Here is a 576,716-nt window from a genome sequence, read left to right on the forward strand (position 1 = left end):
CTTAATTCCAGTGGAATTCTGTGCTTTATTATTGCCTGGAGAACATGAAATCCTGAGCAGCAGAAGTTCTCTAGCGGGTTACCACGGCAATGGCGCTAGCTGCTCAGAGCTGGGAGCAGAGGCACTGGTGATGGGCAACCCTCTGAAGTGATGGGTAGTGACCCCACTGTATCTTGACATAAAATCGGCAACCTTTTGGGAAAGGGACTGTTTTAATGACTAAATGTCTGTACATCACCTAACACATCAGGGTTCTGATCGGAGACTGTAGGTGCTACAGTAACCCAAACTAACAATAAGAAAAGTTTCTGAGGCATTAGCTTTTGAGTCCTTCTATTTGGTTAGCTACTTCTCATCTACCTCTAGTCCCAGGTTCAGCTGAATTCAGTGGGAACAATGGGAAAGCAAAGCACGTGAGTACATTTTTTTCAGGATCTGTGAGCATAGTAATACAAGAAACAAGAAGAGGAGGGAGGATGTGGGAAACAGTGATGAGATCATGAGGTTGAGTCGTTACACATGGCAATTTGCAGCACTGAAGGGTATTTTGTTTTGTTTTTTAAGATATAAATAAACCAGAGGTTTTAACGATATCAGCAATCCCACCTGGCCAGCTGCAGAACTATTATCAGCGAGCAATTGATCATAGGCATCACGGTGGAAGTGGATTCTTCCTTCTGTTTCTGAATATCAGGATCACTTTTTGTCCTCTTTGCTACCTAGTTTGAAGCCTTCCTGACAAGTTCTGCCAGTTTCAGAAGGCTGATCACCTGCAGGTTTACTGCAGAGCTTGTCCTCTAGCCAGTCTGTCACTGCAGAAGTTATTCCAATGCTCTGTGAATCTGTTACCCCTTCTCCTCCTCACCACCACTGCATATGTGGACTGGACCTCTGCAGTATCAGTCTTTTTCCTCCACTTGCGCTCAGCACCTCGTTCCCCATTTCTTGCCTCCTTGAGTTCTCCCAAGGAGTGTAGCTACTGTTCAGGTCCCTTTGATCTTTTATGCCAGAAAGAAAATCAACTGGCATTTGCTCTGAACGGGTGCTGGTCTTCAGCCAGTTCACAGATGTAATGACTTTGCAGTTGTAACAGGAATGTAAATTTATTTTTGTCAGTGAAGTGAGCGGCTCTGACTCAAAGACTCAAGCAGGCTGCACAGCTATTGATGAGGATGGTGCCGTTTTTAAGGTCACTTTTCTGACCCTACCTGCACTTTCAAAAAGAAATGAACCAGCCACAGAACAAACCAAAAACGGAGTTAACAAGAGTAAGGCTAATGGTATGTCTACACCGCAGCAAGACACCCACAGCTGGCCTGTGCCAGCCGACTCAGGCTTGCAGGGTTCAGGGGAGGAGGCTGTTTAATTGTGGTATAGAAGCTCAGACTGCAGCCCAAGTTCTGAGGCCCTCCCTTCTTGCAGGGTCCTAGAGTCCAAGGCCCAGCCTGAGACCAAATTTCTACATTGCAATTAAATACCCCAGAGCCTGAGCCCGAGTGAGCTGGCACACGCCAGTCGTGGGTTTCCGACTGCAGTGTAGAGAGAGCCGAAGTGACTTGCTCAAAGTCACACTGCAAATATAAATAGCAGAGCTGGGGCTAAAACTCAAATCCTGACTCCATGTCTTCTGCTCATCACACAAAAAAGCTTTCCTCCATCATAATTGATTGCCTCCAGGTCTTGTCTATGAAAGTTTTCCATCCTCTAGTGCCCAGCACTGAACAGAAGTGTATGAGATATGCATACTGATGTCTTTTGGTGGAAAGAAAATTAAAAAATAAAAGCGCTAACAAGATGGATTTGCACCTCAAACAGTGATGCCTTTATTAAAAATGATCTAATTCATTAATAATTTGTATTATTTATTATTGCTACTGGATGCAAGGCTTCACATTGCAATAATGCAAATTCATAGTATTATAATGTATCTGACAATTACAGAAATGTACAGTATTAGTTAAAGCATAGGAACTAGTGCTAAATTATTAATTGGATGCAGTTTTGCAATGTGCCAGGAAGTTAATTTTCTAGATGCTTTCCTGCAGTTTCAGAACAAGTGGTCACATTCCTTCAGACCGTGTTGGCCTGTGCTGTGAGTTCTGACAGATGGGTGTTGGGAAAGATTTGAAAGAGGGGGGGCGGAATTGTGATTGTTAAAGTCCAGAGCTGAATTCCCAAGTCCAAAAAGCTTGTAGAGTTCCCCAAGTGCGTGTGTGGGGGACCTTGGCTTGGCATACAGTATGTTACTGATCTCCCAAAAGGTGTCCAGAAATGACTGGGTATTCACACTATGTGTCTATACTGTAGTGTCTAGCACAACGGGACCCTGACTTGGTTGAGGGATTTAGACCCTGTTGTAGAATAAATGTTAACAATTATAATCAAATAGACAAGCAATCAGCAATCTCCTACCGTGGTTAGACTTGGTGTGCATCCCCCAGGGATGCAGTGAGCTAAAATCCATCGCTGCTTTGGGGCGGCATAGGCAGACTCTTCCTCCAAGCTCTACACTTCAGGCAAAGTCTTGTATTTCTGCTGCTGCTGCTGCTTCTTCCAGCAGCCCAAGTCTGCACGAATCAGTAGCAATTAGTTATGGGCAGCAGCCGTGCTGCTTGCTCTGTCTCACTGACGCACACAGTAAGCCAAAAGGGACCTGTGCCCCAACGGAGCATGCAGAGCTTGTCTCAGCTGAGAGCTGCTCCATGCACACCATGTAGGCGACATGGCAGAGGCTGCGAGTTTTATACAGAGTTTGATAATTAGAGCCAAACACCAAGCTCAACTGTGCAGACCCTCGTGGGTTATTTAGAAGTGCCAGTTCATTGCTAGCATAGAGCAGACATGGTCCTGATCCACACATATAACACCCCCCGACCGCTATGCCAGGTCATTACAAGCATAAGGCACATAGTCCCAAAACACCACTAGTCTACTCCTGCATGGCACCAGATGCATCGTGGCCATGACATTCACACGACTGTTGGTCTGTGTTGGACTTCTGGAGTTTAGCAAGAGGAAACAGCAGACCAACCTTTTTTCTCCTGGATAGAACTTGAGGGCCAGATCCTCAGCTGTTGTGAATCTGCCAACCTCCCCTGAAGTCAGTCTAGTGGAGGTATTTCTAAAGGCCATGAGAGGAGCGTGGGGAGATATTCTAAATTGTGAAACATTTTATAAATAATCGAGGGGGAGGGATAGCTCTGTGGTTTGAGTATTGCCCCTCCCCCCAAATCCAGGGTTGTGAGTTCAATCCTTGAGGGGGCCATTTAGGGATCTGGGGCAAAAATCTACCAGGGACAATACTTGGTCGTGCTGTGAAGGCAGGGGACTGGACTCAATAACTTTCAAAGTGCTTTGTAGTTCTACGAGATTGGTATATCTCCATATATAATACAATTTATTTTGGACATCTTAGCATTTGGGTCTCTGCAGATCTGCACTGGATACAGAGTAGGACAAGTTGTCAGTAACCCCTCTCTCTCTCCTGGAACAGGAATTGTTTTTCTAAATTTGCAATAAAGTCTTGGATTTTACCTGTGCCCTCTTGAATTTGAATAATCTCCCACGGCGAGCCCTGAACCCCCCCTGCTTTATTAAGTGTTGAAAGTTGTACCATACTGTTTGTCAGTGTAAACATATTGTTTCCTTGGAATTGCACGAAGATCTTGGCTTTGACCCAGTGGCATAACAATTAGATATTTTGAATGCACCTGTTACTCAGACCGGGGTTGGGAGGCTCTGGTGGTACAAAACTGACCATGAATGGTGTCAGAGAGAAATTGCTAGTTTGTCATTGTATAAAGATAGGATCTTAGATGAGAAGAAGAACTGGAAATAAATATCCCAAGCACAGAAAACAGATTTCCTCTGCCTTGGTACCTGTATGGCCTCCATCACAGTAGCACAGCTACACTTTCTCCAACCCAGTAACTCTCTCTCTCTTCCTTTCCAACTAGTAGAAGTAGCTTGATTAACTGATGAGGTTTTGGGTTGTTGCTTGTTTATGAGTTGTTTGGTTTGAATAAGCAGCTGCTTTGTATGTGTGAAGAAATACTGTGAAAACCTGAGGGCATCCTTCAGCCAAGCCCTTAGCCCCCAAACACTTAGGAATTTAGGGTAGTTCACCCTCATATTAATTCTTTGGCTTGCTGGTTATCCCAGAGCACTCTGCTGTTGTTTCACCCTTTTGTAGAGCCCTCTCCCAGCATTCTTTGCCCTGATTGCTGGCCCTTCAAATCTGGGAGAGACAGCCAGCTGCAGTTGCAAAGTAGCCCTTTTTTAATTTGATTGCTGCAGTTTGTATCTCCCAGCTGCTTTCCAGCTAGTAAGTTTTTCAGCATCTTTCTTTCCCTCACTGACGTAGAGGTGAAATGTAATTACAGCTATCTCCCCTGGGATGATGTAGCATACAAAACTATCTGTCTGCATCAAACCAGGAAGTCCTTTAATTCAATAACATGTAATAGATCCCCCTCTTCCCCGCCTCCCCACTCATCCCAGTTCAACCATGGCCGACACTAAAATCCGGAACCAAAACTCTGGATCCAAACTCCTCTGAACTTCAGTAAAACTTTGAATCTGCATTTTGTGGTGTGGCCCCATCTCTGTTTAAATATCGACATTCACTTTTGATCCTGGTTCAGATCCTCTCAAGGACCAGGCAACAGCAAACTTTCAAGGCACACAAGCCCAGGAAAAATATGGCAGAACGATCTACTTTAAAGGTTGGTAGGTGCCATTAAATACCCTTTGCTATAGCACATGAAAACATGCAGGTGTCCGGCTCTCTCTTGACGCAGCCATATTGCCTTGTGCTGGGATCCTATTTAATCTCAAAGGCTAGGGAAGGCCCCACGGAAAGCTGTGTCTTGCAGGAAGCGGTGTTAGCAGCTCAGTAGCTGGTACTCTTCTCGCTGTCAGTGCTGATCCAGTGACCTATCGTGGTCTTCAGGATCCTTGTGCGCTTGTTTTGGATGAAATATAGCAAAGAGGTCCTGGCAAGTTGTGGCCACTAATGAGCCCACTTGGCACTTTTCGTAACAGTTCACTCTGTGTTAACTCTGGTCTCTTAGTTGGGGCCTCACTGGTAATTACTTAGAGCATAGTTACCAGTTTGGTCTTATCAATTTGGCTCTAATGGTTATCTCTGTAATTAGCAGTTTGGGGGTAATTATATTCTGCACTTCACTTCCTGTCTCAAACTGTTGTGTAGGGTTGCTGGCTGCCCTATTCCATCTCAGGGATCCATTCTTAAAGCGCGGTACACACACTGATTAATCCTCTTTCCTTTTGAGATGGGCAAGTGTTGTTATTCCTAGTCCATACATAGGTAAACTGAGGCACGGGGCAGCTGAAGTGACTTGCCCAATGTCACAGAGCAAGTCAGTGTCAGAGCCGGGAGTAGAACTCAAGAGTTCATGCCTCCTGCTACTGTGCTTAGTCCATCCATGATAGTGGAGTGATCCTGGTATGTACAGTGTAGCTTGTCAATGTCTGTGACGTGCTTTGAGATTCTTTAGAATGAAAGACTTTAGGGGCCCCGTCCAGCAACTCTTACTCAAATGAGACATCTCCATGCTGCACCACCCAACTTGGGCCTTCTATAAATAGATAATTCTTTTCTGATGCAGCCTGTGTATTTGTAATTTCATAATTGATTTATTTTCTATTTTTGCCTAGTTTATGTATTTCAAGTGCACCTCCCACCATGATACCTAAATGCAAGAAAGCCACACTGCAGGAATCACTGGGTGAAATTCTAAGGTCTGTCTTATGCAGGTCAGACCAGATGATCCCTTCTGGCCTTAACACCTATGAATTTATCTGCAGAAGAACCTTTTCTCCATTACTCTGCCAGAGGTCTCAACCTGATACTTACTTACTTATCAGTATTATGGTAGTGCCTCCCACCCCCAGTCATGAACCAGGACCCTGCTGTGCTAGGCTGTGTAAACATAGAGCAGACACTGTCTCTGCCCCCATAGAGCTTACAGTCCAAGTACACTAGATAAGGGCATATGGGCTAGAGGGGGGCATAGTGAGAGAATTAGAAAACTAACTCCATTGGAACCTCTCTACACATCAGTTCTGCCAAAGCACAGCGAGCTAGTTTTCTTCTCTGCATTACCAGCTTCTACCAGGCATTCACCCATGTCCATTTCGCCTGGTCTTACAGGTCCATGAGTTAAAACGCCTATCCACTCCCTAGCTGCCCACAGCTGTGTGGAGACAAAGCACCTGCAGTTGCAATAGGAGAGTGAATCAATGTATGAGCTTCTTCAAACAGAAACCCTTTGAGAACCTTCCCTCCCCCCAGACAGACCATATTACGGGAAAGGTCAATATCCAGCAGTTTGCAAATGGCAGGTGCTTTGTCTGACCTCCTGTATAACACAGGCCATGATAACAAATCTTAACACGAGACATGTTAATCTCTGAGCTGAACAACTGCATCTTCCTGCCATGGTAAGCATTGCCCTATTTTCCCCTGATGACTTTTATGGCTGTTTCACAGCCGTATGATTTGAACAACAGGGCTGGACCTTAAGAGGGAAGCCCGGAGGGAAAGAATGGTTTATTTTCAGTCTGTGATACTGTGAGCAAGGCACTGTGTATATCTGTGCAGTGTATAGTACAATTAATACTGTGCAGAAAGGACCATCTTTAACCATAGCCTGGGCATGACATGATGCTTGGGCAGCATATTGGAGTTCCGGCCCAGCCATACTCAATGCACTAGAGACCCACTGCATGACCAGGATCCCTGTGATTCTAGCTGTAGGGCTTGGTGTTGTGATGAGTTTGTAGAGTTACATAGCAGGTTCAATCCCTGCCTGAGGCAAACATCTTCGGTAGTTTGGGAGAGAGGCCTATTTTTATTTAAATAAATGATACCGCTGAAAGTGAATAAAAATCAAAAGCAGGAAACCCGCCCAAACGTGGAAAGGAAAAGAGTTTGTTCACATCAGATATTGGACTTGCCCCCAGGCCTGAGCAGTAGTGGCAGACCAAATGTGGAGGGAGGTAGGAATTGCATAATGATATCAGCACGGCTGTCACAATCAGTGTGCGTGTACATCAGCCATCTGGCCAGTCTGACAGCAGTACCAGTACACTTGTCTGTGCACACGTGGCCACAGCAATACCATGGTATTGTCTTAAATCCGTGGTCACTTGACCTTCCGTGGATTTCACTGTGCTGCATGTCATGGACAATTGGACATGTCACTGTGACCATAGGGACAGTACTCAAATCCAAAGTACAGATAGCTCCCAGATGCTCCAGGAGAATCTCCATTAGTATCTAGCACTACAGGGCCTGTGTCACATGGATTCTGATTCCATCCAGTGGAGTGCAAGCAATGCATATACATGATAAATAATACATTATGACACATTGCCTATTACCTCTATTGCAGTAAAGCCTAGGAGCCACAAGTCATGGGCCAGGACCCCAGTGTGCTAGGAGCAGTACAAATACAAGAGAATGATGGCCCCTGCCCCAAAGAGCTTACAATTCAAGTGTAATGGAATGAGTGCTGGTATCATGGTGACTACAAGGTACAGCCTTTCTTTTACTTGCTTCTGCATTTTGTAGCACATGCTGGCTTGTCAATTTCCTGTATTTATACTGTAGTAGCACCCAAAGATCTGAGTCAAGATCAGGGATCTATTGTGCTAGGCGCTGTGCCAATGTGCAGGAAGACACGGTCCCTGCAAGGAGCTTCCCATCTAACCTGAAACAAACGATGGGGGCAATGAACAAAAGGAGAACAGGCATGGAAGAGGTCTGGTAAGAATGGTAACAATAAGACAGTCACAGGTCTAATGGGTTCTCAGCCTTGTCCAGGCCAGGATACTCCTGGGACACTCTTCCCATCTATCAGGGACTACCCTCCCGATTAGCAATATGGGAAGCGCAGGCTGGCTGAGAACCCATGGATTAGTTAGTGCATTGGTTAATGGTTCCTGAGGGATCCACATCCACCTAGATCAGTGGTTCCCAAACTTTAACAACCTGTGAACCCCTTTCACTAAAATGTCGTCTAGCGAACCCCCTTCTAAAAATGAATATTTCCAGGGATTTTCTCCTTTACCTGAGTATAAATCATAAAAGCAGTGATCTTGGAAATATAAAATGTGTTTTTATGACATGCTTATTACACACTATTTTTATTATTATTATTTATCATTACAGCATTTTTATTACATTATGAAAATGGCAACACTCTTCCAAGATCTCACTTTCATACCTTGTATCACTTTGAATTAGCCAGTTATAAGACAAGGCTCCTGTGTTTCATCAAGGAGTATCAGATGTGAAACAGCAGGAAGGTATTTTAGAAGCCAACTCAGAGAGTTCCTCCTACACAAGCATTCAGATCTTGAGCAGTCCAGGCAAACAATGAACGTTACATAATAATTTTAAAAACAACACTAGTTGCCTATTTAATTTTAAAAATAGTGAAAAATATTCACCTCCCTGTCCAAGTCTTATAAGGACTCTTGAAGTTTAAATCTCCTCAGTGTGACAGATATGCTTGCTTTGATCTGCTTAGCTCTTGGAAGTCCAGGGGCTCCAGGCTGCTGGCTGTGCTGCCCAGAGTTCTAGGGACAGCTCTGTCTGCCATTAGAGAATATTTTCCTGAGAACCCCCTGAAACATTTTGCGAACCCCAGTTTGGGAACCACTGACCTATATCAATAACCTAAAATCAGCTCTTGCCAAATCTACCCAACCCAACCATCATCAAGTGTGTGTATTATTGTGCATGTCTGCATGCGTGTGGAGGCCAGATCCTCAGCTGGTAAAAACTGGTATAGCGCTGACTTCAGTGAAATTATGCTGGTTTACCCCAGCTGAGGATCTGGCCACAATCTTTAACCATTCAGGTACATGCTTTTGTGTCCCATGCAATGGTGTTGGGGGGTTTGGGATGGGCAAATGGGGAGGAAATTTGTTTTCATGCTTTTTATTGGTTGATTGTAAAGTCTGATCTTGATTTTAAAAATGTCTCTAAAAAGAAACCAGTTTAAAATCAATTATGTATTGTATCAGCCTGCGAGAGACAGGATCCCCTTAACTAGGAAAGTGTTGCTATGGATACAAATGTCACTAATGGACCAAGGAAGGGACAAATGCCATTAGAATACAGGACTTTTAAGAGGTCATATTTTTGATGGCGGGTCATAGAATCACACATGCTGATGGGACTATAAAGGGCCTGCTGGGTCATCTGCTGTATCCCCACTCTTCTAGTTCAGGATTGTTCTCTATATTAATCTCCTTAGGCCCCTGTTTTCCAAAGCAGATAAGCAGCTTTTCCCTGAACAAATGGAACGTAAATGGTTCTTACACTCCTCTCAGACCTAGCTCCGAATTTTCCAACAGCCTTTAAGCAACATGCTTAAAACCTTAAGAACCTGTCTTCCCCAAATGGGAGGACAAGCGGTTTTAGGGGGTGTGGTCTTTTTCACATACTGGGGGAGAGGGAGGAGGAGGTGGTCTTCATATGTATTTCCCAAGAGCACACACAATGGTTTTAGAATATTTTTAGGCTTCCTTGAAGTAAGTGCACAATGCAGAACAGCATTAAAGGGACTATGTCGCATTCAGAACACGATATTTATTTTTAAATACACTTTATTGACTAATAGCACTTTAGACTATTAAGTGTTTTGTTTTTAATAGATCTGTTTTTCCACAATCTATGCCATGTGAGAGGTGGCTGGGATACTAGCTTGGGACTTGAGATCCTGCTCTGCTGCAGACTTACTGTGGGACCTTGGGGAAGTCATTTAACCTCTCTATATTACAGATGGGGAACTGAGACACAGAGATACTAGCACCTTCCTTCTTGAGAGAAAGGATGTGGTGGTAAATCAAAGATTGTGAGCTGCTTGGTTATGATGGACATGGGGCCTCTATACATCCCTAATATGGACAGCGTGGTTGCTTGATTTCAAGTAATTGTGCACAATGAATGTGAACTAGTTAGTTTCACTGGAGTTTAAGCAGTTTCACTTTCTGGTTCTTATGCGTAAGGATAGAACTCATAGATTTTAAGGGCAGAAGGGCCAATTGTGATCATTTAGTCTGAGCTCCTGCACATCACAGGTTACAGAACCTCACCCATCCACTCCTATAGCAGAGCCCTAACCTCTGGCTAAGTTACGGAAGTCCTCAAATCCTGGTTTAAAGACTTCAAGTTGCAGAGAATCCACCATTTCCATTAGTTTAAACCTGCAAGTTACCCGTGCCCCATGCTGCAGAGGAAGCTGAACCCCCCCTCAGGATCGCTGCCAGTCTGACCCAGGGGAAAATTCCTTCCCAAACTCAAATATGGCGATCAGTTAGACCCTGAACACAGGGGCAAGACCAGCACCAGACACCAGCAAAAAAAAATTCTCTGTATTAACTCAGAGCCTTCCCCATCTAGTGCCCCATCACCATCCTGTGAGAACATTTGCTGCTAGCAGTTGTAGATCAGCTACATGCCATTGTAGGCAGTCGCATCACATCATCCCTTCTAGACAATTATCAAGCTTGGTCTTGAATCCAGTTAGATTTTTTGCCCCCACTGCTCCCCTTGGGAGGCTGTTCCAGAACTTACACTCCTCTGATGGTTAGAAACCTTCGTCTAATTATAAGCCTAAATTTGTTAGTGGCCAATTTATATCTATTTGTTCTTGTGTCCACATTGGGACTTAATTTAAATAACTCCTCTCTCTCCCTGGTATGATTTCTCTACAAATACATCAGGGAAATAAATATCTCCCCTCAGCCATCGTTTGGTTAGGCTAAACAAGCCAAGCTCTTTGAGTCTCTTCTTATAAGGTAGGATTTCCATTCCTCGGATCATCCTAGTAGCCCTTCTCTGTACTTGTTCCAGTTTGAATTCATCCTTCTTAAACATGGGAGACCAGAACTGCACACAGTATTCCAAATGAGGTCTCACCAGTGCCTTTTATAATGGCACTAACACTTCCCTGTCTCCACTGGAAATACCTCGCCTGATGCGTCCTAGGACTGTATTCACCTTTTTCACAGCCGCATCACATTGGTGGCTCATAGTCATTTTGTGATCAACCAATACACTCAGGTCTTTCTTCTCCTCTGTCACTTCCAACTGATACTTATAGCAAAAATTCTTGTTGTTAGTCCCTAAGTGCAGGACTTTGCACTAATTACATTTTATCCCATTTCTATTGCTCCAGTTTTCAAGGTCATCCAGATCTTCTTGTATGATATTCCGATCTTCCTCCGTATTGGCAACACCTCCCAACTGTGTCATCTACAAATTTTATTAGCACACTCCCACTTTTTGTGCCAAAGTCACTAATGAAAATGTTAAATAAGATTGGTCCCAAGACCGATTCCTGAGGTACTCCACTAGTAACCTCCTTCCAGCCTGACAGTTCACTTTTCAGTATGACCCATTGTAGTCTCCCATTTAATGAGTTCCTTATTGTGATGGAGCGCGACTCACCACTGTGGCACCTCCTACTGGTTGTCCAGGGAATTAGCACTGCACCTTTTTCTGGTGGAGCCTTGTCATCTCTGTTCCTGGACCCACATCTCCCAGGACCATGAGGTCCTCTTCAGTATCACTGCCCTCTGGCGATGCCACACTCTATGATCCCCGCTTTCCGGGGAGACCTGCAATCTACTGTCCAGCCACTCCCTTCAGTGGCAAACTCCAGTCCATGGTCCAGCCACTTCCCCTGTGGCTCCAACACCCTCTTTGCCTTTGTATCAGGGCCTCAGTCTGCAGATCCCTGCGGCCTGCCAGAAGCTGCCTTTAGCTCTCTGGGTCTCTGCCTGCAGCACGGCTCTGCTCAGGGTGCTTGCTGCCCTCTGCCTGCAAGGTAGCCAGTCTTCCTCCCTTCTCAAGCTCCAGGGAGTGACTGACTCTGCTCTGTTCCGCAGCCCTTCTTATATGAGCCAGCCCCACCCTATTGGCTGCTTCTATAAGCCCTTCTGTGATTGGCTGCCTCCTGCACACACTCCCCAGGGCTGCTTAGAACTCCTTTCCTGCCAGTGTGGGGCAGACACCCCATCACATTTATCAACCTTTCAATTCTCATATTAATCCCCACCTTCTCCAATTTAATTACTATTTCCCATGTGCAATTGTATCAGATGCCTTACTGACATCCAGGTAAATTAGATTTACTGCATTTCCTTTATCTAATAAATCCGTTATCTGCTCAAAGGAGGAGAGCAGGTTGGTCTGGCATGATCTACCATTTGTAAAACCATGTTGTATTTTATCCCATTTACCTCTATGTCCTTGACTATTTTCTCTTTCAAAATTTGTTCCAAGACCTTGCATACAATTGAGGTCAAACTAACAGGCCTGTAGTTTCCTGGATAACCTTTTTTTCTCTTTCTTGAGAATAGGAACTATATTAGCAATTCTCCAGGCAAAGGGTACGACTCCCAAATTTACATATTCATTAAAAATCCTTGCTATTGGTCTTGCAATTTCATGTGCCAGTTCCTCTAATATTCTTGGATGGAGATTATCCAGGCCCTCCGATTTAACCTCATTAAACTGTTTGAATTTAGTTTCCAGCTCAGATGTGGTAATTTCAATTTCCATATCTTCATTCCCATTAGCCACCCTGCCTCTAATCTCTTCATTAGCCTCATTAAAAATATAGGCAAAGTATTTGTTCAGGTGTTGGGCCATGCCTAGATTATCTTTAATCTCTATTCCCATCCTCCGTGCTTAGTGGCCCCACTTCTTCTTTCTTTGTTTTCTTTTTATTGATATGGCTATAGAACCTTTTATTATGGGTTTTAATTCCTTTTGCAAGATCCAACTCTGCATGGCTTGGCAGTTCTCACTTCATCCCGACATTTTCTGACCTCCAAGAGGTAGCTTTCCTTTCTGATTCATCCCATCTTCCATTCCTTCTAGACTTTCAGCTTTCTCTTAATCGCCTGGTTGAGAAACTTGCTCATCCAGCTTGGTCTTCAACCTTTCCCGACGAATTTCCCACCCTGGGTTGGGATGAAGGCTTCTGAATGTTTCTGCAATTTTGACAAAGTAATTCCAAGCCTCTTCCACATTCAGATCCTTGAGTTCTTCAGCCCTGTCCACTCTCCTAGCTAATTCCTTTTTCTTTTTTAAGTTTGTCCTTTGGACAAAGTTGCAGGTCTATTTTTGTTTATCTTCCATTTAGTTTAAACTGAATTAGCTCATGCTATTGCTCGAGCATGCAGCGGTGTAATCAGGAAGGCCAAGGCACAATTGGAGTTGCAGCTAGCAAGGGATGTGAAGGGTAACAAGAAGGCTTTCTACAGATAAGTTAGCAACAAGAAGGTGGTCAGGGAAAGTGTGGGACCCTTAATGAATGAGGGAGGCAATCTAGTGACAGAGGATGTGGAAAAACCTGAAGTACTCAATGCTTTTTTTTTGCCTCAGTCTTAACGGACAAGGTCAGCTCCCAGACTGCTGCACTGGGCAGCACAGTATGTGGAGGAGATGAGCAGCTTTCAATGGTGAAGGAACAGGTTAAGGACTATTTAGAGAAGCTGGACATGCACAAGTCCATGGGGTCAGATCTAATGCATCTGATGGTGCTGAGGGAGCTGGCTGATATGATTTCAGAGCCATTGGCCATTATCTTTGAAAACTGGTGGCAATCGGGGGAGGTCTCAGACGATTGGAAAAAGGCAAATATAGTGCCCATGTTAAAAAAGGGGAAAAAGGAGAATCTGGGGAATTACAGACCGGTCGGTCAGCCTCACCTCAGTCCCTGGAAAAATCATGGAGCTGGTTCTCAAGGAATCCATTTTGAAGCATTGGAGGAGAGGAAGGTGAACAGTCAACATGGATTCACCAAGGGCAAGTCATGCCTAACCAATCTGATTGTCTTCCATGATGAGATAACTGTCTCTGTGGATATGGGGAAAGCGGTGGACATGATGTACCTTGACTTTAGCAAAGCTTTTGATATGGTCTCCAACAGTATTCTTGCCGGCAAGTTAAAGAATTATGGGCTGGATGAATGGACTATAAGGTGGATAGAAAGCTGGCTAGATCATCTGGCTCAACAGGTGGTGATCAACAGCTCAGTGTCTAGATGGCAGCCGGTATCAAGTGGAGTGCCGATTTTGTTCAACATTTTCATTAATGATCTGGAAGATGGGATGGATTGTACCCTCAGCAAGTTTGCGGATGACACTATGCTGGGGGGAGGTAGATATGTTGGAGGGTAGAGATAGGGTCCAGAGTGACCTAGACAAATTGGAGGATTGGGCCAAAAGAAATCTGATGAGATTCAACAAGGACAAGTGCAGAGTCCTGCACTTAGGACGGAAGAATCCCATGCACTGCTACAGGCTGAGGACCGACTGGCTAAGCGGCAGTTCTGCAGAAAAGGACCTGGGGATTACAGTGGATGAGAAGCTGGATACGAGTTAGCAGTGTGCCCTTGTTGCAAAAAAGGCTAACGGCATATTGGGCTGCATTAGTAGGAGCATTGCCAGCATATCAAGGGAAGTGATTATTCCCCTCTATTTGGCACTGGTGAAGCTGCATCTGGAGTATTGCATCCAGTTTTTCGGCCCCCACTACAGAAAGGATGTGGACAAATTAGAGAGAGTCCAGCAGAGGGCAACGAAAATGACTAGAGGGCTGGGATTCATGAGTTATGAGGAGAGGCTGAGGGAACTGGGCTTATTTAGTCTGCAAAAGAGAAGAATGAGGGGGGATTTAGATAGCTGCTTTCAACTACCTGAAAGGGGGTTCCAAAGAGGATGGATCTAGACTGTTCTCAGTGGTAGCAGATGACAGAACAAGGAGCAATGGTCTCAAGTTGCAGTGGGGGAGGTTTAGGTTGGATATTAGGAAAAACTAGTTCACTTGGAGGGTGGTGAAGCACTGAAATGGATTACTAAGGAGGTGGTGGAATCTCCATCCTTACTGGTTTTTAAGGCCCAGCTTGACAAAGTCCTGGTGGGATGATTTAGTTGGGGATTGGTCCTGCTTTGAGCAGGGGGTTGGACTAGATCACCTCTTGAGGTCTTTTCCAACTCTAATCTTTTATGATTCTATGATCATTTGAACCAAGATTGTCCCCACAAACAGTTCTATGAGATCCTCACTGCTCACCAATACCAAATCTAAAATGGCATCGCCTTTTGTTGGTTCAGTGACTGTTTGGTGAATAAATCTGCCAGCTATCACATCCAGGAAAATCTGGGCTCTACTATTATTAGTAGCAGTTGTGTGATATTGGAAAACTTTAACTTCCCAGAAATAGATTGGAGGACAATTCTCAGAAGTATTTATTTCATTACAAATATTAAAGAGGTCTCTATCCATATCCAGATCAGATCCTGGGGGTCTGTAGCACACCCCAAACACTATCTCAGGAGAATCTCTACTAGCTTTCTTCCCCAAAGTGATTTTGGCCCAAACAGACCATCTTATCCATTCCATTACTTCTAATTTCTTTACAGTCTACCACATCATTAATATACAATGCTACTCCACCGCACTTATGTTTATTTCTGTCTTTCCTGAACAGCACATACCCTTCAATCTCTGTAATCCAGTCATGACTACTATGCCACCATGTTTCTGTTATCCCTATAATATCTGGTTTTACTTGCTGCACCAGTAGTTCTAGTTCCTCCATTTTGTTAGCCATGCTCCTTGCATTGGTGTACAGACATCTTAGTTGTTTCTGCTTGGCTTTTCCCAGATTCCTCGCCTAATTAGGTACAGTCATTCTGTTGCCAGTACCGCCTACCTGACTGTTAGCTTCATTGGTATTGGCACTATCTTTCTTCCTAATGTCCATTCTCCTGAGCACTGCTGTTCCTTTCTCCATTGTTGTATCCTTTCTTACTTGATTTTCTTCCCTCTCAATGTTAAAATCAGGTGTTGAGATTACGTGAGCATTTCCCAACAGTCTCCCCCGAGTTCCTAGTTTTAATCCATTGTGCAAATCTCCATCCCCGAAGTCTATTTCCCTCCCTACTCAGATGGAGTCCATGCCATGAGAATGGTCCTGTGTCCGTGAATGCCTCCCAGTGGTCAAACATCCCAAAGCCCTCCTTATAGCACCATTGCCTGAGCCATCTGTTAATTATCAAAATCTTGTCTTGCCTTCGCTCTCCTCCTCTAGGGACAGGCAGAATCCCATTGAAGATCACCTGAACCTCCATTTCTTCAAGCATCTTCCCTAGTCTGGCATAGTATCCCTGAATGCATTCCAGCAAAAATCTACCTGTATCACTTATTCTCATGTGAAAGACAATCAATGGATTCTTTCCTGCTCCTATTAGGATTCTCTTCAAACCTCATGTCAACATCCCATATCTTAGCTGCAACGTTGGGTTACAAAGGCTGCAAGGGAAAAGATTTAGGCTAGGAATAAACAGAATAAACAAAAATCCCATAGAAACATGTCCACGGCTCTGAGATTTTGAGTTTAATTTGATTTGATCGTGTCCCTTAAGCTTATTTAAACTTTAAGTTTTGGTTATTTCAAAGTACATACAGAATTTTTAGAGATTTAAGTTTGACAGGATGGAAGAAACTCCCTCCTAATTGGAACGGGCTTTATGCACAAGCAATGATGTTATGTTTCCACACACAGAATAAAACATGTCCTTTCAGTCTAAAAAATATTTATTTTGAGATTAAGGGAAACAGATGCAAGAGGGAAGAATAGTCATTACTCCTTGGGAGAGGACTGTTTGTGTGTGCATGTACGCACCCATCTCTCTTTAGCAGCCCTGAGAACAAAACAGCTGCTGAGCTCTACACACAAGGAGCGTTTGAAGGCATTTGAAGGTGCAGTGCATTATAGGCATTATAGTTTTCTGCACACTATGCTTTTCAGGGATGGGGGCTAAAAGAACTCAATTGGCTAGGGTACTTAAAGAATCAGCTGAAACAATCTCAGAAGCATTAGCAATGATCCTTGAGAACTCCTGGAGGACTGGTGACATTCCATAGGGCTGGAGAAGGGCAAACAGTACCTGTCTTTAAAAAGGAGAACAAAGAGGACCCAGAGAATTCTAGTCTAGTCAACCTAACTTTGATACCTGGAAAGATACTGGAACAAATTATTAAACAATTTGCAAGTACCTAAGGAATAATAGGGTGATAAATAATCACCAGCATGGATTTCTCAAGAAGAAATCATGCTAAACCAACACAATTTCCTGCTTTGACAGTATTACTCATGTAGGGAAGGGGGAAGCAGTGTTCATGATTTATCTTGATTTTAACAAGAGCTTTTTTAAAGCTTTTGACACTATCCTCATGATAGTCTCAGAAACAAAACTAGGAAAATGTGGTCTAGATGAAATTTGTATAAGGTGCGTGCACAACTGGTTTAAAAAGCAGTTATCAAAGGTTTGCTGTCAAACTGGAATGAGGTATCTAGTGGGGTTCCACAGGGGTTTGTCCTGGGTCTGGTACTAGTCAATATTTTCATTAACGTGATAATGGGAGGGGGGAAAGTATACTTATAAAATCTGTGGATGACACCAAGCTGGGAGGGGTTGAAAGCACTTTGGAGAACAAGATTAGAATTAAAAAATGACCATAAAGAAATTGGTAAATTGGTATGAAATCAGTGAGATTAAATTCAGTAAAGTCATATGAAAAGTATTATATTCAGGAAGGAAAAAAAATAAAATGCACAACTACAAAATGGGAAGTAATTGGCTAGGTGGTAGTACTGCTGAAAAAGGATCTGGGGATGATACTGGATCACAGATTGAGTATGAGCCAACAATGATGCAGTTGCAAAACAAAGCTGATATAATCTGGGAGTGTTATATGTCAGACGTGGGAGGTAACTGTCCCACTCCACTCGGCACTGGTGAATACTGTGTCCAGTTCTGCGTGCCATGCTTTAAGAAAGCTGTGAGCAAACCAGAGAGAGAGCCCAGAGGAGAGCAATTAAACGATAAAAGGGTTAGAAAACTTGACCTGTGAGGAAAGGTTAAAAAAACGGGGCATGTTTAGTCTTGAGCAGGGGCTGTGCCAGCCTCTTCCCAGTGCTGGGGCCTGAGGTGAGCCTCAGACCCCCTTTGCATAAGGCCTCACCCCTCTCTGTGGCCCCGCTCCTGCTCCTCTTCTCCCCCGCACCCTGAGACCCCACCCCCTAGCCAAGCTGGAGTGCAGTGCTGGTTTCTTGCAGGCGGTAAATGCTGCTTGGGCAGGGGGACTGTGGGAGGTGAGGCCCAGGAGCCTGGGCTGGTGTGGGTCCGGGATGATCTGGGGAGCCCTGGACCCTCCACCTGCCCTGGGTGGAGTGCCCTGGTGGGCAGGGATGTTGGCCAGGGGCTGGTCTTGAGCACCCTTGCCCCCCACCTGGGCTTACTTCTCCACTGCTGCTGGAGCTGGGTGCCTAGCCGGCAGCTGCCACTCTTTCCACTCTGCCTTCACAGCTGGGCAGCCACAGAGCGGTAGCTGCTACAGGGTGTCTATGGGAGTGATAAGGTAAATTTTGGGGTGGCTTTAGTCCCTGCAAGCCCACCGCCCCTGGTCTCGAGGCAAGAAGACATGGGGTAACCTAGTAAGTCTTCAAATATGTTCATGACTGTTTTAAAGAAGATGGTGATCAATTGTTCTACTTGTCCACTGAAGGTAGAAAAAGAAGTAATGGGCTTAATCTGCAGCAAGGGAGGTTTAGATTACGTATGAGGGAAAAGGTTCTGACTCTAAGGGTTGTTAAACTCTTGAACAGGCTTCCAAGGGCAGTTGTGGAATCCCAGGCACTGGAGGTTTTGAAGACAAACATCTGTCCGGGATAGTTTAGGGTTAGTTGGTGCTGCCTCAGTGCAGGGGGCCGGACATGACGTCCTCTTGTGGTCGCTGAGAGACCCGCATTTCTCTGATTCTGCAGTTCTTACAATTAATCATGTTTAGGCAGGGGCGCTCACCTGGAATTTGGCAGATCTGGGTTCAATTCCCTTTTCCACCACAGCCTGGCTGTGTGACCTCGGGGAAGTCACCTCGCCTCTCTGTGTGCCTGTTCCCCACCTGTAAAAATGGGGAGAACAGTACTTGGCTACCTCGCAGGGTGGTTGTGAGAGTCAATACATTTAAGATTATGAGGTGCTCAGATATTATGGTAACTATGGCTACATACGCAGGTAGATAGAAAGGGGCACAACTCAGACCAGCCCAGCTGCCAGCTCCATAAGCAGAACTGAATGAGGGACCCCACTGGAGTGGTTTGGATTCTTTCCACCCTTGTAAGGCCAGCTCGGTGTCATATTCAGCACCGTAGCAAACCTATAGTTGGTTCCAAAAAGAGTTCCCTCTGGATTGAAACCCACTGGGAATCTACCAGTTGCTAGGGTCTTCTTCAAATAGCAAATTGCCATCAAGAATGCACCAGCAAGTCATTACATTTAGCAGTGGAGCTCTGGCTGGAGGAGAAAGCTTGCACTTTGCTTCACGACAATGCACAACATCAGGGAATATACTGAATGTTGGTACTAACCAAAGGGCTTAAAGCCCAGGCTTGTTCCAAGCAATTTCAGTGATTTATAGTAGGAGACTATGTTAGATTGTCTGCCGAGCACTCCAGTATTAACATAAACAGCCCCATCCCAGTGTACGCTATAATTATCTCTGAGAAAACCCACAGATGATGTGAGGCTATGCTAGGGTGAGTGATTTATTTACTTTTATAAGCATCATTTTTCCATCCTTATTCAGGGATAGTCCTATCAATTCTGCATCAGCTTTTCAAGGCAAGTCTGATCATTGTCACAGGATCAACCTCGGACTGAGTGTGTGTGAACCAAGCCAGGATCAAATGCCTGTGACAGTTGGTGACAGGCAAGTTGCCTGGGTTTGGGGTTGGTTCTGGCAAACATCAAAGGACCTGATCTTGTGAGGTGCTGAACACGTCTTCCCGCTAATTTTTCCCACACACGTGCAGAATGAATTTTATGTGCCCCAATATGGAGGTGCTTCGGCGGTCCCTCACTGGCCACCCAGAGGAGCAGCAGTAGCAGCTGTGGGCTCTTCTCTGCCCCCCTTCCCCATCACAGGCAGGCAGGCAGTCGGGGCTGCTGCCTGCTGATGATGGGGGTGATATGGGGGGGGCAAGCAGAGTCCTGGGCCGATGGGCCTAAAGGAGCCCGGGGGAGGGGCTGAAGAGGAGCCAGTGCTGCAGCCTCTGGACCACAGTGCAAGTGAAGTGGAGCGCGGGGCTGGGCTGGAGGGGGTCACTGCTAAGCGTGCGCCCAGCGCCGTTATAAATCCAGTACTATCTGGGCTGAGTTGGAGGAGGAGTGCCGTGCCAGGTCTGGGGCTGGGGGAGAGGCAGCCTGTGTGGTGCTTAATAGGCTGCTGTGCAGCCATGCTGCTTAAAGGGAACTTAAGTGAGCACCCACAACCTCCACTAATTTCCATGGGAGTTATAGACGTTTGGGCCTGGCCTATACCTAAAACTTAGGTTGACATCACTCAGAGGCAGGGCCACTGGGGGGGGGGAGGAGGGAAGTGGGGCAATGACCCTGGGCCCCACAGGGGCCCCCACAAGAATATAGTATTCTATAGTATTGCAACTTTTTTTAATGGAAGGAGCCCCCAAAATTGCTTTGCCCTAGGCCCACTGAATCCTCTGGGCAGCCCTGCTCAGGGGTGTGAAAAACTGACACATCTGAGACTCATAGGGAAATCAGTCTAAGCCCTGGTATAGACAGTACTAGGTCGACAGAAGAATTCTTCTGTTGACTTAGCTATTGCATCCTGAGGAGCTGGATTAATGGTGGCAATGAAAAACCCCTTCTGCTCCCATAGCAAGTATCTACACTATGGTGCTTGCTGGAATGTCCCATCTATCCCTGGGGTTTCTAATCTACTGGGAAGAGGCTCAGAAGCCAACACTTTTACTGAAAAAGCCTTCATTATTTCAAAGGCTAGTCAGCCCAGTAGCACAAACATAACAATTTTCTATCCCCACTTAATCACTGCAGCCAAAGTAAAACCCATAAACCTTCTGAGCAAAAAAACCAACCCACAAACAAAAAATACCTTATTATTGTTAGCCTTGTGCAGAGCACCCAGAGCTGGTTTTAACCAGATCTTGATTACTACTAGTGGCCCTTACTTCCTGGTTAGGACAATCAAAGGCCAAACAAACTCTGCCAGCAACTGCATTACATAGGCATCATTTATATTTCATCAGTTACAGCTGTAGCATCAGCAATGCAGACATACCCTTGGTCCCTCCTAGGATCAGGGCTTTGAAAAGTGACCTGAACTGCTTGAGTCTGCAAACATGGGCTGGAAACTTCACTCAGAATAAGCTTTCAGAAAAGATTTACTGCTCTTCTAGGGCATGATCCTCAGCTGGTGTCAATCAGCACTGCTTGATTGACTTCAGTGGAACACTGACTTCAGTGAATCTATGCCAATTGACACCAGCTGAGGATCATACCCCTAGTGCTGGATAGGTTGGATTATCAAGAGGTCTGAATCAAGGAACAAGTGGTGCCCTCTGGCTGGATTCAAGATCCAGGAGAAGAGGTTCTGATTTTTATCAATCTGATGGTCACTGGGAATTTCAACATGTGGCCAAAGGCCTGGAATGAGGGATGTACAAGCAGGATGCATTTCTTTGTCATCTACAAAGTTTTCTTTAAGTTTAGTTGCATGAGTCAGGATTTCTGAGGTCAGGAATGCACAGGAGGGATAAGGAGATACCTCCAAATCTCAGAGGGAGGGCAGTGAAATGAGCAGTTCATACCCTGTAATCTGAACATTGTGTTTCCCCACACAAAACAGCAACAATGACAGCACAATCTGTCCTCTGAACTGGTGGGACCCCCTCTAAATGGTGGGAGGGGAGTTTGTTGTCTGGGCCTGTTCAGCCCTCCACCTGTCTGTTGAATTCACCACTGATTAACTCTGTTTGCAGTGTTCTTGTAGCAGAGTCAGTCCTGGGATATTAGAGAGAGGGGATGGGTAAGGTAATGTCTTTCACTGGATCAACTTCTGTGGGTCAGAGAGACAAGTTTTTGAGATAGGTGCTGGAACTAGGGGTGCTCCTGCACCCCCTGGCTTGAAGTGGTTTCCATCAGATATTGGGTTTATAGTTTGGTTCGATGGCCCTCAGCACCCCCACTATAAAAACTGTTCCAGCACCCCTGCTCTTCTTCAGGTCTGGGGAAGGTACTAAATACAAGATGGAACAGATTGTTTAGTATAAGTAGTTAAAACTTTAACTTAAAACATTCCTGGGGATCATTAAAGGTGAAGTGGCCCTTAACAACTCTCCAGTCATAGGACAAAAGAAGGGGAGTGGGTTACAGATTGTTATAACAAACCATAAGTCTAGTTTATTTATTAAGTCCATGATTTTTAGCATCTAGAAAAAGGCTGAATTTAAACTCTCAGGCTCACCTTTGGAAAGTGGTATGCAAGTTTCCTTTGAGGATGAGGACTGAGTAGTCCGCTCTGGAATGATTGTTTTGAGATAAGTGTTTGCCCACAGGTGACATGAAATTCTTGTCTTTTATCATTTTTCTGAATGAGTTCATTCAGAGCATAGAAGCAACCTGACACATTAGTTGATGTTTCAAAACTGCTGTATGGTTTTCAGAGGCCAGCTTGAGACACCTGAAAGGGGACTAATTTTCTGAGAATCTGATCCTTTCAGGTATCTTCAAGTTGGCACCCAAAAATTGAGGCTAAAACCACAAATTTACATGTGAAAAGCTTAACCATTGATCACTGCACTCATTAACTAATACGGAATAAATGAAACCACTCTTAACATCTACAGATTATGGGATTTCATATGGTACATGGCACATCCAGGCCAGTAAGAGGTTTGTGTTTTTTTTTAAATGGATAAGCAGCCAGAAGGATTCCTTACGTATGATCTTTCAGAATCCTGAAGTGCTTGTCCCCAAAATTTCACAGAGTAGCAGCTACTTTGCCCACCACTGAAATGCAGCCTTCTCTGGGTGGAAACACACTCATCTTTTAACAGCTCACAGCAATACACCAGTCTAGGACAGGCCACGAAGAATATTCTATTAGAGTGGGGAATTAAAGGAGGCAAAATGTAATTAGCTAGTTAGGATTTGGCCAGGCAATGAGAGATACCAAGCCTGTTCTACCAGAAGCGCCCTGAGATCTGCAATGACCATATGTGATCAGGACCTTCTTGTTTTCTCTTTCAAAATTTGGTTTGGAAGCTGTTAGGGTGACAGCAGAATGAGTAAGATAACCATATTTCCCAAAGGGAAAATGGGATACCCTGTGGGACATGTCTGAGCCAACCTCCTCCTTCTCCCACATCAGGTTCACCCAAACCACCTGGTGTTGTTGCTCACCTGAACCCCTCCCATCCTACATAGTACTGGCCCTCTCCCTCCCCTGATACAGGGCTGGACGGAGCTGCCTGGCAGCACTGCTTGCCCAAGCCCCACCAACTAGGGGCTGACTGCCCGAGCCCCAACATCTGGCACTACCACTTGCCCCCCCCAAACTTTCCCTTATGCCCCCCCTACGAGGGCAAGCCCCACCTTTTTTTGGCAAAACTAGGCATTTGTCTCATTTGCTCTCGCCAACTGATGATCAATTAGCAAGAACAAACGGGACAACTGCCCAGTGCCCTGATTTGCCAAACGCGTCAGGACACCCGGGACAGGGCTTGAAAAGGGGCCTGTCCTGCCCCCAAACGGGTGTAGGGTCACCCTAAGGAGGGGACAGCAGGTGCCAGCCTAAATCAGAAACGTTTCAATCCAAGCCCACAAAAACCCGCCCCGCGCCCCACTCCGCCTTCCCCAGGACACCTCCTCCATTGCCCGCGCCCCCGGGCTGGGAGCAGAAAGCCCCCTTCTGCCGTGGGAGTTTCCGGGCTGCCCGGGCCCCACCGGCGGGGCCGGCATCGCGCCGAGCCTGGGGAGGGCGGGGGGCTGCAAGCCGGGTGCGCCGCCCCCCTGGATCCGGGTGAAGGAAGCCTCTGGCCGGGCTCCCCGGGAGCGCGGCGCCCGCGTGAATCAGCGCCGGGCTGGGGTGGGGACGGGGGTAGGCGGGTGGATCTGACTCACGCTGCAGCTCGGCCGTTTGCAGCAGGCAGGGCCGGGGCGCCCCCGCTACACCGAGCCGCTCATTGCGCCCGGCCATTAATCCCCGCGCCCGTGGACCCGCCAGTGACGCACTCCTGGGCCGCTCGGGGAAAATGAGTGTGAAGCCCCGGGCGGGGCCGACGTGCCCTCTCCCCCCCACACGCAGCTCTGCACGCGCAAAGGCCGCCCCACGCGAGACGATGCCCACGGCCCCCGAGGGGTGGCGGCGGGGAAGGGCTGCAGCTGGGGGCGCCCCCTCTCCCAAGCGGGCTCTGGGCCAGCTCTGACGGCCGGTGGAGTCCGTGGGCGTTTTACTGGGGGCTTCCGTGGCCTGGGATTTAACCCTTGCCCGCCCCCGCTGCGGTTGGAAAAGTGCCCCCCCCCGCGAGAGCCAGGTGCGCAGAGCAAGGCGGGATTAGGCCGAGCTCCCCCCGGGCAGGAAATGAGACGTGAATGCACCGGGCCTGCTGCGCTCAAGCATCTGAGGCTGCCTCCAGCATTGCGCCCAACTCGGAGAGTTATTTAAAAAAAAAATCCCGTCTGGATCATTCCTTCCCTCCTGGCCAATGGCCTCATTCTGGCATCTCCCCACAATTGCTTTTTGCACTTCCTGGCTCCTTGTGTAAAGGCAGGGGGCCCTGGGGAGAGAGGCTGGCCGCATGGGGTTCCTGTCTCCACCAGAAGCATCTGATATCCCATTAAAGACAATCCTTTTCTCCCCAGGCCAGCTGTGGATATCCCAGGGGCTGGGGGAGTCTGGGTGTTGAGTCAGACCTTTGACACTTTTGGCATTCACCCATCATCTTATTCTAACTTTGGACCATTGTCATGGGGTCATGTAACATCCCACCCCCTAGAGCTTTGCTCATTGTAATCTGCTAGGGAGGCAGAAAGCAATAGGTGTAGGTGGTGTATGAGGTGTGATAGGGAGGCAGTGTTGTTGAGAGGTTAAAATGGGACTATGAGGCAGAACTGCTGGATTTTCTCCCTGACTCTACAATTCAGTCACCTTGTGGCTTTGGAAAAATATCCTGTCTCAGTTTCCTCATCTGTAAAACGGGGATAATCCTACTTAACTAGAGCATGGGTTCATTGCATAGATAATGCCATTAATGATTTATACAGTGCTTTGGGATCCTTGGTGAAGGGCACTGAGTAGGTGCAAAGTCTGGGTATTTAGAATAACTCCTGTCATCCACGGAAGGGAGAAGGATTTCATCTGCTGCATTTTGAGTAGGCTGGAAAGGAACACGACAGCATCAGAAGAGGCCGGAACTGTTCAGTCAGGTTCATGGCATTGTTAACACTGATGGTTTTTTGAATGGCCGCTTGGCCATGGAATTGCCGTGGGGGAAGGGAGCTAAAAACCAGGCAAAGCTGGTAAAAATGGTGAATGTTGGTTTAAAAGAAAGGCAAACCAAAAATCTTCAACAGCTGGATGAAGGGTTTGAAAACCAGCTAGCCACGTCAAAAACTGGGCAGGTGGCCATTCCGACTGAGGTACTGTACACCCTTGGGTGATAAGCCACAAGTACCTGGCTTATAGGTAATTGGAAATTGTTGAGCAAAATCTTTAGCCAGACATTATGCAAGGCATTATAAGTGCAAACGCTGTGATACCTGTTGCTGGAGGCAAGATAGAATTGATCAGTTATAAGCTGCAATGCTGTGCAGTAATCCTCTTTCAAAATGTCACTGGGACCTACACCAGCAATTTGCCTTCCTCCTGTCCCTCATTATCAATCTAGTGCATCAGTGGAGTTAACACATTAGCTGAGTCCCCAGCCCTGCATGGCAGCTGGAATCTGTGCACACAAGTTCTGAAGTCTGAACTAGGACCTTCATAGGCCTTATACCTTCACAGTTTGTACTTGGCATGCTCACCCATACCTCTGCTGCCACTACCTGTGCTAATGTGGCTACACAGCTATTTACCGGGAGCAGTGCAAGAGTACCCCTTGCTCCCAGGGTAGATGTGGCCATAATGAATAGGCAGTGGCTCTACCAGGTGAACCAGAAGGGGGAGCCTCCATAAAGCTCGTCTCTCCTGGAAATTACTCCATGCATATTTCACACACATACAAATTGAGATGTGGGACCAAAAGTCTCTTTTGATAAACAGCAAGAGTGGGACTGCAGAGTGATTGAATCCCAAACAAATGCTGGATCACCCACTTTGTAAGAAATGTAGGAATTGCCAGACTGCATCAGACTTGAGGTCCGTCTACTCCAGTATCCTGTCTCCAGCAATGGTCAGTACCAGGCATCTCACAGGGAGGTGCAAGCAACCTCATGTCAGACAGATGTGGGATAATGGGCCCTCCGCATTATGTTTCTTCCTAATCTTCTAGTAGTTGGAGACTTGCTTAAGCTCTGAAGCAGGAAGTTTAATTGCTCTTCCATAATTTGTTTGCCTTCGTTATCATCACTTTGGATATGCTTCTTATCCAACCACTTTTTGAATCATGCTAAGTTTTTGACTTCCACGACATCACTGGCAATGACTTTGACAGGTGATCACACAGCGTGAAAAAGTATTTCCTTTTATCTGTTTTGCGTTTGTCTCCTTTCAGTTCTATGGAAAGTCCCCTTCTTTTTGTGTGGAGAGACGGGGAGAACAGAAGCCCACAGTTCCTGGAGAATAGGCTCCCCTACACCTCTTGGTAGCAGGACACAGAGTAAAGCTGTGCAAAAACCAGGCACCACTCACTTGGCGTGAGGTTTCCACAGAGCCCTGCTGATAAGTTTTTCAGTAGCTCTTTTGCACAGAGTCAGCTCTGCTGTTTGTTATAATGTTTAGGCAGCTGTTGCACTCTCTGCCCATTGGCTGCCAGCTGATCAGTGCAGTCACACTTACTTTGTAGCCATCTCTTTGTTGTATCTAGGGTTGTCTCGCATATTTAAAATGTAAGCTCTTGGCGGCAAGGACTGTCTTTGCACACTGCATACATAGCACAATGGGGCCCTCTAGGCAGTACTGCAATACCAATAAATAGTATTTTATTTTATTTTATTTTATTACCTAAAATGCCAGGTAAGTGTAGTATTTTGGTTCGATGTTGTGGTTATATTCCACCCGCACGCCCAGCACAGAGAGACCCTGTAAATATGTATAGCAGACAATATCCTTTCCACTGAAATGCAGTATGGCCTAGGAAGCATGTTGGAAATGGGATTCCCAGGGGGTAGATCAGAATCTAGGGAGCCGCTGCTGTAAGCCCCATGCTTCTGCTCCTGCACAGAGTAACATCTGCATCAAAATCCCAGATGAGCGGCACTGACTAGCCCAGCACACTCTGTGACTCCCACCAGAAGAGGATGTGGGAGCCCTAAAAATTGGAGATGGAAAAGCCCTGATAGGTCGCTGCTCCACTCCTCTTTCATGGCGGATGTTGTTCCGTAAAGTATACTCTCTGGCATTGTCGCCAGTCTAGTGTCTTGATAAGGCTTCACCACTTCCCTTGGGAGATTATTCCACAGCCTGCAGGAGGATTCTCCTGATTGTCATCTCACATTTTCCTTTGCTCATTTTGCCCCATTATCCTTAGGTACCAGACTGTATTGGGGAACCCGACTGTGACACCAGACACAGTTAAATACCTGGCCTTGAAGCACAGACTGGCCCAAATTGTGCTTTAACAGTCTTCACTGCATTGTGCTGTGAATTCACTGCTGATTTAATTCCTTTGATTTCAGTGGAGTTGCACCTGCTTACACCTGACCAAAATGTGATCCTTATGACCTATGGGTAGTGTAATACCAAAGTGTTTTTGACTGTGTGGTAACTACTCACCTCTTCCCTTCAAAAACAATAGTAACACAGGAAAATGGGAACTGCCAAATGTCATCAGACCAGTGGTCAGTCTAGTCCAGTATCTTGCCTTTGAGAGTGGCCAGTATCAAATGCTTCAGTGTTAGGTAGTTAAGCGATTACCTGCAGACTGGGCAAGTTTCTTCCTAAGCCCATATAGTTACAGGTTTGGCTTATTCCCTGAAGCATCAGGGGTTAAAAATCTTCCAAAACATTTCATGTAAAAAACCCCATATTCATGATATTTTTGGTATCCATTTAAATATCTATTCTTTATTTTAATCCTGCTAAACTTCGGACCTCAATGATTTCTTGTGGCAGGGAGTTCCACAGAACAATTGTGGGTTGTATGAAAACATATTTCCTTGTATTAGTTTTAAATATTCAGTCTCTGTTAAATGGCGTCTTGTTCTTGCCTCATGACGCAGGATGAAGAGGTGCGACCCATCTGCTATACATAGATTGCAAACTCTCTGGGGCAGGACTTTCTTTGTGTTGTGTTTGTACAGAGCCTGGCACAGTGGAGTTCTGGTCCATGACTGGAGCTATCAGGGCTACCCCAGTACAAATTATAAACATTATCTCCATACCACTCATTATTTCAAATGCCTTTGTCCTGTGGTAGCTACTTTGCAGAAAAAGTTCTTGTGACCGGTTCCCCCTGGGGTGTCACCTGGAACTGGGGTACCTCTGATCCCTCTGACCCACCACCCTAGACTCCTTCTCACCCTGTGCTGCCATGACAAGCTGCAAAGCCCTCCAGCCTGCTCTTTCACCAGCATTCACACAGGTAGGGACACACCCAGTTGCAGTTACATGCAGGCTCTCTAACTGCCAGTTTGCCAGCTTAGGACCCCAGAGCAGTACCATCCTGCCCACGTCAAATCTGGCCAATATATGGGTTTAATACCTGGTCTGCCTCTCCCTCAATGTGTAGAGAACAATGCACACTTCTGGTAACCAAGCAGAGATTTTTCCCAAGCACTCCATTCAAAGCTCACTGGTTTGGATTAAAACATAAAATAAGTTTATTAACTACAAAAGATAGATTTTAAGTGATAGCAAACAGATCAAAGCGGATTACATAAGAACATAAGAATGGCCATACTGGCTCAGACCAAAGGTCTATCAAGCCCAGTATCCTGTCCTCTGACAGTGGCCAATGGTAGGTGCCTCAGAGGGAATGAACAGAATGGGTTATCAAGTGATCCATCCTCTGTTGCCCACTCCCATCTTCTAGCATACAGAGGCTAGGTACACCAATCCTGCCCATCCTCTCTAATAGCCATTGATGGACCTATCCTCCATGAATCCATCTAGTTCCCTTTTGTAACCCTGTTATAGTATTTACCTAGTAAATAAACAAAACACAAACTAAGTTTGAGATACTAGAAAGATAGGATATGAACTAGCAAATTCTCACCCTGGCTGATGTTAGAAGTAGGCTGCAGATTCTTATGGGACAAGCTGCACTTACTTTATGGCTTGGAATCCCCAGGTCTTTCATACACAGGCTAGAAATCCTGTTAGCCTGGGTCCAGCACTTCCCCCAGTTCAGTCTTTGTTCCTCAGGTGTCTTCTTGTGTGGGGAGTGAAGAACCACAGATGATGTCACTCCCTGCCTTATACAGCTTTAGCATATGACAGGAGCTCTTTGTTTCAAAGCTTGGTTCACAGACCAGTTTGTGGAAAAATCCTGACATCCCAAGATGGAGTCCAGAGACATGTGGTCTGATCACATGTCCTTGTAGAGTCCTAGCAGCCATTCTCACAGGCTGTCTGGAGTGTTCTCAGGAAGGCTCACCAGGTGGGAGATAAACTTCCCCTAAGGCCTGTTGTTTTCCCTAACAGCTCATTGCCCTGAATAGGTCCTTCCCAACCAGCTATCTAGATTGAAAGTATCTTGTGGGCATTACCCAAGTGTAACTATATTTGAAGTACAGATACAGAGTCAGTATTTATAACTTCAGATACAAAAATGATACATGCATACAAATAGGATAATCATATTCAGCAAATCATAACTTTTCCAATGACACCTCACATGACTTACCTTGTACAAAATGCATCATAATTATGCCATAATCATATCATAATAATATTACTATCACGAATATGGGGTGCAATGTCACAGTTCTAATTACACCTTCTCTCTCCTTAGCAAGCAATTCAAGGCTACCATGAAGCACATGGAATATCTAGCCTCCTTTGTCATCTCTTGCCACTTTAGGTAACTGCGCACTAACCCTGGGCTCTGACTCAGGTTTGAGCCCAAGACCTGCTTCTGTCCACATACATATCAGCCTGACTCAGGTCAGCAAGCACTCAGGACCTATGTCCTAGGATCCTGCTAGGAGGGTGGGTCAGAGTCTGAGCCCTGCTGTGATTTGGGTCCAGGTCCTGTCATTTTGCAGTGTGGATGCATCTCAGACGCAAGTCAGAAGGTCTGAGCAGTGCCGTGTGGACATGTTAGCATGGCTGCAAGGCCCCGGTCCAGCAGCTTTAAATCCTGGTTTACAATGGGGCTTGGAAACACCAAGTCCACAAGCACGTGTCCCACAGACATGGGTTTACAATGCAGTGTAGTCAGACCCTTTGTGCCCATTAGGCCATTTGGTCTGTGGGATCTCTCCCTCGGAAGCAGCATCAGGGGCCAGCTCCTTTTCCAAAGGACATTCCATTCCCCACAAAGCACTCTGTTTTGCTGATGCGCATCTTCTAATTGAGAAGAAAAATCTTTAGGGGAGAGGCTATGGAAGCAGGGGCAGGAGAGAAGAAAATTAAAAAAAATAGTTTGAAAGAGGACGTGCAATTCACATTCTGGGCAGGCCCAGTGCTAATCCAGCACAGCCACCTGACAGCTAAACACACACCTTTCTACCTACAGCTGCCCTCTTGCAGCTCCAGCCCCTGCTAACACTGCGGGTGTCACAGATGACTTTGGACCACAGCACTGTCTCTCTGATAGTGAGAAAGGGGGCTTGGTAGCATTTTTCACGTTGGTGTTTGGTGCTCACTTCCCTCCATTTCCTCTATGCAAGCCATGACATGTAATTAGCAACCTCACTGGGGACAGCAGGGGGGAGAGAGAGGGAATGGGGGTGAAACAAGGGGAGAAAGAAAGTCAATGGGGGGAGGATGTTGAGACCAGAGGGAAGGAAAAGGGAGAGTAAAGGGGTGGGGGACAGATGAGACCAGAGAGTAAAATAAAAGGAGGTGGGGAGAAAAGGTATCTAAGGGGCATGTTGAGGAGGTGGGAGGGAGGGAGTGGGGAAAGCTAGAACTGGCCTGGCAGGCCCTGCCAATGACAGCCAGCACCCACTGGGGACTGCCTCTGGTGGGCTGTCCCTGTAGGGAGGGCCCTGCTTACTTGCAGGAGGAAGATGCCCTTGTCCAGCCCAGTAGCTCAGGCCCAGGGGAAGTGCCTCATGTTGTGAGAAGGCAGGTGAAGCAGGTCCCTGCCCCAGAGCAAGGATCGGCAGCAGCCTGGCCAGAGGCCCTTTGCTTTGGTTCCCGTTCAGACTGCCTGCAGAAAGCGGGGTGGGATCCCTTTCCTCCCCCTGTTCTGAGCTCTGTAGCCTAAGGGGGGGCAGCATGTCCTAGGAGCCTTGCAGGATGCTCATAGGGCTGGAGTCCCCCACCTTTTTACCCTCCTCCTTGGTCATTATCGTTCCCTCCTCCTTCCCCTCCCCTCTCTCTGCTTCCCTCCCTTCTCTCCCTTTCTTCCTTCTCTTTCCCCTGCTTCTCTGTCTTCCCCTCTCCTCCCTTCATCCACAGGCAGCCCCGTGCCCGGAGGACTCAAGCTTTTCCAGCTTCCTTGCTGGTTAAACTCAAACCATCCCCCGCCCCTCTTTCATGAGGCTGCATCCAAGCCAGCGAGCGCTTGCTTCATCCAAAACAGGATGGGGACAGAGCTCGGCCCTTTATCCAAACCGCCTTCTCCCATAACCTGGTCTCCTTCGCTCCCTGTCTCCAACACACACTGCGCCGGTCTGCGCGCAGATTGCCTGATGGCAACCCAGCCGCGCACGCAAGGAGGGTTAATCTTTGCTCCTTTCTCCTGCTAGGGAAAACCTCTGCCTGGGGCAAATAAATCACGGAGCCTGAATCCGAGGGAATCGCCCCCAAGGGAAACTTCCAGCCTCTCTCTGCCGGAGAGAGGTCCACGGCAAGGCGTGACGGGCTCGCACGGGCGATCACAAGCCCGTGCCCCTGGAACGAGGCAGGGCGCATCTTCTCCCTGGCGAGCGGGGCTGGCTCTCCGGCGACCTGCCCGGGTTGCATTTCCCAGGCACTTCTCTTGTCTCTGGGGATGGAGCGAGGGAGGAGGGAAGGAGACACAGTGGTGGGGGGAAGGAGGGAGAGGACGCAGGGGACGCGGGGTCGGAAGGGGAGAGGTGGAGCGCCCAAGGCTGACCCTCCAGGGTGCGCCTCTCTGTCCCCCCTTCCCTACCCTGGCGCTCTGCTTCTCTCCATTCCGGCCGCGCTTCTGCCTCCCCCCTTAGCCCCCTCCTGCCTGGATCTCCCCAGCGTGCGGGAAAGAGCCTCTCCAGAGCAAGCGAGCGAGCCGCTGAGGTCCCTGCGCCTCGCCGCGGGCTTCCCCTCTCTCCGCCAGAGCGCTGAGCTCCATCCGATCCCGCTTCGCGTCCAGCCTGGCCTCTCTGCTGCTGTGGCTGCAATCTTCCCGGGAGGGTGTGTGTGTGTTACCTGCCGGGCCTCCTCACGATGAGGACACTTGAATTTGGGGATTTATATGTAATTTAACAGCACAAGCACTAACCACCACTGCCCCCACCCCTTCACCTCCCGGCTCCCCGGCGGAGCAAAGTTCCTCGGAGAGGCTGCGCTGCCTGGTTCTCAGCGCTCCCTTGGCTCCTGCAGCTCTCGCCAGGCCAGGGGAGAATGCCCTGTGCCAGAATGTGCCCCAGGAGGGGCTCGGTCTATAGCCGCCTGTTCCAGAGCTCTCTCTCTGTGTGTGTGTGTGTGTATGTGTGTGTGTATTATCCCTCCCCCTCTCCTAGCGCTCCCTCCCTCCAGCCCTCCCTCCCTCTCTCACTCTAATGTGTGATCTGGGAAGCTTATAAAAGCCTGATGTAATCCTTAATGCAGCCCCTGGCTACACAGACTGGATCTAGTTTCACAGAGAGGGAGAACGAGCGAGCGGTTCAGAAGTGGGAATTGAAAAGAGGGAAAACAAGAAAAAAAAAAAAAAGCAGACAGACCCCAGTGGATCTTAACCAACGTCTCTTTCCCGGGAGGACCGTTCTCTCTCTGCACTGGTGGGAAAGCTGCCCTGAACCTCTCTTTAACATTTTTCAAAGAAGACTTGCTTGTCTCGGTGGATCTAATAATCGGTTGGTTTTTAATTGTATTTTCCCCGCTCTGCTAAGGATTCCTTTATTTATTGCTTTTCGCTCCCAGCCGCCTTCCTGCAGAGACGCCAAAGGTATTTTTCTTTTAGGTTTTTTTTTTCAATCAAAGTTAAATATTTTGAATAAAGGAGCGAGTGGGGCGGGAGGGGGAGGGGGTGGGAAGAGGGCGAGCGAGCCAGAGCGCTGCCTCATTCTCCAGGACTTCACACGCTGCCAAATGTTTGTTTGGTTACCCCTGGATTTGTTGGTGGTTTCCATTGGGAATTGGACAGAAAAGGAGAGCGGGATATAATCTAGAAAGTCCATCAGGTAAGATGCTTCTTTCTTATTGATGGGGGGCCGGGTGAGGAGAAAGCGAGGGGCACTCTCTCAGCTTGCTGTCCTGCTTTGGATGCAGGGTGGGGGGCTTCTGGTCACTGGACGGCAATGCAAAAAGCAGGACCCGAGAATGAGAATCTGAGGTTTCCTTTTAAACCAGGCTCGGAGATCATGTTAACCCATCCTCTCTCTCGGGCACATACTTTCTCCTCCCTTTCAGTTCCAAGCCAAAGCTTCCTACCTTCGATTTGAAGTTTTGTCGCTTTTGTAGGCGCGGGTCCGGTGGGTAACACAAGCCGGCGCCGTGGAAAATACTGGTGCGCCTGGAAAAAGCGCAGGCATGCACGCGCAGCCCGGGGAAATGAACCACCCCATCCGTACGGGTGCTCTGGGGGACGAGAGGGGGGAGGATATAAAACAAACCGACGGGGGGAAGAAAGAAGAGGAAACTAGCACCCTCCAAAGATTGCCCCCGTGCTGCAAAGCCAACGTGCTCTAAAGTGCACGGTGGCGTGGGGCTACCTGTGGTTGAGAGGCAGATTTCAGGCTGACATGCCCTAGACTGTGGAAAACAAAGTGTGTTATGGCATCGCAGTTGTGTTTACTTACAGCGGGAGTGACTTGCCTTTCCTCCCCAGCCTCCATCTCGTCCTCTCTCCCTAGGGGAGTTTTGGTAGCCATCCGGCCCTTCCGTTTTGGTTTTGTTTATCACCAGCGCACCGCTGCAGGCAATCATTTGAAAAGGCGCAAACCTTTACTGTCCCTCTCTCTCTATCTCTTCCCCCCCTCCCACTCCTCCCCTTATCAACACTTTATCTCACATCTTAGAAAACGATCCTTTAACACAGCTACAGATCAAACCTCCACCCCCAGTTCCCAGCGCTGCTGAAGATATTACGCGTTCAGTATTTTTAAAACCCAGGCATGAATTAGCCAGCACTGTGGAAAAAAGAAGACTCCCTCAGGGATGCTTAATTACAGGGCACCTTGTTCTAAATCACCCAGTGTGGCAATGGACAGCAGAATGTGTCGGACTTTCCCTCTCCCCATCCACCTCTTCCTTTAAAAAATATATTTCACTGCCTGACATTGTGTGCAGATGATATGATGGGGAGATCAAGGTACACTCCAGCCTTCGCATATAGATATTTCAGCCGGGGCTCTTAGAAGGCTGGTAGGAAACGGAAGGCTGAGGATTAATGTGCATTTTCCCACTAATGTCCAACCGGATTCTGTCCACGCACTGGATACAAAGAGGCAGGAGCCTCTGTCACGGGTTTTCAATAAACTCAGCAAGGGAGCTGGTACTTTTTATTGACTGGAGCGCGGAGAAGCAAAGGTATGACTCATGCAGGGGACCACTGCCCGGTTCATGCGAATCATCCACAGGAATAAATTGCGCCCAGGAATGTGAATATCAAAGCAAAGGGCAGAATAAACAAATAACACAACAGATCCCAACTCTGGCGAGGATCTTGCTACGTTCAGGTTCAAAATCTCTAGAAATATAGACAGGTCCAGCGCAGTTGACATGAGTGGTGAGAGCAAAACCCACCTTGCCCAGATGCTAACACCTGCCTGTGCCACTAAGCGATTTCCAGCGCCTGAAATGCACATGATCTCTGGACGCAGCACCTCGGGAAGGATGCTGTCATTGGCAAACAGGCGGACATTGGGAAACACTTCGTGCCTGGTAAATGGGTCTTCCCCTTCCTTCCCCTCTCCCTTTACCTGTTGATTATTTGTTTATTTGATCTCACACGGCAGTTGCAACCTTATTAAATTACCCCGGGCAGGCGGTGGAGTTGATTCTAGCGACTTTAATAAGGACGGAGTAACGAGGGTATATTGGTAATAATGAGCGTAGACTTTGGCGATCGCCAACGGAAAACAGATCAGCTGAGAGATGAGCTTGGAAGCTGCATAAAGATGGGATTGGTGGGGTGGGAGGCAGCCTGGGGCTGTAATGGAAACAACCCCCTTCCCATTACATCGATTCCAAATTCACCTAGGTCCTGCGGTTCTTACGCCGGCTTCGATCTCCGTTCTCGGGACCCACTCCCCATCGACGCCCCAGGGAGTTTGTCTGAGCCAATGCCTATTACTGCTTTGCTTCGGATGCTGCTGAAAATCGCAGCGGCTGTAGATGCGGGCAGCTGGGAAGGGGTGTGTGGATCCGAAGGGGGCACGTTTTTCATAATCTTTTGGTGGGGGGAGGGGGAGGAGAATGGGTGAAATTCTTTAAAAATCCAGCCCGCTCCCCCTGAGGGGTAGGTTCCCAAATGGAAAGAGAGAGGCTGTGCTGAGTGTCCTTTGCTCCGGGAGCTGGAGGCGCTGGCAGAGATCTCATTTCACTTTCCAGTCAAGGCGCAGGGATTATCCCCCCCCGCCGCTCCGTGGAGCTCTTCCATTCGGAGTTATCCCGGGGTCAGTGCGCATTATGCCTCCCGAATTTACTTCACTGCGGAGGACGCAATAGAAAGAGCTGAAGTCAAGCGGAGCGGGAGGGGGGGGACGGACTCCTGGCGCCTGGCCCTTGGCAAATCACCCGCAGTTGAGCTCTATCTGGGAAATTGAAATCTATGAGCCTTTGCAGAATTACAGATCTGCGAGCCGTCCCTTCCCCAGCCAGCCCCCTGGCAGGTTTTGAACAAGGTGATTTGAATCCTCGGGGCGTGTGAGCACCGTTCGGGTTGAAATGGTCTGCACTCTTCAGATGGCTGTTCAGGGCTAGAGGAAAACGGATGGCTGGATGCGTAGCAGGTACCAGAGAAGGCTGAAGTGCCGTGGTCATGTATCTCTGTTTATGGCTGTACGTGATTAAGGGCGGTAGCAAATCTTCATAGCGCCGCTGTGAGGTAGATAAACATTACACCCCCCCTTGATTTATAAACACGGGGAAACTGAGGCAGAGAGGGTAAATGAGTCATCAGGGATTTGCGCTCCCCAGGCGCGTCTGCCGCTCTGTTTGGAGCGGGAGAGTGGGGGTCCCAGTTCGCTCTCAGAGCTAAAGGCGCTTGCCAGGAGCTACCTCTGAGAAAGGCAGAAGCCACCTGCTTTGGAACTCGTTTCCTCTAGTCTCAGGAGGGACTCGCAGCTGAGTTTGAGATGAACTGCAAGGCGCCGCTTTGTCTGCCTTCCCCTCTCCTTCCTACGGTTACTTGTCCCACCATCCAGGCCAACCTCCGCAAGCCCCTGCGGGAGAGGGGGGTTGGGGTTTTTTAAATTAAAATAATGCTAATAACCTAGTCAAATCTCCCATTTCTAACCCACTTTAGCAAACCCCAGCCCACCAGAGATTTACCACGGTCAGGGTTTAGCTTGAGAAGGATTATTACAGTCTCCTGCATTTAATACTGCACAGCTACAGATAACTCTGTGTGTGTGTGTGGGTGTGTGGGTGGCTGGGTGGGGGGAAGCGGCTGTGTAGATCCATTTTCTGTTCTTTCTTGTTGCAAAGGACCGTGAGCCACAATTGTCCTTGATGTAACTCAGCTGACTTCAGTGGATTTACACTTTGGATGGATTTGGCCCTGGATGATCTTGGTGCCTTTTTGGCTGGATTTAGCTATTTTTGATGACGCAGAGTGACAGAGAGATGGCGCTAGCTGCTCAGTTATACTCCACCTGGGGGCCAAGTCTCATTTTTTAAGTTAAATACCACTAAAGAATTGGCTTCTTTTCCTGCACTTTAAAAACGCAGAGAAAGATGATGGTGATAGCTGGAAATGCAATAAGCAAGTCTTCAAAACCGCCAGCGAGACAGACAATATCAAAGGCGATTTAATTTTTTTTCTTCTGTCTATAAAACATTTCCTTCCCAATCCAGAGATTTTCCTGATGCTGTTTAATCAACCGCTTCTCCCCCCTCCGGCGTTGCCTGGGTTTGAACACCAGCCTGTAAAACAGAGAATCTGTTCTGATTCTTCTCCACCGTGAAGCGAGGCTGTCTGAATGAAATCGCTCTGTGTGTGTGTATCAGGCTGGCCATAGATTTCAGATCCAAGCCAATCAAGTGGCCACGTGTCTGCTCTGTGCCATGGTTTGAGTTTACCGTCGCCTTACACGCTCTGATGTCTGATATGAAGATGCTACCTGTGAAGTGGGTAGCCTGCAGTCAGATGGTGGGCGGTAAGGAGGAAGCATGTTTTAAGTCCACTCTTGCAGTGGCTTACTCACTTGAGTAACTTTACTCACCTAAGCACTCCAGGTACTCAGGGCACGAGTGCTTTGCAGGAATTGGGCACTTATTTTCTTCATGGGGGATGGATACCGATGGTGGTAAGAAGCTTAACTGACTCTTCCTGAGCAAAGCTAAAATCAGATGTATTTTTTCCCCTAAGAAATGCAGGTGTTTTCAGGGTTATTCTATGTCCTTAGTGTGCAAATGAATTCACCTTCTAATGAGCCCAGCCTATGAAGGCTGAAGTGGGTCTGTTGTGAAATACCTGTCTGCCTCTCAGCTTTCGCCAGCAAGGCTGTGCCCACCTGTTACTAGGTATATGAATGGCTAATTAATTACCTGCAGAAATTCTGCAATGGTAAACAAATGAATCAAAGCCCGTGTTTCTTGGGCACTCCGACCTCTCCTGTGTGATCTCCAGGGGTGTGAAAGAAGTGCAGGGTTTTTGCACACTGGCGGGTGGGTGGTGTCTGACTAGTCCCTTTTTAAATATACCTTCTCTCAGGAAAACTAAAGTAAATACACTCCAGTGTGGGTCTTAAAAACAATCAAAAAGAAAAAGCTTTGGCATCTGGCTGGGTGATTTGTAGAAAACAGTCTCTATTGATTGCACTGCATTATATGGAACTAGCAGAACATGTCTGCAGACAAAGTGCTGTGTGATATCTGACAACAGGATACATCAGCTACCAAGCCGGCCAAATATATATCTATATAAAGCTTTGCTTGTGTCTGTCGGTGAGACCATTTTATAACCGTTCTGCTCCCTGTGGAAATGTTGCCTTCCAGGCTTGTCTGGAGATCCATCTTGGCAGGGGGTGTTTGGCATGTGGGTGCATGTTTCATTGGGTAGAACAGGCGGCGCTGGAGACTGGGATTGCAGGTTAGTGGGTTAACTGCCAATCCCTACTGTGTGTGTGGTTAATGTGGGGATAAGCTGATGCACACTGAAATGTGGAGTCTAGCTGAAGACAAGCACAGCATGACAGGGAAGGTATCGTTCAAGTTGCCCCTGGACATTGCACCACCAGTATGATCAGCAGTAGCCCTTGCAGTTCTTGGGTCAGTCCGACATGACTGCAGTCAAGCCCTTAACTTCAATGGGAGCAGGATCCTGAGCCACCACCACCCTGGTCTGCAGCACCCCTTGCTCTCCCGGTCCTGGGGCACCACACAGCTCTGGCAAAGCCGTTACAATTCTGATTGGTAGCACCTTCTATTCTTCCAGTAGTGGATGTCCCAGACACAGCTCTTCCAGTGCACTGCTTAACTGTCGTGCATTAGTCCCTGCTATTCCAGTATGAAGCTCCTCCTGCACACCTGCACAGGGTACGCTAACAGTACCAGCATATTTAAGATTGCATGGTGGTCCGGTGGTGCAGAGACACATTCATGTAGGGCTAGGCTGAGACCACCAAATGCTCTTCATGTGTCCTTTGAACAAAAATCTTTACTGTTCTGAGCTGAGTGAAACCTTGTTATGGGTTGAGTTAAAACTTTGGTCAAACTGATGTGAGAAGATGCCCTTTGTAGAAGACAGGTAAAAGGGTGGCTAGGGCACTGCACCTAAAACTAGCTCTAACAGAGTCTGCCCAGTAACTAGCATCCTGTGGGTGCAACCCAGGCGTATGTGGGTATGTGTGAGAGAGAACACACAAGAAGTGGGATCAGAGCAAGGCAAGAAAGCCAAAGATTAGCCTGTGAGCATGGTGTGACCTGGGAAAAGCTAGAGAGAGAGCTTTTGGGGCTGTTGGCTAAAGATGCTTGGGGCTGTAAGCTGGGAAACTGCTCCTTTTGCAGTTGGTTTCTTCTGCATTCGGAGAAGCAGGACTCTGTGCAGTCCTTGTAAATAAACAAGGTGGCATCGAAGAGAATACCTGACTCCATCAGTTCCTACTTCCAACCTGAACATCCCCAAGCACCTGAAATGTGATTAGGCACTCAGATCAAAAAAAAGGGGCAACATGGTGATGGAAGGCTCTGTCAAACTCAGTTCTTCCTCCTCTCTTGCATGTATGCTGTATTGTAGATGGCTGCTTAAAACCACAGTGTGGAGTATGCTTGGAATTTTATAAAACACGTATAAAAGAGAATTAGAAACAAATTACGTCCCTTCGGACAGTCTGTTCATCACTGTGTCTTGCAAATTACTTACAGATAGTCTAAGGGCAAAGGGTTTTGTATTAGTTTGATTACGCTGAGATAATCTTTTGTGTTGCTCCAGGAAGCCCTCAGAAAATAATAATAAAAAAAGATAATATTTTAAATCAGAGGACTGCTTGATTGGTGACTCCATTTCCCAAAGACACACCTCACTGCCTCCTTTATGGAAATTTAAATTGGTTACCTCTGTCAGAGAACATGAGAGATCATTTGTTGATTTATTTATTTTTTATTTTTTGGTTGGAGTGAATTCCCTCCACCCCTTTGGTTTTTCGAAATTAAACCAGAGGGAGGATTTTTTCTTTTTCACTGTCTACCTTCTGTAAAATGCCTTCAGAAACTTTGATCAGGAAGTGGCCAGCTGACCTGAAATTAGCCAGAGAGATCGTGAGCTATGTTATGTATGAAGTCATGCTGCTGGATTTATGGGGAAGCATGGCATGAAAGATGAAAACAGTATTTGGAGGAGGATTAAATACTGAGCTCTTGAGAGGAAATTGTTCTGTTCCCTCCAGCCGACCAATATGAAAATTTGGTGTGACTAGTCTCCATCATTTCCAATAGGACCATACTCGGGGGGCCGACCCCCTCGCATGGTGAGATGTAACATTCCATTCTAGGTGGTAGGGTTGTGCTTACTATATGGGCACTGCGCTAACAGCATAAGGAAAATGCTGAACCTGTTAGAGCGGAAAGTCTATTCTAGACAGAGGTCCAGAACCAGGGTGCTGACTTCACTAGTTACGCCATGGATGAATTTGGCCCAAGAAGTTGACAGTAGCTCTAGGAACGTAAAATCATAGGGTGTAAGGCCAGAAGGGACCACTGGATCATCTAGTCTGGCCACCTGTATCTCACAAGCCACCAACCCACCCAGCACCCACACCCTAAACCAGACAACGGAAGAAAGACCAAAGTATTACAGGATACTAGATTATGTGCCACAGACTCCTGCAATGACAGGCAAATGATTAAATGAGATATATCTAAGTAATCCTGGCAAGCAATCCACTCTGACAATCTGACCTGGGGGGAAATTCCTTCCTGACCCCACATATGGCGATCAGTTAGACCCCGAGCAAGTGAGCATCAGGAATTACGAAGCAACAGCTCTGCACTCTGTATGCATGCAATTGTAGATATTGTGGCCAAGCTATTTTTCTGAAATGTTTCCATATTAAGCTAGAGTTGGAAGGCATCTCTCATGTCATCTAATTCATACTCCAGTGATAAGCGTTACACAATTCCTGTCCATGCACTTCTCCCTTCTGTGCACTCATCTGGTCTTGCTCCTGCTGTCAGATTGTCCTTTGCTGATTTGAAAGTCATCCTAATTTTCAAGATAAACTCGGCTGTGTGACATTGTCCATGGCTGATGCCCCTGGTCCCTTATTTTGCTTTTGTTGTTGTAGATAGAGTCCTTTCCATCCCAACAGTATGGCCCCTTAAATATTTTAGAGATCGTTATCATGCTTCCTCCTTGAAATGTCATCTCTATTGGAGGCAGCATGGTCTCCTTGTTTAGAGCACACGATGAGGAGTTGAGAGAGCTGGGTTCTAGTTCCAGGAATGCTACTGACTTCTGTGCAGTTAGGTTCGTCACTTAAGCCTACCATTTCAAAAGCAGTCACTAGCTTTGGGTACCAATCTTGAGAGTCTCTTGATGGTCAGAGATGCTGAGCTCCCATTGCAGTCCAGTGGCGCTGTAGGTATGCAGAACCTCTGAAAACGAGGTGGCACAGATTGGAAGTCCAAAAATTGAGGTGGCCAAAATCAGTGGATACTTAATTTAGGCTCTGGCCAATTTGTGGATCAGTTTCTCCACCTGTAAAATGGGGCTGGTGGGCTAAATACTTCCTTGATATAACTCCATTTACCTTGCTAGAGTCGCACCAGGGATGAATTTGTCCAAATGATACCTTTTCTCCTTTGAGATTCGCAGATGAAAGGCACCACACGAACACAAAGCATGAATTGACTTTATTACATTAACGTGCATCCCTTCGCCTTTCCTCATGAGTCCTGTTCTGTCACCTGCTCTCAACCTGTATCATCTTGATACTTTTTAATAAAAGCTAAGGCACTAGGACTGGACACGTTAATGCATGTGCTAGCTGCTCCTCCTCTGCCTTCGAGACTGGCCCTGTAGAACCCTTTTCAGATGAAAGCAGTCACACTGGGTAATCATTTGACTCAACTCTATTCACTGGCTGATAGCCCCTACCCTTTGTCTCTGCAGATGACTCAGGCAGGGATAGGAATCCGTTTCAAGCTCCCTTAATTAGCAACAGTGTCCTTTCTTTGAAACATACATCCATTGGTTCCTGGCATGTGCATTTCCCTCACCAGATCAGTATATCTTCCTAAGGAAATTTGTTCTGATGGGCTCGCTTGTGTTGAAAGCCCTGTTGATGGATTGATTTACTGCACAGGTTTGTTCGCTATACAAGTCAGTTATTCATTAGATGTTGCCTTCGGGTGTTTGGGATTTATGGTTGTGTTGCTTTAATCGGATATTTTGTCATAGCGGACTTAGCCACCATGCAAAGTTTGAATAAATCGCCATGCACCTAAGCTGACCCTTTGAGTCTATTTCTGCAAAAAGTGCAAGTCTTTTAAGAATATCTGCCTATTCCTGAAATGCCCTGCTAATTCCATTGCACCATTCCACGCTGATTAGCAATACCGAACCATTGCATTAGCGCACACAGAGTGCTACCCATATGCACTTTGTTGTCCCAAAGATACCTGAGATGCACGCTCTTGTCATTTCAGCAATCTTTTTTTTCCTCTCCATCACCCCACTTAAGCATCTGGAAATGGGAGAGAGAAGCCTTAAAAACCTTTAATCAAGCACCAAGGAGGAAGAGAAATCTGATTTTAAGTAGCTGCACTGATGCCTAGAGCATTAAAGAGCTTGCCCTGCTAATCTTTACTTTTCGTATATTGTTCTACAATCAAATCAGTCCTATTGAGCTGAACCGGGAGTTAATTGCTGATGGAAAACTCTTTGTGTCTGTGCTCAGGCAGAAGGGAATGGAGAGAGTGTGTAGCCTTGTGGAGTTCACTGCAAGATAACCACACGTGGGAGAATGTAGGAGGGCCCTGATTCACACACATGCCTTAGCCAATGTGGTAAGACAGGAAGGGGCATGCACAGGATCCAGAGATTCACAGGGGGGAAGAATAATCACATTGGACAAATACTTAGACACCAGGTATGTTTTACGGCCTATATGGGATGACGTGTAATTTCAGTGATTCTTGCTCCTGTGGAAAGGGTGGAATTGAACTCTGTATTAAGGTTTGGGAGGGAATTTTGGCTGAGTGCTCATGAGTTGTTCCTCTGATGCAACCAGTGGGGACAGCGTGTCCATTAGGACACTGTGGTGTAGTCAGCAGGCCATTCCAGGACTGTGAAGTCCAGGTCAGATTGAGGGAGACCGTGTTGGGTCACCTGGGGCTTTATTGGCTATGCTGGTCAGTGGGGGCGCTAGATAGCTAGGGAAAACCACCGGGCCAAAAACCTCAAGAGGGGAACCCTGTCTTGGGGTGCTCACCACCTGCAGTGAGTAATCTCCTCCTGGCTGCTCCAGGGATCAGCTCCATCCAGGTCTGACCTCCCTTCCATTGCTCATTTACTCTCACCGCAGCCCCTCTGGGACTCAGCATGCTCCCTCTTTGCAGCTGGGCCCTCCATCTATGACGGTCACTCTTTGGGTATCAGAATCCCACAAGATGAATGATTCCAGGCAGTGTTCAGATCCACTGCCCTGAATGTGCCACTTCCCAGGTAGCTGGTAGGGGAACCTGGGCCTGCCCTCTGCTCTGGGTTCTGGCTCAGGGACCCTCACATCAGCAGCCAAGATCTGCAATGTCCCACCTTGCTGCTGTTTCTCTGAGCCTTTTCCTACTCTGCTTCCCTCATGCTTCTGCACCTTCCTTCAGAGCCTGGACCCCCAGGGTTTCTACTCTCCCCCCAAGGATTCCTCCTTTCCCTCTCTAATGCCCAGAGAGTGGCTATAGTCTCCTTCATGGCAGCCCTTTCTTACAGCCAACTTCCTGGCTTTATAGCAGCTGCACCTATTCCTTCCAGTTGAGCTCCCTCCTCAATCACAGATTACTTAGGCCACACCTGAGGAGAGTTAGGTAGCCTATTAATCGGCCCCTTCTCAGCCTCATTAACCCTTTCTAGCCAGGAGTGGGGTGAGCACCCCATCCCATACCCCTATTTGTTGCAGCCAACTCCAGTCTGTTCCTTGATGTGAGGAACACTGCAGGCATATCCCATACCATCAGTATCTTTCTGTGGAGGGTGGAATTGGTGGACCTTGGCCCTTCCAAGTTTCTTACGTTTCAGTTATGTATTTATGTATAGCCTCATTTAATAAACCCTATGGAACAGACACAGTGCTAATCTGTATGCAGGGGACATGCAATTACCTCCTTAAAGGGACATCTCTTTGTTTTTATGCTTTGGAAGTAGGTATGATGCAACAAGGAATTTAGGCAGTCTTCTTGGAAGAGTGAGTGCAGCCCTATGAGTCTCCAGATTACTAGTGTATTGTGAATTGAAGTGCTGGGCCAACTGGTACTTACATAGATGGAGCCAGCACCTTGACATAGTGTGGACTTGTGCTGATATACAGCTGTGACAAATGGGGTTATTGCCTGTGCCCGTGTCTCCTCCGTGTGGCTGATCTCTGCCAGGATAAGAACCTGTTCTTTACTGTTGGAATTACTCCTTTAGCTACAGTTGGAGTGGCTTGTGCTGATGGTTCCAGGCCTCATCCCCACTAATGATCGTGGGGATCATATATATATGCAGCTAGGGAGCGTCACCCTCCCACCTTCCCAGGTGTCATTGCTATAGGCAGCATAAAGATCTCCCCCGTGGCTCCCTGAGAAGTGCTGCTGCAGGAGGTTGCAAGCTAGCATCTCAGCAGAGAAGATGAGTGCAGAAGCACTTCTGTGAAACTAGGCAAACCTTCCAATTCATTTATCAAAGTGCTTGAAGTTCCAATTTCAAGGCAGGTGAATGGTAATAAATACTGAGCACAGACAGTTAATCTGTGTCCAGAACATTTTAATAGCTAAAGACAATTTAAAAAAAAATCCTGTGTACCTGGTACTGACCCAATGGCTCCTGACAGCTTTTGTGCATTTTTTAAAATGGTATTGTTTAGCAAGATAGTCCAGAATTTCCGATTCTTAAAATCAAGGCACTTCTGCTGTTGGCAGAACAGATGTTTGTCATCTGAAACGTGGCGGGAGGGTGTAGCAGGAGACAGGCCCTGCAAAGGGTTATGGGAAATCCCAGTGCAATGTCCATTAGCCTTGGGAGTCAAATAAGCAAATGAAAAGTAAGGCTAAAATATCAGGAAGGGTTTCATAGCAGCAAGGTGATGATTGTTGTTGTGTATGTTTCTTGGTGCAGTAGCTAGACAAGTGCATGGAATGGCTCCCACCTGGAGTGGGTTGGAAACTTTGAACATGGAAAAATCAGGAGAAGAATGTTAAGGAATATTTGTGGTGAAATCTGTTCCCATGTTTCCAAATAGCTCTGTTCTGCATGCTCGGATGGGTCGCGTTGAGTGACCCAGCTCATCCCGCTGAGGAATACCTGGGTGAAGAGGTAGCTTTTGTATCTAGCCTGGAGGTGGCTCAGAGTCCTGGCATGAGTTGCACCATGGCCTCAGGCCCTCCACTGAGAGTTCTCTAGTCCTGACAAGGAGTAATGTGGACTCTGCTGGCTAAGTGTCCTATTTGGATGCAGCTGCCATGCTGAGCTTCCCAGCTGGGTCCAAGCACATTAGGGCTGTATGAATGATGACCAGGAGGTCTGTTATCCGTTTAAGCTGACTTGAAGACAACCCTAGGGCAGTGGTTTTCAAGCTGTGGTCCGCGGAACTCCTGGGAGTCTACAGAGTGTCTAAGATTTCCAAAGGGGTCTGCACTTCCATTCAAAGTTTTTAAGGGGTCTGCAAATGAAAAAAGTTTGAAAGTTGCTTTGCTAGGGAACACAGTGTAAGGAAGAATCCTGCATGGACCCTTAAGGGACTGACTAGCCACCAGGTCCGTTCTGTCTGTAACCATTATAGTTCTGTGAGCATCTTTCACCGGCTGCAGGCTGGTGGTCTGCGAGGCTTATTGACCAGGGTTCTACTAGAAAGAAGTAAGTCTGGTGGGTTATCACTTAGATGCCCATCTTCAGTCTCTCCCAGTAAAGCTGCAGAACAACGAAGCTGGCAGGAATGGATCCTAAGAGCACTGCAGGGTTCTGGGTGGAGAGAGCTGCACTGCATGACCTTACAAGACAGCCCAGCCCTGTCCCCTGTAACACAGATTCTGCTCACTCTGCATTGGGGCTAAACTTCACCGACTGCATGTGTCATCACCTTCTCCTTGAGACTATCCGTATCTCTCCCTCCATCTAGGTCTTAGACCGGGGTGGCCAACCTCTGTCTCCGGAGCCACGTGCGGCTCTGCAGAAGTTAAAATGCAGCTCCTTGTATAGGCACCACCTCTGGGGCTGGAGCTACAGGCGCCAACTTTCCAATGTGCCGGGGGGGCTCACTGCTCAACCCCTGGCTCTGCCCCAGGCCCTGCTCCCACTGCACCCATTCCTCCAAGGCCACTGAGCTTGCTGTGCCCTCGCTCCTTCTCCCTCCCGCCATAGTCTCCTGTGCGCGTGAAACAGCTGATTGCAGTGGGTGGTGGGAAAGGGCAGTAGGCGCTGATTGGTGGGGGCTGCCAGCAGGTGGGAGGTGCTGGGAGCGGGATTGGGGAATTTATGGGGGGCTGCTGACATAACTGGGGCTCTTTGGCAATGTCCATTGGTAAATTCTGGCTCCTTCTCAGGCTCAGGTTGGCCACCCCTGTCTTAGACTAGCCCTGCCCTCTACAGGGGTCATTAACACAAGCTTCAGAGTCCTTGCTGTACAATATTGATGCCCCTGGCCTGACTGCATAATGTTTCACCTGTGACGGGGGAGTCCGTTCCCTACTATGGCTGGCAATCACCGTACACCCTTTATCTCTCTCATGAATTCCTTCGCTGAGCTCTCCTTGCCTATACCAAGCCTAAATAGCTATGCTTGGCTCAGGGGGCATTCCCAGGGGCTGTGAGAGGGGAGGGTCCACCTCCATCAGCTGTGCCCTAACTAGTGCAGACTTGGGGCAGACCCTTCTTCCCCAGCTCTGGGGGGTTAATGGCTAGTGGATCCACCAGCATCAGCTCTGATCCTGCAGCTTGTGTGTTTGGCGGAGCTGCTGCAAGCTGGGGTTCCAGGGCCGCTCGTGGGGGGCGGAGGGGGGCAATTTGCCCCGGGCCCATCATGGACCCCATGAGAATATAGTATTCTATACTATTGCAACTTTTTTTTTTATGGAAGGGGCCCCCGAAATTGCTTTGCCCCAGGCCCCCTGAATTCTCTGGGTGGCCCTGTGGGGTTCTGCATGTGCAGGGTGTTCAGACACTCAGCACTGGACCCAGAAGCCTGCTTGCCCCTCACCCTGTGCAACAACTCTACTCTGGTTACTGATTGCACTGGGATACTGTACCACCTCTGTTGAAGAGTAGCTGGGATGCCAGCTGTTAGCCGGGAGAAGGCTGCAGAATCTCTAGGTCCTTCCCAATAGAAGGACTTGGCTGTACATTGGAGACATGACTGGGCACTTGCCAGTTTCTCGTTATGGCCCCAGTCTAACCAGCGGCTGTAACAATCTCTGTGCATTGTGCCAGAGCAGCAGTCAGGAAGATCAGGGAGAGGGAAGGACAGGGAGGCAAAGGACAGGCAAGTGATTTCCTGTCAATCTGCTGCAGAACAATAAGGGGAATGATAATTTCAACAAGTGTCGGCGGGAAATGAGACAGCGTTCACTATTGTTGGTGATTTGCTAGGCTCGGGCTGATTAGAAGCACAAACACTTGCAAACAGGTCCTATCTTCTCCCCGAGCACTGGAGCTCTGCTTGACTTCCGGTAGTGCTGTCCTGGTAGATGCCACGCCTTGGAGCTGAGGTCTTAGTGGAGATCACAGCAGATAGGAGAGACACCTGCATCCAGCTCAGGGGACTTGACAACATACAAGCCTCCGCTGTGGTTCTTCCTACAAGCAGGGCCGGCCTTAGGATTTATGGTGCCCTAGGCGAGATTATGAAACTGGTGCCCCTGTGCCTGATCTGCTCTTAGCAACACAAACATAAGCTTACAGTATTGGAAAACTTGCCACATTCACGTTATTAAAACCAGTTTAACTTAAATAAGCACACTGTAATGCTGATGGACTAGCACTAAAGAAGCAGCACTATAGAAAAAATTCTGATGACAGAATGATGCAAATTTTTTTTTAATTTATCAAAATTTTATTGGAAATTTATATGAAGAGGTATTGAAACAAAGATTTGTTTTTAATTAAAAGCAATCTTTCTGGCTTTTTTGGCTGCAAAATCAGTAATAATGTCATCGTATGACAAAGACAAAGTCGTGTCTTGTTCGATTGCAAGAATAGCAAGACCAGTTAAGTGTTCCTGACTCATTGTAGAGAGGAGATAGTTTTTAATGAGCTTTAGTTTTGAGAAACTCCGTTCTCCTGACGCTACTGTTAAAGGAATTGTCAGTAGAACACGAGTGGCAATGTACACATTAGGATATATGTCAACAAGTTTGCGGGTATGAATAAACTGTACAATGTCCATCACCGATTTTGCATGTGGCAACATTGATGACAGTGTACTCAATTCTTCGTACAGTTCAAGTCCATTTAAATCAAAACTATCACCGTGCTTCAGGAGGCTCTCTAGGTTCTTGCACTTTGTCATTAGTTGCTCTTGTTTTCCTATTTCGTTGAATTTAGTTATGTCATACAAAAATCCAAACTGTTCATGGTGTACTTGCAAGGTATTAAACCTTTCATCAACAGCAGATACTGCTTTATCCATCACAACATTAAAAAATTCAACCTCAAATTTCTTTTCTGGATCGTCTATAGGCATGATCTGCTGTACAGATTCTTCACAAAGAAGTGTCCCTGGCCTTTTTAACTCATATTAACTATGTATTTACTTTATGAAAGTTGGAGAAAACATTGTGAAAATGTAAAACATTGGCTGCCCAACTTCTGGGCTGGCAAAAGTTATACTGACTCACAGGGAAAAAAAAAAGCAGGAGAATATTAGTACAACATATGGTCACTCTATACCAGGGGTCGGGTCGGCAACCTTTCAGAAGTGGTGTGCCAAGTTCACTGTAATTTAAGGTTTCTTGTGCCAGTGATACATTTTAATGTTTGTAGAAGGTTTCTCTCTATGTCTATATTATATAAATAAACTATTGTTATTATCTGAGGTCTTGGCCACCGGTCCTACTCAGGCCACTGCCAGCTGAGTAAATGAAACCCCAAATCGGCAGCGGGCTGGTGGCTGGAACCCTAGACAAGGATCCCAGGCCCTTCTCAGCCCGCTGCTGGTCTGGGGTTCTGACCACCAACTCCTGCCAGCCAGGATCCCGGCCGCCAACCCCCCCTCAGCCCGCTACCAGCCTGGGATTCTGCTCACCCAGGCTGGCAGGAGGCAGAGTGGGGCTGGCGGCTGAGCTCCTGACTGGCAAGGGGCCGGCAGCCGGAACCCCGGAGTAGCAGTAGGCTGAGTGCTGCTGGCACCCCAGACTGGCAGCAGACTGAGCCACTCAACCCCCCATCGGCCCTGCTCAGCCCGCCACCGGCCCTGCTCAGCCCGCCACCAGCCCACTCAGCCCGCTGCCGGCTGAGTGAATGGAACCCCAGGCTGACAGCAGGTTGAGTGGTTCAGCTGGCCTGCTCAGCCCACTGCCAGCCTGGGGTTCCTTGGGGGTCCCCAGGCCAGCAGCAGGTGCTGAGTGGGGCCGATGGCTGGTATCCCAGCTGGCAATAGGGCAGCAGCTGGAACCCCAGAGCAGTGATGGGCTGAGCCGCTCAGCCTGCTGCTGCATACCATCAAAAATCAGCTCACCTGCCACCTTTGACACATGTGCCGTAGGTTGCTGACCCCTGCTTTATACACTAGTAAGGAGATGAGCATATTACAGTTGTTGGAGGGCTCTTATCAGGAGTAACAGGCTATAGGAAAGTCAGTCAACATTTTTTGTTTCTCTGATGAAAACTGGCCCGCTCCCTGCCTCAAACCAAACCTGTCACTAATAATTGTCAACAACTTAATTTTCTGTTTTTGGCTAAGATATTGATTTTTTTTTAAATAATATTGAAATTGGATTCAGGATTGTTAGCAAGAATTTTTGGCAAACAAAGTTGTTAAATGACAATCTAAATGGCAACACAGTACTGCTTTCATGCTTGGCTCACCCCCCAGCCCGCTGGTCCAACAGCTGCAGTAGAGGAGGAGATAGGTGGAAAACTGCAGGACCCCAAAATTCACCTCTTGGGGTGCAGAGTGGCAACAGCAGCAGCAAACCCTCAGGTCCAATCACACGCCAATGGGCACCACCACCAGCCTTATGGACCATGGTGAAGTTAGCACAGCATCTGATCTCAGGGACAGGGCACCCATGGAGCCACAGCAGCTCATCCTGCCTTATGCAGCTCCCCCCGGATGAGATGGATAGCTGGCAGCTGCCAGCCCGGGGGAGAGGCGCTCCCCAGCTAGGGTGGCCAGATCCAGATGTCCTGATTTTATAGGGCCAGTCCCGATATTTGGGGCTTTGTCTTATATAGGCACCAATTACCCCCACCTAGAGTGACCAGACAGGAAGTGTGTAAAATCAGGACAGGGATGGGGGGGGGAGTGGGGGGGGGGGTAAAAGGAGCCTATATAAGAAAAAGACCCCAAAATTGGGACTGTCCCTATAAAATAGGGATATCTGCTCACCCTACCCCAATTTGTCACACATCTGGCTAACCCCAGCCAAGCCCTGTGTGACATTCCAATTCTGGCTGCCTGCCGAGGAAGTGAGTTACTTTCACTTTCATTCCTCAGCAAGCAGCCAGCCTCACCTGCCCCCCAGCACCTCCCAACCCAGCCCTGACGGAGGGGAGGGAGGAGAGAGAGAGGGGTGCTCCTGGGGAGGAGGGAGAAAGGAGGGGGTGCTCCGTGGGGCGGGGGGAGAAGAATGGATGTTATGGGAGACAACAAAGGTTACTGGTTCCAGAGCCACAGAGCCTGCCTCACCTGACCTCAGCCGGGGGGAAAGAGTCACACTCACAGGTGAGCTCCTTTCCCAATCCCCACCCCCTCCCCTTCCCAGAGACCCCAGCAGCCAATCCCATCCCTCAGACTGTGCTGCATTTGGCTCTCTCTAGGACCCAGCAGCCCTGCTTCTACACTGCCTGGGCTGCCTGCAGAGTGGTGCCCCCAGGCAGTGTGAGGCCCTACGCCCTTGCCTATTCTGCCTATGCCTAAGGACGGCTCTGCCTACAAGACCAACTTGGGGGTGGCAGGTCCAGCTGGCCTGTGACTAATACTGGCCTACGGCCCAGTCATGGACTGTACTCATTGGGCCAGGACTGTACTTGTCAAGCTTTTGCAGCCGTTCCACCTTGAATTTTGAGCTTGATGGGGCGTGCAAGCTAAGAGGGGCTGTGCTTGGTTAGATCTGGGATGAGGCTTCCAGCGAAAATTCTAGGGTACCCCAGGAAATTGTGTGGGTGATACAGTAGCTGGAGCTGCTCTATCTCAGAGCCAGCACTGACCAATGCCCCAGTGTGGGCCAGGCATATTGCACTGCTAGAGAGGTGGTGTATTTTGGACTGCTCCCCTTGTCAAAGGTCCCAAGATACTTTGGGAGAGAGCAGCTGTACTGGCCATGGCATGAGGCCATATTCCAGTTCAGGTCATTGCATTCTTGTGACCTAAAACTCCCCAAGCAGTTTCAGTTGGATACAGTATTTTTTTTTCATATCCTGTCCTATAACTGTTGTTCAGAAGGAAATATTGCCTAGTGGTCAAGCACAGAATCAAAAATAGGGACATTGGTGTGATCTTCCCAGCTCTGGCACAGGCTTCCTTCTGTGACCTTGGGAAAGTCACTTAACCTCTCTGTGTCTCATTGGTGAAATAGAGGCTACAACAGTTAGCTCATGGGGGTAAGACTTCAGTGTCTATAAAGCACATTCAGACCCTCAGCTAGAAGATTATGTCTACTGCGGTGATCCATAGAGGTGCTACCCCATTGTGCTAAGCACTATACACACATAGTAAGAGACGGCCCCTGCTCCAAAGATCTCGCAGTCTAGACTGACAAGACAGGCATAGAATGAGAGGGGAACCAGAGAGGGAAGACACTTGCCCAAGTAATAATAAATAATAGGTAGCTGAAGTCTACCAAGGAAAAACACTATATACAAGTTTCACAATTTCAAAGGCAGCCAGTATCATTATCTCTTTTTCACAGAAGGGGAAACTAAGGCAAAGTGAGTTGCCCCAGGTCACCCAGCAGTAGAGCTGGGAATAAAGCCCAAGTGTCCTGAATCCCAACCCAGCGTCCTGTTCATTGGACTCTACTAATTCTCAAGCAGCTATGGTAGGAAGGTTCTACAGGAGCACAAATTAGAATTATTTAGAATTACTTCTGGTTAGTGTTTAACAGCTGCTACATTCCACTCCAGAAGTGGCTAAATTTCCACATGTAACGAAGAGCTCTCGCTCTACATAAGATTTACAAAACGCAAGCAGCATGACGTGCATGCTCCACTCTAGCATGATTGAGTTGTTAAAACCCAAATCTCCCACCTTCAGTCACAACCCAAACACCCTCTTTGTTCACCATGTAATGCTGGTGATTGTTAAGGCTCCCTATGGCTTTATTTTAGCGCTAAGCCCTTTTGAAGTTGTTGTTGATTAGACAGTATAATCTGCCTTGGAAGTTACTTGTAGATGGGGGGAAAAAAATCAGCCTTTCTGCTGCAAATGGCAGAGTGAGAGGTTGTGAATTAATGATGCTGTTCAGCAAGGTTTTCCAAACGGCGCCTTGCATCCTTCTTGACACATAGGCCATTCTGCCACCCAGGCACCCTTTCTAGAAGAGTGTATCTCTGTGTTAAAACTCCTTGGCAATAAAGATTTGGAGGGCACCGCACGAAGGGTTTATACGGCTTAAATTGGTGTAAAACTGGCAAGAGATGGCTCAGGTCACTTGTGTAGTTCCGTCAGTCTGCCCTAAACTGGAGATCTGAGAGGAGGAATATAGCTGGGCAAGCCCCTGCTCTCAGACCTGGGAGATCTGGGTTCAGTTGTCCTGCCCTTTACAGGAGGTCAGGCTTGATGATCACAGTGATCCCTTCTGTCCTTGGAATCTCTGAATTTATCTCTGAATTCTTGGCTTTGCTACAGGCATTTAAAAACAAACACCAGGAAGTATTTTTTCACACAACACACAGTCAACCTGTGGAACTCGTTGCCAGAGGATTCAGGAGGCCTGGGGTCTTCGGCGGCGGGTGGGCCTCCACCTCCGAATTGGTGCCAAAGACCCGGCAGTTTGGCAGCAGGTCCCAGGGTGGAAGGACCCCCCGCCGCAAGTCTTCAGGGCACTTTGGCGGCGAGTCCTGGAGTGGAAGGACCCCGTGCCGCCAAAGACCCATAGCGGAAGAAGCTCCGGGGGCCCAAGCCCCACAAGAGTTTTCCGGGGCCCCCAGAATGAGTGAAGGACTCTGCTCCAGGGGCCCCGAAAAACTCTCGGGGGGGCCTCTGTGGGGCCCGGAACCTGGGGCAAATTGCTCCACTTGCCTCCCCGTCTGGGCTGCCCTGGGCCAAGACTATAAAGAGGTTCAAAAAAGAACTAGATAAATTCATGGAGGATAGGTCCATCAATGGCTATTAGCCAGGATGGGCAAGGATGGTGTCCCTAGCCTCTGTTTGCCAGAAGCTGGGAATGGGCAACAGGGGACAGATCTCTTGATGATTACCTGTTCTGTTCATTCCCTCTGGGGTACTTGGCTTTGGGTACTGTTGGAAGACAGGATACTGAGCTAGATGGACCTTTGGTCTGACCCATTATGGCTGTTCTTACGTTCATTCTTTGTTACCTTGGGCAGTTACTTAATCTCACTGTGCCTGATTTCCTCCTCTGAAAACAATGTTAATGATGCTTGTTTTTTCCCACCTTTTGTCTTGTCTGGTGGCAGGAGCTCTCTCTTACAATATGTGTGTACAGCACCCAGCTCTCTGAGACCTGGCTCTCAGTTGGGGCTTCTCCACATTATTGTCATACAAATAATAAGGAGGGCAGAACGAAAACCTACCTCTGAGCACTCTGGCTGATGATCAGTGTCTGGGCAGTCCAGTGCCCAAGTGTGGAAATCCAGTGTGGTTTCAGTGCTTGGTGAGGGGGATCAGGAAACTGGTTTTGCTTAGATCTGAATTTTTTTCTTTGCCTTTCAGTGGTTATTTATGTGTTTCTCCACAAGCGCAGTATAGCAGTGGTATTTGAGTGTTATGAAGCATCTCATGTAAAGAAACAGAAATTTGTAAAAGCCCCTAAACTGCTATTCTTGTCTGGACATGCCAGGTCAGAGGAGCTGAGTAGGGGAGAAAATCTGCATTGCGTGAGAGTAACCAAAGTCCCTTATGCCAGCTGCTCTTTGAGAACAGTGTTCAGACATAGTCCACCCCCTTTCTTATTTTAAGACGTCCCTATCTGAGGCTGTGAAAATGGTGAAACTGCCACTGAAAATACTTGTCTTCTGGCCAAAAAATAAAGATCTAATCTGTTAAAATCTGGATGACTCCAAATAAGTTTGGGCAAATTCCATATGATTCTATGGGCTGCTGTGGTGCATAGAGGCCCCGATCCAGGGAACTGTACAATCACTTATTTTTGTAATTTTTTAAATCTTCACTTTTTTCCCCAGGTGTGACTCTATTGCTGGTGAAAGGTTCCAGAGTCTCTGGAGACTCCACTTAACCCCTGCCATTGACTTGCTGGACCAGCTCTTTGGCTGGTATACACCCGTATTGCTCTGTTGAAGTCAGCGGACGTGGACTGATGTACACCAGCTGGAGACCTGGCCTGTGTCCGCTGGCGTGAGTCACATAGCCTAAGCTGCACAGCACGCACCGCTGCCCCATACAAGTCTCACTCACCGCTGCTGGTGGGAGTGTAGTGTAGCCTCCAGGAGCCATTGAGTCCTTTGTCTCTCTGCTGAGACTGCTACCACTGGGGACAAGTAGAACCAGTGATGGTGGTGCTGTTAGTGAGGGGGAAGCTGCTCTGAGAGCTATGGCCCATTACACATAAGGGGCACTGATGACCAGGCCTGAGCTGAATCTGTGCTCTAGGAGTGCACAGCATGATGTCCAACCTGAGCCATTAACTTACCATCTTAACTACTCTACTTATTTCCCATCTCACAAAAAACCTACCAGAGGTAGGGAAGGGGCAATCCAGAGGGTCTTTCTTCCACACAATATGGTTTTTGCATCTGTCTCCTTTCTTCTGCTTGGGATGCACCCAATATGGTGCATCGGAGTTGAGGGCTGAGCAGGTGTTGCTAGAAAGAGGCAGTGCAGTCTGGCCTAGTGGGTAGAGCCCACCAAGAGTCAGGAGACCCAGGTTCTCTTTTCTGTCTGGAATAGGCATATTTGGTGAGTGGCCTTGGGCAAGTCATGCCCACTTTCTGTGCCTCAGTTTCCCCTCCCACTCCTCCTGTCTATTTTGACTTTAAACTCAGGGACAGGTGATGTCTCTCACTAGGTGATTTTATATTGCCTACTACAGGGCAGGCCTGATATCAGCAGTGCTACTGTTAGACAAAGAATAAAAAACATGAGTGTGGCTGAAAAGGGCCAAACCAGAACAGAGTTTGTAAGATCCTATCATCGGGGTATCAAGAGCTAGAGGTAATATTCCCAGAACACCTCATGGGGTGCTGCCTGGCAGATCAGATGGAATCTGCCAAATAGTGAGCTAACTAGTGGAAGAGATGTGCATTTGGCAACTTACCCCAGAGCTGGTTTAGTACAGGATGCAGCTATTGCGTGTGAAATCTCTAATGCATCTCTGATGCAAGTCTTGGCCAAGAGAGCCCGTATGCCTGGATTGATTCTCACCAGTGGATGGGGCGCATGGCTAGCAGGGTGAAGTCCACTGAAGTGTGTGGGTACTAGCTTTGGAGAAAACGCAGTGCATGACAGTACTCCCATTGTGCAAGCTTGCAATGATTTGCTTTGGCTGGAAAGGGTCTTCTTGCTGCTGCCTTTTAACCACTTCTAAGCAGCAAAGAGGGAAACTGAATTACCTAGGCCCTGCACTTTAGGTTAAACAGACGCATGATTTTATTATTCCCCATTGTACTGACTGGAGCACATAAAGGCTGGATTTGACCCTGGGTTTATGATGTTCCACTGTGTTACTTGGAGCCTTGCGTTTCATTCTCCTTTAGGGATGTGGTCTTGTATCCATCAGGCCAGGGGCGGCTCCAGGCACCAGCACTCCAAGCGCGTGCCTGGGGCGGCAAGCCACGAGGGGGGTGCTCTGCCGGTTGCCGTGAGGCCAGCAGGCAGGTTGCCTTCGGTGGCTAGCCTGCGGAGGGTCCGCTGGTCCCGCAGCTTCGGCAGACATCCCACAGGCAAGCCACCGAATCTGCGGGACCAGGGACCTCCCGCAGGCAAGCCGCCAGAAGACAGCCTGCCTGCTTTGCTTGGGGCAGCAAAATGCCTAGAACCGCCCCTGCATCAGGCCAAGACTACAGTACATCTGAGCAGAGTGGAGTCCTCTGCTTGATTTTGGGGTCCTGATGGATTCTGATGCTGGTAATTGTATTCTGCTGACCCGAGTAACTGAGACCGTTATTCTTCATGTACCCTCCTTACAACTCTGGCATTGTGTTGCTGGCCCAGAATGCCACCCCAGAGGTGACCTTCTCAGCAGTTGGTGAGTAACTCTGATCAGAAAGAGTCTGATTGTTCTGGATGAAAGTTGGTCAGTAAAAATAAGAGGCTAGATCCTTGGGTCCTTGATGACTCCTCTGAGCTGCTCTAGTAGTGCAAAGGGACCTTAAAATGGGTTTATCCAGCTACCTGTGTCTCCCCTTCCCTAGACCTTGAGTAGGGTTTTCTCCTCAGGGAAAAGGGTAAGCTGAGCTCTTCTGGCTGCCAGAATGGCCCCAGGGAACAATGGGCAGCCTATATAAAAGCTTTGCACCTTGCTGCTTCTGGCTCTGTGCAGAGTGCAGCTCAGCTGGACTAGAGGATCCTGGCCCAAAGCATTATCAATAATAATACCTAGCTCTTATATAGGACTGGAAATCTACTGATGAAAAATGGCTTTACAAAGGAGCTCAGTATCATTATTCCCATTTTACAGATGGGGAAACTGAGGCATAGAGAAGTAATGACTTGCCCAAGTCCAGTGGCAGAGCTGTGAATGGAACCCAAGTCTCCTGAGTTTAAACCCAGTGCACTATCCATTAGGCCCACTGCCTAGAATAGTAAGTTAATATTGATGATGATCTTTGAGTGATCTCATTGATGATGATCTTTGATGATCTCATTGTAAAAACATGCTACAATTAATGTTCTAAGGGTGGGCGTGGTGGGGTCATCTGACTCATACTGCCTACTGTTCAGTCCTCCCCATCACATGACATGACCTTTAAGAGTTTTGAGTGATCAGATAACAGGGCCTGAGGAGATATGGGGAGAGAGGAAAAGGGTCCAGGGAAGAAGTAGCAGTTAAAAGGAATTCTGTTACTGTATCTTTAAGGGTGTGGAGCCTTGCAGAGGGTGGGGCAGGGCTCCCCTCTCTCCCAGCCAATAAGAAAAGAGCTGGGAGAAGAGGCCAGCATAAATGCTGCCTCCTCCTGCCCAGGGGGGTATATGCCTATAGATGCTGCAGGGAGGAAGCTGGTTCCTAAGAGCCTTGCTTTAATAGGGAGAAGGCGGCAGCAGCAGGGGAAGTTCTGCCTGCTGGTCCCTCCCAGCCTGAGGGTAGGGGACAGCTGAAGGAGAAGCTGGCTAAAGCCCTGAAGCTATCCTAAATCACTGCCCAGCTCCATGGAGGAGAACTGTGGGAAACCCCTGCCTTAAGAAGGGACAATTGGAAGATAGCCCTGTACGTGCCAGAGAAGGTGAGGAGGAGGCTTGTTTGTGTGACATTCAGCCTTTGGGGTTGAATAAACTAGATCCCTGAAAGGGGTGCTGTTTAATATCCAAGCCTCATTGGACTTATTAAAACCCTCACTCAGGGAAAATGAGGCAGAGATGTACTGGTGGTGCTGTACCAGGCTGCCAGGGGGTTCTCTAGAGAGGAGGGCCCCCCACTACAACAAGTCAGACTCTTTATGCCCCCCTGAAAAATTGAGGACATGGAGTTAATTGTAAAGGAAGCACCAGTGCGTGGCCTGGGCTGTGATCTTGTTTCACGGAAATACTTATCGGGAGGTTGTCTTTGCTGTAAACCATGGAAGTGTAACAATCAGCCACTTTTATGGCGCTGTAGATCACAAGATGAAAAACACATTTAATTCCACAGTAAGGTCACTTTTTAGTTAAAAGGGACAGAATGGGCTTAATTTATAAGCCTCTCTAACTTTATAGTCTATGTTTAGAGTTCTGCCTAGTATTTAGTGCCCGGCACAGGTTGTAAAGATTTTTTTTTTTCAGATTTGTTGCGTCATGGGGATTCTGATTTTTTCCCCTCGTACCGCCTTCCTTCACCTCCTCCCCTGCCCAGCCAAACAACGCATAGATAGATTTGAGGTGTTTTTAAATGCTGGGGAGGACGTGACTGGCTGACTGGGTTACATCTATGCTGGTGGAATGACGACGTACTTGATGCTGGATGGTTAGAGATGGAACACTACCCCCTAACCTGCCTAGTTCAGGGGCAGGAGGAAAGAATTGGGGTTAGAAGCAGACACATGAGGCCGTGTGGTATTCACTGTAGTGTTTTTTGTGTGGACTCTATCTTTGTAACAGAAGGGACTGGACTTTTGATAAAAAACAGGCAAAGTGGGTTCTCATTTCAGTGGTGCACAGAGATGCCTCTAGCTGCCTGGGGAGGCTGCCCTTGAAATGTTGCTTCCTGGCCAGTTTCAGCCCTAGGCACCGGGGAGCTAATAGTCTGGTCTGAATGTAGGGTGAAATGCAGTTTGCCTTGGATAGCAGTGAATGAAGATGCACTGCATGGCCTCTGTTTTAACCTACATGGTTATGTAGCATTTCTAAGGCCACGTGCTTACAAAGCAAGAGACAGGCCCCCAGACATCACAGCGTCATTAAAAAAAACAACTTTGGGTTCTTTTTATTTGCGTTCTGCCTTTAGACACTTTAGGTTACATTTGGGCATTTCCAGGCTTTCCTCGTAGCCTTGAAGCCCAGAAATGTTTTGTTTTTTTTTTTAAATGAAAGCTGAGATTCTTACATAATCACATGATTCCAGAAGCTGGGGCATTAAAGAAACACCAGATATTGCAAGACTTCAAATTATGAGAGTTGGTGATGCCACTTACTGTAGAAAAGGCAGAACCAAATGAAGTTAGGCCACCAGCATTACACTCCCATACACAAAATGATCAGGAAAACAAGAGGAGGCCACAATCCCATTTCCATGGGAGAGCAGAATGTATTTGTGCATCTCTCCTCTATCACAGTCTGCAGGGAACTCTGCCTCTTCTAATGGCTGTTGACAGCAGGCTCCTTAAATGTAAAGGGTCAATTCATAGAAAAGAAAAACCTTCACGGTACTGTAGCTACATATATCCGTGTCTTTGCTGGAAGGGCACTTCATCCCCATCAATAAGAACTATGAGCGCTCAGCGCTTATGAAGATCAGTCTTTCTAGGGGTCTAAATGTGGATTTAGGTGTCTAATTTTAGCAATTTAGAAAAGGTTGGTGCAGGTTTTTAACGTGAGGTTTATATGGGGAAGTGGCCACAAAGAATTCCACCTAGATGGGGGAAGTGCAACGGATAGATTGACAGGCCCTGCCTCTGTCTGCAAATACTGGGAAGAGGTAAAACCCCAGGAGAGACCATTATTTAGGGGACTACAAGAGGGTATGACTGGGAGTCATGGGATGAAATTAAGACAAGGGAATATTGAGGATGAGTGTTCCTTTAGAGACAGATCTGCTCAGATGTGGAAGACCCAGTAACAAGCAAAGCGCTGGAAAGCATGCTGAAAGGGGAAGCCTGTGGTGTCAAGGAGGAAGGGAAAGGTAGTCTAACACCTGCTCGGATAGCTCCAATTCCATTGATCAAACACTGAGAGGAGGGTAACGTTGGAGTAGTGGGGTGACTGGAGACGGAGGAGTTGGTGAATAGAGATGAGCATTGGCTTCTTGATATTGTGTCTATGATACTATGTCCAAACCTCAGAGCTTCACCAGAGATCTGTGGACAAGGAGGTGGAGATGCCATCAGAGAGGGAAGGTGGAGACTGAGTTGATAGAGTGAGCAGAGACGTGAGAGCAAGTGGGAAACTGAAGGAGCAGCATGTATAGAGAAGGTGGTGTAGGCAGGTATGAGATCAGAGAGATAATGCAAGGAGGCAGCTATAGTGATCAGACCAGAGATTTGTCACAGGCTGGCTGGCCCTTTAAGAGGAGTTGGGTCCTGTTTCATTTGTGACTGACCAGGTACCTTCCAGCTGAGACTGTGAGTGATTATAAAAATCAGCAAGTGGCTCAACTGAGAGGAGAGCTACAGGAGGGAGGCCGGCTCTGGTGGCAGGACTTGGTCCAATCAAAGATGTCACCTCACTTAGCCTGGTTTATGTTACTTTGTGAGCCTTACGTTTGAAGGATAAAACTGTGCCCTGATGCAAGATCCCAAATCTGTTCAGGCCCATCCATTAGCCCTTCCTGGACTGGAGAGACAGGCCAGCAGGCTGCAGGGTCCATCTAGCCCAGAACTCTGTCTCTGACAGTGGGCAGCACCAGAAGCCTCAGAGAAAGGAGCAAGAACCCTGCAGGTGAGTAGTTATGGGATAACCTGCCCTCCAGAAAAAGTTTCTTCCTGGCCTTCCGAAGTTAGTTTGCCTTGTCTCCTGAAGCATGAGGGTTTATAATTTTGCCAAAAGTTCATTCTGTCATTCGTTCTTTTAATCCTCAGTATTCTAACTCTGGTATTCTTGTTAGGATCCTACTAATCTCTGGGCCTTAATGCCATCTTGTGGCAGGGAGTTCCACAGGCCAGTTGTGTGCTGGGCACCGAACTATTTCTTTTGTTGGTTTTAAATGTGTGGCCTTTCAATTTCAGTGAATGTCCCCTGGTCCTGGTGTTACACGACAGGGGTGAAAAAAAATTCCCCACTTATCTTCACTATACCATTCATTCTTTGTATGTCTTTGTCATGCCTCTTTTTATACATCTCTAAAGCCAACCGATCTGATCTTTTCAATAACCAGCTATGGGGAGTAGATGGACATGAGTCAGAGAGGTCAGGGCAGTGATTCCAGGAGGAGTTCGGAGGCAGAAACGTGGTTAACACACAAGCCTGAGAACACTTGAGTTATATTCCTGGCTCTGACACTAAGGATAATGCATACCTGCCTAAGAGGGCTGTTGTGAGGTTTAAATAGTTGATGTTTGAAAGAGCTATTTAAGTATCATTAGTAGTTCTGGAAACCAGGACGGCAATTTCATACAAAGTGCAGCCCTTTTGTAGCCAGCAAACCATTAGACATACGATTCCCACAAAGCTGGGGGCTCATGGTCGCTGGGATTGCAACTTGCACAGAGCAACAATTTGAGCCTGTCCTCTCAATTCTGTATCCCTGGGCTTCCACCTTGTGTTCACTCTCAAGTGGCTTCTGGAGCTGGGGCCCTGGCTTCTGTCATTCCAGTCCCGCTGCTACCCGTTCACCTGTTGCCCCAATTAAATTCCAATGACGGTTCTGCTGCATTTCACATGAGTTGTGTGGAGGAGCGAGAAGTGCCACAGAAAGGGGCAGCAGCAAGGTTGCCAACTGGGGAGAAGCAGGCTGCTGGGTCTTTCAGCAGAAGTTGACGCATTACGGAGCCTCCTGTTGCCTCTGTCTCTCTCTCTCTGATGTGACAGACCTAGATGGTAAAATACTCGTCTCCTTGCCAACAGACCCTCTATTCTTAAAGCAATATGCAACTATCTTCATCTGAAGATGGAACCTGCTGGTTCTTATAGCTCCTTAGCCAAACTGAAGGGGGAAGGGGACACAGCAGAGCTAAGGAGTGAGCGTTGGGCCCGGGAACCCTGCAAAAAATGCACCAGATCCTGAGAGCTGTACTCATCTGTCATGTAAAACCAATGGTGCCAGGGAAGTTTTGCCTGAGTAAGAACCTCAGGATTTTGCCAATAGGAGGAGGAAATACCTGGATGCTGCACACCTCAATCAAACAGCTAATCTTGTGTCACCCTGTTGTGGTGCCCATCAGAGCACTCCAACATTACAACTCTTTGGAGCATCTTTTATAACATTCTGCTCGTCCTTACCCCCGGCCTCACTCTCTGGAGTTCTGCCCCTTAGGACATGATCATGTCCCACTTATTTTTTTTTTCCGCTTCAGTAGCACTTTGCTGTCATGAAGTAATGGAGCCTCCTGTGTCTTGGTGGCTCTCCTTATTGGAGAGATGAAGAAACTGAGGCACAGGGGTTAAGTGACTTGCCTGAGGTGATAAGTCAGTGTTAAAGTTGGGATTCAATAAGTGCCAGGCTGCCAATATGGAGTTTTGATAAACCTCATCCCCAAAGCTCCATCCCCTACCTCCTTTATACTTAGGCTTAGCAGAACTCAATTTGATATTATCCATCAAAATTCTAAAAATAAAAAAAGTTTATTTTTAAGCATTTTTTTCTATTTTTATCAATTTAAATTTTCGCAGGTGTGGAAAATCGGGGATGTTTGTGTCAGAGAAGAGTGGAGTTCAGAAATAATTATTTCATGTCAATAAAGGTTGAAATTTAAAAAGTTTGTGAGTTAAAACAAAGATGATAATGTCACCTACAAAATATACAAAGGAAATATCCTTAAATCAAAAGCTCCAGTTCTCAAGCAGCACTTTTCTTTCTTTGTCCAGGTGTACATTCTGATTGTTATCAATAGAAATATTTTTCCCATTGGTTTGTGTGTTGACGGTGAAATGGATGTTTTTACAGCAAAAATGAAGTACTTCCAAGCCTATACACATTGTGAACACCTTGTGTTGCAAATCTTGGTATAGTACTGCATAATGCAAGGTCCTTCATGCCCCGTATTGCATAGGCTGAGTACAGGTATAACATGGGGGATAAAGCATTTGGGCACTGGTCACAGTTTGGGATGGGAAACTTCACTATATGGACCGCTCATGTCTCTGTGTAGCATTTCTTGCCCCCTACCCAATGCCTCTGACTCCTCATATCCCTAGCTAGTAAGCTTCTACTCCTGCCCCTCTGAGTAAGTAACAGGCATTTGGAGTCGGGGCAGAGAACAGTGATCGGCTTCCGCCTTAGAATGGAGGCAGCCTGGCAGGTTCTGAGGAGAGGTCCCCTAGCGAAGAGCTGGAGATGGCCTACAGTACCAGGCCATGTTGTGCCTTCCTGGTGGCCAGGGCAGGGCTGCCTTCTGCGATGTATTTCCTAGTGCTTTATCCAGTCTAGATTTAAACGTCTCCAGTGACAGAGCTCCCACCCCACCCCTTGGGAGACTAGTCTGGCAGGCGTTATTGTGAGGAAACTGGTATTTTTCTTGCTTGCCAGCCTATATTTTCCCCCCACCCCCACGCGCTTTTGCCGGGCCGGGGATGAATGGGAAGAGAGAGGCTGTGAGTGGACTCTGTTTTCCAGCACCAGTCGCTGCTGAATTTCAAATAACTCCCAAACAAAATCCGAACAAGCAGGCCCTTGTGTCCCTCGGCCTCCTCTCTCTTTGGCCTCAGTCACCGTGGTTGGCAGCACTGCTGCTCCTCTGTGGTTTGTCACATGCCAGCCGGAGAGTGGGGGGCTCTTTGTAATAGTGTTGTCTTCAGTGGTCTCTGCCCTCAGGGTCTGAAACAACAGGGCCCTTTGCCTTGTTTGCATTAGGGGGTAGGTGGGGAAGACAATTGTCCTGACCTGCTTTTCTGTCAGAGAAAACAGAGCCTAGTGTGAAGGTGATGGGCAATAGGAATACTTGTGTATCTTCAGCAGAAGTCCTCTGTCCTCACTGCCACCCCCACTCCTGATTTTCCCCCCTCCCTGCACTTCCTTGGTGCTCCTCGCCTACAGCCGAAAGAGGTGGAAAACAGCATTTATCCAGGGCACAGGAGAGGAAGGTGCCGCTTGATTCCTATGGGACTGGCAACTCCCTCACATGCCAGAAGGGGATGTGATCTGCTGGATGGCACCAGCTAACTCTGGCTGTCCCTGGCTGCACAATGGAAAGAATCTAATTGGCATGGCCTTTGTCCAAAACACAACCGGTGTGTCACTGCAGTGAAAGGGGCAAGTAGTGACAAATCCAGTCGGGAAATGCGGGCTGGCTGGGTCTCTTCTCTGAGGCCTCAAGGCTGGCATTGGTTTCCTGGCACTGGGGAGGGGAAGCAGGCCAGATGGGACTCCACAGCGAGTCGGACAGGACAGGAGAGAACAATGGGAGACCACACAGCTCTGCCAGTGCACCTTAATCCTCTCATCCAAAACTTTCTGCACATCAAGTCCTGGGCCTCTCTAAACTGGAGAGTGCCAGTCATCTGAAATTGTCCCAGGCTACTGCACATGCATGCGGTGGCAGATTAACTCACAGGCCCCAGCCAAGTTGGGGGCCCCATCAGGAGTGCCGGAACCTGTGTAGAAGTGTGTGTGGGCTGCTGGTGCCAGAACTGTGATCCCACCCCTGCTCCTCCTTTTGCTTTTGAGGCTTGGCTCCCTGGCCAGAGAAGCAGGAGCTGGACCATGGTAAGAGCTGCCCAGGGAGCCTGGGCTGCTCTGGGGAGCCCTGGACCCTCCACCTGCCCTAGGTGGAGGGCTAGGGGATCTGAGGGCAGTCCATGTCTCCGCCGCCTGGAGTGCATTGCCCAGGGCAGGTGAAGGGTCCAGGAGGCCACAAGAGGAAGAGGAGGAGCAAGGGGCAAAGCCCCATGTGAGGGGGAATGTATGTTGGGGGCAAAGAGTCCCAATGAATCTTAATCCGCCTCTGTGTGTATGTGAGCGAGTCAGATGTCAGCTAGGGACTGTGCTGAAACTTTCCAAACTCATTCTAATTGTGACCCAAGTCAGGATTTGATCTCAAAACTGCTGCAGGGAAAGAAGTGCTATCCCTAAAGGAAAGCTGAGCTCATGTGAACTGGTACAGCTTCCTACAGCTTGCTGATTTGAGGAAGCCACAACATACCAAGTCTATTTAGCCTGGTGACAATGTTATCTTTTACCCACATAGAATGAACATGATTTATCTAACTGGAGTCCTGTATTGGAAAATCTCACTGTGTGGCATTGTCTCTAATTACAGTGTCACAGTGAAACCCACACAAGACACAATGTGAATATTTTTCCATATGTTTTCTTGGTGGCACGGTTTCTTGTGGACTCCCTTGTACTCAGACTGCTGCTTTGCCTGATGACTTAGGACAAAATTCAGCCTTGGCGTAAGTAGATGGGAACGGCCCTCTTAGCCTCTGGTGAATTTGGCTCATACAGATCTGAATTGTAGGACTTAGGACTTACCTTCTGTTTGACAGTTATTTAATCTCTGATCTAAAACAGGCCAGAAGGTACCAGAAGTTTATGAAAATTTTTAGTCCCAACTGAGTCCATTTAGATGCTGCTCATCATCCAATTACAGCTGGAACTGATTTCTAACACCTTTTTTCTTCTGGTCTCAGCAGAGAGGCCAAGTACTTGACAGGACCACAAATAACTCACTTAGTCTCATCCTGATAGATGGTACCTTCAGGCCAGACTTGAGGTACATGGGGGTGGGGAGGGAGAGATACCCATGGGAGACATGCAGTAGCCATGCTGTACCTTTCTGGGGGATCAATGCAAGACTTCCTTCTCCAGTGCTGCCACCAGCTCCTTTCACTGGTGCTTTTGAAGGGGGAGGGAATGGGAAATAGCACACAGGTTATTGTAGCTGCTGATAGACTCAACAGCCCTGAATTGTCCCTGGTGCTATTCATAGAATCATAGAATACTAGGGTTGGAAAGGACCTCAGGAGGTCATCTAGTCCAACTCCCTGCTCAAAACAGGACCAATCCCCACACAGATTTTTGCCCTAGATCCCTAAATGACCCCCTCAAGGATTGAACTCACAACAGTGGGTTTAGCAGGCCAATGCTCAAACCATTGAGCTATCCCTACCCCTAAAAGAGGTCATTGAGTCCAGCCTCCACCTATACCTCTCCCTGTTGGAGAGATTGAAGTTATGCAGTCAATAACTCTTGGTACTGACGGTAGCATAGCATAGTGCATGGGGAACTGGAGCAGGAGTGAGGAAATCTAGGTGCTAATTCTGCCATCGAGCTGTTGGGTGATCATGGGTCACTACAGGTGGGAAACGAAGAGATGAAACGTGGGGATAATAGAACTTTCACAACTTGTTGGGCTTGATGCAGGAATCGGTGAGATTCTATGGCTTGTGCTTTGCAGGAGGGGAGGCTAGGTGGGGATGCCTAACAAAGAATGACTTTTTTTGCTTAGTACCATGCTGGTGGCTTGCTGCCTAGAGCTGAAGAAGTCAGCCTGAAAACCTCCTTCAGAACTGTTCTTTGCCTTTTGTTGATTTATGCATCAGTTACCTGACATGCAACATTGATTTATGGGGCCTGACTGATGCATCTGATTGTTTAAATGGGATCTGCTGCTTTTAAAAAGGATCAGATCTTCTCTTGTAAAAAATATTCTGATATTGGTGGGGCACTTGCATGAGATCAGAGCCGTGTGAAACCCTTCACGCTTCTGTCAATCACTGCATGGCAACAGGACTGGCGGGGACAGGGAGTGGCTAGAGCAAGCTTTTACCTCAAGGTGACTGCTTCAAATCCAGGACTACAAATTGTTACCATCCTATGACTGTTCTTCTGGCCTCTGAGCTGCTTCTGCTGGAGAGCGGAGCGAAAAGCAACTTTTAAAAACTGTTCCACATTGTGAGTTTTCATGCAGAATTTAGAGTCTGTGCCATGCTTGTCTTATATTTTATCTAATCAATTTATATTTGAGCAGCTTAAATTGTAAAACAATCTGCATTGGGAATTTACCATCCTTTTTTCCCCCCCTTTTGCAAATCACTTGTGAACTGATCCTGAATTTCTGTGAACTCATCTGACTATTCATAAGTATTCCCTTGAGAGTCCTGATTAACAGTTCTCAGCCTATGGGTTGTTGCCAGACTCTCCTTTTTGACTATTAGGATTGATTGGTCCCCTACATCCTGTTTTATATTGCTTCTACTCCCTGACTGGGCAACTGAAACTTTTCAGACTGGAGGATTGTCATACACAGATAGCTAAGGGTTAATGTCTCTTACACCTAGAAAGAAGTTCCTGAAACACCTGACCAGAGGACCAATCAGGAAACCAGACTTTTTCAGATCTGGGTGGAGGGAAGTTTGTGTGTGAGTCCTTTGTTCTTGGGTCTTCTGCCTGTACTCTCTCGGCTATGAGGAGTGATTTTTTTTTTCTGTCTCCTGCCTTTCTAATCTTCTGTTCCCCAGTTGTAAGTACAAAGGATCAGATAGTGATTTATGTTTTTTTTTGTATTTACATGTCTATAGTTGCTGGAGTGCTTTGAATTGTATTCTTTTTGAATAAGGCTGTTTATTCATATTTCTTTTAAGCAATTGACCCTGTATTTGTCACCTTAATACAGAGAGACCATTTTTATGTATTTTTCTTTCTTTTTATATAAAGCTTTCTTTTTAAGACCTGTTGGAGTTTTTCTTTGGTGGGGAACTCCAGGGAATTGAATCTGTGCTCACCAGGGAATTGGTGGGAGGAAGAAGTCAGGGGGAAATCTATGTGTGTTAGATTTACTAGCCTGACTTTGCATTCCCTCTGGGTGAGGGGGAAAGAGAGATTAGCTCTCGGTACTTCTGTTTTCCAAGGCTGGGAACGGGGAGGGTGGAATCCCTCTGTTTAGATTCACGGAGCTTGCTTCTGTGTCTCTCTCCAGGAACACCTGGAGGGGGGAAGGGAAAAGGTTTATTTCCCTTTGTTGTGAGACTCAAGGGATTTGGGTCTTGGGGTCCCCCAGGGAAGGTTTTTGGGGGGACCAGAGTGCCCCAAAACACTCTAATTTTTTGGGTGGTGGCAGCTTTAGCAGGTCCAAGCTGGTAACTAAGCTTGGAGGTTTTCATGCTAACCCCCATATTTTGGACGTTAAGGTCCAAATCTGGGACTAGGTTATGATGAGGATAATAAATGATTAATAGCGAATACTGAATAGGAAACTTTCCTGTATGTCATAGTGACAGTGTCCTTAGAGAGGCTGACTGTGGATCTGAACCTGTGGGCACTGGATCTAAAATCATGACCCTCTATTGTCTGAGCGGAAATGTTAGGTCTATTAGCAAAGGGGCAGTAGCAGATTCATAAACCTCTATATGTGGTCTAGTCACTAGAGAGGGACAAAGACCCACTTTGCCTAGGTTCTGTAATAGTTTGTGCTAAATTTGTTGGGATGGAACTGAAAATGTTTCCATGAATATTCCAAGGGTCAGCTGAATATTCATGAGCAATGAATAATATAACCCACTAATAGCAGTAGAGGAAAGTAAGCCCACTATACCATCAATATATCTGCAAATCTTTTTTTTCCCACCATAATTCAATAACCTTTATGAAAAATCTCCATATTTCATATACTGCTGAAAATAATTTGCTACAGAGAAACACCTCACCATGGCCAAATGCAAACAACTAGGATGAAAAGGGTTTGGAGGGAATGCGAAATATGCAAATTAGTGATATGATTGAGTCAAAGAACGAGCTTCAGCAGAAGATGGGGTTAAAAATCACTAGGAATTTCCAAGTCATGGCTTTACAAGCACCAGTTGGAGGTTATATAGAGGAATAATAGTGTTTTCCATGCACAAACTGATCAATAGTACCTCTAGTCTGGGATCCTGGTACTGACTGTGGCTAATGCTGAATGCCTCTGTGTAAAATTCCTGTAATGCACCTTCCACTTCCATGCTGGAACAGGGCAAGGAAATAATTCCTGATCTGTACAGTGATCATCTTATGCCCTAAATCATGAGACTTACAACTCAGGGTCATTTTATCCCAGAGAGTGCAATGGCTGATGCTGTTCTTACACAGATGAAAAATGCTAAATAAGCACCAGGTATTTATAATTATTAATAATAATAAATCATTTTTGAGTCACATTCTGCCATTTGCCTTAGCAATATCCTGCAACTGCCAAATCCAATAGTTGGTGTTTCCTTCTACCACTCTTCAACGTGTTGCCTTCTGATTTTATCGAGTAGCAGATGAACTTGTTGAAGTTCAATGGTTCCCTTCCCAGCTGTAATAACTGTGTGAGTCTAATGCATCCTGTGGTCTGCCTGTGCTGGGTGAAGAAAAGCCAGAGAGATAGAATAAAAACTTGTTAGATTTGTTTCTGATGGCTTTGTTGATAACCTATCTGTCCTTCTCACCCCTGAACTGATCATCTAGGATAGGAATGTCAACAGCTGGCACAAACAAGGATCACATTGGCTACTTATAAGGAGCCTGAGGCCAGCAGTTAATTTAAATAGAGCAAATTACAGCTACCCTCATCTTCAATCGAATAATAACATTGTGCTTTTCATCGAAGGATCTCAAAGATGTTTTTTAAATGCTAATTAAGCCAACATTTTATACAACGTTCTAGGTTACTAATTTCCATATCACATATTTGGCCAGGTGTGGAGCTGGGCATACAATCTAGGAGTCCAATTTTCGGGCTTTGATCACTAGATCATAGTCCCTGACACCTGGCCCAAATGGAGGACCTCATGGTGGGACCTTTTGTCTCCACAGGCGCTCTGCGAAGGCATCTCCAGGTGGCACTGTGGGTTGCTCTTGTTCTAAAACAATATTGGAAAGTGTTGACTTCTGATTAAGATGCTGATAGGACTAGGTGAATGGGACATTTATAATAGCTTCTTATCCGTCACTCAGAAGGGTAATTTCATACAGAGGGGAGTGTAAATATCGATTGGCTCATATACCGGGCTCTGCTTAAAGGCAGGCCACTGGGGAGTAGTTGAAAGTCAAGTGCGAGGAGCATTTAAATTCTAACATTGCAGGAAGGACACAGGGGAAATATTGGCTTGCGGGGAGAGACCCCGTTTATACAGCCCTCGGAGTTGCTGCTTTCACCAGATTATTCTTTCCCCACAGTTGACAGGGCAGTTTCAGGCCCAGGCTAAAGCCTGAATGTTCCCAATTGTCCAGTAATTTTGGGTGCCTCCAGTTGTGAGGGCCCAAATGTGGCCACATACAGCCTAACTCTCAAAAGTGCTGGGCACCCACAGCTCCCACCGACTTCAAGTGGAGTCATAGGTCTTCTGTGCCTCTGAAAAATCAGGCCCCAAGTTGGGCACCCAAAATTATGTGGATAATTTTTGAATATGTAGACCTGAGTACACAGCCATCTATGCCTTCCCTGGAATAGAGAGAGGAGAGAATGCTGCAGTGCGGTCACCCATCAATAGCCCAGTCCCAGTTTGCTCCACACTACCAGGGGATATTCTGATCACCTCATTCCCTCTCTAGAAGGGAATCTGTCCCTTGTGTTCATGTGTAGATAGCGTTACTGCTTCTGGTCCAAATACCAGGACATCCAGGATGATCCTGAGCCCATAAAACTGGACAGCTGTCAGCGTGCACCCTTACAGATGTCCCAGGACAGCTACCTCTGAAAAAAGGGACAATCCGGAAAAAACTAGGTGGCTACCCTATGTCTGGTTAAGTCTCGGACACATCCACGAATCCTGCTGCTTCAGCAGTGACATTGACAGACTGCTGCAAAGGATTCTGGGAAACTTTTGGGCTCTAAAGACAGTTGCCTCAAGCAGCAACCAAACCGAATGAAGGAGAGGAGACGGCCCAGCCAGAGGCTAGAGTGAGATGCTGACCTGTGTGGAGAGCAAGGGGCAACGAAGGGAAGAGGAGGGAGGCATCCAATCCCCTCTAGGCCCGGAGTCCTCTTGCTCCCCAAATTCCCCCATGTAAATGCTGAAGAGTGAACAAGACACAGACCAATGTGATGTACTTGCCGTGGCAGCAGGGTTTTGGTCCCAGCCGTGACAAGGGGAACGGACGCTCTTGAAGGTCACTGGAACACTGACACTTGATAAGCAGCAATAATGGAAAATTACAGATCCCAACCTCCTCTGGCATAGCAGGGACTGTGCAGGCTGAGGGGGCTGAGAGGCAGGCACGTAGTTGTCTCTGGGGACAGGTTCTGCTGCTGCACCTGCTGCCAAAGGGCAGGGAGAGGATACACATTGTTTGGGGGCAATATTCCTATTGATACCAGGCTGTAGTTGGGGAGAGGTGACCCTGCCTGCATCAGCAGGGCTTCTTGGACTGCAGACTGAAATGAGAGCATCTACACCCCCCACTCCTTGCTTCAGGATAGGGGTCCTCCAAAGTCAGTAAGATCCCTAGATAGAATTATACCCTATAATGGCTGGAGCTTAGCCCCTCTCCCCACATGTTAAATGCTGAATCCTCTTTATCTCCTTGCTGCTTTGTGCTCCACTACTGCTTGCCCACCCCAGTCCTAAGTCTGTGGAGACTACAGGAACTGATTTTGTGAGCCACTTGCCCCAGCCACTCATAGCTATTGTGGTTCATGGCACCTTAATGCTTGCAGCTGAGCAGGAAAAAGGGGCATCCTTAGTGGATGGGGAGGGGGAAGATGGTGTGGTCTGTTCTCTCACAAGATGAGATTAGTGCACCTACCTCTCATCAGGGCTGACCAGTATCACTGGCATAAATACCCTTCCTTTAACACCACTCCGGACCCCCTTAGGAAGGCTTGGCACTCTTCTGGGGATATGGTGAGACTTATGCACCATATGATATATAAAGTAGCCCAGAATCATGGTCATTATCTAAAAGGCCCTACTGCGTCTTCTACCCCTTCAGGTAATGCAGGGTTCTTTCTTAAATCACGCAAGTGCTAGGGAGTTTCAGCACCTGGGAAACTATCCCAGTCCTGAACAGATCTCAGCATTAGGAGACATCTCCTGCTACTCTCCACTTTCCCTGGCTCATTTTCCTCCCTGTAGGGTTCGCTCTAGCTCCTGTGACCCGCACTGTACCTGCCCATTGGACCTTCTCTGGGGAATGGATTTTAAATCAATGATTTTGGTGTATTGCTCTCAGATAAAATGAACCTCTCTGGCCCTCTCACTGAAGACTCCATGGTCTGCTCCTCACTGAGGACTCGTCCTGATTACAGCCACAGGTGTCCAGTCACCAGTGCGGCTGCAGTGCAGACGAAAGACCTGTGACCCTGACCAACGGGAGCAGCAAGAAGCATGCTGCCCTGTACCTGCTGAACTGTGTGTTTCCTATTGAGCAGCAGATTGCCTTAAAACACAAAGTGGCTGAAGAAGAACATCAGGGGGATGATAGGGGTTTAAGGGTATTTGGATGATTAGTGGTGCTAATTTCCTTTATTGTATATTTATGTCTGAGCAAAGCCCATGAGAGATGTGGTTCAATGCGGGGAGAGAGCCTCTCTTCAGGAAAAAGAGCCAACAGGCCAGTGATCAGGAGGGATAAGGAGGCACTGGGGAGTGTGGGGAGAGTCCAGATGGATCCCATTACAGCAACAATTGTAGCATTAGTTTTAACTGAGGAAAAGCCCATGGAATTGTGATAGGGCTCAGATGCTGATCTCCAGCAAGCAGAGATAGGCACAAGGCAAGAGTGCCATGATGAGCAAGTCAGTGGAGTGATGACCTCGTTGGGCATGTGGTGGTGGTGGTGGGGATATAGGAGGTTCTAGGGAAGCGGCTCGGTCGGGTGGGAGTTAGGAGAAGCGATGGCTTTGGGAATGGAGAACTCCACCCCCTGTGGTCATAGGCTGAACTGTGCTCTGGGCTAGTTTTTATTTTATGATGATGGTGATGATGATGATAACTGATGAAGAATGAAATAACCGGTGAGGAGAGTTTGTTGACTACATGACTCTTTTGATTGTTGCTGGGCAGCTGACTCGAGTCGCCAGCTCACAGGGATGACCATGGAATGGCAAAGTCCTGTCTGAGGAGAACTGGTGGGCAGCAACTCCCATCTGAGTCGAGCTCAGCTCTGATGGCTCAGCCAGATGCGAAGGATGCAGCATGGCATAGGACATCTGTTAGTGGCCTGTACCCATTTGTCTTTTGGTGACAATAGCATAGGCATGACCCTGAGCCAGGGAACGTGAGTAACCTGTTGCCTGCTGACTGCTTGGCAGGCCTAGCACCAGGCCAGTTGCACTGGGGAAGCAGGAATGGGAACCTGTGGGTGAGAAGGGCACAAGGGCAAGGAGTGGTTAAAGGGGTGGGAATATCCTGTCCTAGAATTGAATGCAATGAGTTACCCCAGCACAAAAGCAGTAGACGGAAGGAGATAGATTCCTGATCTAGGGGATTGGTAAATAGTCTTCCAAGGGAATTCCCATCATCTGACTTCTTTAGGCAGGGCAAATCTCAAACTGTAGGAAGTTATTAGCCTGGGATAATGGGCTAGATGGAATCTACCAGGCCTTTCCAACTACAGTATATCCCTGATTGTCTCCTGTTACCTTGCTGTACTTTGATGTGCTACTTTTTCCACCTAGGAGCTCTGGTCACTGACGCTAATGCATCTCTGCAGGGAAAGGGAGGGACCTACACAAATTCTCTCTGTCAGTGATTTTCTCTGGACACACATCTCAGAGTGTGGTGGTGGGGTTAGATATCCATATTAATGTTAACTGCTCAGGCTAGGGTGAACATGCCTGTATTTAATCCATACACACATTTCAGCACAGCATGGGGAATTAGCATCTTCCATCATGATGAAACACTGACTTGACTGCTTTAGGAATGGAGCAGATGATGGCTCCTGCCCTATCTATAGATTCGGGAGGTCTCCCTTCAAATCAAGGATGCTCCTTTTCTCTCCCGAAAGCCCCCAAGGTGCCCTTGTTGAGAGTGCTGCTTAACAAGGTGACCAAGTGCAATTAAAATGGAGCACAGAGATTATTGAGTCTCCAAGGAGCTAGATATTATTCCCTGGCTTTGTATCTTTCAAGGCTGTCTATGTATACCTCACCCATCTGTACTAAACCTTCTTCTGTAGGTTGTCAACATTAGTTTGAATTTAGGCTGGGAGCAGTATATCTCCACCATATTCCATCTCCTCTCTGACTGCCTCCACAATGCTCCTTGCTGGCAAGAAAGCAAAGGATCAGTGTGGTGCCCAACAATCCTGTTGATCTGGCTAGTTGATGAGCTCGCTCAATTCCTGTTGGAAGCTGAGGTCTCACCATTTCTCCCATGGCTTTCAGCATCTGCTAGGAGCTGGACAGATCCATCTCTGGGCAGCAGAACCTGCGCCAACCCTGCAGGTCACTGAGTGAAAGGTTCGTTAGAAGTCTAGGTGGTGTATATGGGTTGCTGATTGGAGGATTTTACACACACAGCCCCTGATTTGTCCCACATCAGCCTTAGTTAAATGGAAACTGTAGCCACAGTTCAGCTTGTGAAAGTGGTCAGGAGAAGAACTGGGCATTCTTCTCGACTGTGAAGTGGCTGTGAAACAAGTCTGTGGTCCGAACTAGCACTGTGGAGGCTGGGGAGGAGGTTGGCCAACTTGCTAGGAGGAGGCATCCTTTATTTATGACACTTGGTTTGAACTGAGTTTCTTTGACTGCCAAACTGATGAATAGAATTAAAGATGGATCTGTACCACAGCCCTGGATCCACACAGCTTGTAGACAGAGAGGAGCCCAGATCTGTGTCCAGACCCAAACTTCTCAACTCAGCCCAACTTCTTCAGCTGGATCCAGCCTGGGACACTGGATCCAAACTCCCTTGACCTTTTGGGTTTGTTTAGCTCCATCTCTATTAAATTAATTGTCAACTGGTTTGCAGTCCTTCCCATTGGGGTCCCATGCAGCCAACGTCAGAATAGAAATGACTTGTCAGGAGGGCTGGCTTTCTCACTAGACTCAGAAATCTCCATTGTGATTAAACAGGTGGTCGTTAAAGTGAAAAATCCATGGCTACTCAGGAACGCTGTAGTTGTTGCGATGCTGCAGGCCCCTAGGCTGGTTGGAACTTCACACCCTCAGTGAGGACAGAACTCAGAGTCCCTTCTCTATGTAACCCTTCTGCCTCTCTGAGTTGACAGCAACAAGGGCCGGGTTCAGTATCCAGGGGTTCCGTTTCAGTAACACAATGAATAACCGGCTCGAGCCCCCACCCAGTGACCTGGGACACTCACATAGCACACCCCCCTGGGCGCCTCTAGGAGGCAATACTTCCCCTCTCGCAAGCACGGAGTCTGAGTGTAGCAAAATCTTTTTAATAAAGGAAGGAATCAATGCAGCATCCCATTGGAGAAACACCACAAACAGGGTTATAACACAAACCATAACCAAAAACCCACCTCCAAGTATGTTTGGCACTGTCCTTTTTCCCCTTAGGGTTTTAAGTCCAATCACCCCAAAGTCCAACAACCCAAAAGTCTCTGGTCAATGCCACCCCAGAGTTCGGGAGTTTATCTGTAGAGGTCCCTCCCCCCAGCCTGGGTAGAAAGGGGCACCTTACGTGGTCCGAGGCCAACTGCCCTGCCTCTCCGTGGGTTCTGCTTCTGCCTTCTCCACGAACTGCTCTGCTTTACCAGCTGCTCCACTCTGCTCCTCCTGCCGTCCTCAAAAACTGCTCTGCTCCATGAGCTGCTCTGCAAACTGCTCGGCTCTGCTCGCTCTGTGGGCCGCTCCACCCGTCCCACAGCTACTCCGCTCTGCCAGCCACTCCGCTGCCACCAGCTGTCCTGTGATCCGCTCCAGCCGTCCCCGCAACTGCTCCACTCCACCAGCTGCTCTGTTCCACAGTATAACTTCAGGTTCCCCCACTAGTTAGCTCAGTACTCAGTGCTCTCAGCTCAATAATTTCAGCTCTTTAGTGATTTTAGCTCATAGTAGGGGAGCCCCAGTGCTAGTGCACCATTAGCCCAAAGTGAGTTCAGCTCAGTAACCTGTATCTAGATTCTTAAGGGAATAAAAAATCAACTCTGACATTCCACAGTGGAGAGAGGAGGGGGTGGAACTGGTGCTTCTGGCTCCACAAGGAGACTGCACCACCAGGCACAGATACCTGTCCCCAGCCTCTCTCAATTCACTGGGTTTTGGAACCCATGTCCCTTGTCTAGCAAGTACCACCCAACTGAGGGTGAGTCATTTGTCACCAAGCAGTCCCACAGCTCGGCAGTCTGGGATAGGGTAGGCGTGCCTATGCAAATACACTCTCTGACATTCTTTCCACCAGATGTCAGGGTAGAGCTTATCCTGACTCTGCTTACATCTATAAACCTGGGCCCTGTTGCTTGAACGAATGGAGAACCTCCATTACATGCTAGCAGGGTAAGGATCCATGCTGCAGTTCTAGTGCTGATGCTCTGCAATAGAGGAGGCAGGCGCATGCAAGCGTGCACAAAACCAGCAAACCAGCTGGTTTACCATGCTCTTCACAGTTTATTCATTGGTGACCGTGCTCCATTTGCTGTGAACTCTCATATGGTTGGACTGACAGAATGAGTGTGGTTTTCTGTTTAGCATTAAGCGGGACTTATTATCTTCCCTGGGAACGCCTGCCCATTAACTCTCCCTTCTCCTCACACCAAGGGGCGAATAGGTAGCTGGTTAAATCCTAGCCAAGGAAGGGGGGACTGCCTGTGTGAGCAAAGCTGTGAACTCTGAGTTGTAACTTGCAAGATGTTCCCCGTTCCAGCGTCACAAGCGAGAAGTGACAGCATATGATTAACTTATGAGGCGCTCGCTGAGCTGGCATGCTTGTAGCGAACAGGCCATTGCGCAAACGGGAGCTACTGGTGGATGAATTTGTAAAGTCTGGGCTGCATTCCGATCGTAATGCGCTGGAGATGGAAGTTACAGCCTGAACTCTCAGACGTGTGCCCCAGATGGGGGCAGACACCAGTCACACTCCCTTCTCCTTGCTACCTCCACCCCCCGACTTTAATCCCGACAGCCTGTGCGCATCCACCACTACACAGAAATCTTCCCTGCCCTTCCATCTCCTCCTCACACACCCTTGCATCCCTTGATGATGATCACCTACCCCGTGCTGATTTCCCTCCCTCCCCTGCCCATCCCTTTCTGTACCCCACACCATTCACCCCGAGGCTCCCTTTGACACCCTATCTGCTTAGCCTCTTTCCTCTACATCTGCTGGCCACTTCCACACATCCATTCCCTGCTATAATCTCCTTCCCCCATCCTCTTTCTCCCCACGACTGTCCCCCCCCCACTCTTCTCTAGCCAATACCCCTTCCCTTGCATGCTCCATCCCTCCATGGGCACCTTTCTCTTCCCCTCACTCCTTTCCTCTCATTCACACTCATTCCCATCCCTCCACAGCCTGCTTTCCTTCCCCTCCACCGCCCTCTCCCACAGCCTGGCGCTGACCCCACTCTTCTGTCACCTCGAACCTGCCCTCCCCACACTTCCCACCCCCATGAAATCTCCTCTGCCAGTAAAGGCATGAGCTGGCAGTGCCTTTCGCAGGAAGGCAGCGCACTAACCAGTGTGAAGAGGTTGCCATGGTGACAGCTGGGTTTCCCCATGGAGAAAGTCCTAGCAAGACAAAGAAGGACTCCCCACTACAGTCGTCTTCCCCCCACCCCAGGCACTCGTATGCTGTTAGTGTCTCCTTGCTTTTATATGATGATCAAGAAGGGTTTGTTTTGTTTTCTCTTGGGGGAAGGACAGGGGTTTTCTCTGAAACAAAGTGCACTCAAGGGCCCCCTACTCTATAGACTTTTTAAACAGAATTGGAGGGTTTTATTTTATTTTATTTTATTTTATTTTTTTGCAGAATGGGTTTCTGACGTGATTTCGTGTGTCAGTGCGGGTGGGGCCTCTTGGGCTTGTTCCCTATGAAAAGGGCTGGCTTTTGTTTTAGGTTAAGGGACAGTCCAAGAAAGACCAAAAGGGAAGTCTCCAGGAGAGAGAGCACAGTGTGTGTTTCTCCATGGAAGCGGACTGTAGCCGGGTCTGATTCTCTATTGCCTGCCCTGTGCAGACCTTGTGTGCTCATATACAGTTGTGCAATGTGACAGCTCCATCGGCAGGGGGATATTCTACAAATGCTGTGTGCTGGTGTCAAACACAGAGTGTAGGGCAACGAGGGATCAGGCCCAGAATGTCTTCTGAGGTCTGCACGCAGGCAATGCAATTTAAAAATTGAAAGATGCAACGTGTGGACAATTAAGGATGTTGTAATTACACAGCTCCATTCACCACAAGGTCAAGTCTTGTTAGAGATGTGGATTAGCCTCGCTCCTAGGACATAATTTAAGCAAGGTTCTAACTCAAGATCAAATAAAAACCTCAGGGCCAAATAATGAGGACTTTGGTGAAGTTTGGATCCAGATTTGAACTTTGTGGCTGGTCTGTCATTATCTTTATTATGAACAAGTTAAGGCAAACCCCAGGCTCCCAGCACTCAGCATGTGGGAGATAGCTCCAGTCCAGACTGGGAACCGAAATTTGCCTTTGATAGTTCTCACCCAGTTTGACCCTGTCCAGACTAAACAGCATAGCAAACTGATGCAGCTGAAACAACCACTCCTTGGGTTTGAAACCCAAATGCAGTTGGACCTCAGAAGCAGAGTGGCGAGAAATTAGGGGCGGGAGGAACCAGTTCAGGTAGAATGAGGTACAAAAATGAAAAAGGATAGGCTATAACAAGAGGAAGGAAAGTCCTTCTGAATGAAACATAATGATTCCCTAACCGAAATCTGTTTTAAAAGAGAATGGTTGTATTCAATTTCCATGGGTATGGCTCTTGTTCATAGCTCTAGGAGCTGGGCATAGTTCACCCTAACCCCAAGCAAAATCCAAACTCTAGTACAACAGAAATGACCTCCTCTCCCAGGACTGTACAACTTAGAATGATTGCCCCATTAATACCTATGACCCCCATCAGCCACCATTCACTCCCAACCAGCCCCTGATGAGCAGCCTGAGAGAAGTTGGGCTTTGCAGTGTGCTTGGGGAGATAACCGATCTAGGCTTGGCAAGATCCCCCTTGGCCAGGGAGTGAATTCCAGAGTCAGAGACCCTTATTGGAGAATACTCTGCCTCCTGCTCTCTTCTGATTAAACTGAGGGCATTGCCCGCTCAAAATCTGCTGCTACTGGCAGTTGTGCTAATGCTGTACTGCACGGAGGGAGCAGGGTGCCTCTATGGCTCAGTATGTCCCTTGCCTTTGTGATGGCCTCTAACACCTGAAGCAGAGGAGGGAACTGCACTCTGCACATTGGGCCTGATTTTGACTCTTGTGCTAATCAGAAGAAACTCCACTGAAGTTAAAGGCCTTCACTGTTGTAAAACTGATGTGTGGCTTCAGTCTGGCCAAGACACATGGATAGCACTGCTGAATGAATGGGTCTACTCGCATACTTAACATGGAGCTCGTGCATGAGTCTGCAGGGCCAGAGACTGTGTGAGAGGAGACTTGACCCCCTAAAGACCTACCCAGGTGTTTTGTCAAGTTCTTATGGACTTCCAGGGGAGCAGGGGCAGGCCCATCAATAGATGTGTAGCTTACTATTTGAGGAGACCCCAGAGTTTCCTGAAACAGTCTATCAAAAAGAATCACCCCCAGTTAAACAGGAATTAGGTTCCTCTCGCCTTGACAAGTGGAGTGTTATTTAATGTTTCGGAGAGAAAGAATGGTTGCCTGGGGATGTTTGTGTGCTCATGCAAAGGGCAATCTATCAGGTTCTGTGTAGTAATATACCATTCCTTTCATTCAGAGTGTCCCATATATTTATAAGGACTGCCCCTGGCGTGGCTCGATTATTTCTATATATAGTTATATAGTGCTATTATGGGCTGTTTGGGCTGATACCAAATATCATGAACCACAGATGGGAGGATCCTTGGAACTTTCCAGACCAGGAGCAGAAGTCATTTACAAAGAGGTGGAGATGGGAGAACCTCTAGTTATTGTACCAAATCTGCAGTCACCTAAGATTTTGCAGTTGTCACTGTGCTGCAAATCATGGCCAGAATGGTATGGCGACAGCGAGGGATAGAACTCAGATCCCCTGGCTCCCAAAACACAGGAATGTAAGACTTACAGTGATCGACTCAAAGAGCTCAAGCTAGTTAGTTTAACAAAGAGAAGGTTAAGGAGTGACTTGAGTACAGTCTATAAGTATATGAGTAATAAATATTTAATAATTGGCTTGTCAGTCTAGCGGGGATAGGTATAACAAGATCCAATGGCTGGAAGTTGAAGCTAGAAAAATTCAGACTGGAAATAAGGTGTACATTTTTTAACAGTGAGAGTAATTGTTCCAATGGTTAATTTATCAAGGGTCATGGTTGATCCTCATTACTGCTAATTTTTAAATCAAGATTGGATGTTTCTAAAAGGAATTATTTGGGGTGAGTTCTCTGGTCTGTGTTACAGAGGAGGTCAGACTATATGATCACAGTGGTCCCATGAATCCTGGCTGGAAGCAGAAGCCCTGAAATCTCATGGCGGAGCTGGTTCTTCTGAGATTTCCAGCCTAATCTCTGATCCAGGTTGGCCCAGAGAAGGATCTAAAGGGAGATCATCAGTTGACGTACATCAGCGTAGCTCAAACAAAATCAGTGGAGCTATGCCTGATGTACACCAGCTGGAGATCTGGTCCCTACATGATCAGAGGTTTCGCTGAATCAATAGTCTCTTTTTAGCACTGAGGCATCCCTTCCTTCCTTGCCCCAGGTTGTCCAAAAGTTCAGGTGAATGCTGTCAGCTTGCATAGATAACGTTTCCTTCCTGCTGTTCCTACTTCTGGCAGGGTTATCCCCTCTCTCTGGGGTGGTTTGGCAGCTGGCATGCAACATCAATAACCAAAGCGAAGAAAGATGACAACTAATGTATACGTAGGTGCACAGAGAATGCAGCTAATATGAGGGAAAATGAATTCCTACTATGTCATTACAAGCGCAGGGTGCTTTTGACTCTGGTAGCCTTTCTTCATCTCCTGCTGTTTGTTTATCTTTCCCCCCATCCTCCTCTACAATTAACATTGCAATTAGACTTAATTATATTCAGTAGCAACTGAATGTGTCCTCTGCGCTGATTGCACATGTTGGAGATACACTGCAGCGAGGTTGAAGAGTGCACAGGCAGCCGAGCAGACAATGCAGTTGTGATTCACAGCTCGCACGGAAGGTTAGTAGGGAGCTGTACTAAATATTTATTCTCGTGAATTTCCATTTGGCAGAAAATTTTGGAATTTCAACTTTTCGTCCTGTTTTGGAAGGAAAACAAATGTTGCAAAGGTCAGAATTTTCTGTGGGGGACAAATTCCAAATTTGGCTCAGCTCTGGTGATGCTCCTCCCTCAGCCAGTGTGGTCATCAATTCACAGTATCACATAGGGGGCGCCATGCTGCTGGAGAGTTGAACTTTTAAGTGAGATATAAAAGCAACGTTGTGAATCTAACACCTGCGTTAGTGTAATGTGGTGCACTCTCTCCTGCTAGTGACTGGGCCACATAGAGGTTTGAATAAGGAAAAACATTTGACCTAAGGGAGCTGGGTCTTTTAGCTCAGGGACTAGAGGTGCACGGCTTTAGATACAGGGGTCTTTGGCCCTATCCCCATTAATGACCCACCGATGGGCATTGCAATACATGAGTATTTAGCATCTGGTTATTAAATATCCCATATCACTTTTTGCATGCATCAAGGACTCCGCTTCAAGATCCTCTCCATATCCTGGTTACAATGTTACTCACAAAAATAAGTGCATTTTCACACAGTCTATTAGTGAAGCTTTTTAAAGCCATTTGGATACAAGGTCATGATCATAGACATGTCAGGTATAGTGTGTGGTTCCTCTTCCAGGACAACGGGAAGAAGTGAATTTCATACCTAGCATGCAAGCAGAGAATTACTCATGGTCTTGGAAAAGAAATATTTTGTCTTAGTACAACCTCTGTGATTAATCCCCTATTGAGAAAATGTGAGTTGTGTATAGTGGAATCTATGTATAGAAAACCTCTGAAACCAAGTGTCTTTGCCCTAGGTTGGTGGTTTGACTCTAACTTTGGTCAGTAGTGGAGGATAGTTTTTATCTCTGGATGGTTGGTCTTGGCCCCAGTCCTGCAAACACTTGTGTACCTGCTTCACTTCACTACTGCAACTAATTCTATTGATTTTTTTTCTTTTTAGTGGGACTGCTCATGGTACCTTGTGTTTGCAGGTTAGGGGCTTAGTTTCTAGTGAACACACATCCATATCTCAAAGCCCACCTCCACATAGGCAGTAAATGGTGTCTTTTTTTTTTTTGCAGTTCTTGCAGGAAGGCAGAGACTGAACCCATCTCCGTAGGCATGATCTCCTCAGGACAGGGATTTGAGACATCTGCAGGAGGCAGGATAACAATGTGTAGAGGCAGCTGACACTACCACTTTTTCTGTGAATAAACAGAGGACTTCATTTTCCAGGGCTGTCGACCCAGATTAATTTTTAATGCATAAAAAGTAAACTGTCTTTGCTAGATGGAGTTTAACTAAACAGTACACCACTGTCTAGATAAACAGGCATAAATCCCAATGATTGGATGAATATACAGGGAGCAGAGATAATGGTAAGGCACAGAATCTTTCCCAGGTACTTTCTTAGCCATTTCAGCTCAGGGAAGCCTTCAGGGAAAGAGTGACACCCTCCATCTCAATGGTAAGAAAACATGTTTAGAAAGCTGAGGACCCTGCATCTTGTCCTAGGAGAGATCTCCCCTCGTTCTTAATTAAGCTGTGCACATACTTCCATCCAGTCAGTGGGATGTATGATTGATAGAGTATGTAGAAGGTTGTCCATCCCATGAACCAGAAACTCAATGCTTACTGAAATCTCCTGCCTCCAAGTTCGCTACTTTTGTGTGTGTGTGCTCAGGAGTTAAAACAGTATCTGGCCAAAAAAACATTGGGGGGGGGGGGTGGAAAGGCTAGAGAATGCCAGAAATAACACTGTAGCTCATGAATAATTCAACACATAATATACTTGTTGTTGTAAGGATTTATCAACGCTAATTATAGTCTACTGCTGTCATTCCTTCTGAAACGTTGGCATTGATCTCTACAGGACACGCCAAATGTTTCACTAAAGCAAAATATTGCGCTTGATTTTTTTTCCCTCTTGATAAGCAGGTCTTCTCTTAGAGGGATACCTGTTGTTTCATGCCTTGGTGTCAGGGGAGGCTCTAGACATTTCACCACACCGCAGGCAGGACCTCCCGGAGCCGCGGGACCAGCAGACCCCCCCCCAGGCACGCCTGCGGGAGGTCCACCGGAGCTGCCTGCCACCTCCCGGCGACCAGCAGAGCGCCCCCAGTGGCATGCCGCCTCTGCTTGGTGTTTCCTCTTTACCCTTTTGATGGTAGTTGATCAGAGATTAGATCCTACTCCTCCCCTCTGGCCAGATTGTACCCTACAAAAAGTTCTCCACTGCTTTGTTCCGCCTGGTTTTAAATGTCTTGGCATTATGATTTATTGGGCTCTAGTCATGGATTAGAATCTAATAACTTGTAGAAGAATAAAATCCTAGAAATGTAAGGCCAGAGTGGACATCAAGAGGTCATCTAATCCATCTCTTCTGTTTAGAGCCAGGATTAAGTATACTTAGAAAAATAGGAATTGGAGGGGTGGAGGGGAAGTAAAAAAACAAAGGTACAGTAACAATGAGGAGTCTGGTGGCACCTTAAAGACTAATAGATTTATTTGGGCATAAGCTTTCATGGGTAAAAATCTCACTTCTACAGATACAGGTACAGTAGATATTTTCTGTGTTAAAAGAACAGGAGTCCTTGTGGCACCTTAGAGACTAACAAATTTATTGGAGCATAAGCTTTCGTGCGCTACAGCCCACTTCTTCAGATGCATCCTGATTTCCTGTGTTGTTAGAAAGAGCTACTCAAGTTATATTGACCAAGAAGGTGGAATTTGTGACCTCACAGATAGTTTTGCTTTTAGACCTCCCTGTGATATAGAGTCACACAAGAGACCACTGCCATGGTGCCCAGGAAGTTCACAAGACTTTAAGAGGTATTATGTTATAGATAAGGGGAAGAGGCAAATAAATTCATGATCTGATCCAAAGCCCATTGGAGTCAGCAGAAAGACTCCCATTGACTTCAGTGTGTGTTGGATCAATTCCTAATTGCACTGTTAATGTGTGTTCCTTCTTTGTGATGGTGAGAGAGCAGGGAGAAGACACTTGATGGCTATTGACCCTCTCTTAATAGAGGTGTATGTGTGATACATGCAATACACTAGACGGAATTCCTCCCAGGTATAGCTCCAGGCACTTATACAACAGCTGTATGTCCGGGTTTAAAGGCTGGTTTAGAGTCCAGTCTAAAAGCAGTGGGGCTGGGAAGTATGCCCTCACAGAGGAGTGGCAGGCTCCGAGACCAATAATAGAGGAGATGATTCGCTCTAGTCAGTAGCTTGTCAGATGGGTGGAAATCATTATATCCTAAGAAGAGGAAGCACATCAAGAAAACTGTGAATCTAGTACATTATTTTGGTATAAAGAGAGGCAGTCTGTGAAGACGTTGTTTGAGAATAAGGCAGATCTAGCCAGAAAATGATCATCTTGTTTGTGGCCGCACAGAGTGGAGATCTGAGAATCCTGAGTTAGCAGAACCATTGCTTTGATGAGTGAGTCTTGCCCTTTCGAGAGGAAATGATCACACTGGAAAAGAATGACTGTCTGAAGCATCAGTAACTCACTCACTGATTAAAGCCAGGATTGTCTAAAGTACATATGGCATCCAACTCAGTCCCCTTAGAAAATTTCAGCCTAACCAAAGACACTTCTTATGGGGTTCCTGCTATTTGAATATGAACTGCCTAAACTCTCCATGGCCCTGCATCTTGAGTGTAAAATGCTACCAAACAGGGTACAGTGGAAGTGACTGACCTAGATGCATGGCAGTGGAGAATGAAATCCCGAGGGTCCAATCCTGCAAGGTGTTGAGCACCATTCTTATCAAGGGTCCTCGGCGTCTTGCAAGATCAAGCAATAAGGGAGCATCTGTGACTGGAGCATGATGCCTCCCTTGAGGACTGAACTCATGAGGCAGCGTTAGATAGTGGTTAGAGCAGGGAACTAAGGATGCCTGGGTTCTACTCCTGATAATGCTATACATTCATTGCTCAGCCTTTGGCAAGTGACAGGTTATTTTTTCTCCTTTTGTTTCCCAACATTAAAATGCTAGTTTAATTATATTTCCCCCATCTCACAAGCATGCAATGAGGCTTCTGTAATGTTCATAAGGTGTTGACTGTGTGCTGTGTGAAGAAGAACTTCCTTTTATTTGTTTTAAACCTGCTGCCCATTAATTTCATTTGGTGGCCCCTAGTTCTTGTATTATGGGACTAAGTAAATAACTTTTCCTTATCTACTTTCTCCACATCACTCATGATTTTATAGACCTCTATCAGATCCCCCCTTAGTCTCCTCTTTTCCATGCTGAAAAGTCCTAGCCTTTTTATTCTCTCCTCATAGGGGACCCGTTCCAAACCCCTAATCATTTATTTGCCCTTCTCTGAACCTTTTCTAGTGCCAGTATATCTTTTTTTGAGATGAGAAGACCACATCTATATGCAGTATTCAAGATGTGGGCGTACCATCCATTTATATAAGGAGTGCCCGGTTTTGTTAAATGCCCCGATGAAATCTGCTTTCCCATCTAGACAAATCCAAGCAGGCACTAAGGCAAACACATTCTGAGAGTGATGAGCCATTGGAGCAGCTTCCTGAGAGAGGTGGTGGGTTGTCCATCACCAGGAGTCTTTAAATCAAGGCTGAATGTCTTTCTAAAAGCTGTGCTCTAGTGTGACCACCAGTCATTCAGCTAGCTGCAGGAGTCACCAAGTGAAATTCTCTGGCATATGTTATGTCGGAGGTCAGACTAGATGATCACAGTGGTCCTATGAGGCCCTGACAACTGTTCTCAGCTGCTGCCTATTAAAACATTAGGGTGTGGGGCTGTTGCGTTCTCAGGTTGTAGTTAATCTCCACTGCCTGTTTTATAGTAGACTTATGGTAGATGGGGGGGCCTCCTTTGGATGCAAATGTTCTGCCTTATGACAGACAATCCAGCCTGATGTGTCGAAATTTAGCTACATCAACATTCTGAAATAATAATAATCATTAATATTTGGCACCTCCTATCTGAGGATCTCCAAGCATTTCGCAAACGTGGATCCATTAAGCCTGTAAAGAGATAGAAATATGATCGTTATTTGACAGGTGGATAAATGGAGGCCCAGCGAGGCGAAGTGACTGGCCCAAGTTCAGGTAGTCAGTGGTGGAGGTAGAAGCAGATTCCACATATTTTAAGTCCCAGGCTTGCCCCTTACCCAGCAGGCCTGACTTCTCCCCTCCTTCCTACGGTTATAATAAGAACCCTTCACTCAACAAAGTTCTTTTTTCCCATCTCAAAGTAGAGCCAAGAAACTGGGTGGAAGACCAGTCACTGGCACGGTGTGGACTCTCGTTTCCCTAGCTGCACATTCACTCATGCGCTTTGCAAATTAAAGGGACATCGTCAAGGTCAAGAGGCCCAAAACATGATCATTTGAGTTCCCGTTTTCCCCCTTTCAGTCTATGTGGGAAGTCTCTGTAAATCCTTATCAATGATATCTACCTCAAAAGAAAATTGGTCCTCTACTCTTTATTTTTTTGAACACCCAGGCATGCTGGCAGCTCAGCACACTGGCAGCAAACAGGAAGATAACAAATTGACCTGCACAATGCTCTGTTCAGTACCGAAAAGTGACCCTACAGCAATAAACCAGTGTTGTATGAACCTCTTAGAAGAGGGAGGAGGTGGCATTGTAAACAACAGTAAGTTTAAAGGGAAAAATATTTTAAAAATACCTTGGCAGTGACATTTGCACTAAGGTGGGTGGGAAAATGGAAACCTCTTCATCTAAAAAACTGAGTTTAAAACTGCATTTGATGGTGATGATTCTCTGGCTGCTCCTGTAAATATAGCTGTCTCCACTTTTAAATTGCCCCTTGGCTTTTAGACACCCAATTCAGTGCCACTCTAACAGACAGCTTTGGAATTTAAAAATGGACCATGTCGAGACAAGGATTTAATACCCGTAGGCAAATGTACCATTAAGGGAAGAGCTGGACAGGTGAGTATTACTGTTACCAAGGCCTCCGTGACTGGAAGGAGGGGTGTAGTAAGGACAATCATGCTTCTTGCAAACAAAGCTAGTGGGAGTTGGAAAACTATCTCCCTTGTTATTTAAAATACATGGGCCAAACTTTCCTTAGCTGAATACCTAAAGCTAGGCTCCTAAATCCATGCTTCTGCACCTGAATTGAAGGCCTGTTGCTCAAAGGTGCAGAGGCTTCAATGGAATTTGTGGGTGCTGAGCATTTAGGTCTTTCCATGATTTTAGGAGCCTGATTTTTAGACACCAAGTTTTGAAAATTGTTGCATATCTTTTCCCACCGAAGGGGGTATCAAATTTTCTGAAACACATTTTCTGACTAAAGGGAGGTTCCTGCTACTAGTTTGTGCTAAGGATAGAAGAACTTTCCACCACCACCGGAAGATAGACTGACATTAGATTAATAGCTTTTAAGGCCAGAAGGAACCAATGTGATAATCTTGTTTGACCTCCCGCATAACCTCACACAACAATTCCTGTGTCATGTCCATAACTTTTGTTTGAACGATAGCATCTCTTTTAGACAGATATCTGGTCCTGATTTAAAGATGTCCAGCGATGGGGAATTCACCATGTCCCTAGGTAAATTGTTCCAATGACTAATAACCCTCACTGTTTAAAAAAAAAAAAAATCATCTCACCTAGGCCATGCGTACACTACAGGGAAAATTCGATCTAAGCTATGCAACTTGAGTTTTGTGAATCGACGTTGCTGAGATCTACTTATCGCAGGGTCCACACTATATGATGTCGATGGTAGATGCCCTCCTGTCGACTCCCCTTACTTTTCTTGATCTGGTGGAGGACGGGAAAGTGGTCTGCGGTCGATTTAGCAGGTCTTCACTAGACCCGCTAAATCTACTGCCGATGCATTGAACGCCGCTCATGGATCCCCTGACAAGTGTAGACTAGCCCCTAGAGAAGGGACCCCATGCAGGTCACAGAACCAATGGTAATACATTGGCTGAGTGTCTGTGATGGTGCTTCCCAGAGATGCCTAGCCCCAGTGAGTGTGGCAGCCTGTTATTTTCTCTGTGGGAGTTATCCTCCAGCTGTAGTGGTCACGGCATGTTCTGGATTCAAGCCTCAATGACAACCAGGGTACCTATGTAGCATATGTCCCTGGTTTGTTACACAGTGCTACTTGGGCTCATTGGGGGGGGGGAAGCAAATAGGAGTCAACTGTGAGCTAAACCTCTAGGGCAGCACTGGCCATGTAACCATAGACATGATCCAGAGCTGGAGAACAAGCTGTACGTGGTGAGGCTCAAGGAGCTCAGCTTATTCAGGTATCAGAGGCGTAGCCGTGTTAGTCTGGATCTGTAAAAGCAGCAAAGAATCCTGTGGCACCTTATAGACTAACAGACATTTTGGAGCATGAGCTTTCGTGGGTGAATACCCACTTCATCAGATACATGTTTTACAGCTTATTCAGCTCATTAAAGAGGAGGGTCAGAGGTGATGGGCGTATAGGAACTTACCCATGGAAAAGAGATCTGATAACAAGGGCATTGACAACCTTGCTATCAAAGGCATAGACAGATCCAAGGGCTGGAAGATGAAGTTAGACCTTTTAATCTAGCTTCAGAGGGAAACTCTGTGGCCTGGGTATGTGAGGTCAGGTAGGGCAGGGGTCATGGTGTTCTCTTCTGGCTTTGGAGTCTGGGAATCCAAGGGTCCTCCCTGTTCATTTCCTTCCATCGTGGGGAGAACAGGATCACCTGCATCCCCCAGTACATGCTCACAACACTTACTTGCAGCGGTACATGAAGATAATGGCTACAATCAAATCTCATGCTTCAGGGCTCCAGGCAGTGCCGAAGGAATTTTTTCCATGATGCACAATTGGCTGGAAGTATTCTGGCAGTGGGGGTTATTGCTTTTTCCCGCCTTCCCTTGAAGCATCAGTGATTGGCCACAGCTGGAGAGGGGACACTGGATAGGGTAGCGTGATCTAGAGAATCCTTTTCAGATGTCTGGGTGCTGTGTCTTGCTTACATGCTCGGAGTTCTAATGATCACCAGATTTGGGGTCAGGAAGGAATTCCTCCCCCCCCCCCGGGTAAGATGGGCAGAGATGTTGGGTTTCTTTTTGCCTTCCTCTGCAGCATAAGGTCTGGTTTGCTTGATGGGGTCATCTGGGCATATCTCACCTAATCAATCCCCTGCCACTGCAAGGACCTCAGGCATTGGTGGCACCTTGGTCACTCCTGTTCTCTGCCTGTAGCACACAGCTTAGTCTCCTAAGGACTGAAATGCTTTGGCCTAACTAAAGTCTTTGCGCTTAGTACAGAGATACAGTACAGAAATGTAATGTCCTGTGTTATACAGAAAGTCAAACTGGATAATCTGTTGGTCCCTTCTGGCCTTAAACTCTATGAAAACCACGGAATATAATTCAATATCCACCCCTTTGCAAAGAGGCAGTGCAAGTCCTTTGCACTGCTTAAAAGGGACTTGTGCCTCTCTTCCTCCCAGGATGACTCCCACCTTCTGTACAGTGTTCTTCCCTTACCCCCCAGCCTTCCTTTCCCGTCTCTCAAAAGCTACACATCTCCCCAGTTACTCCTATGTTTGTACATCACAGGCCTCACCCATAGGTTGCAGTGACCTTTCTTTGTTGACAGCATGGATGGGCTGGCAGCAGACGGTTTCCTTTCATCTGGTTTTCCCTTGGCATCTATGAAGGGAGGTTTATCAGCTGCAGGAAGCAACTCTCCTGCTTGCTTTGCTCTGAGGCCAGCCCGAATGTGGTATACAGGGGCACTTCTCTACATCGCCCGGTGGTCGTGCAGGGCAAAGGACAGCTGTCACTCATGCTTTAGAGCAAGGAGGGAGTATGTGTGGCAGCCAGATCTGGCGCTGGGAGAAGTGAACCTTGTTAATTAAAATGTCAGCGACTTGAATCCCCTAAAGGTGAGAGAGCTGCATTTTTTATTACCAATGGCTGTTAATGATACAGCTACTTGTACCTTTCTCAGGCATAATTCACTTCATTCAGACTGACAAGGCCTCTCATCTCAGCAGGTTCCCTTTATGACTCACATTTGACTTGTTGAGGGAGTAATGAAATACTGTTAGGGGGAAAAAGGGTGAACCATTCTTTTTTTCATATCGCTGGGCCAAGTGTTCTGATACTTAAAGTGAAAAACCAGGGCTTGCACGCAAGAGATGTGGTGCCTGGTAAATCCTGAGCTGATAGATTCCCAGTGCTGAGGTGGTGAATTTAAAAGGCCTGTCTGTGTATGCACTTTGGGTGATCTACTGGAAGGTGACCTCCTAACGATAGTGTTCACCTGTACCAGCCTCCGTGCACCTCAGGCCAAGCTCCTGTTCCGTTCATCATGAGGAGTGTCGTGAGCTTGTCATTCCTCTCTCTATGGGAAACGAGGAGGTAATTTACAATATTATAACTTATTCTCTTTTGTATTATGGGTCCCTGCTGAGACTGGGTTCCATTGTGCAGAGGCATAGCAAGAGACGGTCCCTGAAGAGCTGCTGCTCTAGCTTGGCAAGGCAGACAAAGAAAGTATTGTCTCTGTGTTACAGGTGAGGAAGAGAGTGTGATTTGCCCATTGTCACACAGGGAGTCTGTGGCAGAGTTGGGAATTAAGCCCAGGTTTGCTGATTCCTAGACCAGTGGCATAACCGTGTGGCCATATAGGAACCTCCACGGATACTGGGTAACAGTGGGTACAAACTCAGATCCTACTGCTTTAATGGAACAGGTTTCCCTACCACCTAAACAAAGGAGAATCTCTAGCAATATAGGGTCTATGGCCTACATTTGAGCCATTCTGATTCAGTCTAGCAGAAGCCCGTGATTCCCATACGCACCAGTCAATTCATTAACAAAATGCTATTTGGTTGCCTGCCATAAAATATACAGAGAGTATCTTCCATCTGAAATGAGCTCATCCGAGCCCCTACTAGTGCTTCCTCAGCCTAGCGGGAGACTAAGCTCTGCGCCACAAGGGTTGTGGTTTGAGATTGAGCCGCTGCATTGCATAGGCTGCATATGCACTGGAAGTGTGGCTGCTGAGCGGGGGACCCTGCTAACTTGTTATGTTTGTTCTAGTGTCTGTGATCAGGCCTTTGTTTATTCTGCACCTCATAAATCAAGGATAATGGAATAATTATCCTGCCTCAACACAGTGGGGGGGAAGGGGGATGGATTCTTGATGTCCTTTCAAGCCCTATAGTCTATGGTTCTATAATGTCCAACAGTAGCAACACAACGTGATGGGAGCCCAAGGACTGAAATCTGCAAAGACAACCCACTCTACCACCCTCCAACACACACGCCGACACCCTGTTCAATTAGCAAAACACTTTCTCACTGTTACTAGGTGCATTGGGCAGTTGATGCCCAGCCCATGATACTAAGTTGGGCAGTGGTAGAAGAGCTGTCCAGGCGAGCAACGGCTTTGACACATCTACTTGAGCCCATGGAGATAAGCTCTGAAAAGTTTAACATCATGCAGGGAGAGGGATTATTTAGGATGGTAGTATCAGGGGCTCCCTCGAGGTCCGGAGTCGTCTGCTTCTGGCCCCGGCTATAGCAAGGACCAAAAGGATGAAAAAAGCCAAAGGCACATAATTTGGCTGATATCAACTTACTTCTCACACTGCAGTTCGGGTGCGGGAGAGAAACACTTGGATTCATCACACCCGAGTCAAGCTAGCCCCGGGTGCAGTTTTCAAAAGTGGTGTAGGAAACTCATCCTATTGAAACTCTCACATAACACATGGAGTTTCTGTTGATTTGTGCTCCTAAATCAGTTACGTTCTTTTGAAAATCTCTTCCACTATGAAGAAATATTTCCTGAAAGAAGTCTGTTGAACATGGATCAGTCTCTCAAAGGCATAGAAATCAGTAAATATTCCATAACGTAAAATAAAAATCTTTTGCCAATATTCACTCAGATTTGTAAATGAAATTGATTTGGTTGTTCAGGTGTGTCTCTGTTAGGTCATAGTGGCAGGTTCCTCCTTTGTGATTTGTGTGTGTACAGTACTTAGCACAAAGGGCCCCTGATTCCTCAATAGGACCTCTGAGGCCTCCTGCAATACAAATAATAATAATGATTGTGCGCAAACCCTTTCTGCATTTGTTTTCCACAAGGCTGAGTTTCACTGGCATAAATTGCAAGCTTGCTTGTGTGAGGATTAGCATGAACTGAATTTTACATGTGTGCTCATAAGTATTTGTGCCAGAAGGGCTTTCGTGCTTATCCAATCAAGGAGCAGTAGCAACCACATGTGACTTATTTGACCCGTACCAACTTATGAGCGTGCCATAAATAACTAATCACAGAGAACTATTTATGATTAATTCAACATTAAAAAAATCAGCTGAATCAATGAAAATAATGAATAAATTTCATGAAATTTTAATCAGTGAGTGGAAAAAATGCTAAATTTGTTGGCTCATTTAGTTGTAGCTAACTGTTTATTCATCTCTGCCTCAGAACTGTTGCTTTCTCCACTTTAAATTTAGACTGGCCACACACTGGAATATATACTGTGGGGAACAATCCTGCATAGAGTTGAGCTGGCTGGATAAGATAACCAACTGTTATAGATATTTTAAATCTCTAATTCTGTCCCATACATAGGGCATCATTGTGGTAGATCATTGCCGGACAGCTCACATCAACAACTCCAACCCATGCTCTGCAGAGTTCTTACTGATACAAGTGAAAGTCTTGCCTTAATGGAACTGGCCAATGTCCAGCATTATTCAGTAAAATAGCTTATCCCAATTTCTTATCCCTGCAGCACAGATTGACCCAGGAGAGAGGAGCTTGGTGCCTGCAGCCCTGACAGTACAGAGGGAGAGCACATGGGAGCAGCTTGCCCTAAACAGAGCTATCATGTGTAAAAATGTTTTCTTCCAACTCACTGGAGAGTTACAGTCCTGGTCTTTTAAATTCTTCTTCTTCTGCTAACTAGTTCCTGCCCTGCAGGGTGAATTCTATTGAATAACACTGAGAACCTGTATAGAAGGGCCCTCCTTACAGAATAGATGTAGTTTTTAAGGGTCAGGATTGTGTCTAGAATCCTGCCTGTCCTCTTGTTTACATGATCCGTTGCTCAGAGGACTGCCAAATTAGGATTAACTAGCAGGTAAATTAAAACAACTAGTAAGGGGCCTGATCCCCAAGGAATTTCTTGGGTACCTTATAAGAGCCAGTTCTCCAATCCTTACTCCGTAAAGGACTCCACAAGGTGCAAAGCAATGGAGAATCAGGCCCCATGTCTGTACTCTGTGAGTATCTACCCAGCACACACTAAGGTGGCACAACACGAATGGGGGTGGGTTCTTGGGGACTGGTCTCTTCCTGGATTTTTCTGAAGTCCTGGTTCGGGATCTGGAGGGAGCATCAGGAAGTCACAGGGTCCACACCCCTCTCATCCTTATAGAGGACCTTAACAGCAAAATAGCTTTGAACAATGCACGTTGCAATTAGCTGGTTTAAACTCGGCATTTCTCTTTTCCACCTGGCAGTCACTTTAGAGGGAGAAATGTCTAATTTGTCTGTTGCAGAGTTTCGTTTAAGAAGAAACTCTCCTTCATTCCCTTCCCTTCCCGCCTCCCTCCCCTCCAACTTCCCAGAAGGACTCAAAAATTACTTTAACTGAATCAACGCCCTGCCCCCACTCCCTCCTCCCTGCCGCCATTCAACCTGAACACAAGACCACACTGTTTCACGGCTTCCACTGTGCCCGAACCTATTCAGGCCCCTTGTTCCTCCATGAATGAACCCGACAGAGCCCCTTTTGTACAGAGGCAATTGGGCTTTAATTGGAGGCTCACTGGGGGGTGGGGGATGGGGAAAGGGAATGGTGTCACTAGGTCAGTGTTTTGGAAAGGTTGACTGGAAGGAGCTGTCATGGAGAAAACCAGCGGAGCAGAGAGCTGTGGAGGAGACAGAATGCAGTGCCAGTGACCCACAGGTATAGGAACAGGCAGGGTACCTATCCCTACAATAGCCTGCTGATGCTGGAACCGGATCAGCAAACAAACCGAGCCAGGCTCTGGGTCTATAGCTTTTAATAATCGTTTCCTGCATTGGATTTATAATGATAGATTCCCGGGTCCTGTCTGCAGGCAGCACAGAGTAACTCAAGCTGTGGCGAGGACGGTCTTGCATCTGAAAGGTCACTTGCTGCAGCCTGTCCCCTCAGGTAACTAATTCATCATGCACATTAAAGGAGCTGTTGTTAGATTGCCCTCTACAAGCCTCACTGGAAAAACGTTTAGCTTAGGCCCTGCCTATGGGGGGGGGGGAAGGGCCTGCGCTGATGTAGTGTAAACCCCCAGAGTGCCTGCACTGCACTAATATAAAACTTATCCTGGACTATCACACTGGGGAAAGTCCCATTTTGCACTAGTGCAGTGGTTAACTACAGATTTGAATTGATGTAATCAATGCACAAAATCTACAACGTACTACTGTAAAAGAAATAACACCTTCTTCCACAGCCTCTGTGTCTTTGGGGCATATGTGCTCTGTTAACTGACTAAAACAACTGTTCTTTCCTGCTGACTCACTGGGAAAACCCGTATACTTCTGGGAGAGCCAGCTGAATTCTCTGAGGATAGGATCCTTGTGATCAACTAAGAAGCAGGGGAAGGAAAAAACAAAAACAAAAAACACTTGGTTTTCAGATCCCCGATGGAGTTTGCTGCATTAGCACAAAGGGATACCACATTTTGACTTGAAAACTGAGTATGTATGACCATTGAGACAGACGAATGATGGGAGGTGGTTTGAAAAGTAAATAACTGTGTCATTATTCTGACAATACACTGTAATGTAGCATCTCCTCTCTCCAAAATCCATGGCAATCTTTGAAGAGGATGACCGAGATACTGCCCAGGTGGGCTGGAAAATGGGCAGGGTTTAAAACACAGAAGGGATGCAGCTCATTTGGGTGCACTTGAAGTAACTGAAGTGGGATTAAAAGCTGCTTAATTGAGCTTTTTAAATTCCTGAGAATGACATTCACAGGCAGAATCAAGTTCTCATTCTCTGTCTCTCAATAAACCCTCCAGTCTGCATCTCCCTCCTAGACAACTCATATGCCATTTTGTAAGTCTTTGCAGTTATAGAGGCCCCAGAGCCTGCTGGTTGTAGTCAATGCTGTGCTTCCAGTGGGAAGACGTGTTCAAGGCCAGTGATATTGGGCACATGCTAAATTGCACTGTCGGTGTCAGGTCTGGTAGAAATGAAATCAACGTAAAAGGCCTGGCAGCCCTTGTCCTTGTTTTTTCTACCTGTTTGAAAGCAGACAAGCCTGACATTTATACTGCATTAGCGAGACCTGAGCTTAGTATTAGGCATGCTGTCAGATCCATGCAGCTGACCAGGGACTGCTCAAAGTTCAGAGCTCAAACTGCTTGCATCTGGAATGGCGGCAGGCACACACGGATCTGTGACCTTCCCTCAGAAAGAGAATGGCAGGTGGGGAGCAGACGGAGAGCTCCCCCGTAGCACGTTGCTAGTTCTCAGGGACAATGGGTCTGCAAGGTTCTCCACACCACATTTCCATTCCTATGGCGTTTTCTACCTTGCAGGTTTTTCAAGGTGCCAAGAGTACAACTGTCTTTTAGTAAATAGCACAACACCCTCAACTAACCCAGCCACAACAAAACAAAGTGGAGTTGTGCCCACGCAGCTGCTTTTCTCTCAGTGCAACCAAGTCTCGGTGCATTGTTGGACGGACTGGGCAGCTATCCCATAGTGCCTCAGCAGGGAGATAGAATGCCTGAAGGACTGGCATAAAGAGCGACATCAGCAGCACATGGGGCAATGCACTCTGGGATGCCCTAGCACACACAACTGGGAGGAAGGAGGACTGGCTAAACCGAATACCAAACTCAGTTAGGAGTTTGTCTAAATATACCATCTGTAAAAACTGAAAATGAAGGATTTTATGGACATAGGACAGACTAGTGAAATCCATTTATACCGAGATGGGTGGAGACTGTCTTAGTATTTATGTACTAATCAGATAAATGTCCACTATCTCCTTATAAATGTCAGTGTGTCGCTCAAGATCCCACACAGTTTTAGTCTGATCCCACATTAACTGGGGATCATTAACTGGTTGATTAACTCATCCCACATTAACTGGCCTTTCTGTATGGTCTGGGAGGACACACAAAGTTGGCTCTGTGGTTGCCTTTCTCAGCTTTCATCATTGCTATGTTTCCCTCTTCAAATGGATAAGGGCTCTACCAGGTATCTGGAGAGGAATTTAGGGAAACAGAATCAAGCGAAATCTCTTGTTAGGTACTGAAACATTACCATTTCAACAGGTTAAAGAGACAACATTCTGCCTTTTCTAAATCTCATAATGAGTGGATTTGCCAAACTAGCATACGTCATTAGTCTGTATATCACTACCAAGACTCTGGACTGCTACAGAAAATATAGTTAATGTCTGCCTAGTGCTTTGAAGTTGTAAAGTGCTGTCTATCTATGTGCTAAGTATTATTCCTTGTATAATGAAGGGTTGACCCCAGTGTCCCGGCCTATAGTCTGTCACTTAGACACCAACATCTAATGTCCAGGCATGAGAGTGAGCAATTTGCAGAGCTGGCGATTGCTGCTCCCTAGGACTGCGCCATCAATATCTTACCCACTGCTTGATCAAACGCTGTGGGAGAGCCCCAGAATGAAAGCTGCCTTCTATGAATTCTGTTCTATAAAGTTACTGTAATGGAGCTATCTGCTAGCCCAGGCCCCATGCATTAAGTGGAGCAACAGTTAAGCTGAAGGGATAATGATCCTTTACTACCCCAGGCAGGTGAAATCCCTCTTTGATGGCTAGAATAGCTCTTGTAAAAGTTGGCCGTAGGGGCTTGAAGTCAGTTTTAATAGGAAATGTTTTTCCATTGGACCCCACAGCTGTTTTTCTTTTAACCTGAGATAGTTTGTTTAATTTTTTTAAGTAATTGATTTTGTATCCTGCGGATGAAAGCTGTGTGTGTTTTCAGTTCAAACGCAACCAGCGACCGGGTGATCTTACAGTGGCTGGAGTTTTTGTTAGGGAGTTCCCAACCATTTACATTCAGTGCTTCTCAGGAAACGTCACTCCTTGAACTTGCAGAGACAGACTGTCTTTGGGGAAGGTTGGTCCTGAGGGTAAGAGATTGGCTGGGAATTCAAAAGAGTTGGTTTCAGTTCCCTGTTCTGTCATAGACTCTCTCAGCCTCAGATCCCCGTCCGTGACCTGATGATAACGGTACTTCTCCACCCCGTCACAGTTTCAGGGCAACTATACCTGTATTTCCCCCTCTGCAGTCAACCAAGGGTATTCCCAGCCCTCACCTCTCTTGGGTGGAGATTTGTGTCTCACTCTCTTCTGAGTAAAGATTTTAAGATTGCACAGCTCCCTTCCTTACACTGTGATATCCTCAGCAAGCCAGACTCCCTATCAGCCAGCACCTGCACTGTCCTTTCTGTCCAAGGGCTATGATCAGTGTATTGCTAGCAGTTACCAGTTGCTATACAATTCTTTCTAAGCAAGCACATTGATTCTTAAGGAAAAAGCATTACGGAGAAAGCACATTAAAACAATAAAAGAACCTGCAAGCATGCTATAAAACTTACCAGAGGTCACCCCCAATGTCAACCTAGGATGCTGGTAGGTCTCAGTCCTTCAAAACCCATAACTGGGTTTTCCACATGGTTACAAGCCCATCCATCTTAGACTCTGAACCAGAACACTGACTGGGCAGATCAGCCATTTCTTTATCTTCTTTGATCTTGGTTTTCTATGACAGGTAATCAGCAGACAATGACCCATACCCAGGGCACAGCTTCTAAAGGCTGGGTGTTTGCATAACTGGAGTTGGGGAATTTGCATCTCCCTAAGGATTCCCCAGGAAATCCACTGCACGCTTATTACCCCCAAGGTCCACACTTGTCTGGCACATTTTCAATATAGTCTCTTGAACTCTCAGGTCTCACATCTGTCACATCTCCCCCCTAGAGAGGTGACCTACAATTCCAGCCTACAATAATATATAGACTTAATGCATTGAGGTCTTCAAAGAATCCTGTGGGACATTGCCATATTCCTCACACATGGCATAAGGAGGTTGTGAGCAATGATGTAGATTGGTACATGTAAGTACCTCACTAGATAGACAGGAGCTAATCAGCTCCCTAGTGGTGCTCCAGTGCCATGAGATCTTAGGGTCAGAGATGGGAAAGACCTGTTTGATCGCCTCTTCCATTTCACAGGTGCCTGTTACAGGACTTGTCCCGACTGAATGTGCTCTGGGCAATCCGGCTTAGACGTGGTTCATGGCAGCCAGGCTGGGAGTATGGAAAATAATAATTCTTCTTTGCATTTCAATGGTACATCTCATGCGAGTGTCTTCTGGCATTGCCAGACATTTATTAACCAGTGCTGAGAAGTCTGTATACTGATCCCTGTTTTCCAGAGGGGGAAAATACCAATGCACAGAGATCAGTGCCTTCACTAAGGGTTCTGATAGTACCCGTTCTGGAATCTCAGCAGCCATCTAACGCCAAGGACCTGATTTTCAGCTACTCCTTTCCTGTGCTTAGAGCAAGGATGGAGGGAGTGGGATACAGTAGCTTTAACCACCCTTCCTGTATTCTGGGTCCATGGAGGCTGTATCTGGACCCTGATGTAAGTTAGAGAAACCTGAGGGCCGCTCTAACGTATGCTCTGCCCCCAGGGCAGCACAGACTTCCCACAATGCAGTCTGCGCTAGCCCCACTTCCTCTGCTGGAAACAGAGCAGTGATGGCGAAGAACTCTTCTGCCATCTCCACCCTTGCTGGAGAGGCTCTGAGCACAGAAAGTGATCCATCCTCTTTGAGGCCTGTTTATGCTGCCAGAGTATGAATTATGACAAGCCCATCAGTCCACCCAAATGACTGCGAGAATGAGAACCAGGAGGAGAACATGGGCTTTCATATCTCTCATACCCATGTCCCTGCCCCTATGCTGCACTACTACATATCAATGCTGGAGAAAAGCTAAGTAGGATGGTTATAAAGGAGGCTACAATGTTAACCAGTGGGCCACTGGTGCAAAGGAGAACACCCTTCTCCCCCAACTCCCCACCCTCTGAACTGTCCGATCTCATTGCTTCCCAGCGAGGCACTTTTGTGTGATTGTTTCTGGCAACAACAGCCACAGGCGAAAAATATTTCCCCATTTGACTCACTGCTCCGCTGCAGTTCAGATTGTATCTCACTTGGGAAGTTATATTTGACACTGTATAATAGACGCTTTACACAGTATATGCTGTCCTGAACTTTTATGGAAGAGGGAAAAGACAGCAATAAATTACCGGAAGTTGAAGTAATAAAACCTTTAACAGGACTTATCTGTTCTATAGCTGTGGGGTTTTTTAGACTGGAAATGTCTGATCCTCTCCTCCCCCCTTCCCAACACCCTTCACTTTCTCTCACATGGTAGTTAATGTGCTGTGATCTCTCAGAGCCCACTGTACGGTTTGCTGCTTACGTATTTAGAGAACAAATTGTGTCTCATGTTTTGGGGGTGTTTTGGTCTCATATTGTGGCATTGCCTGATAATATCCTCTCCCCACTGCCTGCTTTCATAAACTATCACACTTTAATCACTCTTCAGACTTCAGATCAGATACTGTAGAACTGCTGGCTGGCACCCAAAGCTGCAGGATTTTCATAAAAACCATTGTGGTGCAGATGATATTTTTCTACTTCTGTTCCTTTGTGATATTTGCCAGTGTCTTAGAGCAACACAAAGGAGTCATGTTCAATTCTCCCAGGGAGTGATCTGTAGGAATTAGAGGTGGAAAGGACCCCAACAGGACATATTGTCCAATACCACCCATCCCCAGGTTCCCTATCGTGTGGCTAAAGTGATGGAGTTTCCTTCCCTTCAGTGAGGAGAATGATCAGGCTTTACCCTTCTCTTGAGGGACTATTCCACAGTCTAGCGGACTTTATGATTAGAACATATGTCCTGATATTCACCACAAACTTCACAGGAGCCCCTGGTGACATCATCTTCCTCCATGGACCATCTCAAAGGCTCCCTCTGGCTACTTGGCATCCATACCCTTGTAGACAGTTGTCATACCCACCCTTGGCTGTCATTTGGCCAAGCTTTATATAATTTTTCCTCATAAATCATCCCTTCCCTTCTGCTTCTTAATCATTTTTTGTTAATCAGCTCAGAATTCTCTTCGACTGTGAAACAAACACTGATTAATGAAGTTCCAGCTGAAGCTGTACATTTTTCATCCATCTTGCTCTCTGCTTCGGCAGAAGCTCACCTGCTAGTTGCATTTCCATTCTGTCTAACATGCCCAGATAAGACAGTCATGCATGCCACACTGTTCAAATGCCCTGTGTGTATGAAACCCCAAGGAGCAGTACCAGAGAAGCTCTGCAGTTCTGTCAAATGTGCATGACTTGATGCTGTGGTTAGCCTTCCAAAACGTTAGGGGGTCTGTGTGTGCAACATCCGCCCATCCCAACAGTGGATGCTCGCACTGCCTCACTAGTGATGGCATCGCATCATGCTTCCACGTGAATGTTGTGGTGGACCGTGCGTCACATATCTCATGCTATAATAGTTAGTCCTGCCATGAGTGCAGGGGACTGGACTAGATGATCTCTCAAGGTCCCTTCCAGTTCTATGATTCTATGCTGGGTAATAACATAACTAATTAATATAGACAGACCTTTTATGGGACAATTTACGGAATCACTGCAGCTCCAGCTTACCACTCCTAGCCATGTGCTTTGCAGATTGACTTCCTGATGCCTTCTCCAAATTCTTCCCTCCTGCAACCTGTGCTCCTCCCTCCAAATTCCATGCACCAGACTATAATTTGGACAAAATCTTGATGGTGGTAACTTTGGCCCATAAAATGTGGCAGAATAACTGAACTTCAAGTGCTTCACTGTTCTGAAATTCCATTGATTGTATTTTTGTCCCTGTTTCTGCTATTATCATACATCTCCACTGTCCTTTATTTAAGGGAATGACTTTAATTTATAAGATGGTCTTGAACCAAAATCTGGATACAAATACTCCCTCAAATTATCAGAATATGAGCTTTGATCTGGATCCAAATTTTTCAGTGGATCCCTTTCTCTATTATGTGCGGAACTCACCCCAAGTACAAACACTGCTGATTTTGGTCATTCGGACTCTGGATGGAGTTCAGAATATTGCACCGTTGTTCTATTTCTGCTTAGTTTTAGATCCAGTTTTAGCTTCACCCCATGCATATCTTCTATTATCTCATTGTGCTCTAGTGGAATGAGCACTAAGACTGGGACTCCACAGACCTGGATTCTCTCCTTGTTTGACGTTCTGTACCTCGAGGGCACCCCCGCACCACCATGTTCAGCCTTATAATATGATTGTGTGGTATCTAATGCAAAGTTTGTCATGTCGGGTGTCGTCGGAAGGCTCATGATGCTCTGAGCATTGTTGTTACAGTAACACTATAGGTTGTAATTTCATGTACAGAGTTATGAGGCTGAAAATGTGTCCTCATGGCATAAAACAAGCCCAGGCAAAAGCCCTCCAAGAGCAGAGGGGCAGTTCAGACCTCATCAGGGCATAGATAGGACAAACCCAGCCCAGCCTCACAGGAACAATAGGACACTGGCCTAGGCAGCAACAAAGGATCTGTTGGACTCTTGAGTGAGTGACCCACCTTCCTTTGGTCAGTTTGGGATTACGATGAGGTAATGCCCACTGGACTCTGAAGGGGGAGGGATAGAAGCCAAGAGGGAAGAAAGAATATGATAGAAGGGAGAGACATTTGCCATGCTCTTCCTCCCTCTTCCACCTCTATCTACAGACATTGCCACCAAGCAACTGAAGCACTGATCAAAGGGGAGAGCCTGGTTGAAGGGCAACCATCCAGCCTGTGGTGAGAAGCATCCAAGTTTGTAAGGGCACTGAAAGTGTTAAGATCAGCTTAGAATGTGTTTTGTTTTTATTTCATTTGACCAAATCTGACTTGTTATGTTTTGACTTATAATCACTTAAAATCTATCTTTGTAGTTAATAAATTTGTTGGTTTATTCTACCTGAAGCAGTGTGCTTGGTTTGAAGGGTGTCGGAGACTCCCCTTGGGATAACAAGCCTAGTAGATATCAGTTTCTTTGTTAAATTGATGAACTCATATAAGCTTGCAGTGTTCAGTGGGCATAACTGGACACTGCAAGACGGAGGTTCCTAGGGTTGTTTCTGGGACTGGAGATATTGGCTAGTGTCATTCGGTTGCACAATCCAAGCAGTTTACGTGTCAGAAGCTGTGCGTGAACGGCCCAGGAGTGGAGGCTCTCACAGAAGAGCAGGGTAAGGCTGACTCCCAGAGTTGAGGATTGGAGTGGACGAGCAGATCACTGGTCTGGATAACACCAGGGGAACATCACACCCTGGCTCTTCCATTGACCTGCTATGTAACCTTAGGCAAGTTACTTGGGCTCAGATTCTCAAAGGTATTTAGGTGCCTAACTCCCATTGAAATAATGGGAGTTAGGCACCTAAATGCCCTTGAGGATGTGGGCCATAGGCCCTCATTTTCAGAGTTCTTCAGCACCTGAAGCTCCAATTCAAATTGGTTGAAGGGTTCCCTAGCACCTTTGGAAATCAGACATTTAACCTATCTGTGCCTCAGTTTTCCATCTTCAAAATGGGTGCAGTAATGTATAATGCTTTGAGATCTACAGATAGTGTTGCCATATGTGACCAGCATTGTCTTCTAAAGTCAGCTGATTCATTTGGAAATGGTGAGCCATGAAACTGAAGCAGAAGGAATATTGCACATTCCAAGTTCCTTGGACAATTAATTTTTATGTTTCCATTTCTGGAGATCACTTTTTGTCTGTGTATGTCACAGTGTGGGACCTACCAATGATAGGTCCGATGCTTCCACGGGATGTCTGTGTAGGGTAAAGCATCAGCCAATCAAATGCTTCCTTTTTAATAACATACCCGTCATTAGCTAACTGTATTTCTTAAATTGGTTTCCATTTCTGTAACAGTGTAAGTACATTACAATAAAGGGAGGCAGGTGGAGCATATAGTCTTTTGGTTAAAGCATGAGAGGGAGAAACTGGATGTCTGGGTTCCATTTGTGGCTTTCCCCCTGACCTTGTCCAACTCTGGGTGCCACACTCTAGGGAAGATGTGAACAAAATGGAGAGAGTCCAGAGAAGAGCAACACAAATGATCAAAGGTTTAGACAACCTGACCTAGGAGGAAAGATTAAAAAACCTGGGAGTGTTTAGTTTGAGAAGAAAAGACTGGGGAGGGGAGACCTGATAACAGTCTTCAAATATGTTAAACGCTGTTATAAAAAGGATGGTGATGAATTGTTCTCCATGTCCACTGAAGAATTGATGGGCTCAATCTTCAGCAAGGGAAATTTACATTAGATTAAGCTCTGGACTAGGCTTCCAAGGGAGGTTGTGGAATCCCCATCATTGGAGGTTGGACAGACACCAGTCAGGGATGGTCTAGGTTTACTTGGTCCTGCCTCAGTGCAGGGGAGCTAGACTAGATGACCTCTCAGGTCCCTTCCAGCCTGACATTTCTATGATTCTATGATAAATCACTTGATCTCTCAGTGCTTCATTGCCATATCTGTAAAATGGGGTAATGTTGGGGTGTAATGAGACTACACTCATTAATCCAGACAAACGTGTGTCAGTATCCAACAGCTGGAAGTTGAAGCTAGACAAATGCAGACTGGAAATAAGGTGCACATTTTTAACAATGATGGAAATTGTCCATTGGAACAACTCACCCAGGGGTGTGGTGGATTCTCCATTGTTTGGAAGATTTTCAGTCAAGGTCTTTTTAAACAACACTTTCCAGCCCAAAAGTTATCGGGCTCAGTGGGTGAAACCAAAGTAAAATTCCATGCATGAGGTCAGACTAGATAATCAGATCAGTCCCTTCTGGCCTTAGAATCAAGGGTTCAATGAATGATGGATGTTAGTGAGGGGCTCATATACTTGGGATACTCTAGGAATATCTGGATAGATCAAAATACAGCAGTGACCCCATAACACCTTATGGATGATAAAGTAATCTAACTGATGGTTCGTTATTAAGGGAACCTGCATGGAAATCATCTAAAAGTTAACAGCAGAATAAAAGAACAAAAGAATCAGCCATTATCCGAAGCCTACGAAAGCTCATGCTGAAATAAATGTGTTAGTCTCTAAGGTGCCGCAAGTACTCCTGTTCTTTTTGCGGATACAGACTGACACGGCTACTCTGAAACCTGCCATTATCCAGAGAGGTCATGCAGGGCCCAATCTATTGATATGATTAAATAGTTTGTTAAGTGAATAAGTAATATTCTAATCAAGTAATGGGCCAGGAGAAGTCTGTATTAAACTACTATAGTAGGTAAGTTCTTCATGTGCGACCAAATGACCTCATATTTTTTCCATCTGCATTTATTAGGAAGAGTCATTTCATTCGTCGGTGCAGTGGTGAAAAATTCATTCAGCCACTCCATAGAGTAGGGAGAGAAAGAGGATCTTTCTACAGAGGAAAAAATGTTTATCCTCCTCTCTGTGAAAGTTAATGGGAGCTATGCTGGTATCCTCAAAGGCAGTAGGCCTGGCAGAATGGATATGATCTTGGAGCCACTGGGAACTTTGCTGTAGAGCCCACTGAGACACAGTCAGAGCCTCACTGACATGAAATGCACTGTCCAGGAACTCAATGGACCTGAACCGTGGCCTGCAGGGAGACTCATGTCCATTTTCTCAGGTGGCCTAATCCTGAAGTGAACTCACTTATCCATTATTGAATATCTGTCAACAATGCGATGCAATTGCCAAAAAGGCTAATTTCATTCTGGGGTTATTAACAGGAGGGTTGTATGTAAGACATGAGAGATAACCGTCCCCTTCTACTCAGTGCAGGTGAGGCCTCAGCTGGAGTACTGGGTCCATTTCTGGGCACCACACTCTAGGGAAGATGTGGAGAAACTGGAGAGAGTTCAGAGGAGAGCAACTAAAATGATCAAAGGTTTAGAAACCTGGAGGAAAAGTTAAAACACCTGGGCATTATGATACAGGAGGGCCAGGGAGCACTGGTAGAGAGGTAGAGGGGAAATAGATAAACCCTAAGCTAATTATGGCCCAAGAGCAGTGGCAAGGGGTGGCATCTTAGCCCCCCTGCCAAGAAAAGCGCAGGACCCACCAAACTAACATCGGCCATCTTGTCACAGCATGTTTAGTCTTGAGAAGAGAAGACTGGTGGGGAGGAGAGCTGATAAAAGTCTTCAAATATGTTAAAGGCTCTTATAAACAGGCTGGTGATTAATTGTTCTCCATGGTCCACCGAGGGCATGAGAAGAAGCAATGGGATCTGCAGCTGAGGAGATTTAGGTTAGATATTAGGAAGAACTTTCTTATTATAAGGGTAGTTAAACTCTGGAATAGGTTACCAAGGGAGGTTGTGGAATCTCTACCATTGGAGGTTTTTAAGAACAGGTTGGACAAACCCCTGTCAGGGATGGTCTAGGTTTACTTGGTCCTGCCTTAGTGTAGGGGGCTGGACTTGATGATCTCTCAAGATCCTTTCTAGCCCTGCATGTCTATGATCCTCTCTGTGTCTCAGTCATCTCATCTGTAAAATGGGTTGTAATAATCCCTGACTCCTGGGGAGGAGTCGGAGTGGTGTGAACCTAAATTAATTAGGGTTTGGGATCCTTGAGTAAGCTGGTTGGAGGATGCAGTAGATGGAGAAAGCAGCATTGTTATTATGAGGGAATATAAAGAAAAAAGTGAAAGGTAGGGGTAATAGGCCAGATTCAGTGCTCACGCCTGTGTGATGCTGGAGTGACTTTACTAATGATGATAACACCCAGCTCTTATGTAGCACTTTTCATACATTGATTTCAAAGCATATTGTTTAGGAGAGTAAGTATCCCTAAGCCTATTTTACAGATGGGAAACTGAGTCACAAAGAGCTTAATTGACTTTCTTAAGGGCCCACAGTAGGTCAGGAGCCGAGCCAAGAATGGATCCCTGGTCTGCAGATTCCTCGTTCATGGGACTATTCTGGGTTTACACTGCTAGAGCTGAGACTGACTTTGTCCGTTCGTGTTCAAATGGACCCAAAGTTGAAAGCCAGATCCAATCCCATCTTGAAAACTGGGGAAATTTGCATCCAGCTCTGAGGGTCACAGCTCATGTTTATCTCTATAACAGGCCTAATTCAAACATTGAATTGTGGGGTTTTGGGACATGTACGTGGGCAGTTTCACTGGGAACGTGACTTGACCTAAGTATAGAGGACTAAATTTACCCCTGCTGTAATTCCACTGGCATCAATGCAGTTACATCAGGGCTGCACTAGACCTAATAAGTTTGAAAGTTTCTCCCACTATGAAAGTCCTTCATTTAAAAGTATCCCTGAAAAAGATTGTGCATTGTCGTCTAGTGATTTTGGTGCCACGCTACTTGGCAAGAGGAAAGCATAGCAAAGAGCAGAAGTGACTCAGCCATTCACTTATTTACAGAATAATTAAAGGTTATTAAGCAGTTAATTACTAAAGATTAGGTGGGGGGACTGAAAAGCTTGGCAAAGATTGTAAACGTGCTGTATCAAAAAGGATTTGTGAATCAACAAAAGAGCAAGAAAATGGAGTTAGCAGGGAACAAAGGACGGGGACAAACAGGGACACTCTTAGCAAGATGGCTCTGTCCTCTCAGAGAGAAAGCAAACAAACAAAATCTTCAGCTTGCTTTTATCAGCTGGTAAATGGGATTTATGCTTCACCTTGTAAGTTGCACATGGAATGTGAATAGGGCTTTCCATTCCCATGACTTGCTTTGGACAAAAAACCATTCCACTAGGAAAGAGACGAAAAGTCTGTGTGAACAGATCAATAATATCTGTGGTGAGGAAAGTTAAAAATACTAGTCATAACTTGACTTTGAGCTCCCATAATCCCTTCCACCCTAGGATCTCAAAGCGTTTTACAAATGTTAATGAACCTTTATGAAGTGGGTAAATGTTACCAGCCCCGTTCTACTGATGGACAAAACCCAAAAGGCTGAATCCTCTTCTCTCAATTCCCCTTGCCTGCTGGAAGCATCTCACCATCTGAAGTGAAAATTGCCCAGAATGCAGTGCACCTGGAGCAATGCAAGGGATTCTGGAATATCTACCAATTCAGCGGTGTGGCCAGATTGACGGAGCACAGTACCAATAGGGTTGCAGGGCAGAAATGTATGACAGTTTACACCAGTGCACTTATAACAGTGCAAACAATCAGATATAATGGATTAACTCCACCAATGCATATTGCGCTGGTGGGATAGACAAATGTAGACAAAGCTGAAAGGCCAGATTCCAATGAGAGTTAGATGCCTACATACCTTTAAAATCTGGCCCTAAGTGATTTGTCCGACTATGGCAGGTCAGTGACAGAACCAGGAATGGAGTACAACCCATTAATTCTGACCTACTGTCCTGTCCTCTCAACCCCTAGACTCCCATCTCTTTTTACTCCACCCTCTCCAGAAAGGCCTTTCAGATGTGCTCTCCTGAGTAAGGGGTGAACCTCAGTGATTTGGAGGCTTGATCTGAAGGAGCACCCCACAATTCAGGTGCTTCTCTGAACTATCAGAGAAATTTGCCAAGATTCTTACACCTGCCACTGCAGTTGGGAATCTCAGGGTATTAGGTTCTCTCATGAGATTATTGGTACTTCCTGTGGTGCCCAGAAACAGGATGAGACTGATATCCTGCTTCCCGCCATGTTATTTTGAGCACTTCTAAGCGTGCTTCTGGCCAAAACCACAACATGTGAAGCCCAGTGGACAATGAAATATAATGGAGAATAAAAGTTATCTGAGGGAGATCTTGTGGGGGAGCTAAGAGCCCTCAAATCCTATTCATGTCACTGTGAGTGACATGTGCTCAAGTTCCTCTTAGATTTTGACCTTTGAAATGTTTCATACTTCGAAGGGCCATCACTGGTACTCAGCAGTTCATGAGGCCCTATTGCTTGAACTCAAGGACTAAGCCCATTACCATCAGAAGCAATCACAGACTCATTAAACCTCTTATATTACCCAGCTACTGAAGAGGGACAAAGGGACAAAGACTTTCCTAGCATGGGTTACAAATCGACTATGGCACAACGAAGGTGTATCCATCTACTGGTACAGCTGGATCTGTGCATTTTCATAGGACATGTGAGAATTGCCTGTAGTGTTCCCTCATGGGTACAGCCTGCTCTGTCCTATTCAATCTCAGCCTCTCATCATATACCTCATCCTCCATCCAGCACCTGTTCATACCTACCTCCCTTACCAGTCAGGCTCCCATCATGCTACACTGACTATCACCTTCTTCCACTGTGCATGGGATTCTGAGGGAAGGGGCTGACATCCCCTGCAATGGTGTTCTTCTCTCAAAAGGAAGGGTGTTGAGAAAGAGTCATTAAGCAGATGGCACATAACCAACCAGGTCTGTAAGGAGGAATGAAGGGATGTTCTTCCTCCTGACACTTGGACTTCCCTGAGATGCTTTAAGCCCCCTAATATTTGTTGGTGAGTTCAATGATGACATCATACTGGACATCACATGATTGGTCAGGGGAGGGGGCTATCAATTCTGATCTCATGGGCTGCACTTCTGTACGATGGACTCTGTTGTGTCATGTATACTTCCTTCAGACTGTCCATTTCATTCTCCCTCTCTCTCTCTGTCTCTCTCTCTCTCTCGCATACACACACTCCTCTTTTCCTTCCTTCCTGGCTGGGTCCATGTGCTGTTTGCTCTTGAAAGTTGCCTTTAAACTGACGTCTGTGAAAATGGGCTGCTGCTCAAATGTGTATTTCCCAGCTCTGCAGTTTCTTCAGAGTGTTTTTTTTAATTAATTAATCCCTTCAAACACGGTGTTAAACAGCTGAGCCCATGGCAGGTCCCATTATCTCTCCTGCTCATTTGTTTTCTAGGGTAAAATGTTTCTTAGTGGGCTTCATTTTTGCTATCTGCATTTATCAGAGTGAATGCCAGGCGTTGATTGGTTATTGACTGCCAGGTAATGACTGATTTCCTTGAAATAGTCTTTTGCCTGCCCTGAAGCCTAGAGAGGAAGGAAAGGGTCAGTAAAAATAACTATTTGTGGGACTGTTGATTACGGTTTATAATTGGTCTTTGTCACAGGTGTATTGACCGGTTTGTTAGATTATTAATCACCTTCGGCTTTGCTCTGGGTCATTAACTAACAAACTTGTCATTAGATGTTGGCAAATGACCAGTCTTTTCCTGGGATTATTGCATTAAATAACCAGATTCCTTTAAAGAGAAGCAAGAGCTCCCAGTGGTATTACTCTCTGTTTCCTATTGCTGTTGAGTCTTTGGCAGTGCATGGTCTGTTGTTCTTGCAGGGGTCAGCAGCATCCCAGGAAGTATTTTCTACCTTCCAAAGTAGCAAAGTACATGCTTGCTTTCAAAAAGGAAATGGCTTCCATCTGTCTAATCTTTGGCTCTTTGCTAAAAATGGACCAGATTCTCAGCTGGTATAAAATGATGTTGCTTGTTTGACTTCAGTAGAGCTGTGCTGATTTATGCCAGCACATGAGGGGGTTTGAGTGCTGGAGAAAGGTGCAGGATGGAGAGCCCTTTGTCTATCCACAGCATGGGCAGAAGAAAGTTCGACCTTTCTTCATTCTGCCATGCTACATATATCCTAACCTTGAGCTTAAGGATCACCTGTAGAGATCAGAGAGAATGATTAAAGGTCTTGAGAACATGAGCTATGAAGGAAGGCTGAAAGAATTGGGTTTGTTTAGTTTGGAAAAGAGAAGACTGAGAGGGGGCATGATAGCAGTTTTCAGGTATCTAAAAGGATGTCATCAGGAGGAGGGAGAAAACTTGTTCACCTTAGCCTGTAAGGATAGAACAAGAAGCAATGGGCTTAAACTGCAGCAAGAGAGGTTTAGGTTGGACATTAGGAAAAAGTTTCTAATTGTCAGGGTGGTTAAACACTGGAATAAATTTCCTAGGGAGGTTGTGGAATCTCCATCTCTGGAGATATTTAAGAGTAGGTTAGATAAATGTCTATCAGGGATGGTCTAGGCAGTATTTGGTCCTGCCGTGAGGGCAGGGAACTGGACTCGATGACCTTTCGAGGTCCCTTCCAGTCCCAGAGTCTATGAATCTATGAATCCATGCCAAGTCATTCCTTGCTGGCTTTGATCAGCCTGTTAGCAGTGGGGACAATCAGAACTTGTCAATCAGTGGTAGTTTTTGTGCCATGAACACCAGTCCAGTAGAAAATAAACTGGGACCCACAAAATCCACCAGGGTACCCTCAAATGGTAACCTACTTTTTTCCACATTGACCTGAGCAGGATTCAAGCCAGATCTCTAGAGGTGAAAGCCTTCATATTTCATTCCTAACTCCCTGAAACCACCTAATTCCTCACCAAAGTATATCTCCGGAGCCTGGGGTATTGTGAACGGTTCCCATTTCAGCTCTCCTGAGAGAGGCAGCACTTGCAGAAAGCTGAGACACCTAGAGGAATGACCGGGCTTTTAGCACTGCATGACCAGCTCTCATCATCTTTGGTTGTGCTAGATGCAGGGAAGGAAACCAAGAGGCAGACAAAGAAATAAATATATGAAAGCATCAAGTACTAAATAAAAGTGCCTGCAGTGTTTCCTTGTACAAACGCTATTGATAGCAGATCTGTTACTGCTCAGGTTGTATGGAATTTAATTCCATGGTCATGTTAGGTTAAGGCTGGCTCCTTCCCCTCCATTTCTCGTTCCTTCCTTTCTCCCTTAGAATTCAATTATGTCAAAGTTCTGCTGCTGCTGAGGGAGACACAGAAAAGAAGAAGGGATTTTTTTTAGAGTCTGTGTCTTGCAGACAAATTGCAAACTCCTAGTCATATTATTATGGAAACAATAATAATAATAATCACTAGCGAGAAAAGGAAATTTGATGTCTGCATCCAGCAACACGATTCCCTTCTGCAAAGTGTCGTATTCCAGAGAGGTTTCACATCTGATTGTGATCTGTGCAGACGAGTAAACTCTTCCCAGGCTGTTGGCTGGGCTGCATTCTTGTCAGAGTCCATAAACTATGCAGAAAGGAGGGCCTGGCTAGTAGCTCAGTGAGAGTCTTCCAAAGCAGTGGTTCTCAACCTTCCCAGACTATGGTACCCCTTTCAGGAGTCTGATTCGTCTTGTGTAACCCCAAGTTTCACCTCACTTAAAAACCGACTTGCTTACATAATCAGACATAATAATACAAAAGTATCACAGCACATTGTTACTGAGAAATTGCAGACTTTCTCCTTTTTACTACATAGTTATAAAATAAATCAGTTGGAATCTAAATATTGTACTTGCATTTCAGTGTGTAGTATATCGAGCAGTATAAACAAGTCCTTGTCTGTACGACATTTTAGTTTGTACTGACTTGGCTAGTGCTTTTTATGTAGCCTGTTGTAAAACCAAGCAAATATCTAGATGAGTTGATGGATCCTCTATGCACTCCCTGGGGTACATGTACCCAGGGGTGAAAGCAACTTAAGGGACTTACTAGTATGCAGGGCGGCCGGGGTCCTGAGCAAGGTGCGGGGGCTGCTCTGGGGCCCCGGAAGGGGCGGGGCTGGGGCCAGACTCCCTCAGCCAGCCCTTCAGCGCTGCCTGGCCTGCGCTGCCTGGGACTCTGGCAGCAATTTAAAGGGCCTGGGGCTCCCAGCTGCCACTGCTAGCGCTACCCTGGGGCTCCGGCTCTTATTTAAAGGGTCTGGGGCTCCTGGCCACCACTACCGCTACCCTGGGGCTCCGGCAGCAATTTAAAGGGCTCGGGGCTCCAGCTGCTGGCATGGTAGCAGAGGCTGGTAGCCCCGCGCCCTTTTAAATTGCCAGGCCCTGGGGAAGTTGCCCATTTTGGCCCCTGTCATAAACAGATAGCTAATAAATCTTTCACCTGGAAAGAAGTAATCTGAACCACCTGACCAGAGGACCAATCAGGAAACAAGACTTTTTCAAATCTGGGTGGAGGGAGCTTTGTGTGGGAGTCCTTTGTTCTTGGTCTTCTGTCTGCCTCTCTCTCAGCTCTGAGAAGTGATTTCTGTTTCCTGCTTTCAAATCTTCTGTTTCCCAGTTGTAAGTACAAAAAGATCAGATAGTGAGTTATATGGTTTTTTCTTTTGTATTTACATGTCTATAGTTGCTGGAGTGCTTTAAATTGTATTCTTTTTGAATAAGGCTGTTTATTCAATATTCTTTTAAGCAATTGACCCTGTATTTGTCACCTTAATACAGAGAGACCATTTTTATGTATTTTTCTTTCTTTTTATATAAAGCTTTCTTTTTAAGACCTGTTGGAGTTTTTCTTTAGTGGGGAACTCCAGGGAAATTGAGTCTGTACTCACCAGGGAATTGGTGGGAGGAAGAAGTCAGGGGGAAATCTGTGTGTGTTAGATTCACTAGCCTGACTTTGCATACCCTCTGGGTGAGGGGGGAAAGAGAGATTAAGTCTCGGTACTTCTGTTTTCCAAGGCTGGGAACGGGGAGGGTGGAATCCCTCTGTTTAGATTCACGGAGCTTGTGTCTGTGTATCTCTCCAGGAACACCTGGAGGGGGGAAGGGAAAAGGTTTATTTCCCTTTGTTGTGAGACTCAAGGGATTTGGGTCTTGTGGTCCCCAGGGAAGGTTTTTGGGGGGACCAGAGTGCCCCAAAACACTCTAATTTTTTGGGTGGTGGCAGCTTTACCAGGTCCAAGCTGGTAACTAAGCTTGGAGGTTTTCATGCTAACCCCCATATTTTGGATGCTAAGGTCCAAATCTGGGACTAGGTTTTGACAGCCCCCCTCTTCAGTGGCCCTGCTGGTATGGTCGTCTGTGTACCAACTCTGACTGGCAAGCTATACTGGATTGTCAGGCTCAATGAGTAGTGATCAACGGCTCCATGTCTAGTTGGCAGCCCGTTTCAAGTGGAGTGCCACAGGGATTGGTCCAGGGGCCAGTTTTGTTCAATATCTTCATTAATGATCAGGAGGATGGCATGGACTGCACTCTCAGCAAGTTTGCAGATGACACTAAACTGGGAGGAGCGGTAGATACGCTGGAGGGTAGTGGATAGGATACAGAGGGACCTAGACAAATTAGAGGACGGGGCCGAAAGAAACCTGATGAGGTTCAACAAGGACAAGGGCAGAGTCCTGCACTTAGGACAGAAGAATCCCATTCACTGTTACAGACTAGGGACCAAATGGCTAGGAAGCAGTTCTGCAGAAAAGAACTTGTGAGTTACAGTGTATGAGAAGCTGGATATGAGTCTACAGTGTGCCCTTCTTGCCAAGAAGGCTAGTGGCATTTTGGGCTGTATAAGTAGGGGCATTGCCAGCAGATCAAGGGATGTGATCATTCCCCTCTATTCGACATTGGTGAGGCCTCATCTGGAGTACTGTGTCCAGTTTTGGGCCCCACACTACAAGAAGAATGTGGAAAAATTGGAAAGAGTCCAGCGAAGGGCAACAAAAATGATTAGGGGACTGGAGCACATGACTTATGAGGAGAGGCTGAGGGAACTGAGATTTAGTCTGCAGAAGAGAAGAGTGAGGGGGGGATTTGATAGCTGCTTTCAACTACCTGAAAGGGGATTAGAAGAGGATGGATCTAGACTCTTCTCAGTGGTGGCAGATGACAGAACAAGGAGTAATGGTCTCAAGTTGCAGTGGGGGAGGTTTAGGTTGAATATTAGGAAAAACTTTTTCACCAGGAGAGTGATGAAGCACTGGAATGGGTTACCTAGGGAGGTGGTGGAATCTCCTTCCTTAGAAATTTTTAAGGTCAGGCTTGACAAAGCCCTGGCTGGGACAATTTAGTTGGTGTTGGTCCTGCTTTGAGCAGGGGGTTGGACTAGGTGACCTCCTGAGGTCCCTTCCAACCCTGATATTCTATGATTGATACCAGCTTCCTTTCACCCCTGCATGTACCCCTGGTTGAGAACTACTGCTCCAAAGGAATGACGAGGTGGGGCTGGTGTTTCAAGAGGTGCTGTTGTTTTCCTCCTGGTTAGTACTGAGCCAGTGCCTGAGCTGGCTGTTGCAGGGCACTGTGGGTGAGAGGTAGAACCCAAGATCCTGGCTGCTTTGATCCTCAAGTCAAGGTAGCTGTAAGTACCTGTAAGTAAGTAAGTGCGTCCTGGTCAAATTCCAGCCTGGGTAAGTACATTATGTCCACTTATGTTTCCTAGGCAGTCTCAGGAGCAGAAGCGATTGAGTGCTGATGATCTTGGCTTATGGATCCCTGACAATCCTCAGCTTTTGGGGGTCAACTTTAGATGCCTTATAGAGGCCTGGTTTTGGGGAAGTGCTGAGCACTCTTCCTGTGCAGTTCAGTCCCCTTATGGCCTCTCAAGCTGTGCACCCACAATCAGCAGTCACTTTAGAAGGTCTCCACCTGTAAGGACCTTATCCAAAGCCCATTTCACTCAGGGGTGATTTTTCTTGACTTCAGTAGGCTTTGGATCAGGTCCTAAATGACTTTAGAGTCATTAAAGTTAAGCACGTGCTTAAGTGCTTTGGGAAAGAGGTCAGGATTCACTAATGCTTCTTAGTGTTTCCCAGCGCCTGCCACCAATCCTTCAAGCCCTTCCCGGAAGGGACTCATCCTATCTTCCCCCCTTCTTCCCACCTCACTGTGTGTGAAAGATTCACTGATGATTCATCCTCCACCGTGGACTGCATTCCAGCCCAGTCTGTCGTCATCTTCCCGCTGCCAGCTGGATTGTCCTGGGATCTACCCCTCTCCTGATCCCCACGGACACTCTCGTCATGTGCCATGACGTCAGTGCATGATGTGATCTCAGGGGCTCTGGTGGGTGTCTCCTCAGCCTGAGTCTGATGCTGTTCACTTCTACATCTAGATTCCCTCCAGCTGCAAAATCCCAGATCCCAAGAACTTGCTCTCTCTCTCTCTCTCTCTCTCTCTCTCTCTCTCTCTCTCTCTCTCTCTGAGTGTTCTGTCCCTAGAATGTGACTTTCTTCTGCTTTGGAGTTATGCCACTGCACATTCATTCCACTCCATCATTTAAAATGTGCCATTCTTTATTAGCTAGAATGTCCTTGGAGAATAACAAGGAGCCAGGGAGCAGTATATCTGTTTAGCTGCACTTATCTATATACACACAAGTGTGCCTTCCCCCACCCCACAACAAATCCCTGAAGAATTAAGTGATCCTGACTATTTTAGCCAACAATTTCTTGGAGCAGCATCTTAGCATAACACCCTGCATTGACCTTCACTGGCTCTGGCGGGCCACTCTCTTGCGATAACTTTTCGTTGAACAACAGTGGAGTTTAGTGTGGGGTGACAGTAGGTGTTAGAGAACACAGTCTCTTACTTGGAGTCTCCAACACACTTCATAAAGTAATGAGCTGGACGCTGGTAGCGTCATGGCCAAAGAAACAAACAGGACAGCCAGCTAGGCGTGGCTCATACAAAGCTCATAGGCTGGGGAAGGGAATGTGGGTCAGGATCTGTCCTTGTCCTTGTCCTTTTGTGGAGAGATGCTCTGGGATCTTAGCCTTTTCCTACCTGGATACACACCACAGGCAGACAGAGGGAACTGTCTGCTGTTTCATTCACAGGATGCCTCCTCCTCCCTTCCCCTCCCCTTCCCCTAGTGCTACATTGCAGTCTAACAAAGGATTTGAATCTACTGCAGTCTTCTGGCTCTTGTGAGATATATGTCAAATTTAGCCCTTTCGGTTGCCAAGTGGGCATGGTAAATGCTGCAGGCCTTCTGGTGTAAAAGCGTATGCTATGGGGCTAACTTCTGCATTTGTCAGCAGGAGGGAAAGCAGCACTTTTCCTTAAATAGCTGGGTGTTTTGCAACTCTGTTATGGGCCAGGTGAGCCCAGGAGTCTTGTTCAGAGAAGTCCAGCTAGCTATAAGAATTATGCATTTGGTTCAGTGCAGTGGGAGTCTATTGGTGACAATCCAGTTACTCTGTAGAGATACATGAAACTCTGTGCTTTCAGGGGGCACATGGTGGTGGTTTTGCTTCCTGTAAGTCTGCTTTTGCACCCTTAGTGTTTTTGCTGCAAATTTCAGGATAAAACAAAGTCAGATACTTTAAAGTGAAATTCAGGCAAAGCCTCCAGCTTTCTCTGCATTTTAGGTGGAAACCACTTCAGGTACAGGGCATCACCCCGTAACTTGTTGCCCTTTCTCTGACACTCATCACAGGTTTGCCAAACATTTTGCAAAACTTCATGAACTTTTCCTTGAATCCTAGACAAGTTTCAGGTTAGCAACAAAACTTGAAACCAGGAGATTTTCATGCTTGATTGACACAATTTTGCACCACTTCATTCCTCACACCTCATTTTGGCCTGAATCCATACTGTATTTATTAGACCTGGGGACAGACCAAAACCCTGGATCCAACACCACTGATATTAAGTTCAGTGCTTGGAATCCAAAACCAAATCAAGGCACAAATTTCGTGGCTTACCTCTCTGTTTATATTGGGTCAGAACCTAGGTTGGAACACTCCTGAACTTTGTCTGACTGGATGTTTAAAACTTGAAACCAGCTCTGATTCTGTATCTTGGGCATATCTCCTGTGTTTTGCTCTTCATGCTGTTGGGACAGTTCTTCCGTACTTAGAGCATTATTATTAGGCATCTATGGCTCAAATCCTGCAGACGCTGAAGTCAATGGGAGCTTTGCCACCAATTTCCATGGGTGCAGGATCATACCCTTAAGCTCAAATAAATGATGTGAGAGAGCAGTTCACGAGCTGCTTCACTCTAGGCTCATGCCTGGTTCATCACTGACCTCAGTATCGGGAAATGCTGAATCATAGGCTGTGTTGAGGGTGGGGATGTCATTGTTTCATGAAAACATGAAGATATGAAGAGAGAAATAAAAGATAAAAGCTTTTATGGGTTGAGGAGTTAAGCTAAACTGCAGGTTGTCATGGATACGATATTGTCCTAGCATTCGCAATAGGAAAGGAGAACTTCATTCTCCTCCCAAGATTAGTCATTTTCTTCACTGGTAGCAAAGGGGAATTGGGGAGGAGACGATAGAAGAGGTTCATCTTTTCCTCCTGGTTCCTCTCTGTGCCTTAGTCACCAAGGTGCTTTGTGCTCTCAAGAGGTTGGGTGCTTGGCTCTCAGCTGTGAGACCTCACGTACTCACCCACGCCATTCTTGCCTCTGAGGGCAGGTCTACACTTAAAATGCTTCACTGAAGATGCTACTGCACCGATGGGAGAGTTTCTCCTATTGGCCTAGGACATTCACCTCAGCAAGAGGAGGAATCTGTTGATGGGAGAAGCCCTCCTGTTGACATAGCAGTGTCCACACCGGGGGTTAGGTTGGTGTAACTGCGTTGCTCAGGGGGGTGGATTTTTCACATACCTGGAGTGACGTAATTATACTGATGTAAGTTTATAGCGTAGACCTGGCCTGAAATACACAACTGCAGTGCACTCTATTTGGAGCCCAGGGAGAGCCTCTGTGAGCTCCATCTTGCTCTCTGAGGGCCCTCAGGAGGACTTGGGAGTGCTCCGTGCCTCATGTGATTGCATCCTGAGTGAGGTGGGTCAGCATGAGCACCAGACGTGTGTGTTCTGCGTGCTAGGATGGGTTCCATTCTCAATGCAAGCCAAGGTGGAGTGAAACTCTACCCAATAATAGCAAGTCTCCTTCCTTGTATCTCTCTGTGACTTTGAAGGCCACAGCGAGCATCTCAGCTGCCAGAATTCATCTTTCCCAGGTTGGCAGAAGGACGTTTTCAATAGAGTGTCCTTGCTTTGGGATTTCATTCGCCTTGATTCTTCCTCAGCCCCTGTTTGGTGAGCTCCACGTCATCCTGCTAGATGTATCTGTTCAGAGAAGCTTTTGGTTGAATGCCATTTTGAGTCTGGTCCTTGGCCTCCATTGACTTCAATCAGCCTGTCACAGGACCCACCCGTTTGTGTTTATTTCTGTCCTTTTGTCGTCGACATTTGGGGTGGGTAGTTGTCTTGTGCCAAGTTAATTTTTTGGGAGGGTATTGTGGAATGACCATTGGACAACATCATGTTCATCTTCTTTATGTGCCATGTTCACAGCCCTCACAAATAAAGACGGAGGGGAGGGTCTAGTGGAGGAGACCAGGGTAAACAAGATAGGGGAAGGGTCTTTCTCCTAAAAAAGCACAATTTGTAATTAATTAGTTTTGTGCCTGGAGGTTTTTGCTCAGAGAATAGGTGAATGATCATTTCCTGATTGTCGAGGTGTTGCTAATAGTGCATGCTAACTCAGGAATGGTTTGTGATAACATGCAGTGAAAAGTCCCTGGTGTCACTTGGACTCTGCATCTTTGATGTGCTGTGGAATCATTAACATCAGAGATGGAAAGGACTCAAGGTCATGTTCTAGGAGGTACTGCAGGATTTTCCCTGCTGTATATTTGCCAACACTGTGTCCAATGAATCAATCAGTAGTGTTTCTGTCTAGTCTCTTGGGAGGTTCTGCAGTCTAACAGACCAATATAATCTTTTAAAGCCATGAGTGGTTTGTCTGTGTCTATAATCTGGTTAGTATCAGCCACACTTAATAATGCTGGGTGTGTAATTAGAGTGTAATTGCAGTGCAGTTACACTGTGGTTTTGTTTCTCAATAAGTAATTACATAGGAACATAAGACTGAAAGTGACCTTCTGGGTCACTGAGTCCAGTTGCCTGCTCTCGCAGGCAACTTCTTCATATAATCCTGTTCAGATATCAAGCTCTGTCTTAAAAGCAGTGAAGATTTTTGCGCCCTACCCTCTGCCCCCTATCCCCATTCCATCTGTTGGGAGGCCATCCCAGAACCTCATTCCTCTGAAGGTTAGAAACCTACGTCTAATTTCCAACCTAAATTTATTCATGGACATAATTACTACTAACTGGTATAACAAGGATGTTAACTGCCTGAGTGAATTTTTATTAACCCTTTGGGATTCTTCAAGCAGATGCTATTGGAATCCAGGTATATTAACAAGAATGAATTTACAGTGTGTTTATTCTCAGCCACACAGTAAATATTTCAGTTACCTTTTATACCCACAAATTAATATATCCGATAACACACCTATGGTATAATTGCACTGTACCTGTTATTTAATTACATTGTAATTGCACTGTAATTGCTATTTACTTACAGTGTAATTACAGTCACCATATTATAGTCTGACCTCATTATTATCATGTAGTGTTTGTACTGCAGTCATGTTCAGATGTCTCTGTCAGGATCTCCTAGTGCTAGGTGCTGCACAAATGTAACCTATACTAGGAGAATGTGGGTATCTGCCACCCTATAGTGGCTGGCTGCATAAGAGGATAGTCTGCTATTGCTACCAACGAGTAGACATAACTTGTTAGCTCAAACAATAGAGGCTGAGCTGAAGCTCCTAGTTTTAAATCCTGTTGGTGACCCAAATGGGATTAGTTATACCAACATAAAAGAAACCACAATTCCTGCTAAATAGAGCTGATAATTTAAGATCTACGGTTAATATAAAGTACTGTACAACTAAAAATCTGCACTCCAAAGAAATTGCATGGAGATCAAAACAGCCTTTCCTAACAAAACTAGCCGCCAGTTTTTCTGCATGGGCTTTGCTTACATCAGACTACAGAGGTTTTCCAAATGAGCCGATGTTGTTGTTATCTGCTTTGTGATCTGAACTAAAATACCCACTTTCTTGAGGAATATTTTTTGAAGGTTTGATCTGCCAAAGGCAGAAATAAAAATCTTGAACCAACATTGACTTCCTGAATGATTTATGATTCACCAAAACAATTGCTCTTGGCAGCTTTGCAAAGCAGGAACTTTTTTAAAATAAAAAAAAATTAATTGGACAAATGTACTATGATGTAGATTTGGACAAGAATACTGTCTGAGTGTGTGGGATCCTTACAGCATAGGGAAGGAGTTCCAAGCGGAGGAGGATGAGTCAGTGTGAATGGGAGAGAGAAAATCAGGAGAGCACATAGAGAACACCCTTAGATCCACCTCAGAACAATATATAGTCACTGAGTGTCATGCTATGTGCAAGGAAATCCTGGTCCCATGAAGTCAATATGAGTTTTGACATTGATTTCATTGAGGCCAGAATTTCACCTATGGAATCACAATCCATCTTAGAGAAGAGGTGTTTATTAAAGAAAACAGCTACAAACTACAGTAGGTTTCTACACAGCTTGAGTTGCAGCTCTTGTTTTCCTTGTTTACCAGGCACTACACTGTCTGGGATTCTGTATAGCACATGGAGATATCTACTGGCTGACTCCTATACTGCAGATAAACATGTAGACTTCACTCAAAAAGTTGCTGAATATCTTCAAATCCCATTGTTTTCAGTGGGAGCTGAGGGTACTCAGAACTATGTAATGTCAGGCCATTAATAATTTGTAATTGGCAAACCTCAAAAAAAGTTCATAGGTCACTTTTGGACAAGCATCCTAAAGTTTTAGTAGACTGTCGAGCAGTCTTTTCAAGGAAACAGTGGAAGCATCATTGCTTGAGTCTTATGAAACCCAACTGGAACAGAGTGTTGGAGAACTTAGTGTATGGAACTATTCTGCACTGGCCAGGGGAAATGGAGATGATGATCTAAGAGGGCTTTTCCCACCGACAGGCTTGTGCTGCCAAGATGCCATCCAGATTGGTCTGAGATGTTCAGGTAGGTGTTTCTCATGCAGTCCTTTGTATGGCTGGGCCCGAGCTGTGATGTTTGGATGGATATTTGTGTGTTCCCTTGGTTTGAGGGAAGGTTCCGGGTCAGCCCACATCTCTGATCTCTGCCATGTACAATTTCTATGATTCAGTCATTCCTTTCTGGTGCCACTCCCTCTCTCATTTTAGTTTGCTCCCATCCTTAGCCCAGTGGCCTTGTCGTTTTCCCAGTTGCCCACTTCTCTATCATGCTACCCTTATTCCTTGTCTTAGCCAACTTCCTCTTTAGTTGCTAAAGTGAGGCTGTGTCATCCAGTGGATCGAGCACTGGACGTGCACTCAGGATACCTGGGTTCTATTTCCAGGTCTGCTATGTAGCTTTGGACAAGTCTGGATCTCAGGTTTCCCCCCCTCTGTAACATGGGGATGATAATATGCACATAATTTGCAGAGGGGTTGTGAGACTTAATTAATTCGTGCATGTAACACACCTTGAGATCCCCAGATTGGAAGGGACTATGGAAGTGCAACATAGGATTATTTGTCTGTTATGAGCTGGATCCAGGATTTCTGTGATTTCCCTGCAGTGGGTGAAATGGCAAAACTGGAGGAATCAATGCCACCCACCGCCATGAAGAGCGAGTTGGCGGGGGAAGTCATTTTAACTAGCGTCCCTATGGCTAGCATGGACCCAAAACAACACCGTTTCTGCTCAAAATAGCATACCTCCGGCAGAGACATTTTGTTTTTGCTAAAAGCAAACAGAGTTGCTAAGAAACGAATATTGCAGAGACGGAAATCCACAAAAGGTTTGATAGTTGCCGAATAGTGCATGCTGGTTTGAGTGGCTTAGTGAACATGACTGTACAGATAGATGAGAGGGGCAGGCTGTTTCCCTGGTAAGCATGGTCATTCTGCAGAGGAGCCTGTCGCTGGGTCTTTGCATCCTACTCTCCATAACCCGTATTGCTGTTGGAGAGTGATAACCCAGGGGTGTAGGGGAGGAGCGCATACAAAGAACACAGAGGAACTGCGAAGCTGTGACGACTGAGTGGATGTAAAGCTTAAAGGACATTAATTCCTGGGTTCCAGTTTCCCAGAGCTGGGAGCAGCCAGAGAAGGTTAGTAAGTGTGGTTCCTTATGATACCTGCAGCTGTTACACCTTGGGCTGTGGGCTTAGTGGCACAGTATGCATCGGGGAGACCTCCAAGGAAAGCCCATGAAGTTGGGGTGGTGTTTCAGTAAGTGATAGTCTTTCCTTCAGAGTCTGAGTTAAACCAGTGCCCCACTGTGGTGTGGATAGGAGGCACTGGTCGTACCAGCTTTTGCAGGGTGTGTTAAACAGACACTGTTATCTGTTCAGGTCCTTATACTGCACCATCTGGTGATGTCGGCCACTCATGGCTGTTAAATATCCCATGGTGGTTTTTGCATGGTGTTAACCCCAGTAACTTCCTCAGGCAAGTACATTCCATCCACCTAAATTCCTCATGTAGGGGAAACGAAGTATTGATTCTGAAGTGTTTTGCTATAAGCTGTTAAATGGCAGCTGCATTCCACCCAAGAGGTGGCTGCATTTCAGAAACTGATTCTTGTGTATTGCTTGAAGCATGTTGTGGATGAAAAATGCTGTATGAATGTAAGATAATAGGTAGGTTGCTATCCACTTTTGGGTCATGGTGACTCTTTTAAAGCTTCAGCAATGTGACTATCGCTGCCTGGAATGCTATGGAATCGTGTCTGTTTCCAGGTGCGCTATTGATCAGTTTTTAATTGCTAGGTGTAATCTTATAAAAAAATGGGCTGGGAAAATAGAACATAAAAGCAAAGCAAACCTGCACTGAGCCAATCAAATAAATGAATAATGCCGGGAGTTGGTGTTAATTTGCAGCTGATTTAAAATGCCTGGTGGGCGGAGAGAGAACAGTTCGCAAGGAGCAGCTGGGCTCTCTCTCCATCCCCCAACCCTTCTGTTAAGGCAGCGCCATGGGGATATGAGGAGCACACAATCAAGCAATTCATCCCTGTGCTACGTTGCTTTACATGGCTTGCAAAGGGGAAGAATGAAGAGAGAAAAAAATCTCATGAAAAGCATTTTCAGCTAACGTTATGCCGCTGCTTAGGCAAACTGGGGTCAACTCATTAGAGCAGGGTTTACCGATCCTTTTGTAAACTGCTGGTAGGCAGCCCTTCGAATAAGACCCCGGTGAACTGATGCCGTTTCTCTCACCGTTGCTGGGGTCAAGCATTTTGACCGATGGGGAACTCTTGTTTTATGCTGCCTCACTGGGGTGGGCAGCTTTCATCTGGTGCTGGATTATTGTCTCTAGAGGCCAAAATTCTCTGTACCCAGTTCTGGGAACAGCACAGGCAAACATCCCAGCTTGCTGCCACCTGCTGGGGGTAAAGAGTAGCTCAGTTAATTATCTATATTACGATAGCCCCTTGAGGCCCCATTGTGCTAGGTGCTGTACAGATGCACAGCACAGGACTCTCAGAAGCACCCAAACAACCTAAGAGCACAAGTCCCTGTGAAACTCTTGTGCTAATTCACTTGGTGCTTTTAAAAATCCCACCTGTGCCAGAAGAGAATCCTGGCCCCAAAGATCTTACAGCTGTAGATCAGACCAATGAAGGGTAGGAATCATTATCTCCATTTTATTGAGGGGGAGCAGAGGCCAAGAGAGATTAAGTCACTTGCCCAGGGTCCTATATCTGATGATCTGGAGGATGATGTGGACTGCACCCTCAGCAAGTTTGCAAATGACACTAAACTGGGAGGAGTGGTAGATATGCTGGAGGGTAGGGATAGGATACAGAGGGACCTAGACAAATTAGAGGATTGGGCCAAAATAAATCTGATGAGGTTAAACAAGGACAAGTGCAGAGTCCTGCACTTAGGACAGAAGAATCCCATTCACTGTTACAGACAGGGACCGAATGGCTAGGAAGCAGTTCTGCAGAAAAGGACCTAGGGGTTACAGTGGATGAGAAGCTGGATATGAGTCAACAGTGTGCCCTTGTTGCCAAGAAGGCTAATGGCATTTTGGGCTGTATAAGTAGGGGCATTGCCAACAGATCTAGGGACGTGATCATTCCTCTCTATTTAACATTGGTGAGGCCTCATCTGGAGTACTGTGTCCAGTTTTGGGCCCCACACTACAAGAAGAATGTGGAAAAATTGGAAAGAGTCCAGCGGAGGGCAACAAAAATGATTAGGGGACTGAGCACATGACTTACGAGGAGAGGCTGAAGAAACTGGGATTATTTAGTCTGCAGAAGAGAAGAGTGAGGGGGGATTTGACAGCTGCTTTCAACTACCTGAAAGGGGATTAGAAGAGGATGGATCTAGACTGTTCTCAGTGGTAGCAGATGACAGAACAAGGAGTAATGGTCTCAAGTTGCAGTGGGGGTGGTCTAGGTTGGATATTAGGAAAAACTATTTCACTAGGAGGGTGGTGAAGCACTGGAATGGGTTACCTAGGGAGGTGGTGGAATCTCCTTCCTTAGAGGTCTTTAAGGCCCAGCTTGACAAAGCCCTGGCTGGGATGATCTAGTTGGGGTTGGTCCTGCTTTGAGTAGGGGGTTGGACTAGATGACCTCCGTAGGTCCCTTCCAACCCTGATATTCTGTGATTCTATAGAAGGCCATTTGCAGAGGTAGGAATCAACTCCAGAACTCCTGGCATCTAGTTTAGTATCTTAACCACAAGACCAGCCTTCCTCTCTGGGTTTGTCTAGACTTATTCTAGTATAAGCTAAGGTGTATACTGGTACTACTCACTGTATGGACATGCCTATTCTGGAATTAGTGGGAAGGCATACTTACCTAGATATTTCGGTTTAACTTTACCAGTGGCACTTTCCTGTGTAGACAAGCCCTTGGTCTTTGTGGCCCATTCAGTCTCTGGCCTCTTAAGATGGATAGCAAGAGGGCAAATTAGCATTTTGTAGCCATGTGCATTGCTGTGTGTTATGAACCAAAGCAGAGAGCACTTGTCAATTGTACCTAGCTCTCAATGGGAGCTTTTTCTCATGACCAACCTGCACTGGATTTAATCTGGTGACCTAGCAGTGAGAGACTTCATACCCCATTACCAATGCCCTCGAGAGTCCACCACACCCAGTCCTGAGGTGCTCAGCTGGGGTAGACACTGGGTGAATGAGGACTCATAGACTTTAAGGTCAGAAGTGACCTTTATGGTCATCTAGTCTGATCTCCTGCACATCGCAGGTCATAGAACCTTACCCACCCACTCCTGTAATAGACCCCCTAAGCTCTGGCTGAGTTACTGATGTCCTCAGATCATGATTTAAAAACTTCAAGTTACAGAGAACCCACCATTTACATTAGTTCAGACCAACAAGTGACCTGTGCCCCATGCTGCAGAGAAAGGTGAAAAAAACTGAGGGTCTCTGTCAATCTGACCTATGGAAAATTCCTTCTCGACCCCAAATATGGCAATCAGCTAGACCCTGAACATGTGGGCAAGACCCACCAGCCAGACACATGTGTCATAAACAGATAGTTAAGGGTTAATGTCTCTTTTACCTGTAAAGGGTTAACAAACAGGGAACCAAACACCTGACCAGGGGACCAATCATGAGACAAGATACTTTCAAATCTCAGTGGAGGGAAGCCTTTGTTTGTGTTTTTTGGGTTTTGCTTTGTTCTCTCTGGGTCCTGGAAGGGGCTAGACGTGCAACCAGGTTTCTTGCCAATCTCCCTGCTACAGTCTCTTATATATTCAGAATAGTGAGTATCTAGTAAGGATCAGGCGGTTATAGTCTTTTTAATTGGTTTTCTTTATTTGCAAATGTGTACCTGGCTGGTAGAGTTTTAATGTGTATTTGGATGAAAGTATTTTAAATTGTATTTCTGCTGGAGGAGGCTTTTTCTCCAGTTTCTAGAAGCTGACAGACCCTGTAATATTCCATCTTGAATTTACAGTGATTTTCTTTATTCTTTTTTTCTTTTATTAAAAGTTTTGCTTTTAAGACCTGTCTGATTTTTCCCCCTTGTTGAGGCTCAAGGGAATTGAGTCTGTACTTAACAGGGAAGGAGAAGGGAGGGGAGAAGGGTGGAATCCCTTTGTTTTAGATTCACGGAGCGTGAATCTGTCTCTCTCTCCAGGAGACCTAATTTCTCTGTGTTGTGATTCAAGGAGTTTGAATCACAGTGATCTTCCAGGGTAACCCAGGGAGGGGAAGGCTGGAAAAGGCAATGGTGAGGAAAGGGGTTTACTTTCCTTGTGTTAAGATCCAGGGGGTCTGGGTCTTGGGGGTCCCCAGGGAAGATTTTGGGGGGACCAGAGTGTATCAGGCACTGGAATTCCTGATTGGTGGCAGCTTATCAGATCTAAGCTGGTAATTAAGCTTAGAGGAATTCATGCTGGTACCCCAACTATTAGACTCTAAGGTTCCGATTGGGGAAATATACCATGACAACATGGGAAAGAATTCTCTGTAGTAACTCAGAGCTCTTCCCGTCTAGTGTCCCACTACCGTCTGTTGGAGATATTTGCTGCTAGCAGTCGCAGATCTGCTACATGCCATTGTAGGCAGTCTTGTCATACCATCCCCTCCATAAACTTAGCCAGCTCAGTCTTGAAGCCAGTTAGGTTTCTTGCCCCTACTGCTCCCCTTGGGAGGCTGTTCTAGAACTTCACTCCTCTGGTGGTTAGAAACCTTCATCTAATTTCAAGCCTAAACATGTTGATGGCCAGTTTATATCCATTTGTTCTTGTGTCCACATTGGAGCTTCACTTAAATACCTCCTTTCCCTCCCTGGTATTTATCCCTCTGATGTATTTACAGAGAGCCGTCGTCCCTAACCTCATCCTTCTTTTGGTTAGGCTAAACAAGCTGAGCTCTTTGAGTCTCCCCTCCTAAGGTAGGTTCTCCATTCCTCTGATCATCCTAGGAGCCCTTCTCTGCACCTGTTCCAGTTTGAATTCATCTTTGTTAAACATGAGAGACCAGAACTGCCCAAGAACAGCTCCTAGTAAAGAGGGGACTGGGGAAGTGCTTTATGCTGTGCAGGGTATGTGCTCAGTTGGGCTACTCTTCTCCCCTGCACCATTGGTTTGTTGTGGGATTGGTTCATGAATGCTAGTGGGTTGCTTTGTTATTGTAGGGTTGCTCACAAGCCCTTGGGCTATACATGCTGATTTGTGATGGCCGGGTCACTCTGAACTGGCAGATATTGTTATTTTATTGGGATAGGGAAAGGGGCACCATCACTGAAGCTTTTATTTTGAAGGGAACAAAGAACATAATAAAGTATGTGTGTTTTGGAAGCTGAGGAGAGAGGGGAAAGAGTAGGTCCGATTGTAGATACATTCCATTTAACAGCTCCATGTGTATTACTTAGTGGCCAAACCCCAAGCACTGCGTAGAGTTTACAGATCTCTTGATGGATTTTCCCCTGCCCTGGCAGCCCCTCTCTCCAGTTCACATCTGTCTGCCTCCCAGGCAGAAGGGGAAACCCATACAAATGAAGGAGTGTCTGAAAGCACCAGCTCTGCTGTCACTTTCCATGATGAAACATCACCCGAGCCTTCTCAGAATAAATACAACTCTCCCTCCTTAGATCCTTCATCTTCATCAAGGTTATGTGCTGACAGCTAACTAACCCCAATCCCACTCCAGCACATTCTTAATACTGCACAAATCACTCAATAACATCTGCTGACATCGTCTGTGATTAAAGAAGCCCCAGAAAGCACCCTTTGCCTCTCCTCCCAGCTAGCCCCTTCTCCCTGACCCGTCCAGCCCCAACTCCATCTCTCAAGGGCTCTGCCGAGGAGAAAATGGTTGAAATAAACGGGGACATTTCTGCATCACTCTCCTTTAAGCAAATCCCAGTGTTGCTGCTTCTCAGAGTTGATGGCTGGGGTGTGATTCATGCAGGAAATCATTCAAACTCATTTGTTCTTGTGCTGTGCATGTGCCCCCACATGCATGTGTGCATCTGGGTGTGAGCCTGCCTGTGTATCACTGCAGTAGTGCCTAAGGGCCCCAGTATGCCAGGCATTGCCCAGTCACCGATTAAAAGATAGTCTCTGCCCAGAAAGATTTGCAGCCTGAGAAAGTCCCTGCTCCCTCCAAATCAAGGGAACAGATAGAAGTGGTTCTGTGAATGAAGAGGGATTGTCTTGTGGCTCATTCACCGTGAGCACCTTGGTCTCTTTGCGACTCAGCTGCTCATCTGTAAAGTGGGGCTGATAGCTCTGCCCCACCTCAAAGGATGGTTGTGAAGGTAAATGCATTAAAGATTGTGGGGCACTTATGGATATGGGGGGCAAATTAAGTACCTAAGATGGATAAGAGCCCTGTGCCTTGACCCCCAGACCAGATATCGGGTAATTAACATTCTCTGTGGAGAAACGTCAGTCTCCAGGTCTGTAAAACCAGTATCTTTCATCTGGGCTAAATCTGCATACAATAAAGCATTGCACAAAGGTGCCCCATTTTACAGATGGGGAACTGAGGCACGGAGCGGGGAAATGACTTAGCCAAGGTCCCACAGCAAGTCAGTGGCAAAACTGGGACTAAATCCCAGGTTTCTTGAATTCCTAATCCCATGCCCTGCCTGCTGGTTGAGGTTAAATGAAGGACTCTGCCTACTGTTTTCTTTTTTTTTAAAATGAGGTTCGGCAGGTACTCCACATCCCCACTTGTGTGATTACAATCCTCTCGCCGGATTTTGATCTGATCTGTGGCTAACTTATGCATCGCAGCACATTCTCTCTTCCCTACTCCGCTCTCCGCTGTCTGAAGCTGAAGTGAGGCTGCACACAGGCAGCTGGAATCCAGAGCTGTAGACTCAGATTGACCCTGGGGCTTGGGTTAGCTTGGAAGCAGCTTTTTGGCCTTGGGGAAATGCAGTGCAAGAGCTGGAGTCTGGGACTCTGCCTCTGATTGATTTCCCCAGCTCTCGGGGTGGATTCAGCTCCATCTCTCGCATAGCTACGGCCCATGATCATTTTGCACATGATCCTTTGCGTACTTCCCCCCTGCCCCACCTCCTGACCTAGGGCTCCCCCTCTCCAGTGGGTTTGCCCCTTCATGTCTCCCTGAGCTTCCGAGGGTTCCCTTTGCCCCATGGTGCAAAGTGTGTCTCTTTGTGTTACAAACTGGCTCTCCTGCATCCAGGCTCTGTATCCGTCTGTGTTGATCCATAAGGGGTATGGGTCAGCTGAAGTGCAGCCTGATGTGCCACATCTGGCTATGACCCCATCAGGTCTCCTGAGCTCTGCGGGGCAAAGCCTATTTAATGTGGGGCTAGGAGAGCTTCAGTGGAGAGCCCAATGTTGTAGGAAGTGGTGATGGTGATCCAAGGCTGACAGGTAGCACCTTTTCCTCTGAGCCGATGCCCAGGGGTCACTTTACACAGCCTAATGTTAGCAGGACAGCCTGTCTTGTCAATGATAGAAACTGCAGCATTGGCCACTGGTAACCATTAAAGATCCTGCAGCACTTTTGCAAGAGTTGGGTGTATTAATGCTAATCATCTGCTATGACTGATTACAGTCCGCTTTCCCTAAGTCCCCGGCAGGTTCCGTTGTATTTAACGTTCTCCTTCACTTTCTCTTCTTGACTGTTGTGTGCTGTTCCTGGGAGCTGTTTAGCTGCGGCTGCAATTCATCCCCGAGGCTGGATGCCCTTTGCTGTGGATTTCAAAGCACTTGGGGATGAAAGATGCTGCTGGATATAAATACAAGTAATTACTATAACTGGCGGATCTGGAACAAGCTTTCCTGGGACTCCCCTGTTCATGCCCACCCCTATACACACATCTGGAGAATCTGAATGCACAGAGTTTAGAGGCAGTAGGTGGGTCTCTGGGATGGGAAGACACGGGGGAGCCCATCCATGATGGCAAAGGGCATTTAAAGTGCAATTCAGGCAGCAAAATCCGAGAGGAAGACTAGAGAATCTTGGGAAGCAGAGTGTCTCATCTACCGTTCTGTCAGCATGGGATTGTTTCTTCTTCAGTGGCGACTTCCATTCAAACATCTCCAGGCACTTTGTCAGTGTAAGTCAAGCTCCTACGTGTTACCCATATGTAGATGAGTAGCAATATCCCCATGTTACACCTCAGGAATAGGGCAGGGGACCCACCGAACACCAAGTGCCTTACTCCGTCCATCTTCTATTGATTTTCTGAGTCTAGATCTCGTGACTCGTTCCAAAGGGATCAAGTGGCTCCTTGTCTATCTAGTGCATTGAAATAGCTCTTATCACCACATAGCCAGATCCTCAGCTGGCCTACGCTGGAGTAGTTCTACTGAACTCAGTGGACTGTGCTGATTTACACCACCTGAGGATCTGGCCGGTAGGATCTAAGAGTGGAATTGTCATCCAGGAAGAGCCAGGGAGTTTCCCTCATCCCTTGCCCAGAGATCCTCCTTCCTCTCGTTGTGATACACCTCGTCCTTTGACTTTTGTCAGACTCCTATATCTGAGTGAAGCTGCCGTGGCTTCTTATGGACAAAGTGCTGCTGGAAAGGGTCAGAGTGAGCTCATGGGCGGTGGGTGTGAAGCTTCCTCTTGAGGAGACTAGCCCCCTGCTTCGCCTCTTCCAGCCGAGGCCTCACTTTGACTTGCTGCTCTCAGCCCCCCGTGTCCCCGGCTGGGGTGGAGGGTGGGGGGCCGAGAGCTTGACTCCACCTGGAGTCAAGCTCTCAGCCTCAGCTAGGAGCACGTTGGAGCTCTCTGTCTTGGCCCTGGCTGGAGCTTGGTGCCCCTTCCCCGTTCCACTCAGGGCCCCACCCAGGGCCCCACCCTATTCCACCCCTTCCCCCACAGCCCTGCCCATGGCCCTGTCCCCATTCTGCCTCTTCCCTTGCAGCCCCACCCCTGTTCCGCCCCCACTCCATCTCTTCCCCCCTGAGGCCCTGCCCCCCCCATTGAGGCCCGGAGACCAGAGCGAGGTTTGAGGTGGCTTAATCTCCCCCAGCCTCTATTACGCGCTGCCTATGAGTGAACTCATCTTCTCCAGGAGGAAAGTCAGAGGGAGAGCAAAAAATAAGGAAACGAGGATCATAAAAAAGAAAAGGAACCAAAACCTCCAATAGCTGCTACCCCTTGAGATTGCTGGTGAGTTGATGGGCTTCACAAAGCCGACTCCATTCAGGCGTAGCTCCAAGATCCAGTAGCAGGGATGCTCTGGCTGAGTGTCTCTCTAGCTGGCGTTCCTGGTCTAGGAAACTGACACAAATGCACCCCAGCCTCATGCTCAGTTCCCTTCCATGCCTGGCGCTCTCCGTGTACCGCCGGGTGACAGATGCCATGTCGTTACTCTAGGCATTTCCACAGTGCGTTAGCTGTTCGCTTCAGCAGAAAGAAGAAAATTCCCAGCTGGTTACAGCCTTCTCTGCTCTCAGTTCACCACAGATAAGGGCATGAATGTGTTTCTCAGACATTAAGAACTGAACCTTTAAGGGCTGTGCCATGAGAAAAGCGGGCTGATTGATACTGGGGAATTTCTTTGAAGAAACCGGAGGTCCCAAGGAAGATTTAGCACTCTGTGATTTGAGTTGTATCCCTGTAGGATGTTAGCCATGCTCCAAGAGGGGAGGGGCATATGGGGAATTAGAATTCTGTCATGTGGCACATTTAAGCTGGTAAGTGGAGCTGAAGGGGTGGAAATGGGGAAGCAGGAAGCCCCTGGAGTCCTGCAGGACATATCTGAGCTGTGGGGTAGAAGAGCAGTAGGAGCAGCGGAGTTTTTCCTTTATGGGAAGGTCCCTTGGAACGTGTTACAAAAAGAGACCCTTTCTGTAGTTATTTAGCTGTAAGAGACACTGATAATGGTAGCCTACCATGTAGCTAACACTGAGGTAGCACTGCCCTCTGCTGGTCAGAATGAGAACTGCGAAACTATGAGTCATAAACCCTGATTCGGGCCCATCCAGAGAAAGATTCCCCATTAGCTTGTGTGGTCGTAACCTGTCCTTCCGGGGGTAGGACTACCTGAACTCAGTCCCTGCTTAGACACTGTTATTAATATTGGGATTAAAGGGCTGAATGTCTGTGAGGTGACATCTGTGGAGTGCTAGGTGGACATGGATGTGTTACTGTCTCATCGGGAAGGCAAGAGAGAGTGATAGCAAAAGCATAGGGCTAGGACCTCATGTTAGTGCAAACAGGGAGAGAAGCTAGGTGCAGGCAACCAGAGAGAGTTCCTAGAGGAGCAACAGCAGTGATCCCAGGGCTGGAAGGACTTGATTTCCCAGGAAAGATGAAAAGAACTAGTTGACTCTCCCAAGGGGAGAATTTGAATGTCTGTAAGAATGTGTTTGTAAGAATTTGAATGTCTGCAGACATTGCACACTCAGGGCACTAGTGGCTCCTGGGGAACAAAAGGCTATTTTCCTTAGAGAGCCTCTTTCAGTCTCTGTCACAACCTGTGTCCAGAAGGCAGACTGGAGAGGAAGGGTCTTGTGGTTAAGCTTCAGGAGCAAGACTTGGATGATCTCATTTCAGTTCAGTGCTGTCACAGACTCTCTATGGGAGTGAGCAAGGCCATAGTCTCCCTGCGCCTGTAAAATGATGATGAGAGGAATACATCCTGTCTTCCTAGTGCCTCTCCGGTTAGACTGTAAGGTGTTCAAGGGCTGTTTGTTACTGTGTTTGTACAGCACCTTGCACAGAGGGGCCCAGACTCTGGTGGGGGCTGCTAGGGGCTACTAGAATACAGATGACTAAAAAGTGGAGAGAGAAACAACCCAAGGTGGCTACTTTGCCCTGGCTCCTGCAGTACCCTTGTGCCAGGCTGATTGCATAAGCAATTGGAGCCAAGGTCTTTTCTAGCTCTGTCTGCCTAGCTCTCTGCTTTAGCTCTGTTACACACACAGTTAAACCAGGGATGGTACTTTCACTCTGAACTTGCCAGACTCTTTCTTGCCTTTAGACTGTCAGGAATAAATTCTGACTCGTGTGGGGGCAAAAATCTGTTCCTCTTCGAATGTTTATCCTTGCCGAGGTGAGGGAGCCAGCTGTCACCATTCTGTGGTTGCTTTTCTGTCACAGTCGCTGCAGAGGTAGAGCTCGGGTCTTGTGTTTCACGCAAGCTAAAGAGGAGCCGGTGTCAGTGACAGATCCCGCTGTGATGGAAGATTGGATGGATTGTGTCTGCTGTAGGCTGAAGTCAGGGGAATGGCATATTATGGTGTGTCTACATTGCATACTAATCCTGGGTTTGTGAAATCCGGGTTTGGAGACTCAGTGTTTCCAAATCCATGCTTGAGTGTCCACACTGCATTGTAAACCTGGACTCAGGTCTCACAACTGTGCTAAAGTGTCCGTACTGCACTATATACACAGACCTCTTGGTTCGGGTCAGCGGCTTGACTTGTATCTACACTGCAAAACAAGAAGGTTTTGACTCGAATCACAGCAGGGCGGACTCAGGCTCTGACCCTGCCCCCTAGCAGGGTCCAAGGACGCAGGTCCTGAGTGCTTACTGATCTGAGTCAGACTGCTTTGTGTGTGGACGGAAGTGGGAACTTGGACTCAAACCTGAGTCAGAGCCCGGATGCTGTGTGCATTGTAGACACATCCACAACACTTGAGCAGTCTGTCTTTCTGTGTAATTAGAAGGCAGATCGGTACTTCCACGGGCATATTCAGCCAAACTGCTATTGACTTCACTTGAAGTTTGGCCTGTGTAAAGCTTGCGGGATTGGGCCCTTAGCCAGTACATTGCAGTATGCCGGTCTGCCCACACACTGCTGGGTTTATAGCGCATTGTGCTGGAGATCCAGGTGTTCGTGCATTTATTTTTTCTCTTAACATTTCCCACTTGAGCAAGGATGAGTTGAAGGAGAAAAAAATATGTTTCTATTTCTTATGGTAAACCCTTCCAGATGGGAAGATGGGACTACGTGCAGAGGAAATCAATCCTGAGGCCTAACAGCTGTAACGCAGTGTCCCATTAACGGGTCTGTTTAGTTAAAGTTTGTTGGCTTTTACAACATGAATCCTGGAGCGTCTGAGGCAGTTAGAGGCTGGCAAATGTTATTTATTATTTACCTGGGCCAGGCTGCCCCTTATGCAGGAAAACCTGCTTTGCAGGGGACAGGAGACTGGGGGAGTTCCAACTTGTAGAGTCTCTTTGGGGTTCGGCCTTTAAATTACTGGATCTCAGGACACCTGTCACTGTACCTACCCCTGTTCCTGGCCCTCTTGCCCTGCCGCATTGACGTGGCATCTCTGCCAGTGACCACTTCCAAAACCATGTATAGGGAGTATTTCACTGTGAGAGGGACCAGATATTCCTAGCTGTGTCAGTATTACCTCACCAGGGGGTTCTCCACAGAAATGGCATGATGTCATGGACCATGGCTTTCCCCCTCACAAGCAGCATGGCTTGATTCCCATGGAGGGGCTTCCTTAGGGTCAAAGAAAAGGGAGAATTGCTGGGGAATCTCTTCATCCTTTCTTCTTTGCTCCTTTGGAATCAGACACTTAAGCAGGGCTCCCACTGCTCACTGAAGCAGAAGAGATGATAGAAAGCCTTAGCCTTAGCAATCGTGAATCATGGTGACCTGTCTTGGTGCTCATGTGGTCCCTGGCTGATGCGTGCAAGTTGCATTATAATTAAACATCTCTTCCTGTCCCCACCCTGGTCTGTTTCCTGAAATCTGGTTCTGGAGAGTGGCATGGTTTAAAGCATGTTAGAAATCTGGTTAAGCTGTGGAATTTGTCATAGAGAAATCTGGGCTATCAAGTTTGGCAAGACTATCAGCTGGTGTCAGGCCTGGGATTCAGATTTCTGACAGATTAAAGTACAGATGGATTCGATTTCCATGCCAATTAGTGTCTGAGCTAACAGAATGCTAGGACACCTAGCACTCTGCTTGCATAGAGTTTTCACAGCGACTTGAAGTGGAAATAAACCCAGGCTGCAGAAGTCAGATCTACCTTTTGAACCCTCTCAAAGCTCAGAGATGTTCAGATTGTGATTTTGGTTTGCCCTGTAACACTGCCTGCAGTGACTCAAGAGCATGAGGACCAACCTCAGGGCAGACTGACAGGAAGCAGGGTACCAACCCCAAATTGGTTGCTAGTTGTATATTTAGATTTCATCGACTGATTATCATGTGTAAACTCCTGAGGCACTGTAACAGGCTAAACACGGAGTCACAGGCGTCTTGGGTACTCAGATCTATCTTGCCTCCCAGATAAGTTTACTTTTATGCTAGATGGTCCCTTACACCAAGAATCATAGCTATATCCAGGTTACTCCCAGTCCCAAAGGACCAGTCACTTACCCCAGGTCAATTGCACTTTAGATCTTACACCAAAGACAACCTTGTAGCCAATCCTATAATAAACTATATAAACATTTATTAAGTAAGAAAAGGAGATGAGAGTTATTTACAAGGTTGAAGTAGGTAAACATATATACACAAATCAGTTAGGGTTTTAGTAACAGAAACATCTGTAATAAGCAAGCTGTATAAGTCCTTTAGAGCTAACCCAGGCTGAACACTGGGGATCTCTTGCTCATGCCTAGGAAACTTTCCTCCCCCGCCCCCAGTCCAAGAAGCATAGAGATACAGCTCGTTAGGGTTTTTTATCCCCTTCCTCCCATGTGTTTTCATCTGTGAACTCAGCTGATAGGAAGAATCCATGTGCCTAATTCATAGTCATGGGCAGGGGAAGGGGGGAGGAAGGTAGAAAACAATGTATTTTGTCCTCTTTAATGTTCCACAACAGTCCATCTAGGGGATGGACCTTCCCCGTTGGGCAGGATGTAACACCTTTTGCTGGAGATCAGCACTTCATGCTAGTCAATGTCTTTCTCTTGTCTGGTGATTTACACAGTCACAGAGCCTCATAATACAACCACTCAAATTGCACCTTACAATATTGGTTACAGATGCTGTGAGATAAGCGCATGCAACAATTTACAAGAATTCAATAAGGTCTTAACACTAACCACATTCTTATCATCCTAATACCTATTTGAACAGTACCAACACACAGGTGAGTCGGGCTGATTCCAGCCACGTATTTCTTAGTGTTTAGCAGAGACATGGGGACCTTGGCATGCGCTGACACCGGGCCTGCCTGTGTCATAGACCCTTATAGAGCTGGGAAGCAAGCAAAAAATTAGGCTCTGGAGCTAAAGTGTGGATGTTGGACTAGGGTTTAGGGGGATTGGGCCCATCTCTAATTGTATGGTGTCTGATGGTGAGAGAGCTCAACTGAGTGAATTCGAGATCTGCTGGAAAATTGGGTGTATGGCTCGACATGGAAAATTCCTGATGTGTCAGAAATCTGACTGTACAGAGCCCTCTTACAGGCTAGCAATGAACTGACTGGCTGCAGGAACATAGGTCAGTGGAAGCTGAGTGCATTTGAGTAACTGATGTGTCCTGCTGTGAACTGTGCTCTGAGCACATATATGCCCATAACTGGCCTAAGGCAGGAGTTCTCAAATGTTTCCTAGCATGAACAACATTGTTAGAGAGAGTGTTGTACAAAGCATATCCCTTTTCCCCTTGGCGATCATGTATCATTCCTGTAGGAACTACACCAAGAGCTTACATGGCTAATTCACATTAGGGGAGTATTTATATATTTTTAAACTCTCTTGTAATGCAGATTTTTAACAGAGAGCGCGATTAAGCAGTGGAACAGCTCACCCAGGGCTGTGGTGGATTTTCCATCGCTTGTAGTCTTTTAATCGAGAAGCACAGCTTTCAGAAAGATCTGCTCTACTTTGACCAGAAGTTAAGGGCTAGGTGTGAGAATCCCTGGTTTGGTTCTCCGGCCTGTGTGATGCAAGGGGTCAGGCTAGATGATCATAATAATTCCTTTTGGCTTTAAAATCTGAGGAGCTAGCACCATGGGACCAGCCTGTGCTGTCTGGACCACAGTTGGAGAATCATTGCCATCAGACAATGGGCAACCATCTGCATATGAGACTAGGATGCTGGCAGGTCCCCCATGCGCTGCTGTGCCATCTACCAGGCCTAAAGATGGGGTGACCTGCTTTAATCTGCCCTCTCTCAAGGGAGCGCATGGCACCATTCCCTCTCTCATGACCAGACCTCCAGTTTGCAGTCACCCTGACTGGAGCATGGGGACCCCTGGTGCATCCTGGGGGAACATCAGATAGATAGAGGGGCTGAAGAGGTTTGGTTTAGTGATGATGTAATCCCACTCACCCCCCTCGCCCAATGAGGGCATGGGCTGGCAATGCAATCAGCTCCCCCCAAGGGGGACAGTGCCTATATCTCCCCACCCTGCCCTTAAGGTGATAGGGTCTCCTAAAAATGTTGGAGTGCCCCTCCTCCAGCTCCCTGTGGGTTCCCTGTGCCTCAGTATCTCCAAAGGCTTCAGAGCAGGCTCTGCACTGATCTGCCTGCTGTGGCTACTCCTCAGCAGGTGGGGAGCTCCAGGAGGACTCTGCCCCCAGATCCCAGAGTCAGGCAAAGACGCTTCAGTTTATCTTGACACCCCCCCACCCTTTTCTCCCTTTTCCCAACTAGCTCCAGCAAGAAATTTGTGGGTGGGTGGGTGAGTGGGGTAGGGGATGGGGTGGCTGAAGGGGCACAGGGGAAGGTGTCCTTTGGGCAGTGGGGGGCACAGGAGCAGGAGTCTCTTGGGTAGTGGAGGAGCCCTCTGGGAAGTGGTGAAAAGGAAGGAAGGGGCCCATTGGGCTGTGTAGGGATGAAAGGTGGGTGGGGGGGGTTAGAATCCTTGGGCAGTGCTGGAGGTTTATGGGGGGCATAGACCTTTGGGCATGTGGGGACTCAGGGGGAAAGGTTATGACCCTTGGGCAGTTTGGAGGTACACAGGCGAGAAGGGCCATTGGGCAGTGTGGAGGGCACATGTGGGGGGAAGGACCCTTGGGCACTGCGGGAGCCCACAGAAGGGGTTAGGACCCTAGGGTAGTGGGGGGGCACATAGAGGAGAGGACCCTGGGGCAGCAATGAGGGATGCCCGGGGGGCGGAAAGGATCCCTGGGAAGTGGTGGTGGGCGTGGTGGGGGACCCACGGGAGGGGTTAGGACCCTAGGATAGTGAGGGGGATGCAGGGAGGGAAGGGGAAGGATCCTTGGAGCAGTGAAGGGAGGCCCACGGTGGGGGGAGGATCCTGGGGCAGTGGCATGGGGGCCATGGGAGAGATTGGGACCTTAGGATAGTGTGGGGGATGGACGGGGTGGGGGAGGATCCTGGGGCAGCGCCGCTGGGGGACGCACGGGGGCGAAGGATCCTTGGGGCAGCGGTGGGAGGTGCACGGGGGAGGGGAGGATTCCGGGGCAGTGGTGGGGGGCGCACGGGGAGGGGAGGATTCCGGGGTAATGGTGGGGGGCGCACGGGGAGGGGAGGATCTCGGGGCAGCGCGGGGGGCGCACGGGGAGGGGGAAAGGATCTCGGGGCAGTGGTGGGGGAGAGGAGGAGAAGGGGTTGGGGGGAGAGCGCCCTGGCCTGCGGGGCTTGGAGCGCAGCGCTGGGCACAGGTTGCTGGCTGCGCCCCTCTCCATCCTGCGGGGGCGCAGCGCAGCGCAGCGCAGGGGCGGCTCGGGCGTGGGCGGCCGCGGGGCTGTGCGGGGCGCAGCGCTGGGCACAGGTTGCTGGCTGCGCCCCTCTCCATCCTGCGGGGGCGCAGCGCAGCGCAGGGGCGGCTCGGGCGTGGGCGGCCGCGGGGCTGTGCGGGACGCAGCGCTGGGCACAGGTTGCTGGCTGCGCCCCTCTCCATCCTGCGGGGGCGCAGCGCAGCGCAGGGGCGGCTCGGGCGTGGGCGGCCGCGGGGCTGTGCGGGGCGCAGCGCCCGGGGCGCTGAGGAGCTCGCTGGCTGCCACTGGAAGCAGGGCTGCGGGCTCCGTGGGTATCAGGACGGGCAGCGGCCGGGGCTCCCCGCCGCGGGACCGAGCTCCCCAGCTCGGCGCGGGGGCTAAGGGGCAGCCTCCGCCACGGGACCCACCCCTGCCCCGCTGCCGGGCTCCTCGCTGGGCCCCGGGGGGCGCCCCGCATGGCTAGGGGGCGAGGCGCGGGGGTGGGGCCCCGGGCGAGCGGGAGGGGAAGGCCGGGGAGAGGCGCACAGGGAGGAGAGGGGACGCCGCAGCCCGCCTGGAGTGGCAGAGCCCCGCTGACCGCGGCGTGCAATGCAGCCGGAGCTCCCCGGCGCTCCCCCGGAGCCGCGGCGGAGCAGGAGCCCCTGGCCGCTGGGCAGGCGAGGGCTCCGGCTTGGCTTTGTCCGGGCAGCTGGGGTCAGGGGCTTCCGCGGAATAAACCCAAACTCCCTGCCCCTCTCAACAGCCCCGCAGCCCGGGTCACCGCGCAGGGGGAGGCGCCGCTGAGATCCGCTTAGCTGAGAACATCGAGCGACCTCGATTCTGTGCTGGAGGCTGCCCAGCATCGTCCCCGGGGCAACTTCCTGCCTGGGAGGGGGCCGGCGCGTCTCTCACAGCCGTGCCGGGGGCGGGCAGGGGTGTGGGGAGAAAACTGATACTCCCCGGAGTCTCAGAGCCGGTCTGTGTTACTGAGAATGAATAAACTCCCCCTCTCTTCTCTTTCCCAGGCGTTGCTTATGGCCACAAGGGGGAGCCCAACTCCGAACATGGGAAGATCGGATTGATTTCGCATAGAGTCTCATAAACTCTCTCTTGTCCTCTAAGCTTGCACCTGTTATGTCCAAGATCTGGCACCTGCCTGACAATTACTTTGAGTTCCATAGGACCAGAGACCTAGGATGAGGAGCACTGGCTTTGCCCTGAACCTGCTTTTGATATCACCACTCTTCTTAGTGTGGACAGTGGTGGCCCTCGACCTAGGACAAACTCCTTGCACCACCCTGGTCCAGGGGAAATTCTTCGGGTATTTCTCTTCCTTTGCTGTCTTCCCACTGAACTCCTCTCTGTGCTCTTGGATTATCCAGAATCCGGACCCAAGGAGGTACACCTTGTACATGAAGGTCTTGAAACCCACTGGCATATGTGACCACCAGCCGATACGCACCTACCAGTTCGACTCTTTCCTGGAGTCCACCCGCACTTACCTGGGCATGGAGAGCTTCGACGATGTGCTAAAACTGTGTGACAGTTCCACTAGGTACTCCTTCCTCCAGTCCAACAAGCAGTTCCTCCAGATGAAGCAGACCATGTCCCCGGCAGAAGATGGGCACGTGCGACGGAAGCCCACCAAGGCTCAGGAGCGGGACTTTTCAGTGGAGTACCTGGTGGTGGGCAACAGGAGCCCTAGCAAAGCTGCCTGCCAGATGCTCTGCCAGTGGCTGGACACCTGCCTGTCCACCAGCAGCAGCTCCCACCCCTGTGGCATCATGCAGACTCCTTGCTCTTGCTCCGGAGGGGAGGTGTTGGATCAGCCCAGTGAGATGTTGGGGCTACCCAAGAAGAAGGAAGATTGTTTTAAGGATGGGATTTATTTGGAAAACTGCCTGAGCAGCCCGAAAGACAGCAGCCAGGTGGAGTTCCTGGGTAAGTGCTGAAAGCTGTTTGTGGTTTGGGTGGGAGCGGGAGCGGGAGCATGCACAGTGGATCTCTCCTGGCCTATTTTGTTTTTGAGACTGCGCCCATCTCCATGGTGTCTGAGCCTCCTTCTCCCTCATCTTAAAGCCGTTATCCATCCTAAGCAGGATCAATAATTCCAGTGGCAGTTGATTAGCATGTAACTGAAATGCGGAACAGATTAACAGGGACAAGCTCAGGTTGCTTTCATTGTTTCTCAGGCTTCGTGCCTTATTTATTTGTTTCTAGTGGAGCCTCAGTGAGATTCTTATCCATTAAGAAGCAGGTTTCAAAAGCCCCCTAACCCCACAATAAACCATGGCCTGAAGGGACCATGACTCAAGTCCCCTCTCACGTCAGGTTCCACTGTGCAGCCCCATCCCCATTTAGTGTAGAGGAAATATGTAATCTGAAATGACTTCCAGGGCCGGATAGGACTGACTCCAAACCGAAACAACATGAATGGAGATTTTGATCACGGTCCCATCTATAACTGTAAAAGCCTTCAGTACTGTCTCTGTGGGTAGCTGAGGGCAGGTGATACATGTTTTCTCCCTCTTTCTTTGCTGTGTTTCATTCTCTAGCGATTCCTGGAGTCCACAGCATGTGCTTTGCCTGGGAATAGATAAAAATAGGAGCCTGTGAGGCAGATGGGGATGGGATGTAATGAACTGAACACAAGACTGAAAGCTGGGGACTCCTGCTCCTAATCTCAGCTCTTGTGCTGATACCTGCTTGTGTCAAAGCCGCTTAATCTTTCTGCATTGTTGGCATGAAGGGAATGGTTTTGTACTTTCAGAAGCAGCGTATGTTTGTGGTGCTGTCTGAAGATAGATCCCATTAATCTCCTAGAACTAGACAGGAATGAGGAGTCTCAGACTCTCCAGCTTCAAAACAGGGCTTCTTGCCTCTATTTTTGTGTCTGCATAAAGCATTTTGATTTGTTTATTCCTTCTCAGTTCCTGACCAAGCTGTCAGCAAGGAGCTGGTTCAAAACTGAGACGTGATACTAGAAATGGGTCTGACCCAAACACCCCCACACCTTGGAGCACTTCTGATCTGCACCTGAATTTCACAGCTGTCTCTTTAAAACCCCAGAGTCAAACAGCCTTCCAGATCATGGGAAAGTTTGGATCTAGATTTGAAATTTGTGGCTCATGCTTGGCTCTATACAATATCCAGCTCAGGAGTGGCCCCAGGCTAACCCTTGTGGTAGAGAAAGAGGCAGGACTTGGTTATAATGAATTTAAAGGAGATTTTCCAATGAGGCTGCTGGACACAGATGAACCTTATAATGCCCAGTATTCTCACACAGGGTATCTTTTTAGTCTTGGCTTGGCTCTAGCTATTGTAGAAGGATTACACTAGAAGTGCTTCAGTGTTGATTCTGTGGGAGCTTTTGTATCTCAGGTGAGTTTTGAATCAATATGCTCAATATTGGAGCTGAGCAAATAAATCCTAAGAAGGCAGTCACTTGTCTCTTTTCCTGTTTATGAGCAGCTTGTGAAATTTGGTATTCAAGAATTTCCACAAATTTCTTTGTGAGATGTTTTTTCTCTACACGAAGAATTTGCAAAGAGTTCCATGTGACTGGTTTTGTGTAGCGCTGGTTAGTTCCATAAATCACGCCGTTCCCTTATAGGATGATTTATGCATTCAACCAACATATCATGACCTTTTCTTTATTTTATTATTACAACTGAAGGTGAAATTCAAAATTAGCTTTTTGGCAAATACTGGAGCATTAAAGCTTTATATTGGCTTTTTGTGAGGCTCTCTGGTAAAGTTTGAGCACTTGAATGTTCCTGGAAGACAAATATGAACGAGTCTCCGATGTGGAATGAATCAAAGCTCTTTATGGATGTCAAATATTTGTGGATTTTTTTGGGCCCCTATTCATATCTGCACAATATTAAAGATAACGAACTAGCAGTTTCATTGACTGAATGCCACCGATGTGAAACTAATTAACACTCGCTAAATATCCCGTGTCTGTATGCAATGGCCTGCCTGAGTCCCTGGGTCAATTTTGGTTGCTGCAAAAGCTGGGTGAGGAAAATATAGGGGTTCCACCTCAGACAATGAACCAATAATTTCTGCCAGTATTTTTCAGGCTGAACCTTTGACTCTGGCTCCTTAATTATTGGTGGTGGTTCTTGTTTTGTACTAACCTTTTTCCTTTCCCAAAGTCATGTTTCCTTCATGGTTTCTCACTGCAGAGCCTTCAAAGCCAAGGGGTTTGAGCCATATAAATGTAGCTGAGTGATCTGGGGCAAGTAGGAAATGCATGTTAGTGGTCTCAGGGATTCTTCCATGGATTTCTAGATGTCATCCCCAAAGAGAGCAGACAGACCTGCCCTCCAGCTCTCGTTTGGACATGGGACATTTCAACAGCAAGTGGGGACCTGTGGTGTCCCTGAGCCCAAGGTATTAGGTAGCCTCCAGAATTCCCTCCAACATGAGCTGGTGCGGTTCAGAAGATGGACTAGATGTTTTCAAAGGGGTCAGATCCTCAGCTGGTCAGCCCAGTTTTCACCTGCTGAGAGTATATGTCACCATCAGTCAGGGTTAGATGTTACCCTCTCCCCATTTCATAATCTCTAACAGGAATAGTTATGAAAGGCTCCAGGTGCATTCTCTTTGTGGATTACCTTTGTCTGGAAGCATCTGAAGGATGGCTTTGTGGCAGAAGAATAGGACTAAGAACCCTTGAGGTCGGCCACCAATTCCCTTGGAGACCTTCGGCAAGTAACTTAAACTCCTCGGTCACAGCTTTGCTTTCCCCATCTATGAAGCTGACACAGTGACACTTACCTCTTAAGGTCATGAGAGGCTTAATTCATAATATGTTTGTGATTTGAGACCTCAGACAGAAGGGAGTAGTGAGGAGCAAAATTTGCCTCTGACCATGGTACCTATCCTGCTTGTCGCTCACCATGGTACCTAGCACAAACACTAGGGTGACAAGCTGAACGTGGTTGTCATTTGACCATATTCTCTGCTCCACTCCATAGGTCTTCTGCAGCAGGCAGTATCTCTGGGAGCAGGAAACTTTTCTGTATGGATGATGCTGCGTTTATTGAGTGCAAACATCAAGGTGACTGAGAGGCTGTTTAGGACGAGGGGATAACTAGGAGTAATAGGATGCAAAGTGAACACTGGGTAAAACCTGCAGACAGTGAGATCTGTTGCTATAGGATAGCTCTCTGCAGGAAGAGGTGAGAAACCAGCACTTGAGACCTTAAAACTAGACTGGGCAAGGTTGAGAATGTTCTTCGGAGAACAAGGCAGCACTGAAATGTGCAGAGGACAGACAAAAAGGCATCTAATGGGTCTTTTCCATCCCTATGTTTGCATCTTCATATGTCATGATTTGGGGCTGACAGCTGAACTGATCATGCTTAGAGGCAGGATCCTATGTGAGTTGAGAGCTAATGCCATCTTCTTGCAAGGCGCTTCCACTAAAGTCACTGAGGGTTCAGGGTGTTCAGGACTGGGCACTAAATTTTACCTGCCTTTTGTATTCAGGAAGGGATCAAACTGAAGGTGCGTTCCCCCTCATCCATCCCCCAGCAGCAACAACTGTTGGGCAAATGGGCTACTATGACATTTCCAAATGCAGGATTAATTTTACTGGATGAAAGAAACTGTTTTGGAGAGGCTACACTGGGCTATGGAAGAAAAAAAAAAAACCTCTGGCAGGTTCCAGAGATGGCATTAGCTATGAAGATAGTTCTGCTTCTTGCTGCCCGTGGAGCTTATCCTGGTGATCAGCGGCAATTTGACGTGCGCTGGCAGCTGCAGCTTGCCTGTCATCTCCAATTTTGTAGCTGTGGGTACGTCGAGAGCTATTCAGGATTATACTGTTGCTGATGGACTGCACTGGTCGGAGAGAACGCTAGTGAGAATTAGTTAGGAGGGGAAGGATTACATTAGCTCACAGTGAAGAAAAATCAAATGTTACCCTCCCAGAATGACATGAGCAATGTGGGACAAAGGTTACCAGGTGGCGTGGCTGTGGAGGTTGTGCCTGAAATACAGTGTTTATGGGCATGCTGTGTAGGTGGAGATTGTATTAGTGGGTGGAAACGGTATTTGCACCTGGGGAATGGGGAAATTCCATGAACAAACTGCAATTTATGAGACAGACTCACAAATAGAGTGTAGACGAGAGGGAACAGCAATAGGAAATAAACATACACGTTGGGAGATTTTCAAAGACACAAAAGGCAGTCAGGTACCCTGCTCTCAAGTGAAATGCCAGGGCATTTGGGTGCCTGACTCCAGTAAGTCTCCTCTGATAATCCCAGATATCAACTGGATTTACTGTAAACAGTAGGGCAGGTGTGAAACTTTCAGAACGACTCCAGCATGATAAGGTAATAAAATAAGGTTAAGTGGGTGCTTAAGTGTTTTGCTGAATTGGGCACTTAATTAGTACATAGCTAATTCTGTCCCAAGTTTATCTGCACCAGGAAAGAAGAATGGAAATCAAAGAACATTTAAAATACACGGAAGGGCAAAATGACTGGTAGCAGCAGCTATACCTACCATCTGCATAGTCTCCCTCCAGTGTGTACATGATGCTTACTCAGAGCTTCTGATTTCTAAAACCTGTTTAGCTGCTGTATGATCCTGAAATCCAGCATTTGTGCCTTCATCAGATGCTTTTAAAATACATGGGTTATAAAGCCAGAAGGAACCATTTTGATCATCTAGCCTCAACTGCAGCGTAACACAAGCCATAACATTTCACCAAAGAGTCCTGCATTGAGCCCAGTAACTTGTGGCTGAACCAGAGCATATCTTTTAGAAAGACACTGAATCTTGATTTCAAAATGCTCATGTGAAGGAGAATTTATGACATGCCTTGATTAATTATCCCCAATGCTAAGAAATTATGGCTTATTTCCATTCTGAGGTAGTCTACCTTCAACTTCCAGCTATGGGGCCTTTTTATGCCTTTGTCTGCTAGATCCAAGAGCCATCTAGTATCTGATCTCTTCTATCCATCTAGGCATTATAGGTCATGACCAAGTTGCCACTTAACTTTCTGTTGGATAAGGTCAATAGACTTTGCTTCTTAAGTGTCTTATTGTAGGTCATGTTTTTCAGGCCTTGAATCATTCTTGTATCTCTTCTCTTAGGCCTGGTCTACACTACGTGTTTAAACTGAATTTAGCAGCGTTAAACCGATTTAACCCTGCACCCGTCCACACAACGAGGCCCTTTATATTGATATAAAGGGCTCTTTAAACCAGTTTCTGTACTCCTCCCCGATGAGAGGAGTAGTGCTGAAATCGGTATTGCCGTGTTGGATTAGGGTTAGTGTGGCCGCAAATCGACGGTATTGGCCTCCGGGCGGTATTCCACAGTGCACCATTGTGACCGCTCTGGAAAGCAATCTGGACTTGGATGCACTGGCCAGGTAGACAGGAAAAGCCCAGCAAACTTTTGAATTTCATTTCCTATTTGCCCAGCGTGGAGCTCTGATCAGCACTGGTGGCGATGCAGTCCCAAATCCAAAAAGAGCTCCAGCATGGACCGTATGGGAGATACTGAATCTGATCGCTGTATGGGGAGACAAATCTGTTCTATCAGAGCTCCGTTACAGAAGACGAAATGACAAAGCATTTGAAAAAATCTCCAGGCTATGATGGACAGAGGCCACAGCACAGTGCTGTGTGACAAGCGTAACGGAAAGCCAAAGAATGAAATGGATGCTCATGGAGGGAGGGAGGGAGTACTGAGGACTGCAGCTATCCCACAGTCCCCGCAGTCTCCGTAAAGCATTTGCATTCTTGGCTGAGCTCCCAATGCCTGAAGGGTCAAAAACATTTTCTTGGGTGTTTCAGGGTATATGTCGTCAATGTACATCCCCCCCCCCCCCCCCGAAAGAAAAGGGAAAAAAGACGTTTCTTGCCTTTTTTCAATGTCACTCTATGTCTACTGCGTGCTGCTGGTTGACAGGGTGCTGCAGTGCTGAACGCCAGCATCCCCTTCCCGGTGGCAGACGGTACAATATGACTGCAGTCCATCATCAGCAGCAGCCTGCGAGTGCTCCTGGCTGGTCTCGGTGAGGTCAGCCGGGGGTGCCTGGGTAAAAATGGGAATGACTCTCGGTCATTCCCGGCAGATAGTACAGAATGACTGGTAACCGTCTTCATCATAGCAACTGGAGGCTGAGCTCCATCAGCTCCCTCCCACCCTTTCATGTCTAAAGAAAAGATTCTGTACTGCCTGGACTATCATAGCAGCGGGAGGCTGGGCTCCTCTCCCACGTCACCCTTTAATGTCCTGCCTGGACTATCATAGCAGCGGGAGGCTGGGCTCCTCTGCCCCGCCACCCTCTAATGGCCTGCCTGAACTATCATAGCAGCTGGAGGCTTCCTCCCCCTCATTTTATCTCACTAAAAAGTCAGTGTTTCTTATTCCTGCATTCTTTATTACTTCATCACACAAATGGGGGGACACTGCCACAGTAGCCCAGGAGGGTTGGGGGAGGAGGGAAGCAATGCATGGGGTTGTTGCAGGGGTACCCCCTAGAATGGCACGCAGCTCATCATTTCTGCAGGATCTCTGGGGCTCTGACACGGAGCGGCTGTGCTCTCTGGTTCTCTAGTACACTTGCCCCATATTCTAGGCAGGACTGACTCTATTTTTAGACAAAACATAAAGAAGGGAATGACCCGGGGAGTCATTCCCATTTTTGTCCATGCGCCCCCGGCCGACCCCAGCGAGGCCAGTTGGGAGCACCCATGACAGCAACAGATGGTACAGAACGACTGATAACTGTCATCTCATCGCCAGTTTACAATGGCAGACGGTGCAATAGGGATGGTAACCGTCTCTGCTACCTTGCAAAGGCAAATGAATGCTGCTGTGTAGCATTGCAGGATCGCGTCTGTCAGCAGCCTCCAGTACACATACGGTGACAGTGACAAAAGGCAAAACGGGCTCCATGGTTGCCATGCTATGGCATCTGCCAGGGCAATCCAGGGAAAAAGGGCGCGAAATGATTGTCTGCCATTGCTTTCATGGAGGAAGGATTGAGTGACGACATTTACCCAGAATCACCCGCGAAACTGTTTTTGCACTGGGATCTCAACCCAGAATTCCAATGGGCGGGGGAAACTGCGGGAACTATGGGATAGCTACAGGATAGCTACCCACAGTGCAACGCTCCGGAAATCGACATTAGCCTTGGTACATGGATGCACACCATCGAATTAATGTGCTTCGTGTGGCTGTGTGCACTTGACTTTATACAATCTGTTTTACAAAACTGGTTTATGTAAAATCGAATAATCCCGTAGTGTAGACATACCCAAAAAGTGTAGGCAGTAAAATGGACACCAAATAAAATCCTCTTTACTACTCTCTATTCATCTGGCAGAACTCTGAGCTAGCCTCTTGCCTTTTGTTGCAAGATAGAGGAGAAGGAGCAGCAAAAAAAAAAAGTACCTACTCCCAGAAAATATTTCCTTTTTTAATCCTTGCTGCCTGCAAACTCTCATTCCTCATGCACACAAAACTGCTACTGAAGTGTCTGGGTACCTCCCATTAGAGTGAGAAGCTGTGATACTTTTCAGGGTTATCCAATGTGTGCTGGGTTAATCAATACCACCCTCTCACAGTGGGAGGGTGCCCAGTCTGTGCCCACCAAGGGAAACTCTCCCCAGCTGCTGGTTGATTGGCAATATACTGGACTCCATGAGCCCTGCTCTGTCCCAGTGCAACCTAGCAATTTACACACCCCACTTTGTTGCACGCAAGTGCCCAGTCTCCTATCTTCTGGACATCTGCAGTGTTCATTGATCCACTGCCTCTGTGGAGAAGTGCTCCCCATTTCACCAGTTTCATCTCAGTTCAGTGCTGTCCTTAGCACAAGGCAGTCAGACATATGTATAGCAAAACCAAATTAATGTTTATTTAATAGAGCTTGAGATGAAAATTTAAAATAAAAGCAACTAAAAGGATTTGGCAACAGGTTAAAAAAATATACAACACAGTCTGTAGCCTATATTTATTAACAAGTTACTTTCCTGTCTAATAAGGTATTTCTTACCCAAATGGTTAGTCCTTCCAGTGATTGTCCAGCCCATAAAGCTGGGGTCCACTGCTCATGAGACCTCCCCTTCTGACTGACAGTTCTATCCTGTAATGGATAACCACTTGGGCCAATTCTTCTTGTACACAGTCCCAGGCTATTGTTTCGTAGCCCAGACCCCCCTACTTTTCTCAGAACACTTCTTGAGTTCTTTGTCTTTGTAAATCTCCAGCCTGCTTAGACTCCGGATGGTCAACATAGGCTGTGTCCGTGGGTGTCCTTTGTTCTCATGTTGATTGGGTCAGCACTCGGACTCACTCTCCTTCAGTGGTAGGTTTCATTCCACGTAGGGTTGTAGATATCCTGCAGGTTGCATAAATGTAAAATTGTTTCCCAGACAAACATCTATTAGTCAGTTGTCAACGGTTATTCAGTTGGCTAGCCATTCCCTCCAACAGTTACTCAATTCTTAGTCCCTCTCTCCAACGGTTATTCAGTTTTTAACTCCTCCCTCCAATGGTTATTCAGTTGCTAGCCCCACCTTCCAATGGTTATTCAGTTCTTAGCCCCTCCCTCCAATGGTTATTTAGTTGTTAACTCCTCCCTCCAATGGCTATTCAGTTGTTAACTCCTTCCTCCAATGGTTATTCAGTTGCTAGCCCCTCCTTCCAATGGTTATTCAGTTTTAGCCCCTCCCTCCAATGGTTATTTAGTTGCTAGCCCCTCCCTCCAGCAGTTATTCACTTACTAACCTCTCCCACCAGTGCTTAGTCAGTTACTAACACCAACTTTGCTTCTCATGGGATTGAAATGCAATGCTGTTGCCATAAGGCTTTCCTGCAATGTTACATGCAGAGGCTGGAGCTTAGCCCCTCCTTCAACCTAAGCTCTGCTCCTCTGAGTGCAACATCAGAGATGGCGTCAGCATTCCACTTCCACCCCCTGTGGTGCGAAGAAGTCATGGCCTCGTGAAATCGTGATCCACCTTCATGCCACAGTTTGCTGAATCTTCTACTTCACTGTGCCCCAGAAATAACGCTTTTGGTGTCCCCGCTGTTCATCTCTGAGACCCTGTGATGGGGTCTGAGGGGTTAATAGAGTGCTAGAGAGGCTGTGTAGGAAGCAACCAATCACAGATGGGCTTATAGGAGCAGCCAATCAGGGCCAAGCAGGCCCATATAAGAAGAGCTGCAGTGCAACGCAGTTGCAGTCACTCTCTGGAGCTTGAAGAGTGAGGTAGACTGGCTGCCTTGCAGGTGGAGGGCAGCAAGCACCCTGGGCAGAGCAGTGCTGCAGGCTGAGGCCCTGAGGCTAGGGCAAAGAGGGTGCTGGGGCCATGAGGAAGTGGCCCAGGGAGATCCACAGAGGAGTCGGAGGGGATGCAGTAAGTGGCTGCCATCGATAGGGTCTCTCTCTTGCATGTTCAGCATTTGAAAGCAAAGGGCCTGGATGGAGGATGCTGTGCAACCTCGGCTCCTACCGACCGCTGTGTGTGTTGAGGGTGCTCCGCGTCTTGCAGGGTCAGTTTAAAACAGCTCTGCAGGAGAACCTAAAAAGGCATAGTGGATGGTCTAGTGGTTAATGCACTGGGCTAGGACTTGGGAGATCTGATTTCAGTTCTGGCCTTTCCACAGACTCTGTGTGACCTTGAGCAAGTCATGTAATCTCTCTGGGTCTAAATTCCCCATCTGTAAAACAGAGATGCAAATAGTCCCTTTTTCTGTCTTGACTATTTAGTTTGTAGGAGCTTCAGGGCAGGCACTAATGACATGGTGCCTAGCACAGTATGGCCCCGTTTTCAGGTGCTACCTAATAATAATAGAGTCAAGGGATTTTGTTTTCCATCACTGGCATAAATCCAACCAAGGGTCAGCGCTGACCAAAACCTAACGTCAGCTGATGTCTGTGTGGTGAAGTGAACTGGGCTTAGCGCAGTACCTAGTCTTCCTGTTTGTCCACAAAGACCCATCTCTGTTGGCGTGCATTGCTGGCATTTCCAGAGGGCAGGCCCTGGAAATAAGAATAGAGGATGCTCACAACCTGCAGGACTGGATTAATCTTTTGTGGACCCTGACATCCAGAGTGTGGTCCCGCCCCTTGCTCTGCCCCGAGACCCTGCCCCTGCTCAGCCTCTTCCCTGAGGCTCTGCTTGCACTCCACCCTGAGGCCCTGCTCCCGCTCGGCCTCTTCCTTCTGAGGCCCCACCCACCACTCGCACAGGGGTGTGGGGCAGAGAGGAACACCCAGCAGCAAAACCAAAAGTCAGCACCTGTGGACTGTCGTGCTGGCCTGACAACCTGATCAGTGGAGTACACAGATCCTGCAAACCCTTACGCAGACGCTTCACTTTAAGAACATGAGTAGTCCAGTTGACTTGGTTTTCAGGTTCAGATCCAAAAGGCAGAGCATGGACGATGGCAGTGATATGTCTCACTAACATGTCTCAACTGTGAGCGTCTCTACCAGTGGTTGCTTCAGTCCCGGAGCACTCACCGAGTCGGTGCCTATGCGACAGTCACTAGAACATTTTAAGATATAAGGGAGGAAAGATAGAAAAATGACAGGCTCTGTTCCAATCTCAGCTGAACAGCTTGTGGACATGATCACAATGCAGAAAGATCAGCAATTACCTTCAGGAAGTGCCACTGTTATATCAAAGAGACTAAAGGTGGAATTTACATCTAGTTGTTCAGGGAATTTTACAGGCAACTATTCCCGTTATTGCTATGAGGGGACTTTTATGTGTCATTTAATGAGCAGAGCCATCGTGAAAACGCAGCCTTTTGGTTATGCATCATTTTTGTTAGTTCATCATTATTTAACATCCTCCCATATTCAGGCTGTATTGCAAATGCCCCAAAGTGTTTTGCATGAGAATACACTGGAATTTAGATGCAAAGAGATGCCAAATGCTGGATTCAAAATCCTCACATATTTGGGATGTAGATTTACACACCTAACCCCTGGCACATCCAAATGAAGATATTACTCCAGTAGAAAAAAATATGCACGTATCCATTCACAGCCCTTTTTACTGTTCACCTGGTGTACGGAGACTATAGGCAGAGTGGAAAATGGAGTCTGAAATGCCTTCCCAGCACTAGAGATTTGTACTTCTAGGGCCATTGAGACACACTGGCAGGGACAGTGTCAGAGAGGTTTCCCCTTTTATGATGATTATGTATTTCTATTACAGCAGTGTCCAGAGGCACCAAAAAAGATCATGGCCCTGTTGTGCTAGGGGCTGTACAGACCCGTACTAAGAAACAGTCTCAATTGCCCTAAAGAGCTTTCAATCTAAATAGACAAGACAAACAAGGGGTGGGAGAAAGGTAGGTGTTACTATCCCCGTTTGATGGGTGGGAAATCGAGGAACAGAGAGATGGAGTGACTTGCCCCATGTCACATAGGGAGCTTGTAGCAGCACCAGGAACTAATACAAGATCTCCTGAGTCCCAGCCCAGTGCCTCAGCGGTGAGATTCCTTCATCCCTTTCTGTTCCCCATGTTGGGTCTGCTGTGTGGATCAGTCCAGGACATTGTTCTCCAGGAATCTCAGTCTTGACCTTGCATCTTCATCCCCATTTTATTTTTTTAATCACCCATAATCAGTGAAATTCTAGGTTCTGTGGCTCCTCCCACATCTAAAGGGTGGGTGGGCCTTTCATTGCTTTGCTGGACTCCACCCATTGTCTCAGGATTTAAATATGTGCTTTGGATGAACCCATGCAGAATACATTTCAAAAATTATCAGCCAAACCCCAGCTGATAGAAATTGCTGTAGCACTATTGAGGCCAGCAGAGATAAGGCAATTGACACTGGCTGAGGATCTGGCCCTAGATGAGTTATTCACTAAGTATTTTTTCCCTCCATGTGGTCACCCTGTCGGTGTCACTCAGATCAGAAAGTGCTGTGTATGTGCATGGCAAACCTTGGCCTTGCATTTGCCAAAGACTTTGGGCCCCACACTACAAGAAGGATGTGGAAAAATTGGAAAGAGTCCAGTGGAGGGCAACAAAAATGATTAGGGGGCTGAAGCACATGATTAATGAGGAGAGCCTGAGGAAACTGGGATTATTTAGTCTGAAGAAGAGAAGAATGAGGGGGAGTTTGATAGCTGCTTTCAACCACCTGAAAGGGGGTTCCCAAGAGGATGGATCTAGACTGTTCTCAGTAGTAGCAGATGACAGAAGAAGAAGTAATGGTCTCAGGTTGCAGTGGGAGAGGTCTAGGTTGGATATTAGGAAACACTATTTCACTAGGAGGGTGGTGAAGCACTGGAATGGGTTACCTAGGGAGGTGGTGGAATCTCCATCCTTAGAGGTTTTTAAGCCCGGCTTGACAAAGCCCTGGCTGAGATGATTTAGTTGGGAATTGGTCCTGCTTTGAGCAGGGGGTTGGACTAGATAACTCCTGCGGTCCCTTCCAACTCTGATATTCTATTCTATGATTCAAAGTGAGCTACACAAGATCGTGCAACCTATTTAAATATCCTGCTCGTCAGCCTTTCTGGATGTGATGGCATTATAATGCAGTCTAATAGGATGGGATGTCCTTTAACACAATGTCATAATCACATATATATTGTGTTTGAATTTTTGCTCCAGTTTCAGCAGTGCAATAACACTATATTACAGCACAGCTCATTATGCCAAATGTTCACTTTGGACCCTGAGTGCCATATACAGTCAAATGAACCATTATAGACCTGTGATACCCAAATGGCTAGAAAGTAATAATAAAGGGCTGAGCCTGGCTCAGTCCGCATAGCTGGGAGCTGTGAAATGTGCAGCCTCATTCCTTATAACGAACTACGCGGTGTCAGCTGGTCAGCTCCCCTTCGTGCCCTAGTCAAGATGTTTATGCACGATACATGCAGCGTTGGCTACAAATGAACACCAGTGGTGGTCGGAAGAGAAGTGGCTGGCTTTTGCCGCAGCTGATTCCAAATGCTAGAATGCAATGACAGCTTGTGCATGTTGGATGGGAGTGGGGGAGATGTGTAGAAAAGGGAGCGTTGGGGGGGAGGATATGGGAGTGATGCTGTTATTGGCACATCCCCTTCACTCTGTAGCCCTGGGTAATGCCCTGGCACATGTTTCTGGCTGGAAAGTGATGCCCTGTCAGCTTCTAACGTGTAAACAGGAGAGTCCCAGTGTTGTTTTTTCTTATGACAGCAAACAGGTGTTTCCCTGGGCTCTTGTGTTTTTTCTACATTTTTGTGGAATCACTCTCTCTCCAAGCTGCCCGAGTTATTGGTACGCAGCTAAGTTCTGCAAATTGTGCTCAGTGGGAGCATTCGAAGCACCAGAGAGTTAACATGGTTTTCGTTATTTAATGGAAGGAGTTGCTCATAGCGCCCTTAGTCTAATAGCATAGGTCCTTCTAAAGGGCACTCGTATGAAGTATTGTCCTCTGCCTCCAGGTTCCTGATCAGGTCTTTGGAACTAGCAGCAAAGAGGCTACTCCTAGAGAATCTGTTCCAGGTTTGACACTGAGCCCAGGACTGTATGGGGCAGGACTTGGGGGGTTCAGGTGAAGATCAGCCCTGGGCAGAGGGCCAATTCGAGGTGAATGCATCACTTAAATCCCCCTTGTAAACCCTGGGGAAAAAAACACGGCTTAACTGGGACTTAAATGGTGCATAGGTTTGGCGCATGTCTGCCCGGTCTCCCATGCAATGCAGGCATGATCAAGAAAGCTGATAGTCTGTGGCCTGGGATGCAGCACCCAGCTCTGTGGACCATCAGCCCACCACTAACCTTCCAGCGAAATCAGCCACAGCCTGAGGAAAATGACAGGCAACCGTGGGTCCTGTGCTGCGCTACGCAAACCGTCCTGCCCAGCCACAGTGTCGCTTGTTTACTGCTCGGCCAGGATTCCCAGGAGAGGAGGAGTAGTCACAAAGGGGCAGATGCTGGATGGGGCTTGAAGCCATCTCTGAGGGAAATAACTGTGGGCACTGGGCTACCTTTGAAAGCTTTGGAGGTGCAGTTCAGCGATGAACCCCTCTCAGATTGGAAGATTATGGAAACCACCTTGGTCTCATAATGTATTATTATTGTGTATTGGTTATTATTGTGGAAGCACCTAGGAGCCCCATCCTGGGCCAGGCCCCCATGGTGCTCGGCACCATATAAACGCAGAAGAAGAAGACGGGGCCTGCCTCAATGAGCTCATGACCTAAATAATCAGGCTGATAATGGCGTGACAAAAGGCTCTTTTTCTTCTGAGCATTCCTTGCTCCAGTGGATCCAAAATACCCAGAAAGCTGCCTCTATTTTGTTTGCTTTTGTTTTCCCATTCTGGTCCTAGGGGAGAGCCAAGAAAATTAAACCACAGACCCCAACTTTTTCCCCTCTCCAAAAACAGTTAATCAGATGTTTCCATATGCCAGCCTGGGGTCTGAAGTGCTGGCTTGAGCTGAGTTTAGGGCAAAGGGTTGAAGTTTGATTATCCAATTGTGTGTTGATTGTTATTATTAATTGATTGTACAGTCCCTATGTGTTCTGCATGGCCTGCTAAACCAAGAGTTGTGAGATTAACCGTTGAGGGACCATTCAGGCAGCTGGGGCAAAAATCTGTCTGGGGGTTGGTCCGGCTTTGAGCAGGGGGTTGGACTAGATGGTTTCCTGAGGTCCCTTCTAATCCTGATATTCTATATTTTTGAGAATTCAAAAAAATTTTCTGTCTCAAATCAGGGTGAAAAGTCAAAATTTTGAAAATATTCCCCAACCATAAGAACATTTCCCCCGCTGCCATTTTGAGTCAGTTGAAACATATGTTTTGATTTTGCCTTTTATTTCTTTTTTAACTTTCTTTTCAGTCTAATTAGCCCAAATTTTGAAGTGAAAAGTTGTTTGTTTCAAACCAAAACACCAGAATGTTTTGTTTAAAGAATGTTGAAATGAGGCATTTCGACAGTTTTTAAACTTTTTTCCTCAACTTTCTTTGGAGTTGGGATAATTACTCTCGGGGCTAGCCTGCTCTGAAGCATGTGTTGCTGTGGCTTCTCTGCTCCAGTATCCAAGCTAGCTAGATTAATGCTACCTTGTATATGTCTCCTAAATCTGCAATCACACCCTGTGCATGCAGTATAGGCATATCCAATTACAGTACTGATCAGCATGATAAGCAGGGGGTCACACTACACCAGCTGCCTAACCATTGTCAAGTTTTTTGTAGGCATCACATTCATAGCAAAGAAGAGTTGTAAGGAGGCAGTTAGCATATAACACACAGTTTGGAAATTCGAAGAGGGCAGTGATGTACATACATGCTAACAAATAGATTACAATTTTATTATGGTTTAATTTGGCTTCTGGTACCAGCTGCGATAACTATGAATCACAAAGGCTCTTGCTGATTATAACAAGGAAACACAAAATGAAGTGCTTATTGCCAGTGTCCAAAACAGGCTTGCATGTTGGGAAAGGACAAGCTTGGGTCTTATTTTATCTGGTGTAGTTTGCTTGCACCTGATTTTCATGTCTTGAGCAATGTGAGTTCTCTTTTTGCTGGACACATACTGTGTGTTCTGTGCATCCCAGGGCTTCCAGAGAGAGGCTAGTTAATACTTTAGTAGGCAAAAGCCATGAAAGGACAGTAAGGAGAGCAGGAAATGGGAGCTATGAGATATACACTTATTTCTATTTCCTCTGTTTGGTCAAGGCTGAGGGTGTTTGGAGATAGCACACTCCTTGTGAGAGGAGTAGAAAGCAGCAGGAGAGACTGTCCCCTTCTGTGGGAAGCTGCAGAGGAAGTAACTTAGCTATTAGGGAATTTTGAGGTATATGGTCCAGGAAAAAACTTTTTTTAAAGGGGGAGGCTCAGTGGTTTGAGCACTGACCTGCTAAACCCAGGGCTGTGAATTTCCACCTTGGGTGGGGCATTTAGGCATCCAGGGCGAAAATCTGTCTGGGGATTGGTCCTGCTTTGAGCAGTGGGTTGGACTAGATGACCCCCTGAGGTCTCTTCCAACCCTGATATTCTATGATTCTATCCTGACCTAGGGGGTGGTCAGCCATCTTGCTGGAAAATAGTATGGCAAGAAGCTTACCTTGAACCAAAACTGTTGCTTTGTTAAGTCTTAGGCATTAGAAAGTGTTGTCCAATTTATTTGCTGGTAATCACTTCGGCCTCTGTTCTTTGTCCTTCAGCTCTCTTAAAATCCCCTCTTCCTTTGTTAATAAACTCATTTTACTTTTACGCTAAACCCGCCAGTGCTGTGTTTGCACTGAAGTGATAGTTAACTCCAGTTCAAGTGATACACCGTGAGGTCTCTTTACAGGCGCAAACAAATGATCCTTATTATTCCTCTGAAGGGTCCAGGAAAAGGCTGGACATTGCAGAGCGCACAGTTTTGGGAACATTTGGATCTAGGCAATGTTGAGGTCATCTTGCCAGGTGTAGCCAAGGCAGGTGAGGGCTGGAGTGTGGCTGGAGTGGAACAAGCAGGCTGCTGCAGTCAGAGCTGTATATCCAGAGCTGCCTTACATGCAGACACTCAGTCCATGCTTGTATGTTGGCTGGGAGCATCCAGACCTGGGAGCTACAGCAGCAGAGCATTTTAAGGCCCCCAGGTGATGACCCAAGCTGGGCAGGTGATGACCCAAGCCATCTCTGGTCTGGATTGCACCCAAGAATGTGACACACTCCATGAAGAGGTGTCCTCATGTCTGCAGCTCCTCCTGTGCTGTGACACAGCTGCTGAAAGTTGACTTGATCTGAGAGAGGGAGCTTTGGGCTGGTTTGGTTGTTTGCTATAGGAGATTTTCTCCCCCATTTCTCTTCAATCTTTACCTATTGTTTATAGAGAACAGAAAAAGCTGCTCCATCCTTTCTCCACTGCAGGTGTATCCTTGGGCTATTGGAAGGCTGTGCCCATCTTCTGCTTTCACTTTCAGTTTGTAACTCTGCCGCTGTGGTGCTGTGTTTGTTGGCGTGTGAGCAGGCACCCTGGAAAAAACACAAATATACACACACACGTGTGGGCACACACAACACCTGGCTATCTATACTCATGGCACACAGAGACAGGCAGAGGTTCAAACACATGGCATGCATTCACAAAACACACACACGTACACCAACAGATATCTTAACACACACCCATTCAAGACGCTATCAACCCAGGAGAACCCAACGTGTGTAAAAACTCCTTTCCAGTATGGATCTGACTCATGCAAATTCTTTCCCTACTAGTAGGTGACCACAGGGATTGGGGTCACTGGTTGGATGGGGGAAGTCCCCTGCTAGCTGCTGAATTGATTTTCCAAACAGGCATTTTGTGGCATTTCAGAACATGCTCCTTTGGTTTGTGCTTGTGGGATTTTTCCAGGAATAGTTTAACTAAGAGCCGTAGAAAGCTAATGGTCACCCTAGACCAGGGGTTGGCAACCTTTGGCATGTGGCCCGTCAAGGAAATCTGCTGGTGGACCAGGACGGTTTGTTTACCTGCAGCATCCACAGGTTCGGCCGATCGCAGCTCCCACTGGCCGCGGTTCGCTGCTCCAGGCCACTGGGGACTGTGGGAAGCGGTGGCCAGCACATCCCTTGGCCGATGCTGTTTCCTGCAGCCCCAATTAGCCTGAAATGGTGAACCACAGCCAGTGGGAGCTGCAATCAGCTGAACCTGTGGATGCTGCAGATAAACAAACTGTCCTGGCCCCCCAGCGGATTTCCCTGATGGGCCACACGCCAAAGGTTGCAGATCCCTGCCCTAGCCCATCTCTTATACATTACTCTGTGGGAGTAAAGAGCCTGAATCGTTAGTGTTTGAGTGTTCTTGGAAGACTAGAATGAATTGTTCTGAGGATGCCAGGTACTCATAAAAGTCTGTTTGGAAAAGACTTCTGGCCAAATTCTTTCCTTCTGAGACTCCACGGAATTGAGTGGAGGTGTGCTAGGCACGGATTTCCACAGTTTAAAATTGCCTGGTTTTCAGAGCCCTCTGTGGACTACCCCTGTCTGCTTGATGGAACTTATCTCTGTCTGCTTTCTTGCCTGCCTCTTAGTTCAGCAAAGCATTTAAGCACATGCTTAAATCCCTTCATGGTCAGCACAGCAGAGGAGCATGCTTCTAATTCAGCCTGTGCTGAAGTGCTTTTCTGAATAGCGATGGGCACAGTCTCATCTTCCTTAATGCTGCTACTGCTGATGCAAAAGCCTTCTTTCCTACAGCTGCAGATGTCTGACATGTCTCTAGGTATGTCCCCTCGACCTTCTAAAGGCCCAAGACTTGGCTGGGCCCAGGCAGGGATGGCTCAGGATAACCCCTTGCTGTTCAAAGATGAATCTGTTCCTGTTGAAACCCCATGTGGAAACAGAGCTCAGAGTGAGTTCTTGGGGAACTAAACCAAAGTCTATATCCCACCCCTAGAAGCTGCTCAGCTCACTTCAGTGCCCAGGATGTGAGGCTGGGTCAGAGAAAAAGAAAACTCCCTCTTGGGAATAGAACAGGGACAGGAGTGTCAAAGAGCAGTCACGGGAGAGACAGCAAAGGATTCTAGGTGAGCCAGCAATGGCACTGATTCAGCATCCAGCAGGCACTCGGGCAGAGTAGAGAGATGTGCACCTCTTGCCAGTGCTCAGCTGTGAAAGACAGACGAGAGCTAGCAAGGCAGAATGTCTGAAGGGAAGGCAAAGTTGGGACTCTGGACCAGAACCTGAGAACCACCCTGTCGTGAGAGATCTGTTCACACCAGGAGAGCTGCGATCGCTTGCAGCTGGTCGGAGTTCTGCCCTGCGGACGTTGGTGTCAATGCTTCTGTCTCTGAGGTCGGAGTTTCCTGCCCCTGGCCTGTGCAGTGTATTCTTCCTCAAGGAGCCCTTTGGGAATTCGTCTCCCATCTCCACTTTTCTGCTTTATCTTTTTCACCCTCCCAGAGGATATTTGGAACACACACAACCACACTCATACACAGTATACGAGCACACACGTGTGCCCATACACAGGTACACATGCACACACACTGAATGCACAGAGAAACCCATTTATGCACACTCACACACAGATTTGTACACCCAATCTATCGTGCACAGATAGGCACCACTGTGCCCCCACACGCATGTGCATCCGGACATAGAAATTCATTTACGTGCAGTCACATGCACAGATTTGTACACACTATCGTGCACAGATATGCACGCCTGTGCATGCACATATGCCTGAAAGTGGGTACAAATGTAATTCTCTTCCACTTTGAGAGACCATCTCAACGAGGCTTCATTGTAAATAAGCACCGGGCCCACTGCATCTGCACGCATCAACCCACAGACACAGCCACAACTTTGAAATGCAACTCTGCCGAAAATGATAACTTAGCCCTCATAAAATTTTAATTAAAATTCTACACATTCTCCCACCCTTCCCTCCCCCTCCCATACCTTCCCCCTTCCTCCTGTGAGGCATAAATGAACATCTAATGTCTGATGGGAAAATATACTCATTCAGCAATTAAATAATTGAAATGCTCTTCTTGCAAAAAGAACTCGCCTGCCTTCCTCGTGCATTACAACTTTTTGTGTGTGTGATTATTTTTTTTTCCCTTTTCCCCTTCTTCTCTCTCGCTTCTTCCCTCTGGTGAGATGAGGCCGCTGCTCTTGAAAGCCATTTTAAATATTCATGTTTTAATTAACGGACTTTATTGCATGAACTCTATGTTAGATAATAAAAGGACTGCTGGCGGCACAGCGTATTTTTTGTTTGTTCTTGAAAGGGGACCGGGAAGTAAAAGGCCTAATATGTTTCCTCCATAAACATTTGAAAGATAGACAGAAGTACAGGGAAGGCAACAGTGCGTCCTCAAAGTTCCTCAAAAGGAGGTGCCTAAATACCTTTGGGAAGCTGGATCTTAGCCAAGGATGCTTCCATGGGTGATGCGTTCCTAAACCTGATCACTCAGTGGATCTGTCTACATGCCGGCAGCTACAGCAGCACACGTATGGCACTGCAATTGTGCTGCTGTCGCCTAGGTACTTCCTACAGTGATGAAAGGGATTTTTCTACCTCTCTGAGAAGTGGGAGCTGAGTTGATGGAAGAATTCTTCTGTCAGTCTTGCTGCGTCTACTGTGGGGGTTAGGTTGTCCTAAGGGCCTTGCACAGGGTATGACAATTTTCATAGCCCTTAGCAATGTAGCTAGGCTGATCTGAGTTTTAGATGTAGACCAGGCCTGAGTCACATTCACATCTCAGTATAACAGTGGAGTAGATCGTTTGGGCCTGACTCCGTTGGAGTTATGAACTGGTGCAACTGAGTGGAGTATTGGATCCCAAGACCACAGTGGTTTTTGTGTGGAGTTACACCTCGGGGCAGTTTTATCTATTGGTCAGAGCACTGGACTGTGAGTCAAGATACCTGGGTTCTATTCCTTGGGCAAATCAGTTCACTTCCTTGTGCCTCTGTTTACCCTTCCACATTGATCTGCATAGGCTGTAAGTTCTGAGGGTCAAGAACCATCTCTTACTGCGTGCACAATTCCCTGATACCGGGACAGAGGAAGAGGGAGCTCACCTCTTAGTTCTACTGGAATGTAAATAATAATAATAGTCTGTTGGTATAACTGGTATTCCAATCTATCCCTGTAGCTACCTCTCCAGAGCTTCAAAATTTCTTTAGGAAAGGGAGTGTCTCTTCCAGGAACTCAGTCATCCACTGATTAGGGGTATAGAACGGCTTCCATCAACTTGGAAAAGAGGTGACTAAGGGGGATATGACAGAGGTCTATAAAATCATGAGTGGCATAAAGAAAGTAAATAAGGAAGTGTTATTTACTCCTTCTCACAATACAAGAACAAGGGGCCACCAAAGGAAATTAATAGGAGGTTTAAAACAAACACAAGAAAGTTTTTTTTTTACTCAATGGACTGTCAACCTCTGGAACTCCTTGCCAGAGCATGTTGTGAAGGCCAGTACTATAACAGGGTTAAAAAGGGAGCTAGATAGATTCATGGAAGATAGGTTCATCAGTGGCTATTAGCCAGGATGGGCAGGAATGGCGTCCCTAGCCTCTGTTTGCCAGAAGCTGGGATTGGGTGACAAGCCATGGATCACTTGATGATAACCTGTCTGTTCATTCCCTTTGGGACACCTGCCATTGGCCACTGTCAGAGGACAGGATACTGGGCTTGATGGACCTTTAGTCTGACCCAGTATGGCCATTCTTACTGGAAGGGAGGTCTCATGGTAGGGAGAATGTTAACGTCCTAGGACTGTGTTCTGCTAGGCTGTTCCAACATTAGACTGGGGCAGGGGACAGCGGAGAGAGAGAGAGAATGTTGTTAATTACATTCATATGATTTTTTCAGTGCTTTAATGATAAATGTATACCCTGCCCTGAGGATACCACTATCTTATGTACCGTTTGTTCAGCTGTATTTCTGACAAGCATCTAAAGCTGAATTGTTCAACCTGTCCCCCTCCCTAGTTTAACAGGGTGAGATAAAGGGCCAAAATTTGCTCTCAGCTACATTGGTGTAAACATGGGGCAGCTTTGCCGACTTAGGTGGAGTTACTCTGGATTGACTCCAGGGTGAGTGAAGAGCACTGTCAGACCAATAGTATCTTAAGGCCCCTGGAGAGAGTATTCTTCACTCTCTCTTTGATGCTCTGGTGTAGTGTTGCTGTGCACCATTAAATGGTTTATAGAGGCTAAAGATGGGAAAGATCTAGTCCCTACCACAAGGACCAAGGCAGGACTTTTCCCTGTAGTATGTTCCTCTGTCCAGTTTTTAATGTCTCAGCTGATGGAGCTTCCACCACTTCTCTTGGGTGATCATACCATGGTCTACCAAACTTCGCTGATAGAAAGGTTTGCATCGTATTCAGGCTCAAATTATCGTAGTTTAACTTCATCTCTTTCCTCCTGGTTACCACTCTAATGCTCCCCTCTCATGGCACTTTCAAATATTTGTAGATGGTTATTACTGTCTGGCTCCCAGTCACTTAGTCATCAGTTGACCAAGCTACACATTCAGGCCTGATTCAGATCTCATGTACACAGGTGTAAAGTAGGAATAACTCCAGTGAAGTCAGCATAGTTACACCAGTGGAAATCAGGAGTAACCTAGCACAGAGTGAGGTTTCTCTCAAACTACACGATGAACTGAGGTGAGAATATGGTCCGTAGTTCTGTTCCTTCCTTCATAAACCAATCCATCCTGCGCCTTTACAGTTTTTCTTTTGTTGTCATATGAGATGGCTGCATCTCAGTGCTAGGGTAAGCGATTCCCTTCTCTCTAGTGTCTGATTTAGATCTCCCATCAGTTTTATGCGAGATAACTTCATTGGGGCTGATTCTACTATTGGTTAGACTGGTTTAATGAAATATACGTCCACTGAAGTAGTGGGACCAGATCCCTAGCTGGTGTGAACCAGTGTAGCCCCATTGACTTTGCACACTGATAAGTTACAACACAAGGTGCGAGGCAGTGGAGAACCAGTCTCAAAGTCTATCACTGTGGGATATATGGATGCCCCGTGGCACTCTTCTAAGTCACATGCTAATAAAGTAATGGGGCAAAGAAAATATAGACAAGGAGAAGGAGAAGGGCCAAATGGGCCAAATCCTGAAGTCCTTGCTCAGGCAAGACTCCTATTGGTTTAGCTGAGAGCAGTGCCTGAGAAAGGAATGGAAACTCCAGGACTGAGCCTAGTGATAATTAAATCAATTACACCTAGATAGCAGTAATGTTTTCTGTTCAAGGGTCTCACAACACTTTCCAAACCTGAATTACCTATCACCACTACTAATTGATTTGTTATTATTACTACGCCTAAGTGTGTCAGACAATCCGGGGAGAAAGACAGAACTAGAACCCCGGAATCCTGTCCGAAATCCCTGCTTTAGTTCAGCTGTCTGTTTCAGGGGAGCTCATGCCTTTGGCTCAGTGAAGTAGAAGGCTGTAGCTAGACTTTCAAAGCATGCGAGTTTTTTGGTGACCCTGCTTGTGTCACTAGGGCGGGAGCTCTTGGAGTAGGGAGGACATCCCGATGTCAGGGTTTTGTCTTGTACTGGACCCTATTAGCCCCCCTCCTGTCCCAATTTTTCACACTTGCAGTCTATTCACTCTATCTTGGAGTAACAGAGCAGAACTTGGCCAACTTGCCCTGAGGAGTGGAGATGTTCTCTACAGGAATAATCCCAGGTATCTAGGGCATTGCTCTAGTGTTGGGACTTCCCTTAGCTGCTGATTCACTCTGGCGTAGAACTGAGTTGCCTGTTTCTTCACCCGAGCTGGATTTCAGTGTCCACTTCAAGTGCACTTGTGTTTACACCTTGTCAGAAGCTATACCAATTTGACCTTAACTCCTCTGCCTTGCATAAATTAACATGGTTGTGCCACTGCAATGAAGTACATCATGTCTCCAGCAGGGGGACTGGATGGATATCACAGGGAAATAACAATGGGATGTAGGAGAATGTGACCGGCCTTTCACCTCTATATCACTGGTTTGCCTCTGGCGCAGGTTAGCACTGGCAGAAAGCTGATACAGCTTCCTGGCTGTTCAGTGGCCTATGTGAAAAGAGCTGCTGGTCTCAGTCCAGATCTTAGCAGTCCTATCAGAAAAGCTACTTATCCTAAGTGGCAGGCTCAGCAGAGTGTCTGATGGAGAATGAATGTCCTTGTCACCTGGAGAGGCAGTTCCTTTAGATCAGCTCTGAGGTATTGTAGCAGAAGCACAGGGTCGGTCCTGGGGCCGGTTTTGTTCAACATGTTCATTAATGATCTGGAGGATGGTGTGGACTGCACTCTCAGCAAGTTTGCAGATGACACTAAACTGGGAGAATTGGTAGATATGCTGGAGGGTAGGAATAGGATACAGAGGGACCTAGACAAATTAGAGGACTAGGCCAAAAGAGAGCTGATGAGCTTCAACAAGGACAAGGGCAGAGTCCTGCACTTAGGACGGAAGAATCCCTTGCACTGCTACAGACTAGGGACTGAATGACTAGGCAGCAGTTCTGCAGAAAAGGACCTGGGGATTACAGTGGGTGAGAAGCTGGATATGAGTCAGCAGTGTGCCCTTGTTGCCAAGAAGGCTAACGGCATTTTGTGCTGTATAAGTAGGGGCATTGCCAACAGATCGAGGGACGTGATCATTCCCCGCTATTCAACATTGGTGCTTCATCTGGAGCACTGTGTCCAGTATGACTTATGAAGAAAGGCTGAAGGAACTGGGATTATTTAGTCTGCGGAAGAGAAGAATGAGGGGGGATTTGATATCTGCTTTCAGCTACCTGAAAAGGGGTTCCAAAGAGGATGGATCTCGACTGTTCTCTGTGGTACCTGATGACAGAACAAGGAGTAATGATGTCAAGTTGCAGTGGGAGAGGTTTAGGTTGGATATTAGGAAAAAACTTTTTCACTAGGAGGGTGGTGAAGCACTGGAATGGGTTACCTAGGGAGGTGGTGGAATCTCCTTCCTTAGAGGTTTTTAAGGTCAGGCTTGTCAAAGCCCTGGCTGGGGATGATTTAGTTGGGATTGGTCCTGCTTTGAGCAGGGGGTTGGACTAGATGACCTCCTGAGGTCTCTTCCAAGCCAGATATTCTATGATTCTATGTTTGTGGGGGAAGCTTATAGGCACCTTCTACTTGTGCTGTGAACTGGTTCGTTTAACTCTCTGAAGCTGTTAACTTGCAGAAATTAAAAAAAAATAGAGAGAGGCCTCCAGTGAGTATAAACTGCAGCCCAGGCTCTTTGGAAGACTTCCCGTTTCCCAGTCACTGAGCTCTGCTGTTATTCTATCCTCCTCTTTCATTAAGCCTGAGAAATGTCATTGTCCTGCCTGCCACCATCTTGACGATTGCCTCTTCCCCTGCCAAGAGACAGCGTTCCGCTGATTGTCCTTTTCATTTCCAGCATGGCCTTCTGATTGAAACCTTGCCAGGGGCTGGCTAGGAAACTGTTCTGTGGATTCCCCTTGCTCAGGTGCCGGCTTGCTGGCCACGAGGATGTCTCAGCTTCTCCCAGGGCGTCCTGGAGTGCTGTCCTTGGCAGATTTTCATTTCCTTTGCCCTCATTACCAGTCCGTACTCTAATGGAAACCATTCCATTTCCCAGGTGGGTCAGTGCAGGGCAGTAAAACTTCCAGTGGGGCTGTGTTTGGCCCTGGGTAATTGGGATAGAAGCAGGTTTGTGATCTCCTTGTCTCCAAGTCCTAGTTTTAAAAGGTGTGGTGGACTCGCCTCTCACTTCTGCCAGTGCAAATCAGGAGTCACTCAGTTGAAATCAATGGGTCCAGGTCTAACCAAACGACGCTCCAAGGGGGTGAGGAGGTAAAGGTACCTGCGCAGCATCCTTAAACTTCTGAATCCTCCAGTTTATCCCTCAGTGCAAGTTAGAGCAGCCTAGTGCTGTTCTATGTCCCTTCTGCTGGTAACAGCCCTCAAGAGACAACTATGCTAGCTGGAGATTGACGGAGTGCAGTAGTGCTCTTGCTCCTTGCCACACCTCCAACATCTCCACCCACACCACCGGTGTGGAGTTGGGTCAGGAAGGATGGTGTATAGCTACCTAAGAATTCCTCTGGGTAAGGGGAGTTCTCAGATGTCTGGTTAGCACAGCATTAGAGTCCCTTTGGGCCTCCAGACATGGTACATCAGAGCTGAAATCTGGCCCAGTGGATTTACACTTGCAAAACTGGTGTAAGTGAGAGCACATTCAGGCTCACCGTATCTTAAAGATGACCAGTCACAACACAGTACAACGCCAGTTTGCGTTCTGATTCTGTGAGATGCTCAGCAATCTTCAGTTATCATTGACATCGGTGGAGTGACTCCCGGTAGTGACAGTCCCAATTTTGGGGTGTTTTTCTTATATAGGCTCCTATTATCCCCCACCCCCATCCCGATTTTTCACACTTGTTGTCTGGTCGCCCTAATCTGGAGTAACTCCGCTGAGTGAAAGGGGTCACTCCAGCTTTACCCTGGTGGAATGGAGAGCAGGACTCAGCTGCGATGCAAATGGAATTAAATCCAAAGTGTAAAAAGTCTGGGGTCAGCTAGTCAGAAAATGGGCAGGAGGGGCAAAGTAGCGCAACTTGAAGCCACCTAGAGTTCACTGTGCTTGCAAGACAAGTGGATACCACTGCCAACCCCAGGCGTTCAAAAATCATGGCTCAGGCCCTTCCAAATCAGGAGATTGGCTTAAAAATCATGAGACTTAAAAATGTGGGACCTTTCCATTTGCCCAGATATTTGGTTGTACTGTGGTCAGATTAACAAGCTTTTCTCTGCCACTACAAGGGCTAGAAACTTAGTTTTTTTAATACATATGAAAGTTGAGAGTCTCCCAAATTCACATGACTGCAGGCACTGGGCGATTACACCAAATATTGCCGGATTCATAATAAAATTACGAGAGTTGGCAATGCTGAGCAGCTCTTGCACTGCTTGGCTATCCTGGGGGCCCTAGTATAAAAGAAGGGCAGATACTGCTGATGTCCTTGATGCCTGCGCTTTGTACCAGTTCTCGGGGGGAGAAGCTGGAGTTCAGGGCCTGGGAACGGACTCTTGTTTCTGATACACTGATTTGGTGTGGACACTAGCCCACTTACCCACATGGCTGCTGTCCTGAGGCCAGGTTTTAAGGTAGAATAGGAGCAAACTGTGGGCTTGGATTCTCTCCTGGACCCCACCGCTGCATCATTCCACTGACTGTGGTTTCCTTGGGTTTGCATTTAGCAAAGCTCTCATTAATGGGCTCATTCCTCTAATTAGATGTAAATGAGGAGAGAGCACAGTGGGTCATTAAGCAGTGCTGGGGAATCTTAGCTGCTTTCTGGGTTCCGGCCAGGGCCTACGAGGCGGCTGAAGAGGGATGGTGGGGGGTGGATTCTCTCACGCATGCTGCTTGTCAGGCCCAATCCTCTGCTGGTGTAAATGAGCATAGTCCCATTGCAGTCAGTGGAGCGACGCTGATCTCCACCAGCTGGGGACCCAGCCCGTTGTGTGTTTGGGGCACCTCAAACAAGTTTTGGTGGGAGCGGCTCTGGGAACGAGATAGGATCAGTGAGCCAAAAACAGAGGCAAAGCTGCAACCTCAGATGGTGTCCCTTGGGAGGGATCCACACCCTTATCGGAGATTCTGCACATGCCAAATGTTTTACAGAACATCTGTTTCAAAAGGATTTTGAAGCTTTTCTCAGGACAGCATTTTTGCATCACTCCACCTGGGTCTGTCTAGGCTTTCATGTCCTATCAGGCACACTGGTCTCAGAATGCCCTGCTGTGAAGCCATGCTGCTTTAACACTGCATGGGCCTCTGAAGGGGAGAAAATGACAAATGAGACTTTGTAAAAGCCTCTCCACAATATAACATACATGACAATGCGGTGACGCTAAGGGGCATTGCTACTGGATCTACTAGGGACAGAAGAAAGTGTGGTTTGCTCCGTTGGAAAGCTAATCTCCCCTCCCCAGTTGTCTCAAGCTCTGGTTTCTATCTACTGGGGCTTAACTGTGTCACAGATGCAAGTCTGAATATTGCACCGCTATTGTGTACTTTAGAATAGTGTAATCTGGGGAGGGGGCAGAAGGAGAGGGTGGTAGAAATTCCACATTCAGTAAGAAAGAGGGAACGTTTTCTCTGGTAGGTTGATCAGTTTTGCAAAGTGGCAGCTGCTTGAGGCTGGTCAGGGATTTGGATGGCTTTGGTTGCAGTTCTTGGCAAGGGTTGAGCTTGTATTGTTCATGAACAGAGAGTGGCCTGAGCCAGACCTCAAGGAAGCTTGGATCTGAATTCAGAAACTGGCCCTTCAGTCAGTAAGGGTCCGAACTGAATCCTCAGCTCCAAACGCCCGTGAACTTTGAGGGAGTGTAGACCCAGATCCAAATAATAGAATATCAGGATTGGAAGGGACCTCAGGAGGTCATCTAGTCCAACCCCAACTAAATCATCCCAGCCAGGGCTTTGTCAAGCCTGACCTTAAAAACCGCTAAGGTAACCACCTCCCTAGGTAACCCATTGCAGTGCTTTATCATCCTCCTAGAGAAAAAGTTTTTCCTAATAACCAACCTAAACCTCTCCCACTGCAACTTGAGACCATTACTCCTTGTTCTGTCATGTGTCATTCTGTCAAGTTTGAGCCTATTTCCAATTGGAGCCTCTGGTCCAGTTGCCTCTCGAGAACTGGCTCTACAAAATGCTGAGAGGCTGACTGCATAAATCAGATTGAGATTTTGGGAGTTTGCTGAGTCTCATGAGATTAACCTGTGAAGTCCAAGTGTGATGGGAGAAGGTCACATGCATCCGCCTTACTCCCCCAACCTGGCGAGAGAGGATCCCATTAGTTAAACACATGCAGCCAGGCTCTGAAATCAAACCTGCTATTACAAACAAGTGCCACAGGGGAAACAAATAACCCCAGTGATCGCAAGGGGCCTGTTTAATATTTCATTGTGGGCCTAGCAATTTGTCACCCCCGAAGAAGCATTCCCGAGATCAGGAGGATAAGCTTGTCCTGAATGCAGCCAGGCCCAGGACAAGAAGTGAAAGTGACCAGCTGGATTTCCATTTCTTTGTGAGATTAGGTCTAGAGGGTTGTGGGCAACTTTCCACCCTCTGCCCCTCCCCTTTTCTCTTGTTAACTAGATGCAGGCCTGAAGGGGTCCCATCCTTTGCAACCTCATGTGGCTGCATCTAATATTTATGAACTGAAACAAAAAAGCCCACGGAAGCATTGCATTGACATGTGTTGTGAGCCCTGCTTCCAACCTGGAGCAGAGCTTTAGAGAAGTGGTTGACCTTTTTTGCTGCTTGGCTGTTCAGTGCTCCGCAAAGCAGATGCTGCTCTCTGTCTGAGAGAGGCAGGCAACCAGTAGCTGAACAGCTGAATCATGGCTCTGCAGAGGCAGCCTTTTCAAGTCAACCACTGATGGAGCTGACATATGCCTCCTTCAGTCTGAGCCTGGATTTCTTCTCACTCCACTCCTCACCACCAACTTCTCCCATTTGATTGAGCAGGACTAGTGGTTAGAACAGGGGACTCTTGGGTTCTAGTCTCAGTTCTGCTACTGACTCTTGGTGTGACCTTGGGCAAGTCATTTAACCCCTTTGAGCCTCAGTTTCCCCATTTTTAAAAAGGGTATAAATATGCTTTCCTCAAAGGGGATTAAGGTTAGTTTTGTAAAGCACATTTAGATCCTCAGATGAAGGGTGCTATGGATGATATTCTTTCTTCTTTTCTTTAATATAAAACCCGTCAAATTAAATATGGAAAAGACCTATTTGGTCACATCTACTACATTAGTCAGGGACCAGTGCAGAATTGTATGTTTACGAATGTTTTGAGACACAGAAACAGAACAGGCAGAATTAACCCACAGCCTGGCAACTTCAGGAAACTAGTGGTGTGGAATATGCTTGCCCAGTCTGCAAGGAAGACAAGCTCTGCTTTCTTCACCTTCTTAGGGTCCCAGCTGATACAAAAGGAGGGAATATTACCTTCTGACCCCCCAATCTGGCATCTGTTTTCTCCTTTGCATGTTGTAGCAAGATTCACTATATAAGGAATAGAACTGGTTGAAAATTGTGTGTGTGGAGGGGGAAGTGTTAAAAAGACATACTCCTTTTTCCTGAAATTTCTTGCAAAAATGTTTTGGTTTTCCTAAAACCACAAAAAAGTCATTAAACAAAATCAGTTTTAGGTTTTCAAGTACCAATTTTTTTTTTTTACTGAAAATTGAAATTTTATACACATTAAAAAAATATTGATTTTTCTTTCATTGTAAAACTGGAAAGTTACAACCAAATTGCTTTGGTCAAAAAGCCATATTTGGCTGTTATTGGAAAAAAAATTGTTTGGATGAAAAAAATTCGGGCCAGTTCTAATATTGAAGCATGTCATTTGCTGCTTGTGATCCAGTAGGTGGCACTTGTTCTGCTCAGTCTCCGCTGGACCAATGCCCCAGCAGGTTAGGGCAAAGTACTGCTGGAGATGAGGCATCAGAGGCCTTGATTGTGTGTGGTTATTAAAGATCCTGGGGGGCTACTGTTTGTAGGATGGGGGGTGTTAGCCTCCATGACCTGCTGAAATGAATTGGGCAGCGATTTGCTCTTCATAATTTCCTCCTGCTGTTTCAGTACATGGAGCCATGTCCTTAGTGGGTGTAAATAGGAGTAGCTCCATGGGATCATTCCATCCCTGTGCTGATTTACAGAATGGCAGGATCTCTCCTGAATTGTTGCACAGTCTGTGTTAGACAATTGTTGCCTTCCTCTTCAGAGGTGGCTGCATTTTGATGCTGGGTGGTCTTTAGATGGAGAGAGCTATGAAAGGGCCACATGCTATTTTTATTAGTAATCACATCCCCTCGTATACACCAAGATACTCCTGGAGTCCAGGTCACTGACCCATTGTTTTCCTTTAATGCTGCCATGGTGGATTCTTCTAGTACAACTGGGGAAACTGCAGGGTGGCCAGCAGGGCGAGGGCGGGCAGGTCTTGGGCATCTGGCATCACAGGCTGTGTCAGTCAATCTGGGATCCAGCTAGCCAAGGAGAATTACAGATTTGCATCAGACCTGCCTATACTGGGCACTGAGATGCCTGGGAACTCATTTGCCTAAAATTAGCATTGATATTTGCATAACAGTTATAGAATTAAGCAAATTCTCCTCCCCCAGTGGCGTCTGACCCACACAGTCAACTCCCTCAACCCAAGAAATCAACCCTCCTCACTCCCCCAAAAAGAATCAGCCCTTCCCGCTAATCCCTCTTAGGGATCAGGCTCCTCTTCCCTGCGGCAATGGGCTGAATTCTCTATGTAGCAGCCAGACTCACCTCCCGTCCCACAGTCCTGCTTCCTGGCAGGGAGCAAGGAGGCTGCTTTGCCGATGCCCCTTAGCTCTCATTGTGCAGCCTCAGCTAGGCAAGGGGTGGGTGGAGATTGCAGGCCAGGAGTCAGCAGCCCAGGGGCAAGCAGGGGGCAGAGAAGCCGAAAGTGCCAGGGCCGTAGGCAGAAGAGTGGAGAGGAAAGACAAAGATTCCTCCATAGACAAGACGTGGGTTCAGATCCTGATTCGGAGCCCCTGCGAATGGTATTGGCTTTGAAGGGAGCTGCTAGGGCTCAGCATCGGCCAGGATCAGGCCTAAATCACATGGCAAGAGGAGGCTAATTTGGCCGGGAATCTCCTGGGAGTCCTACACTTATTGGCTGGCACCGCCAGCAGGAGGTGCTGCTGCTTCGAATTGAAGTGGATTGGAAGTGCCGGGCATGCTCCCTGGAGATGGGATGGGCTTGAGGGAGGGGATAGCTCCCTCTCTGGTGCCTACTCCATGGCTTGGGAAAGCTATGACCCGGAGTACTTAAGCTGCTGTATAGAAACAGCTCCTGGATAGTTCAGCCCCTTCCCTATGCCCCGGGGCTGTCACATCCAGTGCGTGGATTTCCTCCTGGGAAATCCACAGCTTCTCACTACCACAGGACCATCTCTCAACAGCTCATAGGTCCATCTGTATTGCTCTCCTCTGGCTCATGCAGTGTCCTTAGCTCTGCCCAAGGTGTGTGTTCACCAGTGAGGCATGTGGCAAGAGGATTGCCTGCTCTGGGCAGGGGAAATAAATTAACCTTGTAAACTCACTGCCACAGGATATTATTGAAGCAGGTATCCTAGTATGGCTATAAAAGGGTTAGATCAGTGCCAACCAAAACATCTGCTGTAGCACCAGGGTGAGATCTTTCAACGCTATTCAGCACGTATCTCTCTGTTCTCATGTTTGGGGTCATAATTTGATCACCAGATGAGGGGTCAGAAATCCATCCCTCCATTCATCCCAACCAGGCGTCTGTCCCATGAGTTATACAAGCTCTGGCGCTGTATTACAGAATTAGATTCCTGATGGCAGTTTATATTTTGCTTCGCAGCATCCAACGTTGAAATCCATCAGAGGCATGGCACCAGACTGCGGGGGCTGATGGTCTCTTCTAGCCCGTCAATTTCTGTGCTCTCTTTTACTCCCGTGTGCAATGCAAATGCCCAGTGGTGAGGGGAGCAAGCAGCGGGCACTGCGACAGCGGAGACGACCCTCTGCAGCTGCTTTCGCTCGCCAAGTCTTTGCTGTTTATTTTTGTTGCCTCCTTTGAATTAAGCACATCTGAAATGTGACATTAGGGGAGCACATTTTCTGTTCCATTAAATCATTGCTGGGGATCGTCACTGCTCCAACGTATTAGCTGCAGAACTTAAAAGGAGGAAAGGAGTTATTTGCAAAATACCCATTGAAAGGAGATTAAAGCTGACATTTTGGCTACTATGGAGTCTTCCTGGGGCTATGGGAATATATAACTGAATAGAACTAAAATATGCTTCCCCTCTTCCCCATCTTTGCCTGGGGAAGAACCCACCGATGGGTTATTGTTTTTAATCTTCTCTTCTGCATGCTTTATAAACAATCTCTCTCTTTCTGTTCTCTCGTTCCCTAGTTAACAAGGGCCTTCAGTCCTTATCTTTGGGGCCATAATCTGATCATCATGGGGGGTCAGGAAGAAATAGCCTGTCCATCTCTTTCACCCTCAGCCAGTCTTTCTTAACTGTTTGCTATGCCAGGGCAGAAAAGGAGACTTCTGTTGGTTCAGTGCTTTTCTCCAACTGATGGAGAGTGATTCTTAAAGACAACTAGACACAGTCGGTTATGTGGCTCATAGGGGCTTGAGGACATTTCATTTTCCAAAAATCATTTAGGTGGGCATTTTGGGGGACTTGAGACTCTTGTTCTGAGAAGAACTGCCCCTTAGGGGGTTTGGCCTGTCTAATGTAGCTAAGTGTCACCAAATATGTGGGCAGGGTAACCATCCCTTAAAATATGGTATTCCAGGGCACTTGATAAATTACTAGTTCAGATTTAGACCAGACCAGTAGGACCTGAGGACCCACTTGTCAGATTTGAGTTTCTAAAACTGGGGGCTGTGTTCATTCACTGAATGTTACTAGTGATTCTTATGGGCTGCAGGTGCCCAGCACCTCTGCAAATTAGCCCACCTATGTAGGTGCATGAATATGCATTTAAGTGCCTAATTTAGCTGCCCAGGTGTGATGGAGTGTCCACCCCACACAACCCCTACTGGCTTAATGTGTGTTAAAAGGGGCCAATTAACCTGTGCTGCACCTGGAAGGGAAGTAGGGACTGTCAGGGGCTAATGGCAGATGAAGCCCAGTGTGGGGAGGAGCCAGGATAGGATGATAAAGCCAGGAAGTGAGAGCAGAAGGGGCTGGAGGGAGGAGCTCTGCAGCCATCCTTAGAGGGAAGGGGAGTTGGCCAGGGACAATGAGGAGGTCCAGGGTAGAGTAAGCCCTGGAGTCCAGCAAGAGGCTCAGAGGGGTGAAGTAACCCTGGGGAGCAGAGGAATCTCTGGAGGCAAACTCAGAGATAGGTGATAGAGAGAGAGAGGATAGGCAGGAGCCCAAGGAAACAGCAACAGGATCTGAGACTGCGTAGATCTGGATTGCTACTCAGAGGATCCCTGGGCTGGAACCTGGAATACTGGGGGGGAGAGGAGGCTGGCTTCCCACCCCCAGCCACTGGAAAAGCAGCACAGACCATGGAGACTTGGAATGGCAGGCTGCCTGGGAAAGCGTTCCAACAGCTTGTCTGGTGGTACTTTGTTAACCTGGAACGGGGGGGTCTGGCATGAAGAGGGAGCACCCTGAGTTCTGTGGAGAGAGGGGGCCCCAGCGTGAGCAATCAGTGGAAGGGGGTGCCAGATGGGATGAGAGCTAATCCCCACACCAGCCACAAGGAGGCGCACCTGTGGTGAGTGGAACCCCTTAGCACCAAGTCTGAAAATTTGGGCCTAAGTTGCTTGCCCGAGGTCACCCAGGAGTTCGGTAACAGAACTGGAAATAGAACCGAGCCTCCTCCCATCAGAGAACCACAACCCTTTATCCTCAACCTCCACAAAAAGGCTGAAGTCTGGCTAGGCCATGAGAACGGGACAGCACTCTTAGCTTTGCGGGGGAGAGATGAGGAGCACCACGGGGGAAACTTGCACTACGGCTGCCAGACCTGTGTATGAAGAGAGGGCTGGGTTCTCTCAAGGCTGTCGATCCAACACCATTCACCTGCGCTACACACACGTGCGGGGAACAATGCCTATTTCATCCTCCATTGCAAGGACTGAAAATGGCTCTCACTTGTGCTATATTCAGTCTGCAACTGTTGCCACCAGTGATTGATCTAATCATGGACCACCAGGGCTAGAAACAATAGATTTCCATCTTCTATAAGCCAGGATTCCCAGCCATCGGGCTGCATGGACATCCAGTTTATGTCCCAGCTGCTCGGGAGATATCAGAAAGAAAGGATGGTTTTTAGGTCATGTACATTGCAACATACCAGGGACACATCTGCAGGACCAACAAACTTTCCCAAGCTCGGGCTCTGGAACAAGTCGATCCCTGAATGGTCTAAATTGATTGTATTCTGCTCTTGTGGCTGTCCCTAAGCTCTGTGCTTATAAATCATTGTCCTCGTTGTAACTAAAGCACACTAAATGTAAACAGGCAGGGAGAGACCTTGAACAAACAACAGATCCTTAACACTGAGAGAGGATGTGAAGTCTGTGATGGCAGGATGTGGGCTAATGTTTTGCTGGCTTAAGAAGGACTGTGGAGCTCCCTGTTTTTGGTTTTGCATGGATGTTTGGATGGCTGTATGCATGGCTGGAAGTGCAGTGTGTGTCACGCTAACACACACACACATTTTGTACCTGGTCTGTGGCAGGAACCTTTTACTAAAACAACCCAGATTGGGTTAAGTGGTGCCCAGCTCCCAAGCCATGTGCCAGAGAGAACTGCCCCCTGCTAGGTCCCAACCCCTCTTAGAGAGGCAGGAATTAATGCCACAATCCTCCGCTTGCCACACTGGGAATGACCCACGGCCCTTAGGAGTCTTGGGTAACCCTGCATCTTTGCTTCAGGTGCAAATGGAGCCATGACTGTGGGGGATTGTGGCCCACTGGTTTTAATCCTAACTTTATATGGCCAGCCCTGGTGGATGCTCAATGGTCCAAGCAGCAGCAAAAATGGCTCATCGTTAAAACCAGGGAAAGAATCAGACAATGATCTGGTGGGTGGACGTGCATCTCTGTGCATGTAGGTCATGGTATTTCGGTGCGGAACCCGGGTTGGACTGGCCGTGTCTCTCTGTGTTAGTTTGAACCTGGGACATGGAGGACAACAGCCCACAGCTGTGTGTCTCTTGCCGCTCTCTGCTCAGTGATATGTACATCCTCTCCCTTGTTCCTGCTGCCGACATCTCCACCCATGGGCAGTCTGCGCCTTCACAAGGGAGCCCCATGGTCAGAGCGGTGCGCGGAGCAGATACTATCGAAAGGTTTCTGCTGTGGGAGTGCGCACATCACTGTGGTTGGACTTTCAGTGTTTTCCAAAATGGGGGGCAGTGGCAGATGGACAGTAAACCCCCACCTGCCAGGCCCCTGCTCCTGGGTGAAAGGCAGGGGAGTGACAATTAGTTTGCGACTAGAGCAGGGAGTGTGTGTGTATGTGTCTCTCTCTCTTCATGGCAGTGGTGTGACTCTGTGTAACCTGTGGGCCTGTATGTGTGTGTCCGTGTGCATCTGTAACAGGAGCTGGGCGAGTCTGTGTTCACCTCTTTGTGGCTACCTGTGTTGCCTTGCCTGCATCTCTGGGTTCACATGTGAGAATTCCTAGGTGTTTTGGGGAGTGATTAGTGGAACAGGGAACCCACCTGCCCTTTCTCAGGCAGTTCTGGGGGAGTGCACGCACTGTCCTTTGGCACCTTCTGACCCAAAGCTCAGCCTGGGGTGAGGAAAAGAGGCTGCTAGAGACCCTGCAGCAGAGAGCAGAGAAAGGAACACGCTGTGCCGTTCCGCTCAGGACTCCGTGTAGCTCTATTATTAGCTGCCGCAGCTAGACCGAACTCTGTTCATCCCTAAGGATCTGGTTTTGATGTTGCCCTGTTTCCTCCCTGTCCTCCTTCTTCTTATTATTAATACAGTAGCTCTTAGCACAGCAGGCTCGCCAACCAAGCTCAGAGCCACATTGTGCTGGGCATTGTAGAAAGACAACCCCTGCCCTGGAGGCAATACCATCAAACTGGACAAACAGGAGGGGGAAGAGAGACTTGCGCGAGGTCATACAGCACGGTAATGGCAGAATTGGAATAGAATTGGCATCTCCTGCCGGCCAGGCTGAGGATCTCTCCACTGTCTCCCACTGTTTCTCTCTTTCCTAACTCTGCCTTTCTCACTTTTCCTTCTCCCACGTCTTTCCTTCCCCTCACTCACTCTCTTTCAGCTTCCTCCTTTGCATTCATATTCTGTCTCTTGCTCTCTGTGTAGTACCGGAATTAATTGCCTGTCTCTGCACCCATTGAAGGCAATGAGAAAACTTCCGTTGAGTTCAGCGGTGTAAGATGAAACCCTAAGAGTCCTTCTTTGCCTGTATTGGAGCTTTTGGTCGACATTCTAACTTGGTAATAATCTACATGACAACCAGAACCCAAAGCCTGACTCCTTTTGATACAGTTCAATTTAAAAAATATTGGTTGTACTTCTGTATGTATGTCATTAGAAGAGTATTTTCCCTCCAGTGCCAGGCAAAAAGTCAACATTTGCATTTAAATGGAGCTTTCGCTACACAACAGAGGCATGTTTCAGAATTGCTGCCCAGAGATTCCTTTTAAAAAAACCAAACCAAACCCAACAACAACCCTGTGTGCTGTCAGTAGTGGAGGTGTTATTTATGCATGCAAGAGTGTACCCATTGAGATGTAATCTCATGCTCACAGGAGCCTCTGCTTGTCAGAGGTGGAATTATAAGAATTAAATATTACAAGCATTCAACAAGCCCACTCTATAATGAAATATAACCGAGCAGGTGTAAATAATTGATGGGTAAAAAGTACCCCACGGATCAGTCATCCTCAGCAGAGCAAAGAGGAACAGGGGGACCTGTCAGGAATGTGTTTGAAAACTGCTGTGACCCTGAGAAAGGTCAGTAGAGTGAGTCTCTCCTGGGCTGGTTTTAAAGCAAGGCCCAGCTCACATGGTGCACTGAATGACACAGTGATTCCTGCCAGTAGGGGGATGTGAGTGAGTGCCTTGACAGAGGAGAGGTAATACCCAGAGAGTTTGCCCCAGCAAAGGGAGCAGTGGGAGGATGAGGATTGTGTTCAGGGGGATTTTAAGGGTGTTGGTGGGAGTGGAAATTCAACCTGGCCCAGCACCCAAGGGTGTGAGATCAGCAGTGTCAGGACGGGATACTTGCTGTGTTGTGACATGAGGTGGGTGAATGTTTTTAGCCAAAGTTTTTTTCTGGTGAAAATCACGGATTCGGTGACATCAAAGCCTTTCACGAATTTGTGTCGATTCCGCCAAATTGTTCACTTAAAACAAACACTTGAAAAAGTGCAGAGTTTCATTCTGACCTTTCCAAAATCAAACACGGTTTGAAATTTCTTCACTGTGAAATGTCTTTTAAGTATCTTAAAAAATTCAAAAAGTTTTAAAAATGGTCAAAATAGACATGAAATGTCAGATACTCAGGTGATATAGGCTCCTGTGTAGAACAGAATGCTATCAAATTGAATGGTGTGTTCAACCTGCAACCAAACATGTTCAATTTTTTGCTTTGCCAAAAATTGAAAATTAAAAATCAGTTTGACCCAAAATGATTTTTTCCCACCTTTTGAAGTTACCAACAAACCAAAAAATCTGTTACTCGCTGTTACTGTTAACTGTGCTTTGCCCAGACACTGTAGTGACAGCACCTCCAGCTGTACCTCACCCCAGCCGCCATGTTGGCATATTGTCTCATACTGACTCAGGTGGCTGCATGACAGCTGCTGAATTTCAAACCCGCTCACTGCAGTATCTCCCTGTTATTTACGTCAAGGCTGGGATCTGATCCTGAAAGCGGCGGTTATTCAACCTTTTCATTCTAAGAACAGTGTGCTCAGAGAAACCTTTTTGCTATCAATTGTTAAGTTAGATTAAGAACAGTGTTGCAATGAGACGTCCCTCCCGATGCTTGGCTCTCAAAAGAGCACGTACAGGGTTGTACAGACCATCTGTAATCCAGGGACAACTCCACCAGTTCTTTAAATGTCTTCCATCCTTGGTAGATGGCTACCATTCCTGCCCTTTGCATCAGCATGTGGCTCTGGTAGGAACCTGTTGGCCTGGCTGTCGACTGTGCACTACAAAGGTCCTTCAGGGGCATTTTGCAATGTCTCTAGTCTCGAAATGCACCATACGCTTGTGGCAGATGAAGGAGCAGGTCTGTAAACATATCAGCTGTCTGCTGGCTGGCTGCATGCACCTCTGTTCAGATGAATTCCCATGGAGCTGGGAATTCAAGTGCAGGAGATCTGGATGAATGGTGGCTTTCTGTGTATGACAGAGAGAGAAACCATCAGGGAGATGAGCTGGTCAGGGATGTAAAGGAGCGACTTTAAAGAAGGAGAGTGAAGTCTGGGGTCTGGATCCCTTGATGGTGTAAATTGGCTGACTTCAGTGGAGTTATGCTGATTTACATCAGCTGAGGATCTGGCCAATGGGTATTGACTCTGGAGAGCAGCACGGCTCAGGGCCCCACTGTGCTAGGTGTCACACAAACACAGAACACAAAGACAGGCCCTGCCCATGAAAGGGTTCAGGGGACTCAGAAGGGGCCAATTAACCATGTAGGCTGCACCTCCAGGAGTGTCAGGGCTGATGGGCTTCATCATCCATCAGAGCTTTACCGAGCAGGGACAGATTGAGCTGGTGTAACCCAGGAAGCGGAGAGCAAGCCGAGGGCTGCAGGAAGGAGCTCTGCAGTCACTCCCTAGAGAGGAGAAGACTTGGCTAGATACAAGGAGGAGTTCTAGGGCAGTTGTGGGGAGTGGCTGCAGTGTAAACCCAGATGTGGCCCAGAAGATAGAGAAGAGGGTAGGAAAGAGCCCAGGGAAACAGCAACGGAGTTGGAGCTAGAACAGATGGTGGTTGCTGGGCATAGGGTCCCTGGGCTGGAATCCAGAGTAGAGGGCGGGTCTGGGTTCACCTACCAGCCACTGGGGAAGTGGCATAGTCTGGGCAGAGGATCAGAAGATGGCCTGAGACAAATTGTCCAGAGGGACTTTGATACCTCAGAAGGGCAAAACTTTAGTGACCTGGCAAGAGGGCCACAGTGGTGAATAGTATACCCCAGGACACTTCCCCGAGAGTTTATAATTTGGATATTGACTACTAGAGAGAGTAGATTAAACAATGTGCTGCGATACGCTGTTCCAGATCCCTAAACCATCACTGCACCTCCCAATAGGACCAAACCCCAGCCACAGGCAACACCTCACCAGTGGCCACTTCTCAAGGATAGGACCTGGCCCATATGAATTAAACTGGTAAGTCTTTGCCAGCAGTGCGGGAGTGGAGAGAACGAAAGAGCAGCATGACACTCGCTGCTCTGCAAAAGGACGACGAGGAGAGATTTTCTGAAAATAACAGACTTTGTGCTAAAAGATGGAGGAGAAAAACTAGTTAGCAACTAAGAGAAAGGAGAGAAGCAGCAGAACTGTGCTGCAGTTTGCCGCCAGGTTAGAAATATGCTGTAAATGCAGCAATCAATGCCTCTCTGTCAATGGCTGCTCTGCGTCCACTCTCCCCACCCACCATATGTTCACCGTGCTTGTGGAACTTGCCATGTCAGTAAAGTGATCTGAATTTGAACTTGAGTGGCGTCAAGGGTATGGGGAGAGAGAGGGATGGCGTTATTAGTAGAGTGAGTTGAGAAAAGAAAAGAGGGACCGGAGTAAGAGAGGGAGTGAAAAGAGAAAAAGAGAGAAAAGAAGAGATTAACAGAGGAGGAGAGAGATTGTTTTAAATGAAGGGACATAGAGCATATGCTCTTCTGACTCCTAGAGGTTACTATTAGGAGACTTGAAGTTCTAAGCTGGGAAAATATCACACAGCGATCACACGTCGTTTTAAGGACAGGCCCCTAGACATGATCCTCATTGGCTGGCATAAGCCATCTCTCCTCCCTGCAATGTCGCTAACGTGCACTTAAGTGCAATAGGATGTTTCAGGCTAATTGAGATTCTGCGCCACAGTCAGGAGACATTTACTTCAAGTAGCATTTTAATTGTCTGCTCCCTAGGCTGGTAACAGAATATTTCACTCCTTGCATTATTCAGGCAGACATCAGAGCTCAACCTGTCCCTTTCGGTTTACGCCTCTCTCTTCTCTGGGTCTGTGCTCCCCATCCCTTTAGCTGGGGCAATGGGGTACCTGCGCCCACACTTACCCATGTGCGCTGCTGGGGAATGGAAAATCCTACATTTCATGCTGTTTGGATGCAAAGGGTTGGTTTGACCCATTAGGGAAATAGGGACCGGCTTGGGAGTGCAAGGCTGAATCCAGATTCAAATGCCTCCACAGTCTTAATTCCTCCCGTAAACTTTCTATTAAACACAAGGACCCTCCCCCCGATGCATTCACACACACACACACACACACACACACACACACACACACACACACACACACACACACACACACACACCGTCCTGAAACCTCCCAACCATGCTGCAATGACTTCCGCAATGAGAGGGAGCCAGGGTTGAGCGAGGAGAGCCTGATTCTGCCCTCAGTTTAAATGCAATAGAGCCCTACTGAAGTCATTAGAGTCACATCCATATAAACTCAGGGTGAGATCAGAATGGGGTCCATAAATTAGCAGGTAAGGCAAGGCACCCTGAGCGGTTAAAACACCGACCCGAACGAGATCATCCACGGTCAAGGCAACCATGAAACATTTTTCTCTCTCCCTACCCTCCCTTTGAACTGAGTTCTCTTCCCCCTCTTCATCCACAATTTATTCGCCAGTGGCACTCTGCCGACCAGCCAGTGGAAAGCAAATAATGACATCACGACAGGCCCCGTGGAATCAGCCAGGCAGCGTGAAAGTAGAGCTGAAGCCAGGGTCTGGTCTGTCTCTGTGCCTCGCACCTCCCCCTAACGTGAAACCCTCTTTCCAGTAACAGGGCGCATTCTGAGCATGAGAGGTACCCAGCAGGATACTGCCGCCTCTCAGCTTGTGGGCCAGGATCAAGAGTGGTATCAATTTCATATGGGATCAGGGCCGGCTCTAGGCACCAGCAAACCAAGCACGTGCTTGGGGGGGGCACAGTTTCAAGGGCGGCATTCTGGACATCTTTTTTTTTTTTTGCTTCCAGTGGCAAAGCCTAGAGCTGGCCCTGGCAGCAGCAGCAGTGCGTTGTGCATGGGGGGTGCCCTGGGGCTGCTGTGATTTACACTACGGGGGAGCAGCGCCGCACCTTGTGGCTGGGCCAGGCAGGCTATGAGCGGGGGACACGCGGGCTGGGTGCCACCCCATGGGTCACACGGAGCAGCCTGCAGGTGCTGCAGGGCAGCCCCCCCCCAGCACCGCAGCCGGGGCTGAGCGAAGTGACCCGAGCCACCTAGGGACTGCAGCAGAGTGGCCAGAAGCGGCAGCAGCAGCAGGGCCATAGAGGGCAGGGAGCTGCTGTGAGGGGCCCATGTCCCACTCTCTGGGGCTCCGCTCCCTCTGGTGCTCCCCTGCCCCGGCTCCTCAGCCCCCTGCTGGGGCGGTCCCCTTATTCTGCCTTCTTGGGTCCCAGCTGGTCCTGGAGGCTGCCGTCCTGGGTGAAGGGACCCTGGGCTGAGGCACGGCCCGGGAGCCCCGCTGCTTACCCCGATCCTGCCAGCACTGGACTGGCTGGAGACAAAGGAGGAGCGGGCGGAGTCATCACTGGTGCAGGGGAGCCCAGGGCTGGGGCGGCAGGGGGTGTGGGTGGGGTGGAGGGAAAGCCCAATGCTGGGGTGGCAGGGGGTGCGGGTGTGGGGGAAGAGAGAGCCCAGGGCTGAGGTGGCAGGGGGTGAGAGTGGGGTGGGGTGGAGAGCCCAGCACTGGGGCAGCAGGGGATGTGAGTGGGATGGGTGGAGAGCCCACCAATTGGTTAAGAAACAGGATTATTGGATGGACCAAAATTCTCATCTGTTTCCTCCCTCAGTCTTTGGGAAGGAGCAGTTCCCCAGGTTATGAAGAAGCACATTTCGTCTACAGAGATCTTTGAGGCTCCATCTGTCTCTTTGATTTTGGTGCTTGGATGACATACAGCTGAAAGAGGACTGAAGCTATGCGATGGGATGCCCTAACTGATGAATCTTAGAGTACGTCTACTATAGAGTTGGAGGGGTAATTTCCAGCTCGGGTGGACATACCCATGCTAGCTCTGAATGAGCAAATGTACTAAAAATAGAAGTGTAACCATGTGTGATGGGCTAGCTTCTTGGGCATGATCCTAGGTGTGTGTTGGGCATATAGCCTCTCCCACTGCTCATACTGTTACAGCTACACTTCTATTTTTAGTGCACTAGCTCTGATCGATCTAGTGAGGCTGCCTCTACCAATCTATTATAGTTCTTTGAGGGAGTTATGACCTTCCCCACGGTACAATCTAGACTGTTAACCAGCTGTGTCCCCTCAATTCTCCAGTCCAGGGTACCTTTTACACTGCTTTTCTGTGAGAGCACCACTCCTCGCTTTGCTGGCACACAGCCTCCAGCATGTCAGTTACTCCCAGCTGAGTTATATGAATACTTCTAGCCAATCACTTTTGAATTGTATTGCAGAGCAAGATCAGCAAATTCCCAGTCCCAGACTTGTCTCCAGAAACGTGCATCTTGTGCTGCCCAACTCTTCTCTTCCGTGCAACACAAGCTCGTGGAAAGTCCATCGTTTTGTTAATAGAAAATGATATGCACAAATCTTGTCTCAAATAGAAGTTCCCAAACACTTCCATCCAAACACACACTAGTTTAGCTAAGACAATCAAACAAGTTTATTAGCTACAAAAAGGTAGATTTAAAGTGATTACAAGAAATGAGGCATAAAAGTCAGAATTGGTTACAAAGAAGGGAAAGGTAAGACACAGCTAACACCTAGCTTAACAATTGACAGCAAAAAAGTTTCTTACAGCAGCGTTGCTGGATTCTTTCAGCCAGGATCCCTCCCTCCTCAGTATTGCTTCCTTCGTCTTTCAAACATTATTGATGCCATGAGTAGAAATGAGGGTAGAGGGGTGATTTGGGGCCTCTGTTCCTCATTTTTATATCTTTTCCTCCTCTTTGAGAATCATCTCTGGCTGGGATTCAGGTGACAGACAGTTTGCGTACAGGGGAACCTTCTAGCTGTTCCATTGTCAAGATGTAGATTTTTCGCTCATACCCTTCTTCCTGCCAAAGAATGGCCACTTAACCAGGTGATGGTCTGTTGGATTTTGTTGATACCTGGCTGAGGTGTCAGTTTGCTTTTTGTCTCTGAGGAACTGGTTTGTGCCTGCTTTTCTAAACTCTGAGCATATCTCAGTAAAGTCATACAGCAGAATCTTATAACTTTACCTACAAGGTCACCACACCTATTTTACCAGGACAATTATAATCAGCAAATTATGAGTTTTCAAATGATAGCTCACAAGGTATCCTTTGTTCAAAGTTTATCATAATCTTATAAAAAGGAAGAACATTAGAGTATAGACTGTTACAGGAGTCAACAAACGTGAACTATGGAGACAGTGGATTTCGTGTACTCGGACTTTCAAAAAGCCTCTGACAAGGTCCCACACCAAAGGATTTTAAGCAAAATAAGCAGCTATTGGAAAAGAGGGCTGGTCGACTCATGGATCAGTAACTGGTTAAAAGACAGGAAACACAGGGTAGGAATAGATGGTTTTGACAGTGGAAAGCAGTAAAAATAGCACGGTCCCCCAAGGATCTGTACTTTGTATGTTCTGTTCAACATATTCATAAATGATGTAGAAAAGGGGGCGAACAGTGCAGTGGCAAAGTTTGTGGGCGATATGAAATGATTCAAGATAGTTAAGTCCAAAGCTGGGTGAAAAGAATTACAAAAGGATCTCATAGAACTGAGTGTATGGGCAACAAAGTGGCAGATGAAATTCAGTATTGATAAATGCAAAGTAATGCACATTGGAAAACATAATCCCAACTATACATACAAAATGATGGGTACTAAATTAGCTGTTACCACTCGAGAAATAGATTATTGTGGATAGTTCTATGAAAACATCTGCTCAGTGTACAGGGGCAGGCAAAAAAAGTGAATAGAATGTTAAGAACCATAGGAAAAGAATAATAGATAGTAAGACAGAAAAGATCATAATGCCACTATATAGATCTATGATACACCCACACCTGGAATACTATGTGCAGTTCTGGTCACCCCATCTCAGAAAAGGCCTATTAGAATTGGAAAAGGTACAGAGGAGGGCAACAAAAATGATTAGGGGTATGGGACAGCTTTCATATGAGGAGAGATTAGAAACCCTGGGACTGTTCAGCTTGGAAAAGGCACAACTATTGAGCGATATGATAGAAGTCTATAGAATCATGACTGGGATGAAGAAAGTAAATAGGGAAGTGTTATTTACTCCTTCTCATAACACAAGAACTAGGGGTAACCCAGGCAGCTGGTTTGAAACAAACATGAGGAAGTACTTCTTCACACCGCGCACAGTCAATCTGTTGCCAGGGGATGCTGTGAAGGCCAGAACTATAACTGGCTTCAGAAAAGAATTAGATAACTTCCTGGAGGATAGGTTCATCCATGGCTATTAGCCAAGATGGTCAAGGATGTCTCTAAGCCTCTGATTGCCAGAAGCTGGGGCTTGATGATCTGGGATGAATCACTCAATGATCACCTGTTCTGTTCATTCCCTCTGAAGCACCTGGCATTGCCCACTTTTTGAAGACAGATACTGGGTAGATGGACCATTGGTCTGCAGAGCTTGGGTGCAGCCCTTCCTTGTGCTCTCAGGTCACCCTTGGGGAATCTGTGTTTGTGTTCTGCAGCTTCTCAGAGGGCTGTAGTTCAATGGCAACTCCAGTGCCTTTGTTCTCAGCAGACTTCTGAACCTGCTCCCTATCTGCAGCTTGTATAGGAAGATATCCCATGGTGCTGGCTCCAGTGTTTTTGCTGCCCCAAACGGTGAAGAAAAAAAAAAGCCGCGAGCGGCGGCACTTCGGCGGCTGCTCTACCGCACCGCTTCATTCTTCGGCGGCAATTCGGCAGCCAGTCCTTCCCTCTGAGAGGGACTGAGGGATCCGCCGCTGAATTGCCGTCTAAGACCCGGGCGTGCCACCCTCTTTCATGGGCTGCCCCAAGCACCAGCTTGCTGCGCTGGTGCCTGGAGCCGGCCCTGCATGGTGTCACTTTGCCTCTAAGACCCCAAGTTCAGATTTTTTAATGCAACTTGGGAATTCCCAGGCATGCTGTGAATTGCACCAAGTTTCTAGTGTATACATTCATGCCGGTGTCACTTCTCATGCAGGGCAAGGGGAAGACCTTGTAACTAGTATTCAAGGTCAGCCTGGGGCTAATGTTTGCCGTAGTGGCTGGGTAGTTTCTGTCAAGGTCACTGAAGTGCCATGAGAAAGGTTCAATTTAACACCCCCCTCCCTGTAACCGGCATGGCAGATCTTTCTTATCTGCAGCTCTCCCTTTCAGCTAGCAGAGTGCAGTGCCACGCTGCTGCAATACCAATAAGCCAGGCAGCTGCAATATTGCTATGTAGCCTTTGCCTTGGTGTTTGTTTCAAATATCAAAGGCATCCTCTTAGAGTGCCCCACATCTTCCAAAATCGTCTCTCTCATCAGAGGCAGGTCATTTCTGCACTGACATATCTGAGAGATGCACTGAACACTTTCTAGTCAGATCAGCTCTGGGTGGTGGTAGAGGAATTGGATTAGAATTCAGACCACGGCACCAGGAGTCAAGAAACGCAGGTTGGGAGGTGTCAGGGACTGGAAGGGAGAAGCAGAGGTTGTGGGAGTGGATGATGTGGTGCTCCTCTTGCTAAAATCAGGAGCTTTAATCAATAGAGAGCAAGGAGAGAATAGGGAGAGGAGGTTTGTTTGGCGTCTGAATTTCAGCACCTCTGCTCCCATCTGGGAGGCAATACCACGTGTGTAAGATTCATCCCCTTGTTACAGCGATGGCAGATGATTGTGTATAGAACATTACCTCCAGCTCCACAGCCATCACCCCGTCAGCCCTCTTCACCCCCTCCCTTTGCTCCCTACCCTGCACCCAGCCACCAGCCATAATCCCCCACGGCATCCAAAAGCTGCCATCAGTTTCTTACACTGACCCCAAAGGTTTGTGGGGTTTGGATGTATCCTGATGAGAAACTGTGGGTGGTTTCTGGGTGCGGGATGGGAATAGTCTGGGAGCTGCTTGCCTCTAGATTGCTTGGGAGCGGACTGAGAGACGGAATCTCCAGGTGCTGTTTATGTGTAATCCAAGGACCGTAGCCACAGTCATGGGGACAAGGGGATGCAGTTCCAGAATACACGGTGACCACAGGTCAGCTTCTTGTGCCTAACCGGATCTGAACTGCAAGCTTAGGCCCGGTTGCACTCTGAACAAGATCAAGGCCGTTTGGAGCTGAGGCTTGGGTTCAGGACTACCACTACCCCTACCGCCAAGAAGAGCAGGTGCTCACTCCTAAGCACAAACCACAGATTTGTTGACCCATTGCATGGGTGTCTGTGATCGGAGCCAGGTGCAATATGGAGTAGCTACATTCATCTGCCTATTGACATGCATGGACAGTAGATGCCAATCTTCTTTGCCCTGATATACTTAGCAGGATTTTTATCCAACTCTGAGAAGCTCATTCTTTGCGACAAGCAAGCAGGCTCCTGCTTAGCCACGTTCAAGCTGTCTCCCCTAATACCACACTCAGCTCCTTCCGATCTTGGTCCATTTTGGAAGCTGAAGGAAAAACAAACCGTGCCGTCATTCCTGATTACCCGGTAAAATAATGACTTGCTGTTTTCTTAATGAGACACGCTTGAAATGGATCGATATTTCTAGGGAATTATTAAATTACTTAACAAAAGCCCGACTGCTATTTATATAGAAAGAGAAATGATGGGGCCCAAATCATCCCAGCCACCTAATGTGAGTGGAGGTGTGTGTGTGGGAAAGGGGCTTTCAGCTCAGCCAAATGCCCTCTGGAGGTTGTGAAGGGGCATAGCTGCCTCTTGGAGTTACTCACAACTCCCTTGGGCTCCTCAGAAGCCACTCTGCAGGTGCGCCTTGGGGATCGGGTTCAGTGGGCTGTGGGATTAAGGCTTGGAGACAGGAGAGGGAGTGCCGAAGTAGGGACTAGATTTGTGGTCATATCCATGCAGTTATCCTGCTAAGCATTAATCCCACTTCCAGTGACACTGACTCCCAAGGAGTCCCCATCCCCAGCAGCCCAGCTTGGCACGTCTTGGCTGTACTGTTGCTGCTGTGCTGCCTAGTGGAGAGGAGACCGGCAGGGCAACAAGGAGGGCACTAGTGGATCCTCTGCCTGTGGATTTTCTTCCATGTAATTCCTGGGAATGTGTTGGTTTGGGAAGCCACTGGGTACTTGGCTTAGAACCCTCCCATCTGAGAGGACAGTCTCCTGGGACCTCAGTGAGTTGCCCCTAGTTGTCAGCCCATCTCCATTATTTCACATAATTAATTGATATGTAATGATTAATAATTAATGCCAGACATTTATACAGTGGGTTGAATCTCTCTCTCTCTCCTTGGTATTTACCAGTCACGGTACCATTTAGGCCCTGCATTGCCACAACATCTATTGTAAGCGCTTGGGGTTGGAGCTGTGCCTTGCTATTGTGTCTGTACAACACCTGATCTCAAAGGGGGCTGCTAGGTACAAGTGGGATACTAATGTTAAATAGTAACCACAACAAGAGAGTATATAAAGCGTTGTATAAGCGAGTCTGATTTAGCTGACACTGTGAGAACAAATGAACAGGCTGGCTGGCCAAAGTCCCTGGAACCACCTGGAGTCCCATCAATGATTATCACTTTTTGGGGATTTGGAAGGGACATACTGGAGCTGAATGAAGAGCAGGGGGTAAGAGTTACTTTTGATACTATGTGTGGTGGCAATGAGAATAATTATCTTTGGGTCTTGCTGCCCGTAACCCTAATCACTCTATCTTGGTGGCCTGTGTGGAGTGATAGTGGGCCCTCAATCCATTTCCTGGTGGACAAGTGTCCATGTCACAAATAACCACCATGACCATTGCCAGCACATTTCTATTCAGTCCCCTCACCTCCTCTACCCTGCTCCAGTCCAGATTCCTGCAGGGTGTCTGGTAGGACCATGAATGAACCTTTTGCTACAGCACACGGAGCCTGGTCCTACACACATCAGCAGATGGGAAGAACTGCGCATTCAGGTTGATAAACCAGGCTTAACCTTGTTTAATGCACCAACAGTAGGCAATTAACACACAGGACAGCACAGATGAACTGAGTCTAGAAAACAAAACGCTGACTCCACCAATTGACGCTAAACAGGAAAAGACAGAGAAGATCAAAGATAACCTTGTGGTCAGATGGCTCCACGACTTGGGTTGCCCAGGCAGGGCCGGCTCCAGGCACCAGCGAAGGAAGCAGGTGCCTGGGGCGGCCAATAGAAAGGGGTGGCAGTCCATCTCTTCTTGGGGCTGCATGTCTGGGTTGTTGTCGTTGGCACTTTGGCGGCAGCTCAGTCGGTCTGTTTCAGTCTTTGGCAGCAATTCGGCGGCGGGTCCTTCACTTAGGCGGTAGTTCAATCGGGTTTTTCTTTCTTTCTTTATTTTTTTTGCCACTTGGGGTGGCAGAAAAGCTGGAGCCAGCCCTGTGCTCAGGGTCTTGTCTCCTAATAGATGGCATTGCTGCACCAGTCGTCACAGAGAAGTAGAGAGATCACAGCTGGCCTGCAGCTGATCTGTTAAGAGAGCAACTGGCAAAAGGATCTGAGAAGCTAAGGAGGCTGATTAGCAGCGCTTAATATCCTTCTGCTAGGCTGCAGTGACCCACCCTATATGGAGAGGAAGACCTGCATTTCCCTGCAGGTCATGCTAACATATAGGGGAGAAAGTGGGTATTATTCTCTATAAGAAGCTTCACTGAGATGTGACCAATGCATTGACGGCTGCAGAGACTTTACAAGCCATATACTGCAGGAGTGAGTGGGTGATGTTCTGGGGCCTGTGATGTGTAGGAGGACAGACTAGAACAGATGAGCATGATGATACCTTCCAGCCTTAAAGTCTGAGTCTATGATAGATTTCACTTCAACCCCCACTGTAGAGCAGTCACCACTTGGGTGAGACCCGGCATCTTTTGAACAGGGCCCAGCAACAGCGTGCAAGATCTGGCAAATGATTATGCAGAAGAATATTGTGGCCAGTTAAGACTTCAGTAGAAATTTGGGGCGACAAATTGGAATCTGCAGCTAACATGTGCAATCTTGTGAACAGAGCAATGGGATATTTAATGGCCAGAAGCATCTGGGACGTCAGTTTTATCCCTTAGTGGAAAGACCGCAGCTCCAGTGAAACAGTCCCTGCCAGCAAAACAGTGTGCTATCGGCATCGGTGTTAGGAATGGAAACTACTGCTCTTTGGGGGAAGATTTTCAAAAATGCCCAACTCAGGTCCCATTGCAGTTAATGGTCAAACTCCCAACCCACGGAGCTTAAAATTGCACATTGCTGTTGTTAATTATTTGAATTACAGTGGTGCATAGATGTCCCAGTCAAGATCAGGGCCCGAATGTGCTAGGCACTGTACGATCAAATAGTGAGAGACAGTCTTGGTTCAGAAGAACTTACAATCTAAAGAGACAAAGGGTGGGAGGAGATCAAGTATCACAGAGAGAGGAAGTGACTTGCCAAAGGTCACCCAGCAAGTCAGTGCTGGAGCTGGGTCCCCTGACCCACAGTCTGGTGCCAAATCTGTATCCGATGAGCCCTTTTCTGCCTGGAAAAGGAGGCCCACAACTGGTCAGGATGAGAATGTCCAGGTAGAATGCCACATAACTTGGCATAGACTTTGCACTTCCCTGATTCAATGACGCTGCCATCCCTCTGCGTTCATTGATCTGGAGCCCCAAAGGAAAAACGCTAGTGATGGGCCGAGGGATAAGCCAACCTCTGCCCGTTGAGGCAGCTGTGATCAGTTTCTGCAGTATGATGGAATGCAGCCGACAGGTCTAGGAGGGAGAAGCCACTGAGGGGAGAGATGCTGACTGACAGCTTGCTTGTTTGCAAATGTTCCTCAGAGGTGCACACATACAAAGTGCTTTTGTGTGGTTTTCCACTGCTTTAGTTCCCCTTACAGGCAAAATCCAAATTACTGACATCCCTGTGTGAAGTGGGCTTGACTTCATGTACCAAAATGTCATTAAATATTTGGCTTCATAAATGCAATGCAGCTGCCCTGAACGCTGCTCTGAAGCTAGCGTTCCTGATGCATCTAGACGGCTGCTTCATGGTTCTTCATGGAAACCGGGGGAAAAGTTAATAGTTTTAGTCATCTCAGCAAGCGGGATCTATGTAGCTCTGTCTCTGTGCATAACAATGATTAGAGCAGGGGCCTGGGAATCAGGACTCCTGGGTTCTCCTCCCGGCTCCTTCACTGTGTGACACTAGGTCACTTAACCCTTCTGTGCTTTACTCTGTAAAATAGGGCGATTAATATCTATGTATGTCAGAGGGGTGATACGAAGCATCAGTAATAGAGAGGATGGATGGTCTAGTGAGGAAGTTACTAGCTATGATTTGGGAGACCTGGGTTAAAATAACTGATCTGTCATAGACTTTCTGTGTGACTATAGGCAAGTCACTTAGCCTCTTCAGGTGTGTCTACATTGCAGCTGGGGACAAGTGTCCCAGCCTGAGTAGACCGACTTGAGCTAGCATGCTAAAAAGAGCAGGGTAGATATTGCAGCTTGACTCTCAGGGGTCAGGCAACCTTGAAAGCCCCATCCACACTTGCGTTTTTAGCATTCCAGATTGAGCCCTGTTGCATGACTCTGTCTGCCTGGGCTTGGAGGCTTGCTCCCAGCTGCTATGTAGAGATACACGCTGTGTCTCAACTCCCCATCTGTACAATGGCAATAATAGCATTGCCCTGTACAGGGGTATTGTCGGGATAAAGACATTAAAGATTATGAGATGGCCAGATACCACAGTGATGGGAGTCAGATAAGTACCTAAGAGCGAGCTAACATTTAGGAAGCAAGTTGCAATTAACAGGTGCTCTACAAGGACTGAGTATTATATCATACTATTTTGCACATCTAAGAGGCTGTCTTATCCAAGGATCTGACAGTGCTTGAAATAGGAAGATAAGGATTAATGCTCCTGTTTTGTAGCTAGGGAAAGTGAAGCACCAAAGCATAGAGTTGGTCGAAAATGAAAATGAATGTTTGGTAACATTTTTATCCTTTTTTTTTTTTTTTTTTTGGTCCAAATTTTGATTAAAAATGCTGTTGGAGTTTTAGATTTGGAAAGGGTTGACAGGCTCAAGTGACCTGGCTATAGTTTAATGTATGTCTTTTTTATCTCCATATATGTATGTGTGTGTCTGTGTCAACATTTCCCCCTCTGCTTTATACAGAGCATTGAGATAATTTGAAGAAGCAAGGTATTATATAAGTCCACATTTTATGCACTGAAGTCAAGGGTGGAAAGACACATTGGATCATCTAGTCCTTCCCTTGTAGCGAACGCTTTTTCTCTACAGATCTGTCCTTTGATGTTTTGTCTGCTCTACTTTGAAATAACTTAAGCAATGAGGCTTCTGCCACTCTCCTAAGGAAACTATTCCACAGTCTTCTCTGATCTCACATTCCAGATTAATGTTCCTTTTCTCGTTTTCCCCATTATTCCTATTGCCTCACAAATAGGCTTGAAGGATTACATTTGTATCGGTAAATGTCAGTAAACGTCAATTTCACTGTATACACAGATGCCTACAAAAAAATTTCCATAGCTAATCAAAATAGGCAAATTAAGAAAAGTACTGCTTGAGAACTTAGGGTTTTGATTTAAGGACATTTACTTTGTATATTTTGCTATGTGATGTTGAAATTTCATGTTTTAATGGCTATAAAGCTTTAACTTTTTAAATCTCAATATCTACTGTCATAAAATAATTATTATCTGAACCCCCACAGCACCTGATCCCCCCATAATTTCTCACAACTGACAACCGTGAAAATGTAAATTGAAAATAACTGGAAAAAATGTGTACCACCCACAATTTTGTGCAACCATGGACGTTTAAATAGATAAAAATTGAAAAAAACCAAAACTGCATTGATGATATCCATAGAAATTATTTAAAAAACTCAAATTCTGCCAAACCTACTCATAGTTATTATATGGAGCTCTACCTATCTCATAGTGCTGGAAAGGACCTTGAAAAGTCCTTGAGTCCAGTCCGCTGCCTTCACAGCAGGACCAAGTACTGTCCCTGACAGATTTTTGCCCCAGATCCCTAAATGACCCCTTCAAAGACTGAACTCACAACCCTGGGTTTAGCAGGCTAAAGCTCAAAAAACTGAGCTATCGCTCCCCCCCCCACGCATAAATAATCTCTCTTCTTCTCTGCTGTCTCACTTGCATGGATTCAGGGTCTCACAAAATAAACATGGCTTTATACTTGGTTTGCGTTTCCTTGAAAGCAAAGCTCTATGGCCTCCATTCTGCAGCCTGGCCCAATTGAGTGGTCTGCAGAGTAGAGGTGGGCGTAAGTGTGATTTTAAATGTTTCATTGAATTGGACCCTGTGGACCTTGTATAAAGCTGATGGAATCAACATTTGCTCAGCAGCTTTGAAAATCAAGCTATATATTCAGGTACCTAAATGTGTATTTTAGCACCCAAGTCTGAATACTGGCCTTGTCCTCTTTGTGCATTATCCCATATGTAACGTGGGATAATAATGATAATACAGTAACAAGTCGTTAAAACCACCGAAGACTTTACAGTTATCACATATCAGATACAGTGACCAGTTGGAATTTCGCAGCAACAGCAGAAATAGATCTCATACCTCTTGCTCAGAAATACACCTAACACAGTGGTTCCCAAACGTGTGTACTGGTGACCCCTTTCACGCAGCAAGCCTCTGAGTGCAACCCCCCTTATAAATTAAAAACACTTTTTAATATATTTAATATCATTATAAATGTTGGAGGCAAAGCAGGGTTTAGGATGGAGGCTGACAGCTCGCCACCCCCCATGTAATAACCTCACCATCCCCTGAGGGGTCCTGACCCCCAGTTTGAGAACCCCTGACCTAACAACGGCAAAGAGTTCTGTGGCTGCATCTGATGAAGTGGGTATTCACCCACGAAAGCTCATGCTCCAATACGTGTGTTAGTCTATAAGGTGCCACAGGACTCTTTGCCGCTTTTACAGATCCAGACTAACACGCCCAACCCTCTGATATCTGACCTAACACTTGATCCATTAACAATACAGGACTTAGGACAACACGGTTGAACAGTGCAGATTCTATCCAGTAGAAGTCAGTAATGATGCACATATACAAGCTAGTTCATTACAACGCTCACCTGGCTTGCAGGGGAAGTTTCTGTGGCGTAAAACATTCATGTTCATCAAGTGCTTTGAGATCCTCAGAATGAAGATGCAAACTATAATTACTTAGCACCGAGTGGCACTGCTTGGATGGCCGTGAGTTGAAAAGACATGGACTATTTGATGTCAACTCCTCGCCATTCCTGTCAGAAAGCATGCATTAAAAGCCTGTCTTGGCATGCTCCGCTAGGCAGTTCCATAAATACCTCCAGCGGAAGAAATCTATTGAATGTTAATAATAATAAAAAGGCACGCCATTCAGAGGAAATGCTGACACAGAACGATCCCCAAGTGGTTTTCATGACAGTGCCCTTGCTAGTCACCCAGTTCAGAGTGCTGATCTTCAAACCAATGTAGACCATTTAAATGAGGTTATGGTTTTCTCCTTCATTGTCATCGTCTTCTGTAGCTTTGTTCTAAAGGGCATTCAGGACCCAAGGTCACAGAAAGGGAAGTAATAATAATAATCATCAAACAAACAAACAAAAAGAAATCACCTCACATCCCAAGGTTTTGATCTGCCATTCACGTCAGTTCATTATTTCAACCTCTAGGCTTCTGTCTAATAGACAGCAGCCATTCATCTGAAAGCAGCCGCAGAGCAATGGGTGGTGGTAGGGAACAAACAAAAAAAAAAACGTTTAGTTTTCCTAATTGAGAGCCAACCGGGCATGATTAACGTTAATGCAAGATACGTGCTGCCTCTGACCTCTGCTTAAATACTCAGGAATCACAAAAGGCTTTGGAAGAGAGGGAGTAATGAGGGCAATTAGTGGGAAATGAGTTGTGAGATAGAGACGTTACAGACTGAGGTCCAAGGGGGACAGGGGAAAGGTTGGCTGGAAGGAGACACGACCGAGGAGATGTCCATATCATTTCATGTGTGTCTGGGATGAACGCCAGAGTTCAGAGCCAGATGTCAACTTTCCCAAGGGTCCTGATGTTCCACACATTATAGGGAAACAAGGTGGATGAGGTAATATCTTTTACTGGACCAACTTCTGTTCCTGTTGTTCAGATCCTGAAGAAGGGCTCTGTGTAGTTCGAAAGCTTGTCTCGTTCCCCCACAAAAGTTGGTCCAATCTAAGATATCACGTCACCCACCTTGTCTCGCTAATATCCTGGGACTGACATGGCTACAGCCACAGAGCAACTGATTTTACCGGAAGAGAGGTGATAGGTTAGTGAGACCTTTTCTAGCTACCATGTCCAGTTCTGGTGTCCACATGTCAGAAAGGGTGTCGACAAATTGGAAAAGGGTTCAGAAAAGAGCTACAAGCATGATTCAAGGTCTGGGAAACATGCCTGACACTGAGAGACTGAAAAAGCTCAATCCATTTAGGTCATCCAGCAGGAGCTGGAATGATGACTTGCAGTAGCATCCGCCCAGGGGCACAGCTAAGCCATAGGCCTGACTGGCCACCCAGAGGATGACAGCAAATCTGCTCGTAAGCCCAACGGCAACAACTGATCTCTGGCTGCTCTGTGAGATCTCTTCTGTGCCTGTCTTCTTCCCAACTCTCTCTACTTCCAGCTCTACTTCCCTGTGTTTTTCCTGACTTTGGCCCTGACCCCTGGCTTCGATCCTGATTCTGGCTCTGACCCATTCGCTCCAGCGCCCGAATCCTCCTCCGACCACTAGGCATGACCGCCCATGTCCTGATGTGTGACAAAGGGAAGACTAAGTGGCGACTTGATCATGGTCTAGAAGTAGCTACACGGAAAAGAGATTTCTGACATTAGATGGCTCTTTATTCTCGAAGCAAAACAGCATAACATCCAAAGGTTGGAGGTGGAAACAAAACAAATTCAGATTAGAAATAAGATGCACATTGTTAACAGTGAAGGTAATTAACTACTGGAATGACACACCTGGGAATGTGGTGGATTCTCCATCACATGGGCTCTTTAAATCAAGGCTAGACGTCTTTCTGAAAGATCTGCTCTAGCTCAAACAGAAGTTATGGGCTTGATGCTGGGATTACTGAAAGACTTTCTGTGGCCTATGGGATGCAGGAGCTCGGTCAGGATGATCATGATGGTCTCCTATGGCCTTGAAGTCTATGAATCTAGTAAGGAAGGATGGCATTGTGGTTCAGGGATTGGCTGAACCACATACATCCCATGTGACCTTGGGCAAGTCACTTCATCTGTCTGGTGCCTCAGGTTGTGTGTAGAATGAAGACAATAGCATTTCCCTATCTCTAAGAGGTGTTGTGAAGATAAAAGATATTAATGGTTGTGAAGTGCTCTGATACTCTGGTGATGAGGGCCACATGGGTACCTAGGTAGATAATGTACAGAGCTCGAAGCACTGCAGTGACTGTATGTGATCACTGCACCTTTAAAACATGAAACACGTTGGGATGCCCCATTCAGAATAGACCTATGAACTGGAAGAAGCTGCAGCTGATGCTGGTGGGAGACTGAATGCCCAAATGAAGTGGGGCTGGATGTGGCTTGTAAACAAAGACCGTCTCACTGTACTGACTGGATTGTTTTGGTTTCTTCAATTCCTTGCTGCTGTTGTCTGTATCCAATTAAAATAATTGTCATTAAATTAAAAGGCACGATTGACTGATTAGATTTTGGGAGATGTAACAGCTGCCAGCTGTGAAGTTTATCTCTGGATCTTGATGTGAACTGCCTCAAAGTTCAAGCAGTGACTTGACGTCTTATTTCAGTTCACCGGCATCTTCACACGGGGCAAACTGTCCTGCATAGTGTTGTGAGTTCAGTGGAACTATCCCAGAGGCACCTCTACAGTTTAATGACAGAGTTCCAGGAGGAAGTAGGCCAGCCTAGTACTAAAAACAATTGAGTGTCATAAGTGGAGCGGGGTGAATTGTTTTCAGTGAATAATTTATTCACTGAAAAGTTCAGCTTCAGGTCAACCAAACGATTTACAAATTCAGCTTGAATTAAGTGAATAGGTTTGGCTGAAAAAAATTGGGGGGAAATTCCAAAAAAGTTGAAATTTTTTGATGTTTCATTTAGAAAATAAGTTAAATTTAGCTCTTTTAAAAAAAAACTCACCCCAAATGGGTGAAAAAAATCCCCCAAATGAAACAAAATGTTTTGTTCAACCTGAAACTATTCCCCCTCCCCGAATTTTTGTTTCAGCAACTGATCCCCAAAAAATGAATGACTTGCCCTTCTCTAGTCATAAGTGATCCTCATCACAACTGGTTTTAAATAGAATGAGGAGGATCCAAATGGTCTTTACAGAGTGGTTAAAGGCCAGCAGTGGGTCGTGTTCACAAAAGCATTCAGAACGTTCCTGTTGTCATCCGTTTCACATTTTGTCCTATGTACATGCTGGGTTGGGACCATCCTGTCAGAGAAAACCAGGGCCATTTCTGAGCAAAAAGTGTGTGTGATGATTGCCGTTTCCAAGTTATGAATGGGGGGCTGAACTGGGGACCTCCAGTGCTAAAAGTATGAGCTGCCTATAGAAGCAGACAGGCCACCTAGTGAGATTTGCAAAGGTGCCTAAACAGTTAGTCACCTAACCCCTATCAAAGTCAAAACCTTTGAAAATCTGACCCTAAATCTCCTCAAATCATCCTTAACATACTCCTTTTCTCTGTGGATTGAGCACAGAGGGCAACGCATGACCCACACTGATCGGTGGGTTACATTTGCATGGGGAGAACTGGTGAAATGAGGTTCAGTGGGCAAAAGGGACCATCTGCATGGAATCCCATTGGCTTCAGGGGGATTCTGCATGGCCAAAAGGGTCTGGCCATATGGCTCGCTTTGCAGCATTGGCTGCTAATTTTAGACCTATTGCTATGAGTGGCGAGCGAGAAGGTTTACAGCAGTAAGACCATACGGCAAATCAGTTCAATCGTGTGCATATCTCGGTGGAGGCAGTATAAATCCTTAGATATTTAGGAACTTCCATCACCTCCGCTGGTTGGAGCCCAGAAGTGCAAAGGAAGCTGGGAAATACAGGATGGGCGTGGGGGGAGTTGGGTGCAATAAAAGTTATTCATTTTTTTCACCCCTGAAAAAGAGGCTTGCTTCCTGTGGAAAGGTTGAGAACATGGCAGTTCTTATTTTATCTGAACCAGCTCAGCCATTTTAGTGGCACAAAGAGTTAAGAAACCAGGGGTCTGAAAGACAAGGCTAGTTAGAAGGAATCTCATTCCTACAGCCAGATCCTGGGGAGATTCTATTAATTAATTAGAGTAAGCAGGAGCATTGAAGTCACCTCACTGTATAGTTTTTATGGTTTTTAATGGTACCATAATGGATTGCATCGTAAAATGCAGGCCTGTTTCAACAACCCATTGTTAAGCAGGGGGCCCTTTGGTTGGCAATTGGTTTGTGTGACTAGTGTATTTTATTTAACACACTGATACGAAATTACTTTTTGATGCATTCGAGCGATTATGCATTTTGCTTAACAGTGAATCGACAGGTGTCTCAGACGGGTAAATCACGGCCCTAACAATGGCTGCATGGTGCCTGCCTTTGCCGCTCCCCCACCCCTCACTTCAGCTCAACCAAGGGAGGGGGAAAAATCCTTCTGATAGCATGTGAGAAGACTTTATTTGCCCTTGTCTGGTTAAACGTGTCTGGTTACCGATATCCGATTGATCAGCTTGAGCAAGACATCAGGATACCTGCCAGTCTGTCACCAGCCTTTGATGTGCTTGAAACACAATCCGTCTCCCATCAGGAAACGGAAGAGACAAGCCTTCCTATTAGCGCATGCCGTTAAGAATGACACTGGCAGGGAAAGTGACTTTCAAGGGAAAGAAAATCTCCTTGAAGGGCAAACACAAACAATCTGCTCTGGGCCAGTAACAACCTGCTGAGACTATTACAAACCCTCTGACAGACATGGTCATTATCCTGGGGCTTCCTCCTAGTCCATATAGGTTCTTATACCGCACTCATCACTGTAATACTTGAGCAGCTTCCTGCAGGGCATTAAGCAACGAGGCCAATGTCTGCCGTGTGCTTGTTCTCCACGAGCATTATTTGCCATGATTGCAGCAGTTCAGAGCACAGGTGACCCGGGGGGGAGGTCATATTTATGGAGATGTAGCAATACAGTGATCATGTGTTGTTAGAATGCCTGATTTGAAGCCCATTGAACCTAAGTGAAAGATTCCCATAGATTTCCACCAGGCCCAGAGTGAAGGAATTCCTGGTAAAAATCTAAACCGGTTTTTTAACATGCTGATGCAGAAAAACTGGAAGTCGGTCGGAGAGAGCATCTAAAAGATATTGCTCTCATTCGGCTGGGGAACAGCTTGGGGCAGGGATGGTCTGTTTTATGTTTTGTACAGCTCTGGGCATGCTGCGAGAACATGGGAAACGGCGGCCTGAGGGCTGGAAGGCATGACTTCTTAGGAAAGAAGAATGAAATATGTGTTGCGTGTGTGATAGTTAAAGAAGGACATGATAATCCACGTGCAGGCGTGTGAAGCAGATGGGGGGTTATTTAGAGTAGAAAGAGATTGGGATGAAATGTAAAGAAAAGAAAATGTTTCCTGAATATCAGTAAGTGAGAGCTGTCAGCTTGCAGAATAGTCTCCCAAAGGAGGTGAATAAACCCCTTCCCTGAAGACTTACTAGTCTGGACAAAGCCAAGTTAAATAGGAACTAGGATCCAGAAACTCTAGGTGCAATTCCTAGCTCTGCCACAGACTTGCTGTATGATGTTGAGTCAGTTACTTAACCTCCCTGTACAGCATTTTCCCAGTTGTAAAACAGGGTAATAATAATATTCCCTTTCTCTCCCTCTCTGCCTGCTGTCTTGTCTGTTTAGAATGTAAGCTTGTCAGCTCAGGGACTGTCTAACTGTGTCAGCGTACAGCACCGAACACAGCGCAGCCCTGATCTTGGTTGGGAGCTGTTGGTACTATTGCAATGTATAGGGAAGAATCCTGCCGTGGCTTGTGGGACAATGGGCTGAATGAATCCGAGGCTCATTTGCTTCTCTGGTTTCTATAGGCCCGTGAAAGAATTAAAAACAATTTTTCCTCTATTTGATTCTTTTTTAAATCTAAATTAAGCAAACGAGCTCATTATCTTTGTTTTTGCCTGAGTGCCACCCAGTCGCTATTCTGACGCCAACTCGACCTGTGCCAGCTTCAGATAATTAGTGAGAGAGAGAGCAGCAGAATAGACAAACACATGGAAACAGACACTGATTTAATGAAGGTCGACCCCTGTTTTAGCTGTGGGTCCAGGAGAATAGTGGGGGATGAGGAAACCACTCGGAGGGGGGCCCACAACTGTTAGTGGCATCCAGGTTTGAAACATCAAGCACAGATGCCCTGTCTCTGACTTGTTAAATACACCGAACAGGAAGCAAACTGATTACCAGGGAAGGTGAGAGAGTCTCTATCCCTTGAAGTATCTAAATTGGGCCTGGATGTCGTCCCAAACGGAGACTCCAGCTCGGCTGGGATTGATGCAGAAATTAGTGAGTTAAATTCTCCGGGCTGTGTTATGCAGTGGGTCAGAGCAGACGATCAAAACGGTCCCTTCTGGCTTTTAAAGTCTGTGACTGTAGCACAGACGGCATTGATTCTTGGGCAGCCTAATGGTGAGGCTAATGCTCAAGTGGGTCATGAAGCCTGAACTGCCTGTTTGCCCCTAGAAGGAATAACCCCGCGGAGATGAGATTTACATCCGTTGGCCTGGGCAGCATAGCCAGCCGTATTCTGTGGATAAGTGGAGCACTTCTGACTCCAACACTAAGATGCTTCTAAGGGAGAGTCAAACAGCTCCCTCGATCACCTCCAAATGGGTCACACTCAGGCTCCTTATTTATCGGCATTCCACTCGATAGTAAAACCTGGCTGGGGACCAGCCACTGCCCCAAGCCCTTTCTCTCTAAAGTGAACGTGAGTACAGAGATGTATGCACGTCACATTGCAGTGACTGGGAGGGAGCATTTCTGACCGGTTTCAGAGGGAACGGCTCCTCGAATACAACAGAGTTGGTGAACGAGGGTGGTGAGCAAATGTGTTTCCATGTGTGTGTGAGAGAGAGAGCGCACCGCTGCCTCCTGCTAGAGGGAGCCCGGGCTCTGTGTGTGTGTAAAGAGAGATGAAGCCCTTGGCCCAGGGTCCATGTGTGTCAACCCCCCTGGGCAGATTTTGGATAATCTGCCCCAGGTGGTGCAATGGAAGGAATCGCTCCTGAGGATTCTTGGCATGGAGCAAGGTTAGCAGTGATGCTTTCGCAGTGTCCGGAAAGGGGAGACACACTCCACCAGGCTGGGGAGCTCTCATCATGTCCTAAATCAAGGAGGTGAGGGAGCTTTCCCCCAGCTTTTGGCAATGGAACTGCAGCCCTCCACCCCACCCCTGTACTATACCCCTTGCCTGCGCCCTACTCCGGTTCTAATCCTGCTTTATTGGAAGGCTCAGCAATGGATGCTACTTGGTGGCCTTCAGGGTCTGCTGTAGGATTTCCTAATTCTCCCCCTCACCTGCTGCTTCTTCTCCACCACCCGAGAATGCTGAAGCTGATGGTTCTTTTTCTGGGTTTTGCTCAGGTGGCTGGAACCCTTGGTCCGCTTGGGGAGACTGTACTCGAGATTGTGGGGGTGGTCTCCAGACACGCACCCGAATCTGCCGGCCCATTCCCGACGAAGGCCTTGTCTGCGAAGGAGTGCTGGAGGAAGGAAGACTGTGCAATAGAAAAGCATGCAATAGTAAGTGAGGCATGTTCCAATGCACGGGGGCGAGCCAGCCGGTCTCCTAATCATAGTCTGTCACCGTCAGTAATGAAGGCGTTTCAGACACAGGGTGAAATTGTTCAAAGGCTGCATCTGAGTAACAGTGCATGCTAATGTGGCAAGGAAATGTGATGCCGGGGTGGGCAAAATGCACATGTTAATAGCCCTGCCGTTGCCTACATGGCCATCTTGCATGTATTTTGCCTTTCTGTGACTCAGTTTCCCCATCTGTAATAGTTCCCCCTCCTTTGTAAAGCGCTTTGAGATTTACAAATAAGAAATGCCCAGCAATAATGATAAACAGAGCAAGACCTGGTTACTAGACTAGTGGATAGACAGGGCAGGAGTTTCAGAAAGGCAGATCTCTGTAGGTACTAGAATCCTCACTGTACACACTGTCCCTTAGGGTCTGTCTACATGCACACAAAGCCTGGGCTTTGTCTCAGGTTTGAGCCGAAGCCCCCTTTTCATCCACATACAAATCAGTCGGACTCAAGTCAGCAAGCAGGCTGGACTGGGGTCCTAGGATCCTGGTGGGGGGACAGGTCAGAGCCCGAGTTCTGCTGTGACTCAAGTTTAAACCCTGTCGTTTTGCAGTGTGGACATAGCCAAGCTGCAGAGCTGAGCCAGAAGGTCTGCGTTCTGCAGGATGGACATGCAATGCAATGTGGATGCTCAAGCATGGAGCCCAGGACCCACAGACCCGTATTTACAGTGCAGTGTAGACATATTAGTGTTGCCACTTTCTCTAGAGCAGGGGTGGGCAAACTACAGCCTTGGGGACCGCATCCGGCCTTCCAGATGTTTTAATCTGCCCTCTATCTCCTGCCGGGGAGCAGGGTCTTGGGCTTGCCCCGCTCCATGCAGCTCCCAGAAGCAGTATCATGTCCCTGCTCCGGCTCTTATGCATAGGGGAAGCCAGGGGACCCCGCACACTGCCCCTGCTCCAGGCACTGCCCCCGCACTCTCATTGTCCAGGAACCACAGCGAATGGGAGCTGCAGGGGCAGTGTCTGCAGATGTGGCAGTGTGCAAAGCCGCCTGGCTGTGCCTCCGTGTAGGAGTTGGAGGACAGACACGCCTCTCCTTCTGGGAGCTGCTTGAGGTAAACACCCCACAGAGTCTGCACCCCTGACCTCCTCCCATGCTCCAAACCCCTGCTCCATCCCTGATCCCCCTCCTGCCTTCTGAACCCCTTAGTCCCAGCCCAGAGCTCCCTCCTGCACACCCACCCCAGAGCCTGCACCTCCAGCTGAAGCCCTCACTCCCCCCGCACCCCAACCCCCTATCCCAGCCTGGAACCCCCTACTGCACCCAGAACTCCTCATTTCTGGCCCCACCCCAGAGCCCGCACCCCCAGCTGGAGCCCTCACCCCCAACTTCGTGAGCATTCATGGCCCATTATACAATTTCCATACCCAGATATGGCCAGTGGGCCAAAAAGTTTGCCCACCCCTGCTCTAGAGGATCGAGGGCGATCTGCCAATGCCAGCCAGCAGAGGGATGTTGATGATTCAAGCCTGTGTCTTCAGGCACCTTCATTTCAATGCTTCTTTTGCATTAGCCAAGTAGGGGGAAAAAAGGAAAAGAAATCTGAGCCTGGCTCATGTGAGCGGGCTCTGATTATAATTATTCCCTTCTTTTTTGTTTCAAATTTGCAGAGAAGTATGTTTGATTGGGTCCTCTGATGAGGCAGATAACCGGGGAAAGTTCAACTGTCTTCAAAGGCAGGGAAGTGGACTCGCTGACAAAGGCGAAGTTAAAATAGAGGGATGTGAATGGATTTCTCTAATAAGGGCTAAAATGATTTCATGCATTTTTTACCACTTCCATAAAGTTAAATCATGTTGTAATTAGAGGTTTTTTTTAAAGAAACTTTCCAGTATATTAAACTTCATCTTCTCCGGTTCCTTCAGCGGATTTGTCATTGAGGCTCTGTCTAAACTAGAGAAGTTTTGTTCATGTTTCCCACAATCGCTAGTAACATTGGAAGCGCTAGTGTGCATGGTCGGCTGGCCTTTGAAGTTTAATATTGTCCCTTTGGTTGCGTTATCTGTAGGAATTTAACCTGGGACCTCTGGATCTAAAAGTACAAGACTGCTTGAGTTAAAGGACTATTTTAGCTCAAGGCCAGCAGCAGACTCTCTTGAACATCTGAAGGTATGTCTCTTCTGTAGTCAGAAGTTGGACTGCAGCGTGTAGAGACATATCTGAGCAAGCTTCGATCTAGATAACTCCAATAACAATCGTAGTGCCATCCTGGCAGCATGGGCTAACTGTCCAGGTTCAGACCTGGGACTGTTGTCCATGTTGCCATGGTTTCATTGCTAGCTAGATTAGCTAGTTCAGGTACGTCTACATACATTGCACTCACACCTCTAACTGCAGTGTAGACATGTGCTGTATGTAATCTAGCCAGGGTGGATTTGGTTTAAATCAAATTGATTTAAATCGCTAGTCAGGAAGACTCGATTTAATCATGGATTTCTACATAAAAGTGCATTCTGAAATATGCTGCTCAAACAGTTTCACTTTTGTTTCTCCTGCCTGTCCCTCCCTTCTCACATTTATCTCCAGACGTCTTCTCCTTGTCCAGTTCTGTTCCGCCCCCACCAATCTTGTATGCATTGAACTTTTTGAAACTTTGCACTTTTAGGGAGCGGTAAGGGATTGACGCTGTGTACATAAATTTGCAGAGGGGCAGTAGGATTGAGGTCTGTTATTTCTCACCTCTCTATATTTATTTATTTAAAAACATTTTTGCTCTTAACAAGCATGTTATCTCTGGAGACACAAATCCACAGTTTGAGAACTGAAAAACTAAGCATCTCTGATGGTATCTTCTAGACTAAGCGCTGAGTCCCATTGGGTAGATAGAAAGATTAACCAAATAATCTATACAGAAGCCCCTGGAACCCCATAAAATTGGGTCCCTAATCCATGAACTATTGGAACTCATTTACAAAACTTTCCTTAACCACTACATGAATATATTGTCTCATACTATAGAGTTAGAATTTATAATCCCTATTCCATGGTGAGATAGATATCTTTGATCTATAATGTATCTTAATTAAAACTATCTTTAAATAGGTTTTTTCTTCAAAAAGCATTTTACCAAAAAAAATCCGTTTTAAATAAAAATAATCCAATTTTTTTGATTTTTTTTTAAAAGTCATTGATTTTTATCCACCCTGAATCTAGCCCCTAGACCAGGGGTTCTCAATATTTTTCTTTCTGAGCCCCCCCTCCAACATGCTATAAAAACTCAATGGCCCACCTGTGCCACAGTGACTGGTTTTTTACAGATACACCTCTACCCTGATATAGTGCTGTCCTCGGAAGCCAAAAAAATCTTACCACGTTATAGGTGAAACCGCGTTATATTGAACTTGCTTTGATCCGTCGGAGTGTGTAGCCCCACCCCCTGGAGTGCTGCTTTGCCATATTATATCCTAATTTGTGTTATGTCGGGTCGCATTATATCGGGTTAGAGGTGTACAAGCGAGGGCCGGCGTTAGGGGGGGTAGCAAGCAGGGCAATTACCTGGGGCCCCACGCCACATAGGCTCCCATGAAGCTACATTGCTCAGGACCGTGGGATTCAGCCCCGTGCAGTGGGGCTTCTGCTTTCTACCCTGCTGGCTCTGCTTGGTAGCCCCCCTGAAACCTGCTCGCCACCCCTTAGGGGGCCTTGGACCCCTGGTTGAGAACCACTGCCCTAGAGAACAGGTGAAAAGCCACACGGGATAGGTCTACGCTGCAATAACAGCATGTTGAGACTGGCCTAGATAAGCTGACTCAGGCTTGCAGGGCTTGACCTTCGGGGTTATCAAGTTGCCGTGTAGATATTTGAGCTGGGGCTGGAGCCCTCTCTCTGGGACCCTCTGATCTCAGAGCCTAGGCTCTGGGACCCTCTGATCTCAGAGCCTGGGCTCTGGGACCCTCTGACCTTAGAACCTGGGCTCTGGGACCCTCTGACCTTAGAACCTGGGCTCTGGGACCCTCTGATCTCAGAGCCTGGGCTTCAGCCTGTGCCAGCACATCTGTACATGGCAATTTTATAACCCCACAGCCCAAGCCCGGGGAGCCTGAGTCAGCTGATCCTGGTCAGCCACGGGTCTTTTACCCACCGTGGGTACATCTACACAGCAGTTGAGAGGTGTGATTCCCAGCTTGGTCAAATGTACATCTGCTCGAGTCGCCGGCACCTAAAAATAGCAGTGTGACCACAGCAGCTCAGGCTAGTCACACCTAACCCCTGGATATATACTTGGAAAAAGTTCAGAAAAGGGCAACAAAAATAATGAAGGGTATGGAACGGCTGCCGTATGAGGAGAGATTAATAAGACTGGGACTTTTCAGCTTGGAAAAGAGACAGCTAAAGGGAGATATGACTGAGGTCTATAAAATCATGACTGGTATAGAGAAAGCAGATAAGGAAGTGTTGTTTACTACTTCTCATAACACAAGAACTAGGGGTCACCAAATGAAATTAATAGGCAGCAGGTTTAAAACAAACAAAAGGAAGTATTTCTTCACACAATGCAGAGTCAACCTGTGGAACTTTTTGCCAGAGGATGTTGTGAAGGCCAAGACCATAGCAGGCTTAAAAGAAGAACCAGATAAATTCATGGAGGATAGGACCGTCAATGGATATTAACCAGGATGGGCAGGGATTGTGTCCCCTGCCTCTCTTTGCCAGAAGCTGGGAATGAGCGACGGGATGGATCACGTGATGATTACTTGTTCTGTTCATTCCCTCTGGGGCACCTGGCATTGGCCACTGTCGGCAGACAGGATACTGGGCTAGATGGACCATTGGTCTGACCCAGTATGGCCGTTCTTATGTTCTTAGTGCATGGCTGTGAGCGACTCGCTTTACCCTCCCTATGACCTATAAAATGGGAATCAGAACAAATACCTCCCCGAGCTGCCTTTGTGAGGCTCCACTCAGGAGCTGTAAGGCATTTTAGGCTCTTTGGATATACAGTGCTACAGAGTTGCTGCAAAGTCTTGTGATTAAAAGGAGACCCCTTAGCCCCATTCTTTCAACCCTGCATCCCGCCTCAACAGAGCACCTGCTTCCACTGCCTGTAAACTGGGCTCTGAATTCCTCTGCTGGTGAATCTGCCTTCTCTTCCCTGGCTGTCCATTTCCAGTGTATTTTAATATATTTCTTAAGATCTGTTTACAAAACCAAATCATGACCTCCAAAGTGACTTTAATAAATTCTGTGTATGCCCTCCCCCTTCTGTTTCCTCCTTATTTTGGCACATGAAGCAGTCCTGAAAGGAGGTTTTTAAATTCTGTTTGTGTTTGTTTAGGAAATACCAGGAATTGTTAATTCTGATCTTTCTCGGTTTTGTTGGAGTCCTTCGTAGAGGTCATAAATTCATAAAGGCTAGAAGGGGCCATTGGAATAATTTAGTCTGGGCTCCTGTGTAATACAGGTCAGAGAACTTCCCCAAAACAATTCCTGTTTGAACTAGAACATATTGTTTTTTTAAAAAGTAAATTAATGGAGATAACCTATCTCCTAGAACTGGAAGGGACCTTAAAAGGTCATTGAGTCTGGCCCCTGGCCTTCACTAGCAGGACCAAGTACTGATTTTGCCCCAGATCCCTAAGTGGCCCCCCCTTAAAGACTGTACTCACAACCCTGGGTTTACCAGGCCAATGCTCAAACCACTGAGCTATCCCTCCCTCCCAATATAGTAATCCAATCATAGAAATGTAGGACTGGAAGGAACCTCAGTGGGTCATCTAATCTAGCCCCCTGGACTGAAGTAGGACTAACTATTATCTAGATCATCCCTGACAGGTGTTTGTCTAACCTGTTCCTAAAAGCTTTCTATCTGATTTTAAAAATTACCAGTGATGGAGAATCCACCCCAACCTTGGTAAATTGTTCTAATTGTTCATTACCCTCTCTGTTAAAAATGTACACCGTATTTGCAGGCTGAATTGATCCAGCTTCTCTATGGTCACAGAGACATGTATTGCAAGCTCCCAAATGTCTTGCCAGCACAACCCCATTTTAATGATTTATTTCCTTTCCTGACCCCAGACAGCACGCTGGGTGCCATTTTATTCTTCAAAATGCCATTCTCCTTAAAGCATCACTTCTTACGTATAGTGCATAGGAGGTCACGCTGTGCAGGGGGGTGCCATTTTGTAGAGCAAAATGATGTCCTCCTTGCATCGTGGTCTCACACGTACCGCACATGTAAGGTCATGCTGTGCAGAGCAAAATGGCCTCTTCTGCCCACTACAGATTGTTGTGGCCCCATCTGCTGAAGATGTGACCCCGTTTGATGTCCTGACCCACACTTTGGAAACAGTTGTCTTACCAGAAGGAATGCTGACTTAAAAAGATGTCCTTTTCTGCAAGTTTTCATTAGGCATCAAAGTTAGAAAGAAGTTAATTTTTAAACAAGAATTTTAAAGAATCTGACTGCAAATTCCATTCCCTTTGAGTTGAAATTAGTGAACAGATGCACCCACCAGCAGATGACCCACCAGCTAATGACAGGCTGTAGACTGTATAATATAGGTATTTCCATTGGCTTGACCCATTGTCCCTGCCTTCCCATGCATATCTCAAATAGTAAAGTTTATCACTTGCTGTTCCTCCCCAATTTCCCGAAGCACCCATGGCTCAGTGATGTGCTTCGATGCAGGTGCAGGTGTCCCTCATGGTGTCCCTCAGCCTTAGTGTGAGCCATGAGCAAAGCCTGGTGCCCAGAGATGTCGAGGGATGACTGGACTTGAGGCTAAGCGCAGACTGAAAACAAACCTTCATCTGCTAGCAGCAGCCCTGGTTAGCCAGGATCTTTTTAGCCATTCAGCTCAAAACAATTAATCTGAAGGACAATGTTCAGTGTTTGTTATTGTTCAGTTTGTTCTTTGCTAGAGGCAAAGAACCCAGTGATATCCTCCCTCCTAACTCAGGCAGAGAGATTTCTGCCATCTGTTGGGCTTGGCCCAGAGCTGCTATTTCATAGGGAAAGTCAAGCAAGATAGAAAAGGCTTTGGGGACCAGCAAGCTTGTCCTGACCCTTTTGGATCGAAGGGGCGACAGCCGTTGTTCTAATGGCCCAGCCCTGCCATTTGGCGCTAAAAGCTCTGATCACTAACAAATTGGCGTGCTGAGTGGAGCTGCTGTTCACGCGAGGAGGCTGACTCCGGGCACTGACGGAACTACGACAGCAGAGTGGGAAAATACAGACAGGGTATCTCACATCCTAATGCTAGTGTCCTGCACGCCCAGAATGACCAATGTCAGCAGCCCCCATTTAATCCTGGGAACTGAAACTAACAAGGGAGCCAGCTGAAATGAAGCCATCCAGTCTGGCAGAGGCAGTGTGAAACCATCACTGACATTTATGAATATGCCAAACAGGCACATACATCTCTGCTCCTAATGTAAAGACAACCAGGGCCAAATTCTGTCCTGGGTTACACTGGTGTAAACCCAGAGCAACTCCACTGATTTCAATGGAATTGCTCTGGATTTACATGGGTGTAACAGAGAGTGGGATCTCACCCTGAAAGTATAACATTTAGCTATGCATATGTTCAATCTGCCATTCAAAGGAGTGCGGCTCATACTCGATATCTACCACCACCCCCAAATTCCAATAAAAATAGGCCATTTGCTGGAATCACAAAGGGAGATGAAACGTCCTCTATGTGTGAATGTATCTGTTCCCTGCAGGCAAGCCTGGGATTCATCAAGCTAGAACAGCATCCTGTCCTGTACAGAGGAGCCAGCTGCTGTTGCCAGCAATACTTTAATTATATTTCTCCTTCAGAGAGCACTTCAAAAGTTTAGTAACTGGGACTCACTAATCACACCAGGCAACATTTGCACTGGTTTTGGGTGCCCAAATTGAGCCAACTGGGGCCAGTTCCTCAGCTGGTGTAAGCAGACAGAGCTCATTAAAGCTTTTAAGAGCTGTTGAAGAAACCCCTTTCTTAATGTTCTCCCCATTACTCCTAGCTATGTCTCCTTGTAGATAATGCCTCTCCTTCCTTTGTGTTTACACCACTCTGGCGTTTGCAGCCCTATTGTGGTGGCATCCCTCTTTCAGTTGTTTCTTAACCAGCAGAGAGAGCTTTTTTAATCTTTCTTCATAAATCCACCACTCCAGCCCCTTGAATATTTTTGTTGCTCTTTTCTGAATCCCTCTATTTTTTTCTTGTAATGAGAAATGAATGTGGACCTCCATCTGTGGAATGCAGACCTCCAGCTGTGGAATGCAGTACTCCAGATGTGGATGCCCTGGAACCATGTAGAGAAGGACTGTAACCTCCTTGCTCTGTGTGGCAATGCCTCGGGATATGCAGACTCCTTTTGCTCATCTTGCACGGCAAGCTCCTGTCTCATTTACTGCACACTCATCCCTAGGTCTCTTTCAGCACCACTGCTGCACAGGTCTCTCCTTCCCATTGAATATCTGTGCTGGGGATTATTGCCTTCCCCAGATATTGTTTCTAATGAAAGTCTCATTTGGTTATTTTTTGCCTATGTTTAAAACTTCTCTGGATTCCCTGGTGTCATTTCTGTGTCCTCAGTGCCAGCTCCTCCACCGCTATCTGTATGGTTCCTTAGCCTACAGCATAAATGACAGATCATTTATGTAGATAAGACCTAAAATGGCACAAGACTTAATACTGATCCCTGTATGACCCTCCCTCTGTTTGCTACATTGCCGAGGGGGCTGCTGAGTTCCCCGCACCCGGGTCGAATCTGTACCCCATTTCTCTTGTGTCACTCCCCTAACAAAGCTCCTGCAGACTGACTTTGGGCTGGATCCAAATCCCATTGAGAGTTTTTCCGTGGACTACACCGGGAGCTGGATCAGGTCCCCTTTATGCAGGACAAGAGAGTGACTATTTTTTGGATCACCATTCAAAGCAATTCCAAACAAGGCCCAGGGGGAATGTTCCTGCTTAGTGTGAAAACAGGGCTGGATTCACCCATTTTACACTGGAGTCACCCCCTTGATGTCAATGGAGTGACACAGGTGTAAAAATGGAGTAAGCCAGTGGTGAGTCAGACCCTTAGTGGGCACAAGGGCTGGCATTTTCAGCCCGTGGTCCTGATCAGCTGTCACTGGGTAAGATATGGCAGCTCAGGCCTATCCTGTCAGCTAGGGAACAAAAGCAATTGCACAACTTAGCAGAGACCAACACGAACCATCAGGAGACTCTAATCAGACAGAACCCAGACACTCCATGGCAGGTCCAGTCAGGGAACTAACCCCTTGGAGACAGTCTGGGATAGCAAAGGCACACCCGAGATAACTCCCTCCCCCCATATCTGCACGTAGAAAGTCTTACTAAGAGAACCTGAGATTAGTGAAACGGACCGGATTTTTAAAAGCCAGTTTACTTTATCTGTTTTCCCACCCACCTTTCCAAAATCACCAGTCGCTTTTGAAAATTGTGACTCTGGGTTCTTACACCACATCCATTGCTGAGCTCCCAACCAATCTATTTAAAGCTCCATAGCTAAACATTACTGCTCGTCCCTGCTTCTGCTCCCATTTTGAATGAGTTTGGAGTCTGGGGCGGCTTATGGTGGCCAAGGAATGCTGTAGATTCTCCTGGTTTTGATCCTTTCAAAACCATGGATTTAGAGTAGATTAGACTAGACTAGACTGGAGTGATAAACAAAGGGATGGATGGATGGATTTGGGGGTAGGTATGTAGGTAGAGGCCCAAAACCAAACCCTCATTGGAACAGCCCTGAGTTTTCCAGGTATTCAAAATATGAACCAGTGGCCAGATCCAGATTTTCCAGTTGACTCTTATCTGGGTATAACCAAACCCCCAGCCCCACACACGGTTGAGTATTGGGATGTTCAAAATCCAGCGACTGATGCTAACTGCCTCCTGAGCTCCTCTCTGATAACAGACAGACGCTGTCCATCCTCCTCCTCATTTATTTTGCTGGCAGCCAGTCTGAAGACTGCAAGTGCTGGAAGGTTAAGAAAAGTCACAGCAGACTGGTTCCCGGGCTCCTTTGCATGGATGTTGTGGGGGAAGAAGACAAGGGAGGTGAGATTTCAAACTAGCCTTTAATTAGGCAGCCCATATTGGCCTCCTCCACAAACCAACCTGCTCTACACGAAGTCTGGCTCCTGGCAGGGACTCTCTGCATCCTTCCTCCCCCTCCTTTGCTTTCCCTTTTTTGATGGTGTTACAGACTCGCACCAGCACATGCCTGTCAGCTTCATTAACCTTTATTAATTTTCCCAGGGTTCCAAGGACCGGATTTGTCACCACTTCCAGCCCTCGGCAGCGCATGTGCTGTTTTGAAAGGGCGAGAGGCTGTTGTGCCTCCATCAGGCAGAGTGACCCTCTGTCCAGTATATTCTGTTGGGAAACAAACCAGTTGCCAGATCAGAGATTGCTAGGGCCAAATTCTGTTCTCCCTTACACCATATAACTCTGATAGAGTCAGTGGAGTTATTTCAGATTTACGCCAAGGTAACTGAGAGCAGAATTTAGATCCTGGCAATTCTCTCTTTCATTATTTGTTCCCCTTTAAGGGCATTTGCATGTAGAAACCACTGTTGTGGGTGTGCAACCTGCTGGATGCCACAGAGGGTATGAATCTACTTCAGGTGGCAGCTAGCATGCTCAGGGTTTAACATGGGAAATTAATCCGAATTAGAAAAGAGTTAAACTAAAGTGAACCAGGGCCACTTTCTTTTGAATAAGAGCATCCGCACACAGGTTAAATGCATTTTAACTAATGCACTTTAAATTAGGTACTATGGCATAACTTTCCTGTATGTCCCCATGTAGACATGCCCTCAAGGCCTGATCCAGAGCCCACTGAACTCGTGGGAGAGGTCACTGGTTTCAGTGTGCTTTGGAGCAGGATTTTTGTCCTTCAGCTGTAGCAGTAGAGACTCCTGCCCTTAGCTCTGGAGTTCCTGGGTTCAAGGACCGGACGTTTGGTGGTCTCTACCCTTAGCCAATCATGTGATGGGGGCCGACAATGTTGTGTCCTCCCCTTCTCCGATCCTGAGGAATCCTCTTCCTCTGCAAATTCCCCTCTGCCCTTCCCATCTCCGTGATGCCCTGTAGATAGCTGCAGACCAAAAACAGCTTGGGAAATAACCCAGGCGAGGTGGAGTTGTATGCTAATAATACTAATACCTAGCTCCTATATAGCACTTTCCATCGTAGAGCTCAAAGCGCCTTACAGAGCAAGGTGACACACATTGGCAATGCATCTCAAAGATCAGTGGAACCCTAATGTGCACAAGGAAAAGCGCAGACATTGTCTTGTCTTAGGGGCCTAATATGAAGATGCCTGTAGTTCGCAAACACTTTTCTAGTGTGCCTAGCATTAAACCGCCCTGTGTCTGTTGGTATCTGTTGATACTTCCTGGGGGTTTCCTAGAGAAGGGCCTGGGGGTGGGGGATACACAACTTCACTGAAAGCTATTAAGTGAAGCTTTGGGGATGGATGAAACGGGTCCCAGTGCCTCTAAATGCTAAAGCCCCTGGTTTGATGGCAGCCCAGGCCAATGACCTGGCTCAGGAGCTAACGCTGACTGAGGAGGGGGGATGTCTGTGATGCAAATCAGTGGCACTGGGACTCTGAGATCCATGCTCCCAAACTGGGTTTTGCTGTTGGTTGTTGTTTTCTCAAATGTAACTTTGTAGTGAAAGATCTCACAGAGTCAGCCCAGATTTATTTACATGACCCATTGCCTTGCCGTAGCCAATGGACGCTATAATTCCAGAAGCCAGTCGCTGAGGTCCACTGATAACAGAAAGCGTGAGGATGCTGACGAACTGCAGCAGTACGGATACCCTGCACCTCAAATAGGTAAGCTCCGAGCTAAGGCAAGAATCTCATGATCCTTCGGTGGGGGTGGGGCCTGGATTTCCAGGCAGAGTTGGGGTCTGCCCTGGTCTAAAGAGCTAGCTGACTTGTTTTTCTTCCCAGGCAACAGATACCAGACATTAGGGCAACGGTCATTGCCCAGCATAATCCCATCCCACTCTTCCTAAGGGGTTTGTACTGCTGCCCATCACCGTAGGATCAGGGCATTTCAGTAAACATGCAATCAACCAAACTCAGTCTGTGTTGCTCACAATCCACTCATCAGCAGGAGTGATGCCTGCTTCCGAATCACTTGCTAGAGATCTGATACTTGGCAACGATTCTGATCAGCAATGGGTCCATTAAGCCAAAGCTGGCGTGACGGTGACATAAAGGGGCCCAACGCGCAGCTGATGTACATGCCATGCATTCCCCTTGACCCCGAGGACGGGCGGGGGTAGGGGTCGGGGAGAGGAGTATATCAGCGTGGGCACTGCCTTAGGCATTCAATTCTGTGTGGGAAGGCATGTACGAGCAGGTCAGGTGGCACTGGGATGACAGGTTTTTCCACCCATATCTTCCAGCAATCAGGAAGGAATACTGGCAATAACAGGTAACATGCTCTAGGAACTCAGGAGTTCACTGACACATGCCTCTCCCCTGTCCTCTTGCCCATGTTGTTGTAGGATTCAGGACTTTTGTATCCCACTCACTGCAGCTCTGGGTTTGACCCAGGTAGCAGGACAGTGACGAACAAGGATTCTGCATCCGATTCTGTGTTAGGGCCTGGGAGGGTCTGAGCTCCCTCCACACCTGCTGACTTCAGCCTTCAGCGTTTTGCAGGAGCTTCCGGCACCACATGGTTGGACCACACCTGCCCTGTGATTACACCAGCTGCAGGTTAAAAGCATTGTCCTGAAGCCTTTGCTTTCGAAAGGCTCATAGAGACACCAAAGCTGGACCTAGATTGCAGGGAACCAAATCCTCAACTAGCCCACTTGCACTGAAGTCAGTAGAACCTGCCAATTTACGCCATCTGAGGATCCAGCCCCATGTCAGTAGGCAGCACCATGCAAGTGTTTCCAAGGTTCCCAGGAGTTAGGGCAGAGTTTGGCGGCTTTCCTCACGGGGCAGGGTGTGGTCTGAATTTTCTTGAAAGTAGAAAGGGGTGACTTTGCCTGCTCCGTTTCTCAGCAGCTCTGCACTGGCTGACAGCGCAGGGGCGGTGAGTTGTGTAGCAATAGAATAAAGGAACCCGAGCTACCTGGACAGCCTGCTGGTGAGAGTGTCTTGTGATTGAGGAGCTGGCTTTGCATTAGCGAGATGATGGTGAATCTCAGGGTGGAAGCTTGAGTTTCTGGACGCTTGTTCAAAGCACATGAGAATGAGAGACAAAGGGAGAGGCAGAGAGAAAGGGGAACTGTAGTAAATTGCACCTCACTTCCCTGGCCATTTCTGCAGTCTCTTGCTCTGTATGGTCTCAGGGGTTCTACAGCTGGAAAAAGCAGCTCTGTAACAACCCTTAACTCAGTGATTCTCAAACTGAGGGTCGGGACCCCTCAGGGGGTCATGAGGTTATTATATGGGAGGTCGCAAGCTGTCAACCTCCACCCCAAACCCCACTCCGTCGCCAGCATTTATAATAGTGCTAAATATTTTTTTAAAAGTGTTTTTAATTTATAAGGGGGGGGTGGGTTGCACTCAGAGGCTTGCTGTGTGAAAGGGGTCACCAGTACAAAAGTTTGAGAACCACTGTCTCAGCTTATGCAGTGTTGCTGGAGCTGTGTCGGGCCCAGGATATTAGAGAGATGAAGTGGGGGAGGGAATATCTTTTATTGGACCAACTTCTGCTGGTGAGAGAGACGAGCTTTTGAGATACACAGAGCTCTTCTCCAGGTCCAGGAAAGGTCCTGAGAGTGTCACAGCTAAATACAAGATCAAACAGATAGCTTAACATCAGTAGTTAGCACATATTCTAAGGGACTATTCAAGGTGAGGTGGCTCATTAACACCTGTGTAGTTATAGGACAAAACAGGGAGTTAGTGGGTTACAGATTGTTGTAATAAGCCATAAATCCAGTGTCTTTATTAAGACCAGGATTTTTAGTGTCTAGCAAAGTTCTGAATTTAAGCTCCCAGGCTCGTCTTTTGAAAGCATTGTGCAGGTTTCCTTAGTGGACCAGGTGTGATAGGTCAGATTTAGAGTGATCCCTTCATGAGAGGTGTTCACCCAGAGGTAATATGGTGTTCTTGTCATTCATGATTTTCCTGTGAAAGTTCATTCGAGAGTGTAGTGTCTGGTTTCACCCACCTCACTGCTGTTAGGGCATTCTGTGCACTGAATGAGGTACGCTGCATGTTGTGATAGACATGTGTGGGACCCCTGTGATAGGCATGCGTGGGGAGTGTTGATTGTGGTAGCAGTGGAGATATCACAACATGTGGTGTCCTTCATCCAGTGCACTAGGTGTTTGATCTTGTATTTAGCTGTGACACTCTTGGTACCTTTCCTAGACCTGAGGAAGAGCTTGGTGAAGCTTAGAACCTCATCTCTTTCACCAACAGACGTTGCTCCACCCACCTTTTCTCTCCAAACCCTTAGCTAAGGCAGGAGAAAGATCACGTCACTCCTTTCCGCAGTGCAGCTGCACCTCACACCAGGCCTGGATGGCAGATCCGTTGCTAGACGCCAGGTGAAATGAGCCTCTCTTGGCAGCGTACAGTGGAGTGACAGGGAGGGGAGATGGGGAAGCAATGCATGCAGAAGAGGGATGGATGGGGACGGGAGTCGATAGCAGTACTTGGCAAAATGAGTATGCAAATAAATATATCCTCATTAACATGGGGCGGGGAGCTGTGCTAGCAAGAAGAGGGCCAGATCCTCCACTGGTGTAAATCAGCATAGCTCTGGAAAGTTCAGTGGCACATCGCTGATACCACTGAGGATCTGACCACACCGCTGGTGTGTTTAAACCTTGGTCACTGCACAAGAGGAAGGACCAAATTCCAGCAGGTACCTGGCACTGTTCCCCCTGACGCAGCCCACGTGCTGCTTCCGAGCGGCCTTTGCCAGAGACCGGGTGGATTAATGAGGAAGAGGCAACAAGTGGGAGGATGTCAGATCTGCAGGAGTCACTCAAATATCGGGTAGGTTCTTAGGGAAGGAGTGAGAGCAATCTGCTGCTTGGATTCTGCAGAAGGGTGAGGGAGACGCTGCAGGCACTAAACAGGAGTCTGCAGCAGGTTGAATTTCCCTTCACGGCCCATAACAGTTTCTCTCAAAGCCAACAAGTCACTGGAGTTGGTCCTGGATAGCAGTGTGAATCAACAGCAGAGCGGTGCCCAGTTCGTTCCCTCCGCCTGCTGCATCTGCCATCATGCCCTCACCACTTGGAGAGGTGGCCTCGCACTGCCGGTGAGTCCCTGCAGATAGTCCCTAGAGTGCATTGGGCCTTTTCCCTCCCCGTGTGCACATTGGCCCAGCAGCTCCCCTTGGTCCAGTTTCTGATCTCAGTTACATCTGTGTAAATCCAGACTAACTCTGTTCAAGTCAACGGACTTACTCCGGATTTACACCATCACCTCCGGAGAGCTACTCTGGATCTACACAGGTGTAAGTGAACTGATCGCCTGGGTTAAATTTGTCCCTGCTGTCAGTGGATTTATTTATAGCTGTGATGAATTTGGCTCTTAGTGCCTGACATCTGCAGCTATGATTGCGTGGCCTTTCCTGGCATTCCTCCTGATTTGCACCTGTGTACACGAGACACGAGTCAGGCCCTTTGTCATTAACACCACCCTACCCTGCTGAGTGGAGAGAGGCTCATTGAAACAAGTGGGTCTGCCATCACAGGCAGCCACTGAGAGCTAGTTCCCCTTCCAGAGCTTGGGATGGGGGTGGGAGTGGAGGGGGTTCCCCCCCAGTCTGAGCATAAACACTGACTTGGTTCTAGTAATAGATAACCCATCATTAGTAAGAAAGAAGTCAGTCATGGTGGTGTTTGTAGCTATGGAAATAGGAAACATCTGGTCCTGGCCAGTCATCTTATTTGTCCTCCTCGGCCAGTACAAGATTGTTCCCCATAGTATGTTCCCCGATGCTCTGGCCCTGCACCATTTCAGGTGACTCAAATGGTGAGCTGTTCCTATTAGATGTGATGGTTACAGTTGCTTGTGTTGCACTGAACCCAGATATTGTGGCAAGTGATTACTGCTTGCAAAACTAAACCTGGACTACTAAATCCCCAGAGGCAAAGTCCAAGGAGATTCGGCATTTGAAGAGTGAAGGAAATGGCCAGTTGAAATGGATCTCAGTTCCCCAGGTTGCATTTGGAAAGCTACCTCTCTAACAAAAAGAGAGATTGGTGGAGGGGCCAACATTTCCAAGAGTCAATTTTCTTTTTGTGAAACACAATTTTAAAAAATAATAATTTCAAATCAAACAAAACATTTTGTGGCGAGAGATTTGAAACGGTTGGTTTTGATTTCAGCCATTTTTATTTAAATTTTAAAAAGTGAATGTCAAAGTGAAAAGTTGTTTTGAATCCAAAATCCCAAATTTTTAAATGATTTTTGCCAGTTTTTAAAAAGAGAATGTTGTTGAAATATTTCAGGTTAGTTGAAACAGCATTTTCCGGTGGAAAGCAATTCTGATGAACCATTTCCGAGCAGCCCTACCTACGGGGAACATAACCGGAGGCAAGCTAAGTAGGAGATTCATTCAGCAGGGCTGGTGCAGTCACAGCACAGCGTGGGATCGCTCAGGCTTTAGCGAGCCAGAGCAATCTCAGCAACAGCCCTTGTTAATCTGACACAAGAGCTAAAGCTTTTCCACCGGGCGCTGGGGAGAGGTGACCAGGCAGCCTTCACTTCCAACTTCACCTACTGCGGCTTTACATTTGATTAGCCTGCTGAGATGCATAACAAGCATCTGCTGGGCTCTCCAGTAACCAGAGGGCAGCACCCCTATGACACAGTGAAATGGGAGAAAATTATTGTTCCCTGTAGACAGGAGCCCAGCAGTCCCCTGGCTTTGCCACTCACTGCGCCATCCCTGTAACATGTGCTCACGGATGTACCGGACACACTGGGTTCTTGCCTTCACTTATCACCCAGGATGGTTTATATATTTTTTTAAAATGAGGAACTTGGCAGTTGTCATGGAAAAATCCCAGCTTCAAACACCCTTTAACTTTGCATCCATTCAGATCTGGATCTGAACTGTCAGACCTGCTGGGAATATGCTGAAAGCAGCAAACCTGCAGGAGCAGGTGGGACAAGGTCACCTCTGTAATGTTCCTGTGGGAAACGCCGAGACCTGGCTTTGTCGGCTCTTGCAGTGCAAGGAGGGTAAAAGTTAGGAAGTGAGCCACTTTAACTGGTGAGATACACAGCGGGAGCCTGGTCGCTCTGCTAGTTGGAACGTGCTGTGAAGTTAAGGATGCAAACCCTTGACAGCAGCCTTCCTCCACTGTCAGACTCATGAGGTGGGCTGCTAATTTCTCTTCTTCCTGGGAGCACTGTAGCCAGCTGCCGGTATGGTGATGCTGACAGTCTCTTGATTTGCACCTCTGCTAACTCCCTCCTCGGCTAAGCATGTGCAGCTGTGAAGGAAAAAGGAAGAGAGAAAGCAATTCCCCGTAACCATCTGGGAAAGGGGCTCTCAGCAGTCGGCTGACTGAACAGGCGTTTCCAGGGCCCTGCCCATCTACAATGGAGATTGGAGCTGATTCATTTGCAGCTTTCGCTTATTCCGCAAAACAAAGAGCTAGTCTGACAAAGCTACTTCCAGCCTGTAGGAAATTAATTAAGCTTCCTGGGCTCACATGTGCACTCACATATTGATTGGATTTTTTTTTTTTAAATTTGTTTGCCAAGACAAATTCCCATCACAATCAGCACCCGCGGCTAAGGCCGCAGCTGAGCAGCTGTGACTGTTTCTCATTGTTAAACCCAGCAAAGTGATGTCCTAGACTCCAGCTTATTCTGCCGCTGCAGGATACATATAACTTCCAGTGAAGTCAATGAGAATCACTCCTATCCCATGGGCAGAGAACAGGACCAGGGGAAGGAGTCAGCAGGGTTTCCCATTTTTCTTCCACTCCTACCTTTTTCCTTTCCCTTTGTCCATCTCCTATAAAATTGGACTGGATGAAACAGAGGAGAGTATACTATGGGGAACAGAATATTGTGCCCAGCTACCATACTGATGGGCACCCTGGAAGTAAATGGATGGATGGAAGGGTCCTACCCTGGCATAGATGATGGATGATGAATGAGCTAACCAGGGCTGGATTTAGGGGCAGGCAACTCAGGCGACCGCCTGGGGTGCCAGAGTTGAGTGTGTGTGTGCTGTTTTTGTTGTTAGCGACAAAAGGGAAAATAGAATATTTGAAGTAAAATGTTTCAGGTATTCCGTATGTGGCTTCATTTTTCATTAACCTCCTAGAATGTTCTGGACCTTTGTAGAATCTTGTGGAACCTTCCAGACCTTCTGAGAACGACATTTCCCTCAAACCTTGCAGAATGTTGTCAGCCATGTTTTCGTGGGTATATGAGGGGCGGGGCGCCGCCAGTCAGTCTTACATGTCAGGGATAAGTCATGCATGCAAATTGTGCATCAAAGTCATGAAATGGGCTACAAATGCAATAAAAATAAGATATTCAAAAGTTTAACACACAGAGTGGTGGGCGGGGTGTGTGTGTGTGCCGAAGACGCTCCTTGCTTGGGGCACCATTTGGCCCTGGAGCTAGCCTAACATCAGAGGTCTCTCCTCATCACTGATTGCTAGGATTGCTCATCATGAGCCATCACTGAGCCTAGTTTATCCCCTGGGTGTTGCGCTAGCATGGACAGATACCGCCACTAACAACAGGCATCTCCACATTTTGAATCTCTTGACTGTGGTGAAAGTAGCAGTGGCGCATCCTTCCAGCATACCATGAGCTGGTGCAGTTACAGGGCTTTCTGTCAGGATCCCAGGCCATAGGCCAGCAGATCTAGTGGTCGGAGCAGGAATCAGGATCAGAATACCAGAACCGGAGTCAGAGAAGACAGGAGTAGGGCTGGTTCAGAGGCTGCGATGAGGCTATGGCAGGACTGGGGCAAGGGCAGGTTCAGGGCAGGGTTGAGGCTGGGTGCAGGGCTTGGAGCGAGACAGGCACAAGGAGCCAGAGAATCTGCAAGCAGATGCATGGAGCAGCCAGTCAGCTGCACCTCCTGCTTGGCTTAAGAGCTGACCTGCAAGCTTCCTCAGCCAGTCAGGCATGGCAGTCCGTGAGGCACAGCTCTGAGGTCTTACACATGCTGCTTTCCGAGCCCACTCATCTGCTGCAGACCCCACTGTCCTCAGCACTTTCATAGCTTGTGGGAGTCTGGCTGGCCCCCATTAAACCAGGCACCCTGGTCTGTCATTGTGTGATAGCATTAATCTTTCTTCCATGCCAGCACCCTCTTATAAGCACTTATTACTTATACAGTAATAGTTGACTTGGTGTTATATAAGGTAGTTGCATTGGGTTGTGTCATCTCACTGCTTCATGATGCAGGGGGCACAAAAGGAATAAGAAATCTGCCTGACAGCGCTGTGATTGTCAGAGGGAAGGAGGGGAGTCATCAGCGTGGCATTGCCCTCTCACTTGAGCTTGTGGAAACTCCAACGGGAAGAAAAACAGCTTCTGTTTCTTAGTGCATCTACAGGGAGCAGCATGCACTGGCCTTTTTTACATGGGAGAAGCAATGAGACATGTATTGCAGTTATATCATTCAGCCACTAGATAGCTCTGTGTGCTGCATAGAGTTCCAGGCAGGCTGTGTTCCCTGGTAAAGAAATGAAACAAAGCTGGAACTCAAGTTGTGTGTAAGTCTGCTTACTCGTGACTGTGCTTGTAGCTGTTTCCTTTAGGGTTAAGGTCTTAGGGTCCTGGTTAGGGCCTCCACTCTAAGAAGGTCTGTGATTAACTATATTTTAACAGAAGGGGAACACAGGACCCTTTGTACTTACCATGGATCATACTATGCTAAGACACCACTGTCACATCATGCTTACCATGGGTTAAATTTGTTAGCAGTGACTGGGGAAGTAAAACCATTCTATACAGCACTAGTGCCTGGAAGAGAGACCTCTTGTTCTAAAAACAGTAGCAGAGTTTGTCTCTACTAACATGACCCCACCGCCCATGGGCAAAGTGGTGTAAACCCCAATTAGAGGACAGACTTCTCTGGGCAGAATTTTGTCCTTAAATAAGTGACATTTAACTGGCACTAATTAGGGACATGGAATGGAGCATTTAGTAAATAGGAACATATTTAAACTATAGGGGCCAGATCTGCAACTGGTTTAATTAGAGTCGCTCCGCTGAAATCAATGGAGCTACACTGATTTACACCAGGTGAATATCTGACCTGAGAAGCACAAACCATTCTGCGGACAAGATTTTTGTGATTGGCACCCTCAGGATGTGGATAAAGATGTGGCCTCATGCCCGGGGATTCTGAGCAGCTCTGCGGAACAGGTCCAGAGTGAGTGGAAACGTCTTGAATTCCCATTTTTCAGGGCTTGAGGCTTGGACAGGCATATTTCCCCAGGCAGCAGAGAAAACATTCTTTAAAAACCCACTCTTTTGAATTAGAAAGGGGGGTTAGGGAAAATGCAAGAGCTGTGATGATAATTGCAGAAGGTCCCGCCAGATTCCCTGTCCCTTCTAATCATGGCTCTCTATACTGTGAAAGGGAAAATGCCCAGAATAAGGAAGGGGGAAGAGAGGGAGGAGGTGAAACTTGGGCCATAGAGGACATGAATTCCTCTAATAGCACCATGATGTACAGAAGGCAGCGTCCTACCTTTCATTTCAATGTGGCACTTTCAAATGTGCATCCGAGACAGCCGCCGGGATATGATTAGAATGCAGAGCGGACTATTAAATTTCCCATTCTCTGTGCACCATACAATTGACAGAGAGAACACATAAGTCTCACTGCGGGCTTTCTCCCGCCTCTCTCTTTCGAAATGGTTTTCCAGCCTAGACAGGTAGTGTTTAAAGAACCAGATAAGAGGGATGCTTGCCTCTTGGTAACAGCGTAGCTGATGTACCAAAAGCATGAGCTGCTGCAGCACGTTTGAGGCAGAAGCAGATAAGCCCCGTCACCATCTGCAGTTGAGGGGCCAGCTTTGCTGTGATCCTGGCCCACACTCGACTTTCCCAGCCCAGCCAAGAAGGTCATTGTCTTTACACTTTTGGCTTGGTTGTCTGCTAAAAGACTGGTGCCGCGGAGGTGCGAATTGCTGGTGCAGGGTTAAAAAATAATCTGTGGCGGTTTTCTGAGCAGTGCAAATCATTAAGTGCACAATTAACGCCGTGTGATGGTACGTCTGCATGGCAAGTGAAAGGTGTGATTGTGTCCGGGGTAAGCACACCTGTGCGAGTTTAAATCTAGCGAGCACAGATGATAATTGCAGTGCAGATGGGTTGATGTGGCTTCTGCATGGGCTAACAACCAGAGCACAGGCCCTCTGGGGACCCTGGGTAGGTCCTCTGGTTGTTAGCCTGCGCTGGAACCTGGGCCACTATATCTATATGGCTATCGTTACCCGTGTTAGCTAGATTAAAGCTAGATCGGGTCTGACTACCCCTGTTACAGTTACACCTTCACTTGCATTGTAGATGTACCTATAAAGGAAAGTCTGAAGGAAAGACTGGGAGCAGCAGTCTAAGAGCTGGAGCAGAGCTTTCCCTGGATATTACACCGCCTGTTGGGCATCTTGTAAGAGACAAGGGTGCTGCTAACGTGGTGGTGATGGAGAAGGCTGCTCATGAGGAGTGGAACTTGCCACTAGGGAACTGAAAGTCCAGTAATGCTGTATCTGTCTGACAGGGCTGTCAGAATGCTGTCAGTTATCAAAGACCTGGTCCAGCTGTCATAACAATCCCATCCTCTTGTACCGATCTCCCAGAAGATCCTCTACTTCAAAATCAGATGGTGGAGAGAGATGCTTTGCTGTGTCTCAAGGTCTCTAGACAAGGACTGATTACTTTAGAATCAGTGACTGAGACTAGTGGTTCCTATAGTTGGTCTATAACAGCTACTGGTTGGATGGATTAATCTCCAGAGGCAAATCAACAGAACAAAGTGGTATTGATCATCTTTGGCTTAATGAACATGGTCAGTTGCATCTAGTATTCTTCCTGTGTCCCCCATTCACACTGAGCGGGGGAGACAGGACTGCAAGCACCAAACCTCTCATTTTCTTGTCGTCTAATCTTGGGGGGGGGGGGCAACTGTGCTGTGAATGGGCAGCCCAAGGTGGTTGTTGTACAGCAGAGATGGACCTGAATTTTTAGAAGGTAAAGATTTGTCCTAATCTCTCTCCTATTTCATTCTGCCATGCAATATCAGCCAGAGCAGGAGCCAGTGAGATGTCAAGCAGAGGAAATCAAGACAAGTCCAACTTTCTTGGTCGTTAAGGCTCTCTGTAAACCTTCCCCTCCACAGGTCCTCATCCACTGGTCGCTCTTAAATCCAGAGTTACTAATGGCCTTTGTCATAAACATACAGCTAAGGGTAGCATAAAATCCCTCCTTTACCTGTAAGGGGTTAAGAAGCTCAAATAACCTGGTTGGCACCCGACCAAAAGGACCAATAAGGAAAGAAGATACCTTCAAATCTGGAGTGCGGGGGGAGAGGCTTTGTTTGTGCTCTCTTTGCTGTTCCCTCTTTATAGAGAGAGAGACACCAAGCAGGTAACCCAGCTCCTACTGAAATGATACATCTAGGATTACAGAAATTGTAAGTAATGGCAAGGAAATGCATTAGATCATCTTTTGTTTTAGCTTGTGAATTTTCCCTATGCTAAGAGGGAGGTTTATTCCTGTTTTTGTAACTTTGAAGTTGAGCCTAGAGGGGAAATCCTCTGTTTTTTAAATCTTTTTATTACCCTGTAAAGTTACCTTCCATCCTGATTTTACAGAGGTGCTTCTTCTATTTTTTTCTTTATAATAAAGTTCTGCTTTTAAGAACCTGATTGGTTTTTTAGTGTCCTAAAACCCAAGGGTCTGGTCTGTGCTCACTTTGTTAATCTATTGGCTGGTAGAAGGGGGTGAAGGGACTTGGGGGGATATTTTAGGGAAACAGGAACTCCAAGTGGTCCTTTTCCTAAATCTTTGTCTAAATCACTTGGTGGTGGCAGCAATACCGTGCAAGGACAAGGAAAGGAATGTGTGGCTTGGGGAAGTTTTTAACCTAAGCTGGATAGAAATAATCTTAGGGGGTCTTTCATGCGGGTCCCCACATCTGTATCCCAGAGTTCAGAGTGAGAAGGGAACCCTGACAGCCTTCACTTCATCCTTACAGTGGGACATCATTATACAGCAACTGTCCGAATAGCTTCAATCCTCAGAAGCAGTTGAAATATAAGCCAACTCATGCACTGAATCAGAGAGATCAATAGTTCCTAGAATACCACTGGCCAAATATACAGATACCGACTCCCATTGGTCTGATACGGTTTGTCACAATCCTTTGAAATCCCATGGCCCAGTTACCCTGCCAGTGGTTGGTACACCAAGCTCTCCCTGAGCAGTCAGTGGCTATCATAGTCTGGTGAGATTACACTCAGAGCTTTTAGCTCTGAAAGGGAGATTCCACAAGGGGCTTCTGCTAATTATCTCGTGTTGCACTGGTGGGCAGTTGGTGGTCTCCTGACCCAGAGGGACATGTTTATCATTCCTTATCTCCTCTCTTGGGTCAAAGGGTGCTGGGATCTCTGCTCATTCCCTCTCAAATATCCATCTCTATGGATTGTCTCTGCATATTATAGGTCCGGTATGGTACGTTAGAGGTGCACCAGATGTCATTTTCAACACTCTATCTGAAATAAATGAGGTTTCGTTAAATGTTTATTGTCTGGCTTCTAGCTGCGGGGCTAGGTTCTCGTGTGTGTTGGAGGGTATCGAAGCCATAGGATACCCTCTTCCCTCCCTGCCCGTGTCACCTACTGTGGGGTAGGTATTGAAAGGTGATGCTGGCATTTGGGCCACGATCTCGGTATGTTCGGCCTTTGCTGCAAAGTGGCTGTTTGAGGTTTGGATGGTGGGCAGGGATTATAAGGAACAACTTGACAGGCAGCTTCAGTCAGTGTCCCCACCAGGCTCCTTCTCTGCTCCCCTTCACCCCCACCAGACCCCCGTCTCCGCCCTCCCTTACTATAACCATAGGGGTTACCGCGCCCAGGTTCTGACGCTGTGGCCTCACCTTCTGCTCTGAACCTGACAGGTGACCCTGCAGCAGAGGAGTGGTCCCCGTGGAGCGTGTGTTCGACCACCTGCGGGGAGGGCTGGCAGACCAGGACCAGGTTCTGTGTGTCGTCTTCCTACAGCACGCAGTGCAGCGGCCCTCTCCGGGAGCAGAGACAGTGCAACAACTCCGCCGTCTGCCCAGGTGCGCCACCAACTCCACGGGCACAAACTGTGGGGAAGGAGGAGGCGCTCGGGATCTGAACTCCTGACACTGCGCTTACCAGATGTTCCCTGCATTACCAGGAACTGCTCTGCTGTCCAAATCCGAATGGCGAGGAGCGTTCCCCAGCTCAGGATCCAAGACCCTGAGTTTGCAGCCTGATGCAATCTCTGTCTCCCAAGCAGCCATGCTGCTCTCACATAGCCAAGTCAGATTTCAGAAAACAATTTATAATGGAGAAACCGCCGCTGTCCTGTGCTCTGCCTGCTCCCACCTCCCCTGCTTCCCAGCATTGCCTTCTACTCATATCCCACGGTCACAGGTAGTTTCTGTGGAAAGCCACAGAACCGTACATAGGCTTTAATGTGTTTCCTGGGGATGGTGGTTTATTCACCACTGGAAATTAACATATTCTTTCCCCATACGAGATAACCCTCTGCTAGGGATATGTGATCCCATTCAGTAAAGAACCACTCAGAATCTTTGCTCAGGATTCTGAGGTTTGGAAAAGTTCACTTGCCTCTTTTTTTAGTATGATTGTTTTTGCAGTGGCCTCTGAACTTTCTTATTTGATCCAGAACTTGAGCTGGAGAGGATAAAAACCCACAAAGGAGGTCGGGACTGCTCTTAGGGCACTTGGAACCTAGATTTTATGGTGACAGGTGTACCATACCCACCTTGGCTAGGTTAGATTATATTGCTTTACAACTGAGCAATCCTGGGAAGCCTAAAACTGTGCTATCCTGTTTTATAACCCAAATGGCTGCTAGGATAAACTTTCCAATTCCTGGATGCTGTCCAAACAGAACTGCTGTACGACACCTGTGTGGAGGATAAAAAGTCTGTTACGTAAAGGGTTTCGAGATTTTGAAATCCGTCCTCATTCCTGTTTGGAATTAAACCCAAAAATTGTCCATGAAACAAATTTTGGAAAAAAAAAAGTTTTGGATTTCTGAAAACATTTGGGTTTGAGTTGACTTTTTAAAATTGTATATTATATTATATATTTTTTCAAAAACAGAAAGTCATTCCAAAAATGAAAAAATTGGAACGTTTCATTCAGAAAATTGAAATGGGATTGTTTGAACATTTTCAGAATTTGTTTTTTGTTCTGAAGCAAAATTGATCTGATTTTGCAAAGTGTTTTGGTTTCCATCGAGCTACATTTTCCAGTGGAAAATGGTTTTGTCCAAGTGTTTCCGATCAGCTCTATACTGCACCTTGTGATGTCTAATTCTAGCAATTAACAGGGGTAACTAGTCAATGCTTGTACAGCCATAACAACACTGGAGTTTTGTAAGCCCATCTAGCTATTCCAAATCTCTTTAGCTCTGCCTGTGATGGCATCACTGCTGAATGATGCATTAGCACTTAGATGTCTGCCTCCTGACATTGCTCCAACTTTCTAAAAGGCTGATGCCTCGTGAAGGTTTAGAGATAAAAGAGAAAGCATTGGGTAAAGTAGCATTAGCAGAGGTGTTGCTTTTAGTGCCTTTGACATTGGAGCTGTCCAGATTTCATCAAGGTTTTCTCTTTCTGAAAGTGTATTTTTGCTGCTCAAAAAGGCCTTTTTCCCCCAGCAAAAATGTGAAGAGGGAGAGGGGTCAGTGAAAAGCGTGTCAGGCTTTTTCACGTTTGTGAAACTAGTGAAGAACCGTTTGGTGGCAATTCATGAAATGTTCCATGCAGTTCTCCTCTGCACATTCATGGCTGATTTGTTTTGGTCCTTCCCATGCTGGTTTCTAATGGGTTTCTTACCATGGGCAAGATACCATGTTCCAAGTAATGATTCTCTAGCTATCTAAGACTCCCTGGAACAGGATGTTTATTCCCTCTGCTTTGATTTCAGTGCACGGCACTTGGGACGAGTGGTCTCCATGGAGTCTGTGCTCCTCAACGTGTGGGCGGGGGTACAGGGATCGAACCCGCACCTGCAAACCCCCTCAGTTTGGTGGAAACCCCTGCGAGGGACCTGAAAAACAAACTAAGTTCTGCAACATTGCACTTTGCCCAGGTAAGGCGGTAAAAAACAGAGCATTCCCTCCAGCGGCTCTCATCCCCGTTCCTGATGGACAGCTCTCCACATCACCCAAAACCACCAACACGTTTGGCAGTAACTGGCTCCACACTTGATCCTATCAGCAGACAGGTCATGCAGATTAAGCTACCCTAGAAGTGGGTCCTCTAGGGCAGGTCTGAAGGATAGTGGAGAGAAAGCTCGGACTGCTGCTTCTTCTCCTGAGAGCTAGAGGACTTTGGTCTCCAGAGATGTCCACTTGGAAACGTGTCCAGCACCAACTGCAATCTTAGGTCAGAACTCCCATTCTCAGTAAGTAATCTGGGGCACACAACATGAAATAGAACAGGATTGGTTCTAGTGGCATACTGCTGAGATTCTGTTATCCTCTAATATACTATTCCACATTATAAGTTGGGAGCTACTTTGCCAGGTTAGCATTTGAGCTGTGAGGAACTTAGCAGCTTTACAGTGGCTCATGTGAATGCCCCCCATCACCTTCCAGATGTTACTTCTCAAAGATTTGTACTCTACTGAGTTTTGTTTTGAGTTTAAAGTTGGAATGAACCCAAACCTCCAAGCGAATCTCAAAGAAGGGGCTGGTTGTTTGTTTTTGCTCATATAAAAAATAGTTGCACTTGGTACAGCCTCCATTCTCAGAACCATAAATCATCCCTGCATATGTCTCAAAACTTAGTCCATGTTAGCGTAGAGGTTTGCAAGTCCTGAGGAAGCTTTTGAGTAACATGGTCCAAATGTTGAAGCTGTAACCAATCCTCCCAAAATAGGGCTGGCTGAAATGTTTCAAATTTTGTCAAAAGTTATCTTCAAAATTTAGTATTTCCCTGGGAGGGAGGGAAATGTGTATGTGTGTGTGTGAGAATTTTGTGAAATTTCTCCCCACATTTGCTGTCACCTCTACCCATTTTGCTACCCAGTTCCCAAATCAGGTAACTATCCCTTGATTTCTGCCTTTGCTCCTAAAATCTCTGCTTGGAATTAGAACTTTGCACAGACCAAGTTGGCTCTCCCATAAAGAGACAAATTGAGGAGGTCATAGCTGGCAGTGCTGGAGTAATAAAGCATATCCCTACTTAATATTGATACATAATTAATGGCTCTGACAAAACTAAATACATATACTATTGCAAATAAAATAGCAATGCAAACAAAGGAAGCCCAATTGAAATCTTTCAGCTTTAATTAATCCACAAAGGTAATCATCGGCTTTTCTGTGCCAAACGAGTGCTGCATTGTAGGGCTCGTTGAAACACAACAATGGGAGCTATTCAGTGCTTTATACACTTGACAGTCATATCAGTTATCACTGCCCTACTCTGAGGATTCGTTACTGCACATGGTTATAATACTCCGCTAATAGGACAATGACACTTTATTCTGTGGGGTCGGTGACACAGAGTGAATCCTGCACCACTTTGAAAGGAGAGGAGAGGACGAGCAAATTGTTTCCATAGACTCTAGAAGATGAATTTCTAATGAACTCCATTGTTATTTGCTTTTCATAAGCTCTTGCTGTGTGGGGTCTACACTGCCAACTACTGAGCACCTCAGCTCCCAGTGTTGGCAATGGGAATGAAGGCTTCTCAGCACCTTGCAGGATTGGGGCCCTTTATGACTGGAGCTATGAGTAGAGATGTAACCTGGAACCACAGTCAGCTTTGCTGGCTTAATTTCCTAAACTTCCGAAAATACAATACAGGAATAATCCAAACACATGACCGGCCCGTCTCTACGTAGTATGGCCTTTCCCCTCTCCCCCGATTTCATGGGTAGGTGCCAAAGGCAGATCCCTATAGATGTGTTCCCATTTTATATCCCTTACACCAAAAATGCTGCTTTCCTTGGTGACAATAGCCCCTAGCCTTGCAGTGTGCAGTAGTGGTACTATAGCGCATGGGGCTATTGTGGTAACTGCTGCAATATATTTCTTATATGGGCTAAGAGACATGGGACCAGATCCTCCGCAGGTGGAAATCATAGCGCTGTTGAGTTAGGAATACCTCCACCTGGGAGGAATTGCCTCATTGACTCCAGTGGGGTTTGCTGATGGTCAGCATCTCTTAGCATTCACCCCTTTGGTATTAATATGCATTTATGTAATGCCATGAATATAGGGGTGTCAAAGCCTTTATTCTGGAGTGGCTAAAGCCGGGCCTCTAAATCCATAAATAGCTACTGAACTAAGTTGCCTGATGTTCCGATCTGCTGTGCCTTGCAACTCTCATTGACTTTAAAATTGTACATTTTGGTTATGATGCAGTTTCTTTCATGTGCACAAACAAAGAGCAACGGGACCCTGAGACTAATTTGGTGCCTTTTGAGAGCTTGTAAATTACAAAAGGAACCAGATGTCAAATAGTTTTTAAAAAATCAATTTGCGTCTGGGACTGATGAGCCAAGAGAAAGAGTTTTTATTCGCTAGAGAGCTGAAATCTCCAAGAAATGGGGTTCAGAACAGAATAAAAACCTTAATAATAGGGATACCACTGGGCCTTGCTTCTCATCCAGAGAGATAACAACCACCATTGCTAAGGAGGTAAATCAGGAATGGTAGAAAGGTTAGATGAAATATCTGTTGATTGGGGCTAATTAGAGTGGGCCTGCCAGTCTAGGGAATGCTTTAAAATATATCATGCTAATAAAATCCATTCATGTTTCTTTCCTATCCTGTGCTTTTAGTAATTTTCCTTTGCTGTTTTTTTTTTTTGCTAATTAATTATCCAAGATGTTTCTGTTCAGGGACATGCGAAGCCTGTCAATGTTAATTCAGCAACAAGAGAAGTGCATTGATATATACATACACACCTACTCATGGATCTTTATTAAATTCCACTCATGCTATAGGGTATGTCCTGATACATGGAGTGAATTCCATTGAATAATAGTGAACTCCTGTAAAAAGATTCTCTCTGAAAGACAGATGGAGTTTTAAGGTTCATCCATCAATCTTTCCTTCCTTCCACACGTGCCACTTTGAACTAGACCTGGTCAAAATTTTTCTAAGTTTTCCATTTTTCCACTGGAACGTGCTGATTTGGCAAAATTGAAATCTTCCGTGGGAACATATTGATTACAATGAAATGTTTTGATGAAAAATGATCAGAACAATTTATCTCAATTGGGTCAAAATATCTGTGTGGGTTTTTTTTACTTTATCATGTTGATTGTTATGTTATATTTATTTTATCATTTATAATATTACTATGAAGGTCAAAAAGTTTGGATTATTATATGCCCTGTTATATTATCATGTCATGTCATGTGATACTGTAATAGTCTGTGTTCCTAAGGCTCCTTGGTTGGGCAGAGTTGAGCTCTCCTTCCCTGGGGTACCTGCCTGCATCTCTTTCTCAGTCTATGCAGGATGGCTCTGTCTGCTTTGGCGCACTATATTGTGCCAGCACAACAGGACCTTGGCTTCACTGGCTTGGTCTCGCGGAACAGGCCTCATTCCTGGTGAAAGGGATTTTCACATTCTCTGTTTCTTTTTCTTCCTTTGGGCCACTCAGTGGATGGGAACTGGAATGAGTGGTCGAGCTGGAGTTCCTGTTCTACGACCTGCTCCAATGGTACCCAGCAGCGGACGCGGGAGTGCAACGGACCCTCCTATGGGGGAGCAGAGTGCCAGGGGCACTGGGTGGAGACCAGAGATTGCTTCCTAAGGCAGTGTCCAGGTCAGTGGCAAATGGGTCACTGTGTATTGCGGATCCTCCCTCAACACTCTGCAGTTGCACAGAGACTATGACAAATGCCCCTTTATTTTCTTTGAGGAAAAATAGCACAGTTTTCCCCATTGGTCCACCTATCATTACCAGTGGTTCATCTACTCCAGTACCCTGTCAGGACCAGATACTCCAGCAGAAGGTGCAAGAAACCCCATAGTGGACAATAGTAGAATAACCTGACCATTGGGAAAGTATTTTCCTAACCTCAGGTCAGTGGTTGCCATATGACATGAAGAATGATGGTGTATATCACTTATAATTGTTTGATCTTATCTCATGCAGATGCGGATGTCTGTATTATTCATATAATTTTCTATTCCTTTTTGGAATACTGCTGAGCAGTTGGCCTCAGTAACATCTTGTGTCCAGCAGTTCCACAGGTTAATTAAGGGCTGTTTAAACCAATATTTCCAATTGATTGCCTTTCAGTTTCACTGGTCTCGCCTTATTCTAACATAAAGAAAAAGGGTAGCCAAGGAGACTCTGATTATTGTCTTTGAGTTGTGAACTTCTCATTTATCTCCTGTTGAAATAATATAGTCATCGGGTAACGTTTTCAAAAGTACCTAAGTCCCATTTCTCAAATGACTTAGGAACTGAAATCTCATTGAAAGTCAACGGCACTTAGACTCCAAAGTGACTTAGGTGCTCTTGAAAAAATTACCCTCTTATCCATTAAATCTCTGCTATGGAATTCTTTCCATGTTTCTATGGTATTTTCACACTCGTCCTATTACATGTTAGTTGTTTCCTCATCCAATTTATGATTGAAACTGACAGTTTGAACCTTCACCGTGAATAGGCTGTGAGGCCGGTTGGGGAGCAAGATCCGGGGCTTCTAGGTTGTTGTGACCAGCCCTTTATGGCTTGGTATAATCACCCTGACTTTATTTCATGGGGGATAGGTCCTAAGACAGGCCATTTCAGAAAGGAAAATAAACCAGAACGGAAGCATGTGTCAGAGAAGTCTGATACCAGTGAGTCTCAGTCATCTGCCTTACCCTGGCTCTCTCGAGTCAGCTGTTTCCAGCCTGGGTGCACTTTATCGCTCTCTGAGGGTATGGGCTTTGTGCCAGCAACTAAGCAGGGCTTGTGGGTGGCAGAGAAAATAAGAACTTAAGAGCGGCCACACTGGGTCAGACCAAAGGTCCATCTAGCCCAGTATCTGTCTACCGACAGTGGCCAATGCCAAATGCTCCAGAGAGAATGAACAGAACAGGTAATCATTGAGTGATCCATCCCTGTTCACCCATTCCCAGCTTCTGGCAAAAGAGAATTCAGCTGCCTGGCTTCCACATCAGTAAATGTTCAAAGTCACCCTTTAGATAGGTGGGGGTAACTGAGGGCTTTGAAGTGGTGCTGTTCCACAGAGAATATCAGAAGGTTCATGGGGAACTACTTTCTCTAGCAGCAGAACACCACACTCACAAAGCAGTGCTTAGACAGGGCATTGGCCTTTCCTACACTGAGACCAATAAGCCCTGCTATTTAGGCCTCATTTTTTTTTAGTCGCTGAGCTTCTGTTATCATAGTTGTTGCTAACATGGTTTTGAGTGTCATGGGGACATGGCCCAAACTGCAGGTGCAGTTGACATCGGTGTAGAAAAGGCTAGAGGTTGTGGCACACCATATGTTTAGTGGTAATGTTGTCCTTCCTCAGCTAGGGAAAGAAGAAAAGTAATCCCTCACCTCCCAGTATCCTGTTAAAATAGCGTCATAAGTGATTTGCTAAAATGTGATCCGCATTAGGAATCAGGACTCCTGGGTCCTAGCTCTCATTCTGTTACTGAGCTGCTGCATGGCCGCAGACAAAGCACTGTTCCCCATCTGTGACATGAAGAGGATATTTCACAGACGTGTTGGGAAGATTAATTAGCAGTTGTACAGTGCTTTGAAGCTGTTTAAATGCCATTATTAATAGTAAGAAGTGAGCTACAAAGAAGCATGTCCATAGAGGGTGCAGAGGCACTCAGAGAAGTTACAATGGAACTAGACAACTTACAGTCCATTTCTCAGAGCGCTTGCAAATCCCATTTCCAAGGCATGTGAAACAACCATACGCATTGAGAAAAGACAGTTAAATGTATATATGAGTCCCAGAATGTAAAAACAGGTGACTTGTTCCAAGAAAGAGTTTGGCCAATTTAAGTTCTTGGGGGATTATGCTGCGCTTACACAGTGCATGGGCCTTAAAGTAGCTTCTTGCACAAGAGTGAATTTCACTCAAAATGAAGCCCAAAGTGGGCAATAACACTGAAGCGGTAGACTTTGGTTATTAAATGTTAATATAATAAATTAGAGAGACATTTATATGGGTCCCTGTCTATATTCAGAGCTTCCACAGTCAGACCCCAAAATCTTAGCCCAGAGTGAATGATTCAGGAGGCCTGGATGTCTCGGATGACTGGAAATAAAAACCAATGGTCCATCTACCCCAATATCTGTCTTCCGACCGTGGCTGGTGATAGATGCTTCAGAGAGAATGAACAGTACAGAGCAATTTTTCGAGTGATCCATCCCATGTCATTCAGTCCCAGCTTCTGGCAGTCAGAGGCTTTAGGGTACTCAGAGCATGTGGTTGTGTCTCTGACCATCTTAGTTAACAGTCATTGATGGACCTATCCTCCATGAACGTATCTAATTCTCTTTTGAACCCAGTTATACTTTTGGCCTTCACAACATCCCCTGGCAAAGAGGTCCACAGCTTGACTGTGCATTGTGTGAAGAAATAATTCCTTCTGTTTGTTTTAAACCTGCTACCTATTAATGTCATCGGGTGACCCTGATTCCTGTGTTACCTGAAGGAGTAAATAACGCTTCTCTATTCACTGTCTCTACACCATTCATGATTTTATTGACTTCTATCATATCCCCTCTTAGTCGTCTCTTTTCCAGGCAGAATAGTCCCAGACTTCTTACTTTCTCCTCATACAGAAGCTGTTCCATATCCCAAATCATTTTTGTTACCCTTCTCTGTATCTTTTCCAATTCTAATATATCTTTTGTTTTGTGATGGATCAACCAGGCTTGCCCAGAGTATTTAAGATGTGGGCGTACCTTGGCTTTATAGAGGGGCGTTATGATATTTTCTGTCTTATTATCTATCCCTTTCCTGATGGTTCCTAACAAGCTGTTAGCTTTTTTGACCGCTACTGCACATTGAAGAGATGAAAAATGGGACAGGGGTCAGCAGCTCAGGTTCAGAAGTAAATTAATGCTGCTCTTTGGTAGCTGATTTGAACTGAGCTGACGGCCTGGTTCCTACCAGACATGTGGCTGTAGGGAGACGCCTGAACGTCACCCTTAGTAGCAGTTATAGGAGAGAATCCAAGGAGCTATTGGGCCATGGAGACTGAACTGTCTTAGGGTCCTTCCAGGCTGTGCTGTGATGGGGAGGGGAGACATAAGGAGAAGCTTGTACTGGAGCAGAACATGTTGTACTATTTACTCTGGGCATAAGCCTACGATTTCAGGGAGATGGAGAGTTTGTGCACAGCAAGCTGAGGTGCAAATGTACAGTGCACGAATGTGGCGCATATTAACTGGCAGTGTGGCCCCTGCTACCATGCATGAAAAATTCCTCAGGACGCTTTGACGTACGCTTACTTCAAAGAGCAATAGGCCAAAGTGCACCAGGGAACTTGAAGTGCGCTGTAGCCAGCTCTGCACAGCCAGTGAGTGCGCAGCGCGCTAGCGGGCGGTCGATTTACATTCCAGCTTGCTCCATTCTAAAATTCTGTTTAAAAAAGCCCCCAGTCTGCAGGGTTCAAACTTCTTCCACCACAACTAAAATCATTTTAAAGCAATCCACAGTTTTCAGGCGTGGTTATGATCTCCTGCACACTTTGCACGGTTGACTACAAGGAAGCTGCTCCTGAATTGTCCCATGCACGTGAGATCAGAGTTAGGCCATCAATGTGCAAAAGCAATCGAGATATGGACTGTTAGATCACTCCCACGCACCCTCTCCTCCTCCTTTTAATTAGTGTTAGAGCCTTTTCCAGGCAGGGAGCCATCACCTAACATCCTGTCGTATTGCTGCAAACCGTATGTCCAGTGTTTACCTTGAGGATGAGCTGCCTCGTGTTACTCAGGAACTTTTCTTTCCTCGTTTTCTCTCCTGCAGTGGATGGAAAGTGGCAGGCGTGGGGGCCGTGGGGGAGCTGTACGACCTCATGCGGGGGCGGGACGCAGAGACGCGACCGTGTATGCTACGGCCCCTTCTTCGGGGGAGACTCTTGTCAGGGGCCCAAGGAGGAGTATAAGCAGTGTAATGACAAGAAGTGTCCTGGTACGTATCTCACACTCTTCCTCTTTCTGTTCAGACCGGTAACACAGACTGTGGGGACAGGCTGCTGCTTGTATGAGTCAGAGTTTAATACCAGGAGAGACCTCTGGTCCAGCCTTCTGTATAACACAAGCCTGCTGGTGGGGCTTGGTCCAATACCTATCCAAGCTAATTGTGAGGGTCTCCCTGATTTCAATGGGTATGATTGGGCCTTCCGTGGGTGGATGGATATGCTCAGTGCTTCTTGACTGGTATGTGGTTGGAGACAGGCAGCTGATGATTTATAGAGAGGCAAAGATCTGGTGTGTGAGTACCCAGCAAAAGCAGTACTGGAGCATCCCTGATGCTCTGTCATGTTCACACTACCCCCACTGGGCCACTAGCCACTGGAGTACTCACATGCGGTTGCACTACCCAGAGCAGCGTTAGACAGCACAGTGCTGGCTGAGCCTGTCTGAGTCCTGCCTAACCTATAGCTCCCACTGGTGCTATTGCCTGGGGAGAAGAACCTGCTGCAAATTATGAGGCTGAAAAACCTTAGCGAGGTCAAGGCTGTAGAGTTTTGCAGGGTAGACAAAACCTGGGTTTCTAATATGAAACACAAGCAGAAGCAAATAGTTAAAGGGCTCAAAAGCAATGTTTATTTTCCTTTGCAAGCCACTTTTAGAGCCCCTTCTGGGGAAATCTCTGGTTGAAATTCCCCGGCCTCTGTTGTACAGGAGGTCAGACTAGAAAGTTGCACTGGTTCCCTTTGATATGATACAGAGTTTTGAATAGTGAGGAGGTTTAATGATCTGAACAGATTACCAAGGGATGTGGTGACTTCTCCCTCACTGGAGTCTTTAACTCAAGACTGGGTGTCTCTTGAAAAGACGCACTCTAGCTGAACCAAAACTATTGGGCTGGATGCAGGGATCACTGGGGAGGTGCAATGGCCTGTGTTATACAGGAGGTCAGACCAGATGATCACAAAGGTCTCTGTGAATTGAAGAGGAAAAGACCCAAATGGTAGCATGAAGATGTCACCTAACTTCAGCTATTGATCCCGCCCCCCCGGATTCTCTTCTAATTCAGCCAACAGCATTCCCTGACCATAGGAAAAAATTGGGCCAGATCCTCAACTTTACGGACTTTACCTTTGATTTAGGCTGGATGAGGATCTAGAGCAAACCAAGACATTTTGTTAATTTTGGTAGGGGCTTGGAGCTGTGCTATCATTACAAAAGGAGGCACATCTCAGCAGTGCGGGTGTTTCACATCAAAGGAACTTCTTGTGACAATGTTTTGAAGGGAGAGGTGGTGTGGGCAGGAGGAAGGGCAAGGTGGACTCGGCAAGTCAATGGCTACAAATAAACCTCCTTGATTTGTTCTCAAGGAAATCTCAAATACCAACATGATTTTGTTTTAACGGAAGGATTGAGCTTAACTGGATTCGATATTAAAATCTCCCAGTGCAACTCGCTTCCTAGAGTAAAAAGGATTTTGTTACAAAGCGATATTAAAAATGACAGTGATCAGTTGATTCTTTCCTTGCCTGGGAATCACTCCAGCGCTTGTCGGCAAGACAATGCCAGACAATTCCAGGCCTGTCTAAGGAGCATCCCTGATACATGGAATCACACTGCGCTTTCTGGAAAGGGCAGTCACAAGCGGGAGTGAAAAGAAAGCATTGGAGGGTTGGCATTAGAGAGAGAGAGTGAAGGGGTTGGAATGGGGGAGCCATTCTCCTCAACCCTTCCCCGTCCCCTTCCCCCTTGCTCCTGCAGCTTGGTCACTTTGCAACAAAGAATGCTAGCAGCTCTCCATAATTCTCCTTTGAAACACCGAGGGAAGCAAAGCGGCGGGATGGGTTTGTGGCTAAGGCAGTGGGCTGGGACTCAGGAGATCTGGGCTCAAATTCACAGCTCTGCCACAGCTCTGCCACAGCAAGTCACCTAATCTCTCTGTGCTTCAGGCACTCTTCAGTAAAACAGGGCCAGTAATACACGCTTCCCCCCCACGCCGCTGTCTGTCTTGTGTCTGTAGATTGTAAGTTCTGTGGGGCAGACACTATTTCTATTAGATTCTGTTTCTTGTTGTGCCTAGCACAATGCAGGCCTGATCTCAGTGGGGGCTTCAGGTGCTACTGGAATACCTATGACAGGAACAGTAGACAATTAAAAGGAATGGGATGAGAGCTCTTTATGAACAACTATCATGGCTAGTGGTTGGTCGTGGTCTTCCAGGGAGCGTGGGGAGGGGGAGCTGTGTTTCAAATACAGATGGGATTTGGATGTAGATTCCATTCTGAACTGGGTACACGTGGATCACTCTTCCTGTCTGGAGCCTTTATAGACATAGGTGTTACCCACAAGATCTGGAGCCAAGCCGCCCCACGCTCAGAGATTTGTCAGATACAGAATTCTGGCTCCAGCCCCATCTTTACATTCACAGCCCTGCCTCCCACCCAGAAGCATCCTGCAGTCAGTTCCAAAGCAGCACATGGGGAGATGGACGTACACAACCCAGACGTGGAGCCCCGAGGTATTCCATAGTCCCAGTCATGCCCCGTGTAGGACTTGCGAGTGCTCCCTCTGCTGAAGATGCACTTGGGGGCTGCAGGCCGGGCATGCTCCACTAACTCCCCAGAGCGCACAGTAAAACACAGGACCTAGGACATGTATTATTTCAGTCATCTGCAGCTACTGCCACCCTCCCCCCACAGCTTGGCTGATTGTGCCCTTGGCACACCTCGACTGGCGCCACTGAACGCTGGCACCAGCCGTGCTTCCCAGCATGGGAGGAGAGTGCGGTGAACAGCTGCTGAGTCCAGTCAATGACTGGCATTGGCTTGGCAACTGCCAGGCCTGGACAGGAACAGCCGTGCAAGCAGCCTCCTTGTTTATGGGTAGTTTTACATGCACAATAAATTGAATATGTAATTGCAAACCACCCCAAGGAGTGATAAATAGTTTTAATACCAGATTCACAACTTCCACAGTTTTATGTACCATAAGTAATCTTTTCCCTCATAAACCATCACTCATGTAGTAGACGTGCTTCCAACTTGCTGAAAGCACGTTGGCCATTTTGACTCCCTTTGGGGGCTGACTCAGCTTCGCCCCACTTTGCAGCCACCCCTTTCCTCCCAAGCCTCCACCCATTAGATCCAACTGAGGCCGGAGGTTGGCGTAACCGCTGCACGGGGTGCTTTCCGCTGGTGCCGGGAGCAGCCGCATCATTTAAACATGGCAGCAGCCTGCTGAGCTCTATGGCGGTCGTTTCGTATGAGCAGCTGATGGAAACCCACCTTCGCGGCATTATGGGGTGGTACTTACACTCTCTGCTTGTCCACATTTGCTTGGCAAAGTAAGCATCCGATACCCAGTGCCCCAAAGAGAATAGCTGCCTATGCAGGGCTTGAGGGGGCGCTCTAGGTGGTCCTGGTTCAACTTGGTTTCTGTCTAGCTGTGTCTCCTCTCCCTTTCTTTCCTCTCCTTTCTCCTTCCAGTCTTTCCTGTTCTTCCCCTCTAGGATGTTGCAGTTCGACATAGTCGTGTTTTAAACATAAAAAGCCTAGGACAGATATAATGCCTCCTAGGCGTGGGTTCTTTGCCCCTGAAACCCCAGATCCCTACAATGTGAGCCTAGCACACACAGCTGCGACAGAGTAGGGGATGCACGTAGCACACTTTGCGTTCACCTTAGGTGGGCACTAGTTAATTAACACTCACAGAGGATCAAGGCTCAGTTTTCAGATAGGCAACATGAGCTACAGAGAGGTCAGGTGGCTTTGCCCAAGGCCAAGCGATGAGGCAGCTGCGATTTAATCTCAGGAGCTGCTGGCTCTCTCCACAGCGCACTTTCCACCACTGTCAGGTCTTTTCTCTGCTTCTCCCTTTTCTCTTCCCCCTCTCTGCTACGACTCCCCTTCCTTTCTTCCCATCCTGCCCAGGCTGAGCAGCCAGTGGTGTAGCCAACCCAGTGCCTTTGTCCTTTACAGAGCCCCATGAAATATGCGATGAAGATAACTTTGCTTCCGTGGTTTGGAAGGAAACGCCTGCCGGAGATGCTGCGGCTGTCCGGTGTCCTCGCAATGCCACTGGTAAGGAGAATGACACACTCTGCCTGTGGAGTCAACTTAAACTCATGGAGTTCTTGGTCTTCTCGGACTTAGAGAGGACCAGGATGTGTTATATGAGGAGGGGACTTAATACTGAATTTCATCTGCCATTTTGTTGCCCAGTCACACAGTTTTGTGAGATCCCTTTGCATCTCTTCACAGACAGCTTGATTCTTGAGTATCGCCTTCCAAATTTGTCACCTCACTGTTTCCCACCCCTTTTCCAGATCATTTATGAATATATTGAACAACACAGTATTGATCCTTGAGGGACCTCACTTTTTACCCCTCCCCACTGTGAAAACTGACCATTTATTCCTACCCTTTCTATCTTTCAACCAGTTAGTGAGAGGACCTTCCTTCTGATCCCATGACTGCTTACTTTTCTTATGGGCCTTTGGTGTGGACCTTGTCAAAGGCTTTCTGAAAGTCCAAGTACAATATATCCACTGGTTCACCTTTGTCCACATCCAGCTGTCCTCTCTTCCATGCCCCTTTCATTCTCCTTTAGGGTTGATCCTGAGAAGATGCACTTTAGATGAAGAAGGGATAGCGTACTGGGAGACTCCGACCTACATCAAGTGTGTTTCCATTGACTACAGGAATATACAGATGATGGTAAGAAAGATTCACTTCTCATCGGAATGGATCCATTTCCCCCCATTGTTGCGTTTTACTTAGATGGGAGATTCCCCAGAGAAACCCAAAGGGCTTACACCGATCAAGTAGTGACCCACTCTTCCCTCTGAGTCAGTAGTGAGCCAGTGACCCATTCCAGGGTTAGGGGGTGCAGTGGTGCTGAAGGCTCTGTTGTTTGGACTAATCCTACAACAGAGGCCTGGCCACTTGTGATTATTTAAAGGGCTCCTAGCACTTTTTGCGAGAGTGGAGGGTGTTAACCTCGGTATCCTGGCCAAATTCCAGTTTCCTTACATTCACTCGGCAGTGTTCAAAGGGAGGATGTCATCTCTTTCTGCCCTCAGCCCTTGTGCGGTGTTGTTGCTGCATTTCAGCAGCCATGGAAGGAGAGTTTGTAGAGCACTTTGGGAGGGAAGGTGTTATAAATGGAAGGCATTACTGTCTCCTCAATCCTTTATCCTGAAGAGATCTGTGCACAGAGAAAAACACAGAGCCCCCAGCTATAAAATGGGGAGGATGAGTCTTCCTTGTCCCCCCTTTGTCTGTCTTGTCTAGTTAGATTGTAACCCCCTGGCGACAGGATAGTCTCTTGCTGGGCAGTTTAGTGTCTAGCATGATGGGGCTCCATTCTCGGTTGGCTCCTTTAGCTGTTACCATAATAATAAAAACTTTAAATACTTGGCCTGCCTCTGCCACTCTCCGGTGGCTTGTCTGGAAAGTCAGTGCCTGCAGCAGAACCATCCTGGTTCCCGTCTGTGGGCTGAGATGGCTGTAACTCAGGTATAAGACAGCTACAGCACTGAGTGGTGAGCAAAATCTTCCATTGCAGGCTAGGGTAGCAGCAGCAAGATTATGAGGCAGAATAGCCTCTTCTGAATCTGCAGGCACACTTCCCTTCCTGATCACAAAGAAAGTGGGAATTCAGTTGTCCTCTGATAGCCACCTAAGACTTTTCAGAGATATCACAGTCTCTCCCAGATTGCATCGAGCTGAAGGCCAGAAGGGACCATTAGACTATCAAGCCCGATCTCCTGTATATCACAGGCCATTACATTTCACCCCACTACCCTATACTGAGCCAAAGAACTTGGTTTAGACTAAAGCATTTCAGTCTTCAGGAGACCGAACTGTCATGTAGAGGTAGTGAACAGGAGAGACCTGGGTACCAAAGCCCGAGGCCCCTGCAATGGCAGGGAATTGATTAGGTGACATTTGCCCAGAAGGGACCATGGTGATCATCTGGTCTGTGCTCCTGAGGCCTGAGAACTTCATTGATCCCCAGTAGTGTGTGTTTGACTCATTGTACTCTTCTCTCATCTCAGACAAGGGAGCATCTCTCCAAAGCCCAGCGAGGGTTGATGGGAGAAGGGGTATCTGAAGTGCTCCAAAACCTCGTGGAGATCTCCCAGGATGGGACCAGCTACAGCGGGGACCTGCTGTCCACCATCGATGTACTCAGGAATATGACCGAGATCTTCCGTAGGGCGTATTACAGCCCTGCTGCTGGGGATGTACAGGTGAGCTGAGGAAGAGAGAGATGCACGTCATGATGGGATGAGTGCCACTGGGCAAGTTTAAGGCACGGACACATACAAACAGGGTTTGGGCGACCACTATGTGCACTGGAATCTACTTATACTTGATGAAAGCCCAGAAAAAATCAGAAATGTTTCTGCTTATCTGTGTGATGTGCCTCATTTCCCAATGTGCACTTCCCAGGCTAATGAGTTCTCCCCCACCCAATCCCCACTGTTTAATGAACTAGTAACTTGAAGAGCAATTTCGAGCTGATTCAACCCAGCCGCACATTCTGTGGAGTCTAATTGATTTTGGTGCCTTATTTGGAAGGAATTGCAGTCTAATGGCCGAGAGGGGAGTTGATCCTTGGGTATTAGGTGTCTATGTATCGATGTGGGAGAAGGCTGAGGGCTTCTTGCCCTGGGCTTTACTTTCAGCAGTTGCATGCAGACTGGTTACAAATCTGTCCTTGGGAGAGGTCATCAGCCCACAACTTGACACATTAAACTTGTCCCCTAGGATCTGCTTCCCCATGGTGTCTGCAACGGCAGGGAAAATGGAGAGGAAAATCAATGGATTTGAACTCTGTATCTCCTGCCTTCACATCTCTCTCTCTCACACACACAGCAGAACTTTTGCCTGGATAGCCCCTCTTCCTCTGACAGTTCATTCTGTCATTCCTCTTTCCCAGTTATAATGGAGATGGAGCCACCAGAAGTTTTCCCACCACTGGCAGTGGTTTTATCTTCTTCCATAAGCCCAGCAGCTGGGCTGGATGAAGCAGTGGCTGATCTAGTCTGGCAGCCCCTGTGCTCACTGACTTCAGAGCCTGAATGCACTCCCAGTGCCAGCAATGGCTTTTCGATGGAAGGAGGATAGATCTGCTGAAGATGGGGTCTGCTCGGTACCTTGGCTTCTATATTTCCTGTGTGTTACTCACTGGGTGAAATATCTCACCCTGAGGGGCTCTCTTAGCAGTGAAGGTTTGGTCAAGTGAAGCTAGGACCCAGCAGAGTGTGCAGAGAAACTCCATTAACTCACAATGGCAATGTAAAGCCTCACATGCTGAGACCTTTGCAAAGGTGGGGAGGGACAGGAGTGGCTAAGCTGGAGAAACCTAACCTCTCTATTTGTTCGAGATAGGGCCAAATGAAGGTTAGGGATAGAGTGCTGCACTTGGGCTGTAGCCCACAAAAGCTTATGCATCCGATGAAGCGGGCTGTAGTCCACAAAAGCTTATGCTCAAATAAATTTGATAGTCTCTAAGGTGCCATAAGTACGCCTGTTATATTTGGGCTGGAGAAACCTGGGTACCGTTCCTTGCTCAGCTTTCCTGTGTGATCTTCGGAAAGTCACTTAATCTGCACTGTGCCTCCATCCACCCTTCTTTATAATGGGGATAATCTGGCTCTATATCCCAGGGGTGGTGTGAGAAGAGAATACATGAATGATGGAGAAGTTGTCAGATACTCTGGTGATGGGGGCCAGAGAAATATCTGGCTGGCTGGCTGGCTGGCTGGATAGATAGATATGTTTTCCATTATGATAATCTAGTCGGGCTCCCTGTACGGCACAGGCCAGAGAATCTCCACCAATACTTTCAGCATCAAGCCCATAGCTTCAGTACGAGCTAGAACAGATCCTTTAAAACAACATCCAGTCTTGATGTAAAGACCATAAGTGATGGGGAATCCATCATGTCCTTTGGTAAGTTTTCTCAGATGGAATTACCCACGAATTCTGAACCTGGCCATGAATTCTGAAACCGGGCCCAAGGTTTGCAAGCATTTGCTGTCTCTGTAATAGGCCGAGCCAAAACCGCAGAGCCCCACTATTCCTGGATGTTGAGATCTCCAAAATCTGGGCCTGCAGTCTGAAGCGTGATCCCATCCCCCTGTGAAAATGAGGGCTCAGAGAGCCCGCAGGAGTCAGATGTACTGTGGGCAACCCTGCTGCTCTCCATACCCCTCATAGTCAAAACCCCTCTTGGCATTTTATCATTGCCTCATGTCTGCCTACGCCCATCCCTTGCGCTCTCCATGGCATGCAGAATCCTTTGCTTTCTGCTGTGACCTGGTGAGCAATGAGACACGTAGTGCTCACTGGCTGCCCCATTGCACTCTGGTAGTGAGCAAGGTTCTGACTTGTCTCCCCAGGAAAGGCAGTAGGAGTTTTGCTACTTATTTCATTGGGAGCAGGGCTTTGGTTTGTCCAGTGCTTTGGGAAGAACAGTGCTCTGTGACTGAGAGCAGATCCTCTTCTTGCTAATACTATTGTTCTCTGCCCTCTCACATGTTGTGGGGCACGTCGTGCCACTCCGTCATATTCTGATCATGACTTTCTTTTCCTTTTTTGTTTCTCCTCTCTAGAACTTCGTCCAGATTATTAGCAACTTGCTGTCAGAGGAAAACCGGGACAAGTGGGAGGAAGCTCAGATGGTATGGACCTGCTACGTAAACATACAATCCAAATAATGCTGGCTCTCAGCCTGTGGCATTGCGGGGAGGAGTTATGGGCATTTCCCCTTGGGTTGGGTGATCTCACTGCTGTGTGTGCCTGACATGTTGTACTCAATGGGCATCCGTTTCACCCAGAAGAGACAGAACTCATCCGGCCACTGCTAGTCATCGCCAACACAACGCCTTGCAGTGAAAGAGATGTGTAGGCTGAACTACCCTGCTTGGAGAAATCAGCGGGGTCCAGGAAAATGGATCCTGCTAGACTTCAGAGCCAAGTGCAGTCCTGGCCCTTTAAGATTGCTCCCAAGTCTGAATCCTGTAGGAAAAGACTCAAGCAGGACAGGTAGGGTTTTAAAGGGCCAGGGTTGTGCTCCGCCATCTGAGCCTCAGCTTGAGCTGAGCAAGGGTTCAGTTATATGTTAGCTACGCTTTCCTCATAAGGTCACCTGGTGTCTCCCCAGGGATGCTGGCAGTTAGGGAACATGACGGGTAGTTCAGCAGATAAAGCACACCCTGTCTGGGCATAGGCATTGCTATTTGTCCCGTCTATGTCTTACCAAATCCTTCCCCTGTCTCAATTGCATTTTCTGCCTGTGCATGTAGGTGACTTGCCCACTGTCCCTAACCTGGACTGAAAAATGCCATTCTTCCTCGCAGCGCTCACTGCTCAACAGCGCTGATCTCCCTGCAGCCCTGGGGAGCCGCATCAGAGTGAAATGATACTGCCTTGAAGGCAAAGCCTGTTCGCAGGCGACTCTGACTGATGGCTCCCTGTCGATACTAGTTCCTCCCTTGTCTCTTCCACTTTACCACGTCTCAGAACACAATCCCTCTTGTGCCTGCGTCTCGGAGATCAGCGTCACCACAGGCAGGTCTGGTTTCTGACAGGCGTCCATCAGGTGGAGAGTATTCCACTGAGGAGATCACGAGGCATGGGTCACAATATGATGGCTCTTTTAGCTGCCGTGTTGTCTGGTGAACCCACTCAGAGGGGGCAGCAAACAGCAAAAGAGCGAGAGACGATTGCCCGGCACAAACATGAAACCTTAAAGGTCAATTTTCTTCAGAATGGCCACTGTACTTCTCTGGCAGCTAAGGAGCTACCAGTTTAATCTGAAACCTCCTACGTCAAGGGGGTGAGTGAAAAACTGTTGCATAAGGGGAAATTAAATGAAAATAAATAGCTCCAGGGAAGGGTTGTGCTATTGGTGCATAGCAGGCACTGAACATTGCTTGAGCTTGGAAGGGATTGGCTCCTCTGCAAGAGGTCACAGGTTTAAAGGTGGGCTCGGTCAGTAATGGTGGGAAGGTGTTACCACCTGATGTCTGTTCAGAGGCTTCTCTGAAATGAGTCTGGTAGGGGGAGGGGTAAAAGGGGTTAGACCAAGTATTGAACAGACCTCGAGACTGAACTCACCTTTTGCCCCTATAGCTGGTGTTTCCCCAGCATATTTGGAAATCGATGAATGACCCTGGCTGGTTCCAGAGGAGGCGAAGATCCGAATGCTCAATTTAGCAAATACGTGTTTACAGCCACATTGCAGAATAGTCACTGTGGAGCAGACTCTGCTGAGTCGTCATGACAACGCAGAGACCCTGTTGATCATCATAAAAATAGTTGCAGTTTTCTCCAGGCTGCAGTTAGTTCCCAGTGGTTTTCCCTTATCAGCTTCCCTGTATTGTAAACCTGGCTTGCTGGCCTCTGCCACCCACCTGATGTTCATTCCTGCAGTGTGACCAGTCTGCACTCTCATGACAGTGGATGTTATTTTCTGCGCTGCTTTGATATCAGTCAGAGGATCTTTCATCTTTTGACCACTGCCATTATTATAGACAGCACGAGGACCATGGCTGAGATGGCCTAAGTTGCCAAAGGGATATGGATGCCCAGTTCCCATATATTTGAATGAGAAATAGGATCTTGGCCTAAAACTTCAGTTCTAAATCCAGAATCTGTTCTCCCATGAGCACCAGAGGGGAATCACTGGTAATAGCTTCTCTAAAATCCTCCAACTGCTAGAGGGCAACATACACTGGATCTGGTCGCAGTCCACCTAGCAGCGGGGATAGGTGCAGGCACACACTATTTACCATGCCATTTTAACACGGGAATTCAGCTCCCATCTCTCCATTAAAAACAAACAAACAAACAAAAAACCAACCAACCTACCAAACAAACCAACAACTCTTATATGGTAGCACACCTCTTAGTTCTCGCTGCATATTCAGTGACAGCTCAGATGGAGAGTTTTCCCTGGCTGTTTAATAGTATTCTCTTTCTGTGCAGATCTATGAGTTGGCTGGGGATATTCCCCTCTACAGGTAGCTCCTTGTACAACTATTTGATCACTAAACTGTGCAATCAACCTATGATAGATCTAAGATGCAATTACTTTGATATCGAAGTACCAGGCAAAATTGTGACAGAGTATATAAAATAAACAAAGCAAAACGGTCCTTATTTCTCTCCATTCTCCTGTGCGTAGGCAGGTGTGAATTTTAAGTCTAGGCGTGTTTGGGGAGTCAGATTTAGTTGTTGTAGGTTAGAGACATTGTCCCAGGGTCATGCCTTGTGTCACTAAACAGAGCCAGTCTTTGGCCAGGAGACCTCTAGCAGCTGGAGTCCTGCCACAGGGAATGGTCCATGCTGTATGCATGACAGTCTAAGCCAGGGTCCCACCGGAGGGCCGTGGGAGGGAGCAGCAGTCTCTGATGGAGGTAGGACCAGGTGGTTCAGAGACCAGTACTCCTCAGTATGAAGACTCTCAACAGAGAACTGTACATAGGAAAGAGCCAGAACATCCCCTCCAACAACAGCTCATGGTGGCCCCAGTTTTCAGACATTGGCACTGCTGTGGGACATCTAAATATTCTGTGTGTGGGCACTCAAAGGGGTACGTACTGTATGGGCCCAAGAGAGGCGTTTCCCTGCCTACATTCTGATGTCTGCTTCCCAGCTGGGATTTAGACATGCTCTTGGTGTACCCAGATTTGAGGAATGGGCCCCCCCATTTTTTTAACAACTGTGCTCAGATAGTGGTATTGGATCCTGTTTCACAGCTTTGAGAAAACGTTCCCTTTGCTTAGCCTGGGGAGTCTGGGCGGGCCTCGCTGTACTCAGCCCAGGAGTCATGGTGCAGGCAAGGATTCTCTGGACTCCCTCTCTTTGCTTAATGATTTCCAGTCATGTTGACTCCCAGAGTGAGCACAATATTCCAGGAACCAGGTCCCCCGAGTCCTTGAAGTGAAGGGGAGTTTTGAAGGAGTAAGGATCTCAGGGTTTGCCTCTGAGCACAGACACTCCAGAGCTCGCATAGAGCAGATCTATTACCTCTTTGCCCCATCATGTGATGGCTCTGCATGTGCAGCACCAAATAACATTGGCCTCGTTGGTGGAAACATCAGACCAGATCCTCCAGGGATGTAAATGGATCACTGCTGATTTACACCACCTGAAGGTATGGCCTGGCATGTCTCATTTGCTGGCCACATTAAGCTAACTGCAGGTGCTGGGAAACTGTAAATGTTTGCTGTGGCTTTCCTGGCCAGACCGGTGGGTAGAATAAGTAACTTTGAGGAGGGAGGGTAGGTTGGTAGGTCACTATCAGAGCCCTCCCATTATGGTTTGGCCCTCCTGTTGTGCTCAGGACTATTCTCCTCCATGGCCATCAGCTGCGTTTTCTCAAACCGGATCTTATATTGTCATTTCCTGTCCATGTTTTTATTTCCTTGGATGATTTCTCTGCCCTCACAGTTGTTCGCTACTCCACTGTACTCCAGCATGAGCAGATAATGCCTCCGGCTCTCTGTGTGTGGGAAAAGCTGGGCTCGAACCCTGGCCCTTGGAGAGGCCCAGGGTGAGCTCATTGCTATCTGAGCCACTAAATATTTGACCTCTTCACTTGGTTTGCAGATGGGGCCGAATGCTAAGGAGCTGTTCAGGCTTGTGGAGGATTTCATTGATGTCATTGGATTTCGCATGAAAGATTTCCGGGATTCCTACCAAGTGACGGACAATCTAGGTGAGTCGGTTTGGATTCCGCTCCCCTCCCCTGCTCCACAGGCAGATTCAAACCGTGCTGCCGCTCCTTGCAGTGTTCATGAGCTGGCTGTGAGCCTGGGGAGGGGAAAAGGCTGGCCAGGGGCTGGGAGGGAGCAGAGGGAGCCACGCTGCAACTTGTTCTCATGTAAGAGACACGTGATGCAGACGCAGCCTGGGTCCTTGGGATCAGGCTCCCCCGTGTTACTCTTAGTGGGAAATGTGCTAACTTGGAAGGCTTCTGGGGTAATGGGAGGTGAAGTGAAACAGTGTTGTCCTTAGCTGTCAGCAGAGCTGGCGCTTCTCTGAGGCCGAGGGAGGCTGGAGCAGGCAGGTCAGCTCTCCCGTCAAGAATCAGCCACTGTAAAGGATGGGACTCCAGGCCAGTGGAGCGATACCAGTAACAGAAGCAGTGTTCTGGCAGTGCCTAGAGACCTCAGCTGAGATTGGTCCTGGTGCTAGCCCTGGTACATACACATGGGAAGAGGCAGTCTCTGCCCTCATCAGTTTACAAACTCAGTAGATGGGACGGGCAAAGATTGGGGAAAAGGAAGGGTTGTTCTCCTCACAGAGCGATGAAATGACTCGCCCAAGGGTCCCAGAGGAGTCTGGCAGAGCTGGGGATGGAATGGGGCTCTCCTAAGTTGCAGCCCCCTCATTCAAACCCAAGACCACCCTTCTTCTCTCTGCTCCCTCCAGAGTTTATCAAACGGATGTTACAAGTGTCTCAGGCTGAGTGCTGCATTCATGCTCCCCAGACGCCAGATATGTTCGCTGTGTGTCCCACCCCGGTGTGATGGAATGTATGGTGCAGGGTATAAACATCGTTGTCAGGCTAACGGCTCCATTCACATCAGTACAAGCCCAGTGCCATCTCTAGGGTCACATGATTGGGAACAAGGGCAGCATTTGGGTTAAGGTGTCCTGAGTTTAATCTGAGGTGGAGGAGGCTGAGGAAGTATGGAGGGACAGAAGGATGCTTGGGAGTCCTGCTCAGTGAACAGAAGCTCCAGTTGCACCTGCCTAGTGCAATCACCTTGCTTTATGTACAGACATTAGCTGAACAAATACCTTCTGCCATGCCAGAGATCCCAGCTCTCCTGGACAGGATCTGGCTAATCCAGAGGCTCCTGGTCTTCCTCTGCTTTCATCCACACTCTTGGCCACCAAGATCACAAAGCCCCATATGCTCACAACTCATCCCTTCTCAATCCCCAGTTGCCTGAGCTCATGGTAGGCAGGGAGAGATGTTTCCCAGAGCCATGCTTGATGTCACAGGCACTGTCCCACCAGCTAAAGAGAGGTTTGCCCCAAGGTTCTCCATTCGCCAAATGGGCAAGGAGGGGCTTTCTCTGAGACAGTTCATGCACGGCCTTGACCTCTTTCCAGGCTAAAGGAACGGCATCTGTCTGGTCTGAGCTCCGCCTTGCACCGTACTTACAACATGGAAGGCTGCATTTTCAAAGAGCGGAAAATCCAAAATTTTGGGTGCTCATTGTCTCTGAATGGTCAGGGACTGAATTTCTACTCATAGTTGCACCAATGCGAAAGAAGTCTGGATTTGTGCTGGTGTAAATAAGGTCATCAGAGTCACTCTGGAGTCACGCTGGTGTAAGTGAAGTCAATGGAGTTACTCTGGATTTACACCAGCGTACATGAGAGCAAATACTGACTCTTGCCAAGTGTCTGTCCTGCTAGTGCACCTACGGGTTTTTCAGTGGTGGGAGTGTGAATGTTGAGCTGGCCATTTGGGCTTTGCTTTACTCACTGTTTCTGTTTCCCCTCAAGTCCTCAGCATCCACAAAGTCCCCGCCAGTGCAGCCACTGACATCAGCTTCCCCATGAAGGGCTGGAGGGGCATGGTGGACTGGGCCAGGACCTCCGAGGACAAGGTCACCATCTCCAAGAGCATCCTCTCTACGGGGCTAGCAGGTAAGGCAGTGCTGCTGCAGCATCGCTGTTCTTCACCGTTAAGGGGGTGTCGATCATTTACGCTCTGTCTGCAAGCTCTGCTCTCAGCTAGCGAGGATCTGTCCAAGAGGAGCTGCCCTGAACGCAACACTGACCCTTAAAGATGAGGCGTAGTTTAGAATCAGTTCTGAGCTCCCCTGCAAGTTCAGGAGATTAGTTCACGTCCCGGATTCAGGTGCGGATCCATTACTAGGCACAACAGCTTCTTGCTTAGAAAACAGCTGGAGGCAGAGCCAAACTGTGATGAACTGGGAATGTTCTTAATGTTTTCTATGAATACTGTGTTGGTGCCTCAGTGTCCCCATGGCAGTTCGTAAGTATCTGGCAGAGCAAAGGGCCAGTGCACCTAAATGCCTGACACTCTATCTCCTAGCAACTGATGGCCTGGGCCCCTCCTCTGCAAAGGTGCCAACTGAAGGTGTTGGAGACAGAGATCAGGTGACTCCTGGCCCGGGAAAGGAGCTGAGCAGAGAGGAGGGATTGGGAGGGGTTGTTAGTTTGGAGCTGGCTGGGGTCGAGGAGTGAAGTGCAGACGTGGGGGGTCTGGCTCACTGCCCCCCAGAATGGACCCGGCTGAGGGGTCCAGTTCGCTGTACCTACAAGCTCTGTTTTAGACCCTGTTCCTGTCATCAAATAAACCTCTGTGTTACTGGCTGGCTGAGAGTCACGTCTGACTGCGAAGTGGGGGTGCAGGACCCTGTGGCTTCCCCAGGACCCCGCTGGGGTGGGCTCGCTGTGGGAAGCACACGGAGGGGCAGAGGATGCTGAATGCTCCAAGGAGAGACCCAGGAGGTGAAGCCGTGTGAGCTTCTTGCCCTGAACAAGTCTGCTCCAAGGGAGAGGAGGCTCCTCAAAGTCCTGACTGGCTTGGTGGGGAGCAGTTCCAGAGCATCGCCCGGGGACTCCGTGACACAAACCCCAGAGCAGCAATGCACCAGAGACACATTGCAGACAATATTAACCTACTCACTCCACTTAGTCTGAGAGGAACCTGATGCGCTGGGTTCCAGGCAGGTCATCGGCTGAGCAGGACGTCCCCTCCCAGTGCGGGCTGGACCCTGAACTGGTTCCTTTTAGCCCTCGGTGTGGGTTGTGTGTTGTTTTCTTTCTGGTCCGCAGCATCATTTCGATGCCGTTAGCCAGCGCACACAAAGTCGCTTCTCTGGGAGCGAACATCTTGGCATTCGGAATGGTTTGGGAGCAGTGTTACCAGTTTAATGATTTGTATTTTTCATGAAAATAGGCTCCTTGTTCCGAGTGGCAACGGAGGGAGGGAGGGAGGGAGGGAGGGAGAAGAATAGATTGCCATTCATCGTGCGGCAGATATGAAATGTTCCGGGTTATTAGCTTGGCTGGCTCTGGCGGCCGGGCAGGCAGGCAGTACTTGGCCGCTGGATGGGCAGTGGCCGTGTAGCTAGAGCGATGTCTGTGCCTCTTGTGTGTAATCCTCTGTAACCACACATCAGCTGCAGGAAAGGGGGCATTAATCACTCGGGGGTCATTTGCTCCATGGCAGTCTATTATCAGGCCCAAACAGCATGGGGAGAGAGAGGCGAAGCAAACCGAGCAAATCCAGCCTTCGCTTGAGCATAAGCTAAGCCATCCTGAATCTCAGATCTTAAAGAAAAACTGCATGGCTCAGGGCTCAGATCCTAGAGCACTCAGCCAGGGTCTGATTCTGTGGCTACTCTGTGGACCATCTGTTAGCTGCAGCAGCTCTTCTGAGGTTGGGATCAGCTGCAAACACATGATTTTGTAGTGTACTGAGTGTAGACGCCACGTACTGAAGTCAGCCTCTGTTCTCAGTAAGCTCATGGGGCTCCTCTTTGCATGGGAGGTGTTCAGTTCTTTGCAGGTCTTAAATATTTAAGACTAGTACTTCAAAAAGAGGAGCCAAAATTGTGCCTGCAATGAAGACTAGCCGTCACCTCGTCCCTTTCTCTGTAGCTGTGCCCTGTGCGGGTTGGCTTCATCAGCGAGAGCAGGCAGTTTGCGCTTTCTTCATCAGACTGCACCGTCCTCTGCTGAGGCAAAGGCAGGAGACTGTCTGAGTTGTTGACATGATCCCTTGGCTTCCCAGTGCACCTTTCACCCAAAGATCTCCAAGCACAGCCATTCATGAAGCTGCAGAGTCTGTCCCATTGGGTACATTAGCATTACAACCACCATTCTGCTGATGGGGACACTGAAGTGCAGCATGGTTAAGTGACTGCCCCAAGGTCAAGCAGGGAGTCAGTAGCAGAGCAAAGACTAAATCCAGGATTGCAGCTCACGCTAGGAAGAGATCACTGCCTTGTAAACTGCATTACATCCTTTACAACAAGCACAATAAATGGTTAGATACCCCAAATTAGGACTTTCATTATTATTCTTTTCCGTCGCATCCGGAGCTGCATTTCCTAGGTCTTATCCTGTAGCATCATATTAGCAAAAGATGGTCCTTTTCAATATCTTACTTGTGTGAGAGACGCGTTTTAATTCTTTTTAACGCCCATCTCTTCTTTGCAGATGCATGTGGCAGGGAGAATACTGGGGCACAGTTTGTCTTTGTAGCAGGGGTGGCCGAACTGTGGCTCGTGAGCTGCATGTGGGTCTTTTACAGTTGAAGTGTGCCTCCTGTGTCCCCATCCCCCGCCTACCAGACTGGGGGGAGAGCTCAGGACTTTTGCCCTGCGGTGGGCTGGTGGGACCAGAGGTTTCTGCCAGAGATGACTGGTGCCTGCTGAGTGTGTGTGTGTGGGGGGGCACAATTTAAAGGTTCACCCCCCTGCAACAGCTTGAGTCACACACCCCTCTTACCCTCAGCAGCACCCACAATGCACTGCTTCTTGTTCCTGCCCAGCGGGATGGAGGTCTCAGGGCTTCTGTCCTGCATGGGGTGCCTACTGGGGCTCAGAATATCAGCAGGAGGGAGCCCCGGCAGGCACTTCCCAGGGGGCTGAAGCCCCGAACCGTGGCAGGTGTGCCCTGGCTCTCGAACTTCTGAAGATTGTCGTATGCGGCTCGGAGAGTCAGTAAGTGTGGCTGCCCCTGCTTTATAGATCAACCACTTTGCAGCTCGCTGAAATAAAGACCAGGTCTTCAGCGGGTGAGAATTAGCGGTTGGCTTCAAAGGAGCGATGCTGATTTAGCTGGGGATTGGTCCTGCTTTGAGCAGGGGGTGGGACTAGATGACCTCCTGAGGTCCCTTCCAACCCTGATATTCTATGATTCACACCTCTGAGGAGCTGACCATAGGTTTTAAAACTGGCCATGTGAAAGTGGGCATCCATCGTGCCTGCAAGTCACAGCTAGAGCTGGGCATGCAATCTTTATAGAAGTTTAGGACTGGAAGGGACCTCAGGAGGTCGTCTAGTCCAGTCCCCTGCATTTGCAGCAGGACCAAGTACTGTCCCAGACAGATTTTTGCCCCGGATCCCTAAGTGGCCCCCTCAAGGATTGAACTCACAACTCTGGGTTTAGCAATGCTCAAAAATCTTCGCAGCTGCATGTGCAGGTGATGTAGGTGTGCAGCTTCCAGTGTCTGGGCTACTGAAGAATGGATAATCAAAATAAAACACTGTGCCAGGCCAGGAGACCTGTTGGTGTAATTTCATAGAATCATGGAAGATTAGGGTTGGAAGAGACCTCAGGAGGTATCTAGTCCAGCCCCCTGCTCAAAGCAGGACCAACACCACCCAAATCATCCCAACTAGGCCAGGCCTTAAAAACCTCTAAGGATGGCGATTCCACTCCCTCCCCCATTGCAACTTGAGACCTTTGCTCCTTGTTCTGTCATCTTTGCACATAAATAAGACAGAGCAGTTACATCGCTAAAGTCTTGATAAAGACCCAAGAAATTCAGACCCGAGTCTCATTTACATGACAGCCTCTTTGCATGCCCAGAAGGGTGTAAATGAGAACCAGGCCCATGGGGTTAAAGTTTTCTGCTCACCCGTGATATCATGTGAGTGTGAGAGCCTGGGGTGTGTGTGGTGGGGGGGTCCTACCACAAAGGAGGAGAGGGGGATCTTGTCTGTATAGGGATCTGAAGGACCAGGCCAAAGGCCAAATAAATGTTTGTACCCATTAAGGTTCTGCTCAGATGTAGCATCTGGTTTTCAAGGGGGTTGTTGCTTTTCCCAGCTGGGTTGTGCGAGAGAGGCGGTGGGAGGGGGAGGGAAGTGACATGCCCAGAGGCCACACAAAGGAGTTGGAGGCTCATTTGGGATTAGAACTGAAGGGCCTGCGGCCTCTCGGCCCCCTTGCCTCAGTTTGCGAGGTCAGATAGCATTAGGGTCCATCACGCCAGTGTGAGGGAGCCAGCCCAGTGGAGCCAGGCCACGCCATGCAGCAGTCATGGCTCTTTCACTGACAGCGGCAACATCCTCTGGAGAGAGAAGAGAACGGCCTGATGTCAAGTGCCGAGTCTTGCGGGGATGGAGGGGGGTCTGGGTCAGGCTGGGGCTCGGCAGCCTGTGGGTGAAAATCTCCCACCCTCAGCTGCTAGAGTCATCCTGGTACAGCTTGACTCTCTGATGGCTCGTTGTCGGCTCGGCTTCGGAACTGGTCTGCAAGGCAGCCAGGTGCGGGCTAGCGACCTTCTCCTCCGAGCCGCTCTGCGGATTGGCTCACAGAGCCCGGCTAGAGATCCCCGGAGGCAAACAAACCGCTGCGTCCACCCAGCCACTGCCAGGGCGGCTGCTGCTTCCGATTAGACTCCCAGCATGTGCCTCCTCTCCTGGCCTTGTCAGAGGAATTAGCTGGAGTTCTGAACAGGAAACCTCCAGTCCGGCTCAGTCCAATTAAAGCTCAAGGCCTGTGCACAGGCCTTGGGTCTGTGTGATCATAGAGGGTCCAAGCCGGCGAGGTGCTGAGCACTGCTTGCGGGGTGCTGAGGGCAGCAGAGCCTCGTCCATGACTTTGAAAGCCAAGCTAGGCCATAGGGAGCCCCTATGTGGTGAGAGTAGGTGCTGCGGCTTGTGGGAGAGAGGAAGGGAGAAATTCAGCCTGCCCCAGGCTAGGCACCCAGTGCAGCAGCCCCGCTGAAACTATCAATGGCACCTAGGCCTTGCCTGGGCCCTCAGCACAGGGAGGAACTTTCAGCCTGTGGGGAGGTGAAGAGCTGAAGAGACGTGTTTGACCCTGCCTGAGTGCAGCAGCCTCCACAAAGACCCCCCTTCCTGTTGTGTTCATTACTCCCATGCCCTGTCTCCCGTCTACCCCCACTGAATGTGTTCCCGCTGAAGTCTAATGCCTGCAGGACGGGCCCCACGTAAACTACCCTTGGGCCATGATGATGCTTTCACCGTCCCTGATCGTCACAGTGCTGTTGTCTTTCTCTCCCTTCTCTTTGCCACTTTGTAGAGACAGACGACTCGTCCGTCTTCGTGGTGGGCACCGTGCTGTACCGGAACCTGGGGAGCATCCTCTCGCTCCAGAGGTAAGGACACCCTTATCTTTCCGGAGCCCCTCAGCACTTGGAGAGCCCCAAACCTGCCTCCTTGACTGGAAATTAAAGGGGCCAGGCAGGACCTGAGCAGCCAGTGGAGCTACTTGCATAAGAGGGAGAGCATTTGTTCTGCAGGGATAACTTTGGGCCACTAATAACTAGTGCTGCACGTGAAGCTGGCTCAGTCCAAGCTCATTCTTCAGGGCATAAACTGATCACTTTCAGGGTGGTCAGGAAGATTTTTTCCATTTTTGTGCAGCATTGCACATCATGTGGCCAGCTACGCCAGGAGAGGGCTTTCCCTTCTGCTCACTGAAGCACAGAGTAGTAGCTACTTCCTGAGGTATTATGCTCCTACAAAGAGGCAGGCGAGAACCCTGCCCTCTCAGTGAACATCTCCTCTGGTGCTGAGATCATGATGGGCTGCCAGGTTCCCTGGGATCGAAGTTCCTTGGAATCTGTCTGGATGAGAAATGAAATAGCCGTGGTCTCTCTCCAGAGAGACACAAGCAGTGGGGACACAACACCTGTGTGACATGGACACTGTCCCTGGTGCCAGTACTGGGCATCATGCAGCACCTGTCACAGGTGGAAGGAGCTGGCGAATGAACCCTCAAAATCAAATTCTCAAATCTTTGCCTTGCTGCCCAGACTCAGGACAGCTGCAGGGGAGGCCAAAGAGTTAATAGTTCCCTCTCTCCCTGGCATGCTCCCTATTTCCTCCCCACAAGGAGGTACTGAATGCTCCGTCCTCCCTGGATCTCAGCGGGCGCTAAGAGCACTCAGCATTGGGCAGGATCGGGGCATATGATGGCAGAGCAGAACTGTGGCATCGAAATCCCCTTCCCACAGCAGATTTTTACCCAATCGTCCCCACTGTGAGGCATGTCGGGTCACCATGTTCCTGACAGATCTGGGGCTGCGTGCTCGGGAGAGGAGCTGCCTGCCACACGGTGCCATTCGAGAGCAGTACTGCTCAAGACGGGCTCGGAGAGTGGAGCAGAGTGGCACGGATGGCTGCACATGTCTGCAGCGTTCCAGGCCTCTGCAAAGTGCCTCAAGGCAATGAAGCTTTTGTCTTCAGCAATGGCTTTTCTTTGCCTTTCTCTCTTTTTTTTTTTTTTTCTGAGGCTGGTACTGAGGCAGTAAAGTAAGCATCCTAAGGCACCTTCTAAATCTGTTCTGGACTGATTAGCATGAGCTCATTTACCATAAACGCCAGGGCATTTCTCCTCGCGGATAATCATTGAAATACCTACTGATTTAGCACTGGCAGTGGCGGGTGGCTAGTGAATTAGAATTAGTGAGCAAAGGGGCTGTATTCTGTAATATCTTCCATTACAGCGCTGGGAATGAGACTGGAAGGGCTGAGCGGTGAATAGGCTTTGCTAACCGGCTTCCGCAGGAGTTTCTGTCAGGGCATTCTCCCCTGGGTCCTGATTTACAGCATTGCTTAATTAAGGCCAGTTTTCTTTAAGCAATGAACAGCCCTGAATCTCCTGTGACTGTAAGGAAGAAATGCTGGATCAGAGGAAAAGTCTATCATTCCTCTGTCCAACAGGGATGTTGCAAGGAGATGGGAGTAGCCCCAATAATGTACTTAATCGTGCAATACCGTACTATAGGGTAACTGTCTTCCTGACCTCAACTGGTGATCAATCTATTTCCTGGGAGCAGGAGGAACAAGGATCAGATTTTGTTTTCAGTAACACTGGTTTAAATCCAGAGTCACTCCATTTAAACAAAAGGAGTCACTACAGATTTACCCTACTAAATAACAACGGCTAGTCTTATTCATGTATGGGTCTCCTCCTTGTTGACTTGCCTTGATTATCTCCTGCAGCAGTGAGTTCCACAGGTTAATCACACAAAGCATTAAAGACATTTATTTTTAACCATTTTAAATTTCTTCTTCGATCCCGCAATTCTTGGATAGTTGTGATCTCAGAGCTGGGGTTTATAGGAGATCCACCCTGAGAGAGGAGTGACATTCCAAATGGAGGCCCTTGGTATGAAAGCCGCAGTCTGGAGTTGAAGGGGGTGGCAGAACAGAGGGAGTCAAAGGGTTAAAAGTCTGACTCCCCCCATCACTTCAGAGTAGAAACTAGCTGCCCAAAACCTTTCCCAATAGTTATTGGGTAAACAGAAAATAAGACCCCGATGAAAAGCAAATGATTTCAAACATGCCTGGGATAAGTGAGAATCAGAATAGGGAAGGAGTGTTCCCTAGTGGTCAGTGCAGTGATGACTGGGAGTGTCCTGGGATCTATTCCCAGCGCTACCACCATGGACAACCAAATGTGGCTGTCTGCGGGTAGGTGCCTATGTATCATCTGAGCACCACAGCTCCCAGCTAGTATGTGAGGACCACGAATCACCTCTGATTTTACGAGCCCAACTCAGGACACCTTAAAAGGGCCTGATTTTCAGAAAGTGCTGAGCACCTATCCTCCGAGAATCCAGCCCCTTTATGACATCTCCAGCGGGGACCCCCAAATCACTAGCCACTTGTGAAAATGTCAGTCTAGGCACCTAACATTAGACACCCCAGGCTGAGAGCATGGGCCTCTGACTTCTTATCCAGTCCAATAAAAGCTATTGCCTCACCCCCCTTGTCTCTCTAATTTTCCATCTATCTGAGGACAGCATTGTACGCACCTGTTACCCACGGCATTGTGAGGGTTAACAGAGTCAGCAAAGGGCTTTGAGATCCGGGGATAGCAGGTGTTACTGAAATACCAGGAGAGGGGCAAATGCAGCCACCCGAGTCCGTGCCAGGGAGTGGGTTGGTTAGAGGGTCCCTTGTTATCCACTCGTGCTGCAGGGCCAGTGCTCTGCGGCACGCGGCTCTCTTTCCAGAGGGAGTTCAGTGGATCTGGCAGGGGCTCCAGAACAGCAGCGGGTTGGAGTCTGTCAGCAGGAAGTGGATTGGATGCTGACTACACGGATTGGACCGATTCCACTCCTAGAGTACTGCTATGGTCGTAGCTGGCCTTATTCCAGGTAGCCCAGTGGGACTTTCTCTGTGTAACCATCTCCGTCCTTTCTAAAGTGCCGTTTTCCTTCTCTCCCCAGGAACACCACGGTGCTGAACTCCAAAGTCATCTCGGTGACTGTGAAGCCATCTCCCCGCACTCTGCTCACGCCCCTGGAGATCGAGTTCTCCCACCTGTACAATGTAAGTCCCCTGCCCTCGGCATCAGGAGTTACGCTCTTGTTTTGGGTGTCGGCGATAGCGTGACACCGAGCAGGTCTCTCTGGGGGATTGGGCTGTGAACATCACCGCCAAACTCTTTCATGTCTCCTAGCCCAGGCTCGCAGTCACAGGTCTGGCACAGTGAAATCAGGTTGGCGTTGGTGTCCTGCTGTCACTCCCTCCTCAGTGATTGTCTTTGGGAACTTGGACTGCACAATGGAACTCGCTACAGGGAACCCACTTCCCTAACCCAGAAGGCAGGCGATGTAACAGGGACCAGGACTTGGGAGACAGTGGGTCTTGCCCCAGAATTTGACTCTGATTCACCATGGGACATGGCAAGTCACAGCCTCTTTGGGCTGCGGTTTCCCTGCTCATAAGATGAGGCTAATGATACTGACTGTCTCAAGGCAGAGGCTTTATTCATGAATGTTTGCAAAGTGCTTCGCAATTCTCAGGCAATGCTAGAGAAGTGTGGATTGCTGTTGTCATTGGCACCTTGAAAGCAGGTCCATTGCCAGATCAGGATATCTGAGTCAATCCTTGGATGCATAGGAAGGGTATTTACATGTCTAAGAGCCAATCTGTGCCTCCAGTCTCCCAGTCTGGATGTCCTCTTACAGCCCCCGCATGGGACTACCGCATCCTGCAGGGGGGGAGTCTTGAAAGCGCTCAGCATTGGCCTGACTCAAGCCCTGCTGCAGCCAATGGTAAATCTCCCATTGTTGTCAGTGGGCATCGAGGGCGTGTGGCATCTCTCCAGAGGTTCTCTCCCAGGATCAACCTATACCTCAGACACACAGTCCTGCTTCCATTGCAGCCCATGGGAGCAGGACTGAGCCCAGCGAGAACAGGCAACCCTGCAGCTCCAACAAAGGAGGGTCGGATGGGATTCTGAGTGGGGAGAAGAAGGGGAATATCGATCAGGCAATGAGCCAAGCTCCCTGCTTGATGCTCTGATGAGTGTGAGTGTGATCACTGGGGCGTGGTACAGTCCACTTCTCCCCTGGCCCTTGAGCCACAGCAGAAGATGGACATGAAGAGGGCAGAGGTCTGCGATGGCATGTCTGAAACACCACTGTGTGTTAAAGCCACATTAAATGCCGTGCCCATGTCAATTCTGTAGATGCCCTGTTGGCAGCACAGCTGTAATCTCCTTTTCTTTCCCTTCCCACCCCTTTCTTCTTCCTCTCCTGCCAGGGAACCACCAACCAGACCTGCATCCTGTGGGATGAAGCCGATGTGTAAGTCCAGCTGCTTTTAATTTGCTCTCCTCACTTCTGGAGCACGTTAGCTTTGGGACTTGGCAGGGTGTGTCTGTCTTGGGAGGCAGCTGATGAGGAGGCAGGTGTGTCTCGGGCCTCACACTCTCACCATTCATCTCTTTCCTGCGTCTAGCTTTTGTCTGTCAGCTTCCTTGGCAAGGGAAGGCGAGATCTTTCTCCCACTTCCCTCAGCAATTTCCATTCACATCCTTGCAAGCGGGATCTGAATAAGGATCTGCCGCTAGGCCGTTGCCTTCTTTGTCAGAAACACCATTGAGATAAATCGTATATTTGAAGGCTGTAGATCACTTGTTTCCAGAGTGTGACACAGGTTCTGACCCGCTGATTTTCTCCAGAATGCTTCCAGTCTCTCCATCGAGCTGTGTCTGTCACCACAGTGTGAAGCATCCAAGCAGTGAAGAGAATAGCTTCCCACTGCCAGAGAGACAGTTGCATTTGCCATGGGAGCTTTGGGGACTGGACATAATTTTGCAGAAGTGGCCTTGGATTTTGGGTGCCTCTATTTTTGGGGTGCTCAGGATGAAGAATGTTGAGCCTGACTTTTCAGAGGTGTTGAGCCAGAATTGTAGGTGCACAGCACCCTCTGAAAGTCAATGCAAGTTGGGCATCGGGAAGTCCAAAATTAGAGGCCACTTTTGAAAATAAGGCTCATTAAATGGAAGTAGGTGGTGCATTGGTCTGGTGTGGTGAGATGATTCCTATGAGAAATCCTGTTATCTGTAGCCCTGTCTGGGTCTTTCTTAGGGTCTCCTGATGTGTTGTTGACCAGCTAAGTGAAAAATCTGATAGTTGCCACAGGGAATTGGGACTGACAGTTTGGGGGAGGAGATGTCAGTCAGAGCAGCTTTATCATAAGAAGTAGCTGGTGAAAAAATGTCTTAGATTGTGTATAAACCCCAAAAGGATCAGAAATATCTCACTTAATGGCACCTTTTGCCACTTCTCTGGTTTATTTTTGTGTATCAGTCTGGGGGTCAGTTGGTTTCATTTTCTGTTTATAGTCAGTTTCACTCCTTGGGTTCAAATGCACAAAGCTCTGTATCTATTAATTATTATTTATTATTAATTAATTATTATTATTATCGTCATCATCTTGAAAACAATTCTGATCTTCCCCCTTTGTCTCCATTAAGTCACTTATACTTGGGCACGTTTTTAGCCGGCTGATAGACTTCTGGTTGGACGATGATTAGCACAAAGAATACATAGGTTAAATCCGATGAACGCAGTGCTGCCTTCAGGCATGTCTGTGGAACCACCCTAGTGTACCTCAGGGCAACCTGGAGCCACAGCGCTAAAACCAAAGGTTGCTCAAATATGTGAGGAGAGCCCTTTGGGATGCTGGTGGCAGGGGTCTGCCACGTGGGTACCACGCTGACACTGCAGTACGGTGATGGGTACGTGTGGAGATGCATCTCGGTGCTTGCTAAGGTGCGATGTATACGCTGTTCGCTGGGGGTACACTGAGCTAGGTGCTGTCCATAGCTGTGATGTGCCAGGAGAAGCTCCAGAAAGGATCCCTACTTCAGAGCCACAGTTCCTGCCTACTCCCCTCTTGCTGTGGAGTGAGGTTACTTCCCCCCATTCACTTCTGCTCCTTTTTATATGGCCAGCAAACAGGGATGGGGCTGAGCCCAGGCCCCTCCTTCTCTCCGTCCCCTTGGCCTCTCCTCACTTGCTCTCAGAGTGTGAATCATATCCGGAGAGCTGGGGCTGCTCTCCATGCCAGGCCTGAGGCTAAGATCCAAGTGTAACTCACACGCCTTCTGGGTGTGACGCTCTGTCCCATTTAGTGGCGCCGAGACCACTTAGAGAGAGAGATTAATGAGTCTGCTCTACAGCCTCAGCTAAGGGCCATAGGGCTTTTAGCTCATGCAGTAGAGGCTCATGCATTGACCTCCAGAGGTCCTGGGTTCAATCCTGGCTGCTGATGAGCAGGGTCTGTTGGTGTCACACAGGCAGGCTGAGTAAGTGAATTGCAGAATCTTGTTCTCCTTCAGCCTCTTGCTCAGCTGAGCAAGACAAGCGTAGAGTGTAGCCCTGATGTGATGAGAGGGCAGGGCATGGCAGAGGCCTGAACGACCCCATGCGGCTGATCCTGGAAAGGGCTGCATCAGGGCAGGTATTGTTTTGGCTCCCTTACTGACCTGGAGGCTTATGTGACAGGGCCCAGGATTAGAACGGGAAAGAGTCAGGGCAGAGCTAGAAATTGGAAGCGGCAGGGACAGTGGAAGGCAGCTGAGACGGGGGCAGCGTTCAAGGTGGTATTGTTATCTCAGACAGTCTTGGGGGTCTGGCTCCCTGGTCCATCCAGGTGCTTCAGATCACTGCTCACAAAGTGATTGGCCCAAAACAGCTTGTTCTACTGCCTATGCTGTCTTGTCAGCTAATATGTTAGTGGTGTTTTCTCTCTGGAGTCCTCAACACGCCACCACACCAGAGGACAAGCCGGTAGCTTGGAGCTAAGCAGGCGCACTCTAGGTGCTGACGTGGGGGGTCTGTTATCAGTGCTATATTCCAGAACCTCAGACAGATTTGTTGCCATCCATCTGGAGGATTGTTTCTCAGGCTCTGGTGCATTGTGTTTTCATCCAATGGCATTTAAAATCCAAACTGGTTAAAAGCTCCAAGAAGACTGCAGCTGCAGACTCCACTGGAGGAAATTCCAGAGCTAGATCTGCCTGGGTGCGCTCTGGCAGAAGGAGCTGCGAAGCTGTTTGCATAATGTTTTCAGGCTGCTTTGCTGCCCTTGATGACGCCTGGGAAAGTTTCTGCAGCAGGAGTGTTCTCCAAGTAATCCATGTCCTCTTCTGTCCTTGAGGCTTGACCCTTCACCCCAAGCTTCAGCTGAACTCCTGAACTCCAAAGGGTTTGGACAACTGTTTCTGCCAATGGTATTGTTTGCAGCAAAGACTTCTGCATTCTATCCCTGGCTCTGCTAATGAGTACAATAGTTGTGTGACCTCAGGTTAATACTTCCAAAGTTAAGTGCCTGTTCATGTTAGAGGCAGCGTTTACTGGGTCTTTGATAATGTAGCAGCATCAAAAAGGTTAATCAATCTACTGTGCAGTCTAGCACTTTGATTGTATTTTTGATCAAGCCCAAGAATTGTTTTAAAGGGAAAGAAAATCCCGATTGCAGCAGGTGGTGAAATTCACTCTGCTACAGCTGCAGCCACTGATGCTTTTCTGTGCATAGACTGCAGCCACTACAGGCACCTTAGACTAAAGGAATCACACTGTGTGACTGCTTCTTTTACATGCAATTGGCAGTTGGTTGTTGATGGGTGGCCAGTGGTCTGAGTCTGGTTAGGAGCATGCTTTGGGAAAGGTGGTTGCTTTCATTGTGGTAGAGCCATGGTCTGATGGTGTGAGCACAGAGCTCAGAGCCAGGAAAGCCTGAATTCTAACCCTGCCTCTGACACAGAGTCTCACTGTAGCCTGGGACAAGTTGCTTCCCCTCTGTGCAAAATAGGGATAATGGTACTGGGTGGTCTCACCAGAGTGCTATGCAAGTTTGAAAGTATAAGGAGGGTTTTGTGGTAAATGCACTGGACTGGGCATCAGGACACCTGGGTTCAATTCCTAACTCTGCCAGATACACCCTCTGTGGCCGTGGACCAGTCATTCAATAGGTCAGTGCCTCAGTTTCCCATATGTGCAATGGGTATAATACTATTACTTCCTTTCTCTCTCCCTTTGACTGTTCAGACTACATGCTCGTGAGGGATTGGGACTGTCTCTGAGCATGTGTCCTAGAGTTCAAGGCCAGAGGGGAGCACTAGATCACCCAGTCTGCAGGCCACCAGCACCACCCAGCACCCACACACTAAATGCAACAGCCAAAATCAGACCAAAGTATCACTGCCCACAGGAGACTAGACTATTATGTGCCACTGCAGAGAATAGGAGGGACCGAGGTGCACCTGAGGACCCCAGAATAGCAGGAGAATGATTAAGTGAAATATACCCAGATAATCCTGCCAAGTGACCTGCACCCACACGCTGCAGAGGATAGCAAAAAACACCCACGGTCACTGCCAGTCTGACCTGATGGAAAATTCCTTCCTGACCCCATGTATGGTGATGGGTTAATGTCTGTGCAGCACCTAGCACCAGGGGGCTCTGTTGTCAGTTAAGGCCTCTAGGTCGGGAACCTGAGCCTGAGAAGGAGCCAGAATTTACTAATGTACATTGCCAAAGAGCCACAGTAATACGTCAGCAGCCCCCATCATCTCCCGCTCCCAGCGCCTTCCACCCACCAGCGGCCCCGCTGATCAGCGCCTCCCCCTCCCTCCCTGCACCTCCTGATCAGCTGTTTTGTGGTGTGCAGAAGGCTCTGGGGGGGAGGGGGAGAAGTGAAGGCACGGCAGGCTATGGGGAAGGGTTGGGAAGGGGTAGAGTGCGGGGCAGGGCCTGGGGCAGAGCCAGGGGTTGAGCAGTGAGCACCCCCTGGCACATTGGAAAGTTGGCGCCTGTAGCTCCAGCCCCAGAGTGGGTGCCTATACAAGGAGCTGCATATTAACTTCTGCAGAGCCGCACGTGGCTCCGGAGACACAGATTGGCCACCCCTGCTCTAGATGCTATTGGAATGCGAACAATAAGTGTGACCCACAACGGCTCTGGTCTTGTGGAAATTCCTTTTTAGCGCTCAGGACCAGCGTGCTGGGCAGGTCTCAGGGGTACTGTGCTGGCTGGCCTGGGTGATCAGGCCTCTTCGGCTGCCTGCCTCTCTTCCCCCTCTCGGATGTCTTCCATCAGCTGGGAATAACTTGGAGGACTCTCTTGCCTCTCCATTAGCCAAAGCTTGATATGGATCAGTTCATTATATAAAGTCCCTTGAAAATTGGGCTGTCACATAAGAGCCACTTCTCCCTCCCTGCAGCTCTCTGTAGTAGCTGCTCCAATCCCTGTAAACAGGCTGAGACCTTCTCATTTCTCTGCTGGCTGACACTGGAACTTAAAATGCAGGTGCTCAGCTCCCAAGGGTGTGACTGACGGCTGCCAGGCAGTCATTTATGCTAATCCCAGGGTTATGGATTTTCAGGGTATGCACAATATCAATGGCTGGGCCCCCAAGACTTTCTACTATAGATGCTTTTGCTTTTCTGCATCCGCTACCTGCCCCTCCTGCAGCATTTCAATGGTGTCGTCTAATGAGTCAACCCCCAATCCCGCAGGTATCGCACCCCCAGAAAATGCCCTTCCCTTAGGATAGGGGGCTGACTCAGGATGGGGCTGCACAGCATTCTCCAAGCTTTGCTCACACGTCAAGTTTGGGGCAGCTGGTCTTTCTTTGGCTACGAAAGTGGACAACGCCAGGAGGTGGTGGGAGCTTGCTTCCTGAGACTGCCGGCTTCCAATTCTATTTCGCTCGGCACTTGCGAGGGTTTCTCTGCTACTGGCAGCTTGTGTATTGCTGCATGGCACCATCCTCACTCCTAAACATAAACTCATGTGCCTTGCTCCTTCCAAAACACCCTAGAGCTGTGTACAGGGTGGTTTTAACTGACTCCTCATTGTGTGCCCCTGACAGCCCTGTTGTTAGAAGAGATTTCTTGGGGTCTATACACATCCTCTTACACCAGTACTCCAGCAGGCGGCTAGAGGGTCTGATTGAAAGCCCATGGAAGGCATTGGAAAGTCTCCTCTTGACTTCAGTGGACTTTGGATCAGGTGCTTAATTTGCCAAGAAAGAAAAGGCAGAGAGAGATTCCCTGGGAGGTATTTGGGTGGGAGAGGTATGCTCCTGACAAATGGAAACGCTCTGTGCCCACCTCTGCTTCCCATTATGTGCACAGGACTTCCCCTGGCTTCAGGGCAAAATCAGCATGAGATTAGCCTAGGGTAACCAGACATCCCAATAAAATTGGGACTGTCCTGATTTTGAGGATTGTCCTGCGTCCCGACTAGAGTATGGTCGGGACACCATTTGTCCTGATATTTTGTTTCCTGATCTTCAGCGATAATTTGTCGGCAAGTCCTTCAGTCGCGGATGGTCTTCGGAGGTATTTTGGCGGCAGGTCTTTGACAGCAAGGTTTATTACCCCCACCCGAAATACCGCCGAAAACTGTCTGCGACTGAAGGGCTTTCTGCCGAATTGCTGCCGAACTCCCGGACGGGTGAGTGTAAAAAAACTCACCACCCTCACCGCGGCGGTCCTGATATTTTCCCCTTAACATCTGGTCGCCCTATATGAGCCCCCCTAGAACAGTAGCCTAGGGACTGCTCATGGCCAGAGGAGTTAAAACATTCACATATCACTATCTCCAGCCTCCTTCTACCTACCCTAGATGCTCCAGTCATGGGCACATAACAATGCAGAGCAAAAGAGAGAGAGAGAGGTAAGGCCTGATTCTGAGGGGTGCTGAGCCCCTGGCACTGCAGCTGAAATCAATGGGAGCTGTTGGTGCTCAAAATCAGGCCAATAATATAGGGAGAAGAACAGACACCGAAAGTAATTGATAGATATTTGCAGTATTGCAATATTTAGCGGCGACACTTTGAGTACCTTCCCCAGACCTGAAGAAGAGCTCCATGGAGCTTGAAATCTTGCCTCTTTCACCAACAGAAGTTCGCCCAGTAAAAGACATTACCTCACCCACCTGGTCTTTCATAGATAGATAAAGAGGGCTTGCGTAGGGATAGGTAAGCAGGTACATAGATTGAGGGATGGCATGCAGATAGATATGTAGCTAGCTTGAGGAGTTCTTTGGGGATGGATAGGTAAATAGACAACCATCTCTTTCTGGCAGATGCTAGTCTTACATCCTTGCCCAATGTTCAAAGAAATCCAGCTCACTTTATTCTCCTCTTTACTCCAAGCAAGCCAGCAGCCAACGGTCTTTCGGGTTTATACCTGCCGACTTGGTGACTTAACAGGTACCGCTGCAGCTCACCTGAAAAATCAAAACAGTCTCCATGCTCGGGTCCTTGCCTAAGGCAGCAGCCAGCTGAGCTTTAAAACACAGCCAAAGCCAGGCAGTGGCCCTTTAACGGCCACTTAAAATCCATGGGCCATGAAGGGTTGATTTGCTGTAAAATTGCAATTAGAGCAGACAATTGTCATCTGTGTGTCTGCTTCCCCAAGATAGAGTTGTTAGGCAGGACACTTTAAATAATATAAAAAAATTTTCCAGGGGTTTGTTCATTTGCATTTAGATAGATATTTAAGCTTGTATTATTAATAATGGATTTTTGATTTATTAATCCTAGCCCGTTTGGGTGGCTGTCTGCTAAGCCCACTAGTCACCGCCCCCCCCCCTCCCTTCCCCCGCTCCCACTGGGGCCCCAATCCTTCACTTGAAGTACGAGAGGGGAGAAGATCACACGCTAATTTTTGTTGTGTTTGGTGCAGCGAGTATGATTAATGAGCTTGGTAACAGCTGGGTAAATTGAAAGCTGAAGTTGCGGAATGATTTGGGCTTGGCTGGCTTTATTTCAGGGGCATTCATCTGAAGTAATTATTAGCGGCTTAGCAGCACTATTCAAGTTAAAATCGAGGCAGGTTCTTCTCTCTCTCTCGCTTTCCAAGACGGGACGCAGGGAGCTGATGGATGGAGACATCATGGATTCTGTTCATTGGCTTCTGCATTCAGGGAATTTGCTTTCACCTCCCTTTGCTCCTCCTTTCTAATGCCATCACCTCCACAGCTGCACAGCGGCAGCGAGAAGGAAACCCCTGGGGCTTACATTCCCATGGCCAAAGTATCAGTGGGCTGGCAGTGGTGTTTAACGGTACCACTGGGGACCGGGCACCAGGACTCCTGGCTACAACACCTGGCTGTGCTGCAGAATGATTCTTTGATCCTGGACAAGTCACCTGGAGACCTATTCTTTCCCTCTTACACTGGTAGTCCAACTACTCGAGGAGTAAAGCACTGCTCCGTGTAAGAAAGGGGTGGCAGAATGAAGCCCTGACTTCCCGGTGCCTCTGTTTTCCCAGCCAGTGAGTGGTACGATAAGTACTGTACAGGGGAGCTGGCAGGCTTAAAAAATGTTTGTAAAGTGCTTTGAAGGTAAGGTGCTCTAGGAGTGCATGGTTTTAGTTCAAGGATGCTATAATCTTTCCTAGGGGAAGATCCTCTGTTCCAGTACTTAAAGCTTTTAACCTATATAACTTTTGGAATGCGGATCTTACCTTTCACGAAGGTCCCTTTGGTGGGCGAAGGGTAGGCGTTTATAGGAACAAGGCTTGGCTAGCTAGAACAAAAAGGTCAAACCTGTGTCCTCCAGATCCTGGGGTCAGGAAGAAATCTAACTCCATGGTTCAGTATTGTACTAGGTGTTTTATGCAGCTGCCAGAGGAGATGGACCATCAGTCTGTTCTGGCTCGGAAATGTGTATCTTCTGAGATATAGTTCAAGCCCCTGATTGAGGCCATGGACACGGGTTCTTTTCAAATAGTAACTTAGCTGAAGTGCAGCCTTGTGTTCCCAATCCTTTTAGAGGGCAGGAGCACAGGGCTGGAATAAGAGTGGCTGTTACAAAATAGAATTGAGGTGCCTTGGAAAGACCTGTGTGGTATAATAGTCAGAGGTAGTGTAGTTCTGGAACAGGGTACATTGGTAGCAATGAGTGGAGCCCCATATCGGGAACGGCAGAGGATGCAGCAGGTGAAGCTTGGGATGCACTGGCAGAGGGGAGGCTGGGACCGGAGTAGCAAGGGGCACAGCACAACAGATCAGCTATGGCAGAGTTCTGCTGGGATCTCAGAAATTAGCACGTGGTTGCAAAACAGCCCCTTCAGCCTATAAAGTACAGGCTGAGGAGTCTCCAAAGGAAAATCATACATATTTAGAAGCTGTCTGAATGCATAATTGCCTGTGTTATGTATGTCATCTGTTGGAGCAATCCTTGTCTTCAGCATCAATCCCCATCCCCAGAACTCCCTTCTGTGTAATGATGGGCTTGGATTTAACCTCCGGATGGCCAGGGATAGCAGGAGCAGAGTTAGCCCAGGGCTGGGTGCTTTAGAAAACCCCATGCCATGTGTCTTGCAGTGGGAGCAGCAGGGAGCATAATGTTACACAATTGTTTCCATTCTCACACCCTGTTGTAGCTTGTGAAAACATGCACCCGTTGAGGCTAAACTTCAGGCGGTGGGTTTTTGCATTTGAAGTTTAAGGCCATTCAGCATTTTTGAATTAGAGGACAGTGGGGAGAAACCAACAATAGCAACAATTTTCTCCTTCCCCAAAACCAAACAAACCCAAAATAAAAAACCATCAAGACCAGGGAATAGTTGCAGCCTTTTCTGAACAGCTGTGCCCTGATTGGCTGAAGGTGGGAGGGGGAAACCTACCATGGAAATAGCTCTCACCGAGGCGCAGTGCCTTTGGCATTCACTGGTGAGTGTGTTATACAGTGTCGTTCCCCCTCCACCACCCATGCCAACGCACAGAGGGTATGGGATTGGTATGGATGTCAGCTACAGAGCTTTAGCAGCTCCTGTTTTTAGCTCTGGAGATCCCTGGTTCAGTCCATAGTGTGTCAGCCTACAGCTCTGACACCTTCCTCTGCTTTGCAGTCAATCAGGCTAGGACCTTTGAAATTATATGCTAAGATTCATGGATTCCAAGGCCAGACAGGACCAGTGTGATTGTCTAGTTTGACCTCCTTTCTAACACAAGCCAGAGAACTTCCTGAAAGTAATTCCTGCTCGGACTAGTACAGATCTTTATAGAAAAACAGTCAATCTTGGTTTAAAAATCGCCAGTCCACCACCACCCTTGGTACGTTCTTCCAGTGGTTATTTACCTTCACTGTTAAAAATGTGCATCCAGTTTCCAGTCTGAATTTGCCTAGCTTCAACTTCCAGCCATTGGATCGTGTCAGACCTTTCTATGCTAGACTGAAGAGCCCATTATCATATATTGTTCCCCATGTAGGTACTTATAGACTATGATCATGTCACCTCTTAACTGCTTAAATTTGTCACCATAAGGCTTGATTTCTAGGTCTTTAATTATTCTTGTGGCTCTTCTCTGAACCCTCTGCAATTTATCAACATTCTTCTTGAGCAGTGGGCACCAGAACTGGATACAATATTCCAGCAGTGATTGCACTGGTAAAATAACCTCTCTGCTCCTACTGGAGATTCCCCTGTTTGTGTATCCAATGATCGCATGACCCTTTTGGCCACAGTGAGTGTGTCTACACTGCGATTAAAAACCTGCAGATGGCCCATAGTGTAGTTGTTCAGGCTTCGGTCGGAGCCCGGGCTCTAGGACCCTGTGAGGAGGGAGGGTCCCAGAGTATGGTCTGCAGCCCAAGCCTGAATGTCTACACGACAATGGAGCAGCCACTTATCCTGAGCCCCTTAGCCCAAGTCAGCTGCCACGGGCCAGCCACGGTTGTCTAACTGCAGTGTAGACATACCCGAGGTTGGACTCCTTCACAGGAGTCAGCCTTCCTGTCTCCTCCCTGTGGTTTCTCTCCCTGAGTGACCCCTCTCAACTTGTTTATAAGGTCCAGATGTCATGTTATCACCTGAGCCTTTTTGTCCTGCCCTCTCTGGCTGACAAGTAACTACCTAATTACCACCCAGGTGAAGTTACTATGACTAACTGGGCCTTTAACCATTTCTCATGTGTTACTGGGGCTTTACCCCACCATGCCTCCTTTAATTATTTAATCAAGTCCTATATCAGCCACTGCAGTATCTTGCCTTGATTTGATATCAGGCAGCAGGCCCCAAATTTTCCAGGTCATCCCACTTCCCCTTTTAAAATATTGGCACATTAGCTTTCCTTCAGCCTTCTGGAACTTCCGCGGTGTCCCAAGACTTATTGAAAATCAGCATTAACAGTCCTGGTTGTTCCTCAGAGCTCTTTTAAAACTCTTTAATGCAAATTACCTTTTTTTGCATGATTATTGATAATCCTACCATTTCCATCTAGTAACGGACCTGTGTCATTGTTAGGATTCTCTTGGTTCCTAATATACTTTTAAAAACTCCTGATTGTTCTTAACTCTGCTGGCCATATAGGTCTCCTGGTCTCCGTTTGCTTCCCATATCAATTTTCTGCAATACTTACCTTCTAATTTATAGTCATTACTGTAGACTTCCCCTGTCTTCTAGTTGTTATATCTTGAGTTTTTATTTTCCGTAGCTGCCTTAACTTCCACTCTAAAACAGATTAGTGTTTTAACCATTAGGGCCTTCTTTCTTGACTGTGGGATTGTGGCTTTTGAGGCCTCTAGTAAAATATTCTTGAATAATTCCCAATTTTCATTCACATTTTTATGTTTAAATTCTTCCTCCCGGTCGATTTGGCTCAGAATAGGGTTTTGAGCTTTGTAAACTGACGCTTTTAAAGTACCACATATATCCATTACTCTTTTGAATGTTATTCTGTTTGCACATTATTAATCATGATCCACTAGTACCATTCATTTTTAGTCCGGGTGGTCAGTTCCTCTTTATCTAACAGGGTAAGCTCTCATGCAGAATTCCCCTGTGTTGGAGGCATCCCGTTTTGAGTTAGGAAATTGTCATCTACAATATTTAGAAATTCCGAGGATGTTTTAGCACTGGCAGCATGAGCCCTCCAGCATCCGTCACTCAGATTGAAGTCCCCCATGATCTTGCAGCTTTTCCCCCCTCTTGCAGATAGATGCTTACGCAGCTGTCTAAGCACGTGCAGCAGATTTTTTTTGTAAAGACCAGCTCGCTGATCAGCTTGCTCCCCCTCTCCCTGCCATTGTTGGTGAATGGGGAGTGGGTGAGGATGAGCGGAGGCTCCGCTTCACCTCCTGCTGCATGTCAACCAGTAGCTATGAGCCGGCATGGAGAATGCAGCCATTCACTGCCAGGAAGAAATCCCAACACCCCAGAGCAGCGGGGAATAGACACGATTCCTCTCCTGAATTACCCTGGTGGTGGCTGCAGTCCAGCCCTAAGCCTGCCAGGCGTGGAGCTATGGGGGCAGGATTCTCTGTGCATGGTTACCCTAGCTGTGGAGTGGAAGGTCTCTTCAATTACATGGCCGCCAGTTGCAGCAGTGTCACTGGGGCTAGGGCTGTGTAATGGGCGCAGGGAAGAGATAGGAGGTGACCAGGTAACAGGAGGCTGTACTGCAAAGGATAAAGCCAAGGGGGAAAATTCCCTCTGAACTCTGCCTGGCTGTGTTATATATTGGGGGGGAACCCTTGCCCCTAGCAGGAACCTGTAGCAGCCTGCTCCTCACACCAGCCCCAGCTGCAAATGCTGCCTTCTGCAGAGGACTTGGGAATGCTGGAGGTCAGCTGTGCTAGCAGGAGCAGCTGCTGCTCTCCCAGACAGCCCAGCAGTTGGCTTGCTCTGGGAGCAACAGGTAGACCTAATTTCATGGTGCTATTGGAGGCAAGAGGTGATCTGGTCAAAGCAGAACTCAGGCAAGGGGGAGCATGAGAGAACGTCTGCCTATCCCCTTGAACAGCATTACTGAGTTGACCCTCACAACAGGTGAGGAACTAAGGGACAGAGAAGGTAGGGCCTGATTCCTCAAAGGTATTTATTGGCACCCAATTCCCATTGATTTCAGTGGAAATTGGGCACCCAAAGACCTGGGAGGAGCCAAATCATCAGCTTAAGGCTGCACAACAGATTGGTGACTCAACAAGGATTTGAAACCCAGATCTCTGAGGTTCCAGTGCTGTGCCTTTAGCGCAAGACTGTCCCTGTACTTGGGAGGGGCTTGTTAGCTGAATGACACAGATGCTGCCAGAGAGGTGAAGTTAGATCTTTTACTGGACCAACTTCTGTTGGTGAGAGAGACACGCTTTCGAGCTTACACAGAGCTCTCCTCCAGCTCTGTGTAGCTCGTCAAAAGCGTGTCTCACCAACAGTAAAAGATCTGACCTCACCCACCTTGTCTCTGTCATGTCATGGGCCCAACACAGCTATACCTGGGCTGGCCTGATAGCAAGTGTGAAAGATCAGGGTGGGAGGAATAGGCGCCTATATAAGGAAAATTCCTGAATATCGGGCCTGTCCCCATCAAATCGAGACCCTAGCTAGACCAACGCTGCAAAGAGCAAGTGCTGCCAGTCAGCGGAGCCTCAGTGCCTGGCTAGCATGACTTGGGATGTACAGTATAAACCACCGCTCACAAATATGGGTGAGGAGGGCGTCTTTGGCCCTCCTTCTAGCCCAGAAATGAGGGACTCAGCCCCCGCTTAGCTAATCCTCACTAGCCAGCATAGTCCCAGGGCAGGCTGTAGGAGAACTGAGTGCTGCGTAATACAGGGCATCTGCTGCCTGCCAAATGTACCATGGCGTGTGGCACTAGGCAGAGGGGAAAACGGAGATGGGGAAGGTTTCAAAGGGTCTGAATCAAACACTCTTGTCTCCCCGTCTTCCCTCCAAGTCACTGAGTGAGGGCAATTTCCTCTTCGCTTCCCCATTCTGGCTTGACCCCTCTCAGGCCCCTTCCTGGGCGGCACAGGCCACGCCAGCCCTGCTGATTCTTGGCTGATTAGCAAGGCAGTGGCCAGCTTTCTGGCTCGTTCCGTTCAACAGCCCCATGCCAGGCCCTCCGTTCAGTGTGAGCGGGGCCCTGGTGGCTGGACTCACAATGCACAAGCAGGCGGCCGGGGGAAAGGAGCCCAGCTTCTCTCTCCAGTGCCGCCTTTATCTCAGCAGGAAGCTGAAAGTGTCTCCACCCCTCGGCCTCGCTCTTCAGTGGGGCGGGGGGGAAGGGCTATTTTTATGAGGCACTTGGGAAGTATCCAGCGTTTGGGACTTGCTTCTCCATTTGTGCCAGATCTATGGGGCTCATTAAGGGTTGCCAGGCTTACAGGTGACGTCGCTCCGTTTGCTGCACAGAGCTGCAAGGGTCATCTGGGAGGGGCTCAGTGGCTGGCTGCCGGAAGGAATAAAGTAGCTCCCATAATTCAATGGAAGGAGGCCTTGAGGGAAAGGCGGAGGGGGAGGGCATCTCCTGTGAATGGGGCAGGTTCGCTGGTGGGTCTCCAATGATTAAAGGCTGTGACAGTGCACGGCCATGGTGTGGCTGAGGGCACACTGGCATGTGCCTGTGTCTTCCTGTGCAGATGGATGTGTGTGTGACAAGCCTGTGTATACAGGTGTGGGTACATGTCTGTGGGTAGCTGCATAAGCCAGGATGCATGTGTGTGTGTGTGTGTGTGCACACTTGTGGATCAGGTATGTGGTGCATGCATGCTGGTGTGTAAGTGCCTGATTATGCAGGTGCGTGTGTGTACACACTTGCATGCATATGTGGGTATGTGTAATGTCAACAGATCCCGGTCATCGGCGGGCAGGATCAAACCTGGGACCTCTGGAGCTAAATGCATGAGCCTCTACTGCGTGAGCTAAAAGCCATATCACCCTTAGCTAAGGCTGTAGAAGATTCATTAAGGGTATGTCTATACTACCCGCCGGATTGGCAGGTAGTGTTCAATGTATCGGGGACTGATATATCGCGTCTCGTCTGGACGTGATAAATCGATCCGCGAATCGACGCCCGTACTCCACCTTGGCAGGAGGAGGAAGCGGAGTGTACAGTGTAAGTGGAGTTGCGTATCTTAGTTCGAACCCCCCCGCTAGTGTAGCCCAGGCCTAAGTCGTCTCGGTGCCACTAGCTGGGACAGAACACCACATCCAGGAGGTGTGTGGGTTACACGGGCCCATGTATGCAGGAGAGTTCAAGTGTATGGGGGGGGGGTCTGTGTGCATGCATATGTCCCGGTGTGGGTATTTGTATAGCTGTATGTGTGCACAGGCGAGCATCCAGACATGTATTATGTGTGGGTACATGTGCCTGTCCCATTGATATGGTGTGTTCTTAAGGCGTGGTGTCTTTTTCCTCCCAGCCCCTTGGCGGCTCTGAGGGATCAGTTGAGCTGTCACACACTCCCCTGTGGCATCATGTTTCAGAAGAATCAGGTCAGCTGATTACGTTCTGTGGCACAGGGTGGCAGCCCAGCTGTCACTTGCCTTTCACAGCCTGGGCGACCAGGGCAGAAGTGTGCGAGGGAGTTGGTTCAACGAGGGGAAAGGGAGGCTCTGACTGTTCGCGAGCTCTGGTGCAGACTGCATGGGTCTTCTGCGTCTCTCTCGGAGCCCATTGTTGCCTGTGCGGTTTACCTGGTATGTGCTGGGAATGTGTAATCCGCTGCAGGCTGCTTTTCAATGGTCTCTGTGTGTCGGTTGTGAGTGCTGATTTGCAGCCTCAGTGCTGCCAGGCACAGCCATTCAGAGCCGAAGAAAAGGGACTGGGAGAAAACCGCATCCCTGACCTCATCAGCTTTAACCTCTAACTGCTCAATAGCCAATGTAATTCATATCTAAGGCAAACTTAAGGCAGCCTGGGGCCTCGATTCTGGAAGGTGCTGAGCACATGCAATGGCCATTGGCTTTGGGGGAACTGGGGCTGCTCAGCACCTTTCTCTCCAGCCCACATACAGACGGAAGTCTTCAGGGGCTCAGACTCAAGCATAAACTCATTTAACTTCCACGTGTTTCATTTTAGTTGTGAGCCTACTTCTACCACCTGTATTCACGCCAGGAACCCTGACTTGCACCAGGAGTCTGGTCAGATTCAGTGGGACACGTGTGAGTGCAGATGAGTGATCTTAGGGCTTACGGAGCCAAGACTCTGTTTGCTAATAACCAAAGCTCTTTGTGTGTATTTACATGGAGGCTCTGAAATCCAGACCCCGGTACCCACTAGCAGCATCAGAAGGGTCTCCTTCCTTCCAAGCCAAATGTCACCGCCTGTCTCATCAGTGGCCACATGGCACTGATGATCCCCAGCTCCAGTAACCCTGGACTTTCGAGTAGCTCCGATCCATAGCAGGGCTTCGCAGTTCACCTCATCTTTCTGGGCTGAACCAATCCCTCAGATCTGAACACCCTCCAGCTTTGGGGAAGACCTGGTCCACGTATAATCCTTCGCAGCTTGTCTCTCTGATGAGCTGAACATGGTAGAGGATCCAGCACTGGAATGAGCTAGATCTCAGGAATGGAATGACCACATCAACCATAGGGAAAGGCAGTGTCATCTAGGAGCCTGAGCTGAGGTCCTAAAACCATAGTGCCCTCAGTCTGATTCCTGACACTGATTGTATATGAAGGATTAGACATGTCACTTCTCTTTGTGTCTTAGTTTTCCCTGCATTTCCTCACCTTCAGTTTGGGGTTCAGGTAAATGCAATTGAAACTACTGAATTTCACCTTGTTTTCCAGTAAATCCCTGAATTTCACAGTTTCAATCCAGAACCACAAATCAACCTAGGATTAGGCAAGGTTTGCTTTAAAAACTTGTGTACAAGTGGACTAGACCTCTCGTTCTTTAGCTCTAAAATCACAAGCCTCTACCACTTGAGCTAAAGAAGAGGGCTCTTAGGTCCTTTATAACAGCAGGTCCCTTATCTTCTCTGTGGACCAGCCACTAGGGGGCAATATCAAATACTCATACGCACAACAGCACTACAGTACATTATGCTGGAATACAGTTCTACGAAGGTGAAAAGAAAAGACAGAACCAACAAAATAAGTTTTTCATTCATTATAGGCATTAAATACATCTTTCATAATAGGGAAGACAAGTCCAGGCTAAAGTCCAAGGAGAGAGAGAAATGTTTATAAAAGTCATGTCTATTTGGTTGTGAATGTACAGAGGGGGCAAGCGGTGTGGATAAAAAAGAGACCTGACCCATCTTTCCACACAAACTGCGAGCAGAATTTCTGGAAGGACTGGAAAATGTGCATTGCTTTTTTTTAATGACTTATTTTTCTTTGCCTTCTGCTTGTCCCACTTCTGGTCAGGAGCCTGAAATAAAATCTCCTGCTAAACCAACACAAGAGAGGGTGCTCTGGGATCTGAGGTGGATGTGAGGATACTTGGCATTTAATGTTCTCACAGTCATTAACTTACTGTGTGATCACAGGCAACTTATGTCACTGCTCTACGTCTCAGGTCCCCTGTCTAGAATATGACAATATTAATATTGAGCAACCCCTTCAAAATGCGTTAATATCTAGCAATGAAAAACTCTGTATAAGTGCTAATTATTATTATTTGGTTGTTATTATTATTGTTACTTTATGATCTGAAGTTGTGAACTTTATGATCTGAACTTTATTTTATGATTCAACCCTTGTTAGCTTTGTCCATCACATCATATTTGCAATTTGAATAGTGACAAGCAACACAATCTCTATTCTATTCTATTCTCATAGAACCCAAGTCCGACTTTACAGAGTCAGAACCCAATACATCCATTAACTAACTGAAATCTAAACTAACACAACACATCCCACAACATAACATAACACACCAGAGCATGTATTCTGATGGCTACATTAGCTTAAAAGTGGCTTCTTAGCTGAATGGCAAAGCAGATTAGAAAATACATGCATCAGTGAGCCAGTTCTGACAGCTGGATCAATATCTAGCCCCAGCAGGCTCTTGCTACCACAGGGAAAATAGATGTCTTGCAGCTGACCTATTGCTGGGGAATGTGAATGCGAGATCATCAAAATGTACAGCATGGGCACGTCCCAGTTCCCTTAGAAGGGAGAAAGCCTAGTAGACAAAGCCCTTAGCCTGGAGACAGAGAGAATGAATGCTTGGTGCTGAAAGGACAGTTCCTCTTTGCCCTCCTCACTGTATTTATTGGAATTCACTTTAACCCTCAGTCGGTAGCTATAGGAAGAAATATAACTGGCACGGTGAGGCCAGAAGGCCTCATTAAAGGCTCTGAGAGGTAACGCTGCATGTAATGATTTTCAGACTTGTCAAGGCCCCTCCTGATGCTTTGCAAATACTTTGATCCTATTACAGTAATGACCACCTGAATGATGCATATTAATCTTCCTGAGCTGGCCTCTGCTTCAGGCTAAAGCTGTCACTCAAGGTGGTTTAACGTACACCCTCCACATTTGTATGACAGTAAATCTGGCAGCCTGGATCTGCCGCTTGTCCCTCGGTCAGAGCAATGGAACAAATCCATCCTGCAGTAACATCGCTGGTCCCAATGGAGTTACAGTAGGGACAAGGTTGGCCCAGTGCATGCCTAGATTTAATCTAAGATACATCTGCACAAAGTTGCTCTCTGGTCTTGTTATGAATGGAGGCTGCTGGCTGCCTGGCAAAGATTCCAGTTCTCTGCTAGCCAGTCTCACCAACTTTGTGTGTTGGACTCATAGCAAATTTGCCCAGGCTACAATGCTAGTAATCAACAATAACAATAATCCCTAGCTCCTGTGATGTGTAGATTTCAAAATATCATTATCCCTATTTTTTAGACAGGAAAACAGAAACAGAGCCCAATTCATGCGCTGTCACCCAGAAAGCTGGTGAAAGAGCTGAGAGAAGAACACAAGTCTCCTGGTCCAGGGCTCTATTCACTGTGCCCCACTGCCTTCTGTAGTAGGAAGAGAGCTTGGGACATAAGCCCTTGCATTAGAGGCCTGGGGGTATGAAGCAGGACCTGCTCACAGAATGTAGTAAGAACAGAGCTGATATTGGAGACACACATAAAAAGTGCTAATTACAAAATACTTACACAAACACATTTTAATATCAAGTGGTACCAGAACACCCCAATATCAAGGATGGTACAAAAACATTCCCCAGGAATTACAGGAACACACTGAACCCTTCTAAAAGGTAAGATTAGGGTAACAGTATGTGATACGAAACATTTTAATTAAACCGACATGTACAAGGTGATAACTAGCCATGTCAGAGGGCAGTGACTAACTATGTCAAAGGCAATACTAACTTGCTTGTATTAGGGTATAAAGGTGTATCTCAAAGGAAGTATCTTTGTTCAGCTTAGGTGAGAATGGAAAGTCCTGCCATTTCCTGAGCTGCGTCCTTTGTTACGGGCATACATGTCTTAGTATCCTTGTAGAGTCTACCAGGGGCTATTACCATCCTTTGCTAACAATAAACCTGCCCTGGCGCCTTCGTACCTTAATGGATCGTGTGGTCTTTGGACGGTTTGCTTGAGGTCTGCTGTGCTGGCTGTCTGTGCAGAGCTGTGGCAGCACAGAGGAAGAACACACACACACAGCCAAGCGTCTAACCATACGAGCAGACCTCAAGCGAACCACCCAATGACCGCAAGATCCTCCCAGCTGACTTGATGGAAGTTACTCATACTCTTTGGTGGGAGAATGGGCCATCCTGAAATTACAGGGAGGAAAGCATCTGGGGAAACATTGCTTTTGCTTTATTTATTACATTTATTTTTTATTATTTAATAATAGATCAAACCCTCAGAAACCTTGAGTATCTGCTGAACACATGCAGCAGTCCTGGGATGCAGAGGGAACTGCAAAGGCTCGGTACCGACAAGGATTTGGCCCATGATAATAATTAAGGGTGTAATATTCTTTTCCCATTGATTGATTTTAATCTGTAACTCCTGGTGCCAGGTATGCAGCTGATGTTTTGCCGAGTGACATTTGCAGCTCAAGGGGTGGCATACAGCAGCTGAAATATACATGGGAAAATCTCTGGCTCTGAGCTGCAAATAAGAGACCTGATCCTGCACTTGGATCTGTGGGTCTGTGAGCAGGCCATTTACTTCCCCATGGGCAGACACTTCCCTGGACAAGGAGCCCATTGAAGTCACTTGGGCTCTGCACAATCACCGGGGAACAACTGTGCAGCTCTCACTGCTGGATCTGGGCCCTAGCTGGGAACAGAGATGTGGTCTCAGCTTTCTATTTATGGGGTAGAGAAGATAGTTCTGCCAAGTTTTACAGATAAGGAGTTATTCACTAATGCAAACAATCTGGGAACAAGCACCAACAGGATGATACGAAGGGATGAAACATACACAGAAGGGCCAAATCCTCAGCTGGTGTAACTTGCCATAACTCTCCTCTTTCCCTCCTCCAGAGGGGCCAGAGCAGAGGTGACTGGAAATTTGTTCAAGCTTGGCAGCTTGATCCCCTGTCATAATGGAACCCTACTCAGACTCAGAGACATACAGGGTGCAGATTTGTGCTATATCTGCCTACTTATATGGTACTTATATGTCCCATAGTATCGGAGCCCCTCTGAATCTTTAATGTATTCATTCTCTACATCCCTGTGAAGCAAGGCAGTGCTATTATCCCTGTTGTACAGATGGGGAAACTGAGGCACAAATTGGTTAAGGCCCAGATTTTTAAAGGGATTAAATGTTGCTGTGCTCAGCATCACTACACCTAACTGGTTTAGGAGACAAATCCCATTCTCAATAGGGATTTAGGCACTCAGGCACATTTCTGCAATGGGGAATTCTGCTGCATGAGTCTGTATTCGTGTAAATGGATGTTCATGATGCTGCATCCCGTACATGGGGGAGCAGATGCCCTTTCCAGCTGAGGACCATGCAAGTTGATGTAACTAGGAGCCTCCTCTTTTCTGCTGCCACGTCATTGGCAGGTATTAAATGAGTGAAAGGATGTCCTTGTGCTAAGTGACAGTAGGAAGCTCTCCTTTGGGTGACTTCTCTCCCGATCCCTCCAACGTTCATCACTGCAGCAAAAATTAATGCTAGGGTGTGAAACACAGCTGACAGTTTAGCAGAAGATTGCACAGATGCTGCAACATCTGTCTGCCTTTGGAACGAGCTGATTGGCTGGAGGGACAGGCATGCTGGGAGATGCAGATGAAATTAGCATTCCGTGCTACCTAGAGAATTATTTGTAGTCCATGTTTCCAATGTGTATTATAAACTCAATAGAGGGATAAAGCAGAAGGAAAGGATGGATGGCTAGAGGCCACTGCGAGCCCACAAGGCCTGATTCTCCATTGCCTTACACCTTGGATAGTCATTTACTGCAGTGGGAAATGATTTTAAAATGATTGAGAGCATCTTGCACTCCCTCTTCTTGAGTACAGCTGGCTACACAAAGTGCTGGGGAGCAGAGAATCAGGCCCAGGCTGGTTTGAATTAAGTAAGTTGTCAGCTACAAGGCTGGGAAATGATTGCTCCATATTCAGCTGCTTTATTGTAGCGCAGAACGTACGTGATCTCAAGTCAGAGGACACTGAAGAAAGAAGAGGCACTGCATTACGCAGCCTCTAGTTTCTTCTCCATCCATGTGGCTGATCAGATGTAACATTTCGGGTGCAAGTATGTCTTTCTTGCACATCTGTGGAGCACCTGCTTTCTGTTCAGTGGGACCCAGCTGTGGAGGAATCCTCAGTGTAAATCCAGTGACAGCTTGCTAACCCAATCTAATGAATTTGGTGGGTCTCAGTTCAGTTTGCCCAACCCTGCAACTGCCTCTGATTGGCAACCTTGAGCAGAGATAGGCCCGGAGACTGAATGATCCTATCACCTCCCGTCCTTCCAGGCCAGGCAGGGCGGTGGAAGATGTAGATTAATAAGATCCTGGGTTTTGATGCCTGGGGTTTAGCATGTCACTCAGCCAGAGAAGCTTCCGTCATGCAGGTTTAATCATTACAGAATACAGTTCCTGGGGGTGGGGTTTGGAGTTAAGGGGAACAAATTCAGCCTTCCGCCTGTGTGCTGCCAGGAGTGACATATCCTAAGCCATGAGTTATGATATCCTGCAATGGGGTTCTCACTGTGCCTAAAGACCTGCAGCTGGGTGGCACAGAGCCTGCTCACGAGAATCCTATTCACACCAGTCGTGTGGCTAAATACCTGTTCAGAGCACAGTAGCGTAAGGATGATCGGGGGTGGGGGAGGAAGAAACCAGTGCAGCCCAAAGGATGGGTGTCGCTTTGAAGAGAGGGGCCGTGGTCAGGCTGGTCAATGAGGGAGCTAATTCGGTCCACTTGAGCACTGGCCATAAATTAAAGCTGCCTCCCCCACATAAGCTCCTGCAGAATCCCCAGAAGTTGGCTGCAGTGATGACACTGCCTGCTTTTCTGCAGGGGTGTTCTCCCTGAGGTGCAGGGGCCAGGCAAGTGAAGACGGGTGAAATTAGCATCCCCGGAAGCCAGCACTAGCTGCATCAGCACGAGTGCATCTGTCCTGTGCACTAGTCAATCTGCCACAACATTACTGCATCTGGCTTACCCCTTGGTGCGGCTGCATCGACAGCAGTGTATCTGTTTCATCTGCTGTTATTCACAGAGGTTTCCTCTCAGTTGCGCCGATGTGAATCAGGAGTAACTCCATTAGTTCCCTGGCATTACACCAGGTGTAAGGGAGATTGGAATCAGCCCCCACTGTGAATCCTTCCAGTCCCACTGTGGTTTTTCTTTACATTTCAAATGTCAAACATCAGGGGCAGCCACAAATGCCGAATAACGATGAGGACAAGAAGCAACTCAGCAGTTTGGAGGTGAGACTCGAATGACCTTCTAGAAAGGGAAACCAAAGCTTTATGAAACACAAATCAGAAAAGACAGTTTAAAGTGCCATGCAGAGTTGACCGTCCTGGCAACGTTGTGCTTAGCCCATGTGGGGAGTTTGTTTTGAGGATCACAGAGCAAACAGATGGTAAAAAGAACGAAAGGAGCACTAACAACACAGGAATATCCTCCATACGATGAAGAAGAATCTCCGTGATCTGAACCTCCCTGCCTATAGAGCTGTTGCTGCATTTCCCTGTCCTTCTATCTCACAATTCCTTGATGCCCCCTTAGAATCATGGAATCATAGACTATCAGGGTTGGAAGGGACCTCAGGAGGTCATCTAGTCCAAGACTAGGACCAAAGCAGGACCAATCCTCAACTAAACCATCCCAACCAGGGTTTTTTCAAGCCAGGCCTTAAAAACCTCTGAGGATGGAGATTCTACCACCTCCCTAGCTAACCCATTCCAGTGCTTCACCACCCTCCTAGTGAAAAAGATTTTCCTAATATCCAACCTAAACCTCCCCCACTGCAGCTTGAGACCATTCTCCTTGTTCTGTCATCTGGTACCTGTGAGAACAGTCTAGAACCATCCTCTTTGGAACCCCCTTTCAGGTAGTTGAAAGCAGCTATCAAATCCCCCCTCATTCTTCTTTTCTGCAGACTAAATAATCCCAGTTCTCTCAGCCTCTCCTCATAAGTCATGTGCTGCAGCCCCCTAATCATTTTTGTTGCCCTTCGCTGGACTCTCCAATTTTTCCACATCCTTCTTGTAGTGTGGGGCCCAACACCGGGCACAGTTCTCCAGATGAGGCCTCACCAATGTCCGTATTAACCCATAGCCCCATCCAAGGCCTGCTGTGGTCCATGGGAGTTCACCCATTTACTTTACTAGGGTTTGGATGAGCCCAGGAGGTTCTGATTATTGCTTTTTCAGTAATTGGACTAACGCTCCCTCTGACTGCAGAAAATGCTGGTTGTATGCTCTGTTGGACCATAGCGAGCAAGTGCATATATCAGCCAGAAGAGAACAGTTCTTGGAATGATCCAAACGAAGATTGAAAGAACTTTATATTGTCAAGGAGGCTGTATCAATATGTTAGAAAGCCACTGTGAGATCGCTTGTCTCTTTTAAAAACCAAAAGCAGTAAATAAAAAAGCTCTCCAACCCTGTAGCCCCAGCCTAGGTTTCCTAAAAGTAAGAGAGGGTATCTGTTGGATGTTCCATTGCAGGATACGATTTTGCTGCTGTAAAAGAGGTGCCAGTTCTGGAGAAAAGAGTTGAACCCTTCTGATTTCAGGGATAATATGTACATAATAGTTAGATTGTTGCAATATGAAGGAAAAAAATTGCAAGCAGCATCAACCCGGCCTGTGCATGTATCTCTGCGATTTTGCACATGCTTGTTTTTGTGCACTTGAGTTGTTTACATAGGAACAGAGGGACATAGGATTTGCCAGACTGGATCAGACCAATGGCCCATCTACTCCAGTACCCTGAATCTGACACTGGCCAGAACTAGACACTTCAAGGGAAGGTACGAGGAACTCTGAAGTAGGCCGGTTTCCCAGAGTTTGGATGTGACCTATTACACCATCCAGGCCTGAAGACCATCTCTGCTCTTTAGATCCAATTGCCACTGATTTGAAGATCCAGTGGCAATAGCGCCCTGTTCTCCCATTTTCACAGCTCTTTGCTCCCTGCATGGCCCAGCTGCCATAGCAATTTTCTCTTTAATGATGAGTCCTCTTGCTCCACTTTTAATCCTCATCTGGAACTGCAAACAGTGGAGCGAGCATGAATGGAGGAGTTCTCGGGACCAGGCGTTAATGCACCCCTGATCCAGTTGCATCTCTGAAGACTTCATTCTTGGGAGATTTCTATGGATTTTGCTGAGTGCCTCTCAGCCCCTCGTGCCTTTAAAGAACTGCATCCCCCTCTCAGTTACGGTTAATCTTTAATCCTGCATCTTCATCTTTGCCTGCAGCACCTTAGGTTGGCTTCTTGATTTAATTTCTTTACCCGTCTTCCCCCGCCTGCTGGCCCCACTCTCATTTGCTTGATTTATTTTACCTCATCTCTTTATTGTGTAGTCTTGCACTAACCCATTTAAAGCTTGTGATTTAGGTTTCTGGGAAACAGTACTATCTGGAGGAACTAGTGCTGATTGGTCTGAGATAGCCAGTGCTCTTACTGACCCACTCCTTGGGTCATGTGTGCTCTTTGAATCAGGGACTGGGTCTTATTAATATTTGTTTTACAGTAACACCCAGAGGCCTAAGCTAAGATCCGGGGCCCATTGTGGTAGGTGCTGTACATACGTCTAGTAAGAGACAGTCCATGCCTGAATGACTGTATGGTATAAACAGACTTGACACTAAAGGGGTGAGGAAAAGGGAAGATTGCTGTGCTCTTGTTAATAGGTGGGGAACTGAGGCACAGAGTGATTAAGTGACTTGCCAAAGGTCACCCAGCAATTTGATGGCAGAGTCAGGAACTGAACCCAGGTCTCCTGAGTCCCAGGCCAGTACCTTAACCAATAAGCCCTTTAGTAGAAATAGTCTACATTCCTAGCCCTTTAACAATTCCTCTTCTCTCGTAGGAAGGGGGCATTATGGTTTTTCACAGGAGCTCAATGTCTTTCAATGGCATGCACCATGCAGAACTTGATATCTCCCAGCCGGATGGGCATAATTCTAAAAGGGCAGAAGTGTCCTTCTCTCTAACCTCGATGTTAGCAGTACATATTAAGCATTTACAACAATGTGATGATACTTGTGTCCTTTTCCTGGTGCCAGTTAACTGTCCTTGTATGATGAGCTCTACTGTAAGTGGGGAGTGACTGGTACCATCAGCTTGTATCACTGTTCCTGTTGAAGAGCAAGATTTCCCTGCTATCTAATGAATACGTAGAATGCTGGCATTATCCAGCCTGCCAAATGTGTTCCGAATAGGACCTTAATTAAGTGATCTGTCAGTCTAATCCTGGAGCGGGCAAATTTTTTGTCCTGAGGGCCACATCGGGTTTCTGAAATTGTATGGAGGGCTGGTTAGGAGAGGCTGTGTCTCCCCAAAATAGCCAGGCATGGCCCGGCCCCCGCGTCCTATTCCCCCCCCCGCTTCTTGCCCCCGGGACTCCTGCCCCATCCAGCCTCCCCTGATGCCCCCCGGGAGCCCTGCCCCATCCACCCACTCACAGACCCCCTGCCCCTGACTGCCCCTCACTGCCCCATCCAGCCCCCCTTCTCCTTTCTGACTGCCCCTCCAGAACACCTGTCCCCATTCAACCCCCCTGTTCCCTGCCCTCTGACCACCCCGATCCCTATACACACTCCTGCCCTCTGTCCATCATCCCAAACTCCCCTGCCCTCTATCCAACCCCCTTGCTCCCCGCCCCCTTACCATGCTGCCTGAGGCCCCAGTGGCTGGCGGCGTTACAGCCGCACTTCCCAGAGCACCAGGACAGGCAGCCGCACCGCCTGGCTGGAGCCAGCCATGCCACCGCGCAGCACAGAGACCGCGATCAGGCCAGGCCCTGCAGCTGCACTGTCCCAGGAGCTCGCAGCCCCGTCGCCCAGAGTATTGCGCCAGCAGTGCAGTGAGCTGAAGCTGTGGGGGAGGGGGAACAGCAGGGAGGGGCTGGGGGCTAGTCTCCCGAGCCAGGAGCTCAGGGGCTAGGCAGGAGGGTCTGGCTCGCAGGCCGTAGTTTGCCCACATCTGGTCTAATCTATCTGTCTAGCTATTTGCCCATCATCGGTGTATTATCTGAGGCCCAGATCCTCAAAGATATTTAGGTACCTAACTCCCATTGATTTAGTTCCTTTGTGCAGCCGTTGTTAACCACAGTTTGTGTTGCCAAGGTGCTCAATGCTGTTTGCCATGTTGTCTCTCTTAGGGGTGGGGGGATGGGTGCACAAGTAAAGCCATTGGCCAGTTTCACCATTTGTCCCAAACATGATTTCCCCAGAGATTCGGGACGTCCACCAGGACCTTCTTATTAATGTGGTCTGTAATGTGTGTGCTGCTTGTCTGACTATATCTTAATTTTTCCAACAGAGCACTTTCTCTAGAAGCTTTCAATGCAAGTGCTTCAGGGCTAGTTTTCATAACTAGGATGTGACCTGTCTTGGAGCCTGCATTATGAAGAAAACTTTTCTAAAGCTCCAGAAGCATGAGCTCTGGAAGGTTCTCAGGATGATCAGCTCTGTGATGGGGGACTGAGAAGTGTCTTAAGGAGAAAGTCAGGAAATTATGTGCTCTTTTCTGCAGCTGAATGAGCTATGGAGAACAGTGATCCATCATGGTTATTCCTAGCACCAGAGAGGCTGTGTTTAGGATATGTCCGTGCAGTACCTCTCACAATCCTCTCTAGATTCATGTGTGGGCCATATTCTGCTTCACATGCTAACTGAGAATTAAAGGTGAAAAGCCCTTATAAGATCTGGGAGTGCTAAGTTAAATTTGTCAATGGGACTTGCTTTCATTCTGTTCGTGCTAAGGGCACTTCTGAAAGTGCCCTGTGGTGCTGCGTAGTGAGTGGTCGGGAGGCTGTTCAGTGAAGTCATGTTCCTGTCCTTGTTTCGCAGCCCCTACTGCAATGTGCAGGTGCAAACTGTATCATTTGGGACCTCAGAGCAACTGCCTCAGCATAGACAGACGCTGCATCTAGAAGATCTGCTCAATTGAGATAACAGCCAGGAATGGCACATTGAAGTGGGATGGAGGCAGATCTATCACACTCTGATCTTCTCATTTGTCTGGGAGGGGCCCTAGATGTCCCAGTTGGAGAGGCTCCACTGATCTGTGTGAACATCTTGTCCATTCCCTGGAGGCCAGGGCTGATGGTTCCCTACAGCTCATTCCCCAGTGCTTTGCGTAGTCTAGTTTTCAGTGTCTCAAGCAATAACTGTAAGCCCCTTGCAATGGTGCTTCCACCTCTTCCCTTGGGAAATTATTCTACAGCCTAATACATCATGTTTCGGTCTTCACTGAGAAGTCTGAAGGAATGTCTAGTATAGTGAATGCTTACGGGAAGAGGGTAGGTTTAGAAGAGAAAATAAGGAAAGAGCAAGTAAAAAATCACTTAGAAAAGTTAGATGTCTGCAAGTCACCAGGGCCTGATGAAATGCATCCTAGAATACTCAAGGAGTTAATGGAAGAGGTATCTGAGCCTCTAGCTATTATCTTTGGGAAATCATGGGAGACGGGGGAAATTCCAGAAGACTGGAAGGGGGCAAATATAGTGCCCATCTATAAAAAGGGAAATAAAAACAACCCAGGAAACTACAGACCAGTTAGTTTAACTTCTGTGCCAGGGAAGATAATGGAGCAGGTAATCAAAGAAATCATCTGCAAACACTTGGAAGGTGGTAAGGTGATAGGGAATAGCCAGCATGGATTTGTAAAGAACAAATCGTGTCAAACTAATCTGATAGTGTTCTTTGATAGGATAACGAGCCTTGTGGATAAGGGAGAAGCGGTGGATGTGATATACCTAGACTTTAGTAAGGCATTTGATACGGTCTCGCACGATATTCTTATAGATAAGCTAGGAAAGTACAAATTAGATGGGGCTACTATAAGGTGGGTGCATAACTGGCTGGATAACCGTACTCAGAGAGTAGTTGTTAATGGCTCCCAATCCTGCTGGAAAGGTATAACAAGTGGGGTTCCGCAGGGGTCTGTTTTGGGACCGGTTCTGTTCAATATCTTCATCAACGATTTAGATGTTGGCATAGAAAGTACGCTTATTAAGTTTGCGGACGATACCAAACTGGGAGGGATTGCAACTGCTTTGGAGGACAGGGTCAAAATTCAAAATGATCTGGACAAGTTGGAGAAATGGTCTGAGGTAAACAGGATGAAGTTCAATAAAGATAAATGCAAAGTGCTCCACTTAGGAAGGAACAATCAGTTTCACACATACAGAATGGGAAGAGACTGTCTAGGAAGGAGTATGGCAGAAAGAGATCTAGGGGTCATAGTGGACCACAAGCTTAATATGAGTGAACAGTGTGATACTGTTGCAAAAAAAGCAAACATGATTCTGGGATGCATTAACAGGTGTGTTGTAAACAAGACACGAGAAATCATTCTTCCGCTTTACTCTGCGCTGGTTAGGCCTCAACTGGAGTATTGTGTCCAGTTCTGGGCACCGCATTTCAAGAAAGATGTGGAGAAATTGGAGAGGGTCCAGAGAAGAGCAACAAGAATGGTTAAAGGTCTTGAGAACATGACCTATGAAGGAAGGCTGAAGGAATTGGGTTTGTTTAGTTTGGAAAAGAGAAGACTGAGAGGGGACATGATAGCAGTTTTCAGGTATCTAAAAGGGTGTCATCAGGAGGAGGGAGAAAACTTGTTCACCTTAGCCTCCAATGATAGAACAAGAAGCAATGGGCTTAAACTGCAGCAAGGGTGATTTAGGTTGGACATTAGGAAAAAGTTCCTAACTGTCAGGGTAGTTAAACACTGGAATAGATTGCCTAGGGAAGTTGTGGAATCTCCATCGCTGGAGATATTTAAGAGTAGGTTAGATAAATGTCTATCAGGGATGGTCTAGACAGTATTTGGTCCTGCCATGAGGGCAGGGGACTGGACTCGATGACCTCTTGAGGTCCCTTCCAGTCCTAGAGTCTATGAGTCTATGAGTCTATCGTGGCTCAGATTTTCTGCTTTAGGGCTCACAGTGGTCCTAAAAGTATTGTAGCTAACCACAGGAGGATTGTCCCAATCCAGGGGTGAAGAGCTGACATAACTGCTCCGATGCTTCCTCCTTCCTGCTGCCAGTTATGGGGTTGTAGCTGGGCTTCCTTACACCTCTGTGGTTCCTAGCCGCCATATTGTCTCCTTGCAGTCATGGGCAGCTAGCATAAGACAGAGAAGAGGTTAGGAGGCTGGAGTGCTTCACAGCTGGTCCAAGATGGGTGGTACATTCAATGGTCTCCTCTGGAAATTATCCAGTGGACAGGCATGATGGAGACAACATGTGCAGTGTGCCAACTTGGGGAATTTTACTGAGCCTCTCACCATATGTTTTGTTTTTCGTTCAAGCCCCAGTTCCTGGAGTCATGTGTTTTATAAGAGAATTTCCATGTTCATGAGTTTCTACCCCTCATGGCTGCAGAGAAGAGCTTGAAAGTGTAATCCTTAAAGGCTAAAAATCAAAAGACAAATCCAAAGAATTCCCATCATGTTATTGTTTTTTAACAATCTCATGATTTTTAAGGCAACTTCATGATTTTGTTGAGAGGTTCAACTCCTGATTCTTGAGCATGTGGGTTGGCAAGACTCCAAATGTGGAATAAATCACCAGGGATATTATTTTATTAATATTATTCATTATTTTTATTGTGGGAGCCCCTAGGAGCCCAAGACATGGACTATGACCCCATTGTGCTATGGCAGGGGTCACTTGCTAGAAGATTCTCTGCAGCTTGAGGTCTTTAAACCACAGTTTCAGGACTTCAGTAACTCAGACATGGGTTAGGGGTTTGTTACAGGAGTGGGTGGGTGAGATTCTGTGGCCTGCGTTGTGCAGGTGGTCAAACTAAATGATCACAATGGTCCCTTCTGACCTTAAAGTCTGTGAGTGTTGTACAAGATTTGAGTGTCAGGCTTCACAATGTATATACAGTATTGATGTAGAGCAAGTATATACAGATGAATAATTAGCCCCGTGCTCTGGATTTTTGCATGCATTTTCAACTGAGAACTGGGATAGAGTAAAAAGCCACTCCTGCTCGGGAAGTTGTGTTTCCTCTCAAGTGGAATGGGCTGGCCTTCTGAGGGGAGTCATTATGGCTCAGCATCAGCTGTATTTATGGTGTCTGAAAAGATTATCTCCAGATAATCTTACGGGTATTTAGCCAGCCATATGCTTTATTTTGATAGCAACATGCGTTTCTTTGTGCATTTAACATTGTTTATGTTAATTAAGGTTTCAGGCTGGAAGCTGCATATGGGCTCTTTTGTTTCTCTGTGGCTAATTTGCAGAGAGTAAGTAACCTTGTCCTTCGTGCAATGCTTCAATTCAGTTAGACATGATTATGGATTCACAGCTGGGAGAAGGCCTCATTTTTAACCTTCTTACTACTTCCTCCCCCCACAATAAACTTCCCGTATGCCTGATAATTCCTGAGTTGATTCTCAGGTCAGCACTGCCTTTATTTTATTTGTTTCAAATCTGAAGCAAATCAGCCAAGCTGATTTCGAATGATAAGCCTCTGAAAAAATACTATCTTTCCTTGGGATTCACTTTCTGTGCCTGGACTAAGTGGATAGATAGCTGTCTTTTTAAAAGAGAGTTAATTTAATAATAGTTGCTAATCTAATAGTAGGTTCTTCCCTATCAGCATTGAGTTGTTTTTTTCAGTGCCAAATGTGTGCTGCAGAGAATGGTGTGAGAATAGGGTTTGAAGCCAAAGATAGGTAGAAGCAGCTGCAGTTGGATGCAATTCAGGGATCCAGCACAAAGCTTACCTCCCAGTTAAATCCCACTTTAAGCCCTGTGTCAGGTAATACCCTGGTGCTGAAGACTGTTTCTGATTGGAGGAAGAACATCCCGGTTCACAAAGAACATTTGACTTTGTGAAATGTGGTCCTTGGACCAGGGCCAGCTCTAGCCATTTCGCCACCCCAAGCACGGCGGCACACCTTGGGGGGCGCTCTGCCGCTCGCCGGTCCCGCGGCTCTGGTGGATCTCCCGCAGACGTGGCTGCAGAGTGTCCGCTGGTCCCGCGGCTCTGGTGGACCTCCCACAGGCGTGCCTGTGGATACTCCACCAGAGCCGCGGGACCAGAGGACCCTCCGCAGGGACGCCTGCGGGAGATCCACCAGAGCCGCCTGCCGCCCTCCCAGCAACCAGCAGAGTGCCCCCTGTGGCATGCCGCCCCAAGCACATGCTTGGCATGCTGGGGCCTGGAGCCAGCCCTGTCTTGGACCTAGGATAATACAATGGGGGTGGATGTAGCTGTGTTGACCTGGCTGGACACTTTCACAGTGGAGATGAAATGGAACATCTTTCATCTCTGCTAAAAAGTGGCACTGGAAAGCTTTTGTAACTAAATAAGTTAATCTAATGTCCTAAATCACTGAAAGGATGTTTGGGCATGGCTGTTGATGGAGAAGTAATGTTGCTTAGCCAATAGAGCACTAGGCGAGGATTTGGAAAACCTGGGTTCTGTCCTCAGCTTGGCTAATTGCCTTCCAGGTGACCTTGGAAAGGTCATTTCGCCTCTCTGTGAGTCAGTGTCCCCATCTGTAAAATGGGGCTAGTGGCATTTACTCCTTTTGAAAAGCTCTTTCAGGTCTATAGATGACAAGTCAAAACTAGGTATTGGGCTGGATAATCCGCTTCATTGACTTTAATAGAGTTATGCCAATTATTTCTGCTGGCAGAATATTTAGAGATTCAGGACAGTGGCTGGGTTTTGGGGACTAGCCCCAGGATGAATCATCTTTCAATTCTATAAAAGCAGTAAAGAGTCCTGTGGCACCTTATAGACTAACAGACGTTTTGGAGCTCATGCTCCAAAACGTCTGTTAGTCTATAAGGTGCCACAGGACTCTTTACTGCTTTTACAGATCCAGATTAACACGGCTACCCCTCTGATACTTTCAGTTCTAGAGGCCCAATTCTTCTCTCAGTTACATCAATTTAAATCGAAGCTGACTTCAGTGCAGCCACTCTGGATTTAAATGAATGTTACTGAGAGCAGAATCTGGCCCCAAACCACTGGATCAATCACTGAAAGTCATTACTGTCTGTTGGATGTTTAGTGGCTTGTGTGATAAAGCTTGTTAGCCTGAGGGCTTCGTTCTGGTTCCTAAGGGGACAGGTGCCAAAATTGCCCAAACCACCATTGACATTATGGGTGTCAATTTTAGTTGACCCTGGAATTTGGATCAGAAAGTTCAGTACTTTCATAGTGTTTGAAATTAGAGGTTGATTTTGGCTCCTTTCCACTTTAAAGTGTAATTTGTTTTCATTTGTAAGCATGCAGAATTCTCTACCACTGGTTCAGGATTCTAATTAGATATTTTCATCCTGTATTGTTCCTGAAAGAAAGTAGGAAAGGAAGAAAGCTTTTCCTTGCACCTTTCCCCAGGACTCTTTAACCTCCTAAGGCAACTATGAGGTCCAGGAGAAACTGTGGCCAGAACACATTCATCAAGACAAAATGAATTTTATTTCAAGCCAGCTGTACAAAGGCAGTCCCGTTCGCACTTACAGAGTGTTCAGAAGGAGCTTTGCAATGGCCTTTTGCTGGAAATGAAAATTGCTTTGGGAATCCTGCAAAAGGGATTAACTGTGACTTGGGTTCCAGCTCTCCAAATTAATAATCAAGCCGCTAGATGGATCCCAGCCAAGCACTTGACTGACCTGTCAGTTTGGTCGGGAGGGAGGAAAAAAACCCCGGTGAATCAGGAAGTATTTATATATTCTTTAAGCCTTAAGTATAAGCTCCATTGTTTTAAAGCTCCTTTCTGTTCCATGCCTGTTCCTATAACAAAGCCCTTAATTTGCAATTTTCACTGTTCAGGAAGGTCCTTAAGCATGTGCATAATAACTCCCATGGAAGTCTGTGGGACTACATCCTTAATTGCTTTTCTGAATCACATTCTTGGTGTTTACACCCATCATGAAAACCTATAGCCAAAACTTTTCTCTCGTGGAATGGGCTAGGGCTCAGTTTGAACCCAGGGATATTAGAGATGGAATAACCCTCTCGGGTGTCCTGATGCTTCCAGCACTCACTGATGGATTCTCAGGTTTAGTTTTGGAGCTTCCACCTCTCCGCTTTGGCTAGGCCACAGTCTGTTAGATCTCACTATTAGGAAGAATTTTCCTGATATCCGCATCTAAATTTTCTCTTGCGTAAATTTCCTCTTATTTCCCCTTATTTCACCTTTAATTAATTCCTCTTTGTCCTTGGGATTCACAAGTTTTAATATTTATAGATAAGGCTCATGAACCCCCTTCCTGTTCCTCACAGCTGTGAGCGCGTGGCTTTCTGTCACGCGCAGAATCAAAGGTTTCACGGAGGGACTCATCCTCTCCACCCCCTTTAGTACCCCACCTCCTCTGATGCCCTTTGTTTTCGTTTTTGGCCGATTTTCTTCTGGTTTTGAAACGGTTAAAAGAAACCCAATAAATCCCTGGGAAATTATCAATAAATAAATTAAACCAACCGATCAATAAACAGCCCAAATGAAGAGCCTTACTGATGAGGTACAGGACTCAGTATTGAATTGTAAATGATACCTGCACATGCACACATCACTTATAAGATCTTGTCACATGGTATGCTTGCCACTAGGGCATCTCCTTGTGGCCGCATCAGGGGATTAGCTCCACATCAGGGGTCCGACACCCCTTTCTTTGCCCAGTGGCTCCCTTTCTCTGGGACTCAGTGTGCTCCTTCTTTGTGACTTAGCCTTCTGGCCAGATCACTATAGTCTTCCCCTTTCAGGGGACCAAATCCCACTGGACAAACATCCTAGGCAATCTGTGCTCCACTGCCTGGTCTATGCCACTTTCCCAGTGGCTGGGGGAACCCTGGGCCCACCCACTACTCTGGGTTCCTGTCCAGGGACCCTTCCTGGCAACTGTGGTCTGCTTTCCCTCGGACCCTGTTGCTTTTTCCTGAAACTCCTTCCAATACTTTCTGGCTCCCTCTCTCTGGTTGTACCAGCTCAGACTCCTTCCTCCCACGGAGTAACTGCAGACTATTTAACTCTCTAGCCTCAAACACCCCTCCTTACCCCCAGGGAGTGACTGCAGCCCACTTCTCCTGCAGCCCCTTTCCACTGTCAACTTACTGGCTTCATACCCACTCCTCCTGTTCCTTCCCAGCTGGGCTCCATCTTCAATCAGTCCTTCAATCCCTAGCTCTTCCCAGGTGCAGCCTATCAGGTTAACTATCCTAATTTACCAACTCTGCCTTGTGTGAGGTGGACACCCCATCAGACCCCTGTTCAAACACCCACTGAAGTCCATGGAAAGCCTCCCTTGGGCTTCTGTGTGCTTTGGATCTGGCTCATAACAAAGTCATTCATTACTCATAGTAATACCCCCCCTGAGCAGAGGCTTATTCTAAGCAGAGCTGTAATGTGCATTGGACAAACAATTTGGGACCTTCATTCTATGCTGAACTAAGTGGAGTTTGCTAATATGAATTGGCTAGACCCTATATCTTACAGTCTCTGACTCAGGCAAAACTCCCACTGATCCAGTGGGTGAATGGCTCTGAGGGAGACTCTCCTTGTCCAGAGTCCCATTGCAGTCACAAAGCCAGAGTCCTAATGAAACCAATGGGAATTTTGCATGAATGCTAAGCTAGCCCATTTAGTGGCTCCACTCTCTATTGTTTGCAGTCTACAACATCAGCACTCTCCGTGGTGCTGGGCAAGTCCTCACAGTATGGTCAACCACAAGCATTCAACAGTCATGAGTCAGGCTCCGAAAAATTATGAGACTGGCTTAAAAATCAGGAGATACTAAAATAAAACATTTTGGTTTTAGTTTGTCTACTGGGTTTCTGGGCTGTTAGGTCACGCTTGGGTCATGTTTTTTAGACTTTTCTTTGCAACCACAAGAGCTGGAAACTACCGAATGCTGAGATTCACACATAAATAATTTGACTCCAGGAGCTGGGGCTTGAATGCAAATACCAAATATTGCAAACCTTGCCAAAAAATTGCAAGAATCGGCAATGCTGGACTGAACTGCACTGGTCCAGTCTATCCTCCTGTAAAATGGGGATAATAATATGTCCTATCCTACCTTGCTGTGTGCGTTGTGTTGACTGAATCATTTGTGGGTAAATCCATCCTTAGACAGAGGTGCGGTACAAGGGTCTTTGAGCTCACATGGGAGTAAAGTGGTGACCAAGCCTTTGGGTTTAAGTGCTCTGGTCTTGCACTGGTTCTGTGCTCTGGATCTGACTTTAGATCATTTTGCAAAGTGCTTTGAAGGCAGAACGCTCTGTAGAGGAGCAATGTGATTACTGCTGGGGGAATTGGCCATTTTTTCATATCATCCCAAATGTTCTTTTAACAGCATGACTGTTCTCCCCAAGCCATGTCCAAGACATGCTGAAGGATTAAAACCAGAGATGAGGGAAAGGATAAGGGAAGGAGAGGCATTGTTTATGCTGAGGAGCTTAAAACCGAGGGATCGCACTAGCATCCTGTAGGATGAATTCAATACTTTAAGATGATTGAGATGTTTAATCAGTGATCTTTGATAGTAGGGGGACACATTCTCAGCAGTTGTAAATTGACATAACTCCACTTACTTCAGTGGACTATGCAGATGTACATCAGCTGAACATTTGATTCAGGATATCCCACACCACCCCTTTGGTAATTTATAGTGGCTTTTAATATAAGAGCTATGTGGCTTTCATCCAATGTACATTGAACTCAATGGGACTCTCTCCAATGATTTCAGTGGACATTGGATCATGTCCTATAAGAGCAAAGCATGGTTATTGTAAAATATGTCCCACTATGTGCTTTAAATGTATGATTTTCTTTGCCACGTCTAGAAATGGGGATTGGAACAGTGCAGGAGTGTTTGGATCTGATGTTTAGCTTGAACTAGTAGAGATGAGCAGCCCAGATCCACACCCACTTTGCTTTGAAGCTTGGAGGTAACTGGAGCTGAGATTTGGGGTCAGGTCTATCACTAACACAAATGTATCCATTCAGTTGTGAAGTGCAAACAGAATAAAGTCCAAACTAGTAATATACATTTGGGTTTTTAAATGGCCAATTTCATAAAGCTCAAAACAGTGACAAACCAAATCAGTTGAGAGAAAGAATTTAAACAACAATGTGAATGACAATTGGGAATTTTTAAAGAACATTTTACTAGATGCCACAATTGAGAACAAAGGCTGTGTTGGTTAAAAAAAATCTAGTTTAGAGGTGAAGTGAAAGCAGTTTTAAGTGGAAGTTGATAGAAATGAATATAAATCAGATGCTAGGAATTGTAGAAAATTGATAAGGGAAGCAAGAGAACTCTATGGCCAGCAAAATGATGAACAATAAGTAGGAGTTTTGTAAGTATCTTAAGAACAAAAAAAATCCTAACAATGGTATTGATCTTTACTAGATGGAAATGGTAGAATTATCAATAATAATACAGAAAAGTTAGAGATGTTGAATAAATATTTCTATTCTGTATTTGGCACTGGTTTGACCACTACTGGAATACTGTGTCCAGTTCTGGTGTCGACAGTTAAAAAAGGATGTTTATAAATTGGAGAGGTTTCAGAGAAGAGCCATGAGAATGATTAAAGGATTGGAAAACTTGCCTTTATAGTGAAAGACTGAAAGAGCTCAGTCTGTTTATCTTACCAAAGAGGTTAGGGGGTGACTTGATCACAGTTTATGAGCACCTACACGAGGAACAGCAATTTGATAGCAGAGGGTTCTTCTAGCAGAAAGAGGTATAACAAGGTCTAATGGCTGGAAGCTGAAGCAAATCAAATTCAGACTAGAACTAAGGTGCAACTTCTTTTTAACAGAGAGGGTAATTAACTATTTGAATAACTTACCAAGGGTTATGGTGGATTCTCTAGGACTGGCAATTTTTAAATCAAGATAGGATGTTTTTCTACAGGATCTGTTCTAGTTCAAACAGAAATTAATTCAGGGCAGTTTTTTGGTCTTCTGTTATGCAGAAGATCAGACTAGATGATCTACAGAGAAGGACCTGGGGAATACAGTGGATGAGAAGCTGGATATGTGTCAACAGGGTGCCCTTGTTGCCAAGGCTAATGACATACTGGGCTGCATTAGTAGGAGCATTGCCAGCAGATCAAGGGAAGTGATTATTCCCCTCTATTCAGCACTGGTAAGGCCACATCTGGAGTACTGTGTGCAGTTTTAGGCCCCCCACTACACAAAGGATGTGGACAAATTGGAGAGAGTCCAGAAAAGGGCAATGAAAATGGTTAGGGGTCTGGGGCACATGACTTATGAAGAGATGCTGAGGGAACTGGGTTTATTTAGTATACAGAAGAGAAGAGTGAGGGAGGATTTAATAGCAGTCTTCAGCTACCTGAAGGGGGTTCCAAAGAGGATGGAGCTTGGCTGTTCTCAGTGATGGCAGGTGGCAGAACAAGGAGCATTGGTCTCAAGTTGCAGTGGGGGAGGTCTAGGTTGGATATTAGGAAACACTATTTCACTAGGAGGGTGGTGAAGCACTGGAATGGGTTACCTAGGGAGGTAGCGGAATCTCCTTCCTTAGAGGTTTTCAAGATCAGGCTTGACAAAGCCCTGGCTGAGATGATTTAGTTGGAGTTGGTCCTGCTTTGAGCAGGGGGTTGTACTAGATGAGCTCCTGAGGTCCCTTCCAACCTTGATATTTTATGATTCTATGAGTGGTCCCTTTTGGTTTTATAATCTATGAATCTATGTACACCAACATCATGTACGCTCCCTCACTGTCTGTCAATGGCCATTTGGGAATGGAATGGACTCTTAATTCCACGTTGCTGCAAAGTGCCCAGAGACTGCTATACTCAGCACGGTGATATATATCTTCTTTTAGCCAGGCGACAACGAACTTTGGCTGTTTGCCTGACCCTTGAGCCCTTATTTGCATTGTGAAATGTGACTGTTACTGTTCTCCATCCTATGGCATCGCTTCTTGTTCGCTGCTCCTCCTACATTCCAGTCTCCTGTGCTTTCTTATGTCTCCGTCATGCTATCTCCACCTGCTGTGCTTGATCTGGCTGGAAGAAGCCATTTTATTCTGCTTCTTCAAGGGTATTTTGGTTTGCAGGCGATACAGAAGAAGGTGTAGTTCTTACCTCTCCCAAGCTACCCTTTGGATTCAGTACCAGAGGGGGCTATTTAAGCTCCTTGATTCTGCTTCGTTCTGTTCATACTCAGATCTTTGCATTTCAATTTCAGCTCAGTTACCCTTTTCTCTGCTCTTCCTCTGCTTCTTCCCAAGGCCCAGATTTTGCCTGCCCACAGATCAGGCAGAAGGACACAGGGAGAGAGTTGCTGTGACACAGGGAGAGAGTTGTAGGAGTGGTACAGACCTCTTGAGCTACGGACAGCCTGAATCCTGCAAGGAGCTCCCATAGATCAAGGGGCATCTGCCAAAGGCAAGGGCATCTGTGCAGAAGCTCAGTCCGTCTGTTATATGCCCTGGGCTCCATAGCAGCATGGCTCCATCTGGAGTTGTACTGCCTGTGGCTCTGCTGGCACTCTTCACTAGCTCTCTCCTCAGAGGATGGCTGATCGTGCAAAGAGAGCATGCCATAGCTGGAGTGTGGCACTAATTCTCACAGCTATTTCCCTGGGATACTGCTGCTATGCCCTTCCCTTTGCTGTGATGGAGCCCTGAGAGTTTGCACATAGACTCATCCCACCCAGCCTCCAACAGTTCCCATTGTTTTTACCCCTTCCATGAAAGCAGCAGGAAGGGGCGATCTGGCCCTCACAGTGGGTGCTTTAGAGCTGTTGAACTTCGTGATGCTTTGCATGGAGTTTCCCCATTTACCTAAAAAAAAACCAATAAAACACAGTAAAAAGCAACCTGATTCCTTAACTCAATGCCTCTCTTTTCCCATCTCCTGAGCTTGGTTTCAGACCGGTCAGGCAATGCTTGAATGTTTAATGAGATGACGAGTGGTTAACTCTCAGCGCATACAGTTTGGTCTCATTAATCCCAGCTTTTGGTAGCCATGCCTTTTGGGGAATGTCTACTTGACTTGAAAAGAGAAGACTGAGAGGGGACGTTATAGCAGTTTTCAGGTATCTAAAAGGGTGTCATCAGGAGGCGGGAGAAAACTTGTTCACCTTAGCCTCCAATGATAGAACAAGAAGCAATGGACTTAAACTGCAGCAAGGGAGATTTAGGTTGGACATTAGGAAAAAATTCCTAACTGTCAGGGTAGTTAAACACTGGAATAGATTGCCTAGGGAAGTTGTGGAATCTCCATCTCTGGAGATATTTAAGAGTAGGTTAGATAAATGTCTATTAGGGATGGTCTAGACAGTATTTGGTCCTGCCATGAGGGCAGGGGACTGGACTCGATGACCTCTCGAGGTCCCTTCCTAGAGGGTCCAGTCCTAGAGTCTATGAGTCTATGAGACATTTGAGTCGTGCTTAGGCGATGGCCGCCATCTTGGCCAGCACGCCTGCGAATGAACCGGGGATCACTAAAAACAAGAGCTGTTGCAACTTAAGCTGAAGCGCCAAGGTTTTGTAACTGGGGCTGTAACGGCTCCTGTCCTCTGTGGGTTGGCACAGAGGGGGACCTGGAATGCACACTGACCACTGGGTAACTCTTTCACACGTGTTAACAAATGGGATTGAAAATTCTAGGGCCGGATTAACCTTTTGTGGGCCCAGTGCCAAACATATTTGTGGGCCCCCATGGGGACAATGGAGCATGGTGCAGGGAGGTCAGTCCCTGGAGCGAGGGGCCAGCCAGAGGCAATGGGGCATGGCATGGCAAGGGTGTCCCTGCTCTGCCCAATGCGAGGGCACTATTTACAATCCGGCAGTTGCCAGACGCACAGTGGCCTGCCCAGCCCTGTACTGCCAGTGTGTCCCTTCCCCTTGGGGGTGGGCACATGCCGCACCATATAGTCCCCCCCACTCCCTATGGCTTGAGGCCCCCCAGACCCACCCACAAATGCACAGTGCCCTGCACAACACCACCCCTGCCCACAGTCCCTCCACAACTGCCCAGAACTCCCACTCCCTAGTCCCTCAACACACACAGATCTTCCCCACCCCTTCATAGCCCAGCACCCCCAACCCCCAAGAGCCCCACTCCCCGGCACCCTGCTTTCCGGCGGCGCTCACCAGCCTTGCTGGGAGGTGACTGTGTCTGCTGGGCTGAGACGTGGCAGAGAGGAGCCCTCAGCCAGCTGGCGGACAGGCTGAGAGGAGCAAGTGGTGGGCAAGGGGAGCCAGTGAGATCTCGGGGCGCAGTGTAAGTGGAACAAGCCGGGGCCCCTTCTCAGCGTGGGCCTGGCTCCATGGATCCACTGGAACCGTTGTAAACCCGGCATTGCTGATGCCACACAAAGGTTTGGAACACAGCACAACTATGGTATTTAACTGGAGACTGCAGTAAAATGACCAGCATCACACATTTATGTCCTGGCCATGCCAGTGTGCACAAGTGTGTTAATGAGCATGGGGGATAATGCTCAGTTTTCCCTCTCAGCCTTTGCCTGTCTCTTCCATTTAGGTTGTAAGCAGGTCAGATCAGGAACTGTCTCTTGCAATGTGTTTATACAGCGCGGAGCACAATGCGGTGCTGATCTCGGTCGAGGCTTCTCCGTGCTAAGAGGAACAATAATTCAACATGCTCTCAGTTGCCACGCAGAGCTAGACTGTATCTAGGATATGTCTGGGGGTGTAACTAGGGCTATGTCTACACAGCAAAAAAAACCCCATGGCTGGCCTGCTTCATTGCTGGGTTGACAAAGGCTTCTGGATTGGGGCTGGAGCCTAAGCTCTGGGACCCTCCCACCTCGCAGTGTCTTACACCTGAGGCTGCAGCCTGAGGCCAGATATCGACACAGTAAATGAAAAAGCCCTGCTTCCCAAACCCCACAAGCCGAGCTGGGTGGCTCTTGTCTAGACATACCCCTAGAGTAACTTGGTGGAGGCTGAGCGAGGGAAGGATTCCACGACTGTATTCCATGGAGAAGGTTCGGACAGTGAGATGTGTTAGGCTGTGGAACAGTTGCCCAAAGGAAGAATCCCTTGCCTGGGACCCGTACAATCAGCCCAACTAGAGCACTGGAGATCAGTGTGTAGGGGAGAATCCTGCTCTGGCAGGTCTTTTCCATCTCTCCTGGTTCTGCTGTCTCAGCCTCTGCTGGCTTTTGGAGCAAGGAGGCAGGGGCTGAGGCTGAGTGTGGTACTTTGCTTAAGGCAGCACATGCTATGGGCATGATGGAGCAGTCCCAGGGGGAGTGGAGGGGGTCCCACGTTCCAGGCTACCTGGCAGTGTCCCCAAACACAGGGAACGTCTCCTTCCCTCTAATCCTCACCGGGACAGATGTTGCTGACTCAGGTTACTTTTACTAATGCCTAAGAGGCAATTTTTCATGCCCAAGAGCCTCTCCGCCCTCTCTCCCAGCTTCTGGAATGGGTTCCCTAGAGAGGTGGTGGAATCTCCTTCCTTAGAGGTTTTTAAGGTCAGGCTTGGCAAAGCCCTGGCTGGGGTGATTTAGTTGGGAATTGGCCCTGCTTTGAGCAGGGGGTTGGACTAGATACCTCCTGAGGTCCCTTCCAACCCTTATATTCTATGATTCTATGATTCTTTCCCCTTCTCCCACCCCTGGTCACTTTCCTCCCACCCCCATCCCCGAGCAGCAGCAGGCTCCCTCAGCCAGCCGCAAGCCAAAGTAGATTAGTTCCAGATGCTTGCCTTGGAGGAATGACTTTTAAAAAAACAACCCCCCACTATGCCTGTCCCTCTGTGCATCAAGCCCGGATGCCCCAGGGTGTTTCTCCAGCTTCAGGTCCTCTTGTGCTCTCTCTTCCCCAGCCTCCCTGTACCTGTGTCAGCTCACAGGGTCTGGATCCCTGGGTCCCACTCCCTGTTTCCTGTGTCCTTTGCAGGATAGGTGAGATTCATGCCCCAGCAGTCCTCTCTGATCACCCCTCCTGGAGTCCCGCTACTCCCAGATCTGGGGAGGTTGGGGTGGGGTCTGGGGTGGACCACACAGCCTTGTCTTGGCCGTGTGGGGAACAGATGGGAGTGAGAACAGAAGGGTATCAGGACAGGAGCTACTCTGCAGCTTTCCATAGGGATAGGGAGGGGAAGGAAAGGAGAGGGGAGTCATGTGCTGGAATGGAGGATGGGGGGCTGTGCGAATTTAGAAAGGGAAGGGAGCTCTGGGTGCTGGGATGGGGGATGGGAGCTGTGCGGGGGAGCTGAGTGTGCTGTGTTGAAGGAAGGTAGTTGTGTGTGCTGGGATAATTACGGGAGCTGTGTGCTGGGATGGGGGTGTTGCTCACGGGGGGGAAGCTGTATCCTGGGATGGGGGAGATGCTGGGGATGGGGAGCTGCGTGCAGGGATGAGGGTGATGATGGGATAGGGAACTTTGATGTACTGGGATGGGGCGGAGCTGTGTTCTGGATGTGGGGAGGGGTGTGTGCGCAGGTTGAGGGTATTCCTGTGGGACAGAAGCTGTGTCCTGGGATGGGGGTGATGCTGGGGTGGGGATAGCTGTGTCCTGGGATGGGGGTGATGCCGGGGAGGAGAGCTGTGTCCTGGGATGGGGGAGATGCTGGGGTGGGGAGCTGTGTCCTGGGATGGGGTGTTGCTGGGGGAGGGGAGCTCTGTCCTGGGATGGGGTGTTGCCGAGGGAAGGGAGCTGTGTCCAGGAATGGGGTGTTGCTGGGAGAGGGGAGCTGTGTGCTGGGATGGGGGAGATGCTGGGTGGGTGAGCTGTGTCCTGGAATGAGGTGTTGCTGTAGGAGAGGAGCTGTGTACTGGGATGGGAAGTTGCTGGGGGAGGGGAGCTGTGTCCTGGGATGGGGGACATGCTGGGTGGGGGAGCTGTGTCCTAGGATGGGGGAGATGCTGGGTGGGGATCTGTGTCCTGGGATGGGGTGTTGCTAGGGGAGGGGAGCTGTATGCTGAGATGGGGGTGATGCTGGGGGAGGGGAGCTGTGTCCTGGGATGGGGGACATGCTGGGTGGGGGAGCTGTGTCCTAGGATGGGGGAGATGCTGGGTGGGGATCTGTGTCCTGGGAAGGGGTGTTGCTAGGGGAGGGGAGCTGTATGCTGAGATGGGGGTGATGCTGGGGGAGGGGAGCTGTGTCCTGGGATGGGGGAGATGCAGGGGGAGGCTGTGTCCTGGAATGGGATGTTGCTGGGGCAGGGGAGCTGTGTCCTGGGATGAGGTGTTGCTGTGGGAGGGGAGATGTGTCCTGAATGGGATGTTGCTGTGGGAGGGGAGCTGTGTCCTGGATGGGGTGTTGCTGGGGGAGGGGAGCTGTGTGCTGGGATGGGGTGATGCTGGGGGAAGGAAGCTGTGTCCTGGGATGAGGTGTTGCTAGGGAGGGGAGCTGTGTGCTGGGATGGGATGTTGCTGGGGGGGGAGCTGTGTCCTGGGATGGGGGAGATGCTGGGGGCGGGGAGCTGTGTCCTGGGATGGGGGTGATGCTGGGAGAGGGGAGCTGTGTACTGGGATGGGGTGATGCTGGGGGAGGGGAACTGTGTGCTGGGATGGGGTGATGCTGGGGGAGGGGAGTTGTGTGCTGGGATGGGATGTTGCTGGGGGAGGGGAGCTGTGTGCTGGGATGGGGTGATGCTGGGGGAGGGGAGCTGTGTGCTGGGATGGGGTGATGCTGGGGAGCTGTGTGCTGGGATGGGGTGTTGCTGGGAGAGGGGAGCTGTGTGCTGGGATGGGGTGATGCTGGGGGAGGGGAGCTGTGTGCTGGGATGGGGTGATGCTGGGGAGCTGTGTGCTGGGATGGGGTGTTGCTGGGAGAGGGGAGCTGTGTGCTGGGATGGGGTGATGCTGGGGGAGGGGAGCTGTGTGCTGGGATGAGGTGATGCTGGGGAGCTGTGTGCTGGGATGGGGTGTTGCTGGGAGAGGGGAGCTGTGTGCTGGGATGGGGTGATGCTGGGAGAGGGGAGCTGTGTGCTGGGATGGGGTGATGCTGGGAGAGGGGAGCTGTGTGCTGGGATGGGGTGTTGCTGGGAGAGGGGAGCTGTGTGCTGGGATGGGGTGTTGCTGGGAGAGGGGAGCTGTGTGCTGGGATGGGGTGATGCTGGGGGAGGGGAGCTGTGTGCTGGGATGGGGTGATGCTGGGGAGCTGTGTGCTGGGATGGGGTGTTGCTGGGAGAGGGGAGCTGTGTGCTGGGATGGGGTGTTGCTGGGAGAGGGGAGCTGTGTGCTGGGATGGGGTGATGCTGGGAGAGGGGAGCTGTGTGCTGGGATGGGGTGATGCTGGGGGAGGGGAGCTTTGTCCTGTGGTGGGGGTATTGCTGGGGGAGGGGAGCTGTGTTCTGGGATGGGGAGGGCAGCTGTGTGCGGGAATGGGAGTCCAGCTTGTGGGGGGTGGTGATGCTCCCAGCATGTGGGGAGGAGGAGGGGGTCAGTGCTCTGGTTCTTTCTTTTGCATTTTGTTGGTGATGTTTTTCTTTTTGCTGCCTCCTCTCACTCTGTCTCTCCCTCTCTCTCTCTCCCTCTCTGCTGTCTCTCTCTCGCCTCTCTGCACTTTGCCACCCCCTCCCTTAACAGATCCTCCTCCTCCTCCTCCTCCCAGCTTGGTGCCTGGTCCTGGCGCGGCTGCCGAACAGTCCCAGTCGATTCCTTCCGAACTAAATGCCTCTGTGAGAGACTCTCTACCTTCGCCATCTTAGCCCAGCTCAGCTCAGACATGGTAAGTCCTGCCAATAACATACAATGAAGAAAGAATGAAAGAATGCCAAGAAAGAAAGGAGAGGGGGGAAAGAAATCCCAGCCCAGAATGGCACAGCATCCAGCGTGTGACATTTAAATGACAATCAATCGCCACTACCAGCCTGGCTGTTGGGAGGCGGAGGGACCAGGATGCTGCTGGAGGGGTGTGTGTGTGTGTGTGTGTGTGTGTACAGAGAGAGAGACAAGGTGGAGGAGGTAATATCTTTTATTGGACCAACTTCTGTTGGCGAGAGAGACGAGCTTTCAAACATGTGTGCGTGTAGATATTGCAATATAGAAAGACGAGAACGCGGCAAAGCGGCTCAGATGTGCCGCTGACAGGCTGTGACCTAAAAACAAACCCAACCGAGGAAGCCTGCTGCATTGAAGTGCCACCGATTCCTTAGGTCAGGATGTTCGGGGGCAGTGAGCCCTTGGGAGACAGAGAGCAGATCCTACCCCTTGTCTCCCCAAATTTCCCTCCTGACACCCTCCCTCCCCCTTAGGGTGACCAGATGTCTCGATTTTATAGGGACAGTCCTGATATTCAGGGCATTGTCTTATGCAGGCACCTATTACCCCCCACTCCGTGCCGATTTTTCACACTTGCTATTGGGTCACCCTACTCCCCCTTCCTCAATTGCAGCGTGAGCTGGAGCCTGCACGGTGGAATTCATTTGGGTTGCTATGGCTGCTGCAGTGATCATATTGTCGGTTTCAGGGGCCTCCCCCCCACCCCCACCCCACTCTCTTCCTGCACGGTGGATTTGGATAGGAATGTTGGTGGAACCAGGGAGGGGACTCGCACAGGCTGGCATCTGCACTGTTGTCAGTGCCCGCACTTAATCTTTGCACGTTCTCCACCCCTTCCTTTTCCCCTTTCAACCTTGGTGCGATCTCTGGGTGCTGATCATCTCTGATTGGTAGATCCTGAAAGGGTTTGTACTGCTTTGCTGACTTGGTTGTTGTTTGAAGGGGGTGGGGAGTAGGGTGAGGGCTGGAGGGGTGTGTGTGTGTATGGGTGTGTGTATGTGAAGTTTCTGCTTCTTTATTTAAAGGGAAGCAAACGCTGGGTCTCAATGAGAGTGTTTGAAAAAGTAACAGATGCCGAGAGCCGATCCCAGCTCCGGAGCGGAGTCCTGCCTGGTCTGCGGGAATGTGGACTGCATGCAAAGTCGCTGCTGGGGCGTTGCTCCCAGGGGTTCATAGAATCGTCCCAGTGTCTTTAGTTTGGGTTGATTAAAAAAAAAATTCAGCCATTTCTGCGCAGATCCCAGGCGCACATTGATTCGCAGCTGAACACCGTGCCTCATGTGACACTTCCATCTGCTTGGGCACTAGGAGTTACTAGGCCCTTCCAGTTATTTACTAATTACACCTTGCTCAGTAAATGCCGGTTTAATTTAGGAAAAGGGAGGGGAAAGGAAGAAGGGGTGAGGGAAGCACATTTTCCAAGTTGGAAGTTTGGTTTATTATTAGAAACACTAATATATTTGGTCCACTTGTTACCATGGAAACAACATCTGCACTGAAGTGGCTTTAAAGACACAATGTTGGCTGTGTTTGCTTAGGCACAGGCAGGTCCAGCTGCTAACGCACTTCACCAGGGCGGTGACTGACTTGTAGAGTAGTCCCCGATGTCCCTTTCGGTCTTGCCAGAAAGCAGCGACTTAAAGGGATTGTAGCTCCAACTTGGGGTGGGGGTAATTAGATATCCTGGCAAGGCCTGTAAATGGCCAAAAGGAAATGGTAACTTTGGCACAAGCCACCCTAGCTTCCCACCCTTTGCTGCATGGGCAGTGACTGCCCTGCTCCCAGCCATGTAGACTTGATCAGGGTGAGACAGGGGCTGTGTGAAGGCGACGGCCTCGCCAATGTTTTATACAGGTCGTTCCCAGCTTCCCTGGGGCGGCTGGGCTTGTGCGCCAGGCTGAGCTCAGCTGTGCTAGCCGGTGCCCATCGCCTGCCACTCAGTTGAGTGCTGTTCAGTATGTGTTATGCCACCTTCCTCCCTGGGCCTGATCTGCAGAGGATACAAGTCTTTTAGCTTGAGCAGCGGAGGCTCAGGCTCCCAGCTTGGGAAGGCCCAGGTTCAAACCTTAGTGATGACCATGATGGTGGTTGGTGTATGTACCCTCCCTTGAAACGGGGCCTAAAGTGATGTCACACTTTACTCCTGCCATGATCCATGCCCAAGCCCCACTGCGGGGCAGGAAGCAGGGATGCACCAGGGCCCAGTATGGAGACTCACTGAGTGGCAGCCACCAGCCCCCACTGATACTGGGGCATGGGCTGGTGATGAAGAACCACTGCAGATTTGCTTCCGAAGATGGAGTGGGAAAGGAGTAGTGAGCCTGAGTAAAAGGGAGGTGCCTATTACAAGACTAAGGTCATGTCTTGTTCTGATTTAACTAAATTGGTAGAAAAACTGCTGCAGCTCTTGAACGTGGAGGCAGTTCTTCTGGTTTCAGAGTGTTTATAGTGAAAGCTATGCTGCGCTGGGATAAACACCTCTATGCCAGTATAACTCCAGCCATGCTAGACTCTAAATCTGAAGCTTGTAGCAAAGGTGACTCTGTTAAGCTTAAAACTGTAGCCAGCAGAGCTGAACCCAAGGTGGTGTAATACCACATGGCAAAATTCATTTTAAATAAAATAAAAGGCTACAGGATTTAGTTAAAATGGTGGAGATCAGCCCCAAGGCTTGTCTGTATTTGCATTGTATTCACTTGATATATTTTGTCTCTGCTGGACCTCCAGGCAAGGACCTTTAGGCCCAAAGTAACCACCATGCTCTCCCCATCACTCAGAGTTAGTGTTGTGTCTGTGTCTATGGCTATGGCTATGCCACTCTGGGCTGCCTCTCAGATGTGCTCACTATGTAGGGAGACCCTGCTATGGTGCTTGTATGGGAGACCTAAAGGAACAGGTGATGGACTGTTCTCTCATGTGTCACTGAAGCAAAGCCCAGAGATGGGGCTAGGTGATGCTACGGAGCTGGAGATGCTTGTCTTTCAGAATCTTGTAAAGCCCCCAGCTTGTCCTGGGGCCAGCCTTACTGTGCTGGCCTAATCCCATCTGGGGTAACCCTATTTAACTGCTCTCTGCTTCATTCCCCCCTCTGTGAAAAGTGGATGATATGCATTCATTTGTGGCTGGTAAGCACCCTGAGTACAACAATCCTATATAAGGAGTTAAGTGATATTTCCCCTGTAGCATGAGGAAGCTACACCTTTTAAGCCAGCAGCCTCCCTTGATGCGCCAAACTATTGATGCGCCAAGGAAGTATTGGAATTCAAATTCAGTTCAGACAGCTCCCCCCACATTCAGCAGTTTATGTAAACCTCCTGAATTTGAAAATCTGGGGTCTGACCCTGTGATTCTAAGTAGAGAGGGCTCTGAGCCACTCAGGATTTCTGAAATTAAGTCTTTGGGCTGGAAATCTCATGAGATTTCCTGGTAAGAGATCCTGCTTCTGGGATTGCACTGCCCCTGCTGCTGGAGCCAGAACCTGGATATGGAGAGGCAAAAATAAGATGAGGGAGGGGGCAGCTGGCTGAACTTTTTCTTTTCTCAGAAGGGTTTTGTGTTGAGGTTCAGCTTGGTTTTGGTGTGCGTTTTAAATGAGGTTTCTGCAGTTTCTTATCGAGGCTGGTTTGCCCAACCCTGCTCCGCAACAGCCGCAGCCGCAGTGTCCAATCCAGCCTGCCTTTCCCCTGAGTAAGGGGCAGTGCACTGCTGCAGGCTGGGTTTCTAAGTTACAGTCTGTCTGTGGTTTCCTCCTGCTGGGCGGGGCATGTACCTTGCACCACGTCTGTTCCTGGCGCAAAGTACTTCTGTCATAACTGTCCTACTCAGATCTGAACCTTAGAGTTCAGAACATGAGAAGCTAGCATGAAACCTCCAAACTTAATTACCAGCTTGGATCTGATATCGCTGCCACCAGCCAGAGAATTCCAGTGTCTGGCTCACTCCGGTCTCCCCAAAACCTTCCCTGGGGAACCCCAAGACTCAGATGCCCTGAGTCTCACCACAAAGGGAAATAACCCACTTCCCTTCCCCCTCTTTACCTCCTCCCAGATTTCCCCACCCTGGGTACTCTAGGAGATTCCCTGCTTTAAGTCCTTGAAACACCGCACCGAGAAATCAAATATTTCTCTCCCCTCACCCAGAGGTTATGCAAATTCAGGCTTAGTAAATCTAACACAAAGAGATTCTCTCTTCCCCCGTCTTCTTCCTCCCACCAATTCCCTGGTGAGCTGCAGACTCAGTCCAATTGAGCCCCCACTAAAAAAAAAATCCAACAGGTCTTAAAAAAGAAAGCTTTATATAAAAAGAAAGGAAAAGACATAAAATGGTCTCTGTATCAAGGTGACAATATACAGGGTTAATTGCTTAAAAGAAAAAATGAATAAACAGCCTTATCCAAACAGAATACAATTTAACACATTCCAGCAACTACACACATGTAAATACAAAAAAACAATATAAACCTATTGTCTTACTATCCTTGTACTTACAACTTGGAAACAGAAGATTAGAAAGCCTGGAGATAGAGAGATCACTCTCAGAGCCGAGAGGGCCACCGAACCAAGACAAAGAACAAAGAACTCACTCCCAAACTTCCCTCCACCCAGTTTTGAAAGTATTTTGTCTCCTGATTGGTCCTCTGTTCAGGTGTTTCAGGTCACTGTTCGTTAACCCTTTTATAGGTGAAAGAGACATTAACCCTTAGCTATCTGTTTATGACAACTTCCCCTAGCATTCTGGCATGCCCATACTAGCCAGCATGTGGTAGGGGTGGAGCCTGGGTCCCCCTCCTCCCCAGCTGTAGGAGCGGTGAAACATAACTTTAGGGTAGCTCCTGTCCCGAGAATCTGGGTAGCAGCAATGAGGGGGCATCTTAATGGATCAACATTGTATTTCCCTTCCGTCCCATTGATAGGGGACTGAATTCTAATATTATGGGGTCTTTCTGTATTGGATCCCCAGATCTAATCTAAGTGATAAGGGGAAGCTTCTTGGGCTTATTTCTCTATTACATGTTAATTTTGTAGCTGTTTAGATGTAGGTCGTCCGCATGATTAGCCCTTCTGTGCAGTCCTTTTAGCACTTTGAGGACGTGGTTGGAAGGAGCATAGGGTTATTTTGTGGTCTCAGCCTTTGTGGAATGTGCTTGCCTATTGTTTCAGCAGTTCTTTTACTTACCCGGAAGCAGGCAATCTGAAATGTATTTATCATTTTTAATGGCCAACTTTCTCTTAGATACTTTTGAAATAGAAACTGGATTGATTCTGGTTTTCAACAGAGCTTTATAGGCCGCTGACATCCCTAAAGCACTGCAGAGAGGAGTAAGTTACAGTGGATTCTAATGGAGCGATGCCAATAGCAGTTGAAGGCCTGGGTCTCTGATAGCATAGGGACTGGAGCTAAAAAAACCTGAGATGTGGGATTAATTACAGATGTGGGTCTTGGCAGACTTTTGAAGCTTGTGAGTTGTTCTGTGACACTGGGTTGAATTTGGGTACAACTGAGAGTGAATCTGGGATTATCCTGGTCTGAGTTTGACATGAGCCTAGCCTGAATTTGCAGAGAAGCTGGGTTGCATTTGGGGAGAATGTCGGATAAGCATGAGCTGAGTGTGGAGAGAACCTAGACTGAATTCCAGGTGCCAGGGATGGATGTTGTTGTGCCCAGAGGCAGCAATCCGGTCTTGACACCCCATTGTGATAGATGCGATACATGCATTTAACTAAAGAACAGTCCCTGAGACAGAGTGCTTACAATCTAAGTGTATGACGAGAGACAACAGGTGAATTCAGCAAGCGGACAAAGGGAGCCAATGTAGCAGCAAACGGGTTATGAACAGTGTAATAAACAGTCATCCCAGCTCCATAACTGTTGGCGGGCAGTGTATCCTAATGGTTAGCGCATCAGACAAGGATACAAGAGACCTGGTTCTTTTTCTTGCCTTGCTACTGACCTGGGGCAAGTCATTTCCCCTCTCTGTGCCTCAGTTTACTTTGAGATCTACCAAGAAAAGCACTATAAAAGCTAGGGGTTATTGTTTGTGGTCTGGTGGATTGCTTGGTAGTTGTTCCTGGCTTTGACTCAAAACCTGGCCAAGTTTTCCTGAGCGTCTGTTCTGGCATTATGGTTTCAGTTAAATCCTAAACTCACAGTGTGAAACTCGGGGCAGGCGGAAGGGGAAAGGGAGGGATGAAAGGGGAATGTGAACTGCTGCACAGCATCTCCGCTGCTCTACTGCCAAGCTATCCCCTGTGAGTTCCTCCCAGTGCTGTCAGTGACTCCTCTGCAGACAGATGCTGTGTCACCCCATCACTCTTCATCTGACGGAAGGGAGCTTTGTGGGATTCATCGCTTCAGCATGAGCAATACTGAGCCAAATTCATTCTGCAGTGTAGGTGGGGATGACCTGATAAGGACACCGCCCTCCCCCACCTTGCCCATTAATTCCCACCTGGAAAGCAACCATCAGAGATGGGTAGTAGATGTGGCTCTGTTCCCGGGAGGGGGGCAGAAATGCACTGAAAGCTGCAAGAGGGGTGAGCAGAGTCACTCTGAGGTGCTCCAGCCCTCCTTGAGAGCCTTCTGAAGCCCCTCAGCATGATCACTGGGCAGTTGGTACCCTGTAGGCATGGGGTTTATATGAGCATGGGGGAGATTGATGCTGGGAAGTAGCCATTCTGTGTGGCATTTCCACCTTAGCTGGTTGTGGACGTTAGTACTGCTAGAGCAATGTTAGCTCCGCTCCACACCTATGGCTGCCTGGGAAGGAAGTGGGTATGGCGCAGGCATAGGCACTAGCCTGGCTATGAAGATAGCCATGTTACCAGTGGGTTACAGAGCAGTGAAGGAGGCGTAGACCCTGTGGGATTGAAATTTGCTTTTCTCTGGGATCTTTGTGCTAGAAGGCCATGGCACAGAAACTAGAGTATCTATCTATCTATCTATCTATCTATCTATCTATCTATCTATCTATCTATCTATCTATCTATCTATCTATCTATCTATCTATCTATCTATCTATCTATCCCCATGCACCCCTGCTATCTATCTATCTATCTATCTATCTATCTATCTATCTATCTATCTATCCAATACAGCACCCATATCTGTGGTATCTGAGTTCCAGGAAGAGCTTATATCAAGGCACTCAGCTAAGCTTTCTGAGTCCTCTTTTCCCCTCTGTAATGGTATGGGTTGGCCCTGAATTAGCAGTATTTTGGCCAGGAGAATAAATCATTTCCCCCCACACCCTCAGATATCTGCTCACTTAAAACAAAATGAATTAGTTTCAGCCATGCTTGTGCCCTTTAAATACTTTTGCTTTCCATGAATAGCCTGGTGGATGAGTTTATTGGCAGAAATGACAAATTTTGAGCAGAATTGGGGAATATGAATAGAAAGCAAATGGAAAGCAGATTTCAAACATGCATATTTGAGCCTGCAAACTGATGCTAACAGTTATGCTCAACCAATCAGGGAGCAGAAATGATATCACGTGTGTTACCTGCCCAATCAAAAGTAGCTGACGGGGTTAACATTTTTAATGTGTGTTGAATACTCATAGTTAGCTACATGCGGCCAATCTGTGAGCCAGGAACAAACTGGAAAATGACGAATAAGTTAATAAAAAGCAAAAAGAGGCTGCACAGTATTTATTAGAGATTACGCTCCCTGCTCTGCTAAGTGGGTTAGCAGGGTCAGCTCTGCTCGTGTAATAGGCCGTAAAGGGAAGACCTTAAAGAGAAGAAATGTTAAAGATCCAATGACTGGAAGATGAAGCTAGATTTCTTCAGACTGGAAATAAAGTGAATTTTTTTTACGGAGAGCTAATTAACCATTGAAACATCTTTCCAAGGCTCATGGTGGATTCTCCATCCCTAGCAATTTCTAAATCAAGATTGGATGTTTTTTTCCTACAATAGCTGCTCTAGTTCAAATGGCAGTTGTTCCAGGGAAGTTTTGTGGCCTGTGTTATACAGGAGGTCAAGTTAGGTGATCACAGTGGTCCCTTGTGACCTTGGAATCGATGAATCTGTAAACCATTGAGGCTGATTCTGAGCTGATGTACACTCCCTATACATTATTTGTTGTGGTGATGTTTACCCCTGCATTAGTGGATGAGACTCCGGACCAGGGCCTTGTGGTTTGAATGGTACGTGGAGGTAAATGTTCCCTGGGGAAAGGGAGTGGTTTAGCAACGTGACTCCCTGCTAATGCACCGTATTGGCAGATTTCTGTGTATCGTACTGACTGAGAGGACAAAGACAGGTTTGATCATATGGGCACCTCAAAGGACTAGTAGATGAAGATGTCACTGTCATCATAACAGTACAAAGCACCTGTGAGACTTAGCAGATCAGATCTGTTCTGTGGCTGAAGATTGCAGGGCAAGTATCAGCCAGTGAGGGAGGTGATGTCTCACAGGACTGGTGATGGGATACAGAGTTGTTCTAAGTCACCAGTTCAAATCCAGTTCAGGTCAGAAATCACCAAAAGCCATTACTAGCCACAGCTCTTCACTGAAATTCATGGTCTCCGCCTGGTTCCTAGTAGAGAAGAATCATCATAGTGACTGGCGCTAATTAGCACCCTTTGTTGAAGGACCATCGGTGGGGCCATGGAGGTCTTGCCAATGAAGGTCCTGCCAGGTTAGGTTGAGTGTCATTTCCAGTGTGGCTTGTGCCACCTGTGTACAAGTGAATAAAGGGAACAGGGTTGGTGCTTTGTATGAACTCAGAATTGTCCTCCCATAAGGCACAAGGAACCTCTCCCACCTTGTTCGTCTACGCACTGAGCAGGCCCAAGGTCTGGAAGTAGGTGGTGTCAACAGAAATGGTTCAGTGTCCTAAAATTACTGCCACATTGGCTCCTGGCTGGCATCCTCCTAGAGAAGCCAAGGCTTGAACGAGTCATGGATGCTGAGCTCCCCGCAGACTGGTCTCTTGGCAAGGTCAGGGCTCACTCCCACTGGGGTGAGTGGGGGAAAGCTTGTCCGGCCCATTCTGTGGGGAGAGGCCTCCCCTCCCAAGGGCTGTCAATCTGGTGTCTTTCACCAACGCGACATATAAAGAGAAAAACAAACAGCATATTGTTTTGGAATTATTTGGTGGAGTGCTGTCGGCTGGCGTCCACCCAGGACGCTGCTCAGATCAGGATAAACACAATCTGGATTTCCTTTCCCTTTCCCAGTCTGCCACGGCCTCATTTTGTAACTGGATGGCAGTTGCATGACTGCTTCCAGCCGGGCCCAATCCTGCCAGGTACTGGGTACTCCTGCCGTGAAGTTGATGGGAGTTGAGGGTGCAAGATCAGGTCTGTGGGGGCTAATATAAGCATAGGATCAGCAGGATTTGCTTTTCTTGATTATCAGCTGGACAGTGCAGAGAGCAGACATGGCTGGGCTGTAATTAATAGAAATGGGATCCTTTATTAAGGCTGCTGGTCTCAGATAGGCCCTGTGACCTTCTCCTCTCTCAGAACAGATGCTTCCTAAGTCCTGCCTGGACTCAGCAGTCATGGAAGAGACTGGAGACTGCACTGATGGATTGTCCTGATCATTATCAGCTTTCCTCTGAGGGAGTAGCTGAGGCTTCAGAATTACTCCCGCCTTCCCCTTTGGAATTTAGACAATGTTGGAAGGGAGGGGCTGGCAGGGAGCTACTCTCCTGTTTCAGGCAGGGTGCCAAGATTCACAAGATAGCTGGGCCCCTCACCTCTCCTCCAGGCCACCTGAGTGCCGTCCACACTTTAATGTTGTGCAAGGGTAGAGCAGATAATAGGAGCTCTTTGTCCTAAGCAGGGCCCTGTGAAAAATTGTGGTTTCAGAGACTGCTTGGAACTTGCGAGATTAACCCAATCTCGTGATTTCTCCAACAGCAGAAGTAGGCCTTCCCTCATGCTACTCTCATGCACGGTGTGACGTTGGCAGCATGATACCAGAGCAGCAGTTTGTGGGGGAGACGACTCGGTGGCCGGTTATACGCAAGGCAGAGTCGCCGCTGCTATCACCTCTTGAACCACAAGCAGTCACGGCCTCAGCGGGCAGGCAGGAGCAGGCATCCGCGGGTGTCGGTCTCACGCTTGGTGCGGCTCGGGGGTGAAGTCCAGCATTTTCGGATTTGATTGCCTGAAGTTGGGCCATTCAAAAGTGGCCATTGAAAAGGCTGGCTTAAATGACTTAGCCAAGCAGGTGAGTGGAAGAGCAGCTGGGTATAGACCCCAGGATTTCTCACCAACAATCACTTATCCTAACCCAGTGGGTCTCAAACTTTTGTACTCGTGCCCCCTTTCACACAACAAATCTCTGAGTGCGACCTCCCCCTTATAAATTAAAAACACTTTTTTTATATTTAGCACTATTGTAAGTGCTGGAGATGAAACGGGATTTGGGGTGGAGGCTGACAGTTCGTGACCCCCCATGTAATAACCTCGCAACCCCCAGAGGGGTCCTGACCCCCAGTTTGAGAGCCACTGTTCTAACCTCTAGACCATTTAGCTGGATGGTGAGAAAACAGTCCTAAGAGTCTGTATAGGTCCCGTCCTGCTCCTTTCCAAGTCTGGGCTGTTAGGAGCAAGTTCAGGCCTTAAGAATGTAGAATAATCTTCAAAAGGAAGTAGTGGACGCCTCATCCCTTTGGTAATTTGTGAGTGAAGTCAACTAAGCTCTGGAGAATATGCCAATAGACAACATCTTGCCTTGGCTAGGGAGAGAGACTAGGTGAGTGAATCAGTCTTTTCGTCCCTTCATTTCTGTGGTTCTCTGTTAGACTGAAGGAAGCTCTCCTGACGCTGCTTGTTAATAATCCACTGTGTGATCACTCGTCAGCATTGAGAGCACTGTCAGAGCTGTTTATTAAACACAAATTGCCATGCGGTATCTGGGGAGTGAGCTCGATACAGAGTGAAGAATTAGCAATTGTTAATAAATAGTAGCACATTAAGATGTCTCTCTGGGTGATATTTACTTGCTATAATTATGTGGAATTGCCTGTTAGACTGGCCAAATTGTATAAAAGGGGCCCTAAATTCCAAGAATACATTTCCAATAAGCTCTTTATCAGTTTTTAAATAAGATGCTTGTTACCACGTGAAGGAAACCAAAGGATGTAATGGATCTTTGAATCTGTCTGGCTGAAGGGATATAAGGGGAGCTGAGGAAGACCTTGGTCTGATGAAGGGAGGAGAGAGAGAGAGAGAGGCAAGGAAGAAATGAAGAACTTAACTTACCGCTTCTCATGCGGAGATCCCAAAGCGCATCACAGAGAATGGGAAATGCTATTATGGCCAGAAGTGCAGGAGTCGAGGGTAGGTTTGGCGCCTGCTCTGAACAAAGCGGTGATAATTAAGCCCTGGAATTGATACGGGAGACACTATAACAGACAGAAACCAATCTGAGTGAGAGTCCCTCCCTGGGGTCCTCCCGGCTCCACAGGGGCAGCTCATTGGTCTCCACTGAATGAGCTCTACACACTTCATTTAGAAGGCTTAGCAGGTGCCTCTTGGAAGCCCCTGGTCTTTTTCCCTCTTACAATTATTTGGCTGGAGCAACATGAGGGGGAGTGGGAGAAAGTGGGGGATAAAGAGCTAAAGAGAAGAAACTGTCTATACTGGCATTGTATAATAGGGGTAGTTTGGGGTCCCTGTGCCCACTATGGGGCCCAAATCCTTCCCCATGAGGGGGTGTTGCTTAGAAAACTGCAGAGTTCACACTTCTCCGCCTCCCTGCCCCCGGCTGTCTATAGCACCCCTGGCAATGCTGGCCCTTAAGAGTCTAACCCAACACTCTCCCTTCGTTTTGGTTGTAGCCTCTACCTGCTCTCACTGAGGTCAGTGGCGAAACTCCTGCTGACTTCAGTGATGGGGGACCGCCCCTTGCTCAGGTCCCCCCCCCCGCCCCTCCGATCTAGTGTGTGTGTCAGCGTGTGCCTGGGCTTTCTCTCATGCCGCAGAGCAGGTTTCAGTGTATGTTGGGCAACAGCAGGACCACAATATTAATACATGCGAGAAGTTACTTTTCCAAGAGGTAAAAGCCGAGCCTTCCCATCAGAAGGGCCATCTCTGTCTGGGGTGTCACCACTGGCCGTAGCTACTGGCACAACGAATTGTGACAGGACGACTGGGCATCGATGCGAATTACATTGAACACTGAATGATGCTCAGAAAAGTGACTGGGTAAGAACAGCGCCTGCTTATCCAACCGCTGTGCTCCCTGGGCGCCTGTGAGACCCATCTGCTCACTCTGCTGGCAAGCCTCAGTGTTCATCTCCCATTAGCTCTGCAGAGCCCTTGGAGCTGCAGCTGAATTGCTGGCTAAGGTGCTGTCACAGGGTGCCTGTGCTCTGCTCTGGAAGTGCAAAGGGGCCTTAAAGTGAGTGTAAATCATTCCAGCAGCATAACTAAGGCCATAAGTTCATTGGGACCAGCTATTCTGTGTTTGTACAGCACCTAGCACAGTGTGGTCTCGGTCCACAACTGGGACTGCTGGGAACCACTGCAATGCACAAAACAATAATAATTAATAAAACAAGATGTAAAATGAGAGGAAATTATACTGACACTCATTTTTAATTCACCTTTACACTGTCAGGATGGCATGAAGAGGCCTTAGCATAAATGACAATTAGATTCAGGATCTTTATACTGGTAGACCTGAGTGAATGCTGCCAAAATCTATTTGAGGATAGTCAGCCAGATGGAAACAGCACATTCTGTTCATTGGCATTCTACTCCTTTGGATCATTTTCTGCAAACATTTGTGCACATTTTGTCTGGTTGGTTGGTTGGTTTGTTCATGAAAATGTTTGCTCTTCTGAGTACTGGTGCAAATATATGTTTGTGCAAAGTGTGCACTGGAAACATATTTATGGCTATCTTTGGTGGCCAGCCAGGGAACAGAAACAATACTATGTGACTTAGGCAACCACTTGCAAGCCACGAATGCTGACCAGTTGAAGGCATAGCAGAAAATGGTTGATAAACAATCCCTGGGTGGAAATATATTCACCTGAGGTTAATGGAAAGATTCTTATTGATTTCAAACGAATATTGGATCAGACCCATAAAATATCCATGAGACCATTTTGAATTACAAACATTTAAAAAAAAAATCAAGAGTGTGTTTGCAAATAATCTGGGAGCAGAAGAAACAGTCAAATGCCTGAGTTACATTATTAGGGTGATTATGTCAAATACAGAGTTTGCTCAGCCCTGATCACCACTGAGGATGTGAGAGGCAGAAAGAACAACATGTGCAGCATTGAGAAATATCATCCTTTGACTTAGTTCTAAATGGAGCAATCTTGGTGCAGGGCAGCGAGCAGGGAAGTGGAGCAAGGATAAAGCTGCTGCTTTAACAGAGTCACATTTTACAGTTACTGGCAAAGAAGAGGCGGAAGGGAGGAAAGGTGGAGCGAGAAAGTGAACGGAGAGGAGGGCTGAAGAGAAGAAAATCAGAGAGGAGGGCTGAGGTCAGAAAGAAAAATAAAACAGGATCTGGAAAGAGGGCTGTGAAATAGAGCTCAAAGGGGGCCAAATTGGGGAGGAAAGAAAGAAACCAGAGAGAAATGGCTAGGAGAGGAAGACGGAAAAGAGAAAACGGGATGGTAATGAGGAAAGGCAGAAAGCAAAGAAGGAAAAAAGATGTCTAAGAGAAAAGAAAGAGCATCCGTCTTTGCTGCAAGGCAGACAGATTAGGTAGCAGGGAGAGCAAACAGCCTCAGGCAGGAGCATTCATTATTCCACCCTAGTTGATGTCGCTGATTGCAAATCCTTCCATTCCTTGTCCTTGCTCTGTGACGGAATTGTGGGAATTGGAGATGAGTGGCCCCTCTCCTATGGTAACCGGGGCATTGTCCCTTCTGGATGTCAGGGCGCCAAATGGGGCTTCCACATAACACGCCGAAGGATGGGTGGGGATGGGTGGGTGGCTCTCAAAGTGATGGAGACCCAGTGTCCCTAGACTGCACATCTGGAAGTGGGTCCTTTGCTTCCCAGTTGTAGTGCTTGCCTTATCAGTCTCCAGATGAGCATCTCCTCGGGTATGGGCCAACCTGTCTCTTTGGTTTATTATAAAGGAGCACCTTCTTGTCATTTCTTCTTTTTTTTTTTAATAATATAACCCTTTTTTCCCCTTCCTCTGAGGAAATTGTCCTGGCGAGGCTGAGATCCTACATCAGCTGGTCGCTGTCTGACAGGGGCTTTAATTAGTTAAGAGGAAATAAAACAAAGGCTGCCTCTCTTGCTAAAGAGAAAAAAGGAAAGGAAAAAAAATCAACCTCGTAAACAAAGAAAAAACAGAATCCTGATCTGACTGGGACTGACCCTGTGAGACTTCCCATTCCTTGGAACATCACTTGGGCCCAGATCCTCGGAAGTACTGGTAAATTTTGCTGGGAGTTAGGTGCATAAATTCCTGTTAGGATCTGGGCCTTAATATTACCATTGAAGTCAGTGAGACTTCCAGGATCAGCCCCTTTATTCCAAACCATCTTCCCAAATTCTGCAAACATTCTGCAAACAGCACTGGGTTCAGTCTCTTCACGGTTGGGTAAACTTTTGCTCCTCCCTAGGGAGAGAGAATGAGTAGTATGCTGTTTCCTCAGATTGGGTCTTTCAGCTTAGTCCTTGCAGATAAGGTCCTGACCAAGGATATCCTACCTTCATATTTGTTCCATTCCTCTTTTATGATTTTATTCCACAGTGGAAGGGAAATTTGCCTTTAAAAGATTTTTTTATATTTCTCCATAATATTTATGCCTTAATATTTGAAATATTCTGGTACTCATTTAAATGTTATATATTTTGACCCTTTTGGGAATATTAATTTCTAAAATTTCAGATTTCTTGTAATTTGTTTTGAAGTGGAATAGCTTTCCCTAATTTGGCTTATTATTATTACACATCACTGTTAAAAGATGTGATAGATTCATAGATCTCAAGGCCAGAAGGGGCCATTGTGATCATCTGGTCTGACCAGCTGCATAACACAGGCCATAGAACTCCCCCAGCACAATTCCTAGAGCAGGTCTTTTAGAAAAACATCCCATCTTGATTTAAAATTTGTCAGCGATGGAGAATCTACCACCATCCTTGGTAAATTGTTGCAATGGTTAATTATTCTCACAGTTAAAATTTTACACCTTATTTCCAGTCTGAAATTGTCTAGCTTCAACTTCCAGCCATTGGATGGTGTTAGACCTTTCTCTGCTAGACTGAAGAGCCCATTATCAAATATCTGCTCCCCATATAGGTATGTATGGACGGTAGTTGGAGTCACCTCTTAACCTTCTCTTTGTTAAGATAAATAAATAGAGCTCTCTGAGTCTATCACTATAAGGTGGGTTTTCTAATCCTTTAATCCTCTCCAATTTATCAACATCTTTCTTGAGTTGTGGGCACCAGAACTGGACATAGTATTCCAGCAGTGCCAAATACAGAGAACATAAGAACAGCCATACTGGGTCAGAACAATGGTCCATCTCGCCCAGTATCCTGTACTCTGACAGTGGCCAATGCCAGGTGCTTCAAAGAGAATAAACAAAACAGGTAATCACCAAGTGATCCATCCTCTGTCATCCATTCCCAGCTTCTACAAACTAGGGATACTTCAGAGTATGGTTTTGCATCCCTGCCCATCCTGGCTAGTAGCCATTGATGGACCTATCCTCCATGAACTTACCTAGTGCTTTTTTTGAACCCCTGTTATAGTCTTGGCCTTCATGACATCCTCTGGCAAAGAGTTCCACAGGTTGACTGTACATTGTATGAAGAAATACTTCCTTTTGTTTGTTTTAAAACTGCTGCCTATTAAAATAATCTCTTTACTCCTACTCAAAAGCCCCCTCTTTATGCATACCGGGATCACATTAGCCCTTTTGGTCACAGTGTCACACTGGAAGTTCATGTTTTATCTACCATGACCCCCAAGTCTTTTTCAGAGTCACTGCTTCCTAGAATTGAGTCCTCCATTTATAGCCTACCTTCTTTGTCCCTGTTGTATACGTTTACAGTTAGCTGTATTAAAACACATACTATTTGCTTGTGTCAGTTTACCAAGCAATCTAAATCGCTCTGAATCAGTGACCTGTCTTTTTCATTTTTACCACTCCCTCAATTTTTATGTCATCTGCAAAGTTTATGAGTGATGATTTATGGTTTTTTTCCAGGTCACTGATCAAATGGGTTAACAAAAGACGATGCAAACACTTGGCAAACCTCAAACAAGACTGGAGACCAAGTATAGCTATTTATAGTAATAGATGGGTTAGAAAGAAATTTAGGTCAAAAAAAATAAAAAAGAATCACCCATTCATCCAGACTATCCTCACAGCTTTAGCCATTTTTTTTACATTCCTGTCACAGAGACCCTCTCCCTTAGCGAATTTCATTAATAATGAGGTATGTATCTCTAGGAAATATCAAAGTGACTATTCCTTGTGGACAAGAACTGAGATTACTTAACTTTGACAGCTGTTCTTGGGTCCTGATTTAAAATCATACCCAAAGCTATGTAATAATGTAAATAATGTAAAGATACTGTAATTTCAGTATGTAGATATCAGACATTTTATTGTGAAATCTGGATACAAGATGGCTCTGTCTAGACCTGTAATCATGTTTGAGGAGTTGACCCAGGAGCAAACTGGAATAAAAAGTTTAATTTCTAAGATACATACAGTTTTTACTGAAAGAGATATTGATAAGAAAACTACCCAGATAAAAAGATAGAAGAGAGATTTGAATGAAGAAATTCATCTGGATAAGTGGTCTTTATGTGGGAGATCTACATCTTCAATTTGTATAGCTAATGATGATTTTTTTATTAATTATTATCTAGATGGCATTTGACTTCAGTTAAAAACCATCAAATTTTTGCTAGTAGGAAGCACTTCATTGGAGTGGTTGCAGGGAAAGGGGAACATACTTGCATGTGTGGTGTATCCAAGAAGTAGACAGTTTGGGGAGTAAATTATTAAAGGGTTTCGTCTTACTGCAAAATGCCGGCATCCTAAAGAGCCTTTTCCTGATTATCTAATGCTTCAGTAAAATATCTATATGTTAAACAGAATGACAAATTACTTTCTTTTTTATTATCAGAAGGGTATCCATGTCAGTCTGTATCCGCAAAAAAATGACGAGGAGTCTGGTGGCACCTTAAAAATTAACAGATTTATTTGGGCATAAGCTTTTGTGGGTAAAAAAACCCTTCTTCACTTTAGACCACTATTTCAGTCAAAACCAGCACATGTTCATCTACCCAAGCTGGAAATTACACCTCCCAGCTGTATCCCTAATATCCTCCCTTGCCAAAACAAAACTCTGCCAAAGTCACACTTTTCCAATAACGTGCACGTTTTTTGCACGTTATTGGAAAAGTGTGACTTCTCCGATGGAATTGTGGTATAGGAAAATAAGGACTGTCCTAGTAATGGAAAAACTTGGCACCAAGTACGTACATAAGAGAACACCAGAAAAAGGATTGGTGTTTAGAAATTTGTTCACCATACTCAGAGAAGGAGGGCTCCCGCTGTCATCAAGCCAGCATTTTTAGCCAGATTCTTCGGTTATTAACCTGATCCTGGGTAAGTAATAAGCAATGTACAACGTAGTAAGTTAACCTTCTATTTTAACTTTGCCTGAATAAAAAGTGTTTTGTTTTAAATGAGGGGAAGGGTCCTGCTGGCAGGGTGTGGAAACAAGCCAGCTCCTGGCACTTTTTGTAGTAGTAGATGTTCACCGCAGTGTCCTTGGCCAAAATTTATCCTCATCCTATTCCCTTCCACCCTAGTGGTGACTGCTTTTCTGTGGGGCTGGGATTGGGTACAATAGCTGAAAAGTGCTTTGGGATCCTGTGGATGAAATAAATGAAATCATTCATTTAGTGCTACGACAGACCCCTCGGTTTATGAAACTCATTCCACAGGGAGAGACGCAGTATGAAAATGTGGATGGGTGGCCGAAGGTTTTAGGACATGAAATTAGAAGAGATTTGTCACGTGGATGGGGGATTTGTCAGTTTCGGGGGTAAGGATTTGTCGTTTATACATGAAGATTTGGTAATGTTGGAATGAAGCTTTGGCAGAGTTTTGTTTTGGCAAGGGAGGACATTAGGGATACAGCTGGGAGGTGTAATTTCCAGCTTGGGTAGATGAACATGTGCTGGTTTTGACTGAAATAGTGGTCTAAAAATATCCATGTAGCTGTGATGGCAGGTGTGGTGGTTCAGGCTTGCCACCTGAGTATGTACCTATTTGTGGCATGGTAGTTAGATCAAAGCTAGTGCATGTACCCGTGTACATCTCCCCAAGCTAGAAATCACACATTCAGCTTCAGTGTAGACGTACCCCTAGGAAGGGGTTTCTTTGGTTTGAGGTTCCTGTCCTCAACTGAACTGTACAACTTTGTCGTACTGCAAGTCCAAGTTTTACGGACATGGAAGAGACATGTCAAAACTGGGACTGGCTGATGGAAATCAGGACACAGATTCAGCTCTTAGACCTAATTCCCTCTAAGCCATGCAAGGATGCAGGCCAGCCTGCCAAGCTGTCACTTCCCCACAAGGGCCAGTAAGTCAAGTATGAGTTCACCTTGAGGGAATGTCCTGGTTTACAAAGGCTTGAACATGTGTGAATTACCTTCAGTCTGCTTCACTCACTGAAGAATCCAGGATCCTAAGCAAACACTCTCCCTCACTTAATGTAAAACACAAACATTGCATTAGTTCACTGCCAGCTCTGAGGCATATCCTGAGGGGGCATGGGGGAGGGTTGTTTTTAGTACAACTTCCTAGACTTGTCTTTTCTCCTGGCCACATGAAGATTCACTTAAATGAGACTGCTTAAATAGCATGTGGCACTTGCTGCAAATCCCTGGCCATCATCGCTCTGTGTAGCAGCCAGGGGGGGCTGCTATGACAGAGAATGTTGCAGGGGGTAGTAAGAAAGCAGTCCAGGAGGACATTTAACTAAGGTAATGATATGGTGCCTGTTATCTACTCGCACTCTTTCATGTACTGATCCTCGCAGTGTTCCAGGGCAGGGCTAGAACGCTGTTTTACTAATGAGGAAGTGAGGCACAGAGAGACCAAGTTACTTACCCAAGGAGACACAGAAAGTCTGTGGCAGGCCAGTGAATTGAACGCTGCTTTTGCAAGGCACAAGGCAATGGCCTAATCACTGGACCACCCTTCCTCTCTGGAAAGAAGGCTTCACATTGTTATCAAAAGAAGTGCCCTTCCCAGATTTGTTTTTGTGGGGAGTGGTATACAAAGCTTCAGCACTGAAGGGTATAAACACCCAGGAAGGGAGCGGAATTATCCAGGATGGCCCCAGGGAGTGCAATAGTTTGAGATAAATCCCCATTGAAGGTAATGGGAAGATTCATCCTCCTTTCAGTGGGCTTTGGATCAGTCCCTAACGGCAGCAGAAATAATGGGATGAAACTGAGCAAAAGCAAGGTTGAAGGCCAATAAATATTTCCCGATGGTGAGATCTGTTGACTGCAGCTGGGTCTCCCAAGGAGGAGCAGTGGGAGCCCCATCACTCAAGTCATTTCTAAATAGAAACGGCGAAGCCCTGGAGCAGATACCATTCTGCCACAGCTGTGAGTGACGGTGGTACTTGAGTTAGGAGATTCCTGGACTACACTGAAAAGAGCTGGAGCTTGGTTTCACTTTCTAGGCCATCTCCCACTTATGTTTTCAAACAAGCACCTTTGTGCTGTCTCCCAGGCTGCCTCTCACGCTTGAGAGAAGCTCCCTGTAGACATCTGCAAAGCCAACTCATTGTCCTCCTCAAAACTCTCCTTTGCCACGAGGCACAGTCAGGCTGCTGGTGTGCTGAGACCACTGCCTATCATGCTAACTCATATTATCTCGTTGGTTGTACTGCCCCATCTCGATCTTTCTGAGGTCTCTTGCCTTATACTCAGGGTACATTTACACTTACAGCTGCACTTAGAGTGCAGACACTGCATGCCCAGCTAGCACAGGTATCAATAGCAGGGTAGACACTGGGCATGGCTTAGGTGAATGAAGTAGAATAGAGTTACTTCCACACCTAAGCCCCCAGGGTTTATACCATACATGGCGTGCTAGATACCCAAGCAGTGCCACTTCTACACTGCTAGTTTTAGCAGTTGCATCCCACTGTCTGGCCACTACCAGAGCCTTTCCCTACTGCAGACGAAGGCTCTGGCAGTGGGGAAGGGCACTGGGCCAGATCCTTTCCCTGCTGTCTCCCCCCTGCCAGTCTTTTCTGCTGCATCCCCAGTGCCAGAGCCTTTCTCTGTGCATGTAGATACACCCTGTAGTGACAAGCGAGGATGCAGACTGCCTTTCACTGTGGTGCGTGGCTACATGTATGGTGCCTGCACTTTGCGTGCTGCTATGAGTGTAGACGTAGCCTTAGATTGTCAGAGATCATCTTCATTGTTGCTGTTCTTTTTCTGTGCTTGTACAGTGCCTAGCACAATGAGGCCTGGATCCCTGGTTGGGGCTCCTTGGAGCTTTGGTAGTAACAAATGATTCATAATAATAAGGAGCTGGAAGCAGGGCATTCTTCATGAGGCCCTTAGACTCTGGAATTCACTACCCCACATGGTGGTCAGCCAGAGATTGATTTGTTAACCTGAGAGCATATGGCAAAGCACATCTGTTCTTACAAGCATTTCAGGAAGAAGGGAGGTCTAGTTGGTGGTTGATGTAGACGTCACGTTGATTGGAACCATAGGACGGGTTTGATTTTTAGGTTTTTTCAGAGGTTTCTTTTCACTGCAGTGGATTACTGGTAATTGGTTACTTGTTTAGTTGGGACACTGAGATATTGCATTGCTGATATTGATACTTGTGAGTGATCATTATGTGTTTTTGATGAGTAAGAGGTGACTAGGGCTAGGGGCTAGGGGCTGCAGAGATCTAAATTATGAGAGAAACAGCTGTTAAACTGCAGTGTATAATGATGGGTGAATTTCTCAAAGGTCCTCATCCGAAGCCTGTTGAAGTTAATGGAAAGGCTCCCATTGACTGCAGTGGCTTTTGGAACAGATCCCAGATCCAGAATCTCATTTAGGTTGAGCATCCAAAGGTTTGGACGCTTCTCTAAAAGTTTATCCCAAACTCTTTGGGCTGGAAATCCTGCAAAATTTCCCCTGGGGTCTCTAGTATGTTCTGGTGGGGGTTCAGTTTATAAACACTTTGAGACGGGTCTTGCTCTTCATTAATGCCTCTAATTAGAGCCAAAATGTGCTCTTGGCCCACAGCAAAGAAACAAAACAAGCAAAAAACCATCACCCAGCATTTTCAAACTGCAAGGATGATTCAGAGCAGGTGCAGTTCACCTCTGGGCAAAGGTTCAGCTCAGTTCTCATTTGATCCAATCTGGTTTGCTTGTCTCTAGTTAGCAGAGTGAATTGCAGAGTTAACCGCATGCGGACTATTTGTCTGTGAGGGCTGCCTGTTCCTGTCCCAGATCCAGCCAGAGCCCAGTGCTGGGGGATGTTTATGTCAGAATCCACCTCATTTCAACAGCTGTAGCAATAAACATGAATACCAGAAAACCTAATAACGTCCTTGTCCCTGGCCTCACACCCCCACAAGCTGCCTCAATTAGTTCAATCACAAAGGATCATTCGCCTCTGTCATCAGCATTGTGGATTTCTGCTAGCTGTTCTGTATTCATTCTAAGGAGGGAGCATTGACATGGATAGCATGGAGCATGGTGGATAAAGAACACACAACAGAGAAATACACAGTGTAGTCTGGAGAAGGGGAAGTTTTGCCATCCATGATCTGGAGAACCAGATTAGGAGAAGCCACTGTGGAGCACTTGGCACTTCAAGAGCACATGGCTGACAGGAGCGGTGGGTTTACACATCAAGGGAGAGATATTCCTTTCTCCCATCCCCAGTCATGTCTTCTCCAGCTATGCTAAAGGCTGGTGAGGTCTAACGCATAGGATGAACTACCCACACAGGTTCTCCCTCCCATGCCCTCCACCACCAAACCTTTTTGTCTGTCTTGCCGTGTGTTTACCCTCAAAGTCCCTGCTCATGGGCAGTGTCTGGAAACCAGTGAGACCACTTGCTATTTGACCCAATAAAGGTCTCAAGCAAAAAACACATCAATGTTTAATAGGCCCCCACACTTCCTTCTGCATGAATAACAAGCCAAATTCATCCCTGGTCTACCTCCCTTGCATTCAGTACTGTTACATCTGCAATGAGTTTGGCCTCACGGAATTTAAGACAATCCTTCGATGCCACAGCCCAGTTTTGACCAGCCAAGTGGTAGGTCCACCAAATGGACTTGGTCACACAGGAGACCAGTTCATACCATTTTTATCCCTGTCTTGGATGAATTACTAATTGCTAGACTCCTCCCTTTCCTTTCATGAGTGAAATTAATTTTGTCCCCCCTCCCCACTATGTGGCAGGAGAAGAGTTACAGTTGAACTGAAAAATTAGAAGAGCAAATTCTTTTCTTCAAGGATGAGACCGTGGCACCTCCCAGACTGAACATCCAGGAATCAAAACAATATGAGAACCAAAGCATAAGCATGAAAGGAAGTTTGGGGCAAATGGAGGAACTCAGGAGGAGGAAGTCACCATAATATGACCATCTTCCCCTGCTGTGGTCTCCGATGTCAGCTTAGGATTTGTGTGTTGGCTATGAAATGAGTAGCTAGTTAACTCCTTTCTTTTCCCAGGTGAAGGGCCAGGAGGGAGGTGAGGGAGCAGGGGCGGGAGGGATCCTGTAATTTGGCTGAATTCCCTCCAAGTGGACCGGCTTGCTGTGCATAGGAAGAGACCCGGGGGGCAGCTGAGGAAGGGTGGTGAAACATTGACCATTCCAGCTGGATGTTATCACCGAGTTTATTTATTTATTTTCCTCTTCGCTTGTTTTGTCTCCTTGCCTGCCAGATGGTGCTTTCTAATTGGTGGAAGATTTTCACCCTCTTCTCATCCTCCGAGCTGCAATGATAGCAGCTCCCAGAAGAGCTGATTTGTAAACCTGAGAGTGTGTGGACCGCCTGCTGTTATTGCCTCATTAACCCTCTCCGAAGCCTCCTGTTAAAGTTGAAGGGCCCAATTCTCCTCTGTCAGACAGCACTTTCACACTGTTTGTCTCATTGACTTCACTGGAATTACTCCTGGTTTACACCAGTATAAGTGAGAATAGAATCAGGCCCGATGAGAGGCTGGTCAACCAAAAATGTGTCTGTTTCTCACATCTTGTTTGTTTGTTTCAGTTTGATGTGATTGCCAGGTCAATTGACATGTGCTCAGACAATTGTGGGGGAAAGATCTTGTTATGAAACCGAGCTGGTAGCACTTGCTGAGCGTCCTTTTTGTCTCTTGTTTTCTCTTTTTCAGAATATGGAAAAAGTGCTGGTCCCATCTGTCACATTAATCGTAGGCTGTGGAGTATCTTCACTGACGCTTTTGCTCTTGATTATCATTTACGTCTCCGTCTGGAGGTACAGATTTCTTTCTCCACTTTTCTCATGGGGTGCAGCAGCTGTCATTTGGTCTGGGTGGATTCTGGAGGTTCTGTTCTCCTGTTGTGGATGTTTGGGTATCGGAGGCAGAACCATTTTCTGATGAGCAGGTGCTGAAGGAAGTGGTGTTGGTGGCTTAGTAGGTGACATTCTCTTCTCTGGCATATAACCCTGTATGGTGCTGGCTGGAGAGGCAATGGAGCTATTGCCCTGAACACTTGAGTCATAGACATTAACATTTTCAAAAGTGACTTGCTGTCTTGGGTACCTTTGTTCTTGGGTGTCCACTTTGAGACACTTTAAGAGGCCTGATTTTCGAAGGGCGGTTGCTCAGCACTTTCTAAAAATCAGGACTCTTTAAGGTGTCTCAAGTTGGAGATGGGCAAAATCGAAGCACCCAAAATCACTAGTCACTTTTGAAAATGTAAGTCCTAATGATCCCACAGCAATTTTCATAAACTTAAGGGTATTAAAACTGAATGTCCTGGCCTAATCCCAATTTGTATAGCTATAGTCTGTCTGCCTAAATTCTCCCTTCAGTTTCAAATATGGGATTCTTCTTCACTTTGTGTTGAATAGGGTTACTGTTCACTGTTAAACAGCTGCTGTGTACCACCCTAGAAGTAGCTGCATTTTTGTGGTGGCTGTGACTCCTTAGTTTGATTCATCCAAGGCCTACACTGGCATAAAGTCTCCAGAGGAAAAACCCCACCCAAAGCCCAGGTCATAAGGTGCATGTAACTCTGTAGATTTTAAGGCCAGAAGGGACTTAGTCTGTCCTCCTGCATAGCACAGACCATTGAACCTCACCCAGGGATTGCTGCATTGTGCCCAACAACTTGTGCTTGAGGTAGAGTATATATTTTAGAAAGTCCTTGCTATAAAGACTCCAAATTACAGAGAATGCACCACATTGCTTGCTAAACTGTCCCAATTGTCAGCTACTCTCACTGTTAATAATGTACACCTTATTTCCAGCCTGAATTTTTTAGCTTCCGATTCCACCCGCTGGGTCTTGGTATGCCTATGCCTGGGGAGTGAGTCGAGGTGAGTTTGAGGTGAATGTTGGGGCTAGTTTGTAGCAAGATTGGGCCTCTGTTTTATACTTAACCAGAGGCTGAATTTCCAAGCAAGCCAGCTACTGCAGGAGTTTCCAAGTGAGCCTGCAATTCAAGTTTGTCTAGGTTAAGAAGCCCTCTATGATCAGAAAGTTTCTCCCTATACTTACAGACTGTGATCAGATTGCCTCTTAAAGTCTGATAAGCTAAATGAATTGTGAGGTTCTTTAATCACTCACCATAAGGCAGGTTTCCAGATCTTGAATCCCACCTCTGTACCTGCCCCATTGTTTCAACATCCTTTTTAATATGCGGACCAGAATGGGACACACGCAATCTCCCCCGTGTTATATGCAGAGGTAATATCCCCTGCTTAACATTCCTCTATTTATTACAAATCCCAGGATGAGGTCAGCCCTTTTAGCCACGTTATCTCATACAGACAATGGGGAGTGCTCAGAAGTGGATCCAGCTGCATTATTCCTATGTCATTACCATCCAAGCCCAGGAACTCTGCAAACCTGGCCTTTTGCCAGTGCGTGGGAAAGAAGCTTCTTGTTATAACAACGTTCTACCCACATGGTGTTCTGTGGAGAGCACTTACTGGAATTCAGCTGCTTTGTGGAGATTTAGCTGAGAATTTCCCATGCAGACTTTTGGACAAAGGCAGCTGGAGCATGTGTGTGTAGGCTCAGCTTGAAAACCAACCTGTTCTCATGAATAGATTCACCAAGGCTGATAATTTGGAAGCATTCCCAGAGTTTTGCCCAACTAAAGTTTGCTTCTGTATGGGAAGGCAGAGAGAGGGAACAGGAATGGGAACAAGAGGGAGGAAGAAGTTCAGGACTTTTGGAGAATGGGCCAGATACCCGAAAGAACATGAAACAATCCTCGGGTTCTCAGTCAAATCCTCAGAAGCTGTTTCCCCATACTGATACATGTCAGGCTATCAATGAGAGTGACTTGGAGCTTTTTGGCTCGAGTGACCAGTTCAGATACAGTCAAACTGGCAGAACGTGGTTCCAAACTGAACATTGTTACTGTCTGATGGGCCATTTGGTGATCTGTTGGTGGACTCAGTCTAGTTCCTGATGGACAGATGGTGGCAACCCTCACTCACCCCCTCCACAAAGGGTACACCACTCCCTTTGTTCACAGCTTTGACAGAGCAGCCAGTAACTTAATGGGCCATGGAAACTGAACTACCTCCCTGTCCCCAGCAGTGGTTCCTCCTGGTTAGGCTTGGAGATGCAGCCTGCTTGTAGTCCATGTGCTCTACATGTTCTCTGGGTAAACAGAGGACGTCTCTGCCCAGAACAATCCATCCTGAGCCTTATATCTGTGCAGAATTCTCTCAAAAAATGCCCCACTAATGGGCAAAGCCAAGGGGAATAGATGGTAGGGAACATTCTGCCCTGGCTGGGGATGGGCCAGGTGATCTAATCCTCTTGCAAAGCTCTGATTGTTGTGACTCCTTTTCCTCTGCTTCTTGATGCTTAGGAGCATTCGTGAATGTTCTAGTGTGTTTTCCATCCCTGACCTCCATGTTGTGCAGCAAGCCACTGAGCTGGAGTGACCTTTCCATACCACCATGATCAATGCTCTGTATTGATTAGCTCTCCCACTGCTGCTCTCGTCAGCCAGAAAAGCCTAGGCCTCTGTGGTTTGCCGCTGATGGCTGTTTAAAAGCTACGTCTGTGTCTTTCTGCAAGATATCAGCATGAGTTTGTCTCACCTCTTGCTCCTCACAGCTGAGTGTAATTTTTGTGGCTGTCAGTGAACTGCCAAGGTGCTCCTGCCTCCTGTTGCACGCTCACTCTGCTTTAAATCCAGTTGTCTTCCCTTCACTAGAGGTGCTCAGATACGATTGTGGGGGGTCATACGAGATAGAAAGTGTGGCTACTATCTAGTGGATGGATGGAAGGAAGGAAGGAAGGAATAAGCATGGTTGTGTGGCTCTCCCTGCAGCTTGGAGAAGCTGGAGCTATGGTTCCCAACTGCCTCAAAGTTGACAGGCTTTGCCTCATCAGAAGCACCCTGGAGTATCATGACGTGTGATCTCCTGCACGGTAGTGGGTGATAAAGTAGTGTTTAACATCAAGGAGAGGAATGTGCAGTGGCCCTCAAGCAGTGGTGTGGGTGCTGTGCCGCGGCACCCTTTGAATGTGGTGTGTACGTAGGGTAGGTAGAAGAGAGCAGGCCCCTGATATCCCCTCATCTCAGTATTTTCGGAGTCCACAGAGAGTCAGGTGGAGTGCGGGCCTGAGGGGATGACCGCTGCCTTGTGGGTTATTCTAGGATGAGGGCAATGACAAAGGCATGGGGAGTTTGTTTCTGCAAGGATGAAGCTGTGGTAACCGAGATACTGGAGTAAGGTAGAGATAGTCACCGCTAATGCAGAGCTCAATGGCCAGGACTTCATTACAGATGAGCTGCTCATTTCATGACTAACCATCAGCCAAGACTTGCCTAAGGTTGACAGCTTTGGGGAATGCAGGACAAATTTGCCTTGATCATAGGCACCTGGGCCTCATAGTCCATTGCCCTGTACCTTGTACCATCACTTACAATTGGTGCAGAATAGGTGTAGTGGGAACAGGAACATTTACAGCCAATTGGATGGTTGTAGGTATTGCAGGGTCTTGGGGAATCAGGACCATTCTCTGGGGTTATGTCAGGCTGTGAAGTTGACAAGATGATTATGAGGATAATAATAATAGTAATGGAAGACTTCTGTTCAAACAGACTGAATCCCAAAAAGCCCTGGACTGTGGGACTCAAGAATCAGGATCACAATTTCCTGTCTTGAGCTCAAGGAGAAAAAGAGAGTTGACGTTGATTACAGTCATACAGCATGTAATTTTTGATCCAAGGAATTTAAAGCACTTTGCCAATATTAAGCAGCTCACCCAGTATCACACCAATGGGAATGAAGCCCAGGAGACCTGTCTTCATGCTCTGATCATTGTACATTGCCTCCCTAGCTGGAAGACCAAGAAGAGAGTATGCTTATTCCTGAGCATATGCCACAGAAATAAGGGAGGTTCCTCCTTTCCCCCACCCCAACCCTCTTTCCCTTGGCTGTGAACGTCCAGATAACTTCCCATCCAGAGTATGTATTTGCCACTGCTCCATGGTTTGCATGATTATCATTTGCTCTGTGTGTGCTCTTTACCATGACTCAAAGCTCTGAGTTTTCCTCTCTGTGCTGTCTCTCTCACCCCGCCCTGGGAATGTCAGAGATAACCCACCAGATGGCCATAGCTTCCCCCATTGCCCTCTGAGAACACATTGCCCTGTCCCAGGTAGACAGGAGAGAAAAGGGTGCTGGGCACCAGGGATTTGGGGAAGTGGAAAAGGAAGGCTTTTCCAAAATACATGGCTTGCTGCTGCAGCATCTGCGTCACCCAGTCTAACAATGCAGTTGTTAGATTGTGTCTGCATGTGTGTGCTTAGTTTTAGCATCTGCTTTTGCTGCCACGGAGCAGCTTCCACTGTGCTTGTGGCAAGTGGAGAGCTTGACCCATTTACCTCATATGTCTTATGGCTAATTTATGTCAGACACAGGGAGACTTGGGAATTCTTCCAGGATTGGTACTTGGCATTGGCAGGAAATGGTGGAGCAGGGCCGTCCGGGGAGGCGGGGGAGGCAAGTGGGGCAATTTGCCCCAGGCCCCACAGAGGCCCTGCGAGCCCTGGCCCAGAGGCTGTCTGGGTCTTTGGCGGCATTTCGACGGCAAGGAGGCCTTTCAGTCACTCCGGGTCTTCAGCGGCATTTCAGCAGCGGGGGGCCCTTCAGTGCTGCTGAAGATGCATAGCGACTGAAGGGCTCCCCGCTGCCAAAATGCCGCCGAAGACCCGGACTGCCACTGGGTGAGTACAAGCACCGCAGCTCCCCCACTTTGCCCCAGGCCCCCTGAATTCTCTGGGCGGCCCTGTGGTGGAGCCAAGACAATTGGCAGCATCCTCAGTGGTCCTTGATGTCTACTGTTTCCAGGTAGAGTAGAGGTTCCCAATTCTCCCCTCTAATTCCCCAGACTATTCTCCTTTCTTCTCCCATGCCTATATCCCTACTGTCATGTAAATTACCTTGTCTCCCCCAGCTCTACAGTTCCCTCTTAGCCTTTACAAGGGCTGAGATAATATTGAAAGCCAATTTTCCCCTACTGTTACTCACACCTTCTTGTCAGCTGTTGAAAATGGGACATCCTGATTATCACTATAAAAGTTTTTTTTCTCCTGCTGATAAGAGACCACCTTAATTGATTAATCTTATTACAGTTGGTATGGCAACACCCATTTTTTCATGTTTTCTGTGTATACATATCTTCCTACTGTATTTTCCACTGCATGCATCCTACGAAGTGGGCTTTAGCCCATGAAAGCTTATGCACAAATAAATGTGTCCTGGGTTAAAAGGAGCTTCTAGGGAGCAATGTGTTGGGAGAAGTATGGTCTGTGGCTGCTAAGTGGAGGGACCAGATTGGAGCTTCTAGGCAAAGTCAGGCCAAACTCGCTCACTGCCCTTTGCCAGGCCCCCACCCCCAATCCATATAGGTTCCTTGTTCCACCACCCTCTGTGGCAAGGTGCTGCCTCCTGCTTCCTGTGTGCAGCAGCAGAGGGTTGGTGGTTCAGAGCTGGAAACTGTAGTGGTGATTTCTTGGCATGGAGCACATCTGTGCTGAAAGAGGGGGATGCTTGCTCACTAGAGCCTTCCAGAATATTTGCATTGAGACACAGGCCGGATTCACCTCTCAGTGAACCCAGCACCAGTGTGTGTCAACATTGCGCCTAGACTGGAATGGGGAGTCAGAGAGCCTGGAGACTGAGCTGAGGTGAATCTGAGGTGGATATTGGGGAAAGATTGGACTCAGTTTTCAAGGGAAACTGAATTTCTGAGCAAGCTGACTGCAGGCTGGAGTTTCCAAGAGAGGCTTTACGGGGGGAGGATGAGTTTTGGGAAAAGTTGGCTGAGGGCCTAGTTTCAGTGAGAACTTGAGACCTGAGTCTCAGAGAAGTTTGGGCTGATGGCTGCTTTCAACATAAACCCAGTGACTCTCAGTGTCACAGTAGCACAGCTGGAGTTCACGCTGAGCCTTTATATTTGCCTGAACGCAAAACGGAAAGGGAAGTGAAGTGGAGTTGAAGGATGCCGCTGTGTACCAACAGCAGATGGTCCCACTCAACACAGCCCGGGCACCTGGAGCAATGAGCAGCGAATGCTGATTTGCTGGGCCAGCAAGGAATCCAGAACTCTGGACACAAAGCCCAACATATTTACTGTTGCCCCAAATTAGTCACTGATATTAAATGACTAGGCAACATGCTGGAATACACACTTTAGAGAGAAATCCTTACTCTCTAATTTCCATGGGCCTGAGGTCCTGTTTCTACTCAGGCAAACGCCCACCAATGTCAGTGGGAGTACTTGGATCAGTAAAATGACTCGTGCATGTGAGCATGGGACTGGGCCCTAAATCGATTGCTGAGTAAAGCAGTCACTTTCTCTTTTGTGCGTTTTGTTCTGTTTTCTTTTCTTTTTATTAAGTAATTAAAAATGTACTGAGAAATCTCCCCCCAGTAATGAGCGAGTTTAATTAGATTGCACACACAATTCAGGAGCAAGGCATAGCTGTGCTGTGCTTTGATAATCAGAATGGAGTAATGACTTGAGGCCGGGAGGTGCTATAGTCAAGAGTTGTTACTGTGGATTCCTAGAGTCCAGCGCCAAAATCCTTACTCAAACACCTACACGACTGGCCTGTTTTTTGAGAGCATTCGTGCCCCCCAACTCCTGTGGAAAGGGTATCAGCAGCACCTCTGGAAACCAATCAATGATTATTTTCTGTTTCAAGGACACCTTGTCAGGTTAAGCAAAGGGGGGAAGTTGATTTTCAAGCAGTTTGTTGAGAAAATGCATTTATTTGTAATATCCTTGTATAGCCTGCATGCCTGTGGCTCTGTGACTGATTTGGAAATCTTAGCACGTCTGCGTTGTTGTTTAAAGCTGCTTTTCAAGGCCCCTTTCTCATCATTTGAACTGAAGAGAACTTTTAGCGCTTAACAAGTTTCAGAAAAGGTTTAGACATTTATGTGAATAAAAACAGCATCTGTACTGACAGTAGCTAGGATAAAAATTACAGGGGCTTTCAATCTTTGTCCTACAGGGAGCCAGCTGATCACTACCCTGGGGTCAGGAAGAAACTTCACCCTCACGTAGTGTAGCATTGTACAATTGGGGTCCTGTGCTTTCCTCTAAAGCATCCAGCTTTTGCCACTGGCAGAGACTGAGTATGCCACTAATTTGTCAGCTCATACACTTCTAACAGTTATATTCCTGTCTCATCTAGGAAGATAGCATTGTCTAGTGGCTAGAGCAGTCTGGCTCTGCCACTGACCTGCTGTGTGACCTTTTGGGCAAGTCCCTATACCTCTTTGCCCTCCCCCCTCCTTTGTCTATGGAGATTATAAAATCTTTAGGGCAGGGACTATCTCTTACTAGGTATATATACAGTGCCTGGCACAATGGGGCCCTGATCTGATTGCACCCTTTAGGTGCTACTGTAATACCAATTAAAATACAATAGTCTCCCCCTCCTCTTTTCTCTTTGCAGATACATCCGCTCAGAACGCTCTGTCATTCTCATCAACTTCTGCCTGTCCATCATTTCCTCCAATGCTCTTATTCTGATTGGACAAACCCAGACCCGGAATAAGGTAGGAGACAAATTTCTTGTTCTCTGATTTAACATTAAGGTGATCTGTTCAGGCAGCTTTCCCCTTCCTCCCTCTTTGCCTCCCTCTGTTAATTAGCTATGTGTCAGAGACACGACTAAACGGCAGATTTCAATTTTCTCTCTTGGTCACTCCTTGATAATTTGGGAGCATCCTCAGGGCTTTCATGAAAAAACAATGTGATATCACATGGCTCAGCAAAGGAGCATGGTTGTTTCTAAGACTTTAGCCATTTTATCTTCGAAAAACTCAAAAAGACAGATGGGTGGAGGCGGATTGCAGAAACTCAGCACTGTAAATGCTTTGCCCTTCTTGGCTGGCTTTCATCCTCGGAGCTCAAAGTATATTGCAAGTGTGAATAAAAAGAACCTCCCCATACCCTTTCTAGTGCAGGAAAGTGTCATGAGACCCATTGTACACATTGCAGAGCTAAGGCCAGAGGGCCCAGCACCTCCTCGGTATTTAGATTTCAAATCAATGGGAGTCAGACACCTAAATACCTTGGAGATATGAGCCTGAGGGCTTACATGATTTACACAAGGTCACAGAGTGAGTCGGTGACAAAGTTGGAATACCCAGCCCTGATGTGGCCACTAAAGTACACTCCTTCTCTGTATTATCAAGGCAGGCTATCATAATGACTCTCTTTGCCAGCCAAAGCACTTCAATTTTCCTATTGGCACCTTTTATAATACCAACCAACTCTTATCATCCATCGCTCTGAAGGCACTTTACAGAGGGGGCCACTGTACTGTATTATCCCTATTTTACGGATTGGGAAACTAAGTCCTAAAGAGGAGAAGGGATTTCTCCAAAGTCACCTAGCAGGCTAGTGCCAGAGCCAGGACTAGAACCCAGGTCTCATAAGACCAATGCTGTCTATGCTGCCTCTTCCTGAAGCTTTATTACAGAGAAGCCCCAGGACTGAATGAGCAGTGGTGACTGACTAGCCTTTTGGTCCCTAGAGAGAGCCTTTCAGGTCAGTGTAGAGCACGTCTGGGGGCCAGGGTGGAAGACGTTTCCCTGCTGCTGCTGCCCAGGTCATACTTTCTGTGGATAAATAGAGGGATTCAGTCCCCAGGCCTGGAACTCTGGCTTCTCTCCCTAGTACGACGTGCGCTGCAAAAGTAAAGCAATAAACTTGCCGTCTTTGTGCATCGTGCATGGTCTGTTAAGTGGTAGAGTGGGGTGGGAGAGATGGAGAGAATGGCTTTGCAGGGGCTTTCACTGGGAACTTCAGCTGAAGCCAAGAGATGTGTGTGCCAGGGCCATGAAAAACAGCATCTCTCCAAGTTCCTTCCCATTTAATAAACCTGGAGGACAACAGCTGTGGCTCCTCTTTGGCTCTGGTCGCTAAACAATCAGTTTCATCCTGGAAAAAAAATGTCAACAATTTTGGCCGCTCTGTGCCTTTATTTAATTCTGTCCCTCTTCCGTGGAAAGTTACGGTCTAGTTTGTCCTTGGTGCTTTTGCTCCCCATTTTATGGATGTCCCTCATTGGAGCCTTTAGTGGGGGCTTCTGACTGTGATTGCAAGAGGCAGATTAGTTCTTTGCACATAAATATGCATGAAACCCCATAAATAGAAAGGTTTTTCTTGGATTTCCGCTCAGCCGTCTAGTCTCCAGTAGCGAAGAGAGAAAGAAACTATGCAGAGAAAAGGTTGGGGCTCCATGGAGTCTAAATTAGGGATTTATAAAAGCTGAATTATTGATGATGCAGCTTCTGAAAATTTGGCAAGGATTTGCAGCTCCATTTTCCCCCAAGGGTTTCTTTCGCATTGATTAGCTTCAATATTGTGAATTCATCGTTCATATCCACCTGTGGAACCCTAAAGGCCAGAATCTGATCCTATTTGCAAAATGCTTCGAAGAGGAAAATACTGGCTAGGGGCTAAATAATTGTTAGGTAATACAAAAAGAATCAGCCCTGCTTTATCCAGTCACGCATTCATGTCTGTGAGTTTATTAATATATTGTAGGCATGATTATGTGGTATTAATTAGGACTCCATTAATAAAGAACGAAAGGAGGGTGATGTAATTAATGCAAATTGACATGGGTTTATGGAAAATAAATTCTGTCAAACTAACTCGATATCATTTTTTATGAAATTACAAGTTTGGTGGATACATTTAATTGTATTGACATAATATAGTTAGATTTCGGTTAAGCATTTGACTTGGTACTGCATGGCATTTTGATTAAACAACTAGAATGATGCAAAGTTAATATGGCACACATGAAATGGATTAAAAACTGGCTAACTGATAGGTCTCCAAATATAATTATAAACAGGGAATTGTCATCGAGCAGGTGTGTTTCCAGTGGGATGTCTCAAGCACTGATTCTTGGCTCTATGCTATTTAACATCTTTATAAATCACTTATAGAAAATGTCAAATCAGTACTGATAAAGTTTGCAGATGACACAAAAATTGGGAGAGTGGTGAATAATGAAGGGGACAGGTCACTGATTCATCATAATCTAGATCATTTGGTAAGCTGGGCACAAGCTTAAAACATGCATTTTAATATGGCCAAGTGTAACTGTATACATCTGGGAACAAAGAATGTCGGCCATACTTACAGGATGGGGCAGTTTATCCTGGGAAGCAGTGATTCCGGAAAAAAATTGGGGGGTCATGGGGGATCAGCTGAACATGAACTCCCAGTGTGATGCTGTGGCCAAAAGAGTTAATATGATCTTGGGTTGGAAAAACAGGAGAATCTCTTGTAAGAGTAGAGAGATTATTTTACAGCATTATTTGGCACTGGTATGACCCCTGGTGGAATCCCGTGTCCAGTTTTGGTGCCCATTGCTCAAGACGGATGTTGGTAAATTGGAGAGGGTTCAGAGAAGAGCCAAGAGAATGATTAAAGGAGTAGGAAACATGGTATATAGTGACAGAGCTCAATCTATTTAGCTGAACAAAGAGAAGGTTAAATGATGTGGATCACAGTCTATGAGTATCTACATGTGGAACAAATATTTAATAATGAGCTTTTCAATCTAGCAGAGCAAGGTCTAGCTTGATCCAATGGCTGGAAGTTGAAGCTAGAGAAATTCAGACTGGAAATAAGGCATCATTTTTTAACAGAGAGGATAATTAACCACTGGAAGAATGTACCAAGGGGGACGGTGGATTCTCCATCACTGACAATTTTTAAATCAGGACTGAGTGTTTTTCTAAAAGACCTGCTCTAGGAATTATTTTGGGGCAGTTCTCTGGCCTGTGTTACACATATGGTCAGACTAGATGATCACAAAGGTCCCTTCTGGCCTTAAAGTCTATGAATCTATCTGTTGCAAAGGAAAAAAAAATCTTTTCTTCAAAAAGAGAAGTGTAAGAACCCTGCATGCGGTCTAGCAGAACAACTTGGTAAATTGGCTTGAGTAGCCATCTCTCCTGTGAAAGTTGCTGGTTTGAACCCAGCATGGTGTAGCAATGGAAAAAGGGTCTTGCTGTCTCAAGACTTCTTGATGAACAGTGAGTATGTCTGCGCTAGAGCTGGAAAGTGTAATTTCCACCTTTGGTTGACTTACCTGCTATTTATAGCTTGCGTGCTATAAATAGAAGTGTAGCTAGCAAGACATGGGCAGCGGGATAGGTGCCCCAAGTATTTTCCCACAGTCTCCCCAGAGAGGCTGACGGCTGAGTTGACCATAGAGAATCACATTCACTTTCTCATCCTTATACTTGGCCTTTTCCATGGTATGCTGGGGTGATGTAGCCATGAGGCAATGTGGGGAGAAGATTCCCCTTCAGCTCCCTATTTTGTAGATAAATGCAGGATTTCTTTCTCACTGGAAGCAGGAAATTCAGACCTGCTCAACTCCTCACTGTCTCCACTCCCCAGATTTTTATATTGAACTCTGACAAAGGTAAAAGTGCCTGGAAAATCTAATGCACCTCTTCGGGACGCTGGAAAATCTGGAAGCTAAACATCATTCTCTCTCCCAGATAAACTGTTGGCCAGGATGGCAAAATCATGCTGGCATAAGATGAAATCAGTAACATGGAGAATTTGTAGAATTGGCCAGAAAATAGTAACTTTCTTATGGGAATGATTTGGAATTTTTTCTGGAAAATGTTTAGTCAACTTTTTGAATTTTTGAAAATTTCACCCAGATCTACACGCTGTTTTGGGGAAAAAAATAAATACATAAATAAATAATTAAATCATAATCATAATCCTGATCCCACTGAAGTCAAGGACAAAAATCCCATTGACTCGGATAGGACAAGAATTCCTCCCCCCCCCCGGGATGCACTTGGACTCCAATTCAGCAAAACTCTTATGCACATGCCTAACTTTAAGCATATGCTCAAGACCCAGTGCCTTCGATGGGATGCTTAAAGTTCAAGCACCTGCTTCAGTGGCTTGCTGAATCAGGACCTTGAAGGTGAGGTGCATCTTTTCATTGCCTGACTCTGGCGAGCTTCCTTCTAGAATGCGGTTTGGAAGCTGTTCCCCTTCCCTGCTGCTAATCTCACCTGTGTCCCTTTCCTCCCATCTCCAGGTGACATGCACACTGGTGGCAGCTTTCCTGCATTTCTTCTTCCTCTCCTCTTTCTGTTGGGTGCTGACAGAGGCCTGGCAATCCTACATGGCTGTGACGGGCAGGTTACGGAACCGCATCATTCGCAAGCGCTTCTTGTGTCTCGGATGGGGTGAGAATGATGGGTCTGTGACTCAACAGTATACTGGAATCTAGGGTTTGCTGGGGGATTGGATCTCTTCACCTTCCATTCTCCCTATATGTTCCTCATCTTCCCTCTCTGTCTCATTCTCCCTCCAGGCCCTTCATATTCTCTCTCACACTCTTTTTCCCTCCTAGTGAAACAAGCTCTATAATTCTGTCTCCATGGCAGCAGGGTTTTCCATAGGCAAATCAACTATTAGGTTGGTGCAGATGTTTGCAGCTAATTTTTCTCCCTCTGTCTTTCCCGTATGTTTAATTTATTAGCCTTAAATGAAGCATTTTGTCGTAGAAATTAAAGGCAATAATGTGGCTTGGGCTTTCAAAAATGTTACAAGCTGGAGTTCGGAAAGAGCAACATCACAAAAATTGTGTCCAAAAGTGAGTGAAAAGCAGACACACGCACACAGACACACAGAAAACATTGCACTGTACTAGTGACTCATTTTACTACTGAAGTCAAAAACTTTTCCCGAGGCAGGATATTTTTGATACTTATAAAAGGACTTAACGTTTCAAGAAGCAGCCTCATGCCAGCATCTCAGCTCCTGGAGTAAGCAGATTCTTCGGCCACATGATAATCTTGCAGCTGACCTCCTTTTTTGTCTTACTTGGCTAACCTGACCTGGGCTCTTAGCTCTGATCCCCTTAGCTCTTGGGATTTCCTAGTGATATAGTTGTGAATAGAATATACCTCACAAGCTAAAGAGAGTAGTCAAAACCTACCAATGTCAAGGTGATAAGATTAGAAGCAGAGCATTTAAGGCCAGATTCTGCCCTTGGATGCACTCTTGCAATACCCAGTGGCCAGGAATGGAAACCATCCATATATGCAAAAGCAGAATCTCAGTTGTACTATTTGACAATATTTAAATAGCCCTTCCAGTGTATTTCTGTACATCCATTAACACTACTGCACCTCTGTAAGTAAGGCTAGGTTCCGCTTGTCATGGAGAGGAGTGCAGAGCAGCTCCAGCGTGGAAAGCATGAGTTTTCAATTAAATCTGTTACCGAGTTTATGAACTAAAATAGTTAAACGTGGAACCTTTAAAAATAAATATAGTGTGTGTGTGCGCGTGTGCGCGCGCACATATACAGACACACATACACACACACTATTTTATTACTCAAACCAGATGAGGGACATTGAATGAATTTAAGTAATCAGGGGCGGTTTCATTGTAATTAATAAATACTGGGGCACTTGACTATTTTAGATACCAGAGAGTTTTGGGCAAACAACTTTCACAAGCCTCAGATGGCTGCATTCATTTACAACGACAATAGGCATCATTCCACGTACTGCTGCAATGCAGCCACCTCTGGGCTAGATCACATTAGCTGATGAACAGTGCATGGTAACAATTCACAACAGATTAGGACAAGAAGTGAAGAAGAATGCAATGTCCCATTAATGCAGCAGGGAATTTTAGGTGTGTAGAAGGTAGGCAGACTTTGGTCACAACACCGAGACAAATAAGACCTATACTGAAACAAAAACATGTAGAAAACATATCTTTAAAAGCATAATTTCAAATAATGTACACTTCTGGCTCCAGAGGGAGGTGATTTTTCATAGCCATTTTCTTTTTCGGTTGGATTTCTGAATTGTTATTTTAAATTTCTTGCCAGATTCTCTGCTGGTGTCAACTAGTGCAGCTCCACTGGCTTCAATGAAACTGCATCAGTTTCTACCAGTGCTAAGTTTGGTCCTCTGCTTTCTCGTTGTTTCTCACTTGGATTTACACCTGCTGCTCATCCAGAAAAAAAGAGTCATCGGACTTTTAGCAAACACTAAGGGCTATGACCACTTAGGACATAGAGGGATGAATTGCTCCCAGAAAACAATTTCTTCATCAAATTTATCCCTTTTTAATACTGACAACTTGTTTGTGACTGTATTGTAATTTCCACTGTTATCCATCAAACGTTTGATGCTATCATAGTTCAGCCTCTGGGCTGTTCATTTCAAGTATTGCTTTGAGTATTTGATATTGCAGTATGCACACTGATCTTATTAATTGGATGTGTTGGTTACAGGCTATGATTATCTGGCCTGACTGGATGAGCAAAGCTCTTAGAGTCAATTTTTTGGCATAAACATTTGGAATTATGTTGTGGGGAGGCACCTAAGATTTAGTGGTCAAGAGTTGTAGGGAAAAAGAGACAAGAGTAGATGGGGTGGGGGAGTAGGGAAGTCTTTCCAAGCATCTTGTATGTTTACATGTGATCAGGCAATTCTAGTGGATTGCACCTGGAGATGTCAGGTGGGAAGCCCATGATCATGTAGCTGCTCCTAGAATCTCCCCATAGCTGCTTTCAACTATCTGAAGGGGCGTTCCAAAGAGGATGGATCTAGACTGTTTTCAGTGGTACCAGATGACAGAACAAGGTGCAATGGTCTCAAGTTGCAGTGGGGAAGGTCTAGGTTGGATATTAGGAAAAACTTTTTCACTCAGAGAATGGTGAAGCACTGGAATGGGTTACCTAGGGAGGTGGTAGAATCTGCTTCCTTAGAGGTTTTTAAGGTCAGGCTTGACAAAGCCCTAGCTGGGATGATTTAATTGGGACTTGGTCCTGCTTTGAGCAGGGGGTTGGACTAGGTGACCTCCTGAGGTCCCTTCCAACCCTGACATTCTATGATTCTATGATTCATATCAAACATTAAGGCCCGATGCCTGCACACTGGTTGACCTGCAGACTGGTTGCTCACCCTGATATCTGATGAGTCTTAAAGTGATTTGCATCCCTAGAGGTTACACGTGACCGCTGTGGATAGCCATCACCATGGTCAGTGGATACCTGCCAAAACTGTAACACTTTTACCACAGCCTGATGTGAACTCTATCGCACAAGTATGGGGGCTTCGTCAGAGCAGAGCTAATCCTTGTTTGCTAGTGATCCCACTGATTCCTAATGGGATTTGCCCGTCTTTAGCACTTAGATGGCTTACTTCACGATGTCCCAAGGAGCAGGGCTATAAAAAGCCACATGGAGACCTCTCTAACTGAACAGGCAGATGTTACTATCTGGTATTCAGGCATTTTCGCTGGGGAAAGGGAGGGCCAGGCAGGGCAGAGTGAACCAGAAAGTCACCCTGGTCTCCTTCATAGCTCCTTGAGTAGCTTATTGCTGGAGGAACTGGAAGGATCAGGAGGCTGTTAATGGGTTACAGAGCCTGTCACCTCTGTGTTACTGGTTCAGTCTGTGCCTGGGTATGTAATGACTTAACCTGTTACCACCCCAGTGCTGTTCAGTTCTCTCTATCAAATCAAATCGGCATCTCAGGCTGGTTCTGAGGGACCAGGCCTGCACATCACAGTAACCAGCTGGCTGTATCTGCCCTCCCACTTGGGGCAACCTCATCAGACAGGGTGAGAAGGTGGTGCCAGGTCAGGAGGGAAGCACCTTGGAATGGGGATGTGAGCACCGTGGCTGCCCGCATTGCACTTGCTCTGTGAATATAAGCTGAAGGCGTCATCAGCCTCTGGCGCTGTCAATGCAGCGTCTCTCGCCAGCACTACATGGCTTGGTGCATGTGTCAGATGAGCAGCACAGCTTTCCTGCCAGAAACCCGCCCACCACTAGCCTGGGTCGTTACAGAATGTCTCCAGCTAGGGGGTGTCATCCTTCACCTCCCCACTTCCCCTCAGAGACGATGGAAGAGAGCGGGTATCTCTGAAACAAACAGTTCTATGTGCTACGTGTCGTCCCTAGCAATGGGTTCACACCAGAGGATAGGAGCCTACTGCTACTACCAGCCAACGGAGTTCCTCCTTTAGCTCAAGGAGCAGAGTCTTGTGCCCTTAGCCCTGAAGAGTCAGGAGTTCAGGTGCTGCTGAGGATCCAGGCTGGGGAGAGGAGTTTGTGGCAGAGAAGGACTCGCTGAGCGAGGTGCAGCCTCTGTAGGAACTAAAACGACTGACGCTTTTTTTGTTTCATTCCCTTAGGGCTGCCTGCCTTGGTGGTTGCCATTTCCGTGGGATTTACGAAAGCCAAGGGCTATGGCACCGTCAACTAGTGAGTAACAGGCCACCTCTTCCATACTCTTCCTTTCCTCCCCCCTGTCCTTTTCTCCCCGCATGAATTGACTCTCCGGGGCACCTGTAGGAAGCGGGGCCCTCCAGGCTGCAGCCACGCCAACAGAGGGAGGATGGGAAAGGAAGCAGCCTTCGCACTGCTCAGTTGCGTCAATCTATTGGCTGCCTGTTCGGGTCTGGAAGCTGCGTGACTTCTTTGTTCTTACCTGAGGGCCTGTGTGAGGCTTTAAGAAGGAAAAGGCCTGAGAGAAAGAGGATGGGCCTGCCTGCAGTCCGATGGGAACTTTGCTGTTGGTTTCAGTGGGAATAGGATCAGCTCCTATATTTCCTTCCCCTGTTAGGGGGCTGGAAGGCAATTCCCCCACAGCAACATAATGTAGCACACCTGGCCAGGTGCATTATTGTTTTTCTTCATCTTCCTCAACATCTAGCACTGGCTACTGTCAGAGTCGCAACAGGCACTAAACTCAAAGGGCACATCTACGCTGCATCCTAAGCCCAGGCTCTGACTCGGGTTTGAGCCCAGCACCCCTACACACACGTCAGCCTGACTCAGGTCAGCAAGCACCCAGGGCTTGGGCTCTAGGCCCCTGCTAAAGGTGTGGGTCAGAGCCTGAGTTCTGCTGTGACTGAGGTCTAAACCCTGTCATTTTGCAGCCTGGACACAGCTCCAGCTGCAGACCCGAGTCAGAAGGTCTGCGTAGTGTAGGGTGACCAGATGTTCCAATTTTATCAGGACTTTTCCGATATTAGGGACTTTGTCTTCTATAGGACCCTATTATCCCACCCCAGCCCAATTGGTAACCATTGTTATCTGGTCACCCTAGTCTAGTGCAATATGTATGCGTAGAATGGTTGGGAGAGCCGAACCTGGCAATTGCAAACCGAGGTTTATAGTGCAGTGCGGTCTCTCAGGCCCGGCCTTGGAAACACCAGGTCCATGAGCCTGGATCCCGTATATCTGGGCTTAGTGTGCAGTGTAGACACACACGTAATCAGTTTGTGCATTGCAACCCCTTCACTCCTGACACAGAAAAGGCTGGACGATTGGTTAGATTAACTGCTGCATCTATGACGTCATTCTGATGTAGGCCTGTGGTATTTGGAGAGTTTTTAAGAGGCCAGTGTGCAAGACATACCTTTCGGGGTGGTTTTAATATTGAAGTTACGTGAAGTAGGAGGAATGCCTGTTGGATTGATCTCTGGGGTCTGTTTTATCAGTCACTGGTGGGAACTGCATGATCCAGGCCAGAATCTCAAAAGAGCTCCATTACAAGGTAGACACCAAAATAAGGGTGTGGTTTGCAAAGGGAGCACATTGGGAATGGAGCATTTTGGAAAATACGGCCTTTATTGATACGCCTAAATGGGAGCAAAGCTCTTTAGTAAATCCATCTGTTCTGGTTCACACCAATGCTCTGCTGGCCATAGAGGAATGTAGAATCAGTGGAGGGGTTTTGAGTACAGGCCTCTGAGAAAGTTGTTGATTGGGAGGCTTTCCAGGTCTGAGAATTGAAGATAGAGTCAAGGCTGGCTCGTGACGGTATCATGCCTTCTAGCGTGTGGAAAATAGTTTTCACGAAATGTTCTTGGATATTTTCACCATTTCATTTCATCCCTGAAATGTCATGATTTCTCCTTCCACGTTCTGGGCCACGTGCTGTTTATTTAAGTGGAAACAGGCAAAATCGCCTGCTCACAAAACCTGGAGTGGGAGCAGCACAGCACCCACCTTCGAGATGTGTGTTGGGGACAAGGAGAAGGGGTGGAAATGGCAGAATGAGACAGAGAGGGGAGAATAAGGGAGCATAGCCCGGGCTGAAATCACTCAGCATAGAGCAAAAGCAGCAGCAGCATTAAAGAAAGTGTAGCTGAGAGAGTGTACAAAAAAAGGCAGTTTAGCCATAGAGATATAGGCACATTGCACCCAGAGGACAGCAACTTCAGCCAATCTGTTCCCCACCCTGATTCCACCAGCAATTCTATGCCCTGGAGTGACGCTGGAGATCCAGCCAGCAGCAGCAGAGTTAGACAGACCTTCTGATCTGGGACAGTTAGTGCGCAGCAAGCTAGGATGTGAATTTAAAGTGCACCCTCTATTCTGTACTAACTCCTCATGCGCACTATCTTAGTGCATTTCCAAAGTGCACACCCACTATGGTGAGCTTTTTCCCATATAGACAAGCCATTCTTCTCCAACCAGGATCCCTGCTCACTCCTTTAAACTTGCAGCCAAAGCAAGGCAGAGCCTGGTCTGTCATACTCTGAGACCTGTATTCTGCATTCAACACACATCCCTTGCCCGATTCTCCACTGCTTTGCACCTGGGTAGCAAAGGCTGTACAAAGAGAGGGTAACACGCTACTCACTCACTCACTGCGGTGGTGTTGGGCCACACAAGGTGCAGGTGACCAGATGTCCCGATTTTATAGGGACTGTCCTGATATTTGGGGCTTTTTTTTTAAATGGGCTTCTATTACCCCCCACCCCCTGTCCTGATTTTTCACACTTGCTGTCTGGTCACCCTACAGGGCCATGGAGAAGCAGGCTGCTGTAAACGAAGGGGTTATAAGAGGCAGTTCCTGACATCTATGTCAGTGTCAGGGCTGTCTTATCGGAACTGTACGGACTCACCTGCCTCCGCTCAGCATCAGTCACTGCCTGGAGTTTAGCCCGAACTAGAGACCGAAGACACACGTAGGCGTGCAGTGCCCAGATCCTGACCGGTGTTATTGTAAGAACATGATAGGTCCCCACTCAGTGGGGTGGAGGTTTGAGATGGGAGAGGTTCACCCTGCAATAGAACCAAGGGAGGAGCAAGGAAAAAGGCAGAGAGGCAGAACAGAATTCTCCATCTAGGCTGCAATGATCCACTCAGTGCAAACAAAGCTCGACCTCAGAGCAATCAGCGCCCATCTTCCCTTGCTCTCCTACGTCAGGGCAAAGCGGTGCCAGTGAACAGAGAAACCATACTGCCTCCTCTTTGCCACTAGATCTCCACACTTGCAAAGTGGCCAGCAGGCTGCTGTGACTTTCCATCATTCTCAGGGGCAGACCTGCTGCCTGTGCCTGAACCAAGCTGGAATCTCCCCAGGAAAGCTGATGTGACTGCCCCGTTCCTTCCCTTTTCTGCTAATCCCTGAATCTTTTTAGGCCGCTAGCCACTGTCACTCCTCACACTCCGGGACAGGACATTGGCTGCTGTGTGGCCCAGCGGGATGGCTGGCTGCCGGCCATCGCTGGAGCTGACTGCCCGGACTACTGCAGGAGACTCCGTCACCTCTAGCAGCCTGAATTACACCAGTGCCCTCTAAGGCTAAGTCTACACTACACACTGCTGGTGGTAGCATGTCGGGCACATGCAGCTATGCGCTACAGTGGAAAGGCTGCTGTGTCCACACTGCAGCATGCACTACGTGTCAGTGAAAGGCTCTGGCAGGGCAGAGACGCCAGCAGCGGAGAGCTGCCCAAGTCTTTCCTGCTTGCCAGAGCCAGAGTCTTTTTCTGCAGGGGGGAAAGGTTTTAGCAGCGAGGAGACAGCTGGACACGACGTGGCTAAAACAGCAGCGTAGACAGGGAGGCCCGGCTTGGGTGTGCAGAGAGCTAGTTGAGATATGCACTTGCATGCTCCCCTCACACCCTTCAGGCAGGTCTTTACTCGCCTAAGCCTACACTGCTGTTGATACCCATGCTAAGGGGGCTATGCGGATATGTAATCCACGTGCTGCTGATAGCAGCATGCAGTGTGAACGTATATATGGTGCAGCATGAGGCAGCTGATTCCTGCCTCCCATTCTGGGTGCTCGGGGTGGAGGCAGCAATGTGCCTAAATCTCCAACTCCCAGATAGAGCCGGGTGACCCAGTGCACTCGTCACAGTGAAACTCCTCCACTGGGGTGTAATGCAATGCTGTAATCCAGAGTGCAGAGGGGAGAGACGCCTCCTGGAACTGACCCTCAGCAAGGCGCTCAAAGGGCCAAGTCCTGTTCCTCTTGGTGCTCACAGGACTTTGGCCAGTGACTTCAGGGGAACCGGGCTCAGGCACAAAAGAAGCAGTGGACCATGAAAGCTGAGCTCCTCCACTGTACTCCAAGAGAGTAGCTGTACGCAGGAGCAAGCCGTCTCTGCCTGTGCGGAGCATGCGATGAGTTGACACACACACTGAGGCTCTCAGCCTTAATCCATTTGAAGACTCTGAGCAGGACCCACCCTGGCGTGCTGCGTTATTAACACCGCGGCTTAGGAGACACATACCCCCTCCCCCCCCGACCCCAGAAATTGCACCCGGTCAGCCATTTATAATGCTGCCGTCCTGCTGCTATGCCTTGGTTGAGCTCCTGATGTCTGAAGGAGGGGAGATCAAACTCCCCAGCACGATGCAGAGCGCTGCCTGAGCCCAACTTGGGTGATGACTGCACCCTCTGTGCCCGTGTGTTGTGTACGTCAAGGCCAAGGCTCGTGGGGAGAGGGCTGTGGGAGGAGGAAACCGTCAATCCCCCTTTTCCTACCAAGAAAGGTAGGTTTTTTGGTTTTTTTGAAAAAACCATAATAGCTCTACAAAGCCACTGAGTGGACGGTTTGGCTTGATTGGTGTGTGTGTGTGTGTGTGTGTGTGTTCGGCCATCACCTCTGCTCTGATCCTGTCTTTATGGTGACCCATACTGCAGCTGTGTTAGTGAGTCGCTCAGGAAAATGCACAGAGATCATTTGGAAAGATCCTATTCCCCGTAAACATCTGCTCTGGCGGGTTTACAAGAGGGAGAACTGAACAGCGACTGTGCCCTTGGACTCATGTCCGTGCTACACACACACACACACTCTCTCTGTAGCTGTCCAGGCTTTGTTTAAGCCCCTGGTGGCTGTTGAATGCTGTAGGCACATCCAGCAGAGCGTGACTGGCTCAGTGTAGAGTGGCTGTGGCTGAAGAGTTCAGAGCCTGCTCTGAAGCCGCTGCAGCACACACTGGGATCTCATGAGACAGGCCAGAGCACGGCGAAGGAAATACCCTTTCGGAGCTCGCTGTAACTGAGAGATTGAGAGGACTGTACCTGTGGGCAGCACAGGGCTAGTGGAGCTCTGAGAAACAGCTGCTGAATGAAGCAGGGGCATGCAATCCATGGTTGGATTTAGAAGAGCAGGAAACTGGTGCATGTCCCTGTAGGGCCAGGGATTTTAGCACCTTGTTAATTCCCCTCTTGGGAAGCATGGCTTGCCTGGAAGAGTGACCTGTATCCTTCACCTCCCCACTCCCCACAGGATTTACCCTGCAGCTGTCTTCCTTTGACTCTGACAGAGAAGGAATTTCCATTATCCAACTTCAGTTTTTTTGTAGTGCTGCAGTGCACCATTAAACAGCTGCTGTCAGTCCACTGGGATTGACAGGGCATGAGGTGGCAAAGCAGGTGCAGTCAGTGAGAAGGGCAGAGCCATTCCAGCCGGTGCTGCAGTCTCCACTGAGCTGCTCTGAGCTGGGCTGATGTAATTAGTGATTAATTAGGCCTTGCATTTAATAATCATTACGAATGGCAAATAGCTTGCATTTATACATAACACCTTCCATCACTTTCTCGAAGCACTGAAATGGCTAAGTAGTATCATCTCCATTGTGCAGGCAGGAAAACCGAGATGCAGAGGAGATAAATGACTGACCTAAGGTCACAGATGTCAGTGGCAGAGCTGGGAACAGACCTTAGGTCTCCTAACTTCCTGTTCTCTGCACTAAACCAGTGATAAATTGGTGCCTTTCACGCCAAATGATATTAAAGCACGTTACAAACTCTCCCTCTATGGGCTTTTTTCGCCCCCTTCTGAAATGCTGTGAGTTCTGGAGTGGAATGGGACAGTGTGCACACCAGCACTGCACCAGTTAGAGTCAGGACGCGAAGCGTCTTGTGTACTGAAGCGGGATTTAGGCAACCAAGATGCCATTACTTAAACTGGAATGTGGTCCGAATCTTCGAGCTAATTCTCCCCCTTCTTGTACAAATGCATAAGTCCCTTTAAGAGCACAGTCAGCAAGACCCTTGCTTTTACCTTTCATCCAGTTGATACAATCAGAGGTGGTCTTGAGACTCAAAGTTTGGATCCAAATCTGAACTTCCTCAGGGTCCCCATTTAGCTCAATTTAGAAGGAAGAGCCATTTTCAGAGTTTAGATCTGGCGCTGAACAGAGCAGCATGGGGCATTGGTTTATGCCCGTTAGAGAGATGTGTGAGTCAACTGCAAGATTTGGACCTGGTGACTAGATGAGAGATTTTCGTTCAGACCCATCTCTAGATGCCATGGCAAAGTCATTTTGAAATCCTACGTGTTCTGAATCTTCAGTGAGCATCTCTGGCCTCCCCAGCCTGATGTTTCATCTTGAGCCGGTGCCATCTTGAAGGAATGGAAAAGGGACAGCACCTTTAGCCACGCTCTCTGAAGTGTCATCCTTTGGTTTAAATCGTGCACATTCTGACAGCCCATCACAGCTTTAATCTGATGCCATGAAATTTCCTGTCCATGCATTTCCTTTGTTGGTTTTTTTCTAAATGCCAGTTTAGAATGAATAACAGTGGAAGGGTATAAGAGCTAACGTGATGAACTGTAAGAGACTTGACAATGTCCCTGTAAGCTTCTTTCAACCCCCTGCAATTTTGTGATCTTAACAGTCCGTGCATTAGCATCAGGGAGCCTGGCTTTCTCCTGGAGATGCATGGTTACAGCAGACGCAGTTCAGCCGAGTATAGACTTTGGTGCTCACCTCTTCATTCTGCAGCAGCTTTTCCTCTGATCTTGCTTGCAAGGGAAGGGAAAAAAGTAAAATCCAGTGGAGAGAAGATGAGTGCAGCTCAGTGCTGGCTTCTATCTGTAAATGTTGTACAGGACGACACTATTACATCCCAATGCTGTGGGAATGAGTTGCAAAGTTTGCATCATCCTGTGGGCACTTTGAATCGATGGATGACCCCTCCGCATCCTCATATTGTGAACCAACATAATAAATATATTGCTGTGACAGAGCGAGGCCAGAGATAATTTGGAGGGGCTCTCCTGGCTGGCAGGACAGAGCCAGGAGGTAATCCTGAGATTCCAGAGATCAAGGGGAATTTGTCCTGAATAAAAACTTCAGAGTTTGTCCTTATGTTTCTGAGGCCCATTGACTGGCCATCTTCTTGGCTGCATCTTTCCCAGGGCCAACATACTGCTTTCATTGCTCAGTGCTCCGCTTCTGGAATGCTTTGCAATGTCCTTGTTAAAGGGCAGGAAATCCTTCCAATTTGCCTTTTAACAACATTTGACGGAAGCCGCTCCAGTTACCTGGAAACCCATATACCATCCTTTTGATGGACCACATAGGTGTCATATGTGCTATAAACTCTCCGCTGGCTTAGCTACCATTTGCTATATTCTGTTGAATGCATGTGTGATAGCCACCCTCCTGGCCAACGCACTGGGGATTGAACTGGGGATCTCCAGAGCTAGAAGCCTGAGCTGCTACAGTGTGAGCTAAAGAACCAAACTCGGAGCTGCTGTGGATCAACACCGCAGGAGGACCAGTTACACACTCTCACCAGTGGGTTTACATGCATGCAGATGGCTTAGGGCTGGTCTACACTGGGGGGGGATTGCTCTAAGATACGCAACTTCAGCTACTTGAATAGCGTAGCTGAAGTCGAAGTATCTTAGATCAATCTACCTCTCGTCTTCACGGCGCGGGATCGACGTCCGTGGCTCCCCCTGTCGACTCCGCTACCGCCATTCATGCTGGTGGAGTTCCGGAGTCGACGGGAGCGCTTTTGGGGATCAATATATCGCGTCTAGATGAGACGCGATATATTGATCCCCGAGAAATCGATCACTACCCGCCAATACAGCGGGTAGTCTAGACGTATCCTTAGAGAAGTACAATTGCCAGGCCTCGAGGACACTTTTCCAAGTGTCTCAGAGAGAACTCCCCAGGTTTCTTAGCGTCCCAATGCTCCTCTCAGTGCGGAGAGAGAGCCTGATGTTGTCCTGCTTCGTGCCATGTAGTGTCACGGTGCCAGGCCTCTGTGCCTGCACAGTTCACAAGTGACGAAGGAGACTGATGGCTGGTCTACACTACGGGGGGAAATCGATCTTAGATACGCAACTTCAGCTACGTGAATAACATAACTGAAGTCGAATATCTAAGATCGGATTACTCACCTGTCCTCACCGTGCGGGATTGATGTCCGCGGCTCCCCCTTTCGATTCCGCAACTCCGTTGGGGTTGGTGGAGTTCCGGAATCAATATAAGCATGCTCGGGGATCGATATATCGCGTCTAGATGAGACGCGATATATCGATCCCCGAGCAATCGATACGGCGGGTAGTCTAGACGTAGCCATAATGTAGGTGGGGAGCACTCCACATTAACCTCTGTGGCAGAGCTCAGATTCCCAGCTCCACCCCTTCTATTATAAATACGTCTGCTGTGGGATGCTGGCATGAGACCCACTGCATTCTGGCCAACAAGATGTGCCTCTGAAAATGACTTACAGGTTAAATCCACTTCTGTACAATGGGCCAGCACAAGGTCACAGCACCACTTCAGGCCCGCTTCGGCTCTTGGGAAATTCAGAAAAGGATTGGACACATAACAAATCACGAAGAGATCTCGGGGAATGCCTGGAACAGTTGCTCTCAGTCTGATTGCTGCTTGTGAGTGGTTGACTGCGTCTAACTCCAAAGGATATTTTTCACTTCTTGTCCTAAATAGTTGCATGACATTGCTGTGTGCTGCTAAACAGCTGGCTTGTTCTACCCCAGATATGGCTGCATTTCAGTGGTGTTGATGAGATCCCCTTTGTACACCATCTGTAAGGCACTTTGGGATCCTTCAGTGAAAGGTGTTCTGGAAATGTTAGCTGTTTGCATTGATTTAATGGGCTTTGTCGGGTCCCAAGATCCTGATACAGAAGAGGCTGAGAATCGCTGCATTAAGCTAATGACCTTCTTTGGAGTTTCCTGCCTGGAACTTCTGTAGAAGCCAGCCTCGCCCTCTTCACAACTCTGCCATCAGCCACCACATCTGACAGCTTTTCATGAAAGCGCTTCAATTAGGCACTGTTATCCAGTGGTCCAGGCAGTCAGAAAGGATGAAGGACAATGCCTGATGATGTGTGAATTTCCCTTCAGAAAGCCTGAAATTCTAAGGGAGGAGAGGGGCTGCCAGGGATGTGAAGGGAACAAAAGCCCTTGTCAGTCTGAATCCTCCTAGCTAATTGCTGCCCGGGACTGAAAGCTGTCAGTTCTATCACTCAAAGGCATTCTGCCTCGTCTGCCGCTCAGGCCGGCGGGTTAGCAGATAACTGCATTCCTCCATCTCCAAGCTGCTCTGTTCAATCACCGTTTTCCCCGTTGTTTAAAGATGGCACTGGGAAGCCAGTCCCAAAGGTAGGGCTATATTGAGTTCTAGGCACAGCATTGAGCAGAGTGTAGGGGACAGGCAACATCGTCTGAGGTATAGCTCTGGGTGGCACGATGACTCAGGCTTCCTTGGGTCACAGTCCTTCCCTTACCCCGTCTTGCACTCAGGAAGGAAGTCAGTTACTGCAGCCCTTGATGGAGAGCTGCTTTCTGCCCCTTTGCACCTTAGTGTTGTTATTAGAGCTGGTTGAAAATTTTCCAACACACCATTCATCCCTCTCGGAAAATGCCGATTTGATGGAATAAAAATGTTTTATGAGAATGCATCGATTTCTGCAAAATTTCATTAAAAATCCCATCAGAGTGAAGTGTTATGATGCGGTTGAAGTGCTCCAGAAGTTTTGATCTTTCATTGCAAATTTTCTTCTCTGTCATATTGTAAATTATAACGTCAGATAAAAACCAGTCAAAACTGAAACAAAACATTTTGGTGGACCTGAAATGAAATTTTCCTGGAAATGTCCTTTCCTGGGAAATTCCAAATGTCAATGTTTCATTCTGATTCAGAATAAAAAGACATTTTGAAATCATGAAATTTCCCTGTGAACTCTAATTCTGGTACTCGTATCTCTCCAGTTTTGATGTTCATTACTTATAGTATTGGAACATCTAGGAACCCTAATCGAGCAGCCAGACCCCTTTCTGCTGGTCTCTGTACAGACCAGTAATGGGGATACTGCAGAGACTCCCCCCACCTGCTCTGCCACTCTCCTCCAACTTGTTCATAGCAGGAATATCCGGAGAGCAAGGGGCTGCACTGTGTGCCCAGCCTGGACCCAAGATCAAGGCAGATTCTGTTCTGGCAAGGAAGTTTCCTCCTTTTTGCTCCCCTGCCTGGCTTAGTAGAACAATGGCAAAATCTGGCCCATAGGGTTTTGTAAATATTGAAATGGATTTTGCAGAATGTGCTACGAATCGGCGTGGATTTTCTTTGATTTCAATGCAAGCATTTTTCAACAAACACCTTTTTTCAGACAAATCCAAAAAGCTTAGATTACTTTGTGCTAGTCCCTGAGAAGCCAGAAACGAAACTGACTATATATAAACACAGGATACTGACTAGAGCTGGGTGCCATTTTCTGGCTGAAACTATTTTTCTGTGAAAAATGCAGATTCAACAACACCGAAATGTTTAGCAATTCCTATCAGCTTTGCTGGATCGTTTGCACTGGGAAAAAAACTAAAAGAATCTGAAAAAGTCAGAATGTTTCATTCTACCATTTTTTAAATAAGTCATTTCCATTTTTCAATTCAAAATGACTTTTTGTTTCAAAATGTCCTTTTAAAAATTAAAGAACTTCCAACGTCACATTCTGGGTCAAACAAAAAATTTGTTCATCCCAAACACATTTTTTTAGACTTCTTGATTTGCCAAACATTTCGTTTTCAGGTCAACTTGAAATGTATTTTTCTCAGACTTTTCAGAATGGCCAGTCAACCAAAAAATCAGTTCTTTGTCCAGCTGTAGTACTGCCCAGTCCATGGTGTTATGCCATCCGTGATAAGTGTAATACAAAGCAAACAAGGGAGAACTTCTGTGTATGGTAGAATTGGGACATGGTGTGATTTCCTTTCTCCTTTGCAGCAATGCTGGCCACTGGGGTGACAGTGCTGCTTGGTAACTTCTTTTCTCTCTCCTTGTTTTCCAGCTGCTGGCTGTCATTAGAAGGAGGCCTTCTCTATGCCTTCGTGGGACCAGCAGCTGCAGTCGTTTTGGTATTTAATCTCACTTGAGAGTTTTCTTTCTTCCTTCATGTGCCTTCCTCACTCCCTTCCTCCCTCCCAATTCCTTTTTATCTCCCCTTCGGGGGACACAACCTTGTAGGAAATAGCAAAAACATTAGAGACCAGAAATGTGCTGATTTCACCAGCAGCAAAGCATGCCACATACACCAACTGACTCATTTGGCTCTGAAATGTAACATATCAGCTCTGATCCTCCTTTTAGAACCAAGTTGGTTAAAGCTGCCATGTTGTGGCCTGAATTGGATGGAATCGCAGGGCAATGGTGAGAAAACCTGACACAACCACTTTTAAAAATTGCCATTCCCCATTGAGGTGAGACCACGCTAAGCCAGTACAGCCAGTGTGTATGTGATCACTCTTCCAGACTGGAAGTGCATGCAGGAGATTTTCTTTTTCAGAGGCTAAATGAAGCTCTTGAAATCAGTGGTCAGACAGTGCTGAGCGGGTCCTGTGCAAGCCGCCTTTGCTTTCAGCTCACAGTATGATCCAGAAGGCATGGATGGGGGAGAGCCACTGCTACTTTAAACTAAAGGAGCCACTGATACATTAAACTAAATCAAACCATGCTCATAAAGAATCTGTGGTTACTTTCCAGTTACTTTGCCTGCTTTCAGGCAAAGGGGCTGCAAAGACCCTGTGCGTGCTGGGGAATCTCTGGGAGATGGGGATTTTAGCAATGTTTGATGTTCCTTTCCAAATCAAGCTTTCGCTTTTTTCACTGCATGTGCCTACATGACAATCCCACATAGACAGGAGTAATATGACACAGCTGTGGCCTGCTAGGACATTACTGTGCATCATGCCCTGGCCCTATGCAATTTCACAATGATGAAGGAGATAGAACTCAGGGTATCCTGCTCTAGAACAGGCTTCTAACAGCTAGGCAAAAGGAAATTTGACTCTCTGTTAATTGCTAGCAGTATAGGGCCTATGGCACACAGTCAAGCAGTTCAGATTACATTCAGTAGAGGGTAGTGGTATACCGACATGCACATTAGCCAGCACAATATACCTCACTGGTTGCAGGATCAGTTGAGTTTTACTTAGTAAAGTTGCAGATGGGGTCATTTTTATTATAGAGCAAATTATTCTTATAGTCAGTCCTAATTAATAATAGTATGATACAGTATCAGTGCAGTGACTTTGCTGATTTGGACACATGCCAAGGCTGAATGAAGGGGACCTGGTGAAGATAGTGCGGTAGGAGTGGGTGGCAGTAAAGAAGCCCCAAGGAAAGCTGAAGAAGTGATGGATGATTCCATCAAAGAAGATGGCAAGCAGGTGGACCTTAATGACCCGTGGGCAGATGAAGATGGCAGATGCTTGACCGTGACCTGATGCCAGTTGATGGGATACAGGGAAGAAGAAGAAGTGCTCTCAGATTAACCAATCACTTTCCCGTGTACCATATTTTCCATATGGTTTGGTGGCCAAGAGAAGTTAACCAGTACTGGATACACATCTGTGGTGGGTCGGAAGTGACATTTGGGAACGTCCAGAGAAACTGGAGTCATTGTCACTCCTCCAGCCATTTTGCTTTTGCTGTGTTAATGAACAAGACACTAGGAAGGAAGGGAACTTAATCCTCCAGTTTTTCTTAGAATGGGATTCTCTTTGACTTGAAAACAGAAGCATGGTGCTTCTTCCCCGCACATCTCTACCTTTCCAACTACCTGCAGCCCTGTCCTTATTGGCCTCCAGAAAGGGAGTGTCTTCTTGAACTCAAGTATCAGAGGGGTAGCCGTGTTAGTCTGGATCTGTAAAAGCAGCAAAGAGTCCTGTGGCACCTTATAGACTAACAGACGTTTTGGAGCATGACGAAGTGGATATTCACCCACAAAAGCTCATGCTCCAGAACGTCTGTTAGTCTATAAGGTGCCACAAGACTCTTTGCTGCTTTTACAGATCCAGAGCATTCAATGCATTCTCTCTGCTGGGTGGCAGGAATTTTAAAGAGCCAGGCCTGTAAATTCAGCCTTCTCACTGCCCATATGATGTACAGAAACCCCTGTTTGGTTTACCTCAGCACTGCCAACCCAAAGCATTCAGAAATCATCAGAGTCTCTTGTAGAAACAAGAAGCCAGGTTCTTTTTATTTGCCTTGGAGTTTTTGAGCCTTTAGGGTTCACGGTTTCAGTCTTTTTCCCTGCAGTCTTGACAGCTAGAAATTTACTCTCTTGCAAGTCAAAGCTGCTGTTCTCACGTGATGACATGACTCCATGAGATGAGGCTTTAAGAACAGCACTAATATTGCAAGGCTCATGAGAACTCACAATACAGTTATCGCCATGACTCCAGGCCTCTCTCTGGCTGCATAGATCTTCCATTATTTCACATTCCCTTTCTCCTTGTTTATTCTTTCCCACCCCCCCAAGGTGGTTTCTCTATTTGGGTATGTCTACACAGAGAGAGAAGTGACCCAAGTCAGTTGAATGATGCTCATGAGGCTTGGACAGCACGGCTAAAAATTGCTGTGTAGACGGCTGGGCTCAGGCTGGATCCTCGATCTCGGGTTTCAACCCAAGCCTGAACTTCTACACAGCTATTTTTCAGCCCAGAGCCCAAGCCCCACGAGCTCCAGTCAGCTGACCTGGACCAGCCATGGCTTCTTTATCCCCATGTAGACATACCGATTATCACTATTGGTGTTAAAGTAGCACCAAGAAGGCCCAACCATTATGCTGTATACTCATCTCACAGTGAGAGACAGTCTCTGCCTCAAAGAACTTACAGTCTAAATAGACAGACAAAGGGTGGAAGAAAGAGGAAGCAGTATTCTCCCTATTTTATAAATGGGAAACTGAGGCTCAGAGAGAGTAAGTGACTTGCTCAGGGTCACAAAGGAAGTCTGTAGCCAAACCAGGAGTTTAACCACAGTCACCTGAGTCACAAAACTGTGCTTTGACCACAAGACCATCCGTCTTTTGTCCTTCTTCCTTTGATCAAACTCTATGTTCAGGCTTGGAAATATCTTTGTAGACACTGCTATTCTTAGGGTCATCTCCAACAGCATGTGCACCTCTCACTGACATCAGCAATGGAAGAACAAAGGCGTGATATGACCCTGAGCCTAAAATCCTGCCAAGCTCCCAGTATGTTAGTCGGTTTCACTCACCTGATCTGAGGTAAACTCCAGGATGATACTTCCTTGCTTGGAAGTGTGGTTTGTGGTAGCAGATTTCTGGATGGAGACATTCAGGGCTTGGCTAGCATGAGACAAAGCATAATCATCAGTTTCTTTCCTCTAGTTATCTTAATGGCTGGATCTCAGACTTGCTTATTCATTTCTAGATATCATCCCAGAGATAAGGAGAGGAGGGAGTTATGAGGCATGTAATTAAGAGTGGATGTCTTTGTAAGCAGGCTACTGCCATACTCCAATGCATGCTTGCAAAGAAACACGGTTATGATTTTTATTTGCTGAAATATCTTGTATTGATTCAATTACTGAGTTACACAACATAACATGGATGTTTCTGGAGATGAATGATAAGAAATGATTTACCATGAGATTGCAGATGAGCCTTTGGGTTGCAGCTAAAAATTCCATCGACTTCCAGGTGAAGCGTAGATGTTACGCAGCTGCTGTGTTTACCAACTGCCAACAAGGATAAAGCTCTGAATATACCAGGTGCATTTCAGGCAGAACACACTTGTAACACTCTTGAGTGTACCAGGCATTTCGCACCTATTGGCATGCTAGGGACACACAGTAGTAGACCAAGTAGGTACACCAAGCAGACCACACCCGCAGTGCTGTGATCAACCACTGATCTATTCCCTGCACATATCTTTGGCTGTACTGCTCAGAGTCCCTCTGCCTCCTCAGTGTTTTCTCAAAGGCAATCACACCCGGTTGTTTTGGATTTTATTAATACCTGCAGAACAGAATCCAGTGACCCAGCAGCTGATCCTAACCCCAACAGCAGTTTCCTCAAGGGGAGGAAAAGTAAATAACCCATAGCAAAAGAGATCAGAATGCGGTGCACCCACGTTCTTATATTGACTGGTCCCTGCTTGCTGCACTAGAGCCAAAGCTGCACCAGGTCTTGGGCTTCCCCCATCGTTTAAACTAGCTCATGGTGGATACTAGCCAAACAAGAACCAGGCCCAAATGTCATTCCCCATTCTTAGCAACATTTGGTAGCACAGTCCCGGTGTGGTTTAGGTTCTTGTGCTGCAGCTAACTCACCTCAGGTCGACGTTCTCTAGACTTTTTGGTAGTTTCCTAACTCAGAAAAAGTAACACCTGGTCCTCCTCCTCTGTACCCCCGGTGTTGTCATTTACACCAGTGCCGCGCGACTGTCGCCAGGGCAGAACGCAAGGACAAGGTTGCCTGTGTCATTTACATGCAAGGCTCCAGGCAGGAGAGAATAAGGTCCTACTAGTCCAAATTCTGCCTCCTGTACTGACACGAGCAGACCAGCCGGCATGAATGGGACTGCTTGCCCAAGTAACCAAAGCAGGCTTTTATTTAATGGACTGTTAGTTCACATCATTGGATGGTGCTATTGGATCAGCTGGCAATCAATGAAAACAGCCCTCTCTTTTCTTTTCAAATTAGTGTATTTAGGCAAGTGGATTCAGGCACACAGACTTTTCTACCTTCTACTCCTTTTCACTGAAAACCCTCCTGGACTTTCTTTTAGCCTGTGGATTTTGGTACCTTTGGGTGGAAGCTGCCCTGAGACGACCGGCTTTTAGGACTGTTTTTGAATGACTCTATATTGTTTACCCTAGACAGTACCAAATGCCTCATTTGGGCCTTCTGTGTCTCTAGCAGGGTCTCTAGGAAATAACCCAGAGCTGGAGACTGCCTGGTGCTGAGCAATTCCATTGACTAGAGTAGGAGGGTGGGACTTTGCAGGATCAGCCACCTCTTGGAGCTTCTTGGTTCATTCCCAGCAGTGAGGCCCCAGCAGTGAGTTCCTTCTTGCTCCTGCTGAAGCCAGTGGGTCAAATGCAAAGGTGATTCGAAATCTCAGACAGTCTGAAGGAGACTGAAGGGCAAGTTAGGCAGTGTGACGTACATCTTCCTGCCCCGCAATGTGCTGTGTTCACCAGCATAGCCTGCCTCTAGACACGCGTTCAGGGTATGGCTCCCTTGCAGTCAGGAGGTGTGATTGCAGCCCAGGGCTCGGTACATACACAAGGAGCTGCCGCGACTTCACTGCTGTTGTTATTCAAGGGAGCTGTACTCACACCTGCTGACTGCAGTGTAGATGTCCCCACAGATGCCACTAGACTTAATTATTTAGACTCCTACTTACGTGCCAATGTGTAACTCACCCCCCTTGCACATCTCTGGATTTGCCCCTACATTCCTGAAAAGCCCCACATGTAGGATTTCTAACCTGAGCAGAATAGTATTAGGACACCATGGCAACAAAACTTGGATGGTGTCATTTTTCCACCATGGTTGCGGCCTCCTTTCCTGTCCCCTTAATGCATTTTCTTGTGACCTGAGTGATACCTGTGTGACGATGGCACATTCACATCTCCGTAGCGCATGCTGAAAGCCCAGTGGCGTTTGCAGAAATGCAGCTTACAGCAGTGAGTCCTGCTGTGCATTAGGAGTTGGGGATTGGTCCTGCTTTGAGCAGGGAGTTGGACTGGATACCTCCTGAGGTCCCTTCCACCCTGATATTCTATGATTCAGGACCACTAAGGGAGTTGGCTTCACCTTGTGAGATCTGAACTCCAGGAGGTCCTTGTTGCTTCAGTCATGGGTTCCCCATACATCTGATCAGCACACATATTAATTCATGCTTTTATAAGTGGTCTGAGCTCTCCAGAGAAAAGGTTCTATAGAAGTGGAAACACATGCATCTCCATGTTGTATATACACAGCTATGATTATGGTCAGCAGATTTCTGTTCTGAGCCTGACCAATCATGCCAAGTGACCATGTGGTTCCCTCTCATAGATGTGTAGGACTGGAAGAGACCTCAGTAGGTCAGCTAGTCCAGTTCCCTGCACTCAAGGCAGGGCTCATCCTCTAACACAGTGGTTCTCAACCTATTTACCTTTGTGAGCCTCATGCAATACTACCTGTATGGTCTTGAGGATGTCACATGAGCTGCAGCTCTGTGCTGATTGGGCTGCAGGTTGAGCACCACTGCTCTGACACCTCTTGGAAACAGATGGCTAGCACAGGCTCCACCCTTGGCAACTGCATCATCCCCCAAAGCCAACATAAGGCTAAGGTAGCTATATCATTGACATGCCACTTGCCCTGAATGTGGCTGCTTTCACCACATCTTGGAGTGCCTCTGAGCAGAACCACAGGGCGGTGAGAATGGCAGACTCTCAGCACTGCCTGGTCTCACCTTGCCATGGCTGCAGCAGCTCCTTTAGCTTATGTCAGAGATGCTGAAAAGCATTTGAAACCCAGCCCGTCTCCTCTCCCATTTGCCTTTCTCTATGTGTATTCCCCAGAACGGCCCTGATCATTTGGTTGGGCTGCCTGTGTTTTCCTTTCTAGACTCCGAGCGTTCATCGCCCAAAGCCCATCAGGCTTCAAATGCTCGTGCTATGATGTGACCGCTTTGCAGTCTTGTCCTGAGTCACAATGACCTCTCAGATCTGCTAGCCGCTACACTGGGTGTTGCTAAACCCACTGGCCTGCATTCGGGGGGCTGTGGAGGGGTGGCGAGAGGAGGGATGACTACTGGTCAGCTGGAGTAGATGTTCATGTGCCAACCTTACCGAAAGTTTTTGTGTTATTGAGTCCATCCTGAGCCATTTAAAAACAAACCTGTCTGTTATTTTTCTTCCAACAGGTGAACATGGTTATTGGCATTCTGGTTTTTAACAAACTTGTATCCAAAGATGGGATAACAGATAAGAAACTGAAGGAACGGGCAGGGTATGCCTTATCACTACATCTAAGCAAAGAATGAAAATAAAAAATGCCATGATCAATAACCAGACAGAGAGCAGAAAGACAGATGGGGGGAAAAAAGCCATGTAGAAAAAGACTGATTTAAAACAACAGCAACAGAAGCATAACTTTTTGCTGTGCCACTAGGTGCAGGGGAGACAAAACATGAGATGCAGCATTGTGTTAGCAAGCACGGGGGTCAGACATTCAGACGGCATCAGCCCTGGCTGACATATCGCAGCAAAGATTAGGAAAAGCCTTGCTTAGTGCTAACTCCCTGTATCATAACCTAGTCCCAGATTTGGACCTTAGCGTCCAAAATATGGGGGTTAGCATGAAAACCTCCAAGCTTAGTTACCAGCTTGGACCTGGTAAAGCTGCCACCACCCAAAAAATTAGAGTGTTTTGGGGAACTCTGGTCCCCCCAAAAACCTTCCCTGGGGACCCCAAGACCCAAATCCCTTGAGTCTCACAACAAAGGGAAATAAACCTTTTCCCTTCCCCCCCTCCAGGTGTTCCTGGAGAGATACACAGAAGCAAACTCCGTGAATCTAAACAGAGGGAGTTCACTCTCTCTATTTCCAGTCCTGGAAACACAAGCACTTCCCTCTTCACCCAGAGGGAATGCAAAGTCAGGCTAGTAAATCTAACACACACAGATTTCCCCCTGACTTCTTCCTCCCACCAGTTCCCTGGTGAGCTGCAGACTCAATTCCCTGGAGTTCCCTACTAAAGAAAAACTCCAACAGGTCTTAAAAGAAAGCTTTATATAAAAAGAAAGAAAAATACATAAAAATGGTCTCTCTGTATTAAGGTGACAAATACAGGGTCATTTGCTTAAAAGAATATTGAATAAACAGCCTTATTCAAAAAGAATACAATTCAAAGCACTCCAGCAACTATAGACATGTAAATACAAAACAACAAACCATCTTTGTACTCACAACTTGGAAACAGAAGATTAGAAAGCAGGAAATAGAAAAATCCTTCCCATAGCTGAGAGGGACAGGCAGAAGACCAAAGAACAAAGAACTCACACACAAACTTCCCTCCACCCAGATCTGAAGAAGTCTGGTTTCCTGATTGGTCCTCTGGTCAGGTGTTTCAGGTACTTTTTTCCAGGTGTAAGAGACATTAACCCTTAGCTATCTGTTTATGACATCCTGCGATAACAGCTGGCTAGGAAAAGGACGTGAGTGTGTGGAGCATGGCGCAAGCTGGGGAGAGGTGCAGAGAGAATAAAGGCAAGGAAGATGCATCCTGTAGAGTGCTGAGCTCCCTCACTGCCTGCCAAAATGAGGGTGCTCAGGGTCTCACAGAAATGGGCCTGCTGGATTTCCAAGTGCATATATGTGTAGGGCTGGGTAGATGCCATGATGGAAAGAGAGAATGATAGAGCTGGACTCGTCTTCCAGGCCTTTCTGGTATCCCAGATTCTGTTTACATTGCAGTTCTCCCTGGTTTTCTTTTGAAACGCATCTTGATTTCTTTGTGAGCCAGATCCCACAGCCCTTGCTCACTTGATTTCAGGGGGTGTCGCTGTGGGCAGCCAGACAGAGCCCTAAATACCATGCCAGCGCTTGGCTGGCTTAGAACCAAGCCCTGAGTCCACTGAAGATAAATGGATTTTTCCCACTGGTTTCAGGTGAACCATTTTTTGCCTTGAGATGAGTTAGTTCAGACACTCAGGGCAGCATCCGGGCCAGACATGCAGCCTGTGCTACCTCTCAGACTTTGAGGAAGGGGCCAGAAAATGACCCATAGTCTCCAGAGGTCTGTTTAAAACCAGGTCAGAAGTAAGGCAGGCCAGCGCAGCACCTCTGATAATGTAAACACATCAAAACTTGCAGCCCTACCTGTGCCACTTCATGTACAGACTGTCCGTTCTCTGTCACTCCAGTAATTCCAGTGAGGAGCACAAACAGCTGCCCCCATTCGTACATTGCTGTTAGCTGGTGGTCTCTGATTTACCATCCGAAGTGCCATTGTAGTTTTGAAAATGTCACTTGCTTCCGGGGGCTGAGTGTGTAGGTGCCTAAATACCACAGTGATGAGGCAATTGTAAATACTTGAGAGAGGAGACAACTGGATTCACAAGGGGTGGGTGGGAAAGGTACAAGATAGATCTATATCTGCAGCCCTGGGAAATGAAGTAGATGCCACATTAACATATCTATTGTAGAGGGGGATAAACCAGGGCTCCTAAATGATGGGCATTGTCTGGGATCCGTTGGGATCTAGTGGATTAGGCACCATTTTAAGAGTCAAGGGTCTTGACTTTTTCTCCTGGTTGTAGTACAGAAGACCAGAGAGGCCAAGAATTCCATGGGCCATGGAGTGTGATCTCGCCAGGCGCACTCCCCACCATTCCCCAGAACTCAGAGCAATATGGGGAAAGAGGTGCTGCTGTCCGTAGGCTGTTAAACCATCAGCTTAGCAGTGTTGCTGTAGCCATGTCAGTCCCAGGATATTAGAGAGACATAGTGAGTGAGGGAACATATTTTATTGGCCCAACATCTGTTAATGAGAGAGACACATTTTTGGGCCACACAGAGCTCTTCTTAGGTCTGTCTCTCTCCCCAACAGAAGTTTGGCCAATAAAAGATACTACCTCACCCACCTTTTCTTTCCAAACCATCGGCTTGACATCCATTTTATACGAGTAAGCAAGTACCAGGTGCCATGATCACCAAGTGCTAATACAGTGGAATTGCTGTCAGGTTCCATGGTCTTTACCATCAATTCACCGTGCAGTTAGTTGCCTTCTAAATCAAAGGATTTTACAGGATTCTTGGGCCTGAAGATGCCTGAAAATGCCAGTGGCATTGCATTGTGAAATATACAGCGAGAATACAGATTCTACTCATGTAACTCAGCTGAAGTCAGCAGCTAATGGCGTTACACCTGACTCACACGGGTGCAACGGAGGGCTTCTAATCCTCACTAAGAAATAAGAGGATTTTAAAAAAATTGACTTTTTGATTCAAGCTCTTGAGGCTCCCAAATGGAATAGGTCATCGGTGAAATGAGGTGAGACGTTCTCTGGCAGCCTGCCTGCAAGGACAGTCTTTCCAGTTAGACAGCCCTGTTGCTTATTTGCATAAGCACCTTTTTTTCTGGCTTTACTTTGGGAAGAGAGGTATCAGAGAAGAGAGGCAAAGAGCAGGGATGTTAAAACCTCCAGTCACCCTGTCTGCTGGAGGATAATTCCTCCGAGTGGAGACTCTGTGTTTATTTAAAAATATTGTTATTCAGAGCTAGGCTGATATGTAATAGCTGAGGATCAGGCCCCAGATTCTTCTCTCGCACCAGGGCAAATTGTTGACATTGGTGGCTTTACGCCTGTATAACAGGGGGAAAGAATGCAAGTGCACCATCCCTTGTTGCTGGGGGAAAAAGAGGGACCTGGGGAGCAACCTTCAGTGCACTGCCGAACACTGCTGCTGCTAAAGGAGGGGGCTTTATTGCCTCCCCTACAAAGAGAGAACTAGAGTAAATACTTTAACCCCGAACAAGAGTCTGCAGCCAGATAATTACAATTGAAAGTGAATGTTCAGATAAGTCATTGATTGGATTAGCAGAGGAGAGAGGCATTGTCTTGTGTGCTCACTCTCTCTCTGAGCAAAAACACCCCGAAGTCCTTATTTAAAAGATGCCAGCTGGTTATTGATCATACTGAATGTTATACTTTGAAAACAAAACTGACAAAAAAAAACCCTTTTTTCTGATGTTCTTTGTTGTTCCCCCCCTTTCTCTTCTTTTATCCTCTTTCGTTTCCATGTGTGCATGTGTGTGTGTAATAATTTTAAACGTTCTCTGTGTTTAATGATTTTGCCAATTCCGTTCTCCTTTTGAAACACACCCATTGAGAACCCTAATATGCCTCAGGGAACTGTGTCACATCTAGCCGGTCATTTACAGTGTGAGCTTGGGAGCCATGTTGGAAGGTAATTCTGGAGACCATCAAGACAAGTAACTGCATTGGAGATCTTTGAGTTTGGGCACTAGAGGGGAACTGGTATAACCAGTGTCTCTGTTTCTCTTGTAGCAGAGGCAAGAAGTATGGTTCGCTATAGGAGAGAAAGCTATGTGACACTATAATAAGCACAAAACAATCCCTAGCCTACAGTAGTTCTCATTAACAAGTCAACAGTCACCATACCGTGATATCTGAGATACAACAGTTTTTTCCCCTATACTTAGAACAGGAAATAACTGTGATTATTGTGTCAATATTCTTGGCAAATGTTGACTTTCTAATGGTAATGACCTCACACGAATACCGTACACGCCAGCGCTTAGGCCAAGATCTACAAAGATATTTAAGCACCTGACTCCCTCTGATTTCTGCGATTTCAATGAGGGTTAGGCACCTCTGTACCTTTGAGGATCGGGGCCTTGTAGCACAATGATGAGTGCAGATATATAGCTAGCTAGATCAACATGCACCATCAGCCTGCACATGTACATCAACACACTGTGCACTAGAGCTGGGGAAAAGAGTATTTCACGTTTTCAGTGAATACTCACTCCACATTGGCAATCAGTTCCCTATGGCCAGTCTTATCCCTTTTGCGTTCACTTGCTGCAGACATTCAGCATTTGGGTTTTACTGAGGCGTGGGCCTGTGTCCAGGCACAACACAGCTTGAATTATGAATATCTGCTGCCAGTGTATCAAGTAAAACAATTGTAAAGATGTCAAATAAATTAAAATGGGGTCAGATTCTAATCCCTGTACACTGCGTAGTACTTTCCCCCACAAGTTGTGGCACTGAAATCAGTCAAGCTACTCACGGCTTCCGGTGCTGGTCAATAAATGTATCACAATCCAGGCCCTCATGAATACTTTGGAAGAGATTGTGATCTGCTTGTAGTCTTTTAGCAAGCAGAAAAAGAAGCTAAATTCACAGAATACGCTATTTGCTATGATTATTTCCTTTGCTGTACTGCACATACTCCCCTCCCCCAAAAATAGACTTGTGGACTACACAATCAGCCCTCCCCCCAACAAACACACACCAGAATATGAACCACCTATATCTGTGTTTACTTGTCCCAGCTGTGTGTGCCCACATGACAGCGAACCTCTTTCTAGTGTGTTGTCACTTACTTCCTAGCAGAGGTTCCCATCAAATGCCTTGTTAGATTGCATTTTTTGCTCCTTATAGTTCCCTGTTCCTTGTGGCTCACAATGGAAATCTGAGGAGAAAGCACCTTTTCAAGGGTCATTCAGTGGATGTGTCTCAGCAAGGCACACACAGTGCCAAATTTATGCCTGGTGTGACTCCGTTGATTTCACTGGATTTACACTATCCATAAGTTTGGAGCACACTTGCTAGAAGACATGCAATTATTTATACACCCACATCCAATGGAGCCAGTGGCTAATTTTCTCTCTGTCTCAAGGCTGTGATAGCTGTGAGATCCCTTAGCTACAAGTCATTATTTCTGATGGAAGTAATCACTTATGTTATACCAGCTCATTAAAAACTGTCCAGTAGCCTTTTAAGTAATAAGCCCATTGGACACATCATAAATACTAAGCTGGTTTTCACAGTAACATGCTTTCTTGTATTTTAGACTGAATACATAGTTAGAAAAGCTAAGGAAAGACATTTGTCTAGTCCACCTTCAAGGCAAAGTGGGTTTGCAAACACTTTGCATTTGGTATTAACTAACTGCCTCTCACCAATGGTGCAAGGCACACCCACTGAGGGTGAATATCATGCTGTCTCTTGCCAGTGAAATAGCACTCTCTCTGCTGTTAAGCTATTTTACTGGCTTTATTAAATTCAGGTGTGATGTCCAAAACCTGTGCATGGGCCCTCAAATACCTGTCTGTGGCTAGTGCCATTGTGAAAACAGAGTGGTCCTTCTCTGGATACATGGACAGAGCAGCGGGGATATATAATTGCCTACACCATATGGGATGTCGGCACAGCAGCTGGGAGGTGTAATGCCCATTTTGGGTAGAAGTTCACGCACTAGCTCTCACTGAGCTGGCACACTCAAAATTTCAGCATGGCCCAGTGGCTCAGGCTAGCCGCCCAAGTACAATCCTGTCCGAGATCCTAGTTATCTACTCGGGCCACTGGCCTGAACCAAGGCCACCATGGCCCCACAGATTTTTTTAGTGCACTAGCTCGATGTGAGCCCTACCCTTGCTGGGAATTACACCACCCTGCTTCTGTTCAGACATACCCTTTATGAGCAAGGCCCAGAGTTAAGCGTTGTTGACTCCTAAAAGAGGATCCTTGCTGGAGGCAAGGAAACAACCTGGTGGGACCTGCAGTTCCAGCTCTCTTTATGGAAGGATTTAGGCCCTGAATCAGCAAAGTTCTTAAATCCATGCTTAACCTTACGCACATCAGTAATCCGATCTCTGTTGAGCAAAGCGTTTAAACACATGCTTAATGGGAAGTAATGCTTAAGACCCATTGAAATCAATAGGATTTAAGCATGTGCTTAACCGTAACCATGGCCTTCTTTGCTTTGCTGAATCAGGGACTAAGGGCCAGATTTTTAAATGTATTTAGATATCTAAAAATGCAGATAGGTGCCTAGTGGAATTTTCAGAAGTGCCTAGGCATCATTGATAGGTACCCTACTTACTTTATAACTCTGGCCCCGAGTCACTAATGATTTCTTTCTTTCCTGTCACCGTCTGCTGCTAGGAAGGTATTTTACCTGCTGGCTGAGCTAGAGCAGAAGGGACAGTGGAAAAAGCATGTCGTCTACACCTCACTCTGCTTCATCAAACAAAATTAGCCAACACAGTGCTGGTCCCACCAGCCCTACTTCTTGCCTTTCAAGTGCAACACGGTGCAGCCGGGCCAGAAGCAAAAACACCACAGAGAAAGGACAGATGGGGAGAGAAAATATGCTCACAATCAAAAACATGCAAGCAGGCCTGGGAGGGTAAGAAAAACATGCAGTAAAAGGTTACCACCAATGGAGGCATCAGAGGGTCGCCCTGAGCCCGGCGGAACCTTTCCCAACACGGTTCCACCCACACCCGTGGCACCAGCACAGCTCTTGACTTGACTCCATGCATCTAGAATGACACAGCCGAGAGTTTTATTCCTTCCTGTCTTTTGATCTCTTCGCTCAAAATGGGTGTGGTGTGGCTGGTTGGTTCCTTTTTTTTTTCCTTTTCTTTTCTGTTCCTTTCTTCGTTTGTGTTCACAAGCAAAGTGTTTTGTTTTGTTTCAGTCTTTTGATTTTAATTGCAGTCAGATGGCAGTGCCTCTTTACGGCATGACGCTCAAATGTTCCAAGTGTGGAGTAATTTCTTCCGCTGAAGTTTCGGCCACAGCCACCAGTAACGCCATGTTAGTTCCTCTAATTTCAACTTCTTGCTTTCTTTCTTTCTTGCTTTCTTTCTTTCTCGCTTTCTTTATTTGATTTCCCTCTTTCATTTTATTCCCTGTTTGTTTTCTCTCCCCATGTCCCACCCACCCTCCTGCCTTCCCATCCCCTTGGGCCATAAGAAGTTAGAAGTGTAGGCTTCCTGCAATGTCCCTGGAACAAGGCCTGCAAGAGTTAAAGTCCTGGGGTAGACTAGACCCTACCGGGTGCTGAGCACTCCAGCAAAACACTTTGATATGTGTTTAAAGCCATGCAGGTGACTAGCCCCACTGACATCAATGGGGCTATTCACGTACTTAAAATTGAGCCCCAAATTCAGCATAGCGCTTGGGGCTTGACTCTTGATGGTAACACTCCCATTGACTTTAATAGCTCATCGATGCACAAATTAAAGACAGAAAGGGCCGCTGTGATCATGTAGCCTGGTCTCCTGCTTAACACATGCCGTAGGACTTCCCAGGCTCAAACCCTTAGCCCCCAGTTTAGCAAAGCACTTAAACACGTGCTTCAGTCCCATTCACTTCGGTGGAACAGACTGCTTAAAAATCACCACATACTGAATCAACCCTCAGTGTCCTACTGGACCATGCAAGAGTGCTCATCACCTCACAGGACAGAGCCCCTGGTTCGCTAAATGTTCTTTGGCACAGAGAATCTTACAGAAGCAGGGAGCTGTTTGAACTGGATTTAGATGCCTTTGGTTCAAGGGACACTGTCAAGTGACAAAATAAAATATTGTTAAACGTTGTAAGTTTGATACTAACTGGTTTTGAGCTGGTTGAAAATTTAAAAAGCCATGAACTCAGGGATGTTTTTGTTCTGCTGTTTTTTTAATGGATCAGGGTTTGGTTTTTTGAAAGTTTCTGTAGAATGCTATTTTCAGCATTTTGGGGAGGTGTTTTTCATTTTGATGGTAATTGACAAAACGAAATGTTTCGATTTTGAAATGATTTTTTTTTCAAAAATGAATGGTTTCGATTTTGAAGAGTCCCCATCATTTGACTAAACTAACCAATCAAACTTTGCAATAGAAAAAACAAACCAAAAAAGTGAAGTTTTTTGTTGAAAAACTTTGAAAAATTGAAAAATTTCAAGAAATCAAAAAGATTTTTGAAAATTTTCATTTTTGAAAAATGACCAAATTTCATCAAAATAATTTGAATGAAAAATTTTGATCAACTCTATTGACAGTTTAGATTTTTTGAAACTGTGAGGATTAAAAAAATCATATTTACTTTTCCTTGATGATCCTGTTTTACTTTGTTCACCAGCTTGGATGGTGAAACTGCACTGGGTGTGACACTTGTGTGTTTCTAGTGAGTTTCACATACCAATTCCTGTGAATTAGCACCACATCGTGGCATCTCAGTTTCCTACCATTCAGGAGGAATGTTTAAATCTAGCAAAAATATGATCATCAATGAAAATGATATATTTCATGGAATAAAGATATAATTCATATTAAGTTTTGCAAGCCACACTCCTTTTTTGAAACAAATTCAAATATATTGTCCTATTCTACTTGACATTGTTCCTGTACAAAATACACTATCTAATTCATTTTCAAATTTTAAAAAAATGGCTTTACAGGGCCGTTGGAAATCACTGTCTCCCACTGAGCCTGAGAGCTGCTCATTTACTCAATTGATTTGATAAGTATCAGTAAAAGAATGTATATATGCCTTGTTTTCCTGGCAACAGAATAACAAAATCAGTAAATTTCAGTGCAAGATTTTGTTTGCTGTGATCTTGCCTTTGATAAAGGACATCTGAGCACCTGAAGAAGAATTTGTATTGTTGGCCCCGACCCCACTCCCATCATCCACTTGGTTCTGCGGTTCATTATTATCATTTTGCCCACTCCAAATCTCTTGCAAACAAGGCTGTTAATGAGGCAAAATCCTAGAGTAGCTGACCATTCTCTTGTTGATATCACTATTACATTATGCTGGGCATTCGAGTCATTAATGTCAGGTTTGGGGCCAGCTTTGCCCTTTGATATTGAGACCTTTGGATGAAAATTGCACAGGGCAGATGTAGACTGGATTCTTGGCACCTCTCTGACACAGACTATAGCAGTGACTGTTGTGGTTGGTGGAGAAAGGCAGAGAAGGAATAGCAGTGCCTTGTTATTTCCATGTTTCTATCTGGCACAGGCATCACCTGTCAGACCAGAAGGTCCCCTGGACAGCAGAATGCATCTGGGATGATGGTGCATGAAAATACACAGCAGGGTCTCCATTTGCTTGACTTTGGGGATTTATGGTACTTTCTGACAGCTGGGTCATGAAAACACCCGTGCATCAGACTGAAGAGGAGGCAGAAAAATAGGCGTTTAGCACCAGTCGTTCCCAGACTGGGAAGAATCAAACCACACCACTGGTAGGGAGGGCTAGGTAGGAAGTGAGAGCAGGGCAAAGGTCAGGGGTACTGGACATTGCCAAGTTTCTTTTCTTGGTAAACATTGAAACAGTTCAGAAGGTGGAAAACTTTGGACCTCTTTGACCCATGAAGTGTAGGGCAAATGTGCTAGATGTGTCCTTTACCAAGTTGGCTTCCAGCTATGGACTCTACCGCCATGCTGTAAAACTGTTCCCTGCCAAGCTGCACTTTGAGAAGCTGCGGAGATTATTTTGCTGGTGAATGGGCTCTTCTTCCTACTGGGACTTCTTTTTAGCTGATTTGTGCCCGGTCTGCCTGCTCCCTTATCCCTGGCCAAACGCTACCCTAAAATCTTTTGCTTTTGCCACCTTGGGAAGAGGTTTTATCTGAAAATGGGACTGCTACAGATGGTCTTCTCAGCCATACCAATTCTTTGCATGTTTTCTATGAAAAGGGGGCTGCACTGCAGAAAATTGGAGTTACTGTTGTTTTGATTAGATAGCTAACTAGCTAGAACAGGGGTAGGCAACCTATGGCACGTGTGCCGAAAGCAGCACGCGAGCTGATTTTCAGTAGCACTCACACTGCCCGGGTCCTGGCCACCAGTCCGGGGGGCTCTGCATTTTAATTTAATTTTTAATGAAGCTTCTTAAACATTTTTGAATCCTTGTTTACTTTACATACAACAATAGTTTAGTTATATATTATAGACTTATAGAAAGAGACCTTCTAAAAATGTTAACATGTATGACTGGCATGTGAAACCTTAAATTAGAGTGAATAAATGAAGCCTCGGCACACCACTTCTGAAAGGTTGCCGACCCCTGAGCTAGAATTACTGCCTGTAAATGTGCCACTTTATATGACATGTTCAAAGACAGGGGCTGAAATACTGGCCTCAGGGAGGTCAGTGACAAAACTTCCATTGATTTCAGGTGCTCCAGGATCGATTTCCTGGGACATCCGTTCAGGTGGGAGTAGTTTACCAGCCCATGGTCAGTGTCCCTATTGAGAAACAAATTTTACAGCACGTTTTCTCATCAGGATCGTTGGAATTTAAATGCCTTTAAAAACTCGCAATACTTTTGTTAAACAACTAAATGATTATTTGGGGGGTTCATTTAGGAGAGGCTGTTCTTACATTATGCCGGAAACTTTGACAGGAGATTTCAAAGTCCACTGACATGAGGCTTTCCATGGATTTCAGTGGTCCTTGGATTAGTACCTTATTTCTCAGTTTGCTTGTGGAGGAACACCTGCGTCTTCTATTTATTTCAGTGGGAGCTGATGATGTCTAGAACTTAGGAATGGCCAGAGCAGATCAGACCAATGGCCCATCTAGTCCAGTATCTTGTCTTCAACAGTGCACAGCTGCTCCAGAGAAACGTGCAAGAAACCCCGCAGTAGGCAATTAAGGGATAACCTGCCGTTAAGAGAGAGTCTCTTCCTATCCACTCCCAACTTAGAATCAGACTACTTATTTAGTTGCCAAAGTCTAGGCACTAACATTTGAAAGCCACAGCTGAAGCCTACTATAGTTGAAAGTTTCCTCCATTATGCAAGTGGCTGTTTAGGATTAAAAAATGCCGCCACCCCTTACTGCTCCCCCCCCTGCACACACCCATCTCCGGGATGGCTCTTACTGGACTATCAAAGGGATGGAGGAGCTAAACATTAAAACAGTCCTAACTAACAGGTCTCCATGTCTGCATGCTTTGAAGATCACCCTGTTTATGTGATTTCCCTAGGAACGGGATGTAGAATTGTGAGATCTCAGGTTAGCTTTGGGCATGACTTATTCTATGAGTTGTGCCATGCCATGTACTTTATGGCTGCTGCTTTCCTAGCCTCTCTCCTTCACTTACCTAGTGGCCACTACTTCCACGGAGACCCGAAGGCAGCTTGTTCTACCTGTCAGGCCTTTCTTGGAGTCTGTCCTTTCAAGAGTGTCTCGGAGACGGGGATTCCGTTTCTATTTTTCATTGATCAAGATGTAGGGTTGTCCTTTCTCTATCCTCCAGAGATGCCGCTATCTGCTTCTTGATCTCAGAGCGTTTGCAGTCTTTTCTTGGCTCATGGTCACTTCCACAAAATTCTAGGTGCCTTCAGAGCCTGATTCTATGGCCCTTACCAACCCTGAGTACCTCTTCCATGCTTGGTTAGTGCCATCAATGGGACTACTCACCTGGGTAAATGCTAAGCAACACAATTAAGGAATGCTGAAATGGACCCTCAAAGTGTAGATGCTTCTTTGCCACTTCAGGCCCCTGTTTAGACTGGCAAAAAACAACTTCTATATTTAGGTGTCAAAGTCCTGTCTCACTTAACAGGACCTCGTGGTGCAATATTTTGATTGTAGATTTCGGGTAGATTTGTTAAGATGGCCATCGCTAATAAACTGTCTCGGAATGGTAGCCATCCCACAGCTAACCTATCATCTACTCAAGTGACTCTGAAGAAACTGATCCATGTACATGAGATGTTAGGTCTTGTGATTGTCCATTCACAGGGTTTAGAATCCAATTACTGAGGGAAGTAAAATTCCCTCAGGAGCAATTGTGTAGAGATGGGCAATCATATCCTGATGGTTCCATTAGAACTTGTTGGTTGCAAACTCAAACATTATTTTCTGGCATTCTTGGGGAACTCATCCTGCTGGAGGGAGGCTTGGAAAGAGGAGTGGGACTGTGATGCTTAGGTACTTCTCTCAAGAGGGTCCCTAAAACGGAGACAGCAACTTATTCCCCTAGGGCAATGGTTATGTTCCCAACTTGAGCTGAGCAGGAGGAAGCATGGTGCTGGTAGTCTGTGAACTGCTTTTCCTACAACTGGACAGTCAAAGAACTAGAGAAGCATTTGGGTTAGGATGGACTTCCATAAACTCAGCTAATCTCTACCCTCTGCATCAGGGCAAGACAGACATTACCATCCCTAAATCTTCCCTGATGGATGTGTGTCTGGTCCCAGCCTTACTTGTCTTCAGCTTTGGCAGTTGCACCTCCCTTGGCAGCTTTTTCCATAGCCTGAGCTGCTCTTTGAGTTATTAAGTTTATTTCCTGCTGCATCTTTATCCTAAAGCAATGAGAATAATTGATCTCAGTCCTCTTTGTAACATGCCGTTACATCTCTGAAGACAACCATTGTGTCTCTTTGCCTTAGTCTTCTTTTCTCTAGGCCCAGTCCCCTTAAACTTTCATCATTGTAGATCTTTGTTTCCCAAACTTCTTTTGTCATTTGTGACATACTCCTCTGAATTCTTCCTAGTTTATCTTTGTCCCATGGCAAAAATGGAGTTCTTAGAGCTGTCGATAATAGAGAATGAAACAGGGCATCTATTAGGGGTGTAGTGTTGGTGAACATCCTCTGATTAAAGACCATGACATGTCCCTGCTTTTGACAAGGCCGAATATGGACCCACATGTGCAGCCCTACTAGGGTTTGCTAGCTTTTCAGTATATGTCCTGTTGAAGAAACGTGAGGGCCACAGTATTGTAGAGGCTTGTTGTCACATGGCATCATCATGTTACATCTTTGTGCTGTGTTGTGGCATCCGCACAGCCTGGCATGATACCATTGCTCTGGATCATACGGTGCTGCAGCAGCATGATGCCATGACATAATGTCTCTGTGTTGGCATGTAGCAGTGTTGGACCATGATCATGCCTCGTTAAAGCAGCATTCTAGTTCAATGATCCAATAGCACAGGACCCAAGCTATAATGTCACCGTCATCCATATGAGGAGAATATGCATCTTTGTCCCCTCTAGTGCATGGGATACATACATAAGAGGATAAAAGCCTACCTCAGCTGCCAGCCAAAAGCCTTATTTCTTGATCTCAAGCCATTAAGATCTTGGGTTTAATCCCCTCTGACAACCCATGAAAGACAGCTGTTATATAACCATATTGCACCACAGCACCATTAGTTAGCAATACCATCATGTCATGTTGCAATGCAACGTCATGACATGCTGACATGGCATCTAAGTATTATGATGTTGCATAGGCCCTGAGATTTATATCAAGACCTCTGCAGGCTTCATAGGTGCCAAAGCATCTAATAAGAAACAGGACAGTCCTAAAGATATAGTATGTGTGAATCACAGTACAGAGCCAATGCACAGGAGGTGGAATTAAGGGCATGCTCCTTTCATGCCTGTTTTTCTTTCCCTCTTTTTTTTCCTTAAGCCCCAGCCTTGATGTGTGTTTTAAAAAAAAAAACACAACCCTTTTGCATTTAATACTTCAAAAGCTAAGCAGAGCTATAAAAGTGAAATCAGAGTAATTTATAGCCCATTGCCATCTGTCGCCTGGGAGAAAAATTGTGCATTATATGTCAAGTATCATTTCCATAATATTTATAAGGGATGAATATTGCTGAGAAGGCCCCCGGAAGATGAAGCAGAAAAAGATCAGAAAGTTGGGTTAGATGGTATATTGGCATAGGTCCATTGAAGCCAATGTAGCTATACTGATTTACACCAGCTGTGGATCTAGTCCGTTGTTATTTTAATCATTATTCTTCTGGTTAACATTTGGCAGAGGCAGGGACTGGGGAAGCAGACTGTATCTGCTGTGTAGTAACACATCTAAAGGTTGTTTGTGGTGGGAATTCGAGAGAGGTCCAACAGAATGTCTTGACTAAGAGGGACAGGAGAACAGTCGCATATGGAAAGGCTGTAGACTCCAGGGAAGAAGAGAGATTGTTTCAGGTGATCCCACTGCAGTCTTGGGCCGTTGTGTCTGAGACTGGGAGGACAGCTTCAGCCCTGACTCCTCGCTGAGTCAGTTTGTGTGCACGCATGCACATGGCAGGAGACGTATATGGAGCTGGTGTTGGCACTAATGTGAATCAGAAGCAACTCCACTGAAGGCAGGAGAGGTATGCTAGTGTGAATGTGATCAGGACCAAGCCCATGGTACTGCTATTAGAAACAGGACTGAGCCAAAGCCCTAATATAGCCCCAACTCTGAACTCTGGATCCGAGTGAAAACTTTTTCACATTTAATGTTTGAATTCAGCCTGTTACAGAAACAGTTTCAAGCTGCCAAATCTCATCCAAAGCCAGATTTGTGGTTCAGATCTGAGCTATGGTTCAGGTGTGTTGCTCTTGCCAGAGGCTGTTGTGTGCTTTCCTGCTAATGTCCTTAATGTAGCCATTCCTATGATAGGCCAGGGAACTCCAGAGGGCAGAGTAGTCTGATATCACCCAATCCAATGCCCTCGCTTTCCCCTTGTTCTCTCTCATCACCAGAAGTATGGAGAGCAACTTGAATGAGCTGCTTTGCCCAGCCAGACAGCTGGCGTGTTGGACATTCTGATCCTGGCATGGAATACACCTGTCATCAGGCAAATCACATTTTTCCATTTGGCTTTTCTGCCACTTCAGTTTTGTTCTCCTAACACTTGTTGTCCAGTCAGCTTTATTAGCGTCATGTTGCAAATGGTGATTCTGAGAGGTTTCTGTTATCAGATGCTCTCAGCCACTTGAGAGAGAGGGGAAGCAGGAGGGGGAATAAAAACACCTGCCTAGTTTATGACTATGCTGAAAAACTACAATATGTCTGCAAAAAATTGGGCATTCAAGGGTCAGTTGTAAACTTTCCACTCAATGTCCTATGTGCAGTTATAGGGCATGCATATCATGTTGTGGCTCTTTCCTTACATGGTAACACAAAACCCTCTATTTGGTGGAGAAAGGGCAGTTACACAGGGATGGACCTGCTCTTTCAGTTGCTGGTTAATTGCACCAGTAGCTCCTACATTCATGAACTCAAGCCTGGAATGGTGTGCAGAAATGCTGATGCATAATTATTAATTACAGAAATAACCCATCACTGCAACCTACCATCATTGCAGTGGGAAGTCCTTGGGCGTTGTGCCTGGATAACGAGTGAGTGTAAATTGGGTTAGAACTTACTTGATCATGTTTCATTGAACGGTCAGTGATTCCCATGTAAGTGCTGCAAAGTGTGAGTCATGATATCTGTGTCCTATAATAGGCCATGTTACCTATCTATGTGTCTTTAAGTATAGGTCAAGATTTTCTGTCCAGAAAAGTTTGAGGTCCACTTGTTATTTCCGTCTCTGTGTGTACTCTTGCTACGCTTCTATTGTAGATAGAGTCCCATGGTTTCCTCTGTGCACCGCTGTCCCCAAATGTTTAGAATTAAAGTTAAGTCCATTTCCTATGTATTGCCACTGTCTACACTGATTTGGCTCCCTTGGTGGCAAAGAGGTCAAGCATGGTCCATGGAGACGGAAATGCCTTCTTATTTCTAGAGGGGGTCTGTCCAGTTCAGACCTGGAGCTCCTGGTTGGGGTAGTGCAGGGATGCTCACATTCCAGATAACTATGATGTACAATATCCCTGCCATGGCTAAACAGATGACTTGAATCCTATGAGCCATCAAGCCGGCACTACATTCACTTGCAAGAATAGCTTAAGGTTAATCAGATAGATTTGGTTCCAGTTTTCCAGGGTGTTTATTTAGCAAGGTCCCATCTGTACCCTGTAGCCCCTTGTTAACAGATAACAGGATTCAGGTGCCAGAGGCCTCCTTAGTTGTCTGGCTATTTGTACATGGGGAACATCTGATGGAGGGCAAGAAATGCTTCCAGGAGCTTACCGTCCAGGCTCAAATCTGTCCTTGTCAGCTTAGCCACCCAAACCCTCCAAATAAAACCCCAAGTAATACTGATTTACTGAGTGCTGTGACAGTCCAGGCACCAGTAGCCATTACCTAAGTGTTGATGGCCATCAAGGAAACCTGGCCTCTCCTATAGATGTTCCACTCCCCTCTTGCAACATACAGTGGCCGCATCTTCTCTCCGCTTCTTGGACAATACCACTGATGTGATTAACAGTGCGGAGTGGGAGGGGCATGAGGGGGACATGATATGCCTGCCTCCTTCCTTCCCACCCCAAATTTCTGTGCATGCTTGCACCACTGAGCCGTAGTCCCCTTGAAGTGTCTGCCGCCTGCTCTCAGAGCATGAATGTGATGAGCAAAGCAGCCTCCTGCGTCCCTGAGAGGGCTCAGAAATCACCCAAAATGAGTCCACTGTTACTGAGGAAAATTCTTCAGCAGCCCTTTGGGATCAGGAGGCTGAATTGGCTCCCTTGAGTGATCACAACGTTTAACTGGCTGGGGATGAAGCTGAACTCAGATTTACTTTCTCTTCCCTGACAGGGCCTCCCTTTGGAGCTCCTGCGTGGTCCTACCTCTGCTGGCGCTGACCTGGATGTCTGCGGTTCTGGCAATCACGGATCGGCGGTCAGCACTCTTCCAGATCCTCTTCGCTGTCTTTGACTCCCTGGAGGGCTTTGTCATTGTGATGGTTCATTGCATCCTGAGACGAGAGGTGAGCATCGCCAATGATTCCTACTGCACAGCCCAGAGGGCTGCGTGTGACTCGTCTACCAGAGGGCAGATTGGGAATTGCAGCCTTCCCGCAGTCTCTCTGGGGATTCCTCTGATCCCTTGAGCTGTGGGCCACGACATTCAGCTACACAGACGTCACAGTGATGAGTGTGACAGAAGTGCCTGGACAGATGGAAGGATAGGTGGACATCATGCTGAAAACGTACAGTGGAGCAGAGTTTTGGGGACAAGCCTTGTTCAGTTTATCATTGGTCCAAAATTTAGGTTTAGTTTAAAAAAAAAAAGGTTCTACAAAACCTAGGATTTGCAGAAAAGTTTTCATCTGTGTTTAAAGACAATATCAACAAAAAACAAGGTTGTTTTCTAGGTGTTGTATTGAAATAGTCCCCAGCAGTGTTGGAAACCCAAACACTGCATATATGGTGCCAGTTTATGGGACCCGTAAGTTAAACTTGACTATGAACAGAAAGTGAAACTTTATTTTACTTTAAAGCAGTGAACTCCATCAATGATGAAAAGTTACATTCTTTTTTTTTAAGTTCTTTCCATTGCAATAAAATGGGGTGTCATTACTAACATTGACAAGGAGCTTTTTGTGCATATATATTTGCATGTTACCTTGATATAATCCCTTTCAATTAAGTGGGCCTGACAGATTCAGTGGAATTACACCAGGGGTTGGCCTAGCCCAGAGTCTTTTCATTAATTTCATTATCCATTTAGGCCCTCTCATTGCAGTCATTGGGAGTTTTTCCATTGATTTCAGTGAGCTTTCGATGAAACACAATATGCAAGCAGTATAGACTCTTGATCTGACATTATATATCTCTATGCCATGATTTATGCAGCAGGGTCCTTTATAAATATCATAGGTTACAGAATAAATTCATGGTTATTCCTGCTAGGCAAATCCAGCAACTAACTACTTTGGAAGCCGTCCCATGTAATAATCCTGTAAGCATGTAGGAACCTGAAGTTGCTGTTTTGGTGTGTCAGATATGTGTCCTCTCAGCCCCTCTGAAGTCATTGTGTAAGCCCTAAACAAACCCATGTGTGCATTACAATCTATCCCCAGCAGGGTTGGATGATCCTTTGCTTTAAACAGTGCCTCTGTCTGACTCAGTCTTGTGAAAATCCGTTTCCCCTGGCAGGTCCAGGATGCAGTGAAGTGCCGAGTAGTGGACCGTCAAGAAGAGGGCAACGGAGACTCGGGGGGGTCATTTCAGAATGGACATGCTCAGCTAATGGTAGGATAAAGTGCCACCCACTCGCTTGCCTAGGGACCCAGTGCATTTAGCCTGAATCCAATGAACTGAAGACTCTGTTTCAACATCTTAGACTTAGCTGTCATCACTGTCCTTCTTTTAAATCTATGGTTGGATCCTGTTGGAGCTTGGGTGAGCCTCAGTTTCACCCATCTATAGCTCCCGTTCCCTTCATAACATTCAGGATCCCATCCCTCTCCCGCCCAGACCTATGCAAGCACTGGGGCTGTTTTGTTGATAAGCCAGATCCTTTTGGCCTAAGGATTACAAAACCCACATGCACCTGCTTTCCCATAAAAGACATTTCCCAGGCCTTTCTACCTCTGAGAAGTCTGCATGTCCTATCCAGCATGGTGGTAGGACACAGCAGTTTAATACTGATTCGCTCAGAGCATGTCTCTTTGTAGTCATGATTTTCAAGACATCCTTTCTGAGGAGACTTTCTTTCTCCAAAGTACTTTTCTTCCCCATTTCAGTAACATTCCTTTCTGGATGCTCATTTTAAGATCATTTTGTGACAAGATAAAAAACTTCATCCTGTTACGTGAGTCCTTTAAAACTGGACTAGGTAAAGCCCTAGGAGAATATGCCATAGGGAACAATCCTGCATTGGTCTCTTCGTGATGCACTGGATGTCCCTAAAAGGTCTTTCTTGTCTCTGATTTCTAAGCTTCCCACAGTTTACAAGATTTTCCCAGGCTCCAAAACAGGCCTGTTGGGGCTTTCCTCTATCTTTATGCCTGAGTGTCCAGCCAGTCAGGCCCAGAGATGCAACATATTCATAGATTCATAGAGCTCAAGGCTAGAGGGGACCATTAGATCATCTAGTCTGACCTCCTGTATAGCACAAGCCATAAAATTTCACCCATCTTGCCCCATATTGAGCCCAGTAACTAAAGCTGATCTTCCAGAAAGGCATCCATCCTGAAGAGATATCAAGAGAGCGAATCTACCACTTCGCATGATAGTTTGTCCCAGTGGTTAATCACTCTCACTGTTAAACATTTTTGCCTTATTTCCAATTTGAATTTCTCTGGCTTCAGCTTCCAACCTTTTGTCCTTGTGGTGCCTTTCTCAGCTAGATGAAGGAGCGCCGTCTGACCCGGTGTTCTGTTCTGGTGAAGGTACTTACACGCTGTCATCAAGTTACTTCTTAATCTTCTTTTTCATCTGTTGAACAGATGGAGCTCTTCAAGTGTCTCGTTATAAGCCCTCGTCTCCAGCCCTCTGATCACTTTTGTGGTTCATTTCTGCACTCTCTCCAACTTTTCAGGGCCCTTTTTAAAATACAGACATAAGAACGGGCTGCAGTGTTCCAGTGTTGCTCTTGCCAATGTTGTGTGCAGAGCTGAAACCACCTCCCTGCTCCTAGTCGCTGTTCCCCTATTTAGACATCCAAGGATCGCACGAGCCCTCTTTGCTACAGCATTGCACTGAGAGTTTCTGTCGAACTGCTTGTCCACTCTCACCCCTAGATCCTTTTCAGCGTCTCTGCTTTCCAGGATACAGTTCCCCCATTCTGTATGTATGACCTGCAGTCCTTGTTCCTAGATATAAAACTTTGCATTTGGCTGTCTGAAAATACATTTTGTTTGATGGGGCCCTGTTTCACAAGCCGTTCAGATCACTCTGTGTGACTGTAGTGTCCTCGTCATTGTTTATCACTCTACCAATCTTCTATCACCTGCAAATTTTACCAGCAGTGATTTTATATTTACTTCCAGATCATTGATAAAAATATTGAATAGCATCGGCCCCAGTTGCGATTCCTGCAGCACCCCACTAGAAACACCCCCATTCAGCGATGATTCCCCATTGACAGCTACTTGTTGGCTGGTGAGTCTTGCCCACATGCTTAGGGTTTAGCTGATCGCCATATTTGGGGTCGGGAAGGAATTTTCCTCCGGGGCAGATTGGCAGGGGCCCTGGAGATTTTTCATCTTCCTCTGTAGCATGGGGCATGGGTCACTTGCTGGTGGATTCTCTGCAGCTTGAGGTTTTCAAACCACAATTTGAAGACTTCAATAACTCAGACATAGGTTAGGGGTTTGTTATAGAAGTGGATGGGTGAGATTCTGTGGCCTGCTTTGTGCAGGAGGTCAGACTAGATGATCATATTGGTCCCTTCTGACCCTAAAGTCTATGAATCTATGAGTCTACTTTTAGAGATCTGTCAGTCAGCCAGTTCCTAATCCATTGAATGTGTGCTGTACTAATATTGTGTAGTGGTAATTTTTTAATCAGAACATTGAGAGATACTATGTCAAATGTCTTACAGAAGTCTATGTATATTACATCTACGCAGTTGCCTTTATCAACCAACTTTGTAATCTCATCAAAGAATGAAATCAAGTTTGTTTGAGAAGACCTATCTTCCATAAAAGCATATTGCTTGGCATTAATTATAATCCTAGCCTTTAATTTGTTATAAGTCAAATCCCACATCAGCTTTTCCATTCTTTTGCATGGGATTGATATCGGGCTAACCAGCCTATGGTACCTAAGTCATCCTTTTTGCCAAGATCATTAGCACCTTGCCAGTCTTCTGGTGTTTCCCCAGCATTTCAAGATTTATTAATAATCAACATCAGCAGGTTAGCAATCTCCTCAGACAACTCTTTGAGTTGTGCAGGTTAGCTGGGCCTGCTGATTTCCAAATGTCTATCCCTGGTAGGTGCTGTTTAACATCCTCCTTAATTCCTAATGGACTGAAAAGTACCACACCATCCTTCTGTGGTACCTGCACATCATCCTGCTGCTTAGAACATCTAGAATGGAAATATTTGTAGGACATCTGTTTTTTCCACATCGCTATGAGCACGATTACATGGAAGCCCATGTTCTGGTGTGACTCCATTTCTCCCATTCTCTGGGATGATGGCAACCAAGGGTTTCAAGGCAGGGACTAGTTTAGGGGAGAGGAGGGCTGCATGTGGCTGCTTTTGGCATCCCCTGCTCAGGCATCCCCTGCTCCTGTTTGGGAGGGGCTGTGTCTTCTATCTCAGGGCCATTAGGCAGCGAGTCTGATTCCAAAGTGCTGAGCTGAGCCCTTGTTCGCGCCATTCTGTCTGGATTTGTATTGCTTTGTGTGTGGTGCATGAGTAGAAATGTTCATTGGATTCCAGGTTGTCTGCCCCTTTCCACTTCCCCTCCCCCGCCCCGCCCCGTTGACCGTGCCCTCTGCTTTCTCTGTCTTTCAGACCGATTTTGAGAAGGATGTGGATATGGCTTGTAGATCAGGTGAGCACATCACAGGTGAGAAATCAACAAGTGACCTGGTTTGGGGATTGAACTTGGCCATTTTTTCCCTTACTATTTGTGTGTGTCTGTGTCCCCTCAGTGGCTTGTGTGTATGTGTACGGGCTCTCCTCACTCCTGCCCTCACCTTGAGAAAATTCCTAACTCCACCCCTTCGCTTTGCTTATCCCCTCCCTCACCCACGCTTTGCTTGGCCTCTTGGCTAAGATCAAGCCTCACCTTGATTTAACAGCCTTTATCCTGGGCCTAGACCTTGCCTGGCAGGGGTGGTGGGATCTGTGACCTTCTCCATCTCTCACTACTGGATCCTGATTTTGTCTCTGCTCACAGAGTCATCTCTGGGGCTGGCCTCATACCCCTCAGGTGTCCTGACAAATGGGTGTAAATCTGGAGCATCCTCCCCCAATCCATGAATGGACAATTGTCCTCTGGGTCCATCCATACCAACAGCCACTTGGGCAGTCATAGATCAGACTGTGCTTGGGGAGATGGCCCACCCCCTCCCACACACAACCATTCATTGCAGCTCTGTAGATCTGCATGAGCCAGCAGTCCCTGCTGCCACAGCCCCTCTTCAGTCGCTCCTGTTTGTCTCATGCCCACTGTGCTGTCTCTGAAAGGGCTGTACAGAGTCTTCTGTGCTGCCTGTTCTCTTTGCAGGTTCTGTTCCCTCCTGCCCTTGGCACGCCTGACCAGCTGGCTGATTTTAATCAAACCTTTTGCAAAATTTCCTACTCTCACTGTCTCGCCCAGATGCCTCCCCTTTCCCAAGCAAGTGTTTTCCCAGCTCATTTGGCCCTTGTGTATAATTCACATCTTCCAAACCAGGATCTCCCTTTAGCTGCCATGGAGTTTGCATCCTGTATGCTCATTTAGGGGGCATCACAGAACAGGGTTTTTTTCTATCTATCTATCTATCTATCTATCTATCTATCTATCTATCTATCTATCTATCTATCTATCTATCTATCTATCTATCCCCATGCACCCCTGCTATCTATCTATCTATCTATCTATCTATCTATCTATCTATCTATCTATCTATCTATCTATCTATCTATCTATCTATCTATCCCCATGCACCCCTGCTATCTATCTATCTATCTATCTATCTATCTATCTATCTATCTATCTATCTATCTATCTATCTATCTATCTATCTATCTATCCCCATGCACCCCTGCTATCTATCTATCTATCTATCTATCTATCTATCTATCTATCTATCTATCTATCTATCTATCTATCTATCTATCTATCTTATCACATTCTCTGTATCATTATCAGTTTATCTATCACCCTTACCCTCATGGTATTAATTCCACAGTCTCTTTCTGTCTGTACCTTATTCAGGGTCTCTCTCTTTCTCCTCTCTCTCACACCATATTTCTAGCGTGCTCTCTCCCGCTCTCTCTCCCCTTCCTTTCTGATGCTGAGGACCTGACTTTCAAAAAGGCAGGTGCAAAAATTGGTGCACTCAAGAGTGTGCCCGAGGTGCACATATGGTTGCCTCAGATGTGCACACAAGACAGGTATTTGCACATACAGCTGGCTAATGGGGCATGTGCTCACTGGCATGCCCAGTTTGCGTGCACAATTGTGTGCTTTTGAGAATCAGGTCCTGAAAATCAGTGCTGAGCCCTGGACAGGCTCCTCCAGTGCAGGAGACTTCCTTGTGCTGCCGTAGAGTCTCTGGCTCCTGGATTGGGTCTCCCCAAGGAATGAGTGAGTGAGCCTTTTGGTGTCAGGTGACTCCAGGACAGAAGACCCCTAATCTCCACCTCTGCTCACTAACCTGGCCTGGTTTTCTTTGCCAGCAGCCAGCTGTACAAGTCTTCAAACCCCAGCAGACAAGAAATGAAATAATCCCAATTTGTTGTGCGCCACAGCCTCGAGACAGGACCTAAACACCACCCCTGGGGAAGGCAAAGCATGCAGGGAGCTCTCATGCACAAAGCATGTCCCACGTGCTTCCTTGAATACAAGCCACAGTGTAAAAAAATGCCCAACAACCCATTGGCTGTGGCGTTTGCTGAAAGGGCATTGTTAATAAAGCACCGATCCTGATACCGTAACAAGGATGAGCCGGCTCCGAGGCAACATGTGGCATTTTCACTTAGAGCCAGTGGCAGAATTTGGCCCATGAATGAGGCCAAAGCAAAGTTATATCCTAGCGCTATTCTCTGTCAAAACCATAATGACTGAGACCGTTACCATGCAGCAGCTCTGGCTTTCAAAGATGTTTTATGGTTGGTTTCTTTCTCCTGGCTTCCCTTTGATTTTGCCCTGGCTGTCCTGCACCCATTGGAGGTAGCTACGCTCGTTCAGCACTCACCATGCCTGGCACAAGTCAGCAGTGAAACTGCAGCACCATGTTTTACCTGGCACCAGAAATCCACCTGTACCTTGATCATAAGTGGTAATGTGCCAGGTCACAGCAAAGCCTCTGCTTTGTCTCCTCTCCTGTCCGCTGCATTGGTAAAAATGTGTAAAAAGAGCCTGGTTTTTTGTTTGGTTTTGGCTGGAATTGTTTCCCCTTTTCCATGCTAAAATGCTGGGTAAGTGGCATTCAGCCCTGCCCACCCCAGAACCCTGTGACTTTATCCTCTGAAGACATCTAGGCTGATATCACGAGCTTATTAACATTTCTGTTGTAGCCTAGAACCAGCTGTGCAGCAAAGCAGGTTTGAATGAGATGAGAAACAGCTGTGTTTTTGTCAGTGGATGATGCTCTCTGTGTGTGTCCTGTGTATATCTCCGAATTGGCATGATTGCCCCACCCTCAGATTAAGGTTCTCTCCTATTTGAATAACGAGCACTCATTTAGCTCCCTTTGGCTTCGAGGCAGGGGGTGAGAACTTCAAAACCTGTGATGTAATTACCCCCCCACTTGTAAGCACTGGCCCAGTCGCCAATGTGGGGATGTCATGGGCATGGGGTCTAGGAGCCAGAAGCATTGATCCGCCATTTAACCTCTGTCTGAGAGAGTGGAGGGAACATGCCAAGGGGGGTTGACTGTGGTGAGATGGTTGACATTGTATGTGGAGCTCAGGTGTGGTGAGTCTGAGGTGCTGAGGATGCTTCTCTGTCGCCCGCAGTGCTGAATAAAGACATCACCACGTGCAGGACCTCAGCCATCACGGGCACGCTGAAGCGCCCATCGCTGCAGGATGAGGAGAAGCTGAAGCTCCATCACCAGAAGGGGTCCTCGAACTTTAACAGTCTTCCAGCCAACGTCTCTAAGATGCATCTCCAGGGCTCCCCACACTACCTGGGGGCCATCAACCTGAATGAGTTCAGCAACCACACGCTCACCCTGAAAAAGGAGAAGAACCAGCCACCCAAGTCTATCTACATCTGCGATGGGGACATCTTCAAGAAGCTGGACTCTGAGCTTTCCCGGGCGCAGGAGCAATCCCTGGATACCAGCTACGTCATCTTGCCCACCAACAGTTCCTCCACCCTGCGGGCCAAGCCGCCCAAGGACGATGGCAAATACAGCATCAACATAGACCAGATGCCCCAGACCCGGCTCATCCACCTCAACATGGCAACCGACCCAGGCTTCATCGTCAAGAGCCCACCCAGGGAGCCCATGGCTATGACATGCACCGAGGTGCAGGGCTCCCCCATGCTGCAGCAGCAGCAGCAACAGCAGCAGCAGAACATCTGCAGCGAGTCACAGATCCCCAACAGCCTATGCGACCCGGGCAACTCAGGGAACTTGGGCATGGTGCCCAAGAGCGAGACAGTTTCCACCCTCTCCATGAGCTCCTTGGAGGTAAGCAGGCAACCTCTGGCCGCCTTCATCCATAAGAACATCCCAGTTGTCACACTGTTCATGCCATGCTTTTCCTTCTATGTTGTTGCCTTCTCCCCTACAGTGGCCAATGCCAGATGTTCCAAGAGTAGAACCCTGCCTTGAATGCACCCAGCTGTGCAGTGTTAGTACCTCTTTCATCCTAGGTAGTTACACTGCAGATGCCATCTCTTTTCCATATCAATGTCTAATCTGTTTTTGAAGCTTTCCCTCCCTCCTAGTTCCAGCACTGGGTATTTTGATCAAAGATTTTAGGATGGGAAGGAGCCAAAGAGTTTCTTAGCCCCCTTTTTTAAAAAATCCAGCGGATGCAGGCTGCAAGGTTCTCCTTATCTCCCATCAGCCCTATGGAAACTGGATGTATTGACAGTATTCAGAGATTATTCATGAGGTTTTAGCCAGACCACTGCCATTCATTTTAATGGGAGGCACGTGGCTCAACCTCCTGGTTGGCTTTGATGATTTCAACCCTTCTGGGTAGAGACAGGTAAATACAGATACGAGAAGCTACAGAAGAATTCCAGTGGTTGCAGAGTTAAGCTCTATGTAGCAATTCTCCCTCACAGACAAGCCCTGCAACGCTATTGATGGCGGTAGCATTGCAGAGGGTATACATGAGTGCTGGTTTTCCCTTTTTTTTTTTTTTTTTCTGCTGCTTCTTCTGAGTACTGTCCTTTGGCAACTCATTTCATCTTATAACAATTCCCTCAAGTACAGAATTTCCACCTAGCCGGGTTCCGCCTTCGCAGACATTTAGTCCCTCTTGGTTCTTTTACTTGGCCCCAGTTCTAACAGTCTTGTGGCATCTGTCTCCTTTGTCCCCTGTTATAGGATGTGGCTCTCAACCTCTCTTATGCATCCTTCAGACTTTGGTCTGTGGTGCTCCCAGAGCTCACATAGGTTCTGTCCCCTGGGGCAGTGACCGAGGTTGCTTCTATCACTCCAGTTGTCTCCTTTGTATCAGATCCAGAGCTGCACGGTGCAGGCAGAGCAGGATGGGGAAGAATCCAGGGGCTGTCTCTGTCTCTAGTCACTATGCAGGGGTGTGACCAACCCGTATCATCACTTACCAATCTTTCTTTCCCTTTGAATCTGCAGAGACGGAAATCCCGGTACGCAGAGCTAGATTTTGAGGTGAGCAGTTCCTCCTTTAAATCCTTTTATGAAGGGGTGAGGTAGGAGAGAGGACCAGGCTCTGCTTTTCCCAGGAGCTCCCCTACTGCCTTCGCCAAAGAACCAGGGAAAGGGCTAGAAGCGGACATTGGCTCCAGCCAGCCTGGCTGAACAGGGAGGTTCACCCTGCGTATCTAAACAAACGTGGGATTTCCACTTATTTGATACGGCTTCATTTATTGAGCAGCAACTGCTGAGTAAATGTTTGTAAATGAGGATTTTAAGTCAGTTTGCACAAGGCCTGTAAACAATCTCATCTGTCAGTGAGATGCTGATAGAAAGCTGTACTACAGTAGACCAGGATCAGGAATCTGGACCACTTTCCAGCCAGTGTGAGAAGGGTCAGAGGTCCTGAGTCTTAGGCCAGGTCTGCACTACAAACATATCTGCACAGCTACATTGCTGAGGGGTGTGAAAATTCCACCCTCCTGAGCAGCATAGTTATACCGACCTCACCCAGGTGTAGACAGTGTTATGTCAGCAGGAGAGCTTCCTGTCTCTCACGGAGGTGGAGTAACTACGCCAACAGGAGAAGCTCACCAGTCCAACGCTATACATGTAGAACTGCTCCCAAACATGAAATCTGCTCAGATGGTCCCCAGCATCCTGGCATGGAAGCTCCTCACGAGATTGAGGAGCCTCCCCACGCTCCTCGGAGATGAGGAAGTATCCACATCTTCCAGATGGGGAGATCTGAGGCACAGAAGGGGGAAGCAGGTAGAGGAAGCCAGGCTTCACACAGGAAATCTCTGGCAGAGCTGGGAACTGAACGCAGTCTCCTGAATCCTGTTGCAATGCAATGAAGCTGTCACTTTGAAGAGGAAGGATGGTTGGGTGGTGAAGGCATCAAACCATCCTTCCTCTTCAAAGCTACTGCTTCATTCCAAAATCAGCCATCACTCCTGGGACCGCATGGGGAAGAAGGGAGTTTGCTCAAAGCCTGGGCTCTGAGGTTTGCTCCAAAAATTAGGACCCTGGGCTCAGTCTGAAATGGGGACATTGTGGCTCCAAATTCTGAAACTCACGTGTTGGACTAAATTCGAACTCAGGCCTCACACTTCTTCAAAAGCTTTGCAACCCTTGGAGAGCTTTCAGGCTAAGATTCAGGTTTCTCACAAATCCTATAACTAGCCAAGACTCAGCTAGTTTGGTGTAGGCTGGAATTTTCCTGCCTGTAGTGAGATCTAGATTTCTAGTATCCAGGGCCAAGATCCTCAAAGGGATTTGGGCACCTAACTTGAACCTCGGTGCCCACTTTGGCAGTTTCCTAGTTGGTGAGGGCGGTGTAGACTCTAGTGCCATGAATCTCAAGGGGAGAAAGGTTTGCTGACCTGTCGCCCACGTCTTTGCTTCAGAAAATCATGCACACGAGAAAGCGTCACCAGGACATGTTCCAGGACCTGAACAGGAAGCTGCAGCATGCGGAAAAGGAGAAGGAGTCTCCAACAACGGAGAGCAAGGTCAGTCACTCACCCTTTGGAGCTGCTGGCTTCCCACTCCAAGAACCAGGATGAGCGTGGAGATGGAGGAAAATATAGGGGCTCTTACCAGAACCCTACACTTCAGTGTCCCTCCACTCTCAATATCTCTGTGCATGTGTTTGTATGTGGGTGTGGGTGTAAAATCATAATGCTAGTGCACAGCCAGTGACATGTTCACTCTCCTCTAGCTCACATGGCAACAGCTTGTAGTGCTGATACAGACACTTCTGAACTCTATTCCTTGTGTCTTGTGAGACTGTGTGGTTCAGCTTGTGTCTGTGGTGTCCATCTTCAGTGCACAGCCAGTGACATGTTCACTCTCCTCTAGCTCACATGGCAACAGCTTGTAGTGCTGATACAGACACTTCTGAACTCTATTCCTTGTGTCTTGTGAGACTGTGTGGTTCAGCTTGTGTCTGTGGTGTCCATCTTCTCTGCACCCAGTACTTGGAAACTTTAACACATTTACAGTGTGGACTGGGAAGCAGAGGGAGGGTGCAGTGGAGATGGGCTGGATCCCGTTACCGTCTATGGGAGCTGGTCTCAAATCCAAGGCAGGAGTGGAGATCATAAGTTGTGACCTTTGGACTGTCAGGGAAGTGGGATTTATGCTGTGGAGACAGCATCACCTTCAGATGGTCTGGGAAAGGAGAGGGATGTTGCTGAAGGACTCTGACCTCAGGACTGGGGTTCCATTAAAGGCACTTATGGCAGTGACCTGTTGTGTGGTGGCTTAGAATCATAGGGTTAGAAAGGACCTCAAGGGTCATCTAGTCTAACTCCCTGCCAAGATGCAGGATTTGTTGTGTCTAAACCAGGGATTGGCAACCTTGGGCACGCGGCCAGTCAGGGAAATCCACTGGCAGGTTGGGACAGTTTTTGTTTACCTGCAGCGTCCAAAAGTTTGTCCAATTGCAGCTCCCACTGGCCGTGGTTCGCTGTTCCAGGTAAATGGGGGCTGTGGGAAGTGGCAGGCAGCACATCCCTTGGCCCACACTCTTTCCCACAGACCCCATTGGTCTGGAACATCAAACCACGGCCAGTGCGAGCTGTGATCGGCCGAACCTGCAGACACTGAAGGTAAACAAACCATCTCAGCCCACCAGCAGATTCCCCTGATTGGCCGTGTGCCAAAGGTTGCCGATCCCTTGTCTAAACCATCCCAGACAGATGGCTAACCAGCCTCCTTTTGAAAACCTCCAGTGAAAGAGCTTCCACACCCTCCCTAGGCATCTGTTCCACTGTCCTACTGTTCTCACAGTTAGGACGTTTTTCTGAGCAACCTTCTGAGCGACTTTCAGTGGCAGGGAGTCGATGTTGTTGGAAGAATACAGAGGAAAGCCACGGAGGGGAAAATAATAGGGTCTGGAAACAAGAAAAACCCATAGGCTGCTTCTGGCCCTGTGCAATTGTGTGCATTACACTGAATTATACTGTGGCTGTCAGCTCCAGCATATGTATCTATATAAAATTACAAGTCTGTGAGATGGCCCCTGAAGGGACGTCCTCTCCAAGGAGTAAGTCCACCACAGGGAAGGTACATGTTGTGCTAGTATGGAGGGGGGGCATGCACTGTGGCCAAATTGGGTCCAGCATGAAAGAACCATAGTGGCAAAGAACTTTTGCTGCAGCAGTAAGGAAAAGCAGGCTGGCCAAAGGGCCATCTTTCTGGTGTCTGAGCCCCTCCATGCCTGCTGGGCTGGTGCCAAATGGCTGGCAAGGAATTTAATCTAGTCCAGCAGAGAGGGAAAATAAGTAGGAGCTGCAGAGTGGTGGGGGCAGCCTGGCTCAGGGCTCTTCTCTGTGAGACTCTTGGGGATTGCCCCAAGGTGGGATTTCCCTTTGTTGGTTGGAATTTCCCCCATCTGTCTTCAAAAGAAGGCAGAGTTGGCATTCACGGCCACCTGTAGCATGGCCAAAAGGACTAGCCAGTGAGTGACTGCTGAAGCCTTTGTTAGGATTTAGTTAGACATCAGGCCAAGCCCCAAAGTTCAGAGTGTGATAGGGTGAGAGGTTTTGGCGTGGTCCATTATAAACTCAGGGCCCAGATATGACACTCGGATCTGGGCTGGGATTGTGCAGTTGATGGTGTAGGGAGTCAGGGTTTTGCTCCATGCAATCCCTAGTTTTATTGTGCATTGCGGTTTACTGCAAGGGGTCTGCTTGTGGAGACTGGCTATTCAGAACGACTAGGCTCTCAGGCTGGCAAACAGGTTCAACTTATACCAGAACCAGCCCTATTTTTTGCCCAGACTCCAAATGGATCATCACTTGAGATGGGCAGTCAGTACACCCTTCACTTGCTATGCGCCTTTGTATTTCCTGGGTTTGGCCCAGGACTGGGAACAGAAGAGCCTAAATATTTCAAGAAAGCTTCTCCGTGTAACAGTCCTAGGCCGGCTTTACAAACTCAGGTTGTTCAGCTATTTCAGAGAAGTGTCTGAGCTTATCTGGTAGCCTAATGTTAGGAGACTTGGTTCCAGATTCCCACCAAAGGCCTTTCGGATGGTAACAGCTTTCAGCAGGTGCTGGAGTTAGACTGAGGAGATGTATATTTTAAATATTCACACAGAGCATCCTGATTCACTTTCTGGCTATGACCTTTCTTTCCTTAGATGCATTAAATAAGGAGCCTTCACTGGTATTCAGTAGTCAATAGTGGGGTTTGGTTATGCAAAGTCCTAAGCCAATAAGAAAAACTATTACTTCCCTCCTGTGCCCCTTTCCTGTCATTCCCTTGCACTGGCTACCATCTGACCTACAAGGTGGACCCCATAGAGAAGGCAACCTTTAGATGCTACGGATACCTTCATTAACCCCACCCCCATTCTTTTCTGTGTGTGTTTAGGTTATAAAACGGTGGAGTGTTTCTTCTGGTGGAAGTGATAAAACTAATGTTAGCGTAAGTCTGCCTTTCTGCTTTGTATCAAAGAGCCTTGTAGACAAGTCTCAACCCCTGCCATGATGCATGACTCCAAACACATTCCCTCACCAACAGAAAACTCCTCAGCTTTTGGAAACAAACGAGATCATAAGCATCCTGGAATGCCTTGTAACCTCCATAGTACCATGGAGGAGAAGAGACAGCTAGTTGGTCTTCTTGCTCATCCACCTGCATTGCTAAAGCTTCGATTTCATTCTCCCTAAGCACCCCTCCACTTGATGGCTGTCTAGTCTTACCTTGACTATTTCCAGCAATGGCAATTTTCCAACCCCCCCCAGGTAGCATGTTTCATTGCTCTACCTGCTCTCCTAGTTATGAAGCTTCTCCTAATCCTTCCATGACTCCTCCCCGCACTCCCCCTCCCTAAGATCAGAAACTTGCAGCTGAAATTCAGGGCAAATACCTACCTGAGAGAAAACGCCTTTGATGAAGTGTAGAATTGGTGCTTGCTCTATTGTTTTGAATTCAAGTGACAGTCCCCCTTGTATTCCATTGATCCACTTCGTATCTGTCTGAAAATGATTAGCCCATCATTGCATCTGGCTAGATTCTCTCAAATGAACCATTTTGCAACCTCCATCAGATCTGCAGAAAGGGCTGGGAGGAACTGGCTTTGAGTCTCACAGGGGAGCTTGTGAAGGTGTCCCAGGAATGCAGCCATCACAAGTGGCTACTGTTTATAAGTTGTTCATATTTGATATTAAAACACCCTTCTCCAAATACCTTCAGAAAAGAGCTACAATTGAGTAACAGAATCCTCTGCATTTCATGGGATACTTTTCCCTAGGTATCCTTAAAGCAATTTGTACTCTTTAATCCTTCAACACAGCTTTAATAAGTTTATGAATGGGTTTCTATGATGAAGTTGTCCATGATAGCAGTGGACTAGACATGACAACGTAGGAGCGCTCTCCCAGGATGGTGTTCCTATGAGAAGGTAAGTATTATTGCCACACTCTTCTCACAGATGAGGAAATCTGTCGCTTGGGGTGACTTGGAATAGGACTTGAGAGTCCTGACTGCTTGTATCCTCTTCTGACTGTTAGACACAATTTCTCAGATACAAATAAAGGGCCAGATCCTCAGTTGGCATAAATCAATTGATGCTTGCTGAGAATATTGTCCAAAAAATCACACGCCACAGTCATGATCTACTAAAGTGTCAGCATTCTTATGCCCTAAATTCTGTGGGCTCACAAGGTTATTAACATTCAGATGTAAAGAGACGGAGAGGGAAATTAGTGTTATTTATTGTTATTATTAATTATTTTCTGATTGGACTCATGGATCAGGCCCCCATTGTGGTAGGTGCTGTGTGAACACAGACCAGAAAGACAGTCCTGCCCCAAGTTTCTTACAATCTCAGAATAAGACAAGAGACAACAGATGGATCCAGATAGACTGACGGGGGTGTAGAAGGAAACTGGGTCACGGTATTGGTCATCATGATCAGCAGTGGTCTCAGACCACTGTTGGGTTTCCCCTGGGACCTCTTTCACTCAGTTCCCCAAGGACTCAGTTCAACTCCAGTCTCGTCACGTAGGTTCCTTTATTTGGCACACAGCAAAGCTCAGACTCAAGCTTAGAGGGGGTGGGTATAGGGTGTACCACACATCCATGGTACACAGCAAAACTTTACATTATGTACATGGGTAGTAACTCTAGTACATGCATCTTTAACTCTCAATTTCATTGTCCTTCATGACTGGCTTGGTTCTTTTCAAGAACCTGTACTGCACGCTCTGTCCGTGTGCCGTTCATGTAGAACCTGATCTGTACAGTTCAGCTTTATCTTCTCCGTTTTCCCTAGCACCAGGGCATTCCTACTGATCACAGCTAGCACAGAGACCCTGACACCAGCATACTGTAAACCTTCCATGCACCTTCCCAGTCATGCCAACTAAGAAATGAGGTCTGACTAATGCCCAGTTACTTATGCCCAGCCTGCCCTGCACACACCAGCAGCCTAGCCGTAGTCAGGTTTTTGTAGGCGTTATGGCAAAGCAGACTTTTAAGGAGGGATTTGAAGGAGGAGGATGAAATACTCCCTTTAGCCGTGATTTCAGCAGGGTACTGAATCTTTTCAGCACATCAGCAGGCCCTGGGGCACAAAGGCCCAGACCTTCAAAGGTGTTTAGGGTCCTAATTCCTATCTATTCCACTGATACCTGTGAGGATCTCGGCGCAGTGCTTTCAGTGAGTTGTCCCATGGATATTTAAGTGGATGCTTACAGCTGGGCATGTATCTGAAAACCCTGCTGAATTTGGGCCCTGGAGCCTGAGTAGAAGACCATTGAAATCAGCGTATTCCCATTGTAGTCAAAGGGCTGAGGATCAGGTTCCTAATGAACATTAGTGTTAATGAGATTTGGTGCCAGAGGCTCTGCTGTGGGATGGGGAGGAGCAAGGGAATAGCTCTTGAAATGGAGAATGTATCTGAAACCTGAAGACAAGGGGGGTGGGGTAATATCTTTTATTGGACCCACTTCTGTTGGTGAGAGAGACAAGCTGTCGCACTTCTTCAAATGCGGGCCAGATAATCTAACCCTAACTAGTCGGGGATAGGAAAGTCCAGTTTGTAGTAGCAGCATTAGCAGCAATTCTTTCTATGCCTCCCACAGAGCATTGTAATACTTAATTCATCCTGGGTCTCAGAGACCAATTAAATTGCCTAGTTCAAGACCAGGGTGGGATCGTTCCCTGCAGTATATTATCTATGTACCTCTTCATCTGTTTATTTCAGTGTATGAAAATCTGCCCAGTCAGTACTGTGGGCACATGTCCAGCAGTTTATGATAGAAACTACATCACCCAATAGGACTAATTTTCAAAACATAAGGACAACGCTCTCCAAACTCCAAATGTATTTCAAGCAAGGCTTTCTCATTTCTTCTGCCCAAGTACTGCAGCTAAAATAAATGGGTCTTACATGTCTGGGCTCTGATGAACCAATCAGGGACGTAAATTTCACTGCCAAAGAGATGATAACGTATACAACTAGAGGGCTCTTAAATCTAGCAGACAAAGACATAACAAGACATCTTGGCTGGAATTTGAAGTCAGCAAAGTTCAAGCTGAAGTAAGGATCCAGATTTTTAACACAGAGAATAATTAACTCTTGGAACAGCTTGTCAAGGGATATGGTAAATTCACCCTCTCTTGGAGTCTTCAAATCAAGATTGAACATCTCGCTAAAAGATCCAGAAGTTATTGGGCTGGATGCAGGAATCCCTGGATGAGGTTCTCTGGCCTGTGTTATCCAGGAGGTCAGACTAGATGACCATAATGGCCTTTCTGGCCTTCAAATCTATTAATCTCATCTCCAAGAAGCATCTGCCTTCAATCCGTTCATGAGTAAACGGGGGAGAATTTTAGCTCGGGGCCCTGAGAGGATGCTGCCTGTCATGCTAGTAGTGTGGAAGGGAGTTCTATGAAGTAACCAGGACTGAACTCATTTAAAGATTCATAAGTTGCAACCAAGAGAGCACAGGCACATGCTCCCTGCGAGCAAAGGGAAGCAGTGGCAGCCTCCCGAGCAAACACAATTAAAAACACTCTTGGCCACTGCTGCCATCTGGGCATCCAGCCGGCCCTCAGCTTGCAAAAAAATGGGCACATTCTCTCAACAGAGGCAGCCGATATCACCTTCCCCCAATTGTGTCAGCCTTCCCCCTCCAATCTGGGTGAAGACTCAGCCAGCTTGCCTTCACTCCCAGCCAAGGGGATCCTACAGTGTCCCTCTAGGGCAATTTAAAATCACTTTGTGCTGCTCTGGCTGTACCATGCTGGGGGTTGGTTTATTGCTGGCTCAGAAGATCAAGTTCCACCTACTGAATAGCCACCATCACTTTGCGTCCCTCCCATTGGTCATTCTTTGTCTGATACAAATTGTTGCCCAGATCCTATCTGCTAAAAAAAAACCCCAAGTTAAGCTGCTGGAAACCTTGTTGCTAACGCATTTTTCTATTCAAATGCTAATCAGTGCCTGATGATTACACTCTATGGGCCAGATAGACAACATCCCCTCCCCCAAGCTCTGTCTCTCTCCAGCCAAGAGCTGTGAACGTTAAAGCAGGGATGGTAGAAAGCCATGTGGAGCCACTTTGTAAGCTGCTTCTCCTAGTAAATTAGTTAGAGGTTCTAAGGCTTTTCCTGGGTGTTGTCGGAAACCGACACACTCTGCAAGAGCATAGTATAAAAGATGAGCCTTTGCAGGCTTCAAGGTGAGGGTCTCCTTTGTTTGTACTGTGCTCAGCACCTGCTTTGAAAGCGATGAAAGTGATTCTCCTGCAGTACCTCTCCCTGGGCGTTCTTTGATCCGGCACCATTGGCAGAGTTTGAGTCAGACAACAGTTCTCTCTCTCAGTGTCTAGTTTTGCAGCTCGTTCTTTACTTTTGTTGAGACCAGCAAATGCGATTCCAAAAGGAGCTGTGTAAAATTCTGTGGATTCCTTGGGCAAGGGGTTCTTGCACACCTTTCATTTTAGCTCTCAAGGAGTGTGAGCCCCCCTAGGCCTTTGTTCAAATCCAAAACTCTAACCAAGTCCAATGTTCAAAGGGCCAGTCTGTCATAAAGTCTAAGCTCGCCACGTTTCCTGCCAGAGCCAGAAATGGGCTGAAAGTCAGTTAGGCTATGTCTGCACAGTGTTTTGGAGTCTGCAGAAGCAAGCCTCCAAGCCTGGGTCGACAGGCTTGAGCTAACAGGGCTCGCTTTAGTGCACTAAAAATAGCTGTATAGACAGTGCTTTGAAGTGAAGTTCAGACTGGAGCTCAGGCTACGAAGCCTAGCCCAGGTCAAGCAAAACTGCAAAGCACTGTCTACATAACGATTTTCAGAACACTAACTCAAGCTCCACTGGTAACCTGAGTCTGTCAGCCCGGACTGGAAGGCTTGCTTCTGCAGGTGCCAAAACACTATATAAATATATATTCAGAGGCCCCGGACCTAGCCCAGAATTCAGCCCCAGGCTTATACCAAAACCTGGCCTCCTCTTGCCCCAATTTCTGGCCTTTTGCTCATCCCAATATCCAACTCCAAGTTCACCTCAAAACCCAGCCCTACTCTCTTTCTGAAGCCTGGTCTGGCTCTTGGAAACATATATGTACTGCTGGTGAACTTTCTGCAAGCCTAGGTCAAGTTTTATGTTTGTAACTGTGACGGGGCATGACTCACCACTGCGGCACCTCCTACTGGCTGTCCCGGGTATTGGCTCTGCTAGCCAGTGCGCCCTCTTCTGGTGTTGTCTCACCACCATCACTTCTGCTCCTGGACCCGTTTCATCCTAAGGACCACGGCATCCTCTTCAGGACACAGGCTGTGCCACACTCTGTGCTCCCCCTTTCCGGGGGAATGTACTGCAGTCCGATGCTCCAGCCACTTTCTCAGGGGCGAGTGGAGGTGAGAGGGGGACGTGCCCCTCCACACACTACTCCTGGCGCAGGGACCCTGTAGATGGCAGCCATGTGCTGCATCCCCTCCAACCTCTCCGTACCTTTCCCTTCCTCGCAGATCTAGCACCTTCTCTGCCCTTATCTCAGGGCTTCAGCATGCCAGTCTTAGCAGTCAGCCAGGAGCTCAGTCTCACTCCCCTGATCCTGCCCAGCACTGCTCTTTCCAAGGGGCTAGCTTTCCTCCTACTCCTGCAAGGCAGCTGGTCCTCCCTCCTTGAGCTCCAGGAAGCTCTTTTTATATGGAGCTGCCAGGCCCTGACTGGCTGTTCCTTTGAGCCCTTCTCTGAGTGAATGTCTCTTGCGCAGACTCCCTAAGACTCTACTAACCCTTTAGAGCCCAGTGTGGAGCAGGCACTGCGTGAAAGATACAACTTCTGAAACCAAGCATAAAAGCTTTGCCCAGCTCTAGCCTTAACCCCCAGCAGGTCCCCTACAGAGGGTGCTCTTAAGTAGAGCTGAGTGAAAAATTGAGTTTTTTGATTTAGTGGCCAAACCAGAAAAATTGGGGGAGGCGGGAAGAATTTGCTTCAGATTGAATGAAAAGTTTTGTTAAACCCAAAATGAGTTTTTATATATGTATTTTTCATTGTGCTTATTTTGGGAAGGGGGGTATCCTTTTTTATTTGGTTGCTTTTGCAAATAATCTAGCAAAATTTTGAAATGAAATATCACTATGAAACCAAAAGTTGAACTATGTAGCTTAGAAAGTGTTGAAACAAATTGTTTTGTGTTAATTTTGTCTCTTTTTGGCCAAAACTATTCACTGAATTTGACCCAAATTCACAAGTGGTTTTGGTTAACCTGAATCTGTGTATTATGACAAGTGAATAATTCATTTGAAAAATTTCAGCAGTTCCTGAGATGGCTATGCCCTGGCCTCTTGTGGTTTTCTCCAGACATGGCTTCATCCAGCCACTTTGCAACCAGTTCCTCCTGCTCAGTCACCAGGAGGCTGTACCAGTTTCACTGGTGCTTTCATTGACATATCCCAGAGTGGAAGGAAGAAATGATTGTAAATCACACCTCTAGGCTGCAAGGGGCAAGGATCTGGATGTGGGAATCCTGTTGTGGACAAGGTTGAGGAGCTCTGCTTTGTGTCTCTATATCCTCTGCTAGAAATGTGGCTCTCAGCTGGCGGTTTGCATCATCAGAAATGTACCGTATGGTTCCAAGGCTCATCAAAGGCTCTTCTGGAGAAACTCCCCTCTTTCCCTTCTGCCCACTGCCAGCCTAAGCTTTCAAAAGCCTTTTCAGATCTTCCCAAAGAACATACTGTTGTAGGTAATTAGTAGTCTGGGCCATGTGTCCGCCTGGCATATCCCAGTGCATGTCAGAGCTAATTCACTCATTTGCTGGCTACCTTTTTTTTGTTAGCTGGCTTGGTAGCTGGAGACGTTGCTTCAGGGTGGGAAAATTGAGCCAGAACAGAGTGCATGGTTGTGGGCTGAGCATACAGGGCTACAAGGCCAGTCTCTGGGTCAAATTTGGAAAATAGAGAATCTGCTTCCAGGAACCCAGTTCTAATCATTGTGAGTCCCTCAGCAGGGGTCCCCCACTCCCAGGCAGGACGTCCCTGCGGCATTTACATGTGTAATGCTCTCTGTACTTTTTAAAGGCTTTGATAAAATTATAATTAGCAACAGTTAAAAGGAAAATTAGACTGTCTTTTACAGGGAACGCTACATAAAGTGTAATAATTGCTACAATAAATTCTGTTATGAAAATTGCAGAGAACCTTAATTAATTCAGTCATTAAATATCTCTAAGCTGTCCAGCATCCCATATACCATCCATCAGCAACCCTGCACCTCACATAGCTCATCTGCTACCCACCATCCTGTATACCTTCCATCAGCTACCCTGATGCTCATATACCATCCCAGGACTGTCATCAACAACAGACCTTATCATGCACCTTACATGGTTTTCAGAAGTTCGGGGCTTACCCCCTGCCCATTCTCCCAACCTATCATACAGCAGGTGCTTTTTTAAAGAGAAGAAGCTGAGTTATCGAGTAGGTGGAGCAAAGATGCAGTAGCTCAGAGGATTCTGGATACTAATTCTGGCTGAGCCGTTGGCTTCCTGTGTAACACTGGGGCACGTCACCTGGATCCAAATATTTTCAGTTGAAGTCAAGGGGGGCCTTCAAGTTCTCAGCACTTAAACTCAGGCCCAGGGGGTCTGAAGTTGGGCACCCATGAAACTGAAGCCCCCGAAATTGAGAGGCATACTGGAAAATATGGGCCTTGCGCTATTAGTGCTTCAGTCAAACACAGCTGTGCAACATAGTGAAAACCAGACAGCTTGCTGGGAACAGGTGCGGCATCACCAAGCTATGCAGGTAGATGAAATACTAACCAAAACAATGAGGAGAGGATTCCCATTGCTCTGTCAGAGTCCTGGCTCCTTATTGCTGATGTTCCTCTTAGTGCTGGCACATCAGGGTTTGCTGCTTGGTATACTAGACTCCCTTTCCTTCCTTAATGATGAGCCTGTATGACGGGCCAGGTGCATCAATGCTGCCTACGTTTCTATGGTTGTGCACAGTCTCCCCAGCCCTGGGATCTGGGCTGCAGTGACCCTGGTAGGTTATATTACATGGAGCTGAAGAGGAAGCAGCAGTAGAGCTGGTTGGAAAATGGATTTTCTGTCCCATGAAACATTGTGAGAGTTTGAAAAATATTTCGTCCCAGGTTGGGACAAACACCCAACATTTTAAATAGTTTGATGAAAAAAAATGTGTAAAAAACTGTTTCGGGTCAGTGGACCCATTTTGTTTCTCTAAAGTTGAAATATTCAGCTTTGATGTCAACCCTTTTTATATTTTTATAAGAAATAAAGTAAATTTAGAAATGAAAATTAATTTAGGAAAAAAATTGAAAGGCTTTGATTCAAAAGGATCCAATTGCTTTCCAACAAATTTTCATTGAAATCGAAACAATTTCACAAAAAACATTCAGCTTTGTCAAACAGCTGAAGTCATTGGGAGCTAGTGGGTACTCAGCACGTTTGACAATCAAGCCACTTATTGAGGTGCCAAAATATGATCTTAGGAGCCTACCATTGGGCACCCATTTTTAAATACCCTGACCTATCATCGTTAATTTATATGGCATTTTTCATGCCCAAGCTGTTCTCCAGCTCATTGATAAACTCTGTGTGACATATAGGAATAATTTCAGCTATCATTGAAATGTCTTCCCTTCCGGAATGGAAAGTAGTAGTTGTTTTAAGAGCCAACAGCAACACAACAGTTTAGGGCAGAAAGTAATTTCTAGGACACATCATGAAAGACAAACTTGCATGCAAGCTCATCTGACTACTGCCATTTGTGCTGGGGAGGTTTCACGAAGTGGGCATGGACTGAGACATACCAAGGAAGATCAGAGAGGCAAAGGGCTGCAGTCTGAGTTGGTTGGGTCTCAGTCCAGCTCCAAAAAATAGCAAGCAACTTTGGGCCTCTTTGTTGGACATCTCTGCAGAGCGAGGCCCCAAAATTGAAGGGGCCAAGGAGAATATATTGTGACTGGATTTTCAAAGCCACCTAAAGGATCCAGAGAGGCCGCAGTGGAGCATCCAAATCTCTGACAAAGCCTTGACAACCTTAACCTGTATTCTCAGCCCAGAAGAGCTCCCTCAAGGACAGAATGGATGCACATGGGAGAAGCTTGCGCTGCTGCTGTGCTGTCTCTTGAGTGGTTAGAGCATATCATTCTCTGCCGCTGTCAATTAACCCCCATTCACAAGCTCTGAAATCATCACCCCCACCCAGTTAATCCAGCCATTTTAAGATTAGTATCTAAAATGGAAGCCCTCAGCAAATGAGTGAGACTTTAAACAAAGCAAAGGGAATCTTGGCCCCACTGAAGTCAGTGGGATTTTACCATTGACTCCACTAGGGCCAGGACATCACCTGCTGGTCTCTACTTCCACCAGACCAGCCGAACATGTCGAGGGAGACAAGAGAGCTGAGGCATCAGTACAGTCATTCCCCCTCCCAGAGGTTACAGAGGCACAGGTAGACACTGCAAAGATCTGCGGTCTTCCTCCTGCCACACACACACCAGGTGTCATGCCAGCGTTGGGCCGCTCTGTGAAAGAAATCCGCTCAGCCAAGCTGCCACCAGCCAGGAGAGAATACATGTTTTTATCTCCTAGGAGCAACAAGCCCATGGAATGTGTCAGGCCAGAGTAATGATTCCATCTTTTTGAATTATAGGAGTGCAGCCCCTCTTCACTTGCAGTTTCTCTTTCTGCATCTTCCTGGCTCTCCCTGAGGTCTTAGACCTGAGGCCAGCACTGGAGCAGTTTGCAGGAGGATCACACAATTCTCTCCTCAAGTTTTTCTTTGCTGTGGATTGGTGGGTCTTTCATCCTGCTCAGAAACTCCGCTAAGACATTACAACACTAAGTAGCAGTGGCCATCTTATGTAAGAAGCTAAGTGGTCCCAGGGACCCAAATTTAATCATTTTCACATGGAGGTGAGATGAAAAAGGGCACTGGAACTAGCCACTGATCCCCACTGGTCTTTTTGTGAAGAGCAAGGGATGTTTGAGCCCCAGCGTCTGGGCCACTAGTCAACTCAACGATGTGTGTTCAGCCTACCAAGATCCAGTTGGAGACGATATTCTTCTGCACTGTGCATATGAAACTGTTGTGCAGCATGGCCCACCTCAAAGGCAGCTGTGTCAGCGACAGGAGCTGTGCTCCTTATATTTCGTGTATTTGAATGTTTTTCATGTGATTTGGGGTGGAGTTGACATGCAGGCAGGCTGGCTACCTCTGTCTGGCCACACAAACAGAACAGGAAAGGCAAGCTTCCCCTGGCTGCTCCTCTCCCTGGCTTCTGAAAACCACACTTTAAATGCTGGCTTGCATCATCTGTTCAGATGACTTGGCTGGGTCTCAGCGTAGTTCCCAGTTCTTCATATCCCTAGAACAAATGGGGCTGATCTGTCCAAGAGTAAATTTTGGATGGAAATTAGAAGAAGGATTCTAACCACTAGAGCAGGGGTAAGCAATTTATGGCACGTGTGCCGAAGGCAGCACACAAGCTGATTTTCAGTGACACTCACACTGCCCGTGTCCTGGCCACTGGTCCAGGGGCTCTGAATTTTAATTTAATTTTAAATGAAGCATTTTAAACATTTTAATAACCTTATTTACTTTACATACAACAATAGTTTAGTTATATATTATAGACTTATAGAAAGAGACTTTCTAAAAATGTTAAAATGTATTACCGGCACGCGAAACCTTAAATTAGAGTAAATAAATGAAGACTTGACACACCACTTCTGAAAGGTTGCCGACCCCTGCACTAGAGGAGTGGGGTTCTAGAACAGCCTCCCAGTAGGAGCAGTGGGAGCAAGAAACCTAACTAGTTGGAAGAGGCAGCTTGCTAGGTTAACGAAGGGGGTTGTCTGACAATAGCAATAGCAGGGGACTGGACTCACTTCCCCAGGAGGTCCCTGGCAATCTTAAATTTGAAAATGTATTGATAGTCATGGTAGAGTGAGGAGTAGACCCCATGGCAGATGGCTAGCTTAGATAGGCAGACAGAGCTCTAAGCTTTTGATTTGTGGCTCTCCCCACAACGTCACGCATAGGAAGTACACTAAAACACCACAGTTCAGTGTGTGGATGTGATTCTTCCAGTCAATACCTCTGAATAATGGCACAAGGACTATAGGGTGGATCTGGGTGAATCTGACCTGCATGTACATCTTCTTGCCTTCTCCCCTGTTTTTCTTCCTCCTCATAACCTGAATCGTCTTTTCTTTTTGTCCACGTCTTCCAGACCAAACCCTTTTCCATGGCAGGTGGTTTGCAGAGAATTTCATGCTGCTATTGTGTCTGGGAGAACACATTTTATTGTAATATTTGGGTGCTTTGTAGGGCTGATAAAGCGTGAAAAGCATCTCTTTAAAAAGGGAAAGGGGCGGGGAAGCTTTATGGAATGCTAATTGAAAATATTATCTATGCATGTGTTTTCATTCACACATGAGAATGAGAACACACTGCAGATTATGATACCCCTGGCAACCCCTATAAAATATACTACAGTATTCCACAATATGTTTGCAGAAACTTCAAAATGCCATTCATGGGTTGATTGCAGTGGTGTCACACTGGCATAAAGTTGCACGTACATAGTGGTGAATCAAGCACCATGTGGAGTCAGTGGGAAAACTACTATTGATTTCAGTTTTGCAGAATTGAGCCTTTAATCATCACAGGTATCATCAGTAAAAGAAGCAATTACATTTATGAGATTTTTATTGGGTGTGGATTTAGTTCTAGATATATAGAGATGTACTATGGCCCTTTAAATAAAGCTGGTGAAAAAAATGATTTTTATGCAAAAATTTCTATGAAAAATAAAATTAAATAATTTTCATCTAAATTTTCCATGGAAATGTTTGAATTTTTTTTGATGGAAATTCAAATACTGAAAATATTCATCTGAAAACTGAAATATTTTGGTGTTCAGTATTTTGTGGAAAAACTGAAATTTTCCATGGCAAGCAGCCATTTTGCACAAAACAAACCCTTGTTTATTTGAAAAACTAATTTTCTTTCCAGAAAGAGTTGTGTTAGAAAATCTTCGCCTAGCCCTACCTTTAAAAAAGACAGAAGAAATCTACAAAAAGAACAGGAGTACTTGTGGCACCTTAGAGACTAACAAATTTAGTTCATCATGAGCTTTCATGAGCTACAGCTCACTTCTTCGGATGCATAGAAGAAGTGGGCTGTAGCTCACAAAAGCTCATGCTGAAATAAATGTGTTAGTCTCTAAGGTGCCACAAGTACTCCTGTTCTTTTTGCGGATACAGACTAACACGGCTGCTACTCTGAAAGAAGAAATCTAGTGTGTGAAGGGTAGTGTTTGCAGGACTGGCAGTAACTTTCTTTTTTTCCTCTTTCTCTGTCTTTCTTCCCTTTGCTTCATAGCAAGAAAAACAGCAGACACCAAACAAGAGACCCTGGGAAGGAATCAGGAAGGTCCACTCGCCACCATCATGGGTTAAAAAGGACATGGAACCTTTATCACAGTCTCCCTTAGAACTAAAAACTGTAGAGTGGGAGAAAACAGGTGCCACTATTCCTTTGGTGGGACAAGACATTATTGACCTTCAGACGGAGGTCTGAGCAGAAAGGAAAAAAGGGACTTTTTTTTCTGGAAAAACAAACAAAACAAACAAAATTTTAAAAGATGATTAAATTCAATTGAAACCGAGTGAGGAAGAGTGTTTGGTTTCTTTTGAAACCTTTGGTAAAAAGAAGTAACTTTTGTATTGTTCTCAGCAGAGAGGGGGGAATATTACTTTATAAAACTTAGTAGCAGTAGGTACAGAACAACGCGATCTTCCCTGGGTAGGCCCAAAGAGGACATGAGCCTGTAAACGTAAAAGAAGGGGGAAAGGGTGGGGAGGGTGGGGAACAAAATCAACACAACACTTCAGTGGCGAGAGAATGACGAGGAGCCATCGCCAGCATGTTGAGTCTTCCTGCTCTGGAACTGGGACCAGCGAAAGGACTCTGGGAGCAAATATGGCGGCAGAAAGGCGAAGAGGATTGGAGTTGTCTTGGGGGGAACAAGGAGCAGGGATTAATTCAGCCAGAACCCAGCCAGGATGCTGGCTGGCCAAAGGCTCCAGGGGAAAGCTCAGCATTGGCTGGTCTATGATGTCCCATTGCATGGCGGTGGGAGTGAGAGAGACACGTCCTGCTCACTTCTGTCTCCCCTGGCCCAGCTTTTTGGAGAAAAAGGGAACTGGAGTTACCAAGCTGTTGCATCCTGTGATCAAGAAGACCACTGCACTTCAATCTGAAAAATTAGGTTCTCAGCCATGGATCTACACAAGCCAGCTCAGAGGATGCTATTGGGGAGAGGCCAGATATAATGGTTGGAGCATATGGCTAACAAGAGTGGCGTGGTGGGTATTTCCCCCGGTCCCTCTGCAGAGGACTTCCTGAACTCTCTGAAGAGCGGGATGTGCAGAATGGGAAGAGACCTTCTCTTAAGTCAACAACAAACCCATTCATCTCGTCTCCAGATAGAGACATTAAAAAAACAATAAAAAGAATGTAGATCATTTCATTGACTGTTAAAAACAAAGAGATAAACTCAACGCGAACCTTGTGTAAAGGTTCACATGGCCTCATTGTCTTTTCCTTTTTTTGTTTTGTTTTGTTTTGTTTTGAGATTCGACTTATTTCCATCCACCTCCCCTGGAAGCCACAGTGACCTGTTTATGTACCTGAAGACGTTCGGTATACGGAGAACATTGCCGTAGGACATTGAGACAAACTGATAAATGAGTAACATACACTTGGAAAAAAATCTATTTTTTCTTCTTCTTTTCTTTTCTTCAATAAAAACAGAACTTGAAACCCGAGACCTTTCCTTTCTTTGGCTTTTGTCATTTCAAATATCTTTCCGTAGCTTGGTTCCATACACATGTGGGGCAAGGATGTCACTTTCCAAACATTGAGTGGGGAGTCCGCTGTGGAATGATTGGGATGGTGAGGAACACTCAGGCCCTTGTGTGCAGTAGGTTGGAATGTTTTGTTTTATTGTATTCAAATCACTGGCTGGTTGTTCTCCTTACACTCCACCCTGTCTTCACTGCTTCACAGAGCTGGGATACAGGTTTCTGATGCTAGTGGAAGGAAAGAAAATAGGTAGAGCTGGACATAAAATGGGGACTTTTTTCATCAAAAATTGTGCATCAATGTTTTTTTCATGAAAAATTTTCCTCAATCTTTTCATGAAAAAAGTTCATTAATATTTTTACACACAAAAAAGTCAAATGGTTTTTGCACAATACATTTTTGTGCCCCCAAAAAGTTGTCCACTTTTTTTATCTGAACATTTTAAACAAAATAATTTCCATCAGCATTTTTCCGTGATCAAATGTTGTTGTTTTTTATATGAAGGACTTTAATCAGAAGTCCTCACATAACATCATTTTCACCAATTCTTTTTCACCACATTTGTTTCACCAAAAATTTTCATCTCACTTTTGATCAATTTCCACCAACTCTAGAAATGGCTATCGCTAAGCACCTAATTGTGAAACATCACTTTGAGCCAAAACAGAAGCTAATCTAGATCAGGGTTTGATTTATGTGTGTGTGTGTGTGTGTGTTTCTTTTTTTAGGAAAAAGCTAAAGACGGGAACAAGATTTAAAACAATCAATGAAATCAAATTGTGCTCCCCCCGCCGACAGCGGTTGCTTGATATGCAAGCATTTTTAAAATTTAATTTCAGGCCACATGGTTTAGTTTTTTTAAAGTATAATGGCATTTATCTTGTCATTAGCTGTATAATATTAAAAATAAAATAAAATTTTAAAAAAATTAGAAAATCCAAATAGTAAAAAAAAATTACTTATAAAAACTGTGATGTAATTGTCAGATTTTAGATTATTCTATGAAACAGGAAAGCACAAAGGCCTCTCATAAATGCCGGGTTGTAGAATATTGTCATTATTATAATTACACATAATGATTTTAGCATACAAGTATCTTTCTACTGTGTTTTAATTCTTTTTTCCCCTTCGCTACCCAAGCAATCTCCCCTCCCTCCTCTTCCAAACCTTTCCCACCTGCTCCTCTCATCCCAGCCAAGCTGCGGGACATTAACAGTGTTATGTAATTACAGAGATAAATGTTTGTTTAAAAACTGTTGATATTCTACTTTTTCTGCTGAGTTTCTCTGGTTAATACTGTTTTCTCCTCACCCTTCTCTGCCCCTCCCATTTTCACCTCCCTTATTTCTGTGTTCGTCAGTTTTTTCTGTACAGTTTTCAGAGCACAAATGAATGTGTCTTATTTCTAATAAAAAACGTATAAACTCTAGTCATGTCTTCTTTTTAAAGGCCTGCTTCCACATCTCCTACCAAGGACATCTGGCAGATGAGGGTTAGGCATGTATTGGGGGCCAGCAGAGAGTGGCAAGGATAAATCCTGCTGCTCTTTCACAGGCAAAACCCCAGCTGGGTTTCCAATGTAGTTTAGAATTGTGGAGTTTCACCTATAGACAGTAAGGGCCGAAGAGTTTGCTTTGGTCAACCAATTTAACCACCTCTAGCACCTACCCTCTGTGGGACAATGTCCCATGTTCTCCCACTGATGACTTCTTCCTAAATATCTTGCAATGTGTTGCCTCAACCATGTCACCTAGGAATCAAAGCCACTGCCCAGTTGCTATTACCATTAAGAACATTATCCTATTGTTTAGCTTGAACTTTTCCTTCCTTAACTTCCAGCCGTTGCGCCTTGTCCTACCATCTTCAAAGACATTGGAAATTTCCATTTTTTCATGCTGAGCGTATGGTCCTCTCAAAGGTCTTTATGAGCTAAGGTCACATCAATCCAGCTGGAGTTAGCATGTGGCACAATGATACTGGCCATTGATAACGTCAGTATTCCAATGGCACCGGTATTGGCAGATTGGTGGAAGAGTGCCAGGATGATGGTCCCAAGGTGGCCAAAGTGTGAGACTGTCCATGCTTAAAAGTATTAAGACTGCGGCTTAATGCTGATTCCTTTCTTATTGCCGCAGCCCTACCACTGAAGCGCTGTCTGTCTAGTCACTGAAGGGGCAGCACCGAACAAACGTGGAGAGTGTCCCATCCACCACTTGAAGGAGAGTAGTTGCCATGCAGGGACCCAACTATGATGGCTAAAGTTAGCGAAGGGGATAAAGACACCAACCCACCCGAGGCAAAAATGGACAGGTTTATTAAGACCCAGCTTGACAAAGTCTTGGCTGGGATGATATAGTTGGTGTTGGTCCTGCTTTGAGCAGGGGGTTGGACTAGATGACCTCCTGAGGTCTCTTCCAACCCTGATATTCTATGATTCTATGATTTAGTTCCTTGAGTTTTGGGGATTCTCTTCCAATGGGGAAACTTGCTCTTTTCCCTCTGAGTCCATGGTCCGAAGGCAACTGATAGAGTATAGGTTTGGAAATAGGGTGACGGGTGGGTCAGGAAATTTCAGAAGATCTGCTGCAGGTTCTTACTCCGAAGAGGCATTGGAAACACTTCTTCGGGTCCTGCGAAATCGTGTGGTCCGCATTACTCACTGGAAGTGAGTAGGGAGACCACAGCCTGAGTTGTAGTAAAGACTAAGCTCTGACTTTTGTCTGGTTAGCTGTGCAGTGTTTCAGGGCAGCAGTGCTCTTTCTGGAGCGATTATGGGGAGGGTGGCAGGTAAGTATGAGAGCGCTGCAAGGCCTGAGTCTTGGAAGTGGCTGGCCACTAGCGAAGTGGAGGTCAAACAAGGATCATTAGCCGAAGGTCAGTTTACTAGCTTTGATTAAAGCCTAGGCTGATGGCAAGGTTAACCACGATGGGGACAAAATGCTAGGGAATTCTCTACCTCAGCCCCTCTACCTTAGAGACCCTGCCATGGACGGGCAGGAGTGTATGCTGCAGCTTGGTGCGTGAGTGTCAGGTTAAGTGAGGAAGAGATGGGGGAAATGTACATACTGAAGTGACCAGAAGAAGCTGTAATTTACATTTGTGTATTTGCGCCAGGGATTTTACTGCCCATCTCTTTCTGTCTTCTGCAAACTCCCCTATGCAATTTGCTGTATAGCGGAGGTGGGGCGAGTTCCAATCACAGTTATTTCTGAGTGGAGGATGATGGGAGTGTTCTCACTGCCCCTTGTGCCCCCAAAAGGAGGAGGGGATGGAAGAGCATGTTCCATTTGTGGGAGTTTTCTATTGCTCTCCAGTCAAACAGAGAAAAAGCAAATCACTTGTGAAATAAACACTCAAATGTGGGGCCATGCACTCATGTGCGCACGCGTGAACATACACACTTTAGACTAACTTGGGTTCTAGAAAACACCTTAAACTTGAAGGTGTCTTCCTAAAATTGAGAAGAACCTCAACTCCAAGGGAGGTACAGTGTCCAGGTAATGCCCAGTTAAGACAGACCATCTTTGCACTGACTTTCATAATTGGCTGGCCACATAAATGATCAGTCAAAAGCACAGTATCTTGTTGGAAAGGAAACTCTGGGAAATCTCTCATTGCCGGACAAGAGCAGACCTATTGGCTCCATTTGGAATAATGTCTTTGTTATGCTATAAGAAGAAAACTTTGTACACTTAAACTGCAAATGACGAGCAGAAGGGCTAAACTCAGCATCACCATGACAGGGGTGTCCAGGGCTTGGTAAAACTGGGCAGTAGTCATGGAAAAAAGCAATACCAAAGAAATGACCAATTGTTGAACAGAGACATGTGCTTCATGGTGATTTACTCTTCTCTGTAACCCAGGTCCACCTGAACTTTGCAAGACTGAGATCCACTTCGCAGTGGCCATGTTTAGTATGTATTGTTGATCCCGACTGCATGTATTCAGTCATACTAATGCTTAATGACAGAATGTATTCCATCAATAGCGTTCAGAGCACTTTATATCAGTCTCATTTTACTGATGGGGAAATTAAGGCCCAGAGAAGGGATTTGCCTAATGTCTAATAGCAGGTGAGTGACAGAGCTGGAGATAGAACCCAGGTGTCCTGGAGGCCACTGGACCATGCTGCAAAGTGTAATGGTTGTTTATCCTATTTTCACTAATAGACATATTTGGAGTGAGTAATTGATCGAGTTCATTAGCAACCAAACCTGCAACTGATCCACGTCATTATCTTCTTGCAATTCATTTCAACGAGTAGGTGGCCGCAGGCTTAATTAAGGGCTTGCAAAGTGGGGTGTGAATCTGCCCTGCCCTAGCCTGCGGAGCTCAGGCTGTGGGGCCTGTAAATTGCAGTGTAGACGTTTGGGCTGGAGCCCACGATCTGGGACCCTCACCACTCATAAGGTTCTAGAGTCTGGGTTCCAGCCAGGCTCCAAATGCCAACACTGCAATTTGATAGCCAAGATCCCTCCAACTTTATCAACTCACTCCTGGCCCAAAATAGAGGAAAGGCCCCTGGGTCTCCCATAGCACCTTTTAGACTGGGTTAAGGTTAAATCAGGGCAGCTAGGCCAACCGATTTCAATCATGTGGATAACGGAGGCTGTTCATTAATAATCATTCATTTTACCCTCCTGGCCAGGTCATTTCTCTTTGGATTCAGCAATGAGGCATTAATTTCTGAGCATTTAGCTTCCAGCCTTGAATATATGCTGCTGAGAACCGGCTGTGGCAAGTACTAAGCAGAGGAGGGAGAAAGGAGAGCCCCAATCCTGTCCTGGCTCATTTTCCCTCCTTTGAGCATCCCTGGAAGAAGTCAGCCCCTCCCTCAGGAAGCCGACCTTGCAGCTTGACTAGACAAATAGAAAACCCTTCAAAGTGGTTCTCAACAGACAGCCTGGAGAAGGGTCTTTGGGTTCCACCCTGTGCTCCAGCCCAGGTGCCGACTGCGCTCAGACCTGCTTTCGTTCAGAGGCTTCCAGGGAACGTCTGTATCTGTTGTAGTGTCAAGGGTCCAAGCTTCCCTTGTGCTGAAGCACTGCTGTGTTAGCCTAGCTTTTCATATCACAGCTGCGATGTTTAAAGTCATTGCAAGATGCTCAGGTGTAATTCTCTGGCCTGTGCTATGTGGGAGGCCAGACTAGATGATCATAATGGCTCATGTTAGCCTTAACATCTACACATCCTTACGAGAGTAAAATACTCAAGGACAAAAACTGAGCAGTCTGTACATGTACAGTGTGGCAGATAAATGTCAAACCTCCTCATTCACATGGCAAGTATCACAAGGAAGGTAGTGGGTAACATCTGATGGCCCTTCAGTGGCCCATGGGCAGTGAATTGGGTTGGCTTGGCTCATTTCCTAGCAAACTTGTTGCCAACCTAGCCCAGAGCCTGAGGACTGAATGGGCCATGGAGCCGGAACTGCCTTCTCTTATCCCAGAGGAGGTCCCTGCAGAGGAGAATGCAGAGAGGGTGGCGTTGGGATGCTTGCACTGCAAATCTGCCCTGTAGGTACACAGAGGATTGTAGTCTCTAGGGCAATTAACCTGGCATTTTTGACTATCACCAAATTCAGCAATGTTATTATAAGCAGGGTCTGAATAAGCTCGCCCCTGACATCTAGTGACACACTAGGGGAAAAGACCTCAGGAGCAGACTGTATTTGCATAGACACACCCTCTCTGCCTAGGTGTTCCGCAAACTGAGCTGCTTTGCCAAAGCGATCAGTTTTGGCTAGTGTTGGGTTACAAACAGGGCTGGCGCAACCCATTAGGCGACCTAGGCGGTCACCTAGGGCGCTAACATTTGGGGGGGTGGCGAGTGCGGCGGCCGGATGTTCGGCCGCCCTGGTCATTGGTATTTTGGAGGTGGGACCTTCCGCTGCCTAGGGTGCCAAAATTGCTGGCAGTGCTTTTGGTTACAAAATCCCTACAGCTCAGATTTTAATTACTTTATAAAGCTGTTAAGCCAGTGGCGGGTGGGAGGAGGATCCATAGTGAAGCCCAAAAGTGGTCCATGGAGCCTTAGGGCTTCCCTAGGGGAATGCTAAGGATACGTCTACATTGCAATAAACACCTGCAGCTGGTGGGTGTCGGCTGGCCCTGGTTTGTGGGGCTCGGGCTGCAGGGCTATCAAACTGCAGTGTTGACATTTGGAGCAGGACTAGAACCAGGCTCTGGGACTCCATGAGGGGCAAGGGGCCCAAAAGGTGAGTTCCAGCCCAAGCTTCCACCCTGCAATTTTACTGGCCCTACGGCCTACTCTCCACTAGCCCAAATCAATCAACACAGACCAGTGCGGATTTTGATGGCAGTGTAGCCATATCCTTTGCCTAATTGAAGCCACTGAATTCTTCCCTGCCCAAGTGTTTAAAGAGCTGGTTGGACTCAACTGTGAATCTTTGTTTCTGTTCAGTGATGGGTAGAGCTGCAATCATTGATGATGATGCAGTCTAGAGGGTGCGAGAGTAGAATGAATTATATCGTAGAAGTAGAGTGAATTAAAGAAATGGTGTATGTTCCTTTAGTCAGAAATGAGGAATGTTGACGTAAGTTGACAGGTATTGAACAATGGGTCCACTTAAACTGATGGCGGGACATTAACAGGAGATTGGTGAGAGTTAATAAGGACATGAGATATGTGTCTAGCCCCTGGTAAACTTATCAGTTCTGCTTCCTTCGTAATCTTGTTAATTTCGCGCCCTTTTATCTGTATAAATAAGGTGGTTTGAGCCTTGTATGGCGCTCGCATTTTCTGGGTGTATTAGCAGAGCGCTTTTGTTAATAAACAGTGGTCTGACAAACTGTGAGTCCTGAGTCTGACTTTGACAAGGGAAAGCCCTGAGGTCTGATGTGGGGGCAGTGTTGTGGGAAAAGAAAACAAAGCGTCAGTAGTGCAGCTGTTCCTTAAAATTACTGGGAGCTGCAATCGCCGAGCGCTGGGCTAAGTGGGGGAACATCAGAATGTGGCTTTGCGGACGTGGGCGTGAGCAGCAACTGAGCTAGCCACAGCAAGTGGCACGCAGAGGTGGAGATAATAACAATGGCAGTAGCCCAGAGCTAGTTGCAGAGCGGGCGAGGCCAACCCACATGAAGGCATCTCTGAGCTCTGGGTCTCTGCTAACCAAGGACAACCAAGTGTGAGTGGGATGCAGTGGAGAGAAGTGGGCATGCTGTGTCATAAGGGACATTCTTTCGTCGGACTTTCACACCACAAGGTGGGAAACTGAGGCAAAGGACACTTCCCAATGTTCTGTGGGGTGCTTGCTTGTGGTTATACGCTTTCGAATCCTGGTTGTTGTTAGGGTGACCAGACAACAAATGTGAAAAATCGGGATAAGGGTGGGGAGTAATAGGAGCCTATGTAAGAAAAAGACCCCAAAATCGGGACTATCCCTATAAAATCAGGACATCTGGTCACCCTAGTTGTAGTATTTTCCTAGATTAAGCCTGGATTCCCTTTCTCTATTAATAAAAGTTTTCTTTTGTTAAACACAGACTCCCTGCTTGCAAATGGAGAAGGATTGCCTCTGAGAGGTGCCTGGAGGTGGTGTGTAGTTTTCCCAAGTTACTGGCTGGGGATTTGAGCTGGTTCTGATTTGTATGGTGAAGAGGAACCCCTAGATATTGAACCCAGCCCTTGTGACTGCCGACACCACCTGGCAGAAAGGTTACATTATTAATGCATAAAAGACAGCAAGAGTCCCAGCTCAGAAAAAATGCCATGTGGCTGATGGGAGAGAACTTTCATTGCAGAAAGAAGCAGAACCAGATTCCTGTCCCCCCAAGCTAGGAAGAAACTCACCAGGGAGCAAAAACTCAGGTGTTTTTTTAGTTCCAGAGTAAGGCTGAAGAGCAGCAAGGATTTGGGCCAGCCACACCTGGAATGATGGAGCCCTGGACTGCACCACTGAAAGAAACCTCTGCATTAGTGTAAGGCCAGTGAAATGAGTGATGGCCCAGCAGGGTGGGATTTGCCCCCTTAGTCCTCGCTGTAAGTGCTTTCCAATGACCGCGCGCACTAAGGCTTTGGCTGCACACGTGTGATTCCCCTGCGTGTGTGCACACGTGTATAAATTGCAGCGTAGCCATGGTTGCACTAGCGGCAGCAGCAGAGTCGTGGCTGAACCACACTGGGGACAAGCCCACGTAAAGCCAATTGGTCTGTACATGGCATGGCTCAGTCGTGCCTCCACTGCTGTTACCAGTGTTACCGCGGCTACCCTGCAATTTCTACTTGATGAGCACTATCTTGTGCTGAGAACATCATCTACGGTAGGGGCCAATTCCCCAAGGGGTGTAAATGGGTGCAGCTCATTGATGTCAGACTTCTCACTCAAATGTGACGGGTTTCACCAGTCCCTGCTACCCAGAGTTCCAGCTGGGAAAGTTGGTGCTGTCCTGGTCTCTGCCACCGTGCTTAGCCTTAGGCAAGTCACTTTGCATGCTGAGTTTTGGTTTCCTCAGCTGTTAAAGGCTGGTAAGGTTAGCTTGCCTACTTTACAACACGCTTCAGAATGAGCGCTCCAGAAGCCCAGTGCAACGGAAACAGACCGTAGCATTCTGTGGATTTGGGCGTATGGAAATCCAGAACCAGAGTGCGCTACAGGCTTTCCGCTTTCCCAGGCAGAGCTCTTCCTCTGTCTCCTTTTCTCCTGACCTCCCTGTTGGAGAAGAAAGGGAAAATTTGAGTGAAACGCAATGTGACAAAGACGCAGCAAGCCAAAAGCAACAGCCCTTCCAGTTATAGAACGTGGCACATCTCAGGTAAGGAATGACAATGCAGTTCATGGAAGGATACCAATGCAGTTCACAACAAATCCTGCATCCTGGCAAGGGGTTAGACTTAATGTCCTTTGTTGTCCCGTCTAACCCTATGAGTCTATGATTCACAGAGGAACTCTGTCAGTTACTTAGACTGTAAGTGCCTTGGGGCTGGGACCTTCCTCACTAGACTGCACAGTTGAGAATGCCCTGACAAGTACTCAATACATAATAATGCTTTAAGCTTTGTGACCAGGGCTGCTAACAGGGTGTTTCACAAGGGAGTTCTCCAGGTGAAGGAGGAGCAAATGCAGCACCCTTAGGGTAAGTAGCTGTCTGTAGTGTGTGTTTGTGTTTGGAGGTCACTTGCTGTGTGCTGAGCTTGTGTTTGTCTGTCTGGTTGGTGGGTTGAAGGATCATGTTCTGTGGCTGGCAGTTGGAAGCTGTGAGCTTCAAAGTAAGGTTTAAAAACTAGAAGCCTCTATTAATTGGCTAAGCCTTAGTGGGCGGGGCTATCTACAAGGCCAAGGCTTTATAAAGCAATGTGCAAGTGACCAGGGCTGCTAACAGGGCGTTTGGAAAGGGAGTGGGAAGGGGGAAGGTTCATTTGCCGTTCTTTAAAACCTGTAAACTAAACTATATTCAAAACTTCTTGATTTAAACAATACCCTTTCATTAACTAGGTACCTGCAGGAGAGAATGCAGGCAGAAGCCCAGCAGCAGAGTGGGGGCTACCCAGTTTACTGCGCTGAGTGCAGCATGTATGATTACCTGCCCTGTGGGCGGTGGCATATCTGTGCATTTGGTGCAAGGTGCTCCTGGCCCTCAGAAACCGCGTACGGGCTTTGGAGGCCAGGGTGGCGGAACTGGAGGAGCCAAGGGAGGCAGAACTGTATGTTGCTGAGGCTTTCCAGGACACTGTAGAATTGTCCCACCTCCGTTCAGACAGCCCGTGCGCTGTCAAGGAGGATGAAAGTTCCAGGGAAGCAGAGCAGTCATCGGGAGCAAAGGGAAACCTTCCCATAGTTGGGACCTTCCTGCCAGATTCTGTTAGGGTATCCTCTCGCACTGAGGTTATCTCTCCAGAGGAGGGAACTACAGTCACTAGGATGATTAGGGGTTTGGAACGGGTCCCATATGAGGAGAGATTAAAGAGGCTAGGACTTTTCAGCTTGGAAAAGAGGAGACTAAAGGGGGATATGATAGGGGTATATAAAATCATGAGTGATGTAGAGAAAGTGGATAAGGAGAAGTTATTTACTTGTTCCCATAATACAAGAACTAGGGGTCACCAAATGAAATTAATGGGCAGCAGATTTAAAACAAATAAAAGGAAGTTCTTCTTCACCCAGCGCACAGTCAACTTGTGGAACTCCTTGCCTGAGGAGGTTATGAAGGCTGGGACTATAACAGGGTTTAAAAGAGAACTAGATAAATTCATGGAGGTGAAGCCCATTAATGGCTATTAGCCACGATGGGTAAGGAATGGTGTCCCTAGCCTTTGTTTGTCAGAGGGTGGAGATGGATGGCAGGAGAGAGATCACTTGATCATTGTCTGTTAGGTTCTCTCCCTCTGGGACACCTGGCATTGACCACTGTCGGCAGACAGGATACTGGGCTGGATGGACCTGACCCAGTACGGCCGTTCTTATGTTCTTATGTCTGCCTCTAAAAATCCAACTTTGGGATAAAATGTGACTGCTACTTAAGGGAGCGTAACGATGCTACAGAACAGCTTAAGGTCAGGTGTGATGGATAAATTCGACCAGTGGAAACAGCTCCACTTTTAGACCAAACATACTTTCCCAAGACGGAATACAGCCAGGATGCTGGGGCTAACTCTCCAGATCTTGTGCAAAAAGACATAGGATCTTTATCAATCATGAGTGGGCAAGATGTCAGTTGTCTGATGTTATCCAAAAAACTTGACCATCAGTTCTAGCTCACAAAGAAGAACGTTTTCTAGGGGAATGCTGGGTCAAGACTGGATGTTTTTCTAACAGATAAGCTTGAGTTCAAATGGGAATTATCTGGGGGAACATCTCTGGCCTGTGCCCTCCAGGAGGTCAGTCTATGTGATCGTAATGGTCCCTTCTGACCTTAGAAGCTATGAAGAACATAGGTGTTTAACTGAGACCTCGCCCATCCAGAAATGATCATTCCCATCTCAGCTGACTGTGTGGGATATGGCCAGCTCACAGCCTGAGATGTGATTACTTTCACGCTGTGTAATAAAATCATTAGACATGACATGGTTATTGTGTGGTTGCACACTCTATAATATGGTAATACCTTGTTACAGAGCAAGAGTTGATCACCGTGCTATTATATAGTGTCTTTTTCAATAAAAGCTGACGGTTGTAGTGATCATGGTTTTGCTGCTGCTATTTACATGGCAAGGATTTGTAAATCTGTTAAAATTTCCCAAATACATAAATAGTAGAAGAATTGAAACAGAGGTATAGTCTTCACAGTCTCATACATACAGTAGATGCAGGACTTCTCTAAATAAGGCCCAAGTCTATTGCTTTGCACCTTGTGTTGCTATTAACAGCTATGCAAAGCGAGTTGAAATTAGGTACTTCTTCGAGCAATTGCCCATATCAGTTCCAGTTAGGTGTGTGTGTGCTGTGTGCATAGTCATCAGAAAGTTTTTCCTTTAACAGCATCCATGGGGTCGGCTGTGGAGCCCCCTGGAGTGGCGCCTTCATGGCGCTCAGTATAGGACCATGACAACCCAGCGCCTTCTCAGTTCCTTTTTACCGCCAGTGACGGTCGCGGGACCGGTGGCGTCTTGCTTTACAAGCTCTTCACATTTTCATAGCTTTGTTCAGACTGCCACACTCCTGGAACTGCCAGTGGATGCCCTGTCACATTGCCTCTCCTCCCCAACCTGATCACTCAGGAGCAAGGTGGTCTCCATCACCCCAACCTCTGATGGTCTCTATCACACCCTCACGGCTTGGAAGCTTCATGACTGAGCCCTGTGGAGCTTCTGTGCTCAGAACAAGTAAGGGAGGTCCTACCCGGCAGCAGGAAGCCCTCCACTAGAGCCACATATCTGGCAAAGTGGAAAAGATTTATTGTTGGTGTGACCAGCATCATACACCCCCTCTCCAGGGACTTATACCTCTCATCTTAGAGTACCTTCTGCACCTGAAACAGTAAGGCCTGGCAGCATCGTCCATATGGGTTCCCCTCAATGCTATCTCAGCCTTTCACCTGGGAGCATCTGGATGCTCTGTTTTTGCCAACTCTGTGGTTGGTCATTTCCTCAAAGATCTGGAATGCCTACATCCCCATATCAGACAGCCTGTCTGTACCGCCCCCAGCCCTGTCACCCTCCCTTACACACAGCTGTCTGCGTCTCCTGTCTGTGGGGGGGTGACATTCCCCTCCGGTGTTATCTGGACCAGTGAGCTGCTAGGTCACTCCAATCCTTGACTCTGGGAGCCAGCCTTACCCTGCTCTGCTGTGAGAACCCCACTCCTGGGCTGTCCACGCACAGCCTCTGGCATGCTCCTTGGGTTGTGCAACTGAGTGACACTAGCCAATATCACCAGTCCCAGACACAACCCTAGGAACCTCTGACTTGCAGTGTCCAGTTATGCCCGCTGGACGCTGCAAGCTTATATGCGTTCATCAATTTAACAATGAAATTGTTATGTACCAGGCTTGTTATCCCAAGGGAAGTCTTTGACACGCTTCAAACTAAACACGCTGCTTCCGGTAGAATAAAGAAACAGATTTATTAACTAAAAAGATAGATTTTAAGTGATTGTAATCAAAGCATAACAAGTCGGACTTGGTCAAATGAAATAAAAGTAAAACACATTCTAAGCTGATCTTAACACTTTCAGTGTTCTTACAAACTTAGATGCTTCTCACAACAGGCTGGCTGGTTGCTCTTCAGCCAGGCTCTCCCCTTTGATCAGGGCTTCAGTCGCTTGCTGTGATGTCTGTAGATGGAGGCGGAAGGGAGAGAGCATGGCAAATGTCTCTCCCTTTTATCATGTCCTTTCTTTCCTCTTGGTTTTGCCCCCTGCCCCTCAGTTTCAGGTGAGCATTACCTCACTGCAGTCCCAAACTGCCCAAAGAAAGGGGGTGACTCACTCCAGTGTCCAACAGATCCTTTTGTTACTGCCTAGGCCAGCGTCCTTTGTTCCTGTGAGGCTGGGCTGGGTTTGTCCCATACCTGCCTTGATGAGGTGTGAACTGCCCCTCTGCTCTTAGAGAGTTTTTCCCTGGGCTTGCTTTAAACTGTGGAGGATACATTTTCAGCCTTATAAGGATAAACATGAAATTATAACCTATAACATTAGCGTAACAACTATGTCAGTACATCATGAGCCTTCCGAAGACACCTGACATGACAAACTTTGCATTGGATCCCACGCAATCATATTATAAGGCTGAACATGGGGGTACAGGGGTTTCCCCCAAGGCACAGAGTGTCAGAATGGGTGCATACTGCATGAATGCAAGAACACAACCAGGGACAGCTGCCGGTGAGACAGATGCCCACCTCCGTGGACGGGGCTGGGGGTGGTACAGCTTCACCAAAGGAGCTGCCAGCATGGGGCACTGGCTCCGGGAAGCAGCAGCTCCATGTTCTGCTCCTTTCACTGCTGCAGTTCCCAGGAGAGCCCTGAATTACATCCGCAGATATCTGCATCCATGGGTATACATTTGTATCCGCACAGGGCTCTACATACTGGGTCAGGCCAAAGATCCATCTAGCCCAGTGGCCTGTCTTCTGACAGTGGCCAATGCCAGGTGCTTCAAGGCAAGGCAATGAAGAATCAGTGCCAAAAATCAGGTAATACCTGGGTACATACATTCAACCCAGTAGAAACACTTTGAAAGTTTAAAAATGACAAGTTCATTTCCTAAACGGACTCCAGCACTGCCTTGAAAAGAAAGCCCAGGCAAACCAATAAACATGTGGCTGATGTGTAGTCATGTTGCTTAATGTCCGCCTGGAAGTATTCAGCTACCACAGTGTTGTGTGTGACTACGAACCTCTACGGAATAGATTCGTAATAGTAACAGCCAACAGAAATCAACTCTGCAGCCGAAGATGCATTCATGTAAAGTAGGCCACAGCAATCAATTGCTTGCGCTACTGGTTTTGTTTGAGCCACACAACTATAAAGTGTTTTTCTATTTCGGAGCAGGAAAGACATTGGAATGTGGGTTTTTCAACCAAAACCGATCAATGTGGCACTGCACATCAATGCTCATGACAATCCCCCAGCCCCAGAATGACTCCAATTGCATCAGGATGGTCTGAGAAAACCAAACAGACAGAAAAGGCGATTGGGCTTCTTAGCTGATGGGGCTGCCTAGTTGGGGTTTGTTTTTGTTTTGGAGAGGCTCCGAAAATCAGGTAATTAGCGAGTGTGAGGTCATCCCATCAGCCGAGATTGACTTTTACATTCCAGGGCAGGCGTAAAGACCTGTTAGCATCCAGCAGCTTGCTCTGAGCGCACAGACAGTGTGAGTAGCATTGTAATTCCAGAGATCATTCACAGAGACACAATGAGAGACCTTGGGTTCTTGTTTGACCATGATAATAGAATCATAGAATAGAATCATAGAATATCGGGGTTGGAAGGGACCTCAGGAGGTCATATAGTCCAACCCCCTGCTCAAAGCAGGGGCAATTCCCAACTAAATCATCCCAGCCAGGGCTTTGTCAAGCCTGACCTTAAAAACCTCTAAGGATGGAGATTCCATCATCTCCCTAGGTAATCCATTCCAGTGCTTCACCACTCTCCTAGTGAGAATTTTTTTCCTAATATCCAACCTAAACCTCCCCCACTGCAACTTGAGACCATTGTTCCTTGTTCTGTCATCAGGTACCACTGAGAACAGTCTAGATCCATCCTCTTTGGACCCCCCTTTCAGGTAGTTGAAAGCAGCTATCAAATCCCCCCTCACTCTTCTCTTCTGCAGACTAAACAATCCCAGTTCCCTCAGTCGCTCCTCATAAGTCATGTGCTCCAGCCTCCTAACAGCACTGGAGTAAAACCAGATCCTTTTGGGGAAGGATGATGTCCTGGCTCAGGCAGTGGGCAGAGACCCAGCAGAGCTGGGTTCAGTTCTTCTCTCTACCGTAGCGTTGCTGTGAGTGGCCTAAGGCAGGCCACTTAGGCTAGCTCCACAAAGGGGACTTAGGATCAGTGGTTTAATGCCTGACTTAAGGGGTCAGGCTACCTGATAGATTAGGCGCCAGGCTCTTTCTACAAGGCCTGGGGAAAGTTGGGTGCCCAAGAATGGGATTGACAGAAGCCGGCATGCTGAGCCGGGAGCTGCCGAAGTTAGCCCATAGGAAATGCCTGAGCCTCAGACTTCAACGGTAGTTAGGTACCTAACTCCAGACCAGAGGGAAATGCTTCCCTTTGCTTGGGATTCACAGCAGTGACCCCCTCCTGGAATCAGGCCCCTAAGCCAGCCCACTGATGGAGAGGCGGCTCGTGCACAGGGGCCCACGCAACTTAGAAGGCCAGGGGCATAGTGCTGCTGGAGTGGCCTGGAGTGGTGCTCTGGCACCTGAAATCCAGGCTGGACCAGCGCAGCCGGCACTTGGTGCCCAGGGTCGTAAGGCCATTGGAATTTGGCGTGGCTGCCCCTTATAATGCCAGACAGAGCAGCGTCCAGGCTGAATGTGCCCGGTCACAGCACCAATATTCCCTTTACACCGTACGCCCGTGCAGCAGCAGCTTCTTCCCATGGCTGGGAACATGGCCGGCACCCATGTCCTGTTCCGCCTTCCAGGCCCTCCTGTTGCAAACTGCAGTGACTTGTCTCGGCACCGGGGACCCTCGAGCCAACGGGGGTGGGTGAGGAACGCAGTGAAGGCAGCAGGGGCCAAGGCCGTTATTTAGGGAGGGCAGGAAAGCTGCTCATAGTCCTGTCCTGGGCTGCCTGTAGTCAGCTGGGAGAGGCTGGTGCTAGCCACCGGCAGTAGCAACCAGGGGCTGGCGGTGGTGAAATGAGCCCCCAGCAGGCCAGCCCAGTAGGGAGCTGTGGCATGCGGGAGAGATGGGGAGAAAATGAGCCCATGCTAGTGCCGCTGCTGGGACACTGTGTGTTCCTGCCCACTCAGGCAGTTGAAAACCTGCACTGGGGGCCATTTTTCAGTCCCCCTGCCACTGGCTGGCTCAGCCCTTTCTTGAAAAAAAGAAAAAAGCAGAAGACAGTAGCTGTGTCTGCAGCCCAGTGGCTAGCACACTTGCCCAGCCTGTGGGAGAATCAGGTGCAAGTCTCCAGCCTGCCCAATTCAGAGCAGCCGTCTGAATCTCAGCTTCCTAGGAGAGTGGGGTACCTGGGGGTTGGGGTTTCTCTGGCATGCCTGTGTTGAAGTGTCCCACGGTGTATGAAGCACTTACATGGTCACTGGGTGAGAAAGAGAGTAAGAGTGACTCTGTAGTCTGGGGATCAGAGCTCTGCCCTCTGAGGCAGGACAGTCCCCAGCTGATCCTGCCACTGTGCTCTAAGGCAGCCCTGAGCTCAGCTGGCTCTGGCCCTGCTGAGGCTGTAAATCCTACCAGCATGTAGGTGCTTGGTTGTAGGGAGGCAGCTGTGTATGTGCCCACGGGCAGAAATTAGGGGGCTTTATCTGCAGAAAGATAGGCAGGGGTAGGAGGCAGTGAAGTGGATTCTGAGGCTTCAAATTTTGGTCTTAAGGGCAGTTAGGTGCCTAAATCCCTTACTGGATCTTGGCCTTAACCTTGCTCAGCCTCAGTTCTCCCATCTGTAAATTGGGACTGATATGTTCAGTCTTCCACCTTTTATTCATCCGGTCTGTCGAGAGTGTATTATTATTAATAGTTATTATATGAATTATGGGCCCATCCAAGCACAGGGCCCTGTTGCGCTAGGTACTGCACAAAGGAAAGAGAAGATATTGCCACGCAGGTCAAGCTTTCTAGATACTGTTATTCTCTATGGGACAAATTCTGCAGTCCTTACGCAGGCAAAACTCGCATTAAACTCATACCCACAGTTCATTAAGTGAGTGTCCTGTTCAGGCCGGTCCTAGCTCCACAAGTGCTATGGGAATTTGTGCTGCATCCTGCATCTGGGAATTAAGGAGGCGTGTGACTGTCATTCAGGTCCACAGAGGCTATGAGACAGCTGTAGCAGGCAAGTGGGGGGCTGTGTCCTAGAAGTAGACTCCAAACCACCACCCCCTGCAATGTGTTGGAATTCTCCCACCCAGCCCGAAGCTCAAATGAAAAGAGAGACAAAGTTGGCGGTTTACTCAGTTCCTGGACTCAGGTCTCTATGTGAGACGCATCAGGGCAGAGGCATTTACTCTGTAATGGAAAATGTCAGCTTCAAAGCAATGGAAATTGTAAATTAAAATACAGTCCTGTGCAGAGCCCTTGTGACACACCAGCGCTGCGGAGCGGGAACAATAGACCACGCTAGCGATGCAAATGAAGGGAGCGATTTGCCCGTACAGGCGGCGGGAGGAACTGAGAGAGGAGAAGGATGCAGGAAGGAAGGGAGGTAGAAAAGAGGAATGCAGAGGAGCGCCCAGTCAGTGGAAATAATTCAATTAAAAAGCCAATCGCCGTCTCTGGGGCTGCGTGGGGTGAGGTGTCGTCCTAGGAATGGGCAATCAAAGCAGCTGTGTCGAACGGCTCATTCGAGTGTGCTGGCTTTGATCAGTTGCTGGCCATTGTAACTGGCAGCTGCTTGTCATTTGCTGATGTTATGATAGGCTGTTAATAGGGCCTAGAGGCCCGCGCCAACGTCAGGGTTCCCCTCATGCTCGGAGTGGTGTGTGCCCGTCGTATGAAGCAGACCCATCCTCAGTGGATGTGCCATTGACAAGATGGGTGGGAGGAGGGGGGGAAGAGAAGTGACGTGACCGGCCCACACTAGATCAGAGCTGGGAAGAGTCCACCGGTCTCCTGACTCCCTGGCTAGTTCCCTATCCACTAGCCCAGTGTTTCTCAACCTTTTTGATACCGGGGACCAGCTTGCTGCCTTCCTGGGAGATCTCGGGGGCCGATGCCGACCCATGGACCGCTTGTCACAAAACACGGCACTAGTCACACTGGCTCTCAGCCCCATAGCCTCTCTGCTCTTGCCCTCCTTCCCCATCTCTTCAGGCTCCGCTGCTTGGGCTAGCTCATATGTAAGTGTTGGTGAAAAGCCGATAGATGCAGACATCCTCTGACCATTGAACGGGAACTGCCAAGGCGGCGGTGATGCAAGTGCTCACCCCCTTTACACCATGTACGTCTCCATCCTCTTCTCGTGGTGAGGCTACAGACCACCATAAAGAGACTGCCACAGCCATGGCCCTAACCAAGCTATGGCCTTTAACGCGGCCTGTAGAAGTTCTGGGTTCAATCTCTACTGGCCCCTCCAGGGGTGATGCCTCTGATACTTTCCTCATCCTGCCCGGCCATCTCTCCGTAGTGTGGAAGGGTCTCTAAGGCGCTGCTCATGCCCCCGGGCCCCAAGTGCTACCCCATTTTAGATCCTGCTGTCTGCACTGGGTGCGTTTCACCCTACATCCCTGGACTCTGCCAATCACTAAGAACTGCATAGGCAGCAGGCATGCGGTGGGATGCCTGTCCGCTGCTGACTAGAGCTCAGGTGGGAATGACTTAGCTCATAGCTGGACTGGCTTTGTGCTATCGGGTCAGTGCTGTCTGCATGGACTATGCCCCTGTTACTGCAGTGACCGCCAGGGACCCTGTCACTGGTGAGGGAATGTGCTCACTCCTCTCGGTTTCCTGAGTGTCTTCTCAGCTGCATCCTAGGGGCCAAATCCTGAGCTGGTGTAAAGCAGCACCACTTCACTGACATCCTTAGCTCCCCCATTGGTAAAAGGGGCTATTGACTCTTCAGTTGGCTGGCATGTGTATTGACATTGTTCACTCTTTAGGGCAAGTAAAAAGCGACAGAGTCCTGTGGCACCTTATAGACTAACAGACGTATTGGAGCATGAGCTTTCGTGGGTGAATTCCCACTTTGTCAGACGCCGATCTAGTGGGTAGTGTAGACAAGCCCTGAGCTCCCAATGTGAGCCTGCACTGCCCCAGTCTCCTTCTTGGGGGAGCTCTGGCTAGTTCAGGTGAGTGTTTCAGGCAAATGAAACCCGTGCTCTCCTTTAAGTGGAAGTGTCAGGGAGATGCAAGGCTGAGCACACTGTGTGTGCAATGGGTTCTGCAGTAACGTAGCTCCACCCTGCGACTGAAAACACCCAGCTCTTCTCTCCCTTTGCTATACTAGGGGGTGACTGCAGCATGTTGCATGAGCTTATTTTCATCCATTCTTCATTCAGAATTTCACCTCGTCATCCCTGCTCCCACAGTGAGTACGTAAAGTCTGTAGGACCAACTCCAAAGCCCACTGGAGGCACTGGAGAGACTCCCATTGACTTGACTGAGCTCTGGGTCAGGCCCATAACTTTGGTGATAGGATGCTGCTATCCCTTTAAAAGCAGGGCAGGCTGGGAATGCTCTTAAAACTATAACCTGAGAGAGTGGGCAGTGAGAAAGCAAAGCCTACAAGCAGTGGAAGATGGCAGTCTGGAGATATGTTTGGTGTGTGATTGCTTTGTCTTTCTTTCCCTTGTTGCTAATAAAAACGGATTTTGACTTTGAGGCATTGCAGTTCGTAGGTGCTGGTATCCAGGTGAGGCTGTATCATAACCTCAGCATACAATGGCTTCGAATGCCAAATGCTTTTAGCCACTGTGTTCTCCTAGATGGACGTTCTTGTACCTGAGAACCACCTCTCTATAGAATACCCATTCGGTGCCCCCTGCCCAGCAGCATGGGTACCTGTTCACCCGGAACTGGACTGATGCCAACCAACTCGTTCTACAAAAGTCACCGAATGATAACTCTCTGTCATCTCACCCTGCCCCAAGAGTGAGCCAGTGACCTAGAAACCTGAGCCCAGTTCCCTCAGCCGTCCTGCCCTGCCACATGAGAGCACTGAGGTGCAAAGAAGAAAGTGAGGGCGAACTGGCATGCGGGGTGGATTCTTTTTTCCTTCCCGAGCTCAACTAATTATACAACTCTTTAAAAAGATGAAACAGCAGCTTAATCTGCAGGGATGAACTCCATCAACGATCCAATTATTTCAGATCTCATGCTTTTTTTTTTCTTTTTCGGCGTCCGCTGTTCCCTGCCCTGTATTCAGAAATGAATGCCTTTTGCGCCGAGTGAATATTTTGACGGGGCTAGGGTGGGTGGAAGAGAGGCATTGGCAAGGGCTGCCTTGATTTACAAACGAAGGCCATTAGCATATAAATTGATACTATAGGTTAGCGAGCCAGGTAGAGTCGTGGAGCTGAATGAATCAGGAGGGGTTAGTCCATGGAAGGAGGCAAATTACAGTCTCCGCTCGCCTTGGAAGGCTGGAGAGTGAAAATGAAAGTCATTTTTTTTCAGCTTTATTTATTTTTGCTTATTTGTAGCTCGCACCTGCTTTACATTCTCAGTTCTCATTCCTCCTTTTCACAATCCCTTCGCTTTCCTCTCGCCTGCTGTCTTGTCCTGCCATGGCGCACCACAGTTCCCTAGGCGCCTTCCATGTAGCAGCAATTAGCAATAGCAAAATCCCTACTGTACTCCCTGGTGTCTCTGGCCCTTTATTATATCCCTGCCCACTTTTCCCTCCTCCTTTATCTCTTTCTTATGTCCTCTTCTCTTGTGCTCCTCCTAAGTTCTTGTTCTCCACCCTAAACACTGGAATGGATTACTAGGGAGGCGGTGGAATCTCCTTCCTTAGCGGTTTTTAAGGTCAGGCTTGACAAAGCCCTGGCTGGGATAATTTAGTTGGGGATTGGTCCTGCTTTGAGCAGGGGGTTGGACTAGATGACCTCCTGAGGTCCCTTCCAGCCCTGATATTCTATGATTCTATGATCCTCCCTTGCTCTAGCTTTCGTGTTCCTATTGCTTGCCCCATTTTTGTCTCTTTCTGCCTCTTACTGTTGAGATGTATTAAGCCAGCACCTCAAATCCGTGGTCAGGATCACACTGGGTGGTGTGGAGACACATTCTAAGGGATGGGCCCTGTCCCAAAGAGCTGATGTCCTAAATAGACCAGACAGGCCGGCAGTAAGCGATGAGGATTGCCTAGTCGTTAGGGGCTAGCCGAAGAGCCTAGTTCAGTGCCCTGCGTCCCCTGCAGATCTTGCAAATTGTGCATTCTGTGCTTCATTTCCCCATCAACGTGCGCCCCTGCCTCCCAGAGGTGTGGGGAGGAGATGGAGGTGCTCAGACACTCTAGCGACAGTGTGAGTATGCAGGTGGGACACAAATACCAGCCCAGTACAGAACTGGGGGGCGGGAGGTTGGTTATTAGCTCTGGCCAACTCTCCACCTATGTCCCTTCCCTTTGTACAAATGCCCTGCACTGGCTCCGCTCACCCCAAGCCCTCCTGCTTGTCCAGCACCGAGAAGTCACCCTCTCCTTTTCTCTTGCCCCCTTTTAACTATTCCATTCCACCCCTTCCCCCCGCCACATGCCCTCCCTCCCTCCCTATGGCTCTCAGCTTTTCACTCCTCCACAAACTTTCGTTGGGAAGCTATCGGACTTTCCCCCTGAAAACAGAATCAATTACTGGTCACAACTCCGCTGGGATGGTGCCTCTTTCCAGTACTTAAAGGGGTGCGGGATGTTGCCTGGGGTCACAGACCTGACAAATAAATCAAGATGGCTTGCTAGGGCGGGGGGAAGGGGGGCACTTTAAGCCTTTTCTTATCAAAGCTGCTGCTCACAGATTATGATATATCCCCCCACTCCCTTCCCCCCTGCCCACGTTCAGCGCTGCCTCACACTCTGAACCTCTAGCTGACATAGTGGAAACTGTGTTTCTTTGGGAGGAAGTGGCACGTAGCTGCCTGGCAAACACTCCATGCATGGGCTGGGCCTGAGAAATGAATCACCGTGGCCCGAGAAGGCAGCAGAAGCCAGGGAGGGAGATCTTTATTTATAAGCAGCACTGAAGCTAAGATGATTGAGTAGCTCCTCTGTGTCGGGAATGACCTCTCCCTCCTCCCACGAGCTGCCACCGGAGGAGCAGGTGTCTCTCTCGTTTTTATGGCCTCATTAATTTCTCTCGGGAGACACTCCCCATCCTTCCATGATTAAAACCTGCCACTTGCACTACATGAGCTCTGCCCCACCTGAAATTAAAGACTCAAGGTGGCATGCACTGAAGATAGATGGTGAATTTATATAACTCACCTAGGTTGACCAGATGTCCCGATTTTATAGGGACTGTCCCAATATTTGGGGCTTTTTCTTATATAGGCTTCTATTACCTTATTACCCTTCACCCACTGTCACGATTTTTCACACTTGCTGTCTGGTCACCCTAAACTCACCTGACTTAAACGGTGTCGCTGGCTGCTATGCGTCGTAGTTACATAGGCTAACAGGCTGTAAAATCAGCTCAGACCATCTCTCTCTGCACGTACCGCTTTCACTAGCTTGCCTCTTGGATCCGTGGTCCTTGGTTCCTCGGGGGAGCTTGTTCCATTGTCTTGGATCAACCCTGAAGAAAACTGTCTCCACAGAGGAGTGTTATTACTCAAACCTGTGTGGGAGCTGTATTTGAAGCTGGCCCTTAGAAGATCTGTTGCTGACCATGATGTGTTTAATACCCATAGGCTGCAAACCTGGCTGCACGGCAGTGGAGAATTGGTCCCTGTGGCTGTAAAGAGTTTGGACAACTCTCAGAGGCCGTAGAGGTGAAGAGCACTATATAAATAGAAAGCTATTGTGACGAAGTGGGAATGTTCTTGATGTGTTATTTGAATGCTGAGTGGGGAGTATTAACCTGGGAAGGTTGCAGGGGAGTTTTGCTGGGACTGCCTGCACTGGGGAAGGGAGGACACCTGAGCATGTAACATGAGAACCTAGGAGGGGAGTTGGAAGCCAGGTAACACCTCTGCCCGGGAAACTGGACAAAGGACAAAGGCTGGGGGCGGGGGAAGCTGCGGGAAGGCCAGAAAGGAGATGGATGAAGGGAGTTTCAGTTTGGAGCTGGCTGGGAAATAAAGAGGGGCTCCCTGACCAACAGGGCTGTGATCTCCCTGGGACCTTCGTTACCAAGCTACAGACCTCTGTGACTTTAAATAATGTACGGACTCTGTTAGCTGTGTGGTACTGCTCCCACCCATCTTTTGTGGGCCACCCACAGGAGGGGAGCTGGAGAACATTTCACAAGCTCAATCCTTATTTAGGTAAAACTCTCTCTCTCTTCCTTAAGAGAGGAAGGATTTTCTTGTGGGTGCAATTCTGGACTGGACCTTGTGAGAGCTGGGTTGAAGTTAATGGGAATTTGGCCTGGGTAAAGGGTTCATACTCTCCTTATTTTTCCCCTCAAATCCCAACAAAAGGCATTTGCAAACAAACTCATGTGATAGTTGCCACTTTTCTAGGCACTGAATGGTTGCAGTGATCCTGCCACAAGCAGCTACCCTCCTTGTATACATGCCAAGAACTCAGCAAGCATGGAGGATGCATTTTCTCCCAGTTATTTTCCACTGGGCAGTGGAAAATTGAAATTCTTCTAATGCAGTCAGCAGAATCAGCCTTGGAAAGAGACAGTGCCATGTGTACAAACCGCGGCCCTGCAACATGTTGTGTGGGATTATGTGCCCTTAAACCAGCTGTTCTCAGAACAGGGAAAGAAAGGTGGGGGTGGGGAGCAGGCTAGCAGATACAAAACAGCATGGGCGCACCCTTGCAACCATCTCAGTAACTTCATGCTACCTGGGCTGAGGGTTAGAGGTTACCAAGAAGTGGAATGCCCACTTGGCATGAGCTGTAGGGTGGCGCGAGGAGTGAGGATAAAGCAATTAATTAAAATCAGAAAGAGAAGCAGAATCCAAACCAAGGAAAGAGACCGGAATTGCTCCCAGCATTGGCCATCCCATAGAGTTGCATTGGATGGAAGCCATTCTGTCGGAGACTGATGCGCTTCACGCGATTTTGCCTGAGGGCGTTTGAGATGAAAGCCTGGAGCCGCCTCGGTGGGTCTTATCAGAGGGGAGATTTATGAAGCTACTTGCTGCACGGGGGTCCTGAGATTAGAGAGCTATCTGTCAGGACCGCCTGAGCTAAGTAGGTCCCTGAGCAGCCATCACACAAGGTGGCACAATTATTGGGCCGAATGGTTTTTGCTAATGCTTGTGGGAGCGAGAGAGGTGAATAAGGGGCTTCATTTATCTGTAGGAAGATCTCATCTTTCTATAATTCCCATCCTGGGGTTCTTCAGCTGACAGCCCTGCTCGTTACATTATCACACAACGGAATGGTTTTTGCTCAGTGTGTAACGTTCCCAGAGCACGCCCCATTATCTGCTGCAGCAGAACCGCCTTCATTAGTGCAGGGGGCAGAGAGCTGGAGGGCAGCCTGGAGAAGACCTTCGGACCAGCTGGATTCCTGATGTGGTACTGGCAGCCTTGATTTAATATGCCAAGGCTCACTTCTAAGACAAAGAAGTAGCAGCTTTCTCCAGTGCATCCAGCCTGGCTTGGAGCCCACATCACTCCCGCAGTAACCATTCCTAACGTGCATCAGGTCTGGTGGAAAGCACAAAGCCTTTCACTGCAGGCTCCTGCTACCACTAAGGAGGGGCTCTTTTCAAGGCCACCCAATTCGGTCTTCTCCTGTAGGTCAATCCAGAGAGACCTAGGCTAGGAAAGGGTGGCCAATATTAAAGCTTGGGCTGCATGGTCCAGTGAGGAAACTACCTGTCAATTGCACTGCTCTCCCAGGAGGCAAGTGGGATGTAACCCGTGTTTCCCAGGGTCTTCAGAACCCAAAGCAGTGGTAACTTAACTGTTTCTCTCCGGGCGGTGTAGGGAATAAATCCACAGGGACACAGCTCCTCCACCCGATAAATGATTGGTACAAACAAGAGTGCTGTTACCTAAAACTACTTTTTGTTAGGTCTCAAGCACACACACACACACACAAATATGCTGTCACAATAAGTTCAGAGCATCACAAATGTTTCTATTTATTCAAAGTCTGAGATGGTTTTGAGGAATCCGCAACCAGCCTTCGGGGGGCCTGCCTTCTGGCCAGCTGCTGGAGAGTTTAGGTGCCAGCTCCTTGCCCAAAGAAAAGCTTCCTCCGACTGCTCCAAAGTGTATCCTTTTGCCTAATTTTTTATAGGTAACTTAAATAAAGCACATAACTCATAGTGGGTCACCCTAGTAACCCTGAGTGGGTCACCCATTCTTCTAATTTCAGCAAGCAACTCATTATCACTTAGCCTCAAAACATTTCTAGTGCTTCTAACCATAACAACAATAAAACTTACACGTCAGGGGCACTGAACCAAAGACGGCTGTCCAAACATTCCTTTACTTCTCATGGTATATTAACTGTCCCATCCTCCCATTCTGACTAGCAGAACTGCAAACATGCAGCTGTTTGGCCTGGCCTCTCGGAGCATAACATTATTTTTAGCCATGTGGCATTCGGTTTTCGGCTAGCACTGACTGGGCGCACAAAAAATGGCTGACTGCAGTAATGTCAAGTTTGGAGTTACACCTACTCTGCATGGCCTATTCTCCCACTTGGAGAAATGTCTGGCTCTGTCTCCTGTTAGCTTCCATTGATACTGTGGAGAAGAGGCCCAAGCGAGGTAGGTAGTAAATTAATGGGATGGGCAGAAGGGAGTGAATCGTACTATATTATGCATATAAAATACCCTTTGCTTCACAGCACTTTCCAAAGCACACCCCTGACACTGGAAAATACCACACCAAGGCTTGAGTCTCCAAAATACTGACCCAGGAAGAGCTGAGGTTAAAGGATGAATGGGACCTCTTAAAATCAGGCCTAGGTTCATTTAAGTTCACTCAGGGAATCTGGGGCAATGCCAGAAGCAGAGAGTGGCTACCCTGGCCGTCAGGAAGGTGGGTGGACAAAAAGAGCATCCTTTCAAACAAGGCAGGTTGGATTACACCCCTTGTTCTACCCCACCGTGGGCGATGAGATACAGCATAGCTGGCTGGTGAAAGCCTGAGTGAGATTCAGGAGATCTTTGTATGCGTCCTCAGCTTTGCTGTTGATTGGCCACATGAACCAGGGCAAGGCTGAAAAAACAAATTAATCAGACTGTCTTTTACCTAGCAGATTTAAATCAAACACAGGCCAGCAGTGTGTGTGTGCCATCTTTGCATGCTCTGGCTTTAGTCTGGTGCATGAAAAAATTAGCCACAAAACCAAGGTTAAAATGTAAAGAATTCTTTAAAAACTCAGAGCTAAAGATGGAATTCAATCTAGTGTTTGGAGCAAGGTCCGCTGCTCTCGTGTTCTGTTACTGACCTCCTGTGGGATTTTTGTTTTTTTAACACATTCTTTCCCCTTTCTGTTGCCCTGATTTACACATTTATAAAATGGAGAGAGCAATCCCTACCTAAGATGTCAGGCTTTGTTGGGTAACGTTTGTAAATCTATTGGCGATGCCTAGGTGGAAGCGGCTAGAGAAAACAAAATATTAGCAATAGGGAGCAGCAGATATAATCCAACTGCACCCAATTGTGATTCTCCCCTTACAACTTTAATTAAAGATTTAAAAAACCAAGTATTTTGCTTATCAGTATGGATGGGATTTTTTTCCCCTCTATGTGAGAAGATCAAATAAATGAACCAGTAGCTCCTTTCATTAATTTTTCACCATGTACATCGTCCCCGGGATAATTACTCATCTTGAAATACATCTCCTTGGCCCAAATCAACTGAAGCATAAATACCGATGTGAAAGGAAAACAATCAGAAATGTTACCGCTGAGTATTAAAATTTGACTGAGTTGTAAATATCAGCAAATCAGCTGGCATTTTCATAGCAATTATAAGATTCAGTGGTTGCTATTTCTGGGCAGGCCATAAGAGCACTGAATATGGAGCACATGAACCTTGATTGGTACAGGTGCCCTCTTGACCTTGGGGCTTGATGGGAGTTGAGGGTGCTGAGCACCGCTCAGGATCATCCCCTTGAACAGAAACATCTTGTCCTGGTTGCAGTCAACCCAGGGTTTGAAGCCTGTAATCCAAGGTCTTTGTACTTGTAGGGTGCAAGTTCTAAATGCCCCTGACTAAAATCATTCCAAGGTCAATACATGAGATTTAGTCACTAGACCTTGGGCTTCTGTTCTTGAGATAGGTCAGACTTGCTGCAGTGCTATGATACAGAAGCAGACAGCAACAGTAGTAACAACCTCAGCTTTGCCTACTGATTCTCCTTTGCCTTCTGGCTTCTAAGGCTGAATACTCACTTAGTCGGATGCATCTGACGAAGTGGGTATCCACCCACGAAAGCTCATGTTCCAATACGTCTGTTTGTCTATAAGGTGCCACAGGACTCTTTGCTGCTTTTACAGATCCAGACTAACACGGTTACCCCTCTGATCTTGGACACTGGAAAGCATGCTAGATTTTGTTTTGCATGTAGCCATTTTCAGTTTCTATTGTCTCTGCTTAGCGTCAGGATCCCAACCAAGGCAGTGGGGGCCAAGAGTCAATGCAGGGGCAAGTCGGAGGCTAGGAGTAGCTGAGGAGTTCATATTCCATTCATGGCCAGGCTTGATACCAAGGGTCAGAGTCCAAGTCAGGTTTCAAGGTCTGAGTCAGGAGGCAAGGGCCAAAACAAGCCAAGGTCAAGCCCGAAGTTCAGGTGCATAGAACCAGAATGGTGGTCCTGGCAGCTACAGAAGAGGCACAGTGTTGCCTGGACACTTCCTGGAATTCCCTTTGGGTTTATATAGAGCTGGGTGCCAATCAGGAGCGATGAGGCTGCTGCCTGTCAAACCCTTGAGGCGGAGCTTCCTGTAGTTTACGTCCACAGCGGATGACAGGAAGTGGAGTGGGGATTGGTTACAGCTGCTGCTGGGTAGCAGCATGGAGATGTTAAGTGCCTGGAAGCTCTGCAGGCCTGGGACCTACACACATCGGGCCTTACATTTCATATCACTTAAATCTCTGCTTTTTATTAATAAACATATGCTTCATTTGACTATAAACCATCTGAGTGCTGTTACACTAAAGGAAGACGGGCATCCCCAGATGACCCAATGGGCTGGGGTTTATTCTGTCTCTTTGGAGACAGTGAACTTGGTTAATTTTTGTGAATGTCCAGTGCAGGGCAGGATACTGCAAAGAGATGGCTCTGGGGAACTGAATGTTTCCTGCCAGGAAGGTTTAGACTGTCAGAACTTCAAGGCATTTGCTGGTGAGGCAGGGGGCTGACACGCACTTCTGGCCCCAGCAAAGATTGCTCTTGCTGAGGCAGAGAGGTAAGACAGTGGCTTACGGCCCTGGACTCCCTGAGGAGAGCGTCACAGTAGCACAGTTGGCAGGGTTTGCTCACAGCTTGCTGGCTAGCCACAGCTCACCCTTCAAGCAGTGCTGCACTAGACTTGCAAGTGATTCTGAGTGAGCAGGCTGGGACCAGTCAGAGAAGGTGACCGGTTTTAGTTTCTGTTTATTGCAGGTAAAGGAAATAAAACGAAGGAAAGTGTAAAGATGAGAGAAAAGCAGAAAAGGCAGGAGGCGCAAAACAGCAGATGCTGAGCTCTCCAGGAACCAGGTAGCAGAGCGGCATGCCCTGTCAGGTCTGTCAGCAGCTGACTGGAAGCAACTGGAGCTTGTGGTCATGCAGCACTCACCTGCCATCAGGCAGGCTGGGTCACCTGCTCCAAACCAGGGGACAGAGGGTGTCTCTTTGTCTTCTACAGGGCATGCAGGAGCCTGAGCAGAAGATTCAGCACAGCCAGCGGCAATGGTATCCAGAGCTGGGGAGGCTGGAGTGGAAATGGCTGCCAGCAGAGGAGAGATGGGTGGAGCTGGAGGCTGGGGTCAGCCTAGGAAGGCAGAGCCGGAGCACCAGAAGCTTGCTGACCAGAAGTGTGGCACAGCTAAAAGCTGTTGTGGACCTGGATCTGACAGGAGCGATGGGACCCTGACACAGTTGGTAAATAGCTGTGGGCTAGTATGTAACTGAGAGCCAGGGAGACTGCTGGGAGTGGCGAGACTCTGGCACATCTAGGAAAATGGTGGACCAGCATGATATGGAAATCAGGGAAACTGAGGCACAGCTGGGCGTGACTGTGGCTTGAAAACTCTTGGGTACAGTGAATCATTGGTACAGCTAGGAAACAGCTGTGGGCCAGGACTCTGCTGGGAGCAGGGGAAAACCGCTGGGTGTAGTGAGACACTGGCACAACGAAGAGGAACTGTGGGCCAGAACTCCCCTGGGAGCAGGGCAGACTCAGGATAGTAAGAGATCTGGTTCCATGCCTTAGGGGGTGACAGAACCCTTTACTGGTCTGGATGACCCACATGAGTGTGACCCAATTGCTGGTGGAGGTATGGATGTAAAAGAGGGGGGAAAATGCCCCTTAATCTATGGGTTTGGGGTGGTCATTTCAGATGTAATTAAACATTGAGGGGTTGGAAAACCAAGCAGCCAATGCCCTACCCAAAAAAGAGTGGTCAAAAGGGAAGCTTGTGTCATGACCAGTGGCCAAAACACCAGCACCAAACTCACAAGGGGTGTGTAATGGTAAGGGTCCGGACACCCCATGAAAACAGGGCAGTTTGAACCCTGATTGTCACATTCCTCACCTATTTATACCATTATACATGCAGAGTTCGGGGACCACAAGAATTTGACTTGCCCCCTTTAAGACAAACCCTTTTCAATAGTACCTCCCTTTCCTCCCTGGGTTACTCAGGAGAAGGCAACATCACCTGTGTGCCTGGGTGCTTGATGTTGTTGACAGTCAAGGAGATCTCCAGTTTCCCAGTGGTGATGTTGTATAGGTGGGAATCCTCTATCCACCCCGCTGCTGCCATCTTGTAAAGGAAATTAAAATTGGTCGTGCCACGTACACACTCACTGGTGTCCCTTGGTAGCCTCCAGGAAGAAATCTAAACTAATCTGTGCAATTGGTCTCTGAGAAATACCCCTTATAAACCATATGCACCCAATATACACTTAGCTTGGAGCTCACACACCTTTACTTAACAACATAAGGAAACATGGCACAACACACTGAGACTGAATGTCATTACTAATTTAAATCAGCAGGGAGCAGCTCGATAAATAACTACAAGTTACAACCGTCAATGAAACGTGACTAACTTGCCTTTACACTGCCACCGTTTACCCCACCCCGGTGCGCGCACACCTCTGGATGTCAGAGCTCTGAACGCTTGCTTGTGGGGGCGCGCTTTACGAGCTTGCTGCTGGGGACAGCGCTCTGTTGGTCCAGTGAGTCGCTCCAGCTAAGGCAACGAGGCGCAGAACCATTCTAATTTGGGATCCTCCCAAGCTACACACCCTCTGACGATTGGAGTTGCTTCAACCAGATGCCAGCAGCCCTGGGTTCTGGTTCAATGACAAGACCGCTCTGCCTCAGACAACCCCTTAGAGTCTCTTTGCTGTTCCTGTCTCCTTGCAAACACTTTCCCAGACAAGGGGGTGGTTACACACACTGCCTTCGCTGCAGGCCCAGTCAGTCAGCTGTGGGCTCAGCAACAGCCTCTGTCCCGGCTCCAGTGAAACCCACCACCAGCCTCTGAGGCTCCCTGCTTGATCAAAGCCGCAGCAGCTTCTGGCTTCCCAGCAGCAGCTTCCCATTCGGGCAGAGCTCCATAAAAGCTATCTCAGCTCCTCTCCAAACTCATGGGAGTTGTAGTCTCCAAGGCTGGATTGCAGCATGCAGGAGCTTCCCAACTGCGACCCCTCTCAATTAAGTTTAGAAGCCCCTCTGGTAATAGGTGCCTACACAATTCTTTAGCATATGTGTGCATACAATGGTGGCTAATCAATGAGCACTCTCCAGTGGCACCGAATGGCTTTTCAGTGTTACCACTGTGGAGTATTTCCTTGTAATCTCAAGAAGCGGCAAAGAGACCAAGGTTGATGTTGATAAAGCGTTCAGTGCTTTCTGGCCATGCATGGTTTTGTCAGCCAGGCATGGGGCTAGCAGGCAGTGATGAGTGTGTCCTTGCAAACACACTGGCTGGGTTCTGAAGAGCTCCTTTTGCTAATACCAGAAATAGCATCCTCTTCTATATGTCCCCATATGCTTGACAGGCACCAGTTAACTCACACTGACGATGGAGTGGATAAGCATGGCCTTGCCGATGGGTTGGTTGGACTGTGATATTGTGACTCAAGAACCAATTCATGCCAACTGACAAGGGGTGCGGATGGACTACAGGAATCTCCTGGTGCTGATATGTACATTCTGGTTCACCAAAGACCATCATGTGAGGTCTCAAATGAAAGCTGGTGCCACACTGGCCTTCAATATTATGTATATCTATGATGTACAGAGTCATGTATATATACCAAAAATGTGCTGCATAGTGTACCTAGAAACTAGTCACCAGCAAAGCTGAAAAACAGGTTGTCTCTCAGCCAAGATATGTTAGCTATCCGGCTGTGTATGTGTACGTTAACTACTGCATGTTTCACAATGAGTCCCCTATCACCAGTCTGGACTGAATGCGATGAAAGATTGTAAGAATTTCAAAAAGAAACTAAACAGGAATTAAAAAATACCTGGGTGAGGGAGGACCCTATCCAAAGATATACATCAAAGGTTTCCTCCTCTATATTTTGGAGGCAAAGAAGACACCCTGGAGCCCTTCATTGAGGAAGAAAATGGACAGCACTTTTGCTTCATGAAAAAAGGCTCTAAAACCAGGCGTGCTTGAAAAATACTGCAGGGAACTTTGAGTGAGACAAACTTCTCTAGATTAAAAAAAAAGTTATTTGTTAGTTTAGTCTCTAGAAAGTGTGGGATGATTGTGTTTTACGTGGAACCATTTGTTTGCAACATTCTTACTCACTATCGTTTGACTTTCTGTGCTTTGATCGCAAACTTAGTCTGGTTTTTACTAGAAATGTAACTCTGTACTGTGGTGTTAAGCAAGGTGAGGGTGCTGAGTCAATTTTACACACGGGGCTGTACAAGTCCTTTGGGAGCAGCAGGCCTGGTAATTCTGAGTGTTTGGTGGATAAGGGGCTGGACACTGCAGGGAACACTCCCAGTATTCAGTGGTCAGTATGTGCCTGTCACTGCCTATACAGAGAGAGCCTGGACGGCAGGCCCTGTGTTGACAAAGGCAGCTGGTTTCAGGGAGCCGATCCATAGCAGGCACAGCCAAGCCTGTGTCACACTAAAGACAAGTGGTGGTGAGGTGCCTTCCAACCCTGGATACCCCTGGGCAGCGTCACAGATTTCTACGGTAGTTTTGCCTTCAGTGCGTGACTTATGAATTGTCAAGATGATGGATTGACACATTGGAAGATGGACACATTTCTTCCCCTCACTTCCTGTCTGCTCCTCAGATTGCATTCAGTGCCTGGAATCCGTCAGCCTACCACCTCTAAGTATAGTAACAGAAAAAACCCTTCCGTGTGTAGTTGTGCTGCTATAGAACCTGTTATATAGACATAGCCGGTAATGGAGTGAAGAACCAAGCCCTGTGTCTTTCCTTATTTCTACATGACAGCATCTCACTATAAGCAGCTGTGTTGAGGCCCTGCTAAGTCAAACAACAACCATGATGGAAATCTATCCCCGCCATCATGTTCCCGCATCACTAGGACCATCTAAATGCTAAACATGAAGCAAAAATAATTGTTCAGTTTTTAAACAGGACATACCATGCAGTGTTAAGGCATTGCTAATTCTGAATTCTCGGGAACAGCACAGACGCCAAGTGGGGTTACGCTGGATTTATTCCATTATGAGAACAGAATTTGGCCCTTCGTGTGCTCAGAACTCCATTGCAGCTGGCATGCCAGCCCAAGAGCAGAGTTTAACTTCAGGTGGCCTGTTTAGCAAAGAATTATTAAGGCTGATTTTGCAGTTTGTGCATTACCCTTTTCTCTGTCTACTAAAACCAATTATAGCATGCTTGGTAGAGTCATAAAACGTGTCACATTTCCCTAATTTCTGCTTAGATATCCTTCATAAAAAAATAAAACCTTCCCCCCCCCTTTTCTGGTTTTCTTTTAAACATTTTTGGTTTATTAGAGTGCCATTTCATTCAGGATCTGCTAAGATTCACTACCTCAACTTCTAGCTTTTGTTGCTGGTTTACGCTGGAGAAGATGATTATTCTGCAAGTGCTTACTTCGCAAAGAGCTTGGCAAATAATGCAGTAAGAAATAGTATTACAAGAAGTAGTCTTAAATCCTAACCAGGTTTTTCCAACTGGGATAATAATGTAAGTATAAATAAAAACTAGTACTAAAAATGGCCCCGTGTGGCTTGGAACTGCGGTATAATATAGCAGGCTGTTTATGGGTGTCGTATAAGTGGAACTACCTAGATTTTACTGTCTGCTCCTGAGCTTGCTTTCTTAGGTAATTTACTAACATCCTGAGGAAAATTCAGGACTGAGGAGTTTTGTGCCTTTTTAAACCGGTCTCCTGACTAGTTTAACTGAGGCGCAAGTTGGGCCTAGTTAGTGGATGGGTAAGCGGGTGCTCCAATGGACTGGTCTGGTGCACGTGATTGGTGTTGCATTGGAGCTGTCAGGTAGTAGTTACATTGCTGCTAGGGTTAGTTAAGGACTGTCAGTAGCTCAGACAAGATTGAAGGCCCAGAACTCTGGTCCCTAATGCTACTGGCTCTGTAACAGTCTAATTTCTTGCTTCTTTCATAATACTTGGTTCCCTCAGTGGGATGCGCAATACAGTTGAAAATCAGGCCACTTATGTATTTATTATTTGTGTCATTGTAGAGTCTAGGTGCCATGGTCATGGTGCAGGAACCTATTGTGCTAGGCCCTGTACAAACCCAGAACAAAAAGACAATCCCTGACCTGTTGGTGCCTTAATATTTATTATTTGTAATGTGGCATCGTCTAGGGCAGGGGTCCCCAATGCTGTGCCTTATGGGGCGTCTAAGTGCACCCGCGTACTGGTTGGTGGACAAGTATCCCCCGAAACGCAGCCAAAATTAGGCAGCATTTCAGCAGCGATGCCTCTGGATGATGCCACTTGTCAGCGGCATTTCGGCGGGTGCTCGTCTGTGGCCATGGTCCTCCGTGGCTCGTTGTCTGGCACCGACCAAACGAAAAAGGTTGGGGACTACTGGTCTGGGGACTACTGGTCTAGGGTCTGCAGCCAGGATCCCACTGTTCTAGGTGCCATATAAACATGTAACAAAAGCTGGGCTTTGCCCTGAAGAGTTTAAGCTCCTATTCATAAAAGCTTTGGCCTATATGTCACTACAATGCCTAAGACAACATGCTTCTGATGCTTGTGTGAGATCTTTAGACACTACTCTGAGCAAATAAATAGGCACTGGATCATATCACAGCTCACCTGAGACTAGCTGAGCCATCAGTGGCTGCCAGTTGCTTTTATCTCAATCCCTCTCTCAGGTAATTCTAATACACTTGTCACTCTAGTGTGTAAACTCTTGTAGACATTTGTCTTGTAAGCACAGGCTAAATTGATCTTTCATTGGCTAAATGAACATGGGGGCAAATGAGATTAGGTTGCCTCCTTTCCAAATTGCTTGTCTTCCCTCAGTCCCAGCTTGACTAGTTTGCCGCAGTATTGACTGGGCCTTCTCATCAGTAATTTATGATTAACTGCAGAGTTTTATAAGTAACACAGTGAGTTGCTATCTGGAATGAGAATTTCAGGTGAGTGAGGGACCTCAGCTGCTCTCTGGCAGTTTCTGGGCTAGGAATAAATTTCACCTTGAGACAGAGAGTCAAGGATGAGAAAGAGGAACCACCTTGGAACTAGCTAGCAATTGATCCAAGTGGTGCTCAATTTGCAACGAGGCAATATCTCCTTGGGATTTCCCTTGGGGATGATGAAGAGAGTCATTGAAGTTGCAATGGATTCTGCCTCATTCATGATGGAGCTGTATGACTGGGCATCGTCTGCTTTCTTCAAAGCCTAAACTTTTATGGGAAGGGGAAAGGAATGCAAGCCAGTTTGCTACCTGGATTTTGTGGTGAGAGAGTGTCTCAGTCCTTTTCCCTGTACCTTGAAGGGTCTTGTTAAAACATGCTTTGTACTTAAAAACAGTGTCTCTTATTCTGCTTTAAACCAGTTGTCAGTGTTCGCCCTGAGTTAATGACAAGATCACCAACTGATGTCTCCAGTCTATTGCCCAACCAGGGTTTGGTATTAGGTCATGCTGTTCACCAATGGTGCAATGAGATTAAATGATGAAACATGGCCTTGCAATTACAGCACAGAACTAGGCATCAGAAGAAATGCGTTTTCTTCTCAGCCCTGCCACTGACTTAACCAATGATGTGACATTGTGCAAGTCATTAAGTCACATTTTTTCCAGCCACTGATTTTGCAAATGTTGGCCTTAAGTTCTTTGTGTCTCCATACGGAGAAATAGAGACACAACTGATTTCCCTCCATCGGGGGGTGTTGTGAGACTTAATTAATTAGTGTCTTTATAAAATGCTTTGAGATCCTCTCATAGGAAGTGCTATCAGAGTGGCACATGTTGGGGTTATGTCATGAGTAACTATTTTGAATAAACAGGACACGAGAGGCATCTGAAAAAAGACTAGATATAGAACTTGGGATGTTTATTCCAGAGGTCACGCCTGCCCTAGGAACATCATCCAAAGCTCAGTGAAATCCATTGAGTTCAGTGGGCTTTGGAACAGGGCCTATTAAAGAGGAGTGGGGTGGGGAAGGCAATGACTCAAAGACTCAAAGTAAGATGATGCAAAGACTTTTCCAGAGCCAGCAGCATCTGGGCCTATGAAAAACTATTCTGGGACACAGCTTAACACCACGTAGGTGGCTTGTACTGGTATTTCTGTAGCCTAGTCTCCCAAGCAAGCTACAGCTGTCCTGTGTACGATACATCACAACTAGCTCAAGTATCCAAGAGGTCTTAAACTGTGTGTAGATGGGCGCAAAAGGGAGGGAGTGGGTGGCTCACAATACTAGCGTAATTCAACTGAGGTGACTTGATTGAAAAAAACACACACAACGTATTGATTGTGTAGATGCAGCCTAAAGGGATAACGCACATCTTGAAGCAACAGGCAACTGATCCGCATGTGTGCCTAGAGGAAAACTTAAGATGCATCTCAGGTGCTGTGACCATTTGTCTGTTCCATCCCTTCTTCCACTATTTACAGCTCCCTTGCCTTTGCAGGGAGACTAGCGCTGCCTTGGGACTCGTGTCCAATCATAAAGTTAGGTTTTCACCCCACCCTCTGTAAATCAGTTTGTCATTGGTTCTGTGTGTGTAATATATCATGCTTATCAACATGAGCACCTGGCTGAAGAGATAAGCTCCTTTGGGAACAGACAAGGGGGTTGGGGCTAGAATGACTGTAGTAATGTATGCATCCGACGAAGTGGGTATTCGCCCACGAAAGCTCACGCTCCAAAATGTCTGTTAGTCTATAAATTGCCACAGGATTCTTTGCTGCTTTTACAGATCCAGACTAACGCTGCTTTTACAGATCCAGACTAACAAGGCTACCCCTCTGATACTGTAGTAATAATTGGGGCCTGTTAGGCCTATTGCAAATGTGAACTCAAGTGCTGGAAAACAGACAAATGTTTATAAAATCTTCTAACCCCTGTAGCGAATGGTGGATGGGAAAAGAAGAAAAGGAAGATAGAAGACTAGTGTAGACCATACGAAAAGGCCTCCTGATATAACTCAAGGACTGTTGAGATCATGGCAGGTAAATAAGAGAAGTGTGGGATTGGAAATCCATGGACCAAGATTTGTGTGTCAGCAATTAGTGCGCAGAATAATAAGGGGATGGGATATTTCCCCCCATTGCTGCCTTTTTGAGGTCCTTAAATACAGACTCTGGGTAGAGGGTTGGCTGCAAGGGAGATGGGTGGACAGAAAGAAGTGAGCTTCGCCTTCCTGGCTGCCACCCCCACTATGTCCTAGGCCTCTGAGATTCCTCATGACACCGCTGGGCCTTTGTCATCACGATTCTGAGAAATGTCCTAACTACACCAGGCCAGAGAGAGGGACCTAGGTGACATCACCACCTTTGCCATCTCTGTTTACATCCCGGACACCACCTGGATTGTGCAGCTTGGTTTCTGCTCTCACTCCCTTCCCTTGTGTGTTATTTTCCTTCGCCACAGTATTTTTTTTCTCATTCCTGTTCCTGTTTCTGTTTGAGAAGGGTCTGGCTTAGCCAGCCAGCCAGGACTGTCTCTTTCGCAACACCACGGTGACCAGTCAGGCGGCTAAAAGCAATGCCTGAAACAGCCAGACCCTGGCACGAGCTCACCAAGGGTCAGAGTGGCTGTTCAGACCAGGACGTTGCAGCACTGGGGGATGCTCACTTTGAATGCAGAGGTGGAGGGCTGAGGAGAGGGTGCTCTGCCTGGGAACTGAGGAGAGCTGCTGAGACTCAGTGAATGAGAGGACAGCTGGCTCCAGGCTAGAAGGGGGCAGATCCTATTGGCTCCCCCACCCAATCCTAGGCACGGCAGCGGCCCCTCCAGGTCCTGTTCTCACCTCTCCCCCGCAACATGTAGTAAAATGACAGGTGGGGGTGGAAACATGGATCATCCCTCACCACATTTCCATTGCAGGGAGCACTAGCCCATACTGTCCCCCCACCCCGCCTGGTTCCGCCACCCCAAGGTGCTGGGCTTGTGTTTCTCCAGCAGTGAGGTCACAAGTCAAGGCCAGCACCAGGGACAGAAGCAGTGTTGTCTGTCTCTGCAACCACAGTTCTGGCCCATCTCAACTCACTCTTCTGCTGCAGAAAGGCCAGTTATCGCCATCCTTAATACCATCTAAAACCTCGCTAGGTGGGCAGGAGAGGGGTTCTCAAAAGGGAAGGGGAATAAGCAATGTTATTCAAATGAAAACCTTACTTAGTATTTCTTTCCATTTCAAATGGTTTAACTGTTTTTCCTCCTCATCTCCCTCTCCTCTCTTCAGCCCCCAGCTATCTTTAATTTGAAAGATTTTAAATGATGTTCTTGCCCTGGGATTAAGCAGGCCAAAGTCTCTATACTCTAGACCCAAACCATGTTTTAACGGTTTCATGTTGTGCAGTGGACAGGGTCAGACTAACACGTTGGACTCTCTGGGCCCATTTAGACCACTGAAATTAACATAGCATGACTCCTTCCTCAGAAAGAAATTTAAATAGCCTGTGTACTCGTGAGAGTCTTTCTTCAATCAGCTTCCCCAATCACCTATTCCACATGCTGTCTCCCCCTCTGAGTGAAAAATTGCTTTAGATTTTCTTAAGATTAAGGTTCATTTCTTGGATTCTAGGCAATATCCCCTGGCTTCTGAACCAATCATCAGAGTGAAAACCATCTATCAACTTTTAACAAACCTTTCATAACAGGAAGAGTGATCACCTTCTATCTCTCTCACAGCTCTTTCATTCTTGAGTGCTACCGTTGCTGTCGTGCTACAGAAGCCAAGTTATTGCCTTGGTACATATCTCCTCCCTGTGCATTAGGGGTGTGTTATCAACGCTAGGCACTAGACTTGCAATGAAATCTGAAAACTAGAGGTGGCCAAAGACTGAACGGGAAATGTTCCTTCAAAACTGTAATTTTTCCTTCCCTGTCTTTAGCTGAAATTTCAACACATTTTCAGCCACATTTCAAAATTAGGAACATGTTGACCTGTGCCTTAGCTGTCTTGAAAATGGGAAGAAAAGAGCCAAAATGTTTTAATTCAATATTTCGGGTGAAAAATTAAATTTCAGAATGCTTCAACCAACTCTACTGAGCACCCTTCTCATTTCTCTCCCCATGGGAAAACTAAAGCGAGTTATCATGAGGGATGTTCTTGGGATGAACATTTTTAATTAATTTAGACTCATTTATACACAAATATCCCCTTCTTCAAGCAAATCCCATCAACTTTCAAATCTGAAATGTCAATGTATCATATTGGCAAAGATCAATGTTTACATCAAAATCTATTTTGGTGTAAAAAAGTGGCAATTTTGTGGTCTGCATAACTCAGAGAAGGTATGTTTTCCATTCATCTCTCAGAGGCCTAGTAAATGGTTTACTATGTGCTTCGTTTCCACACGGGACAGCTAAATGGGTGCCTGCTAGAGGAAACATACATTTTGGCATCCGCTTCTCCCAGAAGCTGTATAATAAGCCAACCTCTGAGAAGCTGAATCCCAATTATAGCTAAAGTTTGTCCTTGTGGGAGATGAAATGATTCTCTTATGGAGCACTAAAATGGATTTAATATGATGAGACCATAAAACCATAACCGGCGTTCGCTCCACTGTGTACTACTACAGTGCCCAGTTGCCATTGGGAAAATTAAGTTTCAGATTGTGAGGAAATTGAAGGTGTCTGGAGCATTCATGAAACCTCTGTGACTGCTGTGCAGTTGGATCTGCAGAGACGAGGATGTGCTTTCTTCAATATAAGTGGTGGTGGGTAGGGACACATATCAGAGAAGCTGCTCTGCACCTACATGCTTCTGCATGCCTGATTTGCGAGTGCTGCTTTTCGCTTAATGTGCCCACATGCTTCACAGCTTCACGGGTGTTTACAGCCAGAGAGGACACTGTGATCACCTAGTCTGACTTCCTGCAGAGTGTGGGCCACAGGACTTCCCTGGATTAATTGCTTTCAGGCCATGTAGAGCCAGCCTAGCTGTTGTGCAGTCTCTATAGGAACAGTGATCTGTAGGAATGTGTAACGTCTCAGAGCAGGGCTGAGCTGGGGGAGCAAAGGGAGATATTGGGGAGTGGGGGTTATGCTGCATGGCAGGGATGTGCTGGGGCAGCAGAGCCTGGAGGGGTGATGGGAAAGCAGGTATAACGGAGGGAGGCAACGTGGACATGTGCTTACTGCACAGGGTGAGAAGATATGGAGTCTAATCCTCGGTCTGACAATGACTCACGGTCAGACCCTGGGAAATCACCCTTTGGCCCAAAGCAATGAAAATCAGCTGCCTAAATACTTTGGAGGATCTGAGCCCTTGTGACTCAGTTTACCTGTCTGGAGCCTGGGACTAAAAGTATTTCCCTACCTCCCAGGAGTGTTTTGAAACTTAGCCAGTCAGGTCATTAATCTTTGTGACATGCTTGAAGACCCTCACATAGAAGATGCTATGGAAGTGCTAGGTATTATGAGTAATGCTACAGGAACAGAACCCTGCAAGTGGAAAGGTGGAAAAGTAGGAAAGAGGCAGCTGCAGTCTAAACCAGTGAGTGCAGTACCCAGGGCTAGTTGCTGTCACCCTGTTATATACCGATGTTCGTACATTACAGGGTCAGTGACTCAAACTAGCACCCACGGCCTCCTCAGCCAATATCCAGCTGGCACTGTCAGCATTCTACTGGCAGTTCAAATGTGCAGTTGTGAGTCAGTGCCAAGGGGATTTCCATTCGCTCCACAGAGGTCTCTAGCGATTACTCAGTGTTCTGTGAAGTTAATTATTACCTAGGGGAAAGCTGGAGAGTGATCATGATTCATGTTAACCCAATGCCGTACGTTCTTTGTGAATGTTACATCCAAGAAACAGAAAAGCATGGCTGTCCATTCACTCGTAGGCAACATTCTAAAGGAAACCGGCAGGGGTAGATGTATATCCAGCAACTTCCACAGAATCGTAGAATCATAGAATATCAGGAGGTCATCTAGTCCAACCCCATGCTCAAAGCAGGACCAATCTCCAGCTAAATCATCCCAGCCAGGGATTTGTCAAGCTGGGCCTTAAAAACCTCTAAGGAAGGAGATTCCACTACCTCCCTAGGTAACCCATTCCAGTGCTTCACCACCCTCCTAGTGAAAAAGTTTTTCCTAATATCCAACCTAAACCTCCCCCACTGCAACTTGAGACCATTACTCCTTGTTCTGTCATCAGGTACCACTGAGAACAGCCGAGCTCCACCCTCTTTGGAACCCCCTTTCAGATAGTTGAAAGCAGCTATCAAATCCCCCCTCATTCTTCTCTTCTGAAGACTAAATAATCCCAGTTCCCTCAGCCTCTCCTCGTAAGTCATGTGCTCCAGCCCCCTAATCATTTTTGTAGCCCTCCGCTGGACTCGATCCAATTTTTCCACATCCTTCTTGTAGTGTGGGGCCCAAAATTGGACACAGTACTCCAGACAAGGCCTCATCATGTCAGAAACACAGCTGCTTGAATCCCAGGTGCCTGCCCGGTTCCCTGAACAAAAGAGTCCACGGAGACCAGGGAAAGGTTAATATTTATGAGCCATCTACAAACTCAAAGAGACAAATGCTGCTGTCAGATCCAGCAGTTGCTGGAAGCAGGATCCTGGAAGCAGGATTTGCAGAGCTGGAAGCAGGATTTGGAAGTGATAACAGATGGGAATTGTTTGGAGGAAGAATTATAGTACTGTGGTTAAGGCACTGGGCTACAAGCCAGGACTCTAGGGGTGAAATCCTGGTCCCATTGAAGTCAAATAGCAAAATTTCCATCAACTTGAATGGGACTGAGATTTCATCCTGGGGGCTGTTCTAGGCTCTGCAGCCTCCTTTCTCATATCATGTTGGGGACAAATAACAAATGCCACTGTCATAAACAGATAGTTAAGCGTTAATGCCTCTTTTACCTGTAAAGGGTTAAGAAGTTCACCTAGCCTAGCTGACACCTGACCAGAGCAACCAATGGGGGGACAGGATGTTTCGAAAGGAGGAAGGGAAGTTCCCTTTGTCTTGGTCAGTTTCAGTTTTGGCCGGAGTGGAAAAGATCAAGGAACCAGCTTCTTATCAGAGTCGTAAGTTTTAGAAAAGAATAAATAGGTTTATGTTTATTTTCTTTTGTAACTTTGTGCAATTAGAGGAATAATCAAATTGGGAATTCTTTTGTGTACTAAGTATTTGCCCAGGGGAACATCCTCTGTGTTTTGAATCTGTTGTCTGTGAGAGTAGCTGGTATGCTAATCTCTCCCAGAGTTTTTTTTCTTTGACCTTTCTATTCTTTAATTAAAAGTTTATTTTTAAGAACCTGATTGATTTTTCCTTGTGTTAAGTTCCAAGGGGATTGGATCTGGACTCACCAAGAACTGGTGGGGGAAAGAAGGGGGGATGGTTAAATTCTCCTGGTGTTAAGATCCAAGGGGTTGGATAGGTGTTCACCAGGAAATTGGTGAAGAAGTCTCTCAAGACTACCCAGGGAAGGGAGTTAGTACTTGGGAGTGGTGGCAGCAAAATCAGATCTAAGCTGGTAATTCAGCTTAGGGGTTCACATGCAGGTCCTCATATCTGTACTCTAAAGTTCAGAGTGGGAGTGAAACCTATGACAGCCATGTTTGGTATATTCCTTTGCTCTCCCTCACACACACACACACACATCCCCCTGCAGTTCCAGTTGGGAAGGGGATTCTCTGAGGCCCAAATACATAAAGATATGTCCATTGAACTCAATGAACTCTGCTGAAATCCCAGTCCAGTTGAAATCATGGGATACTAGGAACCTTTCTGGATCCGAGTGGTGGGAGTAGTGACCACTGAACATCCCTTACCTGCCTCCTGGAGGTAGAGGGAGGGAAATGAGGTTGAGAATGGGTGTTAGCAAAGCATTCTGTGGTCTTTGTATCAAGAGTGCTATAGAATTGCAAAGTATTATTATGACTAATAAGCAAATACACTCCATACACACCGACCCTGTTTACCTGCCTGTCTGTGAGATCTTCAGTGATTGTGAAACAAGTGGCTATTAAATACAAAAAAACACACAAGAGGGTATTATTTTGAAAATCCTCTTTTATTCATTAGAGGCTCTTAGCGACCCGCTGAGTTCATTAATTTGTGATCAGCCAATTTACAGAGGATTTTTTTTGAGAGTTGATAAAACAGGAGGAATTAGCATTGGGACTGTGCTGGGGGTCAACTGTACTCAGATATCACCACAGCAAGGGTTAAGTCCACATCTGCAAGGCAAGAACAAATGGCACCTCCACAGCCTCCTTTCAGGCAGATTCCTCTGAATCATTCCTGTTTCCCAAGCTCATCCCTACTCCAGCCCTTTTGAACATCTGTGAAATTTCAAACCTGTCTGCAGCAGCAAAATTGGGCTTTTTGATTGTAGTCAAGAACATTCTCTTTTGTGGGTTTACTTCTGACACCATGTTGTGCTACATGGAATCACAGCTCTCTTTAAACAGGAGGACTTTATTAAAGAAAATACCTACCATGGACACAAACAAACAGGTTTCCACACAGCTTCAGTTCCAGCTGTGTCTCATTTATTTACCACCAAGGACCACAGTCTACCTGGCACTGTACAGCACATGGAGACATCTAGTAGCTGAATTATACACTGAAGTAAACATATCACACAGTTGGTGTCATCCTCAACACCTTTGTCCCCTTTACCCCTGACATCCTTGCTGTTTCTAAATCTTGTTGTTTCTACCACAGTAAAATATCATTTGTCCTCACTGCCAAAACCCTTTTCCATACCTCAGGAGCCTACAACCTGCTTTCTAAGTTAACTGACTTGTACTTCTGCTCTCTTTGTAGCCTCCTCCCATTCTTTGGGTTCCTTTGTATCTGAGCATCTAATAGGCATTTGATCCTCTGAACACCTCTGTGAGGTAGGAAGGAATTATTCCCAGGGGGAACTGAGCCACAGAGTCAGTTCAGAGGATCATGCAAAGTCATATGGGGAATCAAACCCAAATCTCCAGGGTCATAGTTCAGTGCTTTATCCAATAGGTTACCCTCTCTACTACATCTAGGCTAAACTCCACACCAAACCCATTGGAATAATTAGTCAATGCATAATGCCATAGTGAACAACAAAGAATATGGCCTTATACTTAGATTATTCCCCCCTCCCCAACCTCACAAAACTGTGGATTTATGTCCTCGGAAAGACACTGTGTCCAGCAAAATAGTATTTCTGTAGTAATCTGAGGGGTACTAAATCATTAATCTGAAGACCTTTGGAAGCCAAACTTTACATGGGAGATTGCCCATCAAAGTAGAAGGCTGCTTTGCTTGTGAATACAGGCAGGTGCATAGCACATCCCATTACAGATATGCTTCCAACAGAGGGGCAATTACATTATTCACCTCAATATCTCCCACTGTAGTGTGGAAGGCGTTTGCAAAGAGAGCTTTGAAACATTGCCAGACACAGTCCTATCCATCAGGTCTCGCAGTGGAGCTAATGCAGGATGAGAACACCAGAGTGGAAATGAAAAAAGAGGGATTCTCCAAAGAGACATAAAGAATCTGAAAAATAAATGTCATCAGAAATGCCCTCCTGAGACAGGTCAGTCATGCAAAGAGGAGCTGGGTCACTCAAGAAGCAATTAGACATCATCCTCTGGGAAATGAGGAATTAAAAAGAACAGTGTCTGATGGAAGAAAGCTCAGCTTTTCTTACAGCTAGTATTTATGTGCTTTTGTCCAGGCTCCCATCTATTACCATGGCTGATGCCAAAAAACAAGGCAAGAAGTGAAAGCTTTCAATATCCTTTTAACCCAGCTGATCCAAATCATTCAAATGAGCAGCTGCTAATGGGTAGTGATCTCAGGAAGGGAACTGGCCTGCTAATTGACAGCATACATGAGGTTACAGATAAAGATCACTTCATTAAGGGGTCCATGTTACATGGCACAGAGACAAACACTCCTCAAATTAGCACAGAAACATCAACACTATTGGAGAGTGTGATTCTGTTCCAAGGGCACAACTGAGCAGAACCTGAGATGTTGAGGGAAAGGAAACAGCACTCACAATAAACACACGCAAACATTTGACCAATGCTAATCTGAAGTCTAAAATAGAGCAAGGGAACAGTCATATTCCAGAAAAAAAAACAACTCATACAAGTTGGGTAGGGAATTATATTCTCATAATTCCTAAAACCAGGAAACTCCTGTTGAGAGAAACTTTTTAAATAATGAAGACATATCTGAGTGTTTGGCATGTGGGAGAGGTAGAGAACAGTTTTGTGATTTCAGCAGGGTGAAGGCCCCACCTGCATTATCTCTTACTGTACATTAGAACCATGCTTACAAACTTGTTATGAAACTATGCCCTAATTCTAGTGGATCAAGCTCCAACTCTATCATAGACCAGGTTTTGCCCCATGACCCACCACAACGGTGGTGCTCCTCTGGGACAAAGCAGATCACAAAGAAGTGCTGGAATGCATTCTCTGTTGAGTGGTTCCAGATGTGGAACATACTCCCAGAGGAGATCAGATAGACCCAGAATCTGGCTATGTTTAGGAAACACTACAAAAACCTTCCTCTTTGAAAAGGCCTTTCTATCAGAAGCATGATATTCCCATCCCTGACACCCCCTTCTATCCAACCAACCCCTGCTCCCCAAATGTAAATGACTAAAATCTTTAGAAAAAAAAAATCAAAACCAAAACCCTCATCCCAAATCAGAGTTTTTGTGCTGGGAAGGCAGCAGAACCAGAGACTCCATGAAGTCACCAGGGATTTCGCTGTTGCTACTGATTTTACGTGGAAGGTGCTCAGATACAGTGATGGGCCGCCTAAAAGAGAGAAAATCTAGTTGAGAGGGGTTACTTAACATGGTAAGTCATGCCACACAGGGAAAGCTAAAGCATGTTACACCTACAGCTGGCAAAATAACACTCACCAGATACAAAATTCAGCAAGTGTGGGCTTCGTTAATCATTCGTGAACCGGTATTAAAGCAACTATCACTCAGGCCAAGATTATCAAAAACAGAGCCTAAAATCGGACTCCTAAGTCTATATTTAGACACCTAAAGTTGTCTGGTTTCCAAAGAGCTCCACATCCAGCACCTCCCGCTGACTTTAGAGGGAGTTGTTGGCTGCTCAACACTGCTGAACATAGACTGCTTCTTTTCTAAGCAGACTAATCGAGAAGTGAGCAAAGAACAGTCTCCGGTACCAATATTCTCTGTCTTTCTCAGTCAGGCCTCTGCATGGTACTACAAGAGCACTTGTTACTATGCTGGAGCTATCTTTTTTTGTCCATAGACCAGGGCACTCTAGTCTCCCTGCTGGACGCCTCTCTCTGACATCGGTTATCAGTGACCCCAGATACTCCTGTCCAGCCTCCAAGCAGCTGCGGGAGTGAATGGAAAAGTCCTGATGTGGCTAAGAGTCTCTGTCTCAGAATGAACCAGAGGGTCATCATAGGCAACCATTCCTCTTCATTTGTGGAGTCCCTCAAGGCTCACCCCCATCCCCGGAAGGTTCAGTTTGGTCTGAGTGGTGAAAAAGGCTCATCTTGGATGTATTAACAGAAGTGTCGTGTATAAGACATGGCAGGTAACTGTCCCACTCTGCTCGGCACTGGCGAGGCCTCAGCTAGAGTACGCTGTCCAATTCTGGGTTGCTCAACTTGAGGAAAGACAGGAAGAGGGAGGTGCTTCAAAAAAACTTGCACCTCCCAAATAGCCAGGGTATCCAGCGCCAGCATTCTGTATCTGGCATTAGAGTTTCAGAACTGGTCTCTCATGTATTCAAATGGGTAGAACATGTGTATTGACCAAATAAAGCAAACTGGCTTCAACGCTTCACACTTTGCAAACCTCAAATGGTTCAGAGACCCTCAGATTAAACTATAGCCCTGGTACTTATGAAATATTCATAATTCACAACCTCTTCTCCTAGTATCTGAGAAGCTCCTGCTATAACACAGTCAGGATGCTATGGTGCTGCATGTCCTACTTTATCTCCGAGGCTCACTCCCCACAAACAAGGTGGCAAGAGAAAGTGGGAACAATCGAGGGGAATGCAGCTATGTGGTTGATGGGGCAGTTACCTCTGGAACTTAAACACCGCAGACAACTCTGATACATAAAGAAACATATCCCGGGGAGTTAACGTCTCTAACCTTTTGACCTTCGGCTGAGGGAGAAAAGAGATCTTTAATATGAGGAGGTGGTGGTGATGCTGCACATAGAACTGGTGTCTCAAAGGGCCAGTAAATCCACACCAACTCATGGAACTGGGATTGTTTTTTAACCACATTGACATCATGGACTTTGGTTGTTTGCCATGTGTGCCAGTAGACAACTTCTGCCTTGACTGAGCACTCTGGATCCTCTTTGAACTTCGGTTTGATGATTCACAGTGCTATTCTTGCTTGGCAACATGTGAGCTGGGTGTCTGGCTTCATGGTGAGCTTTACACTGATGTCTTCCATTTGATGCACATATCTCTGGAAAACAGATGCATGCCCCTTCGACATGACACCTAGCTTTGTTCTGCCATCTTGTGAATTGGCAGATAATTCAGCTGGATCTTTGCTAACCACCATCAGCCCATTTGGCATGAACCCCCTCACCACAAACAGTGGCAATATAGCCCTTCGTCTATCTACTTCAACCAGTCACTTCACAGTCCCTCATGATGGTCCCTGGGGGAACACCCTCAGCACAGCTTTGCTAGGTGACGTAGTGTTAGAGCCACTGTTGAGGCAGATCTCTAGGAGACCTAGTCTGAGAAGTATAAAAGCCAAAGCCAGCAGGAAATAAAGGTCATTCAGTCCCTCCCCCTGGTTTCCTGAGTCTCTGTGTATTCCACAGATTGCACGGGGGGTAGCTGAGATTGCTAGAATATGCTACAGCTGATGCATTAGCGCCTTCCATCTGGCTGGCCTTCCAATAGCGGAGTTGCTCAGAATCCATGGAAAGGGCCTGGCATAAAAGGTAGGAGACACAAGGTCATTTTCTCTTACTTTTCCCCTCTAATCTTCCTGCTCCTTCAGAGAACACGAGATATGTTTCTTGCTGCACCACTTTGGCATTGTGTTTCTTTTTATTTAAGCAGCCCTAGTCTTTCCTGCAGCCCTTTCCAGCAGATAGGCATGCTCGGTTATTTATTACATGTCTCACAGTAGAACCTAGGGATCCAAAGTGAGATTAGGACCCTACTGTGCTAGGTTCTGTACAGACATAGACTAAGATACAGTCCCTGCGCCAGAGAGCTTACAATCTAACTGGACCAAACACACAAGAGGTGTGGCTAGAGAGGGAACCATGCGATCGCTTGCAAGTGTTATGTTAGGGTCACGGTATTTCTTATCGATTTGTTTGTTTCTGTACGAAAAAATGGTGGTGGTGGTGGGCATGCTGGGATGGGATTAGCTGAATGGAGAGCCAAGGGAGGGGGCCCTGAAAGGAGGAGATAAGAGGGGAAGATGGAGGGCAGACAGAATAAGTCTGAAAATACGGAAGGAGGGGTCAGGAAGGAGTTGAAGCAAACAGCCAATCAGCAGGAGGGAAATGGAGGGAGGGAGTTGGAGCATAAAGTCAATCAGCAGAGAGGAGAGAAAGCTGTCAAACCAGTTGGATGCATCAGTCCATTTGCCATGTCCATTCATACCATGCTGCTGGCATGCCACATGCGTACCTCTGTACATTGCTTCCGAATGGCACATCTTGCAACATTGGTCACGTTCCCTGATGCATGGCGTTATGCTTAAAAGATAGATTTTGTATTTCAGCTCCTCATCTATGCAGCTCTTCCTGTCTGCCCCCAGGCAGGGCTCATTATTCGGGTACTTGCTGGTGAATTGGTTTGTTATAGAGTCATAGAAATATAGAGCTGGAAGGAACCTTGAGAAATAACCTAGTCCAGTCCCTTGAGCAGAGACAGGACCAAGAAAACCTAGACCATCCCTGAGAGGTGTTTGTCCAACCTGTTATTTAAAACCTCCAATGATGGGGACTCCACAGCGTCCCTTGGTAACCAAATACAGAGTTTAGCTACCTTTGTAGTTAGAAAGTTTTTCCTAAAATCTAACCTGAATCTCCCTTGCTGCCGATTTAGCCCATTACTTCTTAGGCAAAGAGTTATGGAGTTTAAGGCCAGAAAGGACCAATAGATCATCCAGTCTGACCGCCTGTAGATCACAGGCCACCAACACCAAAATTAGACCAAAGGAAATGAGACCCACAGGAGATTAAACTATTATGTGCCACAGGCAGAGAATAGGAGGGACCAAGATGCACCTGTGCTTGAGATCCTCCTAGTAGCAGAGAAATGGTTAAATGATTTATACCCAGATAATCCCGGCAAGTGACCCACCCCCACACACAGCAAAGGAAGGTGAAAACCACCCAGTGTCACTAGCTTTAGTGGACGTGGAGAACAATTGATCACCGTCCTTTTTATAACAATCTTGTACATATCTGAAGGCTGCTTTCTGGTTCCCCCTTCTTTTCTCAAGACTAAACATAACCAATTTTCGTAACCTTTCCTCACAGATCAGGTTTCTAAGGTTTTGATCATTTTTGTTGTTTTCCCTTGGACTCTTTCTAATTTGTTCACACCTTTCTTAAAGTGTGGTGCCTGAAACTGGATACATTACTCCAGCTAAGGTCTCACCAGCACCAAGCAGAGTAGGACAATTACCTCCCATGTCTTACAGACAATAATCCCATTAATACACCTCAGAAGAGTATTAGCCTCTTTTGGAACTGCATCGTATTACTGGCTCATATTCAGTTCTTGATCCACTATGATCCTCAAATTCTTTTTGGCAGGATCACTGTCTATCTGGGTATTTCCCATTTGCTAGTTGTGTATTTCATTTTTTTCTTTCCTAAATCTTTGGCATTTGTCTTAATTGAATTTCACCTTGTTGCTTTCAGACCAATTCTCAAATTTGTCAAGGTCATTTAGAATTTTAATCCTGTTCTCCAAAGTGCTTGCCACCCTTCCCAGTTTGGTGTCATCCACAAATTTTATAAGCACACTCCATTATCCAAATCATGAATGAAAATATTGCCTAGTGCCAGACCTAGGACAGTGGGGCCCCACTAGATTCATCATCCCAGTTTGACAATGAACCATTGATACCTACTCTCCGAGTATGGTTACCTTATGGTAATTTCTTTAAGATCACATTTTCCTAGTTTGTTTATTGGAATATCATGTAGGAATAGTGTCAAAAGCTTTACTAAAATCAAGAAAAATCATGTCGATTGCTTCCTTGATATCTTCCACGAGGCCAGTAAACTGGCCAAAAAAGGAAATGAGTGTGGCATGAATTGATTTAGCATGAATTGTTCTTGACAAATCCGTGTTGGCTATTACTAATAATCCTCATTTCTCCAACACATTGATCGTTTAACAATTTGTTCTAGTATCTTTCCAGGTATTGAAGTCAGACAGAATGGGCTATAATTCCCTGGTCTTCCTTGTTCCCCTTTTCAAAGATAGGTACGAGGTTGCTGATTTCTCCCTCTGACCCTATAGAATCACTCTCTGCCTGCATGCCTAAAGCAGGGCAATCATCTCATCGTTCCTTCCCACCAACCATCCTGCCCCCTCCCCCAGATGTTTAGCTCATGCAACCACCTTTTGAAAGGTTTTGTGCTGATGAAAGTGAGAGCATTATTAATAGACTCAATAGCTCTGCAAAGGCACCTCATTTCTGATCTGCAACACTCGTACTCCTTGGTGATCATGCCTCCTTCTCACATGCCTTTCCAATGCATGTCTCCTCACCTACAGTACCCACTAGCTCTGAACTCCCCATAAAGCTCTGGGGATGCATCTCACTCTTGACCATCAGCCCCCTTTGCTTGTGCAGCTCTGGGCTTCCATACTTCATCTGCTGCGAACGTTATTTCTGAACAGCAGAGCTCCTTGAGCACATGCTTAGACCTCTTCAACTGTGCCTCAAACATGGTCTGCAACTTCCCTTGATGTTCCACTTCCAGACCTCTCTTGGTTTTGTCATTGAGCAAGAGATCTTCATCGCACTTTTGGATGTGATCACAGACATTTTCACTTGCCATTTGAACCCAGGTCACCAGAAGCGAAAGGCTGTTGCATTACTCATTACCGTGTTTTAGATTAACAGTCCTTCTTAGCTAAGAAATGTAAGAACATAAGAATGGCCATGCTGGGTCAGACCAAAGGCCCATCCAGCCCAGTATCCTGTCTACTGACAGTGGTCAATGCCAGGTGTCCCAGAGGGAGTGAATTTAACCGGCAATGATCAAGTGATCTCTCTCCTGCCATCCATCTCCATCCTCTGACAAACAGAGGCTAGGGACACGATTCCTTACCCAGCCTGGCTAATAGCCATTAATGGACTTAACCACCATGAATTTATCCAGTTCTCTTTTAAACACTGTTATAGCCCTAGCCTTCACAACCTCCTCAGGCAAGGAGTTCCACAGGTTGACTGTGCGCTGTGTGAAGAACTTCCTTTTATTTGTTTTAAACCTGCTACCTATTAATTTCATTTGGTGACCCCTAGTTCTTATATTATGGGAACAAGTAAGTAAATTTTCTTTATTCACTTTCTCTACATCACTCATGATTTTATAGACCTCTATCATATCCCCCCTTAGTCTCCTCTTTTCCAAGTTGAAAAGTCCTTGCCACCCAGAGCAATGTGAAGGCATCCAAGTTATAACCCTTGACGGGAGGGCGGAAATATACTCTTTCTATTAGAAAACCTAGCTCAACCCTCACTGTAGTGCTGTACTTTTATGACTGTAATGCTCGGGTCCAAGAACGTAAATTGGTATTTTATAATTGAGCTGAGAAAGGGAGGGTGTGACTTGACAGTGGCCTCCACTCTTGTCTTTCTGGAGCTCAGTCATCGGATTTTATTCATAAATCCCCTCACTGGGTAATGACTCTTCTCTGGGCTTGACTTCACTACAAAACCAGGGAGCAACTGTGTTAATTAACTGTGAAGCAAAACACACTCTTGCCCTGTGTACACCCATCACACAGCTGGGTTCCATATGGTCTTCTAAGGCCTGGTCTACACAACCCATTGAGGTCAACATGATCTGCTTTGCGTTGACCTAGCTGTGGAAATGTCTCTACAGCTGTGGAAGCTGACAAAAGTGCTTCTCTATGCCGACTTAATAACACCCCCTCCCCGAGCAGCGTTGAGTTACAGTCAATGTAATGAGATCACTGCAGTGTCATGTAGACACTGTGTTGCTAACGTCTATTGTTATTGGCTTTCAGGAGCTGTCCCACAATGCCAGAGGCGACACATGGGTGGGGGGGAAGGGACAGAGTGAAATGTACACCTTCCCCCGCCCGCTCCCCCCCCGATTTTTGCCAGGGTTCACAACAGAACATTTGGCTCTCTGCAGGCTGGAAGGGACAGGGGCTGCTTCCAGCTGCCTGGGGTGGCTGGGGAGGGATGATCTGGCCCATGTCTTTGCAGAGCCCGCCGCTTCCTGCCTGCACAATGCCAAAAGACAGCTAACATCTCTAGGCTGCTGCTGGCCACTGACATAACCCAACCACCTTCTGTCCCCCAGCTGAAGTGCAGGCAGGAAGGGGTTAAGCCCTAGGGAGGCATTGGGCACCTGGGTGCCAAGGAACCTGACTGCAGAGGCTTCAGTCTGGCCAGAGGTGGCTCAGGAGGGGAGGTCGCCTAAGGGACCAAGCAGCCCCGCGCTTCCTGGGGCCAGGACCCAGGGAGGTTGGGGAGGGGCAAAGAGGCCACTGAGTCCCTGCTGTGGACCTTGCAGGTTCGGGGCGGAAATTGGCTGGACTTTGCTTCAGCTCCCACTCCAGAGTTTAGCTGAGGGGCGGAGTGGCTCCCCTGTGCCAGGACTGTGTGGGTCTTTGACACATGCAGGGCTCGGCTCCTCTTGGGCAGCACCCCCTGTGAGAAGGTCTTGGGCTTTCCCGGGGCGCTGGCGTGGCCAGAGGCAACGGGGCAGGAAGTTGCCTGCTGGTCAGGCTGCCAGCGTGCTGAGCGCTCCCCTCGAGGCTGGTTCTGTGCACAATGCGGGAGCAGCAGGGCTGGAAGGAGTGTGAGGGGGCAAAGCAAGGAGAGGACCGAGAGAGGGGGATCTCAGCGAGGGGGAAGGAAAGTGAGGAGCACGTAAAGGGCCGATTGGTCACCTGCAGAGGTGACACATGGGGCAGTCATGTGCCCCTCGACCTTTCAATTGTGCCCCCTAGCGATGCGTCGCCTCTGCGCAGTGCCCTGCACTGACAGTACAATCGACACAAACGCTCCTTTGAGTACACACATTGCCAACACCAGGAGCCAAGTGTGCACACACATGAGCAATTTAATAACTGTGGGGGCCGTATGCTGCCGTAAATTAGGTTGACATAATTTTGTAGGGTAAACGTGGCCTAAGCTTACCTCATTTGCTGGTGAATTTGATGCACTCTTGGGTTGCCCAGAAACATTAGCTGCTGTGTTATCTCTTTGTTTAAGCTCTGGAAAGCTCTCTCTTGCCGAGGCAGTGTGCCAGCTCCCTGCCACACCAGTCTGTTCACATCTCCAGCAAACTCTTAAAGTTGCTGCCTTCCTGGTAACCCTCCATGAACCCCAGTTCCTAAGCTCTCCAGAGACGTCTCTCTGCAGTATCCAGCCCAGATCACTGGCCACTCACAGAAATGAACATTGCCTCCAAAGAGACAATGCACACCCCAGCCTGTTGGTTTAACTGAGGACTCGCATTTTAATATACAACTCCAAGATGGCTGATAGGAAAACGCAGAATAAGTTTATTACTAAAGAACAGGGATTTAAGTGATACTAAGCAACAGAAAGAAAGGAGTTCTGGCTACAAACAACACAAAACCTGCCCACTGTCTGGAGTCTAACACTTAACTCCACGCGCGCTACATCTCTGTCTCACATATAACAAGCTACCAGCAAGTCTAGCCCCTCAGGAAGGAGCCCCCAGGGTTCACAGGCTCAGAGGGCACAGATCCCTTCACCCCAGAGTGATGGGTAACAAAGGAGTCCCCTGCCGGCCCTTCTATTGTCTAGAAATCCAATTAAATGAATTCTTGGAAAAGTAAACCAAAGTTCCTCTCCCCTGCTGCTTGTTCTTTGGGGTGCAGGCAGCAAACCGCATCTTCCTCCTCAGGTCAACTTGCTCTCTTGATTGGCATGGTCACTTTCTTTACCTTTTATTCAAAGGGTCTGTAATCAAGCCATGCTGTTTTCTCATCCCCTGTTGGCTGGATCCCTGCTGACAGGTAAATCCACATCCTCTGGTCAGGGCAGGTTTGTTTATCAGCTGTCTCCATGTGCCATGGGTCTACAAGCTCAATGTTCTTGAACAGCTCTGAATCAGCCCCTGCCAGGACCTGCATCAATGTGGCAATCCCCTCAGGGCACACTCAATAGGCTTAGCCTCCTTGGCTTCGGTGCCTCTTGGGACTCACCAGGACTCCTGTTTCATGCCATGAGCTCCCTGCAGTGAATCCACCTGAATAGGATACCTGGGGAAGCCTTGGACACCCCATCAAAGGGGACCAATGCACCCCCACCTTCCTCAGTCAGCAGTGACTCTCAGCCAGTGCTGTAGAAAACAAAAGGGTTTATTATTTGTCTGGAACCCAGTGTAGAAAATTCTTCCTTAGCACAGAAAGCAGGAAGTTACAGCACAGTCCATCTGGCTGAGTCCTGAGCCTGGAGACCCTTTCTCCTGACCCATCCTGACTCCAGTTCTGCGTGTCTAGCAGCACACATGGCCACCCCACCTGGCCACTCCTCAGTCTTTTTTCCCTTGTCTTGGGAAAACATGGTCACCTGGTCTCATCCTGACTCATTGTTTGTTCCCCAACTGGTCAAACCATCTGGCTTCCTGAATAGGGCCAGGGTTATCTAGCTAGGAAACAAATTGCCAGGCTATTGTCTGGGCCCAGGCCCCACCTGGATCTCTGAATTCTTCTGCAAAGAAAATGCATTTTCCCCTCCCCTTAATTGATTAGTCTCATTATAGCTGGTATGGCAACACCCATTTTTTCCTGTTCTCTGTGTGTATATATATATATATCTTCTTACTGCATTTTCTACTTCATACATTCGATGAAGTAGGTTTTAGCCCATGAAAGCTTATGTCCAAATAAATGTGTTAGTCTCTAAGGTGCCACAAGTACTTATTCTTTTTGCTGATGCAGACCAACACTGCTACCTCTCTGAAACCTGTCACATAGGGGAAACTGAGGCACACACAAACTGCATATAAAATATTCTGAAAAATCATACATCATCACACCATGTTACCGGTGCCCATGCATAACTCTCTATGCACAAGCTACCCCCATACATCACACAATGATATTCATGACCAAGATGTTACATTTACATCGATGCCTTACAAGACATTGTTTGGCTAAATATTCTAACTGTGTATTGGGCGTACCCTTTGCCAGTGAAGACTAGCCCTGTCTGTGGCCAGTTCTGATCCTGTCTAAAAGAATGGGAGTTTTGCCCTTGCCTTGAGTGGCAGTGGTATGAGCCTGGATCTCTTTTGTCCTGCACCTCGGACCATCATTTCCACCTGTGCAAAGTGTGTTTAAACTGATGCAATCTGATCTGGACACTCCTTGCACCCATATGAATGACTTCATGTGGTGCACGGAAATGGAGAACCGCCCCCTATAATTCCCAACAGCTCACAGGTAGGGAGTAGATTTTCAAAGCTCAGCGCCCTGGGGGGTTTCAAATTGGGTGTGGAAGCTGATGATGCAGTCTGGTATTTTCTGTGATACACTCGTGCTTATTTACAAGGAATGTACAAAGGCCTGTTTCTCTGAACACAAGAGGAATCAAACAATAACAACAACAGGTTCACTGTTCCAAATCTGCCTTTCCACCCAGCCCTTTGTGCCTAAAAAGCTTTTTCCCTTTGCTTTATCTCAGGACCACATTACTGTGCTTCTAGGCTGTGTTTGCTTGGCCATCTCTCCCTGTCCCTGTGTCTGCTTCTGCTTCCCACACTCAGACCCCCAAAACAATGCTCAGGGCTTGGCTACTCTTACGAGTTATAGGGCATTAAAGGAGCCCTGGGCGCCCTAGCTCATTCCCCGTCCACACTGGCAAGGCACGTAGAGAGCTCTGACTCCATGGCTAGAGCGCTCCTGGTACTCCACCTTGGCGAGTGGAACAACGTTTGCTGCACCCCCGCTGGAGCACCCCAACGTCAGTGTGGACGAGGTGCTGCATTACTGTGCTGCGATCAGCCTCTGGAAATGTCTCATAATCCCCTTAAGTCAAGTGGCCACTCTTGTCATTGTTTTGGATATGCCCTTTGAAAGCTCCATTTCTGACAGCCGGCTGCTTATCTGCTCCGAGACAAAGCAACCATTACGGTGGAATGCCGTGTATGAGCGAGAGAGAGGTGGGGGGGAATAGGGGGAGGTCTGCTGCTGTCTGAACTTACAAGGCAGCATGCTGACAAGCTCTCAGCCCCACAAAAACCCACTCTCTCTCCCCCACATACACACAACACACTCCCTGTCACATTCTCCCCTCCCACACATTTGAAAAGCACGTTGCAGCCACTTGCATGCTGGGATAGCAATGCACTGGCTCTCTGTGACCATTGCAAGAGCTGCTAATGTGGCCAAGCCAGTGCTCTCGCAGCTGTCAGGGTGGACAGACTGCAGTGCTTTCCCTAGTGCGCTCTATGAAGGCTGGTTTAACTCAAAGCGCTCTACATCTGCAAGTGTAGCCACGCCCTCGGAGAAAATCTCTGAGTCCGAGTCACTAGAATTCCTGAGTGGCCTTGGATAGGCCTATGTCTTGGAGACAACTATTGTTTCTTACATGAAACCTGAATGAACTGCAGCTGTTACACTCATTAGTTTACATGAGGTTTTAATCTACTCTATAAAAACACTCCCTGCCTTAGCTTCACCAATTCTCCGGATAGAGCCTAACACCTTGTTCACTCTCCCATCCCAGATGGAACGGGGAAAAAAAAATACAATTTTCCACATTCTCCAGCAGCCCTGGAAGCAACATGTGTTGTGTTGGCTGGGGACGGGCAAGTCACCCCAGATGTGTGCGGCTGAGGACGGCCTCCTCCAGGGCACAGTGCCTGGGCTAACAAGGATTGGCTGGCTGTGTAGCAACAGGATCCCTCAGTCACAAACGCATCTGTTTGTCTTAAATGACAGTTTGGAACACAGCTCACTAGATTCTCGTTTTTAGCCAGTTACTGAGCATTTGCTTTGCACAGTTTGCACAGAGAACAACTTATTATAGCTCCCAATCTGCGTGGAATTGTCTTCCCTTCCCAGCAGGACACTGCGCAGATGGTGCCTAATGCCTTTGGGTAAATACTACAAGACGTGGCAGAAACGACATAACTGAGCACAGCCCGGGGAGAGACCAAACCACAGAGCGTGGGACTGCGGTCACTTCCGATTAATGATTAAGGAGCTAATCACAGGCTGGGCTGAGCACCCGTCGTGTCCATTGAAATCGGTGTACTGGAATGAACAATCCTGCATGGCAAGGGAGATGGACATGGACTGGAAGATGCAATGACTAATTTTTAAAAGTGATATGGGAGGAGCCTCAATTTGAAACTTGAATGTCCTTAAACACAGGTTGCTTTTCAAAAAGCGGACATCAGACTTCGTCTCAAGCTGGGCACCCGAAAATCACATCTTCACTTTTTTAAAACCTTGATCCTCCTGTCTCGGGCCCCAGTCTCTACCTGTGATTCTGTGACTGCAAATAGTGGGTGAATTAAGTTCTACCCAGGGAGGTAGACAGCAGATATGAGTCAAAATCAAAACCCTTCATCCAGTCGTACTTTAAATTTGTGGGCAGCGGAACCAGATTCGAAACATAGGCCAGAATTTTGTGGCTAGCCCCATCACTATCATGATATAAAAGAAAACTCTGGCTCCCGACCACTCTGAAATGTAAGAAGCCCAGCAGAGATACATGTTTCACTTGAAGCCTTCAGGAAGTGCAGATTCAGCAGTTTCAAGCTGGCCTGGTGCATAGACCACTCTTTGCCTCTCCATGCAGAGAGAGAGTGTGTGGTATGTGTGCGTGTGTGTGTGTTTATATTCCATCGTCTTTTTGACCATTGTTGATTCCTGATCTGATCCTGGATGATGTATAGTTTGGAGTAAAATATAATCTATTTGCTAATCACACACAAAGAAATAATAAAAGAAATTAATGAAGCTGTAACAGAAAATAGAAAAAACCATTAAACTGAAAATAGGCTTGCCTGTAAGTTTTAATCCTTGAGTGTTGAGAGTTTAGGTTGAGACTCAGTAGAAGCTGGCAGTTGGCATAAGATAGCATGTGTATTATTTGCTTGGCTTAAGGTTATAAAATTTAGCAATATGTACCTTGTTGTAGTTTAGCAATGCATTGTGTGATAAATAGGTAAAAGAAATGAATGCATGGCGGCATCTTAGGGTACCTTTACAAGGAGGTAACCATGGCGCAAACTGCCCTGATGTTTTGAAACTATTGGGACGTTAATTGATTCAAGTGAGGTGTTAACGGTGAGAAATTTAAGTATGGTTACCTGGGAATACCCCATACGGTTAGCCAGAATACCCTTCTAGGCAAAGGCTGAAAACTTGGTCCCAGACATACGGGGTGGAATAGGAAAAGATGCATGAAGGATGGTGTAATTTGACCTGTTAGTAAGACACTGGAACCGTGACATGGGACAACTGGGTAGGATGCCTGGCCCACATCTTTCCTCCTAGGGTAATTACTTCCTTTTTCTTGTACCTTTGTTAAAATGGTTTCCATAAGGTTGGAAGAAAGCACAATGTAAGGCCTGGTCCACACTACAGTGTTAAATCGATTTAAACAGCATTAAATCGATTTAACACTGTACCCGTCCACACTACAAGGCACTTTAAATCGATTTTAAGGGCTCTTAAAATCGATTTCTGTACTCCTCTCCAACGAGAGGAGTAACCCTAAAATCGATATTACTATATCGATTTAGGGTTAGTGTGGACGGAAATCGAAGTTATTGGTCTCATTCTTTTACTGAGCTACCCAGAGTGCACCGCTCCGGAAATCGATGGTAGCCTAGGACCATGGACGCACACCACCGAATTAATGTGCCCTAGTGTGGACGTGTAAAATCGATTTTATAAAACCAGTTTTATAAAACTGGTTTTAATAATTTCGATTTTATGCTGTAGTGTAGATGTGGCCTCAGATTGTAAATATGAACAATGCAGGAAAACACTTTACTGTTCTTATCTTAGTCTTATACTTATATAATTAAACTTTGTCTATGACTTCAGTCGTCAGAATTAACTAAGGTTCATAAAGTTTCTGTGTGCGCTTTACCAATTTCATCATCTTAATTAACTCTATGTAGCCACCTAAATAAACTACCTGTTATTGGTGACAAGTGCATGTTGCACCCCAATACCTAATTTTATAATGGCAATAATTGAATAGGTTAGAGCTTCCTTTGCTTCTCAGGGATGGGGAAATTCTCTGCCCCCTTTGAGGACAAAAACATAAAAGCAATGGGAGGAGAGTGAGCAGCTGAGTTTTCTGCTGACTGACACAGGTGCCAATGAATTTGATGGCTAGCAGTTATGGGCAACCCGTGTTTAAACAGTGAAGTAACCTCTCCCAGCAGGTCTCATTACTGGAGAAAGTTCTCTCTGCTCCCTTCTCTCCCCCTGGAAAGATGCCTGGATTTAGGATTCAGCAGAAATCTGTTAATAAGGACACTTGGGGGGTGTTTAGGTCAGGGTCTCATTGTCGGGAGTCCCTGTCTGCTTTGTACTTGTAACTAGATGCGCTCCCCAAAAGAGTGCCATTTATCCAGATTGCCTTGGTTCGCATTACAACTCTCCTCCTGGCAGTTAACTATGTATCGTAGCAGGGTGGGAAGTGATTCCAGGATCCCTTCCAGATGATGACACAAATCAATCACGATGGCAATAAAATATACGTGAGCTTTTTAGCAAGAAGCTAAACTCATTAAGTAAGTCAGGAGGAAACTTCCCCTATGGGTGGGTTATTCTAGAACTGCCCACTAGGGGGCTACTTGAACATTCCCCGGAACCCGCTGGCGCTGGCCAGGACACCGGACTAGAGGAAGCCCAGGTACCTGTTCCTAGAGCAGATTCCCTGCCCAGGTGCTTTGCAGACCCGGTATGAAAATTGCTGCCTCCTAATGAAATCTCAGGGGAAGTTTAGGGAAGGCAGATTGTACTTATGTGACAATTATTAACTTGGTCGTGACTAGGAACTTGAGAAGTAAATACATGCACCTGCCCAGTAGGATCTAAAAGGCATCTATAATTGAGAACTCTAGGGGACACTTCCCTGGAGGGGTGACATATGCAACACACACTGAACAGCAGGTTACACTTACTACCCACCTCCGAATGAGGCAAACACCTCTGTGTTTGTGAAAGGTTGGAAGGATATTTGGCATCCATCAGTAATCGCCAAGAGCCATGGCTTTAGGTCAGCAGCACAGCAACCTCTATAGGCCCAGCCCAAGACTCACGGGGTAATAGCTACCTACGGACGCATCAGCACCCAGCTTTTCTCCAGTCTAAGCAGCAGCCAAGTCCAAAGCTGTTTAGTTTGCAATCACTAGCACTAACAAGACGAACCCCTAAGAGACTCTGGCTGGAGACCACCGAGGATCTGTTCAGTTTAGATAGAATCATAGACTCATAGACCTTAAAGTCAGAAGGGACCATTATATAATCTAGTCTGACCTCCCGCACAATGCAGGCCACAGAATCTCACCCACCCACTCCTGTATCAAACCTATGTCTGAGCCTTTGAAGTCCTCAAATCATGGTTTAAAGACTTCAAGGTGCAGAGAATCTTCCAGCAAGTGACCTGTGCCCCACGCTTAGCTTAGATAGTACTGAGGGTACCACACCCAAACCACCCTACCTGGCCTCTTTCAGCCAAGGCCCTGCCCCAAATTGGCCAGGCCCTTTTATCTTCAACCCATGTCATCATTTATTCTGCATGAAAAGTACCTCTTACCACGTGGACCTCCCAGCTGCTGGACCTACAAATGGTGGGAGCTATCTTCTCCTTGGTTTGCTCTTCAAGAATCATCCAGCTGTGTGCTAGCAACAAGCTCCCTGCTAATACTGACTCTAGAGAGGACTCATGGGTGGGTAAGGTACTGGATTTCCTTCCTCTTTCATGTGCCACTCCTGGGATCTCTGGCTCAGACCTGCGCTAAAACAATGGGAACGTTTGCTCAACGTGCAGTGGCAGTCAAAAAAGCAAACAGAACATAAGGAATCATTAGGAATTAGATAATAAAAGAGAAAACATAATGCCACTATATAAATCTATGGTACACTCAGACCTTGAACACTGAGTTCAGTTCTAGTCATCCCATCTCAACAAATCTATTAGAATTGGAAAAGCGAAGGGCAACAAAAATAATAAGGGGCATGGAGCAGCTTCTATATGAGGAGAGATTAAAAAGACTGGGGCTGAGATGACTAAGGAGGGGCCTGATATAGGTCTCTAAAATCATGAGTGGTGCAGAGAAAGTCAATAGGGAAGTGTTATTTACCTATTCACATAACACAAGAACGAAGGGTCACTTCTTTAAAAAAAATCACCAGGCAGCAAGTTTAAAATAAAGCAAAAGAACTACAGTACTTCTTGCAATGCACAGTCAGTCTGTGGAACTCCTTGCCAGGGGATTTTATGAAGCCAAAAGTATAACTGGGTTAAAAAAATAGATAAGTTCATGGAGGATAGGTCCATCAATAGCTATTACCCAAGATGGACAGAGATGTAAGCCCGTGCTCTGGCTGTTCCTACACTCTATTTACCAGAATATGGGAATGGGCTACAGCAATGGATCACTTGATAATTGCCTGTTCTGTTCATTCCCTCTGAAGTATCTGGCACTGGCCACTGTCGGAAGACAGAATAATGGGCTGGATGGACCATTGGTCTGACCCAGTATGGCCGTTCTTATGTTCTTAACTTCTCTTCCCTCCATCTCAGTCACTTAACATCATTAAAGACGTCCTTCCTGCTTTTAGCCAAGGTTGTATAAATACCTGACACATAATTTACAATGCAGCTGTGGCCTGTAACAGTAACAGAACACACTGGGAACCTCCACTAATGCATTCACTTACAGCCAGCGCTGCCCTTCTCATTGTAAACATCTTCCATATAAGAAAATGCTGGCTCCTAATGAAATGAGCAATGCTTGAAAAAAGAAGAAGACGTAAACGGACCCAACATTGACAACTTATTAGTGAGACAAGGTGAGGGAGGTAATATCTTTTATTGGACTAACTTCTGCGGGTGAGAGAGACAAGCTTAAGCTCAAACACTTGCATCTCTCACCAACAAAATTGGCCTAGTAAAAGGTTTTGCCTCTCCCACCTTGTCGCACCAATATCTAGGGATCGATACAGCCACAACAGCACTGCGTTGACAACTTACAGCTGTTTAATGAGCCATCCATAGCAAATTCCATGTGGATACAAATGCTCCAGACAGCTTTTGAAGAAGTCATTGATAATGAAAAGCAGAAGTTAGCAGGGAGCTTTGAGACTGTTTGAGAGTGGTCTGATGGAATGAACAACATGTTACCTAGTTTTCCAGTGTGCCATCTATAGCATCTTTACACATCTACTAAACCTTGTGCGCTGGCAGTTAGAGTTCAGTTTAACTTAAAAAATGTTGGAACATGGGCTATATATCCATCCTTTCCAAAATGGCATCTCATCTGTCCCATTTGTGCAGCTCTTTAGAAATGTGAGCTTGCTAGAAATACAGGCCCCTACTAGATAGATAGACATATAGATGGGCCGATAGATGAATAGATAGTAACTACTGTGTGAAACGAGAAAGGGACGTGATCATAATTAGATGAGGTGTTTGGCTTCTATTGTTTTTTGAAAGGGCTTTATATTTACATTCTCTTCTTTTTATGGGTCTAAGCTCGGTTTTTTACGGGCAGATACTTACTTTTGATCGGTTTATGGTCTTGCTTTCCTCCACTTTTTTATGTCTTTCGTTTGGTTGTGGAGGAATTTTTATTCATCTTTGCTGATAATTGGCAAGATAAAAATTGTTTATGCTGCCTTATTGCACAGGCATAAAAGAAGCTGTTGGAGCTGGAGTTTTTTTAAACTCTTTTTACAACATGCATGATCGCTCCTGAATTTGTGGTCTAGGTTTGTGATGCGTGGCTGCACTCCTGCAGTTATTGAGCTGTGTCCAATGAAATATGGACCTTTGATCATTATTCACATTGATACAAAGTGGTCTAGGCATAATGGACAAGAGTCAGATAGATTTTGGGGGGAGCCTTTGGAGTGACCTTGCCTGGAGACCTCGAAATATCTAAACCTCCTAGCAGTGAATAAATGAGAGTGCTGAGACCACTGCCTGTCCTGTCTCATTGCTTCTCTTGTACTCCCCCCTGTCTGCCTATGTCCATCTGTTGTCTCTTGATTTATACTCCAACAGTAAGCTGCTTGGGGACCATCTTTGTGTACTGGGTTTGAAAAGTATCTGGAACTAGGGAGGCCTGGCATGAGACTTAGGTTCCTAGGTTCAACGGCAATATATAAAAATAACAAATTGTAACAGAGAATAAACATAATACTGAGCTTTTATGCCGTGATTTTCACCAGTAGATTGCAAAGTGATTTACGCAGGAACGTATCGTTGTCTCTATTTCCACAGATTCATTCATAGACTCATGGATTTTAAAGCCAGAAACGTCATCTAACTTGACTTCCTCTGTACTACCAGCTACAGAATTTCACTCAGTTACCCTGTATTGAGCCCAATCATGTGTGTTTGGCTAAAGCATGTGTCATAAACAGATAGTTAAGAGTTAATAGAACAGGAGTACTTCATGTCTCTTTTGACTGTAAAGGGTTAACAAGTTCAGTGAGCCTGGCTGTCACTTGACCAGAGGACCAGTCGGGGGACAGGATACTTTCAGATCTTGAGGGAGGGAAGTTTTTGTGTGTGCTATTAGTTTTCGGTGGTTGTTCTCTCTGGGTTCTGAGAGTGACCAGACGTGCAACCAGGTTTCTCTCCAATCTCCCTGATACAGGTTCTTACAAATTCAAAATAGTAAGTACTAGGTCATAAGGCGAATTAGGCTTATGTTTGTTTTCTTTATTTGCAAATGTGTATTTGGCTGGGAGGAGTTCAAATGTGTATTTGGCTGGGAGGAGTTCAAATTTGTATTTTGCTGAAAGGATTTTAATTTGTACTTGTATACTTAGGCTGGGAGGGTATTCTCAGTGTCTATAGCTGAAAGACCCTGTAACATATTCCACCTTAAATTTACAAAGATAATTTTTACTGTTTTTTCTCTCTTTAATTAAAAGCTTTTCTTGTTTAAGAACCAGATTGTTTTTTTTTATTCTGGTGAGACCACAGGGGACTGGATCTGGATCCACCAGGGAATAGGTGGGGAGAAAGGAGGGAAGGGGGAGAGAGAGGCTAATTTCTCTCTGTGTTAGGATTACTTTCTCTCTCAGGGAGAGTCTGGGAGCGGGAGAGGGAAGGAGGGGGAAGGTGGATTTTCCTCTCTTCCAGGGTAACCCAGGGAGGGGAAGCCTGGGAGAGGCAATGGTGAGGGAAAGGGTTTACTTTCCTTGTGTTAAGATCCAGAGGGACTGGGTCTTGGGGGTCCCCGGGTAAGGTTTTGGGGGGACCAGAATGTACCAGGTACTGAAATTCCTGGTTGGTGGCAGTGCTACAAGTACTAAACTGGTAATTGAGCTTAGAGGAATTCATGCTGGTACTCCATCTTTTGGACGCTAAGGTTCAGAGTGGGGAATTATACCATGACAGCATGCCTTAGACCTATAGAGTTAAGGCTAGGAGAGGCTGTCATGATCATCTAGTCTCTGGCACATCGCAGGCCACAGAACCTCACCCTCCCACTCCTGGAATAGACCCCTAACCTCTGGCTTAATTACCGACAGCCAGGGGCAGCTCTAGGCATTTTGCCGTCCCAAGCACGGCAGGCAGGCTGCCTTCGGTGGCTTGCCTGCGGGAGGTCCCCGGTTCTGCGGATTCGGCGGCAGCCTGAGGTTGGTCCGCCGAAGCCACAGGACCAACGAACCCTCCGCAGGCATGTCGCTGAAGGCAGCCTGCCTGCCACCCTCACGGCGACTGGCAAAGCGCCCCCCAAGGCTTGCCGCCCCAAGCACACACTTGGCATGCTGGGGCCTGGAGCTGCCCCTGCCGTCAGCCTCCACTCTTGATTTAAAGACTTCACATTATAGAGAACCCACCATTTATACTAGTTTAAACCTGCAAGTGACTCGTGCCCCGTGCTGCAGAGGAATGATGACCCCCTCCTCCCCCCCGGGTCTCTGCCAATCTCACCTTGGAGAAAATTCCTTCCCTACCCCAAATTTGGTGATCAGTTAGACTCTGAGCATCTGGGCACAACCATCTAGACAGACCCCTGGGAAAGAATTCTCTGTAGTAACTCAGAGCCCTCCACACCTAGTGTCCCATCACTGGTCACTGGAGATATATGCTGTTAGCAGTCACAGATCAGCTACACGCCATTATGGGCAGTCTCATCATACTGTGTCCTTCCTAAACTTATTCAGCTCAGTTTTGAAGCCAGTTAGGTTTTTTAGCTCCATTGCTCCCCTTGGGAGGCTGTTCCAGAATTTCACTCCTCTGATAGTTAGAAACCTTTGTCCAATTTCAAACCTAAACTTGTTGATGGCTAATTTATACCATTTGGTTTTCTGTCCACTTTGGTGCTTAACCTAAATAACTCCTCTCCCTCTTAGGTATTTATCCCTCTGAGGTACTTACAGAGAGCAGTCATATCTCCCCGCAACCTTTGTTTGGTTAGACTAAACAAGCTGAACTCTTTGAGTCTCCTCTCTTAATGTAGGTTTTCCATTCCTCTGATCATCCTCTTAGACCTTCTCTGCACCTGTTCCACTCTGAATTCATCTTTCTTCAACATGGGAGACCAGAACTGCACACACTATTCCAGATGAGGTCTCATCAGTGCCTTGCATAACTACTAACATTTCCTGTCCTTATTTTCTTTTTCCAGAAAGGCATCCAATCTTGACTTAAAGACATCAAGAGATGGAGAATCCACCAATTTCAGTGGTTAATCACCTTCATTATGAAACCTTTAACAATGCCTTATTTCTAATTTGAGTGTGTCTGGTTTTAAATTCCAGCCACTGGTTCTTATGATGCCTTTCTCTGCCAGGTTAAAGCACCCTTTAAAACCCAGCGTTTTCTCTCCTTGAGGATACTTTTATCCTGTAATCAGGTCAACTCTCAATCATCTTTTTGGGAAGCAAAACAGACAGGTTCTTTTAAGTTTCTCTCTGTCACTCGGTTTCCCCAGTTCTCAAATTTATTCTTCTAGCTCTTTTCTGAACCCTTTCCAATTTTTCAACGTCCTTATCAAAATGTGGACAGCAGATCTGAGTGCAGCATGCAGTATTAGCCTCACTAATGCCACAGACAGAGGTAAAATCAACTCCTCTTCCTATTCACTAATGAAAGCTCTTACATAACACACATGGGAGCTGTGCATGGTTTATAGCAGGTGGGTATTATTATTTCAGTCCATAGACAGGAGTAGCTGCTACAGAAGGGATGTGCCCCAGCCCTGCCATAGGCTTGTGGTATATTTCGCCCCTGCATCTGCATAAACTGCTTGATTTCCAGCATTTCCACCCATGGGAGTAAATTAGCAGAGAATTCAACCGGAAGACAGGATACATTAGGCTGGCCACCTAAATCACATGGTCCCATCATGCACCCCACTGAGGGACTTGGAGAGCAGCTGATGAGTCTCACCTCTCTCTAATCAATCATTGCTCACTAAACAGGGATATTTCTATTCTTCCCCATATGATTGAAACAGGGTCATGTTGCTGATTCACAAACATAGATGCCAAACGATTGGGAAATGAGCAAACACCTGCACCCTTCCAAGCCATCCTATCCCTGGAAAGGGCAGCAATCGATCTGACATTTAGAGCTAATTGGCTCACTCAACTTGGTGCTGGGATCACCAGGTACAAACTGTTTCTTCTTGCCTGGACAACATTTCTGTTAAACTAGAAATGCTTTAACCTATAAGGTCCTTTATTAAACGGTAGTGAATAGTAGGCTAGTGTGCATCTGTGCCACACGGCCTGCTCCAGAGGGCACATACTATAAACAGCTAATGGGGATTCTTCTTTAGCTCAAGTGCTAGGCGTCTGTGCTTTCAGAGAAGAGAGATCGGAAATAACAGGGGTGATGTGAGGACAAATATATTAAACATTGTAAGGTGCTCACATACTATAGTAATGGGGCATATAACTTAGATGTGTTGTCGCAGTGCATAGTTAGCCATCACTTTACTGAACACTAGCATAGCGCTCCATCAAGCGTCGGATACACAAGCTGGTTAGTTGGCTACTCCTCTGCAGATGACAGGTGCTGCTTGAGTTTCTAGAATTTTGGAAAAGAGACACACAAGGTGTGAAGCTATGCACGAGGCAGAGCCAGGAACTAACCTCTGATCTACGGAGTACCAACCCACTTGTAAGGCCATCCTGTTACTGCCCTGTCTTCACTTATGATGGAAGAACCCCATGCACTGCTACAGACTAAGGACTGAATGGCTAGGCAGCAGTTCTGAAGAAAAGGACCTGGGGTTACAGAGGATGAGAAGCTGGATATGAGTCAACAGTGTGCCCTTGTTGCCAAGAAGGCTAATGGCATTTTGGGCTGTATAAATAGGGGCATTGCCAGCAGATCAAGGGATGTGATAGTTCCCTCTATTTAACATTGGTGAGGCCTCTTCTGGAATACTGTGTCCAGTTTTAGGCCCCACACTACAAGAAGGATGTGGAAAAATTGGAAAGAATCCAGCGGAGGGCAACAAAAATGATCAGGTGGCTGGAGCACATGACTTATGAGGAGAGACTAAGGGAACTGGGAGTATTTTGTTTGCAGAAGGGATTTGCAGAAGATGAGAAGGGATTTGGTAGCTGCTTTCAACTACCTGAAGGGATGTTCCAAAGAGGATGGATCTAGACTGTTCTCAGTGGTAGCAGATGGCAGAATAAGGAGCAATGGTCTCAAGTTGCCATGGGAGAGGTTTAGGTTGGATATTAGGAAACACTATTTCACTAGGAAGGTGATGGAGCACTGGAATGGGTTACCTAGGGAGGTGGTGGAATCTCCTTCCTTAGAGGTTTTTAAGGTCAGGCTTGACAAAGCCCTGGCTAGGATGATTTAATTGGGGATTGGTCCTGCTTTGAGCAGGGGGTGGAACTAGATGACCTCCTGAGGTCCCTTCCAACCTTGATATTCTATGATTCTATGATATAGAAAGGGGCAGAAATGGTCTCCATGTTTCTTTAACCCAATCCTTCCATCTACACAATAAATCTGAGCACTAGCTTCCCTGCTCCCGTCTCCCTATTTCCAACAGCATGATATGACTGTAAAGCTATTTGATCTCCATAGACGGCTCATGAGCTCTCGCTTGTGCATAAAAAGTTTTTTTTGATGGGATTTGGCATTATCTTGACACTTCAGACAAAGGTCTTTTTGAAACAACCACTGCATCTGAAAGGCTGGCTTCAGCACCTGTGTGTTAGCAGCACCTGTGTGGTAGGAGAAAACAGTTCTCCCTTAATATGTGAGCAATGGGATGAAAGGCACTCTGTCATTACCATTATAATTTATTATGCCAACCAAACTGGGACTGACGTGTGGAGTGAATGATTTGATCTGCCTTTGGATTCATTTCTTCTCATTTTCATTTCTTTCTGTAGGGCTGGAGAACAGAAGGAAGTGGCTTTTCATTGAATGGCTATGTAGGTGCGCTGCTAACACCTATTCTGGGGGCATTGGAAGCTAGTCTAAAAAGCAGTAACACTTTGCTTCCTTGTACCATTGAAAATATCAAAGCACTTCAATGTTGATTATAGATCTGAGCGGTAATTGGAACTGTGGGAACTTTTTACATTTCTAAATTATTTTTCATTCCAACTCAGAATGAAAAGGTGATATATGAAATTTTCCGTGGAATGGATATAATTTCTTTTTTTAAAAAAGAATCCCCCTGCAAGCTACAAAGGTGAAACATGGAGATGTAATAAGACCCAAGAGAGCAGAACACTTCTGTTCAAAGGCCTGTCCTGAATCAGGCAGGAATGCCTATACGCAGTGTTATTGTGGTTGCGTTGGTCCCAGGATCACAGAGAAAGCTCATCTCTCTCACCAACAGAAGTTGGTCCAATAAAAGATATTACCTCACCCACCTGGTCTCTCTAATTGCACAGTTAACAGACAGATTGGCATGAATGTCAAAGGGATATCTCACAAGGTAACACCATCGTGGTCCCACAGAGCCCACACTCAACTTAAACCAGGCCCTTCACTGTTCATTGTTTATCAGTAGAGGCTCTGTTCTGTTTAGGTTGATATTTTTGACCTTTTACACATTTTAACAGTTTTCTCTCTCTCATTGTTCATCTCTCTGGCTCTGCATTTACAATCCGCTATGCCCAAGCACCCTTCACGTATTCTCGTGAGCATTTCAGCTTGTAAAATCTTAGGCAAGACCATTCTGTCTCCTCTAACAACATGCCATCAAGAACCAACAGTTCTGCTTTGGCCTGCTTTGTGCAGGGGGTCGGACTAGATGATCACATTGGTCCCTTCTGACCCTAGAATCTATGAATCTAAACTGGAAATATGAACTTGGTATGTAATATCCTGGCCACCCTGTGGCAATAGAATTAATTACCCTTTGTAAAATCTCAGTGTTAGCAAATTCATTCCACCTCCTTTCTGAGACTGGATAATTCTGTTGTATCTGGTTGACATGCACATCTCTGTTTCTACTTCAGTTTTATCAAATGCTCTGGACAATGTGTCCCTTGCATCCTCTTCCACAAGCGCTCTTTGTATCAGCTCAAGGGTGTTGTCAGGTAGGTGCGTGTGAGCGCTCTCCATGTGCTGTCCCAGCCCTCTGCAGATAGTTGCTTCAGCAGACCTTGATAGCACTACCCAGAAAGAACCAGACTCGGTTCAGTGACAAAGGCACTCGGCCAGATTTATTGCCCTCAAGACACCATCCTGGTGTCCTGGCTCCATGGTTACAGGCACACTAACGCACGAGAGCCCTTTGGCAAGGCACGTCTCAGTCAGAACCGGGAGTCTTTGCACCAAAGATTCAGGTGAAGTACCCAGACATTTATAGACTGAGACAACCAGACGAACAACTTACCTACCACCTTATGTGTTTCATGACCTCTGCTTGTTACCTCCCCTTGTATCATGCTCCAGTTCTTTCAGGCAAAACACTCGCTTATCTGGTGTTATGTCAGGATATCACATAGCTTGTCTTTTGAAGTGTGTTTTCATACCTACCCAGTATCTGTTGCTTCTTAGGAGTGCCTGTGTTTTACCATCACTAGCAATACTTTTGCTGAGGTCATATTTTGGAGAATGAACTTGTAAACATCTATTTTAATCCATGGCCTAACTTTGATTCACAGCCTCTAGTTCAAGCCTCAGGTCTTGCGCCTAGCCCAATACTCCAGGTTCCCTCTAGCTCTCTTACAAAGGGCTTGGCACGTTTTTAAACCCAATACAGGGTCTTTCTTCCCTTTAACTATGGCAGACTGTAACAATTCTATTTGATTTTTTGCTTCCACTTCTAGTACACATGGATCTCTAGTAGGAATGAGTTCCCCATTATAAGCTTTCACTTTAACCTATTTGCTCACCTAGGGTGACCAGATGTCCCGATTTTATAGGGACAGTCCCGATTTTCAGGTCTTTTTCTTATATAGGCTTCTATTACCCCCCACCCCCTTCCCGATTTTTCACACTTGCTGTCTGGTCACCCTAGCTCACCATGTGCCCTGTTTTCTTCTTCAACCTTTTAACACTAATATCTGAAACAACACTTCCCAGAGCATCAGTGTCCAGTGTGTAAGTCATAAGAGTTCCATTAGTCTCCAAAGAAAGTGTCCATTTATCTGTTCCTTCCTCTTCAGATACAGCTCCTAGATGGAACTTCTTTCTGTGTTGCTGTCTGGGCTTTCTTTCTGGATTATTGCATCCGCATGCCTGCTTTGCTTCCTCTTCTGCAGTTGCTGATCCCCGTTGCAGACTTTGGCACAACAACTGTATTTCTTACAACTATTGCAGCGCTTACCAAAAGTTGTGCATTGTTGTGGTCAGTGTTTGTGGCCACATCCTGTGCAATCCTTGAAGCTGTTCCTTGAAAATGCTTGTGCTTTGCTTTGTTCACATTTATCTGTTCTTCGTTCTGTACTGACGTACCTTGCCAGTGTTTTTTCTCTTATGTCACTCTATCCAGAACTACAGTGTCCTGTTTCCTTTCCATTGTTTGTATTCTGCTCAGAGGGATTTCTGCTGCTTTCCACAGCCATAGTGCTTTATCCACAGTGAGAGTCATATCTTCCGGCAGTCTTTTTTGCAGATTTGGATCTCTGATTCCAGTTACAGTTTGGTCCCATGTAACTGAATCTGTTCACTGACCATAGTTGAAGGTTTGACTTATTAGTTTCAGTTCAGTTAGAAATTCTTCAAAGAACTCTCTTTCCTTTTGTCTTCTAAGGTGAAACTTATACCTTTCAAATGTTTCACTCTTTCTAGGTATGCAAAACTCTTCAAATTTCAGCAAAATTGTGTCATAACTTGCTCTCTCTGCCTGACTTAGTTGCATGCTATTAAAGACCTCCACTGCCTCAAATCTTACACTGCTTAAGAAGATTGCAATTTTCTGCTGGTCTTCTCTCTCCCCACAGCCAGCTGCTTGCATCTGTTTGAATCTCTCCCAGGAGTCTGATGCGTTACCACCAGGGGCGCCCAGAGGAGGGGCAAGTGGGGCAATTTGCCCCAAGCCCCCACGAGAATATAGTATTCTATAGTATTGCAACTTTTTTTTATGGAAGAGGCCCCCAAAATTGCTTTGCCCCAGGCCTCCTGAAGTCTCTGGGTGGCCCTGGTTACCTGAGAGTTTCCTTGGAGGCTTTTAAGTTGCTCCATCTCCAAGATGACTCCTCAGGAGTGGCGCCAGGGGTTTTTGCTCCCTAGGCAGGGGTCCTTCTGTGCTCCTGGTCGTTGGCGGCAATTCTGCGGTGGGGGTGGTCCTTCTGCGTTCCCGGTCTTCGGGGCACTTTGGCGGTGGGTCCCGGAGCGAGTGAAGGACCCTCCGCAGAATTGCCGCTGCCGACCCAGAAAGCGAAAGGACCCCCCGCTGCTGAATTGCTGCCGAGGGCGGCAAAAAGCCGCCCTCCCAAATCGTGGCACCCTAGGCGACCGCTTAGGTCGCCAAAATGGAAGCACTGGCCCTGTGACTCCTTTCCCACAGCCCTCTTTTCTCTGTCCTGTCTTCAGCCTCACTCTGGTACCCATATGCTACAGATTCCTAAGAAGGAGGCCCAGCCTGGACTCTTAGAAGTAAGGGTTTATTAGAACTAACCCACAGTTACATAACACAAAGGAGAGGCATGTGCTCCTAGCCATGTATCTGCGGGAGCTGACTCTGGACTGCCTCCAGTTAGTTCTCACTAGTCCCAATCCCATTCACTGTAACATTTGCTCTGCTTTTAAAGGGACAGTACATACTCCTAATACCTGTGACCCAGGAAACTGGGGGTCAGTTCGTGGTTCTACCACAAGCCCTGTGTGGCCACAGGCAAGTCTCAGTTCCCCATCTATAAAATGAGGATGATACCTCATAGGGTCATTGAGAATGATCATGAAATGCTTAAGGACATTTAAGAACCTAGACAGATAGTGATGGTACCACTATCTGCCTGGCCGACCAAAATGTCATTCGGGCCCATTAACTTGATTTTTCCAGGTGCCAGAGTGTAAACACTGTGCATTTGGGGCAGCCCAGCTTCCAGGGAACTCATTAATAGAATTTAAAAGCTGCCACAAATTAAAAGCCAGGGTGAGCTGGATGTATTTTTGCTGCATTATATAAAAACTGGGATGGCAAAAATAATGTCCCTTGGCAGGACTCCAGGAGGCCAATGCAGATGGTTCTCTACAGTGAAGAGAAAAAGAAAAGTAATCTTAAAGAGAACAGCAAAGTTCAGCAAGGGTAATGTAACTGTGGATTGGGATCCAGGTAAGGAGAAAGTCAATCCAGTGTAGAAGGCCTACGTACCACTTAGGCCCCACTTCCAGTCATAGGGAGGAGGAGAGCATGGGGATGAGGATGGTGAGAAAGGACGTCAATTTGGAAGTTGCTGTTAAATGTTCCACTTGCTACATTTTCTAACAAGTCCCATCGTGCTGCGTCATGCTGCCCCTCACACTTGGGAGAAGCTCTCCATAAACGTCTCCAAAGCCATCTCATTGTCCTCTTTCACATCCCACTCCATGCAGTGATGCCTACCAAAAAACCCCCCACCTTGACAGAGTCGGGCAGAGTCGGGCCACACTTTCAATACTGCATGCAGTTCTGGTTGCCCCAAATAAAAATATAGATATATTAGAATTGAAAAAGGTACAGAGAAGGGCAAGCAAGATATTAAGGATATGGAACAGCATCCATATGAAGGGAAATTAAAAAGACTTTTCAGCTTGGAAAAGATTAAGGGGGGGATAGGATAGAGGTCTGTGCAATCTAGACTGGTGTGGAGAAAGTGAACAAGGAAGCGTTATTTACTACTTCACATAACACAAGAACCAGGGGTCATCCAGTGAAATTAATAGCCAGCAGGTTTAAAACAAACAAAAGGAAGTACTTCTTCACACAATGCACAGTCAACCTGCGGAACTTGTTGCCAGGGGATATTGTGAAGGGCAAAACTATAATGGGGTTCAAAAAAGAATTAGATAAGTTCATGGAGGATAGGTCCATCAATGGCTATTAGTCAAGATGGTCAGGAAAACAACTTCATGCTTTGAGTGTCCCTAGTCTCTGTTTACCAGAAGCTGGGAGTGGATGACCAGAATCATTCAGTGACTGCCTCTTCTGTTCATTACCTCTGAGGCATCTGTCACTGGCCACTGTCGAAAGACAGGATACTGGGCTAAATGGGCCATTGGTCTGACCCAGTATGGCTGTTCTTATGTTTCAAGCTGAAACTATATTGAGAAAGGCGACGTGAGAAATTTTCATAATGAAATCCAAAGAGTTTGGGGAGTGTCTTTTCCTTAAGTTGAATGGAAATTCCACAGAGATTTGTGAACCTTTTAGTAAAAGCTGTGTTAAGATTTGGTGAAATTAGGGACAAATTTTGAGCAATCCTGGACTAAGCTGCATGTTAATTTCTCTCTGGCTTCTGCAGAGAGCTATAGCAGTAGCATTTATTATTTGAATTACAGTAATGCCTACAGGCCGGAACCATAGCCAGCCCTATTGTGCTAGGTGCTGTACATACCCACATTAGTAAGCGATATTCCCGTCCCCCCGACCCCAAAAGAGCTTACGGTGGAAAAATTCAAGACAGACAAAGAGTGAAAGAAAAGAAATATTATTAACCTAACTTTTAATTCCTCCATCACTCAGACTCTTTCAATGAAGACTGAAAGATAGATGCCAAGGCAACAAAAAGTTGTTGGGCTGGATGCTAGAATCACTGGGTGTGGTTCTATGGTCTGTATAATTTGGGAGGTCAGACTAGATTGTCATTATGGGCCTTTCGGGCCTTAAAATCTACAGATAATTTTACAGGATGTCTGTTGCAGAGCTGCAAATGGAACCCAGAAATCTTGAATTCCTGCCCATAGTCTTCACCACAAAACTACTCTGCCTCTTGGTATGTTGCTTGGGAAGCCATGCAAAACTCAGCCACGTGGCTTCTTTTCCCACCCGCTAACACAAAGCACCCGGCAACTGGAACTGATGTCCCTTCACTTTGACCTTTGGGGTTTCATTGTCGGTGAGTCTCAGGGCCTACAAACCTGCAAGAAGCAAAGAAAAGGTTCCCTGAACCATATGGGAACACAATGGTCAGACAAAATTCATTCCTGAACATGTATATATATATATGGAGATATACCTATCTTGTAGAACTGGAAGGGACCTAGAAAGGTCATCAAGTCCAGTTCCCTGCCTTCACAGCAGGACCATGTACTGTCCCTGACAGATGTTTTTTAATTTCTTCCCCAGATCCCTAAATGGCTCCCTCAAGGATTGAACTAAACCTTGGGTTTAGCAGGCCAGTGCTCAAAGCACTGAGCTATCCCTCCCCACGAAGTCCTGGTTCAATTTGGAATGAAATCATGCATGAGAAACATATATAGGACTAGAGAGGAGCATATTGTGTTGGGTTCTTGTAACCTCTACAAGCAGACAGACGTCCTAGAAATAGGATGCTACATGATGAAGTAAGTGCAACCCCTGATGCTAACCTGGATGCATTCATAGACTTCAAGGCCAGAAATGATATTTGTGATCATCTCGTCTGACCACCTGCATGACACAGGCCACAGGGCTTCCCTGGATTCATTCCTACTTCAAGTCCAATAGTTGTGGTTGAACTAAAACACAGCTCCCAGAAAACCATCCAATTTGGATGTAAAGATTCCCAATGATGGCGAATCCACCATGGCCCTTGGTCAGTTCCAATGGTTAATGATCCTCACTGTTAAACAACTGCATCTTATCCCCAGTCTTAATTTGTTTAGCTACAGCACCTAAATTTGCCCCTGTGTCTGCCCTACACACATGCAAGCGAGTCTCAGAAGCCTGACGGTGGTGTGTTAGAGTGAGGTCTGCTTTAACTTATTCCTTCTTCCCTCCTTTACAGGATAAATTGCAGCCACTTAGGGTAGGTCTGCACTTCGAGCTGGAGACGAAACTGACCGCTCAGGTAGACATACCCGCACTAGCTCTGGTTGACCTAGTGCACTAAAAATAGAAGTGTAGCCATGGTAACATGGGCAGTGGTAGGGACTAGATATGTTCTAATCTATACACCCTGACCTTTACAGATGCTATGTGATTATTTAACCTGTGTACCTAACAAAGACTTGATAGGGAACTTCCTCGGGCTGCCCCCCCTCTATGGAGGTAGCGATTCCAAGAATGATATATGAGATGAGTGTAGTTCTCATGCAGTCTATCCGTACAGTGGCAACTGTATGTATGCGAGATGGCTGCCATCTTGGACCATCGCACTGGGGATTGAACTGGGCATCTCCAGAGCCAAAAAACTTGACAGGGAGCCTAGGGCTCTCTGATACAGCTTGTAACAGACTCATATTCTCAGTGGATCGGGCACTGCAGGGGACCTGTACCACACACTTCCCAGCGGGTTACATCTGGGTCTATCTACTGTCCGTAGGCATCTCTCTCTTTCTCGTATCTGTCAGCGGTTTCCTAATGTGCCAATCTGTGCAGTGTTTTACACTGTGCCCAAAATTAAGGCTTGCATTCTAATTAGCAGTTAAAGAACCTTGTGCTCATCAACACTCCTCTTGACACAGCAGTCATCTCGGCTAGTTCAGCCCCAGCAATATATCACTAATTAAAAGAAAACGCCAAACGGGTCCCCATGTGTTGGGTGCAGACAGCACGAGGCGGAACTGGAGTTCTCCAGCTGCTGTAGGGCAGTGGCACATAGCTGCTTCTGAGCAGCGTTGACAAGCCTTGAACACCGTGCTCTTCACAGGGCCATGCTGGAAGGGAGAGATTTACAGATGTAAAACACATAATTGATCCCACTAATAAAATTGGATCCATGTTGCCACCAGGGAAACGGCTGATGGTAGAGGAGAGTGAAGAAACAAGGGTGCTGCAGAGTTTATCCTGTTCATATTTTATCTTGCCTGGCGAATGACACAGCCTAGAGCTCTCTGCTGTCCAGACAGAACATGATTTGTGGAGACAGGGCAATGCAAAAGCCTTGAGAAATGCATGCATCATGGGAACAGCGCAGTGTGGCGATCGCAGGGTGGGGAGGGGGGCCAGAACCCCCACAGAGAAAGCTTGGGGACTCACCAGCTGAGGTGCAGAGAAGAGCACTGATGGAGGAAGGGTGACAGAAACTGGCTCCAAAACAAGGGAACAGCTTCACGGCAGAGGGAAGAAGGCCGTGATGAAAGCCACAAAGGACAGTGCTGGATGCAGGGGAAGAATTTGGAGGCCTGTTGTATTAATTTTGGTGGAATAAATTGGCCCAGAAAGTTAAAGGTGTTACCATGACCTGCCACTGTACAGCATTAACAGTTTTAAACAAGGATTGGGGTTCTGAGTACAGATCCCTGAGCCGGCTTAGTCCCATGGCAAACACATCATTAAAAATCTTCTTAACCTTTTAATAAACACACAGAAAATAAGTGTGTGTGTGTGGGAGGGGGAGTGAAAGCATTTGAAGTGTAAAGTATTAAGTAAGGTTTTTGTTTTAACAGTATCCTTTATTCCCTTGATCTGCAGACAGTCTTCAGAAGGAAACTGCCCCTCTCTGACAGGCTTTTAGGTGATTTTAAAGGTGCTAATGACTTTTTGGAGGGAAAGAGAAGAAGGTGGTTGAGTGGGGCTGGCGCTGTTTGTTCTTGCTAAAGTCCAGTCCCATTTCCTTTGAGACAAAACAAGGCAAACACACCCAGAAAGGGAGGGGAAATGCAATGTCTGTCTCTGGTGCTGACTTGCAGACTCACTTCTGGAGAAACACAGGCAAGGCACATGGTCTTATTAGCCACTCTGAGATCTGGCAAACGTGTACGAAACTCTCAGATTTCAGGTGAAGCCCATCTTGATTCAGCCATTAGCTGGTAGAGGTGGTGCTGTCATCGGGGCCCGTTTGGCCAGAACACCTCTCAGAAGTAGGAGAATGAAGGAGGATCGTGGAGTCCCAGGAAATGGTGGAGGTGGCAGCTATGATGATCAAGCTTGCTCCTTTCCTGTCTCTCAGTCAGCAGTCATTGCCAGGCAGCTGGATCTCTTTCGTCAGAGTTATTTATTTTTAGGACCCCAAAAGGGGAGTGGTAGGTGGAAGGGCCCATCCCCTCATTATTCTGCTTAACATTTAGGCCTAATTTCTGACACACTAGTTTTGGTCCATTGATTTCCAGGCCCACACTTCTCTTGTTTACAATGGATGTGTGACGGATTGGGTTACAGAAACCCCCTTGGGACGGCCAACTGATGTGCTGAGACTACCTCTAAGCCCGTTTTCCCTGACAGCCTGGGACTTCAGAACCCTGTCTGGTTGTGCCAGACATGCTAGCCTGCTACAAACACAGACCCAGGTCTGAACCACGCTCTCCACAAGCTGCAGGCTTAACTGAAAACAGCTTAAGAAGTGTTCCTGTCTCCAACACTCAGGTACCCAACTCCCAATGGGGTCCAAACCCCCAATAAATCTGTATTGTATTGTATAAAGTTTATGCAGGGAAAACTCATAAATTATTCGTCCTTTATAACACTGATAGAGAGATATGCACAGCTGTCCCCCTCTCCCCGGTATTAATACATACTTTGGGTAAATTAAGTAAAAAGTGATTTTATTAAATACAAAAAGTAGGATTTAAGTGGTTCCAAGTAAGAACAGACAGAACAAAGTGAATTACCAAACAAAATAAAATAAAACATGCAAGTCTTAGCCTGATACAGTCAGAAAGTGATCACAAATGAAATCTCACCCTCAGAGATGTTGCAATAAACTTCTTTTACAGAGTAGCCTCGTTCTAGTCTGGGTCCATTAATCACTCACACCCCTCTGGTTACTGTCCTTTGTTCCAGTTTCTTTCAGGTATCCTATGGGGGTGGAGAGGCTATCTCTTGAGCCAGCTGAAGACAAAATGGAGTGGTCTCCCAGGACTTTATATAGTTTCTCTTGTGGGTGGAAACTCCTCCTTCCCCCTGTGTAGAATCCCCTCTACAAGATGGAGTTTTGGAGTCACCTGGGCAAGTTACATGTCCATGCATGACATAGTTCTCTACAGAAATGTTTCCAGGAAAGCTCAGATGTGTATTGGCGCCTATCAAAGTCTATTGTCAGATTAAGTGTTTCTTGACTGGGCACTTACTGAAAATAGTCTTTTCTCAAGAAGCTGAACAAATGCATCACTGGCGCTACTTAAAATTAAACACATATATAGTCAATATTCATAACTTCGAACACAAAAATGATACATGCATACTAATAGGATGAATAATATTCAGTAGACCATAACCTTTGCAGAGATATGTTACATGGCATATGTAGCATAAAACATATTCCAGTTATGTCATATTTACATTCATAAGCATAATTCTGTAAAGCCTTATGCGGTGCAACATCACAGGATGATCTTGAGTTGTATTAGGAGACCTTTTTTATTTGGATTAATTCAGTCTGTCTCCCTTTTGCACTTTTTTAAAATTGTTGTAGGTTAGTGTGATATTTTATGAACTTTCACTCACTTCTCACATCTGAGCTGTCAACTAGGGAAATGTGAAGACCCAGTTATTACAACAGGCCTTGGAAGGTAGATCAGTGCAATGAAATTTGGGAGTATGGGGGCTGGGTTACCATTCCCAGAAACTCATGGAAGACCCTATCAGAGCAGATCTGTGAATCCATCCCTAATCCCTCCAATGGGCAGGAGAATGTGGAACTTGGTGGTTCTTTACTTCAGACTGTTAGTAGCTTCTCTGTGCTCCAGTACCACTGCATAGTGACCATGTCCAATCTTTGTAGTAGGACCAAGATCACTTATACCCCTGACTCAGTGTATGTTTATGGAGGAGGCTGGATGGGGGAACAAGCTTATAAGACTTAGTTTGAACCTTATCCTTTTCTCTGAACCAACCTTTCTTAAGGTTCAGATCCACCGAGGAAAGGAAATTCCAACCTCCCTCATTCTATGCTAGAAAGATTACGATTTGTGAGTAAACTGGTTATGGAAAGGAGCCTATTTTGGAGTTGGTGTCAAAAAGCAAGAAGAGATACTGGAAAAGAAGGGAAAACAGTTCAAACATTTGAAATATAACATATTAAGTTAGGCTTCCATTTAAACAATGTCTCTTTTTCCCTTTGCCTTTAGCTGCAGAGAGATTTTAGAAGGAAAATCCCCTGGCTTGACTGTCTTTTAATTCATACGAAAGATGGTAATAACTGTCCTTTTTGGGGAAAAGAGAAACCATTCATTGAAATTGTCTGGTACTGTTGTTAAAATCTGATCCCGTTTCCTAGACAATATCAGACAAACACACACAAGTGGGGAGAGAGAAGAATAGCAAAGATAGACAATGCAGCTTCTAACTCTGGCATTGACTCTCACTTGCAACCTTCCTGCTGGAAAATGACAGACCCAGTACATAGTCTGGTCTGATCAGCCACTCTGAGACCTGACAATCTTGTACCTGTTTAGGCCAATGTTTTTATCTGCTTCTTTGGTCACAGGCTCACAGCAGTCTTGGCTGGCCAAGAGAGACTCTTATTAAACAGAAAACAAAAGCACAGAGATAAGAAAGAGGAGAAAGAAGATGGGGAAGGAAAAGAAAGCCCGTGGGCAGGGGATGACAAAGTCTCACATCCAAGATGGTGTAAGAAATTAGTCAGACTCAGTGCCGGTGGCGAAGTCGTCTGGGTCCCTCTGTCTAGCCTAGTCTGGTCAGGACATGTCAGGATTAGGACCATGGAGACTCAACCATGTTATGATGGATCTGGGGTCCAAGGAGATGGTGGGGGTTGCAACCATGATGCTGAAGCTTTCTCCTTCCAGTTCTCCCATTTTTGTAGCTAGCCAGCATTCTTTAATTCCCCCCTATACTCACCCCCAAATCTCATTTGGAAGATCCCAAAAGGGAAGGATAGAAGGAATAGCCCATCCTCTCATTATTTTGTTCACCAATTAGGCCTAATTTCTGCCACACTAATTTGAGTCCACTGATGATTGCTGGTCCCACACTACTCTTGTTTACCAGGCATATTCTTAAAATAGTCCCTGAGTTATGTCAATAAGTCTTTTTGTGTTGGATTAATTCAGTCTGCCAGTCTCCCTTTTGCATCTTTTCCCACCGACATTTAGTGTTATAGGTTGTTGTGACACTTAATGAACTTTCACTCACTTTTCCCGGTTGAGTTCACAAGCAGGATAAATTTGCAGGCGGCCATACTGGGTCAGATCAAAGGTCCATCTAGCCCAGTATCCTGTCTTCTGACAGTGCCAATGCCAAGTGCCCCAGAGGAAATGAACAGAACACACCAGCATTGAGTGATCCATCCCCTTTCACCTGTTCTAAGCTTCTGCCAAAAAGATCAGACTGAATGGGCTCTGCCCCTTAAAAATATATATATGTTGGAATCTATGACACCTAACACACACTGAAACAGTGAGATTCTTGTTCCCCCAGAAACCCCCATTACCATCAATGGTGGTTATCGAATACATGAGATATGGGTTATACAGAATCTTTCGTAGTTGGATCAATGGCTGTTTAATCCAAAGCAGAAAACCCCAATGGTTTGGAATTGTTGATGTTCTCTTGGTCTTGGGCAAAGTAATGCCACACTATTGGGCTGGCTCTCAGCACGCACTTTTTGAATTGCTTTAATAGTGCACACTCTGTTCTCTCTTTTTACCCAATTATTTGACGTTCCCCTTGTTGAAATAAAAATCTTAGTGCGAGCGAGCACACTGCAGCGTGACGGCCCAGCTAACCCGCTGAAACATGCCAGACGCTCTAGTTTTCCACACTACAGTTGTTTGTTTTGATATAGGTTGTGCCCGGTATGATTAATTCACAGAGAGAACATTTTGTTTACCAGAAACATGCAGTGAATTTAAAAAAAAAAAACCAAGCCCATCAAGGGCAGCTGAGAAATTGAACAGCTCTGGGAAGCTCGGCTCTCTTTAGCTGGTTAAATATTTCAGCCACGTAGTACGACCTGGGATTCTGTGCTAGGCAGGGGTCAGATGAGATGATCGCCGTGGTTCTTTCCAGCCTTAAAAATCGATGAATCTCTGAACTAAAATCCACCCCCACTGGGAATCAGGAGTCATGACAAAGCTTGCTGACTGGTGACGGCATATACATACTGGAATGGGCTTGACCCATTAAAAGACTCTCTGCACAACCTGCAGTGTATGAGTGCCAGCCAAGGGGGATGCCCTGGTAGATCATATGCAGCAGGGCTGTCATTAGAAGCATGTAAAGCCTGTGCAAGGAGGAAGTGTCTCTGTGCACATCACAGAGTGGTACTTGAGTATCGTGTGTAGCATATGTGATGTGCAAGATCACCCACTGTCCTTGGATCCGTGCAATGCCCAGGTGCACAAGCCATTTAGTCCTGTTGTGTTTCAGTTTCCCCAGCAGGGATAATGATACCTACCTCAAAGGAAGCTTAGTTCATCAATGTTTGAGCGTAGGCCTGCTAAACCCAGGGTTGTAAGTTCAATCCTTGAGGGGGACATTTAGGGAACTGGGGTAAAAATCTGTCTGGGTATTGGTCCTGTTTTGAGCAGGGGGTTGGACTACTCCCTTCCAATCCTGATATTCTAAGGTTCCCCAAATGGAAAGTGTCGTATGAAGTATTATTGAAACATAAAACCTAATACAAGGCAATTGAAAAAAACCCTATAGAATACAATATTTGAGAATGATGAATTGAAGGGTCCAGCCAAGCTCCCACTGTCATGTAGTTCTCCATGACTCCACAACCTACCCATAACTTTGCCCCCTAAAACACATCCTAAGGTCTAAATTAGTGGTTCTCAACCAGGGGCCTCTGGGGAACCGTGAGAATGTTTTAGGGGGTCTGCCAAGCAGGGCCAGTGTTAGACTCGCTGGAGCTGAGGGCAGAAAGCCAAAGCCCCATCTTATGGGGCTGAAGCCTGGGGGGCCCGAACTCCGCCACCTGGGGCTGAAGGTGAAGTTTCATGGGGGGGCCTGTGGCATGGGGCCCCAGGCAGTAGCCCTGCTTGCGACTCTCTAATGCTGGCTCTGTCTTTTATATGCAGAAAACTAGTTATTGTGGCACAGGTGGGCTGTGGAGTTTTTATAGCATGTTGGGGTGGGGGAGGAAGGGGCTCAGAAAGAAAAAGGTTGAGAACCCCTGGTCTAAATAACAGATTTCTAGACTGTAAAACCCCACTTCCTATGAGAGGGATCCACTTACAGTGCACTGTAACACTACACATATTACAAGGTTACTCACTACAGAAAACCCAGTGCCAGTTCCTAGATCGTACTATTGAAAATACAACCTGGCAAGGGCTACACCCTGCCACACCGAAAAGTGAATACGCTCAGTGACACCAGATGAATCAGTCCCTCCAGTGCTGTGCCTAAAAAATATTCTTCTATACCACCAAAGAAGCCTGGCTGAGACTTACTGACATTCAATTAGAGGAAGATCGCTGTCTAAATCTTCTAGAGTGCTCTGGGAATCCCAACTTCTATGTCTGTAATACACGCTTAATAAACAATCCATGGACCCACCCAATGGCATATGGAACAAGCCAATACAGAGGAAAATGAGGGGGCACTGGTGGGGCAATACTGAATGAGTATGAACAGAGGTCAGTGAAAGCACTCTCATTGACCACTGATTGAACTGGGCTCTAAATAGCAGCGGGGAACCAGTTGGGTCCCTCCCCTCACTGGTCACTTTTAGACTTCTAAAAGTTTGAGTTATTAAAATGACGGAGGAAGAGATTTAGAAAACACAGCCTATGAGGACAGGTTGAAAAACCTGGGCATGTTTCAAAGAAGGCTGAGTGGGGACGGATAACAGTCTGGTTGTTATGCAGAGGACAATGACCAGATGTTCTCCATGTCCACGAAGGGTAGGACAAGTAATCGGCTTAGTATGCAGCAAGGGAAATTTGGGTTAGATGTTAGGAAAGTTTTGTAACTATGAGGACAGGTAACCACTGAAATAGGCTTCCCGGGTAGGTTGTGGAATCCCGTTCATTGGGGTTTTTAAAGAACAGGTTAGACAAACCCCTGTCAGTGGCGGTCTAGGTATTCTTAATCATCTCTCATCATGGGGGGATCAGCTAGAACAGTGGTTCTCAACCAGGGGTCCGGGGCCCCCTAGGGGGCCTCGAGCAAGTTTTAAGGGGGCCTCCAACCAGGGCCAGCGTGGGGCCCAGTGCAGAAAGCTGAAGCCTCAGGGCAAGGGGATGAAGCCCAGGTCCCTGAGCCTCGCCACTCGCTTCTGAAACTGAAGCCTGAGCAATGTAGCTTTGTTGGGGCCCTCGAGGCATGGGGACCCAGGCAATTGCCCTGCTTGTTACTCCCTAATGCCGACTCTAGCTTTTATATGCAGAAAACCAGTTACTGTGGTACAGGTGGGCCATGGAGTTTTTATAGCATGCTGGGGGGGCCTCAGAAAGAAAAATGTCGAGAACCTCTGGACTAGATGACCTACCTAAGTCCCTTCCATCCTTATAGTTATATGATTGCATGATTTTCAGAGGCACAAAGGGTAACTAGGCACCCACTGGCCACTGACTTTAATCTGCCATGCAGAATTTTGTAAGGGACATGTAATTTGGGGGAACGAGGTATGCTAGGGTCCATTGAAACACTCCCAACATTCATGTTTTCGAAACATTTTGATTTGTAATGTGGGCTTCATTTGGGGCCAGCAGGCCTAGTGGCCAAACAGTCTCTCTGAGCCTCGAGATGGCTCTCCTGAGCAGTCTAGGACCCGGCGGCCAAGCCAAAGTTCATGACCCTCCAGGACCTCTCAGGAGGATGGGGAAATGGAGAACGGCAGGGCGACGCAGGCCCTCCCGCTGCACCATGTCCCAGTCCAAGAGAAGAGAGGCGAGGAGCAGCTTAGTCCCCTCTGGCCACCACTCCAGATCAACCTCCTGTGGGCTGCTTCCTACCGTCCCCATTTTCCCTTCAGTTCAGGGGGTAGCCCTAGTTTTCTGCTTACACAGACTCCATAGTTAGGGCTTCTGCTGTGGTGAGGACACTGCCCATCTCACCCTCAGAGTCCAGTTATCCCCCCTTAGTCTGGGGAGAGGGGAATCGTTACCAAGTCCTATATACAGTGTCCAGGTCCTTCCCATGTAAAGTGCTCTGCCTCAGGGGCTGCCTTCTTGCAGCCAGGGCCCAGAGCTCCCTTTTAAGCAGGTCCTAGGGGAGCATGTCCAACTGGTAGAATGAACAGAACTAAGTCCATAAGTTCACATGCACAAAATGAATGAAATCCTGGTCCCATCGAAGTCAGTGGCAAACCTCCCACTGACTTCAATGGGGCCAGGATTTCCCCCCCAAACGTGTTGACATCTTTATTTATCAGGGGCTTAAGAAAAATCAGAAAAGATTCTCACAGAAATATGATACTCTCAGTTGTCCATCATTTTGGCATCAAATCAGTGTCAGCATTCTGGAGCTAGTTTAGAAAATGAAACCTAATACACCTCTGTCAATAATGTTAACTAGCTCTGAACAAGTAATTAATAATGAATGATTTTGTAGACACACTCTGCCTCCCTATTTGTTCAAGGGAGACTTGTGAATAAATTTTTTTTTCATCCATTTGTTCAAAATTATTTACTGAAATTTCTGTGAATTTTGTTTTTTCTGTGGCTTGCTATTTGAGCTGTTTTGCTTAGCTGTGATAGGTCACTTGAGGGACATTGCATTGTTTCTTAATCTCTCGTTCAGGGACTGGCAACCTTTGGCACACAGCCTGCCAGGAAAAACTGCTGGCAGGCTTGGCCGGCTTGTTTACCTGCAGCCTCCACAGGTTCGGCTGATCACAGCTTCCACTGGCCGCGGTTCGCCCTTCCTGGCCAATGGGGCCTGCAGGAAGGGTGGCCAGCACATCTCTTGGCCCATGCCACTTCCCACAGCCCCCATTAGCCTGGAACGATGAACCACGGCCAGTGGGAGCTGTGATCAGCCGAAACTGCGGACATTGCAGGTAAACACACTGGCCCGGCCCGGCAGTGACTTTCCCTGGTGGGCCACGTGCCAAAGGTTGCTGATTCCTGCTCTAGTTGGATGAATGTGACTCTGGTTATAAGGCTTCTGATGTGAATGTTCTTGGAAAGTGAATTTAAAATGTGCTGTCTGCAACTGTTTGAGCATGTGAGATTAAAATGTGCTTTCTGAAACATTTGCGGTAGTAAAACTCAGTCTCAGGAATGCTTGCAGAAAGAAAACTCTAGTGAGCAAGAACACAGCCCTAAACCAATTTTTAAAACAATGTTGTTGTAAATATTTATGGAACTATTTTTGCTGTACGTGGCCAGCTCTGACGTATGCTGCTGTATCTATGAGTTTATATGCAACCGCGGGCTGGTGGGTGGGAAGCAAGTGACGTGGTAGGTGTCGGAAGTTTTTCCAGTAACAAAAGCCACTGTTGACAAATGAGCATTTGCTCTCACTTTATTGCAGAGCAATAATAATAAGTGAGACCCGCAGCCCTGGCTCTAAACGTGATAACAGCTGGACAGTTAATATAAACGACTTGACCGACGTGAGGAATAGTGCAAAGTCTCTCAGCAGCAATCTCACCGACTTCCACTCGAAACCCTAATTCTGCCAGCCAAGAGCTCATTGTTTAATTTGGGAAGCATCAAACTAAATCCCTCTTTTTTTTCCATAAAAATCCATGAGATGGCACTACGAAGCTCCAGGCGGCCCTATTATCATAATATACGCAGAGAACTGGAAGGGACCTCTTGGGTCTCAAGTCCTGTCCCTGCTACCACCGGCTACCCCATCCAATAATCCCATTCAGAAATTTCTCAAGTTCCATTTTAAGCCTAGATAGGTTGTTTCTCCTCCAGTACCTCTACTGCATGGCTGTTCCAGAACTGTACTCTTCTGATGGTTAGAAACCTTCTTTTAATTTTAAAAGATTCATAAATTCCAAGCCAGAAAGGAACATTGTGATGATCTAGTCTGACCACCTGCGTAACACAGGTCAGAGAACGTCCCCTAGAGCAGATCTTATAGAAAAAGTCCCTTCTTGATTTACAAATTGCAAGTCATGGAGAATTCACCATGACCCTTGGTAACTTGTTCCAATGGTTAATTTCTCTCACCTTTAAACATTTATGCCTTATTTCCGGTCTGAATTTGTCTAGCTTCAACTTCCAACCATTGGAGTGAGTTCTACCTTTAAGGGCCCAAAAAAGCCCCACAGCCATGCAATTTTCCATCTCTCCATGTAGCATCAGGGACATTGAGAGAAGGAGAAGAATGTCGGTTAATTTCAGGGAAATGTTAGCATGCCTGGGGAGATCAATTTTTAATGTATCATTAATAATACCCACTGTTTTTTCCATCTTGGAGATCTCCGAGTGCTTTATGGAGGTGTGAAAAAGCAACATTTCAAGAAGCTCCTGGTGGAATTTGAATCTGCAGGACCTCAGTTCTAGCAGTTGTGGCTACAACACACTGCGTCATAGCATTTCTCCAGCAAAGCCTCAAGTAACCTCTGCCAACAAAAGCAGATTCCGCCGTTAGACTTATGATTTGTTCCTCATCGCTGGGATGAGCATAAGGGAACTAAACATCTTCCTGTCTTTATCTGCTGTCCACACTTCTGAGGCCTGTTCTACAGTACGGGGCTAAGTTGACCTAAGTTACACAACTCCAGCTACGTGAATCACTTATTGAGGTGTCTACACTGCTCTGTGTCGACAGGAGACACTCTCCGGTCGACTTACAATACGCTTCTTGTTCTGGTGGAGTACTGGAGTGGATGGGAAAGCGATCTGCGGTCAATTTATCAGGTCTTCACTAGACCCGCTAAATCAACCCCAGGTGAATCAATCGCTAAAGTGTCGATCCATGGTGAGTGTAGACATGCTCACAGTCTAACCAGGTACAGCCATCCCATTTTCCTCCCCTGCTTCCAAAGTAATTGCACCTAATTCTTCAATCTATGTTTAATATCATATCACAGGTGAACTTGGAAATGTCCTCTTTCCCAATTATTCCCTTCAGCTGTTAAGGGGCGTCACCCAAGTACAAATTGGGATGTGGTGGTGCTACACTAGGTCATCCCCTTTGACTTCTGTCTGCTTCTCGATCACAGAATGTGGCGATAAGACCTCTGATTTCAGACAGTCCTACATTTTCCCCCACCCCACAAAACTATGACGCCAGTAACAACTAGAAACCCCAACCAAGACTGTGCTTTGCATAAATACCTGGTGAAAGACAGTCCCACCACCCCAAAGATCTTATAGTCTAAAGAGAGATAGAGAAAGGAATTATAACTATCTCCATTTTATTGAGATGGGACTAAAAGACAGAGTTCAAATAACATGCTGAAGGTCAAACAGGTAAGCCAGTAAGTGAATGCAGATCTCATGTTCCAGGGCAGTATCGTAGCCACAAGAACATTTTCCCACTTTTCATATAGTTCAGTTTTTTATCCCCAGACAGGTTAGCCCAGCATTGCTCTGTACAGTGTATTCTTCAGTGCTTCGCCCAATCTACCTTTAAATGAGTCATTGTGTTTTGTAGCATTTTCCTTGAAAGATTATCCCAGGGGTCAGCAACCTTTCAGCAGTGGTGTGCCGAGTCTTAAGGCTTAGTGTGTCGGTAAAACATTTTAACCTTTTTTAGAAGGTCTCTTTATAAGTCTATAATATATAACCAAACTACTGTTATATGTAAAGTAAACAAGGTTTTCAAAATGTTTCAGAAGCTTTACTTAAAACTAAATGAAAATGCAGATCTTATCAGTTTAGTGTGATCCTTGCCCTTGCTTTTCCTTGCTGAGTTTTCCAGTGTCTGGTGGCACTTACTTGGATACTTTAAGCTGCACACAGGCTTCTGAGTGATCAGTTGTTAACCAGCTGGAACCCCAGATTGGCAGCTGAGGTGAGTGGAGCTCGTGGCTGGTAGGGCTGAGCAGGGCCGGAAACCTAGACCCTGTCGGGCAGGGGGCCTGCGCTGGAACTCCAACCAGAAACAAGGGGAGTGGGGCTACGGCGGGGACCCTGGTTGGCAAGAGGCCAGCAGCCAGAACCCCAGAGTGACAGCTGGTTGAGTGGCTCAACCTGCCCCGCTCTGGGGTTTCGGCTGCTGGCTCCTGCCAGCTGGGGTCACAGCCTGCTGCCAGTCTGGGGTTCCTCCCCCAGGCCAGCAGCAGGTGCTGAGTGGGACTGGTGGTGGGACCTTGTCTGGCAAGGGGCCAGCAGTGGGAACCCCAGTGTGGCGGTGGGCTGAATAGCTCAGCCGGTCCCACGTGCCATCAAAAATTGGCTCACGTGCCACCTTTGGCATGCATGCCGCAGGTTGCCAACCCCTAGATTATCCTACTCTGCCATAAATCTCAACTTTTTTCATAATCTCCTTTTAATGACTAGTTTAGTGATTGTACAGCCAGCTCTGTTCTGAATTATTTAGTTTTCCAAAAAGCATATTTGAAAAATACCAAACAAGCATAATGCACAGATGGTGACAATAGTTCATATGCAAAGTACATTGCAAGTTGTATACTGTACATAAATGAAGACGAACAGTGGCACGGATCTTGAAAGGGAATCTGTGTATTGTTCCCTACAGCAATAAATCTCTTTGTACTAATGGCAGAATCTGAACTCATGTTGATCACTTTTAACAACTTCTCTGACCATTTGCCTAGTTTTCAATTAGCACATTGGCTTAAGTCCAATTCCAAAGCTAGCCAGTAATGGTCTGAGATATATGCACTGGAAGGCTTTGAGACCATGTAATGTCTTCATTGTTAGTAAGGATTCATCCCCTGAATACGTTTTGCAAACCCGTTTCAGCCTCCAGATTGTTCATGAGTTGCTAACATCCACGATTAACTCTTGGTCCTGTGGTATTGTTTCTGCTTCCTGCCCTGGTGAATGAAACTGTTTATATCAATAAATGACAGAAAGAATAATGAGTAGCGTATAAAGAGTCAAAAAATGCAAGATGGAGATGATTGAAATCTCCTGCTGTTACAGTGCTCCCAGAAGAAATGCGACGGTGGAGTGGCAAATGCTATGGGTTTTTTCCTGGCACCTGTTCTGTCTGTAACCCATGCTAACCGAGTGTAGCTCTTTCTCTTGGTCCTGTTGCAAACCCATATGTGGAGGCTTATGAGTGCTACTGGCCCTGACCAAATAGAGGTGGATATTTAGCACAAACAGTCAAGACTTGTGCTTTTAGATATCAAGGTCCTGGGTTCTATCTCTACAGATAACCTGTCTAAAAGGATGCAATATACATGTCTAAAGAGTCAATCAATGTTGAGCCTGCATAGCTAATCCCTAGTACCAAGGATGGTCTCATTCTAAACCATCATCGTTACAGGCTGGCTTAAAGCCTGAAACATGAATTCTATCTTCTTTCCAAAAGCATTTTTAGCTCAAATTCTTCTAAGTCTGGACAATCTTGTTCTCCATATAAATGGCTAATTTCTTTTTCAACCTTACTAAGCTCTTGTGATTTATCTCACCTCACTGTACCCACCGTCCCCCTCTGTGGGCCATCACAGCCACTGTGGATGGAAGATATAAATGAGCCGACCCACCTGTAGGAATAAGACTGATTAGAACTGGCGTCCGACTCTTTGGAGGAGTGCATGCGCAGCAATCTATTTCAGGGACAGCTGCCTGCTAGGCATGCCACCCTATCTATTTGAGGAGCCATTTCCTTTGACTCACCTTGGATTCTGGCAATTGACACACTTCCATATATTATGTACTAAGACTCTGTGCAGTTATTTTTAAAATATGTGCTCAGCTGAGTGACCTTAGTGGAAAACTGCCAACAAGTGCACAAAAGTTTAATTGAATTAGGTCTAAATAATATGGTCTTAAACTCTTAGCACATACTCAGCTACTGACATTGTTTCACGTTCTTGGTGAGGTGATCTGTACCTTGTTTCTGACCTTTCTATGGGGGAGACAGTTTACCGTGCAGACTTGAAAGGAATCCAAAAATCCATGCTCAATGTGCAATCTTTTCCCATTGTTGCAAGGCTAGCAGCAAAAGTTCTGCTAGAAGAAAACTTTTGGGACTAAGATCCTCCAGTGCTGTGAATGACAGAGTTCAATAAACCAGAACAGACTGGACATTCTTTATTGCAGCTGCTACTGTATGATGAGAGTGATTTCTAAAACAATGCCTTGCCCTTACTCCCCACAGATCTCAAAACACTTCATGTGTGTGCCACACTGTCTGCATTTCTACCGATGGGGAAACTGAGGTAAGGGGTGAAGAGATTTCTGAAGGTCAAGCAACAAACTACTAGCAAAGAACTAGAACCCAGGTCATGTAACTGTACTACCTAGTTTCTAGAACAAGTAACAACATTTAACCATCTGCACAATCAGGCATAGGGATTGCCTGATCTAGACACAGTGGAGTCTACTCGTTCTAAGTCTAAAAATGGTGGCCTACATTTTCAGAAGTGCCTCCAACTTTGGGCAACTCATTTTTCTGGTGCCCATCTGATACTGTTGCTGCAAAAGTCATCCCATGGACTTCAGTCACGCTGTAGTCTGTTTTCAGTTTGGAGCAGTAGGGTTTAGCTGCTCAAAGATGTCTTTGTCTGGGGTTGGGAGCCCTAAAATGCACATGGCCAAAATGAATGTGGGCTTCTGAAGACCTGAGCCTGTGAGCCTAGCTTGGCAGGCACCGTATACGGACCCGATGCTCTCTGTCATGCAGATACAATGGTTGTCAGCAGATATAGAACCCGAGTCCGTAGAATCAAAAGCGTAGCCCCTCATCACTTGATCTAAAGGGTTAACTTCATCAGGATCACTGAGCCACCTGCCTCACCTGCCATCACATTCAAACGCCTCGTCATTGCCTCCAAAACCCTGTAGGCCTCAACATCTCCCTGCCAGGCTCATTTTCCACTGCTCCTTCCACCCCGTCAGTGACATTAGCCTCATCCACCCATTCAGCAGCTCCTCACAAGGACTTTCACCCATCTTCCTTCATGACACTCCTATGCATGGAGCTCATCCCACCTGGACACCCCCTGCTGTTACAATGCCTGTAAGGGAAGGTGTGGAATCCATCTGATTTACTCTTGCAAGTTTGAGAAGTAATAAGGAATGATTTCTATCCCATCTAAATAACCAAACATTAACTTGGATGTGACCAACCAGAATAATCACCACTTTGCTAACAGGTCATGCCTCTTCCCACCACCGTGTCTCTGTACCTTGGGACTGTGAGCTCCATGAGACAACAGCTGTGATGTCATCTCTGTTTTCAAAACACACAATCAGTAATATCAAGAATTATCCTCCACATGGGCCAGCCATAAGGGGGAGACAATCACCTGTACTGTGCTAGTGTATTCCATCAGCATGAGTGCTGTTTGAATAACTGATTGTTGGCTTAGTAGCAATTCCATAAAATCAAAAACAACAACAAAAAAAGTTTTGAAACTTTTTGGCAAATCAAAAAGTAAAAAAGAAAGAAAAAAATTTGCAAGTAGAACAAAAAGTTTTTATTTTGACAAAATCAAAACATTTTGTTTAAATGTTGATGATTTTAAAATACTTTTGATTTCTTTTAAATAAAAGGAAAAAAATTGAAACAAAAAAATCTCTCTAATTAAAAAAACAACAAATTTCTTCTTCAAATATCTGTCCCTCTGAGTGCTCCACCTTGCGCATGCGCCCAGACACCCCAGGGGGAGAACAAGGGAGGCTGAGCCCCAAAAATTAAGTAGCTGAGTCAATTAGTTATAATCAATGATACTGTGTATCAAAATATGTTGAGTAAGGTCTTTTAGGAAAGCTTGGAATGTTCTGAACTTGATGGTCATTCGGAGATCCGAATACAGACTGTGGTTATGAATCTATGTATGTGTGTATATAGAATACTATGCTCATCACCTATAGTACAATTTCAAACACACACCTCACAGCCAGGTATTTACACAAAGCCCAACACAAGTAACTATCAGTGGTACAATCCAGCAAAGGACAAATGATGGACCATTTAACGGGAAGACACTGAGATGTCCTGACTACCAAATCGAATAGCCATGAATGATCATAGTCAAGAGAAATAAAAAAAACCCTGAAAACCTATTAAAAGAGGAGGGGGATTGAAGTGAAAGGTACACTAAAACCTGCCTTAGTCACCATCTGTGGAGAGAGACCCCCTGTTATAAGCAACTACTTGCAGAAGTCATGGAAAGTTTTTCCTATAATTTAAGTGTGAAGAAACTGAAGAGCAACAGCCTGTCATCTGTGGCCAGCAACCACATTTTCTTACTCCCATCCATAAAAACAAACCTGTAGGAGAAACCAATCTTCCTTAGTTCTGTGCTGCTGCTGGCTGCGGTGCTGCCTTCAGAATTGGATGCTCAGCCAACAGCTGCCGCTCTTCAGCCATCTGGCTTTAAAGGCAGAGCAGGAAGCAGTGGCTGCTGGCCAGGTGTCCTGCTCTGAAGGCAGCACTGCCACCAACAACAGCTCAGAAGTCAGGATGGCATGGTATGGTATTGCCACCCTGACTTCTTTGCTGTTGCTGGGCGCGGTGCTGCCTTAAGAGCTGGGCGCCCAGCCAGCAGCTGCTGCTGCTCTCCCATTTGCAAGCCTTTGAGGAGAGACCACCTCTTACAAGCAACCACTTTTGTTAATGCCCAGGAGTGGTCACTCTTGACAGGTTTTATCCATAAATTGAGGGGCAGCCACTAAGCAGGCAGCTGACAATGAAATGCTGGATCTGCTCTATGACAGGAAGCATGCTGGGACACCATTCAGAGGCAATGGGTAACATATATTAGAAAAGGGAACTCATCTGCTATAGAAGTGCAAAGTCTGAAGTTGCATCTTTGTGTTTATTTCCTATGTACCTTGTATGTGTTTCTTTTTCCTCACTATGTCATCTTTGAGTCTGTGATTTTTCTATTAAATAAACTTTTTGTTTATTTATACCCCAAGCAGGTCTCTGTTGTGCAAACTGTATGGAGTGTGTGCACTAATGTGAGCCAATATCCGGGGGCAGGTTTCACTCCTGCAGGAGTGATGAACCAGAGGGGAAAAGTCCGAGTGTCTGGTAGTTAAGAACTCAGGACAGGTGGATTTGGGGAGACTCAGGACTGGAATGACTGTTGGGGTCCCCTTGCAAAGAGTAACTGGGCTGGTGGAAGCCAGGGTGAGACCTCTATACTTGTGGGCTGGCTAGGGGTGTCAGGCCACTGAGCCATAGCAGCACAGTGTTTAGGCACCCAAAGTTACAAGGCATGTGATGACAGAACCACTTACTGGTCTGGGTGGCTCCCCAAAATGTCACAAGCCCATGCATCTGTGATAGGAGATTTTTCTTCAGCAGAGTCTGTGGGTCCATGCCTGCACCCTACAAACCTTATGTTCTGGCCCCAGGGTATCCATGGGGGAGGATGGACCCACTGCAACTCCAGTTCTTTTTTAACTTCCTGCAGCTAGAGATGGAGATTGCAGTGCCATCTACTTACCCAACACCTGTACCATCTTTGGTCTTTACTTTACTTCTTTTGATTTTAGTTTTTTTTTTTCATCTTGGCACTAGTTTTCAGTTTGTGTGTGTCTTTGGATCATTTCCCTCACCCCTACTCTTTGCTGGCCATGGCTTGGGTCTCCAACTCTTGGCCTTCCTTCCTCAGCCATGGTATTTCCTTGGTGAGCTATGCTCCCAGAGCCTAGGCTTCAAACCCTGTCAAACCTGCCACAGGTCTTTGGACCTTAGCAACAGGCATTTCAACCACTTCTGTGGCTTCTCAGAATCCACATCCTGAGTGCAAAGTCTGCACTGGGTTTAAAAGCAGAGCTTGCAAGCTGAGGGAAAATAGTCTGAAGCTCCTTCTCATGGAGCAATCTCTGAGACCCCAGGATCTGGATATCATCCTCCCTATCAACTTTGGCAGGAGCACCTCTGAGGTCCTACTCCCTTTCCATACTCCCTGCCACACTGGGCATTCTGGACCCTGTGGTGACCAATTTTACAGGGTGCCTTCCTATGAACTGACCCATCAAGACCAGCCTCCAGTCCCCAGACAGCCTCTTCTTCAGGAAGCCTCTCATCTCAGGATAACTTTGAGGTGGAATAGTAGCTAAGAGCTGAGGAGGAAGCATTCCCTTCTAACAAATTCTCATGTCTTCCTGAAGTTCTGGCCCCAGCACCATCCTACATAGATGACTTTAAAGTTTTTCGGGATGTAGAGAAGAGGGTGGTTGAGACTTTTCAGATCCCCCCGGGGCAGTGCAGGAATCCCAGCATTCCTTGTGGGATATCCTCTATTCTACATTGCAAGGCAAGCCAGCCATGTGTATTAATGATGCAATATTGTCATCAGGCCGTAACATCTGGCAGACACCTGTCATCTTTCCTTTAAAGGGCCTAACAGGGAGGGATAGCTCAGTGGTTTGAGCATTGGCTTGCTAAACCCAGGGTTGTGAGCTCAATCCTTCAGGGGGTCACTTAGGGATCTAGGGCAAAAATCAGTACTTGGTCCTGCTAGTGAAGGCAGGGGGCTAGACTCAATGACCTTTCAAGGTCCCTTCCAGTTCTAAGAGATTGGTGTATTTCCTATTATTATAACACTACATACAAGTGCCTAAACTCTCTCAGGGTCACCAGGGCAACTCTGTACTCTGTGGGTATTTATGTTCCTGCAACCAAGAGGGAATTTAGTAAATCTCTGAGAGCCCGATGCTCCTCCTAGCTCACATTTTCACTGTGCGGAATCTGACGGCGCCACCAACAGAGATGCCAATGTTTCACAAGAAGGGACCTTCCTCTATTGCCGTCACTGAGTTTTTCTCCTCAGCCAAGCACCCATTTTGATGCGTTTAGTCAATGGCCATGAACTGTTGCACTCGCTGGGTCATGCACTTCACCACCATGTCATCCACTTATTCCATGGGGGATGCCTCTCCCGATTTACACCTTATTGGGAGCTCATCACATCAAATAGGTGGATTCTGGAAAGAGTCTCATCAGGCTACACCATCCCTTTTGTTTCCTTGACCCCAGCCCACCCAGTCCCTCTTCAGGGACTCTGCTCACAAGCATAGGCGCCGATTCCGTGGGTGCTTCAGAGCTGGAGCACCCACAGGGCAAAATTGGTAGATGCGGAGCCCCACTGGCAGCTCCCTGCCCCGCTCCCCGACCCCAGCTCACCTCTGCTTCCTCCCCTGAGTGGGCTGCTGCATCCTGCTTCTCCTTCCCCCTCCATCCCTCTCTCCCAGGGCTTGCGCCATGAAACAGCGGTTTCCTGCAAGCCTGGGAGGGAGGGGGGAGGAGGAGGAATGTGGCATGCTTGGGGAAGAGGCGGGGCCAGGGCAGGGATTTGGGGAGGGATCCAATGGGGCAGGGAGGGGGCAAAGTAGGGCAGGACAGGGGGTGGAGTCGGGGTCGGGATGGGGTTGCGAGCTCCCACCAGCCCCAACAAAAGTTGGTGCCTGTGCTCACAAGGGTCTCTTTAGGTCTCTTTGAATTCGCCAGAAAGGAGTTTTATTCCAGATACTTCCTAGTTCCAAATTAAAAAGGGGGATGAAGGCCAATCTTGGACCTCAGGACACTGAATAGCTTCATCCTAACTCAGAGATTCAGGCTGGGAACATACCATTGTTAGATTGAAGGGACTGGTTTGTGTTCCTCTCCCTTCAGGATGTCCACATAGCTATGCTTCCTGCACATACGATTCAGGGTTGGGAATAACACTACCAGTAGTGGGTCCTTCCCTTCAGCCTTCCAACTGCCCCGGGAGTCTTTACAAAAGTCCTCTCAGTTGTCAATGCCTGTCTCCATTAGATAGGTGTGATTGTATTCCCCTACTTCAAGAACAGCTCCTTTTCCGAGGCCAAGTCATCCACTAACAAGGCCTTAGCTCTGTTTCACTCCCTGGGCCTTTGCTTCAAGACAGAGAAGTCCAAGGTAGTACCTGTTCAACATCCAGACTTCATCAGGGCCGCACTGGACTCTCTAGCCAGCAGGGCATACCTATCCATGGACAGCTTCAGTGCCATGTCCAGCCACATATCCACAATATAACAGAGCCCCCAGATCACAGCAGAATGTACCCACTGCTGACATCTGCAAAGGTGCTACTGGGTCATCGGTGTGTACATTCACTCAGCACTACGCCCTCCTCTACACGTCCACATCCAGTGCAGCCTTTGGTGAGGCCGTTCTCTGCACTGGTATGGACTCACTTCCTCAGCACCTTCCTCCGTGTTGAGTTATAGCTTCGTAATCCGCCAATGTGGAGCACCCATAGTGACATATACTCAAAAAAGGAGGAGCAGGAACTCACCTGTACAGTAACTGGAGTTATTCGAGATGTTACATCCCTATGGGTTGCTCCACCACCTTTCTCCTCTGCTTTGGAGTTCTTGCCTTCAGCTGTTGGAGTTCAGAAGGAAAGGGAAGAGTGGTGGGTCCACCCCTCTTTGCGTAACCTCAGCCTGGCGCACAAAGGTGTATAGGGCACAGACATGGACCCACCGATACTGCTGAAGAAAAATCTCCAATCAAAGGTGCGTGAGTTCACCCACACACAACATGGAGCACTCATAGGGGCATAACATCTTGAAGGAGTCCAGTTACGGTGCAGGTAAGTAATCACTTCTTTCCATGTCAAATATGTTGACATGAAACCTTTCAAATTCAGAATTTTTAATGTTTTTTTCGCAACCAGAATTGTCCATCAGAATGGACACGAATTTGCAAAGCATTTCGGTGTTGCCAAACCTGCATTTTTCACTGAAAAAAGTTTCATGTTAAAATTTCCCCCCTGGTCTAACCATCCCCATGACCAGCTGTTGTTTGCATTAGAAATTCCCAACACAAATGCATCTGCATTAACGGTGCCTTCTTGGGTCCTAGGACCTCTTCCTCAGAGCAAGGGTCCAGCACAAGGTATTCAGAGTCACACATGCCTCTGCTTCCAATCCCTTCCCGTTGTTTGTATTTTTCATCTGCAGCGAGACATTTGTTGGAAAATCTTTGTTGGAGAAACTGAGTTATTTTCCTGTATGCCTATGCTATGAATCAAATCCATGTTGCTTAGTGGGATTGTGCCAGTACACCTACCACTGCCCTGATGAAATCCTTGATTCTCATCCTTTCTTGGTGGTTATTTCCTGCCATGATTACTGCTGTTTGAAAATACATATTTTTTTTCCTCCACAGTCATTGCTTTGTTGATGAGAATGTTTGAAATGAATGTTAACATGAAGGGATTATTGCAGTCCTGTAAGGATTTAGAGGAAATTACTATGCAAACAGATGGTACTCTGGGAAAGTGCTAAAAAGACTTTAGATTAGTGAGCCTGCAGGATGAAAGGAACCGATATTAAGGAATAGGGAGATATAATGATGTTAAAGAGAGATGAACCAGTTGTTTGAAATTCCTCATGGAGCTCCCATACTCCCTGTCCTCCCCGTTCAGCTCTTTGATATGCTCTCTCTCATTTTAGATCTTAACTACCACTTGCAATGAAAAATTTCCAATGTTTTATTAGACTACGAGGAACTTTGATGTCAGAACTGGCTCCCTTCTGTAATTTCAGCCTTTAATGTTTCACGTGTTTCCTCCCACCAGTGCCCTTCCATAAATTGTCTTCTGCATTTGTCAGTTTTACTGTACCCAGCCCAAGCTGTCATCTGTAAAGCAGAGATGAGAAAACTTACCCATCTGAGTGAAGCCTCCTTACGATTCGCAGATCAGAGGCACTATATTAAAAACTACGAAGTATTATTACTACTTACAAATGTAACTTGCAGGAGAGATCCTTCAGTCTGCTACATGCATTTTGTACTGCTCACGTGGCACAAAAGGACAATGGATGGAAATTACTAGCAGATAATTCCTGAAGCACAGTGGAGGTCTCCTTTAAAGGAGGGGAGGTGTCAAAGGAGAGAGGGGCATACCCTGGGCAGGGCTGATGACAAGGAAGGGGTGTGGCAAAAGCAGAGTTCTACTACTCTGATCTTCCACTGGGGTAAGGTCTCTCTTATACCAGTCGTATGACTGAGAGCTGTTTCAGGTTATGCCAGGGCCAAGATCAGGAAGGTTCAACCTGTTTCCTGCTGGGACCCGCATGGAGTTTTGAAGAACCCATGCCAATCTAGTTCCCACTGCATCCAGGAGTATTAGCTTCGCTCATTTTGTGCCTTCATGGGATTTGGTCCTTGGAGTCCAGCAGGTATGAAGCCTCTCTTTTTAGCTGCTCTAATCTACCTCTTTATAAAGCCACCATCACTACAGTAGCTGGGCCCATTCAGACACACACAGCCAAATTCGGCTCTCACTTACACCTCTGCAGTCCAATTAATTTCAGCTGGAGTTGCAAACATGGAACAGGCGGCTGCATTCAGCCTGTGGATGCCGTGGCTACCTCCTTTTATTCATGTGTGTCAAGTTACTGGATTTTGACAATGATGCCCCTTTAAACTCCAGGGCTATGGTCAGTATATTCCCAAATTCTCTGGTAAGTGCTAAGTTGGCTGGAGAGGAGCTTCAAGTCATTGGTCCTTTCTGGAAGTAGAGGTTAGCTCTCAACCCTGTGCAAAGTGCGTTGATGGTCTCATCCATGTTTGCAATGGAAAATGTATCCCCATTACAAAGTCCACCACTATCACTGACACTCAAAGGCACCCTTGTTAGGAGTCTCGGTGGAGAGATATAGGACTGAGAGAGCCACGGAAGGAAATTTTCCTTCTCACACCTACGGGTGGACCTGACGTTGCTGAAAGAAGCAAGCACCTGGCACCTCTTGAAACAAGGCCACTTGGGTGCCTAAATGTGGATTTAAAAGACGAACCATAGACTTCAAGCTTCAAGCTTTGCAAAGGCTGACTCTAGTTTTTAGGTGCAATTAGGCTCTCCCATCTTCAACGGGATTTGGATCCTAGGGATGACCAAAGCAGCGGCCCTGCAGTTATGTCTACCCATAAACTGCAGGAGCAAAAGGAGAGGCCAGCTCTTAACACTCCATCCTTTAATGAGCCAGCAGGATCGCAATGGTTAAGGTCTCTTCTAAATGGCCGATGTCACAGAGTCACCGGGCGATGCTCTGGAACTGCTCCTCACCAAGCCAGTCAGGACTTTGGGGAGCCTCCTATTCCTTGGAGCAGACTTGTTCAGGGCAAGAAGCTCACACGTCTTCACCTCTGCGTCTCTCCTTGGAGCATTCAGCATCCTCTGCCCCTCTGTGCACTTCCCACAGCGAGCCCGCCTCAGTGGGGTCCTGGGGAAGCCACAGGGTCCTGCACCCCCACTTTGCAGTCAGACATGACTCTCAGCCAGCCAGTAACACAGAGGTTTAAACAGTAACAGGAACAGGGTCTAAAACAGAGCTTGTAGATACAGTGAACCGGACCCCTCGGCCAGGTCCATTCTGGGGGGCAGTGAACCAGACCCCCCACGTCTGCACTTCACTCCTCGTCCCCAGCCAGCTCCAGACTAACACCCCCCCCAGCCCCTCCTCTCTGCTCAGCTCCTTTCCCAGGCCAGGAGGTCACCTGATCTCTTTGTCTCCAACATCTTCAACTGGCACCTTTGCAGGGGAGGGGCCCAGGCCATCAGTTGCTAGGAGATAGAGTGTCAGGCATTTAGGTGCACTGGCCCTTTGCTCTGCCAGATACTTAAGAACTGCCATAGGGGACACTGAGGCACCAACACAGTATTCAGAGAAAACATTAAGAACATTCCTAGTTCATCACAGCCGAAACACCGGAAATGGCCAGGGGGGAAATAGCAACACCAGAAATCAACATGGAGCGTGTTTAGAACTGTGAGTCTCAAACTTATTTGATCACCCCCCTTCTTTGTGCCAGCTCTAGGCACCAGCGAAGGAAGCAGGTGCCTGGGGCGGCCAATAGAAAGGGGCGGCACGTCCGGGTCGGCGGTAGCACTTTGGCGGCAGGCCCTTCACTCTCTCTTCCTCTTCGGCGGCACTTCGGAGGCCACTCAGTTGGGTTTTCCCTTTATTTTTTTTTCCTTCGCCGCTTGGGGTGGCAAAAAAGCTGGAGCCGGCCCTGGTCTGTAGTAGTCTATGCCCACCCACACACCTTGTACAAGTACATATACCAATAAAAAAAAATCAACAAGCGACTCTCACTAACTATTAAAAACAGTAAGGAATGGATTCAAACAGAGCCAACGATCCACTGGAATAAGAGCAAAAGCAAACTGTGATTGTGGTCGATCCTTCCAATTAAATGTGTGCATCACATCGTAGCAAATGGATTTACGTACAGATGGCAATGACTTTGTATAACGTTAGGCAAGTTAACAGAAACCCGTCCACCTGCAGAGCACCATCTAGAGTCAAATGCACAGCACCATCTGAGGACCTGCTAGGTCTGGAGGAATCAGCTTGGCTAGGTTTTCATTGCTGTGGGTAAAAGGCTCACAGTAATTCCCACTGTCAAGCTTCTCAGACCCCGCACAGAATATCTCTGATTTAGACCATGGCTCTATGTGGCTGATCACGTCTCCTTCTGGTGGTCAGCCCCAGCAATGACACCTCCCCCCGCACCTACAGAAGCTTCCCTTATGTTCGAGTGGCTTGTGCTTTGGGTGCTGAAGGTCATAGGTCAGCCCCTGCTGTCAGCCATAGTATCTATATGTACGTGCTCACACCATTACAGCTCAGGCGTTTCACATTGGCCTGATTTGAAGCCCAGTGGAGAAGACTGCCACTGACTTTAATTGGCTTTGGATCAGGCCCAGAAGGCCCAGCCAGACTCCTACCAGGGTCTTTCAACTGCCTTCAGTCTCAGTCAGACCAGCCTGGTAATCTCATGCAAAACGGGTTGCAGGGAAACACCTTTTTTATCCTCTTGACTTTTGCTTGCTTCCTTTCTGTTTTCCTCCTTTCTTCCATGCTATGTGCCGTGTTTTCCTTTTTAACCAGCCTCCCCAAACCCCATGCTCGGGAAGGAGAGGGCAAGGGGGTATCTGTAGGTTTCCTTTCTGTTGCTCAGAACCAGTTAGTTCCAGAAGCAAGAAATGTCCAACCTTAATCAATTGCCACCAAATTAATTTCTACAAGTGTTGCATAATCACCAGGGAGGGAGATGAACAAAGGGAACGGAGACAGCCAGGAAATCCCAGTGCACTGGTGCTTGGCTCCGAGAGGCAAACATAACTAATTGCAGCCGCTTAATTCCTGTGCCTTCCGCCAGTTCCCATGCCAAAGCCCAGGTGCTTTCACCGATGTGTTAATTAGCTCTGTGTTAGCAAGCGGAAACGCCGGGATTGTTAAAGGCACACAACTGCAGAGTCAAAACGCTGCCGTTGGAGCCGCCTCTCAGTTAGCTGCCATGTTTATATGGCTGGAACGAGCCGTGCTGATAATGCTGAGATGTGTCTTGAATCATTGCTACGGACTCTGGAACGTATTCATTCCTGTGGTTTTCAATTTTAACTTGTTACAGGTGACCTGGTCTCCCTGCTCACAATGGGGCAAATGGCCCCATCACTGCTGCGTGGTTGATGCAAGCTGCCGGTGTTTACTTGAGGCTGTATCTAATGGATGGAGAAGACACTGCCAACACATTAGGAAGAAAATATCACTTGCCCTCTGATTCGATCTGTTGGTTCTGTGCCAGGCTCTTCCAAGATAATGCCCTTACCTGATCTCACACGCTACAGAGTCTTCTTAAGTAAGTAGTAAGGAGACAATGAACAGGAAATGATCACCTTCCCAGACACCCCTCTGGTCCTTTTCACTCCAGCGTCAGAGCGTGCCACGTGGGTTTATCATTGCTACCCGCCCCCCCAGTGGAGATGTGCTTTCTCTGTTTTACACACGAGGAACCGAGTCACGGAGAGATGGAAAGATTGAAGCCTTGCCCTCCATCTAGTGGAATTTTCCTAGCCTCAAGTTAGGCAGCTCTGTGGTGCCTAGACTCCATGGTGGGCGGCTAAGAAAGGGATTGTCAGAAACTGGCCAGCTGAGCAGGGAACTGCCTAAGCTAGATGGGAGTGACATACTGAGGAGAGGAGAGGGGTTTAGACACCTAAGCAGCTGGCCTGGTGTGCTTGGCTGGCAAGCTAAGGATAGGTGCCTCCTGTGCCCATAAACCCTCTCCAGGAGTTAGCCGTCAAAGCCAGGTCCGCTGCTAGGGTAGCAAAAATCATCTCTCTCTCTCTCTCTCTCTCTCTCTCTCTCTCTCCTGCTTAGACTGGATACCTCTCTCATACTCACCCTGTGCCTACGGGTCTGTTTTGTATGCAGGCTGTGCTACCCCAACCACACACCCCACTTCCAGCCCTCCTGCTGTCGGGGGTGACAGGAATCAGGTGTTTGGCATGTTCAGGGCATGGCTACAGGATTGGGCCCTGCTGGGTGTCTCCCAGCCTGGTCTGAGAATCCCACTCCCAGGCTTCAGCATGAGTCAGGGCCATGAGCAGCTTGTTAGCTGTGTAGTGGCGGCAGTGGGTGGGGGGCTTTCAGAACGTTGAGCCCCAGAAATATAGGTGCCGGGAGGAATTGGGCACCTACTGGGTTAGGCAGCAGCTGAGCTGTGGCTTTGAAAATATCATGGTGCCTATCTGTCTGTTTAAGTCTCTAAATCCCTTTAGAAACAGGAGCCAAAGTGACTTGCCCTAGAATGTGCCATTCTCAGAGTAGGGGAATATTGCACCTTGTTTGGGGTAACGTCCATCGGCCCACTTCTTGCTGTAATTGTGGAGGCTGGCATCCTTGCAAATGCAAAGAGAAGCCTGCCTAACTGTGTTAAGAGACAGACTTCCTTTCATAGCACCTGCTTCTAATCAGAAGGAGAGTGTGTAGAAAAGGAGAACCAGTACTGAGATACCCCAAGGAAGGCTAATCCATTCCCAAGGTCCCTGGGTACTCAAAATCAACCGAGACACTTCCTCAGCCTTTTTATAGTCCTTCTGCTAATCTGAGAAGAGTGAAAAAAAATAATTACGATAATTAAAGGTTTGTGTTTTTTGTATTCTCATATAGAGGACAGAATAACAGCTAAAATTATTTGAAAACATCTAACTGTGGGACCCATTGGTCTTTTCATATTGAACTCTCCCATCGGTATGGAAATGTAAACCATAAATTCATTTTGCGTTCACAGTGGCAGTAGGTCAGTCCAGTGGCTTTGGGGCTTTAGGAACAATGCACAAATTTACTAGCTGAAAGGAATTGTTGGAGTGATATTGGGGGGAGGAGGGTAGGATCACCCCTCTAAATCCTGAAATTCAGCCATTTGAAAATCACAAGGAGGTCTCGTATGGAAATATAGTATTGTGGTAAAAATGGGAAAATTGCTAGAGCCATCTACTGGTGGGAAAATATAGAGCTGGAAAGGCCTCTAGCTCATATGCATATTCCCAAATAAGGTACAATTAGAGGGCTGCTGTTTGTTTGAATCACATCCAGTTTAGATATTTGTAAATATGCAATTTTATGCCTGGTCTTTTTAATGATGTTGTATTTTGGATAAATATGTTGACTTGAAAATTAATCACCATTGCAATCAAGCACCAGTGAGAGATGAGGCTTTGAATTTAACAGGAGTTAAGAGTCATCGCTGAGTGGATAAATGCTGGCACGCTGTCTGATGCTCTTAAGGGGGTTTGAAATGTCACCGCAGGTTGGATCTGCGCTAGTAGCAGGCTTTAAAGCGCTTGTGAGATTGGGAAAAAGGATCCAGTGAGCAGGGATCTTGGAGGTCTACAGACCTCGCTGTTGGATTGACCATTTGTAATCGAAGACTCCTTTGTGCGTGTATCTGGATAAGGAGAAGGGATATCTCCATTCACAAAGAGATGTATACAAGGCATTCAGCCAGGACAGACATCTTTCACTGAAGTTCATATGAAACATGAAGATCACTTTTTAATGCCAGAGAGGCTAGCTCAGTATCAAGTGGGTAATGCCTCAATCCCCACGAACCACAAATTAAAGCCCTTCACATTCATCTCAGCCTTCTATGCTTCCTTCTACAGCAGATCACTAGAATTCCAGGCAGCTTGGCGTGCCCGGATCATCCCGAAGATACCTTTAAAAAGCTGGTGTCCTCCCAGCTGAAGGTGGGCAGGAAAGGTCCCTGGCACATCTTATAAGAGGGAGATTTGGGCACAATGTCCTTGGCTCATATCCCCACACTGCTGTATTGTACACTGGCTGGCTTGCTCTCCAGCCCATCTCACTGGCATTGCTGGTAGAGCCTTTGAGATCAGTGAGCAGTACAGTATATACAGGTACAAACTGCAGCAATACTGGAGTGGATGTCTTAGAAGGCCATTAATGAGTTTCAGGGTCATGCATTTCCTGGTCACCAGCTCAAAGCTAGCCCAGCTAACTGGAAGTAACTGACAAGTGACACCTGAGGGCTCTTGGTGGAAGGACATGGTGTGTTCAGAGCAGTTACTTATGCATGCTGAAGGCCTCCTCTGTTATAACTGTTAGGTCAACACCCCTGGATGGATTTTCCCTAGGACCTCTAGATCTTAATACATGAGCTTCTGCGGCCTGAGTTAAAAGACAGCTCTCACTTAGCCAAGTTAGAAACAGGTTCATCAATCTTACGGTGCCCTAGCTACCAGCAGAGGGTGACAGAGCACCACACTGGGCAGGCATCTTACATAAACCCCCCAAGCCCAGCAGCCCTACGTATTGGTTATCAGTTTCATTGTGGGGGTTTATCTTTACAATTTCTTGAGTTCCATGTAGATGTCCAAGATCGGAGGGGTTGGGTGATCTTTCTTTGATAAAGTAAAGTTTATAGGAGTACTCCCCCAAATTCTTGTCTAAATAGAATCTAATTTAATTTTTATGATCTGTATTAAAAATGAATCTCATGTTAGTTTAAGCTTTGAATCCTTGTTGTTGAAACCCTGGTTTTGCATTTAGTGTGTTTGTTCCCTAGTGTGCTTTAATGTAGTGTTGTTTCAAACATATTAAAGCTCACTAGGGAACCTTTAGTAGGGTCTACAGAGACCAATTAATGTGAAACATGTTAGCATGTTTTAGAAATCACACCCTTATAGTCTGCGTTATTGCTCTATGTAGCCAAGCCCTGGGATACAAGCCAGGGAGGAGGGCCACTGCCTATACCAACAAAGCACTGGGAAAGGGATGAAGTCAATGTGAACTGAGTAACCATTTCCATTGTTTTCTGATGTTTATTGGATAAACACTGATTTGTTTGATAGCAAGAGAGTTTCTTTGGTGCTTATCAGTTAAAACCTGCAATCAGAAGCCTTACAAATGTAGCATCCCCTTCAGCAGAGCGTCCCTGTGCTCCACAGAAGGGATGAGATGAACAAGGACAGAGATGGCAAGGTGTTTCTTGAGACCATGGTGTTCATTACGCCATAAGATATAACAAAGACTAACACTCAGTCTAGATCCCCAAAGCTCAAAGTGATAGAAATCCCAAGTGTTTCTTTAATATAATGGTTACTCAAGTCCAAAACAGTCAACCAACCAGATGAGCCCCTCCACACCCACAGGTTCCACCTCCTAAGGGTCATTCACAGTCCTGTAGACAACTCTTTCCTGCTAAGTGCTACCTTCATTGTGGGTTCCCTGAGAGCAAGAGGAACCACCATTATAGAGGTCCCAGACACTCCTTTCCCAGCACGCTCTGCAAAGAGGAGGGCATGCCTGTGCAGCCATCCCTTCCCACACCTTGCTGCTGGACTGGCTCAGACTGTCTCACGTGGTTCCCCCCTCTTTCATTACTATGGAATGCCCTTTGGGTAAAGAGAGATAACTTCCTAGGCCCTTCTCTTTCGTCTTTCCTCTCTCACAAAAGAGAGAGTAGCCCATCCGGGTGGTGGTGGGTGAACTGCTGACATGGGAAGCTAGCCCCCCAGTACTGCCCCTTCTGCCCAAGACCCTGTTCCTTCCATGGCCGCTAGCCCCTGCCCAGCACTCTCAGTTTCCCCCGCACTGTGGCCGCTGGCTCCTGCCCAGCCCCCCCAGCCCCTCCCCCCACACACTATGGCTGCTGAGCCCTGTCCCAGGCTAGTGCCCCCAGCACCCTCCCCCAGCCCCAGAGTGCCGGGAGGCTTGGCAGCATGGCCCTAGTCCCCACCCCCAGGCTCCAAAGCACTGGGAGGGCAGGCAGTGCGGCACCAGTCCCAGCTGGGACCATGATGGCATGGCACAGGGGAAGAGTCTGCCTCCTCCTCAATCATAGAGGACAACTCTAAGAATGGCCACACAGAGTCAGCCCAATGGTCCATCTAGCCCAGTATCCTGTCCCTGACAGTGGCCAATCCTTCAGTGGCAGTGCACAGAGCAGGGCAACTTTGGAGAGATCCATGCTGTCTTCCCATCTCAGCTGCTGGCACTCAGAGTTTTAAGGTCACCCCTGAGCATAGAGTGGCATTCCTGACCATGTTGGCTAATAGCCATTGGTGGTCCTATCCTCCAAGAACCTATAGTTCCAGTTTTCAACCCACTCATACTTTAGGTCATCACAACATCCCATGGCAATGATTAATTGTGCATTGTGTGAAAAACTACTTCCTCTTGTTTGTATTAAACCTGCCGCCTGTGTATTTCATGGGGTGATCTTTGGCTTTTGTATTGTGGAAAAGGATAAATAACATTTCTCTATTTCCTTTTTCCACACCATTCATGATTTTATTCATATCTATCATACCCCCCTAAGATAAACAGCTCTGATCTTTTTACTCTCTCCCCAAATGTAAGCTATTCTATACCCTTAATCATCTTAGTTGCCCTTCTCTGAACCTTTTCCAGTTCCACTATATCCTTTTTGAGATGGAAGAGACCAGAACTGGACACAGTAGTCAAGATGTGGGAGCATCATGGATTTATGTAGTGGCATTATGATCTTTTCTGTCTTATTTTCTCTCTCTTTCCTGAGAGTTCCTAAAATTCTGTTGGGCTCTCTTGACTACTGCTCTGCACGGAGGTGGTTTACAGAGAACTATCCACAATGATTCCAATATCTTTCTCGAGTGGTAACAGCTAATTTAGACCCCATTATTATATATCTGCAGTTGGGATTATTTTTTTCCAATGTGCATTGCTCTTCACTGATCAATCAACATTTTGTTGTCCAGTCACCAGTTTTGTGAGATCCCCCTTGCAACTCTTAACCATCAGCTTTGGACGTAATTATCTTGAATAATTTTGTATCTTAAACTTTTCCACTTTCTACTGTTTACCTCTTTCCTCAGATCATTAATTAAGATATTCAACAGCACAGGATCCAGTACAGTTGTCTGGGGAACCCTGCTGTTTACCTCTTTCCATTGTGAAAACAGGTCATTTATTCCTTTGTTTTGTGAGAGGACCTTCCCTGTTGTCCCAGGGCTACTTAGTTTCCTTAAGAGTCTTGATGAGGGACCTTTCCAAAATCTTTCTGAAAATCCAAGTCCACTATATCCACTAGATCCCCCTTAGCCATATGTTTCTTGACATTCTCAAAGAATTCTAATAGACTGGTGAGGCATAACTTCACTTTAAAAAAGCCTTGTTGACTCTTCTCTAACATATCTTGTTGATCTATGTGTCTGGTAATTCTGATCTTTACAATGGTTTCTAACAATTTGCCTGGTACTGAAGTTAGGTTCACTGCCTTGTAATTGCCAGGATTGCATCTGGAGCCCTGTTTAAAAGTTGAAGTCACATTAGCTATCCGCCAGTCGTCTGGTATAGATGCTTGTTTCATCAGTAGATTACATATCACAGTTAGTAGTTCTGCAATTTCACATTTGAGTTTCTTCAGACCTCTCAGGTGAATCCCATCTGGGCCTGGTGACGTTTTACTGTTTAATTTATCCGTTTGTTTTAAAACCTCTTCCACTGACACATCAGTGGATGTTGTGAAAAGCACAGGAAAACCATACGAAAAGCAACTGACGTGCCTAGTCATTCTTTTTATTGAACATAAGAGCGGCCCTGCTGACTCAGACCAATGGTCCATCTAGCCCAGTATCCTGTCTTCTGACAGCAACCAGTGCTAGGTGCTTCAGAGGGAATGAATAGAACACGGCAATTATCAAGTGCTCCATCCCCTGTTGTCCACCCTCACCTTCTAGCAGTCAGAAATTTAGGGGCACTCAGAGCATGGGGCTGCATCCCTGACCATCTTCGATAATAGCCATTGATGGACCTATCCTCTGTGAACTCATCTAATTTTTTTTGGAATTCTTGTTATAGTTTTGGCCTTCACAACATCCCCCGGCAACAAGTTCCACAGCTTGACTGTGCGCTGTGAGAAGATGTACTTCCTTCAGTTTGTTTTAAACCTACTGCCTATTCATTTCATTTGGTCATTTCTGGTTTTTGTGTTGTGTGAAAGGATAAAAGCACTTCCCCCACCATTCACGATTTTATAGACCTCTATCATATCCCTCTTTAGTCGTCTCTTTTCCAAAATGAACAATCCCAGTCTTCTGATTGCCATTGTTTCTGATACACGAATTTGCACAAGAGTTTTACCCTTCAACTCCAACATCTCCTGCTTGATCCTGCAGTGATCTCATATCCTTTTGTCTCCTAGACCATTAAAAGTCAGGACTTCAATGTATACCCCAAATTAAGAAACACAGTAAAAGAACTAAAAAAGAGCCACCGTGTCTTAACAACCATGTAAAAGAAGCAGTGAAGATAAAAAGACTTCCTTTAAAAAGTGAAAGTCAAATCCTAGTGAGGCAAATAGAAAGGAGCACAAACACTGCCAGCTTTAGTGCAAGAGTGTAATAAGAAAAGCCAAAGAGGAGTTTGAAGAACGGCTAGCCAAAAACTCCAAAGGTAATAACAAAATGTTTTTTAAGTACATCAGAAGCAGGAAGCCTGCTAAACAACCAGTGGGGCCCCTTGACGATCAAAATACAAAAGGTGCACTTAAAGAAGATAAAGTCATTGCGGAGAAACTAAATGGATTCTTTGCTTCAGTCTTCACGGTTGAGGATGTTAGGGAGATTCCCAAACCTGAACTGGCTTTTGTAGGTGACAAACCTGAGGAACTGTCACAGATTGAAGTGTCGCTAGGGAGGTTTTGGAATTAATTGATAAACTCAACATTAACAAGTCACCGGGACCAGATGGCATTCACCCAAGAGTTCTGAAAGAACTCAAATATGAAGTTGCGGAACTGTTAACTAAGGTTTGTATCCTGTCCTTTAAATCGGCTTCGGTACCCAATGACTGGAAGGTAGCTAATGTAACGCCAATATTTAAAAAGGGCTCTAGAGGTGATCCCGGCAATTACAGACTGGTAAGTCTAACATCGGTACCTAGCAAATTAGTCGAAACAATAGTTAAGAATAAAACTGTCAGTCACATAGAAAAACATAAATTGTTGAGCAATAGTCAACATGGTTTCTGTAAAGGGAAATCATGTCTTACTAATCTATTAGAGTTCTTTGAAGGGGTCAACAAACATGTGGACAAGGGGGATCCAGTGGACATAGTGTACTTAGATTTCCAGAAAGCCTTTGACAAGGTCCCTCACCAAAGGCTCTTATGTAAATTAAGCTGTCATGTGATAAAAGGGAAGGTCCTTTCATGTATTGAGAACTGGCCAAAAAACAGGGAACAAAAGGTAGGAATTAATGCTAAATTCTCAGAATGGAGAGGGGTAACTAGTGGTGTTCCCCAAGGGTCAGTCCTAGGACCAATCCTATTCAATTTATTCATAAATGATCTGGAGGGGGTAAGCAGTGAGGTGGCAAAGTTTGCAGATGATACTAAACTACTCAAGATAGTTAAGACCAAAGCAGATTGTGAAGAATTTCAAAAAGATCTCACAAAACTAAGTGACTGGGCAACAAAATGGCAAATGAAATTTAATGTGGATAAATGTAAAGTGATGCACATTGGAAAAAATAACCCCAACTATACATACAATATGATGGGGGCTAATTTAGCTACAATGAGTCAGGAAAAAGATCTTGGCGTCATCATGGATAGTTCTCTGAAGATGTCCACGCAGTGTGCAGAGGCAGTCAAAAAGCAAACAAGATGTTAGGAATCATTAAAAACGGGATAGAGAATAAGACTGAGAATATATTATTGCCCTTATATAAATCCATGGTACGCCCACATCTCGAATACTGTGTACAGATGTGTCTCCTCACCTCAAAAAGATATTCTAGCACTAGAAAAGGTTCAGAAAAGGGCAACTAAAATGATTAGGGGTTTGGGGATGGTCCCATACGAGGAAAGATTAAAGAGGCTAGGCCTCTTCAGCTTGGAAAAGAGGACACTATGGGGGGATATGATAGAGGTATATAAAATCATGAGTGATGTGCAGAAAGTGGATAAGGAAAATTTATTTACTTATTCCCATAATACAAGAACTAGGGGTCACCAAATGTAATTAATAAGTAGCAGGTTTAAAACAAATAAAAGGAAGTTCTTCCTCACACAGCGCAGAATCAGCTTGTGGAACTCCTTACCTGAGGAGGTTGTGAAGGCTGGAACTATAACAATGTTTAAAAGGGAACTGGATAAATTCATGGTGGCTAAGTCCATAAATGGCTATTAGCCAGGAAGGGTAAAGAATGGTGTCCCTAGCCTCTGTTCATCAGAGGATGGAGATGAATAGCAGGAGAGAGATCACTTGATCATTGCCTATTAGCTTCACTCCCTCTGGGGCACCTGGCATTGGCCACTGTCGGTAGACAGATACTGGGCTAGATGGACCTTTGGTCTGACCCAGTGCGGCCGTTCTTGTGTTCTTATGTTCTTATGAAGGGGTTGGATCTCTCCATAGCAGACATCACAACTAGCTTTTCATCATAACTTTGATTTTGACCCTTTGTCCCACCCTTATTTCTCCAAAATTAAACTAACCTGTCTGAAATTGTGTATGTGTTTTCTCATTGGTAACAGAAGAGTCCATCTTCAAAATCTGGGAGGAAGTAGGAAACAGCATTAATGAGAGACAGAAAGCTAAAAGTATTTTGCTGTTTGAAAACTGTTCTAATATCGTTTTGGAATGTCACATCTAACCAGTGAGCTGGCCTAAAATAGCAGATGGAGCCTGATACATGTGAAAATACAGCAGGGAAGGTAGCAATCTCTTGCGAGGCCTGACATACTCACTACCCCTAACACCCTGTTGTTATAACTTGTATCTAAAAGATGTCCTGTAAAGTGTCATATGCAAACTGGTAACATGCTGCTCCCAAAATCATTGTGTGGGGTATGTACCAGGCATTAAAAACAGGTGCTAGAATTATGCTCTTAAAAGGTGTTTGGCAAGCAATGTATACGCCCAATCTGTCCTAGGCAAAAGAACGCATATTTGCTTCCCTGATCAGCCTGGTCATCAGGCAGAGACAATTAAGGAACATTTACATGCAAGATAACAAGCCATAGGAGAGCAAGAGGGGAAAGATGACCCCTGAGGGCTTGGCTACACTTGCAAGTTACAGTGCAATAAAGGAGCTTGGTGTGCCCTAGCTCACTTCCCGTCCACACTGGCAAGGCACGTAGAGTGCTCTGACTCCACGGCTACAGCGCTGCTGATCCTCCACCTTGGCAAGAGGAATAACGTTTGCTGCACCCTCACTGGAGCGCTGCGGCGCCAGTGTGAATGAGGTGTTGCATTACTGTGCTCTGATCGGCCTCCAGAAACATCCCATAATCCCCTTAAGTTTCAATAGGAGATGAGACTGCAGCCCCAGGAAGCCTTCCTGTCTTTTGAAGCAGGGTCAGTGAACTTTGGGAAGATATAAGGAAAGAGAAAAAGCCGTTTTGGCATCTTCACCTGAAGAGGCTAAGGAACTGAGCCCTTTGAGATCTGTGAAGGGTCTTGGCCAGAGAGTCTGGTTAGATACTGGAAAAGACACTTGGTGAGAAATGCTTCCTTGCACAAGAGGGTCTAATATGTCAAATCAGATTTTAGTCCTAGAAGCATATTTTTACTTTTGTTTGCTAGTATCCCTTTCTATCTTTATCCCTTAGACTTGGTAGCACTTAATGCTATGTCCTACTGCTAAATAAACTTTTTTTTTTAAATTTTACTATAAATGAATTCATTGCACTGATTGAAGGGAAAGGAGTGTGAACCCAGTTAAACTAACAGACTGCAGTGTATTGTTTCTTAAAAGGAGCAACAAACTTAAAACCATCTGTAAGTCTTCAGTAAAGGGGCTGAACACTGCAGGGCAGATGGTTTGGGGGAAATTCGGGTATTGGTGTTCTGCAAAAAGCACTGGCTGGTGGAAACCAAGGTGTGACCTGAATGCTTGTCTACTGGTGGTTGGTGTCAGGGCTGTGAGCCAGAGCGGCATAGCATTTCTAGTACTCAAAGTTCACAGTTTAAGGCAAAATGATAAAAATATTGTTTATGTGAGGGGAAAACTTGTAGTATTTAACTGGCATCAGTGAGAGTTGGAATGTTTTTGCAAAGCGTTTGTTGTCCTTTTTGTGGTCTGGAGTTTGCAAATCTAACATCATTCCATCTAGTCCAATGCAGCCACTACCAGATCTGCTTCTTGGAACACAAAGATTACAATGGTCACTGGGTCTCTTGCAAGTTTTAAACAAGAGAAAAAGACACACAGTGGTCTACTGGGCTGAGCAGAGAAGTGGGAATCAGGAATGCCTGATCTCTTTTCCCATGACACATTAATACTAATACTTTGCACTGTTGTGACACCCGTCATTCAAGGATCTCAGGGTGTTCTTATGCCCCTCACCACTGCTCTGTCTGGTTTCATTATCCCCATGTTGCAGATTAGAAATCTGAGACACCATGTCCAATCTCCACAGGATAGAACTTAGTTTCTCCTACTTAATACCAATACCTATCATTGTATATCTAGATTGTAAATAGATAACAATGCAAGTGCATTATTTACCTCTCTGAAAGCCTTGATGACAGCGATCCTCCAATCCTTCCATTATTCCCGTTGTAAGTTCAGGCCTTCGGCTTTCAGACTGCACATAATAAAATCAGCCATGTATTATACAGTGTAGAACTATCATTTCAGCTAGCACTGAAACGCAGCCATCCCAAGGGTGGGATACATCCGCTATGGTAAAGACACTGGTAACTGTGCCCAAACATCTGTCTTCCATCCTTTTCTAAGGTGGCCTCATTCGTTCTCATAGCTTTAGCTTTTGTTTCTTTCGGTCTGTGTTTGTTTTACGATTGCTGCTACGGATGCTTTATCCCAGAGAAAGGATTTAATAATTGTACAGTACTCCCTCCTGCACACTCAATGTATATATATACTGGATTCCTTTTACATATTGCTGCCTTGATAGTTCTTTCTTCTCCCTTGCTCTTGTCGGGGAGCGATGCTGCGCATCAGACATCAGCATGAAGTTCATCCAAGGCTGACAAATGAGCTCTTCAATTCTATCCCCTTGTCTAACATTCCAAAGGAGGAAATTAGTCTTAAAACGAATGCATGTCAAACAGATTACAAAAAAATTAATTTATCCCAGTGGAAAATATCTTATGAGAGGAGCTTTTCCATTTCAGAGTAAAAAAGCTATTTCAGTCTTACACTTCCTTTGATCAAAGCTTATGACTGGGCGCGGGAGACGGGGGGAGAGGGAACACATTCTGCAGAAGGATGTTGATAACTGTAAAGAATAGCAGAGCCTCGCAATACTCGATACTGATATTAACATGGACCGTGTCCATATACACAAACCTTTGTCGTGGTTTATAGGCGCACACAATATCAATTCACTGAGGCACATTCCACCTCATCTGGATGAGTCCAAGGAAGGGTTGTAACCTATAGGAATCTTAGGGTATATCTACACTAGAAGTGTCAGTCGAATGACATTAGGTTGACTTACAGCCACTGCAGTAATTACTGTGATGGTGCATGTCCGCAATCCCTTCCTTGGGTCAGTGGTGTGCATCCTGTCCAGGAGCGCTTCCATGGACATAAGGAAGGCAGCGTGGAGAGCTGAGAGCCCAGCCAGGAGTCCGGCTGCCTGCAGGTTCCAAGGCTCCAGGTGGGCTGCCCCACTTCTGTTCCCTATTCCCCACTGGGAGCAGGGGAAGCCACCCAGGGCTTCTCTCCTCCCCATTCCCCGCCTGGAGTTGGGGGAAGCTGCCCATGGCTTCTCGCCTTTGACAGGGCTGGATTTCCAGTTAGGCACAGTAGGCATGTGTGTAGAGGTTAGGATGATCAGACAGCAAGTGTGAAAAATCGGGATGGGGCGGTAATAGGAGCCTATATAAGAAAAAGAGCCCAAAATCAGGACTGTCCCTATAAAACCGAGACATCTGGTCACCCTAGTAGAGGTGACGGTGTTCCAGGGTGTTCTAAAAGTGAAAAGTGAGTTAAAAGTTTAATTTTTTATGAAAAACACGTAGGTCAGCTGTAGGTGGGGGAGAGGGTCATGGAAGATGCTGTGCCTAGGGGCATGTAAGGTGTAAATCTGGCCCTGGCCAGAGTGGGCTCCAGCTGCTCCAGCTTCCCGGGCCGCCTCCACTCACTCCTCATGGGGAGCCAGGCACCCTTGTCAATTTCACGGCTCTCTTACATCGGTGGGAGGAAGGCCGTAGTGTGTACGCTGACATAATTAGGTTGCCATAAGCTGCCTTATGTTAACCTAGCTGTGTAGTGTAGATCAGCTCTTATTCTTTAAAATATTCCAGCACAGGGGTACTTGTGAATTTCAGTCCCCTTCTAGGTGTAACCCTTTAGCTAAGGGGGTTTCCCCTTCCAAGAACTGGCTCATACAGAGTAGAACAGCCTACCACTATCAGCTAATGGAGTTACTCCTCTACCACAAGTGGCTAAAACCTTTCCCTTTGTAGATGGAGAGAGAATTTGAGCAGCATCTTGCTAAAGATGTAAAAACTAACAGTCCGACAAGTACATCAGAAGCAGAAGCCCTGCCAAACAGGCAGTGGGGCCACTAGGTGACAAAGGTGCTAAAGGAACACTCAAGGAAGACAAGAACATTGCAGAGATGCTGAATGAATTCTTTGCATTTGTCTTCAGTGCAAAGGATGAGGGGGAGATAGCTACAGAAGAAGTATTCTTTTTGGGTGACAAATCTAAAGTACCGGCTCACATTGGTGTGTCAATAGAAGAGGTTTTAGAACAAATCGATAAATTAAACAGTAATAAGTCACCAGGACCAGATGGGATTCACCCAAGAATTCTAAAGGAACTCAGATATGAAATTGCAGAACTGTTAGCTGTAGTATGTAACCTCTCTCTTAAATCAGCCTCTGTACAAGATGACTGGAGGGTAGCTAAAGAAACACCAAATTTTAAATGGGGTTACAGATGCAATCCTGGAAATTACAGGCTGGGGAGCCCAACTTCAGTACCAGACAAATTGGTAGAAACTATAGTAAAGAGCAGAATTATCAGACACATAGATGAACATGTTTTGGTGGGGAAGACTCAACACAGCTTTGGTTAAGGGAATCCATGCCTCACCAGTCTATTAGAATTCCCAGAGGATGTCAAGAAGCATGTGGATAAGGGTAATTCAGTCAATATGGTGGACTTGAGTCTGTTTCCCTATGTTCACCCCTTTCATAGGATTATGATAAACTTTGTACAAAGTATGCCTTGTGAGGTATCATTTAAAAACTCATAATTTGCTGATCGTTATTGTCCTGGTAAAGTATATATGGCAACACTGTAGGTAAAGTTATAAGGTCCCTCTGTGTGGTATTACTAAAACATGTTCCAAATCTGGGAAGCAGTCACAAATTAGTTCCTCAGAGACAAAGGACAAGCTGATGCCTCAGCCATGTGTCAATGAAGTTAAATGGACCACTAGTTGGTTAAATGGCCATTCTTTTGCAGGAAAGAGGGTCTGAGCAAGAACATGCATCTCAACAAAGAAACAGTTTGGGGTTCCTAACCACACAGACTTTCTTCCTCCTGAACCTTAGCTGGAGATGCTTGTTGAAGAAGAGAGAGAACTATAAGAAGGGACAATACTTGCCCCAAATTATCTCTCCATTTCTCTCTATCTACATCATCCACAACACCTGAAGAGCAAAGGAAGCAGCAGTGAACTGGGGGCAGGATCTTGACTGAAGGAAAGCCAGCCAGTAAGACTGCTGAAACGTGGGGAAAGAGATGATGCTTTAAATTCACTTAGCTTGTTAACTTAGGCATTAGATGCATTTTACTTTTATTTTTCTTGTAACCTGTTCTGACTCTTATGCCTCATTGTTTGTATTCACTTAAAATCTCTCTCTTTGTACTTAATAAACTTGTTTTATAGTTTATCTAAACCAGGGTGTTTGAACTGAAATACTTGGGAAATTCCATTTGAGATAACAGGATTTGTGTATATCATTTTCTATTAATAAAATGATGGACTTTATATGAGCTTCTATTGTCCAGGAGAGGGCTGGGCAAAACAAGACCTACATTTATGTGGAAAGTCTGGGAGTTTGCTGGTGTCACTGGCTAGCGAACCTGTTCATATGGTATATTAGGGGGAAACTTACATACAGACTGTGTGTGGGCAAACCAGGAGTGGTAGCTCTCACAGCAAAGCAGTGTAAAGGCACCCCAGGTTGCAGCACTGAGGGGAACCAACTCTTCATTAGTCCAGATTGTACCCTGGGTATGTCACAACTTGTATTTTCAGAAAGCCTATGATGAGGTTCCTCACCAAAGGCTCTTAAGGAAACTAAGTAGACCTGGGGTATCAGGGAAAGTCCTTTTATGGATCAGCAATTGGTTAAAAGACAGGAAACAAAATGTAGGAATAAATGGTAAGTTTTCACAGTAGGGAGACATAAACAGCAGGGTCCCCCAAACATCTGTACTGGGACCTGTGCTGTTCAATACATTCATTAATGATCTGTGAAATGGGGTGAACAGTAGAAAGTGGTAAAATTTGCTGATGATACAAAAGTATTCAAGATGGTTAAGTCCAAATCCGACTGCGAAGAGTTACAAGAGGGATCTCACAAAATTGGGTGACTCAGCAACAAAACGGCATATGAAATTTTAGATTAATAAGTCCAAAGTAATGCATATTGGAAAAAATAACCCCAACTGCACATACATAATGATGGATTCTAAAATAGCTGTTAGCAATCAAGAAAGAGATCTTGGAGTAACCATGGATAATTCTCTGAAAATGTCATTTCAATGAGCAACAGTGGTCAAAAAGGCTAACAGAATGTTAGGAACCATTAGGAAAGGGATAGAAAATAAGATAAAACTGATTGTAATGCCCCTACATAAATCCATGGTGTACCCACGTCTTGAATCCTGTGTCCAGTTCTAGTTGCCCCATTTCAAAAAGAATATATTGGAGCTGGAAAAGGTTCAGAGAAGGGCAAGAAAGATGATCAAGGATATGGAATGGCTTCCATAAGAGGAGGAGACTAAAAAGATTAGTGTTGATCACCTTACAAAAGAGATGATTAAAGGGGAATATGACAGAGCTCTATTCAATCGCGGGATAACTCCCTGCCAAATTTCAATCTTTGCTCCAATGCATGGAGGGATTAGAGGTTCTCAATGAAATGGTTGTAAGATTCATTTTCTTTTAAAAATGGGCTAAACAATGTATTTTTTCTAGCTTGATTTTGAGAACAGTTTTTGCCTACATTTTCAAATAAAATAAAAGAAAGTCTGAGGCAGACACTCACTCTGGAATATTTCCGCCTGAATGGTTAAAGTTTGGCAAAGTTATAAGATACTGAAAACAGGGTCTTTTGATAAGTATCAGAGGGGTAGCCGTGTTAGTCTGGATCTGTAAAAGCAGCAAAGAGTCCTGTGGCACCTTATAGACTAACAGATGTTTTGGAGCATGAGCTTTCATGGGTGAACACCCACTTCATCAGATGCATGTAGTGGAAATTTCCAGGGGCAGGTATATATATGCGAGCAAGCTAGAGATAACGAGGTTAGTTCAATCAGGGAGGATGAGGCCCTGTTCTAACGGTTGAAGTGTGAAAACCAAGGGAGGAGAAACTGTTTTTGTAGTTGGCAAGCCATTCACAGTCTCTGTTTAATCCTGAGCTGATGGTGCCAAATTTGCAGATGAACTGAAGCTCAGCAGTTTCTCTTTGAAGTCTGGTTCTGAAGTTTTTTTGCTGCAGGATGGCCACCTTAAGGCCTGCTATAGTGTGGCCAGGGAGGTTGAAATGTTCTCCTACAGGTTTTTGTATATTGCCATTCCTAATATCTGATTTGTGTCCGTTTATCCTTTTCCATAGCGACTGTCCAGTTTGGCCGATGTATATAGCAGAGTGGCATTGCTGGCATATGATGGCGTATATTACACTGGTGGACGTGCAGATGAATGAACCGGTGATATTGTGGCTGATCTGGTTAGGTCCTGTGATGGTGTTGCTGGTGTAGATATGTGGGCAGAGTTGGCATCGAGGTTTGTTGCATGGATTGGTTCCTGAGCTAGAGTTACTATGGTGCGGTGTGCAGTTACTGGTGAGAATATGTTTCACCAGAATAAGTTTGGCAGGTTGTCTGTGGGCGAGGACTGGCCTGCCACCCAAGACCTGTGAAAGTGTGGGATCATTGTCCAGGATGTAGATCCCTGATGATGGGTTGGAGGGGTTTTAGCTGGGGACTGTATGTGATGGCCAGTGGAGTCCTGTTGGTTTCTTTCTTGGGTTTGTCTTGCAGTAGGAGGCTTCTGGGTACAGGTCTGGCTCTGTTGATCTGTTTCCTTATTTCCTCATCCGGGTATTGTAGTTTTGAGAATGCTTGGCGGAGATTTTGTAGGTGTTGGTCTCTGTCTGAGGGGTTAGAGCAGATGCGGTTGTACCTCAGTGCTTGGCTGTAGACAATGGATAGTGTGATGTGCCCAGGATGGAAGCGGGAAGCATGAAGGTAGGCATAGCGGTCGGTAGGTTTTCGGTATAGGGTGGTGTTAATGTGACCATCACTTATTTGCAACATGGTGTCTAGGAAGTGGATCTCCCGTGTAGATTGGTCCAGGCTGAGATTGATGGTGGGGTGGAAGCTGTTGAAATCGTGGTGGAATTTTTCCAGAGTCTCCTTCCCAGGGGTCCAGATGATGAAGATGTCATCAATGTAGCGTAGGTAGAGAAGGGGTGTGAGTGGACGAGAGCTGAGGTGCCTATTGGCATAGCACTGGAATTGAATTCCTTAAGCTGGTCTGCTTCTTGGGAGGAGGCATAGTGTCTTTGTCAGTAGCCATCTTAAGCAAAGTCATCTGAAATGTCCGGTGTGGTACCAACAGTGCTGCCTTAGGAAGATTCTCTATATCAGATGGGAAGACCATCGCAACAATGCCAGCATTCTCTTTGCAGCTAACATCGTCAGCATTGAGGGGAGGATTAACTTTGCTGGGCTGGCCATTGTGAACGGATGGCTGATACTTGTCTTCCAAAGCAAGTCCTCTTTTCTCAGTTTAGTCATGGTAAGAGGACCCGCAGAGGACAGAGGAAACATACAAGGACACTTTGAAAGTACAGCTTGTCATAACATTTTTCCCAGATCTGGACCTTAGTGTCCAAAATATGGGTGTTAGCATGAAAACCTCCAAGCTTAGTTACCAGCTTGGACCTGGTAAAGCTGTCACCAGCCAGGAATTATACAGTGCCTAGCTCACTGTGGTCTCCCCAAAACCTTCCCTGGGGGACCCCCAGACTCAGATTCCTTGAGTCTCACAACAAAGGGGAATAAACCATTTCCCCTCCCCGTCCTCCCCTCCAGGTGTTTCCTCCCTGGGTTCCTGGAGAGATATACAGAAGCAAGCTCCGTGAATCTAAACAGAGGGATTCCACCCTCCCTGTTTCCAGTCCTGGAAAACAGAAGTACCGAGAGTTAATCTCTCTTCCCCCCCTCACCCAGAGGGTATGCAAAGTCAGGCTTAGTAAATCTAACACAAAGAGATTTTCCCCCTGACTTCTTCCTCCCACCAATTCCCTGGTGAGCTGCAGACTCAATTTCCTGGAGTCCCCACTAAAGAAAAACTCCAACAGGTCTTAAAAAGAAAGCTTTATATAAAAAGAAAGAAAAGGACATAAAAATGGTCTCTCTGTATTAAGGTGACAAATACAGGGTCAATTGCTTAAAAGAAAAATGAATAAACAGCCTTATTCAAAAAGAATACAATTCAAAACATTCCAGCAACTATACACATGTAAATACAAAAGAAAACAATATAAACCTATTGTCTTACTATTTTTGTACTTACAACTTGGAAACAGACGATTAGAAAGCTGGAGATAGAAAAATCACTCTCATAGCTGAGAGGGTCAGACTCAAGACAAAGAACAAAGAACTCACACACAAACTTCCCTCCACCCAGGTTTTAAAAAAGTCTTATTTCCTGATTGGTCCTCTGGTCAGGTGTTTCAGGTTACTGGTGTTACCCCTTTACAGGTAAAAGAACATTAACCCTTAGCTATCTGTTTATGACACGCCCCTCCCCAAATTGCAGACAGTGGGGAACCTAAATGGCGGTGATTTCCTCCTAGAACTTTAAAATAAACAGATTAATACAACACATGCACCTTTACATATACCACTAAGTATATAACTAACAGACTTCTACATTTTAAGAACACTTTTTAACTACTGGATTCTGGGAAACTCTCACAGGAGAGTGCATCAGCTACTTTGTTAGAAGCTCCTGAGATGTGCTGAATTCCAAAATCAAAATCTTGGAGAGCTAAACTCCACCGAAGAAGTTTCTTGTTGTTCCCCTTGGCAGTATGAAGCCACTTTAGCGCAGCATGGTTAGTTTGTAGTTGGAACCGCCGTCCCCAAACATATGGGTGTAGCTTTTCCAGGGCGTACACAATGGCGTAGCATTCCTTTTCACTGACTGACCAGTGACTTTCCCTCTCAGACAGTTTCTTCCTGAGAAACACGACAGGATGGAAGTTGTGATCTGTTGCTTCCTGCATGAGAACTGCTCCTATACCACACTCAGATGCATCCGTGGTTACTAGGAATGGCTTGTCAAAGTCCGGGGCCCTGAGCACAGGGTCAGACATGAACGTTGCCTTAAATTGGGTAAAGGCCTTTTGACACTCATCAGTCCACTTAACTGCATTTGGCTGGGTCTTTTTGGTCAGGTCGGTCAGTGGGGCAGCGATTTGGCTGTAGTGTGGTACAAATCGCCTGTAGTACCCGGCCAAGCCTAAGAAGGATTGGACCTGTTTCTTTGACTTTGGGACAGGCCACTTTTGGATAGCATCCACCTTGTCCTGTAGGGGGTTTATGGTTCCTCGACCCACCTGGTGTCCCAGGTGAGTCACTCTGTTTTGGCCTATTTGACACTTTTTGGCCTTAACAGTTAGTCCGGCCTGCCTGATGCGCTCAAAGACCTTTTCCAGGTGTAGTAGGTGTTCGGGCCAGGAGTCTGAAAAAATGGCCACTTCACTGAGGTAGGCAACTGCATATTCTCCCAATCCTGCTAGTAGACCATCTACCAGCCTTTGGAAGGTGGCGGGTGCATTTCGCAGCCCGAAAGGAAGCACATTAAATTCACACCCCCCCGCATGGATGACGAATGCTGACCTCTCCTTGGCAGGTTCATCTAGTGGTACTTGCCAGTACCCCTTGGTTAAGTCTAGTGTAGAGATGAACTGGGCATGTCCCAACTTCTCCAATAGCTCATCGGTGCGTGGCATTGGATAGTTGTCCGGACGAGTTACTGCATTTAGCTTATGGTAGTCCACGCAAAAGCATATTTCCCCATCTGGTTGGGGTACTAGAACCACTGGAGATGCCCATGCACTGGTAGATGAGCAGATTATACCCATCTGTAGCATGTTCTGGATCTCCCGTTCTATAGCAGCTTGGGCATGAGGAGACACCCGGTAGGGTGGGGTTCTAATGGGGTGAGCATTACCTGTGTCAATGGAGTGGTATGCCCGTTCAGTCCATCCTGGGGTGGCTGAGAACAATGGGGCGAAGCTAGTGCACAGCTCCTTGATTTGTCGCCGCTGCAGATGTTCCAGAGTGGTTGAGAGGTTCACCTCTTCCACGCCACCATCTTTTTTCCCTTCGTAGTAGACACCTTCAGGCCACTCAGCATCATCTCCCTTGACTGTAAACTGACAAACCTGTAAGTCTCTGGAATAGAAAGGCTTGAGAGAATTAACATGGTACACTCTGGGCTTTAGTGAGGAATTGGGAAATGCTATGAGGTAGTTCACAGTTCCCAGGCACTCTTGGACCGTGAAAGGCCCTTTCCATGATGCTTCCATCTTATGGGCCTGTTGCACCTTCAAGACCATAACCTGATCTCCTACCTTGAAGGAACATTCTCTGGTATGTTTGTCATACCAGGCCTTTTGCTCTTCCTGAGCATCCTTTAAGTTTTCTTTAGCAAGGGCTAAAGAGTGTCGGATGGTGTTTTGTAGGTTGCTTACAAAGTCCAGAATGTTAGTCCCTGGAGAAGGGGTAAACCCCTCCCATTGCTGCTTCACCAACTGTAATGGCCCCTTAACCTCGTGACCATACACAAGTTCAAACAGTGAAAACCCTAAACTGGGATGTGGTACAGCCCTGTAGGCAAACAGCAACTGCTGCAACACTAGGTCCCAATTATTGGAGTGTTCGTGGATGAATTTACATATCATGGCCCCCAAAGTTCCATTAAACCTTTCCACCAGGCCATTGGTTTGATGGTGGTACGGGGTGGCAACCAAGTGGTTCACCCCATGAGTTTCCCACAGTTCTTTCATGGTCCCTGCCAGGAAATTAGATCCTAAATCTGTAAGGATGTCGGAGGGCCAACCTACCCTGGCAAAAATGTCTGTTAGGGCCTGACACACAGCGTTAGCCCTGGTGTTGCCTAGAGCTACTGCTTCCGGCCATCAGGTAGCAAAGTCCACGAAAGTCAGTACGTACTGCTTTCCTCTGGGTGTCTTTTTTGGGAAAGGACCCAGAATATCCACAGCTACTCGCTGAAATGGGACCTCAATTATGGGGAGTGGCTGGAGAGGTGCCTTGATCTGGTCTTGGGGTTTTCCCACTCTTTGGCATACCTCACAAGACCGGACATACTTGGCAACGTCCTTGCCCATCCCCTCCCAGTGGAAGGACTTCCCCAACTGGTCTTTGGTTCTGTTCACCCGAGCATGGCCACTGGGATGATCATGGGCTAAGCTTAAGAGCTTTTCCCGGTACTTAGCTGGAACCACCGACTGTTTTTTGCGGATGCCAGTCTTCCTGGTGTCCACCAGAAAGAGTCTCCTTGTATAAAAGTCCTTGTTCTACAACAAATTGGGATCGATTAGAAGAGCTGAGAGGCGGTGGGGTGCTCTGTGCCGCCGCCCAAGCTTTCTGAAGGCTGTCATCTGCTTCCTGCTCAGTCTGGAACTGTTCCCTTGAGGCTGGGGTCACCAGTTCTTCCTCAGACTGTGGACTTGGGCTTGGTCCCTCTGGACGCAATGTAGATGCTGGGGTTGTTTCCGTTGCTGGTGTTACCCCTTTACAGGTAAAAGAACATTAACCCTTAGCTATCTGTTTATGACACAGCTGAAGAAGGGAGGCATTGACTCTATGAATTGGGAAGAGCTGGCTGGCAACAGACTGAAATGGCGTCACACCAAGCGTCATACACCCAGCCTCAGCCCGTTTTAAAGGGAATCAGCTTGTTCAAGAGGCTGAGAAACAGCAGTGGAAGGAACGTGTGCAGCATCCTGGCCAGCAGTTGTGCTCTCTCCAAGCGGCCACCTGTCACATATGCGGAAAAACCTGTAGAGCACAGATTGGACTCCTTGGCCAACTTAAGGCTCATCAATGACTTTTCCCCCTGGCAGACATCAGCCTCGTATCGAGGGACAGGTGAATTTAAATGTGTCTTTGTGAGAACAATAGATTGAGGAATCAGAATTCCTGTGATCTATGACTCTGACACTGATTCAGTGTGTGACCTTGGGCAAGCTCTTTTATCTACTCTAAGTCAATCAGGAAATGGTTATAGTAATAACCTGCTTCACAGGAGAGATATGAGGCATTGCGATCCTTGGATGCAAGGTGCTATTGCAGGGCAAACCATCAGTGCTCCAGTCCTGCTAAACAAAAAAGCACCTCTTTCATTTTTGCACGTGGGTCAAGCACACTACTCATGTGCTTAAAGTTAAGCATGTGCTTAAGTGATTTGCTGGACCAGGGCCTAAGAGTGTGTTCCACTGTGATACAATCTTTTGCATATTGCAAAACTCAGATCTGCACCATCTGCAGAATGCTGAGAGCCTTGCGTCTCTCTGAGCCATTTTTATCTTATCGTATTAAACCTCTTCTCTTCACCCTTAAGTGCTTTAGAAGAAATGATGGAGCAGATCATACTTTAGGGCTGGAAACTGATACGCCTAGCCTTCAAAATGAAGGACACATGCCATAAATAAGAAGGCTATGCCATGGCCGGCCAAGTAACAATTATAAATCAGAGAGTCAAGTGTGAAAAAACAGCCACCTGTCAGCCATTAAATAAATAAATAAAACTCTTGCAAAGCAGAGAAGGCAGGGATTTAAAATACGCTGGGTACAAAATATACAGTGAAACTCACCCCTCGAAAGACTGAGTGAAACATTGCAGATTTTTAACTACACAGTGACAGTGCTTGGCCTTTCCATAGCATCTTTCATCCATTTCATGTGCTTATCTGGCCCCCGGGATCACAGCACTGAGAAGCTCATGGGCTTTAATGTATTTACTCACTCAACTCCTGCGGAAGGCCTATGACCTCCACTTTCCAGATGGGGAATGCAAGCACAGAAAGACTAAGTGACTTGCCCAAGGTCACACAGGAACTCGGTGGCAGAGCAGAGAATCGAATGTCAGTGTCTAAGGTTCCAGGCTAGCAACCTAAGTAGCAGACCACCCTTCCTCTAAGACCAAATGATCTTAATGCATTTTACAAATGATAATTAATCCAGTCTCACCACCCTGCCTGTGAAGCAGGTAAGTGTCATTTACCCTTGCAGATGGGAAAACTGAAACAGAGAGATGTTAAGACCAAATGTTTCATGGAGAGAAAACTTCCGATAGTAAATGACTTGCTAATCTAGGAAACAAAGGCAGTACAGGCTGGAAGCTGAATCTAGACAAAGTTGGACTGAAAATAAGATACACATTTTTAACAGTGAGGGTAAGTAGGCATAGGAACAACTTACCTACAGACCTGGTGGATTCTCCATCCTTTGTAATCTTTAAATTGAGATGGAGTGTCTTTTTAAAAGACCTACGTTAGCTCAGACAGAAATTATGGGCTTGATGCCAAATTCAGGGGGTGAAATTCTAGGGCCTATCACCAGGTATATAAACAATGGGCAACAAAACAGGGCTCTCAAATCTGGCATGGCCCTTCGCACTGTAATACAACAGTAACTTACTCTTCCTGGTGTATATTGGGAGTAACTCCACGGGAAGCCAGGGGAGTTAGAAGAGTGGAAAATCTGTGTAAATAAACCCAGAATCAGCGCTTTATGAAGCTTTTGAAGATGCTTTAGTTTTGTTGCAAGCATTTCACGCAGCCCTATGCACAGCGAGTGGCTCTAACCAGTTCTTTTGCCATGCTGAGGTGCACCCTTCTCTCATCTCAAGTGGGTTCCACTTGAATCAGAGAAGAAATTATATTACCAGCAATGAACTGAGGTCTGATTCCATATGGTTCTTCAGCATTGTTCTCTATCTCCTGGGCTGAATGCTCCAACGGGTGCAGAGATGTGTGAGGGCCACAAGGGCAAATACTATCAACACTCTCTTTCATGAGAACCCTAGTAATTTCGATAGTAGCCCACTTCTTCTGTGTTAGGGGCTAAGGTGTCACCAACTCAATGGCGCTTGATGGGAAGGATTAGGCAAATACACATTAACCATGTGTTTGCAACAATATCGACTAGACTGGAATGGGAAAATACACGGGTCCTCCTTATATCAACCGCTGGGCTGAGAGTTACAATTTACACAAATATCTAGAGGGAAAAGATAGAGGCCGATCAGTGAGGAAGGAAAGTCCTGTGATTACTGGGAGAGCGGAAGACCCAGGTTCAATTCCTTGCTGTAGCATAGGTGACTTTGGGCAAGTCAGGATGTTTTTCTGTGCCTCAGTTTCCCATACATAATATGGAGATATAATTGTACTTTTCTGCCTCATAGGATAAAATATGTGATTCACTGTATGGGCTCATTTAGTCTGGAAATATGGGCTTTATACGTCTGTTATATAGAACTATCACAGAAAGCTTCTCTGTCAACGGTTTTCAGTGTGTTTCAGAGAACAGAAGAAAAATGTAAAAGCGAACACAATAAATTACCAGAATCGAAGCCCAAAGCAGCAAAAGGCAGTTACAATGCGGCTCGGCAGAAGAAAGCCCCAGGCCTAGAGAAGCAAGAAATGGTGCACAGAGACAGAGCTGTACGGAGGCCCAGGATAAGGACAGCAGGCTGGGTAGAACCAAGATGCAACAGCTGAGCTGGGTAAGGGGATCTGGACCGGTGTAGCCTGGCTAGATGTGGGTCTGGAGTGGATCGCATCAACAGAGCGGTGTTTGAATCCAGTGCTGTACCTGCACTGATGGCCCTAGAGCACGTCTCTTTTCCCTTTGTGAGCAGAAGGCTGAACTGTCTCATTAATGGCACCCAAGAATTTTCCCCCAAAATAGAAACGGCAGACAATAAAACCAAGAGAAAGGAATAACACAGAGCAGAGAATCCCCTTATAGAACAGTCGTATGCAGCAGACCAGCAGCTCACCACCTGCCAGAATGAGTGGAGCTGCTAAGAGAGACAAGGTAGGTGTGTAATTATCTTCTAATGCATCAACATTTGTTGGTGACAGAGACACACTTTTGAGCTACGCACAGTTGGTCCAACACAAGATATTACCTCATCCACATTGTCTCTCTAATGTGCTGGGATTAATGGGGGGAGGGATAGCTCAGTGGTTTGAGCATTGGTCTGCTAAACCAAAGGTTGTGAGTTCAATCCTTGAGGGGGGCGTTATCTGGGACAAAACTGTCTGGGGATCAGTCCTGCTTTGAGCAGGGGGTTGGACTAGATGACCTCCTGAGGTCCCTTCCAACCCTGATATTCTATGATTCCACCACACTCCTGCATGCAATGAGAGAGAGGAAAGGAAAAGTGTGCACAAGGAAAATAAAAGAAAATACCAACCTCCCTTTGTCTCTGGGTCTTACAGTCACATCCTCTCCTGGATGCTGATGATTGATCCTTGATTTCCACCCTAGCACTGGTTACAGTAGCCTAGGGGTTGTTCTGCCTAACATAGGCCACCTGGCAATGGCCCTCCAGGGGCTAGCTGGAATCAGTGAGGCATGGCAGGGTGGTGGTAGAGGGGCTACAAACACTGCCTCTGCACCAGGTGACAGCTCCCCACAGTCTCTTTGTGCAAAGGGGTCAGACCTCTCAAGAGAACCTAGCCTTGCATACATCTCTGTCCACACCTGCCTTGTGCTCTGTGAGTCTGTTCCTCAGGCTCCCTCCTCATCCATCTGTCCCTCACTCAGCCTGTGCTAAGCAGATGAGAGCATCCCAGCCTGCCTCCCTGCAGGGGCACCCATGGTGAATGTCACCGTGATGTTACCTAATGACCTTTTTAATCTCCATAGGAGGATTTTCTGGTCCATTTCCCTCCAGTAAAATCTTTATTTATCATCCAGGGTGCCAAGCCTGTTTGTTATCCTGTTGCCACCACGATTTACAAGAGGGGAAGGGAAATAAATAGCATCCATTCCAGTCGGCACCTAGCAGATAAGCAACAGCCCTGGTGCATTAGCATCACAGTAGGACACATACTTATGTGTGCAGCATTTGCCAGTCCTAACAGATGTGCCATTTTGTCCCCAGTCCTCCTACCTCAGTGGCAATTTATTTATACAGCTTTGGAAAATAATACAGATCCCCAAGCACTGTGTGTGAGCATCCAGTTGTTAATGCACGGGGTGGGGGGAGGGAAGGGGACTGCTAACTCCCACAGGAGCGGAGATGGCTGACAAACAACTCCTCACTTAAGGAGGAAGGAGAGATGGATGAGGTACTTCTCACCAGAAGCGGCCTGACCTTTGTGCTCTCTCTCCGGCACCATAAAAGTTTCATGCCCTTCCCCTCGGCCAATGTCAGCTTAATTTTGTTCTTCTTCTCACCCTGCTCCTGCCCAACACACAGGGAAGGAGAGAGGGAACGCTCAGGAGGAAATGAGAAATCACAGTCCATGCCTTGGAGAAGATGGGATGCAGGGGATTAACGGAGGGGACTTTGCAGAGGTGGTTGGAAAAGAGAGCCGAGGAGAACATTGTTCACTTTCCTCTTAGGAATTTAGAACTTGAAATACAGCTGCAGGACTGACTGCTGTGGGAGAGTGCTCATCTTTGCCATGGTGCCACTGAAAAACTTGGCAACAGTTGGGCAGACCAGGCTCATCACCCTGACCAATGTTGTCTCATTGTTTCCTTGTGTTCTCCAGTCTGTCCCTGTCTAGCCCTTGGTTGTCTCTTCTTTTATATTTAGAGTGTGAACTTTTTAGGGTACGGCAGATCGTTTTCTGTTTGTACAGGGCCTAGCACAATGTGGTCCTGGTTCATGACTGGGGCTCCGACAGGTAGTGCTGTTCTCAGGTGTTGGCTGTGTGTGTGGGTTCTCTCTGCATGCCGCACTAGCTCTGGCCAGGTAGCCCGTACAGCTGACTCCGATCGAACTGCCCAATAACACTGGTCTACAATTTTTGAGAAGTCGTCTGCTTCAGAGATAAAATTTGATATTTATTATGTATTTTGATGTGCTGAATTCAAATATGACAATTAAAACAACTGATTGGCTACTGTTTCTAAGATATTTAAGTTTTTACATTTTATGTCTGTAGGGGACCCCGGAAGATATTGTCACAGTGTAGGTCAGGGCTTGCGCTTTCTCAAGGAGAGGTTATGAGCAGACAGAAGTTGCTAGCTGCTGCTGCTTTTAACCGGTTAAAACTGCCCTGTGTGGGAAGCCCTGGTGTTTTGAGGAACTGCAGAAAAGCTTGCAGAAAGTCCCTGGCACAAGGCCAGGGGAGGCGGCCATTGCTGCTGGAAAGTCCCTTATTGCATATGTATACGGCTAGTTTGAATGCTATTAGCATGATGCTATAATTGATAAGGACTAGAGCTTGCGCGTTGAACTTCGCACCCGACCGAGCTATTCGGACGTCGGACTCCCCAAGCCAGTGGCAGCAACGCGTGGAGTTCCCGTTGCGGGTGTGTCACTTAACCTTCATTAAAGCCAATTAATTCACCAGTATGTGTGGGCCTCGTCCTTGCAGAGCATCCAGGCATGTAACAATGTCTATGTATATTGTGTAGATAGTAGAGTTTTAATCATAAATTGTAAACCTAGGTCTTTTCATGTGTTTATGGTTGCTTTACATGATAATATTTCACCTGTCCTGTTTATGTAACTCTTTAAAAATCAGCAAAAGGGTTATATAAATAAAATTTATTATGAAACAAAAGGCAAAAAACTATTATGTAGATAGTTTAGTCCTATTCAGTGTCTAACTCAGCGCTTCTTGGCTTGTCTCTTGTATTCATTAAATGGAGCATCTCTTGTCACTGTCCAGCAATAGTCTGCAAGCATTGATGGGCTCCATTTGCCCTGATAGCCTGCCAGGAGATTCCACTGCTGTAGTCTGGAGCCCAACAGCTCTGCCTTACTCTTGGGTAGTTCCAAATCCCTGACAAGGTCATTCAGTTCACCTTGGGTTATGAGGTGTGGTCCAGAGGAGGAGGATGGGAGAAAATGTGGGTCCTGTGACATTGATGGTTCAGGACCAGAAGTTTCATCCTCTTCCTCTTCCTTGTCTGACTCAAGTGAGAATGATTCTGGTGCATCAGGAACCGGCAGTCCTTCTCCGTGGGGTACTGGGCGTATAGCTGATGGAATGTTTGGATAATGCACAGTCCACTTTTTCTTCTTTGACACACCTTTCCCAACTGGAGGCACCATGCAGAAGTAACAATTGCTGGTATGATCTGTTGGCTTTCTCCAAATCATTGGCACTGCAAAAGGCATAGATTCCCTTTTCCTGTTCAACCACTGACAAAGATCTGTTGCACAAGTGTTGCAGCATATGCGTGGGGCCCACCTCTTGTCCTGATCTCCAATTTTCCAGCCAAAATACAGGTGATAGGCTTTCTTAACCATAGTGGTTATACTGCCCTTTTGTGATGCAAAAGTCACTTCACCACAAACATAGCAGAAGTTATCTGCACTGTTCACACAAGCACAAGGCATCTCTGCTCACTTTGGCTAAACAGAAATGTGTCCCTCTGCAAAATCAAACACTGACAAATAAGAGAGCACGAGACTGTATGATTTCTAGAGCTGATATAGGGCAATTTGTTCAGCAGAGTGATGTAAGCTTCGTTATGATTGCATCATCCATGACTTCTAGGAATAACATGATGCAATTCATATCATGTATGACGCAATACCTGCTTCAGATTGCATCATTCATTGTTTTGCCTAAGTAAGTACTGTCCAAACCCAGTCATAGATTTATTCATAGATCCAGTTAAAGATGTATTTTAGTCATTTCTGGTTTAAATTGAGATCCCTTCCCTTTATAACTCACTTATCCTCCGCCATTCCCAAGTCAAGGGTAGTATATACTGACCCAATAGCATATCTTGAAAACTAGAGCCAATCAACAATTTTAAGAATCATTTTCGTTCTCAGTGACCCAGAGTTAGTAAAGTTGGACTACATTTATTTCAGAAGCATTTTGGCTGTAGAGCAGTGTAATCACAGACTCGATTCAGTAGCGAAGGCACTTGGTCAGGTTTATTGTCGACAAAGCAGAGTGCTAATGCCCCAGCTCAGTGGCTGTAGGAAGAATAATACATGTATGCCCATGACAATGGACCAGCTCAGTCAGTAGTGGGACTTTCCACTGCTCCGGAGGCCAGACACAGGGTTAAGGCGAGGTAGCCCAATCTTTATAGACTGAGACAAACAATCTGGGATAAACAACTGACCTATCACCATATGTGTTTCATGCCATGTTTGTTACCTCCTCTTGTACTTTCCTCCTGCTGTTTCAGACAAAACATCTCCATTCAGTGCCTATCCGTGTACTTTTACTCCTGATGTTTCAAACAAAATATCACTGTTCATCTCTTGGGTCAAACTATTTTATCGTGGGCTAGGTTGGGGTGTCTTGTGCTGGTCCGCTGGAATATGTTTCCTTATTCAATGTGTTTTATCAATGCCAGTGATACTGGGGCTGAATTCATGTACTGGATGCTGACTTGCAGACAAGCATCTGCTTTTGACAGGGCCTACCCATTGCTCATAGCATAACTTTTGCTGACTTTGGTCCAGGCCTCAGGCCTTGCACCAGTCCATGCTTCAGGCACTTTCGCTCTACTACAGTTGCTATTATAATAATAATAAAGTATCAATGAATGCCTTTGAAGAGGTATTAATCATGTGTAGAACCATGTGTACCATCTGCAATGTAATTGGATACGACATAAATGACAAGGCACATCATCCTTCTTCTACCAGGGCACAGTCACCTCGCAATTGAGGGAGGAGCTCTGAAGAATTTAGAAGGGTTAAAGAGTAATTCATGGGGTTCCACTTTCAAAATATGAGCTGTTTTGGCTGGACCACATAGTATTGGACGAGCATCACTTAGAGTCAGCTTGTGATTATGAAAGTAAGATACGCAGAAGTGTTGGTGTGTGGGAGGGAATAGGAGAAGCTTCTTTTGCCGTTCCCCATCCTTGAGCATCTGCTCAGATACTGGGCAGAATCTGGCCCCAGTAACAATAGTTTGATGATTAACAGCTGGATCCAGCTGCCACCGAAATCTATAGGGAGTGAGACCCAGGCACCTCATGTTGGCAACAGATAGGGGTATACAGTTCTGACACTGTATCCAAGGACTTGCCTAGATGTGGGGGAGGTCGAGGTTGGATACTAGGAAACGCTATTTCACTAGGAGGGTGGTGAAGCACTGGAATGGGTTTCCTAGGGAAGTAGTGGAATCTCCATCATTAGAGATTTTTAAGGCCTGGCTTGACAAAGCCCTGGCTGGGATGATTCAGTTGGTGTTCATCCTGCTTTGAGCAGGGGATTGGACTAGATGACCTCCTGAGGTCTCTTTCAACCCTAATCTTCTATGATTCTATGTGCCCACACAGGAATGTTTCCCCTGTGATCACCATCTTCACCATATTTCACTGGACAGGGCCATGTACGTGGTTTCTGCTGAAAGTAAAGAACTGGCTGATTGTCACGATTATTGCGGGATGTATGTATGTATGGAAAACATCTTTAAGAGTTATGTAACATGTAGAGCAGTGGTTCTTAACCAGGGATCTGGGCCCCCTTGGGGGCCACTAGCAGGCTTCAAGGGATCTGCCAAAATAAACCAGAGAGGAGCTGGCTTTAGATTCACTGGGGCCCAGGGCAGAAACCAAAGCCTGAGCGACATAGCTTTGCAGGGCCCTCTGTGGTATGGAGTGTTGGGCAATTGCCCTGCTTGCTGCCCCCTAATGCCAACCCTGGCTTTTAATCTACTGGATATGCAGAAAAATAGTTGTGACACAGGTGGGCAGTGGAATTTTTATAGCATGTTGGGGAGGCTCATAAAGAAAAAGGCTGAGAACCCCTAATGTCAAGTATTGCATCCCAAAAGTGCTGGAGGTGTAACTGATCACCGGGGTTAAGGGAGGTTCTCAGCTGCCGTCTACCAACCCAGCCCAGCCAAATGTTGACTGTCTAGACAAGGTACAGGCTTGGCCCTTTACAAAGCACCAAAGAGCCAAAGAAAAAGACCTTGACTAGGGGGACCATCATGGATGAAGTGCAGTTAACAAAACACTCTGATTCTGAAAAGAGACAAAGAGTCTGGAATTGCATAACAGGAGAAAGAAGGGCACCAGATGGAATCCATTAGGGACACAACACTCTGCCAATGTGCCTCATGAAAGGTGGATCCCAGCTCTCTTTACTGGGCAAGCACAGGACAGATGGCCCATCGGGTGCGAAACACCTTATTAGATGGGAAAGGAACTCAATAATAAGTCTAGTCTAGGCTCTAGATTGCATTTTATATTCTTCTATTAGAGAATGATAGCATCCTAGGGCCAGAAGGGATTGCAAGGGTCATCCCGTGCAGCCCTCTGCGAGGATACAGGATTTGTTGTGTCTAAGTTTTCCATCTAAGAGAGAACAATAGAACAATGGCACAGATGCCTAGGGAAGTCATAGACGCTCCTTCACTGGAGGTTTTCAGAAGGAGTCTGGAGCCATCTTACAGTTAGGAACCGGGCCGGCTTTAGGCTGATTCCCTCGATTCCTGTGAATCGGGCTCCACATCTCAGAGGGCCCCACAGCATCCAGAAGAGGGGCCAGCAAGGTAAGGCCCTGGAAGACAACTGCTGCTGAGGAAGGACCCTTTGTCGAAATGCCGCCGGAAACAGCGGCAACCGATTGAGCTGCTCAATCACTGCTGCTATCTTCGGTGGCATTTCGGCAGCAGCTCTTTCGAATCGGGACCTGCATGTCCTAAAGCCAGCCCTGGTTAGGAAGTTTTTCCTGAGATTTCATCTAAATCTGCTCTGCTGTAGTTTGAACCCACTGCCTCTTGTCCTGTCCTCTGTGGCAAGAAAGAACAATTTTTCTTCATCTTTTTTATGGCAGCCTTTCAAGTGTTTGAAGGCTACTATCATGTTCACTTTAATCTCTTTTCCAAACTGAACATACCCAATTCCTTCAGCCTTTGCTTGTATGGCTTATAATCCATCCCTTTGATTATTTCTGTCACTCACCTCTGCATCTTTTCCAGTTTCTCTACATCCTTTCTATATGGTGGTGACCAAAATTGGGCACAGTTTTGCAGCAGAGGCCTAACCAGCGCCGAGTAGAGCAGTATTATCACCTCCCTTGCCTTGCATCCTATGCCTCCGTTAATGCAACCCAAAACCACATTTGTTTTTTTTCCCAACAGCATCTCATTGCTGACTCATGCTGCAGTTGTGATCCACCACAACTCCCAGATCCTTCTTAGCAGTGCTGCTGCCAAACCACATACCCCACATTCCAAATTTGTGTGGCTGTTTTCTCTACCCTAAGTGTAGTACCTTCTATCTGTACTCATTGAATATCGTTTTGTTCTCTATAGCCCAGTTCTCCAATGTATCAAGATCCCTTTGAATTTTAGCTCTATCCTCCAAAGTGTTTTCAACATCCACCCCCAGCTTTGTGTCATCTGCAAATCTGATCAGTGTGTTCTCTATTCCTACATGCAGGGCATTAATAAAGATAATCAACACCGGACCCAGAACAAATCCCTGTGGAATCCCACTTGAGACCTCCCTCCAATCTGACATCATCCCATTAATTGTTATCTGTCAGCACATTTTCAATCCTTAATACTGGCTTCTGTTCCAATCTTTATCTTAAGCTTGGTCAAATATTAACTTCTTCTGTTTGCCTTTGCTATAGGCGGACTAAGTGCTTGCTGTAAGGGAGTGCTGAACTGAGGTGAAGGAAGTGAACTGGAGCACTGGAGGCAGCGAATGCTTGTGCATTGCGAGTGTCCAGAGGTCGAGGGAGTGGGCATTTGAGTGTAAGGAAGTGGGGGTGTACAGGTAAGTTGGAGGTACCTGTGCCCTGGGCCAGAGCAGAACTCTTGGGGTTAACTATCCCCACAGATTGAGACCCAGGTTCCCTGCCCTGCCCCAAGGACTCCCTTAGAGATCCTAAAAGGCTATGGTGTACAAATTGCTGGCCTGCAGAGGGATGGAGCAGGGGCTTGCAGAGCCTGGAGTGGGTTCTGTGGCGCCAGCAGCTGCCAGTTTTGAGTGAGCCTCCCCCAGTGGGCACAGACAAGGCTCCCTTACACTGGAAGCAGGTGGGAGCGATTCACCCTGTATCCTTGGATAATCCCAGAAGGGCTGCAGGAAACTTTCCATTGACACCAGTGGGAATCAGACTGGACTTTACAACTGTAAACTCTTTAGGGCAACCTGTAAGCAGAAGAGCTTTGTGGCTAAGGGACTGCTGGAGGTTTCCTGTGTGAGGTCAGACAGGTCACTCAAAATAAGGATAATAGACCTTCCTTTGTCTTGTCCATCTAGGTTCTAAACTCCTTAGATCAGGAACCGTCTCTTGACAAGGAAGATTGGAGGGGTTTCAAATAGCATGACACAGAGAACATGCCCTGCCTAGCTGCTGCAAATGCTCCACTGGATTTACTAAGAAGAGACGTTTTAGCTCAGAAATAGCATGAAGTGAAGTATTTTTTGCTAGGGAGTCTCACAGCTTATACTCCCTTGCACTTTAAAACCCATCAAGTCAGGTTCATTCTTGGTCTTACCCTCCTGCTGCCAATGGTGTTCCACCAAGGATGAATTTGGCCGACAGCATTTAACAGTATGTTCCTATCGTGCATCGGAAACTTAATCCCCTGGGCTGGAATCATCGCACTGGGATAGAACAGGGCAGGGGCTAAACTCCTTTTTGTGCTGACGCTCTGTTCACAGAGGACTGCATCCTCAGCTGGTGTCAACCAGCCAAGCTCCATCGAGGTGAATGGAGAGTTACAGCAGCTGAGCATCTGGCCCATGGAATCTTCATTAGCGCAGCAAAGAGGTGTCATGCTAAAACAGTTGGGAGTAGCAGAACTTGCTACTTGCAGATCCAATTGTCCCAGGATCTCAGAGCACTCCATCACTGCCAGCACTTCGATATCTCCTGGCGGGGGGGAGGACAACACAGAGATGGAAAGGGGCTGTTGAGAAGTCCCACTGAAAGAGCAGGGCAGGAAATAGACCTGAGAACTCCGGGTGCATTGCACCCTGCTCTAACCACTCAACCAAATTCCTGAATATGAAATTACAACTGTCTAGGGCTGGGGGCTAGACTAGATGGCCCTTTGGTTTATTCTGTCCTTTATTATCATATAACCTCATACAAAGCTGGCTAAGAATCAAAGTCAGACTCTCCTCAGGCCAGAACCTCAACTGGTTGTAGTTTCATCATAAAGAGAGTCAGGTACTATGGTCATGAGGGCCAGGAAAGATCCAGAACAGAGTAAAATTTGCCAATTTACTCCAGCTAAGATCCTGGTCATCTCTTTCCTCCCTCTCTCTCTGCACCTACCATCCACAAAATCAAAGATATGGGAAAAGGCATCTCCAGACCCCTCCAAGAACTACTCATGGTCATGGTGTTATTAAGGAGTCTCATTTCATTGGTTTATTTAACTGATACACCGTTTCTGGTAATGCTTTTATTTTTTTTTATTAAGGCAAAGTTAAAATAAAATGTTAACATACTACGTTGTACATTGCTTATTACTTATTCAGGATCAGGTTAATATTTAAAGATTCCGGCTTGCTGACTGGAGACCCCTAGAATCATAGAATATCAGGGTTGGAAGAGACCTCAGGAGGTCAGCTAGTCCAACCACTTGCTCAAAGCAGGACCAACCCCAACTAAATCATCCCTCTTCTTCTTCACCCAGATAGGGTGAGCACATTTCTAAATAACTATCCTCTTTTTAGAGTAGCAGCCGTGTTAGTCTGTATCTGCAAAAAGAACAGGAGTACTTGTGGCACCTTAGAGACTAACACATTTATCTCAGCATAAACTTTTGTGGGCTACAGCTCACTTCTTCGGATGCACAGAATGGAACACACAGACAGGAGATATTTATACATACAGAGAACATGAAAAGGGGGAAGTACGCATACCAACAGGAAGAGTCCAATCAATTGAGAGGTGCTATCGTCAGCAGGAGAAAAAAAACCTTTGAAGTGATAATTGAGATGACCCATAGAAGGTGTGAGGAGAACTAAACATAGGGAAATAAATTCAATGAGTGTAATGACCCAACCATTCCCAGTCTCTGTTTAAACCTAAGTTAATTGTATCCAATTTGCATATTAATTCGAGTTCAGCACTCTCTCTTTGGAGTCTGTTTTTGAAGTTCTTTTGTTGCAAAATTGCCACCTTCAAGTCTGTCACTGAGTGGTTAGAGAGGTTGAAGTGTTCTCCCATTGGTTTTTGAATGTTATGATTCCTGATGTCAGACTTGTGTCCATTTATTCTTCTGCGTAGAGATAGACAAAAAGATGGGAGGAGAAACTGAGGCAGGTGATGTGCCTGAGGTCGCAGAGATTTTCCCAGCAACCTTCTGCTGAGTACATCTGAGATGTTGCTGCTGAACTGGTCAATGATTTGCTATTGTGTTGAGGATCAGGGCAGATAATCCTGAACATTATTCTTATTCTGCCTTTATTTTATATAAGTGATGCCATGTGGCTGCATGAATGCAGACAGGTTCGTCTGTCCGGTTATTCAGCGCTGTGCTTGACTGTTCAGTGCATGAGCCTATGGGTAGGTCTGGCTCTGGCTTTTTTGCCTCACCAAGCAAAAAAAAACAAAAAATCAAGCCTGCAGGGCGGCTGAAGCCAGGGTGCAAACTTTCGGCTAGCAGGACTCCCTGTGCTGCAGATGTGTCCTGGGCAGTGGAGTGCGCGCCCCAGCTAGCAGGGGGAGGGAGTGAGGGGAGAGAGAGAAGGGGGGCGGCCAGGGATTCCTTCAGCCAGGGTGCTCAACAGTCAGCCCCTCCCGCCGAGCTGCCTGCTGGGAGGGCTCCGCACCGCTCCGGTCGGCAGGAAGGGAAGGACACGGGCTGCCGGGCTTGCTGCAGACCTGGCACTGGCTGGGGCAGACGGAGCAGGCACCCGACTCCCAGCAGGGCACTCCCCTCCTCCGCACAGCTGCCCCCTACAGGGCAGCCAGAGCGGTGAACAAAAAAAAAAAAGAAAAAAAGAAAAAAAAGGGGCATCCATGCCGCCCTAGGATTGGCCGGAATGCCGCCCCTTAGAATCTGCCGCTCCAAGCAAGAGCTTGCTTGGCTGGTGCCTGGAGCCGGACCTGCCTACAGGGGCTTGGGAAATGGTCTGAGATTGGGGTTCCTGTATAAACCTAAATTCTATTCCACTTTCCTTACACAGTGTGTTATCTTCAGATGGGCAGAGAGGCAGGTGCAGGGGGAAAAGGAGAAATCTGATCTCATATTTGGTGCTCTCAAGAAATATGTCAGAACAATCTGTTATCCCCACATTTAGGCCTGACTCACCCCTATTCAGAAGGGTGCTCAAGCACACATTTAACTCCCACTGAAGTCAATGGGATTTAAGCACATGCTAAAGTTATAAATGTGCTCAAGTGCTTTCCTGAACTGGGGTCTTACCTTATGCACCACTTGTCAGTCCATAGAAAAACAAAGTTCTTTACAGATTCTCCGGATGGGGAGTTGTTATGCCCACCACTTAAATGCAGCCAGCTCTGGAGTGAGTCCAGCCATATTGCACCAGTAGTGCTAAACTATTAGAAGGCCAAATCTAAACCCCATTCCAGCCCCGATGTGCCGCTCTGGCAGTCTGTAAAGAAGTGTAAAAGGGGACAGGAGAAAATGTCTCCAGTGCAGGAGCAACATAGGGCTGATGTAAATGGCTGCATGCTACCCTCTCATGTACGTCCTGGAGTAGGGGTCACATCAGGGTTGGAACTGGTGCACAGTGGGAGGGGAATGGCATGCCTATAGCACTCAGAGCTACAGGGTACAGAGCACAGATAGACATGGGGATGCTGCCATGTGTTAGAGCAGCCTCTGGGCTGCTCTATTTTACTCAAGGTCCTGGGGAGCGCAAGCATGGCTTGGAGCCACCTTTCCCTTTGTGCCACATCTCTCAGGAAACAGGGCAAAGAATCAGCCTCAATGTTTTTAATATGGATGATTTTCGAGCCAAAGCAGTTTTGCTAGTTTGTCATGGGTGGCTAAAAATAGAGTCAACAATGGAAACCAGCAGCAACCTTATGTATGGGGCGGTTGTTCTCTCCCTGTCAGACGCTCCTTGTAACAGACTCTTGCAAAGACTTAAACAAAAAAAAGAGACAGAGAGAATAGGCCCGTAGTGGGTAATACTTGGAACAGCGAATTAATTCTCACAAAGACAATTCATTTTGGTAATATTCAATCTCACTATCCACACTAAGGGATAATGACTTCCAATAGGCTAAAGTCTCAGAAATTGGACTTAATAAGTACTTAGAATTCAGTGACATTAGCATGCTGTGTGTGACGCTTCCTGATCCATTGATGCCCCAATATTTAATGACAGCTGTAGTCCCCTTAAAAGGACAACAAGCCTTACCGCTTTCTTGATGGCTATATGGGATAGCTATAGGGAGACAGCAGCCGTAGAAATATGAATTTACGAACTAAATACTGTACATCGTATATGTTCATACAGATGTGAAATACAGTTCCTAGTTATAGATATATTGATAGATGATATAGATCCAACGTCTTTATGTGCATTTCATGAGAACACAGGCTCTGCCATCCTGTGACAAAAGGAAGGCCAAATTCTCCAATCCACTAAGGCTACTTTGTGCCACTCAACTTATGCCCAGTGCAAATGGAGAGCGGGGGCTCCAGGGAGCTCCTGGGGAAATGGCAAGATGTGGGGCATGGTCAAGTGGAGGAGAACTACATCTGATCCTCCCTGGCGTAAGGTAGAGGTGCTCCTGTGCAGCTCTAACTTGTGCTGGAGCTGGGCAGCTCCCTGCAGCCTGCCCTCATCTCCACTGGAGAACAAAGCCCCAATAGTCCACCTCATCCTTTCTCCTTCCCCTGCCAAGGGCTCTCCCCAGAGGTATCTGTGGGAGGCACCTCCATCACCCCCACATGACTATTTCTGCCATACTAGCTAATGAGGGAAAGTTTCTTCCTGACCTCAGCCCATTGGAGTAGATGCAAAGATTTCCATTGACTTCAATGGAAGCTGGATCAGGCCACTGGTGATCAACTTATACCTTAAGTATGAGGACTTATGGCCCCTTCTATTTTTGATCCTAGCCAGAGTCAATGTGGAAGACATTTGTTCCAGCTGCTCAAAAGATTAATGGATTCCAAGGCAAGAAGGGACCATTGGGACCATCTAGTCTGACCACCTGTTTAACCCAGGTCAAAGAACTGCCCCCAGATAATTCCTAGAGTAGATTTACTAGAAAAAAAAATCCAATCTTGATTTTAAAACTGCAAGTTTGACGGAGAGTCCACCACGACCCTGGGTAAATTGTTTCAATGCTTAATTAAGCTCACTGTTAAAATTTACTCATTTCCAGTCTGAATTTGTCCAGCTTCAACTTCCACACATTGGGTCATTAGACTTTTCTCTGCTAGACTGAAAATCACAAGTCCCCCTTAACCTTCTATTTGTTATGCTAAATATATTGAGCTCTTTGAGTCTCTCACTATAGGCAGGTTTTCTTAGCTTCTAATCATTCATGAGGCTCTTCTGTGGGCCCTTTTCAATTTATCAACATCCATTCTTGAATCGTGGATACCAGAACTGGACACAATATTCCAGCAATGGTCACATCAGTGCCAAACAGGGGTAAAATAACCTTTCTACTCCTACACAAGATTCCCATTTATGCAACCCAGGATTGCATTAGCCCTTTGGGCCACACCATCTCATTCAGAAGGAAATTCTGACTTTTCAAAAATTGTTTTCTTACCCAATCAGAACAAAAATATTCCAAATTTCACATGAAACCATGTTTTTGAAAAAAAATGACATGGGTCAACCAAAACATTTCATTTCAATAAAATCAAAGTGTTTGGTTCCAGTTCGGACTCGTTTTAAATATTGTGATTTGTAACATGATATAAACTACATTTTGAAACAGTCATTTTGACATTAAAAAAAATCAAAATGTTCCATTCTGATCAAAACACTTGTTTAAAAAAATAATTAGTAACAGCATTTCATCTAAACTGACATGTTCCCAGGAAATTTTTTGATTTTGACAAAATGATATTTTCTGATGGAAAAACATTTTGTCAGAAATGTTTCAATCAGATCTATTATTTTTATATGTATCTGCCAGATCCCTTCTCTGGCAGTCCCTGCAGAGCTTGTTGCATGTATTGCTTTTTACAGACTGGTCCATACTGTCTGGGATACAAGCGCCTCAGACTCTGAAAGTCATGCTACATTGATGACATCTTCATCATCTGGACCCATGGGAAAAAACCTTGAGGAATTTCACCGTGATTTCAATAATTTCCATCCCACTATCAACCTCAGCCTGGAACAGTCCACACAAGAGATCCACTTCCTGGACACTACAGGGCTAATCAGCGATGGTCACATAAACACCATCCTATACCAGAAACCTACTGACCGCTATACTTACCTACATGCCTTCAGCTTTCATCCAGACCACATCACATGATCCATTGTCAACAGCCAAGCTCTAAGATACAACCGCATTTGCTCCAGTCCCTCAGATAGAGACAAACAGCTACAAGATATCTATCAAGCATTCTTAAAACTACAGTACCCAGCTGCCGAAGTGAAGAAACAGATTGACAGAGCCAGATGAATACCCAGAAGTCACCTACTCCAGGACAGGCTCAACAAAGAAAGTAACAGAACACCACTAGCTGTCACCTTCAGCCCCCAACTAAAACCTCTCCAGCGCACCATCAAGGATCTACAACCTATCCTGAAGGACAATCCATCACTCTCACAGATCTTGGGAGACAGGCCAGTCCTTGCTTACAGACAGCCCCCCAACCTGAAGCAAATACTCACCAGGAACCACACACCACACAACAAAAACATTAACCCAGGAACCAATCCTTGCAACAAAGCCTGTTGCCAACTCTGTTTTCATATCTATTCAAGTGACACCATTATATGACTAATCACATCAGTCACATCATCAGGGGCTCGTTCACCTGCACATCTACCAATGTGATATATCCCATCATGTGCCAGCAATGCCCCTCTGCCATGTACATTGGCCAAACCGGACAGTCTCTATGCAAAAGAATAAATGGACACAAATGACACGTCAAGAATTATAACATTCAAAAACCAGTTGGAGAACACTTCAACCTCCCTGGGCACTCAATTACAGACCTAAAAGTCGCAACACTCCAACCAAAAAAACTTCAAAAAAAGACTCCAACGAGAAACTGCTACATTGGAATTAATTTGCAAACTGGACATCATTAAATTAGGCTTGAATAAAAGCTGGGAGTGGATGGGTCATTACACAAAGGAAAACTATTTCCCCATGCTATTTTTCCCCTACTGTTACTCACACCTTCTTATCAACTATTGGAAATGGGTCATCCTAATGATCAGTACAAAAGGTTTTTTTTCTCCTGCTGATAATAGCCCCCCTTAATTGATTAGTCTCATTAGAGTTGGTATGACAACACCCATTTTATCATGTTTTCTGTGTATATATATCTTCCTACTGTATTTTCCACTGCATGCATCCAATGAAGTGGGTTTTAACCCATAAAAGCTTATGCCCAAATACATTTGTTAGTCTCTAAGGTGCCACGTGGACTTCTCGTTCTTTTTGCAGATACAGACTAACACGGCGACCATTCTGAAACCTCCTTTCTCTGGTTGTCAAGGTCAGTCAGCATAAAAGCCTGCTGTTCGCTCAGTAAGGCTGCTCTTTTCAAAGTGACAAGAGATGCCCAATTCCCATTGTCTTTCATTGGCATTTGGGTGCCTCACACCCTTGAGCTTTTGCAAAAATCCCATATTCAGAAAATACTCAGGACCTGATTCTGCTCCCCCTTGCACTCATGTAACCCCAAATAGATTCACAAAGGGATTAATCTGGTGTAAAGTCAAAGGAGAAACAGAACTTTGAAGATCACCTTGTGCAGACTGAGAAGGGGCCAGAGGGGCTTGTAATTTATACTTTTGTCATCTCATTGCACATGCAGCTTTGATGTTCCCTGACACGCCCCAGTCATTCTCTGTGATCCTGATATGTGGTGCAGCAGGCTAGGTTGTGTGACAAGACCTACTACAATGTGCCGGCGAGAGTTGAACGCTAATAAGCGTGCCGTGCATGCTGGAAATATTAATGGTGGAATCGAGAAACGCAGTTGTTTGCTTTGCTAATTGACTTGTAAACTCGATTTAATCACATCCTGAGGCTCCTGTTCTTTTCCCTCCCTGTGGCTTACGATGCGGAGAGGGGGAATACATTGATAAACAAACCTGTGGGAAGGGAAACTGTGGGGAGTTCTTCCTAGGTTCTTCCCTGAGTGAAGAGACAGTTTCCAAGAGTTTGCAGTACGGATCAGCACCCAAATATTCCCTGATGCCAGCGATACAGATGCTACCTTCCCAACATGCTAGCTCGTCCTGCCAGCACTGGCTTATTAACACATCCAGTGACAGGAGGCTGCACTGCAGGAGAACATGGGGAATGTAGCTATGGAACTGCTATGGTTTCATTTTGGGAATACTGTGCCGGAATGTTAGCAACCATGAGGAAAGGGGTAGATAATAAGACAGAGCTGTTCACCCCCAACTCAAAGAAGATATTAGAATTGGAAAAGGTACAGAGAAGGGCAACAAAACTGATTAAGGATATGGAAAAGCTTCTGTACGAAGAGAGATGAATAAAATTGGGACTATTCATCTTAGAAAAGGGATGACTAAGGAGAGATCTGATAGAGCTCTAAAAAATCATGACTGGTGTGGAGAAAGTGAATAAGGAAGTGTTATTTACTCCTTCACTCAACACAGGAATCAGGGACCATCCAATGAACTTAATAGGCAGTAGGTTTAAAACAAACATTAGGAAGTACTTCTTCATACAATGCCCAGTCAACCTGTGGAACTCATTGCCAGGGGATGTTGTGAAGACCAAAAGTATAACTCGTTTCTGAAAAGAATTAGATAAATTCTTGGAGGATATGGCTTGTAGCCAAGATGGTCAGAGACGCAACCCCATGCTCTGGGAGTCCCTAAATCTCCAAATGCCAGAAACCAGGACTGGATGAGAGGGGATGGAAATCTTGAAATTGCCCTGTTCTGTTCATTCCATCGGAAGCACCTGGCACTGGCTACCATCAAAAGACAGGATGTTGGGCTTCATGGACCATTGATCTGGCCGTTCTCATGTTCAGGCTTTCATTTTTAACATCCCTTGTTTCTTTTCCCTTTAGCTAGAGAGAGATTCAGAAGTACTCCCAGGCCCTTTTGACAGTTTTTCAGATGGCATTACAGATGGGAATAACTGGTCTTTTGGGTGAAAAGAGAAGTTAGTTGAGTTGGGCAGGAGCTGTTGTCGTTTAAAAGTCCAATTCAGTGTCCCCAAAAAGCCCAAACAAGACAGACACACACAGAAGAGGGGAAAGAAAATAACAGCGAATGCAGAAAATGCAGCGTCCGTCTGTGGCACAGCACATGGTCTTATTAGCCACTCTGAGACCTGACAAACTTACAGCAACATTGGGTTGTTTTTATCTGTCTCTCCACTCCCAGCAGTGCTGCAAAATATACAGTCTTGGCTGGCTAAGCCAGACTGTTATTTGACAGAAGGAAAAAGGAGAGGGACAGGAAAGAAAAGAAATAAGGGGAAGAAGGATAAGGACACCTATGGGAGGGAATGACCCAGTCTCATATCCCAGTTGGTGGTTGGGATTTAGTCAGAGCTGGTGGAGGTGACAAAAGCCATCAGGGTACCTCTTTCTGGCCTAGTCAGCTGTAGGGTTAGGACAACAAAATCTCAGTGGTGTCATGGTGGATCCCAGGGTCCTGGCAGATAGTAGAAATTGCAGCCTGTGGCTCTTTTCCTGTGATCCTGTCCTTATGTCTGTGGTTGTTGACAGGCAGCTTCCTGAGTCTTTTCCCAAACCTCAGAAGGAAGTGATTGGCAGGAAAGCCCAAGCCCTTGTTATTCTGTCCCCCAATTAGGTTTGATTTTCAACTCACCCATTTTAGTCCATTGACTTTCAGTCCTACACAGTTCTTGTTTACCAGGCATGATATTAACACAGTCCTGGAGTTATACAGGGGGTAGGGATAGATCAGTGGTTTGGGCATTGGCTTCTTAACCAAGTATTGTGAGTTCAAACCTCAAAGGGGCCACTTAAGGAACTAGGGTTAAAAAAAAAATCTGTCTAGGGTTTGGCCCTGCTTTGAGCAGGGGGTTGGACTAGGTGACCTCCTGAGGTCCCTTCCAATCCTGGTAGTTTATGATATCAGTCAGTCTTTTTGTTTGACTTAATTCAGTCCATCTCCTTTTTTGCATCTTTTCCTGTCCACATTTGTTATCAGTTATTGTGACATTTTATGAACTTTGACTCACATCTTACAATTGAGTGCACACTTGGGGTAAATTTGACTGTCTAATTATTACAATAGTTCTGTTCCTAGTTCTGCTACTGGGTGACCGTGGGTAAGTCATGTTACTCTCTAGCTCAGTTTCCCCATCTGTAAACTGGGGATAATGACACTGACCTATGTAACACACTTTGAAGTCTATGGCTGAAAAAGCTAGGTATTATTATCTTGGGCTCGGCTAAACAATTTCTTACCATTCACTCTGTTCTGCCAGCTTGTTTAATTTCTTCCTTGTATGGCACTGGATAGGGGAATACTCCCTGTCTGGAGACTCTGATGATGCTTCTTGTGGAGAATATAACTGTCAAGCAGCTAATTAGGCTTTCCCGGGTCAGTGCCATGAAGTAAACAGAAAAGAAAAGAGATGAAGAGCTATTCCGAATGGCAGAGCAAAGTGACGGGGAGGCTGATACAAAGAAGGCTGCAGATCTCTGTCACCGTTCCATTAAGCAATCACTGATCTTGCTTTTCATTAACAGATTGCCAAGTTCAGCAAGTTACTGTTATGTAAGTGACGCGTTGCAGGCGCAGCTCTTTAAATAGTGATTTCTTTCAGTGGCGGCCACTGGAGAGTTTGAGTCAAATTTTTTAAAAAGAAAGAAAGCTTTGCGTGGAATAAGAACCTGTCAAATGTCACAAGGGGAAGAAAAAACCCTGTAGATTTGAGCCAAAGGAGGAGAATATCTCTACAAATGGTAGAAGGTGGGCAGTCATGACCCTTTGAGACTTAGGTTCCAGGCATGACGATACCTGATGTATCTCTGCTTGCTGGGCCTACATACACCAAGGCACTAAGACACAGTAGAGATCCACGTGCTAACCGTGAGCCTTACTGAGCAAGATGATACCCCAAAGGACAAACGAGAAGCAAAGTAGGAAAACTGACATGGCAATTTATTTGTCCAAATATGGAAAATGTTGAGAAAAATCAAAAACTGATTTCATGTAATTGTAGGGCGGGGAGCTATTTTTGGTCAACAAATTTGTTTGAAAATGTCTACTAGTTTTTTCAGAGATATTTCCATCCTTCAAGGACAGGTAGCATGGGCTGATGGATAGTGCCCTGGACTGGGAATCAGGAGAGTGTGAGACCTTTCCTTAGCTTATGAGCCACTAGCAGATAGGACGCCTTCCCCAGCGTGTGTGATTGGAAAATGGGTGGGGGACAGTCTAAGAATTCCCCCAAGCCATCGAAGGCACCCCTGCATATTATATGTATGTGCACTATGGCCCAAGGACCTGCAGGTATTTAGAAAATTGGAACTGTTACACACGTGATAATCCATCTAAACAATTCCCAATAAAAGGTACCTTTGATTTAGCTAAACTCATATACCTCAGAGGAACCCTTACATCACCAAAAGCCTCTGATACACAGGGGGAGCAATTTGTCTATTTTTGGGAGGAAGCTACAAAGAGACTCTGTGAGTCTCGAATGTGGAGTCTAAAGGACTCCCAGGCAAAATTAAAAACTCAAGTACAGGATTTGGGGAGGGAGGCATAGCTCAGCAGTTTGAGCATTGGCCTGCTAAACCTAGGATTGTGAGCTCAGCCCTTGAGGGGGCCACTTAAGTATCTGGGGTAAAAATCAGTACTTGGTCCTGCCAATGAAGGCAGGGGGCTGGACTCAATGACCTCTCAAGGTCCCTTCCAGTTCTAGGAGATAGGCTATCTCCAGTTATTATTATTTATTTTAAAACAAAATGTAAGGCATCCAGATGCCTCTTGACCCAAACCACTTCATTAACACTCTCAGCTTCTTTTTACCCCCAGTTAGTTAAGGCGGAAAGCAAAGAGGGAAAGGAACAAGTTAATTTGAAAATTCAGCTTGGCCTAGAGATAAAGAGAAAGCTGCTCTGTGTTCCAGGTCAAGAATCAACACAGTCTGCCTTGCTCTGCATGCCAAGCACAACCTCCCTCCCAAAATAAAAAACCAAAAACCCACCAGCTGGCTGTGAAAAATCTAGACAGAGGCAAACAAAGGCAACACAAGTTGCAGGACTGAGATTACATTTGTAGAGGTTGGCCGCCCAGTGCGACCCTGGAGCCGGTGCGGTTTGCAGACACTGAAGAAGCCACAGGGAGATGGCCTGGACTGGAATACTGAGCAAAGGTCTCTGAAAGGGATTCCCCCAGAAACCCCAAGGCAGGAAAAATCCAAGAGCGGAAGCAAATTGGAGATTTTTGCAGCATACCTCTGGACAACCTGTGCACGGGATAACCTCCCGTCCACCTCTCTCTGTCTCTCCTACCCCCAGACCTGGTCAGCCTGGGCGGCATGTCTGGGAGTATGAAAGAAGAAGGTTGCAGGTGTGTCTACTTCCGGTTGTAGCAATAAGAAGGGCTGGAGAAAAGGGAAGAGTTGTGTACCTGACAGCTAGAGAAAAGGAAAAATGATTAAAAAGCCAATTGGCTGTGCGTCCTGTCCAGGTGGCAAACCTCACGGGGGATGATTCTGGTGACCCTGGTGAGTGATATTGTTAAGGAAAGGAACCAGGAGGAGCGGGGGTTAGTCGAAAAGCCCAGCCTCCTTACTAAATTGGTAGTGAAACAAGGCCTGTGCCTATGGAAGGGAATGATGCAGTAAGGAAAAAAGGATCAGGCCCAGACAAGCAGGCAGGGAGCAGAAACCAAAAAAGAGATCGGGAAACGGGTTGGAAACCTTGAAAGCATAGTGGCAGAAGTAAAAGACGCAGTAAATGCAAACATGGGAAACTCAGATCCCTAAAATAATACTTGGAATGGTAAATCTGAGTTGATGAAGGTGTTATTGTGGGAGTTAAGCAAGTGATTTTAGGGAAGAGAGTGAGAAGTTAACTCCGTAGTTACTGGAGGGAATTAAGCAGTGAAACTTTATACAAACGTTAAAAGAAGGTGTTATGAAAAGAAAATTCTTGGTTTCTTTGCAGCCATTCTGAAGGAGAAATGACCCTTTTCCAAAGGAATTTCTGTAAATAATACAGGCAAGAGGTTATTTAAGTGCAATCATTTGACTATGAATAAGTTAGTCGAATTTACTAAAGAACACTCCTGGTGTGTACAATCTGTGTTTTATAAGTTTGAGATGAAATGGTGTTGTTTTAAAGTTGCAAAACTGAGAATACATTTTTGCAGACACAGGAAACTAGTGTTGTTTAAATTTGGTATTTAGCATTTAACCCTTAAGGTAACAATGTTTTACAAGATTTAAAATGTTTTTTAAATAAGACCAAAGTGGTGGCTGCAGCAGGGCAGTCAAAGCCAGGAGAATGGGAAAGGGCTGTAAATCTGTTTTTGGTAACAAATAGCAGATAAAAGCTGTAGTGAAAGAAAGAAAGACCATGCCCCACACCAAGCCTTAAGGTGGCTCTGTGTAATCAACAGTCACTTGGCCAAAATGGGTTGTGTTTTCCTTTTCAAATCATTGTGTGTTTGAAAGCAGGCGTTAAAAAGTTAATTGTGTCCTTTTGAGACAGAGTCTCTAAGCAGCTGATAACTTTCGAATCCAAAAGCAAGCCGAGAATGTCTATGTTAATGCAAATCACCTAAATGATAAAGATAAAGCCACTGAAACCTGACCTGCCTATAAAACAAATACAGGAAAATATGAGGAGTAATTCCTCAGTTTTTCCAGCAATCGGCAGAGGTATTTGTAAAGAAAGGAATATTTTAAGCAATAATCTGCCAACCCCAAGGGGGTAGAAACTTGTTCTCTTTGTTTTTCCAAAAAACAGGAAAAGCTGATACCAAGTGAGCAACTGAAAAATTGTTCTTGGAGTGTTGCTCCAAGTGGGTGGGTGCACTTTACATCCTGATCGCCCTTGGTGCTTCCTGGATAACCGCCTGGTTGCATCCCGGGAGCTCTTGCTCTATTTAGCTTGTGTGCACCATGGAATGGCACATGTGAGCAAAACGGGGATGATTGCTGTAGTTAAACGAGACTAGTTTGCACCGGATTTTTCTTCTGTGGCCCAGCAATACTCCCTGTCATAACATTTTTCCCAGATTTGGACCTTAGCGTCCAAAATATGGGGGTTAGCATGAAAACCTCCAAGCTTAGTTACCAGCTTGGACCTGGTAAAGCTGCCACCACCCAAAAAATTAGAGTGTTTTGGGGCACTCTGGTCCCCCCAAAACCTTCCCTGGGGACCCCAAAACCCAAATTCCTTGAGTCTCACAACAAAGGGGAATAAACCATTTCCCTTCCCTTCTCCCTTCCAGGTGTTCCCTCCCTGGGTTCCTGGAGAAATACACAGAAGCAAGCTCCGTGAATCTAAACAGAGGGACGCCACCCTCCCTGTTTCCAGTCCTGGAAACACAAGTACTTCCCTCTTCACCCAGAGGGAATGCAAAGTCAGGCTAGTAAATCTAACACACACAGATTTCCCCCTGACTTCTTCCTCCCACCAATTCCCTGGTGAGCTACAGACTCAATTCCCTGGAGTTCCCCACCAAAGAAAACTCCAACAGGTCTTAAAAGAAAGCTTTATATAAAAAGAAAGAAAAAATACATAAAAATGGTCTCTCTGTATTGAGGTGACAAATACAGGGTCAATTGCTTAAAAGAAATATGAATAAACAGCCTTATTCAAAAAGAATACAATTCAAAACACTCCAGCAACTACACACATGTAAATACAAAAAAAAAACATATAAACCACTGTCCTTTCTGTACTTACAACTGGGAAACAGAAGATTAGAAAGCAGGAGACAGAAATCCTCTCATAGCCGAGAGAGAGACAGGCCCAAGACAAGAACAAAGAACTCACACACAAATTTCCCTCCACCCAGATTAGAAAAAGTCTTGTTTCCTGATTGGTCCTCTGGTCAGGTGTTTCAGGTTACTCCTTTCCAGGTAAAAGAACATTAACCCTTAGCTATCTGTTTATGACACTCCCCACCATCCCCTCCACCTTTGCCACCACTCCGTAACACATTCTAATACAGACAATTCCATATACTGCAATGAAACCCAATGGCCAAGACCTTTACACCTTAGTGATCCCTATGGGATAGTGCAGCAGCAATTTGGAACATTTACAAAAGCCAACGACATCATGACAAATTAAGGCAACTGGAAAAAGCCACAGGTCTTATTACTGGAGCACAGTTAATCAAAGTACAGGTGAGGGTTGGTGAATTACGTGTTATTTCTGCCCTTAGCTCAATGACCTAGAAGCTGTTAACGGAGCTGGTATTGAATACCACTGAGGCAGGAAAGAAATTTCAGTGGGATCTGGCATGTTTAGAAAAAAGGGATTTTCTGAATGACCAGCTCATGGCTATTAGGAGTGATCTTGAGCATCAGGCTTGGCCTACTGCCCTTACTAGTGCTTCAGGAATGCCATCTGATCTGTGGCGAAAGAGACATACTTGGGAGATTTTCTGGGTGGAAGTGCAGATGTTCGCAGAGATCCTTTCAAGCGTACAGGCCGCCTGGAGGGGTGTGGGCTTTCACATACCAGATCCTGCCAGGTCTGTGTGGAGGATGCATGTGGGATTGGATAATTCACTGAGACATTTGGGAAATTAAACTACCTGGTATGCCTAATCGATTTATAGTCAGTGCTCCTAGAATAACACCCAATATTTGGATAAGGATAGGGAGTTAATGGACACTCTGGCCGTTAGAACCCCCCCCCCAGCTTCAGTGTATACGTAAACTGAAACCAGGGGAAGTTGTCACTGTTTACAATAACATCTGTTGGGAAGGTATAGGACAAGGAACTACCTTGACAGGACACCTGCTTCTCCAAGCTAATGACAGCTGTGTGCATGTTAAGGGCACCACTTTACAAGATATACATTTTAATCTCACCACCGCTGCAGGCAATAATATAATTTATTGGCCTGGGGATAGCATTTTACAGTCAGCCTTTAGATTTTAGATACCCTTTAATTGGACTTCCTTACTACCTGACCGGTTCCAAAATTTGCATTCACTCCTACCAGAGGTCCAGAAAATCTCTGAATTATAAGGTGTGATAGACCCAGGCCAGTTGTGAACAGCAGGGTAGTAGAAGGGAGAAATACTGGCCACACTGGATAATCAGCATTCTGTTCCCTGAGTGACCAGAGCAGGGGCTGATCCAGGCTAATGAGAACACCTGACTCCAATTAACCTGCTAAGAGTCAGGTGAGGCTGTTAAGCACCTGATTCTAATTAAGGCCCCTCTGATGCTATAAAAGGGCTCACTCCAGTCAGGCCAAAGGGGAGTCAGAGGAGAGGAAGTGTGTGAGAGGAACTGGGAGAAAGAGGCATGCAAGATGCTGAGAGTGAGTAGGCATACTGTTGGAGTACTGAGAAGTACAAGCATTATCAGACATCATGAGGAAGGTCCGGTGGTGAGGACAAAGAAGATGTTGGGAGGAGGTTATGGGGAAGTAGTCCAGGGAGTTGTAGCTGTTGTGCAACTGTACCAGGAAGCACTCTAGACAATTGCAGTCCACAGGCCCCTGGGCTGGAACCTGGAGTAAAGGGTGGGCCTGGGTTCCCCCCAAACCTCCCAACTCCTGATCAAACACAGGAAGAATTGACCTGGACTGTGGCTTCTACCAGAGGAGAAGGTCTCTGAGCTGTTTTCCTGACCCACAGGGTGAATTTGTGAGGCGAGCAAATCCACCAATAAGAGCAGGACCCACCAAGGTAGAGGAGGAACTTTGTCACAAAGGGCAAATTTGTATGCTCCAAAATATATATCAAATTGAAAAGTATGCTTTTCATACAGCCTATAGAATGTCTTCTTTATGTACTAAGTATGATGTACTGTGTTCTGTGACTAAGGTTGTACAGCAACCCCATCATATTATTACTATGAGAATGTTAATGCTTTTGTTGTTGTTGTTTAGTTTAGGGTTAGGTTATTGTTGTAAAGGATGTACTAATAATAGCATCTTCCATGTTCATACTAAGCATGCTTTGTCATTGTATTCAATTAACCCCCAAAAGGTTGTACGATGTGAGCTAGAGTCAGAAATACGAGGTTTGATGAACATGGAGTTTTAAGATTGATGATTGTGCTGGAAGCACAAAAGGGGGGAGTGTGGAAGTGGAAAAAAGCACAGACATCTTAGTCTTCTAGGAAGAGCAAGAGTCAGGCTAACTCTAACAGCTAATAACACGAGACTTCCAGGCAGGGCCTGGGCAAGTGGAAAAGAACTGTAAGAGAGGTTGTGTTAGATAAGAATGGAATGCAGACTATAGCAGGAATTGCTGAGAAAAGTAAGACATCATGAAAGAATATGTATAAACAAAATGTTGTTGTTGACCATTGTAACAAAAGGTATGTTTGCTCTAATTGTTTATCTTTTGGGGAGACCTGCCGTTGTGCACTCTCCACCTTTTGCAATTGCTTGAGAATAAACGGCCTCTGACATGTTGCAACCAACCTAAGAGCAACGCCTGTGTTATCCTTCCACACAGGCTTGTGCAAGGTTTTTGTCTGGAAATCCAGCGTTCCCAGTGTTCTTAGTCCCTTCTTGCTGCCTGATGTCTCTGTTTCTAGGTGGTGCTTTGTTTTCCAGTTAATCTCTTCCTTGCAGTGGGTTTCACTAGTCTAACTATGGTTTCATGTACCATGTGCTGGTAATAACATGAGAGAAATCCATGCTTGGAAAACTAAATGGCTCTTTATAAAGAAAACTATTTACAGAGATGCTGCAGCTAGCATTCCAGCCATGTGAACACAGACTGATATCTTGGTGCCACCTCCAGACTCTTCCCTCCTGCAACCTGTGTTCCCCCCCTCCAAGTTCCATGCAAGAAGCTATATCTCCAGAGACAATGCTGCTGAGAATTTCCTAGTGCTACATGTTCTGATGTGCTTCAGATACCCAGCCAGCCCAGTACCAGCATGCTCTCTATACCCAAACTTGCAAGGTGTCCCCAGAAGGCTTTGTATCACAGTGCCTGCACCGGGTTTATCCCCTCCTGGCCCAGTGTGGATCTTTTAGGTCCCCTTTATAATGAGGCATTCATCCCTCAGTAAAAAATAGCATCCCCTGTTTCTTCACTGTCTGCCTCAAGACTATGTAACGCCTTCTCTACCATGTACCAGCCAGTCCCCAATGTGGGCAATTCTCCATCCTTTACCATCTCTGCAAAGCCTGAAATGAAGTAGCTGTGGAACAAATCTGGCATTTCTCATTCTGTTCCTTGCAATCATTTTCTTTTTAAGAAGCTCAATTTTTCTCCTGTGCATTCTGTGTCCTTTGACAGCTCGTTATTGTGAGCTGAAATATCCACTGCCCCGCTGTCTTTAATGTTTCTCTTTCTCTTTTGTTCCTGGTGCAGCTAAATACCTGTTTGCTTTGTTTCTGCTTTGCTTTATTGGGCTCCCAATCCTCCCCTTTCCCAGAATGTTTAAGTATCATTTTTCACAAGTCCTCATCTTCTTGGTTCTCTCGTGACGCCTCGATCTAATAACACTTTACGTTTATTTGGGGCCATTCTGCCGATGGGTGCACAGAGGTTCCTCTTCTGAAAGCTCAGCAGTAGCTGCCTCGGGGGTGGGAATACGGCAATCAGCCTCTCTCTTCACAAGAGGCTTATTTATTTAGAAGGGGAGGAACAACACATCAATTATTTTGTTGAAACTACAGGGACAAATTGAAACAGGCAGGATGTAATTGGCCAAGCTGGGGTTTGGTCAGGAGAAGGAGGTGGGTGGGTGGGTGGGGGAACAACTACCCCTCATTTTGGAGAAAACATCATTGGATCTTATGGGCTTCATGCAGGGCCACTGGCTGATATTCTCTAGCCCAGAGGAGGTCAGATTAGAGGATCATAATGATGCCTTCTGGCCTGAGCCTTTAAATACTGTGATACATCAATGCTCAGGATGGTGTGTGCAGGTACCCAGCTCCATCAGCTAGTGGAGGATTTCCCTAGATCTCATATCACAGCACCACTCTCTGGTACACCAGCAGGTCTCCCATCAGAGCACTACCCCTGGCCAGCTCGTGCAAGCAGCTATTAGTGCAGTCTGGGCTGAGATGGCTGCCAGACAGCTTGGTTTTCTTTCTGCAGTGCATAACACTCGATGGCATTTGCCTTTCTGGCACTCCATCACACAGCAATTCACTGGGATTTGCTTATAGGTTAGTTAGCAACTTCCCTTAAGCCTTTAACGTAGGAGCTCATATTTCTGAATTCGTTAGTTACTAGCAGTTCATTGGCTCCACTCATTGCAGCCCCTCCGAGATCTTCTAGAGTTAAGCGTAGCTATCTAAATGGCAAAGCCTGGCTAATATTTTATCTGAACAAAGACCACAGGTTCCCTGAATCGTCCCGGCTGCCCACGGGCATGCACTTTTGCAATCACAAGTGCCTTTCTGTTTTTCATGATGAACGCCTGTGCTTTTCAGTGCAGAAGTCCATGGGGTCTTGAAATAACACTTCCCATCTTCGCCAAATCCATACAATTCCAGTGAATCAGGCAGCAAGAGTAAGCTTGACACTAATGCGGAACCAACGATCCTTTTACACTTCATATGCATGCTAGCCAGAAGAGCTATCGCAAGTTTTTCTATAGCATCTGTCCCTGTGGAATCAAAGTACTGAATCTGGACTATTTAGAAACCAGATCCAACCCCCTCAAAGTATCAAACCCAACAAAATCTTTCCCACTGGTAGAGCCAACTTTATAATTTTTAGTTCCCCTCTGACCTACTTTAGCCAGTGTCCAGTTCTTTGATACTTCTGCAATAGACAATGGCAAGGAGGATTTTTGCTATTCATCTGCTCTTTTATATCGTAATATGCTGGCAAATGTGTATGTGTATTACTGACATCTACTGGAGGGAGGCAGAACTGCTTGTACAAGTGTCATAGGCCCCACGCTGCTAAGAGGGATGCATTCTTTTTTAGGACAAAGAGGTGAGGGACTGTACTCTAAGGGAAGGAGGACATGGATTCTGCCCTTGCTATCAGTGACACAGCATGGAACAGAAACAGGATCCCTACCTGTGGGCTTGTTGCTGTATTTATACATGGATCTGAAATCTTTTTGGGCACATCATAGGTGTTGGTTTTGTTGTTCAAGGTGAACATAGAACTGGTTAGAGATTGGCTGTGACTGGAGCGCCATACGCCTCCCGCTAACTCTGGGGAGTGCAACACACGGTCAGATTCTGCACCTGAACTCGGCCACTCAGGCCTGTCTCTGGTGCAGGTGACAGGCTGGGTTGACTGCCCTCAAGACTGAAAACCTTGAGCCATGCCACAGATGCTATAGAGAGCAAAATGAAATTCAATTAGCATGTAAGGTGCCACACTTAGGGAAACAAAATCAAATGCCCAAATAAAGAATGGAGGATAACTGGCTTGGCAGCAGCACCGCTGACAAGGATCTCGGAGTTGTGGTGAATCACAACCACAATGTTTAAGTCAGCAATGAGATGCTGTTGGAAAAAAAAAGCAAATGCAGTTTTAGGTTGCATTATCAGAGGCACAACATGCATGTCATGGGAGGTGACAGTAACACTCTACTCGACGCTGGTTAGGCCTCAGCTGGAGAACTGCGTCAGTTTGGGTCACCAATGTATAGAAAGAATTCAGAGAAACTGGAAAGTATCCAGAGGCGAGACACAAAGATGATCAAAGGGGTGGAACACAACCAGATGAGCAAAGGCTGAAGGAACTGGGCATGTTTAGTTTGGAAGAGAGGAGATTAACGGGGGACATGATAGTGGTCTTCAAACACTTGAAAGGCTGCCATAAAAATGATGAAGAAAAATTGTCCTTTCTTGCCATGGAGGGCAGGACAAGAGGCCCTGGGTTCAAACTATAGCAGAGCAGATTTAGATTAAATCTCAAGAAAAAATTCCTACTGTAAGACCAGTAGGAAAGTGGAACAGATGCATAGGGAGGGTGTGGAAGCTTCTTCACTGAAGGTTTTCAAAAGGAGGCTGGAGAGCCATCAGCCTGGGATGGTTTAGACACAACAAATCCTGTGTCTTGGCAGGGGTTAGACTAGCTGACCCTAATGGTCCCTTCTAACCCTATGATTCTATGCAGTATGGGCAGGAGCAAAGCATCCTTCCCCACAGGGCCCCATCCTGAACTGGATGGACCTGCTGTAATTCAGAAGGAGGCAGTTACTAGTAGTGGAATTTAATATGAACATTATAGTAGAGCCTGGGGGCTCATTGCGCTAGGTGCTGCACATACACACAGTGAGAGACAGTATCTACAACAAAGAGCTTCCAACTGAAAAAAACAAGACAGACAGCAAGTTGAGGAGCAGAAGAACCGTATGGAGGAAAACAGAGGCAGAGACAGACCAAGGAACTAGCCCAAAGTCACACAGAAAGTCTGTGGCAGAGCTAGGAACTGAATGGAGGTCTCCTAAATCTTAGTCGATGGCCTTAATCATATAGCAGCATCTTTCTTCTTCTAATAGTGATAGAGGCCCATTCCCCAGGGCCCACTCAGGCTTTGACAGTTCCATTGCTGGCAAAGGTGTGACCTGGGGTGGTGAGTTTGTGGTGCGCGTTCCAGTCAGTTAGCAAATGGACTGAGGGCGCCAACTCCATCCACACCGGTCACCAAACAGCCACTGGATAGTGAACAATCCAGGACGCCACGGGCCCGGGGCCACTGTCAAACTGGTCATCTGGATGTAAAAATCCACTGTCTATTGCCAGTCCTGCAGGCTATTCAGTCTTCTGTGCCTAGCAATCCCGACAGAGAGCTGCATAATCTTATCTCCGTCGGTTGTGCTGAGCAAACACAAATGCCTCCTCTCTCCGGCTAACTGCCAGCATATGGCAGATGACAGAATGCATATGCAGTGCCGGGGGACCGTACTGAAAGGCACAGCATATCCACACTCCTTAATAGTACCATCTGTGGGACTTCATGCCAGGTCTGGGGATGTGCCTTCTATGTTAACTATGCAGGGCCAAATCTCAGGCTATGCTAGACCAGTTCCAGGCTGACTCCTGGTCCTGGCACATGTGCAGAACCGATCAAGCTGGAGGCATGTGACCACGGGTCTGCACAGCTCAGCTCCTGATGAGTAGAGCCGCTTCGCCTCTCCTTTGGAGGGACATTCGGGATGCAATGTGCAATCTGTGTAGTTTGCTCCCAGGCTTGCAATCAGCCACAGACACCAAACAGTGTCATGGAGGCCCAAGCTGGGTGTTGGCCTGGGGGAAGGATGGTGCTCATCATGGCACGGATTGCATCCCTGGAATCAAACAGGTGGAAGGGGTGGGGCACACCCACCCAACACTCTCCACAAGGAAAACTTTTGGTGTGTGATTGAGTAGCTCAGAGGACTCTTCTCATCTGTGGCAGCTTTATAGGGGGAGGATCTGAAGCCCTGAGACTGGAGTAACCTCCACACACACATCCCACATGGGGACTAGCATCAGCACAGTGCCACTTGAGAGGGTGGGCAGCTCGTCTGCCTGAGATCCTGCCCTGCCCCTGCCCTTGAGAAGCTCATCAGGTTTTGAGCTTGACATCCTGTCCCAGCCTGAATAATCCATAGGCCAGTTTGCCCCACTGCTGACCTGTCATCCACAGAGAAAGGGGCTTCTAGGCCCCTTAATTTTACATAGGGAAGGGACAGGATTTGATATACTGTGCTCACTACAGAAGCAATCCTCCAACCAGCTGTGACTAAAATGATCCCTGCTTTAATACCACTACTTGCTGCAATTCCAATGGGGGTGACTTCAGTCTCCCAGCACTCTGCTCCCCTCACATTCTCCGTTCATCTGTCGATCCTGCAGCAATTCCTCCTGTATCCATCACTTCTGCGTTGTCATTTGTTCCAACGGGATGGCCTGAAACGGTCATTGTTACATCATTTATTGGAGAAAGCTCCAGCCTGGTTGGAGAAGTAACTTTACCAAGCTGTTTTTATAATTATGTCTCAAGACACACAGCACTCTCCCCAAGTCAGGTGCTGCAGATTATCTAACACCTGTAGGGTAGGAAGTGTCACTCCATGGATTCTGTGGAGACTGTTGCTTACAATGCTACTCCTCCAGTTCTATAAGCTAGTTGGCCTTTGCTGGCTTGTCCGCATACTACTGATGTTTGTCACTTCACCATGTTTCAGGGCAGGGGCACTGGAACAATGTGTATAGTGGGGGTGCTGAGAGCCATTGACCCAAACTGTAAACCTTGTATATAATGGAAACCATTTCAACCACCCCTAGTTCCAGCACCTACGTTTCAGGAATTCCTATGATGCCACTTCCATTGCCAGGCATTCTAGCTCCCATATTTTTGCCTTGAAGTTCTGCACACTGCTGTATAGATATTTGCAGTTTCGTTCCTGGCTGCACGTATCTATTTTTATACAATTCCTTTATCTGACACACTCCTTCCTTTCTCTAACGTACCTCCATGATCTCAACCCATCCCACCTTCAGTTCACCTGTCCTTTCTGGTCTAGGCTTTACTTCCAGACACAAAGGTAATTTTCTATTACTAACTTTTTGTAACCAACTCCTTTATCTGACCCAGCTGTCCCTCAACACCTGTTGGCTTTCCCACCAGCTTCTCATTGAAACAATCATTTTCCCATCCATGCCCCAACACTCTGAGAAAGGATTGTCCTGGTGACAGACAGATGAAGGTCACCTGCTGTATTTTCCTCGGTTTTTTTGCAGTTGAAGGCTCCAGTCATTGTTATCATTTATATTGTGTAGCCCCAGAAGCCCCAGTCACAGACCAGGATCTCATGGTGCTAGGTGCTGTACAAACACACAACAAATAGAGGGCCCCCTCTCCAAAGAGCTTCTAGTCTAAACATAAGACACAAGAGAACAGTTGGATACAGAGATGGGGATCACAAGGAAACAGTGAGTCAATATGGTTCCCTATGGAGGTGGTGAAATCTCCTTCCTTAGAAGTTTTAAGATCACACTTGACAAAGCTCTTTCTGGGATGATTTAGTTTGGGTTGCTCCTGCTCTGAGCAGGGGTTTGGACTAGATGACCTCCTGAGATCTCTTCCAACCTTGATATTCTATGATTCTATTAATATTGGGCAGCATGCTAGGTAGTTGTCTAAGCACATCTGCTGTCTATCCAAAGGGTCGTTGTGCCAGTGAGGACCGTGGCATCTCCCTTCCTGCAGTTTAATTGTTTTTAAAGCTATGACTAACACTGAATTTAGATGCAATTTTTTCCTCATTCTTGAATCGCTTTTTGTTTGAGGCATCATGAAAGGAAAGTCAGGGTAGTTTGTTCTTTTTTGAAAAATGTAAATTTTGAAAGTACTCCAATACTCTGAACGAAGATGCTGTCTAAAAAGGCAGGTTAGGCTCAGAACAGCATTGATAATGCCCGTTTTTAGGTGCAAGCTGGGAAATATTTACTTGCTGTTCCAAGCTGCCAGCTCCAAGGTGACATTTCCTGTGTCACTCCAATCTGTCACGCCTGGCCCTTCCCGAGACGCCTCTCCATTCCCTAACACACGCATGTCCAAAAACACATGTGCTGATCCTTCCTAAAACACTGCCAGCACCAGAAATCAATTTGCATGTTTGTTTACCCATAGTCCTTTGCACTGTTTTACTCTACTTCAGGAATGTTTCTGGTCGCGTGAAATGGTTGCCAAGCCTTGATAGCCACTTGGGTACTTATGGTGGGAGATTTGAGTTCCCCGTGCTTATTGGCACAGCCAGTTTCATCTATCCAAAGATTTTAAGGTCAGAAGGGACAACTAGATCATCTAGCTTGACCCCCTGTATAACATATGCCATAGAAAGGTTTGTTGTGGCAGTTCACCATTATATCTGTGTTGAGTATTTGGTTATGGAATGTGGGTTCTTAACACAGGAGCTCTGAATTGGTTTCAAGGGGCCATGACCTCTCTCTTTTTTCTAGATAGATAAACAGGAAGGATCCTCTTGTCCAGATGGGAAGGGGTCTTGATAAGGAAAAGGTCAAGAAGGCCTGTGACGGAAGACAGCAATCTGTTAGATCATTTAGTCTATTGCCCAGGCAATTCAGAACTGGACCCAGCACTTTATAAAATCTGTGCTTGAATCAGGGGTAGTTTAGATGTCTTCAGTCCATTGGAGCAAGCTGCATGAACTTGGAGGGAGGAACTCAGGCTGCAGGAAGGGTTTGGAGGAGGCACCAGGAAGTTGGTCTGCATGCACATGGCTGGAAATCTCAACTCTGTACATGATTCATTTAATACAGAGTCACTTTAATTTAACAAGAATGGAGCCCTCACATATTATTATCCAGAATACAATGCTTAAAACATTAGCCAGGGAGTTCTAGCATGTCCCTTGGGAGATTATCAGAGTCTCTAATAGATCTCATGGTGTGCGGGGGGAAGGAATTCTTCCATCCCAGTGTTAGGACTAACTTTCCCTTTGCTACCTCCCATCCTGTTGTGTTTTGTTTTTTTTTAAATAATTGGAGATATATCTATTGCCTAGAACTGGAAGGGACCTTGAAAGGTCATTGAGTCCAGCCCCTGCCATCACTAGCAGGACCAAGTACTGATTTTTGCCCCAGATCTCCCTCAAGGAGGGAACTCACAACCCTAGGTTTAGTAGGCCAATGCTCAAACCATTGAGCTATCCCTCCCCCACAACTAACTAATACTATTCATTTTCCTTTTGCCCCTTTGTTTTGATAAGCAAAAACACAGGTTTCCTGTACACAGAAATAGAGGCTCCAATTCCCCACAGTTACCAAGGAGCACTCAGCAGGTTGCAAACATGACTTTGTGCCAGGTCAGTCCTCTGCCATAACTCAGAGCAGTCTTCATCCAGCTGCCAATAGTCTGTATGGCTGGTATAGCAGCCAGTGATCAATAGGCAAACCACAGACATGCCTTCTTCCCACTGACATAGCTCTCCACTACCAGAGGATCACAACCCATGCTGGGGTGAGCCACCTGTGACTGGATACTCCACCAGGGGTACCCAGGGTTGTGAGGCAGCTTGCTACCACTTGCTCTTAGCATGAGGGAGTCTTGTCTGTGCTGGATGTGGGTCAACCCCCTGAATTCACCAGCCTCTGGCAGCACAAGCCTCTGCAGGCCTCGTCCTGTCTGGACAGGTTAGCAATAGGCACACAATTAAACTGAGCATTCCCCTATCAAGACAACTCACCCAAAGCCCTTTTCCTGGCATCTGGAACCAGGTTGACTGAGATCCTCTCTCATAAGCTCAAGCCTGCTGGTGGCTTGTCCACACAGACTGAAGGAACACCTGGGGTCCACCAGCACCCCATCCCCAGCTACAGTTTCAGATGTTCACTGTCCACCTCCTTGATGGTATAACCCCACCAGGTTTTGTTTTTTCCTGCTGCTGTTGATTAGCTTTGTGCCCTCTGACATTTGGCATCTAGAGGTCCTGGGGTCACACAGTTTCATGGCAGAGGGGTGGTGACTGAATTGCCCCTCCCCTTGCTTTGGGTGAACACCTGGGTGCAGGGCAAATGCCTACTGCCAGTTTCCCTCTGCTGCACACCCAGGGTGGAATCTGACTCCCAGTCCCAGCGAGGGAGGGCTTGCCCTTTCTGGCCCTGCAGTGGATCGTTTGCCAGTCAGCACAAGTCTAAAAGCAGGACGCAGCGGGTGCTAAGAAGCTGAAAATTAGTCCCTTTCAGTTCCTTCTGCTCCACTTTTCTCCACCTTCCTCCCCCAGTCCCTTCTGTAGCTGGCCACAGCAAAGGAAGAATTCCTGCCTAATTAAGGCATCTCTTTGGTGAGTGATTGCAGAGCACTTTGCGAACTCTCTCACACAAAGGAGGCTACATTAGAGAGTGGTGTGGCCTTCACTCTCCCCCCACTGCTGGAAAGTGCTCTTCTGGGTTTCCAGGAAAGTCTCTTTCCTCCCCAGGAGGTTTGAAGAGGTGACTCAGTGGCCGCTCTGATCTTCATTGTTTGCCAGCATAAAAGCTCACAATAAAGCAGTGTACTGCATGTACTGTGCTAGTGCTGACAAAGGGGGACACTATCTGAATTTTCAAGAGCAGGATGTTCACTTAAAGGGACACCATTATCTTCAGGGAAGTAAATCCCATGTAGAGGTAAAATATTTGAACCTACCTCTGCTCCAAGTAACCTCCAAGACTGCTACCGCTGAGAGACTGTAGGAAAAATGGGTTTTCCTGCCATTTTAATTTATTGCATTTGTACTTTTGATAGCATAAACCATATTAGGAGCACGTGCACCTCTATCAGCCTCTAGTGAGGGCTGGTCCATAGCAAGATAAGAACCTCCTACAGCTAAGGGAGTCACTCTGATGCACAGCAGTCATTGCAAGGCCGTTTGCTTCGTATCCCCTTCCTAGCTATCATGTATCAGTCGTTGTTCAGATGCCAGCTTCCATCTGCACTTGGCCCGTGGTGCCAGCCTCCATCAGCCACTGGTTACATTTTCAGACGAGCCCCTCCATGCAGTCTCCCATGCGCCCCTCACACTTTGCAGGAGCTGCTCAGATACATCTGCAAAACTAACTCATTGTCCTCCTCCTCCAGACCCTCCTCTGCCGCGATGCCTACAAAACACCTGACAACACTCGGGCTGCTGGTGTGGAGACCTCAGTCTAGCATGCTGGGAAATATGGATATTGTTTCCTTGTACAGCCCTCTCTGCACATATCTAACTGCCCTCTCTTGCTCCATACTTCCATTGCAAGCTGTTCAGGGACAGGGGCTTCCTCTTTGTTCTGGGTTTGCACAGAACCTAGCACAATGGGATTTTGGTCCATGAGTCAGGCTCCTAGATGCTACCACAGCAACAGTACCAGAACTAGGGGTGTCAGGGGTCCCACTTTTTAAAATGAGCATAGTTTGGGGCAACAGGGAGGGATTATCACCATTAGCCCCCACTCCTCCCAGTGCAAATCACAGCCCCTGCCAGCACCACTCCCCACCTACCTAAGATTTGTAGTTCAGTGGGTCAATGCTGCCCCCTGCCATCCCAAACTATACCCATGTTAAAAAGACGGGGGCATGGCTCCCTGACTCCTTCCAGCACCAGTAGCTCCCCCACTTCTACAAAGGTTGCTATGCTCTTGTACCACAGCACAAATAATAACTGTCCTATGATTTGAATTTTAGTTATCAGTAAGATGAAGGAAAAGAGCAGAAAACTCAGGAGCTGTTTTTTTTTTTAAATCTAGGAAAAAAAATACCTGATTTGTTCTTTAAAACTCCCTTAGGAAGCATGTCATTAAATTACAAGGATTTCAATGCCAGCTTCATAACAGGTTCATAAAGTCCCCCCACAAAGGGCAGAATGAAAAAAAACCAACTCCTAATTGCAGTCCTTAAACTTCCCTAGCTTTGCAGACCAGAAAAATCTGAACTACAAATTCCCAGCCCTCAAATTAGCACAGCCTTCTGTCTAGATTGAACTCCCAGAACAGAGTAACTGTAAGACCACTGCAGCAAGCTTTATAGGCCTTTAGCCCCACCTCTAATAGGTTCTGGCGAATCATCTCCCTCCACCTGCCTCACAGTGGAGTTTTATACAAAGGACCTGGGTAATCTACACACTTTCTGCAGCTGGCCACTCCACCATATGCTCCTTAGCTCCAGCTGTAGAGGCTCTGAAGGTCTCTGGTTCAAAACCCACTGTTAGTGAAAACAGCCCTTTGGACCTGGCGCCTCCTGAATTCTATTGCAGTAGGACTTGGCATCCTGCAGAACAGATCCTCAGTGTGTAGTCAATTTTACTGCTTTATGGTAGGGCACTCCCTCCCCATGTCTCTTTGAGGGGCATCTGCCAGTAACAGCAGCCACAATACAACACCTGAATCTGAAGCTGGAGAGACAGCAGGGTGCAGCAAGGAAGGGGCTGGAGTAAGGGAGGTGATTTGAGCAAAGACCCTTCTAAGCATCATCAATAAAGCAAAACTTCCAAAGGCCTTTTAACATAATCCAGAATGACCCTCACATTGCTCACTCCAGAAACTCCATGCCACATATCTTTCATCTTAAAAAGACAACTTCAGGTGGGCCACCTCCCTTTACAATGCCGTTGAGCATCCCCAGTGCAGCTTAGCTTGCTTTGTTCAGGTGGAGGGGCGTGGGAAGAAGAGACACAAAGGCCAATCAGGCAATGGAAGAGGGTTGGCTTGGTTTGCAGCTATCAGAGCAAAATCCCACATTCATGCTCATTTGCACATTAATTCTGTATCCACACTTACCTATAAGTCTAGGTGTCACAGGGGCTCTAGATTGGAAACTAAAGATGCTTGGGTTTCTAGTCCCAGCTCTGCCCCTGACCTGCTGTGTGACCCTGGGCCTGTCTCTTCCCCTCCCAGTCTTTGTCTATTGAGACCCTGGGCCTGTCAAGATGTATTCACGTGCTTTCCATACTGAGAGTAGTTCTGCTGAAGTCACTAGTGTCTTAGACCGAAAACTCTTGGGCACAGAGACTGTCTCTCACTATGTGTCTGTGTAGCACACAGCATACCAGGACCTAGTTTCAGCTGGGACCTCTAAGCACTATCATAATATAACTAATTGTTAATAATTAGGCCCCTTTATTTCCTTGAGCAAGATCCAAATCCTCAAAGATATTAATGCTGTCAACTTCCATTGAAACCTGGGCCCTAATCCAGATAGGTCAAATTTACCCTTGCTGTGACCCCACTGAAATCAGTGCATTTACACTAGTAACGAATTTGGCTGGATGGACCTCAGTTTTCCCATCTATAAAATGGGATTGCTCATATTTGAACATCTCCCCGCAATGTTGCAAGGCCTAGTGTTGCTAAGGCACTTTGAGAGCGGTGCCTGGAAGAGGCGATAGGAGTCATTAGCATTTTAAGACAATTCGAGGCAATTTACTGCCCCTCTCCCCAGCATCTGTCTAGGCAGCATATCGAGCAGCCCTTAGCAGGTGGCTTATCAGCTTAATCACCTTCCAAATAAAGGCAAAAGCTACACCTGGTTCAGACTCCAGCCCACGCAAATACAGCACAGCTGAAAAAGAAGCCCAACCTGCTCTCTCTTTCCATCTCTCTTACTTCAGAGCAGGGAAAGGCAGCTCTGCTGCTGGCTTCCTTGCAAAAGGCTTTGCACCAAGGCACCAAGCAAATCAATGGGTTTGTAGTACACCTGCAGATGGAGCCACTCCAGCTATTGGCAGCTGGGATTATTGAATGAAGCAAGGAGTTTTCTATTGATTTTGTGACTCCAGCTTGAAATTAGAAGGCCTGCTGTAATTAGCCCTTAAGTCTCCAATTTGTCATCCAAAACAAACCTGAGATTTAGAACCTATACGGCTGGAAATGGTTGGTGTGGCTGCAGACTCACTGTCTTTAGGCCCAGAGGTATAAGGGTGATAACTCAAGTGAGAACATACATCATAGTATCCGATCAGTACAAGCTATTTTCCCTCTGCTGGAGACTCTGACCACGGTCCAGTGAAGGCAGGGAGGGTCTCTGAGCATATTCGTCACCTGAATAAGTCTTAACTGCTTTACAGAATGGCAGTAAATGCAAGAGCGGTGAAGGGACAGTAACATAGGGCCAAATCCTCCAATGGGAGTTAATACCTTGAGGATCTAGGCCGTAGATAACAATGCTTTGAACTGAGGGATAATCCGGTTAAAGCACAGAGGCAGGAGGCCAGAGATTTGGGTTGTATTCCTGGCTCTGACACTGATTCCCTCGGGGTCCTTGGTCAAAGCACCTCACTGCTCTGTACCTCAGTTTCCTCCCCTGTAAAATGGGGCTGCTGTTAGAGAATTTAACATTCATCAATTGCTTTGGGATCATCATATGGATTACGCCAGAGGAACCTGAAGAAGAAAGAAGAGGAAGCAGCTCCTGCTTGCCTTTTATCGCTAATACTAAACTGGCTATTTTAGCCACCTGCTTCTGCTCCATAAGTTTCCCTTGAGTTTTCAGCTGTGCATTGAGTGAGTCTCATTAGCTACATTTATTTATTTTTTTGTTGTACAGCCTGGCCACTGGAAATAACGTCAGAGCAGAAACACTGCTATTTTCCTTGGCAGTTTCATCAGCGAAAGGCATTTGTGTAGTGGTCTGAGGGCTGCAGAGCGGTGATTTAACAACAAGACCAAATCTATAAGTAGAGACCACCCAGCTGGTGTGAAGAAAAGCTGGTTTTAATGGTGGGATCATTGTAAATGCTACTGTGGATTAACTCAAATTGGAAAAGAAGGCATCAGACCTGATTTTGAGAAAAACTGGTCTATGCCCTGGGTTTATTAGGCAGCTGGTTACTAAGGTAATGATGAGGGCTATATATGGATTTAGACGGATGAGGGCTAAAAGGAGAAACAAGCACCAAAGGCATAGGAAGGCACAGGCCTGGAGGGGTAGCATGCTGCTAGAGGTATTCTGCCTGCAGAGTGCACAGCCAGTCCAAATACCTCCAGGGGTGCTGAATAGTGGCACTGCATTTCTTGCAGGACAGCATCATCTCAGCACTCCAATTACGGAACAGGCCCCATTGTGCTAGGTGCTGTACATAGACAAAAGTCTCTAGCATTGCCGGTGGCACTAACCATCTCTAGAGGTGAAAAATCTTGGTCCTAGTGAAATAAATGGGAGTTTGGCCATTGAATTCAGGGGCTCGGCCTTTCTGTAGCCCAGCAGTGGTTGCAGACGTATAAGCCTCCATCCTGGCAATAGCTTTGTGTGAGTGTATCCCTGCCCCTGCCTAAAGCTCACTGCAGGAGTGGGGGGGCCTCCGCATGTTGAATGGGATCTCTAGGCTCGGTTCTTGCAGGTCGTTGTCTCAGAGCCAGCAGAGAAGCTGGGAAATGTTTGAAATGTAGGCGAACAGAATGGAAAGTAACTTCTGCAACATCCCAGAAAATCTCTTCAGCCGGCTCTTTGTGACTTTGCCTAGGAATGGCGCCTCCGGCCCTGAGCTGGTACAAAATGCAGCGCTCTGTCTGCTAAGCCACATGGGATTGCTGGGAAAACCTCAGTCTGGCCCCTGGCTGAACAGAGTCCAGTCCCGAACTCCAAAGTACCAGAGCAAAGGGGTCAAACGCTCTGTTGCCATTCAATAAGCCCTGTTCCGGTTCCCTGGCCTACCTGCCTGCAGCAAACTCTAATTAAGCTCCCCCCTGGCTGTTTCTCTTCTCTGCACCAGCTGCTTACAAGACCCTGCCTTCTCTAGAAGACATTCAACATTCAACTGTTTGCTACAGCTCATCCGCATTGTTGCTCTAATCACCACCCTTTTCACTTGTCATTACCTGTTCCTTTTCCTGGGCGAAGCAGTGAAGCCAGCCGTGCTTTTGTAGCGAATGTCATTACACTTAATGACCCCTGCTGGAGAAATTAGCAGAGTATGTTGCAGCAGAATTGCTTACTTAGCATTCAGCTTTTGGGAAACTTTCTCCTTCTAGCTGCACCGCTCAGAAAAACAATGGTCCTGAGCCTCTCCAGAAAGGAGAATGACTGTACAAGCATTAGGGTGACCGGATGAGTGACGTGAAATATTGAGATGACAGGAGGGCGGTGTGCTGGCAGAGCGACAAACAAAAACAAAAGCAAAACAAAAACCCAAGAGCTGCCGGAGCATAGGAAAAATTGGTGGGGGCTGAGCACCCATCAGCAGCTCCACGCCACCCCCACTCCCCGCACCAGCTTGCCTTCGATCTGCCTCCACCTTCCCTGAGCTGGCTGCCGCGTCCTGCTTCTCCCGCCTCTCTCCAGTGCTTGCGCTGCCATACAGCTGATTAGCGCAAGCCTGGGAGGGAGGGGTGAGGAGGAGGAATGCGGCCTGCTTG

The 576,716-nt window shown here is 46.8% G+C and overlaps 1 protein-coding gene across 11 annotated transcripts; it reads left to right on the top strand.

Annotated features, from left to right (window-relative positions):
- Positions 1-32,993: 32,993 nt before the first annotated feature.
- On the top strand, positions 32,994-409,954 carry ADGRB1 (adhesion G protein-coupled receptor B1). 11 transcript variants are annotated; one of them, XM_030553892.1, is made up of 32 exons: positions 32,994-33,335; positions 139,554-140,469; positions 201,551-201,709; positions 213,481-213,588; positions 225,857-226,021; positions 227,889-228,053; positions 231,578-231,751; positions 235,929-236,093; positions 240,073-240,174; positions 240,704-240,810; positions 242,154-242,348; positions 244,719-244,787; positions 248,722-248,830; positions 250,636-250,779; positions 256,165-256,240; positions 259,325-259,427; positions 260,646-260,689; positions 305,273-305,414; positions 328,832-328,935; positions 336,630-336,732; positions 341,274-341,424; positions 345,404-345,473; positions 356,575-356,641; positions 363,455-363,540; positions 370,790-370,888; positions 380,502-380,673; positions 381,845-381,940; positions 385,159-385,213; positions 388,315-388,997; positions 390,135-390,170; positions 391,565-391,669; positions 407,041-409,954. In XM_030553892.1, the coding sequence occupies exons 2-32, from the start codon at positions 139,725-139,727 to the stop codon at positions 407,236-407,238; spliced, it is 4,797 nt and encodes a 1,598-aa protein (XP_030409752.1). In that variant the 5' UTR covers positions 32,994-33,335; positions 139,554-139,724; the 3' UTR covers positions 407,239-409,954. The 11 variants fall into 11 exon arrangements, with proteins under 11 accessions (XP_030409752.1, XP_030409759.1, XP_030409758.1 ...); XM_030553899.1 differs by having other exon boundaries at positions 385,159-385,198; XM_030553898.1 differs by having other exon boundaries at positions 231,587-231,751.
- Positions 409,955-576,716: the final 166,762 nt, after the last annotated feature.

The sequence above is a fragment of the Gopherus evgoodei genome, chromosome 2 (genome assembly GCF_007399415.2).
Source record: "Gopherus evgoodei ecotype Sinaloan lineage chromosome 2, rGopEvg1_v1.p, whole genome shotgun sequence".
In the NCBI taxonomy this organism is placed as follows: domain Eukaryota; kingdom Metazoa; phylum Chordata; order Testudines; family Testudinidae; genus Gopherus; species Gopherus evgoodei.

Coding starts and splice junctions, on each gene's coding strand:
- ADGRB1 (XM_030553892.1), top strand. CDS start 139,725: ATGAGGAGCACTGGCTTTGCCCTGAACCTGCTTTTGATATCACCACTC. Junction 140,470..201,550: donor CAGCCAGGTGGAGTTCCTGG/GTAAGTGCTGAA, acceptor GGTTTTGCTCAG/GTGGCTGGAACCCTTGGTCC. Junction 336,733..341,273: donor AAACCCAGACCCGGAATAAG/GTAGGAGACAAA, acceptor TCCCATCTCCAG/GTGACATGCACACTGGTGGC.